This window comes from Lissotriton helveticus, chromosome 1_1 (assembly GCF_964261635.1).
Source record: "Lissotriton helveticus chromosome 1_1, aLisHel1.1, whole genome shotgun sequence".
In the NCBI taxonomy this organism is placed as follows: Eukaryota; Metazoa; Chordata; class Amphibia; order Caudata; family Salamandridae; genus Lissotriton; species Lissotriton helveticus.
In genome coordinates, this window is record NC_136057.1 from 1830945230 (window position 1) to 1831521945 (window position 576716).

The following is a 576716-nucleotide window of genomic DNA, read 5'->3' on the forward strand; positions in this document are numbered from 1 at the left end:
AGGCGCAAATTTGACCCAAAATTTCTGGGCTCTTTACACATCCATTTTGCGCGGGCACACGAGATTACGTGGTTTGCCGAGAGTCGAAGTATGTTGAGCCAGCACCGAGACTCGAACCGGGTTCCCCTCACTAGCTAATTTCATGAAATAATTAAATGTTTACGGCGACTTCGGCACTGAAGCGATTGTAGAACAGGGAGTGAGCCTGACTCAAAGTCTGCATCACCGGCACCGCCCAAGGAATTATTTACCTGTAGAGCTTCCGGTTGGCGCCTGGGCCGTCGGTCCGCGGTTGCCGTTGTGCCAAATCCCCCAGTTTGCTCAGGTCGCCCGGCTGAGGCGGAATGAAATTACCGTAGGCCCCCATGGGGCAGCTCAGCGAGGCGTGAACAGCTCCATGGATAGAGCAGTTGGTACAGTACTCCACTCCATTGGTAAAGAGCAGCGTAGGCGATTTGTTCCATGGTAAAATAAGTTTATGGGGAGCTGTTCTGCGGGTGATGTTGTGGGTCGCACAGGGCAGGGGGCGAGGTCTGGTTATGTAGGACAAAATCTTGCCGAGGATGAAACAAAGATATGGAGCTTGCTCCAACCGACGGAACACCAGCGGAGAGGCGGAGACCCGAGATGCCCCTCCCTAGGAGGAAATTCCAGCCCTGCCCAGGAATCACAGCAACTTCTCCAAAGTGCACTAAAGCAGCAGCTGCGAGAGCAGAAACGGTCACATCCCCCGACACAGTCTTACAACCTTAACTGCGCTCAATGGAAGGCTTCAAACAGCTGCTGAGACTCTGCGTCCTGTTACTCCTTCAGCCCTTTGGGGGGCAAGCAGGTAAACGGCGTGGCTGTATAGAGCGAGGGGCTACAGTTTGTGCAGGGCGTGGGAGTCAGGTTGCTTTCTGGGGTTGCTTTCTTTCTCAGAGAAACCTGCTTTCATGAAGTGTTGGCATTGGGAAATAGACTTTGATAATCAATAATGGGAGTCAAGGTTTGGCAGAGGACAGGGGGTGGCGTCAGTGGGTGCGGAGTCTGGCAGTTAAATTATACATTTTTATGTTTTTTAGAACTGGAAAATTATGGTGCAAAGAATTTGGCTACAAGGACAAATGTGACAGTAAATCTGTTCTGCTTAATTGTTTGCAGAAGAGGCTGCATGTTAGAATATCTACTGGGTTAAGACATTTGCTGCATAGATCTTTGTGTGCCTAGCGAATTTCAGGGGAGAATAATAATGGTAAGATTACATTGTTGGCAATTAATTGCAGCGGCTGGAGGGATCTGTGTTTTTTCTAGTCTCCTTTTTGACTCGTACAGTAGCATATAGGGTTAATGTTGCTTCTGCAAAGCACACTGTGTAACCTGCAGATCACAGATTTGTATTTTATGAAGATAGGTAAATGGATTACTGCTTGAGCAGTTTGTGCATATTATGGGTTACAGATGTGAAGGGCCCTGAGCTAGGCTACTACCCACTATATCAGTAGCCAAATAAACAGATATGTTGTAAGGAAACATAAATACACATCAGTGCAGAGTCATGATCAACTAGCTACATATTAATTAATTCATTCACCTTCACTCATTTCGCTTTTTCTTTTATTGAAAAAATGTTTCTTTTATAATCCTCTTTCAAAAAACCCTTTTTTACAAATTATAGCAGTACTTTCATCTACAATTTCTTTACAATGATAACTTTTTAATCACATTTTAAAAAGTATACGTTTCATTAATAGTTCTTGATACTCTGATACATATAGTCACAGCCAACACATCTTTTGCGGCTCACCAACCTCTTCTTTAGGACTGGCTTATATGGGAAGATATATCAACCGGTCTTGAAATTTCAGGAGCTGTTGTCACAATCCCTGGGTATGGTAAAACTATTCTATTTGGGACAGCTAGGTCCAATACAGACAAGTTGTTCTGGCACTGTTTAGAGATGGCAAGACAGTATTTGAAATATGTCTTGAAGGCCATAATGGATAGAAAGTGCTCCTTCTTTAGCTTTGGCCCGGTTAGCTGGAGGCGGTCAGTGGTTTATCAGGGAGTGGGTTCTCCAACTGGGCCGCTGCCACTCTCAACCTGACTTTTTGTTTTTCTCCTGCATTTGCTGTTTCTAAAGACATGTTGCTCCGGAATCCTTTTTGAATAAAAATATCCTGTATGGTCTTCAAGATTCTGACTGTATCCTGCTGATATGTGTGTGTGTGTGTATATGTGTTTTCTTGCGCCATATATTTGTTTATTGGGTTACTGCTTGACACAGACACTGCTTTGTTACTTTCAGTTCATAAGTTGCAGTCCTTCTAATATCATACAGTGTTATTGGTTTTTTTTTTTCTCAATCTGTTATTATTTCCAGTTTGCAAAGAAAAGTCCTTTCGGGTAGTAAAACGTTTTGCTGGTACAGATAACCCTTACCCCAACCACTGTATTACGATTTAAATCCTGATTTAGTATTTCTCCCGACTATGCATTCAACATATGTCTACAAGTATAGACGATATGTGACTGCCAAACCATATAGCTCTTATTGTCTTACATAACATTTATTATACAATGATTTACCCACTTGTATGATTTATTGTCTCTCTCTCTCTCTCTCTCTGACACTCTACACTGGAATAAGTAGCACTATAAAATAAATACATTAGTAAATGCTATTTAAAATAATTATTTTTGTAATTACTCTTAGAGTCAGAATCAACTGGCATTCTTGCAGTAGAAGCACATCTCTTACATGGGGGGGGGGGGGGGGGGGGTGAGTTCAACAAAGTTATAAACCTGCCTCCAAACAGTTGCATCTCTTAAGTACCTGTAAATTGATCTATTGCACAAATGCAGAGGCACATCCAAAATTAGTCCAAATCTGTGTAACAGGCATTTACCACCATAGTAGGAAAGAGGAAGTCCATAAGTTGGTCTTAATTTTCTTCTGTGTCCTTTCTACCATTTCAAAAATTCCAATACATAAGAAACAGGCAGCCGACACGTGTTTCTTCCGAAAGGACTTACTCAAGGCTGCAAACAATTATAGTATATATTAAAACAATTTGTGATATACAATTCCAATTACAAAAGTTAAAACTATCACAAACATAATAGCCCAGATATTGGACTTATGTTCATTCATTACCAAAAAACAACCCAACTATAGCGCCATGATGAAAAGAGGCTACTGGATAATATATTGTAACCACTGGTCAACAAGATATTGTTGCATATATACTACAATGTAGATTTTCCTAAGAAGTTATGACGGAAAGTCTTAATTTTATTAGAGACATGGAGGCGAGTATTATGCCTTTCTTATCTTGCTTTATTTTCCATAGCAGCCAAGATAAGTAAACACTACAGTTCCCGGAGGGCCCAGAGAAACTAACTGGCCAATGGGAACATAAACAGAAAGACACATCACACCCAATCATAGAGCATCAGTCAGGATAACGTCACCATTTGACTGCGAACATTCCTCTTTTCACTGGCGAGCTGCTCAGATATAGTCAATAAACAGAGGAGCAATCGAAAACACAATAGCAAGGGCTAAAATCCAGGTGCAAAATTCTTGACCAACACCCAACCAGGGTCGACGAAGTGTGGGAAGCTCAGCAGAAGGCTTGAAACCAGAAGGAGAGGCGTCCAGGCGAAGCTGAAGGGGTTCTTGTAAAGGATCCGTTCCATCATGAGGATGCAGGAGGCAATGCTGGAGCCGCTAAAGGGAGGGAGAAACACAGGTTAAGAGTGTTGCAGCGGGATAATAATCGCCGCCGTGTCTTTAATAAAATTAAGACTTTCCGTCATAACTTCGTAGGAAAATCTACATTTTATGACAAGACCGGAGGTTCCTATTATGCTTGTTTAAAGCATATCAATTACTAAAGAAGCAGCATAACAACAGGTTTGCAGTAAAACATACAAAAAAATTGTCATTAGACCAATCTGCTGACCTCAGAATGTCCTCCAGGCGAGAACCCGCCCAAAAAGCTTTGGAAGCCATGGCTCCCCTGGCGGAATCAGAAAACGGAGACGTCAATGCCTGCAAGGGACATAACCCAGCGGGCTAGAGTAGCAGAGGAAACGGGGCGATGGGGTTTACGAAAGGAAATGAGCAGTCGGGAGTGCAAGGACATTCTGAGTTCAGAAGTTCTTTGTTCGTACACCTTGAGGCATTGACCAACACGTTTTTTTTTAGTAGAAAGCTTTATTCGATTTTAAGACAAGATAAAATCATAAAAGCAACAGTCATAATATACAATTTCATGTACAGTCATAAAAATAGAATAAAATAGTATTAAACATTATATGTACATTGACATAATAAAGTCATTCATAACTACAGTTGTTTAGATAAAAAGTTTGGACTCCGCCTGCTAGTTGTGTAATATCAAACATGGTTGCCATGGGTGGTTCAATTTTCAGTCACTATAATTAATCATGTGTGGACCGGATTTTCAAGCAGTTTTTAAGAAACATAGCTATACATTTGGCATTTGATACTGTATCTAAATGTTGTAATGCCATAAGGGCAGGGCGGTATCTTCTCAGTCCTTGGGATAACAACATTGGAATAATCCAGCGTTTGCATGGTAGTTCGCAGAATTTACAGAACAGAAATACGTGAATATTAGACTGTTCTGAAATACCATCACAAGGACACCGGATAATAGAAGTTGACCAATCTTGTCTCCTTGGGAATGTAACCAGACGGAAAAACATATTGAGCCTAAACCGTGTCAACAAATATTTTTCATAGCTGGTCAGACAAAAGGTGAGATACGGCTGGATGCCCTGAGTACATTGAATAGTTAAACTATGACGATTGGAAACTTTATTAATTTCTTGAGCTATACGTAGTTCCCTTAAATGTGATAGACATAGCAATCTCAAGGCCTTTCTTGTAATGGTGGTTAAAATTGCAGGTTCTTTAAAATATATTGAAAGACCCAAATCCTTGAGAAAGTTGTGTACAAAAGACAGCCACGGAATATCTGACCAATTGTCTAGACCCAAGCAATCTGAAATTAAGGCACGAGTTAAGCTACACTGCTCCGTTGACCAGATGCGGTGCCACAGTAATATTGGCTGGATTTTTATATAATCAGCAATGTAATCCATGCCCAATTCGATATGACAAGCAAACGTTGGAGAACACTGTGGAACGGCCAAGAGATAACGAATAAAATTGTTCTCTACCCTCTGCAAGATGACCACAGGTACGTAGCCCCACACCCCAGCACCATAAACAGCTACGCTATGACACTTAGCATAGTATATTTGCATAAATTCTTTTGGGGGAGGCTTCCCTATTTTACGGGCAAAGGCAATTCGGGCAGAAGTAGCTCTTAGAAATAGAAGATGTCTACTAACAATGGCCGATTTCCAAGAAGAGGTATTATCAAATAAAATACCTAAGTAAGGATATGTCTTGGTGCAGTCCAACTTAGCTTCTTCAATAAGTATCGATTTTTTTCTTGGATGTCTTTTTACCAACATGCATAACAAGGGTTTTTTTAATGTTCACCATTAAATCCAGTGAAGCCATGAATTTACAGTAGGAGTTTAACTGGATCTGAAGTTGTACTGGGGTTCGTGCCATGATCACCGCGTCGTCCGCATGAAGTAACGCAGGAATAGGGCGACGGGCGATTGCTGGCAAGTCCTGACTCCCCTCTAACATGGCCTTCTCGAGACCATTTGTATAAAGGTTAAATAAGAAGGGAGCCAGAACACACCCCTGTCTGACTTCCTTTGTGACTGCGAAGGGGGGAGTAAGCACCCCGTTGACCCCAAATCGCACCCTGGCCGATGCTCCCGAGTACAGCTCGCATAGGAAGGATATTATTGGAGGGTCTACTCCCAGTTCTGTTAGGATTGACCACAGCCTTGAATGTGAAACACAGTCAAAGGCTGCGGTCAGATCCACATAGACCAAGTGGAGATTGCCTTTCTTGGCCTGGGCATACTTCCCAATTAGAAGGGAGAGATTCAGAGCCTGCTCCACAGTGCCCAGTCCCTCCCGGAAGCCGTATTGCAGGTCTGTCATGATGTTGTTATCCTCAGACCAGACCCGCAATCTCTCCAGGATCAAGCGACCTGCAACTTTACCAAGAGAGTCCAGGAGTGAAATGGGCCTGTAGCATGCTGGATTATTACGGTCGTCCTTCTTAAAAATGGGGAGCAGAATAGAAGTTGACCAGGATTTTACAAGACCTCCTTTTAATGCTGCTTCAATTACTCTGGTCAGTACTGGGGACCAGAGCTCCTGGGTGTGCGTATAGATATCCAACGGTACGCCGTCCAGCCCGGGAGCTTTGCCAGGCTTTGAGGAAGACAAAGCATTCATTACTTCCTCATGACTAAAAGATAGTTCAAGAGGATAGGGGGATATGTATATGCTTTCATTACAGTTAACAACTTCAGCTAGAAATATTCTTGAAAAGTGGGAAACCCAACCCTCTGCAGTGATTGCTACCTCAACACTAGGACCAGTGTTCACATCATTCAAGAAGGGTGAGTTGACCACTTTCCAAAACATTAAACTATCCTTTCTGTTACAACTCTCGTGGAGCTTCTCCCACAGATCTTTTTTCCTTTCTTTCTTACATTCCTTTTTTCGCCTTATTATAGAGCTTTCTCAGCTTCCTAATTTCAAGCTGATCCCTCTCGGGTTTATATAAGGCTATTTTTAGAGTTGAAAGGGCTCTGCGACATTCAGAATTAAACCACCCTTTTTTTCCTGTGAGCCATTCTGCTTTTGTTTACGAAGCAGCTCCTTGCTAATCACTTTAGTAATGTTAATAAAGCTAGTCCGAATTTCGTCTGCAGTGGAGAGCAAATTTAGGCATGTTTCTAACATAGGGGATGCTCTGGTGATGACATTATATGTAATAACATACGGGTCAACTTTGGCCCATTTGACCGAGTAGCCGTTAGTTTTATCTAAGCTCAGGGCTCTTTGGTTCAGCAGCCCAGGATTACCAGTTAGGTAACGTCCAGACGGCACTGAGATAGTGACACTGTTAGGGAAATGATCACTACTAACGTCGTCTCCAGTACAAAATGTAAGCATCTCATCCTTCATGTGATTAGAGATCAAAATAAAATCAATTAAAGTGTTACATCCCCTGCCGTGAAAGGTAGGGAAGAAGTCAATTGGGGGTTCAACTAACTCATTCGCGAACCCCAGTCCTAGAGAAAAAACTTTTCATTTAAAATATTCCCGGCACTTGAGTGTGCGAAATGGGTTAGGGGTCTCCCACCCTCGTCCACAATACCACAATTTGAATTAGTATATTCATTACATAAAGAAATGTTGTAATCGCCGCCCCAAATTAATTTAAAAGGGAGGGAGGGACAGCAATTCCGATACTCATATAGAACAGAGGTTATCTTATTAACAACTTTCACAAAGTCCAGTGGTAACAGATTGTTATAAAAATTTACCAGAAAATATGTATGCCCTTGATTCACAGAGAGTTTAATTATTTGATAATTCTCTTCAGTTGATATTTCTACAATGTTCTTAAATGAAAGGGTATTAGATACATATACTGATAATCCTCCCTTAGGTCTACCAAAAAGAGAGGGACGTGCACTTGAATGATACAATCTATACCCCCGGAGGTGGATAGCAGTTACCGACCATGTTTCCTGGCAACATACTATATTGTGATTTCTAATTATTTCTAGCCAATTAGGTTGCTCAACTTTTGACCGCAAACCTGCAATGTTCCAAAATAGGATAGAAAGGATCAAACTACTGGATAGTGGTGCCTTGGGGGGAAAATGCGGTTGTTTGGATTGAGTTTGAGTTTCCGCGGTTTGCCCCTGTGACAGCAAAGAAGGATCTTGTAATAGGTTACAGGGCCCTTCAGTCAGAGCACAATTGTCCAGAGCCTTATTTGAAAGGTCTGTAATAAGAGAAATGCTGCCACAATGATCTTCAGATAGAGAGTCCTTTTCCACAGTTTGCACCTGGGACGGCAAAGAAAGATCCTGTAATTGATTACAGGGCCCTTCAGTCAGAACACAATTGTCCAGAGCCTTATTTGGAAGGTCGGTAGTGAGAGAAAAGCTGCCACAATGATCCTCAACTAGAGAGACCTTTTGGGGTATAGACGACCTGTCTGGGGGGCACAAGTTAAAATTATCCAGAGGGGTTGGAGTAGTTATTAGTCATTTAATATCATCTAAACCTGACAGAATGTTAAAGCGATTCTGTGTGGGAATCTGAAATGGTCTTGTTGTCGGTGGGTGATTAAAGCTGCCTTCCCAAGTAAAAAAATCGTTCCATGGTGAGGAATAATAATTACCTGGAGCCTTAGCATAATCATTCTGATATTGAGAAGTAGGTCTAAGGTGATCAACCTGGTGTAAATGTAGGGACCTAGAGAAGGCGCCCTGATGTTGAGATAAGGGTCTAAGGTGATCACCTCGTTGCTCAAGTTGTGGCCCGGCGCAAATGACCTCACGATAGAGTAGGGGTCTAATGTCATCAACCTGATAATGGGCCAGCGGCCTGGAATTGATGGGATTTATCATGTTTATAGGGTAAAAATAGGTCAAATCACGAGCTGTAATTTCATTGCTGCCATTAGGAGGAAACCAATCTAAAATATAACTAACTGCCCTAGTATCTCTAAAATTTATTATAATAATGTCCCCCGTAATATCCTTTGTGCTAGGACCTAGCCAAGGAAGGCGCCTCACATGTAGAATTTCGCCATTCACATTTGGAGGGAGTGGTCGATTTTTCCTAAGCCAAAATATGACTTTGTTCTTCAGCTGATTTTGATTTTCATTTTTGCTGTCTTTACCGCCAACACTAGCGGTACTGCTTCCGGAGGCAGTTCCACGTTGAGCCTCTTAGGAGCAGATGGCCTCACTAAAACCTCATGACCGGTAATTTTATTAAGATTTCCCGGAGGATTAGGCTTTCCATTCTCCTGGGCCACTTTAACACTACTTTTCTCCTTTAGCCATGATGTTTTGGGGGGCATTGATTTTGGGGTTTCCGGATTAGTTTGATTTGTGGATTTAGTCACTGTTAAATCAATAGCATTAGGGGGCGACACAATAGTTGTAGTCACCAATGAGGGCACTGCGAAACCCCTCATTCCCTCTTTGATTTCATTGATTGCCTGTTCTAAATTCCCTAGTTGTTGGCCTATTTTTTGTAGTCTCTCTACCAAAGGCAATGTGAGAGACCTAACTAATTTTTTAATGCTTCCCATTAAGTTAACGCCAAGTGGATCTAATAATGGGAAGGGTGATTCAATAGGTGGTGCAAGTAGTGTAGGTGCGTGTGATGTGGAGCTCCTATGTTTGGCACGATCAGTGTGACTGGTTTTGTTTGTTTGTGATCTACTATCCCCCTTTTTCCTTCTTTTCAGAGGAGGTCCTTGCGGTCGTGGGTTTTTGGAAGATTTTTTCCAATTATTAGCAGGGTCGACCACAGGTGAAGGTGAATCTACCAAAACTCCTGCCTCTTGCGTCATATTTCCTGAAGAGACAGAGAGATTTATAAGCAGGTCATTATTTATGTCTGGAGGAGGGGTGATGTCTTGGAGGAGTAGTGGGATACTATCGCTGAGTAAAGCTTTAATCCCCTCGCTTTCGCATTGAATACTAGGGAGTGGGGACAGCGCTAGCTGTAGCGGGCCCAGAGAAGAACGTTTATTGTTAATTAGCTGAACAGAGCGACGTCTCTCGGCCCGTCGTTCAGCAAGTGTGATGTCTCTCTCTATTCCTGTGAGAGCCCTGATAAAATAATTATCTAGTGTCCCTTGTTTTTCTCTTCCACCCACCAAAGATGTTACTGTGGGGGCAGGTGAAGTCATTGTAGCCGCTTAATGCAATGGATACCTAGACAAGTACACGTTTATAAACGTATATTCGCAGACCTAGCTGTGGACGCACAATCAACAGTGCCCAAATGACTGACAATAACGTATAAAAGTATAGGTAAGTCCAGCTACTGGGAAACGGGTACACGCTTTAAAAGTCAATCATACCTCACCGAGAAAATCACATCTAAGGGGAGGGGGCCCAGTCCGGGCTCTTCCGGCCTCTTCCGGCCTAAGAGGGCCCGGTCTTAGCCCCGGGCTACGGCCCGCGTGCGTCCCGCGAGCGCGGGCCCCAGTTCTCTTAAGTAGGAGGAGTAGGTGGGGGCGGGAAGAGGACCAGCTGTGGCAGGTTAAGCTCCGCACTGCCCGCTGGTCCTCGCAGTCCCGCTGGGGTCCGAAAACAGTCTATTCACACGCCTCACAGCAGAGTCTCTTCACACGAGAGGCTCCCGCGAAGCGGGGGCCGCGAGAAGTGGGCTTGGGGTCCACGGGGCAATGAAACACGCAGAGTAGTCCAGAGAATCGGCTCTCTCGACACAACACAGCACAGGAATCCGACGAGATGTTAGCAACTCGGTCCTTTAATCAATCCGGGAGGTGGGGGCGGGAAGAGTACCAGCTGTAGCAGGTTAAGCTCCGCACTGCCCGCTGGTCCTCGCAGTCCCGCTGGGGTCCGAAAACAGTCTATTCACACCCCTCACAGAAGAGTCTCTTCACACGAGCGGCTCCCGGGAAGCGGGGGCCGGGAGAAGTGGGCTTGGCTTGGCGTCCACGGGGCAATGAAACACGCAGAGTAGTCCAGAGAATCGGCTCCCTCGACACAACACAGCACAGGAATTGACCAACACATAGCTCTGGGTGGTAAGAAGTAGGGATAAAAAACAGAATTCAGATTTGTCTTTGTTCTCCTATTAATGTGGAACATAACACCTGTAGGGGAGAACTGTCTGGAAGAGATGTCCAGGGCTTTAACGTCTGAAACACGTTTTATGGAGACAAGGCAAAGTAACATTGTAAGTTTAGCTGATAACATTTTGAGAGATAGAGCAGAGTTATCTGGCCAATCAGAAAGCAACTTAAGAACAACATTAACGTCCCATAAATTAGAATACTTAGCCAACGGAGGCTTGGAAAACCGAACTCCTCTCATTAGACGGCAGATCAACAGATGAACGCCCACGGGTTTGCCGCCGATTGGGGAATGGTTGAGGGAAATGGCAGATCTGTACAAATTGACTGTCCTGTAAGACTTACCTGCACTGGTTTCAGAGGCCAAAAAGTTTACCACAAAATTCAAAGGGGCTGAAAAGGGATCGATATGTTTCTCCATACACCAGCTTGCCCATAAAGACCAAGCGGATCTGTAGGCTTTGGAGGTCCCGGGGGCCCAGGCTTTGCTGATAGAGAGAGAGAAGCCTCTTGTGAAAGGAGGATGTCAGGAGGGACAGGCTGGAAATCTTCCAAGCCGACAGGACTTGAGAATTGTCCAGACTGAGACTGTGAGGAAGACCTAGAGGGTTCAGCAGTAAATCCTCGTGGGATGGAAGGAGAACCGAAAAATCCGTCGCCATCTCCAGGAGTGACGGGAACCAAATCTGAGATTCCCAGAAGGGAACCACAATGACCAAGGATGTCGATTGGCGACGTACCTGGGAAAGAACCCTTATGATCATGAGGAAAGGAGGGAATGCATAGTTGAGGTGAAGGGACCAATCCTGCAGGAAAGTATCCGTAGCCAGGGCTGAAGGGTCCGGTCGCCAACTGAAGAAACAAGGTAATTGAGTGTTGAGGCGAGAAGCAAAGAGATCTATAGAAAAGGGACCCCATTTTTGAAATAGGGATTGGAAGACGGATGCCAGAAGCTTCCAGTCACTGGAGTCTCGCAGAAAGCGAGAATGCCAATCTGCCACCGAATTGAGATCTCCTGGGAGATATTCCGCTGTCAGGGATAGTTTGTTCGACAGACAATACTCCCACTGGCTCTTTGCCAATTCTGCAAGCGGTTTGGATTTTGTGCCATCGAGATGGCCCCAACAACGCTAGGATGCCTGGCTTCACCTTGGGGGTGCCCAGGAGTGGGCACTTCACATGGAAAAGCCAGGAAGGGTTCCACAGCGGTATGCGTACAAGCGCCTGAGATACCTCTTCGGGGGTCGATTCGGGCGCTATACAAGTACTACTGCATTTACATTTACATGTATCTGACCACAGAAACATTGTCCATCAGAAGAAGAATAGAACATCGAACCCTGTTTTTGGAGAGGCTTTGAATTGCAACGGAGCCTGCCAGCATCTCTAAACAATTGATGTGCAATTTTGACTCCTCACAAGACCATTTACCGCCAGTCGATTTTGTACCACAGCGGGCGCCCCAACCTGACAGGCTGGCATCTGATTCTAACACAAGATCTGGGGCCGAAGCGAATATAGTGCGCCCGTTCCAAGCATCTAAATGGGAGATCCACCACTGAAGCTCGTCGCGAGACTCCTGATCCAGTGCGATAAGGTCGCTGTAGGCCAAGGCTTGACGCAGATGTCTGATTTTTAAACATTACAGAGCCCGATAGTGGAGAGGGCCGGGAAAGATGGCTTGCATAGAAGCGGAAAGAAGACCGACAATCCGTGCAAGAGATCTGAGGGAAAATTGGGAGGTCTGAAGCACATGAGAAATATCTGATTTGATGGTCGAGACCTTTGACTGAGAGAGTAAGAGGGAAGCCGAGGGGGAAACCACTAGGAAACCCAAGAGCTCAATTTGCTGGGTACGCAGAAGAACTGACTTCTCGTGATTGAGAAGAAAACCCAGATCCAGAAGCAGGGACTGAGTGGTTTCCAGATCGGACAGAAGGAGCTGTTTGTCCGAGTTCATGACCAAGATGTCGTCCAAGTATATGATGAGTCTGATCCCGAGGGAACGAAGGAAAGCCACCACAGGTCTCATGATTTTTTAAAAGCACCAAGGTGCTGAAGAGAGACCAAAAGGAAGAGAGGTGAACGATAGGTCACGCCCAGCTAGTGGAACTGCAGAAACTTGGTATGAGCCGGGTGAATAGGGACGGTAAGATATGCATCCTGCAAGTCCAGTCGTATCATCCAATCGTGGGGACGAAGGGTATCTCTCAGATGCAGGATAAGTCTCCATTTTGAAGTGACGATAGACCACAAACTGGTTGAACTGATAGAGCGCGCGAGGTCACCCAGCCAATGATTCCGCCGTTTCCGGCTTCAGGGCCCATATACTTTCAATTCACACTATTCATTGACCAGGCGACTTCACGGGCTGCTATCAATTGTGTGTGTTCCCTACTTGTTATGGCTCAGTGTACCCGACTTACCATCCACCAACACGGGTACCTATGACATCAATGAATCAGGGGCCTAGCTGTAAAAGGAAAGGCAGCAAAATGCAATTTCAAATGACATTCAATATTGTTTAAATGACCACGGACAACTGGAAGTTTTACAATGTTTATCTAAAGATCGTTATCATCAAGCATTAGATACACAAGTATGAAGCAATCAATAACCAAGATAATGTAAATGATATAGCTATAGAGACATAACGACAGGGTAACCATTCAAATGTAATATGGAATGCAAATGGGAAAAATACTAAAATCTCAGAAATGTTTAAGCCTGGACAGACTATGCATGGGTTACTATAGGAGGGCCTATAAAGAGTAACACGCTAAACTTAAAGTAAAGTGACCTTTAAACAGTCTAGGTAAGGAGGTTCTAGACCATATCAGAAAATGACAAACAGCAATGCAAAATATAATCTCTAAAAGATTGAAAGACATGGGAACATATTAAAAAATATGCAAACGACTTTACATTTCAATAGTTTGCGTTAAAGCATGGAAAAATCAACATGTGCAAAGGTGTCACTTTATTGTAGCAAAAGGTAGAAATATAGAAAGGTGCAAGTTTTAAAGAACTTAGAGCAGTATTTACCTAGACTGGTGTGGAAACCAAACCCTGGCCACGGGTCAGTTAAGGACAGGAAACCCTCAAGGAAGGATACCCCTCAAAGGACAGCAGGTGCAGAATGGTCACCCCGGACAGGACAGGATACCCTCAGATTAGGAATCAGGACAGGACCCTCAGGACAGGACAGCAAACCCTCAGGACAGGACCGCTCAGGACAGGACCGCACCCGCAGTTTGGAAGCAACGCCTGCGCTCCACCCTCTCTGCAGTTATCGATCAAGACCCCGATTGGGTCAACGAACTCCCAGCAAAGTGCTTCGCCAGCACTTTAAGGTTCAGTAGAACCTTAGTCTATGGTCAATTTAGGACAGAGTGCTCCGCAGCTCTCTGTATCTTCAGTCACCTATTGAGTACGATGGGTCAGTGACAGGTCAGCTAAACCAGACAAGTCGGACAATTCCCTAGGTAAACCCAGGGTAGATATACTCTTTTGGGACGGTGTACCACCCCCCAATGTTGCAAAGTGTCAGAATCCCTCAATTTGGATTGGTCCTAAAGTAGGATTTGGGTAACACACCAATCAGAACACGCTAATTCGAGCCTATATTAGCATACTTGGGTACCGCCTAGAGAGATTGGGGTTCTCATGAGAAATTGTGCAGAAATACGAGTGACAATTAACATTGTAACACATGAGGAGCAACATTCTCCGTTCTCGTAGCGCAGAGGTGGCTTTCCCAGGCGCATCTTGACTGTGGCTGCCAGCTGGCTGAGTTCCACTGTCCAAAGTTGCCACCTTTCAGTATTCTCTGGTCATGCGCAGAAGAGACCGTCAATATGGCTCCCAATCAGTTTGGACCCCCATTCCCCGCGGTACATGAAAAGTAAGCGAGAACAAATTAATACACAGAAATAACGTTATGAAATCACATTCACAGGGTTGTACTTTCAACTTATCATTATAACATATACTTCTGCAGTCTAAATGTTAGCTACATGGAAACAGGCACAAGAGCAGTGGCACGAGCAGTACCACATGATGGGCACAGCTATGTATTACGCATGCGCATAATTTTCCCTCCAACTCTACAGACGCGTCAGGACACGTGAGTGTGGCTGACGCATGCGCAGTAACTAAATTACAAGCGGCGGCCATATTTTAAGTACACGGATTAAATGCATTAGAAATACACATAAGCAAGCTTCATAAACTTTTACTCAAACTTAATATAAATGTTAGTAAGACGTACATTTATTACCTTGTTACACATAAACGAGGTTCTTGAATACAGCAAGGTCGCGAATATGCGAAGCTTTGCTTCATCAATCCCCTCTTTGATGATATTTACTATCATCACAAATAAATGGAACCAGATGCCAACTTTCTTTCACACTTTATACAATTCTATCTCTTCCAGCAATCGTTCCAATTTCTCTCTTTCAGTTTTGGTAGGGTGAGAAGTCTTCACCTTTTTGTATATTTGATCATTCACTTCTTCCAATTCAATCTCATCCACACTTCGTTTCACCCCTCTAGCATTCACTTCATGCTTTCCGGTGCGCTTGCGGCATTTGCAGCAAACAAATATGAAAAATAGGATGAGACCTATAATCCCAATTGGCATCAGTACTTTGAGCAATAAGCCTTTACCTATACTAGCGAACCAATGACCTACATTTGAGAGACCATCTACCAGTCTCTTCCAGGCACTATCAACCTCGAGTGGTCTGAGTTCCTTTGCCAAATTAGTAATATTTTTCACATATCTTTTGATCTGTACACTTTTATCCGGAATATAAGTGCAACAATGTTGCTCCTTCAACATCCGTCAGACTCCGCCCTCTTTTGCTAATAAGGTGTCAAGAGCAAGTCGATTCTGCAAAACCATTGATCTGATCGCAACCATTTCGGTATTGACCAGCAGAAATCCATGAGCTGTCTCAGTAGACAATACATCCACTATAGTAGACAATTTGCAAATTCTGTGAGTGTTCAGAACCACTCCCACTCCAGGTATCAGTGCACTGAAAATACTACCCATAATTTCACCTATACTTTCTCTTTTACTACGCACTAAGCCATTAGTATTTTCACTGCTTCCAGCGCCTCCATTCACATGGTATATTTTCGGGAAGACAATGCCAAAATAGCAACTTCCATACCAGTGATCCGGCAATTTGAAATAAGCCTTGTCCCCACAAATATAATAAATTCCAGGAAACACAGGCTCTGACCCATTTTTGAAACCCCAACCTCCAATTACCTTGTAATTATGTTCGCATTCACTGGAACCAATGAAAATGTTATTATAATAGCTAGTCTTCTCACGGTGAAGACATAGCTTGCCTTTCTTTTCAAAATCCAGCAACAGAGCAGGACCCGCCCCACCAGTTGAGGTGCCTTCCATGTTCTCTGCCCACTTTGGCTTTTTCTGACTTTCGTCATTAGCCTTCTTTTGTTTTTTAATTCTCCTTTTCTCTGCCATGTTTAGGAACATCTTTTCCTGCTCATGCAAAGAACAAGTCAAGTTATCTCTGTGTGCATCCGCTATGTCAATGTTACCTATAGTCAGGAAATAATCTCCCATGTATCGTATTGCGTCACTTTTGGTATGTACAGGATTCAAGTTCCCACGTATAGGAAGTTCAGAAAAGATCACGTCATTGTTAGAGTAATAGTACTGTAACGGTCCTCTTTTGTAAAATAAGCTAGCTAAAATGCTACAGGAAATTCCGTATGTCAGTGGCAAGTGATGGTATGTCACGCCTTCAGCCACAGAAGTAGGTAGCTTCATGCAGACATAGCAATCTTCAATTTCCATAGTCTCTACATAGTGTATTAACAAGTTTGCGAAAACATTTAAGCGTGTCCTGTTTTTGATTCTATGATAATGTAGTTCCTCATCTGATGCTTCTAAGTCTCGTTTTGTTTGTCTCAGTGCTCTTTCATGTCTAGCTACACTCTGTGTTGTCAGCTCTTCACTGTCAGTATTTACAATTTCAGTAGGGACAATGTTAGTATCTTTACTCGCAGCAAAGGGTATAAAAATTGTTAGTCCTATCCAAAGTAATATCAGGACAACTACACTACAGACACATACCTTGCAGCAAGTTTTGCAACAGCTGCGACTAGGTCTACCACTCACGGCTGAATCAGACATTATGGCTCAGAAATAGTTTCTTGACCCCTCTTTGTGACCTTACACGAGTATCTTACTTTGTGTAAATTCACGGTGGCTCTTCTTCCTCTTCGTCAGAGTACTCAGGGACGGGCTCTCCGTCGCTTACGTCAGTGATATCGAGATCTTCAAGTTCTTCTAACACAAGGGTCCATTCAGGTGACTTGTACTTTTTGTTTTGTCTCTTTATCCGATCACTCCTTCTTTTGGAAGAGTCTTCTGGTTGTTCTGCTATACGAGCACTTCTCCTTTCTTCTGCACGTTTTTCTTCTACTGTTTTTATTCTCAATCTTAATTTCTTTATGTATTTAGGCTCAAGATGCTTTCTTTTCTTAAGTCTTTTGGTTGGTACTTGGACTTCGTTTCCTTCTCTTGCCCTTTTATTCTCATTAGCTTGTGGCAATTCTGCTTCAGTTTCTTCTTCTTCTATCTGACTAATTCCAGGGCTAGTATCTGTTTCTTCTGCCTGGGTACTAATCTGGCCTTGTTCAGGTATACTGTGTGTTTGCTCTTCAAGTGTCTCTGATTCTATTTCCTGAACACTTTCTCCTAATCCTATCTGATCCTGTTCAAGCTCTTCGATCTCTTGATTTTCTTCTGCTCGAATTATTACACTATGTCTAGTCTGTCCCTTCCCGATATCAGGTGTCAGTGGAGGAGTATCAATCACTTGTTCTGTATTCCTCTCTTGTTCAAGATCCTTCACTTGTTCAGTATCGGGCACTTGTTCAGTCTTATTCACTTGTTCTGTATCAATCACGTGCTCTGTCCCTGTCTGACCTTCTCCTTCCTCAGTTTTGATGTGAATCTCAAGATTCTGAGGCTCTTCGCCTATGCCTTGCTTTTCCTGACTAGTCCACTCTCTACCTTCCCAAAGTCTTTCATTTGTTCGAATAGGGTCTTCAGTGAGGTCAATCAATGGAATCCACTCTTCTGGCCATATGCTTGGCAGCTCGTCTTCAGCTACTTCTGGCTCAGCTCCTTGGACTCCTTCAGCAGGCTGGGCTCCTGGTAGTTCGTTGTCAACTATTCTTGGGCCAACGTCTGCTGATTCTGCAGCTTGACTGGTACTGGGCTGTACGCAGTCAGCTACTTCTGGTCTGGCTCCTGCAGAGTCCTCTGCTGGACGTCCTTCTGCTTCAGGCACTTCGTCTGGTGGTACCTTCTGGGTGTGGCTGGCGTGTATCCAACGCGGAACCCCGGCACACTTGACTGCTGTGGTAGTAACCAGAATCACCTGACGTTTTTCTCCCCACCTTGGCTCCAGGCAGGTCTTCCGAGTGTGCTTCTTTATCTTCACCCAGTCCCCCGGGACCAGTTTGTGGAGAGGAGTCGTTGGATTGAGGATGGCGTCTTCTCCGATCTGGCGAGAGATAGAACGCACTTGGTCACCCAATCTCTTGCAGTATTCAAGTACCAAATCATCAGTAATACTCAACAGTTTGCTTCCTGGTACCCATGCTTGTCTCATTATTCTTCCCATAATTATTTCATGGGGACTTAGGCCTGTTTTGCGATCAGGAATACTTCTGAGTCCCATTAGGACCAAGGGCAGGGCCTTCACCCAGTTCAATTTAGTTGCATCACACAGTTTTGCTAGTCTGTTTTTGATAGTTCCATTTATTTGTTCCACCACTCCAGAAGCCTCTGGACGGTAGGCACAGTGTAGCTTTTGTGCAATTCCAAAGGCCTTACAGAGTTCATCGATGACGTCATTATGAAAATGTGAGCCTTGATCTGATTCAATAGTGACTGGCACCCCGAATCTAGGTATCAGTTCTTTTAATAAACACTTAGCTACCGTTTTTGCGTCATATTTGGGAGTGGGGAAAGCTTCCACCCATTTTGAAAATAAACAGACCATGACAAGGACATATCGTTTCCCTTCACAATGGGGCATGGTGATGAAATCAACCTGTATCCTTACAAAGGGACCCCCGGACCTCCCAATTTTTCCCAGTTCCACTACAGTCTTCTTCCCTGGGTTCATCTTTTGACATGACAGGCACCTCTGGCAGAGGGACTCTGCTACTTTCCTGAACTTCTTACTGTACCAAGTCTGTTGGAACACTAGAATCATGGCGTCCCTACCAATGTGTGATCCTTCATGTATCAACCTCGCCATTGCGCTAAGTAGGTGTCTAGGTAACACAGGCATACCAGTTGGACCTATAATGACACCATCCACACGTCTTGGTCTACATCCATCTTCCTTCCACTTCTCTCTTTCTTGCCAAGGTGCCGCCTGCTGCCACTCTTTCACTTCATCCCATGTAGGCACTTCCTCAAACACCTGAAGTTGGCAGCTGGTTCCTGGCCCCCCTCGTTTTGGATTCACGATATACCGATCTCTTGCGCACCATTGGGCCACTCGATCAGCATAATCATTCCCTAGTGATACCTTGTCCATGCTCTTCTTATGAGCAGCACATTTTACCACTGCCAGTTCCTTTGGTAACTGGATTGCCTCTAAAAGGTCTTGAATAACTTTTCCATTTCGAATAGGAGTACCCGATGAAGTCAGGAACTCCCTCTGCAGCCACAACTGGCCAAAGTCATGCACAACCCCATAACAGTACTGACTGTCAGTAAACACTGTTATGCGTATGTTCTTCCCAATTTGGCAAGCTTTTATCATAGCAATCAATTCGGCTACTTGTGCAGACTTGATGTGATATAGATAACCTGCTTCCTCAATTTTCTCGAAGGACACTACTGCATAGGCAGCACTCAGACCTCCTTGTTCATGCCTTAGACATGAACCATCTACAAATAATTCTTTGTCATGCTCAGGCAAGGGCGTTTCTTTTATGTCTGGGCGTGGCTTGGTGTTGAATTCAGTTAAGTCTATGCAATCGTGTTCATCATCCACCCCCCCTTCCATATCCTTTGGGTCGGGGAATAAAGTGGCTGGGTTCAGAATACTGCACCTAACAATGTTTACATTTGCAGCACCCACAAGAATCCTCTCATATTTAGTCAGCCGACTAGGGGTGAGATACTGTGTTTTTGTTCTGGTCAACAAAATTACCACTCCATGCGGAACATACACAGTTACCGGATGTCCCATGACAATTGACTCACTCTGTTCTAAACTGGCACAGGTAGCAGCTACTGCTTTCAGACAACCTGGTAATCCAGCAGCCACTGGATCTAAGGTGGCAGATAAATATGCCACAGGCCTTTTCGTTGTGCCATGTTCTTGAGTTAGGACTGACAATGCGCAATTATCGCGAGTGTCACAGAATAGGGCAAACTCCTTGGAATAGTCTGGCATTCCCAGTGCAGGAGCAGTACACAGACAATCTCGTAGTTTAGTGAAGGCTGTTAAGCTTTCATCATCCCATTCTACAATCTCCGGTGTTCCTCTCTTAGTCATTTTTATCAAGGGCCTGGCTAGGACTGCAAATCCCAGAATCCACTGCCTGCAGTATCCTATCACACCCAGGAACATTCTTATTTCTTTCTGAGTACGGGGCAACTGCATCTTTTGAATTATTCTCACTCTTTCCGATGTCACTTTTCTGACACCTTTTTCTATCTGGTGCCCCAGATATTTCACCGATTTTGCACAAAACTGTAACTTGTCAGGGGACACTTTATGTCCCTTTTCACACAGGTGATTCAGTAGGGCAATGGTGTCAATCACACAATCCTTATGACTTTTAGACGCCACCAAGAGGTCGTCTATATATTGCACTAAGACAGAGTTCCCAGGTAGGACTAAAGTTTCCAAACATTTTTTCAAGATCTGATTAAAGATAGAGGGGCTCTCTGTATACCCTTGAGGGACCCGGTTCCAGCAATACACGTGACCTTCGAAGGCAAATGAGAAAAGAAATTTGCTATCTGGATGCAAAGGAATGGAAAAGAATGCATGACACAAGTCTATCACTGTGAACCACTCTGCATCCCAGGGAATCTGATACAGAATCACTGCCGGGTTCGGGACAATAGGGCAACAGGGAACTACTATTTTGTTAACTTTTCGCAAATCCTGCACTACTCTGTACTTGCCACTAGGTTTCTTAATGCCCATAATCGGAGAGTTACATGGGCTACTCATCACCTCCTGTATGATGTTTCCTTCTAACAATTTCTTGATTTCCACAGCAACACCAGCTTTCACTTCTGCATTCATCCTGTAGGGTTTAGTATTGGGGTATACCGCATTGTCCTTTATTGCTATCTGTATGGGGTCCACATTTTTCATCAACCCTACATCTTTCCCAGTAAAGTCCCACACCTCCGGCTTCACTGCTTCCTGGAGTTCTTTGGGTAAATCCTGCATGGTCATTCGTTTAATTTCCGAGTCAGGGCGGACTAACATTAATTTATAAATGCCGTCTTCATCTGGGGTCTGAATTTCAACACCCTTTGGTGTGCAAAAGATGGTACAGTTCATTTTGCACAGCAAATCACGTCCCAGTAAGTTTACTGGACTGGTGTCGCAAACTACAAATCTATGCATTTCCTTAAAGTTTCCGATTGAGATCTCCATGGGCTTGGTAACAGGAGTACTAATCAATTGATTAGATACACCCACTACTTGGATGGCTTCTCCCGAGAGGGGTAGGTTTGGAACGTCCACTGTTCTCACAGTAGAACGGGTAGCGCCAGTGTCCAACAGAAAGGTGACATCGTTTCCGTCAACCTTTCCTTCAATGTATGGTCCGGACTGGTCTACCGGCAAGGAGGCGCCAAGTACGCACTCCTCGTCCTCCCCTCTCAGGCCCCGTCAGTCCTTTCCATCACAAAGGAAGGTATCATTTAGAAGATACTGCGAAGTTGCTGCATTTCTGTTCTCATTGCTTTCCCAGACTTCTATCTCATCTCCCTCTGCCTGTTTTCCCCTTTATACTTGCTTTGGTGCTCGGGGCACCTGAACTGTTTTTACCTGTGGTTGAGTCTTTCTCGGTCTCTCTTTCTGCGTCTGTGGAGTTAAATCAGGAGTTTTGGAGTTATCTTCGGGCAAGTAAGGACACTCGTTACGCCAATGTCCAATTTCGCCGCACTGATGGCAGGGAAATTTCTTCATAGCCTCCTCCCTGCTCATTTTGGGCCGGGGCTTGCCTCCTCCCCCTCCCCCAGGGCCTTCATTCTTAGCATTTTTGACCATGTTACTCAACTGCTTTTCCTGCTGCTCTGCGAGCTTCACCTGAGCCCACATCACTTTTTCCTTTAGAGCCTTTTTCTTTTCTGCCATCTCGTCCTCGCAGTACCGCAGGACCTCATCTACCTTCTTGGAGTGCCAACAGATTTTGTTATCTTTTATCCACTGACAAATCTCAGGTCTTAAACCATTTACAAACCTGTAAATGAAGTGCGTCATGTCCTTCATCTCGATGTTATCTATACCACTGTATGTTTTGAACACCTGTAACAGCCTTTCATAATAGGAGTGCACTGTCTCTTCTCTTTCCTGCGTTGTTCTATCTATCCTGGTCCAATCAGTTTCCTTTGCTGGGACCTTTAGTTTCAGATGCTGAATTACTTGCTCATATTTTCTCATCACTTCTTTCGATGGTTCCCCGGTTTTTTCATCTCTCGGGTATTCCTCACTAGGCCAGGCTATGGCTATTTTACACTCGGTCCATAGATCGACCGGGACCACAATGTCGAAAAACCCATCCAGGTCTTTCCACAGGCATTTCTGTACCTTTACAAACCTTTCCACTTGCCGGTACCATTCAACTGGCTTCTCCCGCAATTTTGGGAAATCGTTAGTAAAGGACACAATATCCTGTCTGGACCACGGAACGTGCACATACCTCCCACCGGGTACTTCGCGCATGGGGCATAAAGTTTCAGGCTTGTCTACTTCTCTCAGAGGGAACTCAGGGGTAGCTTGTCTGGAGCGGGCCTCCTCTTTCTTATGTGCCCACCTCGTTTTCTATTTTTCCACGTCTCCCCATTTTTGCAAAACTGCAAGCAATTCTTTAATCTGCAATTTTCTTCCTGACACATTCAAACTTTCTAAATCTTTGTCGGAAAACTCAGCTCGGTATGGTTTCTGCAAGGGCTTCGATCTTGATATATCTATCCCCATACTAGCTGCAGTGTCGGTCAGTTTTTCATGGAGCACCCTAGTACTCCGGGTAAGACTTTTACACATAAACAGCAACTCTTCTTCAGAATAGGTATTCAATCTGTCTAACCCCACATTTCCTGCCATTAATTCCTCTATTTCTACTCTCAGTTTGTAGAGGTCTAAAGATTTCGTTTGCGGAGCCTGTTTTTCTAATTCACGACTCCAATTTTCAATTTCTTCCGGCGTTACCAAAGAGACACTCCTAGTCCCTGTTGCTGTTTCTAATTTAATTTCTTTCGCATCAAAAGGATTATGCCTCTTCTGCACTCCCTTTCCGGTCTGTTTGTTTGGCAGATCCAAGAACACAACATCAGACTCACACTCACTGGACTGATCGTCTATTAGTAAGGGCTCTTGCCTCGGCGGGGCCATTATCGGGTTCATAACTGGAGGGTTCAGACCTCCTTGATTATTCCCGTACAACGGAACCACTGGTCCGATTGTTAGGAATAGTCAAAGCTTCAGGACTGGTATTTAACTGGGAAATTTTCTGAATTATTTCTGACCTCTGTTTAGCTATGGCCTCTTGCTCCCTTTCATCTAACACTCTTCCTAATGTTCGGTCAGGTATCATCTGTGGGGTCAGTTGAGGCGTAAAACTCGGGGCAGTAGGATGCGTCTCACTTGGTCCCCCACCATAATTTGGTTTCCGGAACAAAGTTCCCGTGCCAAATGACCTACGCTCTTCCCCATATGGAGGCTGCAAAAAGGGTACTCCTGAACCTACTGGCTTTTCTTCGTTCTCATAAAGGGGTCTGGGGTAAAATGTTCTTTCACGGGAATATTTTTCCTCTGAGCTTTCGGGCATTCTAGGATATATATTGCGTACCTCCGGGGGCTCGGGCTTCTCAAAATAGGGCAATACCTGGCCCCCTCCCCCCCTACATAGGGATCTGTCCTCCTCCTTAATAGATGGACGTTGGACAATTTCTCCTGTACTGGAAGGTCGGGCTCCCTCATTATAAGGGGGCGGACTTCTCGTAAAGATGTCATCTAACAATTCATCGTCTGACTCTCCAAGAGCTCCCCAATGCTTACACTTTTCTGTCCTTTTTTCTCCCCCCGACGGGGTACATGCTGGTATCATAGGAAACAGACCCTCAACAATCATGCTCTGCCTCCACTGTTTCATCCTCTTATCCCTGGTCTCTTGTTTCAGCCTGGGGTACCATTTGGTCAGACCTTTGTCCATTCGGGGTTTCTCTCTTTCAAAAGCCTCAATTTCCCATTCCTCTAATGCCTCATACTGCGTTAGTCTCGGTCTGGGATGTAATTCATTCATGCGGGTTCTCAAATTGAATAAAATTCTACCATTAAAAGTACCGTCTAACGGAAAAGCCAATACTCCGTCATCTTTTGTGTACTTCACCCAATTCTCCAACCACACACAGGTGTTGTACCCTCGGTCAAACATCATGAATGAGGCAGGAGTATTCGGTGGCGGGACAACAACGCCTTCCCTAGATTTAATCGGTTTGTCCGTTTTGAAATAATTCTTTACCCTACTTACAAGGGACATCTTTCTCTTTCCTCCGTACATAATATCGTATCTATTGGCTTTCCACTGATCCCTTTCGAACCCTTGGTTTCTCGGATCGGGTCTAGTCTCTGGACAATACGAGTGCCACATACGATTTCTACGCTTAACTTTGTTTACAAAGCTACCTCCAATCAGAACGCGCCTTGCAATTCTGTGCAACCAATGAGGTGCAAGCGTTAAAATAATTTCGACCAATGGGTGCGCGGCCCCTTCGTGAGACAGTTCTCACTCCCCGGCGCTTCACCCCTCCTTTACAATTCCAGCCCCGCTACCCGCCCGCTGTTTCTACCAATCCCAGCGCAGCACGGAGTGACGTCAGAGACGCTTCGCGACTGACTCCCTCCCTTCACAAGGTAACGGAAACTTTCTTTCCTTTAAAGTGCTCAGTGCTTGGTTATTTTACAACAAATACACATTCGCCACAGTGCTCAAGTGTCTAGACAGTATAGCTTTGTTTCGCTGCAAGTAAACTACTTCCATTTACTTTTCACGCGCTGCAGGCAGATCTCTTCCGCCTACCCTTCACTCTAGCATCAGTGAACCTGTTATTCCCCTAAACTCATCCACTTCTTTCCGGGATATGTTCCGAGTCTAAGGTTTCTCAGCGGACCCCTTTGCTTTCACCCAAGCTTCGAGGAACCTGCTACTTTTCCGATGTGACCCTTACTAGGTTACGCCACTATGGGAATTTTGCCAATGAACCTCGTTACTGACATTTATTCACACATGTATTCAGAAAAACCCTAGTTAGTGCTTCCCGGTTATCCTAACCTGCACCTAACTTTCCTTTAAGCCTGTGACCTCAGGACAATGGATTCTATTCACCACTTGCCCTTTCAATTCCCCGGGGAGTTTGGACAACAAGAAACTAAACGGTTGACAAACGCATGGATTAATACATATAACAATATAAGAACAAGAATAATAACAATACAGCAATTCATGAATTGTGTTTACAAGATATTATTCGTGCGTATTCACAAGAGATTGATCAGGTCTCTTTAGAACAGCCGCTCTTTTAGCAGCATCAATATACTAGCAGCTTCCGACTTAACTAGTCTAACTAATCCTACCTAACCTTTAGCTAGTCCCTAACCATACCTCTGCTTACCAGAAAACTGATAGAGCGCGCGAGGTCACCCAGCCAATGATTCCGCCGTTTCCGGCTTCAGGGCCCATATACTTTCAATTCACACTATTCATTGACCAGGCGACTTCACGGGCTGCTATCAATTGTGTGTGTTCCCTACTTGTTATGACTCAGTGTACCCGACTTACCATCCACCAACACGGGTACCTATGACATCAATGAATCAGGGGCCTAGCTGTAAAAGGAAAGGCAGCAAAATGCAATTTCAAATGACATTCAATATTGTGTAAATGACCACGGACAACTGGAAGTTTTACAATGTTTATCTAAAGATCGTTATCATCAAGCATTAGATACACAAGTATGAAGCAATCAATAACCAAGATAATGTAAATGATATAGCTATAGAGACATAACGACAGGGTAACCATTCAAATGTAATATGGAATGCAAATGGGAAAAATACTAAAATCTCAGAAATGTTTAAGCCTGGACAGACTATGCATGGGTTACTATAGGAGGGCCTATAAAGAGTAACACGCTAAACTTAAAGTAAAGGGACCTTTAAACAGTCTAGGTAAGGAGGTTCTAGACCATATCAGAAAATGACAAACAGCAATGCAAAATATAATCTCTAAAAGATTGAAAGACATGGGAACATATTAAAAAATATGCAAACGACTTTACATTTCAATAGTTTGCGTTAAAGCATGGAAAAATCAACATGTGCAAAGGTGTCACTTTATTGTAGCAAAAGGTAGAAATATAGAAAGGTGCAAGTTTTAAAGAACTTAGAGCAGTATTTACCTAGACTGGTGTGGAAACCAAACCCTGGCCACGGGTCAGTTAAGGACAGGAAACCCTCAAGGAAGGATACCCCTCAAAGGACAGCAGGTGCAGAATGGTCACCCCGGACAGGACAGGATACCCTCAGATTAGGAATCAGGACAGGACCCTCAGGACAGGACAGCAAACCCTCAGAACAGGACCGCTCAGGACAGGACCGCACCCGCAGTTTAGAAGCAACGCCTGCGCTCCACCCTCTCTGCAGTTATCGATCAAGACCCCGATTGGGTCAACGAACTCCCAGAAAAGTGCTTCGCCAGCACTTTAAGGTTCAGTAGAACCTTAGTCTATGGTCAATTTAGGACAGAGTGCTCCGCAGCTCTCTGTATCTTCAGTCACCTATTGAGTACGATGGGTCAGTGACAGGTCAGCTAAACCAGACAAGTCGGACAATTCCCTAGGTAAACCCAGGGTAGATATACTCTTTTGGGACGGTGTACCACCCCCCAATGTTGCAAAGTGTCAGAATCCCTCAATTTGGATTGGTCCTAAAGTAGGATTTGGGTAACACACCAATCAGAACACGCTAATTCGAGCCTATATTAGCATACTTGGGTACCGCCTAGAGAGATTGGGGTTCTCATGAGAAATTGTGCAGAAATACGAGTGACAATTAACATTGTAACACATGAGGAGCAACATTCTCCGTTCTCGTAGCGCAGAGGTGGCTTTCCCAGGCGCATCGTGACTGTGGCTGCCAGCTGGCTGAGTTCCACTGTCCAAAGTTGCCACCTTTCAGTATTCTCTGGTCATGCGCAGAAGAGACCGTCAATATGGCTCCCAATCAGTTTGGACCCCCATTCCCCGCGGTACATGAAAAGTAAGCGAGAACAAATTAATACACAGAAATAACGTTATGAAATCACATTCACAGGGTTGTACTTTCAACTTATCATTATAACATATACTTCTGCAGTCTAAATGTTAGCTACATGGAAACAGGCACAAGAGCAGTGGCACGAGCAGTACCACATGATGGGCACAGCTATGTATTACGCATGCGCATAATTTTCCCTCCAACTCTGCAGACGCGTCAGGACACGTGAGTGTGGCTGACGCATGCGCAGTAACTAAATTACAAGCGGCGGCCATATTTTAAGTACACGGATTAAATGCATTAGAAATACACATAAGCAAGCTTCATAAACTTTTACTCAAACTTAATATAAATGTTAGTAAGACGTACATTTATTACCTTGTTACACATAAACAAGGTTCTTGAATACAGCAAGGTCGCGAATATGCGAAGCTTTGCTTCATCAGAACCACTTCAGATTTATCACAGGCCGCATCTTTTTGTTCTTTTTCTGAACCAGGAAAATAGAACTGAGGAACCCTGTCGGATCGAAAGGAGCTACCTGTATGGCCTGCATTTGAAGAAGACATTGCACTTCTAGAGAAATGAGGTGAGACATTTCGGTCGAGAAGACCAGAGGAGGAGGGAACACAGTTTGGGAAGGCAGCACATAAAGCTCTATAAGATAACCTTGAACTGTATTTAGTACCCAAGGATCGGCGCTGATAGTTCGCCATTTTGGAAGAAGCAGTTTTAAACGTCCTCCTACTGGGGGAGGAGGTGAAAGACGTACCTTGTTGGTTGTTGTTGTTGCAGAAGTTTTTCTGACCTTGACCCCTGTAACCACGTCCTCTTTGTGGGTAGAACTGAGGCTTGTAGTCCTGGGAACCGGAATTGTAGGATCCTCTGGAGCCTTGATTGTGGTAGGGGCGGCCGGAAGAGCGACTCCTGCCTCTGCCAGCCCTTCCAAAACCAGAGGGAGAAAACTTTCTTGATAGATTGCTGAGCCTTGTCCAAGGAGGCGAAGATAGACACAAACCTGCTGAGGTCTTTGACAAGCGAATCCCAAAAAGAAGGCCATTGGCTTTTATTCTGGGGTCTTGAGGGGCCAAATTAGCCAATTTGGGATCGAGTTTAATAGGAAGGCCCTTGCAGCATTCGTGTGTGATAGCGGCATTGGCGTTTCCGAGCAGACAGAAGGCTCGCTGGACCCAGATAGAAATGTCATCCGCCGACAACTCCGCACCTTCCAGGCGGGCAGTTTCTGCCAAATCAAAAATGCGCGCCTACCGACCCACCACATCGAGTTACTTGTCCTGACAGGTGGACCAAGCCTTGTCCACCCCCCTGCGTGGGTCCTTGCCGAACTTTGAGAAAAAAGTGAGCAAGGGCTGATCAATGGAAGGAACCATGGTAACCTTCTCTGCCAAAGAGGGTTTAGGGCTTTCAGACTTTAACCTCCACCTAACTGCAGAGTCCAAAGGCAGACAAAGTCTGGCAGAAATATATTAGCCAACATGAGGTGCAGGAAACCATTTGGTGGAATTAGGGTGGCGAATGGTGGAAGGATCAAACATAGGCACACCTTCAGAATCCATAACGGGTTCAAAAGAAAAGGAGTCTGACCTGGATTTCTTACAAGGAGGGGAAGGAGGGTCAGAGACATCAAACAGGTCAAAAAGGTAATCAGCGTCACCCATGTCGTCGTCTGTGTCCAAAATGGTGGAAATAACCAATTTCTTGGGAACCTCTGTATGCTTCATTTTAATTTTGCGTTTGCCCTCTGAACCTGTCAACCCCTCCTTAACAGGAGGCCTGGGAGGCACATAGTCCTCAATCAAGGGCAAGGAAACCTCGCCATCCAAGTGTGACGCCTTATTGGAAGAATGTAAAGAAGCGGAGGAAACCACCTTTCTTCTTCTGCTATCCCCCGCAGACTGGGCCAGTGCTTTGAACAGTAGACTTAACATGGAGTTCTCCATGCCTTTAGACAGGCGCTTCATAGAAGTCTCAACCGCAGTTTCTACTGAATTAGTAATGAATTTATTTAAATCATGTCTGAAGGTTTTGCCTTCCTCATTCTGTTGGTCTGAGGCGGGAGAAATATCAATTTCCATTGTAGAGAGAAAACCTTAAGAAAACTAGGTAGGAAAGGTTCACTCCCAGGCAGGAGGGAGGTAAACCTCTAGAACACTCCCCTCAGGAGGCGTGTGTAAAGCGCTAATCCCATGAGCTCCAGATGGAGACCGAGCCAGGGACTACGCACACTGAGGGGAAACGGAGAAGCCTGGAAACGCTCCCTGCCGAGCGAGCGGAAAGCAAAACGATGCGGGGAACCAGAGCTGATGCGCGCTGATAAGGAGACAAAGAAAAGAGAAGTGCGCAACGGTAGATACCACCCGCACCCAGCGCCTCGGGGGTAGGGAGTTGACGCGGCACACACAGCAGCGGTGACAAGTGCTGAAAAGGCAAGCGCTAAGCATGCAAAAGCAATAGCGGCATATGTAAACACAATATTAAGCCTAATCAAAGTATATAAGGCATATAACAGAAATGTCAGCAGAGCAACGAGGATCAGGCACTTATCTGACTGTGAGCAGCAAGAAAAGAGGAATGTTCACAGTCCTATGGTGACGTTATCCTGACTGATTCTCTATGATTGGGTGTGATGTGTCTTTCTGTTTATGTTCCCATTGGCCAGTTTGTTTCTCTGGGCCCTCTGGGAACTGTGGTTTTTACTTATCTTGGATGCTATGGAATATAAAGCAAGATAAGAAAAGCATAATAGGAGCCTTCGGTCTCGTCATAAAATTGTATTATCCAGATAAAGGAAATGCAACAGTCCCAGTGTTAGAGATTCTATACTAGAGATTTTGAAAATAGAAAATGAGGAGGTCCTTCATACAGCATTATCTATAGCACGGGTACTCATAATACTGCCCGCGGGCCGCCAGCGGCCCAGCAAGCCTTCCGTGGTGGCCCGCGGACCTTGAGACATCGTACCCGTGTTTTAAAAAAACATTTTTAAAGAGTGTCTGCAAACACTGCCGGTTGCAGCAGAGACACTCTGAGAGACTCTGCTGCTCTGTGGGGGCCGGGCGATTTATTCCAGCGATAGTTAGAGCGGAGCTGCAGGGGCACTAAGAGGAGGTGAAATACAGCAAAGTCCCATTAACATGCAAATGTTCTATTAAAGACCTGTGAAGTGCTCGGGTGCAGCTGTGTGCGCGCCTGGGATGCTGTCTCAACCCGGGATGACACACAGGCAGGGTGAGATGACAGAGGGTGACAGGGGGAGGGAGACGGAGGGAGGGAAAGGGAGGGAGACAGGGAGAGGAAGGGAGGGAGGAAAAGGGAGGGAGATAGAGGGAGGGAAAGGGAGACAGAGAAATGGAGACAAAGAAAGGGAGACAGAGGGAGGGAGACAGGCAGAGGGAGGAGGGCGACAGAGGGAGGAGGGCGACAGAGGGAGGAGGGCGACAGAGTGAGGGAGTCGGAGTGAGGGAGTCGGAGTGAAGGAGTCGGAGTGAAGGAGTCGGAGTGAAGGAGTCGGAGTGAGGGAGTCGGAGGGAGTCGGAGTGAGGGAAGGGGAGTGAGGGAAGGAGAATGGAAGGAGTGAGGGGGAGGGAGTGAGGGAAGGGGAGGGATGGAGTGAGGGAGTGCGGGAAGGGATGGGGCGTGAGGGAAGGGAAGGGGAGTGAGGGAAGGGGAATGAGGGAAGGGGCGTGAGGGAAGGGGCGTGAGGGAAGGGGCGTGAGGGAAGGGGAGTGAGGGATGGGAGTGAGGGAAGGGGAGTGAGGGAGGGAAGGGAAGGGAGGGGAGGGAGGGAGGGAGAGGGGGAGGGAGGGAGAGGGAGAGGGGGAAGGGGAGGGAGGGAGAGGGGGAAGGGGAGGGAGGGAGAGGGAGAGGGGGAAGGGGAGGGAGGGAGAGGGGGAAGGGGAGTGAGGGTGAGTGAAGGGTAATGAGGGTGAGGGAGGGAAGGAGAGGGAGGGTGTGGGAAGGATTAGAGGGAGAGGTAAGGGGGAGGTAGAGGGAAGGAGAGAGGGAGTGAGACAGAGGGAGGGAGAGGGAGTGAGTCAGTCAAAGTGAGGGAGAGAGAGGGAGAGGGAGGGAGTGAGACAGTCAGAGTGAGACAGAGGGAGACAGGGAGAGAGTGGGAGAGAGAGGGATGGAGGGAGGGAGGCAGATAGAGCGAAATAGGAGGGAGACAGAGAGAGGGGGTGAAGGGAGTGAGACACAGAGAGAGAGAGAGAGAGAGAGAGAGAGAGAGAGATAGAGAGAGAGATGTGTGTATGCCGGGTCTGGTAGCTCAGTGGACGAAGGCGTCTGCTGCAGGGACCTGTGTTCAACCTCATGGTCAAAGTTTTTTTTTGTTGCTCTAGCCCCGCCCCCTCCCCCACTGACCCCGCCCTCACTGGTGCGGCCCTCGTACATAAACAACACTGTAAATTTGGCCCCAGAGAGAAAGTTTGTGAGTACCCATGATCTATAGTTTCACCATTGTAGTGTGACATGGTAATGACACATCTGTGACACCGAAAAGTCCAAAATCCGCCACCAAGATTGTGAACAACGGAAAGGTTCAAAGAGGATTATCTCCATTATCTACATAACATGCTATACTGGCAAAGTGTAGAATAACCACATCTTACCTAGAAACACTAGTAGAGCACGTCATAATTTCAGAGACAGTATACTCGAAAACTATCTCAATCTCTTTGGCAATTATCACCTAGTGTGTATTTAGATATATAGGTCCAAATGAATGTACCATATATGCTGTGATAAAAAGAGAATGGTACCTTACAATCGCAATCCGAACATTCCAAAGTACATCTACAAAGTAACACATTAGTCCAGAACACCTATCATGACCACTCACTCCAATATCAATTTGCATGGCGAGCATATACAGTCACATTTTTAACCCAATATTAAATTAAGACTTTGAATAGTCACTAATTAAATGGAGTATCCAAATATGGAATGATACATGTAATCACACCCCGGGGACCGCAGTCAGCTGAAAAGCAGCTGGGAACTGAAAAAACAACTATTGTAGAACTTCCACAGCACGTAATGTAATTATGATGTACTCAGTGCGCATACTCCACTATGCTATCTAAGGATGCCAACCATCCTGCGTAATAATCATGCCGTAAGAAACTAATTACCAAACAGCATGATCAGAATAACTGAAATATAACAAGAACCAAATCGGATATTGTAATTTATGAGGAGGGATCTACACGTGTTCTAAGAGGACATGCAATAATAAGTCTATGCATAAACAAGTAAGCACAAAGACCAAAAGCCATATAATAGGTCTATAAATAAGAGTGAAAGCCACCACTCAATGATAAACAACAAGTAATTACCTGTAGTGCTGGGAACCGGCATATATCCGCTCCCGCTACCTCAGTTCCGCTTAAGCAAGCCTTGATAAGCCTACGATCCAAAAGCAGACACACATGGCAAAAGTTGTAAAATAAACATAGAGAACTTTGCGATGACATTCCAAGCAATGACAAGCTACGTCTATCAATATAGCTGTAACGTGACAGCTCAGAACGCGCTCTCCTCCGATGCACTGAGATACCGCCACCCGACCCGCGTTTTGAAACTGAGACGTATGGTCATGGACATAGAAAGAGGCGGTAGCGACTCGTGTCCTTCGACATGGCCGCCATCTTTGAGTGGCGAAAAATAGTCCGATATTAAAGTGGATGCTGGTTAACCCATTAAGTAATGGAATGAACGGAATGAACGGCAAACCTATCGGACTATCCCATGTACACACAATCACATATTTGAATGAAATAGCACCACATACTTCTTAAAAGCAAATAAAGCATATCTAATACAAGTTCTCCCTAAATTGATAATAAGCTGTGCGCCTTTGTTTCCTTCCATTGCATTAGCATCTAGAGGTTAGGATCCTGATGACTCGCCAAAAGGAGGTGTCATGACATTTTTTGACCCAGCTGGAATGCGGCTGGATCCCCTCTCATTTCCTGCAGTGCATGTTACCATACATGCTGGAGTTTTAAGGGGCACTCTGAAACAAGTAATCTCTTCTTGTATTTCCTCTTTTGAGTTTTTCTTTTAGTGTATAAAAAAGTACCAGATTTTGTCAGAGCTCTAGATGCCTTTCTCTTGCATGGAAATGTGTCTATTTTCCAGTCAAAGAAAGGTGCTAACTTCGATCGATATATATTATATTAATATAGATATGTTTCTAAGTTAATTTTACATTCATTTCTACCGAGTTTCTGTTGCTGCACAGCAGCAGTGGGCTTTGGGGGCGATGCATGAGCCTACATTAACAATATAATGCATCAATTTATAATCAATCATTCCTGTCGGACTCAGTAAAGTCCTTAGGCATCACCCTGGAGAAGAACTTGTCAATGAAGAATCACATCAAAAACTCTGCCAAAGGAGCGCCTTACTCACTAAAATACCTCAAGAAAATTAAACCTTTCATTCCCCGTGATGATTTCAAGACAATAGTACAATCCCCAGTCCTCTCTAAACTGGACTATGAAAAAACCATCTTTGCTGGGATGCCGAAAACTCACCAAGCGCCCCCTTCCAGTCCTAAACATGACAGCCCGGTTCATTACAGATGTTAAATGCTTTGAACACATCACACCAGCCCTTAAATCTATCAACTGGCTTCACATTGAAGGTAGATGTATTTACAAGTCTGCCTGCATCACACACAAAGCCCTTCACACACATTCCCCCAACTACCTAAACAGCAAATTTTTGAAAGCCGGAAGATTCAGAACTCCGAAAAGCTCCAACTCACTTCTTATTCCTCCGAAATTGAAAAGGAAAACCACCCATTCTTGATCTTTTTCTGGAAATGTACCTAGGATGTGGAACACATTCCCTAGAGACATCAGAGGCAACCCCTCTTTCTGCTTTAAAAGAGACCTTAATCTCCTTCTCCTCAACAAATACTTTACTGAACTAGGCTTCAATAGCCCAATCTCCTCATAACTAGACCATCAATGGAAGGTGGTTATTTGATTGTTTCAACTATCCAACATATCATTCACCTCTTTAATTTATGCTGCCTTAAAATGTTATGCTTATCATTTTATGCATCCTTTGTCATGCTACACTAAGCTATTTATCTTTCTTGTATGTAAAGCGCTCTGATACCCACAGGTCTAGCTTGCGCTATATAAAACTTATAAATAAGTTATTAAAAAAAAAAATACCAGCAATATAATGAAATGGTTACTGAGGAATGCAGGGAATGTACTGCCAAATTATGCTCTTTTAAACTACCATTCTTTTTATTCAGATATAATCAAAGGAATACAACGGATGATTTATTCTGTCAAATGATTGTATTTATGATACATTAATGGATGCACACCACGAGGCTTGAGTGCAGCTTTCTATTCTGGGATCTCAGAATTTTTTTGATCATGTTCTATTTTTATTAGTACTGTGAAGCAGCCTCTTGATTGTGTGATTGCTATAAACAAGCAACATATTCGATAATAAAACAAAGGAGTGCAAAAAGGGTGTTTACATATTGAAACATCATATTTATCTACGCACACATGAACAGACAGGCTAGCTTTTAAGTGACACAACATGCCACGTTTTTAAAACAAATGGGTGAGAAGTGTGAGAAGTTGGCCTGGTATATGATGCTCACTAGTTCTAGTGATCACCTTGTACCATGCCAAGCAACCCTTATGGTGCAGGTTGTAAAGTCAACCTTATAGACAAGCTATCCTAGGGGTAGCATGGACTAAGTAGTCTTAGGCTAAACTCTGTAAAGGCATGTGAAGCAAGCTGTTTTACCATACACAATCCCTTGAATACCAAATGAAAGGACACCACACAGATATATATTGAAAATATATATGGATTTATTACTACAAATATCCCTGATACTCTTTATGAGCACAGAAGCAAATGCGTTAAAACAAAACACAGTTAAAATACACAAAAGTTGCACAATATGGATGAGCCCTAGGGGCCACCTAAACCATATACTAAGAAAGTGGTATAAGAGATGCCACTTGGACAGGAAATAGGCCTAGGGCCTGGGGAATCGCTGGAGCTGTTCGGGACTAACAGTGAAGAAGTCGGGAAAGGCCCGCGGGACTCGGGTGCAGTGTTTATAAAGTGCACGCACTCACCAATGCAAAGTCTATGGTGCGTAAAAAGTACAAAGTTAGTTAGAAAGGAACCTTCCGAGTGACCTAGAAGGATGACACTTCAGACACAGACACTAGAGGTGTGTACCAGTGTGGGAACACCGGCGGAGCTGAGTTACCTCACCCACAGGAAGCGGGTGCATAGGGTCGAAGGAGTGTCGGGTTTCGTCACGCAGGTCGATGGTGCTTGGAGCTGAAGATGCTGCAGGCGGCTCGATGTGAAGAGTTCCGGTGGATCCAAGGGTGGATCTGAAGAGGTGAAGACCTGAAAGCAGAGGGGACAATGTTCAAAGTCACTAGCCAGTGACTACCGTGGAACCAGAGTGGAACCAGGCGATGTCGGGTGCAAACAGGCGTCGAGGTGTAGCTTCTCTCTGCAGCCACGTGGACACGAGGGGTCGAAGACGTCCAGGAGTCGGTCACGAGCTGTCCCACGCAGGCTTCTTGCTGTTGGCAGTGTCGGCAACTTGATTGAAGCAAACAGGCCTTGGCTAATGCAAGCCACGCAGGAATCGAAAAAGGCTTGTTACTCAGACCAGCAAGGTCAGAGCAGGGGCTCCTTTTTACAGGAGCAAGGGCAAGTCTGGAGCAACCAGACCCGCAGTGAAAGTCGTAGGTTTCGTCGCCAAGATGGCCACTAGCCGCGTGGCAAGTGGACGGTTAGGCGCGTCGAGTGGCACGATGCAAAAGGGCCCCACGCAGATCGTGGAGATGCTGGGGGGCTGATCTTCGGTGCAAGGGCTGCTCGAGTTTGGGGCTTCTCAAACCCCAAAGCACAGCGTCGAGGGTGCCTCTGATGCTGCGCAGTCAGCGTTTCGGGGGTCTTTCAAGAGGTCCGGTCCCACGTCTCTCGGTGCCTCCACGGGTCCCTTCTTTGCAGGGACTGTGGATCGGGCTGTGAGAAGTCTGGGAGTCTGGGTCTTGTCAGGCTCTGGGCTCGGGCTCCGGCGGGATGCGGCGGCAAAGCAGACGTCGAGTTGCTGGTTGGTGCCTGTGTTCACAGGGTGGTCACTCCTTGGCCACAAGGGAGATTCTCTTCCGTCTTCTGTGCAGCAGAATGTCGAAGTCCAGTCTTCTTCTGTATTTCAAGTTGATTCAGGATGATCTGAAGTCTCAGGACACAGCTCCCACTCTTATTCGAATCTGGGGGGCCGGATCACCTACTAGGTCCCTCCTCTGGGTGGAACCAGGAAGGGGGGGTGGTTACACCCCCTTTCCTTTGTCCAGTTTCGCGCCAGGACTGGGGCTGGAAAGCCCCAGCACCGGTTTGAACTGGCCTATGCACAGGGACACCTTGTGTGCCCCAGGCATGTCTGATTCTATTCAGCCCTGTCCTACCCAATACACAAAATCCTGTCTGGATTGGTGCTAGCACCTCCCCAGGCAGGAAACCCTTTGTCCAAGCTGCCCTCGCTGGAAGGACTCCCAGCAGCAGGAGGTCAGACTTGTGTCTGTGGTGGCAGCATCCATTTTGAGATGCTAAGGCTCTGTTAAACTTTAACCGGGGTTCAGGTTAGGTACATGTCGTGTCCCTCTAGAAGGGTGGAATGCTACCTCCGTCGCCAGAACTGGCGAGGGGGTAGTATTCCAATTCGTATGACACCTTACTCGACATGTTTTGATAAAGCCAAACCTAAGATAGCATTTAACCGCGAGGTTCATAATGCACTTAAGAGTATATGGTATGGCAATATCATGAAACAGCTAAAGGACATGGTTCCGAAAGCTGCAGACAGGCTCAGCTCATGCCAGAGCACCATCTCACATATTTCCAAGCACTCTGCCTCCAGGATTGATGAGGCCTTCCATAGGAGTGACTGATAGGAACATATGTGTCCATTTTAGGTTAGGTATAGGCATACTACACCTAAGTAAGGGGTGGTTACACCGACTTACCCCAGCTGAGTGATCAGCCAGTTGTGTCAAATATGGAGGCCAGGCCAGGGGTGGCACAATACATGCTGCAGCCCCTGGTAGCCCTTGGAAGCACCTATGCCCTGGGTACCTGGGTACACTGTTACAGGGGCCAATAAGGTGAACCAGTTCTAATTTCGTTATGCACCTAAAGTACATGGGTTACAATTTAGAGAGAGAACAGCAGGCTGTGGGTCTGATTAGCAGGCCCACAGCCACATTAAGTCATAAACCAGTGAAGCAAAAAGCAAAAATTTGGGGTGACCATAGGATAGCAGACCCTATTCTCCTACACAACCCCCCCAAACGCAGGGACATTAGACTAACCTTGACCAGTTGTGTCTTCATGTTCTAAGTGGAAGTACCTGGAGAGACCATCTGCATTACCATGGTCAGTCCCTGGGCGGTGCTCCACTGTAAAGTCCATCCCCTGTAGGGAAATGGACCACCTGAGTAGTTTGGGGTTTTCACCCTTCATCTGATTAAGCCATAAGAGGGGCTTATGGTCGGTCTGAATCTTGAAGTGAGTGCCAAACAAGTATGGTCTCAACTTCTTCAGGGCCCACACCACAGCAAAGGCCTCCCTCTCAATGGCTGACCCAACGTTTCTCTCTGGGGGTCAGCCTTCTGCTAATGAAAGCAATGGGCTGGTCTTGACCATCTACATTAAGTTGTGAAAGCACAGCTCCCACTCCCAACTCAGAAGCATCTGTTTGGACAATAAACTCTCTGGAGTAGTCAGGACTCTTCAGGATAGGTGCAGAGCACATGGCCTTCTTCAGGTCATCAAATGCCTTTTGACAGTATTCTGTCCACTGAACCTTTTTGGGCATCTTCTTGGATGTCAGATCATTAAGAGGAGTCACAATGGACCCATAGTTCTTAACAAACTTCCTGTAGTACCCAGTCAGGCCCAAGAAAGCTCTGACCTGAGTCTGGGTAGTTGGAGGAGTCCAGTCCTTTATGGTCTGAATCTTACTCTCCAGTGGTTGAACTTGGCCTCCACCCACAAGGTGGCCCAAGTACACAACCTTACTCTGCCCTATCTGGCACTTGGTTGCCTTGATAGTGAGGCCTGCCTTTTGCAGAGCCTCTAGCACTTCCTTCAGGTGGACCAGGTGATCCTCCCAGGTGGAGCTAAAGACAGCAATATCATCCAGATATGCTGCACAAAAGTCATCCAACCCAGTAAGGACTTGATTCACCAACCTTTGGAAGGTGGCAGGTGCATTTTTCAAACCAAAGGGCATCACCACAAACTGGTAATGCCCACTGGGGGTAGAAAATGCTGTCTTGGCTTTAGACTCCTCAGCTAACCTGCTTTGCCAGTAGCCAGCTGTCAAGTCAAATGTGCTCAAAAACTTGGCAGAAGCCAATTTGTCTATGAGCTCATCTGCCCTTGGAATTGGGTGTGCATCTGTCCTGGTGACAGCATTGAGTCCTCTGTAGTCCACACAGAACCTCATCTCTCTCTTTCCATCTTTGGTGTGAGGTTTGGGGACCAGAACCACTGGGCTAGCCCAGGGGCTCTCTGAAGGCTCAATGACACCTAACTCCAGCCTCTTTTGCACCTCAGCCTTGATACAGTCTCTGACATGGTCAGGCTGCCTGTAAATTTTGTTCTTTACAGGAAGACTATCACCAGTGCCCACCACATGGGTACACCAGTTAGTCTGACTGGGTGTCAGGGAGAACATATGTCGATATGACTGCAAAACCTGTCTACAGTCATGTTGTTGATGTTCAGTGAGGCTGCCATCTAAGGCCACACCATCAACTGAGCCATCTTCAGGGTTCTGAGTCAGCAGGTCTGGGAGAGGGTCACTCTCCTCCTCCTGCCCCTCATCTGTAGCCATGGGCAAGCCCATGTCTGCCCTGTCAACATATGCTTTCAGCCTGTTAACATGGAGCACCCTGTGGGGGCTCCTGGGAGTTCCAAGGTCCACCAAGTAGGTAACCTCTCCCTTTTTCTCAATGATTGCATGGGGTCCACACCATCTCTCTTGGAGTGCTGCTGGGGCCACTGGCTCCAACACCCATACCTTCTGTCCAGGCTGGTACTCAGTCAGGACAGCCTTTTGGTCATGCCAGGCTTTCTGTAAGGCCTGGCTAGCCTCAAGGTTTTTGGATGCCTTCTCCATATACTCAACCATCCTGGAGCGGAGACCAAGTACATAGTCCACTATGTCTTGCTTGGGCTTTTTGAGAGGTAACTCCCATCCTTCCCTCACCAGACATAGGGGTCCTCTTACAGGATGCCCAAACAACAATTCAAAGGGGCTGAAGCCAACTCCTTTTTGTGGGACCTCTCTGTAAGCAAACAGAAGGCAGGGCAGAAGGATTTCCCATCTTCGCCTGAGCTTCTCAGGTAATCCTTTGATCATGCCCTTTAGGGTCTTGTTGAATCTCTCAACAAGCCCATTGCATTGTGGATGATAGGGAGTGGTGAACTTATAGTTAACACCACATTCCTTCCACATAGCTGTCAAGTATCCTGACATGAAGTTGGCACCTCTATCGGATACTACCTCCTTAGGAAACCCCACTCTGGAGAAAACTCCAAGTAAGGCCCTGGCCACAACAGGAGCTGTTGTGGTCCTAAGTGGAATTGCCTCTGGATACCTGGTGGCATGGTCCACCACCACCAGTATGAATCTGTGCCCAGATCCTGTAGGGGGATCCATTGGTCCAACAATGTCAATCCCCACTCTTTCAAAGGGCACCCCCACCACAGGTAATGGTATAAGGGGGGCCTTTGTGGAACCACCTGCTTTGCCACTTGCTTGGCAGGTTACACAGGAGCGACAAAACTCCTTTGTATCTTCTGACATGTGAGGCCAGTGAAAGTGACAGACAAGTCTGTCCCATGTTTTGTTCTGGCCTAGGTGTCCTGCTAAGGGAATATCGTGTGCCAAGGTAAGAAGGAAGCCCCTAAATTGCAGAGGTATGACCAACCTCCTGGTTGTACCAGGCTTGGGGTCTCTACCCTCTGAATAAAGGAGCCCATCATCCCAATAAACCTTATGGGTACCTTGAGCATTCCCAGCAGCCTCAGCAGCAGCCTGTTGTCTGAGGGGTTCAAGAGAGGGACAGGATAACTGAGCCTGCCCCAAGTCTGCCCTAGAAGGTCCCCCTGTCCCCAGAAACTCAACCTGATCAGGTTCAAGCTCTATAGGGACAGTTCCTTCAGGGGTCTCAGAATCATCTTCCTGTGAAGGCTGATCCTCACTTGTAGGCATTTGGGAAGGCACAGCCTTTGCCCTCCTGTTCCTTGTCTTGGGAGGTACTTGGTCCATTGTTCCAGGATCCAAGACCTGAGGTTCAGAGAGGCACTTTTTGGCCTGTGACCTGGTCACAGCAAGGACATGTGATGATATCCCTAACATCTCTGCATGAGTCCTGTACTTAACTTCTGACCATAGAGAGCTCTCCAGGTCATTGCCCAACAAACATTCTACTGGGAGATCAGCACTAACCACAACTCTTTTTAGGCCAGTTACCCCTCCCCAGGAAAAGTTAACAATTGCCACACTATGTGTAGTAGCGACATTGCTGGCATTGGTCACCAGGTAATTATCACCTGGTATGTATTGTCCAGGGTCCACAAAGCTAGGCGTCACCATAGTGACACTGGCACATGTGTCCCTGTATGCTTGAGCCACTTTCTCATTAATTAAAGGTGTCTGTCTGTACTTGCCCACATTATTGAGACTGACAGTAGGGGAGAAATCAATCTCCCCATCACAGATCAGAACAGCCTGTGTGGGGACTCTGACTAGGTCAGAATCTCCATCAGTTCCCAAGGTGATACCCACTACCCCCTTAGTCTGTGGTCCAACACTGCCAGCTGTACTAGTGGGTGCAGGTGCCTTAGGGGCTGCAGTGTTGGTGGCTCCACCCTTTTTACAATCACTTGTCCAGTGAGTGGTGTTTTTGCAAAAGCTACACCAGGGTTTTCTTTGACCTTCTTTCTTCTTCTTCTTGGAAGTTTGGGACCCACCCTCAGTATTAGTTTGAGGCCCTGTTGAAGACTTCTGGTCTTTAGCTTTCTGCTCCCCACCCTTCTGGTCTGTTTTCTTTTGGTCACCACCCTGGTTCTGGTTCTGGTTCTTTTGCTTAACTCTGGTTCTAACCCATTTGTCTGCCCTCTTTCCCAATTCTTGGGGAGAGGTTAGATCTGAGTCAACCAAATGTTGATGCAACTGCTGGTTCTGACAGTTATTTAAAATCTGTTCTCTCATAAGCAAATTGTACAATCCTTCATAGTCTGTAACCTTACTTCCCAGCAACCAGCCCTCCAGAGCCTTAGTGGCACATTCAACAAATTCAGACCAGTCCTGAGTCTGTGTCTTCTGGGTGTCTCTGAACATTAACCTGTACTGTTCAGTGGTTAAGCCTAACCCATCAATCAGAGCACTCTTCAGGACCAGGTAGTTTCTAGAATCCCCATCACTAACTGTGAGGAGTCTGTCTCGGCCTCTACCTTCAAAGGAGAGCCACAAGATTGCTGCCCACTGCTCCTGAGGGACCTGCTGTACTTTGCAAGCTCTCTCAAGTGCAGTCATCCACTTTTGGATATCATCCCCAACTTTGTAGGGGGGCACAATCTTACTCAGGTTTCTATTATCATAGGACCTGTCTTTATCCTTATAGTGCTGCCACCAGTGGAATCTGATCCACTCTCTCTAGGCTGCCTTGCTCTAGCAAGTTTCTCTTTGGCCAGGGCAACTTCTAATTCTTGTCTCTGGATCCTAAGTTCAGCCTCTCTCATTTTGGCCTCATGTTCCCTTCTCTGAGGGCTAGTCAACTCCCTTCTGGAGTTGCCATGAGAACCTTTAGAAACATGGGAAGTATTGGACTCACCTGAGTGATTCCTCCTCCTCCTATGCTCCTGGTTAAGTCCATTTGGGGGTCTGAATGGGTTGGACCCACCTTCAGTCCCAAATAAGCTTAGGTTAGCCTGGTTAAGCCTGCTGACTAACACCTGGCTATCTCTATCATCATCAGACTCACTTTCTTCAACCTTCTCCCCCTCTTCTTCTTCCTCAGGCTGAGTATTCCCAGTGGTCTGGTTTTCCTCATCTATCTGGACGACAGGGGCAGGGGTATCAGGGTTATCATCTTCAGTGGGAGATCCTCCATCTCCAGTCCCTGAGGGGCCTGGTTTGGAGTTCCTTAGAGCTTCAGACTGGTCTAACAGCTCTCTGAGGTGTCCTGCTGTAGGAGAAGGACCTGTTTTGATTCCTCTCATGGAACACAGTTGCCTCAGTTCCTTAAATGGAAAGGTAGCAAATTTGGATGGTGCCCTTGGAGGGTCACTCTCAACAGAGATGGGTCCAGTGGATCCCTCTGCTCCAAACATTGCTCTAGTGTGGTGGATGTGTTGCAATCTACCTACACTGGTGTTTTCCTACAAAACCTATCTAGTAGTTGTAGTCAGGGTGTGCTACTCCCTATCCTCTACAACAACTAAGTTCAGTAGAACTTAAGTATATCTAGTCTTGTTTTAGTGTACCTATCAGGTACCTGTATGATCTTTCAAATGATATTTTCAAAGATTGTAATGGTAAAACAACAGCAAGCTCAAATCCCAATCCGCTGCTCACCAATGTGAGAAGTTGGCCTGGTATATGATGCTCACTAGTTCTAGTGATCACCTTGTACCATGCCAAGCAACCCTTATGGTGCAGGTTGTAAAGTCAACCTTATAGACAAGCTATCCTAGGGGTAGCATGGACTAAGCAGTCTTAGGCTAAACTCTGTAAAGGCATGTGAAGCAAGCTGTTTTACCATACACAATCCCTTGAATACCAAATGACAGGACACCACACAGATATATATTGAAAATATATATGGATTTATTACTACAAATATCCCTGATACTCTTTATGAGCACAGAAGCAAATGCGTTAAAACAAAACACAGTTAAAATACACAAAAGTTGCACAATATGGATGAGCCCTAGGGGCCACCTAAACCATATACTAAGAAAGTGGTATAAGAGATGCCACTTGGACAGGAAATAGGCCTAGGGCCTGGGGAATCGCTGGAGCTGTTCGGGACTAACAGTGAAGAAGTCGGGATAGGCCCGCGGGACTCGGGTGCAGTGTTTAAAGTGCACGCACTCACCAATGCAAAGTCTATGGTGCGTAAAAAGTACAAAGTTAGTTAGAAAGGAACCTTCCGAGTGACCTAGAAGGATGAAACTTCAGACACAGACACTAGAGGTGTGTACCAGTGTGGGAACACCGGCGGAGCTGAGTTACCTCACCCACAGGAAGCGGGTGCATAGGGTCGAAGGAGTGTCGGGTTTCGTCACGCAGGTCGATGGTGCTTGGAGCTGAAGATGCTGCAGGCGGCTCGAGGTGAAGAGTTCCGGTGGATCCAAGGGTGGATCTGAAGAGGTGAAGACCTGAAAGCAGAGGGGACAATGTTCAAAGTCACTAGTCAGTGACTACCGTGGAACCAGAGTGGAACCAGGCGATGTCGGGTGCAAACAGGCGTCGAGGTGTAGCTTCTCTCTGCAGCCACGTGGACACGAGGGGTCGAAGACGTCCAGGAGTCGGTCACGAGCTGTCCCACGCAGGCTTCTCGCTGTTGGCGGTGTCGGCAACTTGATTGAAGCAAACAGGCCTTGGCTAATGCAAGCCACGCAGGAATCGAAAAAGGCTTGTTACTCAGACCAGCAAGGTCAGAGCAGGGGCTCCTTTTTACAGGAGCAAGGGCAAGTCTGGAGCAACCAGACCCGCAGTGAAAGTCGTAGGTTTCGTCGCCAAGATGGCCACTAGCCGCGTGGCAAGTGGACGGTTAGGCGCGTCGAGTGGCACGATGCAAAAGGGCCCCACGCAGATCGTGGAGATGCTGGGGGGCTGATCTTCGGTGCAAGGGCTGCTCGAGGTTGGGGCTTCTCAAACCCCAAAGCACAGCGTCGAGGGTGCCCCTGATGCTGCGCAGTCAGCGTTTCGGGGGTCTTCCAAGAGGTCCGGTCCCACGTCTCTCGGTGCCTCCACGGTTCCCTTCTTTGCAGGGACTGTGGATCGGGCTGTGAGAAGTCTGGGAGTCTGGGTCTTGTCAGGCTCTGGGCTCGGGCTCCGGCGGGAGGCGGCGGCAAAGCAGACGTCGAGTTGCTGGTTGGTGCCTGTGTTCACAGGGTGGTCACTCCTTGGCCACAAGGGAGATTCTCTTCCGTCTTCTGTGCAGCAGAATGTCGAAGTCCAATCTTCTTCTGTATTTCAAGTTGATTCAGGATGATCTGAAGTCTCAGGACACAGCTCCCACTCTTATTCGAATCTGGGGGGCCGGATCACCTACTAGGTCCCTCCTCTGGGTGGAACCAGGAAGGGGGGTGGTTACACCCCCTTTCCTTTGTCCAGTTTCGCGCCAGGACTGGGGCTGGAAAGCCCCAGCACCGGTTTGAACTGGCCTATGCACAGGGACACCTTGTGTGCCCCAGGCATGTCTGATTCTATTCAGCCCTGTCCTACCCAATACACAAAATCCTGTCTGGAGTGGTGCTAGCACCTCCCCAGGCAGGAAACCCTTTGTCCAAGCTGCCCTCTCTGGAAGGACTCCCAGCAGCAGGAGGTCAGACTTGTGTCTGTGGTGGCAGCATCCATTTTGAGATGCTAAGGCTCTGTTTAACTTTAACCGGGGTTCAGGTTAGGTACATGTCGTGTCCCTCTAGAAGGGTGGAATGCTACCCCCGTCGCCAGAACTGGCGAGGGGGTAGTATTCCAATTCGTATGACACCTTACTCGACATGTTTTGATAAAGCCAAACCTAAGATAGCATTTAACCGCGAGGTTCATAATGCACTTAAGAGTATATGGTATGGCAATATCATGAAACCGCTAAAGGACATGGTTCCGAAAGCTGCAGACAGGCTCAGCTCATGCCAGAGCACCATCTCACATATTTCCAAGCACTCTGCCTCCAGGATTGATGAGGCCTTCCATAGGAGTGACTGATAGGAACATATGTGTCCATTTTAGGTTGGGTATAGGCATACTACACCTAAGTAAGGGGTGGTTACACCGACTTACCCCAGCTGAGTGATCAGCCAGTTGTGTCAAATATGGAGGCCAGGCCAGGGGTGGCACAATACATGCTGCAGCCCCTGGTAGGCCTTGGAAGCACCTATGCCCTGGGTACCTGGGTACACTGTTACAGGGGGCAATAAGGTGAACCAGTTCCAATTTCGTTATGCACCTAAAGTACATGGGTTACAATTTAGAGAGAGAACAGCAGGCTGTGGGTCTGATTAGCAGGCCCACAGCCACATTAAGTCATAAACCAGTGAAGCAAAAAGCAAAAATTTGCGGTGACCATAGGATAGCAGACCCTACTCTCCTACAAGAAGTGCTTAGTTGATACATTCAAAAGGGGGAGTTTACCATGCTCAAAACAAAGATTTTGAGCGGTTTGTTTAAAGTGCTCATGCTGACACTATAATACCTGTTGTGCTGCCTTTCTATTTATGGTATATATGCACGTCCTCTATTACTCATTAATGTGTTAATCTGCACAACATCTTTCCAAATTCTGTTAGAAAGTAGGCTATACCCAGTGCTTAATTTGCAATGAAAAAAAATAGTTCCCTGGCTGTAAGGAGGTCATGGCAGCTTGCACCATACACTGCCCCTGCCATGCTGCCAATAATAGTAACAACACAACTGCTAACTATCACACTCCTACAAGTGTGACAATTCAGACTATTCCAGGCCCCCAAAGCAATAGGAATGGCTTGTGTGGCAGGTAATCGTCATTTTTATTGTATAATAGATTCATAATTAACTGTTGTGTGGTCATCTCTAAGTTAGTCAGACAGTGCCCCTCTATGTCAGTCTATCAAAGGTGCTAGTGTTGACAATTACGTGCCAGTGCTGAGCACCGGAAACCACTGGTTCGAATTAAGCACTGGCTATACGTGGCAATTGGTAACCAACGCCAGAAGGTTAAAGGGTTTTACTTTCTTTCAGAGGTGTCCATGGCCTTCTCCCTCAGCCTTTGGCATATCAGGCAATATTTATCAAGCCATATTCATATACTCTTGGTGGAACTCAGGCTGCATGTCCTCCGCCCAGAACCTGGTACCTATTATGTGGGGTTGGTATGTCTATAAAGTACTTTAAGTGAGGATAAAGTAGAAGAGGTGTTAAAGGTGAATAAGGGTTTTGGTTGGTGGGAAAATAGTGGGAAACGGATATAGATTGGGAGTACATGGGTGGTGGCGAAAAGTAAATGAAGTCATGAAGATAGTCATTAAGACCTGTTTAGTGATGGATGGCCTATGCATTATATTTTACAAACTCTTACCCCCAAGAAATTGAGAAGCATTGAAAAAAGTAATAGTAACTGTTAGACCTGGCTTTTTTAGTGGGTTTATCCCCACACTTTTTGCTTTCTGGCCTCCTGTTTTTGTTGGTTATATGACTCTGGGCACTTTACCACTGCTGATCAATGCTAAAGTGCATATGCTCTTCCTGTAAACTGTGTTTATGGATTGGCTTGTTTGATTTACTACTAGGTCCCTAGTACAGTGCACAGTGTGTGCTCAGGGCCTGTAAATCAAATGCTCCTACTGAGCCTGCAGCACTGATTGTGCCAACCACACAAGCAGCCTTTCAAAGGGGTCTCAGACCTGCAACTGCAGTGTCTGCGCACAGTCTCTACTGCCATGTCAACCTAGCAAGTGCATCCACTTGCCAGACCCTAGCCTTCCCTTTTATTACCTGTGAATAACCCCTAAGATAGGCCCAAGGCACCCCTGTGGGGGGGGGGGGGTGCAGTGCATGTGAAAGGTAGGACATGTAATTGTGTGTGTGACATGTCCTGATATTGAAATACAGTGTATTTCGTTTTTCACTATGGAAAGGCTATCTGTCCCATAGGATAGAATGGGAGTTTATTTATAACATCTTATAAGTTTAACTTCTCATTGGGATAAGATAGAAAGTTGGAGTTTAGTATGCCTGAACTCCGACTTTAACCTCATCGCTGCTAGAGAGTTTCCCCTGCTGTGCTGGACAGCAATAAAAACGGATGTGGTCATGACGAGCTCAGCTCGTCATAAGCATACGAGCACTGTGCTGCATGACGAGCTGAGCTCGTCATGAGCATGGAAGGGGATAAAGATGCATCTTTTAGTAAAGACGATTTTTATAATGTGTGTTTGAAAATACCACTTTTTTTTTTTCAAAACCAGATTTTATTGACATTTTCAAATATGGACTGCGAAAACATTCACAGCGCTCCAGACACTGGAGAGGCCGTAAGCACAGAACCAAGAATCACAATGGCAGCAATCTGCAGTTAACCTACATAGGATGAATGGCTTTTAACCGAAAATACCACTTTTAAAAAGTAGGTACTTTCTTGCTTCGCCATCCTGTGTGTCTCTGCTGGTTTGTGGATTGACTGTCTGGCTTTGGAGTGACAGGGGCTGGGGATGTGCATTCACTGTCGACAGCCACTGGGGGGGGGTTGAGATGTGTCCCGCCTTTCCTGGATGAGTCAGGGCTGATCTAAATAGACCTAGGCTGCATTTAGAGTAGTGGGAAGAGATTTCCTTGCACATGACTGGGCCTGGTCTGACTTAAACAATGCTGTCTCCACTTCCTGCCGGGAAGCTGGACCAGGGAGGACAGGACTGATTTTGACTGAGCGTCTCTGCCACAAGAGAACAAAGAGAAATTGAGTTTAAATATTGGGGTCCGGACCCCAGAACTTTAGAATACTTCTGGAGCGAAGAGGAACCTCTGCCAATTAGAAGAGCTGTGAAAGCTGAAGGACAAGTACTTCCCCTTTGCTGTGTGTTGTCTAAGGTTGGCCTGCAGTGGCTGTTTCTGCCAAGGAGAGGACTAAGACTTTGCGGTGTGCTGTGAATCCTGCTTGAAGAAGCGCTCAAAGTGCTTGAAGTAGAGCTTGTCTCCTGTTCTGAAGTTTCAGGGACACAAAGACTTCACCATCAGCTCGCCTGCACTTCTTTCCTGGGAGTTCTGACCTGCCAAGAGGTGCCTGTTCCTGTGTTGTGCCTTTGGAGGTTGTTCCTGCTGCTGGGAGCTGAAAAAAGAGAAATTACTAAAGAAGTGTGACGTATCCATACCCATTTCCGACGCAACACCGCCTTGTGGGAAGAATTCCCACACATTGCCATTGTGCCGCTAAAGAAACCGATGTAGTGTGTGCCCGCGGCTGGAAATATCGCTGCACGCAGAGTCTCGTACACCGAAGTCCGAGATCACAGCACCAACCCTGACGCAGGACCTGCTGTGCGACTGCAAGAACCGACACATAGTGGGACCGCGGCTGAAGAGATCAGCACAGCGCCAGGGCCTCCGTAACAAACCCACGCATCACCTCCACTCACAGTACGGAACTGACGCATCACCTTCCCTGGAGTAAGGAACCAACGCATCACCTTCCATGTACGTAAGAAATCGACTCATAACCTTCCCTGCGGCTGTTTTTGCTTATGATTTTGACGCATCCATGATACTTTGTTTAAAATGTCGCTTCTATAATTTGCTATGAACAGAACTGTTTTTACCTTTTAAAAGTCATATCCTGATAACTGTATGTTGGATTTCTGTCATTTTGGTCTTTGGTTTAGCTATAGATTACTTATTTTTCTAATCTGGTGTGGTGTCCATTTGTTATGTTTTCACTGTATTACTGTTTGTTTGCACAAATGCTTTACACACTACCTCCGAGATAAGCCTGGTGAGCAGGAGTTGTCTAAGGGTGTAGCTCCCTTATCCTGACTAGAAGCCAGGTTCCCTACTTGGACAAAGGTGCAAACTATTGCCAACTAGAAACCCCCATTTCTAACAGTAATGCTATTATTTTCTACCTAATTTGACGCAAATGTACTGCATTTAAGATAGCTCAGAGAATTATGGCACATGCTGCAGACATCTATGTTACACAGTATGCTGCTGGAACATAACTTGGGTGGTTAAGACACTTGCTGATGTGTTTTAGTAGATAAGCTTTGTTCATAGATATGAATAATTAAATCTCTCAGAAGATTGATGTCAATTGCTGACAATTGCATGTAGGCAGACAGTGCCACTTTATGGCAGACTATCACAGGTGTGCCAGTGGTGACAATTAAGGACTGGTGCTGAGCACCTGAAACCACAGGTTCAAATTAAGCACTGGTTATACCTGGCAATTGGTAACCAGAGCCCAAAGGTAAAAAGGTTTTACTTTAGTCTTTCAGAAGTGTCCATGGCCTTCCCCCTCAGCCTTTGACAGGGCAGGCAATATTTACCAAGTCCCATTCATATACTGTTGGTGGGACCCAAGCTGCATGTCCTCCGCCCATAACTTGGTGCCTATTATGTGGGGTTGGTATGTCTATAAAGCACTTTAGTAGAGGTGTTGGAGGTGAGTAGGGGTTTTAGTTGGGGGTAAAATAGTGGGGGATGTATATAGATTGGGAGTACATGAGTGGTGGCGTAAAGCAGATGGAGTCATGAGGATAGTCATTAAGAGCTGTTTAGTGACAGATGGCTTAGGCATTATATAAACTCAGTGGATAAGCTCACACATTTCTGTTTAAGTATAAAAGCTCAATAGCTTTAACTTTCACTGCAGATAACCTTATTTAATACGCAGATTCCAAGTTACAATAAGTTAAAACAGCTTACTTAATTAAGCACTCATGCAAACATCTGCATTCATTTACAAGGCATAATTTTGATTCCTATCATCTTTAAGTCAGTCTATCATTATTTAAAGTTTATCATGTTTGGTTTAGCTGGATAGTAATTAATACTTATTGTTAAGTATTGAACACATTCACTTTGTATTGTGTGCTATATAAGTGGTTATTTAATTGTGTACGCGCACACACACCTAACATACCATTCCATGACATTACATTTTCATAGGCAATAAGTCTTAGACGTGTCTGAGATGATGGCTACGTTTTTTATCCATGTCTATTGCAGCTTCTTATTTGAGGTCCACAGGTAGCTTCCTATTCTTCAGCTCTGCAGCTGTAAACTGTAAATAATTAATTTCTAATGTTCAGTTTTATGCTCCAACTGAATCTTTGTCAGTGTTACCCCAACAGTATTCTGGCAATGAGGTAGTCCTTGCTCGGCTTGTCATTGGTAGCTTCTCATCATATGTCCCAGTGCCAACTTATTATGCCTGGTGGTTGTTTGTAATGTTGTGATTTTCGGATGAGGGGGCTGTCTGGTTTGGCGTTAAGGAGGTAAGTGCCATCGTGGGTAAACTGCCTTGAAGCCTATGGTGAGAGACATTGCTGTTTCTCCAGCCTCTGTGAACACAATGATGTTCGGTATACCACCACCCTATGGGGTAGGGGGGTCCTCTAGCCTCACCATACGATAGGCAAAATGGATCAAGCGCTTTGACATCTGCATTACCATCATGGGAATCACAAAGGATGTGCGCAAGATAGGCGTGACTATGGAAGGCGTATTCTTCTTTCTGGAACATACTTAGACGGGCAATGCATGGAAGACTATCCTGACTATAGTGTGTTTGGACTCGAAAGTGACTTATATTTTTTGAGTTGTATGGGGAAGTGACAACACATGCAAGGGCACGACGTGACCTACTTCCTCGCGATTTTGGTATTGTTGGAAGAATGTGGAGTCAATACCTGTAGTATTCATGAATTAATTAATTACGTTCTGACTACACACCGAAGAGAAACTTTGCCCTTCCAAAGTGTTTGATACTTTATGCCCTGATGAAGCTTTTTTCAAGGTGAAACGCGTTGGCTGCGTTATTGTGAGAAAAAATGAATACAATATAGAGGAGAAGCTAACTCGCCAACCAGGACTTGCGACTGTCTACTTACTTATTTCTTAAATTTACGATATTCACTAATTGATTGTTGTTGCCTCCCTTTCTGTATATATTTTAGGCTTATGTCTACACCGAGTCCATGTTGAGAAGATGTTTTTGACCAGATGTGGACAAGAGAAATTCCCAAAATAATGAGCATGTAAAAGTGGAGGTACAAACAATACAATTGTGCTTTACCCTTAATATACGTCCAGAGGCAATTGGAACATCTTAAGCAGAGAGAATTTCCTGAAGCTTTGTGCCAACCTTCCTGGACTGGAATTGATCAACTCAAGGGACATTGCCTCTGTAGCCTTCTTACCTCGGCAAATGCGGAGGTAAACAAAAGCACCGACCTTACCTTCACCAGCCAGGCCTTGGTCAAGTCCTTCAGGAAGAATAAGTCCCTTAGACAATGGGGAATAAAAATTACATGCTCATCTGTGACCATATACCTAGTGATGCCTTGCCCAAAGCACAAAATACAGTTGACTAGGCCTATGAAGAACAAACTAGTTAAAAGCACTTGCAGAACTCAGTACTAACGGGATCTAAAAACGCAACCAGAACTCCAAAAACCTCAAAAGGTGAGCTATTAATAATCACAAGGTGCATAGGGGAAGGACGATCCTGCATCGCACAGCAAACATAACTCACGTACTGGGCATGGTTACCAAGAGCACTGAGCACCCGCCCCTAGCATATGGAAACGCATCATGCCGAACAACTTGAGAATCAGCTCATCGAACGAAAGAGGTCCAACAGATTCAGAAGCAATGAAAAAGGCAATAGTGCAACTGATGGATGCAAACATTGCTTCACTGCAAAAAACATGGGCCTTTCACTCACCCCAGGAATGATTGACAGTATATGAAGCCATGGCTATCGAATCCCAGGCTGGGGCACATGCCTCAGGGGGAGTTTCAATTAATGTAAACAATAAACTGGTGGTAACCACAACAGTACTCAGTAAGGCGAAGGGAGACTTTATGATTCTTTTGGTAACCTGAGTCAACAAAGCCAACCTGAATATGACACCATCACTCGTAATAGGGAGTGTCAACCCCCGTTTGCTCATGGCTGGGTGGAGGTAAACACTGGCGCATTGAGGGCTAAACCGATCCTATCCAGAAGCAATGTGGGTAATTATGGTATGGTAGATTTTAACGCCAACTTAATGTGCACAGGGTTAAGTATCACACAACTGAAGCTTGAAGATGAAATCTGGGCAATACGACTGTAGTGAATTGGGTTCTGGCACAATTTGGAACTCATACTACTCACTAAGCAATACAATATCATGTCCCAAACCACTACTTACCACAGCCCTCCTCAGGACTCATAAAAACACCACACATAGACCTATAAAATACCAACCTAAGAAAGGAATAATACAAATAACCACACACATACAACTAAAAGTACTGAAAATCCAGAGCCATAGTCTTGGGAGATATATGCAACAAGCGAGCAAATCAACACCTTCCGGTGACACAACGCGCACTCAGCACGAAAACAACGCAATCCTGCCTGCAAATCAACCTTGTCGGGCATTGTCTCTCTCTCTCTAGACATCTTCCCCACACCCTGGTGTGGGGTCAACCTTGTCGGGTGAGAATCTCTCCTTGGGATTCCCTACTGCACCCTGGTGCAGTTATTCAACCTTGTCGGGCGATATCTCTCTGTAGATATCTTCCTGTGCCCTGGCACAGGATCAACCTTGTCGGGCGATGTCTCTCTATAGACATCTTCCCCACACCCTGGTGTGGGGTCAACCTTGTCGAGCGAGAATCTCTCCGTGGGATTCCCTACTGCACCCTGGTGCAGTTCTTCAACCTTGTCAGGCGATATCTCTCTATAGATATCTTCCTGTACCCTGGTACAGGATCAATGCTCACCTTCGCAACTAGGCTGGGGTACAAGAATCAGAATGTTTCTCCCTGCTGGGAGCTGGTTTCCCTCCCGCATCAACAACTACCCGGTAGAGGGGAATCGCCCATCCCTCCACGGACACTGGATAAAAAGGGGCCGACCTTCTCCCACAAGGAATATAGCCAATTAGGATTAAATGTTATATTTCCCGGCCTGGTGATGTTACAACCTCCCACTTCAACAATTACCTGCAAGAAGGGCAACTTACCATCCTTCTATGCGACAGCACTTGGTACAAGAAAGATTCTAACCTCCCATTCCACAGAATATAGACAAATTATGATCCGGGGTCTTTTATTTACACAGTGATAGAATGACAAGGAAAGAAATAACTAAACATTATCACAATCACCAAAACATTCACACACATAAAAGCTGAAAAATAAAGATGGTTAGACATAAAAAATTTATAATAAAAACATTCTTGGAACACCTCACCATGTCTCCATATATCTGGCTTACAAGGGGGCCCATCTCTCTGGTTCGATCAGGATTCTCCGTTATCACCAGACCACCATCACCAACAGATCAGCATCTCTAGCATCTGATGTTACCCATGGCCTTTCCACCTGAACAAACTAGCTTCCAACTGGCTCTTCCATCTGCTTCCAACTTGCAACTGGTTGAATGGCTCCTGGCAAATGGCTCCTCCAACAACTGGCCTCTCCAACTTGTAACCGGCAACTGGCCTCTCCAACTTGTAACCAGCAACTGGCCTCTCCAACTTGTAACCGGCAACTGGCATCCTGCCCTCTAACTCTCTTGCTAATATAGAATGCAGGTTTTCCAGAGAAGCTTCTAGTAAGCGTCCAGCCTCCCACCAGATTCCTGCACCAGCCCCTGTGCTAAAGACGCACCCCCAGCCGGCCGAACTGTTGTTGCGTCTCCAGCACAAGAAAAGTACATTCCTCCGATAAGAAACCAGTCCTCTCTGGTTCATAGCTAGCAAACAACACATTAAAACCAAAACACAGCCCTTCACCTACAAGCTGCCCAGAGAGATCATGTCAGAAAAGAACATGGCATTTCTCAAGCATAGGCCTCTAGGCCCGAAAAAGAGCAAAGACCATAGAAAGAAGGCATAAAATCATGCCAAAGCCAATAGGCAAACCCTGCAACTAAGAACTTAAGGCCTACACATCCCTATATTATGTGATGATGTGAATTGCAAAGCATGTCAAAGGCAATAGTCAGTGCTGTCTAAGTGTCTACAATATGCTGAGAAGGTGGTGGGCAATGGTCATAATCAGACCCAATCATTACAAATACCTCTGTCACTACAACGACCCATTCAGAAACCATTCCAAAAGCCTGATCAGCAGGATAAGGCACTAGGTGACACATCCGATGTACTATTTTGATCCTTGCCTGCACACATATTTCACTGTGGATGTCAGTCTCTTTGATCTTGGCAGCATTCTGGCTCAGTGTGAAGGGTACTCTGAAGAACTTGCTAATGTTATAGTTAAAGTTAGAGATAGGTATACCACCCTGAGAAGGTATATCCCCAGGTTGGAGATGATTGTCTAGAAATGCTATGGGCCTGTGAGCACTTTCATTTGTTTCTGCAGGACACATCCTTCAAGGTATTCACTGATCATCAGGCGCATAGTTAGTATATTTAAGAAACGCAGTTGAAAATGCCGCCAAGGATTAAGAGAGGGGACTTTTATCCCTAAGACCACTGTTTCAGAGTTGTTCGTAAACTAGACAAGGAACATAATCAGACTGACTGTCTTTGGTTGAGGCATCTACAAACTGGGTACTAGACTGATTATACTCAAATCTGTGAGAAGACAAGTTGTTTATTTTTCACACAAAGGGCACAGAGGCATTGTTGCCCAAAAAAAGCTCAAGCATGACCAAATCTGTTTGCCATTTCTTGATCAGCTTGTGGAGGATGTACTTAATGCCGTATGTCACAGCATTGGTTAACAGAATGTCTTGGACCACTTCAGATGTCTTCCCGACTGAACAACTATTGTGTTTTTAGCCACATACCCACTGAGAGTATTTGCTGGTCGCCATGAACGTATATTCCCAGCTTCTGTAGACTGTATCAGTGTCCAACCCTACTACTCATGTTGTAATACACTCATTGGACTAGATATTTGCAACGTATTTCAGTTATCCACAATCGTGATGTCCGACAATGAGCACCATTTAATGGAAACAAATGTATGACTTTGCAGAGAACAGGGATTTATGACCGCACATGATCAGTCCACTTTGGCCCCAGGTAAATGGAACATAGTGATTCATGGCCAACCTAAGGAAGACTGTGAAAGTAGTCAAGTTTACCAGCAGCTCCTGCCCTGTGTCATAACCTGAGGTGTTGTCGAGATACTCTCCACAACATGACTATAAAGTCGCCCGCTGATTTAATATTTAGGAAAAAAAATATATATTCGCCTAATGTATTCAGCCTCTCTTGTCATCCTGTGATCATGAAGAAATAATGCAGACGGATGCCCAGAGAAGAAGTTGAGACAAGGGCGTTGCTGACAGACCATCCTGCTTTGGCCCTATCCGTGTGGTGCTGGTGCATTTCAAAGCCTCCCATTTAAGCAACCCTCTTTTCGACCATAATCCCTGTTTGATTACAAAGGTCAAAGGACGAATGCCTACAGTATCTTTGGAGCTTGGCCAAGGCTGATTTGTATATGTATTTTTTTTACATGTCTTTTTATTTCAATAAAAACATGTCCGGGCCAAAACTGTGCACTGTTAATGTTCCGAAAGCTTGATCATTGCAGCATTAAACAGATTCGCCCCTCCCTCTCTCTAATACAGCTAACCATAATGCTCAACTTGACTGTAGTAGATGGCAGTTCCTCACAATCGAACAGCTGCAGGGCCATCACAGATGTTGTGCCTATAGCTGTTTCAATGTCTCCATATTTTCTCCCACTTTTGGCGTCATCCCCAGCTTTCATATACAACTAGCTCAGCCAGCATGCACCAGACCATATCACGTCTCCATTTAACCTGCCGCGGCGCCTGTTCCGCACCTCACGATCTTACAAAATTATGTTTAGCTACAGTTAACTTCAGGGTTATCCATGTACGCTCCATATGGAGCAAATCTGTTTTGTCCCTGATGTTCATGAGACACCACTTTGCCATTGCAGTTAAGGATTCCTCACACACTTCACCCATGCATGCAGCCACTGCCACCTAGAAACGCTGCAGCACCAGGCAGTCCCAAACCACATGATAAAAGGTGTCCACAACTTCTCAGGCACCTCTCATTCGTCGCCCTACCCATCTTAACCAGCATGGTCTGAGCTTACCAGGAGTAGGGAAGAATCTTTAAGTGAACTAGCCAGAAGCCCACCTATATGGCCTCATCTCTGGGGACGCCAAGGCTTCAGCCCCCTCATCATCCTCTAGGCCAGTGGTTCCCAAACCTTTGACTCCTGAGGACCCCCAATAAGTCACTACTGAAAGCCGGGGACCCCCAAGCAATTTGTACTACTTAAATTTCAAACATTTAAACAGAAGTCTGGTATACAAATACACTAATAGCTAAAGATTTGATTACTTTAGAATTGAAAAAATGTGCAAAAATCTAAAGATTTTAATGGGAAGTGTGGTGCTTCACCTCGGCGACTAACTTTTTTCAATGTTTGCTCTTATTTTGCGGTATGCCGCTCCTGCTTCTGCCAGGGCCCTACTGATAACCCAAGGCAGCCCTGGCAAATGTTGTCAGAACAGTCCCTCCACTATGCACGCCAAGTGTAGCGAGTGAGCCAGACCACTACAAATGGAGCTTTGGGGGGCTGTCCCACCCAATAAAATTTGGAAAAAATGGTGCATTTCACATACATTTGTCATTTTATATTGAATTGTATTAGCATTTAAAGCATAGTAAATGATGACCTTACTGTGTAGCAGGATACACCTATCTTTTGTTGGGGCTTCTCAATGATTCCCTCACTATCACCCTCCAACAGTGCTTCTTATCTCTCCATAGCTCCTCTGTCACAGGTATTATATTTATTTCATAGCATCTCTCATACCAGTGTAGGGCAGAGACAATGAATCATACATGTGCAAATCAGTGTATAGAAATTGTTACATAAGGCAAAGGTGACTTCACGGTGTGGGATTTATGCCATCTATCCTGTAAGCAATTTTTTTTAATTTCAAGAGTTTTTTTATTGGTTTTTTTCAGAAAAAGCAAAACACATAATAAAGCACATACAATAATGACATAAGCATATTGCCAATATGAAACCAATAAAATACATAATACATTTATGTTTGAGTTTAAGGTGGTAACATGACATTTTAGGCATTGTATTCCTAGCTTCATGGCAGCCCTGTAAGCATTTTTTTTAATAGTGTTTGTTCTGGAGAAGCACAAACTCAGGATTCAGAACTAACAGTGGTTAGCACTGACGTTAATAATAAGAATTTATTTCTACCCAAATAAACCTTTATTAGCAGCATCAGGATAGTGAAAGACTGAGAGAAAACATAACGTACTACCTTGTACCATGCAGTTTTAATGCAGCTCTTTTATGGCAGTTCATAGCTCACTGTGCTAGTTTACGATTGTAACTTATGAACTGCACAGTAACAGAAGCTCTGTGACAAAAGCTGTAACCAACTGAGCTATGCACATAAAATATTGTTGTTTTAAATGCATGGTACATGTTCTTTGCAGCAGGCATATTAAACCTCTGCGCTTCCTTAGAGGAGTCAACGCTGCCAATAGACAAAACTCCCATCTCTCGGCCCAGCAGGTACATGAATCACTGGAGTCATCTTGACGCTTTTATTGTTACTTTGAAAACTACTGATTATACAAGGAACTTTTTAGAGTGCTTTTAAAACAGGGAAATCAGTTTGGGTATCACTGCTCTAGGAACTCCAAGTCATGTACCCACCGTTCTATCAGTTGTGGTAGGGTCTCAGGTGCATTATTGAGCATATTGAGCGTTTTTTTGTATGTAAGGGGTGTGGCTTTATATGGCATAAACTCATCCAGTAGTTTGTCCTCCAGGGATGAAGACTCTGCAAAGTCTGCTCCTTTCAGCAGTGCCATCCTTAGAGGGTGGCGTACTTGACGGTTGCAATAAGTCTCGGTGGGCACCAGTTGATAGTCCCGCTGCAAATCTGCCAATGGGATATCGTCTCCCTGGGTCCATTGGTCGCTCACCCGAGAGAGACTAAGAAAGTGCTACAATAAGGCATAAAGCCCGACTGGTCTGGATGGACTAACGCCTTGATTACCTCGGTCAGTCGGGAGGCCATCACTTTAGCCTAGATCTTAACCTCAACACTGAGGCGTGATATAGGCCTGTAAGAGGTGCTATCATCAGACTGTTTCCCCTCTTTAGGTATGACCATAATCTTGGCAAGTCCCTGGTCCCTAGGTAACGAACCTCGCTGCAGACTCTCTTTAAACATTTGCAGCATATGAGGAGCCAGTTTCAAGGCCATCCGTTTGATCAGTTTGTTGAGTTCAATCAGTAGCCTGTTTGGGCTAACATCCTTGGACCGAGGTCAGATCGATTATCGCCCATATTATTTAGTTTTCCGCTGCATCCTCGTTAAGGAGTGCATGGTCTAAATCAGAGAGACTCAGTAGGCGGATTTCGGATAGGAACTCCTGGGACTCCTCTGCTGTGCTAATACATCCGGAGAGTATAACTGTGTATAGTAAGAGGCAAATGCATTTGCCATGCTTTTTCTGTCCCTCACTAGGATTCCATCCCTTGCCTTCACCTCTAGAACCGGACGACTAGCCTGTTCCCTCCTGTCTAACCAGGCTAACTGCTTACCTGTCTTATTACTGACGTCGTACAAGCAGTGTTGTGTGGCCCTATGGGACTGTTTAGGGGCATCTGTTTCCACTTTCCTGTATTCTTTCTCCTTAAGTAGGAGAGCATTCTTGGCTTCAGCACTTTCTCGAGTGATGAGTTCCCGCTCCTGAGCCTGAATCTCTTGTTCAAGCATTTGAAGCCTGGCCTTTTGTTCTTCTTGCGTCCTGCGATTAATGAGAGTGCCTGATTTTTAAGTTCCTGCATATATACATAGGCTCTGAAAGGAGTCAACTGAGGTTTCATTCTCAGCAAAGTAATGCTCCATGGCTATTAATCCCTACCTAATATGGGGCAATTTTAGGTACCAGGGGTTTAGCGATACGGCACAAGCTCTGGCGTCCCATTAAGGCCAAATAACGCCCATGTAGGAGAGTGATCTGTGATGCCTCTAGCTAGGTAGCAGACATCTGAGAAGTGGTCAAGCTAGTATGTGAGAGTGAGCAGATAGTTAATGCGGAAAACACTGCCATGCGCCCCAAATGGAATGAGTACTACTTTGGGATTGTGGGCTTTCCATATTTCATGCTACCCAAGGGCTGTGAGGGAATTGGACAACGGATGTCGGGAAGAACTTGCCTGTTTGGAGAGCGGCCAATCCCATTCCTCGCAGAGTGCCAGATTAAAGTCTCCCCATGAGTAACTTTCCATCCTGTAGTCAGAGGAGCATGGTGCTCAAAGCAGGGAAGGGAGCGTGATGTTGTGAAGGCATGGTGGGATATAGATCGAGCATATGTTAAAAGTCGCTCCATCCCAGCTCCTGGAGAGGACCACATATCTCCCATGGGTATCCGTCCAGATTTGCTGAATGGTAAGTGGGAGCGATTTCCTAATTAAAATTCCAACCCCTCTGGAACCTGTTGTGTAAGCCCCGTGGGCCACTAGCTTGTAACCCCATTTATCGAGTGCTTCGTATGTGTTACCCTTCAGGTGGGTCTCTGTAGAAGGATCACATATGGTGCCTGTTGTTTGATGTATTACAATATGACTTCTCTTTACGTTCCAGTATAACAGCTTCGTAGCCGGCATGTCGGCGCTTTCATTGATGTGGTCGGACAAGAGGCACCCACAGTCTAGCAAGCTCACCAGTCTACCCAGGGAACGGAGCGGGGGCACAGAATGTGATCATATCAAATTGCAGTTTCTTTGCATTTGAAAATAACCTTGCCCCCCTCAAACAAACAGTAATAACGAGCATAACCCCTGAGCTCACTCCCTTGCCCCCCTGCCTCCCGGCATGGTGGAGTTAGAAGGGCCCATGCCCCCCGCCCCCAGCGTTGTTGAGTGCCTGTTTTCCATAACAAATACTCAATCAGAAGGTGACAGTGGTGACTACCAAAAATGACCACACCTGCCCCCTCCCACACCCAATGATTACATGTTACCAATAGTTATTTGTCTATGCAGTTGGACACAACTCAGTCAATGGCAACCTGCACACTGAATTATTGTCCCACAAAAACTGTTTGTGACACTGGTACACCAGGACTGAGATTAATCCTGTTGCTGACAGCCTGCGCTAAAGCCATAGAACCAATCTTTCTGCGGCTCCTGGTGTGCTTCCCCCCTCAGAGGCCTGGCATTGTGGCGGGTGTTAATCACAGCTCACCTCGTCATTGTCCCTTCTGTAGTCTGAGTGATCACGTTGCTTTCACTGGATTGGTTCCTTGGTCATGCCCCCTATGCCTGTCTCAATCCATCAAGCCAATCCTGCTGCCTCCGGTGTCGCAAAATGTCAAGACTTCCCATCTGCCACCACTCTGAGCTGTGCCAGAAACCTCATGGAATACTTCAGGTCTCTTTCCTGCGAGTCCCGTTTCACCTCGGCAAAGTTACGGTGTAGCCATTGGACACAATGTGTGAAATCCAGGAAAAAAATAACTGCAAAGTCAAATTTGACCAGCAGACTGCCTGAAGAATAACATCACGGTCTCTGAAGTTGAATATGCAAGCTATTATCTCACGAGGAGGCGCTCCCAGTATAGGTGGGGGGTACCTGGTATCCTGTGGGCCCGCTCAATAGAAAAGTAGTTTGACCTGCCTCTGGCTGTAGCACCTTAAGAATTATGGCCCCAACAAAGAGATCCGCTGCTGGTCCTTCTACTTTACCAGTGACCCAGATGGAGGGAATGTTATTACGTCTTGAGTGTCCAGCTGTGCCCCTATGAGATCAGCGGTAGTGCCTAGGTTTTTTACCTGTTTCTTCAGCGCTGCAGTCTCGGCCTTGAGGGTAGTAATCGAATCCTCTGCTTCTTCACCCTCGGTCTTGTAATGGGTAGGTCTGCTCTAACTAACGTGACCTCTGTTGAGACTGTAACAATATTTGTCTCCATGGATCCCTGGCCCCCTTGGATTGGTGCCATAGTGTCTTTGAGTGTCTCTCCATCCTGTGGGGGTTGTTCCACCATACTGCGCATCTGCTCCATCCCCGGTTTACCTGTTCTGTCATGGGGAAGAGCAAATTTGTCCAGTTTCATCTGGTGTGCCGCTCAAGCTCCTCTGTCCCGGGCGCTTTTAGTCAATCGTTTATCTCGTTGACTATGGGGCTGCAGTGGTAATCGCTGCCACCAGCCAGGGGTAGCTCCCAGACGAGGACCCCCGTTGCGGCCTTTTGTCTTTCCACCGTCTGTCCCCTGCAATTTCGGATATCCGCTAAGGCCAGTCACTGCTCCGCTGTGGCCCCAGCTCCAACACCAAGTGTCTATGGGCAAAAAGAGTTCACTTTGTAGGGGTTGCACGCCACTCTCGTCACTCCATGTTAGGGTGATTTGTATATGGTAGATCTCGGTCTGAAGTGGCATATTGTTAGAAAAAAGATTAACTAGTATGCCGTTGCAGGCATTGCGAGTGACCTTGAGCTTGCTAGTAAGCCACCCATCACCTTTGTTTTTGACACTCGCAAGTGGAACAGGAAAAGCAAAGGCGTAGGTCTAGCATTCACTGTAACTCAGAACGTAAGCTACAATACCTAATTAGGATGAAACCATTCTACAACTGCTTGTATGCCTGCTGAGATGGAACATGACATGTCAGTTTGGATTGGAGTGTTCCTATTGGAGCAGGAGGAAAACCAATTTGCTTTTTGCTGGTCTCTGTCTGAAGTGCCACAGTGGGTGAAAAATGATGGACTGATATGTGGCCCTAGCAGTTGAAAAAGGCTGAGATTTTTACAAATATTACGTCCCTCATTTTTATGCTTGCTGCATTTTTATATGTTACCATGTTTTCTTCGTTTAGTGAGGCCAGGCAAGCATCAACCTTTTTCACTCTGTTTCACTGTTTTCCTGGCTGGCCCGGCAGATTTGCATGGCACAGCTTTAAGTTACATGGTGTGCTGCATAAATACTGATAAATAAGATCAAACTGTGACCTTTTACAATGTAATTTGTTATTTGATTGAAGTGAAACACAAAGTTCCATACATGACAACATTTGGGAACACCTAACGGAGATTTAGGGGAAAAATTGGGGGAAAATAATGTTTCCATTTACTTGCTTTGGAGTGAAAGAAGGAAGGCGGGGAAGATAAAATTAAATCATTTTAGTTCAATAAATTGTGAGTCTCACATTTGAACCTGTTATAATGAAAGAGTTTGGTGACCGCTATACACTGTTTGTCCAGGTGGCTTTCAAAATAAGCATGCTTTTCCTGCTTTGCAATTACATTGTTCACACTGCACAAAGCGTCTTAGAACAGAGTTCAGGGTGTCACAATGCTAGTTAGTCTTAGTCTGACGCAAGTAAATGATTCACCTCCTAAGGTAGTGAATCAATTTTTCAAACAGTGACTTCTCAACAATCATTCTGAATCCTCCCCCAGACCACAGTGTCTTCGCCAAATTATCATCAAAAGAGAGTAAGAGGGGTAGTTACAGTCAATGCAGCTGAACTAACCTACTCTTACTTACTGTTGCAAGGTGGAATATTATGTAGTATGGCTGAGACCTTACCACAAAATAATCTCACAATTTACAGAGGATGATCCTTGGATTCAACAAAAATAATCCATAGCTCAATTTAGGTAGTATGACAAAGAACAGTCGGGCATTACTGGAGAAACATGTGTTAAGCATTTTACAGTACCATAATGGTTCATAAGTAATTGAGGCGACTCTAAAGAAATCCAACACCAATTTATAAAAATAGTGTTTTGTTATATAAATATAGACACCAAAACAAACTTTGTATCATACATGCAACCATATTTGTGGATTTTTAAAGTGTTCAAAATAAATGCAGTAAATCTGTCAATCTAGTCCCATTGAAATGAATGGGGGAAAACATAGGTGACACTGTCACTTGCAGTGTGGGTTCAAATGAATCCTCTTGTGGATAAGGTCATGCGGATCCATAGACCAAGTTCCAACAGTTGTTACTTTGTTGCCTTGCCCAGGGAGTCCGGGTGGAGAGGTGATTAGGCTGTCCTTGGTACTGAATGGGATCTGCAGGAGCTGTCAAACGTGCAGCACTTGACAAAACCACACTTGGAGATGAAATTCAACTCTACCCACGGAGAGTAGAGGTCTTTGGGGTCCTAGGACCCAGGTTCAACAGCTGGATTTCTTCTACCTTGCTCGGCGACTCCGGGTGCAATGGTAGCTGGCAGGTGTCATTCGCCATGGCAGGTTGCTCCAAGGATGCTTTACCAAACACTCTACGACTAACCCTTCAGGATGCAGGGACACCGGAATGTGGTCAATGTGGACATTAGTCACTGTGAGATGCTCTCGGGCTGGAGCTGTTGTTCAGGGGGCCGATCACCTGACTGGCTGCGCAAATGTACTCCATGGTTACTGTGGAGGCTGGAGTTTGAAAGGAGCGAGGTAGCGGCTTGAAACTCAGTGAAAGCTTAGTTACCACTCCAGGCTTGCAGGACACCACTTCTCTTTGGGCTCACTCTCGACAGGCCCAGCAGGTCGCAATTCTTGTCATGCAGCAAGTCAATTTTTCTGCAGCTTGCAGTGGACTGGTCCCACCAATCTAAGGGAGTCTGGTTCGGTTTCTGGCATCTACTGGAGTCCCTCTTGCTGGGAGCAATGAGATTTTGCCACTGACATACGTAGAACACTTGGTTACAGTATATGGTCTCTTCAGGGCACTTAAGCGTCCTATCTTCACACTTCGGTAGAGTCCAAAGTCCTGTTGTTGGTGACAGCATCTTCCTTGTGCCTCTTCCAGGATTCAGAGTCAGAACTGAAGTTCTGGTGCCAGGGGATCCCCTTAAATCTTAGTTTAGGGTTGTTAGGGCATGAGGAACAAAGGGCTACTGGTTCCTGTGGCTACCCGCCCCTGTAGTGACAACATTCTGTGGATGTATGTAACTGTGCTATTCAGGATACTCTATTTTAGGGTCTTCCAACATGGCAGAAGCCTTCCTTGGCTGTACAGACCTCCTAGCCCACCCTAAAGGTGTGGCTAGACTTTTGAAGGTGCAATTCTCCTGAACAACAAATTTTCCTGCCAGTCAGGTTGTACAGAGTAAGAAGGGCTTTGTCCTCGAGTGGAGGACAAATACACATTCACATCCAAGACGGTAAAGCCATTGAAGCTCACTGCCTTGTTTTCTGTAAACACTAGCCATCTTGGGAGAGAGAAGGTGTGACCTGCAGCCTCTGCGTTGCAAGATGACCTCAAACTCTTTAGAGAACTCCCAGCACTTAAGGGGCCCTTACTGAGCCTAACACCAATGAATATCTATGTGATATGGTAGACTCAGGGGCCCCTCATCACCTTCTGCAGGGGCCCCTTCATTTTGCGTTACCTCACTAGTAGTAAGATGAACCATTATCCGTTTGAAGAGAATATGTATAAACCTATATTTCCAGCTACTGTTTTGGATTACACGATCCTTGGGGAAAGGATTGGTGCTGACTCTAAAGTTTCGAAATCACAAGTGAGCTCGCAAGTTCATCCCCTTTGAACAAAAAGAGGTCACTGGTTTGTGAGCTTGGGTTCCGTGCGTCTGAAGCCGGAACTAGTGATTATGAACACTGCCATAAAGAAACATTGTCAATAGATTAGTGTTAACTATTATATCATTTGGTGCTTGGGAGTTAAAATGATGTTTAGAGTGATCTCTGGCTAGGGGAAGCTAGAGAGTTCTCAAATTCTTGGAGTATCATCGTCTTATGTATAGTATATTTTTAATAATAAAGTACATTTCTTTTAACACCCCTATCACACTAGGACCAGGTTGAGCAGTACCAATAGGTCTCCAGTTTCAGGCAACTTCTTGCAGGCAGAATACCTCATGTGAGCACTTTAAGTACCTGGGTGTTTAGTCATGAGCTGAATAAGAAAGGCATATCAGGCAGTCTATCTCCTTCTTCAAGTCTCTGCAGCAACAGAGCTTTCCCTCAGTTCTGAGGTATGTTACCTACTTGTTCATGTGAGGTGGGCATACATCCTGACTCTGGTCCAGTTCTTTTGTCTGTGTTGGTCCAAAGAGTTCCTTGAAGTTAAAAGATAAACTTGATATCTGGCTCCTTGAGCTAAAAATATACAGAAACAATGGTAGTGGGTGTCAGACTAACAAGCTGCGTGTGGAATCAAATTAATTATGGGTGCATATTCCTTTAGGTATAGTTCAGATCCATGGGGCCAATCATGTGATCATATGCACAGTCATGTTGGTTTTATGGTGACTAAGTTTATGTCTTACCCAGACACTTCTTTGTCCTTTTTGTGACTTTTTCTGAGTTCAGCATTTCATGGCAAAGCTAGACACAGATTATGTCGGATTGGCAGGCAGCCTATCTCCTTTGTTTAGGTGTTTCGTGTTTACCACTAACCGGGCATAATAATTCTTTTGTGTTCCTTCTTTAAGGCCACAAGCTGACTTTCTTGCACTGGCACAATCCAGGAAGGTGAAAAAAGTTCTCTTACTCCTTTGGGGTGACTTTGAATTCAGTACCAAACACAAATTGTCTTACAATGGTTTGATGCTGGTGGTTAGGGTGAGAGAGGAGACAACAGTGCAGTGAAACACTTAGGAAATTGGAGACTTCGTACTTTCTTTGGTACCATTGTTATTTATACAGCACCTAACCTACAAAGGGCTACACAAATACACGTTTCCTCTATCCTGAAGTATCCCCATGCACCAAGACCAACTGACCACATCACTGAGCCAGAACCCACCTGCCGACACCCCGACACCAACGACGCAGCGCACAACCTCGCATGGTGGATCACCAACTGCGCCGACAACCTCGCCCCTCTGAAGAAACCCCCAGGCAAGACTAGCAACAGAAAACCCGCATGGTTCACAGACGCCCTCAAAATTGCAAAGAAATCTTGCTGAACCCTCGAGAAAGCCTGGCGCTACAAGCGGACACAAGAAAACATGACTACTTTCAAGAACTCCACCCGCGAATACCATCCGCACCACCAAAAGGACATCGTTCAAAGAGCGGCTGGACAACAACGCCCACAACAGCAAGGAACTCTTCAGCATCGTCCAAGAGCTCTCAAATCCCAGCGCCGGCAACAACGACATCTCACCGTCACAAGACCTCTGCAACTCCCTCGCCACTTTCTTCCACCGCAAGATCAGACATACACAACAGCTTCGGACCCCAGACCCCGCCTCCTACCACCATACCAACGACCCCCACCTCCTGCCTCAACGCATGGACCCCCATCAGCACCGAAGACACCACCCGCGTCATGAACAGCATCCACTCCGGCTCCCCCTCCGACCCTTGCCCTCATCATATCTTCAACAAAGCCGACGCCATCATCGCACCCCACCTCCGGAACATCATTAACAACTCCTTCACGTCAGCCACATTCCCGGAAAGCTGGAAACACGTAGAAATCAACGCCCTACTGAAGAAACCAACAGCAGACCCCAAAGACCTCAAGAACTTCCGCCCCATCTCTCTCCTCACCTTCCCGGCTAAAGTCATCGAGAAGACTGTCAACAAACAGCTGACTGTATTCCTCGAAGAAAACAACTCGCTCGACCCATCCCAGTCCGGATTCCGAGCCAACCACAGCACCGAGACCGCCCTCATCGCAGCCACCGTTGACATCAGGACCCTGATGGACAACGGAGAGCCAGCCGCCCTCATCCTCCTTGACCTCTCGGCCGCCTTTGACACCGTCTGCCACTGCACCCTAATAACCCGACTCTACAACACTGGGATCCAAGGAAAGGCCCTGTACTGGATCACATCGTTCCTCTCCGACAGAACCCAGAGAGTCCGCCTCCCACCCTTGCGCTCCGAGGCCACCAAGATCATCTGCGGCGTACCCCAGGGCTCCTCACTCAGCCCTACCCTCTTCAACTCTAAATGAGCCCCCTCGCCGCCATCGCACGCAAGCACAACATCAACATCATCTCTTACGCCGACGACACCCAACTGATACTCTCCCTCACCAAAGACCCCCTCACTGCCAAAGCCAACTTCCAGGACGGAATGAAAGATGTCGCAGATTGGATGAAGCTCAGCGGTCTGAAGCTCAAATCAGACAAAACGGAGGTCCTCATCCTCGGACAATCCCCTTCCGCCTGGGACGACTCTTGGTGGCCCACGACGCTGGGCACCGCACCGATACCCACAGACCACGCACGCAACCTGGGATTCATCCTAGACTCCTCCCTCACGATTACCAAGCAAGTCAACGCAGTCTCGTCCTCATGCTTCAACACCCTGCGCATGCTCCAAAAGATCTTCCGGTGGATCCCCACCGAAACCAGGAAGACAGTCACCCAGGCCCTCGTCACCAGCCGACTGGACTACGGAAACGCCCTGTACGCAGGAACCACAGCCAAACTCCAGAAACGACTGCAACGCATACAGAACGCCTCCGCTAGACTCATCCTCAACATCCCTCGCCACAGCCACATATCTACCCACCTGAGAAACCTGCACTGGCTCCCCGTCAGCAAGAGGATCACGTTCAGGCTGCTCACCCACGCACACAAAGCGCTCCACAACACAGGCCCCGAATACCTCAACAACCGCCTCTCGTTCTACAATCCCACCCGCCAGCTCCGCTCCACCAGCCTCGCCCTCGCCACCGTCCCTCGGATTCGCAGAACCACCACCGGAGGAAGATCGTTCTCCTACCTGGCGGCCAAGACATGGAACTCCCTCCCCGCACACCTTCGACTGACCCAGGACCATCTCACCTTCAGGAAACATCTCAAGACCTGGCTGTTCGAGCAGTAGCGGCACCCCCCACCTCCCCCCCCCTTCAGCGCCTTGAGATCCTTACGGGTGAGTAGCGCGCTTTACAAATTGATTGATTGATTGATTGATGCACACACACACACACATGCTATACACACACACAGACTCATGTCCACAAAAACACGCTATAGATTAAGATATACATAACTTTGGCGCCGTTTGATTATCTCAAATTTCAAAACTGACTCTCACTTCAGCTGTTGTCTTGGAAGCTTCGGGGTGATCCAGCAAGCGGGGCTGAGAGCCGGGGTGTGGAGGTGTGGGGGTGGGGTCTTAACAGTGTATATTTCCATGTTAATTCCCATAGGATCTTTAGACACAGCTACAGACCGAACTGCTGAATGGAATTACACCACGTTTGGAAGGTAGGTAGATGTCGGTACAAGGAAGTGCCTTTTTGCGATTTGGTGTAACTCCGTTCAGTAGTTGTGGAGAAATGTAAAATTCCAGGTGTGTGTATATATAGAGACCCTGTGGATCCACGACCCCTTGGGATCTCGCGCTGAGATCTGATTGAATGGCAACACTTCAAACCAGGAAGTGTGGGCAGCCATCTTGTGACTCAGAAGAAATATTAAAGGGGGCAGGGTAGAAACACCCTGACCCCCTAGGCCACTGGGACCGCCCAGGGCCAAAATAGCTTACATTTTCAGCGAGCGCCACACTGGGAAAAAAAAACATTGGTCTCCCACAGTTTGTTAGGGATTAGCCCCTGGATGTGTCAGGACCCTGGGACAGTTTACAGTAATAGGAGGGGTGGGGTGCCTGGCCTTTCAGACCCTACCCCAGCCCCTGGGACTGCCACCTCCTCGGGGCTTTTCTTAATCGAATGCAGGGCCACGCAGACCCCCCTTCCACGCTGCCCAGGAGCTGCCACATCCTTGGGGCTTTAATTTTCGAAAAAAGAGGGGGCAGGGCATGTGCCCCCCCCCCCCGATCCCGGGGACCACCACCTCCCCCGGCTACATACAGAATAACTAAGGGGGTCTGTTGCGCCCCCCCCCGAGCACGAGGACCACCACCTCCCCGGGGCTAAATACTTGAACGACCCTCCTCGTGGAGCCGTTGATGGCCCTGGGGACCGCCCCCCACCCATGACAAGCTCTAGCAATGTCCGTGGTGCCCACCCCTGTGACATTGCAGCTTGCTATGGCCTGGCGGGAGCACCGCTCCTGCCAAGCCATAGCAAACACTGCTCCACTTCCAGCAGGCAAGAGCATTAAAAATGCTCTTGCTTGCTGAAAGTGGAACAGAATTGCTGTTGGACAGAGGGAGCTGCATGTTAGCATCTCCCTCTGCCCAAAAGCAATGCTGGCTCCCGCATGGGAGCCAGCATTGCTTTTGGGCCAGCCGTGGTCAATGGCTTTCCATGTTTATCGATGCCTGTGTGTATATTTCGACTGCACATGTGTCGAATGTACACATATGCATGATACATGTGTAATAATACCACCTACCCATTGCTGGAGTCTGGCCCATATGTGGCCAGTCCAGTCAATGTGTAAATGGTACAAAACTGACTTGCCTGTATTTTGCCGCAAGCAGGATCGTTTTCTTTGGAGTGAAGATGCTGCTGTGAAGGGGGACCTGGAGAAATTGATCCATGTCGAACTGTAATGAGAGGGGTGAGTATGCACCCCAAATCCTTTGATTCTCCCGCCACGGTGGGCTTATCGGACAGCCAACTCGTAATACGGACGGCAGTGAATTTTTTAAAACCGTCCTATGGCAGCTGCCGACTGGAGGTGTCGGGGGTACACTGGCAGTCTATCCAACCTCAATCCGGCCACCTCGTAATACGGCGGTTGAACTGCCGAGGTCAAACCGCCACAGCTTGTATGGCAGTCTTGGGACTGGCAAACTCTTAATCGGGCCCTTAGTGTTTATTTATAAGCCTCCTCCGCGATATAGCAGAGAAGATGTGGTCTACTGGCCTGCTGACTTTGGAACATGGTAACCTTAGTCTTAATTTATTCTTTGGTTTTTGGCCCATCATTGCTGGTGTGAACACAGTTTCCCCAAAATGCCAATGGGATTTATGTCATTTTAAACTAAGCAAATAACTGTTTCTCATGTAGACCAGCCCCAGCAGACATAATCCATCAGTTCCATTTCTCTCCAAGCTTGACTGCGCTAATGTCATATTGGTAGGACAGCCTGCTGAAGGGATTTAGATCAATAGAACACCCGCTCCTTCCTACTCTCAAAGCCCCTCAGCGAGCCCAGGTCGTTTTCATTCCTGAGCAACAGACTGCGATGAATGGTCCTGTGGCATTCAACACTGCTCATTGTAAAACATGTCATCTATCTACCAGTACATACTTCCTTCCTACCTACCAGAGAAGACTTTTTTTTTTTTTTTATAAAAGCACTTTCACTTTTTAGTTCTTCACATATCAAGTGTGTCCCAGTACTTCAGTTAAGCAGCAGTTGAATTTTGCAGCAGTTTTTCGTGTGAGGCAGTTTATCTCTTGAATTTCATGGCCGTCCAACCACAATCTACTACATATTTACTTTCAATATGTAAATCATTGAACACCTAGGTTTTACTCCAGTACGTTTCTACACTTCAACCTACCTGGCATCCCAGGCTAATGCATGGATGCCCATAAAAAGTAGGCATTGATATTTAGGGTCCTTTCTCTGCTTTTAGTCATAAGTTTACATTTGCTGTTGTGCTAATGGACTGTAGAAATATTTGTGTGGCATCCTGAAACTACGAGTAGGATGAATTATTCATTTAAAGTTTCCATGACAGAATTTCTTTTTGGTTCTAGCATCTGACAGTGAAGTGCATTTTCTATCACCCACAAGATATTGGGTTGGTGGAGAGAGCCAGCAGGTTAATGTGTGTTCATTGGTCAATATCTAGAGGATTGTCTGTTTTTATATGTTTTCAAGATGATTCTTTGGGTACAACATAATTCTGTACTATTCCATTCTACCACAGGAAGTCATTTTTTAATTGTCTGTCAGGTAGAGGAGTAATTACTCCACTGTGTCTAGGGTGGTTTAGCCATGAGAGTGTGAAGAGTTATGATTTAGAGGCAAGATATTCAGACATCAGAATAAGAGTAAGAGTAAAGAGAAAAAACAGTTTCTTCTAATGTGGTAAGGTCAGCGATGCAAAGTGTTGGTTGTTTTGTCTGGACGAAGTTGACAGGTTAAGTTAAGAAGGGTTTCTTGAAGTTTGGTACGATGTCCCTGGTACAGATGTCCGTGAAGTACTTTAGGTTGGTGATTACTAAAGTTGGAATGTCGAAAGAGTGGCCAATTTCCCAGAAGTAAATGAATGTATTGCTCTAACAGTAGTGAAGTTTCACTCTTAAGTGACACATTAAAGTACTTTTGTACCTCGTAGACTGGTTTAGCACAGAATGTATGTGCTCTGGGTTTTACCAGAGAGAGGGAGAGAAACGTTGAATGGACTTATCACAAAGTCAAGAAGTCAGATACTTGGCTCAAACCTTAAACGGCTAATAAGAAAGTCACCTCAAATGGAGCTGGCTGAATCGCACAATTGCTTTCTAAATCTACCTGATTGTTTAAACCTTCAGTTCCTTTGTTAGTAAGTTAGATAATCTTGAATGTGCTTCAGACCTTTTTTTAAAAAAAAAATTTTTTTTAACTTTTATTGGTGACTGTACAGTAGAATATACATACATCTCAAATCATTGTCATATCACAGTCAGTTTTCTACTTTTTTCTACACATATCTTTACACTCTTCTGGAATATCCCACGTGCCTCAGCTTCGTCATCCAGCTATGATTTCAAGTTCATGGAAATCCAAGAAATTTCCACTATTCTTTCACTGATAATCATTCTCTCAGGTATCACATGTGTGAGGCATTACAGACCAAACTATAGGCACTAATAAAATACAAAACTTTACTTCTAACAGTCCCCCCTCTCTTAACCCACCCTCTCCTGGTCGCTTCTGGCTGAAACTGACAGTACACTTAAAACATATCTCCAGTAGGCAATAACCTGCTACTATAGAACATCATTATGGGGGGGCAGTCCCTTGACCAGCGTCTACTATTCTAAGCAGATTATTGAGAATCATCCACTCGAGGGGCAATAAAATCTATTCCCCCCAGCTGCAATTCCATCCCATTCCTCTCAAGCGCTATGGGTTGTTTCCTATGTCCTCTCTCTTCCTCTCTCCGTAAAGCTGCTCCCTCCGCCTTACTCCACTGCACTAGGTCCGATTGCCATGCAGAACTCCTGGGGGGTCTGGGGGATTTCCACCTCATTGTAATACATCTAATCGCCAAAACCAAGGCAAGGTCCAAGAATTTCAGTTTGACCTTGAATGCCTCAGATCTCCTACGCAATCCCACTAGACAGTACAGGGCGTCCGTCGGAATAGTCATTTGAGTGATCGTGTGTAGCGTCTGACATATCTCTACCCAATAACCTGACAATCGAGGACAGGACCACAGCATGTGAAGAAAGTCGGCTTCATCACCGTGACAACGTGGGCAGCAGTGTGGGGAATCAGGGAACATACGATGTAGTTGTGTGGGCGTTAGATACGCTCTGTGGAGCACCATCGTCTGGATAAACCTGAATTTGGCGTTACGAGAGACACTTCTTGGGTGCTCTAATAACAACTGCCAAGTCTTATCAGACAGATCTGAGCCATGATCCTGTGTCCAGGTCGCCCTAAGGGCCATAAGTGGTAGTGCAGCATGTTCCCTGATTCCGGTGTAAAGCCAATGTACCAAATGACCCCCTTCACCCATATAGTACAAGTGAACTAATTCGTGTTGCGTGGGTTTTGTTCTTTGAGGTGCCCATGTGTTTTTAATATAATGTGAAACCGCGGCAAACAGTAAATACAATCTTGGTAGGGCTCCTGTGATCTGTAGGAAGGTGTTATGATCCAATAGTGTGTCATCTCCAAAAAAGGCCCCTATATCCTCTACCCGGTTGTCCGCCCAAGTCTGCAGTGCGTTGCGTGTGAGTCTACCCTGCGGCGTCGGGATTCCTAACAATGGAATGTTCGCCGAGTAAGGGGGCGTCGTGGACGTATAGGCTAGTGCTTTCTTCCAACATTTTAAAGCCGTGTGTAAAAGGGGAGAACAATGCGGGGGATCAGAGTTTTCGGCAGCAACAAAGAGTGGAGGTGTCCCCGGTCTAGACGTTCCTTCGTAAAGGCAATCTCGTTCAGGTTCTTACTCGCTGTCCAATACGATAGCCATTGCAGTTGACTAGCGTAATAGCCTCTGAAATCCGGCACTCCTGGCCCACCCATCGAGGTACCCAGTGAAAGTTTCCGCAGAACGATACGTCGTCGCCCAGTGCCCCATATCAGGGTAATCAGGAGAGTGTTGATGGAGTTAAAAACGTGTTGAGGGAGAATCACAGGTATGTTCACAAAATAATATAATAGGCGGAGGAGCATAATCATTTTTGAAAGGGCGATTCTTGCCATTACAGATAGTGGCAGCGAAGTCCAGAATCCTACGCTACCACGGAGATGCGCAATCGCCCTCTTGATGTTCCCATCAATTTGATTATCAGTCTTTCTATATTTTTGTATACCCAAATATTTAAATGACACAGGGTCCACCGGAATCAAATATGTTCCAAAAGGGCTATGTAAGGGGCGCAATCCTTCCTGAAAAAAGAATCCTACAGATTTGTCAGGATTAATCGCCAGACCCGATAATGTCTCAAATTGCTGGAAGACCTGGCATACTGCCGCGTGGTCCGCTCCTAAGTCACTGAAATACAATAATATGTCGGCAGCATAGATGGATATCAGATGGTATACCCCTCCCACCAGAATACCGGACCGTTCGAAGTCACCTCTGAGCGCCAGTGCCAGAGGTTCTAGTGCTAAAACAAATAAAATCGGGGATATGGGGCACCTCTGTCGAGTGACTCTATGCACTGTATAGCGGTCAGAAACATACCTGCCTGTGTGCGCCCGAGCCGTAGGGTTGGTATACAGTAAACATATCCAACGCATAAGGGCGTCTGAAAAGCCGAAGCGTTGCAGCGATGCAAACATGAAGGACCAGGACAAAGAGTCGAATGCTTGTTTCAAGTCAAGCGCTATACAGCCGGCCCTTGGAAGGTCAGGAGGCGACTCCGCAATAAGGGCATGTAATCTACGCGTATTAAATGAGGTACTACGCCCAGGAAGAAAACCACACTGATCTGGATGAATCAGTGTATGAAGATGGGGTTGAACACTCAAGGCTTAGGCTTTACTGAGGATCTTGTACTCCGTCGAAAGTAAAGAGAGAGGTCTGTAATTGGCCATGTCTAGAGTACCTCTATCCGGTTTAGGTATAGAGGTGACCAGCACTTGCATGGTAGAATCGGGTAGCTGCCCTTCCTCAAACGCTATTTTATATACCTTCTCAAGGACAGGTACCAGGATATCTGCATAGGTTGAATAAAATTCCACAGGTAACCCGTCTAAGCCGGGTGTTTTATTATGATTGAGGCTCTTTATTGCCAGCTGTATCTCATGCTGCGTAATCTGGCCCTCCAGTGACTCTTGTGTGCCTTCCGACAGTACTGGGAATATGAGATCATTCAGAAAATCAGTTATTTGCACAGGGTCTTCAAGGCCCATGGATGCATAGAGGCTACGTAGGTGGGCACAAAAGGCATGATTTACTTCCCTTTGTGTGCGAACCAAGGCACCCGCCGGGTCACGTATTTGAGTAATAGTTGGTGGATCTGGCTGATCCCGCACCAATCTGGCCAAAAGCGCACCAGACTTGTCCGCTTCCGTGTGCTGACGACGTAAATATTCCCTATAACCTATCGTCCGCAATGTTTCCAGAACCTCTGCATGGTTAATGTATCCTAATTGTAGGTCTCTCTTCCTGTCCGGATCCACGCCTGCTTGCTCCAGGGATTTTAAACGAGCCTCCACATCGCATAACTTCTTGTGAATCTCCCGTCTGGCTCCCACCACCTCTCCTATGGGTACACCTCTGATCACAACTTTCATAGCATCCCAGGCCACCCGATTGGAGGAGGCAGAATCCCAATTTAACCGCAAATAGTCAACAAGGGCATCAGGCAAAGTTCCACGAAATGGGGGATCTTCTAAGAGGGAGGGATTGAGTGTCCAGGTGGGAGCCGGGGTTGGTACTCTACCCCAGTGAAGCACAAGGGACAAGGGCCTGTGGTCGGAAAACGTCTTTGCTAAATATTCTGACCTCTCCACCTTAGCGGTCAGCGATCTGGAACATAGGAACCGGTCGATTCTAGTGTGCAGGTTATGTAGTGGTGAATAGAAAGAGTATTCCCTATGTATGGGATAGAGCTCCCACCATGTATCGGACAACCTCCAACCTCCAACCACCAACCCAGGAAGCAAAGAAATCAGTCAATCTAGCAACTCCAGCAGCCTAGATGGGGGGATGTGACCTGTCCATGTCTAAATTCAAGACCGCATTCAAATCCCCTCCCAGCACCCAAGGTATCTCCGTCCAGTCCAATAACGCCAAGCCCAGCTTATGCAAAAACTTGTCCTGATCAAAATTGGGCGCATACACACTACCCAACACTATCAAGCTCCCGTACAGTGTTCCTTTAACTAAGATGTACCTGCCTTGGTCATCCATCCTCCTTTCCTCCTCTATGAACGGTACCCCATGTCGGACCCATATAGTCGCACCCCGGGAAAATGCAGAGTAGGATGTGGAGTAGATCGACCCCCTCCATTTCTTCCTCCGTTTCTGTGATTCTGCATTAGTGAGATGAGATTCTTGTATAAAGGCGATCTGTGTGTGATTGCGAAGGAGGAATGAGTAGATTCGATGACGTTTATGTACAGCCCCGAGACCTCGCACATTCCAGTTGAGTAATTGGTACTTCCCCTTAATCTCAGCCATGTGCATCTTCTATCTCATTTAAGAGCAACCATTGCCCTATGCTGGCATCTATTTCCATTGGTGACCAGGAATCCCTATTCCCCAGAACTAACTCTAACTCCCAACAAAACTCGGCACAGCCGCTGAACAGCGCTGGGCCCAACAATAAAGCAATCAACATTTCAAACCAGTACATGGTGCATGCACCATTGGGGGGCGGCTATCCTGTAGCACCAGTGATGTAATAGTCCAATCTAGCTCCACCTGCTCGACAGCAGGTCTGCCCGGGGTACAAAGATGTAGAATGTCCGACAGCGAGGGAACGGGGGAGGGATCCTAGAGTATTTAAGCGACCCTAAAGAAAACCAAAATGTATCTGTACAGGGTAGCTTTGCTCAACATCACTTAAGAAAGCAGGTCAAGGTGTACAATTCCCCGCCACCCGCCCATAAACAATTAACTTACAGTGCATCATACCAATATCACATTAAAGAACGTAAATCCTGTTGATTAACAACAAAGAAAGGATACCACTGCTGTCGTCTTCTCGTGTCCAATTCAAGCTGAGTCTTCAATGTTCCTAATTATCTATAAGGTCATCAGCCGCTCTAGGTGTAACAGTGGGGAACAGCACAAAACTGTGGTCTGAATCAGAATGTACCGTGCTGTCCTCTGAGTCCATGGCAATCTTGTCTGTGTCCTCTCGGAAGGCTCCCACCGCCGCCAACGCCCCCAGTTGGTATTTCTTCTGTTGTTGTCGTGATGGGCCAGGTCATCCGCCCCTTACTCCAGAGCCAAGGGATCCTCTCGCAGTCTGGCTCACGTCATCCTCCGGCATCCGATCTGATTGTTCATGAGTAGAATCCAGGACTTCCTCCAGATCCATCACATCAAGCCATTCCTCAACATCTGAAGGGCTTTCAAAAAAGTGTGTCTTATGAGCGTGGATCACCTTCAAGCGTGCTGGGAATAAAAGAGCGTACTTCAGGCCAGCCTTCTGTAGTCTTCTCTTCATCAGTTGAAATGACGAGCGTTGCTTTTGGACCAGAGCAGTATAATCCGGATACAGGGATATCTTGTGGTTTTCGAATTGAATGGTCGACTTCTCACGAGCTTTTTGTAATAGGAAATCCCTATCCCTGTAATTCAGAATACGTACTATCAGCGGTCGGGGTGGCCATCCAGGCCGAGGTCGTCCGGACGGAATCCACAGAAGTACGGAGAGAGACCCTCAGTAGCCACATTGTCTCGGAACAAGCTCTTTATGAAATCCGCCGGCACGATTCCCCTCGCATCGTTCCGGAAGGCCTATGACATGTATGTTGTTGCGTCGGTTTTTTCCTTCTGCATCCTCCACTCAGTCTATCAGCGAAGTCACTTGCACCTGAAGCTGTTGAATGAAAGAAGAGTGGTTCGTCACTGTCGGTTTTAGCTCCGCAAGGACAAGCCCTTGGTCCTTAACCTTGTCCGCAAGCTTCCCATGGTCGGCCTTCAGGAGGGACAAATTGGTAGTCAAGGCCCCTAGCTGCTGTTCATCGCTGTTCTGGAGTCCCTTATTTCCTTTAAGATGAGGTCCAACTTGTCTGTTGATGATTCGCTCCCGTCGTCCATGGTCCCTGGTCATCCCTTTCCAGCCCCCGCTCCAGTCTGCGTCGTCTCCGGGCCATCAGGAGGTTCTAGACCCTTGGCCCCTTTCCGGACCATACTGGAATCCCTCACTAGCTCGTGGTAGTGCTCACCCTGCAACCAGCCTCAAGAATGTACCCTTAAGAAAGCGGAGGTGTCCCGGCAATAGACACTGTATTCCAGGCAAATAAGGATAGTCTCGTAATGCCAGGGTCCCGCAGGCACGGAAGCGTAAGAATATAAGTACGCGGGGGAACGATCAGAGAAACCCCGCTCTGGAATCAACCAGGCTCAAGAATGCTGCGCCAATTGATCTCCCTTGAACTCTGTGTCTGACAAAGGGGTATTCTCCGTGGCACCACTCCTCTGTGCATCGACGCAAAGGGCAAACACTTCAACCCCTCTTTGATCCTCAAAAGGCAACTGTCGCCTCTACCCTCGGGGGGGCCTTTATCTCCTCATCGGGGTCAAATATCCGTATGCCACGTCTTATTGCTACAGTGGTGTTCCTCAAAGGGTCCAATCGTGGCTCCTCGCTGGGTCGCTGACCCCCCTCACCGCTCTGCCGCCCCAGGACCATCCACGTGCACCAGGTGCGCTCTTGCCAGCCCCCGGGATCTAGTTCCACAAATCGGGGCCTTTCCTCGCACAAGGAACAGCCGGACAGCAGCACCGGGCTAGTCCCTCTCACCCAAAGGAGGGGGCGAGGGGGAGGTGGGGTGGGGGGTTCTTAAACGAAGGAACAGCAATCCGCATCGCCCCTTTAGATCTCACCGCCACTTCCTGCGTCGCCAGCCCGGCGTCCCAGACGCTGTCCACTCTCGGGCAAACACAGTCGTCCTCAAGGGTAATGCTGGGCTCTGGAGCAGGCGCCGCAGTCCGCTCCGGGCCGCACGGCCCGCCAGCCGATCCGATGCTGTGCCACCGCAGGGGGGGATGGCCGTCTCGGGATCCCACCTCAGCAATGGGTTCCACTCTGGCAACGTTCCCGGGCACTTCCGGTCGGGCAGGCCGGGCCGTCGCTCGTTTCCTTGTACACTCGAGCGCTCGGCTGATGACCGTGGAAGGCCGCGGCAGGCCACACTCGGCAGACACCGTCGTGTGAAGCACAGTAAAAACTCCTGGGTCTCCAGTCCGGTTCAGGAGACGCTCTCCTCACTCCGCCTCACTTTTGTACAGAACCGGACTCCCATCGGAGTCCAGCAGCAGGATTCAGACCCCGGGCACCTCCAGAGCACTATCAGGAGCCGACCGCCATCGTGGCAGGTTAGCCACGCCCCCCGAATGTGCTTCAGACCTTGACTGAGAGCCAGTGTAGGCTTCTGAAGTATGTCTCTCTGCAGCATTATGAACCATCTGAAGCCTTCTAATGTGGTATGATTTTAAATCGAAGTACAGGGAGGCATTGGGTATTGCAGTAGTCAAGCGCTCATTTGACCAAACCTCAACAATGAGGTGGTCTTGTTGGGGATAAAAGGTATATCTTTCTGGCTGAATGAGATTTTAATTGCAGCTCCCAGTTAAGAATTCATGCGGAGATCAGCATGGTATATAATTTCAAGCTTGCACACTTTAGAGAAATAGAGATATGATTTCTATAGCATCCGGCCCATGGCCAAAGAAAATCAATGTTTTTGAGGTGGTGTGCTGTGCCTAGCACTGGAATTTCAGTTTTAGATACATTCAATTTTAAGCAGTTGTTTTAAATTCATACTGTACCACCAATGAGGCATTTGCACATTAATCCCACTTATGAGAGATGCCAGTTTTGAAATAAATCTCCATGTTGGCTGCCTAGACATGGAAAATAGTTGGATTGCTCACACAGCCCTGTCTAATCCCAGGTACTTCTCTCAAGGCATAACGTCTGTTATTACCAGCTGCCGCGTAGCAGATGACCTTTTCAACTCTTGGTCTGATCCAAAGTATGATTTACTCTTTGAAAGCAACAGTCACATACTATGGCATGCTCGATGACCATGTACCTTCAGGTTAAATTATCATTCATAGGAACAGAGAATTAAAGCATGGGTAGAGAAGCACTTGTTCATCATGCCCATTTATCCTGCGCAGAGACTCATGATATCCTCTGTACATTTTTTAAATGCCTAATAGCATCTTCATTGTTGCAGTAGCATCCACCCACCCACATCTTTCTAGCTTCCACGCGCATTACACAGATTTTAACTGCACCTAGATTGTTTATTTTAAAACTGCGCCGCTGTAATTGCGCTGCTGTTTCTGCTGTATTTTTTGCTGGGCGCTTACTAGTGCTGTCACCTGGGGCATAGTCAGGCTTACCTGCAGTTAAATTGTGCCTTCACCCGCTTTTTGCGGGACTTAGGTAGTAGGGTTCCCGGTCCTGATGATCCGTCCGCCATCTTGATTAGGTAGTGACGCTTGGGATTCTCTCAGGCGCCATATTGGTTGGGGTCAGAGGCTCTAGCAGCCGGAAGTCCGCGTATTGGAGAGCTTATTAAAGCAGCTCCCGGACAACGTTCTTCAGATCTTTCTAGCTTCCACGCGCATTACACAGATTTTAACTGCACCTAGATTGTTTATTTTAAAACTGCGCCGCTGTAATTGCGCTGCTGTTTCTGCTGTATTTTTTGCTGGGCGCTTACTAGTGCTGTCACCTGGGGCATAGTCAGGCTTACCTGCAGTTAAATTGTGCCTTGACCCGCTTTTTGCGGGACTTAGGTAGTAGGGTTCCCGGTCCTGGTGATCCGTCCGCCATCTTGATTAGGTAGTGACGCTTGGGATTCTCTCAGGCGCCATATTGGTTGGGGTCAGAGGCTCTAGCAGCCGGAAGTCCGCGTATTGGAGAGCTTATTAAAGCAGCTCCCGGACAACGTTCTTCAGATCTTTCTAGCTTCCAAGCGCATTACACAGATTTTAACTGCACCTAGATTGTTTATTTTAAAACTGCGCCGCTGTAATTGCGCTGCTGTTTCTGCTGTATTTTTTGCTGGGCGCTTACTAGTGCTGTCACCTGGGGCATAGTCAGGCTTACCTGCAGTTAAATTGTGCCTTCACCCGCTTTTTGCGGGACTTAGGTAGTAGGGTTCCCGGTCCTGGTGATCCGTCCGCCATCTTGATTAGGTAGTGACGCTTGGGATTCTCTCAGGCGCCATATTGGTTGGGGTCAGAGGCTCTAGCAGCCGGAAGTCCGCGTATTGGAGAGCTTATTAAAGCAGCTCCCGGACAACGTTCTTCAGATCTTTCTAGCTTCCACGCGCATTACACAGATTTTAACTGCACCTAGATTGTTTATTTTAAAACTGCGCCGCTGTAATTGCGCTGCTGTTTCTGCTGTATTTTTTGCTGGGCGCTTACTAGTGCTGTCACCTGGGGCATAGTCAGGCTTACCTGCAGTTAAATTGTGCCTTCACCCGCTTTTTGCGGGACTTAGGTAGTAGGGTTCCCGGTCCTGGTGATCCGTCCGCCATCTTGATTAGGTAGTGACGCTTGGGATTCTCTCAGGCGCCATATTGGTTGGGGTCAGAGGCTCTAGCAGCCGGAAGTCCGCGTATTGGAGAGCTTATTAAAGCAGCTCCCGGACAACGTTCTTCAGATCTTTCTAGCTTCCACGCGCATTACACAGATTTTAACTGCACCTAGATTGTTTATTTTAAAACTGCGCCGCTGTAATTGCGCTGCTGTTTCTGCTGTATTTTTTGCTGGGCGCTTACTAGTGCTGTCACCTGGGGCATAGTCAGGCTTACCTGCAGTTAAATTGTGCCTTCACCCGCTTTTTGCGGGACTTAGGTAGTAGGGTTCCCGGTCCTGGTGATCCGTCCGCCATCTTGATGAGGTAGTGACGCTTGGGATTCTCTCAGGCGCCATATTGGTTGGGGTCAGAGGCTCTAGCAGCCAGAAGTCCGCGTGGCGTAATAGGATAAATTGACATGTGCAGGCAGACGCGCAGCGGGTACGCGCAGCGGACGCGCCGTAGACGCGCCGGAGGTGTGCCAGAGGTAAGCCCGTTTGCGTCCCGGGCGCCTCTGGTGCCCTTGCCTCTTACCATCTGGCTGACCCGTGTCCCGCTGCCTCTGAGTCCTTGGAGCCTACTATGGGCGGTGAGAAACGCTCGGTCATTTCTTCTTCGCATATGACTTTGTCCTGCGGCCTGCTGAATGTCCGCTCCCTTGTTAAGCATCATGCTGAGATCGCCCTGTTGATAGAAGCATCTCGGCTGGATATACTATTTCTCACCGAAACCTGGGCCACGATGGACTGTAGCGTGGAACTGGGTTGGGCTTGCCCGCCTGGCTACCTTATAAAGCACACTCCCCGATCCTCTGGTAGAGGTGGTGGGATAGGATACATCTTTCGAGATTCGATCTCCCTGTCCGAGCTGGCGGTCAAAAAGGTATCAGGATTTGAGCTAATGGGCTTTTCTATCGCGGCCCAAGGAGGTATTTTGGCAACAGGCCTTCTATGCAACAGGCCACCTTCGCTTTCCTCAGTGGCCCATCAAGCTCTGGTCGATTTGATCTACGACCTCTCCAACTCTCATACTAATTTTCTGGTGCTGGGTGATTTCAATTTGTGGCCTTCTGGCCCACATGACTTGGCTTTTCGAGAACTCTGCCAAGCTTGTAGCAATATTCAGCTTGCTCAATTGGTTTTGGTACCCACCCATGCTAAGGGGCATATACTAGATTTGGTATTTGCGGAGGAGAAGTTGGTGGTGGTGGAAAAGGTTGTAGACCAGGTTTGGACGTATCATTCATTAATTGTTATGTCTCTCATCTTGCCTGTCCCGCTGATACCCAGTAGACAGGGCGGTATGAAGCTGAATCGACAATGGAATCGTCTCCTTAGGGAATCGAGCCGACCCGCCCTACTACCGGGAATGTTTACAGTGGAGGAGAATGTGGACAAGAGTTATACATCTCTCTGTCGTTACATCACATCTTCTCTTGATGCACTGACCCCTTTATGTAAGGTGAGAGACAGGCCCCGAGGCTTAAATGCTTGGTTCAGTGAAGACCTAGGGCAGCATAAACTTCGCTGCAAACAAGCAGAGCGGACATGGAGGAGGGGGTACGGGGAACAGGACAAGGCGGCATATAAAGTGGCCTTGCATGAATACAAGGCCCAGTTAAGAAGTGCAAAGGCCAAGTTCCTAGAAGACACTCTGGCGAAGGCCTCTAATAAATCACAGACCCTGTTCAGGCTTGTTAAGAGTCTGTCTGATCCATCTTGTACAGCGCCTACAATACCGGCCTCGCAGGAACTGTGCGATTCCTTGGCCCTTGCATTCGAGGAGAAAATTAGGAATATCTTGACTGGACTCACTAGATCTGAACAGTCGCTGTCGCCTACATTCCCCTCTTCGGAACCTCCTGATAATTTGGGATCCGAGGGGGCAAATGTTGGAAATGATTTGCCTCAGCTGTCCTGTTTTCCAGTTCCCTCGCTGGAGGAATTTCGTACTCTGGCCAACGGCCTATCCTCGGGGTCGCCGCTTGATCCAATGCCTCATAAAATCTGGAAGGCTTTTCAAGACGAGCTATTTCCCCCATTGCATTCCATCTGTTGCCAATCACTGACAACTGCAACAGTTCCGGACAGTTGGAAGATGGCAATTGTAACACCTTTGTTGAAAAAGGCTTCTCTGGACCCTCTCTGCTCGGCCAATTATAGGCCGATTTCGCTATTACCATTTGCGATAAAAATTCTTGAGAGATGGGTGACAAGGGCCTTATCCAACTTCCTGGAAACTAAACTCTGCCTGGATGCTGTTCAATTTGGCTTCAGACCGGCTCACGGCACCATGACTGCCTTGGTCACCGTGTTGGATGAGCTACGAACGCGGGTCGACAGAGGCAAGTCTGCATTTTTAGTGCTACTTGACATGTCGGCCGCGTTCGACACGGTGAACCATAAAGTACTACTAGGCCGTCTTCGGAGTGCGGGAGTGAGTGGTCTGGCTTTGGATTGGCTAACTTCCTATTTGGATAATAGGCAACAAGCTGTGGCATTACCACCTTTTCGATCAGCCACTCGGCAGGTGAATCAAGGAGTCCCTCAAGGATCGGCGATTAGCCCAATCCGTCCCTTGGTAGCACTGATAGTCATTCGGCATATCAGTCATAAATTATGCCGATGACACTCAGTTGCTTTTTTACTTTGAGGGATCGGAGACAATCTCAAGGGACTCTTTTCACCGCTGCATGCTGGCAACAGCAGTATGGCTGCGAGCTAACTCATTGCAGTTCAATGGGTCGAAAACGGAGGTACTCTACTGCTCCTCGGACCGAATTCCCCGCACACTACCGGTTGATTTTTGGCCATCTTTTATCCCGGGTTCGGTGGAGGCGGCAGAATCGGCCCGAAATTTGGGAGTTCTGTTTGAACCAAACTTGCAGCTGGATGCTTCCGTAAATAGGACGGTAGCGACATGCATGGGCCTGCTTCGTGCACTTCGGAAAATCTTGCCACTTCTTCCCCGGGACTCCAGAGCAGAGGTAGTGCGTAGTTCCATCCTCAGTAGGTTAGACTACTGTAACGCACTACTTCTGGGAGCTCCGAAGATCCTGGTCCTTAAACTCCAAAGGATTCAGAATATGGCCGCTAAATTAGCCTTGTCTCGCCCGAGTTCCTCTTCTTCATCGGCAGCTCTGGCCGATCTTCACTGGCTTCCGGTCCAGCAGAGAATTGCATTCAAGGCTTTGTGCCTTGTCTTCAGGGCCCTGCATGGACTGGGACCACTACCCCTTCAGAGTCTCTTTTCTTGGTATCGGGCAACTAGACCTCTGAGATCCTCCTCGGCGTTCCTGGTTAGTGTCCCCAGGATACATAGAGTGAGGATGGGCGGACGTGCCTTTAGTTTCACGGCCGCCAAGTTGTGGAATACTCTTCCTCTGACATTGAGGAGTAGCCTTGATTTGCCCACTTTTAAAAGGGACTTAAAGACCCATTTGTTTCCAAGGGTAGTGTAGTTCATTAATGGATGGTTCTGGATCGGTCTCAGCGCCAGGATGCCCTTTGGGTGACAGTTGCGCTTAATAAGCAATAAAATACATACATACAAATACATCCTGTGCTTCAATACGTCATTCCTAATGACTATTTAGCAAAAAACACAGTTGATGGACAGAATGTAGAACAATGTCATACATTCACCCCAGTACAAGGATCTGGGCCTAAATCCATCGGTTTTTTTGCACTCCACACCACCCTGGGTTAGACACTGGCTATATGCAAATCGGCTCTGACCCTGTGCCTCATGGGAACAGTCCAGTCCGAACTACCAAGCCATGTCTTTCCCAGACCGGAATCAAGCATCCAAGGACCGGTTTCTGGCTATCAGCCTTCATCAGCCTGGATAGCTTGACTCCAGTGGTGTGGAGAGCCTGGGACTCACGTCTGAGCATACCCAGCCCACTCGGGGTGAAAATTGCAAAAAACACAGTTGATGGACAGAATGTAGAACAATGTCATACATTCACCCCAGTACAAGGATCTGGGCCTAAATCCATCGTTTGTTTGCACTCCACACCACCCTGGGTTAGACACTGGCTATATGCAAATCAGCTCTGTCCCTGTGCCTCATTAGAACAGTCTAGTCCGAACTACCAAGCCATGTCTTTCTCAGACCGGAATCAAGCATCCAAGGACCGGTTTCTGGCTATCAGCCTTCATCAGCCTGGATAGCTTGACTCCAGTGGTGTGGAGAGCCTAAGCCTCACGTCTGGGCATACACAGCCCACTCGGGGTGAAAATTGCAAAAAACACAGTTGATGGACAGAATGTAAAACAATGTCATACATTCACCCCAGTACAAGGATCTGGGCCTAAATCCATAGTTTGTTTGCACTCCACACCACCCTGGGTTAGACACTGGCTATATGCAAATCAGCTCTGACCCTGTCCCTCATGGGAACAGTCCAGTCCGAACTACCAAGCCATGTCTTTCCCAGACCGAAATCAAGCATCCAAGGACCGGTTTCTGGCTATCAGCCTTCATCAGCCTGGATAGCTTGACTCCAGTGGTGTGGAGAGCCTGGGACTCACGTCTGAGCATACCCAACCCACTCGGGGTGAAAATTGCAAAAAACGCAGTTGATGGACAGAATGTAGAACAATGTCATACGTTCACCCCAGTACAAGGATCTGGGCCTAAATCCATCGGTTTTTTTGCACTCCACACCACCCTGGGTTAGACACTTGCTATATGTAAATCAGCTCTGACCCTGTGCCTCATGTGAACAGTCCATTCCGAACTACCAATCCATGTCTTTCCCAGACCGGAATCAAGCATCCACGGACCGGTTTCTGGCTATCAGCCTTCATCAGCCTGGATAGCTTGACTCCAGTGGTGTGGAGAGCCTGGGACTCACGTCTGAGCATACCCAGCCCACCCGGGGTGAAAATTGCAAAAAACACAGTTGATGTTGTATTTTTAAAGTGCATGGTCACCCAGTGGCGCATCTTGGACCAGAATAACAGATATTTGTTACCCAATTCAGTGGTACTCAATTTATCTGCCCAAGGAGGATGAAGAGGGATTCAAACCTGTAACCATGAGGTCAAACACCGACTTCTGCAGTGTATGCTTTGTTCACTGACCCTCCAAACCCTTCAACTACACCCTTTACCCATGAACGCCATTTCAGCAAAATGCCCAGGGTAGCGGAAGTGACATCACACACCTTTGACCTTCAATTTCACTCACACACACATGCTTACACATCCACACACTCTTTCTCACGTAAACACACACTGATCTGCAAGCACTCACACAACATACATTTAAAAGCATTTTTCTTTTACTTACCTGAGCTGCCACAGAAGGTCAAATTGCCACTAATTGTACTCCATTTTTTATTGCACTAATGGTGAATGGTGAAGCATTATTCACTATTAACTTAGTAAAAAAATTGAGAGGGTTGAGCCACACCTGAGGTCCATAAGGACTAGTTGCAACTATGTTCCTGGCTCTGATTGTTCCACCTCTTAGGCCAGGGGTCGCAAAGGCAGGTCCAGGGGTGGCAAGGGGCAAGCCAGGGGTCACAACTGCGACCCATGGCAACCCCTAAATGACGTCCATGCCTTCACCCTAGAACATCTTGATCTGGGTTGAATTCAACCTATTGTTCGAGGAGCCCGTGTCAAAACAAGAATGAGATCTCACTGACAAAATACAGGCTGTAGGTTTCAATCAGGAAGTGTTTGATCAAGCGTAGATAGTGGGACCAAGGTTAGATATAGAGTTCACTCACAGTATAAAAATACTTAAACATATCTGTTAAACTGCTACACACCTGTTTGGTCTGAGCTTCCTTGTATTTTTCGCTACTGCTCAAATCTGGTGTGAAACTTTATCCCACGTTGAAGCTACAATCCTTCATGCTTCAGACTGATATTACGAAATCACCAGTGCAAAACATTTCAAGCAGCCCAATCAAAGAAGAAGCTACTGCTGTGTCTGATTAAGAAACCGTCCTAGAAAGTCTGCACCACTCATGAGTTCTGCTTCGAAATGCCCAGAGGGGGATTGGTTTGAGAGAGCCAGAGCCTAGGAAGCCCTGGTTGATGCTTTGATGCTTTGAAGGACCCCGAGCCTGACACAGGAAAATCTGCCCACTAGAGAGATCCCCCGACCCCCCGCCCCGAGATTCCATTACTCTCCGACCCGGGGGATAGAGTTTCAGGAGGTCCTCCAGATGAGACTGAAGGTAACCACTAGATTGATTGAGGACGATAGAGGGGACAAAGATATGCAGGATGCCCAAAACTAATGGGGTTGTATCCTAATTTACATCTCTAAGCCACGGCAGTGATTTGCAGACAGGGTTGGGTGGGGGAGTTAATAAAAGGGGAGTTCTGAGCAGATGCTGTTGATGCATGTTGCTGTCTGTGTTCTATATTGCTATTGGAGATCAACTCCTGTCAAGGAGACCAATGATTTATGTATACATTGCGTGACTATCTTATGCAATAAAATGTGTTAAAAAAACCATAAACCTGCATCACTCATTCTTTAACTCCTACTAAAAGTCCAAAAACAAAAACAGAAAGACTGCAAACACATGCTATGTTATAGATCTGGCGAGTTGAAATGAATCCGTGACAGCTGATTTAAAAACAAAACATAGAAAAAGCTATAAAATATCAGGAAAAGTTCTACATCTCCAACACCACCATGTTAATGAAGCCTCAATCCACGCAAGAGAGATTTTCAAACTCTAACAAGAGATAGCTAATCTGATCAATTTGTAAATCACCGCAAATGCAATCCATCAACAGGGTGAAAACCTCATGCAGTTTTCAAGTCAACTACCAAAATCTGGGATCATATCTCCAGCAAATCGGAGCCACTTCCTTTTCCTTCCATTGATGCTTCTCAGCTTCAATTACTCACTGCTTTTTTCCCGATGACAAGGAAGAGCTGTCAAGTGTGGCCCGGAAACCAAAAGCTTCTGGACCACTAGTGCAGGGATGTGTGAAGATGGCAGATTGATAGGACAGGTTTCCCTGTCCTTCCGTGACCACCACTGGCAGGGCCTGGTCATTTACCTACCAACTGACACACAAGAGCCTCCCAGTTTGCCCATCACCCCTTGGCACTGGGGAAACTAAACAATAGCGGCAGGGCTCGACTCTGGAGCCGAGACTATGAAGTGCTGGGAATGCACAGCAAATACCAGAATGGCAGCACAGCGGGTCGGTGAGCAGTGAGCTCGCCGCTGCCCACCTGCAAGGCACAGCGCACAGTCTCCCGGCCAAGCAGTGTAGCCACGAGTCCTGACTGCGGTGGGTTGTGCGAAATAGGGCCTGAGCGGTAGGACTGGGGCAAAGAGGAAGGGAAGGGCCCTGAGGACCAGCAGCCACATCACTGGTGAGAACTTTAGCACCGGAAGTCCCCGAAGATAGCTCCCCAAGGGAGTGTGACATGCAGAGGGGCCCTGGGCTGTAGGCACTGCATAGAGACTTACACTATTACCCATGCAGTACTCTGCTGCGAGTAGAGAGGAGACTGTGACTCTGAGACCTCTCCTCCATGACACGTGTTGGGTTTCTGAGGGGGTCCTTACACCACAGGACAGATTTAGGTGGTGTCTCGGAGACCACTTAGTACAACCAGAGCGGACAGGTGTGAAATCAATAGCAGGGATGCTCGGGGACCCCCGTAAGCCAGATCAGGCAGCCGGGTTGATCCTTGTCCTACTGAACATACCACCTGTGTATTTGAAGCTCCATAACGTTCCCCATAATAATCCGCCAGGTGCACCAAGCTAACATGGCAGCGGCATGAGAGAAAAAGGGCCGCTCTCTTAAAGACATGCTGACCAAACCCGATGGGACCCAACTGAGAGCTCAACCACAGGTCCAAACCTCGGAATTGATGCACGATGCAGAGGATGCTTAGGCACCTGAGGCATGCTTCTTTCTGGAGGCCCTGTTTGCCTCCCTCAGAGACAACCTCCAGACGGTCAAACAGGAACTATCTCATGAATTTAAATCGGTTCAACAGGACCTGGTGGAGGTGGAGGATCAGGTCTTTACCCTTGAAGATCATAAAACCAGCCGGGATGAGCAGGTAGAACAGTTGCAGCAAGAAATCATCTGGCTTGGGGACTAACACATAGATCTACAGGCACACGCTGAAGACCTGGAGAACCAGTCAAGGTGCAACAACATCTGCATCAGAGGGGCCCTGACCAAATGCAGATGGAAAGGTTGTAGGAGAGTATGTTAAGGACCTTTTCCTCCATATCCTGGGATCCTCTCCGGAGGGAGGGATACAGCTTGATAGGGCATATAAGGTGGGACTCAGAGGAATGGAGTAGGCCTGTCCAGCGGATATACTGGTCTGTGTTCATGATTTCCAAATTAAAGAAAGCATTCTGCCCAAGGCCATGGACCAGCACCCCCTACAATTCAAAGGACACGTGCTGATGCTCTATCAAGACTTGTTCGCCATTACACTGCTAAAGAGATGAGTTTTGCACCCAGTCACCACCTACCTTCGGAGCAAGGCGTTTCGTACTCCTGGGGCCACCCATTTCCCATCTTCTGGTGGGAGAATAAACTCCACCAGCTCTTGTCCCTGTCAAAAGGCTGTAGAGTGCTAAACTTTGAGGAGCCCGAGGAGGGAGGCTAGCAAACCAGCCCCAGTGTGGGGGGGGGGGGCGGGCATGTCTTGCAATGCAGACTGACCAGAGGCAGCATGAGCATCAGAAATAATCCGGTTTGCAGTTAGTGGTGTGGGTGGGGGAGACAGGCCGGGAACGGAGGGGATGAGGTAGTCTGGTGAGCTACTTGGACCACAGTGCAGGCCCGTTAGGCCAATTTCCCAGTGGGACATTTCTGGCTTGCGCCAGACCTCAGATTGCAGTCATAATGTTTTGGTTTATGTTTCTTGTATTACTGTTCAGAGAGGGTACTCACGACATGAAGGTACACATTATGCTCTAGACTCCAGCATGCAGGGGGCTTGCCCAAGAGATTGGGTCAGACTGAGGGAGTCACAATCGTCTTGAGGTCACCACTCAGCGCTTTTCTCGCCTATATCTCCACATGATCGATTAAAGATTGTTATCCTTGGAGTGATAGAGCTTAATAATCGGACCAAGAGGCGGGCTATCCTGTCATACATGGAGATTGGAGCATCCCTATGTCTCCTACAGAACACACACTTGGTCTCAGGCGATTGGCACAGGATGCAATCATGTGCTTTTCCTTACTAGTTCTCCTCTGCAGGAGTTTTGGAGTGAGGTAACCCACAAGCTAATGAAGATTAGGCGAAGCCTGCTGGTCTATTCCGTAACTGTGGGAGACAACATTTTTGCACTGACCTCGTATGCCCCCAACGAGGGTCAGGAGCATTTCCTGAAGCGAGTCCGGCAGAGGTGAAATCCAAACAGGATAGAATGGTGCTTATGGGGACTGGCTTGAACTTGTTTGACAATAACCTAGACCATTCCACACACCGATTCGGGTATACAGGAATCCTATCTGGGTGAAGGGGCCCAATGGTTGCAGGAGATGAGGTGGAGGGACCTATGGCAGGCACAACACCCCCAGACTCGGGACTGTACATTTTACTCACATGCCCACAAAACATACGCACAGCTAGACCACTTCTTGGGGACAAGGGAGCTCCAACTCTTAGTCGCAGATATAGAGATAAACCCCCAATCATTATCAGATCATGCAGCGATATCCCTCACTGTAGCTCTCCCGCCCGGGTGCCGTCTCTCTCGGTCATGACGAATGCGAGAGACACTATTTCATAGACCAGATGTGATGAAGATGACCTAAGCGATAGTAGACTACTTTGCCAATAATTACACAGCAGGCACTTTGGTCACCACCCTTTAGGAGGGCCTAAAGGCTGTCATTTGTGAGGAGCTGATCACCGTATCAGTGGCAGATAATGAATTGACAATAGAAAACGAGTAATCCATCTCATTGACAATCCAAATGCTCTGGCAGGGAAATCATGTCTCCTGGCCATAGATGCTGAGAAAGCGTATGATTGTATGCATTGGTCCTACTTGGAGGCAATGTTAGCCCACTTTGACTTTGGCAAATGCCTTACTACATGGATCCCTAGCAATTACGGGCAACCACAAGTGATTGAGTGAATGGGCTGTCTTCAGATCCCTTTTTCATTTACAGAGGCCCGCGGCAAAGGTTCCCGCTCTCGCCCCTGCTATTAGCCCTTAGCCCAGCGTATACAGAACAATCCCAATATCACAGGGGTCACCTTTGGTGAGGAGGAGCACATCATTAACCACCATGCGGATGACATGATTGTGACCTTGGATAATCCTGTCACGGCTCTCCCAGCCTTTATAACTGAGGTTGAGGGTTTTAGCACAGCAGCAGTGTAGTAGGCTGGCTTAGTATATGGTTGTGGGAGGGACGGGCGGAAAAAGAATTGCAAGGCTTAATGTGCTTGTCAATTTTGCTGTATTTTTATTTTAAGGGGTTTTGTAGATAATTATAGGAATGATAAAAGTCTTTATTATTCTTTCTTCCTTCAATGAACACTCCTCTACTTTTTTTTCATAGGGTTCTCTTCTTCCAAGAGGATGTCCCCAGGAATCTCAGAAAAAGACGAAGTTGGAGGTAAGTATACTGTTTTTATGCAATGGGGTTTGAGGATAGAGTCCTTCACCACACCAGGAGTGATGGGAAATATAAGAGCCTCCGCTTTAGACATGATGATTTCTATCTGTGATTTCCCACATTGATCCCCAGTGCTCAATCACATTCAGGTGCTCTCCCCCTTTTCTCTGACTTTCATGCAAGCAGTATAATAAAGAGAAAAAACTATAAGAACAGGATGAAGGATTCTTTGAAAGTAATATGGAAGTTTCCTTTCTTACTCCCTCTTTTCTGTTTTACAAGGGGATCGCTATATCCCTGTCATTTTGTTTCCTAAATCTGGATTAGCTGCGCCTCATTAAAGGAATTCATGCCCAATTGGAGAAAGAAGGAACGTAAATAAACAAAAATCATTATCCCCTCTCTCCTGAGGAGATTGCACACTGCTGGAAGTACCAAATTGGCTAATTTCATATCCTTTTGTGTCCCCACTCCCACTTCCCTTTACTCTCTGAGCCATCCCCTAGGCTCCATCCCCTGTCCGAGGTACATACCACGAGTGCCACCACTCTCCTCAGTTCGGGGGCGTGTAGGCATTCCCCGGGGGCGTCCACCAATCTTCTCTCCAGTCCTCTGGAGTTTCGTCTTCTACCCCACACTCTTCTTTCGGTTCGACGTTTCCCGCTGGCACCTTTTTGTTGCTTCCTCGATTTTTCTCCTGTCCGCGGTCATTGGCGTCTTCCGGGGTCTCACTGACTCCACCCTCTGGCCTCTCACACCTCACCTGGGATGATGATGATGCCCATTTCTCCTTAGTTCCGTTCTCCTGATTGATTCCTAAGCAGGGTGGGCCCGCCTCCTTCCTGCGTGTAAGAGTTTGATTTAGTTTTAGCCCCTTTCATTCTGTTCTTGCAGGGATGGGGTTGTTGGCGTTCTAGAATGTCTCAGCAGCACGGGTGAGTTCGGTGAATTATGCAATATGGTGGCCTCTCCCTTCTCACAATGGTGCTCACTTATGTAAGTGTAGCACCCTGCACTAACCCAGACCACCCATATGATGATTTTTGTGGTCTTAGACAATCTTAGAAAGCGTTCTAAGTGCTAGCTGTGGAGAGCAGCCTTCAGGCTTTGTCCAGAAGGAGCGTAAAGCAGCTTATTTTACCAGTACCTAATATTATGGTATAGGTTAAGCGACAAAGAACCACACCGTATAGTCCTAAAAATATATATTTATTATACATACTCACAGACAAATTGCAATATCTCCTGCCTGGAGATATAAACACAATGCCTTCTCTGCGCATTTTTGCCATCAATCTTGCCTACCTGCACACTCTGTGGAGGACTGCTACCCCCAGAGTACATCACTCTCCACACAGCTGCCCTGTGTGCCGCGAGTGAGGGGGAGGCGGGGTCATTGCGCTTATAGCGCTGCCTCTCACCCCGCGGTGCGGGACCAAGCCCGGACCAAGGGCGGGCCAGTCAGAGGCTGGGCTGGGCCACGGTATTGACATTTGCATGGTAACATCTAGCCGTACCACTGTTGATCTCCGTATACATTGTGATTTTACACTTAGTTGACTGTTGTTAGACTGTATATTTGTAAGCAGCTCCCCCACAGGAACTTGGTTATATCTGAGAATATACCAACTTGCCTCAGAGTCAAAACATAGAAAGTGATTGAGGATGAGCAAGCAAAAACCCCTTACGGGACAGGGGGTAGTTGGGACCCTCAATGCCTTTTTGCAAAGGGCTGAGTCGGTCCTAAGGCATGAAATCATCCTAACGAAGCGTAGGCTATTACTCGAGCCACAAGTTGGTCCCCTGAGCCCATTAATTCACCACTCAGAAGTATTAGCTCCTCTGCCAAAGGGACGCCCTAAAGCCTGACCCACCTAAACAGGCCTCATTGCTGACACCGCCCCAGGGGGAGGATACTATGCCGACACCATCAGCCCCACCTGTGACTGCCTGGGAAGCACCTAACTAAGCTATAATAAATAATCCCAATGTTCAAACGAGAGGCCAAAGAATGAAGATCAGCCAGGGCAAAGAATTAGTGCCCCCATCAAAAAAAAAGACGTGGGCAGGGACTTAACACCCATAAAAATACGCATTACAGGCAAAATAATATAGGGACAGAGCCAGAAAACCCAAGAGAGCATAGGGGCCACCCTTGTAATGGGGGAAACACCCGACACGATCCAGCCAGTCATCTGGGAAAAACTGGAGGGTATCTTTTCAACCCTAATTAGACCAGTGTTAACTAAGTTAGCTGCTATAGAAGAAAGGCTACAGAGCCTGGAAGGGGCCGTCAAACGCTCATTGGAGTACCCACATCCATCTGTACAGATATCCCGCGAGTCTGAGTTCACTCTCAATAACCCTCTGTGTTTCCATGGCCCGAGCATCCAGCATAACACACATGTAGTTAATACCGCCCCGGCACGAGGCCTATAGTTACTTCTGAACGCGAAGTAGTTTGAATGGCTCCCAGCATGCAATCCACCCAACTGACCCACCAACCTCCCACAGAGATTGGTGGAGTGAGCCGCAGGTGAATCAGGTAAATTCTATCAGGCCACAGACCAAGGAGCAAACTAGGGGGCTCAATGGGAGTCAGAAAGACAACTATCTATCAGAGCCGGCTTTTTTACATCTCCCACCAGAGGGTACACCTCATACTGTTGTTCTAACTAACATACCCCCTCTACAACAGGGAGCTTTTGAGCATTGGTCCTCCCTGAAAAACAAGGCACTACACGCACTCGCTATCAAAACGGGCCATACTAATGCTCTATTCTCAGAGTTTAAGATGGCTCGCCGAATTCCCTGGGTAGGCAATGCATCCAAATCATAGCAGGGCATTGTGTTGTGATTACCTTTAGATCCCCGCAACTGGTCAGAGGTATTCTTGAATTGTCCAGGCACCATATGGCTAGAACAGGGGGGATGGGTGTGGTTCCTCTAGGCATTTTTTACCAACCTTCTTTATGGTCTGAGCAGGCCCCTGTATCTGATACCAACAGTAGTATCCCATATTACAGATACGGCATCCCAACTTTTAATTCCTTTGACCCCCTCTATAATTTGGATGGGTTAGATTGACTGGTGTCACCTTCAGGTAGCATCTGGCATGAGGGAGCTACAATATAGTAGTTCCATGGAGATTACTCAACATATGGGCTCCCCATGGAATGGCTTAACTTCTTTACCAGCTTCAGCCCTCTCTCCTTCTACATCCTCCTCAGATCTGTAATGCTGAGACTCTCAATACTGCTCAAATCCACGTCCATTTTTCAGAAATCACAGGTTCAAAGTTGGAGGGTAGCAATGAAACTTTTGAAAACTCAAAAAAGGATCAATTCAAAATTATAAGTCAATTTAAAAATAAAAAAAATAATTTTGATGTTCAATTACAAAAGAGACTTTTTATTTTATCCTAAATCACTGAGTGGTACTGAAAAACCCAAGTCCTGGAACCCACCGCTGAACCCCAATATAGGAAATTGGATTGTTCTCCAGTATTGGATTGTTCATAGATTCACATGCTTGAATCATTCTTTGTCGTCAAAGTGGGAGTCCCATGGTAGCATAATAAACAAGTATGTATCACTATCATAGGCTATACTATCCATGAACAATCCCTTTAATAGCCTATCTATGTCCTTTTTAAAGGACCAAACTTCAAACTTTAACCAATCCGGCAATAGCACCATGTAGCACACTCCTAAGAGAGGCTGAGTCCCTCAGTTTTTTTTACTGCTGGTTGTGTGAAGGGAGCCTCCCTGAGCGATGCTCAGTTTTGGAAATTATTAATACTACTGCTACAATGTCTGAAATATCGAAATAAAACTGCCTTTTCAGGCCCTGCAAAACATGTGGAAAGAAAAGGCTACATGTGGATGACCCACATAAGGACTGTCTCTACTGCCTCTATCCCCAGCACAAGGTAAAAGAGTGTAAAATGTCCCATTGCGAAACCCTATTTGGAAAGCATATAGATGATGCTCTGGTGGCCATCAAGACAGACAAAGTCACGGCCAGATACCTTGCCACTCTTTTTTTTTTTTTTTTTTAAATAATCTTTTATTTTTTTAAGTCACAGGTATAGCATAAACAAAAAAGCATATGTAGCACAGAAAACGATAGGAGCGACAAAAACAACCCAAATTATCGAGTATTAGAACATCGACATGAGTCATATCAGACAGTCAAATAAATAATAATAATCTTGGTCCAGGCCAGGTGAAATGGAAATAAAAATGCATAAAAAAATAGATGAAACCACAATATAGTAGGACAAACCTAAATAATACTGGAGACTTTGGGCATACAACAGCAATTAATCCCATTGCGACCTTGACCACACCCTCCCAAATTTCAACCTTGACTGTAGACCCGAGCTTTTGCTAGCACCAATTCCATTTCAAAACCCCCCATTAGTACCAACCAAAAGTCAGTAATCTTGGGACTAGCTACCTCAATCCAGGCCCTGGCAATGCAGAGCCGTGCAGAAATAATAATGATTGAAGCTAGAGGTTTAGATAAACAGCCTGAATTGATGACCGACCCCAAAACTATTCCTTTCTCCGTTAAGTGAATCAGTGTACCTGATAACCCACTCAGCACCAAAGCAACCTCAAACCAGAATGCAGTTAGGCGGGGACACACAACAGACATATGTCTAAGATCAGCAGCATACATGTTGCACTTAGGGCAATATGACTTCGAGGAAACCTGGGAGGTTGCCCATTTTGAGATTATCTGCGGGGTGTAATATAGCATGAACATAATATGATGTTGATGCAGCTTTAAATTAATCGAAGAAACAGCAGAATTGATTGTAGCCAAGGAATCAGAAAACTCTTCCATACTAATTCCAATTGCGAACATATGATTAATTTTGGCTACCATCGCCAAACCGTCATCCACCGTTACACGCATAAAGCTCCGATAAGCTTTCCCAATCTGACCTTGAGCAGAGGTATTGAAGATAGGCCGCAGTGCATCAGAAGTATGAGGGAGGGCAAACAGTCCCTTCCCTTGTAAGACATAATTCCTAACTTGCAGGTACTTGAAAAATGAGTTCTGGGGTATCCCAAACTCGTCTTTTAAGGCGGAGAATGACCTAAAACCACCTTCATCATACATCTGCCCTAGCCGTATTATTTCACCCTGTTGTCCCATTGCAAAACCCTAGTTGGAAAGCACATAGATGATGCTCTGGTGGCCATCAAGACAGACACAGTCACGGCCAGATCCCTTGGCACTCTTCAATTCAGAAAGATGCCATTTCAAGGGGCAAGTGGAAGAGGTTTTATGACCTACAGAGGAGAATACCAGTGCTCCCAACAGTATCAGCCCTTCCACTCACAGTAGAGAGCTGCTTACCAACAACAACCCTACCATCAACTGCCCACGCTGCCATACACAAAGAAAGGCCATCTGCGGAAGCAACTCACGCAGAGTCGAGACACTGGTCATAAACAGTCAGCTCAATCAGGTGCCAGCTACCTCCACTTCTTCACCATTTAGTGTGTGCGAACATTACCAACTACCTCAATAAATGGCAACAAAATAACTTCAGTCAGATGGGTATTGGATCTTGTCACCTACGGCCATACCCTTGAGTTTTTTGAGAGACTTCCAAACAATCCACCAAGGGGAGCACACACCCTCGTCTTCACTTACACTCAAAATAAGCCCTTATCATGCTTGCCAAGGCAGCAATCGAAAAAGTTAAGTTTTCCCAGAGAGGCATGGGTTTTTACTCCTGTTTGTTTTCTTATCAAAAAGAAAACAGGGGAATGGAGACTCATCCTAGACCTGCCAAATCCTAATGACTGCCAAAATTGCACAATTAAGCAGTGCGATTGGTTTGGGGCTCGAAGCCGCCCCTCCCTATGCAGTTGTTTTTGCCTCAGTAGAAGCCACTCTCAGAAAGTAAGGTCATCAGCTTTTCCTCTACCTGAACGACTAGCTCCTAAAACCCCCACCACCATTGCAAGCGTCCAACGCTGGAAAAGGTTGCCTCACATTGTTCTCAAACTAGGTATCACTGTGAATCATCAGAAGTCATCAACTATTCCAAAGCAGAATATAATGTTTCTAGGTTTCAACCTGGATACAATTCAAAACAAAGCCATTCTCTCACAGGATAGACAACAAATGCTAACAAATCTGGCCATCAAACTCTCCAGAAAATTTTCAGTGTGTCTATACATGTCTCTGCTTGGCATGAGACCATTAAAACAGGAGATACCAAGACAGTGGATTCAGACAGAAGTGTCGTCCGAGGACCTGATAAGCATCACCCCCAAGGAGGGTGGAAATATTAGCGTGGTCATCTCCTTCCACTTGTACCCCGATGATACCCAGATTTACATCAAAATCTCTTCTCTAGGGGAGATTACCTATCTGAATGACGCCCTGAAACTGACTGTTCAATGGCTCGCCAACAACCAGCTCAAACTGAAAGCCCAAAAAACGGAGTTCCTTCTCATCTCCCCCCCCCTAAAAACTCCAATGACCTCCTGGAATGGAGTAACTCAATCACAGCACTCAACTGCACACCAACCATAGTGGATTCTGCCAAATCTCTCGGTATAACCTTGGACAGCAACCTGAAAATGCGTGAACACATCAACTCGATGGCCAAAACTGCCAGGTTCCACCTGAGCTACTTGAGAAAACTAAAACCCTTCCTTGAATCCGCTGACCTAAAAACCGCAGTTCAGGCGTTGGTTATCTCCAGAACTGAATACGGCTGCTCTACCCTAGCTGGCCTACCAAAGAATTCCACGGCCCCTCTAAAAGCTTGCCTCAACGCAGCAGCTAAACTCTTATCTGGCTCTAAAAAGTTTGACCACATCTGAAGGCCTTGAACGGGCTTCCTTTTGAAGCCAAAATACAGCTCAAGCTGGCCTGTATCACATGCAAGGCCTTGTACATGAACTCCCCGGCATATATCGCCCAGAAAATCATGGTATCTGGGAGATTCAGGAACTCCTGGTCCGCCACAGACCGTGTGCTTCAGCCACAGAGCGTTCGCTGGGGCTGCACCAAGAATCTGGAACTCGCTACCATCCTCCAGCAGAAGAATACCTTCTCTGTCAATCTCAAAAAAGGAAGGTAAAACCTTCCTAATGAGCAAGTTCCTCCAATAACTGTGTCACGCATACCACCTTTTGTCATGGCTTTTGTTTCTGTGCATAATCTCCAGTACTGCTTGTCCTTTTTCTGTGTACCAATTGTCACTCCTTCAAATGTTCTGCTGGTTCTCTCTGTCTTTTGCTATCATATCTCCCCTCTTATACAATTGCTGTTTTTCTCATTTTATCGCTGACATGTCACTCTGCTGATTATGGTACTGCACTGATTATTGTATATAACTCTGGCTTTTGTCCTAAGTCAATTCCCTGTAGTCCCTGTAGTCAATTCCCTAATACCCATATTTGTGTTTTGCCTGTGCCTAACCTGTACGTAATGTGTACTCCCTGTAAAGCGCTCCGATACCCTAACGGGGCTCTGATACCCTAACGGGCCACGTTTGCGCTCTATAAAACCTCAAGTATATAAATAAATAAATAAAATAGTGACTCATAGAGCATAGAGTATCAGGCAGAGGACAAGCAGAAGAGACCAGTGTATGTCCAGTTGTCACTGGTCAACTGAGCAGCTGCAGGAAAAAGCCTCTTGTAACTTGTTGTGCCCTTTAGCGTTAACAGGAGGTCAGCCATATGACACTTGGAATCCTCTTCTTTTCTTGGTATCAAGAGAGAGCGCAGGTCCAGTCTTCTAGGCTCTTCTCAGGTCTAAGACAGCAGGTTCAGTGCTCTTCTGGTATTCCACAAGTCCAGGAGTCTTTTGAAGTGCCTGGCGATGCAACATTTATACACAATACCAGATGCTTTGCTTCAAACTGCGCACTCACTCACCCTCTTTTTACTCAACATACACCCAATCGCCCTCACTCTATCTTACCTTTGCCTCAAATTGTAAAGCGCTCTGATATCCTCCGGGATCAAGTTCGCGCTATATAAAACTTTATAAATAAATAAATAAACATAAACCCCTAAATATCTAGAGGGATGCACAAACCACCTTCTTCAGGACAACAATAATTTTTATCTCTCTAGAAAGGTATGTAATATTCACCAGCTTTTTCTTATCGTTGTTTGAGTGAGTTACACTATTGACAATCAAACAGCCAGGTCATTGTGAACGTGAAACTCCTTTTGTATTTTATTTTGGTGAACACATGGTTGCTTGAGGCCTGACCTTCTAATGCCAGTTAGGATCATACTTGATCGTTTCAAGGATATTTCATAGATATGTTTTCCTTCCACAAGGAACACGTAGGACGCAGAGACAAGTGTTACGAGAATACACCACAACAGAGGAAAATGAAATTGGTGTGGTGATTAAAATCCGGTGACATTTGGAGGGATGGTCAGTCCCCAGCAACACAGCCTGGGATCAGAATTTTAAACATAGGATTCTCTAAATGCTTCTCGGCCATCAAATTGGTAGAATACCGATAGACCTACCGGAACAATGCTTTAGAGGAGTGTAGGCCGTGGTGTCTATGAAATATCTTTGTAACAATCATGTATGATCCTAACTGGCGTTAGGAGGTCAGGCCTCAAACATCCATGTGAGCACCAAAATAAAATATGAAAGAGTTTCACGTTCACAATGACCTGGCTGTTTGATGGTGTATCTCATTCAAACAATAAAAAGCTGGTGAATATTACATGCCTGACTAGAGAGATACAATTATTGTTGTTCTAAAGTAGCTGGTTCCCTGTTGTTGTTACATTTGAGGAACAACAAACTATTTTTAAAAAAGTGTTTTAAATAGTTGAGTCCTTCAAATTACCTAGCGTTTTGAATGACAAATATGTATATCTTGTTTTTGATGTCTCTCTCTATATAAGATTTTAATAATATCTGTGGAATGTATCCTTTTAAATATTTGTATTAAGATGATATTTACAATTGTATAATTTGTTTTATGATATGTTCTATCAAAACGATTTTGTATAATTGCCTCTTGGGTCCTTTTAAGACTGACAGTGAAAAGTATTTGGTTGTGAAGACAGTGGAGTGTGACTTGTCCGATTGTTAATTTCTCTAAGAGATCCCCTTTTGTTGACACAGTGCAGTAAAAGGAACCCTGTTTCTTGGAGTAGTGGGGCTGCTCTCCTGTGTCTGGGAGAGAGTCAACAAGCCTTGGCAATGGCAAGTCGACACAATGCACAGGGGTAATGCTCCACGAACAAAAACAACAGTTGATGGACAGAATGCAGAACAATGTCATGCATTCACCCCAGTACAGAGATCTGGACCTAAATCCATCGTTTTTTTTGCACTCCACACCACCCCAGTTCAGACATGGCCATATGCAAATCAGCCTTGACCTTGTGCCTCATGGGAACAGTCCAGCCCGAACTGCCAAGCCATGTCTTTCCTGGACCGGAATCAAGCATCCTAGGACCTGTTTCTGGCTATCAGCCGTCTTCAGCCAGGATAGCTTGACTCCAGTAATGCTCCAAGGATACTTGCTTCAAACTTGCTGTGAAGACAGTGCAGACCTCAAGGGAGTTGCAGAACCACCACCTGTGTTGCTGAACCTTTCGGAGTCCGTAGGAGCTCAGGAACAGCAGACCGGTCAGCTTTGTTGCAGTGCCTGCAGATGCAGGGGAGTGACTCCTTCGCTCCAAGGGAGATTCCTTCATGTGTCTTGGATGTCCACAGGCCTTGGGAAGACCCTGTATGGAGCACAGCACACAGACTTTACAGAAGATGGCAGGTCGACGAGCCCAGGAGCAACAGGAGTCTTCCCAGTTGCAGCTTCAGGTCCCAAAGTGAAGTCCAGTGAAGTCTTGAGAGCCCAGATGGTTGAAGTTGAAGTGGTTTTGGATTAAGTGGTTTAAATAGTAAGACCACTAGGTGTCCTTTTCACTTGTTTTTAATGGTAATAGCAGACCATTTAATAAAATTGTTTAGGGTAGTGCTGTTACTTTTTAGATTCACTGTCACCACACTTGAGCACTTTCTCTTTGTTCCAAAAAACCAGCTCCGCTGTAAATCAGGCGTTGTAGCACACTGGGGTGACATTCGGTCTCCCCAGTGGGGATCCTATGATGAAGCATGTCACCACTAGGTGGTGAGTGAGGGTTCTTCTTCAAAAGAAAGTTTTTTTTCCTTGTGTTGTCTCTCACTTGTGTTTTCCCACTGGGAATATCCTTCGCTCTAAGTGGCTTTATGATAAAATCATTGTATCACTTGGGTCACTCTTTTGATGTTGTTATATATATTTATTGGGGGTATAGGAGTGACTTACGTACCCTTACTCTCCTGTTGTTGTGATATATGTCAATTGTTGTTCACCTGATGCTAAACTTTCTTAGGTTTTTGTTTAATAAAAAGAATATTAAAAAAAAGTTTCCCCTCAAATCTCGCACGGGGCGATATATCGAGCTTACGCTGGAAGCAGCCCTTTGGAACCTCTCGCCACACTGGGGTGCTAATAAAATCCCAACATATTTGGGTTGGATCCACCATGTCCGGTATATACTGGTTATTGAGAGGATCATCCTTCCGCTCATCGTCAGGGGCTACTTGTACAGGGAGCTATGACACCGCTTCATTGCCCTTTTATCTTTAGACTTTAGAGAGTTAACATGCTCTAGATTCCTACGCTTACTGAGTTAAACTGAGGTGAGGGACACTCCACAGGCTGGCACTACCTGGCATTACATTGCTTTTGATGCAATGTAATGCCTTACAGGATAAAGACCTTCAAAGTGAGTACCCCGCGAGGGAGGGAGTGGGTGGCGGGGAGGAACACAGTGGTTGACACAGGAAGAATGTAGAATATTGAAGCAGAGCCTCGTGCTCCCTGTATATAAATGTAATAAAAAAGTTTTGAACCATACACAGTTAGTGCAAGCCTGCAATGCTGCAGGTGTGAATCAGTGCATCTCATTACTTGAGACAGACTTCATGACTAATTTGTTGTTTTTACAGAGTACCACAGAGTTCCCACCTTGACTGTTGAACTTGAATGCATGTATGCACCTGCTTACAACGTTCACAAAGCAGTATCAGGTTAACTTTCAAACATATGTTCAGAGTTTATTTAAGTTTGCTAGGCCAACAAACTAGACTAATATCACCACTTGCATGGAGCATGTTTTCACGTGTTTTTATGTGTAAAATAACGATCTTGGACCCAGGTGGAATAGAATCGAATTTGCCACCTTACTATTGCCCCCCCCCCCCCCCGGCAGTATGGGCACACCACCATGCTGGAAGCTCCGTTCATGGGAGTTATATTTAATTAAGAAATGCCCTTCACCTCCATGATCAATGTGGTGGCAAAAGCATCAATTTCCAGCTCTCCCTCTGAGGAATCTGCCCATTCCTCCATACTGACCATCTGTACGATCTATTATTGTATACATAGTTCTCCCGAATAAACTCATGGATAGGCGACAAAGACTTCCAAACCAGGTGGCCTGAGAGCACATGAAGTGGTGCAGGTCAGGATATTGTTGTCTAAGGGCCAGATTTATCTCAGCGGACGTGTTAGTCCCTCACAGCGTTGACGGGTATCCCATCTGCCAAAATATAAATCCTGTTATATACTATCTAAATGTCGTCTAACAAAAATATAATGGTATAAATATTGTGTATAATAATATTGCTCAGTTGGGTGTAGATTATCCATTATTAACACCAATGAGGCACTATTTTTGAAAAACAATAGAAATCTTCTCACAAATAAGTTTTGGAATACTTGAAAACTTAATTCCATAGTACTTTTTTATGTACTCTTGTATACCTTTTTAGGTCTCGCGCCTAGTGTTGCTCGTGCAGCGCGAGACCTCTTGCAAGGGGGTTCTGAAAGCTGCACACACGCTTGTGCGTGAGCAGGCTTTCGCCGCCTGCCATTGGTTTAGCATGTTTTTCTTTTTTAAACAGCACGGGATTGGGCAAGGGCGGGCGCATGTCCCGCCGTTGCAACGCCCATTCCCAGCCTTGTCCAGCACGCACATCAGCGTGCGTTCGCCGCGCTGCCGCGCTCCCTCGCCCCCGCTCCTCTGTGGTGCGCGCGCTGCCATAATCTTATCAGGGCCCGGCTCTACTTTCCCACAGAACCCTCTAGGGGAAGCGAGCACAGACCTTGCCTAACTTTAACGAAGGAGCTACAGTTGCCCCAGACCGGACTCATATTCTACTCTTTCTAAAAATGCACACTTGCCTAAATGCAAGACGAAACACCAGAACGCAAGAAAACCTGAACACAAGCAGTATTTGGCATAAAATGGTGGCTTGAAATCTTCGCTCTCCATGCTATCAGCAGCTTCCTATACACCGACCTCCACTATCTAAAGCCAACCATACACATCCTTTCACAATCAATACCCCAAAACATAAAACAACCCACATCGTTCCAAAGTGCTACCCACTTCTCTGCACCTTAACAGGACAAATTCAGTGCCACTCCTATTCTATCTTCCCTATTTCAATTGCAACCATCACATATCCAAGTTGCACCCTGATCCCTTTTCTACTTTGATCATCAAATCAGTACCATTTGTGATCCTCGCTAACTCAGCCTCCACCCACAAAGCTTTCCTCGTTGATTTTGAACCCAACGTGCATTACCCCAACGTGCCCAGACTTCACAAGAAACTGCAAGTCCAACAATCACCTCTTATTTACAGAGCACCAAAGAACGGCCTAGACATATGGGGGGCGCAGGCCCAGGGCTCTCTCATGCCTAAGAGTTCACAATTCATTGTCTGCTGCATAGTACCAGCTTGCACCCATCAGGAAATATATCCCCCCCTCATTCAAGAAACACACAAGGGTAATGGAAGACCCACTCGCCCTTCCCACCATAGATATGGACGTAACTCCAGCCAGGTAGATCGGGGCGGCACTCAGCAGCGGGGGTGGTGGTGGTGGTCTTAAAACACATACCCCAACTGCCGCCTTCTTCCGTAAAGCCGCCATGTTGGCCCCTCGGACACTCTCGGTTGGTCAACACACCAGCAAGGACCTCTTGGCAGAATCCACACTGACTGCAGGGGGTGCGCGCGTTCACTCAAGCTCTACTAGGGGGGGGGGGAGCATTTCTGGCCTACACTTGTTTTCCACACACTTCATCAAGATTTCAAAACAATTAAATACCACAAAACATGGAAATGCCAATTTCTTCCTCCCTTAATGAGCTAATTCCACAGAACATCCTTCACTTCACACTAGCCATTAAAAGAGCCACTAAACTAAGATAACAGTGGGTGTTTTATTTCAACTGTATCTTGCCAAACATTAAAAAGCATTTGCAATGCAATTGGTCTCGCATTATAAAAGTTTGAGCTGTTGGCATTGCTAATAATAATGCAACACTACAAGCTCAAAGATTCAGTAATGTGAGACCTATTGCATTGCAATAGTTTTTTTTTTATATAGCACGAACTTGAGTGAAAGCAACTAAATCAAACATCAAAAGAGCCATAGGGCAGAGATTAGATTCTGATGTGTAGTTCATAAGACATATATATATATATATATATATATATATATATATATATATATATATATATCAAAGGTGATCAAAAACAAGAAGACTACATCAAGGGTCAATTTGAACACTTTAAAAATGACTGATGTTTATTGATCCATTTGTATTTATTAATTGTCCGTTTAAATGCAAAATGTGCATTGCCTACATTTAAAACAACGTAATCACGCATGTCATTTGTTTTTCCGTCTCTCAATGCCCGGACTGTATCATTTAATAAAATGTCTTCTTTTTCTCAAGTTTCAAGTTCCAATTGTGTTATGAGCCGTTCCTATTTCTACACTCTCATAATCCTTGGGGGGGAGCTCCGTCCTTGTCCTTGTCCACGTTGGTGCCAGTGTTCCTAACAATCCCAGCTTCTAGAGCAGGAAGCTCTGTAAAAAGGCATTTGGTTACGGTGTGCTCACGTCAGTCACATCCTGCTCAGATCACTAAAGCATGGAAATGCTTTGAATGCAAAACAGAATTCCTTAGCAAATATATTTGGCCCCACACACAGTCTCTTTTATCCCACTTAGAAACAAGCATTTGCAATGCAATAGGTCTCGCATTATTCAAGTTTGAGCTTTTTGGTGTTGCATTATTTAGCAATGCCAATAGCTGAAACTTTAATAATGCGAGACCTATTGCATTGCAAATGCTTGTTAGAATTGGCCCCAAAACATCTGAAATGGGAATAAAACGAGAAGGTTGAGGGAATATTCATGAAAGGTTAGTACAAATAGAAAGGATTGTGATCTCTTTACACCTTTGCTAATAGAGAGACGCTTCAGGGACAAATCACAAACTCATTTAAGATTATGCAAAAGAATACTGGACACTTTTTTACACACTCCAAAATGCTTTTATGAAAAGGACCCAAAATATTTGTGAGATGATATTAAGGCAATGACATACTAGTACCACACCCATGAAAACCACGTTTGGAACCCCTGCAATGGCTCACAGTGGATGTAGAAAGGGATGTTGTTCAAAGTCCTCTTCACTGTCCACAATGCCTAATTTTTATTTGAAAAAACTAGCCCCGTACTATCTTCCAGGCCCTATTTTCAGCAACGTCACACTTCATCTATTGAACCTTCAGACAACTGAAGCACAGAGGAATGTTCTTTGGAATCCGCGGCCTGAGGTTGTGCATTGCACTGAACCCTGCGCGGTTTAGGATCATCTACATTCGGGGCCACTGGAATTATGCGGCTGGGGAGGGACAAATTATGTGCCGGGGTTGAGTAAATTATGCGGCAAGAAAAGACTAATTATGGGACATTATGCTGCAAATTTTGTGATTGTATCACTTCATTATTTTGTCATTTTTACACTTGTTAACACTGGGGAAAAGTTGCACATTATTAGTACTGGTTTAACACCCACATAAAGCAACAAGCTACAAAAAGGTGACCAGTCAACCTTTGCAAAGGACCTTCCACTGCACAGCAACAAGTGTCGCTGTTTTTCCTAACTTTCGAACCGTTTGAACTAGAAACACTTTTTTTTGTTAACATCTGCAGATTATACGGCAGATGATGGCAAATCTACAATTATGAGAAAATCACTGTGGCAGCACAATTGCATAATTCCAGTGGCCCTGCCTACAGTCATGAATGTGGGAGAGGTGATCAAAGCGTATCGGACAGGAGCTATCCGTTCTCTGACTGAACTTCAACTTCCCGATCAGCTCTACTTCCAGACGTTTAGCTCGTGTTCATCACTTTGAAGGGTCCATTATTAGTACTATGTACAGCCCTGTAACACATTAGCATAATTAATATCTACATAAACTGAACAATATTGTAAAAAACGACTTGTACATGCAACGTATGTCACGTGGGTCTTTGATCTTATGGTCAATTGTACAACATTAGGGTTGTTTGTATGGTTTTCAAATCTTATTGCGTGTCTGTCTTTATCCATTCATTCCTCAGAACCAGTTTCAGAATCTCTCCTAACTGGTAGATATTTAAGGAAGGGCTTACATTCTAATTTTTCATAATTCAATATTACAATCCGTGCTTTTAGAATTTCTCGATCCCACCCTTACTGTTTGTTATTAAACTGGCTATACCTTTGCATCCTGGTGGTAACATTAGGGCTTTTTTCCAACTTTTTTTATTGTATGCTTTTATTTTTATTAGCGGTAAAAGTGCAAGCTATATATGTTTTGGTAACCTGCTTAAAAAGTGTTTATTGAAAAAAATCTGGTATATCATTGTTACACAGTGGATTGGAAGTACTTTTCTTTTCATAATGTGTTTGGGTGTTTATTTGGTTTTTAAGATCTGTTGCATTAATGTGAGAATATTACTCCTCTCAAAGCCTGTTATAACTGTTCCAGCAGATACTTTTACTCCCTTGCTGGAGCATAATTCCCCCAGAGTTTCTCCTATTTTGGACATTGATTCTACCAAATATTGTTACTGGCCCTGGTGTAATACATTTTCCTTCTTGGAAGTTTGCTGCTATTGAGAGGAATCTAGACAATTCACATTGTTTTTTTTGTTGTTTGTTTTGTAAGACTTTATTGACATTCGTGCATTTTACACAGAATTCACATTGTTTTGACACTATACTCAATTGTGACATGTTATGCGGAAGGGCTGTGGAATTCCTATAGCCCTACGCCCAGGACATATTATTTGGGGTCAAGGGCAACAAGTTTTCACGTGTAATTTGTCCTTGAGACAAGTAGGTCCAACCCTCTGCTGCACAAACTCTTTGGCCAGTAGTTTGCAGTACCACGTTATGGGTCACGGAAGGGCACTGTCTGCAGTTAAGATAATATTTTTGTCCATATGTTAATGCTGTTCAAACTTGTATTTATGGTCCATTGATTGAAAGCCTTTATTATTAGGGTGAGCGCTCTAAGTAAATGTAAGCTCTGACTACTACTGAAATTGATTCCAGTATAAAAATGTGTACACACGTTATCAAAGTCTAGCAATGCGGGGCTATGTATAATGCTCCCAGAACACACTCTGATTTGATGCATATATTTTCAGAATCTTGAAAGCAAGATTGATGATTCTTTGCTTTTAAAAAAAAATGTTCATAAAAAAATGAAGTGGTTGAATACAAAGTGGTTCTGTCGGGTAGCGAGAAATTGCTTTAAAGAATGGTTAATTCAGTTTAATCTATCAGTAAAGTAAAGTAAACCCTCTCGGAACAGTCCAATCAAAAAATATATAAGCTTTATATTAACAAGTATGCACGATACACAGGAATTACTTCATTCTGTGATAACACAAGTTTCAATAAATGGTAAAATCATTACAAAAAACATGTGGTGCACGTGACTGTCAGTGAACAAAGTGATCAGTGCATTCAATCCAGTGACACATATGTACAATATATACAGTGACATTGGGGGGGGGGGGGGGAAAGGCCAGTATGTTCAATTCGTCCTCCAAGGAGACAGGGGATAAAAAAATGAAAGCACGGAAAAAAAAGATTTAGCTAAACTACTGTAAAATTTCTGGTACCATCTCTTTGCAGCATAATTTAGTAACATGTGTTGATGCATGGTAGTATTTCCCAAAAATATTGATAATGGAAAATCAGTGTAACCATTTTCAATAAGATTATGGGAAACACAAATAAGCACTGACAAAGCCAGTAAGTCCGAAATCTGTGGTCAGCTTTTTAGTTTTGTGAATGTGTAACTTGTTTTTGCATGGTTTTTTAAAAATCTTGTTGGTGTGGGAGCTGTCGAGCCCTTACCATTATAACAAACATTGGCAAAAGCAAAAATAGTTTTTGGTTTAACAGTTACTGGCACTGAACAAAACTACTTTGTGTGCCGATACACTCCTTATGAAAGAGCAGAATGCTGTCACTCACAGGGAAGCCAGCTGATACAGAGAGAGAGACACAGAATTTTAATAAACGCAAAAGGTCATGGCCAACGCCAGACCAAATAAGGGGCCAGATTATTACAGAAAGTATCAAAAGTGCTCCCATGGGTTATGTCCTTGCATTAAGTGCAGCTATACGGCTTTCATGTATTTCCAAAAATTTACAGAAATAGGACAAGAAATAGTACTCCTAGAAAAAATAAATGTGAACTGCATTTTAGCATGAGCAAATATGCATGTGTAGATTTACTGATGCGAAAATCTTGAGTGTTTGCAAGTTCACTTTCCTTCCTACCTTTTACATCTGCCATTGTCAGTAGTAAATTTCCAACATTTCTCAGTATGTGAAAAGATTAGAGAAGAGTTGTTGAAAACCCTTAAAACAGTAGGTTTGCACTGACTCAAAAGGGCATTCTAACCGTGAAACTATTGCTTACCACTATCTTCAGCCCAAGTATGTAGATCTGCAGAAAGTGGCAACATAAGGGGATTACAAGTATTAAAACACTGCTATGGTATGAGCCCTGGTATAATCAGAGAGGCTATAGGATAGTTCTTCTATGAGATTGCTGCCTTAATTTGTCTCCGCACTACATGGCACCAAAGGGACAAGTGGATTTTGTTACAACATTAGAAGATTTATCAAGCTACCTGACCCATGACAAGTAGATATTTTATTAAATTCCAGACCCCTGAATGCGGTCAAGAGACTTGGACGAGTAATACCTTTCATGTAAATGGCTATCAATCTTATTGTGTTCCCCCTTTACCCTCCCTGGCTTGCCGTTCCAAAGGGGGGGATTGGGGTGCTTATCTCTTTGCAGGCTAAGTACCTTAAAATCACAGTATTACAATCAACTCCCTTGTATCAAATCTTATTTACCTTACCAGATGGTTTAATATTCCTCCTGATAAATTATTATTTTACCTTTTTCTCTAATTTTCCTATGGACCTGATTTTGAATCGGGAGAGTTTCATATCCACATTTTTTTAGATAACAGCTCTGCCAGTGTAATTATTGTATGGCTGGGTAATTTTAATATAACTAAATGCCCTTTTTCTGGAGACACTGTATGTGGCATTACGGGTTGGCATGATGAAGATCTTTCCCATTTTATGCACAATCCCTCTGGAGATGTTTTAAATCACAGCATTGTTAACTATAATTTATTTAATTTGGATTTTGTTAAAGATCGGGCAGTCCAACCACTAACTTAAGTGGAGGGCTGACAGGTCGTTGATTGAGTTCATTCTTTTTTCTTTCCATCTAGCGCATTTATTGTTGAGTCATTTATCCTGCCTTCCATTAGCGGGCATAATCCTGTTATTATCTGCATATTGTGTCCAGAGTGCTATGATAATTTACCCCTTTCTATCCCTCCCACCTGCTTTTCCCGATACCCTACTGTATGGTTGCAACAAAGGGGCTACGGCTGAAGTTGAGAAATATAAACTTGGACAAATTCTTTGCAGATATGTTCAACTCTGATAGAGAGTGTGTGATGTGCTTTCTCTGAGGTATCAGACCCACACTCCATATTGGAAAGTTTTAACAATCTCTGCGTCTCACTATATAGCCTGATGTCTGTAGAAAGTAATACCATGGAAGTTCCCCTCCACATAGATGGTTCAACTGAGACTGTTCTGTTGCCTTAAAGGGATTGAAGCAAGTCCTTCAGGTTGTCCCTAGAACCTTAGGAAACATTATGTATGCAAGGTGGGTTTACAGGTTTACAGGCTGACCCTCGAGGCAAGAAGAAAGTAAATCAGAGAGATGGCATGGGAAGATCTGCAGCTTGCTGCTAAATCTAGAAACTTGAAGGCATTTTGGGATGTCATTGGCAGTGGTTGCTCCACCTCTTTACAATTTTCAGCTCTGCTGATTCTAGCTTTCCAAGTAATCCTCCTTGCAAGGCAAATTATGCCGCCTACCTTGGAACAGTTGGTGCTTTTACCATGACACAACTTGATGTGTCTGAGGTAACTATTGCTATTTTAAATAGCAGCCCAGTGCCCAGAGGTGGCAATTGATGTTTTCAAATGTAGCGTACCATTCTAGGCCCCCATATTGACAAATCTGTTTTGGGCCATTCCCTTTGCGAGATTACCTAACTCTTGGAGGTGTTCCACCATTGTCCCTGCAGGGTACCGCTCGATCTCACTTCGGAATACCTCTGTTAAGATCTTGGGTAGGGTGATTCTCCAGAAGTTAGAGGAGTCGGCAGAAGACAAAGGGTTCTTGTCAGAGGTACAATATGTTTTTCGCCAAGGTGTGGGCACAATCAACAGTCCCGCAACCTGCTCTTGATCACTGGGAAGTATGTAAGGGCCAGGGGTGGTGTCCTGCACCTGGCCTTTATGAACTTATCTAGTGCTTTTGACCTTGTGGACAGGGGTAGGTTGTGGGCTTCGATGACCGATGCCAGGGTTGACAAAGGCATAATCAAACTTGTAAAACGCCTGCATTGGGACAGTTCAGCACAGTTTTCAAATAGCCTCTCTGGGGACTGTACTTCTAATTTTAAGGTTACCAAGGGGGTGAGAAAGGGATGCATTTGGGCCCCTTTTCTATTTCTTTTTTACATTAAATCTCTGGAGGTTTTTTTTACAATCAAATGTTAAAGATTTGCCTAACGTAGGAGATAGGTTTGTGCCAGTGTTTAATAAACGCTGATGATGCAGTGCTGTTGTCTCGTCCTGCTAATAGGTTGCAACTTTTATTGAATGCTTTTATGACCAATTTAGGCTTAAAGGTCAATCATGCCAAATCTTTTACTACGACTTGTGGCCCCAGGAACACCCGTTCACGCAGATTTGTAATGGATGAGACACCTATTGTGAAAGTTTTCAATTGTAATTACTTGGGGATCCTAATATAAGTCAGTCAGTCAGTCAAATACACTTTATTCGATTTGTTAAAATCATTAAAGGCATAAAAATTTACAAACATCCAAAAAATACAATAATTCATATATTTACAAAGTCAGTGAAAAAACTCATTTGGGACAAATACACTGCTAAAAATCGGAAATGTTAAAAGTAATTAATAAAAACAATCAGGATAAGACATTTAATGGCGTTTTTTTCAATTTGATTCTCCTTGCTGCCACTAGGAAACTAGCCACATGAAAACTAATACGGGTGCTAGACAACATCTGGAGGTAAGCGAGAGCCGGTCTGACTTGAATAAAGCCAGCCTCCTTCAAGATTGGAAACAGATATTTTTTCCTTACCCCTTTATAGAACCCGCAAAACATAATAAAGTGCATGGTATCTTGTTGCGAAAAGTTATCAGCATTTGCAGGGCGGACCCTCTTCTGGTTTACACCACGATTGAAAACAGCCCAAGGAATAATGTATCAGATTAAATCTGAATTTAGTCAGTAGAACTCTGTGGACAGGTCTATATACAATCTTAAGGTATGGCTCAATAGCGGGAGAGATTCAAAGGATATAGTGCCGTCTAACTGAAGATTTCTGGAATTCCTGCTCCTCGCGAGCCAATCTAAGCCTATCCATAAAGTGTGACTTGGTCCAATTAACATCCTCCCTTCTAATGCATGCGGGCGTTTAAAAGAGCTCTGGACGTCCTAGATGGCCAAATGAAAGTCTTAGGTATTCAAGCCAGGGTATGTTTTTTGCATAGTCCAGTGTCATAACATTTAGCAGGATAGCGTGGTTTAATGTAATTTCAGGATTAAGCCATGTTTTTAACCAAAAAATTAAAGGGGCTAATTTTAGCTTATCCGAGACATGATCCAAGCCAACCTCGGAATGTACTGAAAAGGTGGAGGTGGACTGAGGGACAGACAAGAGATATCTTAGAAACCTGTTCTCAACTCTTTGGATCTTATTGAGTGGAACATAACCCCAGATGGAGGCGCCATATGTTGCGATGGACAAGCATTTAGAGGTGTAAACTTTTAGAAGAGCCTCCATCTGCCTCGCCCCCAACCTTTTTGAAAACCCTATTAGGGCTGACGTGGATGTTGCCACGGACAAGCTTTTAGCCTTAACCTGGGGGGCCCATGTCCCCCTCTCATCGAAGAGGACCCCTAAGTACGAGAAAGTTGCCACCCTAGAGACCGCCTCGCCCTCACAGGTAAATGTTTTAAGTTTGCCCTTTTGTCTATGATGACCAACCACCATTGAGTGTGATTTTTTCGCATTTATCTTTAGGTCCAAACGGTCCATAAAGATCCCAAATCGGTCCAGCAATCTTTGGAGTCCCACCCCAGTGCGGGCTACTAAGACTGCATCGTCCGCGTATAGGAGAGCCGATATAGCTGCATCTCCTATACGCGGGACGTCCACCCCTGGAGCATCTAAGAAGTTGCCTAGCTCGTTATTATAGATGGTAAAAAGAAGGGGGGCTAGAATGCAGCCCTGACGCACCCCCCGCTCAGATTTGAAGCGGCTCGTGCACCTGCCCTCCTTTGTAACCCTGACTTTTGCAAATAGCTCCTGGTGCAGGGACGCCATAAAGTTGACAAGGGGGGATCAATCCCTATCTCCAGGAGAATTGGCCACAACTTGTCTCTATTCACCATGTCGAAGGCCGAGGAGAGGTCCATAAAAGCTAGATATAACGACCCCTCCTTAGCTACTGTGTATTTGGAAATCAAAAGGTGCAGGTTTGAACACTGATCCAGCGTACCTCTTTTTTCTCTAAACCCGTATTGTAAATTAGACAGAACCCCACTGCTCTCAATGTTATCCCTTAGTTTGTACAATAAGACTCTGCCTAGAATCTTAATCGCAGAGTCTAACAGGGAAATGGGTCTGTAACATGCAGGGTCATCACGCTGCCCTTTTTTGAAAATCGGCACAATGATTGAAGTGGCCCATGTGGCAGGAAAAATATTACCATTTGCCGCGTAAAATACATTTGTGAGCGTCTTGGCCCACAATTTGGGTGAATGTCTGTATAGGTTTGAGGGAACACCATCCGGCCCAGGGGCTTTGTTTTTTGAGGTCTCAGAAATTGCTCTCTCTACTTCCTCACAGTTAAATTGTAAGGGGGCTGACTTGGAAACCAGCGGCACACTTCTTGGGGCGCCCGGTTCAGATACTCCATAAACTTCTCTAAAATGACAAAGCCATTTCTCATCAGGGATCACACAGTCCATGGCTGTGTTATCTGCGTCTGAGAAAAAGGTCTGGTTTATTGTCGCCCAGAACTGATTACTGTCACGCAAAACATCAATTGACATCAATTTGTCCCATTCGTCCTTTTTTATGGCACTTTTCCTACTATTAATCATTTGTTTATACATCTTCCTCCTCTCTGCGATAACAACCTTTTCTCTGGGAATAGTAAGTCCACATGAGGTCGCACACTGTTTGTCCCATCAGCGTGTGACCCCGGAGCATGATGGTCGATGTAGTCAGGTATCAGCGGGTGCGCTTTTACCAGGGTCTTGAGTCTTTAAGGTATTCACTTGGTGTGCTTGCCATCCCTGGACACGTGTTTCGCGTTCATTAACGCTCATCAGCAGGGATTAGGCGTGTGCACGGGGTTGCTGCATGGGCTGCCGAAAGTGTTCATAGGTCCAGATACCTTTTAAGGCGCGCAGATGCGTTATCTCGAGGTCGTCACCTCACACCGGCTCAAGGGAGCCTGTATAAATAGTAAGTCCACATGAGGTCGCACACTGCTCGTCCCATCAGCGTGTGACCCCGGAGCATGATGGTCGATGTAGTCCGGTATCAGCGGGTGTGCTTTTACCAGGGTCTTGAGTCTTCAAGGTATTCACTTGGTGTGCTTGCCATCCCTGGACACGTGTTTTGCGTTCATTAACGCTCATCAGCAGGGATTAGGCGTGTACATTTACCATGATGCTCTTGGGGTATACCCGCTGGAATGGTGGAGTAGCGTACGACCTATGGATCTTTTATCTCTGGGAATAGTTTTCAGAGCTTGTAATAAAGCCCTATGGGCTTTTGAGCAATCGGAGTCAAACCATTTATGTGGATAGTTATCTCCATTGCGGGGTTTAGTCGTCAAATCATGCGAAATATGTGCGCATATTGACTCAAAAGCACCCAAGATTACTTCCCTAGGGGTATTGCGGTCCTGACAAAGTGCCATATTACCTTCAATTTTCGGGAGTAATTTCACCAGAAAATTATCCGGTACGACCTTTGCCCACTTGAGCCTTCTCCCTTGGTCCTTTGGGATGATGACGAACTCATTTTGGGGAGGACTAGTCCTGATCCCTATGGGGTCACGCCACCGCAGCGCAAGTAGGACCGGGTTATGGTCACTGAAAATTGACATGATTACTTTGTAGGTCACCACTCTTCTTAAGATGCCGGGAGTCACGAAGATGTAATCTAGCACCGATCCTGGGTCAGTGCCCTTAAAAGTAAATGCCCTGACCTCGCCCTCAGTGCAGCTATATTCAAAAAGGTTAGAGTTAGCCAGCAGTTCCTCGAGGGCCTCTCCTTGTCTGGAATGCTCGAAGTGAGAAATCCCTGAGCCTTCTGGGGCCTCTTGGCTCCCGGTATGACATACTCCATTGCAAGGCTGAATATTAAAATCGCCCATTAAGATGAGCTCAAAGTTAGTGTAATGATTTTGACTGAGATTAATTAAAAAAATTTCAAGCAATGCAATGTGTTTAGTGTTGTCATCCCTGTCCCAAGAATTATAAAAATGTATAAGGATTGATTTACAGCTAGACGAAACAACCCATTCAACTATTAATAGGTTAGGGGACCCAGTTTCCACCAGTTTTTGTTTTCCCTTGAGTTTTAAGGAAAAGAGCATGATAAGACCACCTTTAGCTCTACCTGCAGTACTTGGGGTGGCCGGCACCACAAAGCTGGAGAAGCCATCCAACCAAAAGCTAGGGGAAGGATCCCATGTTTCCTGCAAGGAGATTATGTCAAAACTAGAGACAAAATCAAGCCAAGCAGAATCTCCCCTTTTAGTTCTAATGCCGGCAAAATTCCAGCTGATGATATTACACTCCGCTGACCCATCTGAGTTCGACATATCAAGGGTACTCGGTGGAGTCAATGCTGGCAGTCAATCTATCTGTTCAATAGCAGAGAGAGGGGCAAATCGGTTACTCAGGACTGGACCACTGGGCTCTACAGGTGTACAGCTTGGCTGAGGGCGGAGAACCGCAAAGGGGCCCAACTCCCCATCTGGGGCATGCAGGCATCTCCCCTGAGTCCCTGTACGTCCCAGATCAGTTCCCTGTGCACTCCTTTCCATCCCTGGGCGCCACAACCCGTAGTGAGTGACCGGGGGTGGATAGAAAAAACCCAAAGGGACGGGTCTCATTTTACCAGAATATGTGACCTCCGAGCCATCCCAGACAGCCTATCTGCCAGGTCCACAGCGTTGAAATGAACTATGACGCAGTCCCCATCTGTTTTCTTTTGGCATTTCCCAATCCAGCCCACCCTTCTTGCCATGATGATCCTGTTAGAGATGTTCAACCCCCCGCTACAGAATTCGTTACACCAAGCTCTGGCCTTTTGCATCGGGTCTGGGACTGATTCACCCTCACCCTCACCCTCTTGTAAAGGGGGAACACCAATAAATGTGGCCACTAACGGAGCGGCCTCCGGGGGCAGGTCCAACTTAGTTTTACAACCTCTCGGTGAGGTACCAGAGCCTGGGATGGAAATCGGTATGCTACTTGTCAAGGGGCTTGGCCTTACAGGAATTGGTGAGACGCTACTTGGTCGTTTGTAGATCTCCCTGCTCCTACCAATAACAGAGACCCCCCTTCATTAGTCGGCAAGGGCCCAGGTGGTCTAGGGGCCTCCCTGGGGTTTTTACATGAGGGGACAATTGCAGGCTGAAGTACATCCTGACTCCGGGTACAATTTTTAACATCAGTATCTAATAATGCACATTTCTTGAGAAGACCAGCTACACACGTATTCAGAGTGTCCACAATGTCTTTTGCTATGCCCATAAGTAATGGCTCTATCCGTGTTACAAACATGGACTCTAGCTGGGCTCCAAGATTGTCATTAGTTATGGTCACACTGTTTGTTGAGGCATCTAATTTTTTCCTTTGTTTAGAGTTCCTCTTAGGCTCATTACCAGTGGCCGGAATACATCGTTCTAGTAAAGGGGATCGGGGATTGCCGATGGAAGGACAAACAGTAGGAACCGCAATGTTCGTGGGTTGAATCAGAACCACCTCAGGCTCTAATGGAATATGTGGAGCTTTTCCGCTGTCGGTGACCTGTGTGAGATTTACGGGGTGCGATGGGGTGATGCCGAGTTCTTGCTCAGCGTTCGCAATTTCCTTCGTAAGAACCCCCACAGCGGATGAAAGATAGGATATGATCGACTCGGAATGTCTAGGCACCTTAGCTTTCTTCCCCCCCTCCTCAGCACTTGTGCCTTTCTTGCGCTTACCCATCTGGAGATGTCAGGGGGCTAGCCCGGCCCGGCCTCTTCTGGCACCTGACGGCCACAGACGGCCCGCCCTTTGCCCAGGCTTCGCCCGGCGCCGTCCGTGCGCGTCCCACGGGCCGGAACCAGGTGCTGGTAATATCAGGGGCGTGGCTGGGTAGCGCTGGTGCCTCTCGCGCTCACCCCGGTGTGTCCTCCCTGCTTCCTGCTGCTTGGCGCTGCATCTCCCGCGGAGTGGGAGACGCGAGGTAGATTTAAAGGGCCCGGCTTGACAGGGGCGTGGCCGGGTAGTGCTGGTGCCTCTCGTGCTCACCCCGGTGTGTCCTTCCTGCTGCTTGGCGCTGCGTCCATTTTAACCTGGGACATGTTATTGACTCAAAGGGCGCTCAAAATTGGTAATGTGATTGATGCAACTTTCTTGTTAGCCAGAAAACTCAAACGCAAACCAATAAGGGACTTTACTTCTTTATATAAAACCAAGTGTCAATCTTTTGGCACCTATTGGGCAGGTGTGTGGGGGTATATAAATTCTATCCGTTTACAAACTGTAGAAATACATTTCTTTTCATATTATTGCAGCTCCTATGTGTACTTCTAAATAAATCTGCCATACTTTGACGACACAGTCAAATTAGCCCCCTTTCAACTTTGGGTTAAACTCAGCAATTCACCTCACACTAATTTTTCCCGTCTTGTCTTAGGTTATGGACAAAATATCCCCTGGCTGGCCTATGTTAAAACATCTCTTATAGATTTGGGTGTGGCACAACTTTTTTTTATTGGCCTAATGAAATTGACAGTAACTCAAAAGGCTTGGTTCAAACCTTTTTTTTTTTTTTTTTTGGCAACAGTAATATAAATTGCTCAAACAAAATTCTCAGATATAGCACGGAGGGTTACCACATGGAGATCGCCTTTCCAGTTCAATCTGGATCTTTTCTGGAATGGGTACCTAACCCGGAGAACCGTTTTTCTTTTACACATTTTAAGTTAAATCCTGTCCATTTTGGATAGCTCATCCTTTATAGGGAAGATGGTTTCCATACCTATTGTGCTGTACTTGTAACAATACTAGTCAGCAATTGTGTTTACATTTTATGTTTTTGTATAGTTTTTATTCCGTCTCCGGGAAAATACTGTATGCCCCATTTTACGTTTGGTTGGTGGTCGTTCCGCTAAACAGTCTCAGTCATTTATTTATTTATTTATTTTATTTATTTAATGCGATTTTATATAGCGCAAACTTTACCCGAAGGTGTCGGAGCGCTTAACATAAGAACCAGTTGCAGAACATAAGGACTAAGGATTACATGCGTTACATAAAAGATACAAACAGAAAACAATTGCAAATGTACAAGATGTAAAGTCACACAAGGAAGAGATACAAACAGAAAGAAAAATTGCAAATGTACAAATTGTAAAGTCACTGAAAGAAGAGATTCGAGTGGATATACGCAAGAGTCACATAGAAAAGGTAGAGAGTACAAAGGTCTACTGCATATACTAGTGATTAGAGTTATCTCTATATACATAGGGAAGGGATACGGATGGATATACTCTAAGAGTAACATAGGAATGGTAGAGAATACAAAGGTCTACTGCATATACTAGTGATTAGAATGTTTATCCTCTGAATTTCTTTGCCATACCTTAATCAGTTAAATGTGTGCGTCTATTAAGATCAGGAAAGATGTGCCAATGAGTTGTGCTCGACCGGAGTCCTTTAAAAGTTTGTGCTGTACATTTGAATTAACAGGTTGTGTATGTATTTTGCGCTGTGCATCTTTTATGGCCTCGCAGATGAATAAAGTTTTACCTGACTGAGATTGACCTGAGTCTGACCTGAGTGAGAATGTATTTGTTATTTACGGGTGGAGTTATATTTTAATGATAATGTCATGGTAGTCTGTTTAAAATAACAATCGACACTGCTGCAAAATACTCACCCAATCGCATTATTACTACTTCTACTTGTAAATTTGTAATTCAAAATTCCAGCCAACTAAGATGCTGTCCCTTGTTGCAGGACTTCGCTGTGCCACAGTGTACTGGATGAGAGACACTCAAACAGCACTAGTGAAAGATGTGCTAGACAGAAACGGAGATGCCTATGGTTTCTACAACGACACCATTCAGTCCACAGGGTGGGGAGTTCTGGAGATACGTGCTGGTTATGGGTCCGAAGACAGAAGCAATGAAGAGATCATGTTTGCAGCTGGATATCTGGAAGGTTACCTCACCTCAATGTGCGTACCACCCAGATTCAGTATTTCTTGGTATTCTGTTTTGCAATGTCAGTGGTTGGTTTGGTGGGCTAAGACTGCTTATAATAGTAGTTTATGTTCCCATTGTGTTCTGTCAGAGGTGCCTACATTTCAGCTCTACTGGATTTGGGCCTCCTATCATGGGAAACCTGGAAAAGCATTCTGATATTACCACTGACATTCTGGTATTCTCTTCATAGCAGTAAAAGACAGGTCATAAGTTCAGTTTATATAAAACCTTCCAATAGTTTTATTGATCTTCACAGAATATTTCCCACCATAGTCAAGCCTGAATATGTCATGAGTACAGATGTTAACTTAGACAAAACGTGATTCACTCCTTGGCTGTTGGCCGGTGAGCGGTCTTAAGAGGTTTCTTGTATATATGAGAGGTTTGTAGGGCAGTAATGCAGTTGTTTCTTTAGGTCTTTGGCGTTTTGTCATTTTCGAGTCTTGAAGGCTATTTCAGGAATAGCTAGGCTGGGAGAAAAACATGTTACCTAAATGAATACCTGTTCTCATGTCATACTAGACTGCTTATGAAAACCTTCTGTGAAGTTCATTTGTAGGTAAGGTAGGGAGCCTTAAATAAAAAGCACCATAGCAGCTCTCTTGCGCTCTGTTTTTCCCTAAGCGGCACTTAAAAATTCTTATCAATATTTATAAATTCTCCCTGTGGCCAAAGTGGGGCAACATAGTGGGAAGAAGTAATGTAAAATTCCTCTTTTGAAGAATACCATCAGGTTTTCGATAATGACGACAAACCCAATAACAAACCTTCAGTCCTGTGAGTATGTCATCTCCAATGTCTGTCTCCTGAACGGTCCCTCCGTTCATGTGGTTAATTTTAACCCTTCTACAGACACTGCTAATAAGTCCGCACATCGAGTTAGCCTGCTTCTCCTGTACTCCAGAGCCATACATACCCTTCCTTACCTAGCCAATCAGCTGTGTACTTCTTTCTTAAGAAACATATCTTTTCCGTGTTATCTCCTGTGTGCACCAATATAGTGTGCAACATGTTCACAGCTACGTCTCCAAGGTTTTTGACTGTCTCCGCAACATATCCATAGCTTTTCCTCTTCATTTGGGCTCTCTTTAATGTTGATTAAATCTCTAGACCTATTAGTCTTATTAAGGACCACAGGATAAGAATAGGGCCCAAAGATAGAGCAACAGCACCCTTCGACCCTGGACATCCTCTCTTTTTGGGCACAGGGATAAAGGCTGGCTTGGTTGGGCATGTCTTAAGAGTATGCATGCTATCTCCTACTCCAGGATAATAGCTATCTTTAAACAATGTAATTGCTGTCAGCTAGAAAATTATTCAGTCAGTCATATTAGCTTTATTCGACAATTTAGTCATCAAAGCAAAGATACAAAAAATAAAATCATGACCCATCATTAACAAAGGATTTAAAAGGAACCTTCCGTTAAAACTGTAAAATCCATAAAAGTCAGTTAGAAAGCATCAGACTTTAAAATACCTATACATACAAAATACATTTAAGATTCCTCGTGGAACTTACTACGCTTTTCCAGACTAGTTCATTAACTTCATGTCAGTCCCTTACCATGCAATCTCTTAGCGTTAATAAATGGAAAGTGGGTCTGAAGTTCATGTGAAAGACTAAAAAGCTTGAAGCAATTACAGATCTCTACCCTACAGAAACTGCTCGAGAACTAATGGGCCATGCCCATCCCAAGAATTTTGCCAGGGCAATGACAAATAGATTACTGCGCTCGGAAATAATGGCACCTGAGAGCAACATCATTCCTTCTAGTTCCCAGAGATCTGCAAATTGGGGACAGCCACATACGAAGTGGGGCAATGTAAGCTGGACAGACAAATAACAGGTGGGCCATGGACTCCGATTGTGCATGGCAAATGGGACAAGAGGTGTCGCCTAGTAAATCCCATCTTGCTGTAAACAACCTTACGGGTAGTGAGCCAACTCTTAGTTGAAAATGTAGCTTTCTATCATGTGGCTTGGTTATGATGTCCCAGTATGGTTCCAGTTTTGGAGAAGTGCCCTGTAAGTGATGAAGAATCACTACTCCTGCAGATGTTATCAGTCACCCAACCCCAATACCTTTCTTTCAACAGCGCTTTGGGAGGAAACGTAGTACTTGTTGGATTCTCCCATAGTATTGCCATGCCAATACTTGTTAAGATAAGCTAATTCTAACTTCCTGCAGCCATTTGATTTTTTTATGGCAGTCTGCTCTAATTAAATCCTTAAGGCCCGCAGAATAAGGTGTCAATTCCGGTGTTGTCCAGATTCTCTGCCAATATAACAAGGGGCTCAATTTGGCTATATCGGCCAGAGACGTGCTTCCTAGGTCATAGCAATGGACGTACTGGGGAACTTTGCAGGTTAGTAATTTTATGTAGGAACCTATTTGCTGCTGTTGTTAGTTTAGAGAGGTTCTCAAACCCCCAGAGCTCCGCCCCATATAAAGCGGAACTGACAACCTTTGTATCATATATTTGCAATACCGGGCTAACTGGTTTAGTTAGAGATGCATTAAACTCAGTTTGTAGGGTTCCAGCCAGTTGTCGATGCTTCAATGTGGCCATGCCAAGTTGCCAGTTCCACCTCATGTCTTTCTGCAAAATGACCCCTAGATATGTGAAGTCATTTACTTGTTCTAAGGGCTGCTTATTCAGCAGTATACATCCTCTGATGATCTATGGGGGTTAAAAGTCATAAATGTTGTTTTTGATATGTTGATTTCCAAGCCCAGTAGATGGCAAAACTCTTCAAAGAGTAACAGGGCTCATTGTAGACCGCTCAGTGTTTTAGCGATAATCAACGCATCATCCACGAACATTAGGATGAGGATTCTCACACCGGCCAAGACGGGGTCATCAGTGCGGGTAGCTTCAGAAATTTTGCAATCCCATTGATGAACAAAGAGACAAGTGTTGGTGCCATTGTGCAGCCTTGCCACACCCATTTTTCTACAGGAAAGGGATTTGTAGTCTGTCCCTGTAAGCCCCACCTGATTTTTGCGTAATTACCCTCATGGAGTCTTGCAATGAAGGATAATAATTCGGGGGGCATCCCCAAATATTGCAGTACTACCCATAGTTTGCTAGGACAAGGTCGAAGGCTGACTTAAGGTCCACAAAGGCAGCATGTGTAAGCTGCCCTTGTCCAAGACCATCGTCTTCCAGTATAGCAAAATGTAGCGAAATATCTGATCAATAGTACTGGTACAGGCCCGAAAACCTGCCCGGAGTGGAGATAGTATATCAACCCAATCCTGAACCTTGTTTAATACAAGCCGTCCCATGATCTTTTAGAGGGAATCAATTAGGCTAATTGGCCTATAGTTTCCAGGCTGAGATTAAGACCAGGGGTTCTCAGCTTGACAGAGCCATTTTACAGTATCTCAGGAGGGTCTATAAGACTTTACTTTGTGGATCTCATATGCTGAATGAACTCCCAGGGAACGATTGCACTCAACTTTAGCTGCTGATGTCTTATCATTTTCATTTCCGCATGGTTTTGTGGCTCAGGGCCTTTTGGCCATAGGTCCCAGGTAATTCTTAACCCTGTCTGATCATTACACTGTCTTTATCTCTACTATGCATTCCTCCATGCTGCCAGCAGGGACCAACCTGTCAAGCAAATGGCCAGGCCTGGACACCATGATTCTGCTCTCTTTTGGAAGAAACATTTGTAGTGCCCTCTGCTTATACTTTCCATGTCAGAATAGTAGGTTGGTCCAGGTCTCTACATGCCTGGAAGCGTCTTAAAGGCCCATTGACGTTTTAATCAGTAAGAATGCCACAGAAATACTTCCTCTATCAAACGTTGTTTGTTAAATGACCTGTCCAACTTTTTAAACATATTTTGGTTTCAGCTTCACATAATTCTGATTCTCTCACTTCTGCTCAATAAGTAGCCTTCAGCAGAATCACACTTTATTAATCTCACATTGGTTTTAAGTACTTTAGAATATTTATAATCCACCCACCTTCTCTAATCATGCAGTATTAATTTCATGTCCTTCCTCTCTACCACTTTGCCCTTTATGTCTGCAGATGACTTTGTCAATCCTGTTCTATTTCTTTTTCATTTTTGTCCATCCTGTCCATTTAAAATTTGACTTAATGCTGCCCTTGTTTCCCTTCTTGTAGGCCTTATCTTTCACATATCTGTGTGTCTGGCTTAATATTATGAGATCTCATAAACATTCCAGGAATGTAACCTTATATTTAAAAATATTATGTCAAGTAGCATTTCATCCATATTACTGCCATATGTTCTGTGAGCAGATGGGCACTACCGACCTGCGGCTCCCCTACTTGGAAATGCCCTCTGCTGAATGTTGAGACATTGCAGGTTTGAACCTTAGACAGTTTGAACTTTTAAGTAATCGATCATCTTTACAGCAAAATCAAATCATTTGATAGAATTCCCATTCCATATATTGGAGCTTCAAAGTGGACACTATCGTCTGCCTGGAGAATGGCGCTTGATGTTCCTTTTAAGATACAAACTAGAGTGATGGTCTTCCAAGAATTTATATTACCTCTTTCAAAGTCTTACACATGGATGCCACAAAATGGCACTATTGACCCACATTCTTTGACCAAAAGTATTTGAAGGAACTAGAATTAGATTAAGTCCTGGATGACATTCCTCTCATGGGTGTCAGTAAAGTTGAGAAGAGACTAATAAACTACATTTTATTGTCGGCAAAGACAATCCTAGTGACCTACTGGAAATTATGCTTGTACATGACTCTCATAAATGGAAAATGTTACACTCGCAGCTATCTCCCAATGAAAGGATGGGATCACTATAAAGTTCTAACAAACTGTGGGAGTAGTATGACAGCTTTTAGTGACCAGTGTCTGGGTATTCCTCTCTAACTGGAGGGGTGGGGGGCAGTGTGCCTGAGTACCATGTAAAGTTTTGGGATTGTGGTTCTTGCAAGTTCATTGGCGATTCATTCCTGTTAAAACTATTCTCAAATGTGAATGATAAATTAAGGTATAGTTTTTATTGACATTTCCAAATGTACATCAACATTCAATTGTGAATGTTGCTATTGTTGGGAATGTGGTTTGAGATTTGGCTCTGAGTTGGGGGGCATTCTTTGGTGGGAGGAAGTGGGGATATCATAAGCTATTTATCCGTTTTTGGAGTATAGGGTGCATTACATTAAATATGATTGTCGGTATGTACGTGGATCAGGGTATACATTGTTCCATATAAAGGGTATGAACTGTTCGTTTGGGGGCATGCACTCTTAAAATAATTCCCTTTGAATCTTGTATGTGCTTCTAATACTCTTTATTCCGACCTGGCGGTAACCAATGCCTTTTAATTTTAAACATATAAAATAATTACTTATAGTGGCTCTGAGCAAGCTGTCTTTATCCAGTGTTCTGTTATATCACTCACATTGATGCTTCCACTTACTATACCATACAGCATAGGGTAATGGCCACCACTCCCCTACAGTTGGCAACATTCACTGTGAGTGATGGTGCTCTGCTCTTTCACAAGAAGCACATTCTAACACAGTGTTGTTCCCTTCAGTGCCATGGGCTACCGTGGCAAATTGTTCATTTTGAAACCAATAAGTATTTTTGCTTTTAGCCATTTAAAAAAAAAAAAAACTAGCATGACCTACCTCCTAGTCACAAGTTAAGTTAGTATGATGTACCATAAAGGATCACACATGTTTCCTCAGTTTTACATGTTTGCCACCATAGTAGTTTACAGAAACAATTTGTTGAGTCTTAACTTTTAAATTGTCCTTTATCACAACCTTGATAAATTAAACGTAGCCCTCGTATGCTTTTTTCTGTTCAAATACATTTTCTTTTTATCATTTTGTACTAAATAACCATGGCCATCATTGTTGAGTGAAACACTTTGGATAAGTAAAAAATACATAAGGAATTACACAGAGACCTTCCTTGGTCTGGAAAAGGTCTTCTCAAATGAGAAAACCACGTCTCCATGATCCCAATTGTTTTGAATTCTCTTCTTTCTGCAGGGACATGCAAAGCCACTTTAACAACCTGTTTCCCCAACTGATAAAGAACGCCACTGTGCTAGAAGCTGTGAAGAATTTCCTCTGGTGAGTGTTTGAGCAAATTCTAATTTAAAAAAAAATCACTGAACTGGAATTAGTGATCTGATCCAAGAAAAAGCAATCATTTTCTAGAAAATTCATAAAGTAAATGGACATAAATGCGAAGGAACTGACAAAGCTAAAAATGGAAATATTGCACCTTTAAGCTATGTTGCAGCTTCCCAGTTCACAATGCACTACCTGGCAGTTAGAATGTCCTATTTATGGCTTTGCAGAATTCTGATTTAACTTAAATCTATGTACGATTGATATGGCTGGGAAGGAGAGTGGGCTGTCTGACAATCAATATTATGGTAGCACCGCCTTTGAAATATTCTCGGTTGTTATGGTCTCTGGATTTGTGGGCTTCCAGATGGATAGAGCGTTTGCCTCAGAGGCCTCTCGGACAGTGAGCAGTTGCGAAGATAGGACGGAATGTTGTGATCGTCATCTTTTTAGTTAAAATATCAAAGTTTGAAATGTATCCTGGAACTGAGAATAAAAATAAGTACTCTTTCCTTCTCTATTATGGCATCTTTATTGATTGTCACAAACACTGAATAGAACTGCAAGTTTGTACCCATAATAAGAGGTAGTTGAAAATGGGCTGACCATTGGACGTGTGATCAGAGCATTGTAGCAAAATCTGTTGTGCTTTAGTCACTTGGGCATCAGTGTTAAAGTCTGAATATAGAAAGTAGTGTCTAAATTAGTGTACACCTCCTGGTGGCACGCATTGAATATTTTGTAAAGTGAATTTTGTTTTTGTGAAGCAGCAACAGCTGCGTTTCTCTAATGGAATGACTCCCGTGCTTCACTCCATACATAGCTATAGTCATGAAATAATGTAATTGGAAAACCCATCAAATTCGAAGTGAACATTTATTTTAAATGATAGAAAAGAGCAAGCTATCTTAAGCAATGCAGATATAACACCCTAAACCACAATTAGTTGTTTGCCTCACACCACCATTCACAACATCCTTGACAAAAGTGAGTGGGAACAATGTTTATTTATGGGCACTAGTGTTATGATACTGGTGCAGGTCCATCATTTGTGTTGAAAAAAGCACTATGTTCAGACAAATGGCTCACCTCAGCACTTCCATCTTTTTATCCTTGAGCATTATCAACGAGATCCTCTCTGTTTAGTATCTCCTTAAGGAATAGTGCCATTTCTCTCCTCATCGCTACAGTGTGGAACAGTCTAACCATGAATCTGTAGAATGAAAATCCATGGAGAAATATAATATAAAGTAAACAGCCTTCCTAGTCTGAGTTAGCCGTGCCTCCTGTTTCTATTCTTGCGTCCTAGTGGTTCTTTGGTTTGGATACCTCCTGACATTAGTCCCTGTATGGATGTAGTTATCATTAGTACTAGTATAACTGCATTTCATCATCATTAAAATGTAGCAGTGTTCTGTAACTGTGCAATATGTTTTGCAAGCCCCTCAATGTAGGGTTATAGGATTGAAAGCCGCTGTCTCAGTGTTAACAAACATCTTGTTTTAATGTTCTATCAGACCTGGTATGTTTTCTGGCACAGAAGATCCATGTCATGTGTCTCTGAACTTGGATTCAACCCAATTCTTGAACTGAACGGAGTGCTAGACTCTGTTGGGGGTCACCCAAAGTGATACTCTGCTTAGCTTGGTTGACTACCATCCTATGAGACTTCTAACGGTTGATGGCCACAAATTATGGTATTGGAGTACACGTCTTTTTACCAATACTCTGGTATTGGAGACCATTATTTCCCTAAAAAGGTAATCTATGCATGTGAGTGTTTGCACATATGCGAGGTAGAGTTCCCAGGTTTCGGTTCACTCTGTATGATGTTGCCCGAGACTGCTATTCTTTCCTGCAGAAGAACTGGCTCACTTCACTAGGAAATGGAAACTGTTTGCTGCTCATGAATCAGTGAAGGTAATGCTGCAGCACAGAGTTCCACCTTGTTTTTGGTTAATTTCCAGCTTTGCTTTGAGCTGCAAATCAGAGGATAACTTGATGTTCGTCATCAAGTGCTTACTCAGCAAATCTGAGATCCAGGAACAATATGTGTCGGAGCCTGCAATATCTACGTGAGAAGTATAGAATTGTGTTCACTCTAACACTATGTTGTGCAGTCTGACGAATCTTCTGGGTGAAATCGGATGGAAAGGAAGGGGTGAGGAAAAACTAAGGAAAGGGAGAAAAACTTAATGTCTTTGCTTTCTGAAAGTTTGGTCACCTGCAATGAAACCACTCAATTACAACTTCACACCATACCTGATTTTGTATAACTAAAATTGGCATTTGGTAGTATGCTCTGTCGAAATTACAGTGTGTGGCTTAGCATCAACTGGTTCACTCTGAAGACTGACACACTCTTGAAAATACAGACTTGCTCTGTTGGAAACGAGGTCACTTCTCTGGCCTGACACCCAGGGAGCTTTAAACAATTAGCACACTCTTGCTTCCTAGGATCTGAAGAAAATCAATCTGGCACTACTGGGGACTTCTGGATGAAATTCACAGGCTGGCTCCTTTGGTGACTGCTGTATTTACCTGTCTCAGAATGCAAAGAGTTGGAGCTTGCGCACAACCATAGTTTGTATTAACCTGTCTCAGAATGCAAAGAGTTGGAGCTTGCGCACAACCATAGTTTATATTACAGTGAAGTGTTCAAAATTTATTTTCCTTGTTGAGTGCACCTTGGGGTGCCGTTTCCGTCCTGGAACGTCTAGAAACTAAATATACTTTTGTGCTCCCATAAATCCTGGTGCAAAAACAATTATTGATGGACAGAATGCAGAGCAATGTCATACATTCACCCCAGTACAGAGATCTGGGCCTAAATCCATCGTTTTTGTGCACTCCACACCACCCCAGGTCTGACATGGCCATATGCAAATCAGCCTTGACCCTGTGCCTCATGGGAACAGTCCAGCCCGAACTGCCAAGCCATGTCTTTCCTGGACCGGAATCAAGCATCCAAGGACCGGTTTCTGGCTATCAGCCTTCATCAGCCTGGATAGCTTGACTCCAGTGGTGTGGAGAGCATGGGACTCACGTTTGAGCATACCCATCCCACTCGGGGTGACAAATGCAAAAACAACAATTGATGGACAGAATGCAGAGCAATGTCATACATTCACCCCAGTACAGAGATCTGGGCCTAAATCCATCGTTTTTTTGCACTCCACACCACCCCAGGTCAGACATGGTGTGGAGTGCAAAAAAATGATGGATTTAGGCCTAGATCCTTGTACTGGGGTGAATGTATGACATTGTTCTACATTCTGTCCATCAACTGTGTTTTTTGCAATTTCCATAAATCCTGGTGCATCCCCCTTAGGGCACTCTCTTAGTAAACAATTGTTTAGTCGATTATTTCATGAATTTATTCATTCATTCCAATGTTAGTTATCTCTTTGAATTTTAATCATGTATTTATTCATGAAGCGCATGTATAATCATCTCCCATTTGTAATTATCTCCAATGCATTTCGAGCATAACATGCTCTTCATCAGGGAGTATTTTCTGTAAGCCAAAATATAACGCTTATTGATACAAGACAATGTTTATGCAAACTTCTATGGTGTATCTATAGTGTTCTAAGTGTGATGTTGCCTATAAACAGAAAAAAATTGCCAAGACATCGATCAAGTCATGTAAAGTGCAAAAGTGAGGTAAAGCTATTATAGTGAATAAGTGAGGTGCTCTTGGTATGTGCATAAAAACGTGATCATGCAGATGATACTCACAACTTCTCCTTTTGGAGTATTTTTCAAGATAGTTTCTGAAAAAATAGCAACATAACGTTAGATGGGCGTCCTGTATTGGGCGCAATAGGCTGTGCTCATAGGTCTCCACAGTCGCTTATACGATGTTTTTAAAAAAGGTTGGTAGTAACATCACGGTATTGAAAGATTGAAATGCTTCGCTGGTATAAACAGACAACTACTCAGCCTCGCGCTCTTATACGCGCTTCAAAAAATTCAAACTTTACAAATCCCCACGTACTTTCTGACCGGTATTAGATGTTCGAGCGGCAGATGTTCGTGGCGAACGATATGAAGAGTGTGTATTTACTCTCCCAAAATTGTCCGCCGTATTCACAAGTTAGCTTTGTCCACCCCTCGCTGTTCATTCCCCTATACTACGTCATCACGCTACACGGACAATAGAGAATTGAAAAGAGTATGGACAATATGTCTTACTGTGGCACACTAGTGACTGTAAAGCATATGTTTATGTTCTATATTGTATCTTTATCAAAAGAGAGAGAGAGGACTAGAAAGCTAGTCCGTACCCCTGGGTTTATATCAATAGAATCAATAGGGACTAGCCTATTTGTGAATTAACTCAAAAGCTGTATGACAGAACGCAAATCGTTATGTTTGTTCATGAAGCCCTCACCCACCAACCTGGTTGGTGGCATGCTTCATCATCGGGCCCACCCAGTGACACCGAGTGTATCCCGGGTGTGCTTCGACGCCTGGATACAGCGGAGCAGGTATGTTACTGAGAGTGCTATGGGGTCAAGTGAAGGTGAAAGTTTAAAAGCTATACAGGGATCCCAGTACCCTGAGGGTAAAATTATACTTTAATAACTGGGACACTGTTAGCATTAAAAGAAGGCTGCTGGATGTATTAGAAGTATATATTAGGTTCTCCTGCATCCAAGTGTGGTCTACATGTTTCAGCCAGGCCTTGTGATTAAAACTGGCTTTCCTCAGGACCAAAATAGTGGTGGTGCAATTATCTTAATTCAAGTGAGTGTGTGATTGGTCAATGTGAAGCACTCGCTAAGGTGCTCTATGTGTGCGAGGGGGATTCCCTCTTAAAGCATCACTGGACATACAACATGTATGACAATACAAACATACACAAAAGAGTCTTAGTATGGTATTACATATTCACTAAACAGACTCATTGCCGATTTCTAATGTGCAGTGTAGACAATAAAAAAGCGGCAAAAAGGTGTAGCCATATTGGTGGTATGGCTAGGGTGGAAGTTAACGCAAGAATATTAACGTTTTAGTGGTGGGCTAGGCATCGTTCGCATTGATTCTACATATGTTCTATATTGACCTGAACAGAGACTACATGTGCATGCCAAGAGACTCAGAGCTCTTTTGATCTCCAAATATTGTTAAGTTTACGGTCAATGTTTGAATTCAGCAAATCATCTTTGCCTTTTGGAATTAGCTCGAACAAAGTGAACTAGTCTTAAAAGTAATTTTTCTGCACTTATTAGAGTTTGTATTATGTTTTCTTTTTTAGTACTGGGTGCTTTCTATTTTTGAATTGTTACTTTCACAGTTTTCTAATTTGTGGCACATTTTTATTTTCTATACTCTTGTATGGATTTAAAAGATTTAACTAGGAAAGCTATTTTGGGTTGTTTGCTCTACACCTAGAATGTTGCTATAAAATTTATCAGCTTTGTGTTACTGGAATTGTGGGTGTTACCTGTATTTACATATTCTTTAAATATTCCGATCATTCGGTGCCTGTGCAGCCTGGCCTTTCACCCTTCTCAATTAATTGAACATACAGACATGTCTTGTATACACTGTACACTAGATGTAAACTACAGCTAAGGTCTACGTATAGAATATATAGGCAAAGTACACATTTGCATCTATATGCAGCTCCTATATACACTGATAGTCATACCTTGTGTGCAGTAAAGATGGGTACCACTATGCACGCTTGTAAAGCATGTATATGGTTATGAACTGACCCACTAGGATTATGTACTAGTACATATTAATACTTCTTGCAGAGCATGGCTAACTGTTGTTTTAATATAAAAGATCATAACATAGAAGTTAAGAAAGCAAGTAGTGGTTGAAGGAAGTGTCTAATTGGCTGTGGTGTGCATTTTCTATCTCTGCAGGGAACAAGATCAATGGATGAGGAAACAAATTGAATCCCAAAAGCAGAATTCACTCTGGAGACATGCAGGTTACATCGCTGCCCAACTGAATGGACTTTATGCAGGAGCTGCAGAGCAGGCTAGGCGAGAAGGGAAGGAGGTAAAACCTACTCTAATCTCCAGGGTTCAGGGCCACCAGCACAGGCTGGGTCTGAATTGGAAGCGTGGAGAGCCCTCCTCTTCATGGTTAGAAACACCAGGATTGGTAGTTGCTCAACTTCATGTATCTGATTGCTCCAAAAAGTGCAGGCTAAATAAGGCGGCAATGCTTTAAAAAAGGCAGTGGAGAAAATAAATGATCTATTTAGGTGCAAGGTGAGAGTAGTTGGTTGTGGCAATAATAGTGTGCTTGTCGGGTACATACCAGCAGACATTTACCATTGTTCTCTTTTTCATTCTATTAGAAGTGTCTCTCTTAATGCTTTATTCGAAGCTGTGTGTTCGAGGCATATGAGCTGTAGGTCATATGCTTTAGCATAGATCGCCATCTGGTGTTGGGTCTGGATGCTTGCACTTTGTTTTTGTTCGACGAAGTCTTGTAGTCACGAGGTAGGTGACTCCTCCTTTTGGTATTAGTGCAAATGGGCATCAACTCCATCCTTAGATTGTTTTTTTCCACCATCAGGTTCAGATGTGTATTGCTGCACTCCAGTTTGGTACAGTTTTCGGACCCCTTCGATGCGCAATCTACTACCATCAACGGTATTGTTATCAATCGTCGACCCCACAAGATGCAACATCAGAGCGACTCTGTTCCGTACATCTTCGGAGAAGATTCCACCACCCAACACCCAGCTCATAGGCCAGAGGAAGAAGAGCAGATCTCCGTGTCCGAGGCCGACTCTTACATGGAAGAAGACATCACTGCGGGTCAGTGTACCGTAAGTACAGATTCTCCTGTGCCCATTCAACATGAGACAAAGGCTCCGGTCCCTCCTTCGCCCTCGGGTTCAGGTTGGCACTGACAAAAAGTTTCTGATGCCCCGCCCTCCAGCCCAGCTCCGAAACAAAAATGGAAACCTTCTGGATCAGGCTCGAGCCAGCCCCACTCTGATGTCGAACCGACACCTTCGGCACCAAGACATAAGACCAAGCATCTATTGGTCAACATACCTTTGGGACTGAAGATTCCACCTTTGACACCGAAAGACTCTGAGCCGAAACCCTCCAAGGCCAAAGACACTGAGCCGAAACCCTCCAGGGCGAAAGACTTGGAGCCAAAACCCTCCAAGGCAAAACACTCGGAGCCCCAACCTTCGACGCCCAAAGGCTTGGAGCCGAAACCTTCGGCGCCGGAATCACCAAGTAAAGAGAAAGCGACTCTCCCCAAAAAGCCTCCGTCCAATGAGCCACCTTTGGACTTGAAACAAAAAAAGCTAACGATAAACCCTAAAACAGGACATATTCAGGTAACCCATCCAAAAAAATGGAAAATTGACCTACCAGAGGACTAGCAAATCCCTCTTAAGAAGAAGAATGTGGGTACTAACCCTCCTCCTAATCCTAACTTGTTTATTACACCATTCAATTCACCACCAACACCAATTACACCTGACCCACAGGATGAAGGGGATGGGGATGAGGATCAGGATCCACCACAAGACACTTACCCTTGGGAGGATTACCACACAGATCCAAATACAGATGCCCCTGATTTGTATCCCTCCAGACCCTCCCCACCGGATGTCAACCTTCTTAACAGGGTTGCTCATTATCATGTACTAGAGCTTCATAAAGAGCCTTTAGAAGAGGATTTTCTCTTTTCGACACTTACTTCCTCACAAGGAACTACTCTTACCTTGCCAGTGCTAAAAGGTGTGTTAAAACACACAGACAAGGTATTTAAAGATCCTGTAAGGGCAAGAATAATCCCACCTAGAGTGGATAAAAAATACAAATCAGCTCCTACCAATCCTATTAAAGGTCAGCTGCCCTTAGACTCTTGTAGTCTATAACACACGAAACAGGGCTAACTCACAGGCCACTGGAGAGACCCCTCCTTCTGACAAGGAGTCCCAGCTTATTGATGCCTCAGACAAGAGTGGCTTCACAGGCGGCAAACAACTAGCACATTGCCAAAGCCCAGGCGCTGCTAGCTCGTTATGACAGGGCTCATTACGATGAGCTAGAAAAACTCATGCAATATTTGCCTGATGAATATAAATCTAAGGCTAATTACCTTATTCAGGAAGGTGAACTCATTACCAATACTTCCATTAGATGTGCACTAGACGCAGCAGACACAGCAGCTCATGAAATTAACAGCAGTGTACTATTACGCAGACACGCTTGTCTCAGAATTTCTGGATTTAAGCCGGAGGTGCAACCCTCCATACTTAACCAACCCTCTGACAAAGAACATCTTTTTGGCCCAGCTATTGATACCTTGCTGGAAAAGATGAAAAAAGACACTGAGGTCGCAAAGTCCATAGGGGCTTTGCAGTTACCTGCCAGTAGGGTTTCTTTTCACCGCTCCTTTTACAGGGGTGGTTAAAAACAGTGTCCACTGAGAATACTTACTCCTCTTACAAGGGCAACAACCAATCCCCCTCATCCAGAGGTTATTCTAGAAGAGGTTTTAGAGGAAACAATGGTAGGGGAAGAGGAAGAGGTAATTCCACACGCACTTTACCGCAAACACAGTGATTTCCTTCCGCTACCCCCTGATCACTCCACTACTGTCGGGGGACGTCCCTCCCAATTCTTACCTGTCTGGAGTTCAATCACCTCAGACAAGTGGGTGCTACAAATGATCCAAAATGGCTACTGCCTGGACCTTTACCAGCACTCCCCCAAATATTCTCCAAGAGCACATGCAATGTCACTGAAACATCTCACCCTTTTAAAGCAAGAGGTTCTATCTCTCTTAGAAAAACATGCTATAGAGCCAGTCCCATTAATATATCAAGGGACCGGGGTATACTCCCTGCATTTCTTAGTTCCCAAAAAGGACGGCTCTCTCAGGCCTATATTAGACCTCAGGCAGCTGAATCTGTACATACAGTTGGACCACTTTCACATGGTCACACTTCAACAGGTGCTCCCACTACTTCAGCAAGGCGACTTTCTGTCCACTCTATACTTAAAGGACGCCTATTTCCATATTCCCATTCCCTCTGCTCACAGAAAATATCTCAGGTTTGTGGTAGACTTACAACATTCTCAGTTCAAAGTTCTCCCATTCTGAGTAACTACAGCACCCAGGGTCTTCACCAAGTGCCTGATAGTAGTCACAGCTCATCTAAGAAGACAGCACATTCATGTCTTCCCTTACCTAGGCTACTGGCTGATAAAAGCTAAATCACAACAAAGCTGCCTACACCACACACAAAAGACAGTCCAACTGCTTAACGACTTTGGGTTCACTGTAAACCTCACCAAGGCTCACCTCTAACCATGCAACACACAAGTGTATCTAGGAGCCACAATAGACACTTGCAAAGCTTTAGCGTACCCCAATCCATTCAGGATTCGCAACAATGTCAATGTTGTCAATGCGCCAGGACGCTCCTTAGCTGGAGTAGCTGTGCGCATAATAAAAACCTATAACATAACATAACATGCAAGCTCTAATATCAGTTTCAGCCTCAACACTCATTACCAGCCCGAGTGTTCATGCAATTGATCGGAATGATGGCTTCTTGCATTTTAATTGTTCCTATGCAAGACTTCAAATGCGTCCTCTACAGCAATGCTTAGCACGTCAGTGGAAACAGGCTCAAGGTCAGTTATCAGATCTGGTGTTGATAGATGGCCGTACTCCTCGCTCTCTGCAGTGATGGAACATACAAAACCTTTCCAAGGGTCGGCCATTTCTCGATCCAGATCCACAGATAGTGTGAACAGCAGACTCATCCCTTCAATGGTTGGGGAGCTTACCTGGAAAAACATACCATTCAGGGCATGCGGACTCTGCTACAACAACTCCACATAAACCATCTAGAACTGCTAGCAATTTTTCTAGCCTTGAAAGCCTTTCAACTTCATCTAGTAGGCAACGCTGTCCTGGTCCGCACAGACAACATGACAGTGATGTACTAAATACAAAAGGTAGGGGGGGCGCACTGTCTCCAGCTCTCACAGAGCATCTGGAGATAGGCCATACCTCAAAAGCTACATTTCCTTGCAGAACATCTTCCAGAAGTAAACGACCAAATTGCAGATCTGCTCAGTCGTCAGCGGCAGCAGATCCACGAGTGGGAACTCCACCCTCAAGTTCTCCTCCCATTTTTCCAAATGTGGGGCTTCCCAGGGATAGATGTGTTCACCACCCACCTAAAAGCAAAATGCCCAAACTTCGCGTCCAGGTATCCACACCCATTGTCCAAAGGCAATGCACTATGGATGAATTAGTCAGGGATATTTGCTTACGCTTTTCCACCTCTCCGACTCATTCAGTTAGCGGTTCGGAAACTCAAACCGCACTCCATGACTCTTCGCTTAATATCTCCTAAATGGGCCCGACAACCCTGGTTCACAATTTTGTTGGATCGATCAGTAGTTCGCCACCGAAAACTACTCCTTTCCCCGAAGTTTCTTACTCCGAACCATGGAGAGATAAGACATCCAGATCCCAGTCAGCTTAACCTTGCGACCTGGCACCTGCAATCCTACAGTTTGGCTACCTTATTCTTCCGCCACCCTGTATGAATGGTATCAAAGAGGCTAGACGCCCTGCCACAGGAGCATGCTTCAAAGCACAGTGGAAGAGGTTGTCGTTTACTGTAACAACAATCAGATCGAACAACTAGGTGCTTCAATATTAAACATCATTTTTTATCTATTACACCTACGACGCTCTAATTTATCATACACATCCATACACTTACATCTCGCTGCAATAGCTGCATATCTGCAAAATAGACAGCAGTTGTCTCTTTTTCAAGTGCCCGCTATTAAAGCTTTTATGGAAGGACTTAAAAGACTCATTCCCCCCAGACTTCCACCTTCTCCAGTGTGGAATCTCAACATAGTCCTTACAAGACTCATGGGTCCACCCTTTGAGCCATTGCACAAATGTGAAATACAATTTCTCACCTGGAAGGTAGCCTTCCTTATGGCCATCACTTTTCTAAGAAGAGTTGGTGAGCTTCAGGCAATAACCATAGACGAACCATTTTTGGAAATACAGCAAAATAAAGTGGTTCTTAGGACTAACCCCAAATTATTTGCTAAAGTAACCTCTGCCTTTCATATCAACCAATCTGTTGAGTTGACTGTGTTCTTCCCTCAACCAGATTCAGTGGCAGAACGTGCTCTTCACACATTAGATGTTAAGAGAGCATTACTGTACTACATAGAAAGAACAAAACCGTTTAGGAAAACCAAACAACTTTTTGTTGCTTTTGCTCCAGCACATAAAGGCAATCCCATATCATAATCAGGCATTGCAAGGTGGGTAGTTAAGTGCATTCAAATACGCTACATTAAAGCTAAACGCACATTAACAGTTCCCCCTAGAGCGCACTCTAAATGCAAACTAGGGGTTTCAATGGCATTTTTAGGAAACATATACATAGATGACATCTGCAAAGCTGCAACATGGTCTACACCACACACATTCACAAAACATTATTGTGTGGATGTGTTAACGAAACAACAAGCTAGTGTTGGCCAGGCAGTTTTACAAACGCTATTTCAAACCACTGCAACAGCTACAGGTTATCCACCGCTTCAGAAATAACTTCTCTATAGTCTATGCTAAAGCATATGATCTACAGCTCAAATGCCTCAAACCGAAAATGCTACTTTCCCAGTATGCATCTGTTCTTGGCATATAGAGCTGTAGAATCATATGAGCTCACCCACCTCCCAGGGTACCTTTACCTGTTGCAGTGATATCTTACTTGGATACAATTTACATGGACATCTATCTTTACTACTTTACTAACTTCATCATCACCCTTTATGGCAAAACAATCTAAGGATGGAGTCGATACCCATGCCCACTATCACCGAAAGGAGGAGTCACCTACCTCGTGACTACAAACAAACAAAAACAAAGTGCTAACATCCGGACCCAACGTCAGATGGTGATCTCTGCTAAAGCATATGACTCTACAGCTCTGTGTTCCTAGAACATATGCATACTTGGGTAAGTAGCATTTTTCTTTCCTTTCCCTGAAAATCTGTTTTGAAGATCATAATTTATTTTCAGCCTCTATTTTATACATTCATTCATTCATTAAATCTTTATTTTGTTTGAACATCCATAAAAGAATAGAATAATCATACAGATATCAATAAAAACTGCCATAAAAGAATACAGTAGTAATACAGACATCAATAAAAACATTCAATGTCTCAACTACAGCATCCAAAATAAGCATTTACAATGCAACGGTCTCGGCATTGCAAAAGTTAGAGCTATTAGCATTGTAAATGAATGCGAGTTTAAGGTCTTGACATTGTAAATGACAAGGTCTTTTATTTAGGTTTTAAAAACCAAAACATAAATAAAAGTCATTGTCATTTACAATGCCAATAGCTCAAAGTCGCGTAATGTGTATGCCAAACTACATTAGCCTCCTGACGAGTGCCCTTTCACTTAATTTTTTACAAATTAAAGCCCTGGCATTTTTTTTTAACAAATTAAGCACGGGTGGTGTCCGTGTGTGCATGGCAGTGGTGGTGTCCGTGTGTGCATGGCAGTGGTGGTGTCCGTGTGTGTATGGCAGTGCTGGTGTCCGTGTGTGCATGGCAGTGGTGGTGTACGTGTGTGCATTGCAGTGGTGGTGTGCGTGTCTGCACGGCAGTGGTGGTGTGCGTGTGTGCACGGCAGTGGTGGTGTCCGTGTGTGCACGGCAGTGGTGGTATCCGTGTGTGTATGGCAGTGGTGGTGTCCGTGTGTGCATGGTAGTGGTGGTGTCAGTGTGTGTATGGCAGTGGTGGTGTCCGTGTGTGCATGGCAGTGGTGGTGTGCGTGACTGCATGGCAGTGGTAGTGTGCGTGTCTGCACGGCAGTGGTGGTGTGCGTGTGTGCACGGCAGTGGTGGTGTGCGTGTGTGCACGGCAGTGGTGGTGTCTGTGTGTGTATGCCAGTGGTGGTGTCCGTGTGTGCATGGCAGTGGTGGTGTCCGTGTGTGCATGGCAGTGGTGGTGTCGGTGTGTGCATGGCAGTGGTGGTGTCGGTGTGTGCATGGCAGTGGTGGTGTCGGTGTGTGCATGGCAGTGGTGGTGTCCGTGTGTGCATGGGAGTGGTGGTGTCCGTGTGTGTATGGCAGTGGTGTTGTCTGTGTGTGCATGGCAGTGGTACATGCATCATCAAAATTATTAATTCATATAAATAAGGTCACCAAAAATTACACATTTAAAAAGCTTTGACCGTAGCTCACAGAACAAGGTGAATTCTCACATGGAGTATGGGAGTGTAGCGCAATTCCTAGCTTTTGTGGCAAGTAGGTCAAGGATCTGATGTTGTGGAAGGCAGTTCACCCTGACCCAAAGAACTGCATTATTAGGCCTCCTGGAAAAAAGTTTTACGCATTTGGGGCTGTTTATTGCTAAGAGGTGCACTGCGCTGAACAGGTGTATAAAGGACGCTCCTGAGGTAGCGCTTAGACCCATATGCAGCAAGAGAGGTATATTATTTTGCAAACTTCATTTTGTCAGGCCGTTGCTTGCTTAAATAAGAAATGTGTGTGGCTTGTGGATGTCTAACATTATCATGCATGAGCGACTTCTATGCTTAGTTTTACCTGCTTTCATTCATGTGGTCATCCATGGTAAACCCAAGTTATACTATTATGTACCCACCACTCTGCATCGTTTTGGCATTGTGATGGTGCACGTGCTATTTCTTCATGTTGAACATCTAGTTTTGGAAATGCCAATAAAGCTGTTTATTAAAAAAAATAATAAATGAACAGTGCCCCTGTTAGGGCAAGGTAATGGAGCCAGTAAGCAGCGGCCATCTCATCCCCCAGATGCCCGGCATGTTGTGGCAGTCACTGTCACGTACATCACACATGTATATGCGCTGACAGTTGTGATTCTTAAAGGTCCCATTTTACGGTTCCAAACAAGAGCTGAATCTCAGAGATGACCTCACTCAACGAGCTACATTCTTTACGAGTTAGCGTTCACATCAATAAGACTAGGTGTAAGGAACACTGAACACACAACGCCAAAATCAAAATGTAAGGCAGGCCATTAATTCAGTCTTAGGCTTCGAATGGGACCTAGCAATGTTCTTGACTGGCAGGACTCTTGCGCCACTTTGTCTCCTCTTGCAGGACCACGTTAACACCTCATCCACGAACACAGATTGACAAGAAATGCACATTAAAGCAGGAGTGATGCAATTGCCTGGGAACTGAGAATGGCATAATGTTTTGATTCCAGATGACGCGAGGGAGAATAAAAGGCAGAATCAGACTCCTGTCGCCGTTCAAACGTGGAACCAGCTGTTGACTGTGGCACAAAATGTGATTATATTCCAATTCATGAATGTATGCTTTGCGAGGTCGTGCCTCGAGTGAGTAGCAGTGATTAAAAATCAAATTTAGCAATGTGGAAACAGCGTACTGAATGTTTTTGGTACGTGGGGCAACCTAGAACAGCACATACTTGACACAAGACAACGAATTATCTAACTGCAAAGTCAACCGATCGGCGGCGGATGAAGAAAAGAAGCCTGCTTGAAGGGGCAGCCATGTGTGTGTTATCAGCGCCGCGCGCTGGTATGCAGACTCCCCTTGCATACCAGCAGGCGCGCGTCGCGATCCGGGCTGCATTCGCATGCTCTGGATACAAGACCTGGCCGCGCGCACAACGTTATCCTATGGGGAAACGCTGCGCGCGGCCAGGTCTTGTCTCACTTCGGCGTCTCAGACTGCTGAGATGCCGACAATAGTTCTCTGGCGAGAACGCGCTTTCAGCGCGTTATAGCCGAGCCCTGAAAAGGGTGTACAGTAATAATACATGCATCATTAAAAAACATTCATTGGGTCAATTACAACAGCATCGACTGGCATCATACAATAACTGGGCACACACTTAAAAGTGTCACAAAAGAGAACTACTGACCATATCGCTTCCTAATGTAAAGTGCTTCTCAAATACAATTTATAGCAGCTAGGCAAACGTCTGGCGTTTCTAAGCTGGTTGCAAATCTATAGCCTTCAAGATAGGAGTTAAAAGAGGAAATGCACCAAACTCGGACTAAAAACTTTCTTTTCAAAGATTTGTTAAGTGCACAAAAAGTAGACCGTGCAAAGTGCTTTGACTCAAGGTACCATCACACGGACGTGGTGAAAGTTTATCCAGCCACCCGCCTTGAACTGGAAATGCCCCAAAGAAGTGGACAGTACCCAAACGTATCCTTGTCAAATAAAATCTGTATTGAGTATTTTCTAAAAAGCTAAGATGAAATTTCACCTCTCAGTTAAGAACCACATGTTCCAAATTTGCAGAAAGTTTGCGTACTCGCTTGTCCTGCGCTTGTTCATATTAGGCAGTCTTCACTAAGGCTTTCGTTGCTCATGGTATTTGAGTTGGCCCTTTAAAAAGCCCACTGAGCCCCAGCCCCCTAAAATTGCAGCTTATATATGTAAGTCAGGGAATCCTATCCGCGAAATCCTGGGCCAAGCAATCCTGAAGGATGAGCCTAGAGAATCCTAATTCTGCTGTTTTCCAAACCTTTACCCATAGAAGTAACAGAGCCAAACCCACACAGTCTTCTAGAAATGGTAAACCCACCTCCGAATACCAAACAATGGTCGAAGCTACCTGTGGTACCATCAATAGTCTCTGAAGAAAGCCATTTCTAAAAATGTGAGGTCTGGTGCAGTCAAAATACCCCCACACCACCGCCCAATATGAAGCTATGAAAATACATTTGGCATTAAAAAGAGCTATCATTTCTTCTACAGGTCTATGACCCAATTTTACTGCAAACCGGAAGATTGATTCTGTAGTTCTATTGGTTTGTGAGCCTTTAAGATTAGCTGTGGGTCCCAACTTAGCTGTGAGTTAAAAAGAAGTCCCAAATAACAGAAGTTAGACACCTTAACTGCTAGTTGCCTGCGCATCCAGAGGGCGGGGCACAGAACACCACTGCTCAGAGCCCCGGACAACGGACACGGGTTGGGGCCTGGCAGCAGGGCCCGCAATTGTGAACCCTTGGGAGAGAAGGCTGCCTGGGCCATTTCCAACTCCCTCTGTAACTCCCCAGGGAGGTGTACTAATGGCAGCGGTACTGGTGGCAGTGGTGTGGAAAAGTCAGCCCATAACGCACCTGATGCCCAGGCTGCTGGCGCAGGACGCCTCTTAGTTCCCATCTTGAACAATTACCAAATAAAGAGACGGGCGCTGGAAGCAGGGAAACAAGAACAGAGTTTATTTCTCATGAGGAGAGCCTGTCATTTCGGACACTCGCATAGTGTCTTCAGGAGGTGCTCTAACAAGTTTCTCTGAGGCTTCGTCTTTTATACACATGTTTATGATGCACAAAACATTCCTTATTACAATAAAGACGCTTTGAAGTAGGAAGAAGCATGCTTGGAATCCCAGCTTCAGGCCTATTCCCATACCAGTCGCTCAGATGTCATTCTCCCCTCCTGAATGTAACAAGAGATTGTGATCTCTCAGCCGGACATTCCTACAGGACACGAGGGCAGGAGGGGATGATCAAATCAAAGGTTGCGCAGGCGATAAGATCGGGCACGTTGGTTGGTGTATCACGGTTTTGTTATGCTGGGCAGGAAAAAGGGGGGGGGGTGTACATTCACGAGGCTTGGTCTCAGGACTTGGGACCGGGTCGAGAGGCCAAGTGCAGCCGGGGGGGGGTTGTCAGCTGAGGGGAAGGGTGTTCTTGGGAGGAAATGGGGGGGGGGGTGTGGGTCAAGCAGGAGTGCTACTTCTAGAGTAGGGTCACGCAGAGGGAGAGGGTCTTGTGGCCGATGCATGAGCAGTGCGCGCGGGGAGGGGTGCCGGGAACAGATGGGCAGAGAGGCCATGGTGTCTAAAATGGCTGTCGTGTACGTGTGTGCATGGGTCTATGCTGGCGGGATAACACAGTCAGTGTTTAGTGATATCCATTCTGCTTACAACGAGGGGTACAGTGAACACAAATGAACGCCGCTTATGTACATATACATTGCCATTTTCAACAGCGGGAAGAAGAGAGTGAAAGAAACAATCAGTTGGGGAAAAGTAAGTCTCTCTTGCTCGCTTGTCGTTTCTGTGCCCACCAATCAGCCACTAGCCACCATCTGGCTGTATACTATCCCCAATTTAGACAGCCTAGCCCCGATTTTATACAAAGAAGAATTTTTCACCTTTTACCTTGTATCAAGTTGCTGAACACGCTCAGTAGCCCAGGCCACCACTGTTTCAGTTTCTTTATACATCTCCATGTTTGAAAAATTGATATTCATGGGCCAGTTCACAAAACATTTTTTAGTTCTATATATTTTCTATGTTAGGTCATAGATGGAGCAGAGTGCTGTATCATGACATTAGTTTATTGGGCTCTGGTGCATTACAGGAGTCCCCCTGCACTGCAACATTTAGTCTTTTGTATTCTCCAAGAGTATCATTTCATTGCTTAATCCAACACAGTTTACTGCTTGCAATCACAAAGAGCGTAGAGGGGCAGATTTACAGACGGTTGGGATGGAGGATACTATAAAAAAAATGGATACAGAAAATGGACATGTATTGCACTTCAGATGTCACTATTAGCTTGGCTTTAATTTCTGCTTTAAATTTCACTTTTATCCATCATGTAAGATGTTGGTGTAAGTGATTGTAATTGCTGTATAAATGTAATCAGTCGTAGGTGCCTGCGAAGATCACTGGGGGGCAGGAGGAAAGCAATATGAAGCTCATGGTGGAGGGGCAGAGGAAAGTGAAGGCGGAAGCAGCACACTGGAGAAAGAGCAAGACATTTCATGCAATCCTGTGGAGTGCTTAAAGTAAAAGAAAAAAGTAGTTCCTGGAATGCAAGCACTGGATGCAGTGAAAGAATATAATTCAATCAGTCAGAACACTGTGATTGAAAAGCACCCCAGTGGGACATACACACGAATTGGGAAGAACACTATCAAATTAGGAGGAGGAAGCTGAGTTGGACAACAGAGCCCTCCAAACACAAGCAAGGAGAAGGTCAAAAAGCTCTGTGTGTGTATTGGAAACAATAGTTCAAGCTAACAGATAGCTAAAGCAATCTGCAGTCGATACCTAAATAGGAGCAGGGAGGAATCATCCCTCAAAATTCTTTGAACTTTTTGGAAAGCAAAACTACCAGTTCTAGCTACAAATGCATATCTGAAAGATGGCAAAATGCTTTTCTAACAGACTTAATTAAATGCTGTTGTCTTCAGTGAAATGCCTCAGAAGGCAATACGCAGATCTATAGCTGGCATCAGCCATTTGCCACTTCCAAAGATGAAAAATACAATGCCGAAGCTCTACTACTTTAAATAACACACTGAAATAGTCAGTGTGATACATTACTCAGATTGTGCCTCAAAAGATCACTCACTTCACATGCTTTCTGTATGTAATCCTAGATGTTCTTCTTTAATCATCTACTTTAACTTCTGCCTTACACATGCAGCTGAACTCTGGATGCAGTCTCACCTTTTTTTTACCAAAGCAAAGCGTTTTCTTTCTTATTGTATTGCTATTCCTTCTTTACATCATTAATACACCTCCAGACTGTCATATCTTTCATTCCTAGATAATACACATTGTGGACACCCCGGCAGTATTTTCTGTCTGTTACTCCCTTTTGTCCTGCCAATTTCCACCGCTCAGACTTTTCATTCTTGACCCCTTCACATCGAGAAAGTGATCCCATTGCTAACATTTACATTTACTAAAATGTTGATCCCAAAAAAAGCCTCCAATAAATATAGTGCTGTTCTTCTGTCAGTTTTCCTCTTTTTCCTTTTCATTTTTTTTTTCTAATTGTTTGAAATGCTTCTGTTTTTTTCCCTGAACATCTCTGGTCCCTTTCAAACTACTTGCTTCCTCTGAGGCTCCTATACAAACTTATCAAAAGGCATGCAGAATAGATGGAAGTACTTAATACACCTGATAAATACTTTTACCGGAACGTTGGGTATCGAAATGATTGCAGTTAACAACTTTTTTCCCAAATAGAGTAAGAATATAGAAAAATGAGAAAAGAGGAAAGCAAAGATATAGGGTTTAAGTGATATGGGAAACTGGAAGAAATTCAGGGATCACGGAGAAAGGAACCCATACCTGCTGGAAGATTTCCTCTTGATCTTGTAATTTATAAATAATACGTTCATGGGAAGCCACTTGAATCATTGCTACCATCAATTCTTCCTGTGAGGGAGGCCTAGACGATTTCCAATGCCTTAAAAGGCCGATTTTAGCTGTGGAAAGTGCAGAGTGTAAAAGACGACGTTGCAAACGTGTAATGGTAGGAAGACTTCTAAAATCATGAAATAAAAAGATGGAAGGAGTGAGAGGAGTGCGAAGGAAACAGATTAAACCCTGCAGAGTGTCTCTTACATATGTCCAAAAACTCTACATGGAGGGACATTCATAAAGTATATGTGAAGGTCACAATTGACTCCAGGACATCTCCAACATTTAGAGTGTGGTAGTAGACCTGTTCTTTGCAGTTTTAGAGGTGTCCAGTGCCAATCGAGCAAAGTTTTGAAAAGACAGAATTTCAAACGAGCCTCTCGGTACCTTTGTCAAGGGCTTCTAACAGTCATCTTCTTCAATCGTGATGTGCAAACGCTCTTGCCATTTCTCTTGGAGGGCTTAAAGAAGTGTTTGTGAATATAGGTGATGAATTAGAACACTATATAGTCATCATAACACCCCTTTATGGCGACCCCAAGTAAGAAGATAATCTAAAATTGATGAAGAATTCAAAGTCCAAGGTGGAGAACCAAGACATCTTTTTAGACAGAGCTGCAACTGCGAATGACACATGACCTGGTGTGGTGGAAGACCAAACTCTTCACTAAGTGAGTCAATGGATTTTAGCTCTCCGTTTAGTATAATTTGATTAAGTGTATGGATGCCTCTTGATTTCCAACTAGAACATTGGAGCGTTTGACCATTTATTCGGATACTCTCATTGCCCCAAAGTGGAGCTTTAAAGTGCAAATAGTGGGCGACTCGGAGAAGACAATGTACTTTTGCCACGTTTGGTAAGTAGCTTGCATCACTGGATGCGGGGGAGAGGAACGAGGAATTCGAGGTCCCTAAAGGAAATCAAGGCCATCGCTTCGGTTGTGTAAGGAATGTTCCGTAGTGACCCACTGTGGAGGATTAGATATACCGGGAAGTAAATAAACTAATTGCGAGAGGTGTAAAGCTAAAGAATAGTGTTCTGGGATGGTAGTCCCAGGCCACCATAAGAGCGACAAGCCAATAATTTAGAAGCAGCTAGACGAGGGCGTGTGGATTCCCAGTTGAAAGATCGAATTCAGGCATCTATTCTACAAAGTGTAGATAAATGAACAAGAATTGGGAGCATGCCAAGTGTATAACTAAAGTGAGGTAAGGTATTTATCTTAACGGCTTGCACTCTTCCCCACATGGCAAAGCCCAGGAGAGATAATATTGCTAAATCAGTTTCCATTTGCGTTATAAGGGGTGAGATATTGTCTGAGATCATATTTGTCGAACCCCTATTAACCAGAACTCCCAAATATTTTGATTTCCAACAAGAGGGATATCCATCAATTGACGCTTTTGTGGTACTAGAAGAAATCGTAAGAGCCTCACTTTTATCCCAGTTCACTTTGTAACCAGAGTGGGTTGAAAAACCATCAATGATCTTAAGTAAAGCTGGTAAAGAGTGAGGAAGATCTTTTAACTTGAGGAGAATATTATCGGCATACAAGTATAGTTTAGAAGTACCACCTGCTATAGGTATACTTTGAATATTTGGTGAATGCCGAATGAGTGAGGCAAGAGTCTCTATCGCTAGTAAAAATAAAAGGGGTGAAAGATGACAACCCTGTCGGGTACCTCGTTGGATTGGGAAAGGATCAGAAAGAAACCCACCCAATTGACTTGGGCTGTTGGAGTGTCATATAAGAGACAAACTTTAGAGATAAATTGATCACCTAGGCAAAGCGTTTCATTGCTGCAAAAAGGTATTTCCAGTCAATAAGGTTGAATGCTTTTTCTGCATCCAGTGAGAGGGCTACAGCATCTTCCATCATTTTATTTGCAGACCATAAAGTATGAGCTAGAATTCCTGGAGGAAAGACCTGGGACGAAACCAACCTGCGAGCGGTGTATGAGAGGGAATATCTTTACGTAGATGTGTCGCTAAGATACTTCCAAAAATGTTGACGTCACTATTTAACAGTAAGATGGGCTGATAACTACTACAAGCAAGCGGGTCTTTACCGGGTTTGGAGATAACCCCAATCAACGCTTTGTTAGAGATAGGGCCAAGTGAATGTGTTTGAACCGCCTCATGGAAGGCAGAAAATAAATTATCAACCGTTTTAGTGTCTGTCCATCTGTAAAACTCCACAGGGAAGCAGCCTTCACCCGGAAATTTGTGATAAGGCAGTTTAGTGATGGCTGCAGCAATTTCTTCCTTGCTAATATCACCACCAAGCAGGGATCTACCTTCATCCGTGAGGCAAGGGAGGTGGATATCAGCCAAATATGAGACTATTTGATCCTCAGTTATCCAAGTTTCAGGGGTATTGAGTTTTTATAAAAGGATGCAAAAGTGTCTACAATATCCTGTGGTCTTGTAAGGATCTCACCTTTTTCTGTACGTAATGCAGGAATGGCCATAGCTGCCTCAGGTTGTTTCAACTGTGCTGCTAGAAGACGACCTCCTTTTTCTCCTTGTTCATAATGTCTGCCCTTTAGGCCTTGAAGAGCGTATTCAGCCTTGGAAGTTTATAAGTTACTAGCAGCCCGCCCCGGCGTTGCCCGGGGGCAGAAGGGGGCTGGGGGCTGCATTTTGAGCATTTGTTTGGTCCCCCCCCCGACCGACCCGACCCGACATTGCCCGCCCGCCTGCCTCCTGCCTGCCTCCCGCCCGCCTCCTGCCTCCCACCTCCTGCCTCTGCCTTACCTCAGCCGCGTTCTACCTCAGCCGCGCTCGGACTTAGCCCCCACTCCCGGGCCCCCGCCCGCCCCGACATTGCCCAGACTGCCTCCCGCCTCCCCTTACCTGAGCCGCCGCGCCACTCCTCGCCGCACGTCACTCCTCGCAGTACGTCGCCGCTCGTGACCGCTCCTCCCCGCCTGTCGTCATCACGCAGGTGTAGGTCGCGGTCAGCGCTACGTCGCGGCCGGCGCTTGTTTTAGGGGACTACTTTGTTTTTAAACTTTAATTTTTTAATTTACGTTTATTTTTTATTTTATGCAGCCTATGTCCATCTACACACCCTGTGTATTACATCAATGTATTGGGTGTGTGGATTGGCGCTGTGGTTCCCGAGTTTACCTTGCCAAAAGGTGCAAGTTCTCGCTTTATAATAGTAGTATAGATATAGATTAAGTGCTAATTTAGCAAGTTCTAGTTTTCGACGGTTAGGTATTGTGGGATGAGATGTGTATAAATGTGTGAGAGAAGTAATTTGAGTCTCCAATTCAGTACAACGAAGGGACACAGACTTATTGGCCTCAGCAGCGTCTCTCATCACTTGATCATGAATAGCTGCTTTGGCAGCTAGCCAGACAATTCTACAGGAAGTAATCGATTTGCTAAATCAGAAATATGGGAACGGAGTAAAATGTTACCTTTGGGAGGGCGGTACCGCTGTATGTTCATACGCCATGGTTTACGGCCTGGGGAAGTTACACCTATTTCTAAAGTAATAAGGATAGGGGGATGGTCTGATATTGCAGCTTCTAAGACCTGGGATTCGGTGGTAACTGCAACTACTGAATTTGAAATTAGAAAATAGTCTATCCTGGATTTTGTACCATGGGTAGAGGAGAGAGAGGTTTACTCCTGATCAGAAGGGTGACAAAGACGCCAATGGTCCACTAGCCTGTGATCTAATATCTGAAAGAAACATGTTAGTGATAGATTTCTTACCTTAGAATTACCCCCAGGTGTCAGACTGGATCCGGAAAGTTTTTCATCTGCAGTACCCCTGCGCCTAGGTAGGCGTCGACGTGCGGCTCTGCGTGCCTCATTTGCGCCGGGATGAAGTTGCTGGAGCTACTGAGATGCGCCCACATGCGCTGACAACAGTTCTTTCTTTTTCCGCGCCAGCAAGCGCAGATCCAGAGAGAACGGTACCCCCAGTCAATTTTTAGAGGACTTTTGTCTCCAATTTGTTTTGGGGTGTCTTTGGCTCCTGGTGTGTAGGGATGCCCGGTTTTAAATCTTGCGCGGCTTGTCCCCGCATGATGTTGTTGACGGACCCGCATCAGGAGTGTCTCTTATGCCTTGGGTACGACCACGACTCTGAGTCGTGCCCCGAATGCCAGGGCCTGGCTCCGAAAACTTTGCCCGAGCGGTCCCGGAAGTTGCGGGAGGCCCAGGAGTCGGCTCCTCGGCGTTCAAGGTCCTGGTCCCGTGGGATGGTCGACGGACCGGTCACGGAGCCGCCATCACCATTTTTGGACGAAGTATCCGCACTCAGAGTCAGGTAAGGCAAAGCACAAAAAGTCAAAGAAGTGCCGTCGCTCTTCGCCTTCCCCTAGCCTGTCGAGCGACACGGCTGAGGGTGCGGGTGACACCGCCCCCGTGGCTCCTGCGGAGCCTACTCAGTTGCCGATGGCCTACCCGCCCTTTCTGGGTCCATCGGTGACTCCGGCCCAGCTGCCGGAGTTCCTGTCAGCCATGGCCTGCGTCTTTGGCCAATTCGGCCCGTCATCATGCCTTCTGGCCCGCAGGCCCGACTAGGGGTCCTCGCTCTTCTACGTCGTCTTCTCCAGCCCTGACGTCGTCGACTACTTTGGTCTCAATGCCGAGAGACCCCCATGGATCCTTGCATGGATTCCAGCCGATGTCGGTTGGCCTAGTATGACCTCCACCGACATAGACGGCGCAGCTGCCGCCGTCGGGCGACTCCCCGACCAACTCTGCCCCCGGCTTCCACCCTGACGTGGGGATGGTGCCGGACCGGTGTCGATCAATGCAGATTCCGACGCCGATGGGGAATTTCTATCTCTTTCTCCATCCACCTCCTTCTTTTCTGCCTGCCCGGCAGGTTGTGGTGGACAAGGAAGGACTGGGGAGGGTCTAAGGACCCGCTCGCAGCCCAGTGCGAGTTAGACCCGGACTGGGAGGAGGATTTGGAGGATGCCGGTGACCTGGATTTTACTCCAGAACCTGGCCCACTGACTCCTCCTACCATTGCTACGGAGGAGGGTGGTACATATTCTGTGGTGTTGCGTAGGGGGGCCGAGGCTCTCCACCTCGAGCTCCCTACTGTGGCCGTCAGAACTAACCTCCTGACAGAAGTGCTTCGGCCGGCATCTTCCTCTACGGAGCCGCTGCTGCCCTTTAATGACGCACTTTCGGACGTTCTTTTGGGCACCTGGTCCAGGCCCAACACAGGGGCTCCTGTGGATAAGAAGGTGGCCTGACGCCATCGGCAGGCCCCGGTTGACGCCATTTTTCTCTCCCAACAGCCTACCCCTGAGAGCTTGGTTGTCCAAGCCTCTGCGTCCCCAAGCTCATTCCCTTCTGCACCTCCGGACAGGAAATCCAAGAAACTGGAACAATATGGGAAGAACATTTTTACTTCCGCCAGTTCAGGTCTGCAGTCTGTGAACAACGCCTGCCTCTTGGGCTGTTATTCCCACTCTGTGTGGGACACGGTTGCGCAGGTGCTGCCTCAGTGTCCGGAGGAGGTCCCGGACGGTGCTCTCCCAAGCTATTGCTGAGGGGAGAGGCGCAGCCAAGTTCATGATTCGTTGTGGCCTTGACACCGCCAACTCACTGGGCATGGTGATTTCCACGACAGTGGTGCTACGCCGCCACGCCTGGCTGAGGACGACTGGCTTTTCCGGGGATGTCCAGAACACTCTGATGGACATGCCCTTTGATGGCACTCACCTTTTTGGTGACAAGGCAGACAGTGCGTTGGAGCGTTTTAGGGACTTGCGGGCTACGGCCAACTCCTTAGGCCTTTCGGCCACAAGCACTTCTTCCGCTTCTGTTTTCTGCTCCTTTTGTGGCCAAGGAAGGGGTGCCCAAACACATTCGTTTCAGAGCCTCAGGCCTGCCCAGCAACAGTCTCAGTGCAGCCGCGGACGTGGGACCCGTAGAGGTGGGTCACAAGGCCACCGGGTGGGTCAGTCCACCACCTCCCCTGCCGCAACTGCCTCCAAACCTTCCCACTCCGGTGTTTCAGGCCCACCAAATGCCAGTGGGTGGCAGGATTCACCATCACTTTCCCCACTGGCACACCATCACTTCGGACAGGTGGGTTCTACAGATAGCCCAACGGGGCTACTCCCTCCCCTTCAAGACTACTCCTCCAGCCATGCCACCTCAGTCCCACCACATGTAGGGGGAACACTTGGCACTTCTCCAGCAGGAATTTACGGCCCTCTTGGCCAAGTGGGCCATCGAATGCATTCTGACGCCAGAAGTAGGTCGTGGTTGTTACTCCCACTACTTCCTGGTTCCAAAGAAGCACAAGGGCCTGTGTCCTATCTTAGACCTTCGGAACGTCAGTCGCTTCCTCCGGAAGGAGAAGTTCAAGATGCTCACACTTGCTCAGGTCTTGTCTGCCCTAGACCCGCAAGACTGGTTGGTAGCGTTGGACTTGCAGAACGCTTATTTTCGTATCCCCGTCCTGCCGGCCCACCGGCGTTACCTACGGTTCATCATAGGCCACGAGCACTTTCAGTTCACTATGCTCCCTTTTGGCCTTACCAGCGCCCCTTGGGTGTTCACGAAAGTGATGGGGGTGGTGGCAGCTCATCTGCGCAGATCAGGGGTTTCAGTCTTCCCCCTACCTCGACGACTGGTTGTTGAAGGCGGGCTTGTCCCAGGCAGTCGTCTCCCACCTCCAGACTACGGCAAACCTTCTGCATTTGCTGGGGTTCCCCATCAGCGTGCCGAAGTCGCACCAGATTTCCTCTCAGAAGCTCCTCTTCATCGGAGCGGTTCTGGACACGGCACAGTTTCAGGTTTATCCTCCCGAACAGCGAGTCTGGGACATTCGGGCTATGATTTCGATCTGTTGGCGCTTGACCTGGGTTTCGGTCAGGATGACCTTGAGACTGCTGGGCCTCATGGCCTCCTGCTGACCAATCATGCCAGATGGCATATGCAGGCTCTGCAGTGGAACTTGAAGTTCCAGTAGGTGCAGCATCAAGGGGACCTGTCCAAGTCCGTCCAGATCTCGGAGGGCACTGCACAACAGTTGCAGTGGTGGCTCACGAACCAGCGTTGGGTCAGCAGCAGATCCCTCTCCCTTTCCCAACCGGAGCACACATTGGTGACGGATGCGTTACTCCTGGGATGGGGTGGCCACATGGGAGAGGCAGAGATCAGAGGCCTCTGGTCTCCGGCGTAGTCCAGGATCCATATCCGCCTTCTGGAGCTCTGGGTTATCCTACTTGCACTGAAAGCATTCCTTCCCTCTGTCAAAGGGAGAGTAGTGCAGGTGTTCACAGACAACACCACAGCCATGTGTTATTGCAACAAAAAAGGCGGGGTGGGGTCATGGACCCTATGTCAGGAGTCTCTGCGTCTCTGGACATGGCTGGAACGTCAAGGCATTTCATTGACTGTTCAACACTTGGCAGGTTCTTTGAACGCCAGGGCAGACTAACTCAGCAGCAGGTGCATGATGGATCACGAATGGCGTCTTCACTCGGAGGTGGTGCAAGGTCTCTTTCAACAGTGGGGAGAGCCTTGATTAGATCTATTTGCCACCGAAGAGAACGTGCAATGTCATCACTTCTGCGTGTTGGAATTTCCAAGGCGGAACTCGCTCGGTGACGCTTTTCGTCAAAAGTGGAGCTGCGGTCTATTGTACGCCTCTCTGCCTATACCACTTCTACCCAGAGTGCTGAAGAAGATCAGGCGCGACCGGGCTCAAGTCATTCTTGTGGCTCCAGACTGGGCTCAAAGAGTTTGGTATCCCGATCTACTCAGTATGAGCATGGATCCCCTGATCCGGCTGCCTCTTCGGGAGGATCTTCTGTCACAGCAGCAGGGGACGGTTCTCCACCCGAACCTGTCCAGCCTCCTCCTACATGTGTGGAGATTGAGCGGCGACAGTTGATACCTTTTGACTTGCCTCCTGAAGTCTGTGAAATCATTTTGGCAGCCAGGTGTCACTCCACTAAATCGGTGTACGCCTGCAGGTGGAACAAATTTGTGGCATGGTGCACAGCAAAGGCTGCGGATCCCCTTTCTGCCACTCTTTCAGAGGTTCTACTGTTCCTTCTTTCTCTGGGCTCTGCTCTGGGCACTATTAAGGGCTATCTTTCTGCAATTTCGGCCTTTCTCAGGCTCCCTGGTCAGCCCTCACTTTTCAAGTCCCCTGTTGTAAATAGATTTCTCAGAGGCATTACTCACCTTTTCCCTCCTATTCCGTTTGTGATGCCAGAGTGGAACTTGAATCTGGTTCTATTTGATGTGCACTCCCTTTGAGCTGTTTCACAACTGTCCTCTTCGTTTATTAACTTGGAGACAACTTTCCTGGTTGCCATCACCTTCGCTAGGCCCGTGAGTGAGCTCCTGGCTCTTTCTTGTAAGCCTCCTTTTCTGTCGGTCCATCTGTACAAGGTTGTGCTTCACACTCGTCCTTCCTTCTTGCCAAAGGTTGTCACTGCCTTCCACATTAGGCACACGATCACCTTGCCCACTTTCTTTCCGCCTCCGCACCCTTCCAGAGAGGAAGAGTGGCTCCTCCGTCTGGACCCAAAACGTGCGCTCTCATTTTACCTGAATCGCACACAACAGTTCCGGGTGGATGACCAACTTTTTGTTGGCTACGAAGGCGCCAAGAAAGGCCGGGCTGTACACAAGAGGACTATCTCCCGCTGGGTCGTCTTGTGTATCAAGGGCTGTTATTCTTTGGCTAAAAAGGAACCTCAGACGGCGTTGCGCGCCCATTCTACCAGGGCGACAGCAGCTACTACTGCATTGGGACGTTGTTTCCCTCTGCAAGACATCTGTCAGGCTGCCACGTGGGCCTCGCTGCACACTTTTACTAAGCATTATTGCCTTGACAGTCAAGTCCCGGGAAACACCTTCTTTGGCCGTTCTGTTCTCCGTGACTTTCTGGTGTGATCCTTGTTCGCAGACCCACCACCGGGGTTAGTATTGCTGGGGTATCTATTCTAAGGTAAGGAATCTATCACTAACGTGTTCTTTCAGATGAACAAGTTACTTACCTTTGGTAACAATATATCTGTAAGAAACATTAGTTAGTGATGGATTCCTTACCGCCCCACCCATCCTCCCCGTTCTGCGGACTGATTTCTAGGGTTAAGGTCATCGCTTTCAGGGCCCTAGTTTCAGTGCACCAGTGGTCAGTATCTTGCATGGCTCTGCGTTCCTGGCACGGAAATTTGTGTACAGAACTGACGTCAGCGCGCGTGGGTGCATCTAAGTAGCTCCAGCGACGTCATCCTGGTGCCAACAACGCAGGCGGAGCCGCACGACGATGCCTACAGACGCGCAGGGGTACTGCTGACGAAAAACTTTACATATCCAGTCTGACGCCTGGGGGTAATTCTAAGGCGCAAGGAATCTTTCACTAACTAATGTTTCTTACCGATATATCATTACCGAAGGTAAGTAACTTGTTTGTTATGTCGCCCAACAAAGCTGTCTCCCTCATGACACCTATCCCGGGCACCCGTTCTGTCAATTATAGCATCCTGGGCAAGGTTCCAATCCACGTCAATGACATAACTGGATGCACCAATTTCTACCAGCAAACCGTTCAGACTGAGAAAGAAAGTGCGTTTGGCTCCTGTAGGAGCATAAACTGAGCCCACACAGAGGACCTCATCTCATATTTTGAGCTTTGCAAAAATATATCTACCATCTGGATCAGTCACAGATTTGTGAATTAGAATAGCTACACCACACTTCCGTGGATGGTTCTCATTAGGAGGGATTTGTGTTGCCAGCCCACAGTGAATTACTTTTCCCACCCATAACAAGTGAGTTTCTTGCAGAAGAACAATATCAGTTTTTTTCGCTTGTAGATAGGAGAGTACTTTCTTGCGTTTAATAAAGTACGTAAGACCCTGAACATTCCAATAAATAATGCATAGTGGATGAGAAGCCGAGGAAATGTTCACATCCATGTGTATGTTATCAGAGAAGAAGTTAAAGTAGGTGTATAGGCGTTAAGACAAGAATCAGTGTTGGGGATAATAAGGGGTCAAAGGAGTAAAGAAAAGGGTTCCGGGCGAGAAAGGTGTAAGAGTCCCTTTTTAATGTACAGGAGAATAAACAAAGAAACAAAAATAGAAGAAATTAAATAATAAAAGGACTAGGAATAAAGAAAAGAAAGAAAAAGAGGAATAAGGGTAGATATACTGCACAGGAAAAAGTACAATATAAGGGGAACAGAACTGTTCTCTGCAGGTTCTAGCATTCGGGTCATGTGCGCCGGGGGAGCCCCACACAACGCGAAGCATGGAAAGTGTCATAGGTATGGCTAATTATAAACCGTATTAAATTAACTTGATATTTATGAAAATTAGTAAATATGCAGATATTATGATATAACATATAGAGGAGAAAGGGAGTAATGAAGGAGATGGATATTGAATACAACCATTAAAAAACTTAATAACAATTAAATAGCATAATAATTAAATATTAACACATGTAAATCTTATCGGAATAATTGAATTAATCTGAATACAGTGTACCAAAGTAATCCATTAGACAATCAATTTTGACCAATTTTACTTAAATAGAAATCGAAAAAAGGAAAGAATGAAGAGGGTAGAAGGAATAGCAAAAGAAAAGAACAACGTATTTAAGCTTCAAACTGTTATGCTCTGAAAGAATCTGAAGAAGGAAAGAAGTAAATCTGAAGTATTTAGATATAAAGGACAGTTCGACTGCACATAAATAACAACAATAATTCAAACATCAATTTAGGTGAATAGCATAATATCTAAATAATATAATAAGAAAACATTATAATAAGGAGATAATATTAGTAATACTTATTGGAAAGATGGATAAAAAAGAAAGTATAAAAGAAAAGTAAAAGGAAGTAGTATAAAGAATACAATACATAACCTTAAGACAGTAATTTATATGTATATTCCAATTTTTTTAATTCGTAGTATTTCAAAGAATCGAAGCAATATTAGTAATAATGGGGTGAACAGAGAAGATAGTAGAGGAAATAGATATTAAATACAACTGTTGTGATACCTAAATACAATATGCCAAAATAATCTATTACGTAAACAATTTAAAGTAAGTTTCCGTAAATAGAAATAGAGAGGAGGAAAAGAGAAGATGGAAAGGATATAAAGAATGATGAAAGAAAAGAAGGATAATACTCATCAACTTCAAACCTTGTGCTCTAGAGGGGTTTGGAAAAGTAAAGAAGGAAACCTAGAGATTCAGATCATTTGAAATTAGAGATATAACCTATGTAAAAGACAACTAAACAGTACCTAGATAACATTAACAGTAATATAAACATTGGTCTAACTAAATAGTATAATATCTATAATATCTAAATTACAAAAAAATAAGTAAATATTATAATAAGGAAGTAATATAAGAAATACTTATTATCAATAATTATTAAAAAGAGGGGGAAGGTGGGCTATCGTTGAGATTTTAATAGAGGGAGTATGGACAACACTAGTCACGGTTTATGGCTCAACCCAGGATGATCCGGAAATATTAAAGCTATTAGATTCAGAGCTGGCAGCTAGGCCTCCTCAGATCAAAATAGGAGGTGATTTGAATATTAACGGGGCAGAGGGCCTGGGAGTAGGTACGATAAGAAAGTATAACGGCAGGAAGAAAAGAGTACATAAGGCCCTTATCGATCTTCTAGGGAATAACACCTTACGAGATGTCTGGGGCACAATAAGAACAGAGCAGACAGGCTACACATATTATTCTGCACCACATCATATTTGTGTTAGACTAGATTATTTTTTAATATCCAATGATTTAATGACTAGAGCAAAAATTGACAGACTTCCTCGAATTCTTAGCGATCATAACCCCTTGATTTTAACGATAAAGCAAGGAGGGGGAATAAAGCTAAAAAGGGTATGGACATTTGAAAGAGGTCTTCTCTTAGATAATGAGTATATAACACATATGTCTAAATGGATTAGTGAGTTTTTTTAACACAATAGAGGGAGCGCTTCGGTGGGAGTAATATGGGATGCTTTCAAGGCAGGAGCTCGTGGAGAGACATGCAGTTACAGTGCCTACAAACGGAAATCAGAACGGTTACGATATAGCGATATAGAGAAAGCTGTACTAGTAGCAGAGGAACAGCTAAATAACTGCGTAATAAGGGGTGAACCAACTGAACAGTCTATTATAGATTTAATGAAAGTGAAAAGCGAAGCAGAAGAGTAATTTGCAAATAGAGCAGCAAAACAATACACAACTAGGAGGGAGAGATGCTATGAGTTTAGCGAAAAAGTTGGACGTGTCCTTGCTATGCGTACCAGGCAGATAGCGGCGGAAGGGACGGTTAAGGAGATTAGGGACGAAAAGGGAATATTACATTCAGACCCAGAGGAAATTAGGGAAGTGTTCAGGAAATTTTATCAGTCATTGTATGACGACCTAAATCCCAGCAGTAGCGAAGAGATAAATGAATACCTACAGAATATCCCAGTTAAGACTATTTCTTTCGAAGAGGCAGACGAGTTAGAGGTTATGTTGGACAATATCGAGATCAAAGAGGCTATGTCTAATCTCCCCTCAGGAAAGGCTGCTGGTCCAGATCAGTTACCTTTAGAGTTTTATAAAACTTTCTGGGGATGTCTAGGGCAAGACTTGACCAAAACGATCCAAGCTGCCCAGACGGGGGAGTCTGTCCCAAAATCCTGGGGGGGCGCAGACATAGTGTTAATCCTAAAGAAAGGGAAACCACCGACTGAGCCAGGGTCTTATCGACCGATTACGTTGATGAATAACGACACTAAAATATACTCAAAAGCCCTGGCCACAAGATTCGCTAGCATAATAAGTGCCCTAGTCAGTAGTAACCAACATGGTTTTATTCCTGGAAGAGGGACGACTCACCATATTAGGAAAGTCATTACTCTGTTCGATGCTGTCGAGGTAACAGGAGACACGATGGCAGTAATGTTGTTGGATGCTGAAAAAGCATTCGATCGGGTCTCCTGGGACTATCTGTGGCATACTCTAGTTAGAGCCGGGATCAAGGGTGGGTATGTGAAAGCTCTTCAGACTCTGTTCAAGGAACCAGTCGCAGCCTTAAGAATAAATGGGGGCACTACAGGACAATTTACGATTAAGAGAGGTACACGGCAGGGGTGTCCATGCTCTCCGCTGCTATTCGCCATGTACATGGATCCACTAATATGTAAGATAGAATCATCTCCAGAAATTACCCCATTATATACAGCTTTGGGACCATGTAAGATACTCGCCTACGCTGATGATGTGGCGGTGATAACACCATGCCCCACGGAAGCGATCGAGCTGGTAGAGGCGGAGGCTCAAAGATTTGGGCAAGTCTCGGGTTACTCCCTGAATGTTTCAAAAACCCAAATTATTTAAAACTTAATGACTCCTTGTGATGATAACCGAGTGGTACCAGCAGGGAGGTATTTAGGAATCAATATCTCAGCAGATTTAAACAACCAGGTGGAAAAAAATATTGCTCCGGTAGTTGATAAAGCGAAGAAAGACTTGGATCGATACGAGAACCTACATCTGTCGTTAGTAGGACGAGTTAATATTATTAAAATGTTGATTTTGCCAACATTTTTATATCTTTTCAGGGCAATACCACTCTTAGTCGATAACAAATGGTTTAAAATTTGTGAACAGATGATTAACCGTTTTATTTGGGCTAAAGGTAAGACACGTCGGGCATTGAGGTATATGTCACTTCCACGGGAGAGAGGGGGGTGGTCATTACCGGATTTAAAATTATACTATTGGGCTGCAGCACTGCAAGGTATGGTGGGTTTGATTGGAGGGGCAGAGATGGATGGTTGGGACAAGATGGGCTCGCTCGCTATTTACGGTTTGGTTTTGGGCACAAATGCTGAAAATATATTTTTGAGATTTACGGAGGAAAGCTATTTTAAAAGAACACGATTCAAGACAGTAATGGCTGCTTATAATATATGGAAAGGATTTTCCAAAAAGATTGGAATAGGGAAATACAATGCATACACCAGATTCAAAAATAACCCTTCCTTACCCAGCGTAGTTTTCTCAGGAGTTGTATATCAAGATTGGGAGAGGCGGGGGATAGGCAAGATTGGAGATATGTTGGGCGGCCAAGGTATTTTGCAATTCACTGAACTGCAAAATAAGTATACTTTGAATACAAAACACTTCTTTAAATATCTACAAATTCGAAGTTGTATAATGAATAAAAAAGGGGGATCATTGGGCTTCGGAAAAACTATAATGATGGATCTTATAGAAAATGGCTCTGACTGTACTATAAAGAGATTTTATTTAGAGATGACAAAATTAAAGAAAGATGACCTGGAGAAATGGATAGGTAAATGGTCACTAGATCTAGATATAGATAGGGATATCTTTATTGAATCACTAGAAATGGGAAGTAAAATGTTGTGTTCATCGTCTCTCCAGGCCCAACACTATAAGACTTTGTACCATTTATATTATACGCCGAAGAAAATTGCTCAATGGGGGGGTATATCTGGAATTAGCTGTTTTAGGTGTGGCAGCATGGAGGCGAATTTGATACATATCTTCTCGGTCTGTCCGCACCTAGATAAGTTGAAACAGGACATTGGAAACTTTTTCCAGAATGCTTTAGCAACAACAATAGAGCTAACCCCATCTGTTATGCTATTGGGGGTAAACCCCAATGGGCAATCAAACTGTAAATACTTCGTGTTTGTAGCAATGGCGATTTTTAGACTGTTAGTGGCCTTAGCTTGGCTCGACCCAAATCCTCCTACTTACCATCAATGGCTAGGCAAAGTATTATCAGCACAAAAATTAGAAACCGCTATCTATGCCAGGAAGGGTAAAAAGGGTAAAAAACTGGGTATGCAAATTTGGGGCCCCCTCATTCAGTGGAAGTTAGGAACTGAGTGATGAAATATGAAGAATTTGTATTTTGAATACCGGAATTTATGAATATGCATGTATCCCTAAGTTTTATTGTCTTGTATTAAGTATGTTGGAACCTGTGTTCTATGATTTTGTATCTTAATGTGCCCTGCTCATGTCACCAAGGGGGGGGGGAAGGGGGGAAAAACCTTTTCAATAAAAATATTTACAAAAAAAAAAAGAGGGGGACGAGAGAAGATCTAAGAGGAAGGTGCAAGAAAATAGTACGAAAAATATTATGCATAACTGTAATATGTGTGAATACTAAAAGAGAAAAGTTAAAGAAAGGTCAAGAATGAATTCACATTTTAAGAGTATAGTACAAGCATTATACAGCGAGTAATGCAGCATTGAGTACATAAATATGTAGATACTTATCAGATCATGACTTCAATAAGTAGTAGAATATAACTCTCCTATCCGTTCTTCAAATTTTTAATAATAAAGTAGTAAATTAAGTTCAAGGAACATGGTCGTCAATTGATGGTTGAGGCTTGAGTGGAGAGTGTGATTTGTCTCTATCTCTTTCCTGCATTAGAGCAGCCACTTCCTGTACAACTTGTATTCTATCACCAATAGAGCATATGTGCCTGTCTGGATCTCCTCCCCTATTTTGGGAACTACCTAGGTTACGCTGGATGTCGGGAATCTTTTTGGAGGTTGGTGAGGAAAATGAAGATTGGGTCTCTGGTAGGGAGTCAGTATACTCCATATGTTGAGGGCAGATGTTGTCCTGAAAGCGTTGAAGGTCATCCAGATTAAAAAGTCTTTGGATACTGCATCCTTAGTAATTTGCAGTCGTGCTGGTTCAAAAAGACCATATTTGATGTCTAATTGACGTAAGTGAGGTCGGAAAGCAAGAAAAGCTTTACGACTGTCATTTGTTTCTCTTGAAAAGTCTGCAGACATTCGAATTTCATGACTCTCAAATAAATATGGACCATGTGTACGCGCTGCTACGATTAGCTGTCAAGCTTGTTCGTGACGCAGGAAGCAAACAATAAGTGTACGTGGCTTTGTATTCGTTCCTTCTTTAGGAGAACCAATACAGTGTGCTCTCTGCCTTCCGGAAATCCAAAGAAGCGCACATTGTTCCGACTATTTCTATCTTCCAAATATGTCACTTTGCTTCTTAAGAAGAGAAGTTCTTGGTCTCGGTCTGGTATATTATGGAGACAATGCTCAACTTTAGTTACACAGTCATTGAGAACATCAAGTCTATTCTGGAATCCTGCAATGTCAGCACGTATGGATTTAATCTCCGTCGCAAGAGCAGATATAGATGTCTCCATGCCTTCCATGCATCGTCCAACAGCAGTAATCTTGTGTAGTATTCGTTCCATAGTATGGTATGGTGCAGACACCATTATAGGATTAGATGACTTTTGAGCTGTGGAAGTAGCTTTGCTGGTTTCTGAGTTAGAGCAGCTCTGGCTTAATATTTCATAGTAGGTGGGTTGTTTTGAAGATTTACTGGACGCTTTTCCAGAAGGCATTCTAGATTGTCGTCGTGTAAAAGTCTTTGACGAATAAGTAGATTCTTTACCGCTGTATGAGTTTCTTGGGTAGGGCTTTTGGTACTAGAGTAAGGATATCACAGCTGTGTCTATTATTTTATACTGACACGCATAAAACACGTCAGAGCAGCATCAGTGGTAAACACCGGTGCATATGATAAAGTTTTATTAGCATTATTCAGCTGCACTCTAACAGCAAAATGATAAAGTATCAAACTGGCATATTCACTTCAATAGTTAAATTATAGTGTTTTGTTACCTCCTCAAATTGATATCATGCAGTTAAAGTAAGTTCAGGCTCATAAAGCTCCACATAATATGCTGCAAATTAGTGAATCAGCCCACTCTCGTTACTTGACACAAAAGAAGAGCGCACTAAAATAAGGAGTGTTATTGGGCATAGTCTGTTTTAGTGACAGGATTTCAGAAGGATTTGAAAAAGTGTCCCACTAGAACAGTTTAAACTTTCATATAGACAGTTGTAGACGATGTATAAATACCACAAATATTCCTTTTAAGCTGGTGAAAGTGCACAATATGAATGACTGAAGTAGAATGAAGCATGTAACTTTTCTTTATAATGTTGCTGGCACAAATTACTGAAAGGCTAATGCTGTAGAACAGGAAGTCAAAATGTATAAGTAGCTCACATAAATTGCCTCATCAGCATAGCTTCCGTGATTTGTGAGGTGTTATTCGTTCAATATATGAGTCAATTTATTTCCAATCCAATCCAAAAATTCTTTATTTCGGCCATATAGACCATAAAAGATACATTACACGTTATAAAATACATAATAATAAAAAAAAATACAATACAGTATAAATAGGAATTCCCTACTTGTCCTTCGAGGAGAATAAAAAGTATCATGACAATGTCCACAGTTTAACAGGCTTTTCTTTTCCTGATTAGCCATACTGCCATTAGAAATTTGGATATAGCGAACACAATGTGGCCCAGAGTATTGGTTTTCATTACTCGATATGCTTGTGAGTAATTTCTGAACCCCAAGTTCCTGCAGAGCGGGGCTATCCAGTATTTTCTAGGTCTGTAATAGGCAGGGCACACAAACATAATATGGAGGTCACCTTCCTCATGGATGTTACAACATGGGCACATTTTATCACCCCCCTTTGTCCATCTGTGGGTAAATTTTTTAGTGGGGAGTGTGCCTAACCTCCATTGTACAAACAATTTCCTCGCAAGAATGGGGAAAATAAAATCCATAAAAGGTTCAAATACATAAGAATTCTTGGATTCCAAAAATCGCACAGTAAGGGTACCGCTATTTTGAGCATTCATCAAGAATGAGAGACTCTTGTCTTTGTAAATTTGGATCAGGCCTTTACGTGATACCCTTTGGCAGCCCAACGCGGGATCCTCCCATAGCTCAGATAAATTCATCTCAAACAGTTCACTTTTTACGAAAGCGAGCCATGGGATTTTGCTACTCCGATTCATGCTCATGACATGAATAAGATCCTCCCTATAATGGTGTAATTCATTTGTGGACCAGAGCCTGTGCCAATACTTCACTGGCTTTGATGCAAGCTCCTCAGCACTAGAAGGGAGACCCATATCTAATCTCAGCGGCAGGAGTGGTGTGCCTCGTGGAAGAGCCAATAGACATCTGAGGAAATTATTTTCCACTCTCGCCAAATCTTGGCCCACCTTGAACCCCCATAGCTCACTCCCGTACATGGCCGCTGCCTTGGCTTGAGTCCGATAGGTTTCGAGCGCCGGGCTTATAGGCTTGAAAGTGGAGGTGTTAGCCACCTTCAAGATTGCGCCCGACAACTGGGATAATTTAAGCCTTGATCTTACTATCTGTCAGTCCCATGAGAGATTTTCCTGTAGTGTTACCCCCAAATATGTAAAGGTAGTAACCCTCTCAAGGCTGGCAGTGCCCAGGGTGGGATTGGGCCTGGCTTTATTTGGAGGGTTAAATATCATGAACTTGGTCTTCTCCGCATTCACCTCCAACCTATGTTGACTACAGAAAAGACCAAATCCATCCAGAATCCTCTGGATCCCCATGGGGGATTTGGAAAGCAGGAGGGTATCATCGGCAAACATAATTGCCGGAACCCTCCTGCCTGCCAAATGTGGGGCATCATTGCCCTTGACGTTTTCTAGATGGAATATAACGCTATTAATAAAGAGACAGAACAGGGTAGGGGCCAAAACACAGCCCTGTCTCACCCCTCTACGGACCGGGAACCTGGACGAGAGTTTGCCATCCCTGCCACACCTAACCTGCGCATAGTTGTTCTCATGCAGCCTGATTATGATACTAAGTATCTGGGGGGGTACTCCTAACTTTTCCAGGACCTCCCAGAGTTTCTTGCGCGGGACTAGATCAAAGGCTGACCTCAGATCCACGAAGACCATGTACAGCCTTCCCCCCTCCAGGGTCACCGGCTTCCAGTAAAGGAGGACGAGGCGGAAAATCTGGTCCATGGTCGACGTGTTCTTTCTGAAGCCAGCCTGTAGGGGGCTCAAGATGTCATTGGCCTCCATCCAGTCTAACAGATGGTTCAGGATGAGGCGCGCGAAGAGCTTTTGGGAGACATCTATAAGGCTAATCGGCCTATAATTGGCCGGGAGCAGAGGAGACCCCTTCTTGTATATCGGCACAATCTCTGCCCCCAGCCAAGAACAGGGGACCTCCATACCTCCTAAGATGGCATTGAAAAGAATAAGAAGGTACGGGCCCCAGATTTCGGGGTGATGTCTAAAAAGGTCCCCTGGTAACTTATCCAACCCTGGAGCCTTTCCCAGCGCTAAGCGCTCCAATGCAATCACCACCTCACCTAGAGAAAATTCCAGGCCCACTTCCGGGGAGACGGGGGGCTCAGCCGCCACTCCATTGGCTAGTAGAATAGTATCTTGGTAGAGCGTCCCAAAATGGGTCTCCCAAACAGAGGAGGCGATGTTAGGCTCCACTGCGGATTTGAGTTCCCCCGTCCCAGTATTTACCAGGGCCCAAAATTTCCTAGAATCTTTAGCATTTAAAGCTTCAGACAGCTCATGCGAATGATTCCAGTCCCAGTCCGCCCTTGCGTTAACCATTGCTGCCTTATACTCCCTCCTAAGATCTGCAACTTTGGCCTTGTTAGAGCCCTCTTTGATGGTAGCAATTAGCTCGGACTTGAGTTTCCTGCAGGAGGAATTATACCAGGTCGAGGTACGAGTCTTTTTCCTTCGTGACGGTATCACCGGGTAAAAAACCTCAGCAAGGCCCCTCACTAGCTGATCGTGAATGTTAGCTAGTCTCTCATTGTAATCAATGGGTCTAGGTTGGTTTATGAGATCATCCACTTCCTTAAACCTGGGGAGTGCTAAGTCATATAACTTATTTATAGCATCTTCTGTGTTAAGGAACTTTCCCCATTTAACGCGGTGCCTGTTTAAGGAGAGAAGCAAGTCCCCCTGGTCGTCGCTGCAGGGAATAGTGGGCAACCCTTCTAGAAGTACAGGATGCTGAATCTCCAGTTGAAGGGCATTGTGGTCACTATCTGTCCTTAGTAGCACCCTGAAATCGTAAACTTTAGGCCACATGGTAATATCTAATAATATATAATCCAGCCTGGACTCATGGTCCTTTCTATTGAAAGTACACAATGAGGGGGTATCGGACGGAGTACGCCCATTACAAGCCCTCACTGCGAAGTTCAAGGTAAGGGACATAAGCTGTACTGCCAGTGGGGACCAAGCTTTAGGGTGGGGTGAAGACGAGGGTGGGACTCCCCAGTAGTCATCCTCTTCGGTGAGAGCACCCTCCTTTAGTCCTTCTAGGGGTTCGAAATGACAGTTGAAGTCCCCTCCCATCACTATCTTGTGGTCACCTGGCAGTTGACCTAGAAAGGATGACAATTCATTCAATGTGGGGGATTCATTGGGCGGAGCGACTGGGCGCGAGTAAACGTTGATAATGGCCCACGGTGGACTGCCGGGCCATCTAAGCAACACACACTGGATATCCTGCGAAAGTGTGTCCATCTTTTCCGCCTGGCACCCAATGTGACTCGCTACCCAAATCGCCAAGCCACCCGAGGGCCTCCCCCTCCCGTTCCACTTTGCAGGTATCTCAAAAATCTCGAACCCCCTTTTGCTCTGGGGTTCCCTCGCCCACGTCTCCTGGAAAAGGAAGATTTCGCTACCATTTAACAGGAGATCCCAATCTTGTGTATCTACCTTATTCACGATCCCCGCCACATTCCAGGAGAGAATTCTCAACCCTGGAGCTTGTGGGGGTGGACCTGCCCCGCTAGATGAAATTAAAGCGGTAGCTAGGGGAAGATTAGGATCTCCCGGGACAATTGTGTTGGTCAGAGTAGGAGGAGGTACAGCCACTTCTACTGGAGATGAACCTATGCCAATCGGGGTATTAAGTGGTAACTCTGCTCGGCCCCTGATGCATCTAGGCGGAGCCCTTCCCTCTTTAGCAAGAACCTGCACCTTGTTGTCAGTCACCTGAGCTTCTCTCACTTCCCCCCTGCCTACCACCCCAATAACAGATCTTTCTAGGGATTGCTGAGTTTCACCCTTTTGTGGTCAATCCACCTGATCAAGGCAGGAAAATCTGTTCGGGTGGATAAAATTACCATGAGTGGGGAATACGCTGTACTTGGGCCTATATCGTGAGCCATCCACTGCAAAGCCCACTTTAGTCCAGCCCTGTCCCCTCCCTGCAACAGGGTTACAAGCATTTGGATAAAAATGTGAAAGGGACACTAATTCAATAGAGGTTTTGTCAGCCCCAAGCCAGTTACAGATATATGGGGCGACATGTGGGCTTTTGAAACTAACAATTATACAGTCCCCCACTCTATTCTTAGGAGTAGATCCAATCCAAGGAACCCTTCTGACCATCAAAACATCCCCTTTTAGATTAGGTGGAAGGGGCCTGTTGATATTGAGCCAACTAATTACCTTATTACGTAGCGAGTCCTGCGGCTCCCTTACATCCCCGGTGAGCTCAGGCACTCCTACCATAATCGCAGTGTATACCACTGCCTCCGGGGGCAGATTGACCATCCTGCGCCTAGCATTGGGGCTGTTGGAGCGGCCAGTATGGCAGTTAACTGAACTCTCCTCTCTCGTTAGCTGGGGAGGTACGAGTTGCTTAGACCTTCTAGGAGCAGGGACAGGGGGCCTCGTCATTTGGGATGTCGATGTAAGTGATTGGGGGGCCGAAACAGTATTATTGCTAGTGGAATACCCTGGCTGGATTGATGCCAATTTTGAAGCCTGGGTAGTCGTTACAGAGGTCGGACAGCTGTTCCCAGCAATCTCCCTGGGGGCCCTCTGTACGTTAGAACTCACCCCCGTGCCAAGACCATTTTTTTTGTGAATATTTTCTATAGCCACCAGTCTAGCCTCTATAGAGTCCAATTTTTCAGACAGGGGATTCAGTAAATTTCTAAAAATGTCCGTGAGAGAGCTGATGAGCAAGTCTGTGGAGGTAGGAGGGGTCCCACCAAATATGAATGGCCCTGAACACACTGGTAGAGATTTGGCTGGTGGGGGGCTAGAGTGTTCCGACCTGTTTCCCGGGGAGATAACCCCAGGTGAGACTAAAACGCCTGAATTAACATCCAGGTTTTGCATAGTTGAATCCACTCTAGACCTCTTTGCAACCATTAGCTTCCTTGGCCTCTTCCTTTTAAGTGGTTGATCCTCTCTACTACATGCGGGTTCTGGTGGCACTACAACCTGACCCACCTCCTGCAACTCGGTGTCCGTACAGTCCATATTAGGGGTGGGGCCTACAACCCCCGAGAGGCGTAGTGACTCCCTATCCCTCTGGAGAGTTGACGGAGTCCTCAATTGTAGTAAGACTGACTCGATAGTCTGATCAATGCTATCCAAGAGCGACAGGTGGGTGGCATCCAGAAGTAATGGTGTGCTGGCATCAAATGAAGAATCCGGGCAGGCCAATGACAGATTGCCTATATCCTCCTCAGGGTGATTTTCTAGCACAGTACGTCCTTTGTTGGCCACAGCACTGGCCTTAGGGAAGAATTTTTCCAAAGTGCCTGTGCACTGTTGAGCAGCCTTGCTCCTGGATATCCTGGAGGCCATATTATGTTAAGATAACAAGGGTCGCAACCAGGGGAGATGGTAGTGCTTGAACGGAGTAGGCGTTAGAGGGATGGCCCGGTCCGATCTCTGCCGGCCTAGAACGGCCCGCCCTTTGCCCGGGCTTAGCCCGGCGACCGCCCGCGCGCGTCCCGCGATGTGCGTCTGCGGTACTGAAGTTGTAGGTGGTTAGAGCTAGGAGGCGTGGCCAGCCGGGAAGAGTCCCAGGTGCGGCGTGTCAGCAGCCGCTGAGGAGCCTGGGACTCGCAGTCCCACTGCGCCGGTGATGGAATCTCTGCCCTCCGCGTTTGCACTGGTCAGCCCCACTGCAGCCTCCTTGGGACGAAAGTTCCTCCTCTGATTAGAGCCTCGAACTGTAGACTTCCACCATTATTTACTTTGAAAGTCTCCACTGTTAGCCAACCACAGCACCGACACCGCCCTGATCGCAGCCACCGATGACATCAGATCCCTGCTCGACAACGGGGAAACAGCAGCCCTCATCCTCCTGGACCTCTCCGCAGCGTTCGATACTGTCTGCCACTGCACCCTAGTACAGCGCCCCAGCAACATCGGAATCCAAGAGAAGGCACTGGAGTGGATCATCTCGTTCCTCGCCGGAGGAACCCAGAGAGTCCGCCTCCCCCCGTTCAGATCCAAGGCCACTGAAGTCATCCGCGGCGTACCACAAGGATCATCACTCAGCCCAACCCTCTTCAACGTCTACATGAGCCCTCTCGCAGCCATCGCATGCCAACACAACCTCAACATAATCTCCTACGCCGACGACACGCAGCTGATCCTCTCCCTCACCAACGACCCCGCCACCGCCAGAACCAGCCTACACGAAGGGATGAAAGACGTCGCCGAATGGATGAAGAACCGCTGCCTGAAACTGAACTCCGGCAATACGGAAGTCCTCATCCTGGGAGCCTCGCCCTCCGCGTGGACTCCTCCCTCTCGATGACCAGACAAGTCAACGCCGTCTCCTCGTCGTGCTTCAGCACCCTGCGCATGCTCCGTAAGATCTTCCGCTGGATCCCCACCGAGACCAGGAAGACGGCCACCCAGGCACTCGTCACCAGCCGACTGGACTACGGGAACACCCTCTATGCCGGAACCACAGCCAAACTACAGAAAAGACTCCAACGCATCCAGAACGCCTCCGCACGACTCATCCTGGACATCCCCCGACACAGCCACTTCTCCAGCCACCTGAGAGACCTGCACTGGCTCCCTGTCAGCAAGAGGATCACGTTCAGACTCTCACCCACACAAGGCTCTCCACGACCTGGGCCCCAAGAACCTCAACGACCGCCTGACCTTCTACACGCCCACCCGCCAGCTACGATCGACCAGCCTCGCCCTCGCCGCCGTACCACGCATCCGCAGAGCCACCGCCGGAGGAAGATCCTTCTCCTACCTGGCAGCCAAGACCTGGAACTCCCTCCCCATCCACCTTCGACTGACCCAGGACCATCTTTTCTTCATGAAGCAACTCAAGACCTGGCTGTTCGTGCAGTAACGTTTCCCCCCCCCCCCCCCCCCCCCCCAATAAGCGCCTTGAGACCCTTCCGGGTGAGTAGCACGCTATACAAATGTCATGATTGATTGATTGATTAATAAATTATGGTAAAAGCTGCCAGAGAGCTCCTCCCTTCATACAAGGCTCCTCATTGCACCAAGGGTCAAATGCAAGTCTCTCACATACAATTTTGCAATTTATACAGAAGCTTTCCAGATTTTCCCCAGAGCTGAGGTGAACACTTAAGCTGTGTAAATCACGTCATTGGCGCAGTTTCCGTGCTTCACGAGGCAGCCCCACAAACAGTGTGTCAAGTATAGAATCTTTAACTATAGTTGAGCTGAAACTGCACCTGAGGAAAGAAAAGCCGCTGCCTCACCTTCCAGTCTTTCCGCTTGTTAGCCGCTCCACATTCCGTGAGGTAATATTTCTGTCAGCATGGGAGCAAATCTTAACAAGGGCTGTGACGCGCAGCAGGAGCCCTCATTCGAGACAGGATTAACACTGTCTCATCCTTGCTCTCTCCGCTGTCGGAGAAGCAGCCTGTAAACCACTTCTGTCTCACCGAAGAGCGGGCGCTGCTGCTCGGGGCTCCCCACAGCGCTGAGCTCCAGCTCTAAGCGGCCATCTTCTTGCGTGGCAAGACCCCCCCCCCCCCCCCCTTCTGATTATTGATCACGGCTTCCCAATTGCTAAAAGTACCATAACCTTTTCCAATACTGCACAACCCTTGAAAGATATTTTTCCTTCCAATTGAGTGAAATACATAATCTAAATAGAACTACAACAATATATCCAAATGTCCTAAATTTCCCTGATATAGTACCATCCGTCCCCTGCATAACTCACTGACCTGCCAATTGCATAATGCCTGCTAAGACTATCGAAATTAGTTTTTCAATTTCACAGCAATAATTCCACTGCTTCGGGCAGCTCATTAACCTATTTATATCATTGACTAATTTGCTGTCACAACGTGGGCATGTGGAATGTTCATGCATTTTCACCTCATAGAGCGTTTTGGGTGTATAGGAGAGCCTATTAATCACTTAAGATTATTGAAGCTGCAAATATGAGCACCAAATGAGTCAATTTTTATAGCTGTTTTAGTGTCGCTCAAATTCACACCATGTCCTAGTTTATTGTTCCATTTTTCTTTGTGTTTATTATTATTATTATTATTATTATTCAGCATTTATAAAGTGCACAGCTACCCAAGGGCATCCCAGCGCTAGTGGCTGAACAGAATAGTGGGGTATGGGGCTGATTGTTGAAATAACCAGGTTTTAAGAAGTTTGCGAAACGGAAAAGGGTGGCGTTTGACGCAAAGGTGTGCGGGTAGTGTGTACCAGAGTTTTGCCACATTATAGGAAAAGGATCTTCCTCTGCTTCTTACCCTCCTGATTTTGGGAACGACATCAAGATTGAGATTAGCCGATCGCAGGCCTTTCTTGGGGCGATAGGGGGTGATGAGGGAGCTGCTGATGGCAGGGCCAGTTCCCTACATGGTCTTATGGGCCATGCAGAGAGCCTTGAATTTTACTCTTTTGGGGATTGACAGCCAGTGTAGGGTCTTTAGGGCTGGCATGGCTGACTGAGTTTTTGGAATCCCGAGCAGCATCATGGCGGCACAATTCTGTGCGACTTGGAGCTTCCTTAATGTTGCTTTGAGAGCTCCTATGTAGAGAGAGTTGCTGTAGTCCAGTCTCGATAGGACCAAGGCCTGAATCCGGATTCTTTTTACAGCCATTGAAATGAGAGGTTGGACCTTCCAAAGTAGTCTGAGTGTACCAAAGCAGGCCCCTGTCACCCTCACTGCTTGGTGGTCAAACTTGAGAGAATTTTACAATACAACACAATGGTCCAGCACTCTCCACAAAGAACAGTAGTAAAAACAAATGATTTGTTTTTTTTTAAATCTGTTCAGTAGGGCTTTAAAAGTTCTTTATTCTTTTTCTTCATACAAAACGTAGCCAATGCGTTTAGTCCAAAAGGACTTCTTCAGGGCAACAAGTGGTGAGTCTGACTATGCTGATTATTCTTTCAATCTCCACTTCTGACAGTAAAAAGTTCAATGATGGCAGCACCTTTAAGTTTCCATTTAGATTTTCTCCTATGAAGATAGTTAGTTTATACACGATGATTATTTGATTCTTGGAATATGTTATCCAATGATCCAGTTGGTACCCAGTAGCCACCTCACTATTATTTATTGATTATCCTCCATATATTTGCTTCATGTATTGACAAGGAAAAACGTTTTCGAAATAAATGTGAATTTCACGTCCAGTCTCTGTGGCATATGGGATCCCCTTCGATAATGCGCCGTCACCTCGCACCGCGTCGCCGTTTTCAAAAAAACGTGTATAAATGAAAAATTGATCCATGCTGGAGTTGTTACCTAGGAGCATAAGTTCTGTTTTCCCTCTGTTAAGTTTCAGACAGGAGTGCTCCATCCAAGAGGCCACTTTTCCAGACATGTTTCAAAGTCAGAGGGGAAGTTACGGGGACCATTAAGAGTGATGACCAGCTGCGTGTCATCTGCGTAGATGACAATTTTTATCCCATGAGGCAAGATGATATTAGTGAGTGGACGCATATACACGTTAAATAGTGTAGAGCTCAACGAGGATCCCTGCAGGATACTCATTTTCAAAAGACACAGAAAAAAATTGTCATATCCTACATATATTCAACGTCCCTTTTCGCCCCAAAACATGTCTCTAAGCGGTGTTGAACTAATGGTGTAATTTGTTATCCCAAATTTATTCAAGAAATCTCTGATTTGCATATACTTGAAGAAATTGTGCTTCAGAATAAAAAACACATTTTCTATCTCCAGAAAAGAGTTTAAAACTCCATCTTTTATTATCTGTCCTAGACGTTTTACTCCATTTCTTACACATAACTTATAATATGAATTATGGAAATTCTCAGTAAATGCCAATGAGCTAGGTATAAGCGTTCATATCGGAGACTGTATCTGATTGGCCTCCATATTAAATAGGCCATCTTTGCATCCATCAATCTGACACTTTTAAAACATCCTGGATCAAAATGTCAAAGCAGTGCACCGTTATCAGTTATACCAAAACACATCTGATACTTCATTTGGCATCTCCCTGTGTCATGCTCTGATATTAAACAGTGCATTTTTTTTAAGCATAGCTGCCCTATAACAGTATTTACAATCCCGTAGCGCCCATCCTCCTCTTTCAAATGGTAATTTCAAAAACCTTATTACTTTACCAGGTTTATAATTCTTCTGTATGAATTGTCCAATCAAGGAATCCATTTATTTTAAGAAAAGAATTTGAAACAGAAATAGGATTGGACTGAAATAAGTATAAGAACTTGAGAAATTTAGTCATTGTTATAATGTTACATTGTCCCACCAATGTTAGCGGTAATTTCATTCAAGTGTGAGACTTGCACATACACTCCTGCAGTAAACCCTTATTATATCCTTTCCCACAGAGCATAATTTAACACCTAGATAGGTAGTAATGCTGTGGTGTTTCCTATGTACTCTATAATTTATAATCATTTGTATTTTCTATATATGTAATGTCTAGCCTGAAATATTACAGACATATTCTGCTATACTCTAAATTATTTCCATAGTCTGAAAAACTTGGAGAGTATATTGCCACTTCGTCGGCATTTGTGGATATTTTTTAACTGCACCTCATTCAGTCATGGGTTGAACTGATGGTTATTGATTATCCAACTGATCTAAGGTAAATGTCACAAAAATGTGGTGACCTAGGGCATCCCTATCCAGTTCCTCCAATAATTATCAGTTGTGAGGCCATACCCATAGTTGTTACCTTAGCCATAGGATACAAATAGCGAGCCTTTGTCTTTGTGGAGATTTACATTTGTCTAAGCACCGTCCATAGGAATCTCCAGCAGACCACTTTTTTATTATTTCTAAATGTTGTGATTTACTTTCCACAAGAAACCTTTTTTCTGTTTTTCTCGTAGGCGCTGTCCTTTTTTGCTGTTCAGTTTCTGAATGCAGTGGGTGATCTGCTTGACCTTATCTCTATGATGTTCCCGGCTTTCAATGTAGACTGGCACTCACTTAGTAAGGAGGAGGCAAGGAAATACCGATGGGAAATGGGCCACTGTTCTGCACTCATTAAGGTGAGCTAGGGAGCATGGATAACATTAACTGGGCTGAGATTATAAGATGACTCTGTGTCACCAAAACACTTTTACAATCCTGACCTTTGCTTGTACAAATCATTGCTTTCAGGTGCAACAATAGTAAAACTCTCACAATGCATTGATTTTGTAAAATGAAAAGCAACCTGTCCCTTTGACATGTTATCTGATAACTCTAACCTTTCCATCCTGAATTGCCTACAATTTGCACAGCTTACTCGTTTTTCACTATGAACTGTAGGCACTGGTAAGGAGCTCAGGGCATTCCCATTCCATGTGCCTGCAACCCCCAGTACCGGCACTGCTTAAGATCCAGTTGTGAGTTCCATCAAGATGGGTACTCAACATAGGGCTTGGGCACTGTCATTTGTGATGCCATCTATGGAGTCGTGTAGTATCTTATGAGCTCTGTATTGGGGGAGTCACAGTTGTATAAAACAATTCTAACTTGAAAAATTAAGTGAGCATTACATTTTGAATCCTGACCATTTGAGGTCTTTAGGGAATTATTTTGTTTTTTATGTTTGTTCCTTGGGTTTTGATATGATATACTTCCACATGTACCTCTGTGTTGCCTATATCCATGACATCAGTGCTTGAGGAACACAGGCTTTGGCCAAGCCCTGTAAGCACTGGGTGTTCAATGTGGCCTATGGACATATGCCATATGGGCCATATGTGGTGGTGCCTGGTTGTCCCCCCCCCCCACTAGATTCTGGAGGGCTAGGCTTCCTGGCTGTACTCAACAGACAACAGAAGTAGAGTGTGGCCTTTGGTCCCAACCTTCTCCCAACTCTACTTCCTATATTGTCTGTTAGGCATGGGAATCCACCCACCAGTAGGCTGAGGCAATCAGCTACATCTTTGGCCTGGCCTCTGCCTGCACAACCTACCTCGAAAGCTTGTTAGGATTTGTCTTCAGCCACCTCTAGGTGGCTGTAAGCTTTGGAACACTTCCTTTGCCCTGTTCCATTACGTTCAGTATGCTCAAAGCTTAAAAAATGTATTTACATTGTCAGTAAAGGTCTGTAGAACAGAGCAATCTTTTGAGACTTCAGCAATGTTTGTGATCGAATTGGTCTGTTTTTTTATATTGTGTTTTGTGAACATATCTCTAACAGACATAAGCTTTTTATACTTGATCGTTTTATAGCAAAAATAAAGATTTATGACTTTCTTAGATTACGTTCTGAGTTTCTAATTGGTGTTGGCTAAGTGGATGTTGATTGGAGGCAGTATGCGAGTGGTGTGCATATAATAAACAGAGCCCAAAGGGATCATTGTTTATACTGTTTTTGTGGGCTACAGAAATGTAACTCTCCTTCATTAAATCCCAAAACAAGGCTTAGGAACTCACCCATGGTGTCTCTGATGAGATTACACCACTGATGACATCACCTGCCATGTCGGCATTGACAGGACAGAGTTCTTTCTCTAGGTTTGGTTTGGGGGTATCTTTATATTGAAAGGGCTGCTGCTTTCTTCTTTTTACAATTATTACATTTCTATAGTGCCTCATATCCCCGATGGGGTTTCAAAGTATTCTCATGGGCATCAAGTTACTGGGAGCTGTTTCAGAGGGTGTAGTTTGAAATGGAATTGTTATAGAAAGGACTTTGTGATATGTTGGCTGAACAGTGTGACATTTGAAGATGTGCTCTAAACATGGTGCAGAGGTGGCACTGCACATAAACTTGGACGTTGAAGAATAACGTGAAAGTGTCCCAGTAGTGTAGGTGAATACCTACCCACCCAGTTATTTAGGATTTGACTGCAACATAGTCCTTCTTGGGTAGAACAACATTTTTAATGCTTTCAGAATTCGAGATGGTTGTGAAATAATTATTTGGATTCGAGCAGGGATCAATTGCCTCATCTTAGCCATGTGAACCGGGCAGAAGTCTTAACCAGTTTGAACTTTTTTGAAGGACCGGTTGTTCAAGATCAGCCCTAACCTAGATCCAAGAGCCCTATCTTAGTGGTATATAGTTCTTGTTGATGGGAGAAGAGGGGTGTAGGGCCGTGAATGGCAACATAAGTTCTGTACTGTACTCAGAAAGTGAAATGTGTGGGCACAGCAAGCCAACCTTACGACTGAAGGATAGTTTAAATATGAATATCATTGTTTGAATTAAGGACTCACAGGTGTAGTCTGCATACCCTGTAGCTCATGAATCATATGAACAGAGGCACCACGATACTCACGTTGGCATAGTCTAGATGCGGGAGCAGAGTGTTGATGGTGGCTGTACACTTTGAGGAAAATGTTGTTATCTGGGAAGATATATGATAGGCATCTCATTGTGTAGAGCCGTAAGTGGAAGAGTAAAGCTACCATCTTCCCCTAGATTACTTAATTACTGTGAAGAGTTCCTTTGGCCATCTGAAACCAGGTTGCAGGAAATCTATTTAGCACAGGCTCAAATCTCACACTATTGACACGTACATTAGCTGAGAAGCATTGCCCAATGAGACAGGAATCCGTCAAATTGGTTTTCAGTTTTAATATAATTTACGTATCACCTGCCAGAATATAGCATTTTGAATTGAGGAAAGCCATGAAGTCCAGTAGAGTGGTAATGTAGATAGTAAAAAGAAGGGATGAGATGCCAGACACTTGTTTGAATACCGGCCGTCTAAGGAAAGGTACAGACCTTAAAGAGGAAGTGATAGTATGAGAGATCTGTTAGAGAGGAAGGAAGCAATCCAGCAAAAGAGGGTGTTCAGTACTCCGTACATTACAGCGTTGTGAAAGAAAGAGGAAGGAGATGCAAATAGATGGTGTTTGAAGAGGAATACGAGTTTGTGGAAGCAAGAGTTGAAGGGTGAGAGATTGCAGGAGCAAGGAGAGGCGAAGAGAAGGGCTGTAGAAGGTAAATGGAGGTTGAGATCGAGGTGGGAGTGAAATATATTTGTGAAAAGCAGAGGTGCATGTGTGTTTATAGTGATAGTGGAGGAGGAAGTGGGAAATAGAGGGATACGAGTATGATTTACGACTAAGAATAGAGTGAATGCCAGAGAAATAGGAGGTGGAGCAAGGAGGTTTTAATTAATGGGAGAGGGATGTGAGGTGGTTGAAGGTGAAAATGGACAGAAGGAATATATGTGAAAGCAAAGAGTTGTCCGTAGTAAAGTCAACGGTTATAGAAGGCGAGAGAGGGTGGTGAGTATGGAGAGTAAGGGAAGATGAAAGGGAGCAAGAGGAAAGAGAGAGTTGAAAGATAGGTAGTGTGAATAGGCATGAAGAAGAAAAGATAGTGTTTGGTGGAGCAGGATGGAAAGCGGGAATAGGAGGTGCATGTAGGGAAGCAGCCATGAAGTAGGTTTGCTGTGCATAGTAAGCATTATTTGTGTCTTGCTGATGACACCATAAGACATAGACCCTGAAGCAAGCAATGGCTCACGTAAACCAACCAACAATACTGGTGGTTATAGAAACATCCAGATGCTTTCTATTGAATCTTAAATGTACAGAATTTGACCCTGGGCGTGTGGAACCAGATTGTGGAATTACAGATATAGTTCGTATTAAGTGTGACGAGGATGATTCCCCAACTCTGAAGCACTTCCGTTCCTTGTCATGTGGCTTAGGTAAACTTTATTAAAATTTTGAGATTTGTATTGTAGTACCAGAAGCTTCAGCTACTAGAGGTACGTGAATACTTAACTAGGCAGAAGTCCATTGTAAAATCCAGGTCTTGAAATATGATGATTGCATCTGAGTCAGTGAAAGTTCAGCTCCCAAGTAATTTGGGTCTTAGCTAGGTTGTGGTCCATTTTAGGTCCCGGGAATTGAGATGTGGTGATTAGATGTGGAAGCACAACTACCAGGACAAGTTGTTTATTTGATTGGTGGAAGAACAGTTGAGGATTCAGTTTGAGCGGGTACAGAAAGGATTCATTATAGTGTGTCTGCAGTGGCAGGATCGTTCTTTGATCAGGTGCACTCAGTTCCTTGGTATACAATGGGTCTAAATGTTTGAATTTGGAGTGTGGTACTTAAATGTGTGACAGCAGAATCTGAGCCACCATGCCTGTTTGGATTTTTTGTTAGGTAGAAGTCTGGAGGTTCCAGTTTTTAAATTGGGAGTAATGAACTAGAATTGAATAAGCAGATGCTCAGGTACCAAACAATCGTGTGATTATTAGGTCAAGGACCGATCATTTTAATTGAAAGAGATATTGATTGGAGTCTGGAGCAGGAGGTGCACAGCTTCAAGGGATAGTTGTTGCTGACAGTGCGCATTTATGGTGGAGCTTCTGGTTATACAGTTTGGTAGAATGAAAAACAGGGTAAACACCACTGTTGTCCAATATCTTACTCTATAAGCTATGAAGCCAGAACCCAGGAGTATTAAGCGGACAGAGTGCTGACCGTTATGGGCTGGTGAGCAGCCGATAGAGGGCAAACTGTTTTCACTACCTTTTAAGTGCGGAGCTAGCCAAAACTGCACTTTGAGCATGTGTAAGAAGTCCTCTTTTTCCTGCGAAATCGGCACCTTCAAGTAATTTTTCATTGAACATTGACAGAGGCTCTAACAAAAATGATCTTTTATTGGAGGAGTTCAAAACTAAATGCAGAAACCTACTTTCTTACCTTCACAATGAGGCGCTCTCTCCCTTCTGCACAATACAGTGCAGTAAGTTCCCTGGCTGCACCACATTGCCTGAACCAATAGTAAATGTGCCCCTCTGTGTGTAATACACATCAGTTTGAAGCAGATTCGTCTCTTCACCGGAAAATATTGGATAAGGACCTATGACAAGCTGAAGGCAGCCTATATTGTGAGTTTTCTGCAAACCGGCAACTATATATTGAGGGTGGTACAGATATATCATATTCAGATATTTCAGCCTTGCATATAAAAAGGGGCTGAACACAACCATACCCTGCAGGAAAGCCAGCTACTACAAGACTTTTCTCATAATCTCTCATAAATGAAAACTGTTCACAATCTGCCCGATTTGTGCCGATATTATTTTATTTATTTATGTTTTTATTGTTGCATCATGGCCTTTTCTGCCTGTTTAAGATGCCATGTTGTACAATAGCTGCATGTAAATTGGTAGCTGGGCAGTAAGTGTGAATTTTAGCGTGGTGATATTGATTATTTGGGTGTCTTGATCGCTCTGCCCTATTTCAAATATAATTGTTCTGCCATTGACAACCCGTGTCATTGGTTCTGGTTGATATGCCTCAGATTCAGTGTAGGTGGAAAGATGGTAAGATAGACCACAGCTTATGTCCTTCTATACAATTCACAATAATTTTCACTCTTAAGATTTTCTTAACAGTTCAGTTTTCACTAGTGTTTTGAAGCGGTAGTCTAGGTTACACACAGTCTTTTGTTGCAAGGGACATGGCTCTAATGTGTGGAGCTAGAATAAGGATGACCAGTTTTTCACCATCTGATTCAAAATTAAAATCTTGGCTTTAAAAGGATTGAGCTTTAGCATGTTTTGACTCACTGAATATTAAGCTTGATTATACATACATGCCTGAAACCTCCCATCTAAGTCACTCTCCATATGCCAGAGTCTGACTGAAATTACGACATGTATATGAATCCTATCTTTTCAAAGAGATGTACCATGGGCAGCATATGTTACAAAAAACACAGGGGGCAGTGCTCATAAAAAACACAGTGGGCAGTGCTTACCCATGGATAATGGACATTTCTAGAGAAAGGCCCCCCTGTCTGAACCAGTCCTCTTGCCCTTAAAGCAAGGCAAGACTTAGAAGCAAACCCTTCTGTGGAATGCCCCGTTGGAGGTTATCGTCTGACATCCACCATCCCAGGAAGTAGTTCCTCGGCAGAGATTCTAGTGATTAGGACTATTTAAGAAATGGTACAGATCAACTCAGAACATTTGCTGGCTATAAAATAGATGTTGATCTCAGCGCGGAGCACTGCATCACACTTCCTATGTTTCTCCATAGTGGAAAACATATGCTCGCAAAAGCAGATTGTATTAGCTATTGGCCTTTTTCATGAGTAACTAGAATTAATAGAAGCACACCCTTTGTATGAACGCTGAAACTGAACTCGTTATGTAGTTTCACCTCCTTTTTGCCTATCTGCATTTCAAAAGGCTTTAGACTGCATTACATTTGCTTTTCAGCCTTTCTGATTTCGAGTAATATATAGTTAATGTGACTCTTTTTAAGTGAATTTAATTTGTAGGGCCTGTATCTCTGGATATTTCCAGGGTTGTGAATTTCATAAAGATGAAGCAATGGAGCAACCAGGGAAAGACTGCAGGAAACTTTGAAACTAATTTGCATGGAGATATCGGAGGGACACTTAGTGATAGCCACAGCACACAACCATTTGTCCAAGCTTCCAGGAGAAGGATACGTATAAGACGGATAATGAATCCGGCAAACCTTCTGTGGGACACAGTTCTTATGAATGGCTTAACAGGTTCCTGTCAGGATTCCTGTCAATTCCTGTCTAGGTTGTAGATGTGAGGTAGTTCCTTAGTAGAAAATGTCGCCACAAAAACTGAATAGAAGCCACTACACAGACTGTTTTCATATGCCACAAATATGGCTTGTTGGTATAAACCAGGTGTAAAAGTGATGTCAGTTTTGAAAAGCCAAATCTACAGGACTTCAAAGTCCTTTGTGCAAAAATGCACTTTAAGAAGTACCAAATCGTTAGTAACAATGATGTCCAAATTATCCACATTCAGGAGGACACAGTTTGTGTGCTGGCAGTCTCATGCATTATAGGTGTACAATGCAGATTGAAACGATGAAGAAACAAGAATCATATTAAGGAATTGGGGCAGTGTAGGGCGAGACACAATGGTGGCAACAGGGGAGATGCAGTGTGGCAAAGTATTGTATAAGCTTTATTTCGACAACTCTTGTCATAAAAGCTATAAAAAACGCCAGTTATAATAAAAGAAGTATAGAAATAGACAGTTCATAAGGCAGCATATTACAATTAAATACAAACAAGTAATTCATCTGTATGCACGGCTGCAGCTAAAGAGCAGTATAAAATTCAGCGGATCAATGATAAAAAAAATTAGTACATTACAACAGTAAAATATCCTTTAAAACAGTATGCAAGGGGGAGCATCACAGTGTTTTCACATTCAGGACCCCTTCAGTTGGACCTAGTTCACAGTACCCAGCAGGCATTTTTATTGCTTTTCCAGCCTCTTCAGGACAACATTGTAAAGTAGATATAAACACTAAAGTGCACGTGCATAGCATATAATTGAGACATAGATTATCATCCTGTAAACCCTTGGGCAACTGTGTGTAATTCTCGTCCTGCTGGGTGCGGTGGTGTTCCTATCAGAGCCTTTCTTATATGGCATGCATGGCTTAAAAACGTGGCCACTCCGCAAGGAAATAGCGTCCTTGAATCTGATATTAAAATGTGCCAGGCATCCCATTGGTTCTGTGTGCCTAGTTGCCGGTAGATCGGTTTTAGCCATTTCGTTCTCTATTTGGCATAGGCCTGACAAGCAAACATAACATGGCCAACACTTTCCACTGGGTCCTTGCAGCATAGGCAGTCTTTTGGTGTTGGGTTACCTGGGTGCCAGTTAGTAGTTGCCTCACAGACAGGAAGTGTAGGTCGAGACAGAATGGTGGCAACATGGGGGCAGCAGTGTAGCAAAGTCTTAAATAGGTTAGAGAGCAGTGAGCTGCAGTCTTGTGCCCAGTGGAGCAACATTAGGTTATTATACATATGGAAATATGGGTTACTGACCCGAGAGCAGTCTCTGCAGGGGCTCATATGATGGTCAGATTTATGAAACTGTCAAAAAAGAGTTGTTACAGGTGCTATTTTTTTAAAACCTTTATTTTTCCATTTTAATACTCAATACAAAAGACCGGACAGCAGTCAGTGTGAATGTAATGCACATAAATAAAAACATGTACAGTTTTACGCATAGCATCATTATTATGAGCACCAGGAACAGGAGGCTCCACAGTAGACATCGGGTTTCACCATCAGCACATCCAGTCATAGACCCCCACCCAGACATTTCCCCCCACTATCATCAGACTCATCACACTGTTACAGGTGTTATTAGCGAGGAAAGTGAATATCCCCATCAACTCTTATTGGTTGTCCCTTTCAAAAGAGGACCTGTGTAAGTGCATTTGTCCAGATTACAGTAACGTCTAAACCTTTTTGAGACCGTTTAAGAGTTTTCACTGAAATCGTCCATTATAAGCTACACTTCATTACTGCCCATCAATCACCAACTGCCAATGACATAATACTATACTATACTTGACACTGGCACACATTTGATTCCTGTGCCATCACAGGAAATTGCATCGTGCCACATTAGACCCCAGTGGAATTACAGGAGTAACATAATGAAAATAGATAAAGCAAGTTGCTTAAGGACTATAAAATGAACATAATACTTAAATCCATCCAATGAAGCAGATATGCCGCCAAATGAGTATTGGTGTTAAACCTGAAATGGGTAGTACATGAAGTGCATACCATGGCAAATAGTGTTCTACCTCTGTAAAGATGCTGACCATGTTATGTTACACGTCCCATATAACAAGTTTGTTTTTACTTTTTAAATATGAAGGCACAATTCTAAGACAACATAGTGTCCTTACATTCTCAAGGACAATTAAATACCTGAAAGGCTCCTGTCCGCATCCTCCTTTTATATACCAACTGGTGTTACAGTGCTTACTCCAAAATCCCAAATCAAAACATGGGCATCCAACTACTGGATATAGCCCCTAGGATATCTATTGAAAACCCCCACTTGACTTGCCAAAACCAGCAAAATATGAGTCATTGCCAAGTCTAGACGTGTGCCACCTCCGTTCCTGACGTATATATATCAAACTGCATTCATGATATCCACAACATCCACACCTGTGTGTCCTATCAAACGTACACTTTGAAAATGAGGGTCCCTACCTTTTCATCACATCAGATCCCCAACTGCCCCATAAAACAGCTCCCAATCAAGGAGACCTTCCAACCTCTCTGTCTTTCTATGTGATACTCCGCCTAGCTGGCTACAGTAATTTGCTTTTCCTTAATGTGGATCCTGCTCTGCTTGTAGCTGGGATCTTTTTTTTTCTACGTGCTGTAATTACTTGAAATTGGTTAGCAAGCAGCAAATAGGTCCTGCGTTTGATGCCAGCCCTTTGACTTTGTCAGTGCTCGTTTTGTTGTGCCGCGGTGTTTGTAATATATTGTAGGGTGAGCTGCCAAACCCTTGTTAATAAAAAAAAAGAAAAGACTAAAAACAAAAATATTGTTGTAGTCTCAAAAAGGACACATTGCCATTGTAGTACCTGTCATTGAAAGGAACTACTTTGTGAGTGGATGTGCTCCCTGTGACCAAGAATTGTTCCATCACTTACATTAAAATTAGTCAATAGCTGAAGTGGGCTGACTCACTGTCTCATACTGTGTAATGTATTGTATTAGGTGGAAAAAAAATGTGAACAACACAACTAGAGACCAGTGGATGAAGAGGGCTGTTGAAACCGCAGATGATTATATATATATATATATATATATATATATATATATATATATATATATATATATATATATATATATATATATATATGCTCCAAGCTTGGTGTCGTCGTGCGAGATGCACTCAAGCAGAGATGAAGAGCTCCAAGCATCAGCTCCACTTAAAAGGTAAAATGGCTCCAGCCGGCTGTCCCCTTCACAGTCCTGCTGCCATCTTAGCTTTACGCGTTTCGAATACTTTCTTCATCAGAGGCTGATGGTGAAGGAAAGCAACGTGCATTGTCCAACCACAGTTACCTTTATTGCCAAATAGCGTGCCCTCTGATGGGCTGCTCTTGATGAGACTGCGCAATGTCTTGTGGGAATGATAGTCAGGACAAAATATTTGCATCCTTCTTGCTTCTTTATACACTGTTGGTACATTCAAGCTCATGGATTGAGCCCCAGTCAGCATGTGCCTTCTAAATCCAGCATCTGTGCTCCATATCAAAGGCTCGTGGAATACTCGCCCCTGTGGCCCCCCTGCTTCATAGGGTGGTGCATCTCGGCGCACGACTGCCACCTCAATATTAATGCTCCAAGCTTGGTGTCGTCGTGTGAGATGCACTCAAGCAGAGAGGAAGAGCTCCAAGACTCAGATCCACTTAAAAGGTAAAAAGGCACGTTGCTTTCCTTCACCATCAGCCTCTGATGAAGAAAGTATTCGAAACGCGTAAGGCTTGGAGCTCTTCATCTCTGCTTGAGTGCATCACTCACGACAACACCAAGCTTGGAGCATTATATATATATATATATATATATATATATATATATATATATATATATATATATATATATATATATATATATATATATATATATATACTGCTCCTCGCCCTCCTGCCCTTTCAAGAAGACACAGCACTCACGGGGGGGAAGTCAATAGATTTAATTTAGACTTCCAAACGCAAACGCACCAGACGCGTTTCGGCTATCGCCTTCCTCTGTGGTACAGGGGTATTGCGGCCATTACAGTTTTTTATACACATGTGCTCATTCATAAATAATAAACATAAACAGAGGACAAAACATTTATCTTGCACATATTGTGCCAGCGCCATCTTATAGTGGTGTGAATTCATATGCACCACACCATAGCCTTTTTCGCTGTTGTTTACTCTCATAGTCTAGCCCTATATGGGCTTAAGCCTATTCTCAATCTTGCCCTGAATGGGCATTTTGTTGCATGAGTCCTCCGTTACTACAACAACTAAACGTGCTCCCCAAAATAATAAATTCAAAAACTCCAATTTTACAATTTTACACACATTATCCTTTCATAAAAAATTACATTGTATTTATCTTACGCAGCAAACTATGATCTTAGCAATTATACATCTTGGACTACACCCAACTATTTACATTTGAAGCAAAATGTTAATCCTAGGTAAAGATTGAGAATAGGCTTAAGCCCATATAGGGCTAGACTATGAGAGTAAACAACAGCGAAAAAGGCTATGGTGTGGTGCATATGAATTCACACCACTATAAGATGGCGCTGGCACAATATGTGCAAGATAAATGTTTTGTCCTCTGTTTATGTTTATTATTTATGAATGAGCACATGTGTATTAAAAACTGTAATGGCCGCAATACCCCTGTACCACAGAGGAAGGCGATAGCCGAAACGCGTCTGGTGCGTTTGCGTTTGGAAGTCTAAATTAAATCTATTGACTTCCCCCCCGTGAGTGCTGTGTCTTCTTAAAAGGGCAGGAGGGCGAGGAGCAGTATATTTTGCGGCGACACTTTCCGCATTAACAGCACCCGTGTAGGAAAGAGTGCGTGGAGTAAGTGTAATAGGAGCAAATATATATATATATATATATATATATATATATATATATATATATATATTAAACACCACAGTTTCCTGCTATGATGGGGCCACAATCAGGTACTTTTACATCGCCTGCTTTAATGAAGGAGAACCATTTTCAGATACAGCAGAAAACACCTCGTGGAAAAGTCTTGCTACTGCCCGACGCGTTTCATGCTCATTAGCATTTCTTCAGGGGCTGCCGGTAGCTTCGTGAAAGCAAAGAACAACAGTTTTCAGGCATCATTTGTACAGGAGTACACGCTCTCCGCTCTCCTGGGCGTGGCCACTTCGCATGGCTTGATGGTTACTGTAGTGCCTGGTTATTTCTCAAGTGAGTCGTTGTGCTCAGCTTCGCTGTCTAGTATGTTCAAATCCCAAGTGGGTTGCGAGTTCAGTTCTGCCGTCTGTCATGCCTGTGAATCCTCCATTGGCATACCTGTTCCCAAAGTCCGTGAGAAAACCGGCAGCACTACGTTGACCAGCAGGCCACTTGTATGGCCACGCCCACCTGGGTGGAGACAATTTTGTTATAAGAGTGCTGGAGAACGGCCGTTTATATGTACTGAAATCCTGCAGCCCATGATGAAGTGCTCACGCACGAAACGCGTCGGGCAGAACTGGAATGAAGGCAAAGCACCTTGGCAGTCTGTATGCGGTTTGTCCATTAATAAAGCTGGCTTATGAACATACCTTTGTGGGCCCCTCACTGCAGGCAACTTTTTCGTGTTGGATATATATATATATATATATATATTACCTACTGGCGGTCGCCAGTAGGTATATATAGTTAGGATTTTTTCTCTATGGGATTTTTGAAAATTCTATGTCTAATAACTTTGGCGTTTGTGGACGGAATTGGCTGAAATTTTCAGGAAAATGGAACATTTTGTTTCTGAGCAGCCCCTGGAAATTTGGGGGGGGTTCGTCAAGGGGGGGCCGAGAAAAAGGGGGGGGGCCCAAAACGTGTTTTTAACATTGAGTTTTCCATAGGGCGGTTGGCCTCACTTTTAGCCCGAACGGCTGAATGGATTTCCACGAAACCTGGCAAAATTGTAGGGACTGGTAGCCCGATGTGCCTTTGCTAGGTCTCAATATATGTGCTTCAGTGGATTTTGAGAAATTAACGTTTAAAAAAGATATATATCTGTAAGCGCGCTCTGGGCAGCGCTCCGGTTCGCGGACTTTACGCGTAACGGAACTTCGCGAAGCGAAGCTGATTGGCTCTCCGGTGTCTGTCAACATTCTAAACAGTCCGGAGCGGCCGCCATCTTGTCTCTCGGTAGGATCGAGAGACAAGAGGAGGCCAAAACAAAGGGGGAAATGACCATAAGGGGGCATAGTAGATCCTCCCTGACCCCCTAGGTTTAATGTGGAGGCTTTAAAAGGGCCCCGCGGGGCAAAAAAAAATAAAAAAAATTTTTTTGTTTTTTTTGCGTGGGTAGCGCCCGGTTCGCGAACCGGGAAGCGTTCTGGGCAGCGTACTATAAGGAAAAAAGAATGATAGACTTTTCAAATACTGTATGTTAATTGATTGTTGGTTTTGTTGATTATTTTTTAATTTTTTTTATTTTTTAAGCAATTATTTATTATTGTGATTGTGTTTGAAAATTTAATAACATTTCTAACATTTAACTAGTTTATGAATTACATATAAAAATGATTAAAGACTCAAACAATTTTTTAATATTGCATACAATTTTATTTTTCGGATTGTTTTTCAAAATTTAATAGAACGTCTAGCATTTGACTGTCCGATATGTCCTCTTGTTGAGTGAACATAAGTTCCCACATTTGACCGTCATCATAATGAAGTAAATGATCCACAGATTCTACACATTGAACTAATTCATGGTCCCGTGATTCATCCATGAAATCTGAGTCATCATTGTCCTCTATCTTTTTCTGTGTTGTTCTCCAGAACAATTTCGAAGGAAACATTCTGCTCACCTTCCATTTTATTGCTGTAATTTGCATAAAAAATAAATATATCAGTAGAGATAGGTCACTGTTGGGTTTAAGTTCAGACAGGTACTTGTGAGTTTATAACAGAGAAGTAATCTATGGGCACTGTATGGTTTCAGGCGTGAAGTAGTACTATTAAAAAGTGCCTGTGAAGAAGCCTAAGTAAATTCATAATTATACCACAGAAACCTAAATCAATCCATAATTATAATAAAGAAGCCTTTCTCAATGTCTAACTCTTACAGAGGGATAGTATATAACTATCTGAAAATGTTTTCAAATTTATAAAATAATATCTCACCTTCTAAAAAGAAGTTTAAGTTGTGAGTGAAAATGATCTTGCAATGTAGTTCAGGAAGTAGTAGTCAAAATGGCTGTGTTTCTCTCTCTTCCTTTATATATATTCAGGTACATAGCCAATCAAATGTCAGGTAAAAAAAGTAGAAAATGAAAGTAACATTTTAATTGGTTGTCAATTCCAACACTTCAGATGTGTTTTGTGAAGTAATTTACCTCAGGGTATTTAGAGAGGTCTACAGGCTAAATGGTTAAATGGAATTTCAATCAAATTTGTGAAAATGGTAGGCATTGGTATGTAGTATGAGCTAATCTATATTTGGTGAAATTGTCTCCAGTCGCTTTTCTGTAAATTACTTTCCCACCTTTTTTGATGGTGCGCTTCCCAGGGAGCGACCCGGTACGCGAACTGGTGAGCGCCCCGGTTCGCGAACCTTAAGCGTTACGGGAGTCCACCATTTTGTGTTTCGGTCGAATTAAGATACAAGATGGAGGGCAAATATTGTTCAGAATGGGTAGAAGGGGGCACGGTAGACTTATCTTGACCCCCTAGGTTTTCTGAGGGTGGCTGAGGAGGCCCATATGTGCGAAAAAAAAACCATTTTTTTAAAAATTTAGCGAGGTTAGCTCCCGGTTCGCGTACCGGGTAGCGCCCCAGGGAGCGTACTTTGTTGAAAATTAGTGAAAAATGTTAGAGTAAAATAATAATTGTGAGTGATCAGATGTAGGGTAGCTCTGAGAAGAGCTTTTGGGTTTATGGTACATTTAGGTACTTATAAGTAGGTACCAATGCACAGTCTTAAATTCAGAATGAAAATTCTGTTGCCCTCATCTGAGAAGTGAACTCCATCTCCTCTGTAGATATCTTGCATGTAGTAACGCAAGTTATTGTTGTACAGGGAGCCCATTCCATGGTCTCTCATGTAAGCTGAAACAGATTTGTTTACATGCTTCCTCGACTTCTCAATTTGTGGACAAAATTGGTTTGACCACCTCCATTTCTGTCTTTGGCATATATTTGAATATACCAAGGCAGTCTGAGGAAAAAGTGCCATCAATTGCTCAAAGGTGTCCTTTAAAAGCATTTCCAGACCTACCCCAGTCAAAGTGCCCAAATCATTACCTCCACAGTGCACAATTAACAGGTCAGGTTTTGGCAAATGCATAAAGGTTTTCACCAATGGTATCAATTGGTGACATTTTAGTCCTCTGTGGCCAAACCACTTAATTTCCACATCTTGTAGATTGAGGTTAGGTAAATTCCTGTTCTCAGCATACCTCTGAGCCCAATAGATGTAACTATGTCCAACAATCCAGACAGAAAACATGGTGAGAGAAGCTTCTCCTGCAGTCAGATGAAGTGTGGCAATGAAATGGCAGTTGAAAAAATAAGAGTTTAAAATGAAAAAAACTGTGGAGTTTCTGTGTTAATGAAGCAGTAACAGTGATTGGTGGATTTTGATTGCTGAAAACAGAAAGTTAGGGTGCATGGATGAGTTGTTTGAAAGATGTATTTTGAGTAGTCAAGAAAAAATCATTAAATGAAAGAATGCACTGGATATGAGGTGCACTGAGAGTTCAGAGTTCAATTGCAACATTGTTGTGTGAACTTGCAAACACCAGAGGTTTTCCAAGAGGTGGTTGCCATGCAGAAAAGGCATGAAATGGCAGAGGGGGGAAGAGTTTTGATTTGAAAAAAGTGAGGGAAGAGTTTTGATTGGGTGACATGAGAGATATGTGTGAAGAATTACAGCATTTCTGTGCTTTTGATAGCTGCATACTCTAGAGTGCATACCTTTTGCTCTGCTGAAGACAAATTGGTGTGTTTCTGAGACTGTTTTGAAACTCAAAGTATTTGCTAAGGTGAGAAAAGATTTCTTTAATTTAGATAGAGAATAGTGTGCTTTAAGGAGAAAATTATGAAGAAAGTTGTGTTCTTCAAATGTTGCTTTGTCTCAAATGTTTTACAAATAGATTTTGTTTCTTTGAGAAAATGTAATTGGAGAAAATGTGAAGTATTAGTACTGACAGGGTGTTATTGTGCATAGGAGCTGTGGAGTCTTTTCAAATTATGATTTGAAAATCGTTTTTGAGGAAAATGAATGGTTATAATATTTATGACAAGGACATAATGGTGTATGCTTCATTATAAGGCAATTGAGTGTCTCTGATGTTATTTTTCCCATTTTAATGTAAGACCTTTCCCCGTGGGGCACATTCCTCGTAAATATGCTCCCACCTGTGCATGGCAAATTTAGATTTTGAATGTTTGTGTTACATAGTTATGTTCAAAGTGACCCAACCATGCTGGAAAGGCAATCAAAAAACGCTTTCATGTGTCTTAAGGACATTTTAAGTCATTTCCCTATGTGCAGTGTTTTCAAATTATGATTTGAAAATCGTTTTTGGGGAAAAGGAATGGTTTGTAAATTTATGACAAGGATATAATGGTGTATGCTTCTTTATAAGGCATTTCAGTGTCTCTGATGTCATTTTTCCCATATTACATTAAAAGACTTTTCCCCGTGGGGCACATTCCTTGTAAATATGGTCCCACCTGTGCATGGTAAATTTAGATTTTGACTGTTTGAGTTACATAGCCATGTTAAAAGTGACCCAAAAACTTGCAAAGGCTTTAAAAAAACACTTTCATGTGTCTTAAGGACATTTTAAGTCATTTCCCCCCGGGTGCAGTGTTTTCAAATTATGACTTGAAAATCGTTTTTGACGTAAAGGAATGTTGTTAAAATTTATGTGCGCCATATGCCCCCAAATTTCTTTTTCAGGGGTGCAGCAGGGTGTTCTTGAGACACCCCTGCACCTTTGGAAAAATTCCTAATTTGCGATGAGCTAATTGCTAATCGCAAATTGCACCTTCATTCCTATGGGCCTCCTGGCCCATGGAAATGAATGGGTAATTTGCAATTAGCAATTTTCTCATTGCAAATTAGGAATGGTAAAGAATCGCTATTTATTCCTTAAAATTCGCTATTTTGGAAATGCAAAATAGTTTGATGATACATATGGCGGTTCATCTCTAACAAGATAAGAAGCTTAGGGATACATTTATGATGACTGGCGCAATGAAGTGGACATCACTTACTTCATTGGTAGAGCTTTACATGTATTATCTCCTCTGTATTCTTCGTCAAGCGTAACTTTCATCTGCAATCCTGAGTAGGCCTCACCTTAAACAAACCTCTGGATAGGGCACACCTTATCGTCATCCTGAATTAATCATTTAAAATGCTAGGGACAGATTTATGATAGGTGTATGCCTCTTTTGCGCCACTGTGCGTCACTTTTGTGATGCAGCGGCGGTGCAAAAGATTTGCTATGAGGCGACAAAATTACAAATTGATGCATTTAGGCAGATGTGTCATGGTGTAAAAAACACCGTGCCACATGAAACTGATGCAGCAGTGATGCAAAAGATGCACCATGTTGCAAGACAGGCCTCACTTGGGGCCATATGTATGAAGCTAATTAGCATTTGCAAAGGTCGAAGTTCTGTGAATTTTGGCCTTTGCGAATGCTAATTAGACAAATGGTATGTATCAAACAAGTTTGATGCAAAATAAGGAATAGCAAAATTTGCTATTCTTTATTTTGCGATTGCACTGAAGGATTTGCAAATTTTGTGATTTCTTAAATGCAATGTATCAAACAAAAAATATGAAAAAAATGCCATTAAGGATTTGCAAATTACCACCAACTTCTAGTTGGTGGTATTTTGCGAATTCTTTTCAAAAAGTTTTTTTTCCAAAAAACAAAAGGTGCCATATGACGCCCATACATGCCCTTAGGGCATGTATGTGCGCCATATGCCCCCAAATTTCTTTTTCAGGGGGTGCAGCAGGGTGTTCTTGAGACACCCATGCACCCTTGGAAAAATTCCTAATTTGCGATGAGCGAATTGCTAATCGCAAATTGCACCTTCATTCCTATGGGCCTCCTGGCCCATGGAAATGAATGGGTAATTTGCAATTAGCAATTTGCTCATTGCAAATTAGGAATGGTAAAGAATCGCTATTTATTCCTTAAAATTCGCTATTTAGGAAATGCAAAATAGTTTGATGATACATATGGCGGTTCATCTGTAACAAGATAAGAAGCTTAGGGATACATTTATGATGACTGGCGCAATGAAGTGGACATTACTTACTTCATTGGTAGGCCTTTACATGTATTATCTCCTCTGTATTCTTCATCAAGCGTAACTTTAATCTGCAATCCTGAGTAGGCCTCACCTTAAACAAACCTCTGGATAGGCCACACCTTATCGTCATCCTGAATTAATCATTTAAAATGCTAGGGACAGATTTATGATAGGTGTATGCCTCTTTTGCGCCACTGTGCGTCACTTTTGTGATGCAGCGGTGGTGCAAAAGATTTGCTATGAGGCGACAAAATTACAAATTGATGCATTTAGGCAGATGTGTCATGGTGTAAAAAAAACGTGCCACATGAAACCGATGCAGCAGTGATGCAAAAGATGCACCATGTTGCAAGACAGGCCTCACTTGGGGCCATATGTATCAAGCTAATTACCATTCGGAAAGGTCAAAATTCTGCGAATTTCGGCCTTTGCGAATGCTAATTAGACAAATGGTATGTATCAAACAAGTTTGATGCAAAATAAGGAATAGCAAAATTTGCTATTACTTATTTTGCGAATGCACTGAAGGATTTGCAAATTTTGCGATTCCTTAAATGCAATGTATCAAACAAAAAATATGCAAAAAATGCCATTAAGGATTTGCAAACTACCACCAACTTCTAGTTGGTGGTAATTTGCGAATTCTTTTCAAAAAGCTTTTTTTCCAAAAAACAAAAGGTGCCATATGACGCCCATACATGCCCTTAGGGCATGTATGTGCGCCATATGCCCCCAAATTTCTTTTTCAGGGGTGCAGCAGGGTGTTCTTGAGACACCCCTGCACCTTTGGAAAAATTCCTAATTTGTGATGAGCTAATTGCTAATCGCAAATTGCACCTTCATTCCTATGGGCCTCCTGGCCCATGGAAATGAATGGGTAATTTGCAATTAGCAATTTGCTCATCGCAAATTAGGAATGGTAAAGAATCGCTATTTATCCCTTAAAATTCGCTATTTAGGAAATGCAAAATAGTTTGATGATACATATGGCGGTTCATCTGTAACAAGATAAGAAGCTTAGGGATAGATTTATGATGACTGGCGCATCACCAGGGATGTGCCAGTCATCCTGCGCCACTGTTCCGCCACCCATGGTGTGCTGCATTTACAATGCGGCGCAGCATGGGGCAAAAATGGCACAGATGCGTGACGCATCTGTGCCGTAAAGGTGGCGCATTGCTGGAGTTGTATCGCAAGTGCGATGCAGCTCCAGCAAGGCTCAGGGGTGCCCCATCTCCACAATGTTGTGTCAAGACCTATGCCTGCTTAAAGCAGGCGCAGGGTTTTGACGCAGCTTTTTCCTATCTGATTGTAAATGCGGCACACCATGGGTGGCAGAGCAGTGGTGCACGTTAACTGGTGCATGCCTGGGGATGTGCCATTTAACATAAATCTGCCCCTTTACATTTAAGTATGTGCAGGGGACACAGAGTCGGTGAGGCTTATCCAAGGTTAAGAAGAGATGAGTCCTGTTCACTGAAAAATTAGACATAGGCTTCACCTGCTCAGCATCGCTGGACATGGCTAAATAATAGCTGCAAAATGTTACTCTTGTTAAACAATTTTACTATTATAATCTCTGAGATTTGTCTCTTACTCTGCAACATCTCATTGTTGTTATCTTTCTTTAAAGATAAAGACATCAACATGAGCGACAATCAGCAATCAGTTGATTTCGATCTCATCATTGAACTCGTAATTGAAACATCAGTGGATGTTGATCCCTTGGATGATTTAAATCCTGAGGATGAAGAAGAACGTGATGAGGATGCAGATTTGTCCGAATTATATGACATAGGGTGGGAAGCTGACCTGCTTGAGCCTATGGAACTATAAACATTTATTTTTAAAATTTACAATAAATGAAAAGTAAAAATGTAAACTGTTTAATTTTAAATTAAACACACCTTCAAAAACAGGTTATGTGTAGTGTCTTCAATAAAATATTAAAATATGCTCATAAAATTAGATCAGATTCACATATAAAACAGGACAGGTAAATGAAGAAGAATCCCATTTCTTTTCTGCTATTTCTGTATTCTAAATTTGCCAAAGCACTAAAAAATATTATATGTAAAAATGTTAAGTAGTGTGTTAAGTTTTTGTTGACTGTTATTGATTTACTGTTTGGTAATAGTGGTTAATAACATTTTTTATTATATTTTACCACAGATTCAACTGCAGATAATTTCAAATTTTGAGAATGCCAACTAAGGAGAGAATGAGAAAGGCTACAAAACGTCAGACAGCAGGTCCATCATTTACAGCAGCAGTCCTCTACAAAAAAAAATCGTCAAGTCACCAAGAAAGCACCGGGTAAGAGTACAAAAACATTCATAAGAAATATTTGTAGTAAAAAAAATATTACTACAGAAAATGTTTCAGTCCAGAAAAAGAGAAGCAATTCAAACGGAAAGGAAAGGCCAATCAAAAATGTTACTGCTAGAGCAAGAGATAACTCTGTGCATGATAGTAGAAGGAAACAACAGTTTAGGGACATTCGTAAACGATAATTGGCAATTTGTTAAAAAATATTAAGAAAGGTCAACAGAAAGTGCTTTTTTATAAGAGAAAAAAAAAAGTTGAGAAAGTTATTGATCAGGCATTTGAAATTAAACGTAAGTTAATTATTTTGATAATCAATAGAATTAGGAAGCTAAACAAGGCAATTTATGATTTCAAAAGAAATAGTAGATGGAAGAGAATAGTTAATCGTAGTAATTTTTGTGAAGTTTTTTCTGGAGAATGGATGCATAGTTCAAGCTGTGAGGCATTTTTTAATGAGGAGAGTTATTTCCAGGATAATGATTTGGTGCATGCAGTGGACACCAGTGGTCGTGCTTATGAAGTGAAAGATGGTTGTCCAGTTGAAAAAGAAAAACTTGTGACAACAGAGGCAGAAGAGGTGTTGGGTAATGAGGTTTTAGGAAGACGTGCTAAGGGTCCTGTGTACACCTGGAAGTGTAGTAGTATTTGCAGTGTGCGACAGGATTCCATCAATTTGCTTTGTGATTTTGTACGGTCATTTAATAAGAAAAGTTTGAAGCAGAAAATGAGGTTGTTGCAAGAATTAGATCCTTGCAGAGTGAGAGAAGTGACAGGTTTGCATGGTCATTCACTGGCTTGTCTTTCCAGGAGAGTATGCCAGAGTGTTTTTCATCATTTCAGGATGCTAGCAGTGCATCATAATAAAGTGAGGAAATTAGTTAGAATGTTGTATTATGCTAAGAGTCCAGCAATTATGCTTAAACAATTATGCGCTGCTCTTTTGCATGGTTCTGAAATAGATGTGAAGAATATATGTGAAGAAATTGAGTTTTGTTACTTTGGAAGTAAAGAGGAGAATGTTGAAATTGACCAAGAAGAAGCGGGTAATGTGGAAGATAGTGTACAGGTTTCCAGTACAGATAATTTCCAGAGGGAAATTGCGACGTTTCAGGTCAAATCAAGTGAGAGGCCAAATTTCACTTGTGTGTGTTGTCGACGCACTTATTATAAGAATCAGACTAAGTTAGTGGATTTATATGCAAAAAGTGAAAGGGAAAATAATAGTGAATGGAAGGATTTCACAACATACTTGATGGTAGAAAATTGTTTTGATTTGGGATTGGATCAACGTGTGTGTACTTATTGTTGTTGCAAATTAAATCAAAACCAGATGCCTGCTAGAGCAGTTCATAATAATCTGGAATTGGTTGAGATTCCTTCTGAATTGAAGGATTTAAATACTTATGAATCTATTTTGATTCAAAGTATCCATCCCTTTCAGGCTATTGTAAGAATGGAGCCAAAGACAGGGAAATTGCCTCCATCAGATTTACAGAGAGGATTAAAGGGAAGAGTTGTTTATTTGCCTCTAGATTTGAAGAAAAACATTAACACAATTGGAGTAGAAAAAGTGGAAGAGGAACCTCTGGTTATCTTAGTTAATGGGGTTCCGACAAAGAATAAGAAAATATGGCAAGATTTAGTGGATGTTAGGAAAGTTAAAAAGGCAACATTGTATTTGAAAAAAAATAATAAATACTATAAGAATGTATATGTTGCAGAAGAGGAAGTAAGTGAGGAAGAGGATAGCGATTTGTGTGCTGGTCAAATTGAGAACGTAGAACCCTCTACTAGTGAAGAAATATATGAACATTATAGTGTTCATCCTTTGCATTCCAAGGAAGTCATGGGGAATGCTATTGAGTTGTTTCAAATGAAACAAGCCAAAGGGAGTCCCATTAGTGTTTGGGAGGAAAGTTTGGAAGCTCGGTGTTTCCTACAGCTTTTTCCAACAGGTCAGGGAGGAAGATATGATGAGCGACCTCATCAAATTCCTGCTTCTGAATACCGGACTTTGCGATTGTATGCAGGAGATGCTAGGTTTCGACAATGCATTCCCTATTTGTTTCATCTCCTGTTTGAAAGCGATCTGTCTGGACTGTCATATGCAGTGAACCACATCTTGAAAAGTGGTATACACATGCAAAACATCTCGGCAAGTGACTTTATGGATAAAGTCAATGTCCAAGACAGTATTTTGGATTCTCACCTGATTAATCTCATGGCGTGTCAGCGTGGTACTAATGAGTACTGGTACCGTCGTCATGGTGATTTAAAATGTATGCTGAGGAACTTAGGAACTCCCACATGGTTCCTCACTCTGAGCTGTGCCGAGTATGGCTGGGAAGACTTACTTGAATTTCTACGAGAGGCAAATGCTAACGTAGAAAACATCGAATTCAAGACACCCGGAGAACTGTGCTCTTTGGATCCAGTCAATGTATGTAGGTACTTCAATCATAGATTTGAAGCTATGATGTCTTTCATCATGAATAAGAAGAATCCACCTCTTGGAGAGGTGTTGGATTTCTTCTGGAGAAAGGAGTACCAAGCAAGAGGTGCTCCTCATATACATATGTTGCTGTGGATCAAGGATGCACCTAAATTTGGAACGGATCCAGAAGACTCAGTGATGAGTTTTATACAAGAGTATTCTACGTGTGCTGTTCCAAACGCAAAGGAGAAGAAAAGCCTAAGAGAAAAAGTTCTGCGTTTCCAAAGCCATCGATGTGGAAAGTACTGTCGTCGTAAATTCCGAAACAAGGACAAGTTCTACACCAAATGTCGTTTCGGCTTTCCACGACCGGTGATTTCTAAAGGAAGAGTAAACAGTTTGATGTCTTCGCTGCGACATAATGTGATGAAGAAATCACCTAAAAACACATACAATTTGAAGAGGAACGAAGAGTCCAAGTACATCAACGACTACAACCCGGTGATTTTGTCCATGTGGAATGCTAACATGGATATACAGTTTGTGGCTGATAACTGTATGGCTGTGGCTCGGTATGTGACGTCTTACATCACCAAAAAAGAGAAGACAGAATTGAAGGATATGTGGGAGGACATTTCCCATGAAAAGAGCCTCAGCAAGAAGTTGTACAGTTTCAGTCTGAAGATGTTGTCGCATCGAGAAATTGGAGCGTACGAATGTTCTGACCGGTTGTCTTCAGCAAGTCTCTATGCCAAGTCCAGGAGTATCATTTGGGCGAGTCTTGGTCTTGCTGCAACGCGTAATCGAGTTCTCAAACCTGTGCAGGAAATTGAGTATTTGGCGGAAAAGGAGCCAAACAGTACCGACATTTTGAAGACCAACATGTTGGATACATATTATCCAAATCGAAGCATTCACCTCGAGAATGTTTGTTTATATGAGGTTCTTCAAAATTACATATTCAAGAGGAACATCAAAGAAGATACTGAGAAAGGAGTGTATGCTGTAATAGGAAGTGAGGGATGTCTGGTCAAGCAAAGAAAATGCCACTTGGTAAACCATCGAAAATTGAGTGGCGAATCTCCTGAAAAAAAGGAGTTTTTCTATTTAGCACTTTTGCAACTTTTCAAGCCTTGGCGTGCAGAAGAGGAACTGCTTGGAGATTTTCTCTGTTACGAAGACTCTTTCAATGCCGCCAAGGAGACCATAGAATGTCCTGCTTTTCCCAAATATGTAGAAATGTTGAATGCGGAAATTGAGCAGGAAGCAATGATTGCAGCCGAGATTGCCAGAGACAGTTCTCAGGACAGTCAGAGTTCTGCTTCATTGAGTCAGGATCCACTAGGAGGACCTGTTATCGAAAATGAAGCTGCCACTGCTATGAATGAAGTGGAAAGAGCCATGGCACATGCTCAGGAGGATGCGGTTAACTTAGAAGAGTTGGAAAGACAACTCAACGTTGAGCAGAGGAAAATATATGACGAAGTTACCATGCAAATTGATCATGGATTAAGTCATGACAAGAAAGAGTGCTCATGTACGTCGTTGAAGCCTGTCCGACTGTACGTGAGTGGAGAAGCGGGAACTGGAAAAAGTTTCCTTATTAAAGTAATTTCATGTTATTTGCAGGAAAGGACAGAGTCATCGCTGTCTTGTGTTGTCACCGCTCCAACTGGACTGGCAGCACATAACATTAAAGGGATTACTTTACATCGTTTACTGATGCTGCCAGTGGAGCATGACAACAAATTACAATATCACAAGCTATCTGGAGATGCTTGTTTTGAAGTTTCAAGAATCTTGAGGAAAATGAAACTTCTTATCATTGACGAAGTAAGCATGGTTTCCAATGTCATGCTTGCCTTTGTGCATTTGAGAATGCAAGAAGTTCTCAAAACAGAGTATGATGTGTTATTTGGTGGCAAACACATCATTGTTTTCGGAGATCTTCTGCAGCTGACACCAGTGAAAGGGCAACCTGTGTTCAAAATGCTCACGCATGAAGATACCAGGAAGTGCCTAGGCAGCATTGGCAACGTCAATATATGGTTAAACTTCAATTATGCTGAACTGCATGAAAATATGCGTCAGGCGAAGGATGAAGTTTACAAGACTATTCTACAAGATGTTAGAATTGGAAAAGTGACCGAGCATGGGAAAGAAGCTTTACATGCACGATTACTGTCAAATTTATATCCAGAACAAGATGTTGTGCCTGAGAATATTTTTCAGAAAATTACTGAGAAGAAATCTGGAATATGTTTGATGCCAACTCTTGCAGAATGTGCCAAATTCAACAACAAAATGTTGCATTTAGAAAAGCAAGAGATTGTGAAACTGGAAGCTATTGACAGAGTAGAGCATATGGGATCAACAATTATTTTGTCTGAGAATCTGGAAACAAAATTGGATTCATTAGAGAAGAGTATATCTAAAACTGCAGGTTTTGAAAAGACTCTGAATGTGTGCTTGAACTGCCGTATAATTTTAAGAAGGAATTTACATGTTGAAAGAGGTCTGGTAAATGGATCAATGGGTAATGTTGTTGATTTTGTGAAATACAGAAATAGAGATGGAATTGAATTTTTAAAAATTAAATTTGATGGCATTGAGGAAGTACAGCTAATTGGTCGTTGTTCTGCTAGATTTTTGCTTGTAAAAGACTTATATGTTCGCCGTAAGCAGTTTCCTGTTTGCTTGGCATATGCGGTGACAATCCATAAATCGCAAGGTTTAAGTGTAGACAGTGCATTGGTGAATATTGGCAGTTCTGTGTTCAAGGAGGGTATGGCATATGTGGCATTGTCACGAGTTAGAACTTTATCGGGATTGTACTTGATTGAGTGTGATGTCACAAACATTTGTGCGGATCTAGATTGTGTTAAGGAATACAATAGGTTAAGAAGAGAGTATGCGCCACATTTGCCTCAATATCCTTTGTTTGAGAAACGTGTGGTAGGCCGGAAACGAAGAAATGTGACCAATACTAGGGAGGTTGTAGCAAAAAGACGAAAAGTCGATGAACCTGAAATTATAAGCAGAAACAAAAAGGATTCTGTTGAAGATGTTGTTGGTTTTCAATTTGAAAACAGTTCTGGTGTCAACTGCTATGCTAATGTAGTGGTTAATGTTTTGTTTTCTCTAGAAAATGTAAAAGAAGAGATTGTGGTCAATTCTGATCAAAGATTTTGCAGTTTGTTAAATTCTGTCTTAGAAAAATGTAGCACTGATAGAACAAACATAGAAAGTGTGTCTGAAATTCGAAATCTGTTAGACAGATGTTCAGGCCAAACACAATTCTCTCAAAATAAGATTGTCAGGAGTTTTTAATGTATATGCTTGATGTATTGCATGCTGAAGGTGTAGATGTAGATCAGCTGTTTGGGCTTTCTTATCAATGGCAGCATGACTGCGAGAACTGTATGGTATCAAGTACTACTAGTGTAGACTCAGAAAGATTTATATATTTAACTTTGCCAGACAGTAAATCAGTCTCCTTTAATAAGCTAGTAAAAGCAGCTGATCACAACATGGAGTGTAGCCAATGTAAATCTGAAATGATGTCCACATTATTTATACAAACATATGGCCAGTATGTCATTTTAATGTTCCAACGATGTAGGCCTGATGGAACAAAATTGATAACTTTAATTAAACATTTTGTGGCTTCGCAGTTGTCAATATCAGGAAGGACTTTTGTAACTGCAGCAATTATATATCATGACGGTCCTTCAATAACATCAGGACATTACACAGCTTATTTAAAGTCTAGAAATGGCTGGTCATTCTGCAATGATTCTGTTTTAATTTTCAAAAAAAAATTGCCGTATGACCTTAAAAACTCTTACCTGGTGTTTTTAAAACCAAAATTTTAGGGAAAGAATCTCGGGATGTGCTCTGAGGAATTTCAAGAAGTTCTAATGGCTCCTACACGATTTGGCCTTGAGGATAAGTGTAGTTCAGAGACATAACTTCTAACCATAAGACTGGACGTCATGGAGAAATAAGTGCACTTTGAATGAGTTCAGAAAAACTATTTCTTTTTATAAGCTAATTGAAGCAGCCAATCAAAACATAGAGTAGAGGGAATGTAAGTCTGCAATGCTGTCTACTGTTTTACATTGCTTTGTGATTAAAAGTGATGTAGAGAATTAAATAATTGTAGTAGTCATAGAGGTAGTGTAAGTCTGCTTCATAGTAAGCAGTATCAGTGTCATAGGAAATGTAGAACATGACTGAGGAAGAAGGGGAAGATATTACTAGTCCAGGATTGTGAAAATGATCTTCAACATTTTAATTCTGAAAGTTGCGGAAATGCCAAATGACGGGATTGGCTTACAAGAAATCCAAGAGTTATAAATGGCTCTGACAAGATTTGGCCTTGTGGAAACTTGTGGTAGAGAGCAAGAAGTCATTTATTGTATGTAACATGTTTTTCAAAACGATGGAGGTTTTCTTTCAGAAAGTGGCGGGCTGAAAGTAATAACAGCACAACAGAGTGTAAGCTGTTCATAGGACATCCTTTGACGTCATGGAAAGTAAGTTAACTTTAAGGAGTTCTGAATTCTGATTTGTTATGTTGTATGGGTTTTTTAAACACAATCATTTTGATTGTGTTTTTTTCCCCCGCTGTTATATGATGAATACCTTCAAGTCACTGTTTTTAGTGAAATTTAATACATTCTGAGAACAGCAAAAATAAACCATTTAACATGTATAATTAATTCTGTACTGTTTCCATTTATGATGTACATTTAGAACTGTGTAGGAGGGATGGAGGAGAGGCTTCTGTAAGTGTCAAAGTTCTTGCATACAGTGCTCATATTCTACGTAGTCTTTCATATGATAGACTACATTTCCACAATGAGATACCTAAGCAAAGGAAACACAGGTCATATGATTGTGGAATGAGCAAAAAAATATTTCCATGTTTTTCAATTATATTACCTGTGTTTCCTAACATTACACACCACATTGTGTAGATGAGGTTTAGGCCTGTTCCTGGAGACAGAGGAGGTCTGACATTTGTTCAAGAGTGCAGTGGACATTAATCACTTCGTTGGTAGGCCTCCACATGTATTATGTCCTCTGTTCTCTTCAAACAACTCGAAATTTCATTTGGAACCCTGAGTAGGTCTCACCTCAAACAAACCTCTGGATAGGACACATCTTATTGGCATCCTGAAGCAATCATTTAAAATGTTAGTGTCTTGCGACACTTTTCTGAGACAACAGCAGTGCAAAAGATGCACCATGTTTTAAGATAGGCCTCACTTCATCTGCATCAAGATACTGTTAGTTTAAAATGTATATATTTAGGACTGTGTAGGGGGCCTGGAGAAGCAGAAGCTTCTGTCAGTGTCAAAGTTGTTGAAAAACTGTTTGTCCTTCAATCTTTCCCCTTGTCTTTTGTAATTTTTAAATACATGTTTTAATATTTTTCAAATGTCTGTTCTCTCTTTCACAGATTGAAAGTATAAAAACAAAAAGTGAGTAATTTAACGACAATTATAAGGTAAATGTTTTGTATTCTTTTCGTTACATTTCTATCACATTCACCTACTATTAGTTCCACAGCTTTATTTCTTTAACCCTCAGTTTCCTGCCTTTGCCACTTTCCTCATTCCTTTCTCTTTTACCTACTTACTCAACTCCTTCCACTCCTTTTCTCAGTCCCTCTCTTCTCATAGTTCCTCACTCTTGTTCACTCACTCCGTCTCTATTACTCTTAGTGTCTTTGACTGATCACTTTTTCACTACTTGTTCATAATGCTTTCTCTGTGTAGTTGAAGCACACTAAGGGGCATATTATGAACACAGCCAATAAAATTATTGCTGTTTTTATTGGCAGAAAACTGGTGCAAAAGTGGTTTTAGCGGCAGTTTTCTGCCGCAAAAGCGGCTTTGGTGACATATTTCTGCCGATAAAAGCTGCAAAACTTTTATTGCCTATGTTGATGATATGGCTCTGTTATTTACATTTCTTTGCTGTTTCAATTAATCTTTTTCTGTTATTTTTTGTTTTCTGTTTTCTATTTTTTCTCTCTGTTATTCCCCATGTTTTAATCTTATTTTGAACATTCACTCACATTCTCCAAGAAACTCTTCTTTGTTATTGTTCTACTCTCTTTTTTTTCTTTCACTTCCTTATCTATTTTGTTTTCCACAATTATACCCTCTTCTGTCTTTTCTTCGATAAATATATCTATTAAACAGTATCTCTGGTTTACTCCCTATAGCTGTCTTTCTTTTAACATCACTCTCTGTTTACTTTCCTTATACTTACTCTTCTTTTTTTTAATTTTTTTATTTTTTTGGTTCGCTCCCGGTTCGCGAACCGGGAAGCGAACTGGGAGCGAACTAAAAGAAATAGAGCTTGCTAGAGTGCTAAACATTCTAGCAATTTTTTTTGAAAGGGGAGGTAGTTCTGAAAAGAACTTTTTTTTAATGTTTTTGTTGTTTTATATATTTTTTTTTTTTTGAACATTTTTTGTTTTTTTTGTATTTTTTGAACAATTTTATATTTTTTTTGGTTTTTTTTGGGGGGGGAAACAACAAAAAACAGGCATTGAAAAGGGCTCAACAGGAGCAAAAAAAAAATTACTGTGTGGGGCGGTTAGGGCAATTATGATTGTTGTAAGCTAGGTTTATTGAATTGATACTCATGTTGCCACATGATATCAATGCACCGCAGTGCAGACAAGTAAACTTCATATGCCCAAAATTATCCTGGATGTTTGGCACGGTTTCCCGTGCCTCTGCTGCTGTCAAAGAAATCAACGAAGTTGACCTGGCCACAGGAGTTGCTGTTGGGTTCTGTTCCATGTCTCGTATTTCCGCCCGGCTGTAATTGAGTGGATGCCACCTGCTCATGTGCCTATGCATAGTATAGTTCCCATAACTATACTTTTTATCAGTCCCTCTTGATAATTTTTCTTTGCAAATGAGGCAGGTGACATACCTCGCATTCACTTTCTTCTGGCCTGGAGGCATTGAAAAAAACTGCCAAATGAAACTGGCTTTCCTATGGGAAACCCGGGGCACCTCTTCCAAGAACTGTGGTCCTTCTCTCTCCTCTTCCTCTATTTCTTCCTCTTCCTCCTCTGTGTTGGTGATGACCTGGGGAGGTGGTCCTCTCTTCCCATGAGGAGGTGGTGGTGGTGGTGGTGGGGGTCCACCAGCTGAAGCTACCATTGAAGCCATTGCTCTAGTATGAAATAAGGTCTTCCTCTCACAAAGATGAAAGTCAGAGTGAGGAAAGAAGGAGGGGTTTTCATCATTTGGGGAAAAACAATAGTTCTAAACCAATGAAAAGTGTTATTTTTAGGTCACCTGACCTAGCCTTACATGATTATGAAACCAAAAGTTAAATGAACCAATGAAAAGTTTTATTAACAAGTCACATGACCTCTCACGCTTATGTTACGCGCTGCGGAACGCGCCCCGGATCGCTTCCGGGTCGCTGCGCTTCGCGCCTCGGTTCGCGTACCGGAGCACTTCCGGGTGCGCTAACGCAGCGCGTCATAAGACGCATTACGCGACAACGTGATACGTCGCGCTTCCGCGACGCGTCACAATGTTGATTTCTAACGCGGCAGTTGCGCTAACGGAACGTTTACCGGTTCGCGGACTGGGTCGCGGCATCAAGATGAGCTAACGGGAAGCTTCCCGGTTCGCGAACCGGGAGCGAAACAAAAAAATATTTAAAAAAAATTATTAATAAACATATAAAATATATTTTTGGATTTAAAGAAGAATACATTTTACAGCTATAGATATTACCTTTTAAAAAACCAATGAAATTCACTGAAAAAACCATAGGTTATAGACCATATATAGTTAGGAATTAGCATTTACAAAACCTTGAAAATTCACTGAAAAAACCATAGGTTATAGACCATATATAGTTAGGAATTAGCATTTACAAAACCTTGAAAATTCACTGAAAAAACCATAGGTTATAGACCATATATAGTTAGGAATTAGCATTTAAAAAACCTTATTTTACTCACACAAAACCATTGAAATTCCATATATAGTTAGTTGTACTAACTATATATCGCGCACCCGCAATCCACTGCTGATCATGTCACATATTACATCATTCATGACATGGTCAGTGACATCACTGATGACATCACTGATGACATCTCAAATGACATCACTGATGACATCACTGATGACAACATCCAGTGACTGTATTTTTCTGTAAAGTTAAAATATGTCTTGAGTGGATGTATAAGTGTCTGGATGAAGGATTTAGTAGGGGCATGACTGACTGTATGAGTGACTGATTAAATGTGTCTCACTGAGTGCATGGGTTAGTGACTAAACTGTCTTAATTTGTGCATCATTATGTCTGTTGTTCTGTAAACTGCTGCATGTGTTGATCAGTAGCTATATGATTAACTATATGGGTTATTGATTGGTTGCCCAAGCATTTGTATGGGAGACTGAGTGTGTGTGTGGGTGGCTGGGAGGTGTATGACTCTCTGCATAGATGTGTGAGCAGTTGATTGACTAGATATGGGTTCAAAAGTGCATGTGGAAACAGCTGTATGGGCAGTTGACTGTGTGCATGAGTGTATTGGTGAGTGAATGGATATCTCAGTGCTACATGTTAAAGTAAGTACATATGTAAAATACAGTACATGTGAGAGTTGACATATATAAATAACTGTGCATAAGAGCCAGTGAATGTGTGAGTGGCTGTATGGATCATTGTGAACTTGTATCCAGGATTGTATAAGTGAGTAAATATGTTTTAGTATATGTTTGAATAAGTAAGGTGTGTATAACTGTATAGTTGAGGAAATGGAGGTGTGATTGATTCTTTGTATGACTGACTAAGTGTCTGAGTAACTCCATGGATGAGTGACAGTCTATGAGTGTCTGTTTACACTGATTGTATCTAAGGTTATATTAGAGTCTGAAGAGGTTCATCGTATTATCACATGAATGATGTCATCAGTGATGTGATCAGTAATGTCATTTGAGATGTCATCAGTGATGTCATCAGTGATGTCATCAGTGATGTCATTTGAGATGTCATCAGTGATGTCATCAGTGATGTCATTTGAGATGTCATCAGTGATGTCATCAGTGATGTCACTGACCATGTCATGAATGATGTAATATGTGACATGATTAGCAGTGGATTGCGGGTGCGCGATATATAGTTAGTACAACTAACTATATATGGAATTTCAATGGTTTTGTGTGAGTAAAATAAGGTTTTTTAAATGCTAATTCCTAACTATATATGGTCTATAACCTATGGTTTTTTCAGTGAATTTTCAAGGTTTTGTAAATGCTAATTCCTAACTATATATGGTCTATAACCTATGGTTTTTTCAGTGAAATATATATATATATATATATATATATATATATATATATATATATATATATATATATATATATATATATATATATATATATACATATCCGTGCTCCCTCCTTTCTCCTTCTAGATATAAGGAAAGCACTCCACAAGAACTTTGTTTGCCGTCAATTACTTTAATTCATAATCCGCAGGGACAAGCAAAACATGACGCGTTTCGGCGATGCCTTAGTCGTATGTTTACATAATCCGCGTCGGATGGCAGCCATTTTAAAACCAGGGTGGTCAAAACATTTCATCACAATCGAAAAAGGACCAGTTAGTGGCGATTTTAGGCGCCATCTTTAAACGTCTCAATATAGCTTTATCGAGTACACTCGTGATTTCATACACATTGTAACATACTTCAACATATATTGCTTCCTCAATTTCTTAATGAAAAAAATCACAAACTAACAATGTAAATTGGACACTGTACATTGTTTTAACCTTTCATCAAAAAATCACATATTTGCATCAATTTCATAACGCCCTAGATAGGCTAAGAGACAAATCTATAATTTGCCATAAAATCACGCTTTCCTTATATCTAGAAGGAGAAAGGAGTGAGGGCTGATATTTACGCAAAGGCACCATGCCTTTCAAAGCACCGGTCTGTGAGTGTGCTACTTCGTGGTGCAAACGGAGCTTATATATATATATATATATATATATATATATATATATATATATATATATATATATATATATATATATATTCCACATTCCACGAGTTGCTCTGTGGGTTGCTGGAGGCCCCTGGGGAGGTGGCGTGTACTCCGGTCGAGCACGCCGGAAATCCAATGCAGGTCAGTGGTACACGTAACACACGCTCTCAGCGGCAGCCAAAAATACGCGAAACGAGATCGGTCCAAGGGTGTTTAATCACCTGCTACATGTTTCGGCTTCTCACAAGCCTTGATCACGCACATGACAGAATGTGCACAAAGTTTAAATAAGACAAATCACAGTGATAGAAATGGGACTGCTGAATGCATTAAGGGCAGACATCTTGTGTGGACCTGACACTGCAAATCATAACAGTGACCTGGGAATATCTTAATAAAGTAAAATGCTTTGCTTGAAGCAGCGATTCTCAGAAATGATATTGAGTCATATCACAACACAGAATATAAAACTGATCTCAATCAAGTCAGTGCAACCAACGGCGTCAAATGTCATAAATGAAAATCACATTACGTTCCTCAATGTTGTACAAATTGTGACAGTTTCAACATATAAATGCATACATCTGCATGGCCTGGGGCAAAAAAGTGTTGTGGGACCGATAATCAGTCCAGTCTGAATGACTCGCGGTCCTCCGGACGGGAAGGAAAGGTTGCTTGTGCTGTCTCTGTCAGTTAAAGAGACAGCACCGGGTAACGGTAGCTCCAAGAAAATGCCTTGTGCAATCGAAGGACATGGCGTGTGCATGCAGGTAATAAGACAAGTGCCTTAGAATGGACAAAGTCAAGGTAGACGCAGGCCGAGTCAAGGGCCCAGTCCTGGGAGCAAAATGTCAAGAAAATACTTGCGGGGCCGTGCTGCAATCCCAGGTGATCGAGTTAGTGGAGAACAGGTCTGCACGTCATGCCCAGTGCTCGTGTAGCAGTCCATGATGTGTTCAGTGGTGCCCAAGTGGGCGTGCTATTTAAAGTGTGGGCAGGAAAAAGAAGTGACTAGCAAGCCCTGTGCAAAGTGCTGTGGGGGGCTAGATTCCAGAAGTGCTCTGTAAAAAAGAGAACCATGTTAAAATCATACATGACAACATCATGTACACATGTTCATAAACAAGTTCAAACAACATGGAGAAATGTAGTTACAGTACACACGAATGTACAAAGAAGGGCTGCAGGTCTATGAGTAATCATCTTTGAGATGAACAGCAAGTTCCTCATCGTAGTTGAGCCCTCCCGGGGCCTTGGTGTGAAAGGAAATGATGTATTTAGATTCCATCTGCCTCAATTTGAGTAATCTGTTGCCACCCCTGGGATTCCTGATAACCTGCTCTAAGATGAAAAATTTCATCAGCGAGGGATTGGAAAAATGCTGTTCACTGAAATGTCTAGCCACTGGGTATTTGATGTCTTTGTGTATGATGGAGCGATAATGTTCAAGAATGCGTTTTTTGGCATGTGCGATGGTACTGCCAATATACCATAGTCCGCAGGGACATACAATGACGTAGACTACGAACATGGTATTACATGTGAGGAATTGATTGATTTCTTTGCAGACCCCGTTGTATGTGGCCTTCTTGATCGAGGTGCTGTATCTGCAAGCCTTGCAGTGGCCACAAGGAAAGAACCCTTTGAGACCAAGATCTTGGCTGTTGGGGTAAGCCGTGATGTCACTGTGGACACAAGTCCCTGATGTTCCTACCTTTCCTGTAAGTGATGCTAGGCCTGTCTGCAATGAGATGGCCAATGGTGGTATCACTTTTCAGGATATTCCAATTTTTGGCTACAATTTTGTGTATTGTTTTCTATTTTTTTCGACTCTCTGTTATAGGTAAGAATGAGTCGTGTGTTTTCTTCACACCAAGTCTCTTCTGAGGGTCCATTGCGCAAGGTGTCAATGCGTGAAACGGAGTCGGCCCTTGTTTTCGCTTTCTTGAGAACCCAGGCGGGATACTTCCTGAGTTTAAAGCGTTCCATCATTTCGGAAGCCGCTTGTTGGTAGCTGCTTTCCGTGTTACAGTTTCTTTTTGCCCTCAACAGTTCACCGTATGGAATGCTCCATTTGAGAGGTTCTGGGTGACTGCTGAGGGCATGAAGAATACTGTTGCCAGCAGTGGCTTTCCTAAAGAGAGAGGTGTTGATGGCGAGTGAGTGTGGATGTGGATGCGACGTAGAGCGCTGAAGGCGTTGTTCTTAACTTTTTAACTTTGTAATTGTTTTAAAACTTTGTGACTTGCTTAGTGAAATTGCGACTTTGCACAGCACTTGAGGCACTTTACTTATTGCCAAAACGCTTACTTCAGTAGTGTCCTGAGGCGGAAAGCCGGGACCTGCCCTTAACGATAGGAACAAAAAGCCATACCTATTTCACGGTCCCAAGCTATTTAGCTCCCTGTCACTCACCTCGAGTGTAGTCGAGGTAGGACTACGAGGGGCGGCCATCTTGGGTGAGGAGAAAGCTGGTGGGCTAGGAAGCGAGTGCTTAGCCACTCCCGCCCTCGAGTGCATAAAAGAACTGAGTACCCATCTGCTCCCACTGATTGCGAGTGAGTGTGGATGTGGATGCGACGCAGAGCGCTGAAGGCGTTGTTCTTTACTTTTTAACTTTGTAATTGTTTTAAAACTTTGTTACTTGCTTAGTGAAATTGCGACTTTGCACAGCACTTGAGGCACTTTACTTATTGCCAAAACGCTTACTTCAGTAGTGTCCTGAGGCGGAAAGCGGGGACCGGCCCTTAACGATAGGAACAAAAAGCCATACCTATTTCACGGTCCCAAGCTATTTAGCTCCCTGTCACTCACCTCGAGTGTAGTCGAGGTAGGACTACGAGGGGCGGCCATCTTGGGTGAGGAGAAGGCTGGTGGGCTAGGAAGCGAGTGCTTAGCCACGCCCGCCCTCCCGCCCTCGAGTGCATAAAAGAACTGAGTACCCATCTGCTCCCACTGATTGCGAGTGAGTGTGGATGTGGATGCGACGCAGAGCGCTGAAGGCGTTGTTCTTAACTTTTTAACTTTGTAATTGTTTTAAAACTTTGTGACTTGCTTAGTGAAATTGCGACTTTGCACAGCACTTGAGGCACTTTACTTATTGCCAAAACGCTTACTTCAGTAGTGTCCTGAGGCGGAAAGCCGGGACCTGCCCTTAACGATAGGAACAAAAAGCCATACCTATTTCACGGTCCCAAGCTATTTAGCTCCCTGTCACTCACCTCGAGTGTAGTCGAGGTAGGACTACGAGGGGCGGCCATCTTGGGTGAGGAGAAGGCTGGTGGGCTAGGAAGCGAGTGCTTAGCCACGCCCGCCCTCCCGCCCTCGAGTGCATAAAAGAACTGAGTACCCATCTGCTCCCACTGATTGCGAGTGAGTGTGGATGTGGATGCGACGCAGAGCGCTGAAGGCGTTGTTCTTAACTTTTTAACTTTGTAATTGTTTTAAAACTTTGTGACTTGCTTAGTGAAATTGCGACTTTGCACAGCACTTGAGGCACTTTACTTATTGCCAAAACGCTTACTTCAGTAGTGTCCTGAGGCGGAAAGCCGGGACCGGCCCTTAACGATAGGAACAAAAAGCCATACCTATTTCACGGTCCCAAGCTATTTAGCTCCCTGTCACTCACCTCGAGTGTAGTCGAGGTAGGACTACGAGGGGCGGCCATCTTGGGTGAGGAGAAGGCTGGTGGGCTAGGAAGCGAGTGCTTAGCCACTCCCGCCCTCGAGTGCATAAAAGAACTGAGTACCCATCTGCTCCCACTGATTGCGAGTGAGTGTGGATGTGGATGCGACGCAGAGCGCTGAAGGCGTTGTTCTTAACTTTTTAACTTTGTAATTGTTTTAAAACTTTGTGACTTGCTTAGTGAAATTGCGACTTTGCACAGCACTTGAGGCACTTTACTTATTGCCAAAACGCTTACTTCAGTAGTGTCCTGAGGCGGAAAGCCGGGACCTTCCCTTAACGATAGGAACAAAAAGCCATACCTATTTCACGGTCCCAAGCTATTTAGCTCCCTGTCACTCACCTCGAGTGTAGTCGAGGTAGGACTACGAGGGTCGGCCATCTTGGGTGAGGAGAAGGCTGGTGGGCTAGGAAGCGAGTGCTTAGCCACGCCCGCCCTCCCGCCCTCGAGTGCATAAAAGAACTGAGTACCCATCTGCTCCCACTGATAGTGAGTGTGGATGTGGATGCGACGCAGAGCGCTGAAGGCGTTGTTCTTAACTTTTTAACTTTGTAATTGTTTTAAAACTTTGTGACTTGCTTAGTGAAATTGCGACTTTGCACAGCACTTGAGGCACTTTACTTATTGCCAAAACGCTTACTTCAGTAGTGTCCTGAGGCGGAAAGCCGGGACCGGCCCTTAACGATAGGAACAAAAAGCCATACCTATTTCACGGTCCCAAGCTATTTAGCTCTCTGTCACTCACCTCGAGTGTAGTCGAGGTAGGACTACGAGGGGCGGCCATCTTGGGTGAGGAGAAGGCTGGTGGGCTAGGAAGCGAGTGCTTAGCCACGCCCGCCATCCCGCCCTCGAGTGCATAAAATGGCACTTGCATGCAGGCAGCGCAGCGGACGGGCGCAGCGAGGGCGCCAAAGGCAAGCCCGTCTGCGCCCGTCCGCGACCGGCCGGGACCAGGGGCCGCGACCCCTGGTTCAGCACCGCGGTACTCCAGGGAAGTCCTGCTTGCGCTAAGTAATAACATCTGCCCTATTAGCCAAAACACACTGGAGGCATTGAGGCGAGAGGAACTGCTGAAACCTACAGCAGAATCATCTCTTATGAAAACAAACTGTAGGAGGGAAAGAGTAAAGGTAACTTCACTGAGCGTTGGTCTACTTAACACACGCTCTCTCCATAAACATAATTTGGAGGTGTTCTCCCTGCTCCATGAAGGTAACATAGATATACTAGGAGTCACTGAGACGTGGTTAGATGATTCGTCCACGCCCGACCTAGTGGCTGCACTCCCACCCAATTTCAGCGCTATCTCCCATAATAGGAAAGATGGTAGGAAAGGGGGGAGTTGCTCTGGTTTATAAAAACTCCTTTAAAACAGAAACCATCTGTGCAGAAAGCATAGAGGGTGCGGACATCCTAGGGGTGAAGCTCTGCTCTGCCACCAACTGCCTGGCGATACTTATAGTCTATCGCCCTCCTAGAACTCCCCCAACCTTTCTCAAACCTTTTTTTGGGATTGGCCCACGACCTCCGCACAAGATATGAGGGTCTTGCGGTGATGGGAGATTTTAATCTCCACTGGGAGGAGCCTACTAGAGATGCAATGTCCAAACATCTTGAAGAAGCGATGACTGTACTAGAACTAACCCAGATAGTGACAGGCCCAACACACAAGAAGGGTCACACTTTGGACCTGATATGGACCTCAGTACCTGTACTGTGCCCGATCACTATCTCGCCTCGCATTTGGTCGGATCACCACCTACTGCAGGGTAGCCTAGTTTTCCTGGGGCAAGAAGGAATCCCCACCGCCGCATGGCGGGTAGTGAGAAGGTGGAATTCTATTAATCCTGATACTCTGTTATCTATTTTAGAGCAACCCTCCCACCTAAACAGACTACCAGAAGATGACTTGGAGAGGGCCAGTCAAAAAATATCACAAAAACTGGAATATGCTATTGAGGCAGTGGCACCAGCACGAAAAGTAAAAATCAGGGATAAAGGAAAAGGGGCCCCCTGGTTTAATGACGATCTGAGACTTTTGAAACGCGCCCTGCGCCAGTGCGAGAGAGCCTGGCGAAAGGGGTATGATCCTAAGTCCCAAATCTTATATACGAAAAAACGTTCCACTTATAAACAAGCCATTAGGACTAGGAAAAGTGAGTTCTATGAAAGTAGAATTGCTACAGCACCCAACCCCCAGAAGGAAATTTTCAAAGTCCTTACAGAACTGAGAAAAAAGAAGGAACAACCACCCTCCTTCACGCAAGAAGACTGCCATAAATTCCAGTCATTCTTTACCACCAAGATATCGGCCCTCCTGACAGAAATCGAGAGCACTCCTAGACTGGACTGTCCTGTAATCACTCAAACTCCCTCCCCCACAGTCATCCAGCCCTTAACCTCACTACCCTTATTTACTAAGGAAACCCTGGGAAGAGTGATGAATCAAGTTAAATCTGGCTCTCCGGCGGACCCATGCCCTCCGCGGGTTTTTAAACAAGCATGGCCAGGACTGGAGGACGACATATTATCGCTCCTAAATAGTTCCCTCACCTCTGGACAAGTTCCTTCTAACCTCAAGGAAGCGCGATTAATTCCTCTCTTAAAAAAGGCCGGGGCTGACACAAAGATCCCGAAGAATTACAGGCCCATTTCTCAACTCCCGTTTTTGGCAACAATACTGGAACAGCAGGTGTTGTCCAGCCTCTCTCACCACCTTGAGAGCAACTCCTTGCTGGAACCCAACCAGGCCGGTTTCAGGGCCCACAATAGCACGGAATTAGTCATGCTTTCCGTGCTTGACGATCTGCGACTTAAAGCAGATAAAAAAGAACCTTGTGCCCTGGTGCTACTCGACCTCTCCGCGGCATTTGATACGGTCAATCATGACCTTCTTCTGTCGCGGTTGGGGGAGTTTGGTATCCAGGGCACGGGCCATGCCTGGCTGACCTCGTTCCTTGGTGAACGGGTCCAGAGAGTACAACTGGATGCCCTGGTATCAGAGGCAGCAAGGATTACATGCGGAGTCCCACAGGGCTCAGCCCTGTCTCCCTTGATGTTCAATGCTTATCTGCAGCCCCTCATTTCATCTTTGAATCAGATGGACTGCAGTATTTACAACTACGCTGATGACACTCAGATCATCATTCAAATAGGTAACTCCCCAATTATAGATCAAAAATTGAAAAATATCTTAAAATTTACCGTCAACTGGATGACGGCAAACTTTCTAAAGATTAACCCTGACAAGACGGAGGTGCTTGCAATCACAACATCATCTAGCCCTTGGAGTGACCTCTTATGGCCCACGGAATTAGGAAACCCCCCAGTACCGGCAGTAACAGTGAAAAGCCTTGGCATAGTTATCGACACCAACCTCACTGTCAGCCCAGGTTTCAGCGGTGGTGGGCACTTGTGTAGGCCTGTTGAGACAACTACGCAAACTGTCTCCCATCCTGAAGGCGGACACTCTCAGGAGAGCAGTGTCAGCATTAATCCTGGCACAGCTGGACTACGGCAACGTCATGTATTTCGGCATCACGAAAAAATGAATGAACAGACTTCAGATCGTCATGAATGACGCGGCCAGACTCATCTTTAATAAACCAAGAAGGACCCCTGCTACCCCCCTCCTTCGTGAACTTCACTGGTTGCCAGTGAATCAACGGGCCAAGTTCAAAGGCTTATGCATCAAGCAGAAAGCCTTATATGGGCAAGCCCCTAAATATATTAAAAAACGCCTTGTCCCATATGCCCCTAGCAGGAACTTACGTTCAGCAGAGGCTGCACTATTGATCTGCCCAAGGTTTAAACTGTCCTCCCTCGGAGGACGTACGTTCTCCCACACAATTCCAAAAGCATGGAATCAACTGCCTGAGAACCTACGCAAAGAAACAAAGCTCCTGCCTTTCAGGAAAAAGTTAAAAACCGTGCTCTTCCAAGAGGCATGGGGTACCAGCTAGCCTGTCTTCCCTCTACAACTTGGTGTCCACTCGCCGCTAAGCGCTTAGAGACCCCTGGGTGATAAGGCGCTCTACAAATCAAAAATACAAATACAAAATACAAATACAAATGGTATTATCCTTGATGTCAATTCTTGGGGCTACCGTTACCCGGTGCTGTCTCTTTAACTGACAGAGACAGCACAAGCAACCTTTCCTTCCCGTCCGGAGGACCGCGAGTCATTCAGACTTGACTGATTATCGGTCCCACGACACTTTTTGCCCCAGGCCATGCACATGTATGCATTTATATGTTGAAACTGTCACAATTTGTACAACATTGAGGAACGTAATTGATTTTCATTTATGAAATTTGACGCCGTTGGTTGCACTGACTTGATTGAGATCAGTTTTATATTCTGTGTTGTGATATGAGTCAATATCATTTCTGAGAATCGCTGCTTCAAGCAAAGCATTTTACTTTATTAAGATATTCCCAGGTCACTGTTATGATTTGCAGTGTCAGGTCCACACAAGATGTCTGCCCTTAATGCATTCAGCAGTCCCATTTCGATCACTGTGATTTGTCTTATTTAAACTTTGTGCACATTCTGTCATTTGCGTGATCAAGGCTTGTGAGAAGCCGAAACATGTAGCAGGTGATTAAACACCCTTGGACCGATCTTGTTTCGCGTATTTTTGGCTGCCGCTGAGAGCGTGTGTTACGTGTACCACCGACCTGCACATATATATATATATATATATTACCTACTGGCGGTCGCCAGTAGGTATATATAGTTAGAATTTTCAAAAATCCCATAGAGAAAAAATCCTATGTCTAATAACTTTGGCGTTTGTGGACGGAATTGGCTGAAATTTTCAGGAAAATGGAACATTTTGTTTCTGAGTAGCCCCTGGAAATTTGGGGGGGGGTTCGTCAAGGGGGGCCGAGAAAAAAGGGGGGTCCCAAAACGTGTTTTTAACATTGAGTTTCCCATAGGGCGGTTGGCCTCACTTTTAGCCCGAACGGCTGAATGGATTTGCACGAAACTTGGCAAAATATTAGGGACTGGTAGCCCGATGTGCCTTTGCTAGGTCTCAATATATGTGCTCCAGTGGATTTTGAGAAATTAACGTTCAAAAAAAGATATATATCTGTAACAGCGCTCCGCTTCGCGTACTTTTCGCGTTACGGAGCTTTGCGAAGCTGATTGGTTCTCCGGCGTCTGTAAACATTCCAAACAGTCCGTAGCGGCCGCCATCTTGTCTCTCGGTAGGATCGAGAGACAAGAGGAGGCCAAAGCGAAGGGGCAAATGACCATAAGGGGGCATAGTAGATCCTTCCTGACCTCTTAGGTTTGATGTACCATTTTGCCAAGTTTGGTGTAATTCCGTTCAGCCATTCAGGCTGTAGACGTATGTAAATGTCCTATGGAAAATTGCATGGGGAAAACACATTTGAAAGTGTTGAAATTTAGAACCAATTAAAATGTTACTTTGGTTTTGTATTTGTGTGTGATGAAAGTTAATTGGTTATGTATATATCTCAAATGAGAGGAAACCACAGCCATTTTGTGATACTACTGTCTGAGGTACATTTGTGAGGAATTTTTGGTGGTGAATTTCTGGTGTTTGATTTACACAGTACTAACACTTCTCCTACTTTTAAAAAGGTGAGTTGTTAATTTGTAAGGGGAACTATGTTGTCCACTTGAAGATAATTTGAAAAAAATTTTTCTGTTATTTATTTGCAGTCCTTCTGTTATACTAAATTCTTGATAAAGTTAGTTTTATATTATGTATTACTAAAAACGATAAATGAAAGTGATTATTTTTTTCTGCAATTTACAGCAAGCAATTTCAAAATAAAATGGCTCACAATGAAGAGACCGTGGTAATTTCTTTTGAATTGTCCACTACATTGATTGAAATTGACAGCACCAATAATGAAATATTGTCACAAGGAGGAGATGACTTGAATGATTCCACTACATTGATTGAAATTGACAGCACCAATAATGAAATATTGTCACAAGGAGGAGATGACTTGAATGATTTTTTGGATCAATCTGTTGATGGCGAATTTATTGAATGTTTGGAGACCATAGAGTTACAAGAATCATCATTGCAGACTTAATGAGGAGATTCCAGATGAGATGATTGAAGAGGAAATTACTGATGAGGACATGTTACTAGTTCTTTCAAATTTAGAAAATTCAGAAGAATAAATTTATATTTATAAATCAAAAATTGTTTGAGACATTATTCATTTTTATTTTTAATTTATGAGGTTGTAGCGAAGTGATTGTAGTATAAAATGAGACTTATAGTATAGAGTGCAACATTTTTATGTTACATGGTAAGTTTACTCATATTTACTTCCCTTCTCCCACTATATTATCTCCAATGTGTATTTGACATCTCTTCTTCATCTCCGGCCTCCTTTCTCTCACTGTGTGTCTCTGATGCATCTTATCGCTGCTATTTTGTGTAATTACAGAAGAGAGTAAAATAAAATAGTTCGGAACGTGAAAAGGGGGCAAAGTAGAGTACCCCTCACCCCCTAGGCCTTCTCAGGCGGTCCCAAAAGGATCAGTTTCTGCTTTCCTGAGAGATTATGGTATGAGTTCCATATACCACAATAATTTGCATTACAACATGCAAGATATATATCTCCTATTACCAACTTTTGGGGATATTCGCGCTAAGCGCGAATATCTCCAAAAACTAACACCTGCCCTGAGCAGTTCTTAGCCATGTTATCCAATGGGAGGTGGATAACATGGCTAAGAGCATTAGCTCGGTAATGCATGAATATCGCTGAGTTTTCAGCGATATTAATGCATTGCGGTCGTTTTTTATCGCATTTGCGATAAACCTTGATAATAGCAAGGTTTATCTTCGATAATTTCTGACGATGCTTAGCGGTAAAAAATTCGTTGGTAAGCATCGTTAGCGATAAATATCGCTTAACTTTGGTAATATGCACCAACGTCTGTTAACGTTCGATTCGAAGGAAATGAGGAAGTGTTGAAAAACATTGTTTGCGCCATCTTGCCTTTTTTGAAATGCCACACTTTTGTCGTGCACGGCAGCCATTTTAGATGCCTTGACCAGACCCACTCTCTGCACGCTGTCGATTCGTAGCATGGCTCCCCACCCTCGCAAGCATCTTCCCCAGGCACTGGTCACCCCCGCTCTCTGTGTTATGCATGGGCAATAAACCTCTCCCCATCTGCGCTGCTCTTCCCTGAGAATCACACTCTGTGCCCGCCCGACACCTCCCTTTCGCCCTATTCACTACCGCACCCTCTGACACTCCTCTTCCTCTATGTCCGATTGTCCAGGCTATCAGCTAGCCCTGCAGATGTAGTTTATGGCCCCAGCTGTAAAGAATCACCCCTCTTCAAAGGAGTTATAGTAGATCAAGGCCCACACCCGATGAGATCCGTCACACCACACGTGTTCCTACTATCTGAAAACCATCCTGTATTGTGATTGGGGAGGGGACCGAGCCTGAAGCGGAAGATTCCAGGGATGACTCTTTGTACATCAAAGTTTTTACATTTATGTGTCACATTAAAAATATATAGCACTCCAACAAAGTAGTAGGATTATAAAACTTTAATAACTTATAAATATATACAAAAAAACAAAAACAGTAAAAACATTTAAACAACGAAGAGACCGTGGCAATTTCTTTTGAATTATCCAATACATTTATTGAAATTGACAGCACCAATAATGAAATTTTATCACAAGGAGGAGATGACTTGAATGATTTTTTTGATCAATCTCTTGATGGCGAATTTATCGAATGTTTGGAGACCATAGAGTTACAAGAATCATCATTGCAGACTTTTCATGAGGAAATTCCTGATGAGGACATGTTACTAGTTCTTTCAAATTATGAAAATTCAGAAGATGTTGCCTGGGGGTGGGTCGTCAGTAGCAGTCTGTTGTGCGAATAGTTCCAAGGCAGCAGAACGCGCTGAAATCTAGATGGCACAAAGGTGATGTCTAGTAAGTTGCCGCCCAGCAAATAACGGCGTGGGGCGCCGCGGGGGTGAGTGAGTCCAGTAGGCACCACAGGTATTCTTACCGGCATTGCAGAATTACTGCTGGGGACAATGCCTGTGCTGTAGCAGGGTCACAGCAGAAACAAAAAGGATTCTGTTGAAGATGTTGTTGGTTTTCAATTTGAAAACAGTTCTGGTGTCAACTGCTATGCTAATGTAGTGGTTAATGTTTTGTTTTCTCTAGAAAATGTAAAAGAGGGGGAGGCAGTCCAAAGTTGTGGTAAAAGGGCAAAGGAAAGGATCGATGGTTTGAACTATCAGTCAAAAAGGGGAGGGGGTGCAACAATTTTTCCTACCGGGTCACAGTGTGCTTTCACCGGAACTGAGGTTTGCAGGATTCTAGTAATTCAAAGTGAGGCTGGCGCCAGCATGGGAGCGCCGACGTCCCGCGGATACAGTTTCGTCACTCCACGGGCGATCATGGCAGTCATTCCCCATCGGGGGTGTCTGCGGGGGTCGGAGACTCCCGCGGCTCCTCTAGAATCTTCAAGGTCGTGGAGGACTACTGTGGTGGAGTCAACCAGTGACCGGGCCATTTCTTTATGCTGGGCCCGCTCTTGCCACGTCGATCGCCATTTTGAGAGTTCGGTAGCTACTGGCGATCGCGGGGTCAAATGAGCGGACGGGCTCCACCCTGCCGGGCGAGACATTGCAGCATCGCCACAGTGGAAGAACCCTTTTCCGGGCGCCTGGAGCGCTGAGGGTGCAGGTGGGAAGCCTCCACTGGGGAGGCGGGAGAGGCCTGTTCGCACCGTCTCTCCCTCCCAGTGCACCCCACGGCGTCTCGCTTGAGATTTGTTATGGCCGGACCAGGCGATGAGGACAAGGGGGGGGGGGGGGGTCGGAGGCATGTGCAAGACATCCCCCCCAGTGTTGTCAAAGCCATTATTCAAGAAAGAAGAAGTGTCCCGTCCGTCTTCGGGCCGGGCTTCCGGTGGATGTCGGCCGGACGCCCCTTGCTCTGGCCCCATGAATGGGTTCCTTGGTTTATCGGCTGCAGCCGGATCCCATCGGCCCCGGCCGTTGGTGGCCGGACTGGTAGAGAATGTGGCGGGACTACCTGAAACTGTCAAGGGCCACCGCGGCCGGACTGGGAGAGAGAGGGGAGGGTCGAGGACACGGACATTCCCCCCCCCTGCAACTCTCCAGCGTTGTCAATCCCCCTGGCCGGGTCCCGCTGGCCTCGGTCTCTCCTCCGGCTACACCCTACGTGATGATCTCCGAGGCGTGGCAGCAGGACCCGCCTTATATGTGTTGCTTCCGGCTGGGCGTAGCCGAAAACCTGTTTCCTTTGGAAGTTTCTAGAATGGGGCGGATGTCTGCTGACTTCTATCTTTCCCAGTTTGCCGTTATTTGGCCGTGGCAGGCGGTGGGACAGACACGTTTTGGGGCAGTGAGGGGCGATGTTTTCAGGTTTCTTATTACGGGCTTACTTCTAACGTTTCTTGTTTCTAGGACAATAATAGGTTTTATCATTACGTATTGTTATCGTTTCTTTGTTTGTTATTTAATAAAAAGTTCATCAGTGGCCTACTGATTTTCGTTTTCCTATTCTTTTCTTTCCAGGTTGTTTCATGCTAAAGTTTCTGTTAACAGGATACAGTGATCACTTCGTTATTATTGCATATGTCCTTTTCACTAGGGGTGCTCTCTTGTTGGGCCAGATATCTCTAGTAAATGGTCCGGGTGAAACAGGTGCATCAATCAGTGGGGAGTAGATAGGCATGACAGATTACAACGGGGGAGAAAGGTCCGCATTACCTACCCTTTCACTACTTGAAAAAAAAATTCCTACGTTTATTTGCAAACAGGGAATACCTCCAAAAAGAACTAATTCCCAAACAGTCAATGTTCGGACAATCAATCAATCAATGAGGAATGAAATAGGTACGACGTGTTAAAGGCTTGCGTTACCTACCCTTCACTATCTGCAAAGGGAGAGAGAATATTCCTATTCTTCCTTGTTTGCAGGCAGAGAAGATCCTTAAGAGAACCAACTTCGAACAATTCAATGCTCGATTCAAACAATCAACAAGGGGTACTGTGAACACAAATGAACGCCGCTTATGTACATACACATTGCTATTTTCAACAGGTTGTTCCTAATGTTTCTATTTTAGCGAGGTCAAAAAGAGATCCCATTAGTGGCCTACTGATTTTGCTCGATTCCTTTTGTTTTTTTACACGATTTTTCGCTATCTGCAAAGACTAAACAGAGTATTGCGACTCTGTGCTTGTTTGTAAATAGAGAATGAACCAAAGAGAACAATCAATCAAATGGAGAGAGAAGCAGGCACGACGGATTACAACGGGGGCAAAGGCCTGCGTTAACTACCCTTCACTATCTGCAAAGAGAGAGTACTCCTAATAGAAATGAGGGGTGGGGGGCAGCATTCAAAGCAGATCAGTGTGCATAAACACGAAAATGTTTTTACTTACCACGTACTTGACATTCGACAGCTTATGATATTTGCTATTAAAAAACCATTGAAATTCACTGAAAAAACCATAGGTTATAGACCATATATAGTTAGGAATTAGCATTTACAAAACCTTGAAAATTCACTGAAAAAACCATAGGTTATAGACCATATATAGTTAGGAATTAGCATTTACAAAACCTTGAAAATTCACTGAAAAAACCATAGGTTAGAGACCATATATAGTTAGCTGGACATTTTATTGACATAAAACCAATGAAATTCCATATATAGTTAGTTGCACTAACTATATATCGCGCACCCGCAATCCACTGCTGATGATGTCACATATTACATCATTCATGACATGGTCAGTGACATCACTGATGACATCACTGATGACATCTCAAATGACATCACTGATGACATCTCATTTGACATCAATGACCACATCACTGATGATATCATTCATGTGACAATACAATGCATCTCCTCACATTTTAATATAACCTCTGTTTCACCCAGTGTTAAATACAGAGTATAATTTTTGAAACCATTGACACACCAATACTAGTTACTACGTACGCACTCACTGATTGCTACGTCTACACACACCTTCACTCATTCACCCATACAATCATTCATACATACAATCACTCATCTTTACAACACTATCATATGCACTCATACACCTATACAGACACTCACAGTCTGCCACTCATCCATGGAGTTACTCACACACCTAGTCAGTCCTGTAAAGAATCAATGACACTTCCATTTTCTTGTCTATACAGTTAAACATAGAGCACCTTACATTTTCAAACATATACTAACACATACTTACCTTCTTATACAATCATTGATACAAGTACACATTGATCTGCACAGAGTCACACACCTCCCAGCTAGCCACACACACACACTCAGTCTCCCATACAAATACTTGGGCAATCAATCAATAACCCATATAGTTACTCATATAGCTACTGATCAACACATGCAGCAGTTTACAGAACAACAGACATAATGATGCACAAATTAGGACAGTTTAGTCACTAACCCATGCACTCAGTGAGACACATTTAATCACTCACTCATACAGTCAGTCATGCACCTACTAAATCCTTCGTCCAGACACTTACACATCCACTCATTCTTCAATATGTAAGACATATTTAAACTTTACAGAAACAAAAAATCACTGGATGTTGTTATCAGTGATGTCATCAGTGATGTCATTTGAGATGTCATCAGTGATGTCATCAGTGATGTCACTGACCATGTCATGAATGATGTAATATGTGACATCATCAGCAGTGGATTGCGGGTGCGCGATATATAGTTAGTGCAACTAACTATATATGGAATTTCATTGGTTTTATGTCAATAAAATGTCCAGCTAACTATATATGGTCTCTAACCTATGGTTTTTTCAGTGAATTTTCAAGGTTTTGTAAATGCTAATTCCTAACTATATATGGTCTATAACCTATGGTTTTTTCAGTGAATTTTCAAGGTTTTGTAAATGCTAATTCCTAACTATATATGGTCTATAACCTATGGTTTTTTCAGTGAATGAATATATATATATATATATATATATACGTAGAACTCAATCCGAATCGCCGAGCCCCCTGTCCCAGAGGCATCACGAGGACCAGAAATGAGGAGATGACCACAGTATGCAGGTGAGCAGTAATGTCTTTATTTAAAAAGAGCGCCCTGCCAGCATGACGTTTCGGCCTACCCAGAGGCCTTGATCACATGACGCCACGTAGGGAGCAATCTGCTTTTAAAGTGCAAGTGCAATTAAGTAAAATGCATATATATTTGGCTAAGATGTCACTGGGTGTGATCGACAACGAAAAAAGACTATACAAGGGGGATAGTGTTTGTGATTTAAAAGCTGTCCGAGTCATACGCGGTAGTAAATCTAATTCAACAATTTAAGATCCGCTGAGTATGCAAAACAAACCCCTGAATTGCATGATTAAATTCATTGTAACAGCAAAAAACCTGTGCAATATTAATGAACAATAAGAATTATTAAAATTACTATGCCCAAACGCACGGTCAATGCCCGACAGGGTGTTAACTTTCCCCTCATAAACGGAGATGTGAATAGATGTAAAATACATTTTTTTCAGATATGCATACTCTAATTCCAACATAACACATGTTGCTTTGTATATCACCGGACACCTTGTTGCTCAAATGGTTATCCACCAATCGATGAATACAATATTATTGCTGACACACCCCACATGTTGCCCAAGTGGGCCGATAAAAACAGAGACCAGTTGTATATGATCCATTGTGTCATATTGCCTATATGCAAATTACTGCAGCTAGTGAATATCTGTGAATAGTGATGTAAAAAAACACTTAGTGGTTAAAATATGTACATGTGGTCTAAACAGTGAAACCAGAGCGATGGTATATGGCTTTCTAAGCAATTTGAAGTACATTTCATGTATATGGTACTGGGACGACTGGCTCCATAACCCTCAAACCAAAACGGGAGTATAGGATAATGGCCAAGCTGAAAGTAAACGTGAAAATTGATGGAAATAACTGTGCATGCTAATAAATTTACAGGCAGGTATGGAAATTCTCCGTTGCATTGAGGCCAGCAGGGGTCTTGCTATCTAATTCCAAGATATACCTGGTTTCTAAGGCTTGTAGGGTCACCTCCCTATTACCACATTTTCTTTGGGGACTAACTGCATCTATCACGAAATATCGTAGTGACTCGCTTTTATTATCGTGATGTTCCCTAAAATGCCGTGCGACCGGGTACGCGGCATCATTGGTGTTGATGGCTCTTATGTGCTGGAGTATCCGCTTGTGGACCTGCAATTTGGTACTCCCAACATATTGCAGGCCACATGGACACTCCAGCACATACACCGCGTACTCGGTCTTGCAGGTAAGTTGTTTTGAGATGGTGCGAGGCACATCAGAAAAAGGTGTAGTAAAACTGATCTTGTTGACCCCGTGCTTGCAAGCTTTGCAGCTAGCGCACTTCCCAAAGCCTTTGCTGCCCTGAAGCCAGTTTTTGACAGTTGCAACCTCCGGACTAGATTTTACCAAAGCATCGCTCATGGAGCGTGCTTTCCTGAAGGTTATTGCTGGCTTAGGTGTTAAAAACTCACCAATTACTGGATCGTTCCTCACGAGGCTCCAATGTTTGTTTACTATCTTACGAAGTGCCCCGTGCTGCTTGTTATACGTCCAGATTATTCTGGTGGGCTGTCTGGAGTCTGCTACACCAACCCTTTGACATTTTTTATGTACAAGGGCCTCCTGCCTAGAAAACGCGTTCGCTTTTCTGATGGCACTGGCTATGTCGGACTCCCTGTACCCCCTAGCCAAAAACCTCACTTTGCTGGCCTCCTGTGCCTGATGACATAGGGCATCAGTGCTGCAAATACGTCTGATACGCAGCATCTCCCTGATGTTCAACAGTGATTTCCTCGAGGCTGCACACGTTACCCCCGTCTTGTCCTCGAAACGCGTCGGGCATGGTTTTGCTTAAAAGACGAAGGTAAGGTGTGCAGCCTCGAGGAAATCACTGTTGAACATCGCCGAGTGCAAGCCTGAGCGGAAGGGCGTTTTGGTGGAAGAATATATATATATATATATATATATATATATATATATATATATATATATATATATATATATATATATATATATATATATATATATATATATATATATATATATATATATATATATATATATAATATATATATATATATACACACACACACAAACTCGTAGGCAGAGGGAAATGCAATCTCGGGATGAAATGCCGGTTGAAGTTTAATAAAATGGTTTGGAAAATCTTCTGCCTCGGAGTGCGTTCTTGAACTGCGGGGCACTTTTGGAAATATATATCTATATATAAATCTATATATATCCTACTGGCGGTCGCCAGTAGGTATAGTTAGGACCTAGTTTCCATAGGAAAATGTTAACATTAGATTCTCAATAACTTTGGTGCCGGTTGACGTATCTTTGCGAAAGTTTCAAAACGGATGGCCCGGTCCGGTCCGCTCCTATCTTGAACGTTTCGGGGTGATTCGGCAAGTGGAGGCCGAGAAAAAAGGGGGTCCCAAAACGTGTTTTCTCCATGTTAATTTCCATAGGAAATTTTAGACACGGCTACAGCCAAAACTGCTGAACAGAATTACACCAAATTTGGCAAAAAGATAGCCCTTGGTTCAGAAAGAACTCCTTTTGTTAAATGGTGTAAATCCGTTCAGTAATTGCTGAAAAAATCAAAATTAAAAAAATATTGATACGTAGAGGAGCGGAGGATCCGCGAACCCTGCCGATCACGGGCTGCATGCTAATTGGCTGTCAACACTTCAAACCAGGAAGTGTTGGCAGCCATCTTGTGCCTTGGTGGCACAGTAAAAGAGAAAAAGAAAGGCGCAAAACAAGAAAAGGGGGCAGGGTAGAAACACCCTGACCCCCTAGGCCTGATCAGGGGTTCCCACAGAACCACCAGGGCCAAAAAAAGCATTTTTGTTTTTTCAAAAATCGCGAGATGCGCGCTGGATCCGCAGATCTGGTCGCAAAAATGTTAAAAAATGAAGCGCGGGCTCCTGCGCTTCATTTAATTTAAGCCCCCGTGTGGGCCAGATCCCGGGGCTGTTAAAAAAATGTTTGGGGGAGGGCCCAATATCCCCCACACTGCCCTGGGGACCGCCACCCCCGGGGCTTTTCTAAAATATTTGCGGTGGGCACACAGTCCCCAACCAGCCCCGGGCCCTCCCCCCCCCCCCCTGGGCTTCTTTTTTAATCTGGGAGGCCTCTAAGGCCCCCCAAGCCTCGGGGACCGCCACCCCCGGGGCTTTTAAAAGGAAAATACTCCTGTGGGGGGGCTTGAGACCCCCACACGCCCCGGGGATCGCCACCTCCCCGGGGCACTAATATTCTAATTTGGGGGTCCGTTACGGAGCGCCGGGGACCACCACCCCCGGGGCTGTGTATTGGTTGTGAGGGGGCCCCGGGACACTGCTGTTTGCAATGACAGGGCGGGAGCCGCGTCATTGCTTCACCTGCTTTCGCTTCAATGAAGCAAAGCAGATTGCTTTTCCACATGGGGAGCTGCATGTTAGCAGAGGCCCTGCCCCCTTCCTACACCACTGTGCAAACGCGCCCCCTGGCGAGTTGTAAGTTGGGGAATTAATTCCCCTTCAATACTGAGGGTCCCTGGGGGCCAACTAGCCCACCAGGTGCCTCCAGTATGCGCCATGGAGCTACGTTGCAGAGAGGTGTTCAGGGGCCACGCCCCTTTTTACACCTCTCTGCAACGTAGCCCTGTGGCGCTTACTGGAGGTACCTAGTGGGCTAGTTGGACCCTCAGGATTCAAGGGGACTTTATCTCCCAACTTAAAACAGTCACAGGGCGTGTTTACACAGTGGTGAAGGGAGGGGACGGGGCCTGAGGTGACGTGTGCAAACATGCCCTGTGGCGCATTTTAAGTTGGGGAAATAATTCCCCTTCAATCCTGAAGGCCCCTGGCGGCCAACTAGCCCACCAGGTGCTTCCAGTAAGCGCCACTGTACTGCGTTGCAGAGAGGTGGTCCAGGCCGTGCCCCTTTCTACACCTTTCTGCAACGTAGCTCTGTGGCGCTTACTGGAGGTACCTAGTGGGCTAGTTGGACCATAGGGACCCTCAGGATTCAAGGGAACTTTATCCCACAAATTAAAACAGCCACAGGGCGTGTTTGCACACGTCACCTCAGGGCCCCCCTCCCTTCACCAGTGTGCAAACGCGCCCTGTGGCACGTTTTGAGAGGTAGTTTTAATCCCCCTGCCCTATTATGTACTAGGGTCCTACAGAGGAGGTCATGGTAATCACAGGGGTACCCCAATGCATAGTGTTCTCTAGTGTATGCAGGGGTTTTCACTGTATTCGAAGTGTCTTTTAGCATAGCATTGGCTCTAGCTCTGGTTAGTCAGATTCAGTTCCCACCAGTACCCGTATGAAAAGGTTGTGGGCACAGGAGGACTTTCTGCTCCTCTGTTGGTTCTTTCTGTACATCTCTTCTTCTTCCTGCACTTTTCTCCGACTTTGTGAACATCTGTTGCTTCTTTCTGCATTCCTTTTTTTTCTTTCTGTGCGTTTTCTTCTTTCATCACATGTCCTTCCTCTGTAGGCATAGTTAGAAACTAGCATTTAAAAAACCTTTTGAAATTCACTGAAAAAACCATAGGTTTCAGGCACGTTATAGTTAGAAATTAGCATTTAAAAAACCTTAGAAATTCACTGAAAAAACCATAGGTTTCAGGGGCGTTCTAGTAAGTTGGACATTTCACTCGTACAAAACCATAGAAATTCCCCTGTTATAGTTAGTTCAGCTAACTACAACTCGCCCGCCCGCAATGCACTGCTGATGACGTCACATATTGCATCACTCATGACATGGTCAGTGACATCACTCATGACACATCTCAAATGACATCACTGATGACATCACTGATGACATCATCCTTGTGATAGAGTGAGAGACCACATCTCACCCTAATATAACCTTTGATACACACACTCAAAAATAGAAATTAACAATTTCAAAGCAATGGACATACCAATACTAGTTACAACAACCTATTCAGTAACTCCAAGATCTACACACACATCCATTCATTCACCAACAGTCCTATACAGTCACTCATAGATGTACTCACTCATCATATGTACTCATACACCTATACAACCTGTTCCACACTAACACTCATCCATAGAGATACTCACCACATAGTCACACATACAAAGTATCAAACATCCATTTACTTGCATATACAATTATACACACACCACCACACTTTCTTCTACAGAACCTTACACATACTTACTCTATTAAACAATCACTTATAGATACACATACTTATTTATACAGGAACTCTTCCAATCTCATTCTCACATACACCAATACTCACATATACTAGTTTATCAAATATGTAGTTACTCATAAAGACACTATTGAGACAGTCATTCACTCACCAACACACCCATACACACACTCATCCACCCATACAGTCCCGCATACATGCTGTCTTCAACACATACAAACAGTGAGTCACTCATTCATGCATCTATGCACTAAGTAATACCCCCCACCGAACCACACAGACACAAAAAACAACTAAAAACCCATATAGACACTCACCAACCCATGCAGCCACTTATACACAAAGTGAGAGACTGATACAGATATTTATATATTTAAACATTACTCACTAACCCATGTATTCACTTAGGGGCACATGCATCAATAATGCTTTTTGCGATTCCTTAATTGCGAAAAATAAGGAATCGCAATTCAGGAATTGCAAACTGCGTTGCATCAAGAAATCACTAAAAAAATAACGATTTCTTAAAATTCCTTAATTGCGATTCTCTAATTGAGAATCGCAATTAAGGAATACCTCCCCATTCATTCCTATGGGCCTAGAGGCCCATAGGAATGAATGGGAAGACATTCTCAATTTGCGATTCTCCATTGGAGAATCGCAAATTGAGAATGCAATTTCAAGGCTGCAGGGGTGTCCAAAGGACACCCTGTTGCACCCCTGAAATCTGCCTATAAGTACATCTTGCACACACACATGCCCCAAGGGCATGTGTGTGTGTAAAATGGAACTTTGAAAATTGCACTTAAGTGCATTTTTCAAAGTTTTCCAAAATGACCATGAAGGTCAACTTCATGGTAATTTGCTCCCCTTATTAGCGAAATCGCTAATTTTTTAAGTTTGATGCATTGCATTTAAGGAATCTCAATTTGAGATTCCTTAAATGCATTTGCAATTTAAGAAATCGCAATTTTACGATTTCTTAAATTGCGAAAAGTACAAAAATGATGATGCATCCCAAAAGTTGAAATTGCATTCGCAAACCGCCGAATTTTGCGATTCGCACCATTTGCGAATGCAATTTACAATGATGCATGTCCCCCTTAGATACACTTAATCAGTCAGTTATGCAATCAATTTTACAAAAATCATCCATTTAGACACTTATATACCCATTTATTCTTCCATCGACCTTGAGATGTACATATATATAACATTTAATTTTCATAAAAACACTGGATGATGTCATCAGTGATGTCATGAGTGATGTCACTGACCATGTCATGAGTGACGTAATATGTGACGTCATCAGAAGTGCATTGCGGGCGGTCGAGGTATAGTTAGCTGAACTAACTATAATGGGGGAATTTCTATGGTTTGTACAAGTGAAATCTCCAGCTAACTATAACCCCCCTGAAACCTATGTTTTTTTCAGTGAAAAAAAAGAAATATATATGTGTGTGGTTGCGCAGAAAAAATTTCAGTCTAGGTTTCAAAATGTTTTTATTTAGCAAATACAAATGAACTTACTTCGGAAACTGATGCTGTATATATCAAAGGGGTGACAACCAAAAATGGAATTTCATAAAATATCAGTTAAGCGTGGCCACACCCTCCTTTTTTCTGCTATAGTTTGTAAAAGCGTTGCCCCATATTCTTGGTAATATAAGAGGGCATCAGTTACTTTTAGATAAAGAAGAAAAGAAGTGCTACAACAAACACTCCTGCACTACATCATCTGCGGTCAGAAGAACAAGTAAAAAACAGTTAATCACAAATGACTTCATATTAGATACAAATGTATGCATTATCATTTTTCAAATTTGTATTCTGTAGAAATCGGGATTGTTCTGTCGTAGTGCTTAGAGGTCTCAAACTGTTCCGCTAACAAATCATGTACTCATTTAAGAATTTATAGGATAGTACTATTATAATATATGGTACTGGTCCTATATATTCTATAGGGAGAAGGTGAATACGAACCGCAACTGAGAAAAATAGAAATTAGAAAATAACATTCAGAAATGTAGGGTTTATCAAATATTTAAAGTAACAAAGTATGTATGAAAGCTATATTTTTTTAGGCTGCAATTTCGTAAAATATGCTCACTGAAAAAATATTTGATCCAGTAAGATATAAAGGTTAGTAAGATGTATTTCAGATGGCACTGACAAATCTCCAATTCCTCTTCTGTAACACTAGGGCAGTCTATTACAATATAACGAATGACACCATTGTTACAGTAAAAAGAAAACGATAATAAAGTTATGAATAGAACAGAAGATCAATAACAAAATACTTTCGAGGGGTGATTATTTTCAGAGCTTCTTTTCTCCTGGACGTCGAAAAGTTTGATCTTTGTGGCAACAGGTCATAAGCTCCTTTAAGATCATTATGACTGTGGAAATTATAATATACATATTAACAGTATATGATCAAAAGGGGGGAACAGACTGAAAACCAGAAGCTGGTGATGTTGCTTATATATCTTTACTCTTTGTGCCGACGAGTCATGAACTCCCCTGAGATCAACATGAATGTTCATATTATAATATACATATTGAAAGTGTATGATCCCCAGGGGAAAACAGACTAACAACTGGAAGGTGGTGATGTTAATTCTAAATCTTTAGGGTTTGCGCCGACGGGTCACCTACACCTCTGAGGTAAAGTACAGTGTCAATATTATAATATACAAGTCACAGTATATGAGCTCAAAGGAGCCAGAAAATGAGCAATGTTTGCTGTAATCTGTCTGTTTCTGAAAACAAGCTGCTGACGTTACAGAAAAAAAGGCAAAAACATGCAGTAACACTTTTTTCTATATATAAATGTTTAAATATTGACAAATAGCTACGTATTATAAATATCTACTATGCCATAATGAAACAACTTACAACTCCGGAATATGTTTTGTTGCTGCAAAACAAGAATCCAAAGTTAGAAAAGGGAATCTGCATCAAATAATGGACACGGATAAATAACTCACGAAAACGAAACTAATCGAACAACGGGTGTGGTTTATATACTTTTTTGCTATTGAGTAGTCTATGGAAGGAATATGCGGCTCCGCCAATTTAGATTTCACGTTTTACAGTTTACACGTGCTCACGTTTTAACTGTTTAACTTGTGCACGTGTTGGGAAAAGTTAGAAACTGTGAAGCTGTAAAGGTTTCGATTTCCATCGTAACATGTATAAGGTCTTTAATATGTACATACGTTGGAGAGTTTAAAAAGTGTTACCCGGCAAACTGTGTCATTTGCATTCTCATGATTAAAAAGATCTAAATAGAAGACATTAAAAAAAATATTGTTCAGAATAGAAGAAAAAAAATACGTGCTAATATTTGTCATCACTATCCTGTTAAAAAAAAGAAAAATGCCAGCATTTGTAAAGTGTAGAGCTACCCCTGGAAAGGTGTGCCCGGAGCTCGGGCATTGGGAAGATTAAGCAAGGTGTTACCCACAGTGAAATAGTGGTGGGCTAACATGCTGCTGGAGCGGGAATCGAGCTGTGAACGCCGTTGTTCGAAGTCACGTATTATAGGTGCTGCGTCACACTTTTATGTTAATTGCTGCTAATTGTTGTAAACATTGTTAAATTATAAGTAGGGCTCCTTGTTTTCCGTTTTTAGTGATTTTTACAGATAAATACAGACAGAAAAGTATTTATTTTCCTCTATTTTGTTTTAAAATGTGGATAAAAACGGAAAATGGGTTATTTTTTGAGCGATTCTAAATGCTGTCAATCATGACTACCAGGCCAATAGGTCTGTCGTTCTAAAAGTAAAAGGGTTAAAACAATAAAAGAATTTTAGTAAAGAGCAATATATATGCTCGTATAAGAAAACATGCACATTTTAATATCAAGGTTGTGCATATTTTATCATCTGAGAGTGTTTATATGACTGAAAACGGTCAGCTCTTCAGGCATGAGTGCATATTTATCAGACAAATAAATGTGGAAATATACTCATTTCAGATTAATTTTTTCACAAAACCCAAAATATATATGGGTAAATACAGGTACAATTATTAAAAAAAATATGGAAAAATACAGACGGAAATGCCCAAAAAATAAATACCATAAAACCGGGAGCCATAATTATAAGTTATAAATAGGGCTCCCGGTTTTATGGTATTTACTTTTTTAACATTTCCGTCTGTATTTATCCATATTTATTTTTGGGGCATTTTATCTGTATTTATCCATATTTATTTTGTGTTTTGCGTATGAATGTAGTTGAAAAACGGTACATTTCCATATTTATTTAATGATAGACCCGCAGTCATACTTTGATGTCTGTTGTGTTTTAGCTATTTGAGTTGCCAAATATTACATAAAAGTACACCCACTGGCAAATATTAGCATTATACCACAAATGTATTGTGACAAATGCAGTTATTTGAAGATATGTCATCCAGCTATTTAATTTTCCATGCTGTCATCTGCTCAGCTGTTGGGCTGAATTCATGAACGATAGCACGAAAAGTGCGCCTGAAAAGAAGCACATTTTCTGTATTTATCCATGTTTAAAAATAAATGCAGACAGAAAACACTTTGTTTTCTGTCTGTATTTATCTGTAAAAATCCATAAAAACGGAGATCAGTGATCCTTAGTTATGAAAGACTACTGTTAAGTTAGTTTTCACTATAAAAAGTATACACGTCTTTTTAAAATGTACTTAAAAAACATTATAGGTTATAGGGACATTGTAGTTAGAAATTAGCATTTAAAAACCTTTGGAATTCACTAAAAAAAATAGGTTTTACAGAAGTTATAGTTAGAAATTTACATTTAAAAAACCTTAGAAATTCATTGAAAAAACCATAGGTTTCAGGAGCGTTATAGTTAGCTGGACATTTCACTCGTGCAAAACCATAGAAATTCCACTGTTATAGTTAGCTCAGCTAACTATAACTCGCGCCCCCACAATGCACTGCTCATGACGTCACATATTACATAATTCATGGTATGGTCAGTGACATCACTGATGACATCATCCATGTGATAATCTGATGCACCTCCTCACACCATAATATAACCTTTGATACACCCATTCTAAAATACAGAGTACCATTTTTGAAACCATAGAGACACCAATAACAGTTACTACATACCCACTCACTGATTTTTAGATCTACACACACATGCACTCCTTCACCCATACAATCACTTATATATGCAGTCACTCCTCTATACAACACTATCATATGCAGTCATACACCTATTAAGACAGTCACATACCGCCACTCATCCATGGAGTTACTCACAGACCTAGATAGTCATGTAAAGAATCAATCACACTCCCATTTACTCACCTATAGTGTTATACACCCACCACCTCACTAATTCATACAGATAGTAGTGCATACTTACTCTCTTAAATAATCAGTGATACAAGTACACAGTCATCCATACAGCCACTCTTGTGATCACTCACTGTCACATATAGTTATTTATATACACCATAACACACATAAACTGCCTTTTACATATGTAGCTACTTACATGTACCACTGAGATCTCCATTCACTCACGAACACATCCATACACATACTCACCCAGTCATAGAGCTGTTTCAACATGCACTGTTGAAGCCATACAGCCAGTGAATCAACTAGTCACACATCTATGCGCAGAGTCACACACCTCCAACCCACCCACCCACACAGGCACCGCTACAAATACTCAGGCAAACAATCAGTTACCCATATAAACTGTCATGTAGCTACTGACTAACCCATGTACTAGCTTACACAACAACAGACACACTGATACAGACATCCACACAGTTTAGTCACTAATGCATGCATTCAGTAAGACACGTTTAATCAGTGACTTATACAATCAGTCACACACCTCATAAATCCTTCATCCAGACACGTATACACCCACTGATTCTTCAATTCACCTTGGCATATTTATAAAACCTATTTAAACTTTACAAAAACACACCGTCCCTGGATGATGTCATCAGTGATGTCATTTCAGATGTCATCAGTGATGTCACTGACTATGCAATGAATGATGTAATATGTGAAATCATGAGCAGTGCATTGCGGGGGTGCGAGTTATAGTTAGCTGAACTAACTATAACAGTGGAATTTCTATGGTTTTGTATGAGTGAAATGTCCAGCTAACTAGAACGCCCCTGAAACCTATGGTTTTTTCAGTGAAAAAAAATATATATATATATCATATATCATAGCTAAAGGCATTTATGTTAATTGGCTTCATGTTCCCAGAGTTAGTTAGGTTTGTGACTGAATACTAAAGGCGGAACATTGGAGCACTGCCTGTATCTTAATATTGACTTTCATAGTCATTAACTGTGTTTACACAGTTGTTTCAGACACTTGTTTAACTGTTGAACATTGTCTCTATGCCTTTATGCTTAACGCCCTTTGGGAACTAAGAAACTCAATTGTGAATACTAATTTTGAATATGCACTGTACCGTTGTGTGTGTGTCATCATTCACAATACCCAACTTTGTAGTAGTTACTGTTTTCCAAATACTCAATTGTATAGAGAACCCTATTTTGTGTGATCGAGCGCCTCACTTTCTTGTTGGCTGTTTCTATATTAAATGCCGGTGCCTTCAGCTTTTCTTCTTCTTCTTTTTGAAATCATAGTTTTACTGTCTGACAAGAATGGTTTTCACGTTAATTTTTCAGTTTTCCTTTCCATCTCAGTATTCGCATTAACAATTATGGTCACAGCTTCTAAAATAATTCCTGGTACATACTGTTGTACAACTGCAAGTTCAAATAAGCATATATTGTTCATGTAGATCCATTTTAAAATAAAACCTGATCATTATTGTAAAAATTATAAATAAGTTAGTTATGTTGCTTTGAGTGACTCAAAACATTAGGAAACATGCATTGTAAAAATCAATAAGTCTAGCCAGGGCAAGTGTGCCATTTGTTTACGTTTATTATTTAAGACTAATGTAAATAACTGTCTCAAAATATAAAAAATAAAGGAGCAGCTATGCAGACTATGCGCACCCGCCCTTGCCCAAAATTACACTTGGTTTCTAGTAACTGTGCACAAGTGATTTGGCAAAATACCGCCAGTCACAGTACAAGAGAGCCAATGGATGAAGTGGGCTGGCCCTTGTTGCAATATGTGCTTTGTCGAAGCAAAATATCAATGACAGTTAAACAGGCCAATTGATGTAAAGGACTGACTGAAAGTATCTACTGCACAGGAGGCAAAAGAGTCTGTGTAATAATGGTTACGTCAGTTTCCATTGGCAAACCAGCACAAACCTTTCTGGGGAAAAAAGTACATCCACACTGGGTTACTTGTATTTTTTTAATTTATGAAGGTTTATAAAGCTCAAACAAGACCAATATGTTGGTGTCAGAGAACTGTACAACCTAACAAATAGCATCTAATGTACAAGGAGTAAAATATATAATATAAATTATGAAAAGATATACAAAAAGACATGGTGAAAACACTAGCAATGAAGTCAAAATGGCATGGATAGTCGCCTACTTTGTTTTTTAAACGAGCGAATGAAGGGATGGTCCTGATTTCTGGGGGAAGAGAGTTCCACATTTTTGGGGCACTTCCAGAGAAAGTTCTCTTATAGGTTATTTTTGTGTGAAATTGTTGGGTTTTCAGCAGTAGGGAGCATGTACTAGGAGAAGCTCTAGTCCTTCTGGATAGAACCAGTTTCTGAGCCAGGTAGCGAGGAGTGTTGTGTTGGATGGGTTTGTACGTCATGCATGCTATTTTTAGTTGGATCTTAGATTCATAGGGTAGCCAGTTCAGAGAGTGGGGGGCCGGGGTGATGTGAACTTTTTTCTTAATGCCTGTGATGAGCCGTGCAGTCTCATTGGGGGTAAACCTCAGCGGTGCTAGTTTTATTTTCGGTAGGCCAACACGCGTAGCATTCCCATAGTCAAGTTTGGAGATCACAAGAGCCTGAACCATTATCTTGATATCTGTAGTAGGCAGAAAAAGCTTTAGTTTTCTTATGACGAGGAGATGGAAATTGGCCCTTCTGGTTGTGAAGCTGATGTGATTCAGCATGGAGAGGTTGTTGTCTAGTCTTATTCCTATGTATTTTGCTGAATCAACAATATGTGGGGTACAGTTCAAGGCGGTGAGTAGTGGGAGTCAGTCTTTGATGTTAGAGGTGGGGTTGGGAGGCGAGATCAATAGGAATTCGGCTTTGAGGGCGTTAAGTTTGAGGTGGTAAAGAGTTAACCAGTGTTGAGTTTTCGTTCAAGATGTTATTGAGAGTGCTGATGTCGTTAGGGGAGGTAATGTTCATTTACAATTGTGTATCATCAGCATCCATGGGGTAGGAGATGTTAGAGTGTTTGAGGATTTCAGTCAGGGGCTCCATGTGAAGATCAAACAGGTTCGGGGAAAGTTAACCCCTTCGCTGCTAGGCCTTTTCCCCTCCTGTGCTAAGCCTTTTTTGGCGATTTGGGGTACTGCGCGCTTAGGCCCCTGTAACTTTTTGACCACATAAGGTATCCACGCCAAATTTTCGTCCTTTTCTTCCAACATCATGTGGATTCCAAAGGCGCCCAGGGTTTGTGGATTCCATTGGAGGGGTCCCAGAAATAACCAAAATATAGTGAAATTTTTGTTTTTTTCAGAAAAATGGGAAAAACGGGCTGCAAATGAAAGCCTCTGGGTTTTTCCCTGAAAATGTTATCAAAAAAGGGTTTGTGGGGCTGAAATCTCCATTTTCTCTGCTTTTAGGGAATGACAGTCTTTTGTCAGAGAACCGACATTTTTCACACAGTTTTGGCATTTTTCTGGGACATAGCAAAATTCTAAATTCAGAAAGGGGTCATTTGTCTAAATCCATGAAGGTTTCGTTATAGAAACTAACAGTTAAATATTGGAATAATTGAACATTTGTTGAAAAAAACTGCCTTTTGTCTCAACGTTTTCACCTATAACTTTTTCTAATCTTGACAGCTCTTGGAAAGCAATATACCGTTACATCCGTTAGACCTTCCTGGTTGTGGGGATATATAGGACTTGTATTTTCACCAAGAACCCGACGAACCCAGATCCAAAAACTGAGCAGCAACTTGCAATGGTATTTTTTCATTTACTGGGTATAGAGCACTTTGTCTTGGAAAATGTACACATGGAAAAATCTGTATGAAAGACACCTATGTATTTCTGAATTGGGTACAAAATATAGAGTTCAGAAACAGTATATAATTGCACATTTTCAAAATTGGGAATACTCATACTAGCATGAGAATTATTGGTCATTTTTCAAAAACATTTTTTTTTTACACAATGTCTTTCATTGAAAGGGAGAAATGCATGAAAGCTCAATTGGTAATAACAGTTGATTTACAAATCTGAATTACCCGAAGTCTCCCGATAAAAACGGTACCTCACTTGTGTGGGTCGGCCTTGTGCCTGCGACAGGAAACGGCGCAAAATGCAACGTGGTCACACCTCAATTTTGCAGTTACAAATTGACCCTTTTATGGCAAAGTGCCTACCTGTAGTTTTTGCACCCTAGCTCTGCCGGCACCTAGGGAAACCTAGCAAACCTATACATTTTTGAAAAGTAGACACCCAGGGGAATTCAGGATGTGGTGACTCGACTACCTACCGCCAGGTTTTGTTACCCAGAATCCCTTGCAAAGCTAAGAATTTGACAAAAAAAAACATTTTCCTCATATTTCTGTGGTGGAAAGTTCTGGAATCTGCGTGGATCAACAAATTTCCACGCACCCAGCGTTCCCCCAGGTCTCCCCAAAAAAATGGTACCTCACTTGCGTGGGTAGGCATAGTGGCTGCGACACGAAACAGCACAAAACGCAACGTGGTCGCACCTCAATTTCCCAGTGAAATCTTATGCTTTTTGGACAAAGAGACTACCTTTTGTTTTTGAGTCCTAGCTCTGCCAGCACCTAGGGAAACCTAGCAAACCTATGCATTTATGAAAAGTAGACGCCCAGGGGAATTCAGGATGGGGTGACTCGACTGCCTACCACCAGGTTTTGTTACCCAGAATCCCTTGCAAAGCTAAGAATTTGACAAAAAAAACACATTTTCCTCACATTTCTGTGGTGGAAAGTTCTGGAATCAGCGTGGATCAACAAATTTCCACCCACCCAGCGTTCCCCCAGGTCTCCCGAAAAAAATGGTACCTCACTTGCGTGGGTGGGCATAGTGGCTGCGACATGAAACAGCGCAAAACGCAACGTGGTCGCACCTCAATTTCCCTGTGAAATCTTGCGCTTTTTGGACAAAGAGACTACCTTTTGTTTTTGAGCCCTAGCTCTGCCAGCACCTAGGGAAACCTAGCAAACCTATACATTTTTGAAAACTAGACACCAAGGGGAATTCAGGATGGGGTGACTCGTCTGCCTACCCCCAGGTTTTGTTAACCAGAATCCCTTGCAAACCTAAAAATTTGACAAAAAAAACACATTTTCCTCACATTTCTGTGGTGGAAAGTTCTGGAATCTGCGTGGATCAACAAATTTCCACCCACCCAGCGTTCCCCCAGGTCTCCCGAAAAAAATGGTACCTCTCTTGCGTGGGTAGGCATAGTGGCTGCAACAGGAAACGGTTCAAATCGTACGGTGGTGAATTTACAATACCCTATTGCAAAACTACCTTGATTTTTGGGGGGGGGGGCACCTGAGTTTTTGGCCCGGGGCTCAGTGGCCAAACAGTTCTGATGGTGACAATGTCAAGTCCACCAGCTTTTGCAAGAGGGGTTACCTGGGTTTTTGGCCCGTGCTAGACGGCCATCTAGGGAAACCTACCAAACCCACACATTTCTGAAAAGTAGACACCCGGGGGCTTCCAAGGAGGTATGGCTTGCGTGGATCCTCCAACGTTCCTTTACCCAGAACCCCTTGCAAATCTCGATTATAGCTAAAAAAAATCAGATTTTTCACACATTTTTGTGTGGGAAAGCGTGGCATTACTGGGCTCACACAAATTTCCTCCCACCCAGCGTTCCCCAAGGTCTCCCGATAAAAATGGTACCTCACTTGCGTGGGTAGGCATAGTGGCTGCAACAGGAAAAGGTCCAAATCGTACGGTGGTGAATTTAAAATACCCTATAGCCACATAACCTTGATTTGAGGGGGGGGCCTGAGTTTTTGGCCCGGGGCTTGGTGGCCATCTTTGGAAACTACCAAACCCGAACAGTTCTGAAAACTAGACACCCGGGGGAGTCCAGGGAGGTATTGCATGGGTGGGTCCCCAATGTTTTCCTACCCAGAATTCCTTGCAAACCTTAAAATTAGGTAAAAATATCACTTTTCCAAACTTTTTTGCGTGGGATCTCCGTGCCGGCAAAAATGTCCTACCACCCAGCGTTCCCCTTGTTCTCCCGAGTAAAAGGATACCTCACTTGTGTGGGTGCCCCAAAGCAGAACAGGCTAAAAATGAATTTTTTAAAAAGTCCTATTTAAGTTTGACAAATTAAGCCCCCCTACCTTAGCCACAGGCCTTTGGCCCACCCACACAAGTGAGGTATCATTTTACTCGGGAGAACAAGGGGAACGCTGGGTGGTAGGACATTTGTGCCGGCAGGGAGATCCCACCCAAAAATGTATGGAAAAGTGGGTTTTTTAACCTAAATTTAAGGTTTGCTGGGGTTTCTGGGTAGGAAAACATTGCGGGAGCCACGCATGCCATACCTCCCTGGACTCCCTTGGGTGTCTAGTTTTCAGAACTGTTTGGGTTTGGTAGTTTCCAAAGATGCCCGCCAAGCCCCGGGCCAAAAACTCATGGGAACCCCCTTGCAAAACCAAATTGTTTTGAATGAATTAAGTTTTCAGTTGGAGAACGTGCGATTCAGGGGACAATATCGCATGAAAATTGTGACAGACAATTTCAAGTTTGCAAGAGATTGTGGACAAAAAACAACAATAGAATTCCCCAGAAAGACATGACCATATACTACCATGAATTTACAATAATATCTAAATTTAGAAAGTTATTTATAGCTATAACATACACTATAACTGAGTTACTCAAAAGACAAAGAATCAGGCACGGCTATCTATTCCTCAAAGACACACACATACAGGTTGGATTTGGCACGAGGGCGAGTGATGGTTCAGTACATAAAATTTTATTAACATGATATTTAAAAAAAATGAAATGCTCTGTTAATAAGTAAATGCATAAAAACCGAACCAGTGACTCGCAACTCGTGAGCTGTAAAGCCACGACAAGGCACCAACCGTTTTACAGGCCATTCACGCACCTTTCATACCTGATACAAACCAGACCACTGACACCATCTGGAAGGAAAAGCAACACATTACAACAATCACAATAAGGGACAAGGTACACCCTACTGCAGAAAGAGAAAAAAAACAAATTTTACTGCACAGCCATCTAATCCGCAAGCACACACACATACTGGTTGGATTTGGCACGAGGGTGAGTGATGATTCAGTACATACAATTGTATTCGCAAGTAATTTCACATAAAATGAAATACACTGCGTATAATTAAAAGTATGATTAACTGAACCACTGACTCACAGCTCGTGAGCTAAATGATGGACTGCGTGGAGTGTCACTCAACTAGCAGTGTGTGTAGTGACCAACAGAAAGTAACTACTCACACACCGCCAGCCGAGCGCCAGTCCACCCACACCACCATCCAAGCACCAGACCATGCACACCGCCAGCCAAACACCACTCAGCGCACACCGACAGCCAAGCACAACTCCGTGCACAGACAGCCAAGTACCACTCCACACACACCACCAGCCAAGCACAACTCCGTGCACAGACAGCCAAGTACCACTTCACACACACCACCAGCCAAGCGCCACTCCACACACACCGCCAGCCAAGCACCACTCCGTGCACAGACAGCCAAGCACCGCTCCACGCACACCATCCAGCCAAGTACCACTCCACACACACCGCCAGCCAAGCACCAGCCGGCACACAGCACAAACACATTTAGAATTCTTTTTTTCAAAATAACACTAAACAAATGGAAATACCTACAAATCAGCTAACACAAATTCTTAAACTAAACACTTTGCACTAATGCCAATCCTTGAAACAAACAAAATATTTTTACAGAATGCAGACCAGGCAATTCACTTTACAGCTCATTAAAACTCCCAAAACTTCTTTTGCGTGTGGTACGATTTAAAACAAGCTGACAGACACAATCCAGGCTTAGAAGGACAGTCAGGACAGTATATACGAGACTCCTTCCGCACGCCTCTTCGCCAACAGACTCTGCATCTTCTAGTCGGAAAGTCTCTTGCGGTAGTGGAAGGAATAGATTCAGGAAAGTGGCGATCTTTCAATCTAGCCACTTCTTCCACCACTCCAAATCTAGGAACACTTGCCTGCTCCACAAGTACAAGGCTGCCTATTATAGACTCCTGAAACTTAACAAAAGGCATCTTCGTCTCGGGACAAGACTTCTGGTACACAACAAAAGCATTAAAGGATGCCAAGTGGAACAGATGGATAGCCAACTTCTTGTACCAAACGTAAGCCTTTCGAAGAGCAGCATCAGGTTCCAACCTCTGATCTACTCTGTCAACACCACCCATGAACTTATTGTAAGCTAAAATGCACACAGGTTTGCGCACTTCAGCACCCTGACCCCAAACAGGCACAGGTTCTGTACTTTCATCGTGGATAGTAGTCAGCATGTACACATCTCTTGTCTGAAAACTTCACAGCTAGAAGCTCCCCACATCGCAATGCACTAGACTGTCCCCGCACAAGCCTTTTGCAAACAAGTTCCTTTGGGAAACCTTTACGGTTACTGTGCATTGTGCCACAAGCAACAGTGCCCACTTTGGCCAACTCCTTGAACAACCGCACACCAGTGTAGAAGTTATCTACATATAAATGATGACCTTTGTTAAATAATCCTCTACCTAGTTCCCGCACAATTTTCTCAGTCACTCCAAAAGTAGAAGGACAACCAGGAGGGTTAATGCTGGACTCCTTACCAGTGTACACCCTGAAATTGTAGACATATCCAGTCTCACTGTCACACAGTTTGATTCCATAGCGTGCCCTCTTACTAGGAATGTATTGCCTAAAAACCAAGCGGCCCTTGAACAACAGCAAAGACTCATCCACTGCAATTTCTTTACCAGGGGCAAAGATCTCAGAAAAACGATCTACAAAGTGATCAAGGACAGGCCAAATTTTAAACAAACGGTCACAATCAGGGTGATCGCGTGACAACGCTAAACCATTATCGACAAAATGCATCATCCGAAGAAGAAGCATATACCGATCACGACTTATGACTGCTGGAAATATAGCTGTTGCCATCAAGGGACTAGTGGACCAATATGAAGACATTGATGGCTTCCTTAGCAAGCCCATCAAAAAAGTTAATCCCAAAAACTTCTTCATCTCTTCAACATTTGTGGGAGTCCACCGGATTGCTCTAGCATAGGGCTTAAGGCGGGCACTGTTGGCAATCAAAAATTGTTCTGCATACAAATTACTTTGATCAACAATCTCTTGCAAAAACACATCGTCAAAAAACAACTGAAAAAAAATTATTTGCAGAAAATTCTCAGTATTCACTCTACACCCAGGAACACCAGTGAACTCTGGCGATGCCGGCTGCACCATGCCAGGGGGAACCCAGAGGCCATCCCTATCAACGGGGGGAGCAGCCACCCCAGCCTGCAGCCCAGAAGCCTCTTGCTGCTGTTCACCAACGGGAAGCCTAACAGCCACAGATACTTCTGGCTGCACAACACCAACAGAAGACATAGCATCCCCAGAGGGCTCTTCCTGCACTACACCAACGGGAAGCCCAGCAGCCTGAGCTGCTTCTTGCTGCACTACACCACCGGGAAAACAAGCAGGCCCAGATGCCTCTTGCCGCTCTACACCAATAGGAAGGCTAACAGCCCCAGATGCCTCTTGCTGCACTACACCAGCAGGAAGACGAAAAGCACCAGATGCCTCTTTGCGCACCACAGCAATGTGAAGCCTTTTGGGCGCAGGCTCCAGCCCACATGCCTCTTGCCGACGTAAAAAGAAAGGAAACCTTGCGGCCCTAGACAGCAGCACAGATGCCTCTTGGCCCACTACTGGCACATCAATGTCCTCGTCTACCATAGGCCCTTCATCAGCGCTAGAAGAAGATTCATCATCTGATGATGATGATTCCATGCGAAGAGAAAACTCACTGCCTGAATCTTCTGCCCCTACCTCTGAGTCCGAATCGGACTCGGTCTCTGAACCATGGTCAGAGGAAGACTCAAAAAGCAAACCAAGAACCTGCTGAGCAGTAATCCTGGGACTAGCCATTATCCTTACAAAGCAAGAAGACTGCACACACAAGTGAACAACAACCTACACTGTGCAAAGTAAGAAGTAAACAAGGCAAGGCTTTCACAAAAAGATAAATACAATCCAAAACAATTTCACTCTTACCAAATATAGCTACACTCACCAGCACCTACTCTGCTGAGACACAGCAAAAAGAAATGATATCCCACTAGAAAGAAAAACAGAAATGACAGATTAGAAAACAAAGTGCACATCAAACACTAATGCTGAAAAAAAAAAAAAACACAGAGCCACACAAACTGCTATAAGTACAACCTTTTTCAAAAAGACAAACATCAAGGGAAAGTAGTACAAAATACATTCACTTACCAAGCACAAGCAACTACACAAGCTGCAAACAGACCCGCAACCTACAACAATCCAAACAGCAAAAGCCTGGAACAAGACAAAAATAGAGAAGAAAAAAAAATGACTACCACATTTCACAAACAATATAACAATTAAAACAACAACACACAAATTTGCCCCCCAAATTTAAATTTGGCCAGATGGGCCATCAAATAGGGCTTAGACCAATTGGGATTAGATGAGGTTTAACATCAAGACACTGGTTCATTTTTTGAATTTTTTTTACTGCCTGACCCCTTTGGTGCCTGTCAGTCTTTTGCTCCTACCAGTACCCCCATCACACAGGGGCAGTAAGGACATTCATACACCTTTTGTAAGTGTGACACATACAAAACATTCACGCCGCCAGCGCCATTCAAGGGCCCATCACTTTCACACGCCCACATATCTGACACAGCAACTACAGAAAATGATGGACTGCGTAGAGTGTCACTCAACTAGCAGTGTGTGTAGTGACCAACAGAAAGTAACTACTCACACACCGCCAGCCGAGCACCAGTCCACCCACACCACCATCCAAGCACCAGACCATGCACACCGCCAGCCAAACACCATTTAGCGCACACCGACAGCCAAGTACCACTCCACGCACACCATCCAGCCAAGCGCCACTCCACACACACCGCCAGCCAAGCACCACTCCGTGCACAGACAGCCAAGTACCACTCCACGCACACCACCAGCCAAGCGCCACTCCACGCTCACCGCCAGCCAAGCACCACTCCGTGCACAGACAGCAAAGTACCACTCCACGCACACCACCAGCCAAGCGCCACTCCACACACACACCGCCAGCCAAGCAGCACTCCGTGCACAGACAGCAAAGTACCACTCCACGCACACCACCAGCAAAGCGCCACTCCACACTCACCGCCAACCAAGCACCACTCCGTGCACAGACAGCAAAGTAGCACTCCACGCACACCACCAGCCAAGCGCCACTCCACAAACACCACCAGCCAAGCACCACTCCGTGCACAGGAAGCCAAGTACCACTCCACACACACCACCAGCCAAGCGCCACTCCACACACACCGCCAGCCAAGCACCACTCCGTGCATAGATAGACAAGTACCCCTCCACGCACATCGCCAGCCAAACACCACTCAGCGCACACCGACAGCCAAGTACCACTCCACACACACCACCAGCCAAGCACCACTCCACGCACACCGCAAGCCAAGCGCCACTCACCGCCAGCCAAGCACCGCTCCACGCACACCATCCAGCCAAGTACCACTCCACACACACCGCCAGCCAAACACCACTCCACACACACCACCAGCCAAACACCACTCCGTGCACAGACAACCAAGTACCACTCCACGCACGCCACCAGCCAAGCGCCACTCCACACACACCGCCAGCCAAGCAGCACTCCGTGCACAGACAGCAAAGTACCACTCCACGCACACCACCAGCCAAGTGCCACTCCACACACACCGCCAGCCAAGCACCACTCCGTGCACAGATAGCAAAGTAGCACTCCACGCACACCACCAGCCAAGCGCCACTCCACAAACACCACCAGCCAAGCACCACTCCGTGCACAGACAGCCAAGTACCACTCCACACACACCACCAGCCAAGCGCCACTCCACACACACCGCCAGCCAAGCACCACTCCGTGCATAGATAGCCAATTACCCCTCCACGCACACCGCCAGCCAAACGCCACTCAGCGCACACCGACAGCCAAGCACCACTCCACACACACCGCCAGCCAAGCACCACTCCACGCACACCACAAGCCAAGCGCCACTCACCGCCAGCCAAGCACCGCTCCACGCACACCATCCAGCCAAGTACCACTCCACACACACCGCCAGCCAAACACCACTCCACACACACCATCAGCCAAGCACCACTCCGTGCACAGACAACCAAGTACCACTCCACGCACACCATCCAGCCAAGCACCACTCCACACACAACGCCAGCAAAGCAGCACTCCATGCACAGACAGCCAAGTACCACTGCACGCACACCATCCAGCCAAGCACCACTCCACACACACCGCCAGCCAAGCACCACTTCACACACACCGCCAGCCAAGGCAGTAAGGACAAAAAAAGACCAACCGGCACCAAGGGAGGCGGACAGTAAAAAACAACCAAAATTAAAACCAACATTGGAACAAAACTCAAATCCTAGGGCCTAGTGGGCCAAAAAACAGGAGGCAAAACGTCAAAAAAACCGGGCCGATTTGCCCCAAGGGCGGGCAGAAATTCAAAAACATTATTACTTGCCACCAGGAAGCGACCCTTGCCCAAGGGGTCGCTTCCTAAAAACTACATTTAAATTCCCTGGTGCTAGTGGGCATTTTCTGCCCCCCCTGCGGGCAAAACGGCAAAAAAAAGGGCCGATTTGCCACCAGGGTGGACAGAAAAACAAAAACACAATCATGGCCACCTGGAAGCGACCCTTACCCAAGGGGTCGTTTCCCAAAACAAACACATTGCCCCAACAAAAATCCCTGGTGCTAGTGGAAAATTTCTGCCCTCCCTGGGGGCAAAACGGCTGAAAAACGGGCCGATTTGCCCCGGGGGGGGGGGGGGCAGAAAAACAAAAAGTTAATTGTGACGCCACCTGGAAGCGAGCCTTGCCCAAGGGGTCGCTTCCTAAAAGCTAAAATCAAAATCCCTGGTGCTAGTGGGCATTTTCTGCCCCCCCTGGGGGCAAAACGGCAAAAAAACCGGGCCGATTTGCCCCCGGGGGGGCAGAAAAACGTAACCAATAAAGATGGCCGCCATATTGCCTTACAAAAAAATCCCTGGTGCTAGTGGGGAATTTCTGCCCCCCCTGGGGGCAAAACGGCTGAAAAAACGGGCCGATTTGCCCCCAGGGGGGGCAGAAAAACGTAAAGATAATTACACCCCGCCTGGAAGCGACCCTTGCCCAAGGGGTCGCTTCCTATAAACTAAATTTAAATCCCTGGTGCTAGTGGGGGCATTTCCGCCGCACGATCGCGACGCTGTGTGCGATCGTGAGGCAGAAATGACCTGCAAAGAGACATCAGGGGAGAGGAAAATCTCTTTCCTCTCCCCTGATGCCTCTTTGCGGCCCCAAACCCCCACCAGCCACGAGAAACTCCCCTTCTTCGCTGGCGCTCAGGAAGCAAATGGCTTCCCAAGCACTGGGAATCCCTGATAATGTCAGCGCGCGCTGTGCGCGCTGACGTCATCAGGGATTCCCATGGGGGTGGGGGGCGGGGGCAGCAGCGGAAACTCTTCCGCTGCCAACCCCAGCAAAACGAGCAAGATCGGAGACCCTCGGGGGGGAGCGCCAGCGCTTCCCCCGAGGGTGGGGCTGATGACGAGCTGGCCTTGTCATCAGCGCACGACCGGTGTGCGCCATGACGAGCCCAGCTCGTCATCAGCCCCGAAGGGGTTAAGAACCTTGGGGAACGCTGGTAGTGACCGGCATCTGATTAGATAAGTCATGGTTGAATTGGACTTGTTGAGATCTGTTTTGTATGAATGAGCAGAACCATTTTAAGACTGTACCAGAGAGACCCATCCTAAGTTCTAAGAGGTTCAGGAGAGTTTCATTTTTAACTGTGTCAAACGCTTCTGATAGGTCAGGAAGGATTCAAAGACAGGATTCATTATGATCGACAAAGCGTAAAGCATCCTCAACAATTTGGACCATGGTGGTTTCCTTACTGTGACCTGGTCTGAAACCAGATTGGCAGTGGTCAATGAGTTGGTGTTGGTCAATGTGATTGCAGAGTTGTTGATGAACACATTTTTCTAGGAGCTCGGATAAGGTTGGGATGCTTGAAATGGGGATAAAATTATTGGTATATGAGAGATCCGTGTCTGGCTTTTTTAGGATAGGTGTTACTTGTCTACTTTTTAGACAGTCCTGCACGGTGCATAGTGAGGCGTTGATAATTCTGGTCCTTAGGGGTATCAGGAGGTGTGGAGTTTCCTCAAGCAATTTGGAGGGGAGAGGGTAAAAGAAGTGGTTGGAAAGTTTAGCGAAAGACAGTAGTTTTGAGATGTCAGGACCACAAGGCATTGTTTTTATGTTTAAAGAGAAGGTTGATAGGACAAATTTCCTGCGAGGTGGAGGTGCATTGTGGCGGGGTTTCAGGTGGTAAGCAATCTCACATGTGTGTCGAGCTCATTGTCAATTGACTTAGTTTTCTGAAAAACTGAGAAAATGTGTGACAATTACGTTTCGTTGTAGTGTCAGATGTGGAGGATTTATGTTTCCCATTAGTTTGTTGTTTCATCAGTACAAAGAGTTTTTGGGACTGTTGAAGGCTGTGTCCAGTTCCTGATGGAAAAAATCATGATTTGACACTTCTGATGCATCTTCATTTTTTTACGTAACAGTTTATGGTTTGAAAGAGATTGGGTCGGTCTCCACACTCTTTCTGCAAGTCTAAGGGTGCAGTGTTCCCGTAAAGGCTACAGTTGAACCAGATATTGGTTCTTCTTATCAGGATACTCTTTATTCGTTTGGGGGCAACGGAGTCCATGATGTTAGGCATAGAGCTTATGTAGTGTTTAGTGAGGTCTTGAGCATCAATCATATTGGTGGGTGGATAAGAGGTTAAGGCTGGTGGTGGATATCATGTCTGTATTGAGATTAAGGGTGTTTCTGATCCAATGTTTAGTTTTCACCGGCTGGCCATTGCAGATGGTTGCCTTTTCAACAATGGAGAATGTGATGCAGTGATAATCAGTCCTATCGCAGGGTGAAATAGAATCCGATAGTATGGTATTTTCCTTGGCTATGATTTAGTATACTATGTCCCCTTTTATATGAGTAGGGCGTTTACACACTTGGGTCAGGTTGAGGTTGTGAAGGAAAGTCTTAAAACAATTCACTAGTGGATCCTTAGTGTCGTTCCAATGAATGTTGAAATCACCTAGGAAAATCTGGTTGTTGTATGGGGCAAGGTTGGTGGGGATGATCTCCATGATTTGTTCGATGAATGTAAGATTATCACTTGGGGATGGTAGAACGTGTGCAGAGTGCAGATGGCGTGGTCTTTGGTAGGGATACTGATCATTATATATTCACAGCCAGATGTTGGAGCGGAAAGTGATTGTTTGACAGAGAGGTTAGATCAATAAATGTAAATAATACCACTCCCAAGAAGGATAGCGTGATCTTGACGGATGATAGAGTAGCTCGGTGGAACCAGGATGTCTAGTATAGTAGAAGAGGAATCATTTAGCCAGGCTCATTGAGAATTAGGCGATCCAAGTCAAAGTTGAGTAATAAGTCCTGTATGTCAGCAGCGTGTTTCACTGCTGATCTGCAGTTGAGTAATGAGCCTTTTAGGTTGGTTTTGGTAACAGTAGTGGAAGAGTGTGAGATGGGGACAAGTTTGAGGTTAGATGTATTAATGAATCTGGGTTTGGCACGTGGTATCCTTGGTGGTTGGGTAATAATGGTTTGAACCCTGACTGGAAGTGAGACGTAGTGGGCGGGATCATAAAGAGAGACGGGAGAGGATATCTTTGGTCAAAAGGTATTTGACAAGCCTATTGGGTCAGGTGGAATGGTATAGATTAGGTTTGCGTCGCCATCTAGGTCGAGATTTGGATTATGCATAACTAACTGCGGGACGGCGAGAGGGAAGATTACAGTGCTGGTGGTAGATCGAAAGGTTCAATATGAGCTCCAGATTAGAGGTGATGCATAGAAGACTAAGGAAGTTAGCCCGCACCAACTGTATATCCGATTGTATAGTATCCAGTGTAGAATAGAGTATGGGGGTATTAGCGTGAGAGGTGTTACAGCAGAGAAGTGACAAGGAGGGGAGTTATCGAAAATGTTGTTTGTGAAGGAGGGGTTCTTTAGTTTGGAGCAATAGTTAGTAGTTTTAGGAGTATCCCGATATAAGGAGATGGGTTTATAGTCAAACACCCTAATGTGATGAGGAGTGGGTGGAAGCGAAGAAGAGAGTTCAGAGACAAGAGGTGGAGAGAATGTTGAAAGGCTGCTGTGCTGAGGTATTGATGTCAAAGAAGGAGCATGTGAAGGCTGAGGAAGTGGGAGAGATGGTTTGTGAGAGCCCCTGCATCTGTAGTGATAGTGGTTCGCCGATGGGGTGGTAATGTCAATCCCAAGCTGACCGGGAGAAGTGTTGTGAATTATTTTGTTATTAGGTTGGATAGGAGGGTTGACTAAGTGAGGGTTGGAGGAATGGTCGGAGCTAATAAGAGTCGGGGTACTGTTCTGAGATAACAAGACATCAGGTGCGGTAGTGTGGGCAACAGTCCGGGGAGAATAGTGGGAGTACGGGTGGATAGGAATGGATGGGCAGTGTATGTTATTGGGAGGGGGACCCGTAGGTAGTAAGGATAGGTGGAGTGAGGTGAGGTAAAGTCAGTGTTGAGTTAGTCCTTTAGGAAATAGAAGACATTGCAAAGAGCTCCAGGTTGCGGTTAGAGGACTAAATGAGTACTATGCCAGTATTGTAGATGGAGATAGTCGCTTCTGCCCTATAAAAAGGGGAGGATGAAATGGTTAGTTTGCGACCTTGAGGTTTTTTCATAGTGGTGGTAGGTTAGAGAACTTAGGATAGGGCATTTGTCCACTGAGCATGACAAAAGGTGAAGAAGATAAGGTCACTAATTAATGTAGAGGCATGGATTCAATGGACATTAGGACCAGAGAACAGGAGTGAGGAACACATGTTGGGAGTACGACATGCCGTCTAGTGGTACAAGATTGTATCTATGAGGAATTATGGAACAAAAACGGGACCCAACACCGGGTGAAATACAACACAGCGATATTGATCGACCCTGATGAAGTCCCAAAGGGACGAAACGCGTTGGCTGAGCTGAATTGACTGCTTCTGTCAAGTTTGCATTTGTTGAATATAAGTGGATTCAAAGAAACTCAACATTCCTGAATAACTACTACACACTGCATCATGACTTTTTGTTTTATTACTGGAGAAAAGTATAATCATCTGTGAATTTTGGAACCGATATTCTTGAATAGAATTTAACACTCCTTTTCATTTGGTGTGTTGACCTTGTGTTGAGGTAGTTCTTGGCAGTGGGGCCACAAAAGTAGAGCATTGGAGAAAATGGAATTTAAATTAATCACACACCAGTGCACCTTTTTGAGCCCACATTGCCAGTGTGCGGTTGTCTAGTCATTATTAATGTACCCTTGATAATGCAAAAATAATAATCGAGAAAGAGTGTTTCAGGATGAGATTTGAGAGCTTTGTTCTTAAAAGTTTTTGTCGCGTTTTTGGAAAGATTGGGGGGAAAGTCAAAATTAATCGAATTGCTACCAGCGAAGGATAGTGAAGGGTTCTGTTTATCCATTTGTTGAGGTTCCATGATGCCGGGCAAAAAGAGGAGGAGCAAGGGATAGAAGAGTGACTATGGGAATAATAGTCAGGTACCACACAGGGAAAGAATGGGCGAGTATGGGAGCAACAGACTAGAACCACACAGCTGGCTGCCGAGAAGCAAGCGGCAGTGTGAAAACAATATCAAATGGTCCTATTTCAATGATTAACAAAATGTGTGGTTCTTAAAGCCTAAATGGTCTACTCCACCTTTCATAGAGAATACTATTTTGCTATCATCAAAATAGGTAGCCAAGGGGTTAGATGGACGTTTGGGAGTCCATAACTGGTGGTATTCCATCCAGGGAAAGCAATAGATTAGATTATCATTTAGAGGGAACTCCCACTATAAGTTTTGATGATAATAGAGAAAAGTGATGGATAAACCAGCAGGTCGACTGAAATTTCTTCTCATTGGTGTGTGTGTCCTTTTAGAGAAACATGATGGATTAAACCTTCATGTAAACTACACACCTCTATTGGTAATAAGATTCTTTTGAGGGAATAGATGTTGCTAAAGCAAACTTGCAGACTGAACACCTACTGTTATTACGAATCTTTCAAGAGAAAAGATTATAATTAAGTCATTATGAAGCCCGAATTCCCCTTACTCTTGATTATTGATGGTAGTAGAGAAAAGTGAGGATTAAACCATCATGTAAACTGATCTCACTTCTGCTTCCCAACGGACTACCTTCCAGAGGATACTCCATGATTGATTGTGCTTGTTTTTTTGTTGTTTTTTTTATATTTTATTTTAAATTTTTGGATACAAGTTACAACCTGTATAGCAGAACTTCAAATCCCCCCCTCCCACCTCCCCCCTACGGGCCAGAAGTACAGCACAATATAGAACACTTTTCCACAGTTTTCGCATGTAGTTACACAGCCATTTAGCCAACAACCCTGTGATTAGGGCAGGCGGCGTCTCAAGGGCACTGCAGTGTTGATGAACCCAAAGCCTAGAACACAGGGCGACCGCTGCTGGGTTTCCCACCTCCCAGACTCCGGAAGCCGACATATGATTCGGTTATCGCTGCACTATTTGCACTACACCGTCTCCCCTTGGGATTCCTGTGTCCCCTCCTCCAGGTCCGAGTCTGCGCAGACTGTTATATACGTTTGGTATAGAGCCCAGAAATTCTTTGGCCTGCTCGTGGGGGGCAGCAACTCGCTATATATCTCAGATTGCGTACAGGAATAAAGCATATCATGTGTCCACCGTTTAATAGTCAGCTTCGGGCCCCTCATCCAGCAGCATGCGACAACCCTGCGCGCAAGTAGGATCCCCATGTCCGCCAATCTGCGAATTGCTTTTGGCAGGCTCTTGGTGTACCCTATCAAGGCCATCGCAGGGTACGGGGGACAGCCACCTTTGTGATGTTGCTAAGTTCTGCAAAGATTTTGTGCCAAAAATCATTAACACTCGGGCAGCCCCACGCTAAGTGAAGAAAGTCGGCGTCTGGGAAGCGGCACCTGTCACATTCCGCAGTGGGTCTGAGACCATACCTGTGGAGCCTGGACGGGGTGTAGTAAATTCTGTTAAGAAATTTGAAGTGGACAAGCCTGTGCCGTCCGTTCAGAGATATGCTCCTTGTGTTGGTGCAACAGTATTTCCAAATGTCATCGCCCAGCGTCCGTCGTAAGTCCACCTGCCAGGCCAATCTCGCTTTAGTGTACACATTTTCCCTGTGTGATATTGCCAAGGAGTAAAGGTGAGTAAGTCATTTTTGGGGGGTTGCGACCTTAGTGATGTACGTGAGTTCCTTCATTTCCGGCGGCTCTGCCATGTCTCCCCCCAGGAGTTCTAAGCATGCATGCCTCACTCTAAAGAAGTGGAATCTCGTCAGCAGGGACGGGTCCTCCTGGTCCATCCGTGCCAGTTCCCAAGTTTTCACCACCCCATCACTAAATAAGTCTCCTGCAGTCTCAATTCCTAGCTTCCGCATAGCGTCTAGCACCCCCTTTTCGCGCAGTGGGGACAGCCAGCGTGCCCAATCGATAGGCATGCTGGGGGTGTATAGTAGCGCACCGTTCTGCCTCTGCAGGAGGTTATTCCATGCATGTGTCGTAGCCGCTATTGAATCAAGGATTCCCGTGCGGCGATCGGCAGGTTCGAATATCATGTGTGGGAGGGATAGCGGGAGAGCAAAGAGGGTCTCCATCTTCAAGTGGGGAATGTCTTTATGTCCGTGTACCCAAGTGTGAAGGTGCGCCGCCTGTGCCACTCTGTAGTACAATTCTAGGTCTGGAGCTCCCAGTCCCCCCATGCTGTATGGCAATGTAAGGATCGACCACTTCGCCCACGGTTGTCTGCCCACCCAAGCAAGCCTAGTTAGCTCCTGCTGTAGTCTTTGAAAGAATGTTTTGGGGAGCACCATCGGGATGACTGCGAATAAGAAGAGGAATCTGGGGAGCACTACCATCTTCATGATAGCTATTCGCCCGATAAGGGAGAGTGGAAGCTTACACCATGCTGTTACGTCATCCTCCAGTTTACTAAAGGCCGTGCCGTATTTCGCTCTAAAGAGGATCTCGGGATCCGTATGGAGGTGAATCCCGAGGTATCTGATCGCGTCAGTGGTCCAGTTGAACGGGTACTCCATTGTCGTGGGTCGTGTCGCTGGGGTCAGGGGGAAGGCTAACGACTTCGACCAATTCACTTGGAGGCCTGACAGCGCGCCGAAACGAACCACCTCCCTCAGCACAGATGTCAAATTGTTTTCTGGGTCTCTGACGTAGAGCAGGGTGTCGTCTGCATACATTGAGACCACTATCTTGTAGTTAGGGAAGCAGATACCTTCATTGCCGTGATATTCCCGGAGGGCACAAGCTAATGGCTCTGCTACTAATGCGTATAGCAGGGGAGAGAGTGGGCACCCGTGTCGAGTGCCTCTGGTGATAGGGAATGGGTCTGTCACTAGGTCGTTAATCCGTAGTCTGGCGCGCGGTCCGTAGTACAATGCCCCTATCATTTGTAAAAATGGTTGACCAAGTCCGGGCGTTGCAGCACCTGTCTCATGAAAGGCCATTCCACTGAGTCAAAGGCCTTCTCCATGTCGAGGAATACTGCCAGCGCAGATCTGTCCTGTCGTGTGTGTTGAATAGTGCCTAATACAGTGCGGATATTGCATGTTAGGTTTCTGCTCAGGATGAAGCCTGCTTGCTCCGGGGCCACCAGCTGGGGGGCCAACAAGGCTAATCTAGTCGCCAGGACCTGAGCGTAGAGTTTGGCGTCCACATTGAGGAGGGACAGGGGACGATACGAGCTACATACATCACTCGGTTTCCCAGGTTTCAGGATAGTAACTAGCAGTGCCTCTCTCATCGAGTCTGGCATCTTGCCCTCTGTACACATTTCGTCAAACAGAGAGGACAGGTGTGGGATCAATTGCTCTGCAAAAGCTTTGTAAAAGCCTGCCCTGAGACCATCAGAGCCAGGCGCACTGCCAGACCTCATGCTCATTAGGGCTTCGGTGATTTCGTCCTTTTCTATCAGTTGCATTAGGAATTCCCTATCGGAGTCAGTCAGACAAGGGAGATCTATATGCCCTAGATAATCTTCGATGTCCTCGTCCATATCCCCTCCCTGAGCTGTGTAAAGAGCAGTATAATAGGCTTTAAATGCTTGAGCTATATCTACTGGATCAGTCAGGGAGTCCCCTATAGGTGATTGAACCTCAGTTATTATCTGGCGCTTCCTCCCTCCTCCAATGATCCTGGCTAAGAGTGTGCCGGGCCTGTCTCGCTCACCGTACATTCTAGCCGTAGCGTACTTCCCCATGTGTTTGACTTCCCTGTCTGCTTCGTCATGATACTCTTCGAGCAAGAGTTTAATTTCGTCGCTCAAGTCGCAGTCTGCACTGTCTCTCTGCCTTTTCTCCAGGGCACCCAGTTGTTTCTCAAGGGCCTCTAGTCGTGCACGGATCGCCTTCAGAACTCCCGAGTGTTTGGAGATCGTAACCCCCCGGATGTAAACTTTAAATGCCTCCCAAACAGTCTGGAAGCTGTCAACTGATCCTATATTGGTCTCAAAGAACAGATCAATGGCTGCGGCCAGCTCTCCCCTGAATATCGGGTCAAGTAATGAGTATGGTGGGAACCTCCACGTGAAAGGTGGGATACTGGAGAATGATCTGAAAGGGTTCTGGGAAGGACCTCACAACTCGTAATGATTGTGCTTGGTTATTGGACCCTCCACTTACATTTGAGAAGATTTCTTCAAGAAAATGTTATCCTTTTTTAAGCTCAACCTCTTTACATTCATGCAACAGTTGCTTGAGTGATACATGGTAGGCTGCGTTTTCATTCCTTGTGTACATGGCATTCACAAATCATTCATTACGTTAAGACCCTAATTACAAGTTGTAAGGTACTCAGGTGAATTTATCGTACAAAAAAAATGCACATAGGGCCCATTTTTCTAGGTATAAAACCACAGGGAATCCCATATACATGCGGTTTTATCACATAAAATTACCACCTGCTCTGGGCAGGAGGTAATGTGTATAGGGGTCAGTGCTTGGTGAAGTGTGGGGTGGAGAGTGGTAGAGTAAAGGGAAGGGATTTTTTTGTTTGTTTTGTTTTTTCGCAGGGGGAAGCATCACCCAGTCAGGGTAAAAAGTGGCACAAGACTTGGCTGTTGGTGCAACCAAAGTCTCATGAGATTCTTCTGACTGTGTTTTTCGGGTCATGTTCTTTCACAACTGGTAAATCCAATAATCGGGTAGAGTGATAATAACGAATGCAAGCATGTATGAATTTCATTCTGTTTGACTTGTAGTCCGGCCCAAAGACCTCTAAAAACATACATTTAATGCAATTGTATTTTATTCACTCATTGGCAACCGCAATTTGATTTCTTTTTCCTTAAGGTTCTTCCTGGGTATGAGAACATCTTGTTTGCTCACTCCAGCTGGTTCACCTATGCATCAACCCTCCGGGTGTACAAACACTGGGACTTCAAAATTACTGATCCCGAAACCAGCAGTGCAAAGATGTCATTTAGCAGCTACCCAGGTACACAGCCTGCCCAGACTCCTGCCATAAATGTTACTTCTACAGAACTGTTTCTCTTCTTCCACTGTTCTGTTTTGTGTGCAGTGATGAGCAAACATTTGAGATTACTAAAAATTCTACATAGGTCTCCATGTTATAATTCTAGTATGTCCTGCCTCCGGTGTGAGGTTTGATGGGATGCAAGGGTTTGCATTCAATGTTTGTTAGATGTAAGTCATCGGTTTTGCAGAGCACCTTTATGCCTGACAAGCTTATTGATGCTGTGAATTATGGGTGATGGGGACCAGGAAGAGCCGGCGAAAAACACTATAGTAAAGTGAAAAAAACCATACAAAATACAATCACAATTAGTCAAAGCAGGAGAATTAAACACTTATCTGAGGCTGCTGGAACAGCAAAGAAAGAGACGGACAGAGCTTCGACTGGGACTATTAAAGGACAGCCGCCGCTCTGATTGGAGGATCTGTTTGTTTTGTTTTTCCAAGGACTGATGGGAAATGTAGTTTACTGACATAAAGCAATGAAAAAAATGCCTAATCCTCGCATCCGGACCTGACAGAATTGGCAAATGGGGGTTAAATCCAATGATGCTGACAACTGGTGGTGTATAACAATGCAGTGTGCCAAAATGACGAGGCCTTGGTAAGCTGACGGTTGGTGCTCATGCAAGTGAGAATCTGTAAATAGGTGGCGTCAGGAGTGATGTAGAGTATCAGACAAGGCATGAATAGTCAGTTCCAGGGATGGCAGGTCCTGTTTGTAAGGAATGAGGGCTCTACTAAACGAGATCACAACTTCTACTAAGGAGTACCTCAGCTCTTTTGGAAGTTCTGACTGCGTACCTGCTGTCTGTCAGTGGTGCAAGGACAAGGGAGGAAATGAGGCATCCCACCAGTTTAACCTGAAGCGGCACTCCATGTGCAGGACAGTGTTTGCGCAAAGAAGAATGCCGAGGTGGGTGGTTTAGGGATGAGGGTTGTAGAATAATCCGGTTAGGTGTTGCAGGCATTGTGTACACCAGAGAAGGCAGATGCTCTCTAAGGTATTATGGCCTCACCACTTGATATCACTTTTGTACTATGTCGCGACAGTCAATGTGGTATCCTGACGACTACTAGCAAAAAATGTGACACAAGTGGTCAAGTACCATGTGGCTAAGACAGGAACAGAACAAGTGGCACAGGCTGTGTCTGATATACGTGTCACCGCAGTGTACAGAAAACCCATCAGCCCACCCAATGGCGGAGCATCATCATCTGGGATTTTTAAGAAAGAAAAACTGGTATCTCAACCAGGAGTCCCACTAGGTGTTATCGTGAGACATCCAAGGAAGGATCCGCCAGTGATGTGAAACAACCAAGAAATGAGATGCGGTGGTGCTGAAAAATTCTTAGTGAATTGCAGTGTTAGGAGTGATGTGAGAATACCGTGAAAACTAAAATTGACTATTAATGATGCCAAAATAGAACAAATTTATTAGAGGGTCATCATGATGTCAAGATTAAAAATAGTGTTGGGATAGTCTAAATAGATGGTAACTATCCAGTGATGTTTAGCTCGGTCGACATGTTTCAGCCAATCAAGGGCGGTAGTTAGCCCACTGGCTTTCTTCAGGACCAATAAAGAAACACTACTGCAATTGGGCAAAGAAAAATAAGTGAGTAAATAATCAGAGAAATCCTACCATTTTGTGGGATTCCAGTATCTGGAAGCTGAGTCTCTGGAATTAATTTGTTTCCTGCAAAAAAGATGTATATACATACAGACACATAAACACAAACACAGACACTTAGCCACTTGACATAACATATACAGAATCACATAGATCAATGCTGTAGCTATTGTGTACCATCAGCATGAATAATTGATATCCATATGGTATGCCAATTATAACTCGCCCAGATAAATCTTGGGACCGACCTCGCCTCTCCTGGCGCTCGCTCAGGCAATGAGGCCCGCTCTATTGATGTACAGAAAAAAAAGATAGCAAGAAAAAGAATATTATCCTGCCATTATGTTTTTGAAAACCATCATAAAACCTTGGTGACTACTTAAGACACTGATGGACAGTCTCTAAGAGACCTATTGATGTTGAGATTATACTGAATATTACCATTCCGCTCAATGGCCTAGATCATGTTGACTTGTGGAAAACTAATGTCATCACATGACCCAGTTGTTTAGAAAAACGCACTAATCTTATCCAGAGCAGTGATATCCTTTATGTATTTAACCTGCTGTTGCCAGCGAGGTCTCAAGGTAGGGGATACCAGTCTTGCCCGGGAGAAAGGGAGGTCCCGAGGAGCGCAGCATGCCCTAACCGAGATGCCGCTGTATCCTGATCTCTTCGCTCGGCAAGGGCAGCTTGCTGGAAAAGCGCTATCAGAACGAGATTTTCCTGTGCCACTTGTTCTGTTTCTGTCTTAGCCACATGGTACTTGACCACTTGTGTCCCATTTTTGCTAGTATATTAAGATTGGGGGACAGGACACTAGCAGGTCGGTAATCTCATACCCCTTGGGCCCTCTATTAAAATTTGTTGTTTATTATATTATCCTGACGACTACGCCAGGGTGGCAATTCAAGTCATCCCCTTGCCACAAGTAGTTGAAGTACAAAGTGACAACAGGCAGTTGTAGATTGAAGATACTTTAATCACAGAAGATCCCAGCCATCTATCAGCAGGGCTCCTTCCAACTGCAGGTACATTCAAGTAATCACATTCTGACACCAGAGAAACCCACAGCATGTGACATCATAGTGACCCCCCCCCCCTGCCCCAGCTGTGCCTGCTCAGGACACAGCTGTGATTACCAGAGAATCATACTTATGAGGAATACCACAAAAGTCTTGTTGAGCCCTGCAGCCTGGTAGACTTACACCAGCGATCTGAGGTGCCACTGGTGTGAGGCAGGAAGACAATCAGGCCAACCACATAGGAATGGTCCTGGAGTGGCACTTCATGCATCAATTGTAGTGGTCTAGTTCTAGAAGTACAGCTCAAATAGCACTTGGTGCCAGAGTGTACCTGAGATGCCCTGAGCACCATACATGCTGCTGGCACTCCATGTCCTGTGCTGAGACCTTGCTGCTCTTTTCAGCCTCACCACAGTGCTGCACACACCATCGCATAACTCCTTCCTCAGGATCTAGTGCTGTGATTGGGGGTGGTCTTCTTGCCAATGTGGAGTTAGCAAATAACATGCAAAATCATCATTAACAGTGTTTATACCACAAACACTGAATGGTTGTCCAGGGGTTGATGTAGAAATGACAGACACTGGCTACAAGGCCAATGGGTATTAAAATATTTAAAGTGTGTTGTACTGTGCTGTGATTGACACCCTAGCAAAAAAGTCATGTTACCTGATCCATGACATGCTATAAAAGGTGCAGCATCTCCCCTCAGATTGCTTCTAGAGGCCCCTCTCGAAAGGTTCACCTAACCTGTCTCATACCATAGTTTTGCTTTGCCTCAATATCTATTGTCTTTGTCAAGTGACGTGGGTATTTTCTGATGACAATGGCTATGTTCTTTGGTGCATTTAGGCCTGTTCTCTGGAATACATATATTCTGGAGCACATAGATGGGCATATTCTTCAGGACTTTTCTATGCTGTCATAGAGAAATGGATTATGCTTGGGCGCTAGGAAGGCACTGTGCCTTCACCAGTGAAGGCAAGACGTCCTATTCTTTCCTTCTGAAGAGAACTTTATACAAAAGTAAACTTCGGAAATATTGTCCCAGGTAGTGAGTGCTTGAAGAAACCATGCAGCAGAAGAAAAGGAGAAAAATAACATAAGTGAATTACAAAAGGATAGGGGGCACACACATAGTGATGCAGAGAAAATTGGAAATATTGTTGATGTGCAGTAAATGGTTAAAAATGGGCAGATACGTTTGAGTGACTGTCCTTGATTTGCCGTAGCTCTGCTGGCTTCATGGTGATATGCTGGCATCCAAATAAATTAGAAGGTATGTTCCACTCATGACTAGATAGTCCTGCCTGTGGACGTTCCCTTGTCAATTTGTTTTCAACTCTTCGGAGCTGATATTTCAAGCTAAATTCTTTTCACAGCTAAATAGAAAATTAAGGATGAATCCTTGTATCGTTTCTGGTGTTTATAATCCACTGTATCATTGATTAGACAACAAAAATAGACCTAGAAATGACCCTAAAAGTTTCCTTTCAACAATTTAGTACATTAATTAATTAAAGGTTCTTTGTGTGTGGAATTCTTTGAATGTCATTTCGTTCTAGTGTGGAAGCAATCTCCCTAAAAAGGTTATCCAGTATTGGATCTTTCATAGATTCACATGCTTGAGTCATTCCCCGTTGTCAAAGTGGGAGTCTCACCGTACCATAGTAAAGCAGTATGTATAACTATAATAGGCAATAATGGCACTAGGCCATCTGTTTTTATAGCCTACCTATGTCCTTTTTTTTAAAAAAAAGGACCGTATCTGAACTATGACCAATTGGGTGCGAGCACCCTCTAGAACTATCCCAAGAGAGGCTGAGTCCCTCAGATTTTCACTCCACGTCCCATGTTAAGGGAGTCTTCCGGAGCTCTTCTCAGTTTTCTTCAAGAAAGATATTGAAAGCTTTTTCTACTACTACAATGCCTGACAGAAAAGGCCTTTTTTGTCCCTGCAAGACCTAATGGAAGAGGAAAAGGGTACATGTGGATGACGCACATAAAGACCGCCTTTCTTGCTTCTCCCCTCAGCACAAGGTAAAAGAGTATGAGATTTGTCGCACTTTCCCCCTCAAAAACATTGAAGGACAGGGAGGGGAGGCTGCTCTTGTGGCTTCCAAAGCCAAAACTCCGAGAACATCTTCTGAAGAAGACAGTGATACCATTTCTAGGTCTCACACAAGATCTAGGTCCCATTAAGGGACTTCTGAGGAGAACAGAAAATCCATTAAGACTTCCCATCAGGCAAAGGAGAAGAACAATCAATTCTCCTCGGACAGCCTTATCTGCGCCTTCTAACAGGGATAGAGATCCCTCTCATGCCTCCTCCTCAGACCTGATGACGAGTAAATCCTCTGTCAAGGCCCCATCGACAGCAACATCGTTGATGGTGACTGTTAACAACTGTCTCATAGTCACATTTACGGCTAAAATGATAACAGCCTCCATAGACACACCGATCTCGTCGCCGAAAATTGCAGCATCATTAAGGGGTTAACGGTGACCCTGTTCACACTACCACCGTCGACAATGGCACGGTCATGATGACTCCGTCGACAACATTCCCATTGCCTACGATTCCGTTTACAAGGGGCGCAACATCAGCAAAGATATCAAGACAGGTTCCTTACATTGCTCTGACGATGACACCATCGTTGAGGTTCAAGATTACAAAGTTAACCTCATTACGTCCTAAGGTTACTTCGCCCAGCAAAGTGTCACCTCTGCCTCCAAGCCATTTACCGGACTAGAAGAGCCCACCTATGACGGCCCTTTCGGATCAGCTCACAACCCTTCAGAGCAGGATGACATACAAGTGCCTAGATCCTAGGTTCAGGATCCTCAGGATATTCTCACTGACTACGGGAAGCCTTTTACACAACCTCCTGAGGAGCAACCAGTGGCACCACCACAACCTGTATCTCCTATTATTCCAGCACCTATCTCTCCGCCCGCTACTCCAGTAAGACGCCTGCTTCCCATATAGTAGCACCCCCAGGGGCTGATCCATCGCCATCTGATGACAACCGAGAGGAAGGAGAGACCTGGGCCTCAGCCCCCACTAGATGACTGGCTTGGCTACGTTATATTCACACCGTCCCCATCTCCTCAACAGCCTGTCGATTTACCTCCAGAGGAGAGCAGATGATTTCATAACCTTATGAAAAGAGTGGCAACCAGGTTTACCTTGCTATATCAGTTAAGCAGTCCGACTGTTTCCTTTATGATTTCAAGGAACAAACAAGAAAGTCAGCCTGGGCTATACCCATCACAGGCTCCATCTGTCAAGAGGGTGTCAAGATAACGAAGAAGCCTGCCACAGTGGCAGCTGTCCTGCCTTGTATTGACGAGAAGTACAGGAGCCCAGAGGATTTGCATGCCTGTCAGGACACAACCAAACCCAATTCTGTAATTTCTCAAGTGGCACAGCGTAGATCCAAAAACCTGTCCTCTCCTATATCTGCGCCGTCCGTCAAAGAAGAACGTATTTTAGACAACATAGACAAGTGGTTTTCCACCATGTCTGCCATCACAATTTGTGTGGCCAGCTCCCTGGCTATTCTGGGCAGCTATGACTGGCAGATATGGTCAGATGTCAGTTCCCTCATTGTCCTCATCTCAGAAGACAAAAGATCTGAAGCCAAAAGGATCTTGCAGGAGGCCAAGTGCACCTCCTCTGAGATTATAGATTGCGCCATGGACATCGCCTCCACAGGCTTCTATTAACTGACAGGCACAGCTGTTTTAAGGTGCCAGGGAGGGCTTAAAGCGACTTCTTATAGGCCCGAATTCCAATCTAAGATACTTAACATTAAATATGATGGGGAAACACTGTTTGACAAGCACATTCATGACGCTCTTCTTGCCATTAAGACAGATACTGACACCGCAAAATCCCTTGACATCCTCCACTACAGGAAGTTGCCCTTCCTGGGGGTGCGTGGACGAGGTTTCTCAACCTACAGAGGTGGCTACCATTGCTCCCAGCAATACCAGTTCTACCAGCCCCAATACATGTCTGTGTACCAACAGCAAAGATACTGGCAACCATCCACAGCAGGTTTCTCCAAGCAAGGCCCCCGCAGAAAGCTGTGTAACCACAACATAGAAGAGTGACTGTGTACTCGGATTGTTGTAAACAAAAAGAAAGCCACCAACTTTGAGCCGGGCACAGGTCGCAAACAGTGACCTCATCCATGTACAAGCTACACCTCCTTCTCAACTTGTAGGTGCGAATATCTCCATCATTGGAAAAACATCACCTGAGACTTATGTTGGGCCTATTCACCTATGGCCATACCCTGGAGTTTACAGAAAGACCGCCAAAAACTCCTCAAAGGTGAGCACCCCTTCATCTTCACCTGTTAAGAAAGGAGGCACTCATAATGCTTCCGGTTGCTCAAAAGGGAAGAGGATTCTACTCCTGTTTTGTTTCATACGCAAATGATCTGGGGAATGGAGACCCATCCTAGATCTCAGGGAGCTAGAAAATTTCCTTTGCAAGCAATCTTTTTGGTTGATTGCTTTCTCCGTCTTCCTTCACCTCCTGAACAGTTGATACTTTGACATCTCTAGACCTAGAAGGACTATACTTCCTTTTTTTTGTTTAAGAAATTTTTATTCAGTTTTTAAAAGTACAGAAAACAATGCCATACAGTAATAATAATACATGAAATAAGGTAAACCAAGAGGCATATGAGAATAAAAAAACAGAATAACCTAGAGGATGACGAGAGAGGGAAAGAAGCAAAAGAAATAGAAAAGAGAAAGAGAAGAAAGGAGAAAAGGGATGGGGAGGAAGAGGACGAGAAAGGAGGAGAGAGGGAGAATCCAAAAGAGGGAGGAATATATGCTGAAAAATAGAAAGAAATTACGAAAGTAAAGGGGAAGGTGAAGAAGAAAGGAAGTTAACAAAGGGGAGCCATAGGAGATCAGACTTAATTTTTAACAATACAGAGGAAGAAGATGCAACAGCAATCCTATGCTCATCACAGATGAAATTCCACCAAGTAGTAACAGAGAGTTTGGAATTATCTTTCCAACAGGACAGAATCACTTTGAAAGCGATAGCAAGAAAAAGATCAAATAGTTTAGCATTAGAAGAGGGAACAGCAATCTCGTCTGATCAAGAACCTAAAAATACATTCACTAAAGATATTGTTGCAGAGCAGTGAAACATTTGCATGCATATATTCCAAATAGATTTCCAAAAGGATAAAACTGAGGTGCACTCATACAATTGATGCTTAAGAGTACCTGTTGCGGAAGAACAAGACCAGCATGAGGAGGATGAGGAGGGCGAAAACTTGGAAATACTTACAGGCGTAAGGACAGCCCTATGATAAATGAAAAAAAGGGATTGCGTAGTACGAGCAGCAAGAGAAACCTTAAACAATTTGGACCATAAACGATCCCAAACATCAACTGGTAACACAACATTTAAATCAATTTCCCAAGCATCTTCAATAGCTTTTTTGGGACGATCAATACCATTTGCCATTAATATTTTATAAACAAAGGCAGCTTTGGGTATATGTAGCGAAAATAAAGAGTAAAGAGGAGATAAGGAGATAAGGAAGAAAAAGAAGGCAGAGCATTAGGTGGTAGAAGAGATGACAAATGAGATTGTAGGGCATGAGTTATGTTCATATACTCTTGTAGGCAGGAGGCTGGCAATTGGTAAACATTTTGTAAGTCATGCAAAGGGATAATAGAATCATTTGCAAAGAATTGATACACAAACGAAATCCCCTTCTCCTTCCAGTATTTGTAATAAAAAGACTTGCCATTGTATTTTAGAAACTTATTATACCACACAATTGATGCGAAAAAACATTGTAGGGGAGATAAACCTTTGGAGAATGTGTCATGTAATAACGATTGGGAGTATTTAATAACCGGGTGTTTGGACAAAAATGTACGGTATACAACCGTTACCATGCATCTTTTACCACGAAGTACTGTTACAACGAAACCATTACAACGCATTACACTACAACGCAGCAACTATTACAACGCATACCATTACAACGTAAGTATAGGTAAGTTTTTCTTTTTTTTAAAACATTTATTAGGGGTATTGGGTTTGGTTTTTGGGGTACAGGGGTATTTTTAGGTTTCAGGGTTGGGTTTGGGTTTTGGGGTACAGGGGTATTTTTAGGTTTCAGGGTTGGGTTTGGGTTTTGGGGTATAGGGGTATTTTTAGGTTTCAGGGCTGGGTTTGGGTTTTGGGGTACACGGGTATTTTTAGGTTTCAGGGTTGGGTTTGTGTTTTGGGATACAGGGGTATTTTTAGGTTTAAGGGTTGGGTTTGGGTTTTGGGCAACAGGGGTATTTTTAGGTTTCAGGTTTGGGTTTTGGGATACAGTGGTATTTTTACGTTTCAGGGCTGGGTTTGGGTTTTGGGGTACAGAGGTATTTTTAGGTTTCAGGGTTGGGTTTGGATTTTGGGGTACAGGCGTATTTTTAGGTTTCAGGGTTGGGTTTGGGTTTTGGGGTACAGGGGTATTTTTAGGTTTCAGGGTTGGTTTGGGGTTTTGGGGTACAGGGGTATTTTTAGGTTTCAGGGCTGGGTTTGTGTTTTGGGATACAGGGGTATTTTTAGGTTTCAAGGCTGGGTTAGAGTTTTGGGGTACAGGGGTATTTTTAGGTTTCAGGGTTGAGTTTGGGTTTGGGGTACAGGGGTATTTTTAGGTTTCAGGGATGGGTTTGGGTTTTGGGATACAGGGGTATTTTTAGGTTTCAGGGCTGGATTTGGGTTTTGGGGTACAGGGGTATTTTTAGGTTTTAGGGATGGGTTTGGGTTTTGGGGTACAGGGGTATTTTTAACATATATATTTACAAATTAATAAATAAAAATTAATATAATTATTTAAAATATTTAATATTAAAATAATAACTTATTAATTCAAAAAAAATATTACTAATAATTATATTATTTTAACATATTATTTACTTACCTATACTTACGTTGTAATGGTATGCGTTGTAATAGTACCTGCGTTGTAGTGTATTGCGTTGTAAAGGTATTCGTGGTAAAGGGTCATGCGTTGTAAAAATTGCGTGGTAATGGTCTGCGTGCTAAAAGTATGCGTGCTAACATCATATATCCAACATGTACAGTTAGACATATAGACAATATGTGGAAAGGAAAAATCTTGTAACAATGAGCGTTCCAAGACAACCCATCTAGGAGTTGGGAGGACTGAAAAATCATAAGCTAAAGAAAAGGATTGTTTAATCACAAAAGCAGAGTGGTACAACTTAAAATTAGGAAAACGGACCCCCCCTTCATTCTTGGGGCAGATGAGTTTCGCCAATGCAATGCGAGGGTGTTTGTCGTTCCACAAAAATTTAGAGCACAGGGAGTTTAAGCGAGCAAAATAATAGTTAGGTATTTTTATAGGAAGCATAGAGACAGTGTATAGAACGTGGGGCGTAATCATCATTTTAATAGTATCTAGTCTCCCCCACCATGACAGGAATAATGGGGACCATAGTTGAAGAAGGGAGTGGAGTTTCTTGAGAAGTGAGTCAAACGTAAACTTAAGTGTATCAACTAGGGAGGAGGAGAACTAGATACCGAGGTATTTTATTTTGGAAGGACACCAGGTAAAATCTGTTGAGTCAAACATGTATTGGTAACAAACAGCATTTAAAGGCAAGACTTCAGTTTTAGATAAATTAAGTTTATAACCTGAAATTGAGGAATATAAACTAACTTCATCCATGAAATGTGGGAGGGAAGTAACCGGGTTAGCCATATAGACAAGTATGTCATCTGCATACGCAGAGATTTTTGTTTCAATAGATGCCAGTGTAAAACCATTAATATTGGAGTTGTGACGGATGCGTTCTAAAAAAGGCTCAAGACCATAAAATTAATAACAAAGGAGAAAGAGGACAACCTTGTCTTGTACCCCTGGAAAGGGGAAAAAAGCTAGAAAAGTGGTTATTGACAAAAATAGTGGCACGGGGAGAGGAATACAGGAGTTTGACCAAGGAAATGAAAGAGGGGCCAAAACCAAACCATTGCAAAGTACGGAACATAAATTGCCAATTGATGCAATTGAATGCTTTCTCAGCATCTAGTGACAGGGCAGCTAGGGGAAATTTAAAGGCTTTACTGTGAGAAATTATGTTGGAAAACACACGAGCATTGTCAGAGGCTAACCTACCTTTGACAAAGCCAACCTGATCAGTTTTAATCAGGAGTGGGATGAGGGAGTCTAGACGGGAAGCGAGAATTTTGGAAAAATTTTTACAATCCTAATTAATCAGGGAAATCGGGCGAAAGTTCTTACAAAGGGAATGGTCCTTATCTGGTTTGGGAATGATAATTATGAGGGCATCTAGAAAGGATCCCGAAGCTCTGGCAGAGGAAATAATGGAGTTAAAAAGTTGTAGCAATTGAGGTACAAATATGGCATGAAACGTAGAATAAAACTCAATAGGTAAACCATCAGGTCCCGGTGCCTTAGATTTTTTGAGTGAATTGATGGCCTGGAGAATTTCCTGGAGGGAGATATCAGTCTCTAACTGAGCAAATTCTACTGGAAGTGAGGGTGGGGAAGGGAGACCATCAAAGAAAGTCGTTAAATTAGGGTCAGACAGGTGGGTGTCATCAGTGTAGAGAGAACAATAATAATCATGAAAAATTTCCGCAATATCCTTGTCAGAGGAAACTAATTTGTTTGTACGTTCATTAAGAATTGGACCAATTGTTTTGCGTTCAGATTTGATTTTAAGATAATTAGCTAGCATTTTGCCCGCTTTGTTCTGGCCTCCATGGTATTTAGATTTGATTTTTAGGAGGGTGTTACAGGCTTCCACTGTAACAATTTTGTTTAAGTCAGATTTTGCCTTAATTAAATTGTGAAGGGCATCATTAGATTTAGAAGAAAAATAAGAGTGTTCAAGTACTTTAATACTTTTAAGTTGGCCCTCATATTTACTTCTATTAGCTTTCTTCTTCTTGGCTATATACGAGATTGTGAAAGCTCGAAAGGCAGCTTTGAAGGCATCCCAATTATTAGGAACAGAAGTATCAGAAGGGACATCAAGGGTAAAGAATTCATTAGTGAACGCCGTAGCTTCTTTAACAAAAGAAGTATCAGACAACAGGTATGTATTAAATTTCCAACGACTAAAACTGGAGGACGCTAGGGTAAGGTCAAGGGCTGCATAAAATAAAAATAGAACCTATATCTGACTTTTGAAGGGAGGGAAGGAGGGCCTTACTAACCAAAATGTAGTCTATACGTGAGCGAGTATGATGAACATTGGAAAAAAAGGTATATTCCAGAGAATCAGGGTTACAAGTCTTCCATACATCATAGAGAGGGCGTGAGGCAATGGCAGATTGGAAACATTTATGAGACTTAGCCGGTTGAAATTTATGTGAGGAAAGTCTGTCAGAAAATGGGTCTAACCACTGATTAAGATCACCAGGTAGGACAATATTCGGGCAATCAATATTCGAGATAAGAATTTTAATGTCATTCCAAAATTTAGGATCTGATCGAACCGGCCCATATATATTTAAAAAGACCAAAGTCTGATTTTGGATCACAACCTTTGCCATTACCCATCGCCCCTCATCATCATTCTGAGACGATAGAATTTGGACCGATAGACCTCTGTGAAACAAAATCGCAACACCCCCTTTTTTGTTGACAGCAGGAGAGAATAGCACTTGACCCACCCAATGCCTTTTCAATTTAGAGGATTCAATATCAGAACAATGAGTCTCTTGTAAAAAAACAACTTGAGAATTAAGTTTGGATAAATGTGATAATACCTTTTGACGCTTGACAGGGTGACCAAGACCACGAACATTCCACCTCACAAAATTACACGTCGGGAGGTGAGGATGGGAGAAGCAGCTAGGGAAAGACACATGGCTGGAGATTCTCTAAATAAAATGAGACAATGACAAAAAAGGAAATAAATGAAACATTGGAACAAAACAATCAGTACACATAGGAAAGGAAGGAGAAAAACACCCGAAATAACACTATATAAGAATAAGGACCAGAAAAATCGACAAAGAGGAAGGAAGTATTGACCTAGAAGAAAGAAAGATAAGAGTGCACAAGTCAATAAGGGAAAAGTAAGAAGGAGGGAAGAAGTAAAAAAAAGAAGAAAAAGGGGGGAAACAACAGGAGAGAAAGAAGAACACAGATCAAGGCAAAGAAGCCAGGTCTGCAAGGAGAGAGAAAACCACAACAGCATCGGGGGTGGGAAACACCGATGAGGACGAGGACTCCAACGAGCCATGGAAGAGCAAGAACGGGCAAAGATAAGGAGAAATCAAGAGACCTCAAAAGAGGGGGACAAAACAGAAAAAGAAACATGACAAATCTAGAGCAATGAGCAAAAACAGAGCAATGGCACGCAAGTATACAGCAAATCAGCCATTGGTGTCCATATCAGGAGTAGAAGCAGACTGAAGATATGCATGGAGCTTCTGGGGGTCGTCGAAGGATCGAGTTTGACCATTGTGTGTGATCTTGCACAAACACGGATGAAGGATACCATATTTAATATTGAGCAGTCTCATTTGTGGGCGTAGATTCAAAAATTCCTTTCGTCGAGCATTAGTCACGTTGGAAAGATCCTGTGAAATAAAAATAGGATGGCCTGACCATAAGAGACGACGTTTGAGTCTGGCAGATTTAAGGACAGCCATTAGTTCAGTGAATTCCAGGAATAAAATAATAATGCCACGAGGTTTAGTTGAATTGGAGTTAAGACGGCCCAAACGGTGAGCACGCTGGATATTTAGAGGATTAGACGCAGGTTGGAGGTCCAACAGTTCATACAGAAATTTACGAACAAATGACACTACATCTGACCCCTCAATATTCTCCGGAACTCAATATAAGCGTAGGTTATTACGTCTGTTACGATTTTCAAGGTCCTCAGTATGGAGTTTGAGCAATTGAATCTCCTTTTCCAGTTGGGGTATTTTTGTCGAGATATCCTGAATATCACTGACGCGTTGTTCCAGGTTCAGAACTTTACCCTCCATAGTGACCCACCTCTCCTCAATTTGCTTAAGCTTCTCATTAGTGGTAGACATGAATGGTTGTAAACCACGAACCTCTTCTAGTATGGAGTCCAGAACAGGATTTGGAGAGGTATGAATCGGGGAGGGTGGGTCGTTTTTGAGTCTTTTAGGCTTGGTACCTGTGAGGGATGACTTCGTGGAATTGGCGTCGTGTGACATAGTGATACGCAAAGAGGTCATCCAAGGCAAGGAGAAAAATGACCACTAAGAGGAGCAACGTGACTAAGTCAAACAGTGTAGAGAGAAAAACGTAGGAGTGGATAATAAGAGGGTACAACAGGAAAAAAGCGCACGGCAACGTAATACCAGCAGCTCACACCCTGCTAAAAGACCAAACTGTGAGGTAAAAAATGGTCACAGACGACTCCCACGTGGCAAAATACTCAATGGCAGTAGAAATGTCATGTAAATAAGATCAAGTAAGGCCAAAACTGCAGGGCAGGAATATCCAGGTGGAGAAATGCAGTCATGAACGCATGTGGCACAGAAAAAAATACACGGATAAACCAGAGTCTTAAAATGGCCGCCGTAGATTCAAAAATAATGAAACTGAGGGAACATGTCGGGAAACAGCAAGCGGAACTTCATGCAGGTGCCACATTATAAAAATGAAGAAATATTGAGAAGCTGTACATTACAGGAGTGCTGGATGGTACTCGCGCCGGCAGCTGCAGAGGACTGGAGAGCTGGTGTGGAGACGCAGGTACGGCAGCTCAAAATGGCGCCCGTTCGCGACGATGCTGAAGGAGCAGCGCCGACAGCTGTAACTTCTAAGAACCGGCACCAAAGTCATGCAGAGAGTAAACAGTGGACGGAGCCCATGTTCCGCCACTGATATCCCGATGTTCCGACATAAATTAGGGCATTTGAGGCATTTAAAGCGGGAACGCTGCCTGTAGCTCTGCGGAGCTCACGGAGGATCCGTCCCGTCCCGTCGGCGCGTAAGCCACGCCCCCGACTATACTTCCTTATCGCCATTCATTCCAAACACTGCACATTTCTCTGCTCCACTGTAGCGGGTACCCATTACCAATTCGGAGTCCTCCCATTTAGCCTCATGTCAGCCCCTCGCATATTCACCAAGTATTTGGCCCCGGTAGCAGCTGCTCTCAGGAAACAAGGTAATCCGGTATTCTCCTACCTAGACAACGGGCTGCTAAATGCTTCAAGGCAAACTGTCAGAGCTACGTAAGCATGCCTGTCACTGTTTCTAAAGCTTGGTCTCACTATAAATCAATGAAAATCCTCAACTACTCCCAGTCAGACAATGGAGTTTCTTGGAGCTGACCTGAATGCAACTCAGAATATAGCCTTCCTCTCCAAGGAAACTACCAGACTTGGCTCACACAATCTCAAGAGAAAAGTATGTTTCAGTGAGGCTGTTCAACTAGCTCCTGGGCATGAATTCTTCCGCAATCACCTAATTCCGCTGGCACGCGTCAAGATGAGACCATTGCAGAAATAACTTTGCTCTAGTGGATTCAATCAGAAGGATCCATTGAGGATTTGATCATCATAACACCTAAGATTATAGACCCGCTAGCGTGGTGGTCTCACAGATCTCCAGAGGACACAAGGTCTCACATTTCTGCAATTGGTACCAGATTTTGTAGCCAACACAAATGCTTTTCACTAGAAGTTTGGGGAGGCCACTTGAAGGACCTACAGATTCAAGGAAAGAAGTTGAAAATGTGTGCACATCAACAGCCTGGCGGCTTTTCTTCCAAGGATAGCAGGATCCTCAGTGCTGGTCCGTACAGACAATATGACCAGCATGTATTATTTCAACTAGCAAGGGGGTACCAAATCTCTCGACTGTCTTACGAAGTCCAAGAGCTTTGGAGTTTGCTCACGGCCCACAAGATATCCCTGTAGTCCGAACACGGGTCCGGAGTACACAACACCCTAGCGGACACTCGCAGCATTACTCAATATCTTCTTGCTGTGGAGGAAACCAGCACTGGATCTGTTTGCGACAAACCACAACACCAAATGCCAATTTTGCACCAGTTGATATTCCCCTCCCATAGTCATGGGGGAATGGGCTTACGATGGTCCTGAATTTATGCATATGCTTCCCCCCCTTCCCACTAATTCCCAAGGTTCTCAACAAAATGAAAGCAGAACACTGTTGCCTCATTTTGATCTCTCTCAAGTGGCCCAGGCAGCACAGGTTTATGGAGCTCATCCTCCCTCCTGTCAGAGACCTGTCCAGTACGCCTTCCAACAACATTAACGCTCCTGACTGTGAACCTAGGCCAGATATTACATTCAGAGCTAGCCTCTCTGCACTTGCACCCGTGGCTCCTGAGTTCTGTGAGTTCAGAGACTTAAAGATCACTCAAGAATGCAGAGACATCATATTCAAAGCAAGAGCTGAAGGTACAAATACATTTTCTCATGTGGAAAGTAGCTCTGTTACTCGCTATGAGAAGGGTTAGCGAGATACAGGCCTTCACGACACAAGAACCTTTTCTATGTTGAACAGAAGAGTTCGTACTTCTCAGAATAAACCCAAAATTAATTACAAAGGTTCTGTCTCAATTTCATCTCAATGAGCCTATCATACTTCAAACTTTTCTCCCCCAGTCCAGATACACCGGCTGAAAGGGCTCTCCACACATTGGACATTAAACGGTGTCTCAGGTTTTACCTCAACCGAACTAAGCATGTTCGCAAAACGTATCAGCTGCTAGTCTCTTATGTATAAGCCCATCAAGTAACTGCAGTAAGGAAAGCTACACTAGCATGATGGATTTCGGCAACAATTCAGTTTAGTCACTTAAAAGTGGGCAAATTCCTAACGACGAAAGCTAAAGCGCATTCTGCAAGAGCAATGTCCGCTTCAGCTGCTCTGTTTGCAGGCATTCCGCTGGAGAAGGTACGCTGTGCTGCAACTTGGAAGAGCACCCCTATGTTTACGCAGCACTACTGACTAGAATCGACATAGTGTGTTTGTTATGATCAAGGGAACCCGCAAGGTAGGAAAGACCCTGGGTATCACCTAGTTATAACAAACTATAGGTCCGTCAAACAATTATAAGTCAAAGAGCAATGAATATAGACCAGTACTGTATTGAGTTAAGATGTCCAGCCTCCTCAATTTGAATTGGCAAAAAGCTCTTTTGTTTTGCCTGACAAAATGTGTGTTTATTTGTGATTGTCATTATGTCTTGTTCTTGAAGGATACAGGACTGTGTCCCACTCAATTAAGTTCTGATTTATCGCAAACAATCGCTTTTGAAATTATTAAATCCAAATGTCCGGCTGGACATCTTAACTCAATATAGTACTGATTTTGGTCTATATTCATTGCTCTTTGACTTATAATTGTTTGACGGACCTATTGTTTTTCATAACTAGAATCGACACAGCTGTAGGCCAGGCCATGTTATGCCATCTATTCCAATAAAGTGATCCTCTTTAAATAGAGGTCTTTATGCATATTAAATTCAAATGCTTTTCAGATTGATATATATAAATTTGCTACTTGACTGTTCTATTAACATTTATCTTGCTAAATATTATAGATCTGCTTCCAATCTCAATATAGGTCTATGGTATATATTATTGCTTTGTAACCCACCATCCTCTAAGGGTACTTAAACTACCTAAAATACTGTGCTATTCTGATTCAGGCATGCGAATCAATAAAAGATACAATACTGGATAAGAAAATAAGTTACTTACCTGTAACTGCATTTATACAGTATTGGTATGTTTCATAGATTCACATGTGACCCACCCTCCTCCCAGGAGGCTCCCTTTAGGACTAGGGATGTTATTCTCACTTGTGCTTGAAAATTTGAGGGACTCTGCCTCTCTTGGGAGAGTTTTTAGAGGGTTCTAGCACCTGATTGGTCATAGTTCAAGTTTGGTCCTTATTTGAAAAGGACATAGATAGACTATTAAACTGATGGCTTGAGGCCATTATAGCCAATGATAGTTATATATACTGCTTTACTATGGTACACTAGGATTCCCACTTCAACAATGGGGAATGATTCAAGCATGTGAATCTATGAAAGATACCAATACTGAAAACCTGCAGTTAGAGGTAAGTAACTTATTTTCTTTTTGGCCTAGCTGAATGATGGCTACTGAAGTTATATGTTTTTTTTGTTTTTGTTTTTAAATAAAGAAGTTTAATCTGATGAGAGGCTGCACTTGCATCTGGATTTATTTGCAAAATTGTGCTCAGCCTCTCTAAAATCAACTTCAATCATGCACATTCATGAAGCACTAAACATAAAAATCCAAGTAAATTCCCATCTGACAATAGTTTCCATACCTTCCCTCGTTTTCTGTATAGGCTTCCTGGAGTCTTTAGATGATTTCTACATTCTGGGAAGTGGCCTTGTGATGTTGCAGACCACAAATACCGTCTTCAACAAGACTCTCTTCAAGGAGGTGGTTCCCCAAGCACTCTTCAGCTGGCAGAGAGTCCGTATTGCCAATATGATGGCCAAGACTGGTAAAGCTTGGGCGAAGATCTTCTCAATGTACAACTCTGGTAAGTGGCATGCGAACTGCAGGGACTTGGAACCGTTTTTTTTACTATTGGTGACACCGGGAATCCAAAAGTATTGTGCTCCATCTGGATAACCAAGTAGTATTTCTTTTAAAAGGAATATGTTTTTCTGGACAGAAGGACAGAAAATAGAGTAGGACAGATTCAATTAAGAACATTGATATCTCAACAAAATAACAATCCACTAACACGGTCAAAATCTAGCTAGCCCTATAATCGCCCGTTGATTGTATCTTTGCCCCTAATCATGTTCAGCACTCCACTACTATTTCTTTTATTATTCACCAAACAATTATACGAATTTCTAAAAAAAATCCAGTCACATTAAGCTAAAACCAGGTCTGTTGTTCTGATAACCCGTACACTATCTGTTTCATTTTGAATAAAAACAATGAAATATGGTTGGTACAGGACTCTATTTTCAATGTGTACAGTTTCAGTGCTTGTTAAATCCCAGTTTACCAAAAAGGGGTTTAATCTGAGTGACAAGCAATTTTTCTACCTAAGAACTTGAACACAGAAGCATCAGTGGAAACTGTATTTTTCAAATGTGGCCGGCTGCTACAAGGTGATTAATACTCACTATTTCCAAACACTGCTATGTACACTCTGTTGCCAAAACTGAGTCTCAGGTGGGCCTGGCTGCGCGCAAGGATAGGATTTGTGTTTTAGGGTTTTTTTTGCAACCGTTTCTATCCTTTCTCTTCTTTTATTCGGGGGGAGGGGGAACTACTATTTAGGCTTAAACACAATGAAGATCTCAGGATGAAGAATAACAAAATGTTTCATACATTTAATTGTAATTTTTCATTATGATTGTATTCTTTAGTGATAACCAAGTCCCAAACTTCCTGACAGATCGGTGGTGTTTCAGGGAGCGTCCAGCAGGTAAAAGGGCTAGGTCAGTTTTTGGTGCCCTGCATTGTACAGGGCTTGAGGCCGTTGTGGGAAGCAACAAAATCATTCCATAGTCTGTGATTGAATTCTTTCATTGAACATTTTTAAAGTCATCATACCTGTAAATATTTTTGTTAAACATGTTTCAGAATCTCGCTTCATCCATGTATAATGTTTTACCTTCCATCTAATTACGTACGAGGGGTCATAGAGGTCAGTGCTCCACACAGGTTTAGATGAAGTACTACTGGCCACAGAAGGGATGATGCCTTGGCAAGTAATGTGTAAAAGGTTGTTAGAAGGTGCTAGAAGAACAGTGTTGTAAGCTGGAAAATGTGTGAAAGAGATTGTATTTGTATTTTGTATCGTTTTAATACCTTTCACAATTTATAATAATTTTGACTTATTAAATTAATCAAAAAGTGTGTAATTCTGATTTAATAAAAGCACCCCACACATCTATGACAAAATAGGTTCAGATTAAAGGAATTTGAAAACATTGTTGAGTAAAACCAATTACCATCAACGGAAAGAACAGGGATGAGATTCTTCAGCCAATACCTATTCTGGTTCCATTATTCTTTTTTAAATTTATAAGAAAATTTCCACTTCATTGCGGACAGATGTTAGTTCCCTAGATAATAACAATAAAAAAGCTGCTTCTGGATCCATTACAAAGTGGCAAACAATTTTCACAGAGGAGGAGGAAAGGCAGAAATGAACAGGTTTCCGAGGCTTACCCTCTCTCATAAAAAGCCTGCCTATGAAAGTCCCAGATACAGATCCCACACAGTGGTCTTTATTAAGATCCCAATCATAGTCTGTGCATAGGGTTGAAAGTCCCTTGACTTGTAGCCATGTGCCCTTATGGTCCACTTTCATGTAGCTCGTCAACAAGCTGTATTGTTTCTATGTAGAAAATGAATGTCACAGGTCCCTCGACAGGTGTTCTGTGTTGTTTTTGGAGGTTTTTATTTTTTTCTCGCATTTTTTTATAGCACAAACTCGAGCCAAAGGTACTGGATCGCTTTACATGATAACTAGTTAGATTACACCATGTCACACTCATTTATTGAGTGTTGGATCTTTCATAGATTCACTTGATTAAATCATTCCCTGTCATCAAAGTGGGAGTCCCCCAGTACCATAGTCAGGCAGTATGTATAACTATCATAGGCCATACGTTTAATAGCCTATCTATGTCCTTTTAAAAAAAATTTAAAACTTGAACTATGGGCAATCTGGTGCTAGCACCCTATAGAACACTCCCAAGAGAGGCTGAGTCCCTCAGATTTTCCCTGCACGTCGTGTGTGAAGGGAGTCTCCCGGAGCTCTGCTCAATTTTAGTTATTTTAAAGCAAGCTATTGAAAGCTTTTTCTATTACAACAGTGTCTGACAGAAAATGCCTTTTCTGACTTGCAAGACCTGCGGGAAGAAAAGGGTACATGTGGATGACCCACATAAGGATTACATTTACTAACTATACCCCTAGCAGAAGGTAAAAGAGTGCAAGATTTGTCGCACTTTCTATTTAAAAACATTGAAGGACAGGAAGGGGAGGATTCAAAAAGCCGAAACTCAAAGAACATCTTCTGAGGAAGACAGTAATACATCTTCTAGGTCTCACACGAGAGCTAAGTTCCATAAAGGGACTTCTGTGGACAGCAGAAAATCCCTGAAGACGTCTCATCAGGCTAAGGACTCTAAGAAAAAGGAGAAGCAAAAACAATTCTCCTCAGAGACTGCCTTGATATGATATGATATGATAAAATGTATTTATAGAGCGCACATACACCAACGGTTTCTTGGCGCTTGGGAGAAGAGGCTGAGAACAGATGCAGAGTGCAGGCTAGTTGTAAGCTTGGGAAAAGAGACCGGTTTTAAGAGACTTCCTGAATTGGGGATAGGAGGATATTTGACGGAGTTCTAGAGGGAGCGAATTCCAGGAGAGCGATGCCTGGGTGGAGAATCTCAGCCCTCCATGTTTCTTACGTTTGAAGGTACAGGGAGACGGGAGGTTAAGACAGGAGGAGCGAAGGTCGCGGGAGGGAACGTAGCGATGGACAAGGGAGGCTACGAAGGAGGGTCCATGGGAAGAGAGGGCTCTATGTGTCAGGCAGCCTATTTTGAAGAGTCTGCGCTGGGTCACAGGGAGCCAGTGGAGGCTCCAAAGAAGGGGCTTGGTGTGGGTGTATTTTGGCTGGCCATGAATCAGCCTGGCTGCTTGGTTCTGAACTAGTTGAAGTCGGTGGGATTGACATGCAGGGATTCCGGCGTACAAAGAATTGGAGTAGTCGATGCGGGACATAACGAGTGCAAGGGTGACTTGAGGGCTTCTTGGGAGAGGAATCTGCTGATTTTTCTGATTCTGCGGAGATGGAAGAAGCAGACTGACACTACTGAGTTGATATGGGCCCTCATGGAGAGGTCACTGGTGATGGTGACGCCTAGGCTCTTAACCGAGGTGACTGGGGATGGTGGACAGCCCAGGGAGGGGGGCCAGAAGTTGGAGTTCCAGGGGTTGCCTGGGGGCCCCGTGAGAACCACCTCTGTCTTGTCGGTATTGAGCTTTATCTGATTAGCGTTCATCCAGCTGCTGATGAAGGTCATGGTGGATTGAACGTTCTCTACAGAGGAAGGGGAGGGATCGATGCTGAAGATGAGCTTGAGGTCGTCGGCGTAATTGAAGATACCTACTGCTCTTTTCTGGAGTTCAGAGAACAGGGGGAGATAGTATAGGTTGAACAGGAGGGGAGAAAGAGAGGAGCCCTGGGGGACTCCACAGGTGAGTTTTTTTCCTCTGAGGAGAAGCTGGAAAGGCGGACCGCTTGGCGGCGGTCAGTAAGGAACGAGGTAAGCCATTCCAGTGGGGGGCCCCGGATGCCGGCGCTCTCGACCCGATCGAGTAGTAGGGCGTGGTCGACGGTGTCGAACGCCGCCGACAGATCCAGGAGCACCAGTGCCTGTGAGGTGTTCTGATCGGCCCCCTTTCTGAGTTCGTCATGGACAGCGAGTGCAATAGACTTGGTGGAATGTTGGGGCCTAAAGCCAGCTTGATGGGGGTCTAAAAAAAGGGAGTCTTCCACAAAAGTGCTGAGGCAGTTCGCTACGAAGGCCTCCAAAATTTTTCCCAAGTAGGGAAGTAGCGAGATAAGGGGGAAATTGCTTAGCACCTCAGGGTCGGCCCCTGCCTTCTTAAGTATGGGTGAGACTACCGCAGACTTAAAGGAGTAAGGAACCACACCAGAGGAGAGGGAGTTATTGAGGAGAGAGAGCGGGAGGTCGGGTATGTTAAGAAAGATCTCCCGGGCGATGTGAGGGAGACAGCTGTCCCGCGGGGAGCCAGATCGAACTTTCTTGAGAAGGTAAAAGAAAACCTCTTCAGTGATCAGAGAAAAGTGGGAAAAGAGAGAGAGGTTGCGAGGAGCTTCCCTGCACCATCTACTCCTAACAGGTTTAGAGGTCACTCTCATGCCTACTCCTCAGACCCGTCCATGACCAGAAGTAAATCCTCTATCAGGGCCCGTCGACGGCACCATCACCGTTGACAGCAAAATCGTCGACTCCACTACAATAGTCCTGTCATCAGACCGTTGATGGCTAAAACGACGACAGCCTGTATATACGCTTCCATCTCGTGGATGAAAATTGCGTCATGAACTAAGATCCTGTCGATAATTTTCACGCTACTCATTACCAATACAGAGTTCTCCCTTCATCCTCAAGTCAGCCCATTAAATATCCACCAAGTATTTGGCCCCGGTAGCAACTGCTCTCAGGAAACAAGGCTATCTGGTAATCCACTACCTAGACGACGAGCTGCTAAAAGCTTCAAATTGAAGTCAAACCTTCCAGAGCCTGCCTGCCACTGTTTCTCAAGCTGAGCCTCACTGTAAATCAAAAGAAATGCTCTACTACTGTCAGTCAAACCATGCAGTTTCCAGAAGCCAGCCTGTATACAACTCAGAACAAAGCCTTCCTCTCCTTGGAAAGACACAGGAGACTAGTAGACTTGGCTCACAAAATCTCAAGAAAAAGAATGTTTCAGTGAGGGTCGCTACTGGGAATGATTTCTAACGCAATCAACCTAGTTCCGCTGGTCGCTTCAGGATGAGACCATTGCAGGAAGAACTGCAGCTCCAAAGGATTTAATGAGAAGGGTTCTTCGAGGTCTTAACACCTTGGGTGCTCATGACGAGCTCAGCTTATCATGAGGCACAGTGGTGCTGTGCTCATGACGAGCTGAAGAACGCAGCGGAACGCCCAGGCGGGGATAATTCCCCTGCTGTGCTGAGCGTTCCATGGAAACGGGCGTGGTCATGACGAGCTGAGCTCGTCATGAGCACAGCGCCATCGTGCAGCGTGACGAGCCGAGCTCGTCACAAGCACCGCGGCGCCGCGCACAGCCCCCCTCCCCCTAGCACCGCAGGGTAATTAGCCCCGCAGCGAAGGGGTTAATAACCATAACCCCATGGATGAAGAACACACTATCATGGTGGTCTCACAGATCTCTTCTATCCCAGACTTTTCTGTCATTGGTATCCGATTTTGTCATCACTACGAATGCTTCACTAGAGAGCTGGGGAGGCAATTTGCAGGACCTACAGATGAAGGAAAGTGGTTGACTCATCAAAAGGCACTGTACATCAACAGTCTAGAACTGAAAGCCATTTTACTCATCCTGCAGGCTTTTCTTTCAGGGATAGCAGGATCCTCGGTGCTGGTCCGTACGGAGAATATGAAAAGCATATATTATATCAACAAGCAAGGGTTTACCAAATCTGTCACACTGTCTCACAAAGCCCAAGATCTTGGGAATTGGCTCACCACCCATAAGATATCCCTTTCGGCCATGCACATGTGCGTAGTGCACAACACCCTTGTGGACACTCAGCAGAGCCAAATCCATTTGCTATAAGTGGGAACTAGACCAACTACAGCTGGACAAGATCTTCTAACTGTGGGCGGGAACCAGCACTGGATCTCTTTGCAACAAACAGCAGCATCAAATGGCAGTTCTATGCCAGTCAATATCCCCTCCCATAGACGTGGGGGAATGTCTTTTCGATGAGGTGATCTGGAATTTATGCATAGGCTTTTCTCCCTTCCCACTAATTCCCAAGGTTCTCAACAAGATGAAAGCGGAACACTGTTGCCTCATTTTGATCGCTCCCAAGTGGCCCAGGCAGCAGTGGTTTACAAAGCTCATCCTCCTGCCAGATACCAGTCCCATACAGCTTCCAACAACGCGAACGTTCCGGACTAGGGACCAGGGATGGATATTCTGTCTGGGTCCAGCCTGTCTCCACTTGCATGTTTGGCTCCTGGGTTCTAGTAGTTTAGAGACTTAAAAGATCACTCAAGAATGCAGAGACATCATATCCAAAGCAAGAGTGGAAGGCACAAATAAAACGTACCGGTTAAAAAGGAAAAGATTCTGTTCATGGTGTCAGCTCAATGACTAACACCAGTTTGAAGCCTCTACTGAACAGATTCTGTCTCTCTTCAACATGAGTCCTAAAGCACAAGGCTGACCTAAATTTTCTTACGTGGAAAGTTGCTCTATAACATGCTCTCACATACACGAGAAGGGTTAGCAAGATACAGGCCTTCACAACACAAGAGCCTTTTCTACATTTCACAGAAGAGTTCATACTTCTCAGCACAAACCCAAAATTCATCTGATAGGAATCTCCATGTATTGAACATTAAACGGTGTCTCAAGTTTTACACGCACCGAGCTAAGCATGTTCGCAAAATGGATCAGCTACTAGTCTCTTATGGACAAGGTATTTAAGGGACTGCAGTAATGAAAGCAACTATAGCACAATGGATTTCGTCAACAATTACTTTTCGCACCTCCAAAGCGGGCAAGCCTCTAACAATGAAAGCTAAAGCGCATTCTATAAGAGCTGGGTCCACTTCGGCTACTCTGTTTGCAGGCATTATGCTGTGCTGCAGACTGCTATATATATTGCTACTTTATTGATTAGCGTTTATTTAGCTAAAATGTATAGATCCGAATGCTTTCAAACTCAATAAAGGTCTATATATGTAACCTACTGGCAGTCAGCAGTAGCGAGTTTAGGTAGGACCATTTTTCCATAGAAATAGCGTTTTATGACTTGCCTATATCTTTGGCGCCGGTTGACGAATCTGCACAAACCTTTCCAAAGCAAGTGTCATAGTAAGTCTTGCTGTGCATGGAAAGTATTGGGGTGTTCAGTCAAGTGGGGGCTGGGAAAAAATGGGTTAAAGAAGGTGAGTTTCCCATGTTAATTCCCATAGGAGGCGTAGTCGAACCTACAGCGTGAACCGCTGGGCGGAATGCACCAAATATGGCAAAAATGTAGATTTTGTTACGTAGATTGTACTTTTAGTTATTTGTTGCACATCTGTTCAGTAGTTCTTGAGAAATTTAAGAAAAAAAAGTTAATGATATCTGTGGTCAAGGATATTTCTCTGTGACATTGTGATTAATCGCTTCAACCAGGAATCTTGGGACTCTGCTTCACTGAGTCCCAAAACAAAAGAGTGAAAATAAAGAAAAGGGGGCAGGGCAAGAATACCCTGACCCCCAAGCCGTGGCCTTGTAGTCCCTCTGAGACCCCACCATGCAAAATTTACAGCGAGGTAGCGACGAATCCACAGAAAACCTTTTTAAAAAGCTCCCAGTTGGGCAAAGACCTGGTGGCTAATATAATAGTAAGCGGGGGGCGCGTAGATCCCCTGCAGCCCCGGGAGCCTCCACCTCCCCAGGGCAATGATCTTATAGAAATGCAGGGGGCCCACATGCCCCCGCAGTCCCAGGGACCCGCCACCTCCTCAGGGCAATGATCCTATAGAAATGCAGTGGGCCCGCGCAGTCCCCTCAGCCTCAGGGACCACAACTTCTCCGGGGAAATCAATCATTGAAATGCAGGGGGGTGCTGTTAGGATCCCCAGGAGGTTTCTTCCTCGTAACTCAACAACTGCCAGCATTCCTATTTACAAACACCCCAAGAGAGGTGTTAAAGTCTTAAAAAGGAACACCTGGAGTACGAGTTGGCAGCGCAGGAATTCAAAGATGTCTGCCAACTCGCCTTTCTTAGCAGTGGTCAAGTGGTTGAATTCCAATCACGATTGGAATGTGAACCTTGCGCTAACCTTTTAACGCGCACTTCACCTGAGAAGATTCATGAAGAGGAAGCTTAGGACCAGCTCTCCGCTGCGGAAGTTAGAGAAGGGTGGAGGCGGCGGGCGGTGTGTTAGCTCTGCCGATATTTCTTTGAAGAATTATTGTCAGTGATGAGGTCAGTCAATTCTGCGCATGTCTAGGCGTTTTTTCAGTGCTTTTGAGTTAACGTGCGCATGCTTGGTCTGTCGAGAGAAGCGTCTCGCTCTCCGAGCAGGTCCAGTACCTAGGTGAAGTAAAAGACACTGACGTCACGTAATTAGACTCCGCATCTTTAAAATTCAATATCTCAGCTGACTCGCGTACACGAGGTCAGCCTAAATTCTAGTGAGGGTATTATTAAAGGAAAAAATGATGAATAAATGGAAAGTGGTCACTTCAGCCTCAACAGTTAAAAAAAAAAACTGAGACAGAGAGCAGCATTCAAGAAACCTAAACATTATAGTAAGACCATCCGAAAGTAAGTGGCTAAGTGAGCGACTAGAGAGTTTTAAGAAAAGCAGTCTTCTTTACAGTATCACAAGGAAACCTGCAAGAGAAAAAACAATGTGATGTTATTAATGCATGATAAAAGTATGAAAGAGTGTAATAAGTAAAAGATTGTTATTATGTTTTCAGCTTAAAAAACAAAGAAAGATTGAACAAGACATAAGAAGATTACACAAGATAGAATAAAGAACAGCAAGCAGAGTTCCACCGATTGGCTCCCTTGTCTTATCCCCATCCCCTTTCCCCCCTTGGCGCATAACTGTGTAGGAGACTTGACTACCTAACAGGGGTGTTCCGGGAGGGGCATTGGGAAATAGGCATTGCTCTGCTCCTGTGCAAGTTGCCTAACCATCTAGAGGTTACCCGTTCCTGACAAGTGTGCAACCCGGGGACTGCTACCTCAACGGACAATTAACTTACAGAAATGCAGGGGGTGCCCAAGTGAACCCCCCTCAAACGCCCACTATGCCGGTGCACTTGTGAGGGTTATTGGGGGCCAGGAACCCCTTCTGTTACCTCTAGTGATTCCCAGACAGCAGGATTGCTGAGAGGTCTTTGGAGGCCGCAGGGGAGAAAGGGGTTTCTCCACCACTCTGCAAAGGCACCTCCTGGCGCACTGCTGGTTAGGGAATTAAGCCCACTTTACTTCTAAGGATCCTTGGGGAAGGGGGGGGCAACTACTCCTCCTGTTAACTCCGGTAGGCCACACACCGTGGGATTGCTAAAAGGTTGTCTGTGGCCACCCCCCCTTTCTCCACCACTCTGCAAATTCGCCTCCAGGCACACTACTCTTTGGGGGATTAAGTCATCTTAGATGCTAAGAGCCCTTGGGGGGGCCAAGAAGCCCTCCTGGTACCACCAGTAAGTCCTACACAGCGGGATTCCTGAGAGCTGGTAAGAGGCCCCACTCCCTTCCTCCACCACTCTGCGAACTACTTAAAGAGTCATAGAAATTCTCTGGAAAAACAAAGGTTACAGGGACATTATAGTGAGGAAATGGAATTTATAAAAACCTTAGAAATTCACTGAAAAAAAATAATTGAAAGGGACGTTATAGCTAGGATCTGATTTCACTCGTACAAAACCAGTGAAATTCAGCATTTCCAGGTAACTGAGCGAACTAGAACTCGTGCCCCGCAATGCACTGCTTATGACTTCACATATTGGATACCTCTTGACATGGTCGGTGCCATCACTGATGACATCATCCTCAGAATTGCTGACTCATCCTCTCATATCCATTAGAACCTTTCAAACACCCACTCAACCATTCACAAACCCATTCACAAACCCATACCAGTTCTTACACACCCACTCACTGATTGATAGATCTAAACACACATCCACTCACTCACCCATACAGCCACTCATACACCCACCCACTCATTCACGCATACAGCCAATGACATATCAACTCATACAGCCACTCACACACTGAGTCAGTCACCCATGGAGCTACTCACACACCAACTCACTCACCATACAATCACTCAGCCAATTACCCATACAGATACACACACCCACTCACTAACACATACTCACTCACCTATAAAGTCACTGACATAAGCACACACTCACCGATCAGCAAATCATATACCCCATCACTCACCTATTCCATCTTTCACACACCCAGTTACTCATTATTATACATTTGACACATCCACTCTCACACACAGGCATACACACACTCACTCACCCATACAGCTCCTCACACACACACACTCATTAACCCATATAGCCACTGACTCACTCGCTCACTCATCGATACAGGCAGCCACACACACCCTGACCTACCCACACAGACGCTCAGACACCTGTTCAGGTACTCAGACAACCAATCACTCACCCATACATCTACTCACATACCTACTTACACACCCACACAGCCACTTAAGCACCAACTGAGAGACTAATACAGACATTCACACAACCAGTCACTCACCCGTACATTCACTGAGATACCTAATCACTTATTCAGTCGGTCATGCACTCACTGAATCATCCATACAGGCACTCATACACCCACTAATTCACCAATTCACCTTGTAATATATATTTAACACTCATAAACATTTTAAAAACTCTCAGCCACTGGCTGATGTCATCAGTGATGTGTTTTGAGATGTCATCAGTGGTATCATTAGTGATGTAATATGTGAGGTCATAAGCAGTGCATTGCGGGCCGTTAGCTATAGTTAGCTCAGGTTATTATAACTGCTGAATTTCACTGTTTTTTTATGAATGAAGCCTGAGCCTAACTATAACGTCCCTCTAACCTTTGGTTTTTACAGTGAACAGCATATATATTTTATTTATATATGGATTACTATAAAGTCGTATTGCTTGGTCACCCACCATACTCTAAGGGTACATAAATTACCTACAATACTGCTTGCTATTCTGATTCAAGCATGTGAATCTATGAAAGATCCAATCGTGGAATAGAAAATAATTTACTTACCTGTAACTGCAATTATCCAGTATTGGTATCTTTCATAGATTCACATGCGACCCATCCTCCCCTTGGAGGCTCCCCTTATGACTGGGGATGATATTCCCACTTGTGCTTGAAAATCTGAAGGACTCAGCCTCTCATGTGAATCTTCTAGCGGATGCCAACACCTGATTGGTCATAGTTCAAGTTTGGTCCTTTTTTTTAAAAGAAAGTACATAGATAGGATATTTAACTGATGGTCTTGTGCCATTATAGCCTATAATAGTTATTCATACTGCTTTACTATGGTACTGTGGGACTCGCACTTCAACAGGGAATGATTCAGGCATGTGAGTCTATGAAAGATACCAATACTCGATAACTGCAGTTACAAGTAAGTAACATTTTCTTATTTTTCAGGCATGGGAAGATTAAATGATTTGCCCAGATTCACCGAAACACAAACCTGTTCCCCAGATCTAAAGTCTGCAGCTCTGGCCGTAAAGCCACAACTTATTATGTTGCATCTTAGCTCGGTGATAAGGATCTACCTAAAGTGCATTATTATCGAATTATTAGTGTTACTGGAGACATCTGTCTAAAAGACCAGGATGTGGCACAATTACCAGTAAGTGCCACAGTCCTCTTTACCTGCAGCCACTACCATCCAACCTTCCCTGCCTCTTGGAGGTGGATGTAAGAAGTGCATGGATACATACAAGATTGGGGTTCCCTAGTTTGTGTTTCACTGAATGTTTATAGACCAGGTTTGTAGGGTGCTTTAAGAGAGATGGTGATAGCTAGAAAGTATGTGGTCTCCCATTTCTTTCATGCATGTTCCACTCTGCTGCACTAGCCTTTGTAAGCCAAGTGTTCTGTGATTGGTTTAGATCACATTCCTTTCAATGGAGCACAATTTGTTCTTTATGCTTACATTCCCTTGAAAGGAAGCATCTTCTGCAGTTCAACCAGTGATCTGAGAGATGTGAGTAATGAATAAGAGACGGTGGCTATGGGCACGAGCATTGCAGTGCAGCTTCAAAAACAAGATATGCTGCCTGCCTCTCCTCACATCCTCTGTGTATCTCTGCCAAAGAGAATTAAGCCCAGCAACTGCTCCTAGTTGGAGACTAAACCTGATATTCGTATGCACTGTACATTATGGGATGCCTGCCACTCCTAAGGAAACCAGAATGACTGTGTGCCATTTGGTAAGCCGCTTTCCGTAGAACTGTGCAACACGCTCAAGTGAGATGTATTGATGCTGATTGGAAACAGCACTCACCACCCCCTATAGCCGATCTACCCTCCAGCAGTTTGAGTGAGCATTTTAATTTGAATGATCTGTTGGTTTTGGTCCAGCTACTACGGTTTGTGATATCTAAACTAGCAAAATGAACTGGGTTTTCAAGATCGCTTTTCTATTTCAAGGTTCTCTGTACACTGGTACAGAGCAAAGGATTGATCAGGGTCCGGATGTTTCGGTGTCCTGTCCTAAAGGAGTTGAGATCATTATCAGAAATTGAGGAAATAAAGTCTGCTTGTGCAGACACCTGAGGAAAATTAGGAAAATGTCTTGTGAGCTGAGAACATGCTTGCACTCTCTGAAAGAACGATCTGCCTTATGAAAACTGCTGCCTTCCGTGAGAGAAACAACCAAGCAACCTGAGACTGCTTTTGGTGCAGTCAAGCCACATTACTGAGGTATATGTGTCACAGTGAGCCCGGGACCCCATCTGGACAAAACTGTTGCACCCAGGGTGTCCATTTCAACAAACAAGAAGGTAATGAAATTGATGCTTGAATACTTCTCAGCTACAGGCAGTAGCTCAGGCCGTTTTGAAGTTTTGCCCACTGTGCCACTCTGGACAGAAATCAGCCATATGTAAATCATTCTTGGTCTTGCTTGGAACCGCTCCTGTGCACGCAATGCTATAGGATTCAAGCTGAAAACTACTGATGAAACCGAAATAGGCAACTACTGGTCTGAATTTGCCTGTGTTCTGATTCAGAGGGAACCTGATGTGCCACTTTGGGCTGGATTGTCCCTATTGAACCAGGACAACAGGTGATTTTCATATGGCTGGTTTCTATCCTAGGTCGTGTAGTGGCCTGGACTACAGCCTAGAGTAATTACAATTGGCTGAGATTACTTCAAGCAATCCGCCTTTCACTTTGTTTCCTTAGCGCAACACCCTAAATGTGACAAGTGTGTCCGTATCTGGGTCCAAGCACAGGACTCAAGCTACATCCTGCTGATGAGGCCCATCTAGGTTAAAACTGGCCGGGGTTGCTTGTGTTCCTGTTCAGAGAGGAGCTGGCCTGCAGTTCAGGCTGGACTATTCCTGTTGGCCAGAACCAAGACTGATTGGCATATGGCTTATTACTGTCTAAGCAGGCAGAGTGGGCAAAAAAAGTAGGAACTGGATTGTGGAACTGACTAATTGCTCTGTGGCTTAGATTAATTCAAGCAATGCACCAATCCCTTTTTTTCCTCAGACGAGACATGCAGCATTTAGGCTACCCCATGACCGCAATGTGAAGTGATTTCCTGCCCTTTCCTCATCTACTAATAAAAAGGAGGTACTTGGCGATTCAGTGAGCTGTCAGTTGTGTCTGGTTCCTGTCGGTCCAATGAGGCAGGCAGTATTCAGAGAGGTCCCCATTTTCCTCCAACTCCCATGGGCTTCAGAAAACTGTTCTGATAGATGTTAAAGCAGATAAAACTATCATAATGGGGTGTGGCCTAGGAGGGAATGGAGTAGGACATGCTTCGGCTGCTCTCTGACTCCCCGAGGCCCAGTAAAGCGCCATTGACTGCACCAGGGCATTGAGTGTATATCTTGCGGCCACTGGACGCCTGCCGCTCCCCCTCCCCCTTTTACTGTGGGGCAGTTCACTCGCTCTCCTGTCTGGGCCTGGGCAAATTACGGAAGAGGCCTGCTTCGGCGGTGACCCGACCTTCTTCCTGGCCCGGGGCCTGCCCAAACTGCAACTGGAGAAGGGATCGAGAACCTACTGATTCCCCGGGCGTCCCAGGTTCCGCAACCGCGGAGGGGGAGGGGTATCCTGCGCTGCGGCTGCACGCGGGGTGTCCCTGAGAGACGCCAGCTTCTCTGGTGCGCCTCCGGCCTTTAGTCTGCGGCCCGCATCCTAGAGCTCTACTCTTTTGCGTGTTTGGCTTTGCACTGGCATAGGCCCGGAGAGAAGACGCTGGCTGTAGCGAGCTGAGCAGTGGCCACACTGATCTCTGCGAGGGCCCGCGGCTAACGCCGCACCTCACACACTGGGCACAAACGATGGAGGCATTTTTCTGAGTGGGCCAGGCCTCGAGGGGACCCAGCTGATTCTACCCATGGACACAGCTTATGCAAAGCCTGAACATTACATGTGACTCTTGTTACACCGTGTAGGGTGTAAGATTTCCGGACTCCACGTTTGTGGCTACAGTGGGGGCCTCTTTGAAAGCCAGAGTGACGTCTTGTGCTGGAGCAGACCAGGGCCCTTGGAGGACTCAGCTGGCCTCACCTGCAGGACTCGCGCGGGTGAGGCCTGCGCATATCGCCGGAGTCTGCATCATGTGGGATGGGGCTCTTTTGCTCTTAACTCAATGGCTCGGTGACTGTTGAGACTACTTTGGGGGCAGATAGTGGTCTGGTCCTCATCTCTGTCTGCAGAACCACACGCATTGCCCAGCAGCTCCCATCTCAGGGACGCTTACTGTTCCAGACTTAGGATCATTTATTTGTTCATTGGTGGAGGGATGATGGGGCGCAGGGTTCTGTGGGCTTCTGGCGGTGCAGGGGATTCGGAGAAGGTCCCCCTCGCGTTCTACACGCTAAGGATTCTTCGCCCCTGATGCCCAGTTGTGGCTCTGTGCACACATGTGCTTCACCTCCCTTCAGAGCCCCTACCAGCCTGCTGTGGTGAATACAGTTCAAACAGCCACAGTCTGAAGTGGAGCAATGTGAGCTTCATAGCCCCACTTGCCTCATACTGGACCCGACGCTCTGCACCATTATGCCATGATCTAAAATTGCAAAGGACAATCCAGTGGTCTCACCGGAGTAAGGCATCATTGGCGTACTCTGAAGTGCACCCCCCACCCCCCTTGCTGACCCCAGCGGCGGAAGCTACATCCTCAGCCCCCATTACTTAGGGCTATATGGACCGCTTCTGACATCCGTAGAGAAATCGGTGAGCGAGTTGATGATTTTGAGTGGACAGTTGGTGCTGAGGATCAGGAGGTGCTGTGGAGGCAAGTAACCGCCCTGGAGGAGCAAAACATCGACTTACAAACCAAACAGGAATATTTCTCAAATAGAAGCTGCCCCAACAATATTCGTTATCAGTGGGTCCTTAGGGGTGTGAAGGGCAGTGATCTCATGGCCTTCACAGCGGAACATCTGCAGGCGAACCTTTGAGACGACGACTCTTCCCTGCCTGCTCTTGATAGGGCCCACCGGTTGACGGTCACCAATGGATCCACAGATGTAATCCCTGACATCCTGACTAGAGTACATTTCTTCACAGATAAAGAAGCGATATTATGAGCATCTAGGGACAAAACTGAATTTACGTTTTGAGGACATGTTGTACAACATTACCAGGATCTCTCCCCCATAACATTGAGAAAGCGGAATGATTTCAAGCCTGTCTTGGACAAGTAACGTGCCGTGGGGATACGCTATTAATGGGGCCACCCCTTAGCTCTTCTGTTCACATGGGAAGGTAAACCTCGCTCACTAAGGTCCCTAACAGTGGCAAAGCATTTTTTGGGCCTCACAGAAGACTCTCAGAAGGATGATGACCCCCCCCCCATCCCAAGAGGGATCTCAAGCCCAAATGGACCACAGTGAGACCGGCCTAACAAACGACAAGCAGAGGCGTCCTCACTAGAGGCTAAGCATGATCTTATCCATCATCTCTGCAGTATTGGCGGGGGTGTCTCCCCTGCTCACGCGACCACAGACTCCCTTTGAGAGAGATATTAGCCAGATTCTCCACTTTACAGTATATTTCTTTACAGAGTGTTATGAACTCAAGCAATCACTCATCAGAAAATCTCATTGTTGAGAGGCAAGTACATCCCAGCTTCAGGACATAAAATGTGTATATCTTTTGGATTTGTTGACCTTTCTTTAGAAGGCTTGACCAAGCCTGTGTGCTCAGCAACATAAAGGCAGCCAAGAGATCTATAAGATCACCCTTCAAATGTAATGTATGCCACAATTGTCATAGAGGGATTATATCAAGGTATTGGGTAGATGCCCAAAACAAGCATACATTGAACCTTTTCTTCCATTGATCTATTTGCTCACTATACAAGCCAATATAAATACCTAGTCTGCACATATGCAGGCTTTTGGCCCATTCCATTAAGTAGATCAAGATAAAATTTGGAAACAATTTGTTTTAAAATTAGTAGGTACATTTATCTGTGGGGCCTGATTTACAGCCATTCTTGGAAATTACAACTCTACTGCTTCTCCCATTGTCTCAATCCTGTCCTTGTTTCTCTTATTTATTAAATGCAGGACCAAGTACAGTACTCCACATCATGTTTTATTACTTGATTAGTAATAACATAAGAATATGTATGTCACAAGTTTATTTCTAAAACTTTTTTCTATTTCAGTAGAAAATCCTGTACTTGCATAGGTTAAGAGAGATTTCTCATGGGTCAGAGCAATAACTGGGAACATATTCTAGTTATTTCTCTGAGGATACAGCGAATCCTTGCGCAAGTTACCAAAATACCCAGAAGTCTCGATCGCAATTGTTCAAAGCATATGATTCCGTTAGTGAGCTGTAATTACTTATTTACATAAAGATTACGCAACCAACATTAAATCTTAAGGTTGCAAATATGAATACTTATTGCATATTCCCCTCTTTATCTTTCATCCTTCTTAGTTACCCTTACTTTGCCACCAGGAAATCCAAGTAAAATGGGCCATTTCCGTGCACCCTAGCTCCTCTCAGTGGTAGAGGTGTGGCGCAGCAGCCAAAGCAGCTGAATTTGGAGCGCGAGCTCACAGTTCGATCCCCAGCGGCAGCTCAGCTCAGCATCATGTCACTCTGGGCAGTAGCTCCCTTAATCTCCCCAACAGCCCCTAGCGCTTGGATACCCTTTAGGTTTATAAATTTGCGCTTTACAAATCTGGAAATATTAATTCTCAGTGGTTCCAAATTTGTCCACTACATTTGTCATTCATTAGTCATTGTAATTTAAACAGTACTTTCAAATAACTCACTCCTTCCCTAGGATGAATGTGTCATACATATCATATTTTATACTCAGACCTTCGTCTGCAACATGATTTTTTTTGTCTTTCAATTTTAGTTTTTATATTCTTTTGCTATGTATTAAGGAAAATCAAAGGACATCTTCATGAGAAAAGGGATTTCTTTCTCTCCGCTCGATGATTGTGAACTAAAGTATTGTGAAAATTGAAGGTTTAAAAATAAAGAATCAATAACTGTGTAACACAATCTGGAAGCAAATTGCATCTGGACTGAACCCAATGGCTGTTATCAACCATTCATTTTTACACCATATTTGTAGGCTAAATGTGCTGACTATTTGTAGCCAACTGTATAATTTCCCCTAGGTAGAAAATTAACAATGTGAAAACCGTCCATTTTTACTCAGCTCTTTGAAACTTAAAGACAGTTTTACATTTATAGTAATTTTACCATTATAGTAATTTTACCATTAAAGACCCCTGGTCAAAAACCAGTGCTATTGGGTGTGGCTCGTTCATCAGATTGAACATAACTGTATGCTATGCTACTCTTTTGAGTTCTTGTAGCATGGTAAATTGACAATAACCGTCAGTCAAAATATGTTTTACTTTTACTCACAAGTTCCGTTCATTGTATCTCCTGGGATGTAATACTAGCACCTATACTCATGAAAACTCAGGAGTCATGGTCCGGTTTGTTTCTTTGAAATCCTACTATGTAACATGGTTAGGTTAGGATTAGATCCCATTGTTCCTGATCTTCAGGGGTCCATTAGCACCTTATAAATGTACTCTCCTTCAATCCCAAGAGAGTTCTAGATGCACTACAATGTTCGGGAGATAAGCCTAACCCTTGTGCTCCATGGCCAGTACTAACTGAGCTTGCATGTAGGCTCCTGCTTGTTCAGTTTTACTTCTAACTGCAATGTCAGGAAGTACTTTTTTGAGTGACTTGTCAAATGTAGGTCGAAAAATGCACGCTGCTTGGTTTAGAAATATACTATTTTTCCTGAAACTTCAAAATCCCATTAGATCTGTTTATGCAATACTTTAGCACATATTTTCTACTTGTAAAGAACTTTGTGTTACAGCCTCCCATCTTGTTCCTTCTTTCTTAGCACCACAAGCATCTAGAGGTTGGTATTCAAAGTGAACACCCACCAGTTGTCAATGTTCTTTGTATTTGTTGGCAAGGTGATAGTCCTTTGCCATCTAAATCAGTCGCATTCTCTTAGATTCCCAGTCACCCAGGCCTGAAGCAGGATCAATATAACCCAAATATCAATGTTAGTTAATGTGGCAGTACCTCTCCAAACCAAAAAGATAAACAGCATGAAAATAACAAAAAAGGACAAAATACACCAAAAATCACCAATCGACCACAGCCATTCCAGGCAGGAGGAAACTGGAGGTCTCCTATCGACAAATCAAATTAACCTCTTGAGCAAAGGCCTCAATTTTTGTCCTCCCTAATTTTGCCAACATAATAACAGGTTAAAAAAACCTCTGTGAGAAGATGCAGACTTGCAGAATACTTTCACAATGATTCTGATGTTGATCAGCAAAGCTACGTACAAGATTCATTTAAAAGGGTCTGTCTATATAAATTACACATTCCCCATGTGGTAGAAATCTCCTTGAAAAATACATTTTGCCCATCAACTAATCCATTGAGATATCAAGAACCAAGGCAGTTATGAGAACAATATCAAACACAAAAAAACAGTGTACCATCTTCAGCAGGTAATGGATGTAATTATAAAACCAGGACGCAAAAGTCAAAAATGGTACTGTGGGATCCACAAAAGTAATGAATGTAATGAAAAGTAATGAGTCAACTAACGTGTATCAATACTTATAAACATATAAAAATACATCCCTGAGGAGACTTATAGTGGGACATTAACATGGATATAAAGTACAGAAGCTTATGACACATTGATCAAACAGCAGATAAGCTTGTTCATCAGAGACCCAAACACAGGAGGGTATATATGCTAACTAACTTATTAAAATGAACAACCCTGTGTGACCCATCATTTCTGGCAATAATTGAGGACCTGACCAGATATCTTTATTTTTTTGACCTGCTCCCTCTTTCCATTATTTAGGAACTTCCATCTTTTCGTAAGGATACCTGTCACTTCTGTAGTAGGGGATCTCTGTGTATAGTCATAATCTAGTGAATAGTCCCGCCCATGTGCGTGGACCCCGGAGCAATCAAAAATAATCTCTTAAAGTGTCAAAAAATGCAGAAGTGCACAGACACTTAAGAGAGAATTAAAGACCGATAATGCAGCCTATATCCACAGGCTACACTGTCCAGTACTTTAACTAGAAATTCCACCAAAAATCCACAAACAGCAAAGCCTGTCCAGATTTCCCTTGCTTTAACAGCAAAACCCCTCTGGAATGATAGAGAGGAAGACATGGACAGACAAGTCCCATAGGCTGCCATTATGTGGCTCAAAACAGGATACTGTGCCTTTAAGAGAACTTTCCAGAACTTCACAGTATCCCAGAATGCACTGCAGGTCCCTTTAACTTTCAGTTCTTTTTTCCGGCTCCTGCAAGCAGGACCCTGGAGCATTGAGCTCTCCCTTTTCAAGGGTTTATCGGTGATTTTTTCACTTTTTCAAAGTTATTTGAGTGCTTCTCTGAAGTACGTTGGTGGTTTTTCTTCCTGTTTGTCTTTTGGTGCACTCTTTGATGGTCAACATGCCTGCATTATTCGACAAATGCCCTGAGTGCTCCAGGAAGAAGGCCAAGTCGGACCCACACGAGGTGTGTATCATCTGCCTTCCTTCATCTCATGTCCCAGAGGAGTGTGACATCTGCCAGGGTTTCTCTAGCAGCACCCTGAGGGATAGGATGAAGATCAGGCTTCAGGGCCTGGAGGCCAGAAGACTGAAGACGCAAGGTGGGTCTGGAGGGGCTTCCTCCGCCAATGCTGAGGCCTCTGGAGGGCTCCCCAGGGGCAGGAAGACCAGCAAACGTCCCCATTCTCCGTCTGCGTCGATTGCACCGACCACGACGTCGAGAGGGATGACTGCAGTCTGTTCCCCGTCTCCCCAGGGCTCTGGGTCGAAGCGACGTCGACGCTCGGCGTCGAGGCAACTGAACAGACCGCCGTCGAAGTCTCCGGTGACGATTTCGTCTTCGTCGTTGGCGAATACTCGACGTCGAGAGGCCCAGCGTCGGCGCTCGCCGTCGAGGCGACACCGCCGTTCGCCGTCGGCAAAGAGGAGAAGGTCGTCGTCGAGGGGATCCTTGACGTCAAAGAGAAGATCGCCGTCGAGGCGTAGAAGGTCGCCGTCGAGCGGTAGGAGGTCGCCGTTGAGGCGAAGAAGGTTGCCGTCGAGGCGAAGGCATTCGCCGTTGAGGGATAGGCGCTCGCCGTCGAGGAGATGAAGCTCGGTGTCGAGGGGCCGACGCTCGCCGTCCGGTTGACGCCGAGAAGTCGTAGAATGAGTTCTGGCGCCAGGATTAAATCTGACAGGCGTCAAGTGCCTTTGGGAGGCTCTCCAAAGTCCCTGTCTAGTAAGGAGGGCGGGTCACGGGGCTCGGTGTACTCTGTTGTGTATACCCCTGCTAGGCCGAAGACAGTGACGCCTCCTCCTCCTCCGTTACCGAGAGGACTTCCTCCGTGGGCTCCCACCCCGCCTCCGCTTCCGCCACTTCCGCCTCCTCCTCAACCTCAACCTCAGTTGCCGGCTGACAAGCCTCCTCCGATTCCTCCGAGGACAGGTTCGTTGCCACGATTTCCAACTCCTCCTAAGGGGACCCCTCGGCCGAGGGCCCCATCCAAGCCAAGGTCACCCGTCCCGGTGGAACCGGCAGGGTGACCGAAGCCCAGGAGGTCGCGATCCCGCTCCGGACGGAGGGGGAGGTCGCGCAGTCGTCACAGATCCTCTACGAGGTCAAGACGGCGCCACAGGAGGCGCGGATCACGGTCCCGCACGGACTCTTCCAGAACCAGGTCCTACTCCCCGACGTTGTCAGACTCCCCGGGGACGAGAGTGTCTCCCGTGGATGACATCAGCACGTTCCAGGATGTTCTTCCTGAGGGGTGCAGCAAAATTGGGAATCACGATGATGGCTCCGACACCTACGACGTCCGTGATTTTTGAGACACTTCACAAGAAGCACTTGTCTCGCCCTCTACTACCGCTCGTGCCAGGATTGGTAGAGCCAGCGGAAGAGCTGTTCCTCACGCCTGCAGTGACGAAAGCCGCTCCATCCCGTCTTCTTCAGAAGTACAGGGCCCTGGATTCCGACCCGGCATTTCTGAGGATTGACCCTGTTCCGGACTCCGTTATAGTGCGGCAGCCAGAAAACAACACTACCTCTCCGTCGTCTACAGTGCCTCCGGATAAGGAGAGCCGATGGATCGACTCAGCTGGCAGGAAGGCTTGTGGGACGGCATCTACGGCCATGAAGGCCTCTAGCGATGCGGCTTTGCTGGGGCGGTATGATCGTGCCCTGTGGGAATCCCTCCAGCAGTTCACGGAACTCCTGCCAAGAGATAAGAGGGAGGATTTCCTGGAGATCCAGAAGGAAGGGATGCTGGTTTCGAACCAGGTCATCAGCGCGGCCGCTGATGTCTCTCTTTTGGCGGCCCACGGGTACTGTCATGGGATCAACCAGCGACGCCATGCTTGGCTCAGGCTCACATCACTCAAGCCGGAGGCCCAGCAGCGAGTGGCCAATCTGCCCTTCTCGGGGGAAACCCTGTTCGGCAAGCATGCGGACGATGAGATGGCACGCATGAAAGCGGAGGCAGAGACTCTGGCGGCTGTGGGCTTGGAGAAGCCCAAAGAAAAGAAAGCCTACCGCCCGTTCCAGAGACGGTTCGGGGCACAGGGCAGAGGGCGAGGAGAGGCTTCGGGACAGCAGCAGCAACAACAGCAGCAGTTCCGGAGGCCTTTCCAGAAGCGCCAGAAGGGTAGAGGAGGTCAGCAGCCCTCTACAGCGAACAAGGGGCGCAGCCGGGTCTCGACCCTGAGCAGTTACTTCCCCTACATCCGTTACCCGCTCCGGTGGGAGGAAGCGTTCAATTTTTTCTGGCAGAGTGGAGAAAAATTACTCAGGACAAGTGGGTGCTGAATATTGTTTGCAATGGATACAGTCTTCGGTTCACCAGCCCGCCTCCATCGATTCCACCGGTCAGCTCGCAGTTTCAACTGCGCGAGCTCCAGGCGGAGGCAGATATCCTATTAAGGAAAAGGGCGATAGAAGATGTACCTCTGTCTCAAAGAGAAAGAGGTCTGTACTCCCGGTTCTTCCTGGTTCGCAAGAAGGATAAGAACGAGTTCATGCCCATTCGGGATTTGCGACAAGCAAACAAGTGGATTCGCAGAGAGAAGTTTTGCATGCTGTTGTTGCATCAGATTTATCCTCCGCTGCAACAGGGAGACTGGCTGTGTGCTATAGACCTACAGGATGCGTACTTCCATGTGCCCATTGCACACAAACACAGGAAGTTCCTGCGATTCCAAGTCAGCGCCAATCATTATCAGTACACAGTACTGCCATTCGGGGTGAAGTCAGCACCCAGAACATTCTCGAAGTGCATGGCAGTGGTAGCTGCACACCTAAGGAAGAACAAGGTGTTTGTCTACCCGTACCTGGACGATTGATTGATCAAGGCCTCCTCCTTCTCGGAAGCTCAAGCGCACTTCCGGAAGACGTGCGTTCTCTTGAACAAGCTGGGGTTGCACATCAACATGTCCAAGTCTGTCCCGACTCCGGTCCAGTGCATACAGTACTTGGGAGCCTCCATCAATACGCTGTCGGCAAGCGTGTCTCCTTCGGAGGAGAGACGATTATCACTCCTTTGGAAGGCTCAGGCTCTTATGACTGCTCCATCTACAACAGCGAGGACTGTGTCTTCTCTACTGGGGTCGATGGCCTCTTGTATCTTCCTCACGCCACACGCATGGCTGCACATGAGACCATTGCAGGAGTGCTTGGAGGATCAGTGGGATCAGAGGAAAGGATCTTGGGACGACAAGATACGACTATCTCTGCATGCTCTTCAGTCTCTGAAGTGGTGGTGTTCAGCGGAGAATCTCCTCAGAGGGGTTCCCTTCCACAAGGACATTCCCACGCAGACTTTCGTGACTGATGCGTCGCTCCTCGGCTGGGGGGCGCACTCCGGAGACTTACAGATTCAAGGGACGTGGTCCCCGACAGAGTCCACGTACCACATCAATTTCCTGGAACTCAGAGCTGTTCACTTGGCACTGAAGGCCTTTCATCCGTCCTTCCGGACCAACTCTTTGCTTGTTCAGACGGACAATACGACCACGATGTATTACCTCAACAAGCAGGGGGGGGGGGGAGATCGCGCACTCTGTCGCAGGAGGCGCAGGTGATCTGGCACTGGCTTCTGGCCAGAGGACTGACGATAACGGCCACCCATCTACCAGGTGGTCAGAATGTTCAGGCAGACGCACCGAGCAGACTGATTCGGGAAAACCACGAATGGGTCATAAACGACGTGGTACTAGGAGAAGTCTTCGCAAGGTGGGGGACTCCGGACGTAGATCTGTTCACCACCGCCGAAAACAGCAAATATCGAGACTTCGCCTCCAGGTACTACCAGCCGGGGACGCTGGGGAATGCGTTATGGATCAACTGGTCGAACAGCTTTCTGTATGCTTTTCCACCCATTCCCCTGATTCCGGCGGTGCTCATCAATCTGTCCCAGTCCAGGGCGCGAATGATCCTGATGGCCCAGACTGTGGTGGTTCACGGACCTGCTTCACCGGTGTCTCCTTCCTCACATGCGGTTGCCGTGCAGGCCGGACCTTCTCACGAAGTTCGGGGGGCAGATGCTGCACCCCAACCTCTCGTCTTTGAGTTTGGCGGCATGGCTCCTGAGATAGTGCAATATGGCCATCTGAATCTACCTGAAGATTGAATGGACATACTGAAGGAGGCTAAGCGACCTTCCACTAGGACTTCTTATGCTTACAAGTGGAAGAGGTTTTGCATCTGGTGCAAGTCCAAGAACTATGACCCGAAGACATGTAAGAAAGATGTCATCCTTCCATATCTTCTACATCTGGCGCAGTCTGGCCTTAATGTCCATTCCATTAAGGTTCATCTGGCTGCATTGACTGCCTACAGGAAATGCTCTTCACAGACTTCCTTCTTTCAGATCCCTGTGATCAAAGATATTTTGGAAGGCTTGAAGAAAGTGTTCCCTCCTGTCCGGCTTCCTTCGCCTTCATGGGAATTGAATGTGGTGCTGTCCAGATTGATGAAGGAGCCTTTTGAACCTATTCATAATGCTTCGTTGCAGCACCTGTCCTGGAAGGCGGCGTTCCTTGTGGCCATTACATCGGCCCGCAGGGTGAGTGAAATTCAGGCGTTGTGTTGCCAAGAACCTTATACTGTATTTCATGCTGCTAAGGTTGTTATGCGTACTCACCCTAAATTTCTTCCTAAAGTTATATCTGACTTTCATGTTAACCAGACCATAACTTTGTCTACGGTTTTTCAGATTCCTTCCTCTCCAGCGGAAAGGTCCCTGCATTCCCTGGATGTCAGGAGGGTGTTGAAATTTTATCTGGATAAAACCAAGGATATTCGTAGGTCAGACCAATTGTTTATCAATTATGGATCAGTCAGGACGGGTCTTGCTACCTCTAAACAATCCATCTCGAGGTGGATTGTGTCCTGTATACAATTGTGTTACCAAAAAGCTAATAAGACCTTAGGGGGTAAGCCTACGGCTCATTCCACCAGGGGCAAAGCTGCCACGACTGCTTTGCTCCGTAATGTTCCAATTGCAGAAATCTGCAAGGCGGCCACTTGGAAGTCAGTTCATACCTTTGCTAAGCATTACTGCCTGGACACTGATGCCAGGGCAGACGCTCAGGTTGGGCAGGCTTCGCTGTGAAATCTGTTCGCACAATAGTGGTATTATTTCTCTGTTCTCCTCCGCCGCTTTGTTGTGGGGATGGGCTTGCCATTCTATTCACTAGATTAGGACTATACACAGGGATCCCCTACTACAGAAGGAGTAGTTTCTGTCCTGTAACTCCAGTTCTGTAGTAGGGGTATCTCTGTTATAGTCATAAGCAGCCCGCCCTCCTGCCCGGTGGAGAGAGATATTCATGTAAGGAATGCTACAGGTCTGGCGTGTTACGCCTTCAAAAAGAACTGAAAGTAAAAGGGACCTGCAGTGCATTCTGGGATACTGTGAAGTTCTGGAAAGTTCTCTTAAAGGCACAGTATCCTGTTTTGAGCCACATAATGGCAGCCTATGGGGCTTGTCTGTCCATGTCTTCCTCTCTATCATTCCAGAGAGGTTTTGCTGTTAAAGCAAGGGAAATCTGGACAGGCTTTGCTGTTTGTGGATTTTTGGTGGTATTTCTAGTTGAAGTACTGGACAGTGTAGCCTGTGGATATAGGCTGCATTATCTGTCTTTAATTCTCTCTTAAGTGTCTGTGCACTTCTGCATTTTTCGACACCTTAAGAGATTATTTTTGATTGCTCCGGGGTCCACGCACATGAGTGGGACTATTCACTAGATTATGACTATAACAGAGATAACCCTACTACAGAACTGGAGTTACATGACAGAAACTACTCCTTCCTTTGTATTATTAAAAAATGAAAGCAAACTTACACATTTGATGACGACCCTTTTCCTAGCTACATCTGATGTTACATTTCTTACATCACTTTCAGGTGGTCTTATGGCAATTTAACTAGGTAAACACAATAATCAAGAGTGCTTATCAACTAAGCAAGACTTATCCTTAAATCCAGCAACTTTGTGTTGAAAACTATTTACGGATACATGACAATTCTTTGGAGTGTTCATTAGCAAACTAAAACCTCTTATACTTCCTAGTTTTAGTATCAAACCAGGGCGGTTAAGATACATTACGGCATATTTCTAATCTGGAATGCTGGAAGAATTTACTACTCACATGAACTGTATCCATCCTACCATCAACTTCACTAGTAGCATTATTAAGCACAAGCCACATCTCCCTTTTCTGGGTGCACTACTCACCATTGGCAGACATAAAACCTACAGCAACCTAACAGATGCTCATATTTAGTTAAACTAGGCTGCATGTCATCCACACCACTTTAAACTCCACATTATCTACATACAAGTGTTAGAATAGGACGTATCTGCAGCCGCGAGGATCCTTGTAATCCACAACTACAGAAACTTGTTACTGTTGACAATACATGACTAACCTTTGCATATAATACAGCAACAAATGTGCAAATATTTGTAATCACCCAGGGTTAGTGCTCATTTGGAACATCAACAGCAAAAGCAGAATTCAAGGAATGTAATTTGTGGTAGACTATCATAGATCAGCTCCCACCTTCAAAATAATTATGCAAAGTATAATATGGAACATTAATAGTACAATCATTTTTTGGAGAGCTGAAATCAAAGAATCTGTAACAAATGCAAGGTTTGATAGCTGTGATTTTAAACCGTGCATCCCATGTGAACATCTTTTGCAAACCTTGTCATTTACAAGTTATGTTATAGTACGAATCTATGACATAAAGCATCTTACAGGACGATCCACATGTCATTTGTGTGATCTACTGTCTGGGACAAGCCTGTAAAAAAATATGAAAAAAAGTAAATTACATGTGTATACGCTTTAGAAATCAGAAAGCTGGCAAACTTAGGGGTTTATTAGGATGGCGGACAGACCTGCGTCCGTCCGCCACCCCAGAGGAGGTGGGACCGTCCGCAGGGGCAGCGGCTGTCCCTCCGTACCAATTAGGATGTGACCGCCACCCTGGCGGTCACATCCTGTATTCTTAACAATGCGGCGGGTGCTGCTTGAAGCAGCACCCGCCGCAATGTTAAAAAAATGCATGTTTACCTTTGCAGGCACGAAGCTGCAGGCACCGCGTGGTGCCTGCTGCTTCCTGCATGCAAAGGTTGGGGGGTACCATAGGTACCCCCCATGTGCACCCTCCACCCCCCCTTCTCCCCTGGGGGCCCGCAACAGGCCCCCGAAGACAACACCGTATGCCTTTCCACGGCGGAAATGCCGCCGTGGAAAGGCATATGACCGCAGCTTTCCTAATATGCCTGGCGGTGTCTGATAGACACCGCCAGCCATGTTAGTGCTTTTCCGCCGCGGTCGGAAGGCGACCGCGGCGGAAAAGCGGCGGACGGAAAATAGATCCCCCAGCCATCCTAATCTGGTGGGGGGTCTTTTTCCAGTCCGCAGCGGATAATCCGCATCCTCCGGGCCGGCGGTGGATTCAGCCGGCCCAGGATGCGGATTATCCGCAATCATAATCGGCCCCTTAATTAGAAACTTGACCAACCTATTGACAGTCATTTTAACTTTGCACACCATTTGGTCTCAAACGTGAGGACTTCCCTTGCAAAACATGTATTCAAGACAGAACTAGGGGACTCCTGACAATTGTCTTGATGTAACATGTTGCAAGGTGAAAGTATTATATGGTATGGCAGGGCCGCGTTACCGTTTAATACTAGCACAATACACAAAGATGGACCCCAGGTACTCTTTCAGTTCACCTTCTCTCAGTCCCGGTAGAGTGGCATAGAGCATACAGGCTACTTGGAGAAACTTGTTAAGCATTTCACATCACCATCATGGACGATAACTAATTGACACTACTTAAGAGAATTACGGCACCAATTTATAAACATTTCTCAGATTTTTATATATTTTAAGACCCCAAAACGAAATCAATACATACTGTATAACCGGAGTAATCAATTTTAATCCATTAAATAAATCAATACTTTGCAATGTGAAAACCTTAACGTTGCGGTCAATGGGAAAAACAAATACATGCAGTTGGTGACTTAGAGAACGACTTCAATCGAACCTACTTGGAGTTAAGGTCTTATGAGTCCCTAGAGCAGTTCATGACAGCTAGCACAATTTTACTTGGCTCAGGTGAGCGAGGTGCAGAGGTGCACTTTAGCTGAAAAATTGAGCTGTCAATCAGGTTTGCGGTGTTGAATTGGTTACCTTAGCAAAATGGTACATGCGGGGCGAGTTGAGCAAACCCCTTTGGAATTTAAGCAAGCAGCTGCCCCATGACAAGAAGTCTCCAGGCAGATCCAATCTACCTGGCTTGGGGGACTCCGGTGCAGAGGTGCCCTTGGCTATCAGTGGTGCTGAACCGGGTCCATGGCCAGAGTAGCTGGCAGGCATGGCAAGAGAGGGTGAAAACAAATGCCAGATCTTTTTGATGGGGTCCACAGGGGTGGCCAGTCGTTCACGTAGGTGAATCTCTTCCCTTAAAGCATTGAGTAAAACCGGTTATAGTTGGACTGACCAAGCACTTTAGTTGAGGAAATCTTTATCCAGAGGACCAAGGGAACAGTGTTGAAAGCTGAGCCTCGCAGAAGGCCAGGAGTACAGTTCCCAGAAGTCACCTGTCCACTGACTTTGAGCGGCCTTGCCGAATGACTTGGGGAACAGGACTTCAAGGTTGTGGGCTTAGCGGCTTGTGCTTGTCGATGGCAGGGGACTAGTGTATCTAGTCCTAGGGAGTTCATGTGAAGTGTTTATGTTGCAGAGAGGTTCACCTTCCCTCTGGGACTGGTCTCTGGTCCTCGGCAGGTCATAGTCCAGCAGGTGTAGTGTGGCTGTCACAGGTGAAGTACTTCATGCCTTTCCTTTTGTGCTGTCCTGCTCTTGTCTGGACAAGCGTTTCTTCTTGTTTCACGTCAAATCTATGCTTCTAGTCTAGTGTCTGGGATGTCCCTTAAATCTTGGATTTAGGGGGTGTTAGTGGGTGTGAGGACTAGTAGCCGATGGGCATCTACTCCTGAGGCTAGTCTGCTCCAGTAGTGACGTCATCCTATGGGTGTATGTCACTAAAACTAGTCAGAGCCTGATTTATAGCTTAAAGTTAAGATGGCCAAAGCCATCCTCGACTGTATACCTCTGCTGCAACACCATAGAGGTGTGGTCAGTCTTATGGAGGTGGACACGTCCTGCATAGCTAATTTCCCATCTGCTCGCGAAAAACAGTGCATGGGGCAGCGGGAGGCTTTGTCCCTGAGTGGGAGACAAGTTCCTTTGTCCAGTGGCGCCAGTAAAGCCTTTGAGGCTCACTGCTGCACCTGTCTTAATCACTAGCCATCCTGCGTGGGCGCAGGTGTCATCTCCTGCTCACTCAGGTCTTTGTCTCTGGCCTCTGGGAGCAGCACACACTCCCCAGCATGAGGTCAGACTTCTATCTTGGCAGCTAACCTTTGAAAATGCCCACCACGGCACGAAAACACTGGGTTAACTTGATGGAATCTGTCTAAAGTGCCACCTGGGTGCATGCTGTTTAAACCTCAACACCACCATTGTGTCGGGGGTTCAAAAGCACGATATTTGACACCGGGCCATCATGAAGCTGGACATATAGGTAATGCTCATATATGCCAGCCCATGTTATCCGATGGACCGCTAGTCACTTGCAGTAGAATTAAGTTTAGAATGCTATCACCGGGCTATATATGTTTGCACATATACTTCCCCACATGCAATATAATACACCCTGCCTCCTGGGCTATAGGAGACCTACCTTAAGGATGACTGACTTATATTAAAATGCAGTGAGGTGACCCTGTCTCACATGGTATGTGCAGCGTTGAATTCTAGCTGGCAAGCTGCTCATGCAGGGCTGACATGGCAGACCTGCAAACTTCGATTTTACTCGGATTACTCAGGGTGGCATAATAAGTACTGCAGCCCTGGTACCCTTTTTACATCCCTGTCCTGGGTAACTCTGGTACCATATTCAAGGGCCTTACAGGGGTGTAAAAGTACTTGCCAATTCGGTGTACCAGTTCCCATTTACAGTTTAAGGGAAATAGCACTGGTGCTGGGCTGGTTAGCAGGCCCCAGCACACTTCCAGATCAATTTCCACAGGATCTAGCAGCTAAAATTGGGTCAAAAGGTGGGGGGCCACCTGCAAGCAGCACAGTTTACTACATAACACTTGAAATCCTTTCATCCAGATGGACTAACCGTCAGTGACAATGGTACTTGATTATTGCATATGTCGATGTACTTCACAACTGAATTGATTCTACATTACAAACGAAATCTTTATTCATGCTTTTTTATATATTTCAGCAATATCAGCAGAGCAGTCACTGAGCAAGCTCTTTTGTACTTCTTAAGCAAGGCAAAGCTGAAGCATTGTTATTTATTTGCAGCATAACATAGGTGTAATTCACACGTTTTACACACTGCTGCCTTCTAGTGTTACGCATGGATATCTCAAGTTGTTTATCTTTGATGTAAAAGGTTTCTGTTTCGAGGTCACTGATAACCCACAATGCATTATGTCAATGACTCCACTTTAAACAGCTTTTTTTCGGAAATTTAGTTTGGCCCTGCCTTATGCGTTTCAGGACCATCGAGCTGCAGAATAGCATTAATCCAACGTCAGACATCAGTGTCTCCCCACTGAGTTAAGAAGACACCAAAAACAACCGTTTGGATGCAGTCCAGAATGGTGGGTTTTTCAAAGCCAAGTCATCTGAAAATGACTTGTGGGGGGTGGATTAAGGTGAACAAACCCTTCCAGATTTGCCTTGAGAGCAACAGCAAGTTCCTGTAGTCAGACTACCTTAAATTCGGTAATCTCTACCTATTCTGAGACAATGAGGAATCTAATGGATCGGCTTGTCAGCTCGTCAAAGACAGAAAGACCATCCATTAGTCTAGGACTCACTCAAATGCAGTGCCAAAGATCTCCTACGCCATCGACCGAGACCAGCAAAGTGGGCCCATACTCTTAACTGAGAGGGAGGTGCCAATCTACAGTCCTCCGTGAAATCCACTGCCAAAACATATATTCAACCTCTACAGTTGTCTTGAATCCAGGGCAAGTATCCACCACAAGCGAGGTGGCTTCAAGCCCTGAGACTGCACCGAACAGGCCTCAACAGTCTCACCAAAGAAACCAGGCCACCAGTCTACTCCGCCTCTTGACTGAGATACTCCTTGGCTCTGAGGTCCTGAAACCCCTGTCTCAGAACCAGGGTCAATGCCAAAATCAGCTTTGAAACCATTCTCAGCACCAGATTTGGTGCCCAGCGCACCTATACCATCACAGGAACAGCCAGATATTAAATGCAAACGATCTATATCAACCCTTTATCAGGCCACATGCTTCCCGCCCCCCGACCCACACAGAATAAGCCCACTGGCTAGGTACATCCAAAGATAAAAGCTTAGTTTTAAAGCGGTCGTTTCAGAGGAGTTTAACGGATACTGAACATGTCACGGGCACCCCTTACATCTATGAATACCCCAGCCCTCAGACACTGGAGATGACCCATTGCATAATTACAGCATGGACCCCCAGGAGGACCCAATTTTGGAGACCTATCCAGTGAACCCATCCCCATCAATTGGCGAATTCAACCTCTATTTAAGATTTCGGTTGTTAAGACATTCGTGGAAGGTTTAATAATAGCTATCCCATCAAGAACACACCCAGTACCTTTGCGCGTGGCTAATGTTGTTTTATGCAGCTCAATTGGCCCACATTTGAACTGTTACTTTCCTGTCAACTGCAATTCTGTTAATGGAAAGCAGCCTTCCTTGTTGCAATTACATCCATGTTGCATTTACTTCCTTGTGTATTTAGTGAATTGGAAGACCTAATGGTGAAGGCAACTTTCATTCAGGTAACAACACACAAAGGATGCTAAGGGTCTATGTACAGGCTAGAAAATGCTAAACACTCAAAAGTAGTGTGAAGGGGTAGCCGCTATGAGAGGAGAACAAGAATAGTAATGTGGAGGATGACATATAGAGTAAGAAGGTAGTAGAAAGATACCCATCAGCCCACCCATTGGCGGAATCTCATCATCTGGGTTGTAGTTGAAAACTGGTATCTACTAGATGCCTCTCATGAATGTCGTAGAGGGATACTTGCATAAGATCCACCAGTGAGAGAGACAGCCAGTAGGAAGTATTGGTAGGCTGAGGAGAAAGAGGTTGCAGTGCTCATGAAAGTGTGTGGTAGTGAAAGAAGTGTGTAATATTAAAATTGCCTGTTTTGATGCCAAGGTGCAACTTTATTAGGAACGGTCAACCAAGCGGCAATATTAAAAGCAGAGTGATGATAGTATGTTAAACAAATACTACTATCAGTTGTGAATGACCACTTATCATTCACATCTGATAGTAGTATTTGTTTAACATACTATCATCACTCTGCTTTTAATCTTGGCTGTTTCTCTCACTGGTGGATCTTATGCTCAATGGGTGGGCTGATGGGTATCTTTCTACTACCTTCTTACTCTATATGTCATCCTCCACATTACTATTCTTGTTCTCCTCTCATAGCGGCTACCCCTTCACACTACTTTTGAGTGTTTAGCAGTTTCTAGCCTGTACATAGACCCTTAGCATCCTTTGTGTGTTGTTACTTGTTAGTTTGGGGGACAGGTTGCAAGCTGGTCTTTAAAAATTCTTTCCCCTTAGACCCTTCCTCACAGTTTTGTTTTTTGTATAACTTTCATTCAGGCCAAAAAGATTGGGTGGTTATAAGAAAAAACCCTATTTTTTGTCCCAAGGTTGTCTCCCCGTCCCATGTTTATGAAACTATTGACTTACTAATCTTTTTTCCACATCTCAGTCTGTTGGGATAGCAGCATACACATTGCCATCATATGTCAAAAGAGCCCTTATTTATTACATTGACTGTACAAAATTAATTTAAACAACAAAGCAACTCTCTGTAGCTTTTGTAGAGCCCTACTTGGCAAATCCTACTTCCAAGTCAGGTCTTGAACGATGGCTAGTTAACTGTATTCAATTGTGTTATGCGAAACTTAAGCTTACATTTCATATTGTACCTAAGTTTTCATTCTGCGACCAAAAAAGGGCTCACCATGGCCTTTTTTAGAAATATATTGCTTGCAGAAATCTATACAGCTGATAGTTGGTCTGTTCTGCACACCTTATCAAAGTATTATTGTGTAGACCTATATGCTTGACAAGAAGCACACGTCGGCCAACCATTATTTATACATTATTCCAAACAGCTTCATGTGCTCTCTAACCCATTACTTAAGAGGGAGAGTACTGATTTTGAACCTATGAAAATCATGTGATCTACAGCTTTACGTGCTGCAAATTTAAAATGTTACTTATTGGTAACTATTGGTTTGCAGCTTGTAGTGCCGTAGATTCACTTGTGCCCTCCCATTTTCCCAGATGTGAATTTATTATTCAGATGTCCATCACATATTAAACACACATTACTATTATTTCACCAATGCACCAGTACACATACGCTTTCCTGCCTCCCTTCCTTCCTCAATACCTTTTCACCCTTTGAACGATCTAGAGTGGTCTTTGTTCTAGTGCATTGTGCGTTTCTGGGAGTGATTACGAGTCCCCTTGAGCTCAAAACCTTTTGCTTTGAAGAAGGTGATTATACCTACTTGGTGTTCACTGTTTTGTAATACTATTTAGGCAAATGTTTTGCTTCATGGATCCGCCGGTAGTCAAGGTGAGCTTATTGTCACTTACATCAAAGCATCCCTTTGGCCATTCAACTAAAACACAGATATGCACCGGGTTCTGGATATTCAAATATGTTTCATGCAGAGTATTTGAGTGAGATTAGCACTAACAGCACTGCAGGAGTAGTATCAAGGAGGTAGATCCTTGGTCCGGATAAAAAGCCATGGGGATGGCTTGAAGCATGTCGACCCTTGAGAAGGCAGGTACATAGTTATCCACCCTTCCCTCTCCCCTTTTTAATCATACTGACTAGAGCAGCTGTGGCCCGTACAGGTAAGGTGGGGGGTGGGGGGTGAGGTGGGGGTTCAACAGACGACCACAAGGGAAAATTTAATAAATAATTATTTCCCCCCCCCCCCGTCGCCTGTCGAAATCCCCCCCACCCGGCCCCACCTCTCTTACCTGCACGGGCCACAGCTGGACTAGAGGCCAGAATAGATAAGTTTACCTACTAGCCAGGTATCTTTAAGCTTTTCTTTCCACATAAACCCCCCACACTCCTATTATCATAATTCTATACAATAGTAATAAATCTATGAGCGCTCTCACGTAATTCATAGCATGCCTCGTCCCTCAGCAGAACGGGATGGACCCAATGGTGAAGCATGCCACCAAGGGGCAACCCTGGTGGGTGAGGGTTATATAAGAAAACAAGTGTGTTTTCTTCACCTTGTGGAGGGTTATTTCGCTGTAAACTGAGTGGCTCTCTATATTTTGGTTACTTATCAGTAGGAGGACAAACTCCTCTCTGTCCCTCTATCGCTCTCTCATTTTTGATAGCAGTATAATTCTCTGTTAAACATACGGTGCTTATTAGATAAGAAACAATTGTACAGATTGACTGACAACAGTATTCTTTGTGTGAGGCTTGCCACATTGTACATTTACATGCAATGCATGGAAATGGTAATCCTTTACACAGTTGGTGCCTGGACCAATACAGGCAGTTTAAGAAACGTTTCACTCCTTCATGTACGAGTTGTTGAAGTAATGCTGGGAATGTCCATAATTTAAGAAAATCATGCTTTCAGAAAGCCAATAGGTCCAGCGATTTGATTTGTGAAAGTGATTCTTGAGTTTGGGAATTTGTGTGTGTGGCATGGATGGATGCATGGGTGATTGTAATAATGAGTCTACTCTTGGATTAAGGGTTGAGTACATGGATGGATGAATGAGTAGGTACATGGTGAGCAAGTTCATAGATGGTCGAACAAGTGAGTACGCTGATATATAGCAGGATGAATTGCTGAGTGGATTTGTGGATTAATGATTTGATTACTGATGGATGCAGACCGGTTACAGCAATCATACAGACTGAGGTCTCATACATCAGTAGAAATAGTGTTATGAAAATATCACAAAGTGTATCAGACCAGATTTGCAAAATTACATTGGAGACTTGGCGGTGGGCGCTCAATTGCACCTTCGCTTACTAATACTTGCATATGTTCAGATTTGCAATCATATCGACAAAAATATTGTATTTATTAATAATAATGCATGCACTATTTTCAGTGTAATTGCCAATGTTCATGTTGATGACTCTACCCCTTCTGATCCATCCTCTGCAGTGATTTCACTAGCTGTTATTTCTTTGTTTTGCTGCCATCTGCACAGTAGTGCACTACCACTGCCTATTCCTAGATATCCCTCTGAAGTCAGTATATTGGGGGCAGTACCTTAAGCCTTTCTTTACAAGTGGTCCCTCTGATGTCCATAGAAAGGGTGCAGTACCTCAGGACTTTACTAGTGGTCCCTTTGAAGGCCGAAGAAAGGGTGCAGTACCTCAGGACTTTACTAGTGGTCCACAGAAAGGGTGGAGTGCCTTAAGCTTTACTAGAGGTCCCTTTGAATTCCACAGAAAGTGTACAGTACCATAGGGCTGTACTAGATGTCCCTCTGAGGTCAGCAGAAAGGGTGCACTACCTCAGAACTTTACTAGAAATCCTTCTGAAGTCTGCAGAAATTACGTAGTTCCTCAGGACTTTACTAGTAGTTCCTCTGAAAGCCGCACAAATGGTACAGTACCTTAGAGTTTTACCAGAAGTCCCTCTGAAGCCTGCAGAGAGGGTGCAATACCTCAGGTCTTTACTAGAGGTGCCTCTGAAGTCTACAGAAAGGGTGCAGTACTTTGTCTTTACTAGTGGTCTCTCTGACGCCTGCAGAAAAGGATGTAGGGCCGCGGATATTACTGGAGGTGACCTTGAACTCCGCAAGCTGTAATGTTGCAGTACTAATGGTCTGCTGGTACTAAAGGTCCCTCTAAAGTCAACAGAAAGGGTGCATTATTGCAAGACATTGCCAGTGGACTCTCCAAAGTAAGCTGAAAGGATGCTGTGCTTGGGGTCTTTTCTAGAGGGCTCCCCAATGTCAGCAGAAGGGTGTAGTACCATAATGCTCTGTTCACTCAGAAGCCTCTCCATACCACCCATCGGGAAAAATAGCAATGTGTAGTCCAATCCCCCTCACCCCCAAATTGTCAAATTTAATGGCATCCTGCACTAAGAAAATGATCTGCGTTCAATAATTTGCACCTATTACCATTCTAATAATAACAATAAATAGAATATAAGACAGTGATCCTATGGGACGGAATTGGCTGTGGAACTAGCATGGCCCGGAGTGGCTGGTGGAAGAAGCATCAAGGAGCTCATGGGGCAGGTAAGTCCCAGTGGCCCCATAGATGCTGCATTCAGGTCCTTGATTGTGCTTCATGTAATTTGCATAAGCGTGAACTCTTGAGTTCTATAAAGCATGAACATGTGTATGAAAACTTGTATACATGCGCACAGATGCACAACAAGAACCTGCGTCTACACTCCACAAGAACACCCGCCCCTATATTAATAATACTTTCTTAATTATCACATTTTGAAATAAATAAAGTATGGGGATCCCAGGTGAAAAATGAAAGAGGTTTACATTTGTTTCTGAATGAATTCTCAATGCAGTAAAGCCTATATTATGATGTGACTGTGTACCAGCGTATAGGGTATGATCTGACCCTTTAAACCTCCCTTGTAACTTCTGCCAGGAACGTACAACAACCAGTACATGATATTGGACCTGAAGAGGATAACGCTGAAGCAGAGCATCGCAGATCAGGCTCTTTACATCGTCGAGCAAATCCCCACAAGAGTGGAATATTCAGACCAAACCGAAATCCTCAGGAAAGGTGAGGCTCTATAGGTTTCATTGATAAATTATATTTGGCAAAAGGTTTCTGCTGTTAATTTTCTCCTTAATTTTGATAGGCTAATGAACATATGTTTGTGGCCTAAAAGAAAAGAAAATGTATGTGCACAGTTATCACATGTCCATCTTTTTCACAGTGAATGGCTGGCACAATAAATTTGTGATAAATCCACATTTTTACTAGGTGGATTTTTCAGATGGGCATTTGCACAAATACAGAATTAGTGGGGGACATAAAATGACATTATTTATTTAAGTGGAATTTTGTTTGTATGTCACTACATGGAGTGCCGCTTTATTGTGGGGCTCCACAATGTTACGACTGCTTCATGAAACATTACATTTGCTGGGGAGGGAGCAAGTTAAATCCATACCCCTCCCTGTAGTTTTTAAGTCACTCTTACATATTTCTTAATTTATTAACCTATATTTAATTAGGCAAGTGAGATGGCAACAAGTTGGAAAATTTGTCTTAAAATGGGTGGGTTTTGACAGAGGAAACTTTGAAGTAGGATTGTGTGACCGTGATTTGAGTCCTTGATCGTATGTTTCTTGGTGGCGCATAACTGGAAGTGGTGGACTTTTAAATGTATTTAAACATGTTGCCAAGTTCATGTACTTACATCTGGGATTTCAACCATTAGCACTGGTTTATCGATAGCATTAAGACATTCTGATGTGCATGATAGACTGCCATTTTTCGCTGCTTCCGAAGACCATGCTTGTTTTCACATTTCGTAGGGTCTGAAGCTCCCTCTGTATGAAAATATAGGTCAAAAAGTGCATAGCAGTAGAATTTATTTGCATAAATATTTTAACAACAAGGCTTGTGTCTTTTTTGGCGTAATAATTCTGCATGTGTGTATTTCTCAGTTCATCCCCCGCTACTGCTTTCATGGCATCCCACACAATGGCAGGTGAAGCCGATCCTTTATTTACAACAAAAAAGTTGTCCAGAGTGGCGTACATGAATGCATAATAAAGTATGCCTAATAAAAGAGAGTGGTCAAAAGTCCATCTACCTGGATGGTCTGATTTACTTACATCTTCTTTAGAGATGATTTTGACCAATGGGTTGTGATCTGATAGTGTACATGGAAATAGCTTAGTTGAGATATGGAGAGTCTGGGCTTGTGAAATAAATATCTTGTCTAGTGTAGAATGCTGTTTGTGGGGGGGCAGAGTAAAACGTAAAACCGGAAATGCTAGATCCTGTAAAGCACCAATTACCGTTCAACCCATATGACTGTATCAAATGTAGCAGTGCAACCCAGGGTTTTTTTTTTTACGATGACCACTACTAGTATTAGTTGACTCAACATCAGTGCCATTAAAGTCTTTGCATAGGATCAGTGGATTGCCCCAGGATGCGAACTCAATAGGAAGCTGTTGAAATGGAGCGGGGTAATCATTATTGGCTCAGTACACTGTGCATAATGTGAAGGAAATGCATCTACCCATTAGGTCAGCTATTGTCCATCTTCCAGTCCTATCCCTTTTAAATTTTAAGTCCAGATGTTACCATGTATTCGAATGACCACTACTCTACTTGGTTTATCATCTCCAGAAACACATATCCTAGGGTGTGCAATTTTTTTTGTTTCAACTTTGGTCAGATGAATCTTGTGAATGCAGATTATATCAGGTTGCATGTATAATAAGAATTTTCAAAAGAGGCTGTAACCCATTGACATTCCACCATAATATGCTCAGCCCTTGTGTGTGCTATTTGCTATCGACATAACTAATTGATATGAGATTAAATGAAAATTCCTTACCTTTCTGTACCATCCAAATGCTTTAACTGTTTTCACTGTGATACCTCCCCTCCAGCGCTTCCACTCCATTCTGACCCACCACCCCATCTTTCCTCCCACACACACAAGTCCCCCCAAACCATCCTCCCCACCTGTACACCAACCTGTTGGGCCTGATGAGGCAGTCCGCCCCCACAAAACATCTCTTCAACTTCCCTTTCCTACCATGTCCTTACTTTAACCACCAAAGTGTAAATAGCTATGGTGAGTGTTGTGAAGACACAGGTCCAGACTCACCTAGCAAATTTTAAATATTATCGGATCTAAAGTGTGATGCTAAGAGTTCTATGTCCTTATGTTCTACCCACTAACCCCATCTTACCTGTTTTAAAGAAGAGAGGAGGGTAGAAATAGAAAAAGAAAGGGAAAAAATAAAAACAAGAACTGCAGAGATGGCTACGGTCCTATGTCACAACCATTATCAGTCTGAGAGTTGTGATACCATTGTGCTAAAAGGAAGGTTTTTAGTGTTGGTCTCTGTTGCACAAAAGTCAGTGTGACCTTTAAAATGATTTTTCATTTGGTGGGCTCTTGCAGGAAAGCTGGGCCTCTACATCCTGGAATGAGGTTATCAGGCAGCAAGGTTGCCATCACCAAGTTACTGCTGCCGGACATAATCCGATTTCACAAAAAATAATTATGTTACCCACTTTGCCTGGATTGTTGTGTGGGGTCTGATATAAGAGTTAGTTAAACATTAAGGGCCAGATGTAGGTAAATCCATTTTACCGATTTTTAAATACCGAATTTTACCGATTTTTACAGATTCGGTATTTAAAAATCGGAAAATGATATGTAGGTAAAAAATCGGAAAAATATACCGAATCGGTAAAAATCGGTAACGGGTGATCTGTATTTACCGATCGGTATTACCGATCGGTATTTGCCGATCGGTATTACAGATCGGTATTTCCAATGCATTCCTATGGGCCAAAAGTCCCATAGGAATGCATTGGAAATACCGATCTGTAATACCGATCGGCAAATACCGATCGGTAATACCGATCGGTAAATACCGATCGGTATTACAAACAAACGTGCAGCAAACAAAAGTGAAACTGAACACAACAGCCAATCAGGTGCAACCACCCTCCCCCTTCCTCCCAGGAAGTGCCTGCCCAGCCAGGTGCAACTCATTAGAAAGTTCTGGAGACAGGCAGAGCAGAGCACACAGAGAGAGGAGCAGGGAGAGAGTTGTTTGTGTTGAAAACCCAGGAATAATGTCAAGCAGCAGTGAGAGAAAGAGAAAAATTAAGTTCAGCAACACTGAGCTTGAACTCCTAGTCGAGGAGGTGGTCAAGGTGCACACCCAACTATTTGGGAAGCTCTCCCTCACCATGGCTGAGTCAGCTAAGCGAAAGCTGTGGCTGCACATAGTGGAAAGGGTAAATGCAGTGGGAGTCACCAGCAGGAGCATGGAGGATTTAAAGAAAAGATTCTATGACCTCAGGAGCCAAACCAAGAGGAAGCTTGCAGAGCTGCATAAACAGGCTGGTGTCACTGGAGGAGGCAGGAATCCAGCACCCCCCCTGACTGAGCTGGAGGAGTTGGTGGCGTCTACCATCGAGCCAGACAGTGTGGTGGGACTGGGAGCAGTGGACAGCTCAGCCCGAGCCAAATCAAAAGGTAAGATGCATGCGCAGCACAACACCCCATACCAAGCAGCATCCCTTAAACCTCTGAGCACAGGCCAAGCCCAGTCCAGTACTGCTAGCACTATACAGGAGCAATGCATAATGGGAAATGTAGTCTGCTAATATTAGACCATGTATAACTGAACAGACATCAGCAAGGCAGTGAAAGTATTGCAGAATCATGAAAGTTAAATGTGTAAAGATTTATTTATAGTCACTGTGACACAGTAACAATCAATGTACATACGCTTATTTACACCTAGGGGCACCATCAGCCAAGCAAGGCACATCGACACCAGGGACTGCAGCAGCGAGGGAGGAGAGTGAGGAGGCAGGGCCAAGCCATGAGCAACCATCGCAAGATGAGGAGGACACAAGTGGCATTGCACAGGAGGAGGAGACAGGCCTCACCCCCGACCTTCCACACTCCCCACACCTGTCACAATCACCTGCATTGGTATTCTCACCGGAGACTTCCCCAGTAATGCAACAGGCTGCACCTGCAACACCACCAGCCAGGAGGCGACTCGTGGCCACACTGCCCTTGATGGAGGCAGCATTAGATCAGGCTGAGCAAACTCCACCTATGCCTCATGCTGCACTGCAGGCAAACACTGATGAAGACACCATGCCAAGACGTCGCCGCATGCACAGCACTGCAGGAGGCACTGGAGAAGGCACTGTCTTCCGGGGGCTGGAGGGAAGCATGGTGCGCATCCAGCGCATGCAGGGCAGATCCATCCAGGCCTGCCACCGGCAATTCCGTGCTCTCAATCAAACTGTAGGAGAGATGGGGAAGGGCATTACTGATATAGCCAATTGCAGCAGGGACATGGTAAAATCAAATGACAACCTAGTTGCTGGTATTACGTCTGCTATCACGCAGCTGTGCGATAAGATGGACCACATAGAGAATACAAGGCGCAGGGACACCCGCGCTACCAACAGGGCGCTGAATCGCCTTGCCACTGCCACTGCACAGCTATGCAGGAGAGGAAACAATATGCAGGAAAGCCTAACACAAAATACAGCAGAGGTCACAAGGGGCATAGCCAAAATAACCAGTGCCCTAGAGGCAATGATGATCAGTAATGCTGCTCACAATCCTGCCCTGGATGTGGCTGAAGGGGAGGACAGTAGTAGCCGCAGCAGCTTGGGTAGTGCTGTGGTGCCTGCTCGTAGGGGCCGGAGGCGCACAGCTGAGCCTTCAAGCCTGGAGGAAGGCAGTGGGGATACTCCCAGTGTGTCTGGGAAGCGGCAGAGAAAGTGACTTTAAAAGTTTGGGTGAAGTAACCCTGGACATGTTGTCCCCACCTTTGTACATGTTAATTTGTTGCACCTAAGTGCTGTAAGTTCGTGGCAACAGATAAATACTTTACTTCCATTCACAACCTGTCTGTGTGTCATTACTTACTCAGAAATAGTTGGCTGTTATTTCCTCACGCCTGTATCTCCCATCACTTGGTGTTGTGACTCCAGCAGGTTGTATGTCAGGCACGGCATTGTCGTCATCATGGTCCTCGTACTCCTCCAACTCCACCTCTGTACCCTTTTTGACAGCCAAGTTGTGCAACATGGCACAGGCAGCTATGATTTTGCAGCATGTTATGGGGGTATACTGCCTTGCGCCTCCACTCTTGTGAAGGCATCTAAATCGGCTCTTCCAGATGCCAAATGTCCGTTCAACCACATTCCTTGTACTTTTATGTGCCCGGTTATACCTCCTTTGGCTGGGTGTGGAGGGGTTGAGGTAGGGAGTGAGAATAAAAGAACGTAGGGCATATGCACTGTCTCCTAAAAGGGAAATGGGAGTACATTAGTCACATGTATACTTGTAAGTCTCACTGCAATATGTGTGAATGCTGTCGCAGACTCTGTCTTACCTAGGAGGTATCCTTCGCCAAATTCCCCTGCTGACAGCCGTTCATAGATGCCGCTGTTCTGAAATATATAGGAGTCATGTGTACTTCCAGGGAATTTAGCTACAAGGTCTGTGATAACGTACTTTGCATTGCAAATCACCTGGACGTTGATGGTGTGGCTTGACTTCCTATTGCGGTAAATGTATTCGGTGGCAGCAGGGGGACAAATGGGGATGTGTGTCCCATCAATGCATCCGATGATATGGGGAAATCTTGCCATCTGGTAAAAGTCTGATTTTGTTTGTACCAGTTCAGCATGGGTGGATGGAAATGAAATATAATGCTCCATCCTGTGCAACATGGCGTCAAGGAATCTGTGGAAGAACCTTGAGAGGCTGCTCTGGGTCACCCCTCCCGCCACAGCAACCACGCTCTGGTAGCTCCCTGACGCCAGCAGGTGGAGGCTGCACAGCACCTGCACATGTGCTGGTATTGCATGTGCCCTTGGGGTGGGGTGCTCCAACAGTGGTTTAAGGTCCCTGATGAGCTCCATGATGGTTACTGGAGCCAACCTGTACCTTTGTACTATCTCCTCCTCTGTCAGCATCAACAGGGTGACCCTCTGCCTGTAGACCTGCTCCTGTCTCAGCCATTCCCTCTCTCCTTCCTCCCGTAGCCGTAGACGTCTTGCTATTACATAGAATGCCGCCATTGTGCAAACTGAATTGCATTTTGGGTCCTTTTTTATAGGCTGCACCTGGTTACCACCTGATTTGAATCCATGGTAAATTCCGACTCTCAAATACCGATTTTGAGGCAAAATCGGTATTTCTGGGCCTCCCTACATCTCGATTTTCAATTTTACCTACTTTTATTTACCGATCTGTAACATTTCCGATCGGTAACAATACCGATCTGTGACATTACCGATCGGTAACATTTCCGATCGGTAACTTTACCGATCGGTGACATTACCGATAGGTAAAATTACCGATAGGTAACATTACCGATCGGTGACATTACCGATAGGTAACATTACCGATAGGTAACATTACCGATAGGTAACATTACCGATAGGTAACATTACCGATAGGTAACATTCAATTATCGGTATTTTACTGCTCGGTAATCATACCGATCGGTATAATTACCGAATCAGCCTATTTTTGGTCACCTACATATCGAACGCTCACTACCGATCGGAAACGGACGGAAATCGGTATTTTCGGCCGATTCCGATCGGTAATAGCCTACCTACATCTGGCCCTAAATGAGCAACATACATTTTAATAGCTCTAGGTCAGGAGTCACCTTTGCCACTTTTAGATCAGACACGTGAATTGGTGGCTCTCTGTATTTGATAGTCAACATCTTATTCACCGAGACTGAGAAATGGTTTCTATATCAAGTGTACTAGGAACACTCGTGAGTCATCCCCCTCACTGCCTTCTGGAATACCAAGGATTCAGAAGTTTTGCTGCATCCACATTTTTAGATCTTCCATTTTCAAAGAGAGATGCTTGGTAGCCACTTCGTATTCACAGGTTTGATGGTCTATAACCTGTGTTTTAGTCCTCAAGACAAGATATCCTTTGTTGAACTCAGTCATTCTCCTGCCCATTGAAGTTCGCTGTTTTGATATTCTACTAACTGCTATTTTTGTTTTCAAATGCAGGATTTTGAGTGTGGCAGAATATTTTTTGTACTAGTCTCGGTGCAGGTAGAGAAGCTTGTAGATTAAAGATAGAGTTGGAAGATCTTGTTGCTTTTGCTACTGCTGCTGAGTCTCCATTACCTCTCTACTAACTGGTGCCTGCTGTCCCTTAAGTACCTGGTGGTGCTGCATCAAGGTTGATTCAGCAAGATCATTTGTGAAAAGTCCCATTGTAACTTAGATCCTTTATCTTCATTCCCTCTCTTGCTTCCATCTTTTAGACATTTTTAATTCCAACCTCTTGTAGGTTTTATCTATTCTATCCATTACTTTTCCCAGCTTTCTTCGGTTACAGAGTCTATAATGTCTAAATCGGGTGAATTGTCACCTGAGGGCTCAGAAAGAGAAAAGAAAACTCTGTAATTTCATTAGATACTGTGTTCTGTGATGCAACTAGTGTCCTGCCCAAGCTCGAACAGATCCCATCACCCATCCTAAAACCAGAAGAAGTTACACTTGCCATTACAACACAAGTACCCAACCTGTCCTTGCTGCTTCTACATGCTCCAGATGTTGCATCAGTATCACTCCGAGTTCCATGGACCATTGTAGGCTGTGCAATTCCGTTATTATTAAGAATGTCCCGGGTAGCCAGGGGTTGTCTATTTCAAGCTGAGGTCAGGGCGGAGTTTGTATTGGTCATATCCAGGTTATTGGATGAAGAAGGCTCCCTTGTGGACACCAGTGATGCTGTAGATATAGTGTGAGCACCCTCAGTAATAGAGCTTGTCTCTGTTTAGACTTAACCCCTTTGTACCCCCGACCCTTGGGAAGCAGAAAGGGAAAAGCCATCTATAGTTGTGCCAGTTTCTCCAGCTACAAACATTTTTGCTGTGTTGTGGAGCCTCTGTTCATTTATGTCCTGTGCATTCATTTTTACCTGGTTAGTAGTTCTATTTTCAGTTGTAAAAGCGTTCTGTGTGCTTTCAATTGTACTCGCGTTCATGCTTGCTTTAGTGCAAACTAGAATTTTCACCCCAACCATGCCTGAATCTCGTTCACCAGCAGGGGCCTCTGATCGCACTCTGTTAACCTTCAAAGATCCTGTTTCTGTAAAGCCACATGAGGAAGCAGTGGGGGTGGAGGCCAAAACTGGTCCTTGTCAGCCTCGGCTTTGACCCAGCTACTGCCCCGCGAGTGTTGAAGAGGTCAGAGCTTCTTATTCCAACTCAGCCTCTGGCGGGCTGAACCCACGTGCCCCGTAGCCCATTGCTTCTTGAAACCGTGGAAATGTTAGCAATGTGCCCATAGCCTTTAGACACCATTGACTGGAAGAAACTGGGTGCAGGAGAGCAGTGACAAAGGAGAAGCTGTTTAACGCAGGGATGATGAGGGAATATATTCACAGGAAAGCTAAAGACTGCTCTATAAACGGATCAGCTTTTTTGTTCCATACATAGCTTAGTGAGGCCTTTGTAACATTGCTTGGGCATCTGGGATTAATGTCAAAGCCCATTGGCAGTGCCAGTTTATGGTCTGGTTCTGCTGGTAGCTCCCAAGAGCAGTGTGGCACGCCTCTCAGCCAGAAGTTATCTTGGTGACCCTGAGCAGATCAACTTATTAGGCCAAAAAGCTAGAAGCTTAGATCTCTCTATAACAAAATGTTGATCCAATTAAAAGTAAACTCCAACAATCTGTTTGGGATAATGTCATTCAGTTGTCTCATAATATTAAATTAAAGTTCTCTGAGAATAGTGAAGACATGGCTCACCTTTTGTCCTCACATTAAAGAATCAGCTAATAAAAATGCTATTAAATCCATTAAGGATTCTAACATTAAATTACAGATTGGATCGGAAAAGATCCTGCAGGTCTTTAAAGAATACTATGGGATGGATGAGGTGGTTGGTGAGCGGGGGGGGCTGATGATGACCTTGCACAGAGGGAGAAGGTCTCCTTATACATAGATGACTTCCAGCTTTACATGGCTGTGGCTTCTCAGACCAGGATCACACACGCTACTTGGAGGGCAGTCAGATGTTATGGGCCTATCGTAGACCCCCCCTCACCCCCACTCACTGCTGGCACATATGGCCAGAAGAGGAGAAAGCAGTGTCACTTGCAATGCACTTACAAACTCTCATCAGTCTTGTAACTTGGTGTAACAGACTTCCTCATTAGTTTGTTCCGGGATATGTCTCATTCCTGGTGTTACATTCATGGCTATATTTTGGTTGTATGGGCTCCTGTGTCTGCCATAAAACTTCAACTTTTTTAATGGTACTATGCATATATATTTAGGAGCGAATGTCTTTATTCCACAACACAGTCTAACTGTTGGATACCTTCTACGTAGGTCTTGAGAAAGTCAAGTGTGAACGAAACACGTGTTGGCTATATGGACAATTAGCTTTTTTCTTGTGGTTTTTTGCACCCAATAGAGATCAACTTTGGACTTTGTTGGAACACAATGTGAATTGGGTGCTCTGTTGCCATTTCCGTTTATCATGTGTTTAGCAGGGGCCATTGAGGCTTTCGACTTGGATGACATTCTTAGGTATCAATGGGTCTTTTCAGGCCTTGCCCATACTGTGACCATTGGATCTGCAGAAGTCCATTCCACAGCTACCATTTTGTATTGTCCTTCTTTACTTTACTGACCCCAGAACGACTCTGATGCCCCTCTTGGAGATGTTCGAGAAATTAGGATACTACTTGAATTTTGGGTGAATTGGGGCAAGTCAGTGTTCTTTAAAATTGGAGAGTGGGAACAAGAGTTAGACACCCCTGCCCCTCTGAAAGTGATAATGGATGGTTTTAAATACCCAGGTATCTATGTTATGCCAAGCATGGAACAATTCTGAGTTTAAAATCTAGAGACCCAGCTAGTGAATTGCAAAGTGACGTTGCCAGATAGCTTAAGACCCTGCTGATGCTCCTCGGAAGAACGACCATTTTCCAAAACGATCTGCCTCCCGAAACTCCGTTGCGTAATGCAAAACATGCCATTTCTGATCCCTGAATCCTGCTCTAATGGATTTGAGAAAGTGATGCAAATGTTATGGGACGGGGCAGGCCCACTGATAGCTCTAAGAACCCGTTTAAGATCGGTGTACAATGGTGGGCTCACCATCTGACACTTCAGGGTAAACTACTGACCCTTCCGCCCTCAGACGATAAAAGTTTGGATTTATGCCCCGGGAGATGACCCAGAGTTTTGGCTGGGTAGATGCTTTATGGTCAAGTTCACCTTGAAGCACTATATACATGATGGAAAGACTAGATTGAATCTCTTGGCACCGGCACAGGTGGTTCTTACTGCTTGGGATATAACAAGAGCCCTTGTGGAATTGAACGGCAGGGTCACAATGGACACTCCACTGTGGGAAGGTGCTGTGTTAAAGGAGGTCTGCAAACTACATGGTTTCACCTTCTGGGACTCTCTTGAGAGTTATCTACTGGGAGGCCTGTTGGGGAGGGGGTGTAGTCGCCTCCATATACAAAGTTATAATAAATGATATCTCCGATCTCTTGGGAACCTTCAACAGTAATGGGAATGAGATGTGAGGGATCTGGAGGACATGGATTGGGAGGCGTCCCTGACGCACCCCCTAGATTTCGCCATTAGGGCAAGATTCAGTTTGATTCAACTTAAAGTCCTGTACAGGGTCTATACTAATAGGCCTAAACTCTACAATATGGGGAAAGCTCTCACACCTGATTGTCAGAAATGCCGAGGTGCAATGGAATACTTTTACACACTGTGTGAGTGCCTGGAGATCCGGGGATATTGGGAGATGATGCTAAAAGAACTGGGGGGCATACTAGGGGAGGACAGCCCGCGTAATCCCCAGTTTGTTTTACTAGGAGTCCCTGGACATATTGATTTGCCTTCGGGAAAGTTATTGTTCTGCTCACTGAGTCTGGCAGTAGCTAAAAGAGATGTAGCCCAGATGTGGGAATCGCCAGCTTTACCAACCAAGATCAAATGGATTGCTGGAATGTATGCATGCATGGGGCAGAAAAGAGCTAAAGGGTTTCCCAGGAAGTTTAAGAAGGTGTGAGGTCTCTGAAGGGAATTGTATGACCTGTGAACTGATAGCTCACAGTACCCTCTGCTGTGAGAAGTGCACACTGAATTAACTAGAGAGATATGATCCACCACAAGGCTGGGGTTACGATTGATCTGTTGATCAGAGACATGCTGTGGTGGGGTTACTTGGACCTAGAGGGGGCGACCTCTGGATTGTTTATCCATTAGCCTTTTGAATCGGCTAAGCCCTGTTCAGCAGGATTTAATTTGTCTATTTGTGACTGTGATGTTGTATGCTCATATTATATGTGTGTACAAAATGCTAGTAAAAAACAGTTGGTTAAAAAAAGACTATTATGGAAATTTAGATGACACAGAGACAACAGCCCCTTTAGATGAGCCTAATCAATATACAACCTCAGTGATCCCAAAATTAAATACTGTGACTGAACGCAGTGTGCTTGAGTCCCCATTCTGGACTAAGGAAATCATTAAAGCTATTCAGACACTGCCTGCGAATACGGCAGCTGTGTCAGATGGTGCTCGTCTGAATTCTATAATGTTTTAGCAATTATTGCCTCTAATCACTTCTAGACATTACTTAAGCATATAGAAGAAGGTGGAGAGATACCTCTTTCCTGGTGTGAAACCTTTATTACTGTGTTTCCCAAAAATGGAAAAGACCCTCAGTTCTGCTCTTTCCATTGACCCACATCTTTAATCCACTGCAATGAGAAAAGGTATTCCAAACTTTTAGTGAATTGTATTGCAGCAAGAACAGCAGGCTGGGTTGATAGTATGCAGCATGTGTTTGTCCCTCAGTGTGATACAAATGTGCATACTCATTTGGCTATCTTCATGCTTGATGTAGGAGGCACTCTGTGTCTCAGCAGGGATGATTACTGTGGCTGCAGACACTGCCTTTGGCAGTGTTTCCTTTCCCTTTTAACAGGAGACCTTGTCAGTCATGCATTTTAGTATAAAAACGCTGTCTACGATACTTTACAATAATAAAATCTCTGCCATTATAATTAGTATGAGAGCGATCTCCGATAAGGTATTGATAAAGAGAGTGGCCTGCCAAGGATGTCCTCTCTCCCAGGTATCATTTGCACTCTACCTTGAACTCTATCTGTGACATCTGAAGATCTCAAGCCACAGCTGCTTAAAATTAATTCAGCTGCTTTTAACCTGGCTACTTCAGTATCAGTATCAATTCAGCGTTATTCGATTTCCTTTAAAAACCATAAAAGCACAATTTACAGTAACGTTTTCTAACTTATCAGAGAATTTCCTGAGACGTTTAAATTATTAGCATGAGTTGATATTTCCATTTCATCTCCATTATACAGTATAAATGAAATAAAACATTTTTTAACAGTAATCACATAATTTATAAAACTATAAATAGTTAAAAAAGGGACAAAAGCCAAGCAGCAAATTTCAGTATCAGACATTCCTCAAAGATGCTTTCTACGTCTAATGATACTTAAAAAAAATTGTGCAATATATCTCGTAAAACAGTCCGTAGCTAACACTTGCAATGCGAGGTAAGCTAGACGACATTGTCTTAATCCCCTTATTTTGAGTATTGGTTTTATCCACTTTTTCCTTTGTTCCTCAAAATATTTACGAAACAAAATTGTATGCATAGATGTTTAGGGTGAGACCGTATCGCAAGGGCAGTTTGGCAGGATTTTTGCCCAGTTATTCGTTGTCTGAAAGCTTACCAAGCGGTGAAATATATATCAAGTCTATAAAGTGTTAAAACGAATCTATCAAGCCTGCTTGAAGTGAATATTAGATAGGGTTGGGTGCCTATTGTAGTCTGAATCATTTGGTTATTTTGTAACGTAAGTTTATTAGCTTCGGAGGCAAATCTATTCTCCTCCATATGGGTCATACACTTCTTTTAAAAGGTTTTTCTAGGGATAGAGCCTATCAATGTGTTTTTTTTAATAATAATCCGATAAACCCAGATCAGTCAAAAAATCTTTTATGTACTTAAGCCATCCAATTTTTAAGGCTTTTTCCAAACCAAGGCTATCCTTCAAGACTTTTTGAATTAATGTTGTTCTTGGGGACGTCCAAATCCGGTATCATAATAATACCGGTTGGGCTTTTATTATGTCTGTGATATAGGGTATCCCCAACTCTGTGTGACAAACATGTGTTGAAGTAGGTTGTGGGACCGCCAATAGGTAGCTTAAAAAGGCGTTCTCCACTTTCTGAATGTCATTTACAGTACAGTATCCCCAGACGCCAGCCCCATAGATCGCTGTGCTAACACACTTGGCTTTGTAGATTTGGAGCATCTCAGATGGAGGCCTCTTTCCTAACTTGTGTCAGAAATTCACTAGGGCCATCGTTGCTCTCATAAAAAGTAATTTCCTTGCTATTATTGCTTGGCGCCATGAACCTTTATAATCAATTCAAATACCTAGGTAGGGGTATGTTACAGTAGACTCTACTTTGTTCTGGTCTATATATATATATAGCCTTCTGCTTCCTTCCACTTGTTCCACAGCTCATAATAAAAGTTTTTGCGATATTTATTCTTAAATCAAGGTTTTTCATGTACTCATTACAACTGTTGAGAGCACGTTGCAACCCTATTGGTGTGCGAGCCATGATAACCACATCGTCCGCGTAGTGTAGGGCGGGTATGGGGCGTTTCTGTATCTGTGGTGAGTCCCGGCACCCTTTCAGCATGGCTTGCTCCAGGCCATTAGTGTATAATGGAAATAGAAAGGGTGCCAGAACGCAGCCCTGTCTAAACCCTCTTTCCACTTGGAACGACTCTGTGCACTCTCCGTTAACACCATAATGTACCCGCGCTTTTGCTTTACCATAGAGTTCTCTTAAAAAATAATTATAGTGTTCTCCACTCCCATTTTCTCTAATATGTGCCATAGTGTTTCGTGACATACGCAGTCGAAAGCGGCTGTCAGGTCGACGTAGGCCAGGTACAATTTTCCCCTCCTTGCCTTCACATATTTGCCCATTAATAGGGTCAAATTAAGGCCCTGTTCAATTGTGCCTAGCCTCTCCCTGAATCCGAATTGAAGGTCTGATAGCACGTTGTTATCCTCTGCCCACTGTTGGAGACGGTTGAGAACTATACGGCCTGCCACTTTGCCCACCGAGTCCAACAGTGAGATAGGACGGTAACAGGCCGGGTTCTGTCGGTCTCCCTTCTTGAATATCGGTACCATTATGGAATCTGACAAAGATTCAATGAGACCGACTGTACAACAGGCTTCCAGCACTCTCGTAGGGGAATCCATAGTTCCATATTGCACTTGAAAATATCAACCGGCACACCGTCTGGGCACGGCGCTTTTCCCCCTTTACTTGCCTTTACTGCACTCTCTACCAGGGTGATACCCAGGGGCCGGCTAGCGTCTATAGGACATGAACTAGACATGGCACTTTCAGAATTTACATTGTTCTCCTAACCAACCTGGCCAAAAATCTTTGAAAAATGTTCTACCCAGCATTTTTCGTCAATAGCTATTTCTATGCTTGGGTGTCTTCCTTTGCCAAGAGTTGTGATTTTACCACTCGCCAAAAGGCTGTGGTATCCTTGTCAATACTTGCCTTGTGCAAGTCGGCCCAGATTTCTTTTAATATTTCTTTTTTCCGTGATTTCACAACCTGGTTATAGGCCCTTCTAAGCTGAATTATCTCCTGCCTATCTCTTTCTTTTTTATGTAATGCGGCTTTTAACTCTGTATAGGCTTTTGTGCAAGATTTATTAAACCACCCCTTATTCTTCCTATTTCTCTGTTTTGCTGGAACTTTCAGCTATTCCCTAATTGTTTCTGTTATTTCTGCATAAGCCTTTAAAACATCCTCATGTGGTGTAGAAAGATCTAAACATTTCATAATGGAATCAAGGGATTTCTTTACCACAATTTCAGTAATCTCCTGCGGTTCAATTTAGCCCATTTCAGGGAATAACCATTTATTTTGTCAATTACCAAATTTTGTGCTCCTTATATTCTCTTAATTTTACCTCTACGAGTTTTTAAAGGTAGAGATAAGACCACACTCAGAGGGAAATGATCACCGATAGAATTATTATGTGTATCAAACCACTTCACAAGGGAGGCACTTAAACTGATGATATAGTTCCTATCTGATAGAGAGATCTAGCCGCAGATTCCTTACCTTTGAACTTTCAGGCATCAGACTGGATCCGGAAAATTTTTCTTAGCAGTATCCCTGCGTGCCGGTAGGTGGCGTCGGTTGACTCCAATGCGATGTGGTCGGCGTCGTGTTCATCATCGTTGTGACGTCCGCATTGTCAATATAACCAACCCTCCGGCACACTGACGTCAGTTCTTTTCTTTCCACGCCAGCAGCGCCGATTCGTTGAAGAGAGCTACCCCTGTTATTTTTGACAGTATTTTTCGAGTTTTTGTCAACTTCCTTGGTGTGTTAGGAGTCATGTCGAGCAAGAAGACTTTGGGGTTCAAGCCATGCGGCGCCTGTCACTGCGCCAAGTCGGGGACGGACCCCCATTTTGTCTGTCTTTGGTGCCTGGAGTGTGACCACGACTCCAAGTTGTGCCCAGACTCTTGGGCCATGGCACTGAAGGCTTTTTGGGAGCAGTTCCTAAAGCTTCTTGTGGCACGGCGAGCAGCACCGTGGAGGTCACCTCGTCGGTCTCGACCCCGGTCCAGTTCTCGGTCGAGAGGAAGATCCAAGCACCGCTCCGGTGATTCAAAGTCGTCGAAGTCAGTTAAGAGGCACCACAAGAAACTTCGCCCTGCCCGTCTCACGACCCACTGGAGGAACTTTGGCATTCAAGGTCCTGCTCCGCGGAGCGGATGCCTGGGTCGGCTCTGTGTTTCACTCTCTTTTCGGGGCCCGGAGCAACTCCCGCCCAGCTGAAGGAATTTTATGACGCCATGTGTGCCATATTTAAGCAGCCTGGCCCTGCTGCTTGCCTTCAGGTCCCGCAGGCTCAGATGACGGAGGGGCCCATGCTGGCAGATCCAGCCCCAACGCCATGGCATCCAAGTAGACCCGTTCCCGGGTCCGGACCAATGCCGGTGGCATCTCCACAGTGACCTTACCGGGAGCCGCGTCCGGCGCCTCCCTGATCCTCATTCTTGATGACCTGGAGCTGGTTGGGCGTCCTCCGATGCCGAGATCGGCATGGACGGAACCGCACTGCTATATGCCATTTACTCTGCCCTATTCTGATGGGTTAGGGATGGAAGAAGAAGATTGGGAAGGGGAGCAGGATCCCTTAGAAATACCGCACCAACAAGATGTGAACTGGTACGAGGAACCGGATGATACCAGTGGTTTGGCCACCTCCCCAGACTCTGGCTTGCTTTCCCCTCCTACTCTGGCTACAGAGTAGGGAGCATTTTTTGCCGTGGTGATGCATAGCGCTGCGAAAGTCCTCAACCTACAGCTTCCTACCATGGTGGTCAAGACTAATGTCTTGCCTGAGGTCCGGCAGCCTGCAGTGTCTAACTCGGAACCCCTAATACCTTTCAACGAGGCCTTAACAGAAGTCCTTCTGGTAACCTGGTCCCAACTCAGCACAGGGGCTCCTGTAAATAGGACGATTACCCGCCGCCTTCGCCCTGCACCGGGCGACCCACTTTTCCTCACCACATACTCCACCCCCCAAAGCTTGGTTGTCAGGCTTCCACTTCTCATGGCGCATTCCCTTACGCTCCCCTGGATAGGGAACCTAAAGGACTGGAGAACTTCGGAAAGAAAATATGTTCTTCCGCCAGTCTGGCATTGTAGTCGGTGAGAACACTGCATGCCTTTTGGGCCGTTACTCCCATTCCATATGGGATACGGTAGGGTAAGTGCTGCCCAGAGTCTCGGCGGAGTACTGGCCTCTGCTTTCCCCAGCTAACTCAGACGGGAGAGATGTAGCTAAGTTTGCCATCAGATGTGGTTTGGACACAACAGACTTGCTAGGTAGAGCGATTTCCACAACAGTGGTTGTTCGTTGCCACTTCTGGTTGAGAACATCTGTTTTATTGGGGGATGTCCAGGCTAACCTCATGGACATGCCCTTTGATGGCTCTCGTCGCTTCGGAGACAAGGCAGATGCTGCCCTTGAGTGCTTCAATGACTCGTGGGCTATATGGCCCAGTCTTTGGGCCTCACCACCACCCCCAGGGCTTCATCCGCTTTTTGCCTCTTTCGTGGCTATGGAAGGGGCTATCAGCCGCACCAATCCTATTCCAGCCAGTGGGCCCGCAAGTTTAGCAACCTCTGTAGGACCGTGGACACAGTTCACCCCAGCCCTGTGGGTAGGGAAACTAGAAGTCGAGCCAACAAACAGGGTGGAGTGGGGTTGTGGACTCAGTGTCAAGAGGCTCTGCGTCTCTGGACTTGGCTGGAACAACAGGGCATTTCACTGGTGGTTCAAAACCTGGCTGGTTCTCCTAACGCCAGGGCGGAAGAGCTTGGCCAAAGGTGCGTTGCGGATCAAGGCCTCTTCCAGCGGTGGGGAGAGCCTTAGTTAGTTCTGTTCACCTCCAAAAAGAACGCACAATGTCAGCAGTTTTGCGTATTGGAGTTTCCAAGGTGGCTTTCACTCGGTGATGCTTTTTGCCGCAAGTGGAGCACAGGCCTCCTATACGCCTTTCCGCCCATACCACTCCTGCCCAGAGTGCTCAAGAAGATCAGGAGCGACCAGGCACAAGTTATTCTTGTAGCTCCAGACTGGGTTCGGAGAGTTTAATATTCCGAGCTTCTAGACATGCGCATCGATCCTCCAGTCAGGCTGCCCCTTCGGGAGGATTTTCTGTTGCAGCGGTAGGGGAGGATTCTTCACCCGAACCTGTCCACTCTCCACCTTGTTGCATGGAGATTGAGCGGCAACAGTTGACAGCTTTTGACCTCCTTCCCGAAGTCTGTGAGGTTGTCTTGGCAGCCAGGCCTCCCTCCACGAAATCAGTATACGCCTGCCGATGGGACAAACTTTGTAAATATTGTACAGACCCGTCTACTGACCCATTATCTGCTCCCTTATCTGAAGTCCTTCTGTTTATACTTTCTTTGGCCCAGCAAGGCTCTGCTCTGGGCACATTGAAGGGTTACCTTTCGGCCCTTTCTTCTTTTTTTCAGCCCTCTTTTCAGATCTCCTCTGGTGCAGGGAATCTTAAAGGGGTTAACCCACTTGTTTCCCCCTTCACCTTTTATTATGCCATAGTGGGACCTTAATTTGGTTCTCACCTTTCTGATGTTTGCACCGTTTAATCCGCTGCATAACTGCCCTCTGCGGTTGCCCACCATCAAGACAGCTTTTTTGGTGGCAATAACCTCTGCCCGGAGGGAAAGTGAACTGCAGGCGTGGTCTTCACATCCTCCTGACCTGACTGTCTTTCCGGACAAAGTGCTACTCCAGATTTGGGCATCTTTTCTGGCTAAGGTAGGAACACCCTTCCATCTGGGACAGTTTGTTACCCTGCCCACCTTCTATGCACCCCCACACCCTTCCAAGGAAGAGAAGGATTTCCATTGTCTGGAACCAAAAAGAACGTTATCATTTTACTTCGATCGAACCAGAGAGTTCTGGTTGGATGATCAACACTTTATAGGATACTTGGGTGCAAAAATAGGTGATGCTGTCCAGAAGAGGACTATATCCAGATGGGTTATCCTCTGTATAAAAATCATTTATGCCTTAGAGAAGAAGGATTCTCCTGAAGGGCTTAGGGCCCATTCCGCCAGGGGAAAAGCGGCCACCTTCAGCATGGTGTTCCCTTTTCCGATATCTGCCAAGCTGCCATGTGGGCATCTCTGCACACATTCGCCAGATACTCGGTTTTGCAGGATTTTTTGGTCTAAGCCGTTCCGCAGTCCATCCAGGGATGATATTGCTTGGGTATCTGTTCAAAGGTAAGGAATCTGTGGCTCGATATCTCTATCAAATGGAAAGTTACTTACCTTCGGCAACTTTGGAGCAGTAACCGTTATAAGCTCAATCCCTCTAAGACCCAAATTCTCTATAATCAACCTAGACCACATACAGGTAATGGTTAGGGTGATTCGGGCACCTATTTCGGTGTCCAGGTATCCCGTTCTATCCTAGATCTAAAACCACTGAACTATGACCAATCAATTTCCATATCGAAATAAATGTTTGTGCAATGGAACAGACTACCCTTTGGTTTTATTGGTAGATGTAATTTAATAAGGATGGTGATTCTTCCGAAATTCTTGTATTTGTTCAGAACAATACCATTGTATCTATCAGCTATCTTCTTTCAAAACGTTGACAGCTCTTGGAGCTAGTCTAGCTGACAATACAAATGCCCTAGACATTCACTTCATTTACTCCAACTTCTGACTGACCGGAATGGCTGGTGTCCTCAAAATCTTACAATATACTTTAGGGCTATCTTTGCAGACCGACTGTTTAATGTCAATATTTATCATGAAACATGGTATCTACAACCTCTCTTCCTAGTTGGGCTTTAGAATAGTTCAAACTGATCCCGGTTATTTCGCGGGCACCTGTTTTAAGACCCTGGCTGTATTTGTTTCCATTTGAAACATATAAAGGACAAAATGCCCATACCTCATATCACAGTATATACACAACCCTTTGGGATGATCCAGACCTCCCCTCCTTTTCACTTGCCTTTTTTTTTTGTCACCATGGAGTGGGCAAAATCAAGCCTTCAAAATTTAGTACAGTTATTTGAGGGTCAGCAATTTCATCCTTTCGGTCACTTAAAATCCCAACACACTATCCCTGACACAGATATACAAATGAACCTTTCTTTAACAAAATTATAGTGAACCAGTCACTGACCAAAATACCATGCATCAAACTAATGTACAATAATCAATAGAAGGAAAAGATTGGCAAATATGCGTAGACTGTTTACCCTTGGTCATGTAGACACTTGATCACATTAGCAGCAAATTGGTCCTGTAAAATATCCATGCAGGTTGAAATGTCTCATATTACAGAATCTTAGACTCCATAATCGCTGTTAATGTCTTCCTACTAAAATGACTCCATTATAAGGTCATACAGGATATCTATTACACCCCCAACAGATTATCCATATAGGATTGTTGCCATAACTCAAACGCTTCTGCTGGGGGGAGTCCGTGGCTTACACAATCAATCAATCAATCAATCAATCAATCACTGCATTTCTAGAGCGCGCTACATACCCGTGAGGGTCTCAAGGCGCTGGGGGGGGGGGGGGGGGGGGCGCTACTGATCGAAGAGCCAGGTCTTGAGAAGTCTTCTGAAGGCCAGCAGGTCCTGAGTCTGTCATAGGCTAGTAGGGAGAGTGTTCCAGGTCTTGGCGGCGAGGTAGGAGAAGGATCTTCCGCCGGCGGTAGCTTTCCGGATACGAGGAACTGTGGCGAGGGCGAGGTTGGCTGAGCAGAGGCTTCGGGTGGGGGTGTGGAAGCGGAGTCGGTTGTTGAGGTATGTAGGTCCGGTGTTGTGTAGTGCTTTGTGTGCGTGTATGAGGAGTTTGAAGGTGATCCTCTTGTTGACAAGGAGCCAGTGCAGGCCGCGCAGATGGGGTGTGATGTGGCTGCGTTGGGGGATGTCGAGGATCAGTTGTGCCGAGGCGTTCTGGATTCGTTGTAATCGTCTCAGGAGCTTGGTTGTTGTTCCTGAGTAGAGGGTGTTCCCGTAGTCGAGTCTGCTCGTGATGAGGGCCTGGGTGAAGGTTTTTCTCGTGTCGGGGGGATCCATTTGAAGATCCTGCGGAGCATTCGGAGGGTGTTGAAGCAGGACGAGTAGATGGCGTTGACTTGTCTGGTCGTGGAGAGGGTTGAGTCGAGGATGACCCCCAGGTTGCGTGCGTGGTCTGTGGGTTCCGGGGCTGTGCCTAGCGATGTGGGCCACCAAAAGTCATCCCAGGCTGATGGGGTGGGTCCGAGAATGAGGACCTCCGTCTTGTCTGAATTCAGCTTTAGTCTGCTGTCCTTCATCCATTCGGCTACGGCCTTCATTCCTCTGTGGAGGTTGGCTTTGGCGGTGTGGGGGTCTTCAGTGAGGGATATGATCAGCTGGGTAAAAGGAAGAACTTTGCCTCCTTTTAGCACCATTTGAAGTTTTGTGGGACACGTATTTACAAATTTTGCGTTTTTGCAAGCATACACTGGGTGCTTTGCTTAGGGGCAGAGTTAAGACAAGGCAGAGATAAACAACACAGCAAGCTTAGAGATCAGACTGGAACGCTGACGCAATGCTTTGCGTCCTAGATATCTGTGTTGTTCTGCAAGGGAACTACAAAGGGCTGCCAGGCCACTGCCTTGGGGAAATGAGACTGAAGCAGCTGCAAACAACTGGCGTGTGATTAGTGAATTAAGATTTTAAAGGAATGTCCATAAAGCCACATGATGGTACGCACATGTGACACGCAATGACACAGCGTGGAAGGGTATACTCAGATGTGAGTCCCTTGCTCATTGCACCATCAGGATTCAAGCAAGCCGGGCCGACGACGCCTGAAATGGCAGAAACCGGTCCCCGGAAGCTTGTTTCCTTCCCAGTATAAGAATTGGCTTGGTAGTTTGGTTTGCCCTGTTCCCATCATGCACTGGGACAGGAACAGACTAATTTGCATATAGCCAAGTTCTGAGCTGGGATGGTGCAGTGAGCTAAAAAACGGTGATGGATCAAGCCCTGATCTTTGGACTGGGTAAGAGTGGTCTGCTTAATTCAGGCACTCTGTTCATCACCACCCCCTTTTCTGAATCATTTTGTCCACCATAAGCGTGGAAGGGTATACTCAGATGTGAGTCCCTTGCTCATTGCACCATCAGGATTCAAGCAAGCCGGGCCGACGACGCCTGAAATGGCAGAAACCGGTCCCCGGAAGCTTGTTTCCTTCCCAGTATAAGAATTGGCTTGGTAGTTTGGTTTGCCCTGTTCCCATCATGCACTGGGACAGGAACAGACTAATTTGCATATAGCCAAGTTCTGAGCTGGGATGGTGCAGTGAGCTAAAAAACGGTGATGGATCAAGCCCTGATCTTTGGACTGGGTAAGAGTGGTCTGCTTAATTCAGGCACTCTGTTCATCACCACCCCCTTTTCTGAATCACGCAATGACACAGCACCACCTTCATCAAAATTGATATGCATGGCACATAGAATATACAATGTGACATGGCTTCATCGATGTATGCAAATGCATGGCACACATTACAACGGCGTGGAACACGTGATATAAAATGGCATGGCACATCCTTCACGATGGCATATCACATATAGTGTAAATGACTTGGTGTATGTGACATAACATTTTATGGAAGAACCTTCAATCAGGATAAGGAGAAGCATGATAAATATTGACGTGGAAAGGCCCCGGGTGGCGTGAAACTGCATGGCACAACCTTCAGCTACATAAAGAAATTAATGACAGACATGATAAACAATGACGTGACTCAGGTGATATAACAGCGTTCATACTTTCGGCAAGAGATATATATATATACGTATATCGTACACAATAAACAGTGACGTGACAGGCGTGCTCAGCCTTAGTCAAAGTATTTAATACATATCACAGACTATAACAGTGACGTGGCACAGCATGCACAACCTTCGTCAAGTTACATACACGCACATCATGCTGGATAAACAGTGACGTGGCACGGGTCCTGTAAAATGGCGTGGAACAACCTTCTCTAAGGCATGGAACAGCATGGCTCAGTTCCACTCACTGCTGTTGCCTCCAAGCCACGGGAGGCCTCGCCCGGGTAGTGCCAAAGCGTAGCCACAGTGACTTAGAACCTCAACTTCTGATAGATACATCTGCCAGTGGATTCCTCACCTTGTGAATATCCCCCTGCGTCAGCAACATTCAGAAATTCTTTTTGTAGCTTCGCGCCGACGTGGACAACGTCACAGAGGCACGGCATTGCGCGCGACTCCGCTGACGTCACCGACACCATAATAGGCCCACGCCGGCGTGATGACATCAGTTCCCTTTTTTCCGCGTCGTCGACGCTAACTGTTTTCTAGGGATCGACAGTAGCTTTGTAGTAACTTTGTTACTTTGTAGTTATTTTCTCTGTTTCATTGTCTTCTGTCGAGATGTCTTCAAAGAAGACTGGATTTAAAGCTTGCGGGGAATGTGGCAAGACGATGTCCATCACAGACCCGCATGAGTGCCGCATCTGGTGTCTGAGCTCCGACCATGACGTCGAGGATTGCCCATCTTGAAAGAAGATGACCCCCGAAGGCCCTTCGAGAGAGGGAGAAGAAGCTCCTCGTTGCAAAACAAAAAAGTAAGAAAGATAAGAAGACTTCGAAGTCACGATCTCGGCGTTCGAGGTCGAGGTCTCGTTCGAGGTCGCGCTCGGAGTCGTCTTATGCTTCGAAGTCCTCGAGGAAGAAGCACAAGAAGAGGAGCCATGAGTCACGTCATCACTCAGGGAAGGACTCGAGTTCGAGGCCGAAGTCGCAAATGACGCTACTTCGTAAAGAAGCGGAGGCTTCGGCATCGGAAGCCCAGGACTCTGAGGGTGAGGCTTCGCGTGCGAATTCGCCCGAGTCACCGAAGCAGCTAGTGAACCCTTCTCCGGATCCGTCCAATCCTTCTGGTCAGGAGGATGAAGGTGAGGTGGAGGAGGTTGGTGAAGGCGAGGTTCCGGTGCCTGCGGGTTCGTCGACCCCGGTGCCCCAGCCTGAGGAGGAGATCGACGACGAGACGACTCCGCTCCCTCGAGAGCAGCCTGGGGGCCCTTATCCAGCCTTTCCGGCTCCAGGTCAGGATCCATCCCAGTTCCTGAATGCTATGTTTGAGGTTTACCCCAGGGCAATGTACCCCTCTGGTGCACCTGTTGGACCCACGGGTCCTTTGGTGTATAACTTGGGTGTTCCCCAGGCTTATGCTCCTGCGCCCTTTATGCCTTTCATACTGGCTCTAGCACCGCAGTGGCATTTTCCGGCGCCGCCGAGGCCTTCGACGCCGAAGCCTTTGACGCCAAATCCATCGACGCCGGTGCCCACGACTCCGATGCAGGATCCCGTTCGACCTCGGGTAAAACTACCTCGCCCGACTTCGGGTTCGACGCCGGCTCCGACCCCGGCGGAGTCGGTTCTGGATCTGTCGACTTCGTTCATGAAGGAGAGGTCGAGGCGTGAAGCCCAGAGACTTCTGGAGGAAGAAAGGTATTGGTATGCTGACGTGGAGGAAGGAGAGTTACAGGATTCTGAGGATCCTTTTGATGACCTGAGAGAGGCCAGTGGACTTGAACTGTCTCCGGAGTGGGATTTGGCCTCTGTGTCAGATGTGCCTTCCAAGGATGTGACGCCTTATCACGTTGTAATTAAGAAGGCTCTGGGCTTGTTGAATATTACTCTGCCCACCGCTGAGTACAAGTCAAATATTCTTACTGAGGTCCTTCACTCGCCTTCCTCCGTTATTGAACCAATGCTTCCATTTAATGATGCTTTGGCTGAACCCATTTATGAAGTCTGGAAGAAACCTCTGACAGCTCCTGCTGTTTCAAGGGCTGTGGCGAGGAGGTATAGGGTGGCACCTGATGACCCGGACTGTTTGTCTACACACCCCCTGCCTGAGAGTTTGGTTGTGCAGGCTGCCTGCTAAAAGAAGTCAGCGGGTGCTTTTCCGCAGGTTCCTGGCGAAAAAGAGTCGAGAAAGCAAGATCAGGCGGCCAAGAAGGTCTTCTCCTCAGCTAGTATGGCGTTAAAATCTACTAATGCAACTTGCCTGATGGGACGATACATCCATGCCTTGATGGATTCCGTGAAGCAGTTAGTGCCAAAAATTCCTGAGGGGGATAGAAAGGACTTTCAGGAAGTAATTTCGGACACTCAGGCTGCTGCGAGACAAGTAATTCAGAGTGGGCTGGACACGGCTGATTCGGTGGCGAGAGTCATGGGCTCTTCGGTGGCCACTAGGAGAGCTGCATGGTTAAAGTAATCGGAATTCTCTGCAGATGTTCAGTCTGCTTTGATGGATTTGCCCTTTGATGGGTCAGGATTGTTTGGCAAGAAGGCTGACGCTGCTTTAGAACGTTTCAAAGACATCAGGCCACAGCAAAATCTTTAGGTCTTCAGACTAGGGGTACTCCTGGTAGACGTTTCAGAGGATTTGGCAGGTCTTTCTTTCGTTCCTACAAAACATCTCAGCAGCAGCCACAACAACAGCAAAATACACTGTACAAGTCGTACAGAGGCAGACAGCGAGCTCGTCCTAGAGGTCGTCAAGCCTCCTCCTCCTCTTCCCCTTCCCAGCCCCCTACCACCGCAGCAAAGCAGCCCTAGATCCGCCATTCCGGATCATGTGGGCCCAGTGGGGGGCCGGCTTACCCATTTTCTACAAGATTGGGAATTGATTACATCAGATCTTTGGGTTCTCAATCTCGTGGAGAATGGGTATGCTCTTCCCTTTCAGGAGTTTCCCCCAAATTACCTTCCTTGCCAGGGTTATTGTTTGGAGGACCATCTGCTGCTCCTGCAGGAGGAGGTCCTGGCTCTGTTCAGAAAGGGTGTAATAGAGGTGGTTCCAGAGCAGGAGAGGGGTCAGGGATGCTACTCCCGGTATTTTCTGATCCCCAAGAAGGATTGCAGGCTCCGTCCGATCCTGGATCTCAGGATCTTGAACCTTTACCTGAAGCAGGAGAAGTTCAAGATGCTCACCCTTGCGCAGGTTCTTCAAGCGCTGCTGGAAGAAGGCTGGATGGTGTCGATCGACTTGCAGGATGCGTATTTTCGTATCCCAATCCTGAAGTCGCACAGAAAGTATCTCCGTTTCACGGTTGGATCGCAACACTACCAGTTTGCGGTCCTTCCGTTTGGTCTTACTACCGCACCTCGAGTCTTCACGAAGGTGATGGCTGTGGTGGCTGCACATCTCAGAAGATCGGGGATACCGGTATTCCCGTATCTGGACGATTGGCTGATCAAAGCAGAATCTCCAGAGATAGTGCTCCCTCATTTGCAAGAGACAACTCAGTTGTTGCACAGGTTGGGTTTTTCGATAAATGTAACCAAATCTCACCTGGTGCCCTCCCAGCGCAACCTGTTCATAGGTGCGGTACTGGACACTACTGTGTGTCGTGCATTCCCTCCTCCTCAAAGGATTCGCGGCATACAGGAAATGATTCCTTTATTTTTCAATGGAGCGGTCGATCCAGTCCTGAAGGTCCTTCGCCTACTCGGTCTGATGGCTTCTTGCATTCTGTTGGTCAACCATGCACGCTGGCACATGAGGGCACTCCAGTGGTGCCTCCGCAGGCAGTGGTATCAGCACGGCGGAGATCTCAGGGAGTCAGTGAGGATCTCGAGAGAAACTGCAGCGGATCTGTCTTGGTGGAGCGTGGAAGGCAATCTGTCACAAGGAAAGCCTTTTCAACTTCCTCCATCGGTGGCCACAGTGATAACTGATGCATCCACTCTAGGGTGGGGTGCTCATCTGGGGGATCTGGAGATCAAGGGTCTTTGGTCTCCAGAGGAAAGGTTACTTCACATCAACCTTCTGGAATTGCGGGCGATACGTCTGGCAATCAAGGCCTTCCTCCCTTCCCTTCGCGGTCACTCAGTTCAGGTCCTGACGGACAACACGACCGCGATGTGGTATGTCAACAAGCAGGGAGGAGTGGGGTCGCAGTGTCTATGCAGAGAGGCTCTGAGCCTCTGGTCCTGGGTTCAGGACCATCAGATTTGTCTGATAGCAAATCATCTGGCCGGAGTTCTGAACGTTCATGCAGACAGTCTCAGTCGACAGTTCTCTGCCGACCACGAGTGGAGGCTTCATCCAGAGGTAGTTCGTCACGTCTTTCAGACGTGGGGGACTCCTCAGGTGGACCTGTTCGCCACTCGCGAGAATGCTCACTGCCCGTCATTCTGCAGCCTCCAGTTTCCGATGCAGGGAGCCTTGGGGGACACGTTTCAGATGAGTTGGGACTCGCAACTCCTTTACGCGTTTCCTCCCATACCTTTGATTCCTCGGGTTCTGAGGAAGATACGCCAAGACCGGGCCCAAGTCATATTGATCGCCCCGGATTGGCCAAGAAGGGTATGGTATACAGATCTTCTCCACCTCTCCTGGTGCCCGCCGCTCCGTCTCCCTCACAGGGCAGATCTCCTCTCCCAGATGGAGGGGCAGGTTCTATACCCCCACCTCCAGACCTTACACCTTCATGCCTGGAGATTGAGCGGGGCAACCTGATTTCCTTTTCTCTCCCGCACGATGTGGTGGATGTCATCTTATCGGCCAGGCGTGACTCCACCGAGTCCATTTATTCTTATAGATGGTCTAAATTTGTTGCTTGGTGCGGGGAGAAGTCTGTTGACCCTTTAAGGGCTCGTTTGTCCAATATACTTCAATTTGCACTTTCCTTGGCCCAGCAGGATTTTGCGGTGGCAACTATCAAAGGTTATTTGTCGGCCTTATCGGCTTTCCTTTGTTTGCCAGACCAGCCCTCTTTGTTTAAATCTCCAATTGCATTACGATTCATTAAGGGCCTTACCAATAAATTTCCTCCTACACCTTTTATTGTACCTCAATGGGACTTGAACCTTGTTCTTACGTTCTTGATGGGTTCTCCTTTTGAACCTTTACACACATGTCCTTTAAGACTTTTGTCTTTTAAGACTATTTTTCTGGTGGCAATTACCTCGGAAAGGAGGGTAAGTGAGCTTCAAGCTCTTAGTTTGAAGCCCCCATTTTTATCCATTCATGCTGAAAGAATGGTTCTCAGGGCCAGGGCTGCTTTTCTGCCTAAAGTGGTAACTCCTTTCCATCTGGGGCAGTCCGTTACCCTCCCTACCTTTTATCCTCCCCCTCACCCTTTCAAGGAGGAGGAGAGACTACACCGCTTGGACCCGAAGAGGGCGGTGAGATTTTACCTGGACAGGACACGAGAGTTCAGGTTGGATGACCAGCTGTTTGTTGGTTTTGCTGGCTGCAAGAAGGGGAAGGCGGTGTACCATTGCACGCTCTCGAGATGGATTATCCTCTGCATTAAGATCTGCTACGCCCTGGCGGGTAAGGAACCTCCAGAAGATATAAGGGCTCACTCTACTAGAGCAAAGTCATCAACATCTGCTTTGTCTAGGGGTGTACCTGTTGAGGACATTTGTAGAGCGGCGACTTGGGCCTCCCTCCACACTTTCACGAAGCATTACTGCTTGGATACCGAAGTGAGGAGGGAGGGCCACTTTGCGTGCGCTGTCCTCCAGGATTTTATGGTATAGGAGAGTGGACACCCTCCTCCGGGAGTGGGGACTGCTTTGGGACTCTATTCACAAGGTGAGGAATCCACTGGCAGATGTATCTATCAGAAGAACAAGTTACTTACCTTCGGTAACGCTTTTTCTGGTAGATACAAGATCTGCCTGTGGATTCCTCACTGACCCACCCGCCTCCCCGTTGTCCACTCTTCTATACTTGAGTTGTTGTATTGTATATATTTTTATTGTCAAAGGAAATGTTTATTACGTTTTTAATTTCCTGCATTGGTTTCACACTGTGTGTGTTATCTTGACATTTGTATACTGTGTATATTTCTGCTGTCATCGGTCAATCCGTGTGCCTCGAAGGCACGGAAAAAAGGGCGGAACTGATGTCATCACGCCGGCGTGGGCCTCTGTGACGCCGTCCACGTCGGCGCGAAGCTACAAAAAGAATTTCTGAATGTTGCTGATGCAGGGGGATATTCACAAGGTGAGGAACCCACAGGCAGATATTGTATCTACCAGAAAAAGCGTTACCGAAGGTAAGTAACTTGTTCTTCTTAACCAGAATGCAGCACTTTTAAAAGAATATACTGGTACTTCTCAGATGCAGCAAGTACTCTGAGACAGTGAAAACCAGCACTTTGATATGTTCAGTTTCCGCACTGGGTGAAAATCTGCCCCATTCCTAGAGCTCTAAAATTACGACAACAGCTTCACACAGAGTAATGCAGAGGTAGCAGCTATTTTACGGCTGCACAGCGACACCTAGTGACGTGTGTGCCGCGTGCAACCATTAAGAAGCCTTGATTATTTCCTTTTTTGAGGGAGACCCTTTTTAGCGGCCAAATCAGCAAATATCGCGGCCATCGCGCTAATCTGCAGATTTCGTGATTTTTTCGTGAATCACGAAATGCTGGAGGGTCTGCCTGTGGGACGCCGCAGATGATCTCGTGGTTTTTGAGCGGAAGGGTGGGAGGCGGACGCTCTGGGTTCTGCCGGAGAGGAAGGAATTGGTCCAGGCCAGGACCTTCTCTTGAATTCCGGCGTCATGGAGGCGTGCTGATAGGGTTCGGTGGCAGACTGTGTCAAAGGCTGCTGATAGGTCCAGGAGGCTGCTTCTCCTTTGTCCATCAGGATCCAGATGTCGTCAGTGGCGGCGATGAGGGCGGTCTCGGTGCTGTGGTTGCTGCGAAAACCGGATTGGGAAGGGTCCAGGATGTTGTTGTCTTCGAGGTAGCGGGTTAGCTGTTTGTTGACAATCTTCTCTGTCACTTTTGCCGGGAACAGGAGCAGGGAGATAGGCCGGAAATCCTTGAGGTCTTTGGGGTCCGCCTTGGGCTTCTTCAGAAGGGCGTTGATCTCGGCGTGCTTCCAGCTTTCCGGTAAGGTTGCTGTCTCGAAGGAGCTGTTGATTGTTTTCCGGAGGTGGGGCGCGATGGTTGTGCTGGCTTTGTTGAAGACGTGGTGAGGGCAGGGGTCGGATGGGGATCCGGAGTGGATGGAGTTCATGGTTTTGATGGTGTCTTCGTCGCTGACTAGGGACCAGCCGGTCAGGCGGCTGGTGCGGGTGGTGGTCGCAGGGGTGGTGGACTCGGTGGTTGGTGCGGGGGTGTCGGAGTTGAAGCTGTCGTGGATGTCGGCGATCTTGTGGTGAAAGAAGGTGGCCAGGGAGTTGCACAGGTTTTGTGATGGTGGGATGTCGTTGGTGTTGGAGAGTACTTTCACGATGCTGAAGAGCTCTTTGGTGTTGTGTGTGTTGTTGTCTAAGCGGTCCTTAAAGGCGGTCCTCTTGGCTTTCCTGATGAGTTGGTGGTGTCTGCGTGTGGCGTTCTTGTGGGCTGTGTGGCTGTCTGGTGTTCGGTTGTGGAGCCATTTCTTCTCCTGCTTCCGACAGGTGCGCTTGGAGATCCGGAGGTCTTCGGTAAACCAGGCGACTTTCTTGTTGGTGTGGTTGGTTGTGAAGGTCTTGAGAGGGGCGAGGGTGTTGGCGCAGTCGTTGATCCACTGTTTGAGGTTGGTAGCAGCGGTGTCTGGGTCGGTGGGGTCGGCGGGTGGTCTCAGGGCGAGGGTTGTAGTCAGCTGGTCCTTGGTGACCTTGCCCCAGCAGCGGCGTGGTAGCTGTTGGGTGCGGTGGTGTGTGGTGGGTTTCCTGAAGGTGAAGTGGACGCATCTGTGGTCGGTCCAGTGGGGTTCGGTGGTGTGGTTGAAGGAGACGTGGGGGCTTGTGGAGAAGATGGGGTTCGGCGTGGATGTGTGTCGTCACAAGCTTTTTGAGTCCGAGGTTGTCGATCAGGGCGGTGAAGTTGGCGTCGTTGTTGTTCTCGAGGTGGAAGTTCAGGTCCCCGAGGAGGATGTAGTCCGTGGAGGCGAGGGCGTGGGTGCTGACTAGGTCGGCAATGGTGTCGCTGAACTGAGGTCGGGGTCCGGGTGGTCTGTAGACGAGTGTTCCTCTGAGGGTCGTGTTGGGGTCGGTGTGGATCTGGAAGTGCATGTGCTCGGCGGTGATGAGGGTGTCGTCGGTGTTGGTAGAGACTCTGAGGGTGTCCTTGTGGATAATGGCGGTTCCCCCTCCTACTCCGTTGGTGCGATCTCTGCGGGAGATCTTGTAGCCCTGTGGGATGGCTAAGGCAATGTCGGGTGCTGAGGTGGCGTTCTGCCAGGTCTCCGTCAGGAAGGCGACGTCGGGGCGGTGGAGTCTAGGAGGTCCCAGAGTTCGATGGCGTGCTTGGGAGCGGACCGGGTGTTGAAGAGGATGTAGCGGAGGTGGTTGGGTTCTCTGGCTGGTGGTTTGGTGGGCTGGATGCTGGTGAATCTGCAGTTCCGGCAGGCGAAGGGTCCTAGGGTGTGCTTCGGGGTGGCCCGGTAGCAGGGGTGGCCTTGTCTGGTGTTGAGTGTGTGGAGGGTGCTGGAGTCGTAGTGCAGTCTGGTGTTGCAGGGGCCGCGGGATCCTGGCGCTGGGCGCGGTCCAGGCGCGGACGGGCGCAGACGGGCTAGCCAGCGGCGCGTCCGCTGGGCTTCCGCGCGGTGACCTCCATAAGAGGCGAAGTGGGAGGGAGGGGCAGCTGGGAGGCGGGAGCGGGGCAGCCAATGGGCGAGGGACACAAAGGCAAAAGGGGGCGGAGCCGCAGGGGAGCAGCGGCGGGAAGCGGGGGGGGCACAGAGGGCAGTGGCGCGAAAAAGGAGCGCCTAGGAACAGACAGAAGGAAATAAGTAAAAATGACAAAACGCAAAATGACAAGCTGGGAAAAAACAATTTGAGGCACAGTGAGAGTAATAGTAACAGTTACCAGGGGCGGCGAACCCTTTGCAGCGGCGGCAGCATAGTAGTATATCTCAATACTGGGAACGGGTGAACCTGAGCTATACAGATGCTCATATGTCCAACTCCTCATCTAATAATACTCTATTCTTCTGGAATGGTCCCTCCCAAATTTGCAGGAATTGTATTTTTTAGGATAAACTCTGAACAACTATGCATAGTTCATCTCTGGCTGGACTCTAATCTGCCTTCGGTTGGTCCTTGATGGAATCAATTTTCCAATGTAAGTGGGTGGGAGTCAGCAGCGGATCCTCTGTTAGGGTGGAGGAGCTTCACCCCACTGCTAAAAAAGGTTGCAAAGTTGAACAATAAAATGGCAATAAAATTAATTTATTTCCATTTTATTTTTCACTGCTCCCGAGCCGAAGGTGGGGCCATTCCTGCAGATTTGGCAGCAGGGGAGGAGAAGTACATGCTTCCGTTTAAAGTGCGCATGTCAATTAGGTCGGCTGTCTTGAGACGGGCAGCATGACATGCACACTTTAAACTTCTCCAACTCATGCTGTCTTAGACAGCTGGGTGGAGAGCAGGCACAGGCCCCCAGTGCCTGAGGGAGCGTCTTGTCAGTTAGTTCCAACCAATCCTGGCACTTCTTTCATGCTGCTTAACATTATCAGCAGCAAGAGAGAAACATCTGGAGTGGTTAAGGGTGTTGGCTCTGAAACCACATGCTCCCCGACTTAAGAACACTGGGAAGAACCATATGAGGTGAGACAGTGGACAAGACTTTTATCTTTAATTATATAACCCACTGACAGACCTGTGAGAAACTCTCACTGTATTCAGCCTTAACCCCAGATCTCTCAGTCATGGTCCGTTATAAACACTGTTTATAACGAGCCATGATTGACAGCTTGGGCATTGACCCTAAAGGCATTCTCACTGTCTCAAAGTGCCTGACTGTGAATCAAAACGATTTATTGTTTGTCTCACCAACTATGCATGTCACCAGCCGCCACTGGTTGGAGCCATCTGTCATCCATGGCTACCTGGAATGGGAGCGCCTGAATGGAATCTTATAACTACTAGTTTATGGGAGAACCAGGAATTGTGCTAGGTACTGCAGCTTCAAGTGGTTTCTCTCGCTCGTAGCTTATTCTTTATTTCTCCCTGGTTTACTTTTCGTATTTATTGACTGTTTCATTGTAATATTGTTGAAGTGGTGTGTGTATCACTGGTGCATCATCCATGTATTCTTTTTTCCTTTCAAACAACAAATAAAAAGAAGAAAAATGCGTAGGTCTTTTTACAACATCAATAATTATATTCTCCTTGTAACCTGAGCATTTGTAAAGCCACACATTAGAATGAGTTATTTGAGGAGGGACAGTGGGATTCCTGTTTGATTACTACAGTCTAGCCTGTTTTGGAAAATAGCCTTGTTTCCCAGTCTCAGAAGAACGTCTTCAAGCTCTAGTTAAAGAAACACTAAAACCAAATAGTGAGAATCTTGCAAATACACTAGCTTGCTCTCACTCTGTGGCCCGTCTGCCCCTGGCTACCGATTCCTTATGCTACAGTGTGCTGCCCAGTAAAGAAAAGCAGACAACAGACCTTATAGCTACTGCAAGATACTTTAGAGGTTCTGTTGTCTGCCTTGCAGGTCCAGAGAGATATGCCTCCATTATCATATTAAAATAAGATCATAGAGTGTATTTGGAGCGTTTTGCAAGCAAGATGCAATTCCCCCTGAATTGAAACATTTCTGATCTGTACATGTGACCTTGCAACATCTGTTCATCTTCTTTTACTCCTAGGCTACTGGCCTTCGTACAACATCCCATTTCATGAAGTTATCTATGAGATGAGTGGCTACCCAGATATGGTTCAGAGATATGGTGTTGATCTGTCCTATGACCTGGCCCCTCGCGCCAAGATCTTCCGCCGTGATCAGGGATTGGTGACTGACATTGAGTCCCTAAAGCGCATCATGAGATACAACAGTATGTGAAATGTTTCATAGTCGCATGTGGGTCTCTTACGTTTTAAGTTATTTTCCCCTTCTCTTCCTTTATAAATATGTTGTCTGTCACAGAGGCTTCATCCTTATGCTTCTGAATATTTATGCTTCTGAATAAATCTCTCTAATCCTACTGTTTCCCTACAAGGCATTTCTCTGTAATACTGTATTGCTTCGCACTCCCATATAATAGAGAATACCACCCTCCCACACGGAAACACAACAAAGCAATAAAAACAACACAACACCACCTGGAAAGGGATTTCACTTTATAAAATGAAACCAATCAAAGACCGTATTCAGAATAAGGCTTGGGGTTTTATTTATGCAATGCTCTTAACAGAAAGGCTTTCCTAGATGCAGATGTCAAATGAACAACATTCAAATGTGTGTGTGTGTGTACATATATATATATATATATATATATATATATATATATATATATATATATATATATATATATATATATGTGTGTGTGTATAAGCAATAATAACACACTCATAAGTTTAAATGCATAGAATAAAACACATGAAATGCAAGCAGATAAAAAATATAATATACAACTCAAGCAGATAATACTGGACATCATGCAAGAAATCAGAAAGATATATACACTAAATACATCAGATGATTAACTTGGATGTGCACATAGACACTCACACATCACAAAGTCAATACTAAAAAAAAACACCTCAGGTGATTATAGCCACTGGAAACTTGAATGTGCACACAGTCACACATCACAATAGCTGTTATAGCCATTGGAAATTTGAATGTGCACACAGATAGTCACACCTCACACTGGTAATAATAAAAAATAAAACACATCACAGGTGCAAACTTCATCTTGGCCCACTCCAGACTGGGGGATACACAGCCGGGGTCAAGAGACTCAGCAACCAGATTGGTGCACTGAAGACGCGTCCGCCGTTCAGGCTCAGATCCCAGTTTCTAAGTCAACAAACTCCAGCTTCAGTCTCAAAACACACTAGAAGGTTCTGAGAGGCTTTCCTCTGCGCCAAGGAAACTTACTGGAATTGGCCACTTTCCATGCAAGCATTCCAAAGGCAAAGGAGTTCTCACATCCCTTCTCTATTCTCTCATGTTCCAGCCTTTATCTTAATGAAGCTTACGCAAGTCTCTGGCAGTACAGTCAAAAAAACAACCTTGAACGTGAATAACCTAAACAACTTGAGCAATCTGGGTGCCTGCCTGTGCGCATAAAAAGTGCAAGCTATACAGTGTCAGATCTCAAGATGGCATGAGGGCTTGTCAAAGCCAATAGTAAGAACTTCATAATACTTCCCAGTGTACAACACAATGCACATTTGTGCACCACTGCCTATAGCATTACACACTTCATTTCCCAGTTTACAACACAATGCACATTTGAGCACCACTACTTATAACACTGCACTTCGCGACCAAGAAGTACATTCTACATCTCTCTCTCTCTCTCTCTCTCTCTCTCTCTCTCTCTCTGGTTTTCTAATGCACATCCCCACGTTCTGTTCTTGGCAAGGCTGTTCTACTCTGTGAAAGTGCCCACTCTAAAACTACAAGATTACACAAAAGACATCTTGAAGGATAAAAAGCACATGCAGGGGAAAAATGATGTCGTACAGTCAGGCTAGGGTAAAATAAAACCGCAAAAGTCAATTAAAAATTTTTTATTCAAAGGTTATCTAGAGGTTCAAAACATAGGTGAGCCTCTAGCACTACAAATTTACCCTACATGTAACGATGGCTATACAGACAGTTGGAAACAAACAGAGAGAGGAGATTGAAAGGAGGAAAAGGGAATGTCTTTTGGGAAGAAATAGGAGGTATGGCCTCACAGTGGGAGATTTTAGAGAGCATGCATAGGATCCAAGGTGGAATATCTGGGTGTTTGAAAAGCAGGGGGAGGATAACAACTGGAGAAGAAGTACAAGGCAGAGCTTCTCAAAGGAGGGAGGGCTGGAGTAATAGAGCAATACGTGACTAAAAGGTTTGAGATTTGAATGTAAAGTACAGATGGTGAACTGGGAATTTCTCAGAAAGAGCCCCCTAATACGAAACTTAGCACCTGTAATATCATTATAACTAATTAAATTACTTTTAAGTATATTTCTCAGTGAAAAATATTCTACTTACTAAACCTCATTACCCCATAATCAGGCTCAGGGACGGACTCGCCATATCGGGCACTGTGCGTTTCCTCGGTGGGCCGCTAGGGTGGGGGCTGGTTTTGAGCTCCTAGTGGGCCGTTTTTGTTACCGGGGTCGGCAATATCAGCCCCCTGTAACAAAATCGGACAAAACCGGCCCTCGCAAACTGTTCGGCTGCACTCCCCCTCACCCCGGGGGGTGGCTGAGCAGGGTGCCAGGGCCGGTTTCAGTTTCCAGTCCGGACCTGGTCATTCTTCTCACCATACCAAGCACAGCCAGGATTATGCCAGTAGAAGGTGGTATGTTGTTGTGGATTTTGTCACTGTGCTGAGAAAGGCAAGCATTAGGCTAGTCTTGAGTATCCATCATGTCAGAGAAGCTAGTGGGCACCGAATGTTATTGGTGCGTGCAGGTGGCAGCGGTTAGGTGATTAATGTATAGGGACACTGTCATTCCAGAATTAAATGACCAGGCACACACAAACTCAGTCTTTTACTAAACACGCGTACACACCACACTCTTCCAACCCAAACCCACCAGAATCTCTGGTCCAGTCAGCAGCTGCTCTATCTTGCGCCTTATGCACCTTGCTCCCGGCAGCAGTGTGGGCATGTATTTCAATGGCAGTGTGTAGGGTGTGCAACGCATCCATTCGCCGTGCCTCTGGTCCATGTTGCATCATGTGGGTAGAGCCATGTGGGAGAAGCAAAACATGTGATGGAGAGAAGGGCATATGTGATAGTCTCGGCAATCTACTACAAGCATTAACGCTCCCAAAACGCAGACACTTGATGGCCCTTTCAGTCTGTCACACTTTCATAATGTGAACTTATCATTTGCTGCCATTGTCAAGGTCGGGGGTTGTGCAGTGCTGCTTCCTATTGTGTGCAGGTGAAGGTCCCACATGCTCTCATGCTGAGTGACAGCAGGCATTTCTTGTGGGGTTCTTCCCCATTAACCTTAAGTGCAGAATAACACCCTCCCAATGTGAGCCACTCTTTGCTCTAGCCCACCCTCTCCTTGTGAGCCTTTTTGCTGAAGCTCCACCTCCCCATGTTAGACTTTTTACTCGCACTTACCCTTTTCGTGTGAAACTCCCAGTATTGCTGCTCCCACGCTCTATTTGTTGGAGCTCATACCCTCCATGTGAGTCTATTTTCCCTTTTTTACTATATCCATGTGATACTTTTTCTTCTCTTCAGCTCAACTTCCTTAAGGTTGCCCCTTTACTCGTGTCTTTACTCGCAGTCTTAGTTTGACCTGTATATGATTAGCACTACTTTTTCTTTGGAAATTACTGGACAGTCTTTCATTTAGTCCCTCAGAGCTGTTTTCCTATTTCTTACAGACTACAGGAAGGACCCTTACACAGAATTTGATCCCTGCAACACCATCTGCTGCCGTGAAGACCTAAACCCCTCGCTGCCAATCCCTGGAGGATGCTATGATACAAAGGTTGAAAATGTGGTGCTAAGGTCTTGCACAGCTGACAACTGGATAATCTATGAACCTTTTACTGTATCTCAGTTATAAGGTTAGGTTTCTAATTGCAGTGCACATTGACAGTTGAACAGGAATTGCCACTCAGTTCTTCCAGACCTTAAAGCGCACCAACTGTTATAAGGATTGGTTAATGGTGGATGGAGAACAGAGCATTCTAGTTACATGGGTCCATGAATGAATATCTCACCCATTCAGATTTGGTCTTTTGTTCTGTTATATGGTGTACCACAAATGTTAAAATGCACAAAACCTCTGGTTTGAATAAGCTACTAATGCAAGGTCCTGAGAAGCTCGAGAGCTTTGGAAGGGCGCTTAAGCTGCAGAAGAAATAGGATTTTTTTATTTTTTTTTATAGTCTGAATGGGGTTCAAGGACTTGTAGCACTTTAAAAGTGAAGAGCACATTTGCATACTAAAAAGCTGTGGGAGTATAATGTCGAAAAGACATTGTACTTGTGAGAGAAGTTTGCAGATACAGGAATCCTATGAAATCTTAATGAGAAAATGTGCATATAAGTTGGGAAGAAAAATAAAAGTAAGTAAAACATGTTGAGGGAGACAACCAACCAATGAGAAAGATCAGGGCTATTGTAGAGAGCTAGCAGTGGTCATAATAGAGACTGTTTATATTAAAATAGAATAGTAAGTAAGACAAAGAGGAAGAGGATGGGGTATGAGAGAAGCAAGAAAGTTGCATACAAATGAAAAAGTTACGATTGTGATATCTTTGAAGTGGTGCCAACCTATGTAACAAGGCAAATAATGAGATTTGTGCACAGCAACTTGTAAACTTTACAGTTGGTATAGTAATGTGTACTAATGTGTGGGTAATACAGGGACAGGTTTATGCAGCAGGGTTTTCTGCTTTCTATATAGGGGTGTTGATTCTAGTCAGGCCGGGGATCCCCATAGAAGTCAGAAAGACACATATCTATACTTCTATAATAAAGGAAGAACTTTCAGCCTTTGAGGTGGGTAATCTCGGGAACCACAGCGCCAATCCACACACCCGATACACCGTTGGAATCATCAGGGTGTGTAGATGGTTATATAAATAAAAAAAAAACCTTATTTAAAAAAATTACAGTAAAAAAAAAAAGTAGTCCCTCCGAAGTAGCGCCGGCCGCGACGTGCGTGCTCACGTCAGGAGCGCGACGAGGAGCGGCGTCCAGGAGCGCGACGAGGAGCGGCGGACATGGCGCGGGGGAGGAGCGGTGACGTGAGGAGCAGCGGACAGGCCAGCGGCGGGGCGAGCAGCGGACACAGCGGACAGGCCAGCGGCGGTGCGAGCAGCGGACAGGCGGGAGGAGCGGCGGCTCAGGTAAGGGGACCCATGTCGGGGCAGGCGGGGGTCGGGGCAGGCGGGGAACGGGCCGGGCGGGGGCCCGGGCTGCTGCACAATGTCGGGGCGGGCGGGGAAGCCTGTTGCACCCGGACAAGGTCGGGATGGGCTGCTAGTTGATGATAAAGGCCGCTATGTCATCTAATCAGGGAGACTCAGTGGGCTCTGAATACTGATTGGTAGCATTTACACCCCGAATGTGCAACAGGCACAGTTTTTTGCTCCCCTCACCCAAGTCCTCTCGCATGAGATACCAATACAGCAGGGGTAACGATAACTGTTATGCAGATGTTGCTCTTGATAGATCCACCGGTCCTCTGGTGGATTCACCCATGGTGTGACCAGTGCAAAGTTTCTGAGACTGGCTGGGACACTGGGACCTCATGAATCTGTGGATAGAGCAGAACCAACCCAAAACCCAAGACAAAGGTAGTACTCCTTCTACTTCCCGTTGCAAGACTTATATGTTCTCTTAAACCAGATAGTGGTCTCCGTGGAACTTGCAGGTCAGGTCACACGCACTAAATACCTGGGCTGCATGCTCTCTGACCAGAACCCATTACTGATGGAGGACCTTTGGGGAGGGTGTACGATGTCTATCCCTACCTCGACACTGTCATCCAATTATCTACACAAACCCACCTTTAGGGACCCCCGGAACGGACTGATTGCAGACGGTTACCACTAATAAGCACACTGCTTCCCATACAGACAACAAATGGGACACCTTTAAAGTGTAATTGGGGGCATTGCTTCAGTCAATCAGAGGGCATGGAGCGCTCACTCCAGTCTGAATTATCCACCCTGGGAGATATTATTCGATGCTTAGAAACCAAGGCTCATGACTGCTCTGAGATCATATCGTCCCTGAGGGGGGAATGGAAGAAGCACCCTTCATGCTAGAAAAGCTTCGATCCTTGATTAGGTGTGACTACCTAACCACCACTCATACGGAAGGTGGGTGAATGGGTAAGCTGCTGGCATGACTGATTCGTCAAGTGGCACCCTATTACACAAATCGCCAGGCTAGCAGGAGAGATGGTCTTGTCTCAAAAAGACATTAATGATGTGTTCATGGATCATTATAGGGACCTGTATGAGGATAGGGACCCCCACACTGTAGGAGACTCTGAACTTCTTGCTGAACAGGATGGCCTTGCCACAGCAGCCTGCAGAGGACAGGGAAGTACTTCGTGCCCCCATCTCAGAGCCTGAAATTAGAGAAGCCAGTAAGGGCCTCACCTAGGGCTGATGGCCTCACTGACAAATTCTATGAGATCTTTACCACCTATCTAGTTACAAGACGAGCTGAAATGTACACTAATGCCTTAGACTGTGGGTACTTACCAGAAAAGAACAGAGAGGCTCTCATAGTGATGCTACGGATGCAGCAGCTAACCGCCCCTGTCTATGTTAAGCCTAGGCTATAAGATCCTTAGCAAGATCTAGACGATTCGGCTCCAGCCCTATCTTTCCACCCTTGTGAACAAGAACCAAAATAGCTTCATTCTCGAACGTAACACTTCTCATAACATCTGGTACTTCTACTGCATCTTTGATGAAACTGTTAGGGCCTGGTTCACCGAGGCACTTTTCTTCTGTATTGATATGCGAAAGGTCTTTGATTCCCTGCTGTGATATTATCTACAGGTGGTTATGACTCGTATGTACCTTGGTGAGAGCTAGAACAAATGGGCCACACTGCTGTACTAAACGTGCGGGCACGGATACTCACTGGCCGGTGCATCTCTGCCCCCTTCTGGATCTACTGAGGCACACAACAGGTTGCCCTCTCTCACACATGCTATTTGCAGTGAGATTCAAGCAATTTGCCTCTCTGTTATGTCTGAAGGGTTGGGACAGAGGAATTCCTTTACATGACAGAAAGCATGTGATCTCGCTATATGCTGATGACTTGCCTGTCTTCCTGAGAGAGGCCCGAACAGGTGTGCCATGGAGTGTTGGGGTGCTGGATGATATCTGGCTAGTCTCTAGCCTCTGTACAAACTGGAAGAAATCCTTTTCTTTCCCAGTATCTGCGGACTCTCAAAACCCCTGAGTCAGTGTGCGCCTTGAGATCCAGTGGGAGCCCAGCGTCCTTAAATATTTGGGGGTCAAGGTATAGCATGCTGAAGCAGATATTATAGAGGGTAACCTTGGAGGCATAATGCGAAGGCACATAGCATGTTCCTGGACACTACAAATTCTCATCATGGCTTCAACATCGCTGACAAAATTGGCAATATTGTCCAGAATACTCTACTACTTTGTGAACATACTATACTAGATACAGAAAGCATGAGTTAGATCACTCAAGGTTTTGCCTCAGGAAATCATTATGGATGGGCAGCGGACCCGAGTGCCGCTGTGCATGCTCCAGAGGCCCTTGACCAGGGGATGTCTAGGTGTCCCAGACTACGAGCTATACTATTTCACCGCAGAACTGCAGTGGATCGCCCTCTGGCTGGCAGGACTAAGTCTGGCTGAATTAGGAGACTTCCAGGACCCAATGTGATACCATAATGCTCCGGTTCAAGCTTTCGCTGGTCCACATGTTGAACCTTCCACATTGCTCTCCGGTGCTGGAGGCTTGCCGTCGTGTGGCGTTCACCCTGCTCTATGCACCACAACACCATTGGTGGGGTTACCAACCACCAGAGGAGGTTACTTTACCACCCGACAAATAATATTTTGATCGAAGGTGGGCTTGAAGACACTTGGGGACTGCTATTCCGAGGGCTCTTTCCGAACACTGGAGGAGTTGACTGCTGAAAATAATGTAGTAGGCAACCAATTGTGAACCTACGGGGCACTGGCCTTCACAATACTACACGTCCTTGGTGCTCAGGAACCCCAGAGCCCCTGTCCACAACCTTTTTCAGACTCTACTGACGTTTGGCTAGGGCAGTCACCTGGTCTCCTGGCTAAATTATAGAACCATGCTGGCCATGATTTATTTACTTACAGTTTTTGTAGAGTGTCTCAATCATCTCTAAGGGGATATCACTTCGCTAGCATAGCTTCCTGTCTTTTGTAGAAGCATTAGATAGCAAAGAAACCTGCGTCTTTGTCTTAAACAACCACCTTTTTTTATTTCTTTCTTAACCCCAAAAGGCCTTCAGTGAGACGCAGATCTAATGGTTGCTTGTTCCACTGTACAGCCACCAGATGCAAAAATGAACAGCCACCTGCTGTGACTTTTTTTTTAATTTGCCTTGGTTTTGCTAATGCAAGATTGTGGGATTTCAGATCACGTGTGGGTGTGTAAAATTCTACTGTAGCCTGCAGAATTATTGAACTCATTTTATACAGTGCTTTGTGCGCATGACAGAGTAGTTTAACCTTCGCTCTTTGGCGCATGGGCAACGAATATAGAGTTGCTAAACCTGCAGATGCAGAGCTATATCTGTCTTTATTGCAAATCAATCTGGCCTCTGTGTTTTGTGTTCCTTGAAGTCGTGAAAACAGATCGGCCATGCCTACTTATAGAGCATTCCCATAGTCCAGTCTACTTGTTTTCAGAGCCTGAACTCAGGTTTTTCTCCAATTAGTTGGGATCCAGTTGAAGAGTCTCCTTAGTAATTTTAAAGTGGTGAAACATTTGCCACAGGTGGCCTTCACTTGTTCTTGCATGGATAAAAAATTATCTACAGGAACTCCCAGATTTTTCGCTACCTTCTCGGGCTCTGGCGCAGCTCCCAATAGGGTTGGCCATCATGAGGAGATTTACCCAACCCACCTTTCCCCCGCCCCCGAAAAGTAGGATCCTCTACTCCACAGCGTTCCGTTTGAGGCAGTGGTCTGTCATACAGTTTGCAATCTCTGATTGGCAGTTTCACATTTTGTCTCTGGTGTCATCATAATTTTCATCCTGTACATATCATCACCTGTGTATCCTCTGCATAAGAACAGATGTTGAATCCCCACTTCTTTACAATCTTTGCTGGGGGAATGTACACATTAAAAGCGATGAACCATGTGGGGCTGCACATTTGGCTCTCTTCGGGGCATGATTTAAAAGAGCCAAGCTGTACTGTGAGTTCTGTTTGATGGGGAAATACTGGCACCCTCCCAGGAGCATATGAATGAAACTCACCAGACATAGCAGGTTTGCTCAGAAACAGAGTGAAATGTATTTATTGGTACCAAAAGCATGCATCATTGCTAATTAGCAAGAAAGAAGTCAGATCTGCCACCTTAGGGGCTCTCAGACCGCTTCTTCCCAGAGCGACAAGTTTCTAGGTGACACTGACACTTTATGTTGGGCCCTCATGGATCGTAAAAATGGTCTGGTCTGTCCTCTTCTTGACTGCTGTGCTGCTCAAGTCCTCTGGTGACAGATGGTCATCACTTTCTGGTACCGTCCTCTCAGTTATTGGGGTGCTGCCTTGCATCTTCTACCCTCAATCCATTCATGGCTTTGGTTCACCGTCTGTGGTCCAGTCCACCTAGAACTAAAAGAAACAGCTTTTATTTTTCTTGCAATGACCATGTATCCATAATCACTTTAGAAGTCTTGGCCATATTGCAGGCAGTACTAAAGTCCGAGCATTAGGCCATTTCAGGCCTGTTTCATCAGTTGTTTTTACTAATAATCTATGTTTAATTTTTTTTATTATTTATTTTGGAGTTCATTTACTCCTCCTGGCCTCAAGTTGGAGGGTGGTATGGGGTATGCATGTTGTACTTTATTCCCAAAAACAACCTCTTTAGCATAAATGTAGTCACTAAGGGATCTCCTTTTATCGCTATTTATGCCCTGGTGGGTCCCTAGACTCAGGGAGATGGCTTTACTGAAGTACTGTGCCTCAGTTGCTGCACCGTTCTTCCCTGTTGGATACACCTCCATTCATTTTGAAAACATATCCACCCACACCAGCAAATATTTAAATCCATTCACTGGGAAGCAACATGCATCTACACATTCATCCTTCCTTGTACAATATCAGAGGGTCCCTGCTCCAGTCTTGTAAGGGAAAGGAACATACTGCGTGGGGACACAGGCATCTCATCCTGGTAGGCTCATACTCTCTTCATTATTCGGCTTACATCCGTCATCAATCCTCCCTCTATGTTCCTCAGGTGTTGCAGACCATTGTGCTTCCTTTACATTAGCTTGCAACAATTGTCTCTGAATGAGCTGTATTTTTGGAATGCTTTATTCATTAGTCCCATCTGCACTGGCTGTAACATGCTTTCATTGAATGTTGTGTCAGCAATGGCATCACCTTTGGCTAACTTAGTATTAGCTCCTGTGTAGGCTTCACATTTTATTACAGCTATTGTGGTGTTATAATTGTATTGCTGTAAATAAGATCCTTACTAAAGGACCATTTTTAATAAGGTGCCCTGCTTCTGTTATGAATCTGTGATACTTCCACAGCTGGCCACAAATAAGCACTTCAAAGCATAATGTGAGTCAGTTTAAATGTTAACAGTTTTACCCTTGACTGGCATTCATGCTTTGTTACAGCATACAGCTCATCTTATTGGGTAGATGTTCCAAGTGGCAAAGCTGCACTTCAGCTATTGCTATAGCATACCCTGCTTTGTTAACAGTGTCTATCAGTCTGCTGGAGGAACCCTCAGTGTACCACTTCTATAGTCAGCCTTTTTTAATGGTGTCTAATCTTGGTGTGGTGTCGTTTTCTTCAATCTCAACACCAACTTACTTAGGGGTCATATCTTTTTCTAAGAGAATGGATCTCTTCAAAATAACCTATTGCAGGTAATAATTTTGCCAAATTAACAGGTGGGCATCTTACATGTAAAAATCTAAATGTTTCCAAGTTCACTTTTACTCCAACCTTTTTTTTTTTCTAACCCTGGAAAAAGTTTTAAGTCTGCCACTGTCGAGAGTAAATTTTCAACCTTTCTCATTATGGGAATATTTGAGAAGAATTGGTGAAAACCCTTAAACATGCAAGTCAGTAGGTTTGCACAGACTCAAAAGAGCATTCCAACCCTGGAACTATTGCTTATCACTAACTTCAGGCCCAGTATGTAGACCTGCAGAAACGTGGCAACATAAGGGAATTGCTAGTATTCAAACCCTACTATGGTATGAGCCCTGGCATAATCAGAGATGCTTATAACAAAACTTTTGTATAATGAGATTATAGCCATAATTTGCTGCAGCATTGCATGGCACAAAAGGGACAAGTGGAATAAAGTCTCCTGCAAGGGAAAAGTTGTTAGGCCAATTTCCTTCTCTCATGCACTAATGCGCTTCATTTTTTATATAAATTAAGGAAACATAGAGGTTCAGTACTGAAGATCAATAACCTATTCAAATGCAGCCATTCATATATGACATAACTACGCATATTTCAAAATGATTCCCTGTGTTCCAGTGCAACCAGCAAATCAGAAGCTCCACTATATTCTGGGAGGGTTTCTTTTTGTGGGTATAATCAATACCCCCTACTAGCATAGTGTCTCCTGAAAATGGATTTTATAAAACCCCCAAAGGGTCTAGCCATTTGTCAATATTTATTGACATAAAGTAACTTAGTTACTTATCAGTCACCTGCTTCACTACTTCTTATATGTGTAGGTACACATAAATTATTCTCTAACCCAGGCTCTCCTGCAGTGTACGCCACATATCAATTAGTGTATTGATACAGAGAATATTTTTAAAAACATTCTCTACAGTCCCCTGTCTATTTTAAATGCCAGTCAATGCCCCTTTTATTAATACTATGTGTTAAATACATTCTTGAAAGACTGAAAGGTCACTTGCAGCAAGGCAAGTTCGTTTTGTAGCTTACATCTCACTTACCAACTCATGACATCACAGTCCTCCAATATATCCCACTTCTGACACCATTCTGATGGGGAAATACTGGCATCCTCCCAGGAGCATATGAATGAAACTCACCAGACATAGCAGGTTTGCTCAGAAGTAGAGTGAAATTTATGTTCGAGGCATGTGGGCTGCTGAATTCATATCTGTGCATAGATCGCCGCCTAGTGTTGGGTACGGATGATTGCACTTTGTTGTCCTGGAAGAGTCTTCGAAGTATCACGAGATAGGTGACTCCTCCCCTGGACTACAGTGCGCATGGGCATCTTCTCCATCCTCAAATTGTTTTTTTCCGCCATTGGGTTCGGATGTTATTCCTCTACTCCAACTTCGGAATCAAAACTAACCTACTTTCTAAGGCCAAAAGGCATTCTAACTCGACGGTATTGTTCTCGTTCGGTACTTCTTGACTCGACCAAACTTTCCATCTCGAGCCGATCGTCGACGCGGGCCGTTGGGCCTTTTCGACACCACGTGGGATTGTTGTCGATGGAAAGGAGTGGAAACGCCCAGCGATGGTTCTCTGACCAACTTAAAGCGGATAAACTTGCTCTCCGCCAAGCTGAGCGTCGCTGGAGACGCAATTACGACCCCCAGCTTAGAATCATTTTCGAAGATTCTCTTAACCTTTTCGGTGCGACCGCGTTTCCCCCTCCGGTGCTGGGCGGTAATAGAAACGGGCGTGGTCATGACGGAACGGTTCCGTCATGAGCACAGCTCAACCGTAGCTCATGACGGAACCGTTCCGTCATGAGCATGGAAGGGGTTAATTCTTACAAAAATTCGATTCTGGCAGCCAAAACTGCCTATTTTTCTCATAAATTAATGGCTTCTAAGAATAAAACTAAAGACATCTTTGCCATTGTCAATGAGCTCTCCCTCCCTGACAGGGTCACACCCCAACCCCAACCAACCCAACTTTTATGTGACTCCCTCAACGTTTACTTTTCTGAAAAAAATTGCTATTATCAAAAAGAATATTCCTCCTCCTTCATCTCCTTTACCCCTTCCTCTTCCCCCTATGAACACCAGCAAGCTGACAGAGTTTCTGCCGATCACATTACAAGAATTCTCCTCCTTGCTCCAGAAAGTCAGTTCAGGCTCTCCCAATGACGTATGTCCACCTCAGATTCTGAGAGAGGCCTTTTTGGCCTGCCCAGGCCCCCCATTAGCCCTGCTCAATAATTCCTTAGCCATCGGAGTAGTACCCCGCTCCTTCAAACAGGCAGCGGTTCTGCCTATCTTGAAAAAGACTAATGCAGATCCTTCTATTTTAAGCAATTACAGACCCATTTCCCTTCTTCCCTATCTAGGAAAGATCTTGGAGACGTATGTCACCCGTTGCCTTAGTACATTCATCGAGAGCTCTTCCTTCCTGGATGCCCAACAAGCGGGTTTTAGACCCCTCCACTCCACCGAGGCGGTCATAGTGGCCGTCATGGATTCCCTCAGGAAGGGTGCAGACAAAAACATCTCTCAGGCCCTTGTCCTGTTGGACCTGTCGGCTGCTTTTGACACGGTCGATCATGCGATTCTGATCGACCGTGTCAATAACGCTGGCATCCAGGGGGTAGCCCTCGATTGGCTCAGATCTTTCCTAGACAACCGCTCTCAGGCAGTTCATCTATCCACCTTTGCTGCACCTCTTCTATCATTAACCTGCGGGGTCCCTCAGGGCTCTGCGCTGTCACCGTTATTATTTAATTAATATCTGCAACCCCTATTAGGCTCACTTCGAAATACCCCGGTCACTATTTTTAATTATGCAGATGATCTTCAGTTAATTTTCCCCATCGACTCCCTTCCCTCCTGTCTTAATTTTCAGTCTACCATGTTGGCCATTGCGGAATGGATGTACCATAGTCAATTGAAATTGAACCCTGCAAAAACAGAGCTAGTACTGGTGGGTGGCTCCGCCAATCTGTGGAATCCTTCCTATTGGCCTCCATCTCTAGGGACAGCACCCACTCCTGTGAGCACAGTGAGGAGTCTGGGGGTGATCATCTCTGAAGATCTGTCAATGAGACCACAAATTAACTGTCACCTCATCCTGTTTTTTTCACCTTAGGCGGATCCGCAAGATCAGTAGGTTTCTCTCCAGAGAGGCCCTGATCCTTGTTATCATTGCTCTCATCACCTCCAGACTCGACTATGCTAACATCTTGTACGCGGGGATTCCGGCCTACCACCTCCACCGGTTACTATTGGTGCAGAATCAGGCCGCTCGCCTGATTTTTCGTCAGCCCAAATACCAGCACATTACTCCCCTTCTCCGCAATCTTCACTGGCTCCCTGTCTCTAAACGTTGCATTTTTAAACTTGGATGCACCGTCTTCAAGGCCCTCACCGACTCAGCCCCGGCCTTCATCTTATCTTGCTTGTCACGATACATCCCCCACAGAGCTCTCCGTTCTACCTCTCTCAATTACCTTGAGGTTCCTAAATACAGAAGGAAAAAGCATGGAGGACTGAGCTTCTCTTACTTGGCCTCCTCTACTTGGAATACTCTCCCATTGACTCTTCGTCTCTGCCCCAGCTATGCTTGTTTCCGTACATTACTAAAAACTCACCTATTCCAGTCAGCATCTGAGTAACCCTTCCTCCCTGGTAACCGTTTTTTTGTCAAAGAGCGCCATGAAACCGTTGGTGAACGTGCGCGGTATAAATATTTTTAACGTAACGTTCAAAAGGTGCCCACAATGCTACGCCAAATTCCCGCAACAGGTGTTTATCACCAGACCATAACGAACAAACTTGCTCAGCGTGTGCCCAATTCCGTTAGAAGAAAAACATCCGGAATTGACGGGCCGCTAGGCAAGAGATGCAGCGGCAAGCACCGGAACTGGAGAACATCTTCGATGATGAACAAGACCTCCCGGAAGCGGTAGACTCGGATCTAGAAATCGTCACTGTTGAGGACCAGTCGGACTCTGATGACCAGATCACGCCGGGGCAAAAAGTGAATACTCAGCCCTCAACCCCGCTCATTCCAAAAGAAAAGGCTCCGGTCGACGCATCGCCTAAAGGCCTTAGCAGAGATCGACAAGTTACTCTGCTCCGAAGCCCAAGACTAAGCCTTTCGATACACCCAGCCCGAGTAACACTCTCCCCAAAAAGGTTGCCGACCTGAAAAAGGTTGTCGAACCGAAGAAGGGTGTCGATCCAAAAATTGTCGAACCGAAGAAGGTTCTCGAACAAAAGAAGGTCGGCCAACCCCAAAAAACTATCGAACCGAAAGCTCTGGAACCGAAGAGGAGTTCTAAGCCACAGAAAGTCGTTGATCCAAAGAAGATACTCGACCCGAAGAAAACGCCCGTCGACACGGGAAAAGCCGCCGACTCGAACAAAAACATCGTGTCGAAAAAGGTCGTCGAGCACAAAAAAACAAGACAAACGTATCGAACCAAAGACTCCGGCCGATCCGAAACAGTTTGTCGATCCAAAAAAGGTCGCCGAACCAAAAAAGACTGTTAAGAACGTCGACAAAATCAGTTGTCGAACCGAAAAAGGCCTACGACCCTAAGGCAACAGTCGAACCAAACACAGCTCCTCGACCTAAGGCTCTCGAGCCAAAAAGTCACAGACTAGTTACCAAGCCAAAAACATTGGCGCCAAGGACAGTTGAGGAAGAACTCTTCCATCCTGATCCAGTGAGTGAGGAACAATCTAAACTGTACATAGACCCTGAAACAGGAAAGGTTACAGTTTATCATCGGAAAAAGAGACCATTGGACACGGACACTCCTTCCCCTGTTCCTCCAAAGAAAAAAGACTTCGGGACATCTCCCTCTAGACAATTCACTCCTCTTCCTCTCTATCCTAATATGCCTTTTGTGCCTTACTCACCAACACATTCACAGTATGATGAGGAAGAGAACATGGGGGTAGAGCCTCATAACGATTTTGATGAGCCACAGGATCCAGATGCACAAGATCCTGATACACAAAATAACCCATGGGATGACCAAAACGATCCATATGATCCACAGCCCATCCCAGACACCTCCACATACCCTACAAAACCGTCGCTAACTGACGACACCATTCTTTTCAATCAATTGTTGGATAGGGCAGGAAAATATCACAAGGTAGACATGCACACTGACCCCATAGAAGAGGACTTTTTATTTGACACCTTTCCTATGTCTGAGAAAAATGTCAGGACACTACCTATGTTAAAAGGGATACTCAAACATGCGCCAGACATATTCAAAGATCCAGCCAGAGCGCGGGTACTCAATTCTAGAATAGAGAAGAAATATAAGGCGGCTCCATCCGACCCCGCATATATCAAATCCCAATTGCCTTTAGACTCACTAATAGTGGCAAACACCTGAAAGAGAGCCAACTCACAAACAACAGGAGATGCTCCCCCTCCTGACAAGGAGTCTAAGATCCTAGAAGCTTCAGGCAAAAGGGTGGTCTCACAAGCTGCAAATTCATGGAGGATTGCAAACACACAGGCTTTATTAGCACGCTATGATAGAGCGCACTACGATGAACTTGAAGGTCTGCTGCAACACTTACCAGAGCCTTTCAAAGCCAAAGCTAACAACCTCATTCAGGAAGGCAAATTTATAACTAAAGCTTCCGGTAAATGTGCGCTTGACGCAGCTGATACAGCAGCAAGATCTATTAATACTAGTGTATTACTACGCAGGCATGCATGGTTACGCATCTCTGGTTTTAAGAACGAGGTGCAATACACAATCCTCAACCAACCAGTTAACCCAGATTTCCTGTGTGGTCCAGCAGTAGACTCGATCTTAGACAAAATGAAAAAAGATACTAAAACTGCTAAGTCTATGGGCGCACTTCAGTTTCAACAACACAGAGGTTCCTTTTGTCGCTCCTCCTACAGAGGCTCCGCAAGAGGCAACACATCACAGGCTTCCTCTTCATTCAAAGTAACACCCAGAGTACCTTTAATAAAGGCTCCAACAGAGAGGGTTATAGGGGAACAATAACAAGGGCAGGGGACGTGGAGGCAATAACACCAGATCCACCACTGCCACCAAACAGTGACTTTATCACACTTCCTCCAGACCACCCAACACCGGTCGGAGGCAGAATAAAACAATTCCTACCAGTCTGGAATGCCATTACCACAGACCGGTGGGTGAGACAAATTATCCAGTATGGTTACTGCCTGGAACTCACTTCTACTCCACCCAACATACCACCCAAACATCGTCCTATGTCCAAAGAACACATCACACTGTTACAACAAGAGGTCGCGTCCATGCTAGAAAAGGGAGCCATAGAGCCAGTCCCTTTTCAACATCAAGGGACAGGAGTATACTCTCTGTACTTCATAATTCCCAAAAAGGATGGGTCCCTCAGACCCATTCTAGACCTCAGACCGCTAAATCAATACATACTCTCAGAGCATTTCCATATGATCACTCTACAGCAAGTACTCCCGTTACTCCAGCAAAACGACTTCCTTGCTACGTTAGACCTCAAAGACGCATACTTTCACATACCTATACATCCAGCTCTCAGAAAATACCTCCGGTTTTCAATAGAAGGGCAACATTATCAATTCAAAGTTCTCCCCTTCGGGGTAACTACGGCCCCAAGAGTTTTCACAAAATGCCTAGCAGTTGTAGCAGCACACCTCAGAAGGCAACACATCCACGTGTTCCCATACGTTATGTTATGTTATGTTATGTTATGTTATGTTACGTGGATTTGTACTGCGCACAGCTGCCCCAGCTAAGGGGCGTCCCGGCGCACGGCAAGGTACCACACAACAACCACTGGAAACACAACCGCTAAGAAAGAGCCAAGTTAAAATAGAAAGGTTTTAATAGCCCTGCGAAAGGACAGGAGGTCTTCCAACAACCGAATCCCCACCGGAAGGGAGTTCCACAATTCGGCTGCTTTGACCCGAAAAGACCGGCCACCAACACGGCACAGCTTGTATCTGGGAGTAATAGTACGAGCTTGGCCCAGAGATCTCAAATGCCGAGTGGGGACGTACCAGGTCAAGAGGTCCATAAGAATTTGAGGAGCCGTACCATTTAAAATCTTGAAGGCTAGACACAGTACCTTGAATTGAATTCTAGCCCTCACTGGCAACCAGTGCAGAGCTTTCAAAGTACTGGAAACAGGGCAGAATCGAGGGAGACCAACAATTGCCCTAGCAGCGGCATTCTGCACCCGCTGAAGGCGGGTGATTTCAGCCTGGTTAGCGCCCACCAGAAGGGAGCTGGCATAGTCCAGGCGTGATATAACAGTCGCCCGTATAACCAGCTGCCGGGTGCGGGGATCAAAAAACTTCAAGATTGGACGCAAGGTCCGGAGAATTCCGAAGCAGCAGGCCGCCGTTTTTTTTGTATGCCCCTCAAAGCTGAGAGTAGGATCCATCCACACTCCCAGGTTTTTCAGTTCCGTCACCGGAAGAGGGGCCGGCCCAAGCTCCGGAGGCCACCACCTATCCCCCCAGAGATCCGCCCGTCTGCCGACGATCATGACCTCGGTTTTCTTCGCGTTGAGCTGGAGACAGTTGGTCTTCATCCAGCTTGCCACCGCCCTGAGTCCACTCTGAAACCTGGGAGCGTCCTGTTCTACATCCCCGCTGATCGTAACCGCTAGCTGGGTGTCATCGGCATATGACACCATGGTCATACCCCATTGCCTGACAACCTCAGCCAGCGGTCTCACGTATAGATTGAACAACGTGGGACTCAGCGAGGATCCCTGCGGCACTCCCTGTTTCAGAGGATGGAACTTGGACTGGAACGGTGGCACCGCAACGCTGAAGAAACGATCATCGAGGAAAGACCGAAACCACTGGAGGGCAGACCCCCTCACTCCTATCTCCTCCAGGCGATGCAACAGGATTGGATGAGAGACAGTATCAAAGGCGGCGCTTAGATCTAATAATACCAGCGCCGCCGTCTGTCCTACATCCATCACTGTGCGAAGGTGTTCAGCCATGGTGAGAAGGGCGGTCTCCGTGCTGTGTCCAGCACGGAACCCGTTCTGGGTGGGATCTAGGATGTTGAGTCGAGAGAGGTGGTCCGAGAGAGTCTTGTTCACGTGGGCCTCCACAACTTTGGTCGGCCAGGGGAGCAGGGAAATAGGCCGATAGCTTTCCGGCTTTTCCGGGTCCAGGGAGGGTTTCTTTAAAATAGGAGAAACCACAGCCCGCTTCCAGCTTGCTGGAACCATGCCCGAGGCTAACGAGATGTTCATCAGGGAGAGTACCGAAGTGCGACCCCTGAACAACTGGTCTCTAAAGAGGGCTGGCTTAAGCGGATCGGCGTGCGACCCGGATTTCACCTGCTGAGCCAAGATGTCAAAACCCTTAGTTGTCAACGGGGGCAGCACATACAGCAGGGAATCACCAGCGATGTTACATGGGGTGCCTGCCGGTGGCCTAGTATCAGGGAATGTTAAGTAGATGTTCTGAACTTTTTCTAGGAAGAACAGGGCAAGGGCCTCACAGTGTGCCGTGGAACTCGTAGTAATTGCTGAGGCCCGCTTTACTACCAGGTCCTTTACCACTTTAAAAATGATTTTAGATGGATTACCTCGACGACTGGCTAATAAAGGCCAAGTCGTACGCGCAGTGTGCAAGCCATACGTCTCAAACACTCCAGCTGCTGCACAGTCTGGGATTTTCCATAAATTACCCAAAATCACATCTACAGCCCTCCCACATACAGCAATATCTGGGAGCCACAATAGATACCTCAGTAGCAAAAGCATATCCAAATCCAGCCAGGATAGCCAATATGCAGACTCTCATTCAAAAGTTTCAGCCACAACACTCCTTACCAGCTCGAGTGTTCATGCAGCTCCTAGGCATGATGGCCTCCTGTATATTCATTGCCCCTCATACCCGACTTCAAATGCGTCCACTGTAAGAATGCCTAGCAAGGCAGTGGAACCAAGCTCAAGGACAATTAAAAGACCTAATGTTGGTGGACAGTCGCGCTTACAACTCTCTGCAGTGGTGGAACCCACAAAACCTTTCCAAGGGGCGACTGTTCCAAGAGCCGGTTCCACAAGTAGTACTAACAGCGGACGCATCACTGATGGGTTGGGGAGCCCACCTACTTCAATTCACAGTTCAAGGGCTCTGGACAATCAAACAAAAAACACTGCACATCAACCACTTAGAGTTGCTCGCAGTATTTCTAGCACTGAAAGCTTTTCAAAAGTACTTGTACAACAAGACTGTGTTGATCCGGACGGACAACATGACTGCCATGTATTACATACAGAAGCAGGGAGGGACACACTCTCCACAGTTATCTCACTTAGAACAGAGCATATGGAGGTGGGCAATTCCAAAGAACATCTTTCTCCTAGCAGAACACCTGCCGGGTAAACACAATCAAGTAGCAGATTGTTAAGCAGGCACAGCCAACAGCTACACGAATGGGAGATTCACCCTCAGGTTCTCAAATCATTCTTTCAGCAATGGGGGCATCCAGAGATAGACCTGTTTGCCACAAACGAAAACTCAAAATGCCAGTACTTTGCTGCCAGTTTCCCCCATCAGTTGTCATAGGGCAATGCGATATGGATGAACTGGTCAGGCAAATTTGCGTACGCTTTTCCACCAGCCCCACTGATTCCGCTGGTGGCATGCAAACTACGCCAGAAGTCACTCACAATGATCCTGGTTGCTCCCACATGGGCAAGACAACCATGGTACACAACGTTTCTAGAACTTTCAGTAGTTCCCCACCAAAGACTGCGCCTCTCGCCACATCTTTTAACTCAGAACCATGGAGAAATAAGGCACCCAGATCCCAATCAGATGAACCTAGCGATCTGGCTCCTGAAGTCTTAGAGTTTGGGCACCTTAATTTACCTCCTGATTGCATGAACATTATCAAGGAGGCAAGACGTCCAACTACTAGAGCATGCTATGCAGCTAAATGGAAGAGATTTGTAATGTATTGCAAAAATAACCAAATTAACCCATTAGATGCTTCCATCCAGAACATTATCTGTTACCTATTGCATCTTCAAAGATGCAATTTGGCATACTCTTCCATAAGACTACATCTTGCTGCTATTGCAGCTTACCTCCAAAATAGACAACACATGTCTTTGTTTAGGGTACCCCCAATCAAAGCTTTTATGGAAGGACGTAAAAGGATAATCCCTCCAAATCACCCACCTTCACCAGTCTGGAACTTAAATATAGTACTTACCAGACTCATGGGACCTCCGTTTGAACCACTACATTCGTGTGAATTACAATTTCAAACTGGAAGGTGGCATTTTTGATTGCCATTACCTCCCTCAGGAGAGTGAGTGAGCTACAGGCATTAACCATTCAAGAACCTTTCATGCAAATACATAACAATAAGGTAGTGCTTCGTACTAACCCTAAGTTTATGCCAAAAGTTATATCCACTTTCCATATCAATCAGTCCATAGAATTGCCAGTTTTCTTCCAAAACCCGCAGTCAGTGGCTGAGAGAGCCCTACACACACTAGATGTAAAAAGGGCTCTGCTATATTACGTTGACAGAACCAAATCATTCAGGAAAACAAAGCAATTATTCGTTGTTTTTGCACCACAACATAAAGGGAATCCCATCTCAAAATCAGGAATAGCCAGATGGATAGTTAAATGCATTCAGATATGCTCCCAAAAAGCTAAACGCTCTCTAACACTTCCCCCAAAAGCACATTCAACGCGCAAAATGGGGGCATCAATGGCATTCCTGGGAAACATTCCCCTAGAAGAGATATGTAAAGCAGCTACATGGTCTACCATACACACGTTCACTAAACACTACTGTGTAGATGTGCAATTAAAGCAGCAAGCTGCTGTAGGCCAGGCTGTCCTTAAAACTCTTTTCCAAACTGCTGCAGCTGGTACAGGTGACCACCGCTAGAGGAGATACTGCTGTACAGTCTATGCACAAATATGAATTCAGCAGCCCACATGCCTCGAACGGAATATGCTACTTACCAGTATGCATCTGTTCTTGGCATGTAGGGCTGCTAACATTCATATCACCCACCCTCCTCCCCGGTGCCTGTCACAGCTGCAGTACCTTTCTACATACATTTACATGGACATCTCTTACTTTTCTATACTCCATCTTTGCCACAATGCCGAAAAACAATCTGAGGATGGAGAAGATGCCCATGCGCACTGTAGTCCAGGGGAGGAGTCACCTATCTCGTGATACTTCGAAGACTCTTCCAGGAAACAAAGTGCAATCATCCGGACCCAACACTAGGCGGCGATCTATGCACAAATATGAATGTCAGCAGCTCTACATGCCAAGAACAGATGCATACTGGTAAGTAGCATATTGCTTATTGGTACCAAAAGCATGCATCATTGCTAATTAGCAAGGAAGAAGTCAGATCTGCCACCTTAGGGGCTCTCAGACCGCTTCTTCCCAGCGTGACAAGTTTCTAGGTGTTATATACTCTATGAAATGCCATGTCAGCGGAACTAGAATAAGGCACCAAGCCCAATATGGCTGACATGGATGTGCAATGTCTGCACCATGCAAAACAGCCAGATATGGGCAGACCAGAAAGGCAGGCTCGTCAGTCAAGACCAGTACGGTGACCTGTAAGGGAGTACAGAATAGCTTGTTGAAGCTTGTCCAGTCAAGGTCAAATAGGAAGCCCTTTTTAGCTCCAGGCCTCATGTTAATGTCATGATATCTTTTGAAGTGCATACACTTGAATTTATATGGATATTCATATATATTTTACAACACTTTCTGAGAAAAAACCCTAAACTATTGCAGAGTTTTAGAGTGGAGTCCACTTTTGTGTATTTTTTTCATCAGTAAGCTGTGTGACATAGTATCAAAAGCTGCTGAAAGATCTAGTAGTAACAGGGGACGGCTTTGTCCCGTCTACTAGTAGTCTGATGTTGTCAAACACTGCTAGAAGGGTAGACTCTGTACTATTCTTAGCTCTGAAACCTGTTTGATAAGAGTCTAAAAGATAATTGTTGTTCAGATAGGTAGTCAACTGGCCATTGACCAATTTTTCCAACATTTTGGACATATAAGAAAGCTGAGAAATTGGCTGATAATTAAAGAGAATAAAAAATCCATGCCAGATTTCTTTTACCAGTGGGCATTACCAATGCTTGTTTCCAAGACTCTGGATACACTGACTCGGCTAATGAACGGTTGAATATCTGTGTTAAGCAAGGGCTCAGTGTGCTTGCTAATCAAGAGTAATTAAAGTGAGGGACACAAGTCTAAAGGGGATCTCGATTTTACCTCATCAGTTTCTCCATCTGTTCTTCCGAGATAGATTTAAATGTTTCTAGATGAGAAGATGCATCGGGATGGAGCCCTAAAAGGTCCCAATTGGTCTCATCTAACGCTGGTTAAGTTTTAATTGTGGAATAGATTTTGGAAATGTTGTCGTTTAAGAAGTTGCTAACTTCATCACAGTGTGCTGAAGAGGGGGTGAATGCTTGAGAAAGCCAGGTAGGATTAGTAAGTTCTTTCACTATTCTGAAAAGTTCCTTAGATAAACCATTGTTTTCCTTGATTCTTTTCACAAAATATTCTTTCTTCATTTGTTTAACACTTCTTTGTATGTTTTCCTATCTAGTGTATTTTTAGATTGTATCCACCTGTGTTCCAAAGATTTACCCTTCCTCTTCATAATTCTAAGTTCAAGCGAGTGCCATTTTTCTGAGGGAAGTCCTCTGGTTGACTTAATGGTTTTCCGAGAATCACAATGATCTACGGAGTGTGTAATAGCTGCATTTAAATGTTCTACTTGCTTGGCTAATGACCTCTTGAGTGTAGATTAGTTGGTGGCAAACACCGATTTGCAAATGAGTCTGGATTTATAAGGCTCTAGGGTCTTTTCATGATCATTGAGGATTTGGTAAAACGTTTTCTCTACTGGGTGATTGAAAGAGAACAAGCTCATGGAATGATCAGCCCATGTTAATGGGTAAATTCCTGAGATTTTAATGGATTCAATATTAGAAAAAAGAAGATCCAGTCTATGCCCCGCTATATGGGTGGGTTCACCGACTCACTATTGGAGCTGCAAAATCTGCATATCATTCTCTAATTGTTTAGAGAGAGGACCAGCTATATTTACGAAATGTAAATTAAAATCACCAATAACTAGATAATGATCATGTTTCACACTCAGGAGAAAGAGTTGTGAGAGTAGATTGGGGCTGAACTGGGGATGATACCCTGGAGCGTTTGTAAATAACACCCCACCCCCAAAACATTCTCCGCTCTTTGATAGAGACCTGAAAAATTAGTATCTCGTATTCATCTAGAGGAGCAGCATATTCTATAGAGCATGTATAAGAATCATTAAGGAAATGCCCCATTTCCAGTTTGCGCAAGAGAATGGTCCTTCAGTCCTACCCGGTAAGCTCTTACTGCACGAAGCCTGATTGTTAGTCGAGATCTTTTCCATGTCCAGCAATACTTCCTTTGTATAAGACATTCCTACCTTGTTTTCTGTACTGACACCGATAGGGGTCCTGCCCCTGGTTCCGTTTGGACGCAGACGGGCGCAGTGCCCTCCTTTTTAAGCCCACCTCTTATTACTGTCTAGACCACTGACCTTTAACAAGCGATCCAGACGGTACTTACGGTTTTCATGTTTCCTTCTCCCCTCCTGACAGATAATTTGCAGCCTGCCCCCATGCTTCAGAGATTTCAAAAGTGCTAAAAAGCTTTTTAAAAAATGTAAGAATGGCAATAAAATAACGATGTGCACCTCAGATCTCCGGTGCAGAAGAAAATAGCAGATAAGTTTAAATCCAGTCAAAGTGCATTATTCACAACTAAATTTTTTAAAATCTCATCATTCCCAATAAGTTTTAAAGTGCTTCGTGCCTCTCATGCCCCCAAAACGAGTGACAGCAATCACCATGATGGTGGATGACTTACCAGCTCTGCTGGACAAATGAGAGACTATCATTGGTGGAACTTTTGCCAGGAAGAAATGGGACCAGACTTTTGAGCACTCCTACACTTTCACTTGTACCACATGATTTAAGTTTACACAATTCAATTACTTGCACCGTGCAACTCTCACGCCACATAGACCGAACATCTCGTTACATACCACTGACCTGAGTTGCCCCAAAGGCACCCTGACTGATGCCGATTTTTGCACATGGTGTGGAGCTGCCCGATCATAGGGTGTTTCTAGTTGCAGGTCACAACAGATATGGTGCACTCGCTGGGTCGCTGCCACCTACTCGCGGTGGAGATTTTTCTGCTTGGACTGTATAACAGACGACCCAAGAGAAAAACTGGCAATAGATTCATGGACTTTGACCCTGGGGTTATCCCACAGAAGTATTGCACGCCACTGGAAGCCCCCGCATGGCCCCTCCATAGTAGATGGGGAGCAGAGGTGGAGAACTGGGCTATGGCTGAGGGTGCAGCCCTGTGGGTTGAAGAATACAGAGGACTATGTAAACAGCCTCTAGCTGATCTATGGATGGAGGTGGTCATTAGCTTCTTGTGGAATTACCCCCAAGGTCTGAACTGCTCCTTTTGGGGTGGTCCCTGGTCCCTTGGGCGGTGGGACTTGCAACCCAGATCCAGAGACTGCCTGGGCGACATGCAGGGGGGCACTGGAAATTTGTGCTTCACACATGGGGAACCCCTCCCTCCCCCCAGTTTCCCCTCCCCCTCGCCACTTGAAGGAGCCACGTCAGCAAAACCATTATTTGGCTTATTGATTGATTAGAGTAGCAATCAACTCTGCGTAGTTCTTGTGTTACATGTTATGCTGTTCAAAGGTTATTCTTTATATGATAGGGATAGGAGCTGATCTGTGCCCATGGATATTATGAGATATGTCGATAACTTATTAAAGACTGCATTCCGATGCAGATATTACACAGTGTAACTGGAGGTACATACTACTCATGTTGTATTAACAAGTTGACATGCTTTGAGAATTGTGAAGTACACTTTAATGTGACTGTAGTTCTTTTTTTTTTTTAAATATTTTTATTGGGATTTTCAGGTGCATTAAAAAAGACATAACAGATAATATAGCATGAACATAAAGTAGACACAGGTTGAGGCTGTACATAAATTGGCAATGAATTATCACTTTCAGTCCAGGAATAAATACACAATTAATGATAAAAGGTATTAATGTTAAAATCCATTTAACAAAGACAAGCCCGGGTAAACATACAGAAGTAGAAATAGCAAGCTGTATCCTTCACGATATCACCTCCCTCCACTTTGTAATAGGTGCCCATAATCGTCTTCCCATCTCCCGTTTTTTTGCACCCTTTAATTCATATAAGCTCGACTCTATATTATGTACACCCAATAATCTAGAGAGCCACATCTGGAAGGAGGGGAGAGAGGGATCTTTCCAACCTGCCGATAGTAAGATCCGGAGCACCGCAACTGACATAAAGACCAGTGCTTCCTCATCTTTTCCCAAATTAAGCTTAGAATCAGTACCTAATAGCATCAGGGTAGGGGATAGATCGATCTTATGACCTAGCAGCCCCTCCCAAAATGTCTCTATCTCATCCCTAATCGGGCTTAGCAGGCTACAATGAAAAAACATATGCAGTAGATCTGCTTGACCGGCATTACATCTGGGACACTTATCATCTTCCCTGATCCCCAAGCAAATAATTTTGCCGGTGTATGGTACAAATTAAACACCGTTTTATAGTGCTGGGCTCGCAGGTTCGAAGCCCGGAATAACTTTTTGTTTTCTAGATCGACATCGGGGTTACCCAATTGTGTAGCCCAAATGCGTTCAGTCTTCTCAATATCATCTTGGATCCTCATGACAAGTAAGTTATACAATACTTTTATCTTCTTACATCCTTTATCTAGTATCTCAACTATCGGGAGATCTACCGAAGGCAGCAGCTTAGGTCTTAGCGCCTTCAGGGTTCGGGCAATTTGGCCATAGAGCAGCCAATGGTTAGGTGGAATACCAAACCTGCGTTGCAGGACATCAAACCCCGCAATCCTATCACCCTTCATGACATCCCCTAGAGTCTTAACTCCCAATCCCTTCCAGACCTGAAGATTCCTGTCTGCTCTCAGATGGGATAGAAGACTAGAATTACACAGATGTAAGTATGAATTTATCTTTGGAGCGTTAAAAATCTTCTGGATATTTTTCCAAACCAACCAGGCCCCGTTGAGAGTCTTGAGTCGAGCCTTCTTATAGAATCTCCGATCAACTTCACACAACAGTAGGCTGATGGCCTTTTTCCCCAGCAGCAGCTCAAACATAGAGGGTGGCCTCTGAAAATCAATATTTTCTGCCTCCGAGTCTTCCTCCAAATGAAAAAGGACAGACATTTGCATCAACAGGCAGGCCCAGTGATAAAGTCTTACATTTGGCCGTGCTAACCCACCCCTTTCCCTGGGAAGTGACATAAGGCTGGTGGAACGCCTGACTTTACCAAACTGCCATATGAATCTTATAAAAACGGATTCCAGGTTTTTCATTATCTTTTCGTCAATACATAGTGGTATGGCCCGGAACAAGTACAACAATTTGGGACACATTGACATTTTTAATACGTTTACCCGCCCTATCAATGAAAGATGCAGCATATCTATTCTTTTTAGCTCAGCTTCTATACCCTTAATGAGAGGGAGATAATTTTCCTCTACAATCCTATCAGCTGATGCATTGATTTTCACACCTAAATAGGTAGCAGAATCCACAAACCTTGGGTCAGATTTAACTATATTTTTAGAACAAAATATTTGTGTTTTTGATTCATTTAATAGGTATCCTGAGCGGCGACCAAAGACCTTTGCCATCTGGACCAGCGTTTGCAGCGCCTGCTGGGGATTGGTAGTGATAACCGCAAGGTCATCTGCATAAGCCAACATTTTATTTACGTGGCCATTATAAACAACAGGACTTATCCTAGAGCACCCTAATATTTCCTGAATAAGGGGATTGATATAAAGAGAAAAGAGGATAGGGGAGTAGGGGCACCCTTGACGCGTCCCTCTCTTGATGTCTATTTTATCCGACCTCTCACCCATGACCACTACTCGCGCTACCGGGTCCAAGTACATAGCTTTAAGGGCTCTAATAATTTTTTCACCAAAACCTCGCCCTGCCAGAATACCCCAAAGAAAGCTCCAAACAACACGATCAAAAGCTTTCTCTGCGTCGAGCAGGATCATGGCCACTACCCCCCCCCCCCCGCACGTGGCAGCAAGGGCGTCGAACAAGGCTATTGCCCTGCATGTGTGATCCGTCGTACGACGACCCGGGACAAACCCATGCTGTCACGGGGAGATGAGACCGCCAATGATGCTGCCCAACCTCTTAGCCCATATTTTAGAATACAACTTGGTATCCGCGTTAATCAACGAGATCGGGCGATAGGACCCTGGTTTCTTGCTCGGTTTCCCCTTCTTATGAAAGATTATTATATTAGTTTCCCTCCATGAGTCCGGGACCACCCCCGAACACAGAACCCCATTAAATAGATCCACGAGCAGCGGGGTGATCTCAGATTCAATCGACTTATATACCTCCAGGGGGATCCCGTCTGGGCCTGATGCCTTTCCCCTTGCTAATTCCCGCAATGCAGCTATGACCTCTCTCTCAGTAATTTCTCTATCCAGCTCTTCTCTTGCTGCGTCATCCAAACGAGGACCCTTATCCAAACACTCCTCCCCCTGATTTCTATCACAATCTTCCTCATCATAAAGCCTCTGATAAAATTCTCGAAAACCTTTCAAATATCCTTGGCCTCCGTATATTCTTTCCCCTCCTCTTCAATACAGGAAATTACATTCTTGGCTTTTTCCTGCCTTAGTCGTAGGGCTAGGGCTCTTCCTGCTTGCTCCCCTGTTTCATAGCATTTGGCCCTTGAGGTTTGATATTCACCGATCGCCTTCTGGGTCACCTCCTTCTGTAGCGCAGCCTTGACCGTCATTAATATACTTAGGCTTTCGCTACTATCCCCCCCTGAGGCAATGTCCTTGACGTGTTCTTCTGCAATAGCTAATTTCCCCATTAATCTCTCCATCTCAGCCCTGTCCTCTCTCCTCAGCCTAGCGGAACAGCTTATTGATTCCCCCCTTAAAGCTGCTTTAAATGCCTCCCAAACCCCATTACTGGAGGAGCTGTATCTATTAGATGCAAAAAAATTCACCCGACCATTTATTAAGGTGTTCTACAAACCTATTGTCCGCTAATAATCTCCTTTCAAAGGTTCAGCTTGTCCTTTTCCTTTCCACCTTACTCTGCTCATACGATAATATCAAGGGGTTATGGTCAGAGATTAATCTCGGGAGTTTTATAACACCAACCCTATTTATTTTGGAGGAAGAGGTAAAAAAGTAATCTAGCTTAGTAAACTTCTGATAGGGGTTTGAGAAGTAGGTAAAACCAGGATTTTGGGGTTCTTTAATGCCCCACACATCCTTCAACCCATGTGAGCTGATAAGAGCCTGTATGGCCGTATAGACTCTGGGCTTCCTCCCTACATACTGCGCCCCGTTCAGCCAATCCACTGAGATATTAAGATCTCCACATAATACTATAGGGGTTAGCCAGCTAGCTAATTCTACTTCTAAAAGATCGAAAATCTCAGGGTCATCCTTATTAGACCCATAAACTACAGATAATGTAAAACCCATTTCCATCTCGGCTATTACCCATCTTCCGTAGCTATCCACTTTAACACGTCTAGCCCCACCCAAGGATGTTCTTGCCAAAATAGCCACCCCGCTAATTGTTGAAGATTGCGTCAAGCAAGCCACTAACTCAAAGCCATTAAGGAGCAGCAATTTCCTCTTGGCCCACGGGAGATGAGTCTCTTGAAGGCAGAGAACGTCTATTCGGTTGTATTTCTCAAAAAATGCCAACCTTTGCCGCTTCCTCCAATCATTCATACCTCCCACATTAATTGTACAAATTCTAATGTTCGCCATCCTGAACAACTGAACAACCTACTATAAAAACCTGAGCCTTAATCAGCCTCTTCTTTGCTAGACTTATGTCTTGACTACTAATGCACCATTTTTCCCATTTTTTAAGTTTTCCCCCAGACCCACCCTCACCCCCCTCTCCCACCCTTCTGAACCCTCTGACCCCCTCCCACTCTCCCCCCCCACCCTACTCTGTGAAGCGCTCAAACCTTGTCTGAGCATGTGATGGTGACACGGTGATAGCAGTGAGGACTTAAAAAAAAAATTTACCCCAGAAACCCTTGCAGCCTTGCCCATGGTCCCAAAGTCCCAGAAATCCACAACCTGGCAGATTAGCCCAACCCAAACAATCCTTAAGCAGCCACTGAAGCCTTAAATCTTACAGATCTTACAGATCAATCATCCCTATCGCTTACACATTCCGCCCTATTTGCCTAGAGAGTCAAGGTACTCCTTAGCCTTGATTTCTGAAGAGAAATACAATGTCCTCCCTTCGTTAATAATTTTCAGCTGCGCCGGGTTTATCAGGAAGGCTTGTATCTTTTTGTCCTGAAACTGCTTAATCATTCCTCTCAGTCGCCAGCGTCTCTCTACGGTCGTGTGACAAAAGTCCGGCCGGACGAAGAATGAAACCCCCTCACTGCTTCTTCTAGCATCCGGTCTAGCAAGCTCCGAGATGGCCTGCCTCAGGAATAAATTGCAGAGGAAAATTAAAACTGCCCTGGGTTTATCACCTTCCTTGGCATTCCTTCTAATTTTAAAGGGGGTACGATGTACCTTCTGTAGCTCGGTAGACCAATTCCAGCTATCCAGTTCAGGAAATGCCTGTTTGAAGAGCTTGATAATATATGCCCTAATATCTGTCCCCTCGACCCCCTCCGGGATTCCCAGGACCCTCAGGTTGTTCCGGCGGAGCCTGTTCTCCATTTCCTCAAGCTTCCATTGTATATCCACAACCTGGGAGCAGTGTGAGTTGACCTTAGTGACAGCCTCGGTAACCTCTGCCTCCGTTGATACCACCCTATCTTCCAGATTTGAGACTCTGTCCCCAGTGTTGGCACAAGCCTTAGATAGCTTCCTGACCACGCCCTGCATCTTTATCATTGCAGCCTGGGATTTGCAGTTATCTTGACGTGTTTCTTCCCTGTGCGCAATTATTTCTTGATGGATTGTTTCCAAGATCCTTGTAGCAAACAAGGGTCCCCTGTAGTGAGGATAGTAGTAACCCCTAGGTCAGGGAAAAAGCACTGTGAAGGTATCAACCCAGGCGGTAATGAACAGGACTTGCCCACGTGATAGTGATAGGACACAACAACCCACTTCCGTAGCAAAGACAGTTTTTTTATTAATCAAAATTCATAAAAAACCACAATAGCAATCATTTTTTTTTTTTTTAAAACATGTAAAAACGTGCGATACAATTGAACAGTTAAATGAAATACAATGAAAAATAATACACAACAATTACAATTTCATAAAAACATAATATTAATTCCTGAGTCAAGCATAAATAAATATGTTGTCGATGCGCGTTTCGGCGACCAGCGTCTTCTTCAAGACAAACAAACTCTCAGGTTCCTAAATATAAAAACATAATTACTAATCCAGAAATACATTCATTTATCTCATTAAAAAGGACAACAACTCATATTGTCAGTCAATACAATGATCAAAAAAGCACCATAATGTAACATCTTATATTAACTGTCAAAATGACACTAACGGAAGTGGGTGAAAAGTTTGTACGGCCCTGAGTAGTAGGCAAGTGGCACCCAAGATGGGAGAAGAATAATAAGTACAGACTTCGGTGCTCATTTGAAGGATAAATCATAAAGTATAAATGCCATAATAAGACATTACTACTAGGCTGAAAGCGAGCATTTGATAGTGATCAGGTCAGAAAGGATGCAAGTAAGTTGTTAAAGGTAAGGAGAGTACAGGGAGAGTGCAACAGTCACTATTCACTTGTCTCTTAATGTATTCTAGCTAATCATTTTCAATCGATTTTTTGTGCTGATATAAATCTGGCATAAATTCATGTTCATAATCATGGTTGCTTGTTGAAGGACTGTACTGACTGCTACATACAGTATATCGATCTAATAACCTACCTATAAATTCAAATGATAACAGGCAAGTACAGATATACTTACTTGCAAACTGGTACATGCACACAATATGTATTGTTGGCACGACTTCTCACACTAGGGGAAAGGCTCTAAAAAATGAAAAAACGCTATTAGGTTTAAGTAACATAAGGTGTTAACGCAGAGGACGGCAATTTATTCACTGCGGCAGTGGGGGAGAAAGCAATGTCTCCTTGTTTCTCAGGCTAAATTATTCGACAGATTTATCTAATAAAACTTGCAATGCCTCGCATTTCTTGCAGTTAAATGAACGAGCACATTGCTACTCAAAGGCATGCCTGAACGAACAAGAATGGCGGACTTACACGGCGTTTTCAATTGATGCATGTTAATAATTCAGCATCAGTGGTTCATAAATGCGAACAAGGTGTTCTTTATGGATTATAAAGATCTCTAAGGGACAAAAGTAAACAATGACAGAGTTAAGTTTAACAACTTCGGTTGTGATTTCGATTCTAATAGGCAATACTGCTAGAGAGGGGTTCATTACCTTAGAAGAAAATTCTCACTTGCAAAGCTTTGCTGGCGAAGGATGTAGGGTAAATGAAAACACGCTCTCCTGATTTACTTTTTTGAAAGAAGAATTGCTGTGGATATAGGACAAAGGCCCATATCAGATGAGTCTTATACCAATACGGCTTATAAAATAAGTAATAAGCTGTTAACTAGACCAAAGGACATACCGTAATTATAAGACAAATATGCTTCGCCTCCACTGTTACGAACCGGCATAATTAATAAGCTAGCTCTGTTTCACGTTGTCCGTTACTATGAGGTAAAGGGCAAACAAAATTGTATAAACAATCCTGATAATAAGGCTACAATGGGCCAACAATGCTGTACATATAGGCCGAGACGGTGCTGCTTAATTGGTTGCAACATACCTCCAGGCATATTAATTTCTTTTGGGAGATATTTTTCTGCCGATTCATACGTTGATGGCTAGCGAGGATAAACGCGCCAGAACTGGAACGATATGAAAGGATTGTATAAACAATACAGTTCACTAAATATGGGGCACATAACAAATGGCGCGAGGAGGCAAATGCACATACCTGCTAATAAAAAACGGATCAGCGTGTGGAGGCTTGCTAGTTCGATAATCGTATCCGGGTCTCGGGCGATAACGGAGTATACAGTAAGCACCAGCGTGAGCATGGGCCCGCCTTTAAATAGGTGTATCCTAGTAAATCAATGTCGCATGTTTCCGGTTAAAGAATCGTGGAGCTAAAAGTAGGACTCCCTTTCGCAGCTAATGAGCGCTGGTTTTCGCTGTATGGTACCCAAGTGAAATAAATATAGGAACTATACCTGGATGACAAGGCAATCTATTTAATCCAGTGGTCCAAAAATATTCCAAAAATTAAAGCGGAAGATATTTATTGAAATTCTTACTCGAGCAGGTCGCTAAATAAGGTGTTTTATAACTATAACACAAAATGATAAACATTCGCAATAAGGGAGTGTGTGCATGTGACACACATTTAGCCTAAAACAATTGTGCCCTAGTATGTCACGATGTTATAATAGGGGCAGACTATCTTGTGATGTACATCTATGATGTGGCATAGTATTTAGCTGCAGTATAAAATTCAAAAGACAGTACCAATTAGGTACAAAGTCACAGATGGGTCCTCAAGGTCGTGTAACGAATAAAAATTAAACTCCTACCAAGGCCTAAGGTACAGGGGGGACCGTATAGATATAATAAGGCAGGTATCCCATGGTGACTCCATTTAAGTAATGGATTTTTCCCATGGGATTTCACTGTTCAGGCCTGAGCGGAAGGTGGCCAACGAAAATATCCAAAACACCTCCCGTTTTTTGCGGATCCTTTCTCCACCTTTGTTATCTGGTACATTGACCTTTTCTAGAATGCGCCACTTAAAGTCATCAGGGCCGTGTCCGAGTTCCATAAAATTTTTCACCATTGGTGCTGAAACTTTGCCAGTTCTAATTGCAGAGCGGTGCTCGGTTAGACGTACCTGAATGGGTCGTGCAGTCTCTCCCACATAGCCCAGGGAACAAGGGCATAAGAGGAAGTATACTACATTGGCAGTTTTACAGTTCCACATGTTTTTAGCCATGTAGCCATTATGAGTGAATGATTCTTCTTCTATAATGTGGGAACATTATTTACAGTTGGAGCACTTAAATGTGCCCTTCAAGACCTGATTTATGTGTATCGATCTCTGGACTAAACAGTCAGGGTTGGACTGGCCCTGAAATCTGGAACGTACTATGTGGTCTTTTATATTCTTGTTTCGCTTATGAGCGAACAAGGGCTTCTCCAGTTTGAGATTTCCAATACTATTACTGTTCAGGATGTGCCACGAAGAATTAATCACTTGTTTGACTTTAGCATCCAAGGTTGAATGCCTTGTTATACAGACTAGTTATTTCAGATCTTTCTCAGGCTTGGATCTTAGCAAGTGGTCTCTGTCATAATAGCAGGCCCTTTTATAGGATTCCCTGACAAGCCTGTGAGGGTAACCCCTTTCAAGGAATTCCGTTTCATTTCTATTGCTTGTCTATCGAAATTTAAGATTGGTGCAATTTCTTCTTACCCGTAAGAACTGGGAAAAGGGGATACTCTGTCTTTGGCTGCGGGGGTGGAAGCTTTGGAAGTGTAATAAGGTGTTCCTAGCTGTAGGCTTGACGTATAGGTCCACCTTCAACTTGCCATCATCAGCGAATATCCTGATATCCAAAAATTCGATCTTGCTGGCACTGATGTGAGAGGTGAACTTAAGGTTCAGATCACCAGCATTCAACCAGGCCAAAAACTCCGTTAAAGTCTCCCTCCCATCGGTCCAGATGAAGAAAATATCGTCGATGTATCTGGACCAATGGGAGCAATGTCGTTATAGATAAACTTGGCTTCAAATGCGGCCATATAAATATTCGCGACCGAGGGAGCCACAGAGGCTCCCATGCTTACCCCCTTAATCTGGCGATAAAGGCGTGGACCGAACTCAAAGATGTTCTCCGTCAGGACAATTTTTAAACAGACAACAAAAAAGTCTTAGGGCACAATATCCTGTATAGATCAATGAACCAGTCTACAGTTTGCATAGCTTCTATCAGGGGGATATTACTGTACAGGGATTCAACATCGAGAGTCACAAGGATATCTCGTGCTGGATTAAATAAAATATTTTCAACCTTCCCAATCATCGCTCCCGTATCTTTTACGTATGAAGGTATGTTGGGAATATGCGGGCATAAATGAGTCGACAAATTTGGATAGAGGTTCAGTCGGTGTGCCTATGGTTGAAACAATCGGCCTGTACGGAGGATGCATTTTCGGGAGGCAGTATATGCATGCAGTTTTCCCTGCGTGGAAGTTCAAATAGTCAAACTCCTTTCTGGAGATGAACCCCTGGTTTAATGCTTGAGTGGTCAGATTATTAATTTCCTTATTTATTCTATGTATAGGGTTGGAAGTGATGCCAACATAGAACTTAGGATCGTCCAGCATTCTCAACATGTTCCGTTCGTAGGCATCAGAATCAATGATAACAATTCCGCCCCCATTGTCACTGCTCTTGACCGTTATAGATTTGTTGGATGCTAAAGATTTCAAGGCATCATGTTCATGTTTATTGATGTTATATAAAGGCTTGGGGATGAACTGAATAGACTGTTCTAATTTCTTCAAAACCACCAACTCGAACGTTGCCTCTTCAGGGCCGACTTGATCAAGAGTGGGGCTGAATGTTGAAGGTAGGCGCAGACAATTGGGTTCATGAACTGTACTATCCGAGCCCTCTGTTTGAAAATACTTTTTAAGACGGATCTTGCGAAAGAAAGAGATTAAATCTCTATGTAGTTCAAAAATATTGGCACCGCAATGAGGGGCGAAGGACAGACCTTTTGAAAGGAGACTAATACTGGGTTCATTTAATTCGGATTTCGATAAGTTAAAAATGGGAATCACATTCCCGCCTTCCAATACTGACGATTCCTGGTTTCCCTGACAAATTGAGGCTCTTCCTGCTGATAGTGATGTTGAGGCTCCTGTTGATAATGATGTTGGGGCTTGTAGCCTCCTCTGTTCTGTGGCTGGAATCTTACTCTGGGGCGACCGCGATTCGCCCCGCGGTTGCCTAAAAAGGCTGGGGTTGGTTTCGCTTCGTTTGAGCTGAATTATAATTGCCTTCAAGTTCATAGAAGGCATCATCACTCTCTCCTCCTGATTCTGAGGTCTCGGAAAAGGTATTTACTCTATGTTGTTGTTTTTTATTTGTATCTGTATAGTGGTTCTGCTTATAGAAATCTGCTCTAAGATAAGGATAATGATTAATTTGCATATAGCCAGGTTCTGAGCTGGGATGGGGCAGTGAGCTAAATAACGGTGATGGATCAAGCCCTGATCTTTGGACTGGGTAAGAGTGGTCTGCTTAATTCAGACACTCTGTTCATCACCACCCCCTTTTCTGAATCGCTAAGATAAGGATAGGCAGCCTGTATAGAGTAGAACCGCTTGTCCTTATTAAGCTTATCATTTTTACGTGTCTCTAAATAGTTGGCAAATGACTCTAGTTCTTTATTGGCCTCTTCTAATTTTTTCATAGCCTCATCTATACTGCCTGCTTTTTAATTAGTTCTTCTAAAGCCTCAATCTCAGTTTTAATATCAACTGCCAATTCTTTGGCAGTTTCAACTATCAAGATCATAAGATCTCGCGAGCACATGCTCGCAATCATGCTCCACTTCTCTAAAAAAGCATGATGATGGACGAAGAGGCCTGGGATATTACGAACGCGGAGTCCCATGGGGATAATACCTGATCTAAGATAGGCCAACATAAACTCCCCATGAGCTTCCATTCTCCGTAATTTCTTCTTAAGTTCAATTAGTTTTTTAAGGTCATTTTGCCCTCTTGTGATGTCATTGGAGGCATTACCAAATGAACTAGAGGTACCTACCAATAAGGCGAACTCTTCGTCTGTGAAGCCAAAGGTTTTGAGTTGGGCCATATTCAGCTAGGCTAGAGAATAAAACGAGCAATAGATACACAAGGAGAGAAGGCTAAGAGAAAGAAACCAGAGATTAGTAACTCGCAGATGGTAACAATTCAATGAGCACAGAAATCACCTTTTTTTAAAAAAAACCATATGATATGGAGGAGAAAAACCCTGCACAGACAAGCTGTGGGTAAAATACTTGTATCAAGTAAGGGTCCCCTGTAGTGAGGATAGTAGTAACCCCTAGGTCAGGGAAAAAGCACTGTGAAGGTATCAACCCAGGCGGTAATGAACAGGACTTGCCCACGTAATAGTGATAGGACACAACAACCCACTTCCGTAGCAAAGACAGTTTTTTTATTAATCAAAATTCATAAAAAACCACAATAGCAATAATTTTTTTTTTTTAAAACATGTAAAAACGTGCGATACAATTGAACAGTTAAATGAAATACAATGAAAAATAATACACAACAATTACAATTTCATAAAAACATAATATTAATTCCTGAGTCAAACAAATAAATATGTTGTCGACGCGCGTTTCGGCGACCAGCGCCTTCTTCAAGACAAACAAACTCTCAGGTTCCTAAATATAAAAACATAATTACTAATCCAGAAATACATTCATTTATCTCATTAAAAAGGACAACAACTTATATTGTCAGTCAATACAATGATCAAAAAAGCACCATAATGTAACATCTTATAGTAACTGTCAAAACGACACTAACGGAAGTGGGTGAAAAGATTCCAAGATCGACATATGGGTAGATTCCACACAGGGACTTCCCTGCAAGGGCATAGAAGATGAATGATCCCATCTCAGTTCGCATTGGGGGCGGGTCTGACCCTTTGCGGCTGCAGCGGGCCTTAATGCGGTTGCGGGTAGATCGATCTCGGGGTCACTCTCAGAGCCCAGATAGGAACTGCCTTCATCATCCTCCTCAGGCCACCCGACCCCATCCGAGGCTGAAAAAAAGGCTTCACTTGGAGCGTTCTCTTTTCCATTCCCGATTCCACCAACCGCCAGACCTGTCTCAGTGCAGTGGATATCCGTCTCCACAGAGGCTCCCAGTTCTAATGGCTCCCCCGTGATGGTATCGATGGCAACAGTAGCGTCTTGTGCCAACAATTGGGGGCCGGCCATTTTTGGACCCTTATCAAGAGGCACTAGTGACTCACTATTTTCCTCCAATAATGCGGCAACATCTCCGGGGGCCGCTACCTCTGGGGAACCCTCCACTGCGCCTTCAGAATCCTCTCCCAACCTTGTGATCTCGTGTCTTACAGGAAGGGTTGAAGTGGAGGGAGGGGGGGGGGGCCCCACTAACATCAGTTACTGTCTCATGAAGAACCTCCAACTCAATGGGTATACCACCCCCGGCTCCTTTGTATGCTCCTTAGTTTCCTTCTCCTTACCCGCCTTAGGGAACAGATCCGCGATTGATGCTGTAGCCAAACGCGTCCGCGCTGCAATCTGCTGCCGCTTCTTCTGTTGTTCCACCGGAGGCGTTTGGGCTTTCCGGATATCTTCGGCCGCTTCAACTTCTGCACCTTCACGCGGAGTTTTCTTCTTCCCCAGAGCCACTTTTGGCCCCAGGTTTATTTTTGGAGCTATTGCTTCCCTCCTCGAACTGCCCCACAGGCTAAACACGCCCGGGTCTTTCCAGCAGGTAATCCCGCTAGTGAGCTCCGCTCTGAGCTCCGCTCCGCTGCCGCCTACGAGCCTGACTGCGCCCTCCTGAGCACCTGTGGCTCCCGCGGTCCGGGAAGAGAGCTGCCACAGCAATCACCAGTGCCCGCAGCAATTGTTTTGCGGACCCGCGGCAAGAAAGCGCTGTCAGCATGCCGTTCGGGTTTTCCTTGGGTAACGGGTTTTCTCCTGAAACGGGGTCGGGTAGCTCCTGGCTATGTCTCCATTCCGCACCTTCAGCTGCACGTCCTCACCGCTCAACCGCTACGGCCACAACTACGCGACCGCCATCTTGCTTCCCCAAAAACAATGTGACTGAAGTTCATACGCCCTGTAATTCTTGTTTTGTGCAGTTGAATATATCACCTGAAACTTGAAAATCGATAAAGAGAGTTTGGCTATTACACTGTCATATGACAGCATATTCCCTACCGTTTTTTTCCACTGTATTGTCGTCTATACCAGAAAACTGTTTTTGGATAATGATGAGAATGTTTTAGTTTTACCTCAGTTATTGGTGTCTGTTTTAATATCAGTATGTTCAGAAGGCAATGGACAGAGCTATGTCATAAGTATTCCTCCCCCCCTAAAACCGCCGTGCCTTCCATGCACCCACTCGCCCTTGCAAACGTCCTAGACACCTCAATCCACCCCCATAAGATCGCCGAGCCTCCGAAGCACCCACTTCCACTACCTCTGAGACATTTTCGCCGGCGCAAGCGACCCTGCCCCCTTTCAGAGGTGGAATCCCAAACTCTTGTATTCACAATTCCACAACTACCCCACCCCCCCACTCCATTGGACCTCACGTGAGACAAAATCCTAGCTATCCTCCAAGACCACAACGCTGTCCAAGACACCCCTCGCCCTCTAGTCCTCAGTCAAACTTGTCTCCATAGACCCATGTGACTGGTCCAACCCCCACATCATCTCCTTCGTTTTACCTTGGCCCTCAAGACAAAGACACCACAATTGGTGATTCCCAAACGCTGGATCAGAGACACTAAAAACCTTGACCTTATCAAACTGGAAGCATGCTGCAAATCTGATCTCCCCTTCTCGCATATACCCACGGTCAGTGCCCTCAATGAACATTACTCAGCGTCCATATCGAACATTCTGGACGATCTGGCCCCTCTAAAACTAAAAAGGTCACAAATCAAAGACAGAAACCCCTGGTTCTCTGACTCCCTCAACTCGGAGAGGAGATCCCTACGACAATCTGAAAGAATCTGGAGACAGCACACCTCTGCTGCGCATCTTAAACTTCTCCTTCAGGCAAGAAACTCCTACAACAAGCACAACCTCAATTAAAAAAAAAGAATACTTCAGATCGGAATTGGGGAATGCCAAGAACAGACCCCGCAAGCTCTTTGAACTGGTCAAACACCAATCTAATAAACTGGCTAAAACTCAGAAAGAATCCCAAAAATCTCTAATATCTTCTGAGGAATTCTCCTCTTTCTTCACTGATAAAATCACGGCACTAGGAATCGAACTCAACACCGCCGTTCACTTTCAACCCCTTTCTGACGTCCCCCCCCCCCCTCTTTCCGCACTACCCTCACTGGCCCCAACTAAAAAACAAGCTCGCTGGACCAACTTCAAATACTATGACGAAGACTCCATCTCTAAATCCTCTCTACCTTAAACCCAAATAACCACTTCAATTACCTATTACCATCCAACTGCCTCGCCGCTGCCTCCCAAGCCATTGTTCCTTGCTGGACTGCAATAATCAACGCCTCTCTTCAGCAGGGTTCGATCCCGGACCCCCTGAAAGCCGGCCAAGTCCTCCCTATTTTAAAAAAGCCATCACTGGACCCTGCCTCCCCTGACAATTACAGACCTATCTCCAATATCCCTCTGTTAGCCAAAGTGTTAGAGAAGTGTGTCCAATAGCAACTAAGTCAGCACATCAACAACTTCTACCTACTTGATGACTTTAAATCTGGATTCAGACCGGGGCACAGCACGGAAACTACTATGCTCCACATCGTGGATGACTCCCTCCAAGCCCTTGACCAAGGCAAAACCTGCCTTCTAAACCTCCTATATCTATCCTCCGCCTTCGATACGGTCAACCATGAAAAACTACTCAAACGCCTCAAATTCAGGATGGGGCTAGATGGCGTTGTCCTAGAATGGTTTAGGGGCTTCCTCCATAACCGATCTCAGAGATTCCTCATTAACGGCAACTTATCAGCTCCCACCCCGGTCTCAGTTGGAGTCCCCCAAGGTTCAACCCTGTCACCCACCCTCTTTAATCTTTACTTAGAGCCACTCACTGAAGTTCTTCGTACCGCCAAATCTCCTACCACATGCACGCGGACGACACCCAAATATACATCAATATTGCGTCACTCGAGGAGATCCTTGCCCTGAACGAGACCCTGAAACTAACTGTCCAATGGCTAGCCGCTAACCAACTGAAACTCAATGCAAAGAAAACTGAACTTCTCCTGATCTCCCCTTCAAAAGCCAACCCGGAGATTCAGTTGTGGATCAAAGCCATCACAGCCTTAAACTGCCCGCCGACCATTGTAGACTCTGCCAAATCTTTGGGCATACTCCTCGACTGTAACTTGAACATGCAAGACCACATTAACTCAATGGCTAAATTGGCCAGATTTCACCTGAGCTCCCTGTGGAAGTTGAAACCCTTCATCGATGCTCCTGACTTAAAACTGGCAGTCCAAGTACTAGTCATCTCAAGACTGGATCTCCTTGGCACCTCTAAAAGCCTGCCTCAACGCGGCCGCGAGACTGCTCACAGGCACTAGGAAATTTGATCACATCTCTCCACACATGAAAACACTAAACTGGCTCCCTATGAGGCCAGAATACAGCTAAAACTGGCATGCATCACACACAAGGCCTTATACACAAACTCCCCAGCCTATCTGGCACAGAAACATGTGATATCTGGAGGAAGCAGAAACTCCCGGTCCGCTAGAAACCTCCTGCTCCAACCTGCCCGCTTTAAAAAAAAAAAAAAAGAACCTACAATAGGGTGTTCTCCAGAGCAGCACCAAGAATTTGGAACTCATTCCCACCTGACATCAGAAAAATCCCTTCTCTACCATGTTTCAAGAAGGAGGCCAAAACTTTCCTCATGGGTAAATTCCTGGGCTAATGGCCTGCTCGCATCCACCGCAATGGGCCTGACGAATCCAAATCTATAGCTTCTTCCTCAGATCACAAACTCGCCCAGACAAGAAAGTGTAGGGCTGCTGTTTTGACTGATCCTAATTATTACCTTAACTATGCATTTGCGTCCCCTTTACCTTTATGCTCCTCAGCAACCCTACCCCGCGCTAAAATTTGTATATTTCTGTACTTGACTGTTTTGTTTTGCTCACTGTGTAACTGTGTAAAGCGCTCTGAAACCCTCACGGGTCAAGTTCGCGCTCTATAAAACATTAAAATAAATAATAAGTAGCAGGAGTGCCACAGTGAGTATAGTGGTTGCCCTGGATGTGTGGTTCATTCCTCACATTTATTGCATTTTCTGATCAGAAATCTTTTAGGCGGTCAGGTCCCTAATTAGCCTTATTACAGTCTGTGTATTTTAATGCCATCTAGGTCAGTGTATTTTTACCTCATATGCCTTGTGTTCATGTTGGGCAGAGACGAGGTAGAAAGCTGTCTTTAGGATTCTATAGTTTCAACCGACTGCCATATTGTAGTGGTGCTTTGAAGTAAATGTCTTTGTTCGAGCTTAGCATGTGAACAAATCTATCAGATGACTTTGTATGGATTGGTCATGGGGAACAGGTGCCTAAAAAGAGGTTATGCACTGCCTTGCTTGGTTATCTCCTGCAAGGAAAAAAAGTGATGTTGGCCTACCTTAAATTAAATCTCTTCGACCTGACGGCCCTGTAGCAGATGCATCATCAGGTCAAAGGTTTACATTGGTGGAGTCCGCTCTTGCTCCACTGATCTAAAGACCACACTTTCCCGGAACTCTAAATCAAGTGGTGGAGAACCCCAACTTTGTTGGTGCATGAGCACCATTGTTATACGCTGGGGCTCTTGCTCTGCTAGACTCAACGCAAGGGTGCTAAAGGGCAAAGAGTTCAAAGAATCTGGACTGTCTTCCCAACAAACTGCCCATCCCTTGTTACAAGAGGGCAGAGAGCTGCCCCTGAATTCTCAAGAGAAAGATCCTGAATGCAGCCAACTCTGTTTAGGTAACCCAAGCTTTGCAATACACTGCATCTAAGAATCTGACCGTTTCCAATAGATTACATTGATTCTATATACCATACCATTTTAACTGCACATTTTTAACAGGGTTAGATTCATGCAATAAAGATGCAGTACTTAAAGTAACGTTTTAGAACCCGGTCTTTTCACCAAAAGTTTCTAATATTTTTGTTTCCTTGCTTGCAGGTTGCTGATTTTAATATGGCTGCCGCCTTTACGTCTTATGCCATCAATGGGCCCACCGTGTCAGATGAACTCCCACCCTTCAGCTGGAGTCTTTTCAACCAGACAGTCCACGAGGGCTTGCCAGAAACTTACAACTTCAGCTTTGAGTTCATGCAACCCATCCTGTGATAACGGTGTATGACTAAATATAGTGTAAAGAGAGAACATATACACTGTTTATTTATATTTACAAAAATATATCATTATATTTCAGAACTTTTGTTCTTGGACTTTACATTTCCCCCTTTCGAAGACAGTTTTTTTGTGTTTTGGATAGATAATTTGATGTGTTGTAGTGAGCAATATCATATGTTATCATTTTCATCTAAAACCAAGGAGTTGAAAAAAGAGCACTTCCCTTGGCATATTTGCCACTGATAAAAGATTTGTTGAAATGGCCTCGATTTAATTTTTGTCCACGTCACAGCAACACCTGCACATCAATGTGCTTTGGATGCTGGCATTTTGCCTCCTTTTTAAGGCATTTCTTTCTTTGGCTCAGGGATCACCATTCAAGTCCTGTATGACAACCCAACTAACGTCCATTACATCAGTAGACCGGGCGGTCTGGACCTTGTGTTGGAAGGCCTTCCACCTGTGGTTGATTGCTTTAGTGTGTATGTTCATAGTGGCAGCACACCTTGCGGACACACACTGAGGTCTTTTTCACTAAAGGACCACTGTTGAGAGCTTTATCCTGAAGTAACGGACATAATCTTCTCCACACTTGGGTGTCCATATGGGGAGTACTTCCAGGTGGTCTGAACAAGAAGTGACATTGTGTGTTTTTACCACGCATTTCCACCAAATTGTTTTTTTTTTGGGAAGGGAGACGGAATTCCTTAAGGTTCATCTCATCACTGGACCAGATCTACACATGTCAGTTGCTCAGTGCAGGAGGATCAAGTTTAAGTAATCCCAATTGCCCAAGACAGGGCAATTTGGATTTGCCAGTCTGTTGGAACCCACTTCCTATCCCTCACAGGGTAGACTTGCCTTTGCAGCAGAATATTCGAGTCACCACTGATGCCCTATCAACACGTGCAGGGATTGAGAAGTGTCAACCAGGGGCCTTCTTTTTACCACCAGAAGTGACAAACATGATATTGGCTGCCCAGAAACTGGCTACAAAAGCTACAGTGGTCAAGATGTGTTTACTAATACGAGTCTCTGGTTCAAACCTGTTCCATTTTTATCCCTGGCATTCTGTGCTTCATGCTTTCCTTTGCCCAGCAGGGTGTCTGCCTGCCTTGTCTGCCTGATCAACTCTCTTTGATTAGATAATCTCAGTGTATTGTTTTCTAAAAGGTCTGCTCTATTTGATTGCTCCCAAACCTTTTTTTGTTCCACAATGGGATTTTAATTTGGTGTTAACCTGCCTTACGGCTTCACCATTCAAACAAGTACACATTTAATCAGTTAGATTACTAACTTTGAATTCTGTATTCTCAGTGGCAATAACTTGGACTCCTGTGTTTGGCAAATTAGAGGCCCTTTGAGATCTCTCACTATTCATTGGTTTCTCTTACTCAGACAAGCTGTTTTTCGCACCTGCCTTTCTTTCTTACTGAAAGTTGAGTCTGCCTTCCACATGGGCCAGTCCATCATGCTTCCATCGTTCTTTCCTCCTCCTCATTTCACTAACAAAGAGGAGAGGTGGCATAGACAGGAACTCAGGTGTGCAGTATTGTACCTGATAGATAGCTTTATAGAGTCAGCGATCAGATCTTTTTGGGCTTTGCCCGATGCAAGGCATTCACTAAACATACAATTTTATGTTAGCTCACCTTGTGTATAAATAATCTGCTACACCTTTGCTAAAAAAAGAGCCTCCACCTTGTATTTATGCCCACTTCACAAGGGCCATTGCAGCTTCTACTGCTTGCATGAGGGGCCTTCCAGTGGCTATTTCCTGGGCAACCATTGCATACCCTTGCTAATAAGTGTCTCATTGCCCAGGCACACAGCGATATATATTTTTCAAGGGCCTTTTGACTTGTTGGTTAACTGATTCTCCTCAGTTCTTCCTCCCAGATGGTATTTCACAGTGCCTCATCTCTAAAGTGATGAATCTGTGGGAGGAAGTATCCATTTGAAGAAAAAGTTACTTATCAATGGTGTCAATATTTCAGATAGATTCCTCATTTCCCTCCCTTCTTCCCCTTGAATTAGTGGCAGGGATTTCTGAAATCAAGTCTTCGTTTGTATGCAGATATAAGTTGTTTTTTTTCCACTGTCTTAAAAGCCCTTTAATAGCCCTTTAATAGCCTCTTTGCATGCCTCAGTGGGGTGTGGAAAACAGAAAAGGAACTGACACCAGCAAACCAGCCAGTGCAATATGTCAGATGTCACATCCCACCAGTCCACGTGGCCTGGCAGTTTGGGCTGCACTGTTCCTATTGGCACAGGGTCCAGACTGATTTACATATGGCTGGGTTCAAACTGGAATGGCATGGTGAACAAAAAACGATAGATGTAGGCCCAGATCTCTGCACTGGGGTGAATGTATGGTAATTTTCTGCATTCTGTCCATCAATTGTTGTTTTTGCCTTTGTCACCCTGAGTGGGACGGGTATGCCCAAACTTAGGGCCCGTGCTCTCCATGCTACTGGAGTCAAGCTATCCTGGCTGATGAGGGGTGACACCCAGAAACCAGTCCTAGGATGCTTGTTTCCAGTCCAGGGAGGACCTGGCCTGGCAATTCGGAATGGACTGTTACCATTGGGCACAGGGTCAAGACTGATTTGCATATGCTGGGTTCAAACTGAAATGGCTTGGTGAGCAAAAAAACGATGGATGTAGGCCCAGATCTCTGTACTGGGTGAATGTATGACAATGTTCTGCATTCTGTCCATCAATTGTTGTTTTTGCATTTGTCACCCCGAGTGGAACGGGTATGCCACAAAGGTTCCTTTGATATCCTCTGTACTGCTGCTAAAATCAATGACAAAGCCTGCGGAGGAGCCCGCTCTTAACAGTGGACGGCTACAACAAAACACCATTAAGAACCCCTGCCTGGCTCTTTGAACCTTATCTGTATCTTGTCCACCATATCTTCTGGAGGAAAGCTAGCCTGCGACTTCCCACAAGCAAATTCACCTGTCAAAAACTAAAGCTGTAAAATTAGATGTAATTCCCAAGCAACCACTCCCTATCCTGAGCACTACTTGTGAATGGGGGGTCTAAGTAGTGGTTGTATGTTTACCTGGGCAAGGGGTGATGCAAAGCCTGGTCCACCTCTTCAACTGTCCTAGGCATTCCAGGCCTAGCCTCTCGATGGCCACCCCAACTAGCACATCATCTGCAAGGATGTTCTCGACACTAGAGGTGACCTGAGAGGTGAAAGAACCAACGAAGGTAGTCTGTTCCACCACTGATCCAACAAGGAACAAAAGAGAACATCTATGCCTTCTGTTTAGGGATCTTGGCTAACAGTTGAGGAAATTAAGAGAACAGTTGGAACATGTTTATGCAGGGGTACCCAAACTAGGTGCAGAAGGGCAAGATCATTCCAAAGTTTTAGGTAAATCAAGACTATGTTCTAGATAGAAATGCCCTGAACTGAAAATAGGTCAACAAAAAATAAAGCTGTGAACACTGTTCATAAGCTGATGAAACATAAGAGTGTTAATACAAATCCCCTGGTTCCAGTGCTTAAACTAAGCAGGTGGGTCCCATCAGCACTCTTTTTGGAGGTACCAGCACTTATTTCTCCTCATCAGACTTTGACCCTGAACAAGACCCATAAAAGGGAGAAAGAAGGAGGATTAGTAGGACAGAAAGACTATGACAAAAGGAGCAAACAGGGATGAAAGAGAACCTGCAAGAATGGCATAAAAATGCTTCATGTGGCTGGTGGTAGTTTAAAGAGGCATGAGGAGGATTCAAGACTATGCAGCCTTGGTATTTTGCACTCTGACCTTTAGTAGCTCCGGACACTGACTTTTTTAGCAAACCTTCGGGTCCACCACTTATTCTTTTACAAATTAAACACGGTCTGCTTCCGATGATGACAGAACATGTAGCACTAGCCTGTTGGTCAACAGACTCTGTACTCCCTTCCAGATGCTTCTTTTAAGTCATAGCTTTGAGGTCATAGAGTTACCAGAAAACATGAACTGTGGGATGAGACAGTGCTTAATTTGAGCCGGTGGGGGACACCGGCACTCGTTTTTGGGGACCAGCACTTATTTTTCATCATCAGACTTTTCCCGAGAGTAAGAGAGGGCAAATGCACAAACTGGGAAAAATGAGGAAGATAAAGACAGAAAACCAATTACCAACGTGGAAAGCGGAAACTTGTAAGAGCGACATAACGGGGCAGGGAGAGTCTAGGAGCGAATAGAAGAGGTTCTGAGGCGGATTCAGGACTACACATCCTTGGTATTTGCCAAGCTGACATCTTATAGTGCCAGCCGCCTGTGTCTTAGCATCGCTTTGGCCACCAGCACTTATTATTTTACAAATAAAACACAGGGCTGAGAGGAAAACCTGATATTGTCCCTTTCCTGAACAATTGCCAACAACCCTATTTCTGAAATCAAGTTTTTCCATTAATTTAGAAAGGGAAGAATCCATCCTCCCACCGGCTTCGTAGCGCCCTCACCAGCAGGTACTCCAGAGTGCTGATTGGGCATTCCTTCAGGGGGCTGTGAAGAAAACTCGGGTCCCTGATGCCAAGGTTTTCCTCTATAACAGCCAGCACATCTCTAGACTGGAAGCAGGACAAGGGTTGATAAAACATCCTGTATAGGCTTCTCCAGGATAAACATGTTGATGTCGAGTCATGACCCTTCGATCTTTCAGTGAACAAAGAATGTGTTTTATATTTTTGAAGTATTTTATAATGACAATGCTCCAACTGAAATACAATTTCTTCCAGAAAGACATCCTAAAAGTGGCATTCATCTTTAGACCTCAACATTCAATTCCTTTACCATGTGTGACTTCTCCAGGCTTCGAGGCATCTGAAGAAAGAGCTGTGGCCATCATCTGGTAACTGGCTAACAGCTCAGCGCAGACCCTTTTTGCCACCAAAGTCATAGAGTCTGGAAATCATTAACCAGATATTGGAAGGTCTAACTGGAATACATAAAGGCGGTCATAGCCATCTTAAGAGCCTTGCACCTTCCTATCAACCGAGTCCCTTGAATGTACAATTTTCCAACGTGAGCATCAACTGACCAGCCAGAGTAGATAGAATGAATTCAACCATCAATGATACCAGAAAATCTTGATTCGTCACTGGACATATCTTAAAAACAATATTGTTTTTGTACATAATATATAACATTCATGTTTTTTCATAAAAAATAAGCATAACAAAACAGAACAGCGTTTTCTCCTTTTTATTTTTGCAAATAAACATGACACTGTGTTCCACTGGTCCCTCTTGCATGCTCCATGATTTTCAAGACCAGCTATATCTACAAAGCTGCTATGACTTGCACCCATGCCCATCTGTCCAACAAACAAACCATGTCGGTGGATACCAACATACATGCAGCCAGGACACCATCAGACTGGAAACAAAGAGATGTAAGAAAGAAACAAAATGCAAACAGGCCTTTTTCATGTACAGATCTTGGTCTGGAACAACTTCTCCTGTGTTTAACTTGGGTCAGTAGGTGCTTGTGGGCCCCACCAGTATGTATTTTATAGCAGGACTCCCAGACCCAGTCGGTATCCTTATTCAATTTGTTTTCCTGGACTGTGGAAGACTATTTGTCACTCGCACTATTCCGAGTCCAGACATTTCATTCCGTGTGTCCCGCCTGTCGCTCACCTCTGACTTTTTTACATTGTTAGGTTGGTTCAACTGTGGCAGTGATGGCATGCTGCGCAGGCCATGTACAGTACACTCCTTTGGCAGAGCTGCACGTGTGATTAGGTGGTGGTAGCAGGTGGTATAATGCGATGCTCTTCTCCATGCCTGATCCAGCAGGAACCCATCTCCCCAGAATTTCTTGCTGCCTCCTGGTACCAGTCGTGTCTGCCTTCCTCACCAGGTCACACAAGCTGAGAGCCAGGCACTGGCAACCCGAGGCCAGACCAGGCAAATGCTAGTAGGCCACATACTTTCTCCAGTGAGGTGGTCATTCCCCACGAATTCTCTGGGCAGCATTACACGGGGCACAGGCCCCCGGACCTGAGCAAATCATAACTGAGCATTAATCAGTGCTGCTGCAGGAGCAATTAGCAGGTAAGTGAAACACTGAATCCTGTGGGTTCAATTACCCCACCTATAGATACAGAACGCTAAGGGTCCCAAGACAGTTGAGGCAGCTAGACGCATATGGGGGGATTTACAAACATGCACCGATCTTTAAAGGTGTTGCATGGTATTCCTGAGTTCCCAGACTGTATCCATGCTCCACTCTGTTATCCCAGCCTGTCTACTCTACCTCATCTTGTAGAATTCAAAATGTAAAGTGCCACACTCCTGGCATGGCGTCCCAGATAACAATGAAACTGCCTCATTCTACAAAAAACGACCTCAATGACCCCAGGTTTAAACCACCTCCAGGATCTCAGACTGTGCTCTCGTTCCCTTTGGTAATAGTTTAGTAACAGGCTTCTGTTTTAATTTATTCATCTCCTAACTTTACTAATGCTGTCATCGTTTTTTTATTTTTTTTAAACTAATATTACCTGGTACACTGTTTCTCGGGCAAGGACTGTTGCCTTGAGTATGATTGTAACCAACTCTGTGTTCTACCATGAAACTTGATAGTACTGAAATTGAACCATAAATTGAGATGAGTATTTTTCTATATGTTCATCATTTCTTTTTCCAGGTTGCTCCAGCTTCACAACCATGCACTTCCTAGCGAGAATAAGCTAACTTCCTACTAAACACTTTGCCACTCGGAAAAAAAAAACCTGCCATTAATATTCTTTGATTCCTTTGGTTAGCAATGCAGGTATTACTTGGTAAGAATTCTCAGTACCTTTTGCATAATCATGCATACATATAATGTGTACCATTATCTTGACATGAGAAGTGTTCCTGTCAGTCACCGAACTAAATACTGAATTTAGGTACAATGATTTCTACATTCTTTAGCAACGCTCAAAGTCAAATGTTCAAAGTAGTGTAAAGTTTGTTTCTTAACGCAACTCGATTCCCATAATACTTCTTTGTACTCATTTCTTCATTACAAAATTAAATTCTGAATCCTAGTAGCAAGGTCCTGGCTGCAGCAACATTGTAGTATGATTGCCTAGCAGGGGTCTCTAAAGGCTGTGAATATAAGTTGTGAAGGGATGTGAGGGGTCAGCATTTGTTTCCAAGTTGACTTGAGAGCGAATTGTTGCAGTAATAAAGTTAAAGCAGCTTTAGGCATGACATTTTTTCTTGAAACATGCTATTAAGGATTAATTTGAAAATGTTTTTACGGGTGCTTGGAATGTACCAGGAGACGTCTGGCTTTCAGGCACTGGATTCATCATGTTTTGCACTTTTAAAAAAAAGGCTCTTCACCTTGAGGTCTATGACCCGGCATGGCTGCATCTTTCAATGTATGAAATTCATAAAGGTATTCCAGTGAAATGCATACAAATTGTGTTTGATTTTACCAGCGTGTGGCGCTATTTCACGAAGCGTGTGTGTGGTGGCAGCTCCTCTGTTTTAATCCTCCCGTTTTGTATTTACTTTAATTTTGTTTAGGGCATTTATCCCTCGTTTTTAACTGTCTGGCCCGCATACCCCCACCTCTGCCATCCTAACTTGCACTCTAATTGGTGAAACTCACCGCGCTTTGCGGGTCCTTCGCCCGGTCTCGAGGCGGCCATCTTTGGTGAGTGGGATCAGCGTGCAAGAAGTCCTTTCTCTACCTTGCTTGCTCTGTATTTAGGCAGGTATGCTGTCACGCAGCGGTCACGCGCAGCGGGGACGCCGAACTGACGCCGGAGTTACGCCAGAGTTCAGCCCGTCTGTGCCCGTCCGGGCCCAGACGGTCCTAGGGCCTGTCGTTATACCCGTCCCTTCGGCGCCACATACTACCGGGTTCCGGTATGGGAGGGAGGCTTTAATTTCTTGTCGCCCGCCCCATCCTACCATATGCAGTTTTGCACAGGAGGGCACTATTCCGTTTTTACCGTGCAGAGCCTGTATTACCGGCCATAACTCTGCTTCTGTTAAATCTGCTCTTTCCATTGCGTTACTGAACTGACGGTCACTGCCGAGTCATGCTATTGAAATCAACTCACTCATTTTGGACCACGAGCTGGATGTGTTATTTCTTACTGAGACCTGGCTCTCCCCCAGCTCAGGCCCTGATATGGTCAGAGCACTCCCTCCAGGATTTCTTATATCCCATCTTGATAGACTGGTGGGGAGGGGAGGAGGAATTGCTATCCTTTACAGAGATACGCTTGCTTGCAAGGTTCAGAACGGAGGGGTGAGTGACTGTGAGAGCTGTCAGTTCTCCCTTCGTTTGACATCTACTGTGTCTCTGGCAGGCCTGCTGATCTATCGTCCTCCTGGATCCCTGGGAAATTTCCCCAACTCTTTCTTAGAAACAACCGCACTTCTGGCCTCCTCAACTGCCAACTTTGTTGCCCTTGGGGACTTCAACATCCATCTTGATGACCCCTCTAATCCCCCGGGAGTAGATCTGCTAGATGATCTCAAAGCCTTTGGGATCCATCTGGCCAACTCGGGTGCGACTCATGAGAAGGGCCACTTGCTTGACCCCATACTTTCAAATCTGGACCACCTTAATTCATCTCCTGCGCTGGCCCTGCCCTGGACAGACCACTTTTTGGTGTCCGTACTGTGGCAGTACGACAGCACAGCTGCGTTGGTCCCTAGGGTTCACACCATGGAAAGAGCTTGGTCGAGGCTCCCAGTTGACACCTGGGCGGTACATCTGGAGGCAACGCGGCCTCCCCCTGGATCTGACCCGTTAGTCGCCGATGCGAATCTACACATCTGGCTTACGGACTCGTTGGATACCCTCCTACCCAAAAAGAAACAACTCTCGAGGGGGAAGAGAGTGGGCTCGGCGCCTTGGTATACATCTGAGCTAAGAACTCTGAGGAAGGGATGCAAGAGGCTAGAGCGGTCCTGGAGGAAAGATTGGAGCGAAACGAGCCGGAAAGAATATCGGGCGGCTCTGAGTAGCTACAAATCTGCTATTCGGGTGGCAAAATCCGGATTCTTCGAAGAGAGAATAGGCTCTGCGGACAACTCTTCGAAAGATTCATTCAGGGTCATTAAGGAACTACTGAAAACCCCTGAACCTCAGGTTATTTATGAGGACCCACGCAAAAAATGCACAGATTTGGCTTTCTTTTTTAAAACAAAAATCGATAAAATTTGGGCATCCCTTCACCGGCTAGGTGAGGAAGCCTCCTTTGGTAGCAACTCCAGCTCTCAGCCGGGGATGCGATCAGTGGAGCTGGTCTCTCTTGGTCCTGTTACTGTGGAGGAAGTTCTCTCGGTGTTGAGGACCATGAAGAGTGGCTCCCCGAAAGACCCGGCACCTATCAAATATCTAAAGCAGGTGGCATCAACCATCGGCGGCCCAGTGACGGACCTAATTAATCTGTCCCTCACTCAAGGTGTAGTGCCCCCGAGTTGGAAAGGTGCGGTTGTTAAGGCCCTCTTGAAGAAGCCTAACCTGGACCCTGCCGACCTTGCCAACTTCAGGCCTATCTCCCTGCTGCCGGGTCTCAGCAAGGTGGCTGAGAAGCTGGTGAATAGCCGCCTGTCGGACTTCTTGGAGGCTAACTCCCTCCTGGGCGATTCCCAGACGGGTTTTCGTCCTGGTCAGGGGACTGACACCGCCCTGCTGGCGGTCGTGGAGAATGCTAGGAGCATTCTGGATTCGGGGGGATCAGTGGCAGTGATCCTCCTGGACCTTAGTGCTGCTTTTGACACCGTGGACCATCAGGTGCTTCTCCAACGGCTGTCGGGGGTAGGGGTCACCGGTTTGGCCCTCAAGTGGTTCGCTTCCTTCTTGGAAGGCCGCACATTTGAGGTGTGGGAAGGCCATGAAAAATCATCTTCAGTCCCTCTCCAGTGTGGTGTGCCACAGGGCTCTTCGTTGAGCCCCACTTTATTTAACGTTTATATGGCCCCCCTGGAGAGTGTGGTACTGCCGCTGGGTATTAAGATCATCAGCTATGCTGATGATACTCAGCTGGTGGTAGGCCTTTCCCAGTCGGCTCACCAACCCGACCGGCTGCACTTGTGTCTGGATAAGATCTACACGTGGATGTGCAGCTCAGCACTAAAGCTTAACGGCTCCAAGACGGAACTGATGCTGCTGGGGAACTCTTCTCCATCTTTATCCCCCAGCAGCTGGCCTGATTGCCTGGGACCAGTTCCCACCCCCAAGCAGGAGGTCAAGAGCCTGGGGGTGTGGCTCGAGCAGGACCTTTCATTTAAAACTCATGCTAAAAAGACAGCTGGCGTGTGTTTTGGCCTGCTTCGATCAGCGCGGAAGATTCTACCGCTGCTCCCAGCGGCTACTAGGAGGCTTCTCGTCCAGGGGCTTATCATCTCGCGGCTGGACTTCAGCAACGCGTTGTTCCTGGGCGCACCAGAATCTACCCTGAACAAATTGCAGCAAGTGCAGAACGCGGCCGCCAGGCTCCTGACGGGTCTTCCCAGGCGTCAGTCGGCTCGCCCTGCATTGAAGGCGCTGCATTGGCTCCCTGTCAGGGACAGGGTGAAATTCATGTCACTCTGTATCGCCCATAAAGTCCTGCAGGGGGCAGGTCCACCCATTCTGGGGGATATGGTTCAACCCTATAAGGCCCCCCGTTCTCTCCGTTCCGATCATCAACATTTGTTGCAGGTCGGGAGGGTGCGGAAGGCAAGAACTGGTGGCAGAAGGTTTTCGATAAATGTGGCCACCTTGTGGAATTCTCTTCCTCTGCACTTACGCTCGGAAGCCAGCCTCTTTCGGTTCCGCAAACTTTTAAAAACTTTTTTGTTCTCTGCTTAACGCCTGCTTCAGTGTGGTAGTGTTTTTTCTCTGGTGAGCGCTGGGATGCCTACTGGTAACCAGGCGCTATATAAAACTCACAATAATAATAATAATTCAGGTACTAGGCTCACTTATGGCATATATCTGTAAATTCTCAAATATGGCCATACAAACACGATAACTTTTTGTGAATTCTAATACTGGTTTTGTATTTGCAAACAGGCCACTAGTGCAGATAAGCAAAATGTAACTACATACATAGCCTTGCGAACGGTGCCCTGCGAAGGCATCATACTCCTTTGAGTATGAAAACAAGCAGTGAGTGCCTGATTTACTCCTCTTGGATTGGTATCTTAACAGAAAGAGTTCGTTAGCTGCCGTTCCCATACTTTAAAAGTGAAACACTTTTAAGAGCAAAGTGTCTCTTAGTGTAGGATTCTTATCATTCATATAAATGTTAGAAATTATATTCCACTACTAATATTGTTTACCATAAAAGGGTATTGTCTTAGCATTCTCATAGAAAATTAGATTAGAATACCAAAGCAGTAATCACAGCGAGCAGGGGTCAGATCCAATAAGATACTCTCTTTTGTAGGTGAGGGAACACTTAGCACACTTTTACTGGCTAGTAAAAATGTGTGGACTGAGAGAGCAGTAGCATGCGCATTTCAAAATGGCGGGCGCAACTTGAGATCTATTTTAACTTGCCTAGATGTTCGTTCTTTTTTTTTTTTTTTTAGAACAAATGTAGCTTATTTCCACAATTTGAAGGTGGGGACGTAGACCTGAAGGTCTGCTGACGCCGGTGTTTGGACTTTTCCTGGCTATTTTTCTTTCCTGGTGCTGAATTCAACTGACTGCTCCTTCTGTCAGGCGACTTTCTTTCCTAGTCCTATGTGATGGCTGTTAATCACAGAAGAAGGTTGCGTTGGATATTTGTCCTTCTTCTTAAAGGTGCTTGCAACCTCTTCATTAAAGGCATACTCGTATTGGATGGCTCTGTTAAAGTAAAAACAGGAGTAAACTGTTCCCTCGGCTGCTGGTTCTCAAGAGCTCATATATATTATTTTACCAATATAAATAAATCCTCGGATTTGTAGAGCGCAGCTAAACACCCATGAAGATATCCAGGCTCTGTCCGTAGGCATGGGGAGATTACATGATTTGCCCCGAGTTCCAGAATGTTGAGCCAATGCCAAGACTCGAACCTGGATCCCTAGCTCCAAAAGCGTTAGCTTTGGCCGTTACTCCACTTCGTTTCCCTTCTGCAACTCCATTACTGAAATCTATTTTCATGTCATCTCGTGCTTTCTTCCAGGAGTTAATGGTGAATTATTTGACCATATATATCACTACTATTTTAAAATATCGGGTACCGATTGTGATGTGAAGTCTTCACAGCAATCTTCTATTACAAGGAAACAAGCGGTGTCCCTTCCTATCGAGTCCAAAACTATTGAGTCACAAAATCTGTCAGTGGCTAATTTACTTGAAGAAATTGCAATAACACGGACACAATATGTTCCGATATTAAACATGTCTATAGAAATTTTACACATATGGAGAAAACTGTAATGGATTTGAAAAATAGAAGTGACCAGTACAATTTGTGTCTTTTCAAATTTCCAGAAAAAAATTGAAGGTTAAACTGTACCTTTCCTGGAAAACGTATTGCTTCCACTACTAAAAATAGAATTCTCGGAAAAGTTGAAATCAATAAATCTCATTGTGTGCCCTCTCAAGTCAAATTCAGCTTTAATTAGTTAAAATATTACAACCATGAAAACATCCTAAAAAATAGTAACAAACATTTTCACAATTCATTCTCGTCGGCCCGTTAATACTTGTGAAAAAGTTTAAAAATATTCAACACAATAAATATAATACAATTAAAAAATTTGGACACAGAATAATTTATACATAAAGTGCCAAGTGCAGAAATATGTATCACACAGTATCCCTAAACCTCACTAATAAGTATATGTCCTGTCGTCTTCATAAAGTAAGGACTTTAGATGTGAATTATACTTATTTTAATTTCTATTTGCATATAGACCACCACAGCGTTGCAAACTTTCGTTCTCTAAATTACAGATAAAATCGAAGGGAATTTTATAAGTGAACAATTTTACCTTTAAAAATAATGGACGTAAAGTGTTCTTCCTAATATCTCTATGAAAATCGCAGAATAAAATAAAGTGTAGGGTTGTCTGGTCCGATTTTGCATCACAGGGGCACTTTGGAAGATTTTGTTTCCACTTGCCCATGATTGGGAAAGCTATTAGATAGTGGATAGTCCCCATTCTTAACCTTCTAAGATAAAATCAGTTTTTTATGTTCGTAACCTGAAGTAGATAGCGCTGTGTCCCCAGTCCAATGGGCCTATCACAGACTGCCCTTACCAACTGCTTCAAGTTTGCCTCAGCTTCCCGTAAACATTTCCTTGAGTCTTTAACCCCTGCTTTTACTTCCTTTTCACTATAATTAATTATGTGTAAAGTGTTATTAAAATCAATGTTCACAGCACATTATTTTAAAAGATTACTAATATACATCAGACAGGGGATTTTTTTACCATGCTCAATGGTGAAGCAGTCTTTGATGATTTCATGCATAAATTTGGTTCCCTCCTTGCTCCATATCCCATGCCAGACAGTAAGGCGTGCTGCACTAATAAAATCATTCATATAAAGGGCAGCAAGCTATTTATGCACAGTAAATATAGAGGTAGAATTTGGAACGGCTAGCAGTCTTCTTAAAAAGATATTTTCTTGAGTCTGGACTATATCATGGTTAGCCATTCCCCAAAGTGCAGCGCCATAACCAGTTTCAGTAAGGCACTTGCTCTTGTAAAGGGTTAACATTTCTCTAATTGGTTTGTTCCCCAATTTATTCGAGAATCAAAAAATTGCCTCTATAGTCCGTATAAACTTTGATTTACAATAATCAATATGAGATCGCCAATGGCTTTTTGATGTAAATAACACTCCTTAATATAAGAATAAATGTGTTTCTGCAATAGGGACCCTATTTACATGATGTGTCCTAGTTTTTATCTTACCTTTTCCGCAGACCATTGTGAATGTTTTTTTCAAATTGAGTACTAGATCCTTTTCCTGCATATATTCTGCAAACTTCTCAATTAGGCATTGAAGCCCGTTAGCGGTTCTGGACAAAAGAACCGCGTCGTCCGTAAAAAGTAAAGTGGGGACGGCATGGTTGCCAACTCCTGGGGCATCGGCCTTTAACCTTTGCAAACATTCATCTTCTCTGTTTATATATAAAGATAACAGGAGTGGTGCAAGAAGACATCCCTGCCTAATTGCCAGGGTTAGTCTAAAACGGGTAGTACGCTCTCCTCCAGTCCGATATCGGACTCTTGTATCTAGTCGTTTAAATATTTGTGACAGATAATGTCGCTTGGGGCACCCATAATGACCAAAGTTTGCCATAATTTCACATGGTTCACTAAATCAAAAGCACTTGCAAGGCCAACAAAACACAGGTGTAAATAACCCTTCTTTGCAACTGTATATTTACTAACTATTAAATGAAGATTGATGCACTGCTCAATGGTCCCTATTTCCCTTCGTAATCCATACTGTGTATCTGTAAGGATTGCATTATCAGTTGCCCAGATTTCCAATCTCTCCAGAAGGAATCTGCCCATCAGTTTTGATGTAGTATCGAGAAGGGAAATCGGGCGATAGCATTTAGCATCACCTCTATCGCCCTGCTTGAAGATCCGTATTATAATGCTTTCTGTCCATGTTCTGAGCACCAGACTGCCCACTGCAGCATTACACACTCTTTGTAAAATTGGGGCCCAAAAACCTGAATCAGCCTTAAAAAGGCTAAGGGGACCCCATTGGGTCCAGGTGCCTTACCATTTACACATCTATCTAGGGCCACTGTAACCTCCTCTAGAGTAATAGGGGCCATGTTTGGAGGGCCTGTAGTTTTAAAATCATTATTGCCAGATAATACAAAAGTTTCATTGTCTGGATTGAAAACCTGTCCAAAGTACTTTATCCAGTCCAAGGGCTGAACCAGGCACTCAATTTTTACTGCAGAATAATCTTTAAAGTAGGGATGATTCATTGTTTTCCAGAATAAGGGGGCATCTCGTGTATTAGCCGCCTGGACACATTTTTCACATGCCTGATCTTGTATCTCCCTTTTCCTTCTATTGAGCGTTTGTTCATATAGCATTCTTTGTGTTTTTATTAACTCGCTGTCTCTTGGTCTAACCTTTGGGCGTTTTTTAAAGTTTGATTGGCTTTGGTACATTGATGTTCGAACCACCTAAAGTTTTTAAAAACTATCTTTTTATACTTAATTTGTAGACCTCCATAAATTGCAAAAGTACCGAAGGCCCTCATGATGTGCCAGTCAGAAGAGTCCCCAGTTTTACAGATCTCAATATCATATTGACATTCATGCACTATTTTGTCTAAAAATTCGATTGGATTTACCCCCGACCATTTTATGCTGTTGCCAGTCTCTCCTTGAGTTGTTATATTAGGGGCTAAACAAGGCCCCTCCTGGGGTGTCGCATTAAGTCTGCGTGGTCCATTTGGTTAGAGGGCGGATCGCCACCGCCCGTATGACGGTGGCGATCCGCCCGCTAAAAACCACCGCCCGCTCTGCATTTTCCCCCTGCCACATTACCATGGCGGGGGGGACCCCGGCGGACGGAAAGACCGTCGACCGGGCGGAAAAGCAGCTAACATGGAGGCGGTGACTCGGAGACCCCGCCATCGATATTAGCATTAGTGCAGGGTTGTGCCTTTCCGTGGCGGCAACGCCGCCACAGAAAGGCATGCGGTGTTTGCCATTGGGGGCCCTTACCGCCCCCCCAGGGATTGGTGAGGGTGGGGGGGTGAGGTGTGCACAAGTTCCATGTACAACATGGCAGGCACCACGCGGTGCCTGCCACGTTGTGCATGAAAGTGCACGACATGCCTTCCTGGCATTGCGACGGGCGGTGCTGAGAGCTTCGCCCGCCGCAATGTCAGAAATGCATGATCGCTAAAAGGGCTTTCTATCACCTTCATTTTCACTACCTGTCCTTTTCCCGGTTCTGATATCAATATACGGTCAATAATTAAGGGCTGTTGATGGCCTTCATAAGTTGGTAACTGGGTTATTCCTTCTACTATGGACTGCTTCAATAGTTCTAGATTATATTTATGCATTGCACCATTAATAGCATCTTCATATAAATTGTGTGGGAAATGGAAAGAATTTTCGCCATGCTCACTCCTGTACCCACAGTGTTAACCTTCCACAATATCACATTTTTTACTGATAAAATCCCCAGCCCAGATAAAAAACAATCACTTCTGATATATTTTATACATAAATCTAACTTCTTCTCAAGTGCCATTATAATCTGATATTATCGAAAATGTTGTTATAAAAATTAATTATTAGAAAACACTGATTATCAGGAGTTAAAAACCACAAGAATTGGAGGAATTGTGAGTCAGTAAAAACTTTCTTTAAATATAGCGGATGTTTAACAGAAACCAAAACAACAAGTCCTCCTTTAGCCCTTCCATTCTGGGAAGGAGTCGCTATGGTAGCAACCGTGGTAAATCCATCGATATAAAAAGATTCTGTATGCCAAGGTTCTTGAAAACAAATAATATTACAATTTCTGATTGATTCAAGCCAGGCTTCATCATTCAGATGATTTATTATGCCTACAACGTTCCAGGTTCCTAACATTAGGTTTTTATGAGGTGATACTTTAATGAAGTCTAATACTTGATTAGTTAAATCATTAGTATGTGTTGCAATATAGTTGTAGCAGGGATTATATTCTATGACCTGATGTAGTCAATCAGGATCACTGCATCTTCTAAGAGGTGAAAATCTGTTGGTGAATGTAAAGGGTATGTGCTAGTCCGCTGAGGGTGGTCCATTTACTAGATGGATAGGTTGCTCCACACCAGGTTTATAAAAAAACAGGGGTACTGCAGTAATAACATCATCTTGCGGTCTTGTTGGTGTTGCCCCTCTATTATAAAGGTCATTAATCAGTGCTCTTACCATTTCTGGGAGACAGAAAGTTACGGCAATGCAGTCCCCTTAACAAAGTTTTGGATATTTCCCCACCCAGTTTACTCTTCTTACCATAATGATATTTTGGGAGATGTGGTTCGAGTTGTAATAACAGTGTTTAGTGAACCAATGTACAACCTTATTCTTCAAATCCCCCAGTCCTCTTTAGTCCCACCTGCTAACTCTGGCACAGTTTTCAGAATAATTGTATAAGGTGTTGCCTCCGGTGGTAAATGAGGGGTCTTTGATAGCTTCTTAAAGGTTGGTGAGTAGAAGAAAATATATCCATATGTGCATTTTTTGTTGTCTTAACACTTGCCCTGTTGGGATTTGGCAACACGGATGACCTTTTCACACTCGTCCACAGAATTTTTTGCTCGACAAAGTACTGCTGAATCAGATGAAGTAACATTGGTAGTACCAGTTCACTGTGTTCCACAACTATACTATCAGTCCTGGCTGTTTGAAGATTTTCGCCAGAGGTTTTCTCGGGTAAAAATGCCCTTTAATCAAATTTGCAATCAGGGCTACGTCCCTTTTTAATCTTTGTGATTTCAGACATTAATTTCCTTTCAAATATATCGATTTTCTTGTGTAATTTCTTGAATAAGGTTTCCAGATTTTGGGAGTAGTCAGGATTCGCTATACACTTACTCGGTTTCTTGGGGTGCGGTTGTTTAAGAAACTTGTTTTTGTTTATTATAGGTTTTGATGGCGGTTTACTTTTTTTAGCTGGAGGAAATATCAAACCTGTACTGTCTGTTAAGACTGATATCTCTAATGGTGTAGTCAGTAGTCAATACAGATGGGGCTTTTTGTCTTGGCAATGTTGTACCCTTTAGCGAAGTGTTTGTGTTTGTTTCCGACTCCAAAACAGCTATATCCATTCTAGTTTCTTCTGTAGCTGCGTTTAAGGCTGTTTTTGTGGCTGCAAGGCGCTCCTCTACATTCACAATTTTGTTGTTAATCAATCCCATTGCAGTATTTAAGTAGTTGGTCATTGGAGCACCTAACTTTGTATTTTTGTTTCTACTGCCTGGTGGAGCGGGTGCGAGTTTACGTTTTCCCATGATTGAGCGAAAAGCAAACCACTTAAAACCAGTTCAAAAAAGGTTTTACTTGCATATAATAAGTATAGTCTCTCTTACTCTGGCTCAGCAGTTCAGAGTAAGAAGCCAAGAAGGGTGGCCCAGCCCATCCTTGGCCTGCTATGGACAGGCACAGACGGGCCTGCCCTTGGCCTGGGCTTTGTGCTGCAGGGGCCCCGAGCTCCTTAAAGCGCCTCCTGGCACGATGGTGGCGCGACTCCGCAAAGCAAGCTGGGAGGTTGAATCCTGCCCCGGTATGTCCCCGGTATGTTGTGGTGGTGATGACGGGCTTCCACGCTGCGGGAGCACCGAGCTCTTTAAAGCGCCTCCTGGTGCAATGACAATGGTGGCGTGATGCCGCAAAGCAAGCTGGGGGCTTGAGTCCTGCCTGTTATGTTGCCGGTATGTTGTGGTGGTGATGAAGGGCTAAACGATACAAACTTTAGGTAGGAGGCTGTATTATGTGAAAACTCCTGCTTTCCGTTTAAGAGAAATATATAGAGCACTTTTGCATGGTAGTGTGGCAGATGTAGAAAAGGTTTGTGGTTATGTGCAGTTTTGTTCCTTTGGTCCTGAGCAGGATTCTGACATTTGTCAGAGAACCTGCCCGTGAATTGTTTGTGGCATTCATACTTTATCATATTCTGCATTCTATATTTGGCAGGTAGCTGCTAAAAATAGTTATCAACAAACTTTCATCTGTAGTCTTTTCACTTTTCTGCATGACTTTCAGATTCTTGTCGGTCGCGCTCACAATTTCCTCTCGTCGCAAACATAACCAGCCAAAACCTGGGCAAATAATCTTCAAGGTACTTCTCTGTCATCAACTCATATTTAACTTATATGTAAAGCAGTCTGATTTAACTTCTAGGTAAAGCAGTCAGGGCAGTGCCAGCTTTGATGGTTGAAGGCCATACAATATTTATACATTAAGATTTTTCCAGGGAAGCTATAAGCTTAGATAAACAGTTTTGATCCATTGGTGATGAGGATATGGGAAAATTACTTCTTCTCGTCATTCACTTCACCTGCAGATTGGGTTGCTTACTTAGACTAGCATGATCCTATTGAGATGGATTCAAAGTACACTACAAGTACAGGATGAACATTCTCTTTTCTGTATATTTATCTAAGATTTATTTTTTCTGAGCAGGCTATCATATCATGATATAAACAAATTATTGTTCCCGAGCACGGGAACAATAATATGTTTATAGCTTATTCACTGTGTTTTACACAGAGGATTATTTGGAACGTGGGTGGCCGTTGCTTTTTGTTTCTGAAGGAGTTGTTTGCCGGGGGTCACTGTGCTCCTCAAAACCTATTTTCTTGTTGGTTCTGTGCCCCAGGATCTCCCGCTGCATACCTGCATCTCCCGTGCAGACTCCTAGCGCTTTGCCACACTCGCGCTCTCCCTGGTGGGACTCCATGTCCCAGGGAGCCCCGCGCTGATTGATATCGACCTCAGCTGCAGGGGGAGGAGTCACTACCTGCCTAAAAGCGGAGCAGCCTTCCCGCGGCGCGGGTCCTAAAGGAGTTGTTTGCCGGGGGTCACTGTGCTCCTCAAAACCATTTTCTTGTTGGTTCTGTGCCCCAGGATCTCCTGCTGCATACCTGCATCTCCCGTGCAGACTCCTAGCGCTTTGCCACACTCGCGCTCGCCTTGGTTGAACTCCATGTCCTAGGGAGCCCCGCGCTGATTGATATCGACCTCAGCTGCAGGGGGAGGAGTCACTACCTGCCTAAAAGCGGAGCAGCCTTCTCGCGGCACGGGACGCGCGTGGGCAAAGCCCGGGCCAAGGGCGGGCCCGTCCTTGCCCGGAAGAGGCTGGGCTGGGCCACCTCCCTGTCGTTTGCACCACAAAAATCGGATTCTGTCAACTTACGGTGCGGCAAAGGTACTTTTATCCGATATAACAGAAGCCATTGTAATTGATCGTGTTATTGGAACTCTCCCATTGACTTTGCTTTAAATAGAACATAGTAGTACTTGCTAAGGGGAGGGCGTTTGCTTCAAGGGGATTTGTTCCATCTACCAGTGTACATGGGGGGGGGGGGGGGGGCGGTTAAAAGGAAAAAGGCCAGGAAAGCTTCTAAAAATCCTTGCACCTCCCAGACCCTCGATAGAATTGAGATCTTAGTCAACGAATGCGAGGGTATTCTGTCACAAGACCCTACACTGCCCCCAACCCCCACGAGCAACCTTACTACATGCTGCCCCCAAATTACAAGTCCTATCCGACCATTGATTTTACCGTTGATGGTTCAAAAACCTCCAGTTAAACACACTGAAAGTAGGCCCGAGCCTACTTGTCCTATAACCATCCCATATCATATACCACTGGAGCCTATAGTAATCTCTTGTACCAATCGCTATTCCGTATTAGCTGATGCCATAGATATACTTGAAGAAACAGGGACGGAAGCAGATGTTAGAACTACTATGTCGGAAGGGATCCTGGGGGAATCCACTAACGTGGGGAATCTACATGATGTTGTCCAGTCTATTGCCTCCCTTAGATCGGAACTAGGCGAGATAAGTTTGCTAATGCGAGAACTACTAAGAGTTGTTAATAACCCACCCAGTAATCCCCCACTTATGGGTGTTGGTAATAAAGTTCATAGAGAAGTCCCGCGGGATCAAAATCTACTAATCTCTAATACCAAAAACGCCGAGCTGTCTAGTCTAACATCTTCATCTAATTTAGATAGTAATCACAGACAGTTAAGTAGACAAGTGGTCCGCAATACAAACAAACCAACACAACAGCTTTTAGCTGAGAATCCCCACCACCTTTTCTAGCTACAGCCATGTCCCTCATCGAGCACATACTAAACCTGGCCTTGATCAACCATCTTCATTACCATATAATGCTCAAATTTGGCCTAAGAACAGCCAACCTCGAGTTTATATGGTTAATGTTCCTAAATCTTGCTCACAAGAAGAAGAGGGCTCTTTGATTAACAAGGCAACACACTCGATCCGCCACATAAGGGGGTGCCGGTCTTTGATAAGGGAGAAACTGTCGATCCCTTCCTCGGCACAGCACACAAATATTTCTATTACTAGAAAAATACAACCCAGACGCTATCTTTCTGACCGAGACATGGCTCATGTCTCATTCAGAGCCAGACATAGTCTCAGCCCTACCCCCCGGGTTTCAAATCCACAGACTAGACCGGACTAAGGGGAGAGGTGGAGGCCTGGCTATCATTCTAAAAGATAAGTACTGCTGCCGTACTACTACCGAAGCCATTCCCGAGTGCGAGAACCTAGCATTCAGCATAGACTTCACCGCGAACAGCTCCTTCTCTGGTACTCTGATATATCGCCCCCCAGACCCAGGAAAGCTGTTCCACAGATCTCTCCCAGACATCATTGCTAATCGACTTTTAACCTCTGCCAACTATACGGTTCTAGGAGATTTCAACTTACATTTTAACTCCCCTACAGACCTTGCCGCCAGGGAACTAACAGAGGACCTAGCAGCCTTACAGCTGATCCAGTTGGTTAGATCCCCCACCCATGAAAAGGGGAACTTACTTGACCCAATCTTTAGCAACTGCACCAAGGTAATGGTTGGGCAACCCACTCGCCTCCCATGGTCAGACCACTTTCTAGTCCCACTCACTTGGTCTACCACCAAGCCTCCCTCACTTCCTCCCCACCCCATAACCAAGAGAAACTGGAAAAAACTTCCCATTGAGCCATGGACAACTAACTTAGAATGCTCTCGCCCACCTCCCTGCACAAACCCCAACCAAGCAAATAGCAACTATGAGGGTTGGATCAGGGAGTCACTGGACACGATCCTCCCTCTACGGAAATCCATCCCTAAGAGGTCGCACAAATCTGCCCCATGGTTTTCAGATTCCCTGAGAGACCTAAAACGCCTTTGCAGGAAAAAAGAAAGAGCCTGGCGACTAGATTTTCTCCCGGAGAAAAAATCCCAATATAAAGAGGCTATTAAGGCCTACAGGAATGGGGTTAGGGCGGCCCAGGCCTCCTACTTCGCGGACCAAATATTGGCAGCAAAATCAAAACCTAAGGAAATTTTCCACCTGGTCAAAAAATGCATCACCGTCAATATTGCCCCCCCTGTCCCGAAAACGCCAGAACAATGCAATGAACTCGCAGACTTCTTCCACAATAAAGTCACTCGGATCTATTCCTCCTTCCCGGCAGCAGCCAACAACTCAGTAACACCCAATCAGACTTCTCCAAGTAACTCCCCCTCCCCAGGACAGCCAATTCTGGATCACTTCCCCCCACTAAACCTGGAGACACTGCAACAACTGGCACGCCAAGTTAAATCTGGCTCCCCCCTTGACCCCGCCCCACCAGAAATACTGCTCTAGGCAAGCCAAGCCATTTTTCCCGTGGTGCTGGAGCTCCTCAATTCATCCATATCCTCCTGCACAGTACCCACTGGATGGAAGAGAGCTATGGTACGGGCTTTGCTGAAAAAACCCACTCTCAACCCAGAAGATCACTCCAGTTACCGCCCAATCTCACTACTTCCCTGGGTAAGTAAGGTGCTGGAGAAGTACATAAATACTCAGCTGACACAATTTCTGGAAAGCCATGCACTCCTCGACCCATCCCAGACAGGATTCAGGCCCAAACATGGTACTGAAACCGCCTTGCTGGCAGTCACCGAAGAGGCCCGTAGGATACTAGACCAGGGAGGATCAGTGGCAGTGATCCTCCTTGATCTAAGTGCGGCCTTCGACACGGTCAGCCATGCCACCTTGCTGAACCGTCTGCGCAACATCGGTGTCGGAGGCGATGCTCTAAGATGGCTTGATTCATTCTTGCACAATAGATCCTTCCAGATCTTTGACGGGGACACAATATCAGCCAGAAAACCCCTGAACTGTGGGGTACCGCAGGGCTCTTCATTGAGCCCTGCGCTCTTCAATGTCTATATGAAACCATTGGCTGGGCTCGTCGAACCTTCGGGTATAAAAATTGTTTCATATGCTGACGATACCCAGCTAGTGGTTTCATTGACTCAAGAAGGCGCCGGTCATACCTCAGGAAGTCTGATGAACTGCCTAGAGGACATTAAAAAGTGGATGACATGCTCCTCCTTGAAACTTAATGGAGATAAAACCGAGCTCATGCTCTTAGGCCCCGCATTACCCACTTCACTTCCCTCCTTGTGGCCGGGGTGCCTGGGCTCCCCTCCCACCCCCAAAGAAAGCGTAAAGAGCCTAGGAGTATGGCTGGATAAAAACCTCTCCTTCTCCACCCAGGCTACTAAACTATCCGCCATCAGTTTTGGCTTACTTAGAACATTAAGGAAAGTCCTCCCCCTCCTCCCAATGGAAGCCAAACAAGTGGCAGTTCAGGGCCTGATTCAGTCCCGGCTGGACTCAAACAACGCCCTGTATGTAGCGGCCCCTGAGACGACCCTGCGAAAACTACAGGTGGTACAGAACTGCGCAGCCCGCGCCCTGCTACAGATTCCAAGGACGCAGTCTGCTAAACCCGCACTGAGCTGTCTACACTGGCTCCCAGTGAGACAGAGAGTGGCATTCAAGGCACTATGTATTGCCCACCGGGCTTTCTGGAAGTCAGGCCCAGCGATCATCAACAAACTGGTCACCCAATACCATCCTAATAGAAACCTTCGGTCCACGGAGGCCTTCCTGGCCGTAGTCCCAAGAGTAAGGAGAGCCAGGACCGGAGGAAGGATGTTCTCCTTAAACACCTCCAAGATGTGGAACTCACTCCCTCTACAAATCCGGTCCAATCCTAACTTACTCTCATTCCGCAAACAACTGAAAACCTATCTGTTTGCCAGGCCCACTTAAAGCTCAGTCTCCGCTACCCCCCAGCTCTGTCTTCATGCTTCAGCGCTTGGACGCCCACTGGGCAGCAATCGCGCTATACAAATCACAATACAATACATAACAAGGGCTCAAAGAAGAAGCTCAGGGGACAATTGCACAGATATTATCGATTATAACCCTTACTAACCATGTGCTTGCTGAGGGCCTATTGGCACTTGATTTTAGAACTTTTCCCCCAGGACGATCTGCTATACAGTTTAGGCGGTTTCCCACTGTGCCATTTATTAAGAGATCTGATCCTGTTCATGCTCCATCCACGATGGGTTATTCTGCACTTGATTTAAATGATTGACTACCTATCAGCTTTAATTCTGCTAGCATGCCTGGTGAAGCCCCTAACGCAAATATAACATCTTCTCATCTCACTGACCAACTAAAAGATGAAGCCATGCCACTTAATAACATTGACATAGGCGATTCTGTTAGAGCTGGGGTTTTCTCCCCTCCTGTTGTTTTGGCTCCTGACAGTAGTCTAATTCCTCAAAGGGCCACTCCTGCAAACCTTAAAATAATCTCATGGAACATAGCTGGTCTTCGAAACAAATTATCACTACCAGACTGGAATAGCTTTATAGATGGCTATGACCTATGTATTTTCCAGGAGACATGGAGCTTAGTGCCATTACACAAATCTGGCTACTCGTGTTTCTTTATACCTGCAATTACTGTAGGGCGTGGTCGTCCGTCTGGGGGGCTTATGGTCTGGGTTAACATTGCTCTCAACTGCAGGGTTACCCATCACCTTTGTCCCATTCCAGATCTGAGGAGATTAACTCTGAGGGGGCCTATTGGAGGTATCACTATTGAATTATTTAATGTTTATGCTAGAGGCACAAGAGGAGGAGGCAAATCCTCAATCATTTGCACACTATCTAACAAACTCCTCTCTTGTCCCATCAGTGCCCACGTCATGGTGGCCGGCGACTTGAACTGTACATTCGAACCGCTGGCCTCTGACGATCTTATTGGAATGGAAAATGAGGACGCTAGATGGGGCATACCATCACTGTCACTACCACCTGTTAAGAAATGGTCACCGTTGGCTATTCAATTAAATGCCTTAGCATTACAATTTGGATTGAGGGCTGTCAATGGGTGCACTGTTTCGGATGCCATAGGAGCGAATACATTCAACAGGGTCTCATGCCCCACTAGAATCAACTATATATTGGTCGACAAGAGACTCTGGAGGCAGGTGGTTGATATGATTATCGTGCCGTCAACTGATAGTGACCATAATCCACTATCCCTCTCTATGATAGATGTATGGCCCAGTGAGGTACGCTGTTCCAACACTAGCCCCATGATGACAACTAAAGAGGTCTTATCATCAAATTGTAAGCGGTTTCTCAAATGGCCAAAAGTTGCTATTAATGAACGGAAAATGTTGGCCCTCAGGGAAATCTTGAGCGTTCAGACCCCTAAATTGCTTAAAGTATGTACGGAAAAGGATGGGGCCTTAACTGTTGGGGATGTTTATGCTGATACTATTGACCAGATAGGTTCCCTCTTTCTGGAATCTTTCCCCTCCAATAAGAAATCCAAGGCTCGTAAATCATCAGAAACATGGTTCAATAGGGAGTGCAGACGGAAAAAGACCTCTCTGATATCCGCAATCAAGAACCATAATATTAGTGAGGTCCAACAGACCAGAAAGGATTACAGAAGAGCTATGGTTGAGGCTAAGAGGGCCTGGGAGGAATCCCATTGGATAGTCTTGAAGGCAGCTAGTCTGTCTAAAAATGGTGACTTGTTTTGGAGCTTGGTTAGGAGATCTAACGGTCGGGACCCTGACCTGATCCCGAACCAAATCACCAATCATGAGTGGCATGATCACTTTAAAAAACTATATGAAGGAGTCACTGACCTGGGGTATCGAGAGCCCTTCTGTTGCCCCCTGTCTCTTGCCCCCCTCGAACCATTTCAAGCAATAGTGGCGAGGGAGGTTGGGTTAGCTATAGATAAGATCATTCCGGCGAAGGCCCTGGGCCAAGATGGCCTACCAGGCGACCTATATCGCGCGAATCCTAAAGAATGGGCCACATATTTTGCCCTCTGGACTAATGCCCTCTTGGAAGGGGCCCCCGTCTCCGCCTAGGGGCCCCCGTCTCCGCCTCTTGGAAGGGGGCGGAGGTAATTCCCATTTACAAGAAGGGCCCCAGGGGGGGCCCTGCCAACTATCGTCCCATCAGCCTTATAGATGCTGGCCAGAAGGTGGTTGGCAGGGTCCTACTGGAGAGGATTCTCTCCTGGGCCGAGGAGAATAATATCCTGTCGGATTACCAGGCAGGGTTTAGGGCATGCACAAGCACGATCGATCAGGCCTTTAGGCTGGCCCTCCTGTACTGGGAGGTGGTGACCATCGGCAAAGGCAGTCTTTACCTCGCTTTTATCGATCTAAAGACTGCCTTTGACCTGGTCCCCCGAGACCGCCTTTGGCTGGTCTTACAGGAGATGGAGATTCCTTCGCCCATCCTGAATCTTCTGGTTCGTATGCATGAGGACAACTATGCCCGAGTCAGGTGGGATACACAGGAACAAAAAACTGAGAAAATTCCTGTTGAGAGAGGTGTCCGCCAGGGCTGTGTTATGGCCCCAACCCTCTTTTCCCTTTTTGTGAATGGGGTGGTCTCTTATCTACTAGAGATAAATGCAGATGTTCCAGTCCTGGCGGGCGATAAGGTGCCCGCTTTACTTTTTGCGGACGACACCCTATTAATTTCTAAAACCACTGCCGGACTTCAAAAACTGTTAAATAGGTTTTATTTTTTATGCAATTTGAGGGGCCTGGCAATTAACACTTCAAAGACCGAGCTCCTCTTTTTTAATCCTAGTAGGCAGGCAAAGACCACCCTCACACTCGACGGGGTGCCCTTAGAGTGTGTTAAAACATTCGAATATTTGGGTATTAGAATCTCAGATAAATTGACCTGGAAACCACATATTGATAAAATAGCCTTGAACCATAAGCGCGTTGTGGGTGTTATAGGTAGAGAGCATCGCTCTTCAAGATCTAGGCCAATTGCTCCTGCCCTTGTGATTTATGCTGCCAAGGCCATAGGCTCGGCACTATATGGTGCTGAGCTCTGGGGCTTTGAGAAAATCGACGATATGGTCTCACTCCCGCAGGGAACTCCAACAAAGCCATTATTGAGCGACTTGGGACGCTGCTCATTGAAAGATCTCGCCACTCTACGTCCTCTTCTCTATTGGGCTCGCCTGTGGCGTACACCCGAGTTATCTAAATACGCCGACGGCCTAAGAGAAGTGATGCGTCTTGAGGGATCTTGCAAGATCCGTTGGCTTTCAAATATAAAAAAGTTCCTTATAGTATTGGGATTCAGAGAAGCCTGGGACTCAGGGACCCCGTTGAACAAGACAGTCATCAAAAGTGCCTACTGGCTTGGGTTGACAGTCAGGAGACTAGAAACCACAGCCTAGGTAGGCTGACTGATGATTTTCGCTTGCATAAACAGGTTCCAAGCCTAGAACCCTATTTAGATTTTATTCAGAAATCCAGAGACAGGGCTCTTTATATCCAGTTTAGACTGGGCACACTACCTGTCCGTGAATATACTAGCAGTTGGAAGCCTCCCTATCAGACGCATTTATTTTGCCCACACTGCGATGGAGTGGTTAAAAGCATTCCGCACCTTCTGTTCGCATGCATTGCTTATTCTAATCCAATGAGAAAATGGTTGAATCCTATTTGTCGTCAATTAGGAACCAGGAATCACCATGAAGCTCTGAGAATATTACGAACAGACATTAATACCACTCTGGCCTGCGGTGTGGCCAAATTTCTCAGTTGGGCATGGGTGATCATATCGAAAAAGGTATGCTCCGGATGATGACACTTTTTAAATCTTGTTTTTATCTTGTTTCAAAGCTGAGATAGTTTAATTTATTTTTATGTTGTGTGTTCTGGTTTTGATGAATGGTTATTTATTGATTGCACAATTATGTATGGGAGGTATGAAGAAAGGAAAAAGGGAATGTCGTATCACCTTGTTGTGTTTTTAACTTTTTGCTACTGTGGTATCCCTGTCCAATTTTTTTAAAATATTTTGTACCCTCTATACATAATTTGTAAAATGCTTTTATGATATATTTATATCGAAATAAAGCTTTGATGATGATGAATTTGTTATGGGACTTGGTACTAATGAATTGGCATTGCGCAAGGTATATCCTAGCCACGCTTCGCAGTTCATTATCATATCATGATACTTCATTAATTGTATTCTGCCTCCATTATCTCAAGGTTTTACTTAATGTACTTAACAATTAGGGTTGTTTATGTCTTCTTTCTGTTTTGTCTTGTTTGTTCATTTCTTTGGGCTACTTGTTTATCTTTTTATTTACAAAGTCTAGGTTATGGCTAACCAATACTCTTTAAACTGTGCTTTTTTAAATGTTAACGGTTTATGCTATCCAATAAAACTATGTAAAATTTAGAATTATTTACATAATAGTTAGGTGGATATCGGTTTTATTCAAGAAACACATATTGCTGATGCTATTTTAACATATATGACGAAATCCTGGATTGGTACAATAGTTTCATCTCAGCATCTCAAGCTATAGGACAAAAAATGGTGTTGCTATATTTTTTGTCATAAATTACATATTACAATTTTGTCTCATAATAATGACTCTGAAGGTCCCTTCTTACATGTTCAAATTGATAATTGCATCCTTCATCTGATTAATATTTATGCTCTCATCAAGGATAATCTAATATTTATCAGACAATGTTATCAGAAGTCCTAAATATTGGTAATATTCTTTTGAATATTTTTGGAACTGTTATTATGATCTTAGATATCTTCCTAGATTGAATTCCTGAAGTTAAATTTCATCCTTCAAAATCCTAATCTACTTAAAATGATTGATAACTGAAGACTTGCACACACACTTGCACATCTCACCGCTAAAGACTTTACCTTCTTTTCCAATACTTATCACACATATTCTCACATTGAGAATGTACTATCCTCTAGGAATTTGTGTTATTTGATTTCTCTGCGTACTTCAGAACCTATTGCTATATCAGACCTGCACTCATTTTATCCTATTTTACATTAGCTGATATTCCAAAATGAACTCCTTGATAGAGAATGAACTCTGATGCTGTATAGTCATTTGATAATTAAAATAAAATATTAGCTGCCATGGCTGATTATTTTAATATCAATTCCCCAGAAGAAAGGTCTAAAATAATGCATTCGTATGCTTTTAAAGCATTTATTAGGTGTCACTATCTCCATTATAGTTCACAAAAATAAATTATTCTATTCTAAATTAAGTTCTCTCGAGAAACAAATTGCCAAAATGGCAAAAAGGTTTATTTTCTCGTCAAATAGTCATTTAAAGATGTAACTACAAAACTTTTGTTAAGGATACAATACCCTTCTTAGTAAAAGAGCTGCTCTTTTCATTAAATAAAATAAACTTTCAAATTAATGCCAATAAATCTGGTCTACCCTTTGCAAATTATATCTGCATTAAAAGTGACGAAAGCCACATAAAATCTTTAAGGCGTTCTGATTATCAATTGATTCTTTCTAATTCTGAAATATCTAAGGAATTCAGGACTTTCCCCTCTAACCTGAATATGCATCAGATCTATCATGCAGTTATGACAGCTAATGATTTGAGCTCTATTTGATACTATGAATGTACCTTACAGATGTTTTGATGCACATGGACAATATAAAACAAAATGAAATGTAATACATTGTAGTGCAAAGGGTCTTCTCTCCAAACTTTTGTTTGGATAAGAGATGTTTGAGATAAGTCTGTAGTTTGCAAACACTCAGGGGCCTTCTGTGGGTTTCTTCAGAATGGGGCGATGTGTGTAGAAGTTCCAGTGAGTCAGAAACAGAGTCACGTATACGGTAGACATTAATTATATTTGTAATCCCAGTTGTGAGGGTTGGGCCACATTTCTTCATGAAGCTGCTGAACATGGCTCCACTGGAAGGCCAAAGGCCCTTGTTTTAAAGGTGGTTTTGTCACTTTCTCATCTGTGATGTATAAGAAGACACAGAGTGGCTATTGGAGAGGTGTTAAGATAATAAATTGATACGGTGCATATGCACTGTTATTGGAATAGTAAATATGAGATTTTGGTCTTGAACTCCAGCAAGTCTTTAGTTGGACATTTCCTGGTAAATGTTGAAGATGTATTTTGAAAAGTCTGGGGTCTTGTTGCTTATTTTAGCCAACTGAACATGTTTTGTTTGCTTTACTGCCTTGATGTGTCCCTTCCTCTGAATCCTGCAAATGGTCTGGTCTGTTTCTGAAAGGTGATACATTTACATTCAATGCTTTCATTATAGCTATCTCACTGTTATACTACTTGTTGAGTGATATAATCTTTAGGTTTTGTACCCTAAGCCATTACAGTGGCAACCTATCTAGGGTGATAGATGTTTTTTGTGGACTGTATTCTGCAGGGTATCCTGGTGAAGCAGGCTGGCGACTTCAGGACAGCTGCTTTGTGGAGATCATGAAGTTATTTTCCTAACTGTAGTTTGTAGTAGTAAAATCAGCAACTTGATGTAATTCTCCCCCACCAAGATTCTTATATGGTTTAGCCTAGACCAATCTGCTCTTTGACATCAGCTCTATAGTCACCTCTGTAAGTCTTTCCTCTTCCCACATAGGTGTGCAAGCTGTTGGTTAAGGTCAGAGCAGTACAAGTTAATTACTCCAACTGACAGTATCTAGAGTGCACATTGAGATTCTTATCAACGTACTGTTATACACATCAAGTATAATCTTTTATTTACTCAGTCCTACCCTTTCAACTCATTTGATAACACTACCCTGATTCACTCTTTCATGGGAGGCAGGGTTACCGTCAGTTTAACAAACTTAAAGAATGTGCTGTTGCGAGGACCGATAATCTGCCTATCAGTGAGCTAATACAGCTCTTTTCTCAAAAGTGGAGACGCCAAATGGACAACCTATTTGGTCTGTCTTTGGTGTTAGTAACACAAATTGAATAGTTTTTTCATAACATGCATCTAATAGTATATTTTTGTTTATCTTTGTTAATTGTGGACTTCAAGTAAGCATTGAAGAACTATATGGTCTCCAACACTAAGAATCTGTGCTTGTACACCTTTATGAACAGCATCAACTAGATATGAGGATACACAATGCTGCTCTGGCAGCAAAGTTTGGTGGTAACACAACATGCATAATGGATCACACATCTGCTTTTGAGATGATCTGTAGGTCCAGAAATCTGCCATATGCTCAATCATCCTTGCTAACTCGTTTATCCGACGGTCGTTGTGGGCTACCCCTAAGGGTGGCATCATTATGCCGAATACTGGTATCATGTAATTAACCCATTTAGCTAATCAATCATCCTTGCTAACTCGTTTATCCGACGGTCGTTGTGGGCTACCCCTAAGGGTGGCATCATTATGCCGAATACTGGTATCATGTAATTAACCCATTTAGCTAATCGCCTCCTCCGTGTATTTCCTTGGCCCGATCTGGTCATATGTGACAGCTGTGTGACATGAGTCATGCATGGTAGTACAAAAGAGAGATAGCAACTCTTGTACCATCCCAGGGGCAAGTAAAAATAGGCTGACCTGTCGCACCCAAAGAACAGGCCCTTGTTTCTCACCAATTCTGGGCATAGATGCATGATCCACCCGTGACCCTCAACAGGTTGATGTAATGTGTGCAGTTGCTGTTGCTTATGTAAATGTTTGGCCTTTTTTTCAGGGGAGGTATTTCTAGTTTTATGCAGGTTTGGGAGCACTGCCTTCCTGTTCCTCTGCTTGTTAGTTCTTGTAAGATACACATAGCCAATGTATCATCACAGGGATTTCTGATCCAAAAAGGGTCCACTACCTGCTGTGTTACCCTTAATCTTGCTATTCCTATGTCATCTGCACTCTTGTCCCCCAGATAGGGCCATGCTTCTGGATCATGGTGCCCCCCCCCCCATTCGCGGTCTCAAATATTTGTCGAAATGTGTTAGCAATGATAATTTTCTCGTAGTGGGTTGCATAGCCAAACATGCTGTTATGTTGCGAACATCATTGGTGGGCCTACTGAAAGAGGTGTGTTTGCCTACGGCTGGTCATACTATTCTAACAGATTTTTTATGTTGGCTCGGAAGCATATCTCTTCCCACAGCTCAACCTACATATTTCAGTACCGGCACTACATTGTAAGTTATTTTGTCCTCCGCATCAGCTGGCAGGTGTGTGCAGAAATAATATTGTGATACTGTTTCATTATTGTCACATACATTTTCAACATTTCTGTTCCCCTCATAGTCTTGTGATTAATCAAAGAGGACTAGCTTAAGTTGACCAAAGTGTTGCAGTACTCTAATTAGTTCTGTCACAGGCACCTTGTTGGTGTATTCATGAAGCCCTCACACACCAACCTAGTTGGTGGCATGCTTCATCATCGGGCCCACCCAGTGACACCTAGTATGTCCCGGGTGTGCTACGACGCCTGATTACAGCGGAGCTGGTATATTGCTGAGAGTGCAGTGAGTGAGGTTGAGTGAGTTGTGATTTAAAACGGCTTGGTGGTGGTCCCAGTACCCGAGGGTAAATTAAATTTTAGTAACTGGGCCGTCACCAGCGGTTAAAAGTAAGGCTACAGGACGCGTAATGGTGGCGAGTTACTGCCCCCTGCGTCCTTCAGATGGTCGACATGTTTCAGCCAGTGCCTTAGAGTATTCTGGCTTTCCTCAAGACCGTTTTTTAAAAGGTGTGGTGAAATAAAACAGACTTAGTGTTGTGGTACAGACTATGTGATACACTCACTAAGGCGTTTTTCTATATGTGAGAGGGGGATTCCCTTCTCATGCATACGCTTTGGGTTATTAGCCAAGGCTTCCTGGAGGGAAGCGGTAAGGGGATGACCAGTCTTTCTGGTCAGTGCCTGCCTTGTATCTGTTGTCCCGCCGTCGTCCTCCATTTCTGTTCCCCTCATAGTCTTCCCATACCACTTTCTCCTCTTCCCTTCCATGTTCAACCTCTGTCACATTTGTCAAGTCACAAGATTCTTTATTGCGGCCTGATAAGGCCATAAAAGCACAAATAAAGCATTTAAAAATACAGTACAATCAGTACAGCTTTTCCAACATTAAAAATGAGCATACACATTAAAATATGTGATCAATACAAAAGTTGTAAGGTATAATAAATATCCTAAAAAAAATGCAAGCATCTCAGCCATGATATACAAAGTCCTATATTAAAAAGGCAGAACCGCGGGTCATAATGAGGAAGTAAGATGAGTTGATTGAGCTTGCTCTTTCTTTAAAACTGCTCGGCGTACACAACACATTGAAAACAGATAGTGAGACACTGAATATGCAATAGGCATACTACTATCATATTTTAGGATCCTAAAAGCCTGTGAACAGTGGGAATTCCAAGATTCCTACACAGCTGTCATAACCAGCGATGTCTTACTTCCTTATATGCTGGGCAAAAAAAACAGTACATGTAGGTCAGTCTCCGTACAGTTATTACAAGTCGGACAATCGTTTGGGGAACTGCCCCCCCACTTATAAGTGACAGCACGTAGGGGAAGTATACCATGCCTAAACTGCAAAGATAGTTTTTGGCAAGGGACGGCTGCATATCGTCTATAATAAGTTCTAAGCTTTATTGCAGTTTAACTTCTACAAAAGATGCTATAAGTGTACCTATCCTGGGACCCCTCAGTAGTAGGTTGAGATTATAATCCTTGAAATTCTTTATCAAAACCTTCCTAGGAGTTAACGGACATGTTGCTTCAGCACTTTCCGTTAGGTCTCCCTTTCCAGTGGATATTCGAGAGTTCTTAATGTGAGTGAGCCAAGATATTTTGCTTGCTCCGTTAAGGTTTGCCTTGTCCCTCAGTTCCTCTCTATACTTAGATAGCTCTGGGGTGCTCCATTGGCGGTGCCAGTATAGCAATGGTCTGAGGGCGACCTCCAGTGCAATTGGGGTAACTCCAAGATCCATTCGGAGTGGTGTGAGTGGTGTGCTTTTGGAAAGTCCCAACAGTTGTCTAAGAAATGAGTTCTCGATTTTAGCAAGTTTTTCAGGTTGCCGGTTACCCCAAATTTCCGCCTCATATAAGGCAGCTCCTCTGGCTTGTGCCTTATATATTTCCAGCACAGGCCCCAGCATCTTATGTACACAATTCCTTTGCTGTTTTGCTCGCCCCCTGATGTTTGAGCCAGTTTAAAACAAACCTTCTTAATTTGAGCGTTCCACTCCATTTTACCATTTAGTGACAATCTCAAAAATTCGCATACAGGGACTTTCTCTAAGAATTCCCCATCTAACTGGGGATTAGGTTGTTTTGAGTGTCCTACATTGAAAACCATATATTTGGTTTTCTTGGTGTTGATTTCCAGGCCACTATTCTTGTAAAATAGGTGGAAGATGTCCAAAACCCTTTGTATGCCCATCGGGGACCTCGACAACGGGAGGGTATCATCTGTGAACATCAAGTCAGGTACCTTGCGGCCCGCTAACTTGGGAGCATCTATGTCCCTTCCCGCTGTCAGGGCCCCCACTGGGCGTTGATAAAAATACAAAAAAAGGGTTGTCTTTGTTGCATTATCTTTCTGGTGCAAAGGGTACACATTCTCAGTGGTATTCATAGTTGTTACTGGTCTTTCAATAAATGGTATTGTAATGTATTCTGTAAATACTGTTACTAGTGTAGTTATTATCATCGCTGAGACAGGAGTAAAGATGGCACCAAGCACCCATAGCCATTTCTGCACATGTGCCGAAGAGGAGTTGGACACTGTTACCTGTATGATTTTCAAAGGAAGCTTTTAAAAAGAAATGCTGAGTTTTCTGTACGTCAGTGTGCAGCACATGATGCAATAGGTACTTCAGTGTGGACGTTGTAGAAGTGTTTTTCAGACGCTACCCCTAGTGATGAAGTTGCCCAGGGTCCTTGTTGTTGTTCATGTGGTGGGGCGCTTTCTTGGTGTGCGAGCTGTGCATCAAGGAGGTCAGTTCCTCAAACTTCACAGCTGTTGCAATTGTCAGGAGGACCTGAAATGGTCCTTTCCACCTCAGCTGGACACCGTAACGTCTGGTGTGAACCTTGACCCAGACTCAGTCTCCTGACTTGGGGATTGTGTCCCACTGGTGTTGTTGAATCAGGAAGGGCCTTTAGCACCTGACGATGAAGACAACGAAGTGTGTCTGTCCGTCTCTTGCAATACTGTAAGAGCAAGTCATCAGATACTGACAGTGGATATGTGGTCTGGGATATGCATTGGCTTGCCAAATAGTATTTAATAAGTTACTGTGTCAGGGGATGCATCTCATGGCTATCAAAGCAAGTGGCAGTGTGTCAATCCAGAAGAGGTGAGTGGAAGCACAAATCTTTCTAATTCTAATTTTTTAGCACACTATTCCTGATTTCTACTACCCCCGCTGATGAAGGATGATAGGCACAGTGCAGTTTTTGTGTGACCCCAAGGCCTTTGCAAAGCTCTTTGATCATTTGGGAGATGAATGCTGGTCCAATGTCAGAGCTCAGGATGGATGGTATCCCGAAACGTGGGATCAGATTTTTTATGAGGCATTCGGAAACAGGACCATGTGGAGAGAGAAAATGGGCAGGTGCAGTGGGTGTACCTTTTCAATGTTATATTATACACTTATGTTGCATTGTCTGCATAAGCATTCTGCTGTGTGGCGACATTTGGTATTGTACCAGCTTTGGGAAAACGGTCTAATCATGCCGACTCGGCCAACATGGGAAGGACCATGAAATAAGCGAGCCATGGATGGAAGTATAGACATAAGCAAACATATTTTTCCATTTGGTACCATCCATAATCCCTCCTCTGTCCGCATACACCCACTTTCCTGCTACACTTTTGGATTTCTGTTTCATTTACTTTTCCCTGAATGAACTTCAGATCGAAATACATTTCATCGTCATTGCTCTGTGACCTGTGGTGTTGACTACATTTGAACCATAGCCAATTAGCAACCAGTAAAAGCTATTCTCTTTACTTCTCCATTAAAAAGTGAATTTCCCCTTGAAACATCAACTTTGGAAGATGTGCAAGCTTTGCATTTTATTATTGCTACTTTAGCTGGCATAGGGCCTGCAAATGTTGGCCTATCAGGTGCTGAATATGCTGACACGCTGACGTGAAGAACCCCCGCATTGCCCAGAGCTGGCCCAAATCAGTATATTTGTTTACTTTTTTTGTTTCAACCAAGCAGCAAACCCTGGTCAGTGCTATTAGTTCAGCTGGCTGGGCACATTTTACTGTGGGCAACAGAGCTCCCTCCTTCAAGTTACGAGCAGTGGCAATAGCGTAGGAGGCATGCAGGGACCCTGTGCCATCCATTAGACATGACCCATCCACAAAGAGATCACCATCGGCATCAGGTAGGGCAGTGTCTCATAAATCAGGGAACACCTTGGTGTGCCTATCAATAGCAAGCACACAATCTTGAAAAGCATCATCAGCAGGCAATTATTCGTCATCAGTGGGCAAAATACATGCAGTGTCAAAGACTTGGGCACTGGTTCAGGAGAGCAACTCAACTCTGTGTCCTGAAAGCTGAATTTAGACAGGTTCCATTCCATACTGTGGGGAAGGTATTGGGAAATGGCAGGGACCCAGGTCCACATGTGTTCACATGTATTGTGTATAAATGGAATTAATTTGGGGGTAGTTATCAAGCAGGCTAACCTTATCCAGTCCCAGCACTGCCTTCAGATATGCCTTGTCCTAATATGTTGCTAAATTGGAGTCCTGCAGTCGACCCTCTAGGAGATCCATCAGTAGTGCAGTGCACCTTGCTTTGTCTGATTTCAAGAAGAACGTCTTTTGCTGAGTGACCTGAAATGGTGATGAGGGTGTGTAAATGAAGAGAAATGCAAGATTTTAATTGCCGCCAAGATCTCCCCCTGGTAAGTTCCTCATTTTGAAGGTGGCACAGCTGTGCGCGTCTCCTGGCAGTCTCAGCTGGAGACAACTGAGGTTGTTTGTTGCCTGTAGTGGACTTTTGCTCTGCTGCAGTGTTATGGTTTGGGCATTGAAAGGGGGACTTCTGACATGTCCCATAATTATGTCCTCTAACAGAGAATCTGTGTCATCTCCTTCTTCTTCTGGTGGTGCACACACCACAGGAAGACGGGGATACACCCCATTAATATCCAGCTGAAATGCACACCAATTCTCATTCTTTTACTGATCTCTACTCTGTGCTGCTGGGCGCTTACGCAATGCCAACAGTTCCTTATGAACCTTTGCCTTTACAGCAGTAGTGGCCCTTAAATCATGCAGGCCCAAATCCCACCTCCAAAAGGAAACCCACTCGGTCAGGCACATTTTATTTCCCTTCAACAATATCATCTGCCTCAAATACCCTATCTTCATCATGTCCAATGTGCCATGCAAAGGGAACTGCAAATCCATGTTCCTAGCTGTCAATCTGTGCCATTTTTCCAAACATAAACATGCACTAAGACCATTAAATATGGCCATCTGATAAGCAGGACAGGTTTTGGGTGGGACAAGCTTACTGCTGATGGGGACAACCACAAACATTCTCGCTCTTTCGCATGGGGACAACCACAAACATTCTCGCTCTTTCACTTTTAATAGATGCTACAAAAACAATCAATAAGCCATTATTTGTCTGCTTTATTGACTACAAAGCTGCCTTTGATAGCATTGATAAAGGGAAACTGTGGGCAAAACTAGCCGGGTGGAAAATACCCCTATACCTTCTGAATCAGCTAATCTTACTCCACTCTAAGACATGGGTCCAAATCAAGTTGGGGGGGCGGCGATAGTCTGTCAAGGAAAATATCGACCACCAAAGTTCTAAAACAGGGCTGTGTCCTTGCCCCGACCCTGTTTAACCTCTTCGCCTCAGAGCTAGACAACTGCCATCACCACTCTCCGAACTTGGGCGGTTTAACACTTTCAAACTTATTGTACGCCGACGATCTGATATTGATCAGTCGAACTCCAGTCGGCCTGCATTTGATAACCTCCACAAGCAATTTTGCAGACAAGAACGGGCCAAGTATAAATCTTGAGAAATCTAAAGTTATGGTATTCAACCAGCGGCGCCCCAAAACCCAACCAAGATGGCTGCTGTGTGGCAGGCAGCTGGAGATGGTCGTGGAATACAAGTACTTAGGAATAATCTTTGACAGGAAGGGTACGTTTGACAAACAAAAAGCGACTAGCAAAGGCAGAGGACCCAATTGGCTGTTACGCAAAAAACATCAAGCACAAAATAGCAGGCCCCAACATAGTCTCTCTATTGGAAGTGTTTCGAGCAAAGCTTTAACCTTCAATTATGTACTGAAGCAAACCATTAAGAGGGGCAGACGAGCCAATTTTGGATAAGGTGGTCTTGAAAGCCATGAAAATAATATTTAATCTCCCGCCATACACCTCTCCAGCAAAATCAAGGCTAGAGTTTGGCCTTCAAAAACAGCAAATAACACGGAAGGGTGTCTATGCCAAGTGTTGGTACAAAATAAAGAGAGCTTAACCCGGCTCATTAAACTCATACCTATGGAAGGAGACGCTAAGGAAAAACGACGGTCCTGCCATGGCTACCTCCAGTTAGTAATAAGGCTGCTCACTCTACAGGAACTGTGGGTATCCGGTCTTCCCTATAACAGCTTCAAGGTCTTGGTAAATAAATCTGTAAAGATTGTTTCTCTTGAAAAAGACAAAACAGACCTAAGTAGAAGGGCTCACAGCTGGTTTGTAATCCAGAGTTACTCGAGGTGTACGCCACAACCATTCCTAGAAACAAGCTTCTCGAGAATCATGAAGGAAAGCTTCTTGGTTCTGAGTCTGGGAATCTTCCCCCAAAGCTGCATTTACCACCATGGAAACGCAGACATCCAACAAACCATTGCAGACTGTGTGGTGAGATCAAAGAGGATGTTTACACTTACTGTGCTTCTGCAAGAGTTTAGATTTGGAACTAAGACAGTTTTTAAAGCCGCGCCTGAATGAAAACCAGATACGAACATGTTGACAGGCGGGGACGGCTTGCTTTGAGGGTAAAGATGTCCGGTTGGCTTGCAGCTTTGTTCATTTCATGAACACAGTAAAAACAAAACTAATTACGGCAGCACCCTAATAAATTTGTCACCAATTCAGTCTCATTGACTGTTAGCTATTTACAGGGCTCTGGTCGTAATCGATTCATATCCGCTTGGATGACCAATTTTAATTCTTATGCTAGCTTGGCCAAGATTTTACAAACAATTTACAGGGACCTGCACTGGCCCAGGACTTTTTAGGAGGTCAGTTTTCAAAGATGACATTTTCTGTCTTTTAAGATATATAGATAATTTTTATCACCAGTAATACATGTTAATTTTACATACTCTTTATAGTATAGGAAATCACTGTAATTTTATAGAAAAGTGTTGTTTTACTCATTTTTATATATGTGTTTTACCATGGTATTGATTGCAAAGGTTTTTATTAATCACGCAATAAAGTTAACATTACACTGCTGATCTCCTTTACTCATGGGTTGACCCATTGTATATGATAACTGTACCTACCCCTGACAGAAGTTTCACTCACACTAGACAAGGGATACAAATCAATCAATCAATCAATCATGATATTTGTATAGCGCGCTACTCACCCGGAAGGGTCTCAAGGCGCTGGGGGAGGGGGGGGGGGAAATGTTACTGCGCGAACAACCAGGTCTTGAGTTGCTTCCTGAAGGAAAGGTGGTCCTGGGTCAGACGAAGGTGGATGGGGAGGGAGTTCCAGGTCTTGGCTGCCAGGTAGGAGAAGGATCTTTCTCCGGCGGTGGCTCTGCGGATGCGTGGTACGAGGGCGAGGCTGGTTGATTGTAGCTGGCGGGTGGGCGTGTAGAAGTTCAGGCGGTCGTTGAGGTACTTGGGGCCCAGGTCGTGGAGAGCCTTGTGTGCGTGGGTGAGGAGCCTGAATGTGATCCTCTTGGTAACGGGGAGCCAGTGCAGGTCTCTCAGGTGGCCGGAGATGTGGCTGTGTCGGGGGATGTCCAGGATGAGTCGTGCGGAGGCGTTCTGGATGCGCTGGAGTCTTTTCTGTAGTTTGGCTGTGGTTCCGGCGTAGAGGGTGTTCCCGTAGTCCTGTCGGCTGGTGACAAGTGCCTGGGTGACAGTCTTCCTGGTCTCGGTGGGGATCCAGCGGAAGATCTCGCCGAGCATGTGCAGGGTACTGAAGCACGATGAGGAGACGGCGTTGACTTGTCTGGTCATCGAGAGGGAGGAGTCCAGGATGAAGCCCAGGTTGCGTGCGTGGTCCGTTGGCTTGGGAGTGGAGCCCAGGGCAGGGGGCCACCAGGAATCGTCCCAGGCGGAGGGCGATGATCCCAGGATGAGGACTTCCGTCTTGTCTGAGTTCAGTTTCAGGCGGCTGTTCTTCATCCATTCGGCGACGTCTTTCATCCCTTCGTGTAGGCTGGTTCTGGCGGTGGCGGGGTCGTTGGTGAGGGAGAGGATCAGCTGCGTGTCGTCGGCGTAGGAGATGATGTTGTGTTGGCGTGCGATGGTTGCGAGAGGGCTCATGTAGACGTTGAAGAGGGTTGGGCTGAGTGATGATCCTTGTGGTACGCCGCAGATGACTTCGGTGGCCTCGGATCTGAACGGGGGGAGGCGGACTCTCTGAGTTCTTCCGGCGAGGAACGAGATGATCCACTCCAGTGCCTTCTCTTGGATTCCGATGTTGCTGAGGCGCTATACTAGGGTGCGGTGGCAGACGGTATCGAACGCTGCGGAGAGGTCCAGGAGGATGAGGGCTGCTGTTTCCCCATTGTCGCAAAAAACACAGTTGATGGACAGAATGTAGAACAATGTCATACATTCACCCCAGTACAAGGATCTGGGCCTAAATCCGTCGTTTTTTTGCACTCCACACCACCCTGGGTTAGACACTGGCTATATGCAAATCAGCTCTGACCCTGTGCCTCATGGGAACAGTCCAGTCCGAACTACCAAGCCATGTCTTTCCCAGACCGGAATCAAGCATCCAAGGACCGGTTTCTGGCTATCAGCCTTCATCAGCCTGGATAGCTTGACTCCAGTGGTGTGGAGAGCCTGGGACTCACGTCTGAGCATACCCAGCCCACTCGGGGTGAAAATTGCAAAAAACACAGTTGATGGACAGAATATAGAACAATGTCATACATTCACCCCAGTACAAGGATCTGGGCCTAAATCCATCGTTTTTTTGCACTCCACACCACCCTGGGTTAGACACTGGCTATATGCAAATCAGCTCTGACCCTGTGCCTCATGGGAACAGTCCAGTCCGAACTACCAAGCCATGTCTTTCCCAGACCGGAATCAAGCATCCAAGGACCGGTTTCTGGCTATCAGCCTTCATCAGCCTGGATAGCTTGACTCCAGTGGTGTGGAGAGCCTGGGACTCACGTCTGAGCATACCCAGCCCACTCGGGGTGGAAATTGCAAAAAACACAGTTGATGGACAGAATGTAGAACAATGTCATACATTCACCCCAGTACAAGGATCTGGGCCTAAATCCATCGTTTTTTTGCACTCCACACCACCCTGGGTTAGACACTGGCTATATGCAAATCAGCTCTGACCCTGTGCCTCATGGGAACAGTCCAGTCCGAACTACCAAGCCATGTCTTTCCCAGACCGGAATCAAGCATCCAAGGACCGGTTTCTGGCTATCAGCCTTCATCAGCCTGGATAGCTTGACTCCAGTGGTGTGGAGAGCCTGGGACTCACGTCTGAGCATACCCAGCCCACTCGGGGTGAAAATTGCAAAAAACACAGTTGATGGACAGAATGTAGAACAATGTCATACATTCATCCCAGTACAAGGATCTGGGCCTAAATCCATCGTTTGTTTGCGCTCCACACCACCCTGGGTTAGACACTGGCTATATGCAAATCAGCTCTGACCCTGTGCCTCATGGGAACAGTCCAGTCCGAACTACCAAGCCATGTCTTTCCCAGACCGGAATCAAGCATCCAAGGACCGGTTTCTGGCTATCAGCCTTCATCAGCCTGGATAGCTTGACTCCAGTGGTGTGGAGAGCCTGGGACTCACGTCTGAGCATACACAGCCCACTCAGGGTGAAAATTGCAAAAAACACAGTTGATGGACAGAATGTAGAACAATGTCATACATTCACCCCAGTACAAGGATCTGGGCCTAAATCCATCGTTTTTTTGCACTCCACACCACCCTGGGTTAGACACAGGCTATATGCAAATCAGCTCTGACCCTGTGCCTCATGGGAACAGTCCAGTCCGAACTACCAAGCCATGTCTTTCCCAGACCGGAATCAAGCATCCAAGGACCGGTTTCTGGCTATCAGCCTTCATCAGCCTGGATAGCTTGACTCCAGTGGTGTGGAGAGCCTGGGACTCACGTCTGAGCATACCCAGCCCACTCGGGGTGAAAATTGCAAAAAACGCAGTTGATGGACAGAATGTAGAACAATGTCATACATTCACCCCAGTACAAGGATCTGGGCCTAAATCCATCGTTTTTTTGCACTCCACACCACTCTGGGTTAGACACTGGCTATATGCAAATCAGCTCTGACCCTGTGCCTCATGGGAACAGTCCAGTCCGAACTACCAAGCCATGTCTTTCCCAGACCGGAATCAAGCATCCAAGGACCGGTTTCTGGCTATCAGCCTTCATCAGCCTGGATAGCTTGACTCCAGTGGTGTGGAGAGCCTGGGACTCACGTCTGAGCATACCCAGCCCACTCGGGGTGAAAATTGCAAAAAACACAGTTGATGGACAGAATGTAGAACAATGTCATACATTCACCCCAATACAAGGATCTGGGCCGAAATTCATCGATTTTTTTTGCACTCCACACCACCTTGGGTTAGACACTGGCTATATGCAAATCAGCTCTGACCCTGTGCCTCATGGGAACAGTCCAGTCCGAACTACCAAGCCATGTCTTTCCCAGACCGGAATCAAGCATCCAAGGACCGGTTTCTGGCTATCAGCCTTCATCAGCCTGGATAGCTTGACTCCAGTGGTGTGGAGAGCCTGGGACTCACGTCTGAGCATACCCAGCCCACTCGGGGTGAAAATTGCAAAAATCACAGTTGATGGACAGAATGTAGAACAATGTCATACATTCACCCCAGTACAAGGATCTGGGCCTAAATCCATCGTTTTTTTGCACTCCACACCACCCTGGGTTAGATACTGGCTATATGCAAATCAGCTCTGACCCTGTGCCTCATGGGACCAGTCCAGTCCGAACTACCAAGCCATGTCTTTCCCAGACCGGAATCAAGCATCCAAGGACCGGTTTCTGGCTATCAGCCTTCATCAGCCTGGATAGCTTGACTCCAGTGGTGTGGAGAGCCTGGGACTCACGTCTGAGCATACCCAGCCCACTCGGGTGAAAATTGCAAAAAACACAGTTGATGGACAGAATGTAGAACAATATCATACATTCACCCAGTACAAGGATCTGGGCCTAAATCCATCGTTTTTTTGCACTCCACACCACCCTGGGTTAGACACTGGCTATATGCAAATCAGCTCTCACCCTGTGCCTCATGGGAACAGTCCAGTCCGAACTACCAAGCCATGTCTTTCCCAGACCGGAATCAAGCATCCAAGGACCGGTTTCTGGCTATCAGCCTGGATAGCTTGACTCCAGTGGTGTGGAGAGCCTGGGACTCACGTCTGAGCATACCCAGCCCACTCGGGGTGAAACTTGCAAAAAACACAGTTGATGGACAGAATGTAGAACAATGTCATACATTCACCCCAGTACAAGGATCTGGGCCTAAATCCATCGTTTTTTTGCACTCCACACCACCCTGGGTTAGACACTGGCTATATGCAAATCAGCTCTGACCCTGTGCCTCATGGGAACAGTCCAGTCCGAACTACCAAGCCATGTCTTTCCCAGACCGGAATCAAGCATCCAAGGACCGGTTTCTGGCTATCAGCCTTCATCAGCCTGGATAGCTTGACTCCAGTGGTGTGGAGAGCCTGGGACTCACGTCTGAGCATACCCAGCCCACTCAGGGTGAAAATTGAAAAAAACACAGTTGATGGACAGAATGTAGAACAATGTCATACATTCACCCCAGTACAAGGATCTGGGCCTAAATCCATCGTTTTTTTGCACTCCACACCACCCTGGGTTAGACACTGGCTATATGCAAATCAGCTCTGACCCTGTGCCTCATGGGAACAGTCCAGTCCGAACTACCAAGCCATGTCTTTCCCAGACCGGAATCAAGCATCCAAGGACCGGTTTCTGGCTATCAGCCTTCATCAGCCTGGATAGCTTGACTCCAGTGGTGTGGAGAGCCTGGGACTCACAGCATACCCAGCCCACTCGGGGTGAAAATTGCAAAAAACACAGTTGATGGACAGAATGTAGAACAATGTCATACATTCACCCCAGTACAAGGATCTGGGCCTAAATCCATCGTTTTTTTGCACTCCACACCACCCTGGGTTAGACACTGGCTATATGCAAATCAGCTCTGACCCTGTGCCTCATGGGAACAGTCCAGTCCGAACTACCAAGCCATGTCTTTCCCAGACCGGAATCAAGCATCCAAGGACCGGTTTCTGGCTATCAGCCTGGATAGCTTGACTCCAGTGGTGTGGAGAGCCTGGGACTCACGTCTGAGCATACCCAGCCCACTCGGGGTGAAAATTGCAAAAAACACAATTGATGGACAGAATGTAGAACAATGTCATACATTCACCCCAGTACAAGGATCTGGGCCTAAATCCATCGTTTTTTTGCACTCCACACCACCCTGGGTTAGACACTGGCTATATGCAAATCAGCTCTGACCCTGTGCCTCATGGGAACAGTCCAGTCCGAACTACCAAGCCATGTCTTTCCCAGACCGGAATCAAGCATCCAAGGACCGGTTTCTGGCTATCAGCCTTCATCAGCCTGGATAGCTTGACTCCAGTGGTGTGGAGAGCCTGGGACTCACGTCTGAGCATACCCAGCCCACTCGGGGTGAAAATTGCAAAAAACACAGTTGATGGACTGGACTGTTCCCATGAGGCACAGGGTCAGAGCTGATTTGCATATAGCCAGTGTATAACCCAGGGTGGTGTGGAGTGCAAAAAAACGATGGATTTAGGCCCAGATCCTTGTACTGGGGTGAATGTATGACATTGTTCTACATTCTGTCCATCAACTGTGTTTTTTGCAATTTTCACCCCGAGTGGGCTGGGGATGCTCAGACGTGAGTCCCAGGCTCTCCACACCACTGGAGTCAAGCTATCCAGGCTGATGAAGGCTGATAGGCAGAAACCGGTCCTTGGATGCTAGATTCCGGTCTGGGAAAGACATGGCTTGGTAGTTCGGACTGAACTGTTCCCATGAGGCACAGGGTCAGAGCTGATTTGCATATAGCCAGTGTCTAACCCAGGGTGGTGTGGAGTGCAAAAAAACGATGGATTTAGGCCCAGATCCTTGTACTGGGGTGAATGTATGACATTGTTCTACATTCTGTCCATCAACTGTGTTTTTTGCAGTTTCCCCATTGTCGAGCAGGGATCTGATGTCATCGGTGGCTGCGATCAGGGCGGTCTCGGTGCTGTGGTTGGCTCGGAAGCCGGACTGCGAGGGGTCGAGTGGTCCATTCGTCTCGAGGAAGGCGGCGAGCTGTCTGTCTTCTCGATGACTTTGGCAGGAAAAGGGAGGAGCGAGATGGGGGCGGAAGTTCTTGAGGTCGGTGGGGTCCGCTGTTGGTTTCTTCAGGAGGGCGCTGAGCTCGGCGTGCTTCCAGCTCTCCGGGAAGGTGGCGGTGTGAAAGGAGGTGTTGATGATGTCCCGTAGATGGGGTGCGATGATGGAGTCGGCTTTGTTGAAGACGTGGTGGGGGCAAGGGTCGGTAGGTGATCCGGAGTGGATGGTGTTCATCGTGCGGGTGGTGTCTTCGGTGCTAACCGGGGTCCAGTTGCAGAGGGTGGTGGTGGGGGGCATTGGTTCGATGGTTGGTTGCGTGGTTGGTGCGCCGAAGCTGTTGTGTATGTCGGCGATCTTGCGATGGAAGAACGAGGCGAGTGAGTCGCAGAGGTCTTGCGAAGGAGTGATGTTGTTGTTTCCGGCGCTGGGGTTGGAGAGCTCTTTGACGATGCTGAAGAGTTCCTTGCTGTCGTGGGCGTTGTTGTCCAGTCGTTTTTTGAATGCTGTCTTCTTGGTGGTGCGGATCAGCTGGTGGTGCCTGCGGGTGGCGTGCTTGTGGGCGGTCATGTTGTCTGTGGTCTGGGCGTGGTGCCAGGCTTTCTCGAGGGTGCAGCAAATCTTTTTGGAGTCCTTGAGTTTGTCGGTGAACCAGGGTGTTTTCTTGCTGCCGGGTCTGTTCGGAGGGTTCTTTAGTGGTGCGAGGTCGTCGGCGCAGGCGGTCAGCCATTGTGTGAGGTTGCTGGCTGCTTCGTCGGGGTCCGTTGTGCTGGAGGGCGGGTTCTGGCTTAGGGAGGTGGTGAGCTGCTCGGCGGTGATCTTGCTCCAGCTTCGGCGAGGCGCCTGTTGTGGGTGGTGGAGGGTCGTGTTTCTCCTGAAGCTGAAGTGGACGCAGTTGTGATCGGTCCAGTGAAGTCCGGTGGAGTGGCTGAAGGAGATGTGCTTGCTGGCGGAGAGGACGGGGTCAAGCATGTGGCCGGCATAGTGGGTGGGGGTGTTCACCAGGTGCTGGAGTCCGAGGTTGGCGAGGTTGTCCAGCAGGGCAGCGGTGTTCCTGTCGTTGTTGTTCTCCAGGTGGAAGTTGAGGTCCCCTAGGAGGATGTAGTCCGTGGAGGAGAGGGCGTGCAGGCTGATGAAGTCTGCGATGTCTTCGCTGAATTGTGTGCGTGGTCCAGGGGGTCTGTAGATGAGGGTGCCTCAAAAGGATGTCTATAGGACTAGTTTCCTGAGCTCATATCCCGGGAGGATGAGAGAAAACCACATTAACATACATATCAGTTGTGTTCAGCCCTGCGCAATATTATTAGTGGAAAGCAAGGTGAGTGCTCAATCAAACCAACATTTTGTGGACCAAGTCGCATGATAACAGTTCACCATGAAGCGTGCTTACTTGACATAAGTAGGAAGGTGTCTTTAGAGGCAAAAGGGTGCTGTAGGTGCTGGTCTCGCTGCATCCTTGCCACCAAAATAAAGGAGACTGAAAACAAAATGTCTTCAACCTTATGTACAAATACATGGTAGGTTGCTGATCAGAAGATGCAAGAATTACACTAGCATTAAGCATACAACCAATCAAAGTACAATAACATCTTGTTGTACAAGTGTAATACAAGGTGGCAGTGGGCGTGATATCTGCATGCCAACTTCCAGTGCGTCAGCAGACAGTATTTTCACAATAATTGTACTATCGATATATGTGGGTGTGCTGGGCAAGTGAGTAAACATGTGTCACATTAGATGTCCTTCAGCAAGTCTTGCATTACAAGCTTTTTAGCAGGGTACATTGGTTTATCCAAGGTCATCAGACCTCTGTGCATATCGCACAGGCTCTCTCATCATTGAGTATCACCGGAATGACAAAATCCAAAATGGATTCCACAATAGACTTCCAGCTGTGCATAGCCTTCAGGCATGGGCATCCGAAGACCAGATACCTTTTCCCGATAGCCTCCTCTGTCACTTGATGTGCACATTTACAAGAAAGGGGTTAGCCTTGCTCCAGATTAATAGGGATAGGATCCCCTTGTTATCCTCACTCTGGTGCTGCCAGAGCCTGGGCAGGGTGCCTAGGGGCTTGAGTCTACAGCTGCCTTCCAGCCCTGCCCAATGGGCCTTTCCTCCAAGCCGTGCTTCCTGGAGAGCAGGCAGGGATGCAAATCAGACATTTCACACAGGGGGGGCCTGCTTGTGGGCTTTTTTGCCAGCACTCTACTGTTATTGTGATGTCTGGGCTGGGCTGAGCTAAAAGTCCAAATGATGGCTCATTTGCCTCCAAGCTGAATCAGGGCTCCAGGATGTCAGATGTGTTTGTTCCCTCTGATGGCTCCTTTTCACTCTGAGTGCACGGGTTACATGAAAGCCAGGTAAGCTTCCTCTAGTTTATTAGGGACAAGGTATGAGGGACCCCATTGTCCTCTGGTCCTCAGGTGCTGCGAGTGCCTGGGCTGGCCCGACCTGGGGACACAGTGGCCTGAGTCTGTGGCTGTCTTCCAGCCTTTCCTCCAAGCCCTGCTTCCTGGAGGGCTGGCAAGGTTGCAAAGCTGATATACCCATGCAGGGCTGCCTTTTTGGTGGTTGGTTTAGCTAGCACTGTACTATGAATAATTGGGTTCAGAAGTTCTGACTGAGCCCTGGATCAGAGGTCCAGCTGGTCCAAGGGTGGAAGCCCCTGTGCCTGGGCTCCCTTCTTTGGGTTGTTGTGTCCAAAGTGTCCAGGACCTGGTCCTGAAAGCCCGGAAAGCTCTCTTGCTTGTCTGGGTTTAGAAAGTCTGATTGGCCCTGAGCCAGACCCCATGAGGCCCCACATGCCACTCCTTTATTTATTTATTTATTTATTTATTTATTTATTTATTTAAAATAAGACACAACACGACCAGGGGGCCATTCTTTATTTCCTGGCATTTGGTTGTACACCATGCATTCTGATAGCGCTCCCAGATGGCCAGGCTGCCCTGGAAGTTCCAATGAGGGCACATTTGACTCTTCGATCTTGGCCAAGGCTCCATGAGTACTGGGGCATTTTCTCCGACAGCCCTCTCTGTCACTTGGTGTGCACAGATTACAAGAAAGAGGGGGAGCCTTACTCTAGATTTGTAGCGGCAGGGTACTTGGGACATCTGTCGACCAGCGGTGCTTACCTGGGTGCTGTCTGGGTCTACACCTGCCTTACAACCCTGTCATATGGGTCTTTCCTCAAAGTCTTGCTTCTCAGAGGACAGACAGAGATGTGAAGCTGACATCCCCATGCAGGACAGCCTGCTCAGGGATGGTTTAGCCAGCACCTGTATTGTGATGGCCGGACTGATTTTGCTGTCCTGATGAAGGATCATTTGACTCTCCAAAACCAGCCAGGTCTCCAGAAGGCTGGATGTGTTTTCTCTGATCGGCCTCTTTCAATTTGAGTGCATGGATTACGAGTGGTATCCTTCCTGGATTATTGGCGACAAGATATGAGGGACATCCCTTGTCTTCTGGTCTTTCTAGCCATATGCTGAAGGGGCCTGAGTCTGTGGCTATCTTCTAGCCCTGTCCGATGGCTCTTTGCTTCGAGTCTTGCTTCCCCGAGAGCAGACTGGGAGGCAATTCATACATCCCCATGCAGGGCGGCCTGCCTGGGGCTGCTTTAGCCAGCGCTATACTCTGAGCGATTGGGCACACCTACTCCACTGAAGAATGGACTGCTGGGGCAGCCTCAGCTGTTGTTTGAAGCAAAGAGCTTCCATCCTTCCTGGACTATTCAACTGGAGGGTCTGCGTGTTGTGGTGTTCATTCAGCTGAGTGAGGGCCAAGCAGCCGGACTTGTAAAGTGATATGACCAGAGTAGATGCCTGTGTGGGGGTGCTAGTCCCAAATGCTGCCTGGTGGTCCGGGCCCCATGCACCTGTTTATTGTCCTTTTCCCCCCAATGCATTTCCACAGCAGCTTGGATTGACTGTTCCGTGGAGTGGCCTTGGCTGCCTTGTGTCTTGCTCAGGCTATACCTGTCACAATTCTCTCCCATGGCTCGCACCCCGACCCCCGCCTCACCCAAGCTCTTCCTCTGAGCCCAGCTGAGTGCATATTTGGAGAGGAAAGGGAAAGACCAGAGGGCCGCAACAGCCTCAACTTCCCAATGGTCTCTGGCTCATCAGTGTGGCTTCTGGGGATATCGCTCCTCACGGTGGGGGAGGAAGGGACGGCAGGGACACTCATAGCATCTCAATTTTGGTCTTCTTTCCTTTCCTGTCCCAAAGCATCCTGGACCTTATGCATACCCCTTTCAAGAAGGCTGCTATATAATACTCCCCTATGGGTTTTTACAATCAAAGATGGTGATATCTATTCCACGTGTATCTTCCTGACATTTGTCTATAAAGGAAGGAATCCAGCTGCTCATTGCTTGTTAATGCTTCATTTAGAGGATTCGTAGTGCTCCTCACTCCTTTTCCAGGTATACGTTCTTCCTGTTTATTGCCAGTTTTCCTTTCTCCTAGTTAAGCTTAGTGCCTTTTTCGTGCCTCCTCTTCTCCTTCGGCAGCCCCAAGTCCTAAGATGGCGACTGCACCTTTTCGTTCAGGTTGCAGCCAGCCAGCCAGTCGTAATGGATGCTTGAGCTTATGGATCTTTAGATCCACCATGGTGTAAAATACACATACATATTTTTAATTCCTCACAAAATACTGAACGTATTTACACCAAATCACAATAGGCACACTTTCTGAATCGGTCTACCTCTCTACCAAATTTGGTGTCATTCTGTTCTGCCGTTTTTGTGGTATCACTGTTCAATTGTCGGCGTCTATCTCCTTCGCTTCAACAGGAGTGAATGCGGGGGCAGGGCATTCACTCGTGTTGAAGCAAAGGAGATAGACGCCGTCAACCTGTTTCTAAATCGAGGAAACAACGCCTTACTCATTCTACCGAGCTGTATAATTAACTATTACAGAGATCTAAGGACTATCTTGATATTGACTGAGTCGGCTGACCAGCAATACCACTCTTACAGGACCAGGTATCCAAGAGGAGCCGAGGTTCGTTAAAGGCTGTACCACAACTGCACAGTCCTGATGAAGACCCGCCTCTGAGGCGCACAACCAGCGCATCGTCCCCAGGGTCGAAACGTCGACGCATTTCTCTCTTTCATGAATCAACTTTACAAAATCTACTAGGACCCAAGAATTAATTGACTTTGCTAACAACTCTGTGAATTGACATTTATGTATCTTGTTTTTAATGTATATCAGTCCTGCACAAAATGTATGTGGTCTGCATGTTTTATGTTTGGACAGCAAAACTATGGTTTTAATACAATTCAGAGAAGATGAAAGTATATGACTAAAACTTTACTTTTCATTGTGGTCAGTGTGCTTTGTCTATATTGGTATAGGTACCACTATCTTTGTACCCTTACAGGGACGGATGTCTTAAGCAACACATAGGAAATACTATAACATTGTGTATTTTGGTCTGATAGAACCATTATTATTTGTTCTATTACCCGCCCAGGTTTGAAGGTTACAGGGTCACCCGATTACATGTAATGGGACATAAATTATGCAAACAAGAAGCAGAGAACTCAGAGTAGTTCTCCAGTTCAGTTGGAAAGCAGCTCCTGTATAGAGCACTCTCAACACCAGCGAGACTCTAAAGATGTTGTGAGGCATGGTTAAAGTGGGCAGTTGCCCTGGACCCGCACCTTCCAATGGGCCTCTATGAAAGTGAAATTTATCTCTAAATGAGCTCTGTCTATTGTCTCTCTCTCTATCGCTAAACCTCAATTCCACTGCTAACATTTTAAGATACATGCCAACACTTGTTTTCCCCACTGACGTACATTAAAGCAAAGGCTATTTCAGGCAGGAGAGAGCTAAAAGTAAGCCATTTTGGCTTTAAACAATTGTGAATCTCCCACCTAGATAAGGTCTGTTGGCATGTATGCTCTAATCCTGACTCTGTATCTCTACCCAGTGTCATTTTAAGGATTGTAGGGTCCTGGACAAGACATATTTCAACTGTTATCTGACCCCTTTAAAGTGTAATACATATTTTAATATTGTTTAACATCATGGAAGGTATGGATCTCAAGAAATAGGAAATAAAATTCAATTTTTTTTATATACAGGGGCTCCCAAAATATGTCTTGTCTGGGACCACCAAAGACCTTAACATGACACTGTATAAAGCATCCATGTTACAAAACGAAATGACTAGATACAAACTGCATCAAAATTAGAATTAAACTGAATTTCTTGTAATCACCTCTGACACTTGAAAACAGTTTAGCAACAAGCATTGGCAAAGCCAACAGGCCTGGTTTTGGCCACAGAGCTATTGGTTTTACCAATACTTGTTCCCTTTGCTATGGTTTAACATTAGTTTAACATTCCACAAACGTTAAGTCTTAGCTATCTTAGAATGGTACATTAATGATATAATTAAAAAAGCATTTCAAGATGGCTTCCATGGCAAGCAGATGCAGCCAAATGCATTCGGACATATGGGCAGTCATCTTATAATTTTCTTTGTTAGGCTTCATGGCAAAGGAAAATAAATAGGCATTGGCAAAAACCAAAAGCCTGGTGATCAAGGATAGGCATGTTGTCATTGCCAGTGCTTGTTTAACTCCGGTGTGATCTGCAGATCTCGAGTTATAGCTCATTAAGCCTACCTCATGCTTTATTACTTTGATGTTGATAGATTGACAGTTAAGCTGACTAATGGAATAACATCTTATTAACAGCACCTTCCATCACCAGCACCTTGTTCTTGCGAACATTAGAATGCCTGCCTTAGTATCTTGAGATTGCGAACAATAAACAGTACAAGAAAAAGAATGGTGCTGGCATATCCAAGGTACACACTCGTTTTTGGCCACCGGCACTATGGTATATGCCCTCCTAAAGCTGCTGCAACTTAATATGTATGCTGGGTGAGAATGTCATGGCTTGAAACTAAATATAGGAATCAGCCACAGCTAAACACGGAACACCATTTCATAAAACAAACAAGCACTGGTAAACGCCTTTGATTTGGATTTAATTTGCTAACACTGGCATGCCCAATGTTGTTTGCATGTGTTAGACTATTTTATGTTTGGTTTTTATCCCAGTGGTACATTCACTAGCATTCTCTTTTTGTTTTTACACAAGCAATGTCTGGACTAGTGGGAAACATACTAGAAGATGCAATCTTAATTAAAATAAAGGTAGGGTGCTGCATAGCTTAGCTTTGACAGCACTGCTGAGAAATATCTTTAGCACTGAAAACACAAATGACACGCATTGAAATACTAGTTACTGGTACAAGTATTTTGAATATCAGATGTAGATACATTTGTAATCTGAACTAGTACAAAGCACAGATTTATGAAGTGAAAGTGGCATGCAGTCACTCCCATAGCAAGAGTGTCCTGTCCACAAATAGTTTCCTGGACCTCACCTTACTACATCCAAATGCCTTTAATTAAAGTATTCCTGCATGGTGAGAGATAAATGCAAGTCAAGATGTGCACACCAAACTGCTATGCCTATAATATGTTTATTTCTCCTCGTTTTTAGGATTCGCCTGGGGCATGGAGCTTTAGCTCCGCGCCCAGGAGAAATCTTTAGTTTTCAGTATGGGGGACTTGAATCCGCCCTCTGTTCCATTGGCTAGCTCCATAAATGGAGGCTAGCCATTGGAACAGAGATCTGTCTGTCATGGCCGGACCAGATTCGTGGGCGTTCCCGAGATTTTTTCTCTCTCCACCCACTTCTGATCGTCATCGCCGCGGTGGGTGTGTGTTATATTTTTTTTTTCGAGTCGGCCTGTTTTCGTCTTTTTCCAAGTGTTTGTTGTTGGAGTTGGCTGCAAGATTTGAGTTCCCACGAAGCGATCAGGTAAGGAAGGTTTGCCCGGCCTATTTGCAGGTAAGCGGCATTGTTAAATATTTGTTTTTATCCAGTTTTCGCCCCTCCCTCTGTCCGTTCCCGCCCCCCGCCCCCCTCCCGTTGTCTTTGTGCCCATTCCCGCACCCCCCTCCCACTGTCCGTGCCTTTCCCGCCCCCCTCCACCTGGCTGCTTTCAATGCCACGCCACTTGTAAATAAACTGAACGTTTCACTATCAAAGCCGAGCTAAGATTCACAGGCTTTGATCTGTGTTGCTTCCCCCAATCCCCCGTCTCTCTCTGCTTTTCTTCATTCTCCGTGTTGCTTCTCCTGCCCCTACTCCAGCTCGTCCTTTGCTTCCTATGTCACATCCCTCTTTTTTTAAACATATCCAGCCCTCACCCGGCTCTTTCCTTGTTCCTATTATTTTATTTTAAAACACCCCCCTCGGCCCCCACCCCTGCGCGATTCCAGGGGTCGAACTAATCTGACTGGGCAGAGACTGGTGCAACTTCGTGATGGCGGAGGGCAGGGGATAGCAGTCTCACTCTCGACGTTTCACAGCATCCTGTGAATCTGCGCAAATCACTTCATGCTGGAGCCTAGCGATCAGGTAAGGTTTCCTCATAATAAGAATGTGTTTTTACCTACTTGTGCATTTTTTATGTAGCGGGAACTCCACTAGAAGGCATCGGAGCGCTTTTCACGAGCACCGGTTACATTTCGGAAGTGTTATTGTTCACAAGCACGGGGAGATTGAGTGATCTGCCCAAGATCACAGGTGTAGAGCGGACGCCGGGACTTGAAATTACGCAGTCGGCAGTTCTGACGTAACAGAAGCCACATGAAAGCTCGGCTCCTGGTGGGTTCCAACAGCACCTCGAGCCGAGCCAGAGCCAGGCTTCGGGCTGCCCCAGCGCTCACAGGCAGCGCCTAGATTCCCGCCTCTGGGGCAGTGGTTCTGTGCCAGTCCCTGGTCTGTGCTCTCTGCCCCTGTGGTGAGCACACACCCTCTCCCTGGGGTCTATGGTTCGACCAGGGTCTGTCAGCGGTCTGTCGGTCCGTCCGTGGGCGCTTTGAGGTTTTAACCACAGTGGGAATATTTTACAAGTTGGCGGAAGCGATGTCCTTGGATGTTAAATTGCCCTGGAGTTGTGCCTAGGACCATCATCCTGGGTGAATGTAAAACCCCTCCGTGGTCGTTGCCGTCCCCCCACCCCCTTTCTTCCTGTGTTGGTGGATTCCTGGGTGTGGGTGGGGTCCTGTGGTCCTGGGATCTTAAGACATGGCTGCAGCACTTCTTTCATGATTTCGGTATTTCATCTTTCAACGCCCCTGTGTCTTGTCGAACCCAGGGGGTCCCCCCCCCCCTATGCTGCCCCCTCGGTGGTGGCGGCTGCTCTCCCATTTACACTGAATTTGTCTCTACAGGGGGGGCGTTTTCTGCTCCCCATTGACCTCTTGGAAGGCCAGCACGATAGCTCAGTGAGCTAAGCTCCGCCGGCATCAATCTGTGCCTAGCGCCGTGAAGCCCCCATACTGATGGCAGTCTGGGTGCTGGGCAGTGGGGTAGTGAAACTTGAATCCCCCCTCGCACCCCTGCAAAGTACATGGAGCCCTCCCCCCACCTTCCGGCCCACCTCCTACCAGTAGTGCTGAGGGACCCCCCGCTGGGGGGTGGGGCGCGTTGTTACACCTCTGGTGCTCAGATGTTGATAAAATGGGGTGTTTTCAAGCGACCCCCCCCTCCTCCAGATTAGACCCCGCGAAAATTCAGTTCCCTCCCTGCTGAAAGAGGTACAAATCGTTTATTTTACCAGAAGAACCTTACACCTCCTCCCTGGCTGTCCCTTCTTTGTCTTCCTTCCCGGCTGTCCCTTCTTTGTCTTCCTACCCGGCTGTCCGAGTATATATGCAACCATTATAAGTGCACAGAAAGTGCCTGCTGCTTTTCAGGCTGGGGTCGCATCACGCTTCAACAAGGAACTTATCCGCATGCAGTGCCTACTGCCTTCCGTGTTCTGGGTGGAAACACTGTCTCTCATTCACATCTAAAGCCTGCACCTTATGCTTACATTCAGAATCTTTTCCTTTCCGTAGTTATCCCCCCTCCCCCTCCCAGGGCCTGGCTGCCTTGTCGGATGCCATGTGCCATCCTCGGGGATTCTTTTTTCTTTCCTTCATTTGATTACATTTTTATTACATGCTTTCCGGCTTGTATTGTACGTGTATTAATTATAGTTTCACTAATAATTTTAATCAAGTTGTTAATTGGAGAACACGCGATAGCCTTGATGTGTCGACGGGTAATTATTCGAAGGGGGAGGCTATTAATTAAGAGGTGGGCTCCATTTTGCAAACTAATACAGCATTTGCAGAGTTGAGGGTTCACCTGACTTCTCAGGGTCACACAGCAGAAGCGGGTTCTTTCTGGCAAGGTTAGGTTCGGTGTACGTGAATGACCGAGGCTAAGTCAACCTTCCTCGTTACTTTGTTAAATATTTCGACTACTTTTGTACATTCTCCGGCGCACAAAACATGAGTTATAGTCGCAGTTCCAGGCTGGCTCAAAGTGTCCCTTTTGCACTGTATTCTAAATACCTGCACGACCCCCTCAATATGCAAGTAGTAACGTTTATTGAGACCCCCCTCTCCCTGTACTTGGCACAGGCCTGCCTGTTTTTATGCGTTATCTTCTTTTTTTTTTTTTCTCAAGCTGTTGTATCTTTTATTTTCCAAAACACTCCTACTCTAGGTTACAACCCGCTGCTCCCTCTGTCCCATGTCCCTGTGTTTCTATGCCCCTTGTTTTCCTGCCCAACCGGTGTTATTCTCTCTAAGGTTACCTTTCCTCAAGGCTACTTGCCCCCTGGGTCTAGGTGCCTGGAGATCCTCTTTTCTCCATCCTGTCCTTCCCAGGCTCCGCGGATAGATATTGATAAATGTGTAGACAGGTCGCTGGATCAGAGGCATAGGTAGGTAGATGGACAGACAGGTATGTCAGTAATGAAGGATAAACCATAGGATAAAGGCAAAGCTCGACTATCTGTGACCAGTGGAAGAGGACAGTGAAAGAACAAACATCTACAGAGGATAAGATACTCTGATGGGCCAGACATGTGTATATATATATATATATATATATATATGGCATTGGAAGGCCTGGGCCAAGAGCCGTAATCTGTCTGAGTTTTTCTCAATTTTGGTCTCAATGTAACATTGTGTGGGATATTGGTCATAGGACAAAAAGTGCATGCGATATCTTTCCCTAATGAAAATATATAGAGTAAGACTTTTTGTTACGAGGGACAAATAAGTAAAATAATATTGTTGTATTTTATTACAAAATGACTACTTGTTGGCCGCGCTATTATAAAACATTCCCCAAGCGGGGCCAATCCGAGCCGCAACGTAGGACCGAATGCCATGGGCTGAGGTGCAAGTAACGAAAATGCAAGAGGCTCACACACAACCACACACACAACCACACACACAATCACACACACACAACCACACAAACACAATCACACACACACAAACAAACAATTCCAATCCAACCCACATAATTCCACTACACACCACATGCATACACTCCAAAACACATGGCTAAAAGACATTGCCATTTACAATGCCATTAGCTCTAACTCAAATAAATCCGAGACCTATTGCATTTCCAATGCTTGTTTCTCTCTGTCTCTCGATAAACCTGTTTGCCAGGGTCCTCACCTGGGCATCGCACTCAGGGCGTATGAGGCTTCCTTACTATGTTAAGTTTCATTTCCGGTTGCACTGCACAACGCTTTGTTGCCCATGTGATTAAGTTGGCAAAGAAGTTGCTCAACTCTTGCAAGCTTTTTACAAGCCTTGGGGTGCTTTCTTTTATCAAATCCTCGTCTCGGGACGATGTTTACAAAGCTGAAGGCCATCCATCTCTACAAAGAAAGTGATAATCTGTCTGGGGAGTCGGTTTCTAAGCACTAGAATGCCAGAGTGTGTAGGCATACACTTCCAAGAAGGGGCCTTGGGTTATGAAATAAAATAGTAGTGGAGAAAATATTGAGAGGAAGAATGGATAAAGATCTGTTATCAGATAGTGCTCACTCTCTATTATAAGTAGGTGTTACTGCCTGCTTCTTAGGGCATTAACAGCTGTTAAAATCCTCTGAGGAATAGTTTAATTAACTGTTGGTAACACCTTGCCACCATTTGGTAATAAGGCTATTACAACTCATGCCCCTATTCACACCTGCCTAACGCAGCCAGAAAAAACATACCTACCCCCGCTGTCTACCTATTGTTTCTGAAACTATAAGATGCTAGGAAACAACAGTGATAGTGCATTAAGCGTTCTGATTGGCTGACCCAATCTCAGTATCCAATACTCTTTCATCTGTCGAATATCTTCACTCAGTAGTTTGCACCTCTGGTTTTTAGATGGATGTCACAGGAGTAATACAATTCACAAGGCTTGTCACGATAAGATTCTGGTCAAACATGTTATAATTGTGTATATAACTGTATGCAACTGTTAATTTGAGCTTGCCTCCACCGCACGATTATACCACCCCCACTGCTCCCGTCCCTCCCCAAAACTCTGGCGACCAAGAGGGTCATGCACGTCTGCGCTGGATTCAGCAAATAAAACTAAATAACTCTTTAAACGTGAAAAAATGCTTATTTTTGACGTTCATCTTTGCGGACTGGTGAGGTGGAATGTGTCTGTATTCAGTCAGCAGGGAGAGCACACCGTTGCATATGGGGTGGCTGGTTTTGTGTGTGGGTGCAAATGCAATAGGTGTCGCATTTGCGAGAGATTAGGCTATTGGCTTTGTAAATGACAATGCCATTTATTTATGTTGTCAAAGCCAACACATAAATAAAACTGTTGTCATTTACAATGCCAATAGCTCTAACTTTTCCAAAGGCGAAACCGTTGCATTGTAAATGCTTGTTTCCTCTTTCTATGTATGCTGCGCTGTGCAGCACGCAAAGAGGAAATTGCTACAGGGGATTGTTTTTGTGATGGAAGGCGCCCTTTCCTGCACAAAAACAATCCTGCTAATAATACGAGAGTGCCTGCATTGTGCGCCAGCACTGGGGAATGGCAGGAACGTGCTGTACAGTGTTAAGTATGGCGCATTCGTGCCCTTTCCCTATCACGCAGCGCAGCAAGGTGACTTGCTGCGTTGGTTGATAAAATGATCTGTCTAGCAAGCTGCAGGGCTGCTGATAGATGCATTATTTACTCTGGGTGTCAAGAAAACTTGCACTGCTTCAAACTGTCTTCTTGTGTTCTCTGTGTGAGTAAGGTGTGCGTTGTTGCTGCCTGTAACTACCTAATAAAATGCTTGAGATTAAGCTTCATCTTCTGTGCATGAGGAAATTCTGCACGACTAATGCATGGATGTGCCGAACGTGTGTGTAACAGATGCTTGTAACAGAAGTGCAAGCAGTAAAAGAACAATTCACTAAAGGAGTCAGCAGAGAAAAGATGCTTCAGTGCCTGAGCTGCACACATCATTGGCTGGGAGAGTCTCCAGAGGATGGTTTGTCCAGGTAAATGTTGTTAAACACAGATAATAATGGGACAGACTCTATTCCTTCTCATACCCACGTATGAGGACTTGCACTGAAATGTGGACAGCAAAGTGCCATAATTCAAAATGCTATACAGGCAGTGGCTGAGGTGGTTTAATAAACTGGTCCATGAGGTATACTCCGGTCAACAGAAGCAAAACGTGAATGACTTTATTACAGACCAATTCAATTAATGAAGAGAGCTGACTTAAAGCTGCTCGATTTATGTGTATATCTATGGGGTTTTTTAGGAAATTTTTTATTACAAATGGCTAGTGAGACAGCTACTCTCTTTAAGGCAGACTGAAAAATTACTGCACCGTAGAGCTTGGACGTGCACATGCCACAAGTGCTGCAAAAATGTAATCATGATAATGTTGGTATGCAAAACAAAAATTATTAGTAAAGGACATCAGCACATAGTTGAAGATAACATAACATAACAAAACATTTGTAAAGCGTGCTACATACCCGTAAGGGTCTCAAGGTGCTGGGGGGGGCTGCTACTGATCGAAGAGCCAGGTCTTGAGAAGTCTTCTAAAGGTCGGCAGGTCCTGGGTCTGTTGTAGGTTGGTGGGGAGAGTGTTCCAGGTCATGGCGGCGAGGTGGGAGAAGGATCGGCCACCGGCGGTGTTTTTCTAGATGCGAGGAACTGTGGCGAGGGCGAGTTTGGCGGAGCGGAGGCTGCGGGTGGGGGTGTAGAAGCTGAGTCGGTCGTTGAGGTGTACCGGTTCAGTGTTGTGGAGGTACTTGTGTGTGTGGATGAGGAGCTTGAAGGTGATCCTCTTGTCGATGGGGAGCCAGTGCAGGTCTCTCAGGAGGGGTGTGATGTGGCTGTGTCGTGGGACGTCGAGGATCAGTCGTGCTGCGGCGTTCTGGATGCGTTGTAGCCGTCTCCGGAGCTTGGTTGTTGTTCCTGCGTAGAGGGCGTTCCCGTAGTCCAGTCTGCTGGTGACGAGTGCATGGGTGACGGTCTTTCTCGTGTCGGGGGGATCAATTTGAAGATTCTGAGGAGCATTCGGAGGGAGTTGAAGCAGGACGCCGTGACGGCGTTGACTTGCTTGGTCATGGAGAGGGCGGAGTCGAGGATGAGCCCCAGGTTGCGTGCGTGTTCAATAGGTTCTGGGGGGGGTTCCTAGCGAAATCGGCCACCAAGAGTCGTCCCAGGCTGAGGGGGTGGAGCCGAGGATAAGAACCTCCGTCTTGTCTGAGTTCAGCTTCAGTTTGCTCTCCTTCATCCATTCGGCGACGGCCTTTATTCCTCTGTGGAGATTGTCTTTGGCGGTGTGGGGGTCTTCGGGGAGGGATATGATCAGCTGGGTGTCTTCGGCATAAGAGATGATGTTGAGGTTATGTCGTCGTGAGACGTGGGCGAGCGGTGCCATGTAGATTTTGAACAGCGTCGGGTTGAGGGAGGATCCCTGTGGGACGCCGCATATGATATCGGTGGTCTTGGAGCGGAAGGGTGGGAGGCAGACGCTCTGGGTTCTGCCGGGGAGGAAGGATGTGGTCCATGCCAGGGCCTTCTCTTGGATTCCGGCGTTGTGGAGGCGTGATGTTAGGATGCGGTGGCAGACCGTGTCGAAGGCTGCTGATAGGTCCAGAAGGATGAGGGTGGCTGTTTCTCCTTTGTCCATCAAGATCCGGATGTTATCGGTGGCGGCGATGAGGGCGTTCTCGGTGCTGTGGTTGCTGCAGAAGCCGGACTGGGATGGGTCCAGGATGCTATTGTCTTCGAGGTAGCGGGTCAGCTGAGTGTTGACAATCTTCTCTGTGACTTTCGCCGGGAAGGGGAGCAGGGAGATAGGCCGGAAGTTCTTGGGGTCTGCCTTGGGTTTCTTCAGTAGGGCGTTGATCTCGGCGTGTTTCCAGCTGTCCGGGAAGGTAGCTGTCTCGAAGGAGGTGTTGATGGTTTCCGGAGATGGGGTGCAATGACTGGAGTTGATGGAGTTCATGGTCTTGATGGTGCCTTCATCGCTGACGTTGGACCAGGCGGTCAGGCAACTGGTGTGGGTGGAGGTCGCGGGGGTGGTGTCGGCGATGGATGTGGGGGTGTCAGAGTTGAAGCTGTCGTGGATGTCGGTGATCTTGCTGTGAAATAAGGTGGCCAGTGAATCACACAGGTCTTGCGAAGGTGGGATGTCGTTTGTGTTGGAGCTGACGTTGGAGAGTTCTTTCACGATGCTGAAGAGCTCTTTTGAGTTGTGTGCGTTGTTGTCTAGGCTGTTCTTGAAGGCGCTCCTCTTGGCAGTCCTGATGAGTTTGTGGTGTCTTCGGGTGGTGTTTTTGTGGGCTGTGTGGCGATCGGGCGCCAAGCCATCTCTTCTCCAGCTTCCGAAAGGTGTGTTTGAAGGCCCGGAGGTAATCGGTGAACCAAGCGGCTTTCTTGTTGGTGTAATTGGTTGTGGAGGTCTTGAGTGGGGCGAGGGTGTTGGCGCAGTCCTTGATCCACTTGTTGAGGTTGATGGCGTCGGGGTCGGTGGGGTCATCGGGTGGAATAAGGGCGAGGGTGGTGGTCAGCTGGTCCTTGGTGACCTTTCCCCAGTGGTGGCGTGGCAACTGTTGGGTGCGGTGGTGGGTTTCCTGAAGGTGAAGTGGACGCATCTGTGGTCTGTCCAGTGGGGTTCGGTGGTGTGCATGTAGGAGATAAACTGTCTGATTCAATCTCACACTTTCTGGTCATCTTCATTTTTACGGAAATTAAAACAGCATTCATAATCACCCAAAGTTAGTATCATGAACGTTTTAATAAAATGATATGCAATTTACCCATTTGTCATTAACTTGTCTATATAGATAGATATTCAATGAAAAATACAAAAATTGAGGATAAGTTATAGTTAGGAAAACTTTATTAATTATTTCTATACAAAACCAACTTAAATTACACAAACATTAGAAACTCTGAAGTTATAGTTATAACTTAGTCATAATTTGCGCCTCACCTTAACTTTACTGACTCTTGAACCTGTGTAACCAGTGTTGTGAACTCGCTAGCCAGACTACATTAACTATAACTTGCCCCTTCCTCATGCATATCTAATGGATCCCTGTTAAAATATCGATCATAAAAACACCGACCAACAAAAACATCAAAATATTGTATACAAAAATATCATCATCCTATACATAAACAAGATTTTACACAAATATCGAAATTTAATTATCGCCTTAATATATATTAACAATTATATCGATTACAAACATATCGACCACAAAAATATATAAAAAACTAAATTAAAATGAAACTTTACAAAAATATCGATAACACTATTATCGACTTACAAATAGCCTTATAACTTATACCAAAAATATCCACAATACTATTCAACATTAAATAAACACTCCTTTTAACTATCTAACAATTTAATGTATTACATTTTATTTTTTAATTATACAAACATATCTAAATATAGAATATACTTAAAATAAATCTAAATCAATTAATAAAAAGCAAATAAATATAAAAATACTTAATAATTTAAATATACTCACTAACACATATTTATTAACATACATTTCATATACAAACATCTTTTAAATTATGAAACAAAATTATAAACTTTATTTTTAAAACATCTACAACACAAAATTAATTATAAACCACTCACAAACAACAAATTGAATGACCTAATTAAAAAGTAGCTGCTACCAAATTCAAAATAAGTTTCTCAACCAATACATTTAAAGTACAAAACCACAAACCAATTATTAAAATATAGAACTAATTAACTAACCACTATAAAAACAATTACCTAACTTACTAAAGAGAAAGAAAATCTACAATAACTACTATAACAGATTACACAACAACACAAGTAAGAAAAAAGCTTTTTTAATAAATATAAAATACTCAACATCCTTAGTTTAACTCCCTAAAGCAGCGTTTCCCAAACTGTGGTCCGCGGACCCCCAGGGGTCCGTGAGACATTCCCAGGGGGTCCGCAGAACTCGAGTTCCTGTCGTCGTAGTGAAAAACTAAACGCCCATGCGTCCTCACAGCACACAAGAGCTGTGAATGTTGGCGCAGGGGCGGCGAGACCACAACACTACAATCTGCTTTAGGAGCAAGCTGAAGGAATATTGGCCTTGACCTGTTACATAAAGCCCCTTGATAATCCTACATCCGTTCAGAAACGAAGATTCGAACCTCTGACCTCCGGATTGCCTGGAATGCATTAGTCTGCAAGCCATCAGACCTGGCTCAGTCGACTAATCATCTTTAAACAGATATAAAATGGCAGGGAACCATTTAAAAAAGATTGAGGCGCCTGTTCTCTGATTTTGCGCTATAGAAATAGCGCATACATCACCTCCAAGAGGCTAACATTTGGGCCAGAACCCTCCGAAACATTGCTAGACAGCTAGAGTGACAGGAACAATTAAACTTCCTACAATGCAAGAGTTTTATACACCACAAAAATCCGAATCACTACTAGGCCTGCTAATATCTCTAGAGTTGGTGTCATTTGGAAATTGCATCGTTTGGTACAATGCAATAACATGGAATGCTGCGTGAGGCGGAGACCTGTAATTATGCACTGTGCATAACAATCCCAGTATTAAACTCCACAATGGCACCCAAGTTCCCCGCCTTAGTAATGCATGCCAGGGGTTCTTGAAAGGGGCGGGGCAAAGGCATTAGGAGGGGCACGGTAAAGGCAAATGATTTCAGCGGCAATGCATGGAAAGTAAATCACTCCCACAACGGATATTTTGCATCGTAAAGCAGAAAAAAAACAGCTTCTGCATTTCAACATGTCTCTAGGAAAAACTAGGCAGCGCCCATGTGCCCCCAGGATCATACCAACATTGGCCGTCACAGTGCTGAAGTCAGCTGTGGATCTCCCGGGCTCCAGGATAATCGTACACAGTGTGCTGCTACATACAATAGACCCGAATCAGACGGGAGACTCCCGATTTTCGAAGCCAAAAATGGCTTTCTTTTGAATGTCACCCGAAATTGCCTCTGCTTGAATAGAAGTCAACAATGGTAATACACTGTCCCGAATATTTCTGTGATATCTTCCATTTTCTTCTCCTAAAAATGTTGGCATGTATGCTTCTATTCTAAATCTATCCTGTCTGGCAGCATATATACATTTACACATTACCAATAATAGGGCAGAAAAAGCCAGCTTTATATGAATTGTTCAGATCACACACCAAGTACGTTTAGTGAGTAAATTGAAATACATATTTGGTGCGCATTAGCAGCATATGTCTATAGACAATCGTTAAAAAATAAATGTTATTCCTGTGGATCCCAGTGAAAGGTTTTGCAGAGATTTACAAACGCCAACCTCATGCGAGGAAGCTCTGCCTTTTCCCTCATTTATGTCATGTTTGAGAAGCACTGACAAAGCAAACAGCAGCTAGGATTTTGGGCACCAAGAGCTCCCCAAACACTACTTTCACTCACACACAGAACAGATAATAATTCATATAGATTTAGGCCCAGATCTCTGTACTGGGATGAACGTATGACATTGTTCTACATTCTGTCCATCAATTGTTCTTTTTAGATAATAAATCACAGACAGCAGTAGAGCAAGCTTCCTCCGCGTGCTCATACATGCAGTGCAATCTTCTGCCAACAGAAGTAAATCAGTTGAAAGGCACATGTGTATAGGTTACCGTTACTTGGCAGGCGGGTAAAAATAGATGCAGCCAGGATCAGCAGTAGGATTTTCGCGCTGCTGTCTGATAGCTCACTTTCCACAAGCCCTTTGGTGAATTATGTGTGCTGTGAAACTTTAAAATTCAGACCTAAAATGTTGTTTTGCTGTCTGTGACTAAAGTTTATGTTTAACAGGGGTTTATGGTAATTGGCATAGCATTGTTATATGATCTCGCAATAATTCACAATCATTCAACCTGTTTCTGTAAGGAAGGGTCACCACTCCGAGTCTCTGGAATGAGAATGTAGAGGTGCTGCTATGGCTGAGAGCAGGAGCCTTGTACCACTAAATAATACACTGCTGTATGCATACATGTCCATGCCAATAGACCCAATTCAGGCTGTCTCCCTCCTGAAATTGCCTCTGCTTCAAAAGGCGTTTTTTAAAAAGAAATTTAAATTGTACAAATTGCTTGGGGGTCCCCGGCTTCCAGTAGTGATTCAGCGGGGGTCCTCAGGAGTCAAAGGTTTGGGAACCACTGCCCTAAAGTATATAAATGTTCTCTTTTTTTTTAAATTAAATCCAAACTTCCTATCAGCAACAGCAAAAAGTATACAATACAAACATGATATACTATCTTATCTATTCCTACATTGAAAAAAAAACAAGAACTTGGGGGAGAGTGTGACAGGCATCAGCCATCGGGTCTGTTCACTGATGCCGAATAGACATTGTGACACTGCGATGTCGATATGAGAAGCTGGACTATATTATGCGCACATATTACATATGCTGCAGTGCTAATTGCTGTTCTTCTGATGGTTTTATTTGTAACGTTCTAATATGCGGGTCAACTGACATATGTATGCCCTGTGGATTGTGAACTGTGTACGATTCGATGCCTTCTCTCACGATGTAATGTACCTGAAAAATATCCAAAATAAAGGTTTAAAAAAAACAAGAACTTATAAAATACCAAACTATGGGGTCGATTATGGTGGCAGTGAATCCGCATCCTCCGGGCCGGTGGAAGCCACCGCTGGCCCGGAGGATGCGGATTCACCGCCTTGGTTTGTGAAAACACCACCCGCCACATTACGATGGCGGTGGGATCAGCGGTGGATGGCAAGTCCGTCCACCGCTGATCCGCAGTGGTTGTACCCAGATATGGTGGCGGTGTCTGCAAGACACCGCCAGCCATATCACGATGCAGACGGAAACATGTTTTTCCACGGCGGCTTTTCCGCTGTGGAAAAGCATGTGGTCTTTTGGTTTTGGGGGCCCGTTGCAAGCCCCCAGTGTGGTGGGGGGTGCATGGTACCTCCATGCATGTGCATGCACAAAGCGGCAGGCACCGCGCGGTGCCTGCCGCTTTGTGCATGCACATGCAAAGCATGCATTTTTTACTTTGCGGCGGGTGTTGCTTTAAGCAGCAACCGCCGCAATGTTAAATATACAGGATGTGACCGCCAGGGTGGCGGTCACGTCCTAATTCCTATGGAGGGAACGCCACTGCCCCTGCGGATGGTCCCTCCACCTCGGGGTTGGCGGACGGACGCAGGTCCGTCCGCCATCCTAATCGACACCATTATGTAGATATAAAGTAATATTGTCTAATATTTTTACAAATATAAAAATATAACAGAGAAACTAATATAAAGATTTTTCATTTCAGCTTCAAAAACTGCATCTACCAAAGAACATCCACCAAATTAAGTTCATCTACTAGAAAAAGTAAGTATACTGTCACTTTTAATAAATTATTAAAACAAAGAAAAGTAAAAAATAATATAACAAAAACTATTTTCTACCCCATCTACAGAAATTACAACAGTGAAACTTCAATAAAAAGAAATAAAGCCATCAACAAAACAGAAAGAACAATATTGTAAGTATTTTTTAATTAATAACTAAGCAAAGAAAGTGTTATATAACAATAGCATATGTTTTATAACACACGTAACAGGACAATTGCCCTCCATCCCCAACCTGGAACGATTAATAGCTAAAACTAAAAGAGTGTCCGATCCATCTCCACCCCCACCCCAAACCTTTCAAGAAATTGAAATACTACCAGAATATACTATTACCCATAAAGAAGACAAATTCTTGATGTATGACAACCAAAGCAATGATAAAAGAATTCTTATTTTTGCAACTAATAACTTGCAAAAATTAAAAAATTGTGAGACATGGATGATGGACGGAACATTTAAAGTGAGTCCAAAACCATTTTAACAGCTTTACACCATTCATGGTGAATATCAAGAAACCAATACCTCCTTCATGTATGCATTGCTGCCAAATAAAAATAATCCCACCTACATAGAACTATTAACACCAATAAAAGATTTAACAGATTATTACTATCCCCAAAGAATAATAATTTATTTTGAAATAGCTATGATACAAGCTATTCTAAAAATATACCCACATACAGCCATACAAGGGTGTTACTACCACTTTAATCAAAGTATGTGGAGACACCTCCAAAAATCTACCTTAAGTATTGACTACTCTACCAACAGCAACTTTGCATACCAAATTAGAAAATTCATTACACTAGCATACGTACCAACAACAGAAGTGGCAAATTACTATAATATATTAATTGACAGTCCTTTCTACCGCACTAATGAAAAAAAATTAACTCCCTTGTAGGATTATTTTGAGGACACCTAGGTAGGAAGATTGCACCGTGCAGGTCACCGTAGACAACCAAAATTCCAAATTCCCTGGTGGAATGTCTACGCTAGCACTATTGCACAAAAAGCCAAAACCAATAACACAGTAGAAGAATGGCATAATGCCTTCCAGGCCACAATAGGGAGAGGACAACCAACACTACACAAACTTATCCAATCAATAAAAAAAGAACAAAGTTACCAAGAACTAAGAATTGAACAATCTTTATCAAAAATAGGACCCAAACTGAGTAAACAAACAATAAATATGTACGAATACCTCCAACAAAAAACAAGAATGTATCCAAGTAGCCAAGGTCTAGGAAACATAGACCTAATAGCAAAATCAATTCTTTAATTAAATACAAATATCAAACAGTAAAAACATATGAAACACACAAGAAAAAGATTTTATTTTTTATATTAGTTAAATTATGTCATGAAATGTCAGATATAAATATATATCATATGACATAATATAATTAACAAAAAATGTAAAATCACAAATAAACATTGCCCACCCAAAAAACGGAAATGTATAACAACTTGTTTTAAAACAAGTAACAACAATTTTCTTTATTTAAAAAAAAAAACAAAAAAACGCTTGGACAATTCCATCCGTTCACCAAATCTGGCACCTGTAAATAAAATTCAAACAACACCCACCCATAACAAACCCACAAATAGAAATAACAACATGTAATAATTATAAACACACATAGTAAAATAGTAAAAGCAAAACATTTACATTACATTACATTAGAGAGTAAAGAAACAACGCAATCACTAACCTACGTAAATAACAAGTACATTTCATAAAAACAGTTAAATAGCACTCTTACTAACGCATGAACACTACCACTAACTAAGCACTACCTTAAAACTAACTTTAAAGTAATTAAAATCAAACTTACAGTAACGTAGACGAAGCAGCTCCCAACAGCGAGGTTTCGTCTTCACAAAAGACCCAAACAACGAAGTAGATAGTCTAAAAAGTGAACCAAGGAAAACAAAATGGTGGCAAAATTATTATTATTTTTTTTTTTTTTTGGGATTATAAACTTTTATTATAATTTGTGCTTTCATACACAGCAGTGTGCCTACAACCACATGAGGCCGGCAGCGATACACATACATTTCTGTAACGGTAAAGAGGACAGTAATACCACAGGGCAAATATTCGGGCAAAGCCAACTTCAAGTCATGAAATCAGGAGCTACATCATACCAGGGCAATCCGTCATTGGACAGGCATTTAGGTGGTAGGAAATGGCGACACAATACGTGAATCAATGGAAGTGTCAACAGAGCAATACAACAGTAGGGAGTGTGGTATGACAATAATCAGACACAAGACGTATTCGCACCCCCCAAAAAAAAAAAAAAAAAAAAAACAGCGGCATGACATTCCTAATACATAGTGGTGTGGGTGAGAAGCAGAGTAAACCAGCATTATAGTCTATAGCAGCAATCAGTCACGGTCTCACAGTTCAGCCAGCCTCGCAGAGTCGCGCAGCCTCACAGAGATGCCAGTCTGGTGGTAACCTATACCTCCAATAAGTTAACAGCAGTATGGCCTTCAGACTCCTCACTCCTATCGCCCTGATCCTATGTATTGCACATGTATCTATTACAATTCCTCTGCTGGGGTCACATTAAGAACGTCAGTTCCCTCCGCCCCTTGTGGTGCATGTAAAAGTAGGTATGTCTGCAGTCTACCCCAGATGTCAGCCGGCCTAGATGTCAAAGGCAGTAGCTCCGAGAAAATTCCATACTGCTCCTGACAATATAACATATCTTGTAACCAGTCTTTGAATTTAGGGGCACGACCCCGCCCCCCCCTGCATGCCAGATGTCTCCTTGCCAATAACAATGCAACATTAGTGTATTTCCTAACATTCCTCTGTATGCGTGCAGTATAACCCAGCAGGAAAAGTAGCGGATCTAATTCCAATGTAATCCCTATCATAAGGGAGATGCCCTCACTAATTTGCGACCAATACTCCTGTACCTGCAGGCAATTCCACGCTAAATGAAGGAAATCCGCCCCCTCCTGTCCGCATCTCTCGCATCTATCTGAGTCGGCTAATCCGAACCTGACCTTTCTGACCGGAGTGTAATATAGCCTATGGAGGAACTTGTAATGGATAATTTTAAAGCGACAGCTAGACATCACCTCACCCGATAGGGCACAACAATATTCCCACTGGTCATCTGTGATTTCCCTGCCAAGGTCATGTGACCAGTGCGACCTAGCCGCGCTCTCCACAGCCGGGAATTCCTTCCGGAGGCTCTTATATATGGTTGACACTAGATGCGCACCATCCGTGCTACTGAGCACAATAGTGAGTGGGGCAACACTGGGGGGTTCGCGAGGGAAGTCGGGTAGTAAGGTTCTCAGGCCCTCTCGCAACCGTAAAAAATAGAATATCTCTAAGGGGGTAGGCGTACTATTCCCAAAAAAATTGTCTCGAGTACGAAATATCCCGTCGTGAAACAGATCGCCCCATGTCCGAATCCCTAAACGGCGACACATGTTCCGGAAGCCCAATTCTTGGAGGAGCGCCATCTGCGGGTGATAAGTCAGTGGTAGTCGAGCCGTGTAAAGTAACGAGGTCTGCAATCGTCTCCCTATTCTATGCCATGCATCCATTGTACAAGTTACCGTATTTGTCTGCATTTCCAACACCGATATGGGTGCATGAACCACTCCGTCCAATGGCAGTGGGTGGGCTATCCAGTCTTCCGCTGCAACCTGCGGCATGAAGGCAGCAGGTTTCAGCCAGTAATATAGGTAGTGTGCCTGTGCGCTCAAATAATAAACTTCAAAATCAGGGATGTCGAAACCTCCCACATTATAAGGCTGTGTCATGACTGCCCATCGAAGACGCGCATGTTTGCCCCCCCATACCAGACGTATAAGTTCGGAACGTAGGGTTTTGAAAAAAAAAGCACCCGGGTGATAAGGTATATTGAGGAACAGATATAGAAAACGCGGCAAAACCACCATTTTTATGAGGGAGACTCTAGCCGCCAAGGACAGTGGGAGTTTGATCCAACGGGTCACCGAGTCCGCCAGTTTAGTTATAGCCACCCCATAGTTCAGTCGCAATGTGTCTCCCTTGTCTCTCGAGAGTTGTATCCCCAAGTATCGCAACTCCGAAGAGCACCATTCCAGAGGATAATCGAGCTGGAATTCCGACACAGCAGGTGTTAGGGGGAAAAATTGGGACTTACTCCAGTTGATGGAGATGCCGGAAAGGGCACCGAAGGCGACAAACTCTCGCAATAATGCGTTCAAGGTAGTCTGGGGCTCCTTGACGTACAGCGTGACATCGTCAGCGTATAGCGAAATAGAGAGCTGCCGTTGAAAGCAGTTAAATGCGCTGGGTTTGTGTAACTGTCAGATGCGCCAGGCCAGCGGCTCTATCACTATGGCAAAGAGTAAAGGGGAGAGGGGGCACCCCTGTCGAGTACCCCTCGTTATTGCAAAAGTATCAGTCAGGAGGCCGTTCGCAAGCACTCGCGCCTTCGGAGCCGTGTATAGTAAACGCACCCAAGCAATAAATATCGGGGGGAAGCCCATCCTCTGCAATACCGTAAATAAAAACCCCCATTCCACGGAATAGAAGGCTTTTGATGCGTCCAGAAAGACAGCAGCGAGCGGTATCTCAGGTGTGGTATATAAATAAATAATACCGGATCTAGGTTTTACTGGACATAGCAATAACAGATAGCTCAATAAATAAGAGTCAAGATTCGAGGTAGTAGGAGTTTGCAGGTTTAATACAGCATAAAGGACAGGAACAGGACAACCTGCACGGGAACAGGATGGCAGCGCTGCCGGGGCCAGGATCAGAATCGGCGTAACATTTAATAACAGTGCACAAATATATATACTAAAACAGTTACATTACAATGAATTACAGTAGGCGGAGCAGTGGGTGTGGTCAATAGCAGTCGCGAAAGATAAGGGTGAAAATGGGTGTAACAGGGGCGTATACATAGACATGTGATGCAAACGTAACAGAATATGTCATAAATGGGGCGGAAACATGGAGGGGGCTACCTAAGGAGCCGGGACCTCTAACCTAATGGTGCGCGTAAACTGACAATGACGTGTTACTAGGAGAAGCTGGGGGCTATGAACTCTGTGCTAGGAGTAGAGACTGAAGTCTGGAGAGTCAGGGCGACATGTACCTAAACAGTATCTAGTATCTGATGTTTAGAGAACATGTTGATAGAATCCAAAAGTTATCGGGGTAAAGGCTAACAGACTCTAAGACTGGAGCATGCATTATTCTACATGTAGTGCGTGATGAAGAATATTAAATGACCATTAAATGCAGTATTTCTCTTACATGGAGACGTAAAGGCTAGACAATGACGGAAACTATTGATGCGATTCAGTAGCTTAGGAATGCAGAGAAGGAGGGCTGGACTGATAACTAGAATCATAACATACTCTTGGCAGACTCAGAGGCAGAGCCAGGCTGAGCCGGGCACTGTGAGGCAGGAAGTAAGTGAAGGGTCGAGGATACAGGTGGGGGCTGTATCACTCCTCAGCGAGGACTCAGAAGACAGGAGCTGAATCTGGTGTCCGGGCCCTTTTGAGGCCTAGAAACGGGGACTTTACAATGAAATAACGTGCACACTGAGAAACGTGGCAACGCAACTTTACATAGGCCTAATATTCGTAGTATTCACGAGAACTGGAAACTGGCATACTAATGATGGACACAACTGTAATTGCGTCTTTAATCAAACATGGGGGATACATATGCATATTTAATCATGCACACATAACATAAGATGGAGGACACGTAGGGACACAGAACATGGCAAAATTTACTTTTCCACATTCCCTCCTTGTCACTACGTTTCCATCAGGAAACATCAATACTCATGATACCATCTATCATTTCATACAGTATCATTTGCTCGTCTCGAATTTTCTTGGAACGGGATTTAGGACGGGACTTGGGACTAGGAACACATGATGTAGCACAAATGCCGCAAATCGCAGGGCCACATTGTAAACAGAGGCAGCAACTGAATATGATCGCTACTGCAATACCCAGAAATGACAATACTTTCCATCCCCAGGCGGAAATTGTATTCCAGAACCAACCGGACCATGTCCAGGTGCCTGGATCTTGGTGTAACATATGGGCAATTTTATGGAGTCTGGTAATAGCTGAATAAACAGACGGCGCGTTATTAGGAATGAAAATGCAGCAACTAGATCCGATGACTCTACAAGCCCCGCCCTATCGGCCAGTATGACGTCAAGGACGAGACGATTCTGGAGCACGACAATTCTCATAAAGGATTGTTCTTCGGTTAAGTTACCTAGAGCAGAAGTAGTCTCAATCACTACTGCTTCAAGTGTTCTGGTTAATCTACGTATCAGTTTACTATTCACAACAGTACCTAAGTAGGGGAAGACACCTTTATTGATATCTATGTATTGTTCTAGAGCAGTTTCAGTATAATCGACAATCGGGAAATTTCTCTTGTGTCTAGTATGTACTAGGTGGGAATTCCTATGATAGTCAGGTGGGGCTAGGAAAACTGGTGGCAGTAGGAAGGCAATGTAACATGTACCATCCCAATCAAGGGGCAGACGAACATATGCGGTCTGACCACAAACAAAATAAGAATGACGTGAAGCTTTGAAAATAGATTTCCCACTGTCACTATACTTGACAATAGTAGTACAATCACTATGACCTACATGTACGGAACCATTATTTCGGACACATAATTCACCTTTGACTGGTAGTACTGAAATAGCAGGTAAGTCTGGAGTAGAATCAGACTGAACATTCAGGACCATGAAATTCGAAGAATAATTACCCAAATTATAAACTTCATTCTCTAGATCTAACCCTGTTCTGTGGGGAAGACCTTGCTTGTCTGGGAAACATGTGCTGTTCAGAAAGGACATATCTGTTGAGGATGACGTTAACGTGGACCATGCTCCACACGAACCATTATGTGAAAATGGATAAGGAAAGAGTGGCAGAACTCCCTTCGGTGTCTGGAAAGGGGGGAGTCGACCACACACCCAACAATTTGTGGCATTGCTGGTCTGGTGTGAATAATGTAACATGCGGATAAAGGAGTTATTACGCATAGCAAGACGATATGAGAGTTCATGGGGAGGCAGATCACTAAACGTGTGCTCTACTGTAACATTAGCAGACTTATTTACATGGGAAACTGAAAAACACAAATAAAATGCATAACTGGTGCAGGAAATCATAATGCTAAAATATAGCAGAAAACATAAAATAATAGTGCAACTTCTAGAGTTCTCACTAACTCTCTCTCTGTGGGGGTCTATTATATACATGTCAGAAACCGGTCTAACCGTTTCACCTAGGGGAGGACTTAGACAATCAAACTGGCTGACTTATTTTACTAGACCTTAGTTTAAGCTTATACTCCTGTTGCGGAGTTTTCTCTAACAGGGAGGGGTTCGTAGCAATGTCTTTTGCGGGACAGTCCTTAAGAATAGTACTTTGGCAGTCTTTAAGATCCTCGGAAATGTTCTTTGAAACAGGTTTCAATCCAAAAAATCTTTTCACATGTGACAAATGGACCCAGCCCTTCCTGCCTTCCAGCTTGACGGCAGTACGGGTGGCCAGGAGGACCTGTCGGGGTTCCTTCCAGCGAGGCTCCAGCGGACTTGAACGATCAAAATTCCGGACAAGAACCATGGATCCGGGAACGATTTCATGCGGTGCCACCTCGGTATTGTCTGGAAATGCGGCAGCAACCTGTGAACGACAAGAGTTGAGGGCAGACATCAAGGAAGCTAGGTAATCTGTCAGCATATTACTTGAAACATCGGTAATACTTCGAGGTCTAGGTGTACCCCACATGTTAGGGGGGCGGCCGAATACGACCTCATAAGGGGACAGACCTGATCTGGAATGTGCGACCATGCGCATATAAAACAAGGCAACTGGCAGAGCTACTAGCCAGTCCACACCCTTCTCTTTACATACTTTTGCAATTCGGATTTTCAGGGTCTGATTATGTCTCTCTACGAGACCGGCTGCTTCTGGATGGCGTACACAATGGAACTTCCACTGGTACCCTAACAAAAGGGAAATATGTTTCATGAGCTCAGATGAGAATGGCTGGCCGTTATCAGAATATACGACTCTAGGGAGTCCATAACGGGGGAAGAATTCACGAACCAACTGCTTGGCAGTGGTCGCGGCTGTGTAATCTGGGACTGGATATGCTTCTGTCCACCTGGACAAAGCGCATACAACTACAAGGACATACTTGAAACCTCGACATCGCTCCATCTGAATATAATCCATCTGGAGGACTTCAAAAGGGTGGTCAGGGGGCTGGAATCCACCTTGTTCCACCGGAACACTTTTACCTGGATTAAACTGGCAACATATCATACAAGTACGGACTTTCTGCTTGGCTGCAGCTCGTAAATGCTTGTTGAACCAAATGTTCTGGATACTATCTAACATAGCTTTTTCTCCTAAATGTGCTGGACTATGTGCGGTATTGATAATGACTTGAACCATAGAATCGGGGAGAAACCATGTGGCTTTACCCTTCGTCACCCATCCCTGATCTGTCTGGACCCCTCCTTGTTCGGACCATTTCTTGATTTCCTCGGGAGTAGCATGTAACTGGATATCTATGACATCTTGAGTAGGGTCCTTAACTGTCATACAGGTAGTCAGATCTGGAGTATGTGTCTGTGTCGGGTTAACTGAAATGTCTGGTGTCTGTGCTGTAAGCTTGGCTGTGCGATCTGCTAGATCATTACCTTGAGAAATAATGTTAGTAACTTTCGTATGTGCTTTGCATTTCATGATAGCAATGGATGTCGGTAAGTGTATGGCATCTAACAGAGCTTGAATAAGGAGACCATGCTGAATCTTGGTTCCATGAGAAGTCATGAAACCTCTCTCCTGCCAGAGCACTCCAAAGTCGTGTACGACTCCAAATGCGTAACGTGAATCTGTGTAAACATTAACTTTCAGGTTCTTGGCGTGTATGCAGGCTTGTGTCAGAGCAACTAGCTCTGCTGCTTGAGCAGACAGGGTGTCAATACGGTGTGTTTCAATAACTTCAGTGTCAGTAGTCACTGCATACGCGGCTACTAGTTCTCCTGTACTTGTTCTCATACATGAACCATCCACATAAAGTGTCAGGTCGGGATCTGGTAATGGAATATCTGTCAGATCTTGTCTTGGCTTAGTCATAATGTTAACTACTTCCACACAGTCATGTGTGGCAGGATTTGAAGTAACTGACGGTAACAGTGTTGCAGGATTTAGAACGTTGCAGCGTCTGATTTCTATGTGTGGCTGGAACAGTGTCAATTCATAACCTGTTAAACGTGCAATTGTCAAGTGCTGAGTCTGTGTTCGGTTTAAAAGAACTTCCACGGAGTGTGGAACTTGTACTGTCAAGGAATGTCCTAATACTATGGAATCACTTTGTCTGATAGCTAGTGCTGTGGCTGCAACTGACTTGAGGCACGCAGGCAGAGCCTGGGCTACAGGATCTAGTGTGCTCGAAAAATAAGCACAGGGCTTGTATTGACCTGCTTGATCTTGTGTGAGAACAGATAATGCTGTACCATCACGTTCTGTGACAAAAAGTGTAAAAGGCTTACTGTAGTTCGGTGTTGCTAGAACTGGAGCTTGGCATAGAGCTTTCTTTAACTCATTAAAACTAAGTGTATGTTCAGATGTCCAAGGGAGGACAGTCGATACGGCTGCCTCCTGTGTCGTTACCTGTATCAGTGGCTTAGCTAGAAATGCATACTGAGGAATCCATTGTCTGCAGTAAGAAGTGAGGCCAATAAAAGCACGTACCTCCTTCTGGGTCTTGGGCTGAGGAAGACTCGCTATTAACTGGATGCGGTCTGGTGTCAACTGCCTACCCCTCTTGGACAGTAAGTGGCCTAGGTAGATCACTTGCTGGACACAGAATTGAAGCTTCGAAGGGGACACCTTGTGCCCCATCTCGGCAAGGAAATACAAGACTGTAAGGGATGCTCGCTCGCAAGCACGTTCAGAACGGGCTGTGATCAGTAGGTCATCGACATACTGGAGCAGGGCAGTGTCAGTTGGCATGTGAATATTGTCTAGTTGTCTTTTGAGTGCTTGACTGTAAATACTAGGACTTTCTGTGAAACCTTGAGGAGCTCGTGTGAACATATAGCTCCTTCCATTTAAACAAAATCCGAAAAGAAACTGGCTGTCTGGATGAATGGGGACACTAAAAAACGCGTTCTTGAGGTCTATGACTGAAAAAAATGAGGCTTCGGAATCAATGGCTGTCAATAGGGATGAGATATCTGGGACAACTGGGTACTGGGGAATAATACATTTGTTGAGTTCTCGAAGGTCAATCACTAATCGATATACTGGGGGTGCATTTGGATCAGTACGTTTCATGACTGGAATGATCGGAGAATTACATACATTGGAGTTAGTTTCTACAACTACTCCTTGAGCGATGAGCTCGTCAATAATTTTGGATAAGGCTGCTACAGCCTCAGGTGGCAATCTGTACTGTCTGATTCGTGGTAACACTACACCTGGCTTGAGAGTCACACGATGGGGTGTGATTTGCATATAGCCAACATCAGTTGGACCTTGCGCCCATAGATGCTGCGGAACATTGGACAATCTCGGATCAAAATCTCGTAATACATAGTGACCCTTGAAGTCACGTAGGAACAAGCGTATTCCCTCTGGGGAACAGCAAATAACTGCACCTAATTCTTTCAGTGTCTTAATGCCTAACAGATTTTCTGGACATGACTTCGTAAGTAACAGATCAGTAGTGCGGGACAATGGACCTACTTCTAGAGTAACTGGCTTAGATATCTCGTTTACAATAGGCTTTCCTGAAAATCCAAGGGAAACATTTCTTGAGCCTGAGAGCGGAGCCCCTGGAACTTCGGCGTGACTGATGGTGGTCCTACTTGCCCCTGTATCAATCAAAAACTTTCTGTCTTTCCCTAATACTTGACTATGAACATAGGGACCCTCTTGATCTACAGGTATCTCGATGAGAGGCAAGCCTACCTCCCTCTCTAGGCTGTTTCATGAATATGGCTGATACTCTGGATACTCAGACTGCGCATACTGGTACATCTGCTGTGTAACATGCTGTGTCGCAGCAATAGGCTGCGGTGCTGTAGCTGTCTGTTGTGCATTCTGTGGCTGAGAAGTCTGTGCAACTTGTTCTTGTCTAGGCGGACGTGGTCTTTCTTTAGTCTTACCAGTAGCTATGTTGTGTTTCAGAACTGCACACTCGTTTATAAAATGACCTGGCTGTTTACAATAATTGCAGGTCCCTTTAACGGGAACTGCAGGATGACTGGCTTGATTCGTACCCCTCTTCTGACTGTCTTGTGGAACAGATTGTGCAACTAGCACTTTCATTTTCGTGTCTTTCAAACGTTTTCTTTCATGATCTTGCTCTTCTCTGATTCTATTCTGGTGGTATTGGAGCATCTGTAACATCTGGGACGGGGTATTAGCTTGCCAGGTACTTTCGACTTTCAAAACTCGATTCTTAACTTGTGGACTTGAATTCTCGACTAGTTTAGTAACAAAAAGATGAGGGTATGACTCGCTACTCGTCTTGAGGCCACTGTTTATACTAAAACATTTTTCAAATCTAGAATAAAAATCACTAGTGTCTTCGTCTTGTTTCTGTTTACAGGCTGAGATTGCATCCCAGTCTTCCTTTTTAGTGGCTAATAATCTTGGCAAAACTTGTATTAACAGTTCTGGTAATTCTTTACATTTGTCTCCAAGACCGGTACCTGGTACTCGTGCCTTATCTTCAGCTTCTAGAACTGCCCAATCGATCTTTTTCTCTCCCACCTCCCAATCTTTTTCCTTGAGTTTTTCATATACCCCTGCGGGCAACAGGACTTTTAACATTTTAATAATATCTGGATACGTGTATTCTCCCATACGGAGCATGTCTTTTAATTCTCGGTGGAACCCTGCTGGATCTTTGTCATGACAGGGAATTAATTTCTTCATCTCTAAGAGTTCCATCTTTGTAATCGGAGTGTAAACAAACACTCGTTGCATTTCACCATCTGTTGTCCTGACTGGGTGTACTTCTCGTAACGGATTCTGTCTGTCTATGTAAAACGGTTTACTTTCTGGAGGTGAGACATGAACAAAATGCGGGTTCAAAAACGTTCTATATTTGTGGCGCTGTTCTAGGATGACACTAATTAAATCGGTACCTAGACCTTTCCATCTATATTGGAGTAACTCGTTCAGGACATCGTGTAACGGACCTGGATCAGAATGTTGACCCTCATACAAAGTAATGAGGTGCTGGATCATATACATACCCACCAGTCGTTGCTCGGCTGGGGGCAATTTCAGAAACATTTGTGCCACTATTTCGTCTGGAAAAGTGGTAGAATCAGTAATCCTTCGGACTGCTGATCGGACTAGTTCTTGTTCATGCATAGTACTTAACTCACTATAACCGATTCGTGATTTCAGAATGTGATCGGTAGCTTGAAATACCTGTTCCAGAGAACCTTGTTCTGGTGCTGGATGATGTAAAACTGACTTGTGTTCTAGGCGCAAATGGCGATCTGGAAATCTAGATTTTCCTACATACGCTATTCTAGTGGGATTCTCGTCCTCTACCTCTTCAGTAGAGTCATTTTCTTTCTCGCTTACTTGTGCTGCTTTACGTTGTTCGTGTAACTTTAGTATTTCCTTACGAATTTTCGTGTACATACTCTCTATACTACTGATAGTCTTGTGTTTACCCTCGGCTATATTATCACTCCACCTTGTCAGGATTTTCATTTCGGCCGGATCTTTAGTCGGGGAATCTTGTTCTCTTATTAGACAATTAATCAGAAACTTTAATAACATGAGCTGGATCTCAGCTTTCCTTTGAGGCATGGCTTCGCCAATACTTTCTGGATCATCCCCTGTACGGATGAAACGATATATTCTGTCTAGATCTCCTTTCATATCTGGTAGGGTGTCCAAATACCCGGTCACCCGTCTTACACGGATGGAATATATTACTGTACTATCATCACCTGCAACTGGATCATAGCGGCATTCAGTGAGAGCTCGTCGGATTTCTGCAACGGACTTAAATTTGGGCGTACGCTGTAACGCACATTCATGTAACTCGGCCAACGTTCTACGTTGGTGTGGCGGCGGGGTACCAGGAGGACCTCCTCCTGCGGCCCCTAAACTGGAATCGCCGACTGATACTCTTCGTACTGGCGCGGCGGGAAATTGAAACGTAGGCTGGACCGGGGGTACCGTAACAGGTACTCCGGTGTCTGGAGGAGCAGGAATTGCCTGATTCACAGGGACTGGCGGAACAGGATTTGCATATTCTGGGACTGTGTCGTCCAAATAGGATGAGATGAAAATATCAGCTGCGGTCGGTTTGTGACGTAGCTTAGTCGGAACTAGTGGTGGCGGAAAATTACTGGATGCCTCCGGGGTCGCTTTTGGCAAGCCCTCGGCAAGAAGAGGGTACATACCCTTAATAAGGGCATGCCTCTGTCTGTCTGATTGTTCGGTTTTGACTCGTTCACCTATCTCGATTAATTCCCTTTCTTGTGCTCGTTCTAAGGATTCTCTACTTAGTTCTGACTTTCTGATTTCTTTTTCGGTTCTTTTATGGGATTCTTTGCGCCATAACTCGATGGCATCTTTCTGTGACTGTCTGGCTTTCTTTTTCCATAATGCTTCTTCTACTCTCATGATGCACTCGGCATCCCACGTACCTGATACGGGCCATCTATACTTTTCCTCTAACTCTCTGGTATACTCTACCCATAAATCTAGATATAATATGGCACTTATGCCATGCTTCTGATACATAAAATGACCTGGACTGTCCCTAGGCGGGACAGGAACTGCTGCTTCTAGCAGACCTTTTCTGGTTTTTAACTGACGTAATTTCGAGAATAAAGGCATGACTGAACTGTAATCTAGACACAATACAATACACAACGAACACGATAACTACACCACTTTCGTACCACGACATTAAAAATACATGAAGAACATTTGAAATAACTGTTCGAACAGAATACTACCTGGAATACTGAAAACAGAATACATGAATTTTCTCGAGAACAGAACTGACTAGAACAGAAACTAGATGCACTGCTGAAACAGTACGAAACTTACCGGTCTCATAAAGAGACACGTCAGGACCCGCATCCACCGAAGTGGACACTTCGTTTTGGGTCTGTGTACCACCAACCCACGGACCAGAGTCAATTAGATTGACCCTGTCTAGATACTACCCCAGCAATGGTACTCACCGGGCAGCAAAAACGGAAGGCCTCGGACTGGACTGGACTGCTTCGACGCCGGACGGACGAACTTCGGACTTCTGTTACGGGTGGGCCTCCGGATACCTCGGACCTTGGACTCTCGGCTTGGGCTCTGGTCGGGACTCGCCGCGTTCCTCCACCGCCTCGTCTGGATGCTGGACCGCCACCTCCGTCTCCTCCGTGGGCCTGAGGGATACTTGAAGCAGAAATATCTGCACGTGCACGGTATGGTTCCGTCACGGCTGCAGAGGGTCAGGGGGCCGGCGTGGCTTCACCGGCGCGTGGGGAAAGGGCAAGTCCCTATTCGGGCGCCATTATGTGGTATATAAATAAATAATACCGGATCTAGGTTTTACTGGACATAGCAATAACAGATAGCTCAATAAATAAGAGTCAAGATTCGAGGTAGTAGGAGTTTGCAGGTTTAATACAGCATAAAGGACAGGAACAGGACAACCTGCACGGGAACAGGATGGCAGCGCTGCCGGGGCCAGGATCAGAATCGGCGTAACATTTAATAACAGTGCACAAATATATATACTAAAACAGTTACATTACAATGAATTACAGTAGGCGGAGCAGTGGGTGTGGTCAATAGCAGTCGTGAAAGATAAGGGTGAAAATGGGTGTAACAGGGGCGTATACATAGACATGTGATGCAAACGTAACAGAATATGTCATAAATGGGGCGTAAACATGGAGGGGGCTACCTAAGGAGCCGGGACCTCTAACCTAATGGTGCGCGTAAACTGACAATGACGTGTTACTAGGAGAAGCTGGGGGCTATGAACTCTGTGCTAGGAGTAGAGACTGAAGTCTGGAGAGTCAGGGCGACATGTACCTAAACAGTATCTAGTATCTGATGTTTAGAGAACATGTTGATAGAATCCAAAAGTTATCGGGGTAAAGGCTAACAGACTCTAAGACTGGAGCATGCATTATTCTACATGTAGTGCGTGATGAAGAATATTAAATGACCATTAAATGCAGTATTTCTCTTACATGGAGACGTAAAGGCTAGACAATGACGGAAACTATTGATGCGATTCAGTAGCTTAGGAATGCAGAGAAGGAGGGCTGGACTGATAACTAGAATCATAACATACTCTTGGCAGACTCAGAGGCAGAGCCAGGCTGAGCCGGGCACTGTGAGGCAGGAAGTAAGTGAAGGGTCGAGGATACAGGTGGGGGCTGTATCACTCCTCAGCGAGGACTCAGAAGACAGGAGCTGAATCTGGTGTCCGGGCCCTTTTGAGGCCTAGAAACGGGGACTTTACAATGAAATAACGTGCACACTGAGAAACGTGGCAACGCAACTTTACATAGGCCTAATATTCGTAGTATTCACGAGAACTGGAAACTGGCATACTAATGATGGACACAACTGTAATTGCGTCTTTAATCAAACATGGGGGATACATATGCATATTTAATCATGCACACATAACATAAGATGGAGGACACGTAGGGACACAGAACATGGCAAAATTTACTTTTCCACACAGGGCTCACCGTTTGGATTAGGGAGAAAACAGTACGGAGATTGTGCGATGTAGATCTCGTGGGGACAAATCCCGACTGATCAGGCAATATGAGCGTGGTCATGAGCAGAGAGAGTCTCGTGGCGAGCACTTTGGCAAGGATTTTGGCATCACAGTTCAATAACGATAATGGACGGTACGAGTCACATTGTGTGGCATCTTTACCCGGCTTAAGCAGAGACGTAATTACAACCTCTCTCTTCGGAATTCGGCAACACACCTACTTCCAAGGCATCCTCAAACACCTCTCGCAAGACAGGAGCCATGACATCTATATAACATTTATAAAACTCTGCGGGAAGCCCATCGTGACCAGGTGCCTTCCCATTGCTCAAGGACATTATGGCATCCCGCACTTCCTCGAGTTCGAGCGGGGCTCCTAGAAACTGTCTATGGGCATCGCTTATCCAGCAGAGTGCGATATCCCCCAGGAAGCTGCCCAGTTCAAAGTCCCCAGTCGCTCGCGATGTATACAGTTGCTCATAGTGTGTTTGGAGTGTGGTCAGTATACCAGCTGAGTCTTTGCATGTCTTCCCAGCCGCCAACTGTAACTCAAGGATAGTGTTAGAACCTCGTGCTATTCTAACTGCCATAGACAGGGCCCTACCCGGTCTCCCTCCCTCAATGTACGCGCGAGCTTTCCAGTGCTTACCCTTAAACTGTGCCTCTCTATGCGCCTCTGCTTCGTATTCTGACAATTTGGCCCTGAATTCCTGCTGCTTAGACCCTGTGTCTCCCCGTACCATGTCTCTCTCCAGAGCCCGCAGGTCTTCTTCCATCCTATGGAGCGTGCGCTGTATGGTTTTCAGTACCCCAGAGCTTTTAGCAATGCACCACCCCCTCACTGTAACTTTGAAGGCCTCCCAGACCGTTTCCACACTATCCACAGTATCCTTGTTACGAGGAAAAAATTCTGCGATATCATCTCTAAGTTCCTCCCGGAAAACCGTGTCTAGTAGAATGTTAGGGTGCAATCGCCAAGGTGGCCGTGGTTTACTAAACCCTGGCATGTCTATAGTTAATAGAACCGGGCAGTGATCCGATTGTGTCCTGGGTAGGTGTTGCGCAGTCAGGATATGGGGTGCTAGATTTCTCGATACAAAAATATAGTCAATTCTAGCCCATGTTCCCGTATATGAAGTGAAGTGTGTGCCATCCAGCAGGTCAGGGTGAAGGTGTCTCCATCCATCAACTAATCCCTCATCATCCACTATCCCCCTAAGGACATCTCTCGCTCCAGGATGGTAGGTCGAACAACCATCCGCTCTATCCAGCCCTGGGCGTAACGCAACATTGAAGTCTCCACCCCAAATCAGATGAGCAGACCCCACATCCACCACCATACCCCAGAGCGCAGTAAAAAAATGGGGGTCATCGATATTAGGAGCATAACAATTGGCAATGGTGAGTGTCTCCCCACCCAACCTCCCCCATAACACTACATATCTCCCCTCCTTGTCTATACAGTGACCCTGCAGCTCAAATGGGAGGGCGCGATGTATAAGGATGGCAGCACCCCTGGCGTACGAAGAGTAGTTGGAGAAAATCCGCACACCCGCCCATCTGGTACCGAAATTGGATGTGGCTGATGGGGGGTTGTGAGTTTCTTGTAGCATAACCACCTGCACGTTATGCCTATCCCAGTATGCCACCAACTGTCTGCATTTACGCGTGTCCTTAAGCCCCCGCACATTCCATGATAAAAAGGTACATTTGTTAACTCCCTCCATTCCCATTAATGTCAGTAGTGTCCATCCTTTGAAAGGTACCCTGTGTCAGCCAAATCAACAGTATGGTGCAATCTCTCTTGCCCATACCAATAAACCAGTACAACATTTTATCCGTTTGCTTGTGTAGATCGCACTCATTCAACTCACACAACCCCCAGGCATTCCCCCATTCCCTCCCCGCCACCCACTGAAGCAACCCCAACTTGCCAGGTTCGTCATCCCCCCCTACCCACCCCAACGTCCCAAACAGCCAAGGGTGAGAACATACCCTATACCAACAGTAACTGTATGGGTAATACCCGCTAGGTAGCATTCCAGGTGGCACACATTTCCCCCTCCGCTCCACCAGCTCCCTCAGGCGGGGCCTATCCAGCCAGTGGGAGAGGGGGGGGGGGCACCCAGCGAACAGAATCGAACTCAGCTTCCTCCGGGCCAATCCCCAGATTCATCTTAACGGGAGGAGTAGATCCCACCAACAAACATAAGCACAGCCAAGGAGTGACCTATGAAGCAGTACTCACGCACATGGATCAAATCGAAACAACAAAGTCTCCAAAGCTGCAAGATCATTGTTCATTATCCTCCATATGTTCGTGTCTCCGGTCCGGCTCATCCTCTCCATCCCCATTTCGATGCGCCGTACGTTTGTAGTGTTTGATGAAGTCTTCTACTTGTTGCGGTTTCGTGAAAAACCTCTGACGCCCCTGACAAGTGACCCGCAGGCGAGCCGGATAGAGCAGGGCATAATCCACCTGGAGATTGCGAAGTTTCGCTTTGACATCGAGGAACTTGCGACGTTCCTCCTGCACCATGGGCGTGAAATCTGGATAGATCGTAAAATTGTTGCCATCAAAGGAGAGCGTATTAGAGGTTCGAGCCGCACGCAAGGCAGTATCCCTATCTCTATAGTTCAGCAAGCGGGCAATAATAGGTCTCGGCTTCATGCCCGGTTTGGGCACAGGGCCCAGGGATCTATGCGCCCTCTCCACTATAAACTGGGGTGAGAATGCTTCCTGGCCCACTGCTGCTAGCAAGAGTTTTTCAACATATTCCTCCATTTTCCCCACATTGGTGGATTCCGGAATACCCACTAGGCGTATATTATTGCGCCGGCTTCTCGCCTCCAAATCCTCATTCTTGGCAGCTATAGTGCGCAGTAGGTCATCCATCCGAGTAAGCCGCGTCGTGTGCTGCGTCGATGTATCCTCGATATCCGAAACTCGCTGCTCCGCTTCCTTAAGTCTCCCCTCATGCACATCCAGTTTGTGGACAACAGCATCCATCCGGGACAACATCCTGTCTACCTTATCCGCTATGGTCGCAAATCCTTGCCGCATCTCACGGAGGAGTTCTTGGACATCCATGGATGTGGTTGGCTGGCCATCACCAGAATTACCGGCCTCAGTTTGTTTCTGTTGTTCCGGGCTGGTGCGAGTCCCCTTTTTGGTAGCGTCAAAAGTGAGTTTTGGCTGTCGCGCATCTGGCCTGCCCATTTTCGCCACCGGTCAGGGCGACGCACACGGTATGCAAGGAACAGCGCCACCAGTAGCAATCCGTAATGGCAAGTGTGTGGACCAAACCAGCCGGCGTATCTCGCTGAACTTCCAGGCACCCCCTGGAATCAGGAAACACGTAGGATGCGAATGTGAGGCCAGGACAGGGCTCTGCCGATTCTTCCTAGCCGCAGGTAGCGCAGCAGACCCAGAACCGACAATACCTCGGCCGTCTACAGCAAACCGGGCACCTCGTGCACCAGCAGATGTTCTGCACTCTGAGGTCGCAGGGTCCCCAAGTCTCAAGCAGGGTGGTCGGGAGCCCGCTCCAGGTAGAAAACACAATTGCCACACCAACGCCGGCTGAGCAGGAGTAGGTGCATGTACTCTAGTTGCTGAGTTGTATACAGTCTTCGTTATGGCACCCTAATCTGGAAGAGCGCAGCCAATTGTCTGTCCCTACGCTGATGTGCACTCAAAGGGTAGTACCACACTGCCTCCTCAAGGAGTGTACGATTCAGAAAAGGGGGTGGTGATGAACAGAGTGTCTGAATTAAGCAGACCACTCTTACCCAGTCCAAAGATCAGGGCTTGATCCATCACCGTTATTTATCTCACTGCCCCATCCCAGCTCAGAACCTGGCTATATGCAAATTAGTCTGTCCCTGGCCCAGTGCATCATGGGAACAGGGCAGACCAAACTACCAAGCCAATTCTTCACCAGAAAGGAGACAAGCTACCGGGGACCGGTTTCTGGCATTTCAGCCTCTTCGGCCCGGCTTGCTTGAATCCTGATGGAGCAGTGAGAAAGGGACTCATGTCTGAGTATACCCTGCCACACCTATAGTGGCCAAAAACGATTCAGAAAAGGGGGTGGTGATGAACAGAGTGTCTGAATTAAGCAGACCACTCTTACCCAGTCCAAAGATCAGGGCTTGATCCATCACCGTTATTTATCTCACTGCCCCATCCCAGCTCAGAACCTGGCTATATGCAAATTAGTCTGTCCCTGGCCCAGTGCATCATGGGAACAGGGCAGACCAAACTACCAAGCCAATTCTTCACCAGAAAGGAGACAAGCTACCGGGGACCGGTTTCTGGCATTTCAGCCTCTTCGGCCCGGCTTGCTTGAATCCTGATGGAGCAGTGAGAAAGGGACTCATGTCTGAGTATACCCTGCCACACCTATAGTGGCCAAAAACGATTCAGAAAAGGGGGTGGTGATGAACAGAGTGTCTGAATTAAGCAGACCACTCTTACCCAGTCCAAAGATCAGGGCTTGATCCATCACCGTTATTTATCTCACTGCCCCATCCCAGCTCAGAACCTGGCTATATGCAAATTAGTCTGTCCCTGGCCCAGTGCATCATGGGAACAGGGCAGACCAAACTACCAAGCCAATTCTTCACCAGAAAGGAGACAAGCTACCGGGGACCGGTTTCTGGCATTTCAGCCTCTTCGGCCCGGCTTGCTTGAATCCTGATGGAGCAGTGAGAAAGGGACTCATGTCTGAGTATACCCTGCCACACCTATAGTGGCCAAAAACGATTCAGAAAAGGGGGTGGTGATGAACAGAGTGTCTGAATTAAGCAGACCACTCTTACCCAGTCCAAAGATCAGGGCTTGATCCATCACCGTTATTTATCTCACTGCCCCATCCCAGCTCAGAACCTGGCTATATGCAAATTAGTCTGTCCCTGGCCCAGTGCATCATGGGAACAGGGCAGACCAAACTACCAAGCCAATTCTTCACCAGAAAGGAGACAAGCTACCGGGGACCGGTTTCTGGCATTTCAGCCTCTTCGGCCCGGCTTGCTTGAATCCTGATGGAGCAGTGAGAAAGGGACTCATGTCTGAGTATACCCTGCCACACCTATAGTGGCCAAAAACGATTCAGAAAAGGGGGTGGTGATGAACAGAGTGTCTGAATTAAGCAGACCACTCTTACCCAGTCCAAAGATCAGGGCTTGATCCATCACCGTTATTTATCTCACTGCCCCATCCCAGCTCAGAACCTGGCTATATGCAAATTAGTCTGTCCCTGGCCCAGTGCATCATGGGAACAGGGCAGACCAAACTACCAAGCCAATTCTTCACCAGAAAGGAGACAAGCTACCGGGGACCGGTTTCTGGCATTTCAGCCTCTTCGGCCCGGCTTGCTTGAATCCTGATGGAGCAGTGAGAAAGGGACTCATGTCTGAGTATACCCTGCCACACCTATAGTGGCCAAAAACGATTCAGAAAAGGGGGTGGTGATGAACAGAGTGTCTGAATTAAGCAGACCACTCTTACCCAGTCCAAAGATCAGGGCTTGATCCATCACCGTTATTTATCTCACTGCCCCATCCCAGCTCAGAACCTGGCTATATGCAAATTAGTCTGTCCCTGGCCCAGTGCATCATGGGAACAGGGCAGACCAAACTACCAAGCCAATTCTTCACCAGAAAGGAGACAAGCTACCGGGGACCAGTTTCTGGCATTTCAGCCTCTTCGGCCCGGCTTGCTTGAATCCTGATGGAGCAGTGAGAAAGGGACTCATGTCTGAGTATACCCTGCCACACCTATAGTGGCCAAAAACGATTCAGAAAAGGGGGTGGTGATGAACAGAGTGTCTGAATTAAGCAGACCACTCTTACCCAGTCCAAAGATCAGGGCTTGATCCATCACCGTTATTTATCTCACTGCCCCATCCCAGCTCAGAACCTGGCTATATGCAAATTAGTCTGTCCCTGGCCCAGTGCATCATGGGAACAGGGCAGACCAAACTACCAAGCCAATTCTTCACCAGAAAGGAGACAAGCTACCGGGGACCGGTTTCTGGCATTTCAGCCTCTTCGGCCCGGCTTGCTTGAATCCTGATGGAGCAGTGAGAAAGGGACTCATGTCTGAGTATACCCTGCCACACCTATAGTGGCCAAAAACGATTCAGAAAAGGGGGTGGTGATGAACAGAGTGTCTGAATTAAGCAGACCACTCTTACCCAGTCCAAAGATCAGGGCTTGATCCATCACCGTTATTTATCTCACTGCCCCATCCCAGCTCAGAACCTGGCTATATGCAAATTAGTCTGTCCCTGGCCCAGTGCATCATGGGACTGTGTCGTCCAAATAGGATGAGATGAAAATATCAGCTGCGGTCGGTTTGTGACGTAGCTTAGTCGGAACTAGTGGTGGCGGAAAATTACTGGATGCCTCCGGGGTCGCTTTTGGCAAGCCCTCGGCAAGAAGAGGGTACATACCCTTAATAAGGGCATGCCTCTGTCTGTCTGATTGTTCGGTTTTGACTCGTTCACCTATCTCGATTAATTCCCTTTCTTGTGCTCGTTCTAAGGATTCTCTACTTAGTTCTGACTTTCTGATTTCTTTTTCGGTTCTTTTATGGGATTCTTTGCGCCATAACTCGATGGCATCTTTCTGTGACTGTCTGGCTTTCTTTTTCCATAATGCTTCTTCTACTCTCATGATGCACTCGGCATCCCACGTACCTGATACGGGCCATCTATACTTTTCCTCTAACTCTCTGGTATACTCTACCCATAAATCTAGATATAATATGGCACTTATGCCATGCTTCTGATACATAAAATGACCTGGACTGTCCCTAGGCGGGACAGGAACTGCTGCTTCTAGCAGACCTTTTCTGGTTTTTAACTGACGTAATTTCGAGAATAAAGGCATGACTGAACTGTAATCTAGACACAATACAATACACAACGAACACGATAACTACACCACTTTCGTACCACGACATTAAAAATACATGAAGAACATTTGAAATAACTGTTCGAACAGAATACTACCTGGAATACTGAAAACAGAATACATGAATTTTCTCGAGAACAGAACTGACTAGAACAGAAACTAGATGCACTGCTGAAACAGTACGAAACTTACCGGTCTCATAAAGAGACACGTCAGGACCCGCATCCACCGAAGTGGACACTTCGTTTTGGGTCTGTGTACCACCAACCCACGGACCAGAGTCAATTAGATTGACCCTGTCTAGATACTACCCCAGCAATGGTACTCACCGGGCAGCAAAAACGGAAGGCCTCGGACTGGACTGGACTGCTTCGACGCCGGACGGACGAACTTCGGACTTCTGTTACGGGTGGGCCTCCGGATACCTCGGACCTTGGACTCTCGGCTTGGGCTCTGGTCGGGACTCGCCGCGTTCCTCCACCGCCTCGTCTGGATGCTGGACCGCCACCTCCGTCTCCTCCGTGGGCCTGAGGGATACTTGAAGCAGAAATATCTGCACGTGCACGGTATGGTTCCGTCACGGCTGCAGAGGGTCAGGGGGCCGGCGTGGCTTCACCGGCGCGTGGGGAAAGGGCAAGTCCCTATTCGGGCGCCATTATGTGGTATATAAATAAATAATACCGGATCTAGGTTTTACTGGACATAGCAATAACAGATAGCTCAATAAATAAGAGTCAAGATTCGAGGTAGTAGGAGTTTGCAGGTTTAATACAGCATAAAGGACAGGAACAGGACAACCTGCACGGGAACAGGATGGCAGCGCTGCCGGGGCCAGGATCAGAATCGGCGTAACATTTAATAACAGTGCACAAATATATATACTAAAACAGTTACATTACAATGAATTACAGTAGGCGGAGCAGTGGGTGTGGTCAATAGCAGTCGTGAAAGATAAGGGTGAAAATGGGTGTAACAGGGGCGTATACATAGACATGTGATGCAAACGTAACAGAATATGTCATAAATGGGGCGGAAACATGGAGGGGGCTACCTAAGGAGCCGGGACCTCTAACCTAATGGTGCGCGTAAACTGACAATGACGTGTTACTAGGAGAAGCTGGGGGCTATGAACTCTGTGCTAGGAGTAGAGACTGAAGTCTGGAGAGTCAGGGCGACATGTACCTAAACAGTATCTAGTATCTGATGTTTAGAGAACATGTTGATAGAATCCAAAAGTTATCGGGGTAAAGGCTAACAGACTCTAAGACTGGAGCATGCATTATTCTACATGTAGTGCGTGATGAAGAATATTAAATGACCATTAAATGCAGTATTTCTCTTACATGGAGACGTAAAGGCTAGACAATGACGGAAACTATTGATGCGATTCAGTAGCTTAGGAATGCAGAGAAGGAGGGCTGGACTGATAACTAGAATCATAACATACTCTTGGCAGACTCAGAGGCAGAGCCAGGCTGAGCCGGGCACTGTGAGGCAGGAAGTAAGTGAAGGGTCGAGGATACAGGTGGGGGCTGTATCACTCCTCAGCGAGGACTCAGAAGACAGGAGCTGAATCTGGTGTCCGGGCCCTTTTGAGGCCTAGAAACGGGGACTTTACAATGAAATAACGTGCACACTGAGAAACGTGGCAACGCAACTTTACATAGGCCTAATATTCGTAGTATTCACGAGAACTGGAAACTGGCATACTAATGATGGACACAACTGTAATTGCGTCTTTAATCAAACATGGGGGATACATATGCATATTTAATCATGCACACATAACATAAGATGGAGGACACGTAGGGACACAGAACATGGCAAAATTTACTTTTCCACACAGGGCTCACCGTTTGGATTAGGGAGAAAACAGTACGGAGATTGTGCGATGTAGATCTCGTGGGGACAAATCCCGACTGATCAGGCAATATGAGCGTGGTCATGAGCAGAGAGAGTCTCGTGGCGAGCACTTTGGCAAGGATTTTGGCATCACAGTTCAATAACGATAATGGACGGTACGAGTCACATTGTGTGGCATCTTTACCCGGCTTAAGCAGGGACGTAATTACAACCTCTCTCTTCGGAATTCGGCAACACACCTACTTCCAAGGCATCCTCAAACACCTCTCGCAAGACAGGAGCCATGACATCTATATAACATTTATAAAACTCTGCGGGAAGCCCATCGTGACCAGGTGCCTTCCCATTGCTCAAGGACATTATGGCATCCCGCACTTCCTCGAGTTCGAGCGGGGCTCCTAGAAACTGTCTATGGGCATCGCTTATCCAGCAGAGTGCGATATCCCCCAGGAAGCTGCCCAGTTCAAAGTCCCCAGTCGCTCGCGATGTATACAGTTGCTCATAGTGTGTTTGGAGTGTGGTCAGTATACCAGCTGAGTCTTTGCATGTCTTCCCAGCCGCCAACTGTAACTCAAGGATAGTGTTAGAACCTCGTGCTATTCTAACTGCCATAGACAGGGCCCTACCCGGTCTCCCTCCCTCAATGTACGCGCGAGCTTTCCAGTGCTTACCCTTAAACTGTGCCTCTCTATGCGCCTCTGCTTCGTATTCTGACAATTTGGCCCTGAATTCCTGCTGCTTAGACCCTGTGTCTCCCCGTACCATGTCTCTCTCCAGAGCCCGCAGGTCTTCTTCCATCCTATGGAGCGTGCGCTGTATGGTTTTCAGTACCCCAGAGCTTTTAGCAATGCACCACCCCCTCACTGTAACTTTGAAGGCCTCCCAGACCGTTTCCACACTATCCACAGTATCCTTGTTACGAGGAAAAAATTCTGCGATATCATCTCTAAGTTCCTCCCGGAAAACCGTGTCTAGTAGAATGTTAGGGTGCAATCGCCAAGGTGGCCGTGGTTTACTAAACCCTGGCATGTCTATAGTTAATAGAACCGGGCAGTGATCCGATTGTGTCCTGGGTAGGTGTTGCGCAGTCAGGATATGGGGTGCTAGATTTCTCGATACAAAAATATAGTCAATTCTAGCCCATGTTCCCGTATATGAAGTGAAGTGTGTGCCATCCAGCAGGTCAGGGTGAAGGTGTCTCCATCCATCAACTAATCCCTCATCATCCACTATCCCCCTAAGGACATCTCTCGCTCCAGGATGGTAGGTCGAACAACCATCCGCTCTATCCAGCCCTGGGCGTAACGCAACATTGAAGTCTCCACCCCAAATCAGATGAGCAGACCCCACATCCACCACCATACCCCAGAGCGCAGTAAAAAAATGGGGGTCATCGATATTAGGAGCATAACAATTGGCAATGGTGAGTGTCTCCCCACCCAACCTCCCCCATAACACTACATATCTCCCCTCCTTGTCTATACAGTGACCCTGCAGCTCAAATGGGAGGGCGCGATGTATAAGGATGGCAGCACCCCTGGCGTACGAAGAGTAGTTGGAGAAAATCCGCACACCCGCCCATCTGGTACCGAAATTGGATGTGGCTGATGGGGGGTTGTGAGTTTCTTGTAGCATAACCACCTGCACGTTATGCCTATCCCAGTATGCCACCAACTGTCTGCATTTACGCGTGTCCTTAAGCCCCCGCACATTCCATGATAAAAAGGTACATTTGTTAACTCCCTCCATTCCCATTAATGTCAGTAGTGTCCATCCTTTGAAAGGTACCCTGTGTCAGCCAAATCAACAGTATGGTGCAATCTCTCTTGCCCATACCAATAAACCAGTACAACATTTTATCCGTTTGCTTGTGTAGATCGCACTCATTCAACTCACACAACCCCCAGGCATTCCCCCATTCCCTCCCCGCCACCCACTGAAGCAACCCCAACTTGCCAGGTTCGTCATCCCCCCCTACCCACCCCAACGTCCCAAACAGCCAAGGGTGAGAACATACCCTATACCAACAGTAACTGTATGGGTAATACCCGCTAGGTAGCATTCCAGGTGGCACACATTTCCCCCTCCGCTCCACCAGCTCCCTCAGGCGGGGCCTATCCAGCCAGTGGGAGAGGGGGGGGGGGCACCCAGCGAACAGAATCGAACTCAGCTTCCTCCGGGCCAATCCCCAGATTCATCTTAACGGGAGGAGTAGATCCCACCAACAAACATAAGCACAGCCAAGGAGTGACCTATGAAGCAGTACTCACGCACATGGATCAAATCGAAACAACAAAGTCTCCAAAGCTGCAAGATCATTGTTCATTATCCTCCATATGTTCGTGTCTCCGGTCCGGCTCATCCTCTCCATCCCCATTTCGATGCGCCGTACGTTTGTAGTGTTTGATGAAGTCTTCTACTTGTTGCGGTTTCGTGAAAAACCTCTGACGCCCCTGACAAGTGACCCGCAGGCGAGCCGGATAGAGCAGGGCATAATCCACCTGGAGATTGCGAAGTTTCGCTTTGACATCGAGGAACTTGCGACGTTCCTCCTGCACCATGGGCGTGAAATCTGGATAGATCGTAAAATTGTTGCCATCAAAGGAGAGCGTATTAGAGGTTCGAGCCGCACGCAAGGCAGTATCCCTATCTCTATAGTTCAGCAAGCGGGCAATAATAGGTCTCGGCTTCATGCCCGGTTTGGGCACAGGGCCCAGGGATCTATGCGCCCTCTCCACTATAAACTGGGGTGAGAATGCTTCCTGGCCCACTGCTGCTAGCAAGAGTTTTTCAACATATTCCTCCATTTTCCCCACATTGGTGGATTCCGGAATACCCACTAGGCGTATATTATTGCGCCGGCTTCTCGCCTCCAAATCCTCATTCTTGGCAGCTATAGTGCGCAGTAGGTCATCCATCCGAGTAAGCCGCGTCGTGTGCTGCGTCGATGTATCCTCGATATCCGAAACTCGCTGCTCCGCTTCCTTAAGTCTCCCCTCATGCACATCCAGTTTGTGGACAACAGCATCCATCCGGGACAACATCCTGTCTACCTTATCCGCTATGGTCGCAAATCCTTGCCGCATCTCACGGAGGAGTTCTTGGACATCCATGGATGTGGTTGGCTGGCCATCACCAGAATTACCGGCCTCAGTTTGTTTCTGTTGTTCCGGGCTGGTGCGAGTCCCCTTTTTGGTAGCGTCAAAAGTGAGTTTTGGCTGTCGCGCATCTGGCCTGCCCATTTTCGCCACCGGTCAGGGCGACGCACACGGTATGCAAGGAACAGCGCCACCAGTAGCAATCCGTAATGGCAAGTGTGTGGACCAAACCAGCCGGCGTATCTCGCTGAACTTCCAGGCACCCCCTGGAATCAGGAAACACGTAGGATGCGAATGTGAGGCCAGGACAGGGCTCTGCCGATTCTTCCTAGCCGCAGGTAGCGCAGCAGACCCAGAACCGACAATACCTCGGCCGTCTACAGCAAACCGGGCACCTCGTGCACCAGCAGATGTTCTGCACTCTGAGGTCGCAGGGTCCCCAAGTCTCAAGCAGGGTGGTCGGGAGCCCGCTCCAGGTAGAAAACACAATTGCCACACCAACGCCGGCTGAGCAGGAGTAGGTGCATGTACTCTAGTTGCTGAGTTGTATACAGTCTTCGTTATGGCACCCTAATCTGGAAGAGCGCAGCCAATTGTCTGTCCCTACGCTGATGTGCACTCAAAGGGTAGTACCACACTGCCTCCTCAAGGAGTGTACGATTCAGAAAAGGGGGTGGTGATGAACAGAGTGTCTGAATTAAGCAGACCACTCTTACCCAGTCCAAAGATCAGGGCTTGATCCATCACCGTTATTTATCTCACTGCCCCATCCCAGCTCAGAACCTGGCTATATGCAAATTAGTCTGTCCCTGGCCCAGTGCATCATGGGAACAGGGCAGACCAAACTACCAAGCCAATTCTTCACCAGAAAGGAGACAAGCTACCGGGGACCGGTTTCTGGCATTTCAGCCTCTTCGGCCCGGCTTGCTTGAATCCTGATGGAGCAGTGAGAAAGGGACTCATGTCTGAGTATACCCTGCCACACCTATAGTGGCCAAAAACGATTCAGAAAAGGGGGTGGTGATGAACAGAGTGTCTGAATTAAGCAGACCACTCTTACCCAGTCCAAAGATCAGGGCTTGATCCATCACCGTTATTTATCTCACTGCCCCATCCCAGCTCAGAACCTGGCTATATGCAAATTAGTCTGTCCCTGGCCCAGTGCATCATGGGAACAGGGCAGACCAAACTACCAAGCCAATTCTTCACCAGAAAGGAGACAAGCTACCGGGGACCGGTTTCTGGCATTTCAGCCTCTTCGGCCCGGCTTGCTTGAATCCTGATGGAGCAGTGAGAAAGGGACTCATGTCTGAGTATACCCTGCCACACCTATAGTGGCCAAAAACGATTCAGAAAAGGGGGTGGTGATGAACAGAGTGTCTGAATTAAGCAGACCACTCTTACCCAGTCCAAAGATCAGGGCTTGATCCATCACCGTTATTTATCTCACTGCCCCATCCCAGCTCAGAACCTGGCTATATGCAAATTAGTCTGTCCCTGGCCCAGTGCATCATGGGAACAGGGCAGACCAAACTACCAAGCCAATTCTTCACCAGAAAGGAGACAAGCTACCGGGGACCGGTTTCTGGCATTTCAGCCTCTTCGGCCCGGCTTGCTTGAATCCTGATGGAGCAGTGAGAAAGGGACTCATGTCTGAGTATACCCTGCCACACCTATAGTGGCCAAAAACGATTCAGAAAAGGGGGTGGTGATGAACAGAGTGTCTGAATTAAGCAGACCACTCTTACCCAGTCCAAAGATCAGGGCTTGATCCATCACCGTTATTTATCTCACTGCCCCATCCCAGCTCAGAACCTGGCTATATGCAAATTAGTCTGTCCCTGGCCCAGTGCATCATGGGAACAGGGCAGACCAAACTACCAAGCCAATTCTTCACCAGAAAGGAGACAAGCTACCGGGGACCGGTTTCTGGCATTTCAGCCTCTTCGGCCCGGCTTGCTTGAATCCTGATGGAGCAGTGAGAAAGGGACTCATGTCTGAGTATACCCTGCCACACCTATAGTGGCCAAAAACGATTCAGAAAAGGGGGTGGTGATGAACAGAGTGTCTGAATTAAGCAGACCACTCTTACCCAGTCCAAAGATCAGGGCTTGATCCATCACCGTTATTTATCTCACTGCCCCATCCCAGCTCAGAACCTGGCTATATGCAAATTAGTCTGTCCCTGGCCCAGTGCATCATGGGAACAGGGCAGACCAAACTACCAAGCCAATTCTTCACCAGAAAGGAGACAAGCTACCGGGGACCGGTTTCTGGCATTTCAGCCTCTTCGGCCCGGCTTGCTTGAATCCTGATGGAGCAGTGAGAAAGGGACTCATGTCTGAGTATACCCTGCCACACCTATAGTGGCCAAAAACGATTCAGAAAAGGGGGTGGTGATGAACAGAGTGTCTGAATTAAGCAGACCACTCTTACCCAGTCCAAAGATCAGGGCTTGATCCATCACCGTTATTTATCTCACTGCCCCATCCCAGCTCAGAACCTGGCTATATGCAAATTAGTCTGTCCCTGGCCCAGTGCATCATGGGAACAGGGCAGACCAAACTACCAAGCCAATTCTTCACCAGAAAGGAGACAAGCTACCGGGGACCAGTTTCTGGCATTTCAGCCTCTTCGGCCCGGCTTGCTTGAATCCTGATGGAGCAGTGAGAAAGGGACTCATGTCTGAGTATACCCTGCCACACCTATAGTGGCCAAAAACGATTCAGAAAAGGGGGTGGTGATGAACAGAGTGTCTGAATTAAGCAGACCACTCTTACCCAGTCCAAAGATCAGGGCTTGATCCATCACCGTTATTTATCTCACTGCCCCATCCCAGCTCAGAACCTGGCTATATGCAAATTAGTCTGTCCCTGGCCCAGTGCATCATGGGAACAGGGCAGACCAAACTACCAAGCCAATTCTTCACCAGAAAGGAGACAAGCTACCGGGGACCGGTTTCTGGCATTTCAGCCTCTTCGGCCCGGCTTGCTTGAATCCTGATGGAGCAGTGAGAAAGGGACTCATGTCTGAGTATACCCTGCCACACCTATAGTGGCCAAAAACGATTCAGAAAAGGGGGTGGTGATGAACAGAGTGTCTGAATTAAGCAGACCACTCTTACCCAGTCCAAAGATCAGGGCTTGATCCATCACCGTTATTTATCTCACTGCCCCATCCCAGCTCAGAACCTGGCTATATGCAAATTAGTCTGTCCCTGGCCCAGTGCATCATGGGAACAGGGCAGACCAAACTACCAGTATAAGAATTGGCTTGGTAGTTTGGTTTGCCCTGTTCCCATCATGCACTGGGACAGGAACAGACTAATTTGCATATAGCCAAGTTCTGAGCTGGGATGGTGCAGTGAGCTAAAAAACGGTGATGGATCAAGCCCTGATCTTTGGACTGGGTAAGAGTGTTCTGCTTAATTCAGGCACTCTGTTCATCACCACCCCCTTTTGTGAATCATTTTGTCCACCATAAGCGTGGAAGGGTATACTCAGATGTGAGTCCCTTGCTCATTGCACCATCAGGATTCAAGCAAGCCGGGCCGACGAGGCTGAAATGCCAGAAACCGGTCCCCGGTAGCTTGTTTCCTTCCCAGTATAAGAATTGGCTTGGTAGTTTGGTTTGCCCTGTTCCCATCATGCACTGGGACAGGAACAGACTAATTTGCATATAGCCAAGTTCTGAGCTGGGATGGTGCAGTGAGCTAAAAAACGGTGATGGATCAAGCCCTGATCTTTGGACTGGGTAAGAGTGTTCTGCTTAATTCAGGCACTCTGTTCATCACCACCCCCTTTTGTGAATCATTTTGTCCACCATAAGCGTGGAAGGGTATACTCAGATGTGAGTCCCTTGCTCATTGCACCATCAGGATTCAAGCAAGCCGGGCCGACGAGGCTGAAATGCCAGAAACCGGTCCCCGGTAGCTTGTTTCCTTCCCAGTATAAGAATTGGCTTGGTAGTTTGGTTTGCGCTGTTCCCATCATGCACTGGGACAGGAACAGACTAATTTGCATATAGCCAAGTTCTGAGCTGGGATGGTGCAGTGAGCTAAAAAACGGTGATGGATCAAGCCCTGATCTTTGGACTGGGTAAGAGTGTTCTGCTTAATTCAGGCACTCTGTTCATCACCACCCCCTTTTGTGAATCATTTTGTCCACCATAAGCGTGGAAGGGTATACTCAGATGTGAGTCCCTTGCTCATTGCACCATCAGGATTCAAGCAAGCCGGGCCGACGAGGCTGAAATGCCAGAAACCGGTCCCCGGTAGCTTGTTTCCTTCCCAGTATAAGAATTGGCTTGGTAGTTTGGTTTGCCCTGTTCCCATCATGCACTGGGACAGGAACAGACTAATTTGCATATAGCCAAGTTCTGAGCTGGGATGGTGCAGTGAGCTAAAAAACGGTGATGGATCAAGCCCTGATCTTTGGACTGGGTAAGAGTGTTCTGCTTAATTCAGGCACTCTGTTCATCACCACCACCCCCTTTTGTGAATCCTCAAGGAGTGTAGGCACCAATCCCAGGCTAGCGTATTTCCCGCTATTATCAAGGCCAGAGGTAGAAGATGGGGGGGTGCCCTACGCAGTAGCAATTTGTCAGTTCCTCCTTACCGCGTTGCCGATAGCGCCGGTCACCCTCTGACGGACCCAGCTCCTCGTATCTCGTAGGTGGTAGGACGACCTACTCAGCCAGCAATCGGGGGCAGTGGAATCCCCACTAGCACACAGTGGCAGCACACAGTCAAGCGTATCCCCTCTCCTCCTCAGCACAATGTGGGCGAGCCACGTAATTCGTCCCTAGGACGCGCCGTTCACAGCGCAGTGTTTTTTTCACCGGTGCCAGCTGCCATGTTTTCGAGTCCCTGCAGGGCCCTGGTAGCGCTCACTAGTAACCACAATGAAGCGAGAGTTGCAGGGGTTGCAGGCGTTCAGTGCGCAGGCAGGACAAATCTTGTCAGGGCCAGCCATACAGTCACTCACATTGCCGGTAACCGCTTCACGCAGGGCTCACAGCAGTCATCCCTCGCTTCCGCCGCCTCGCTGTCTGCAAGTGATTTTCGCGCCAATTGGGGCCTGCCCTTCTCCTCGGAATCCCCAGCCTAGCGTCGCCAGGCAGGCCGCCCAGCCGCGTAGCCTCCTCCACCGGTCAAGACCGCTGGCGACGGAAGAGCCGCTCCCGTCCAAAGTCCGCCAGCTATCGGCTCCAAAATTGTACCGGAGCTTCAGAGGATCCCCCTTTACAGATGGGAGAAGTTACAGCCCGGTGGAGCGCCGAGAACAGGATAATTGCAGGATCAATGTCGCCGGGATGTGGGAGCCTCACGGAAAGGCGTCCCATTCACAAGTGCGCCACCTAGCGCCCCCCCAAATGGTGGCAAAATTAAAACAAAAATAGGACTAAATCCCCATAGGAATGAATGGGAACAAATAAAAAAATAGCTTAAAAATGTATTAAAAAAATGATCATTTTTTAATGTTTAAAATAAACATATTAATATTGTAAAATATACATTAATTATAATATGTTAAAAAATGTATAATATGAAAATGTATATTAAAAAATATGTTTATAACATTAACTCTTTATTTGCTAATAATATACAAATGTTAAAGTAGTTATGTACTTTCCAAATATGAAAAAATTGTAAATTATTTAACATACTAAATGTTATTGAAATTAAATACAATTTAATATGCTATTTAATAAAACATCATATTTTAAAAAGTACAATCTATATATATATATTACAACTACTGCAAATGTATACATCATTAAATACAAACGTAATAAAATTTCATGAAAAATGTAGACATGTTTTCATTTATAAATATTAAACAACACAATAAATACTGTATATTTATGACAACATTATACTATGTTACTTTACAATGATACATGTATTACAAATAAATGGTGAAATGTTAAACAAATTGTGAAATGCATTTGCACATCAATGTTATAAAATATAATGTGTTAAACTTTTCTAAATATATTTTACAATATTCTAATAAAATATGTAAAACAATAACCAGGTGTATTTATTTGCAATATTGTAATAAACAAAAATAATTCAAATATTATAATTCACTATTATAACTCCGAATACAACTAATGTGAAAGAAAACACTGCATAGTAAACCACATCAAATTACTATTCTAACTCCAAGTCCAATATAACTCAGGGAAAGTGCTGGACAGTATACCATAATATTTTACTATTCTAACTACAAGTCCAGTATAACTCAGGGAAAGTGTTGGACAGTAAACCATAATAAAATACTATTCTAACTCCAAATCTAATATAAATCAGGGAAAGTGCTGGACAGTAAACCACAATAAAATACTATTCTAACTCCAAATCTAATATAACTCAGGGAAAGTGCTGGACAGGAAACCATAATCATTTACTATTCTAACTCCAAGTCCAATATAATACAGGGAAAATGCTGGACATTAAACCATAATAAAATACTATTCTAACTCCAAATATAATATAACTCAGGGAAAGTGCTGGACAGTAAACCATAATAATTTACTATTGTAACTCAAAATCTATTATAACTCAGGGAAAGTGCTGGACAGTAAACCATAATAATTTACTATTCTAAATCCTAAAATCTAATACACACTATTTCATCCATACTCTTAACAAATATATCTCTTTCTAAAAATATATATTAAATAAAAAATTGTTTTTACACAGTAACACTACACAAATTAAATAAAGATTCAAAAATATTAACTATCGATATTTTTTGTAATAACATTTTACAAATATTAGAATTTGTAACAAATACCTTTCTTATTATTCATAAAAAAATAAGAATATAAATATATACAAACATAAGATATATAATTTAAAAATAAAATATTAAAATACATTTACACATACTTTTTATTATAAATATTTATCAACGTTTGATTATTATAATTTCTTTTAATATGAAATTTAATTTATATATATATATATATATATATATATATATATATATATATATCAAAACTGGTACAATTCAAATAATTTAGTAATTAAGATTTATATTTAATATTTACATTTAAAATCTTAAAAATAAATACATTTTAAATTATTACATGTTTTACCATTTTTTATTTTATTTCAAAATATATTTTACATGTAAAAAAACATATTTTCAGCAAATTTGAAATTTTTAGTTTGAAACTTTGAATTTCTACATTTAAATAGTTTTTAACTTCTAATTTTAAATATTTCAGAAACTTTTCACACCACATTTTTAAATAACTACCCACCTTTATCCCCTATAAACGCAACATCCTCCCCTAAATAATATACACATTTTAACAATATATAACATACATTTGTAAAATTGGAAATTTCCAATTTTAAATTTCGACATTTCATATTTTTTTACTTCTAATTTTAACAATTTCTTAAATTTTAAACAACATTTTTAAATAACTACCCACCCTTATCCCCTATAAACCCAACAACCCACTCCTAAAATAATAACTAATATTCAAATTTAACATAAAAGTGTATTTAACATTTTTAAATTAATACCCACCCTTATCCCCTATAAAATAAACCTCCCGCTCCTAAAAATTAATCTAAAATTAAAAAATAATTAGAAAATTACACATTCTTTCCATTAAAACATTAAAAATGTAAAAAACATAACTTAAAATAACTATTAAACAAATAAAAAAACTCCCTTATAAAAATGTTGATATAATTTACATCGATATTTATTTAAACTATATTTATTGCATTGATATTTCACAATGTCTATATCTCTGCACAACTAAAAAATTGATATTTCCAACATCGATATTTATAACATCAATATTTAACACAGACAACATTATTACTTCGATATTTCTGTTTCTCAACATTTCCCCATCAATATTCTTGATCTACACAATAGCTAATGCCCTTTCATATTACATCATTTATACCACATTAAAACCTAGCATTCATAGCAACACCCTTAACATCTCAAATTACATCACTTATGAGAACACTGTGCATGTTAGCAGGGCAAGTTATAGTTCACATAGCCTGGCTAGCGGGTGTGGTAGAGTACAGTGGAGGAGAGTGGAATGGCAGAGAGTGGATTGACGTGTCATAGAGTGGAGTGGCATGTCTTAGTGTGGAGTGGCGTGTCATGGAGTTTGTTAGAGTTGAGCTGCATAGAGTGGTGAAGAGTGGAGTGGGATAGAGTAGAGTGGCATGTCATGGAGTAGATTGTCAGTGAGGGAGTGCCGTTGAGTGACAGAGTGCAAAAGAGTGTTGTGGAGTGTCGTAGGGTCAAGTTGAGTGTGACAGAGTGGAGCAGCATAGAGTGTCGTAGAGCTGAGTCGCATAGAGTGGCGCTAAGTGCACTGTTGTAGCATGGAGTACTGGAGCAGTGTGTCATAGAGTAGACGAGTAAAGTGGCATTAAGTATAGTATAGATTGGCTTGGAGTACAGTGGAGAGACGTAAAGTGGAGTAGAGTGTCAGACAGGAGTAGAGTGGCATACAGTGGAATGGCATCGTGTTGCAGAGTGTCATGGCATAGAGTTGAGTGGTATGTCATAGAGTGACATGTTGTACAGTGTCTTAGAGTGGAGTAGTGTATAGTGGTGTGTCGTAGATTGGTGTAGAATGGAGGGGCATTGAGTGGAGTAGAGTGTTCTACAGTGGCATGGAGTGGAGTGGCGTGGAGTGGCATTTCACGGAGTGTCTTTTGTCATATATATTTTTTTATTTCAGTAGGTACTGCAGTACTTTCTAGGGAATTTCGCAAAAGTACAATACATGGAAAACTTTAAAAAATATATATCAATCAATAGAAATAGTTTGTCGTAGCTTTAAAGTATTTCCTACACTTACTCCTGTGTTCCTATACATTACAAAAAAAAGTAATACGCTATATTTCACATAAAAACACAGAACTAAGGCAAAGTGTGGTCTAAACAATAAGGCTGCCTTTTCATTTTGTAAGGGCTTTCATTAACCAATCCTATTGCGTTTCGTTATCACCAGGTACCGCGGTATACCATGGTCCAATATTTCACCAAGTTTTTTTTCCTTATTACTTAAAAACAATTAAACCAATTTAAATCAAATAATAAAAAGGACCCTTTCCGCACCTTAATCAATATTCCTGCCAAATTTCATGAGTTCTGCCATTTTGCCTCTACATCTGTTTATAAAAAACAGGTAAAATGCATGATGGAACATTTATTGGGGTGCCCCCCCCTTTTTAGGTTTCGCTGAGCGAACGCGCATGAGTTGTCAGCAAGACTTAAGTAAGGACTCTCAAAAATGCACCCAAAGGTGGATTGCCTACAGTGCATGTGTGCGAGCTCGTGCACATCGCACACTATTTGCCTCTCTCCTCACTCATTCTGGTTTGCTTGCAGCCGGCATCAGACTTCAAAGGAATCCGCTCCCCCGCCCCCGACGCCGTTTCTGGCTTTGCTCGCTGAAGGCCCAAGATCACACCCAATTAAACAGCCGAGGTAATGTGCCTATAAATTATATTGTTGCTTCCTGCTACTTTGTTGTCACCTCCTCTTTCATCATTGGATCCCAGTCTTTTGCTATCTAGATGTTCTAAAATAGACATGAAAGGTTTAGTTATGTCCTGATTAGGGTCACTTTTGGAAAGTCTTACAGAAACTACACTGTACGCATTCCTACCCGTTCTGGTCTTGTTTCTTAGAGGTTTATGGTGCTGTTCATTCACACTTGCCAGAGATGCCGAAAGAGCTCTTTTGAGCTTCTCATTTAATTATGTGCTAAGAAATGTTTTATTGTATACTATACTGTGACACCACCCACCACCACCATGTCCACTACCACCACGTCCACAATCACCACCACCGCATCCACATCTACTACATCCACCACATCCACCACCACCACTTCCATCACCACCAATACCACCACCACATCCACCACCACGTCCACCACCACCACGTCCACAATCACTACCTCCACCAATACATCCACTACCACCACGTCCACCATCACCACCTTCACCACCACCAATACATCCACCACCACTACGTCCACCACCACCATGTCCACCACCACATCCACCACCACCCACCTCCACCAACACATCCACGTCCACCACCACCACCACGTCCACCACCACTACATCCACCACCATGTCCCCCACATCCACCCCCACCACATCCACCACCATATTCACCACATCCACCACCACTACCACCACGTCCACCACCACATCATCCACCACCACAACGTCATACTTCACAAAGAAAAAAGGGTTTTGTTCACAGGGAATACTTGCGCTCCGCTAAGTTTTTGACTACCTGTATGGTTGAGAATTTAAGTTGGTGGTGCCACAAGAAAAAGGGGAAACCCTCCGAACCCTTCAACAGGTATTGTAACACAACACCTGATAATTGCAGAAACCGAATTCCTTATGCACACACAATAGTAATTCAAATACAAAGTATTATAAACATTAGTCAATTCAATATGATCATAGAATTAATTTCCACTTCTTCTTGTATGAGCAATTTTTCTTTTATTGCTCAAGCAAATTCACACCAGCCGACACGTGTTTCGTCAGAGTTCAGATTGCTCTGACTCTTCAGGGCTGGAAGTAAAACAAACGAAATATCCATAGTACTGATAATTCTGTTGAACAGCTTAGTATACTAAATGATTTTACATGTGAGTGGCAACACTTAAAAGAAAAATCTTGAAGCTGCGATGCAACATTATCTACGACACATTCACGGTCGATTAAAACACGAGGGGTTTTGAGAAAAGTAGTTCAATCAATGTACAAAAACAGAACACAAAATTATGGTCCGAAATATTTTAAAGAAAATTACCATATTCGTACATTGCACTCGTGTAAGCAACGTGCACATGCATAAAGAAAGGTGAAAAGAAGTGGCCAAAAACACGACGCGTCATTACACATAATGCGTAGTAAATTATCACTGTTTGATCTTATACATCGGTATAACGTAGAGCAACCCCAATTGAAATTGCCTAACACAATGCATGTCCAACATACTGTTGTAATGCAACATTGTCTGCAACACATTCGTGGTCGATTAAAACACGGGGGGTTTTGAGAAAACTAGTTTCAAACAATGTACAAAAACAGAACGCAAAATTATGGTCCGAAATATGTTAAAGAAAAAAATATATCATACTGGTACAGTGCACTCGTGTAAGTGGCGTGCACATGCATGGAGAAAGGTGAAAAGAAGTGGTCAACACCACGACGCGTCATTGCACATAATGCTTAAGAATTATAGCTGTATAAGGAGGAACAACCACATTTGAAATTGCCTAGGACAATGCCTGTAAATCGTAAGGTTATGCATCAATATTTTGCTCATAATAGTGAAACTACAAAGAAAAGCTGAGAAAATCTTTTCTGAAGGTCAAATCACCCGAAGAGAGAGAAGAAGACCCTCCACCTGGAAACTAATAAGCCATAATGAAGGTGTCTAGTAATAACGAGGGCCAAAACCCTACCTTTCTTGTAATAATGGCGTGTGTTGTAATTCCTATAAGGAATGATAAATCCAGGTAAAAATCTCAATGTGACTGGTGTTGGAGATAAAAATGTCAAAAAGCCGAACCAATTCGTTTGAAAAAAAACAACGAAACTTACCGCTTAACCAGTGATAATTCCAACCCGGTAAGGGTGTCTTGTGTGGTCACTTGTGCCTAGTTCTTCACTCGCTTCATCCTATATGGTTGAAGGTAACCCGCAGTGGTATGTACAAAAAATGGAAATAAAAAGACCTATGATCAATCTGATCTTACTGTTAAATCATATCCTAGTTTGCTTTGTAGTTTAGAAACTAATAGTCGACAAAACCCCAACTTGAGCAATGTTATACTAAGATAGAATTTCCTGGCAGGTCTTCGGTCACCAATTATCCCTATCTGGTTGCTCGAAACTAATGTTTGTACAATTTTGTATCCTTTCTGTTTACGCGAATCAATCAAATTCACCTCAAAAAACTTTCAAACCCTTAATAGTTGCAAAAGGCAAATTATTCTCAACATACACTATCCGATACGGTTAACATACGGGGTACACCCAATGAGACCCCTGAGTTTGGTTGAAAAAACTACGCCATGCTCACCTCAGTTAAGATGAGTAACAAATTCAAATTGCCGTATTAAATTGCACGGGCGGAACAGGATCGGTCTTTGTAATCCAAACGTCAATTTCTAGAGAAATCATGTAAAAAATATTCATGTCCCAGTAAGTGTTGCTAGCTTACATTAGTGTAAAGTGAAAAAACCACTGTAAGAAACCGTATGCTTACTTAATAGCTAGATTCCTGTCTCAGCGCTATAAATCTCGTATCAATAAGGTTCGTAACAATGACAACCCGTAAAGTCCGAATGTCCCTGGATCTGAAAATATTAAAAACAATGATTCAACCCCTAGCTACTCTCTACGTTCACAGAATTACATAATGTCTCAGCGCACTAGTTACTACGATACCTCCTCTTCTGTCCGGCCGCGGATCCGGCATCTCACAAACAATGATGTAGGTAGAATGCGGAAGAGACAGTTGTACCGCGTGAAATTTAAAGGCAAACTCCTCCCCAGTCGGCGAAGGCTAGACCGTAAACGCTAGCTTCCGGTTCAACGAAAATTCAGCAGACCGGAAGAGAATAAAATACGTAGTTGTTCCGACTCCACTTGCGTTTCGTTAAACGCGTGTTTTTGGAAAAAAGGAAAAAATCAACGATATGTTAAAATAGATGAAAGGCATGAGCCGACCTCCGTTTCTATAATTATGCGGAGTGTGGAAAACGAAAAGACGTCTCCATTATAAATCAAAAAGAAAGGGGGGTGTAATTCACGATTCATATACTTGTAAATAAAACAATTAAGTAGTGGGAGATGGGGGGCGTGGCTAGCGGCCGATGCAGGCAGCAGCAGCTTAGCGAGGCTCCCGGCCCTTGCCCCGATTATCCGCAATTTATCCGGCATTTCACGCGGAATCCCCGTGAAAATCGGGTCGATTCCGCATCTATAGTCGGTGCCTGCCCAGGGTGCGAGACGGGCGCGCAGACCGACCACAACGGGTGCTGCGAGCTTTATGGAGCCTGAGAGGGCGATGGACAAGATGGCGGCGTGACGGCTCCGAGGACGCCGGACAGTCGCCGGAGGGGACCCGGGGCGCTGCTGACCGTGATCGACAGCCTTGAGAGGCGAGGGGCTACCCCGAGAAGCGACCTGGCGGCGGCGGACTGAGTGAGGGCGAGTGCGGCGCTGCGGTGCCCAGTGGTGGCTGGGATCCGGGGGTGCCCGAAACTCGAGGCCCCGGCTTCTGGGCCCACGCCCCCTCCGACATTGGCGCCTCGGCGCTCACAAGCGAACAACGTGCGGGACCCCCCGGGGGGGCAGTGGAGGTGCAGCCGAGCCTAGGACATAGGCGGGTCATCGCCACAGACCAGCAGGGGCACGGGAGCGGCAGCGACAGCGGACGGCTGGGGGCCCTGAAGGGATGTGACCAACTGGGTAGTGCGGTGCACGAGACCTGCCCGGAGACCCAGCCGCATCACCTCGTGGTACCTGGGGGGGTGCCCAGTTGGCTCCATTCAGGCACTACTGGACTGGGTGACGCGCCCCTGAGCCTGTGTTTGGACCCACCCGCTCTACCAACCCACCCCGTTGCGCGGCTTCCGGGGGCGCCTACAGTGGACATTGGCGCCCCACGCCCACCTGGAAAGACACCCAGCGCTGCATTGCTTGTCGGAACAATACTCCTGCAGTGAAGTGTATTAGTGGTTGTGCACTTCGTCGCCTCGGCGGCTCTGTGCCCGGCGAGGGGCTGCGAGGCCTCCGCATAGCAGGGACGTGGCGACTGGCTGACGGCCTTGGGTCGTTCTGGTGCGCGGCCTAGTTGGTGAATGGCAGCGGGGACTGACTACTCCACTTCCTAGACGACGACCCGCTCCCCCACGGGGGGATCCACTCCCACAGGCGCACGAGAGTGCACGCACGGAAACCCGGTACGCTGACTACTGGCAAGGCGGCCCACGGTGTGAGGGGGACCACGGGAGAACAATATCTGGGTGCGGAGTGGGACCCGGGCCTGACCGGCAGCGGCGACCAGGACAAAACAGAGCCGCATCGAGGTGAAGGACACCCACAGGCACCCTCCCCCGCGTCCTGGAGGGGGACGTGCGCAAGTGCAGCGGCGGGATCCCTGAAGCAAAGCTGCCACTGACGGCGAGTGATTCTCGTCCACGCAGGTCGCAGGCCGCAACTGCCTAGCAGGAGTCGTCTTTCACTGGAAGTAGAAACCTGACATCCAGCAGAGTGGACTGTATATCGCGACCAGCTCACGTTAGCCTGGAGGTTCATCCGGAAGACACATGGGGAAACCGAGAGGTCCGAAGGGTGAGGGGGGACCGGCCACTGAGGCCCCAGACACCATGCAACAACCCCAGTCAGAGCTGATAGCGATGCAAGACAAAATCCTAGAAGCTATAGCAGCCACAAGGAACGCTCTGCAACAAGACATTGCACAAGTATCAACGGGCCTGGGGCTCCTGAGGGCGGACCATGGGAAGCTGGCCGACAGGGTCAAAGACGCGGAAAAACCCTGAAAGACATAGTGCCGGAACAAAAAGCTTTGGAAGGGAAACTTACAGACGCCCTGGACCGCATCCAAACACTGGAAAGGAGAGCGGAAGATGCAGAAAATCGAAGCCGGCGCAACAATGTACGCCTCGTGGGCCTTCCGGAGAAAAAGGAGGGGACGGACATGCTGAGTTACGTGGACAATTGGCTACGGACAGTGGTGGCACCGGAGGGTCTGTCCCCATTCTTCACTTTGGAGCGAGCACATCGTGTACCTGCGCGCCCCCCGAAACCGGGGCTCCCCCCACGACCGGTGGTAATTAAAGTGCTCCACTACAGGGACAGAGACTGGCTTCTGCAACGAGCGAGGGACACAGGACCATTCCAAGTTGATAAGAGCAAAGTCACGTTGTTCCCGGACTACACCTTCGAAACTCAAAAACAACGAGCTTCGTTCCTGTCCATTAAAAAAGAACTACGAGCGGAGGGACTGCAATATTCGCTGCTGTTCCCGGCAAGGCTCCGAATCTCATTGGATGGGAAGGCACTGTTCTTTACGTCTTCGGCAGATGCTTGGGCCTGGTGGGACTCCTACAAGGCCGGAACGGATGGGGCCCGCTACAGGGCTGAGGAGGAGTTCCAACAGGGCTCGGTACGAAGATCCAAGAGGCTTCGGAAACGTGGCCAACACCGGAAAAAGCCGACGGAATCCCAGACGGAAGTGGAGCGGAAAGCAGCACTGCAAGCGGTGAAGGAGGTCTCGGGCATGGAATCACCACGGCGGGGAGGGGAATCGAACTCGGAGGACAAAAGAACGGGGTCGGAAACTGAGCTGTCGGAGGTGGACAGCACGAGGGGCCCGACAGTAACGCCACAAACAGCAGAGGAAGTCTTCGGCAGCTAAATCTTGTACCAGGGGAGGGCTGGCGGCAACAAGCAGGCTGAAATGGCGTGCCCAACCACTGGAGCAGGCGGACGTAAGACTGGCCAATCGTGAGTTTGGATGCATATTGAGGGGCGGGGGGGAATGGGGGGCCACTTTCATCGAAGGAGCTAGTTCACGCGCCCAGAGGCCCTTAAGGCCACCGCAGTACAGACTGTGGAGTAGACAGTTCTGAGAGCACTTTGCTCAATTGTTTGGACGGGGGTAACTCTTTGTAGTTAGGTCCTGTTCTAGGGGGGGAGGATGTCTGGAGAAGTTGGGGTAACTCAGGACAGGGGTGGGGGAAGGGGGAGAGGGGCGGCGCAGGGAAGGGTCAGGAGGCGAAGGGGGGGTGGCGGAATTGTTGGGGATGGGGGACGAAGGGGCCATTACTGGTGTCTGGCCGCAAGTGGACAGGGCTCTCAGCCGACAATGCCGAGATAATGGATAGTGTGGGATCATTAAAATGTGTGTCCTGGAACGTGCGGGGTCTGAACTCAATGACTAAAAGGCACAAAGTTCATTCCTACTTGGTCCGCAGGGGGGTTCATATTGCCTTCCTGCAGGAGACTCATCTAACTAAAAAGGAAGGGGCCGCACTACAAAGGAGGTGGAGGGGTCACCTATTCTACACCACATATTCAGCGTTTGCCAGGGGGGTGCTGGTCTGGATTAGGGCCGGGGTCCCCTTCCAAATCACTAAGCACACTGTAGACCCGGAGGGGAGATTTGTCGCTGTTGAGGGATTACTCAGGGGCCGGGACATAGCACTATGCAGCGTTTATGCACCGAACACCGAGCAGGCAGCTTACTTCACCAAACTCTCCAAGCACTTAGCTACCTACTTCGCCGGCCCTATATTGATGGGGGGAGACCTCAACTCTATTGAGGACACCACTTTAGATAGATCGCACCCACCACTACACGCTTCCCCAGTGCATAGATTGGCGAAACATAGACTGAAGTGGCAGGAGCAGTGGGACTTAACTGATGTGTGGCGCATGCAACACCCTGCTGAGAGGGACTATTCTTTTTACTCCGGCATGCACGACCTCCACGTCCGCATAGACGCATTCCTATGCTCCCAACAAGTGCTACCGATGGTTGCCCGTACGGAATACTTAACACGCACGATATCAGATCATAACCCCCTACTACTTACACTAGCCTGGATGAATGTGATAGCACCGATCCCGACATGGCGGCTCCGACCGGACACGTTGGATGACCCGCCGTTCAGTGCGGACTTAGAGCTCAGAATCACCCAGTACTTTACGGAGAACGAGGGGACTACCTCCTCACGAGCCGCCGAATGGAACGCATTCAAGGTGGTGGTGAGGGGTCATTGTATAGGGAAATTTGCGGGTGCACGACGAATGTTGGTAGAGGACTTGGACAAGGCTGAACGGACATTACGGGACGCTGAGAAATCGCGACCCGGCCACCCCGAATTGCAGGGTAGGGTTTGTGCAGCGAGAGAGGCGGTGGCTATTGAAGTGGAACGCCTACGCAGCTTTGATTACAAATCTTATTTAACCAAAGCTCTCACTGAAGGGGACAAGACGGGGACACTCCTAGCCTGGCTGGCCAACCCCACTAGGGGTTCTACCCCGATACTGTCCCTAACAGGAATGGGCGGGGAAGTATATAGCACCCAATCGGATATAGTGAAGTGCTTCAAGGACTATTACGGCAACTTATACAGGAGGGGCTTAGCGGCCAGACCAGAGGCGACAGAAGCCCTGTTAGCGGAGATCCAGCTACCACGACTAGACCCGGAACACGCTAAAACAATTGGAGGTCCGGTTGACCTCGCGGAAATTAGGGGTGCCATAAAGAAGATGGCGCGTAACAAAACGCCGGGGATGGATGGACTGCCCATTGAGTTCTACGCGAAGTATGTGGATTTATTAGCCCCGAGACTTAGGACGGTGTATAATGAGGCCAAAAGGAAGGGCGAATTGCCCCAATCGATGCGCGAGGCGATCATGATCCCGCTGCTAAAACCGCGCAGGGATTTGTTTTCGTTTTTTCTTGTTATGACTCTGGGTTGGGTCTTGCCTGCTGGCCCATGGATGGGTATTGACACCGTCCTACACTCAGCCAGAGAAGTGCCGACACGAACCCTGTTAGGAGTGCACGATGATACTGTCTAGCTTCTTCCAGATTTGTGTTGCTCTATCCTCTCATTGTACGCCGCCGAGCCTCCGGGATGTCGGCCCTCAGGCTGTGTCACATTAATTCTGTGTACGGGATATGTTTTACTTGCATTGGCTGCAGGCGACTAACTCTGTATTCGAATTTTGACTGTGAATAAAGGTTAAAATAAAAAAATAAAAAATAAAAAACGCGCAGGGATAGCGCGGACCCAGCCTCATACCGGCCGTTGTCAATGCTGACGACGGATTACAAAATCTTAAGCACGATCCTAGCTGAGAGACTGATAGCCCATATGAAGGATCTGATTCACGGGGACCAATCGGGCTTCATCCCAACTAGAAACACATCCCACAACATTCGGCGATTGCTCAGACTGATTGCGGACCCACCACAGACCGCAAGAGCCCCTATGGTGTTGTCAGTCGACATTGAAAAGGCATTCGATAGCCTGGATTGGGCCTATCTCTATGCGGTGATGCGGGGTTTCGGTCTAGGGGACGATTATGTAAAGTGGACCGCAGTGCTTTATGCACTGGCAGGAGCGAGGGTGAGAGTGGGGGCTCTAATATCGGATCGCTACGAGGTGAACAGGGGAACAAAACAGGGATGTGCGCTTTCTCCTCTATTATTTGCTCTGGCCATGGAGCCATTTGCAATGCTGGCTAGGAGAGGCGAGGCGTACCAGGGACTTGAAGCGAGAGGAACCTACCACTACATTTCGCTGTACGCAGACGATCTCCTACTATTCTTAGACAATGCCGAAGAAGCGGTTCGGGGTGCGGAGGATCTACTGATGAGATTCGGGGCACTCTCAGGCCTGAAGGTGAATTGGGCGAAAACCTGCCTCTTTCCGCTACGGAAGGCGGAGAAGCGTCCGACGGCCAGCATTGACATGCGCTGGGAACCAGATTGTCTGCATTATCTTGGGGTCTACATCTACCACGATCCCACCAACTTGTTGGACGGGAACGTCGGTCGATGTATCCGGGCGTTGAAGGGCAGTATGTCCTTCTGGGCTACCCTCCCCCTCTCCATGACGGGACGAGTGTCCCTCCTTAAAATGATCGCCCTGCCGCGATTGTTGTACTTTTTCAGGACCCTCCCTGTATGGATACCGGGAGAAGTGTTCAAGCGCCTGAAATCTAGCATAATATCCTTCCTATGGGGAGAAGGCAGGCGGCGAATTGCATTGACGACTCTCATGCGCCCGAAGGATCAGGGCGGGTTGGCGGTCCCTGACTTCGAGCTCTATTACCTAGCTGCGCAACTGCAATTCTTCACGCAGGAGGTGGCAAGAGTATACCGGGGGCCTGACCAAGAACGAGACGCGGGCACCCCCGCCATGTGCTAGCGTATGTAGCCCTACAACAGAAGTTAACACTCGGTGGATTGACCCTAGAAGAAAGGACGCTACGGCTATGTTGGAATCGCATGCAAAAGCGTGCTGGTCCTAGCCACCCGTATGCGCCAGAGATACCGTTAGGGATGCTGACGGCGCTTCCGCACGGAGGGGATTGGTCGAACCTCCAAATATGGGAGGAGGCGGGACTTCAGATGGTGGGCGACCTATATACCGACGGGGTGCTGACAGCGTTCCAGACTCTGCAGGACCAATACGATCTCCCTCGGGGAGACTATTTACTGCATGCGGCAGTAGTGAGGGCTATTGAGGCGCATTGGGGGGAGGGACTGGTCGAACCTAAAACGTCACTGGCGTGCCAATACACGATGATGACAGCGGGAACGGTCAAGGCAGTTACATGCCTCTACTCCAGGATGAGCACGGAAAACATACCTCCACTGACACGCCTTAAAACACAATGGGAGACTGATCTGCAGAAAGAAATCCCCGACACGACATGGTCCCAACTACTTCAGCGAGCTAGGAAAAGCACCAGAAACACCCGTTTCCAATTGATACATCTTTATATCCTTCATAGAGCCTATCTCACTCCGAATAAAATAGCACGATACTTTGGCGCAGCAGATGCAGCATGCCCCAGATGCACGCTAGTAGGCGCGGACTTGTTACATATGTTCAGGGACTGTCCTCAATTACATGAGTACTGGATAGGGATCGGGGATACCCTGAATGAGGTCACAGATAGAGCCCTGCATTATGACAGCGCGGTCGTCCTTCTACATTGGTTCCCACACACACGCAAGACTAAACTGTTGAGTAAATTTATAGACATGGGCCTCCTTATTGCTAAGAGGGAGCTTACCAGGGGTTGGAAATCTAAGACAGCACCGACGCATCAAAAATGGTTGAACGAATTCCTGAAATGGGCGGCGGCGGAGAGCACACTTAGGTACCAGCTGGCCAGGCGTAAGGCAGATGAGAAGGCTCAGGAAGCGGCGCTAGCATGGGAAACCCTAGTCCAGGCACTTAGGGACAGCGTAGGAACGAGGGACGAAGAGGAGGAAATAATGACCATGGAGGCCCCGAGGGAGGAGGTGTTGGACCCCGCACTATTACCGGACGCACACACCTAAACACCTAATCACTGTTTTCGTACTCCTCACACCACCAACTCATTCAAAGTTTATAATCCTAACACCTAGGCTCAGACACCAGGGGGACGGGGAGAGGGGGGGGGAGAAAAAACTAAACTACTTCAGATATCGAAGAGGGTTCATACACCACTATTGAACGAGGGGGAACAGAAGGCACAGAACAGTTAAAAGCGGAGAGTGTTGCATCAATGAGAATAAATGTCAATAAAGACTGTGGCAGCAAGATAAGTGACTATACGCCACCAAGCCTCCGGGATGTGGGTTATAAGGCTGTGTACACACTGACTGGATACACAGTAATTACTAATGCTACTGAGCACACACTGGCATGTATGTTGTATAACTCGCATTACCTCTGCAATAAAAATTGTTTAACAAAAAAAAAAAAGTAGTGGGAGATAAAGGAAAACATTCGCTTTAAGGTTTCCCAAGATAATTTGTATCAAGCTCGCGAGCGTAATGGTCACCTTTTAGCTCGGCTCCCGCAGCCCTCCGGCCTGATCATGTATCCTGTATAATATCCTGTCTGGAGACGACACATTATCGGAGAATCGGAACTGGAACACCTCGCTTGTACTCACCATTTGGCCCGGAGGTTTTGACGTGCAGCGGCTCCGAAGTTGTGCCCTCCGCAAGACCGGGGCCTCCGTGGAACCTAGACCGGGACCGAGCCTGTGGGGTCCGACGACTGTCGGCCCTGGTCGAGAGAGTGAACCAATGATGAGAGCCGTTGTGTGAGAATCCCGGCGATCCTGATCCGGGCCTGCCCTGGTGACCGCGCGGCCGATGTGGGTGAGATGCACCGGGGACTGATTCTGTGAAGGGGTCCTCCCCCCGCCGCTGCTCTGACCGGCGGCCCTGGACCTCTGCGCCCGGACTCTGCTTGTTGGGGGCGCCGGTGCTGGTGTAGGCGGAGACCCGCATTGGGCGGACATCCTTTCGGCACCAAGGCTGCCATTGCTGGGAACCCCCCGGAGCTCTGTGAAGTCCTACATTTTTGAACTGTTTTTGGGGGTCGCGGAGGGCGGCGACGGGGCTGACTTCGCGAAATGGCGGCCGACCCTCTGAAACATGAATCGCCTTGTGGCGGCGGGCTTGGGTTGCCTAATTGCGCGGGGGTCCGGTCTGGTGAGCGTGAGCTTACGGTTAGAGATATCCTGGAAGCTCTGAGATACCTGCGCGCATCCCTGGCCCCCGATGTCCCTGTGAGTCCGCCACGATCTGCCGCCATTTTGGGCGGCCGTTTCTTCTTGCCGCCCTCTTGTTTCAGTGACTCCATTGCCTCGCCCCCCTCGATTGCTGCAAGTGTTGCTGCCGCTGATCGAAGATCATTTTGTGTGCCGGTGACTTTGGAGCTCCCTGTTTTTCGAGGTTCTGACCCCGGGGACTTGGACATTGTGCCGCGGCCCTGTTCGGCTCGGATGCCTGGAAATATTGGTGGACTGCCGCCTGCACCTGCTCCGATGGCTTCGCCTTTGTCTACTACAGAGACCCCCTCGCCTTCCCAAGCGGCGAAACTGACCTCCTGTTCTTCATCACCCGTGCTGCGATTGCTGATGCATTTAAACTCTCTGCTCGGACTTTTGCTCACTTGCGGACCGATTTACCCCCCATGTCTACGTGGTAGTCAACATTTTTTTCGACTGTGTGCTGGTCTTGTATTGAGTATTTCATTTTACACTGTCATGTGGTGGGTGGAATTTGTGGTTCGGAAGGGATGGGGGTGATATACACGACTCCTGGTTGATTATGGGTATACGACTTAGTGGCGCAGTTGTTAGTACCCATAGAGCGGTGGGTGGTCCCTTCCTCTGTAAGTCTTATGGCGCTTGATGGGGTGTCGTCCTGGTCTGTTTTTGTTGCGATTGTCTGGGTGGGCGGAGGGCGGCGGCCTACCATATTGATTTCTGTTCTTATGCTCCTCCCTCCTGTTTTCTTTATTTCTGTTTTTTGTTTCTTTTTGTCTCGTTCTTCTCTCTTTCCTTCTTGCTATATTTCGGGTTCTGGTTTAGGGCGACAGGCACGCTGTCTGAAGGGTAGGCCATAGCCTTCTACAGGGGTGCAGGGTGGGATGGGTGGGTTGGGTTCTATTTGTTGTTTGTTTTATGGTTCTATGGCCCTTTTGTATCTCTTTATAGTAATGCCGCGTCTGTCCCCGCCTCCCGTGGTGTGTTCGGGGTGGGGTGTGTGGCGTCGTTAACCCTCCTTTTATGGTTCGGTTGCTTTTCTTCTCGATTGCTGTACCCTCACTGGTGCTGATACTCCTGTTTTCTCCTGTACTCCCGCCACGGGACGCCTGTGTCGGCGTGTCTTCTTTCTTTCGTTTTTGTATTTCATTTCTTTTTCTTATTGTTCCGTCTTGTCCTCCTCCCCTCCCCCTCTTTCCCCCCTCTTCCCCCTCTTTTCCTCGCCCCCCTCCCCCTCCCTCCTTTTTTCTGGAGGTCACTATGACGGGTTAGTTTTGATGTAAGGTTTCTCCGATCCCTCTGTTCTGGCTTAGCTGTGGTTTGGGTGGTGGGCATTTAACGATGATAATGTTCAAGTGTCGATTATGTCTAAATTATCCCGATCTTCCTGTGTGAATTGTGTTGCCTCTCCTGTATTGCGGCCCCATACCCCCTTATTGTCGCTGAGGCTGGTTCTGGGACTTCGGACATCTCTATATTGAAAGTGAGCCTGTCGTACACCTTATCCCCATATTATAAAATTAACCTTTTTTGCTCCTGTGTCTTGGCCCTCTGGTTCCTAGGTATATTCCCCCTTTTTGCGATTGTATTGCCTCTGCTTCTTGCTGATTGATTCTGTAATGTTTGCCTTGGAACTTCTGATTTCTTTACGTATTGCGGCCGGCCGATTTGGTTGTAGGCCTAGACCTGTATATCCTTTTGACGCTAATAAAGGTTTTAAAAAAAAAAAAAAAAGATCATTTGTATCATTACTATCGTCGAAGTAGAAATAATCGAACGAAAATGATAAGGACATTCTTATTTACGAACAAAATCTGTCTCCTATAGGTTTATTTCCACAATGTGATATGTTATAAAATCTTGAACGTGATAAGCCAGATACAGAAATCCTCTCAATTTTTGTGTCTGTGTGACGTGTATTGTGTCTTAGGTTCATGTCACCCCATTGTGCATCTTAGTGACATACATAAGGGACCATTAATGCATGCTCATACAGCTTTATATCTGTGGACCCTTATATCCTTACAAAGTACTCATACAGTGCCAATATAGGAAGTTATGGTTGGTTACATACATTGTGATGCCATAGTGTCCGCCATTTATTTCCCATAGTACACTTTTACCCCAAGAAAAATTGCATTTCTGAATCACAATTAAGACCCCGTTTTACTGATTCCAAACGCATTATCCAAAGTGCCTCAGCTCTGCGGAGTCTAAGTTCCCTGTTACCTCCTCTAGGGTTCTGCTCTATCACCTCTATACCAAAGAACGAAATCTCTTTGTGAGTGTTTTGGGCTGGGCAAAGCGAAGCATGGATCGCTGCCGGATATCTTGGGTCCCCATTCTTTAGAGCTCTTATGTGTTCTGTAATACGCTCTTTCAGGGGTCTGATGGTGCTCCCCACGTACTGTTTGCTACATTTGCACACCAGTAAATAGACCACATACCTCGTGGTGCAATTAATGTTTTGTCTGATTTCGTAACATTGGTTATTTGGTCCTTTGAACACTTTAGTTTTATGTTGGGCCCATTTACACATATTGCACAACCCACATTTATAAAAACCTTTGGTGTGTGGTGTGAACCATTTGTTGGACTGTAATGTTTGTGGCAAAGACGGACTGAGCCTGTTGTGTAGAGTTCTCCCTTTTCTGAATGTAACCAACGGTCGGGCTGGTATTTCTTGTGACAAAATATTGTCTCGTTTAAGTATACCCCAATGTTTGTTGAGAGTTTTCCTCAATAGCTGGTTCATTCCATTGTATTCTGTAACTATGCGTACTAAAGTGTTGTCTGATTGCTTTGTTGTGCTACCTCTGAGTGTTTCTGTTCCTGTAACATTTTGTATTCTCTTTGCTGCTTTTGACAATGTGGTGTTATCATACCCTCGATTTTTAAATCTTTGTTCCATGTCTTTCACGCAAATTTCAAAATCTTGGTCATTACTACAAGTGCGTCTGGCTCGTAGGAATTCCCCGTACGGTATTGATCTGATTTGATGTCTGGGATGGCTACTGGATGCGTGCAGTATAGAATTGCATGAGGTTTCTTTTCTAAAGAGTTTACTGTTCAGTTTATTGTTCTCCACATATAATTCTATGTCTAGAAAATGTATCCTCTCAGCACTTTGTTCCATGGTAAACTGCATGCCATATTTCTTCTTATTCAGATACTCACTAAACTCATTCAATTCATTGGTCGAGCCCGACCAGATGAGTAAGCAGTCGTCAATGTACCGACCCCAGTAAACAATCCGATCAATCCAGACAGACCCCTCAATACCCCATATGTATTCGGTTTCGAGGCAGCCCATATAAAGGTTGGTAAAAGAGGGAGAGAATGTAGACCCCATAGCCACCCCTTTGTTTTGTTTGTACCACTTACTGTCAAACATAAAGAAGTTGTTTTTAAGGATTAGTTCCATCATTTCAATAAGCATTTCATTGTGCAACCACTGTGTAGCCGGTCGATTACTGAGTAAGCGAGTGATTGCTGTTAAACCCTTGTCTATATCTATATTAGTGTAAAGAGACACTACACCACCACAACGTCCACCACCACTACTTCCACCACCAGTACGTCCACCACCACCAGGTCCACCACCACTGCCAGCACCACATCCACTACCACCACATCCACCCCCACCACATCCACCACCACCATGTCCACCACATCCACGTCCACCACCACATGCAGCACCACCACCACCACGTCCACCACCACTACCACCACCACCACATCATCCACCACCACCATGTCCACCACAACCACCATGTCCACCACGTCCATCACCACCACATCCATCACCACCATGTCCACAACCACCACGTCCATCACCACCATGTCCACAACCACCACGTCCACGACCACCATGTCCACCACCACCACACCCACCACCATGTCCACCACCATATTCCACCACCACCACATCCACCACTACGTCACCCACCACCATGTCAACCACCACCACAACACCCACCACCACATCCACCACCACCACGTCCACCATCACCACATCCACCACCACCGCATCCTCCACCACTGCATCCACCATTACCACCATGTCCACCATCACAGCCACCTCCACCCCCACCATGTCCACCACCACCACATCCACTACCACCATGTCCACCACCACTATGTCCACCACATCCACCACCAACCACATCCACCACCATGTCCACCACATCCACAACCACCACACCCACCACCACCATGTCCACCACAACCACCATGTCCACCACCACCACGTCCATCACCACCATATCCATCACCACCATGTCCGCCACCACCATGTCCACCACATCCACCACCACTTCCACCACCCCCACACAGAGCACCCCCACCACATCCACCACCACATCCACTACCACCACGTCCATCACCCCTACGTCCATCACCCCTACGTCCATCACCACCACATCCATCACCACCATGTCCACAACCACCACGTCCACCACCACCATGTCCACCACCACCACATCCATCACCACCACATCCATCACCACCATGTCCATCACCACCATGTCCGCAACCACCACATCCACCACCACGTCCACCACCGCCACACCCACCACCATGTCCACCACCACATCCACCACCACCACATCTACCACCATTATGTCCACCACCACCACTACATCCACCACCACATCCACCCCCACCACATCCACCACTATATTCATCACATCCACCACCACCACATCCACCACCACTACCACCACGTCCACCACCACATCATCCACCACCACAACGTCCACCATCACTACTTCCACCACCAGTATGTCCACCACCACCAGGTCCACCACCACTGCCAGCACCACATCCACCCCCACCACATCCACCCCCACCACATCCACCACCACCACCATGTCCACCACATCCACGTCCACCACCACATGCAGCACCACCACGTCCACCACTACTACCACCACCACCACATCATCCACCACCACCATGTCCACCACAACCACCATGTCCACCACCACCACGTCCATCACCACCATATCCATCACCACCATGTCCACAACCACCATGTCCATCACCATGTCCACAACCACCACGTCCACCACCACCATGTCCACCACACCCACCACCACGTCCACCACCATATTCCACCACCACCACATCCACCACCACTACTTCACCCACCACCATGTCCACCACCACCACAACATCCACCACCACATCCACCCCCACCACGTCCACCATTACCACATCCACCACCACCGCATCCTCCACCACTGCATCCACCACCATGTCCACCATCACAGCCACCTCCACCCCCACCATGTCCACCACCACCACATCACCCACCACCACATCCACCACCACCATGTCCACCACCACCATGTCCACCACATCCACCACCAACCACATCCACCACCATGTCCACCATGTCCACCACGTCCACAACCACCACACCCACCACCACATCCACCACGTCCGCCACCACCATGTCCACCACATCCACCACCACTTCCATCACCCCCACACCCAGCACCCCCACCACATCCACCACCACATCCACCACCACATCCATCACCCCTACGTCCATCACCACCATGTCCACAACTACCACGTCCACCACCACCATGTCCACCACCACCACATCCATCACCACCTTGTCCATCACCACCATGTCTGCAACCACCACATCCACCACCACGTCCACACCCACCACCACGTCCACCACCACATCCACCACCACCACATCTACCACCACTATGTCCACCACCACCACAACATCCACCACGTCCACCACCACCACACCCAGCACCACCACCACTACCACATCCACCACCATGTCCACCACCACCATGTTCACCACATCCACCACCATGTCCACCACCAACACGTCAGCCACCACATCCATCACCACTACATCCATCACTACCATGTCCACAACCACCATGTCCACCACCACCACGTCCACTACCACCACAACCACCACCACCACATCCACCACCACGTCCACCACCACATCCACCACCAGTACGTCCACCACCACTATGTCCACCACCACCACCACGTCCACCACCATGTCCACCACCACCACACCCACCACCACAACATCCACCACCACGTCCACCACTACTACATCCACCACCATGTACACAATCACCACCACCACATCCACCATCACCACATCCACCACAACTATGTCCACCACCACTACATCCACCACCACCACGTCCACCCCTACCATGTCCACCACATCCACATCCACCACCACATGCAGCACCACCACCATGTCCACCACCACTACCACCACATCATCCACCACCACCATGTCCACCACAACCACCATGTCCACCACCACCACGTCCATCACCACCACATCCATCACCACCATGTCCACAACCACCACGTCCATCACCATGTCCACAACCACCACGTCCACCACCACCATGTCCACCACCACCACGTCCACCACCATATTCCACCACCACCACATCCACCACCATATTCCACCACCACCACATCCACCACCACTACTTCACCCACCACCATGTCCACCACCACAACATCCACCACCACATCCACCCCCACCACGTCCACCATTACCACATCCACCACCACCGCATCCTCCACCACTGCATCCACCACCATGTCCACCATCACAGCCACCTCCACCCCCACCATGTCCACCACCACCATGTCCACCACATCCACCACCAACCACATCCACCACCATGTCCACCATGTCCACCACGTCCACAACCACCACACCCACCACCACATCCACCACGTCCGCCACCACCATGTCCACCACATCCACCACCACTTCCACCCCCCCACACCCAGCACCCCCACCGCATCCACCACCACATCCACCACCACCACTTCCATCACCCCTACGTCCATCACCACCATGTCCACAACCACCACGTCCACCACCACCATGTCCACCACCACCACATCCATCACCACCATGTCCATCACCACCATGTCTGCAACCACCACATCCACCACCACGTCCACACCCACCACCACGTCCACCACCACATCCACCACCACCACATCTATCACCACTATGTCCACCACCACCATGTCCACCACCACCACAACATCCACCACGACCACATCCAGCACCACCACTACCATCACTACCACATCCACCACCATGTCCACCACCACCATGTTCACCACATCCACCACCACGTCCACCACCATGTCCACCACCAACACGTCCACCACCACCACATCCATCACCACTACATCCATCACTACCATGTCCACAACCACCATGTCCACCACCACCACGTCCACTACCACCACACCCACCACCACCACATCCACCACCACGTCCACCACCACATCCACCACCAGTACGTCCACCACCACTATGTCCACCACCAACACGTCCACCACCATGTCCACCACCACCACACCCACCACCACAACATCCACCACCACGTCCACCACTACTACATCCACCACCATGTACACAATCACCACCACCACCACATCCACCATCACCACATCCACCACAACTATGTCCACCACCACTACATCCACCACCACCACGTCCACCCCTACCATGTCCACCACATCCACGTCCACCACCACATGCAGCACCACCACCATGTCCACCACCACTACTACCACCACCACATCATCCACCACCACCATGTCCACCACAACCACCATGTCCACCACCACCACGTCCATCACCACCACGTCCATCACCACCACATCCACAACCACCACGTCCATCACCACCATGTCCACAACCTCCACCACCACCACATCCACTACCACCACACCCACCACCACCACATCCACCACATCCACCACCACCACATCCACCACCACCACGTCCACCACCACCACGTCCACCACCACCACGTCCACCACCACCACATCCACCACCACCACATCCACCACCATGTCCACCACCACCACACCCACCACCACAACGTCCACCACCACATCCACAATCACCACATCCACCACAACTATGTCCACCACCACTACATCCACCACCACCACGTCCACCCCCATGTCCACCACATCCACGTCCACCACCACATGCAGCCCCACCACCACATCCACCACCACTACCACCACATCATCCACCACCACCATGTCCACCACAACCACCACGTCCATCACCACCACGTCCATCACCACCACATCCATCACCACCACATCCATCACCACCATGTCCACAACCACCACGTCCATCACCACCATGTCCACAACCACCACGTCCACCACCACCACGTCCACCACCACCACACCTACCACCACGTCCACCACCATATTCCACCACCACCACATCCACCACCACTAAGTCACCCACCACCATGTCCACCACCACCACAACATCCACCACCACATCCACCACCACCATGTCCACCACCACCACATCCACCACCAACCACATCCACCACCATGTCCACCATGTCCACCACCACAACGTCCACAACCACCACACCCACCACCACCACGTCCACCACCACGTCCGCCACCACCATGTCCACCACATCCACCACCACTTCCAGCACCCCCACCACATCCACCACCACATCCACCACAACCACGTCCATCACCCCTACGTCCATCACCACCATGTCCACAACCACCACGTCCACCACCACCACGTCCACCACCACCACATCCATCACCACCATGTCCATCACCACCATGTCCGCAACCACCACATCCACCACCATGTCCACACCCACCACACCCACCACCACCACATCCACCACCACCACATCCACCACCAGTACGTCCACCACCACCACGTCCACCACCACCACGTCCACCACCACCACATCCACCACCACCACATCCACCACCATGTCCACCACCACCACACCCACCACCACAACGTCCACCACCACATCCACAATCACCACATCCACCACAACTATGTCCACCACCACTACATCCACCACCACCACGTCCACCCCCATGTCCACCACATCCACGTCCACCACCACATGCAGCCCCACCACCACGTCCACCACCACTACCACCACATCATCCACCACCACCATGTCCACCACAACCACCACGTCCATCACCACCACGTCCATCACCACCACATCCATCACCACCATGTCCACAACCACCACGTCCATCACCACCATGTCCACAACCACCACGTCCACCACCACCACGTCCACCACCACCACACCTACCACCACGTCCACCACCATATTCCACCACCACCACATCCACCACCACTAAGTCACCCACCACCATGTCCACCACCACCACAACATCCACCACCACATCCACCACCACCATGTCCACCACCACCACATCCACCACCAACCACATCCACCACCATGTCCACCATGTCCACCACCACAACGTCCACAACCACCACACCCACCACCACCACGTCCACCACCACGTCCGCCACCACCATGTCCACCACATCCACCACCACTTCCAGCACCCCCACCACATCCACCACCACATCCACCACAACCACGTCCATCACCCCTACGTCCATCACCACCATGTCCACAACCACCACGTCCACCACCATGTCCACCACCACCACATCCATCACCACCATGTCCATCACCACCATGTCCGCAACCACCACATCCACCACCATGTCCACACCCACCACCACGTCCACCACCACATCCACCACCACCACATCTACCAAAACTATGTCCACCACCACCATGTCCACCACACCCAGCACCACCACTGCCACCACTACCATGTCCACCACCACCATGTTCACCACATCCACCACCACGTCCACCACCATGTCCACCACCAACACATCCACCACGTCCATCACCACTACATCCATCACTACCATGTCCACAACCACCATGTACACCACCACCACGTCCACTACCACCACACCCACCACCACCACATCCACCACCAGTACGTCCACCACCACCATGTCCACCACCACCACATCCAGCACCATGTCCACCACCACCACAACATCCACCACCACGTCCACCACTACCACATACACCACCACCACGTCCACAATCATCACCTCCACCACATCCACCATCACCACATCCACCACAACTATGTCCACCACCACTACATCCACCACCACCATGTCCACCACATCCACGTCCACCACCACATGCAGCACCACTACCACCACCACCACATCATCCACCACCACCATGTCCACCACAACCACCATGTCCACCACCACCATGTCCAACACCACCACATCCATCACTACCATGTCCACAACCACCACGTCCACAACCACCATGTCCACAGCCACCATGTCCACAGCCACCATGTCCACCACCACCACATCTAATACCACCACATCCACCACCACCACATCCACCACCAGTAGGTCAACCACCACCACGTCCACCACCACCATGTCCACCACCATGTCCACCACCACCACACCCACCACCACAACATCCACCACCACGTCCACCACCACCACCACGTCCACAATCGCCACCTCCACATCCACCACCACTACATCCACCGTCCACCACCACTACATCCACCACTACCACATCCATATCCTCCACCACCACATCCACAACCACTACGTCCACCACCACCATGACCACCACATCCACCACCACCACACCTACCACCACCACAACATCCACCATAAAGTCCTCCACCACATCTACCATCACCACATCCACCACATCCACAATCTCCACCACGACCACATCCACAATCACCACATCCACAATCACCACCTCCACATCCACCACCACTACATCCACCACCACTACATCCACCACCACTACGTCCACCACCACTACATCCATCACCACCATGTCCACAACCACCACGTTCACTACCACCACCACATCCACCACCACCATGTCCACCACCACCATGTTCACCACATCCACCACCACGTCCACCACCATGTCTACCACCAACACGTCCACCCCCACCACCACGTCCATCACCACTACATCCATCACCACCATGTCCACGTCCACCACCACCACGTCCACCACCACCACACCCACCACCACAACGTCCACCACCACATCCACCACCACCACATCCACCACCAGTACGTCTACCACCACCGTGTCCACCACCACCACGTCCACCACCACCACAACATCCACCACCACGTCCACATCCACCACCACCACGTCCACAATCACAACCTCCACAATCACCACCTCCACAATCACCACCTCCACCATCACCACATCCACAATCACCACCTTCACATCCACCACCACCACATCCACCACCACCATGTCCACCACCACCATGTTCACCACATCCACCACCACGTCCACCACCATGTCTACCACCAACACGTCCACCCCCACCACCACGTCCATCACCACTACATCCATCACCACCATGTCCACGTCCACCACCACCACGTCCACCACCACCACACCCACCACCACAACGTCCACCACCACATCCACCACCAGTACGTCTACCACCACCGTGTCCACCACCACCACGTCCACCACCACCACAACATCCACCACCACGTCCACATCCACCACCACCACGTCCACAATCACAACCTCCACCACCACCTCCACAATCACCACCTCCACCATCACCACATCCACAATCACCACCTTCACATCCACCACCACTACATCCACCACCACCATGTCCATATCCAACACCACCACATCCACCACCACCACATCCACCACCACCATGTCCACCACGTCCACCACCACAACATCCACCACAACATCCACCATAACGTCCACCACCACATCTACCATCCCCACATCCACCACATCCACAATCACCACCACCACCTCCACCACCACATCCACCATCACCACATCCACAATCACCACCTCCACATCCACCACCACTACATCCACCACCACTACACCCACCACCACTACATCCATCACCACCATGTCCACAACCACCATGTCCACCACCACCACGTCCACCACCACCACACCCACCACACCCACCACCACCACGTCCACCACCACATCCACCACCACATCCACCACCAGTACACTCACCACCACCATGTCCACCACCACCACGTCCACCACCAACACTCCCACCACCACAACATTCACCACCACATCCACCACCACCATGTCCACAATCACCACCTCCACCACGACCTCAACCACCACCACATCCACCATCACCACATCCACAATCACCACCTTCACATCCACCACCACCACACCCACCACCACCACTACATCCACCATAACGTCCACCACCACCACATCCACCACATCCACAATCACCACCACATCCATCATCACCACATCCACAAACACCACCTCCACATTCACCACATCCACCACCACTACATGCACCACCACTACGTCTACCACCACTACATCCACCACCACCACATCCACCACTACCATGTCCACCACCACTATGTCCACCACGTCCACCACCACACCCACCTTCACCACCACATCCACCACATCCACCATCACCACGTCCACCTCCACCATGTCCACCACCACTACGTCCACCATCACTACGTCCACTACCACCATGTCCAGCACCACCACGTCCACCACCTCCACCACCACCATGTCCACCACCACTACATCCACCACCACTACGTCCACTACCACCATGTCCAGCACCACCATGTCCACCACCACACCCACCTCCACCACCACCATGTCCACCACTACATTCACCACCACATTCATCACCACCTCATCCATCACCAACACATCCACCACCACCACGTCCATCACCACCATGTCCACAACCACCACCACACACACCACCACCACGTCCACCACCACATCCACCACCACCACGCCCACCACCACCACATCCACCACATGCACCACATCCACCACCACAACATCCACCACCACCACGTCCACAATCACCACCTCAACTATGTACCATCACCACATCCACCACATCCACAATCACCACCACCACCTCCACCACCACCACATCCACCATCACCACAACCACAATCACCACCTCCACATCCACCACATCCACCACCACTACGTCCACCACCACTACATCCATCACCACCATGTCCACAACCACCATGTCCACCACGTCCACCACCACCACACCCACCACCACCACGTCCACCACCACATCCTCCACCAGTACGTCTACCCCCACCACCATCTCCACCACCACCACATCCACCACCAACACACCCACCACAACATCCACCACCACGTCCACCACGTCCACCACCACCACGTCCATAATCACCACCTCCACCACCACCTCAACCACCACCACATCCACCATCACAACATCCACAATCACCACCTCCACATCCACACCCACCACCACATCCACAATCACCACCACCACATCCATCACCACCTCCACATCCACCACCTCCACATCCACCACCACTACATCCACCACCACTACGTCCACCACCACTACATCCACCACATCCACCACTACCACGTCCACCACCACTATGTCCACCACGTCCACGACCACACCCACCTCCACCACCACATCCACCACCACTACATCCACCTCCACCATGTCTACCACCACTACATCCACTACCACTACATCCACCACCACCATGTCCATATCCACCACCACCACATCCACCACCACCATGTCCACCATGTCCACCACCACCACGTCCACCACCAACACACCCACCACCACAACATTCACCACCACATCCACCACCACCACATCCACCACCACGTGCACAATCACCACCTCCACCACCACATCCACCATCACCACATCCACAACCACCACCTTCACATCCACCACCACCACACCCACCACCACCACAACATCCACCATAACGTCCACCACATCCACCACATCCACAATCACCACCACATCCACCATCACCACATCCACAAACACCACCTCCACATTCACCACATCCACCACCACTACATGCACCACCACTACGTCTACCACCACTACATCCACCACCACCACATCCACCACTACCATGTCCACCACCACTATGTCCACCATGTCCACCACCACACCCACCTTCACCACCACATCCACCATCACCACATCCACCTCCACCATGTCCACCACCACTACGTCCACCATCACTACGTCCACTACCACCATGTCCAGCACCACCACGTCCACCACCACACCCACCTCCACCACCACCATGTCCACCACCACTACATCCACCACCACTACGTCCACTACCACCATGTCCAGCACCACCACGTCCACCACCACACCCACCTCCACCACCACCATGTCCACCACTACATTCACCACCACATCCATCACCACCTCATCCATCACCAACACATCCACCACATCCACCACCACCACGTCCATCACCACCATGTCCACGACCACCACCACACACACCACCACCACGTCCACCACCACATCCACCACCACCACGCCCACCACCACCACATCCACCACATGCACCACATCCACCACCACAACATCCACCACCACCATATCCACAATCACCACCTCAACTATGTACCATCACCACATCCACCACATCCACAATCACCACCACCACCTCCACCACATCCACCATCACCACAACCACCACCTCCACATCCACCACATCCACCACCACTACGTCCACCACCACTACATCCATCACCACCATGTCCACAACCACCATGTCCACCACGTCCACCACCACCACACCCACCACCACGTCCACCACCACATCCTCCACCAGTACGTCTACCCCCACCACCATCTCTACCACCACCACATCCACCACCAACACACCCACCACAACATCCACCACCACGTCCACCACGTCTACCACCACCACATCCATAATCACCACCTCCACCACCACCTCAACCACCACCACATCCACCATCACAACATCCACAATCACCACCTCCACATCCACCACCACCACACCCACCGCCACATCCACAATCACCACCACCACATCCACCACCTCCACATCCACCACCTCCACATCCACCACATCCACCACCACTATATCCACCACCACTACGTCCACCACCACTACATCCACCACCACCACATCCACCACTACCACGTCCACCACCACTATGTCCACCATGTCCACCACCACACCCACCTCCACCACCACATCCACCACCACTACATCCACCTCCACCATGTCTACCACCACTACATCCACCACCACTACATCCACCACCACTACATCCACCACATCCACCACTACCATGTCCACCACCACCTTGTCCACCACGTCCACCAATACACCCACCACCACATCCACCACCACCACGTCCACCTCCACCACATCCACCTCCACCACGTCCACCTCCACCACGTCCACCTCCACCATGTCCACCACCAGTACGTCCACCACCACTACATCCACCAACACTATGTCCACTACCACCATGTCCACTACCACCATGTCCAGCACCACCACGTCCACCACCGCACCCACCTCCTCCACCGCCACCATGTCCACCACTACGTTCACCACCACATCCATCACCACCTCATCCATCACCACCACATCCACCACCACCACCTCGTCCATCACCATGTCCACAACCACCACCACACACACCACCACCAAGTCCACCACCACATCCACCATCACCACCATGTCCACCACCACCATGTCCACCACCACCATGTCCACCACCACCACGTCCACCACCACCACATCCACCACCACCACATCCACCACCACAACATCCACCACCACGTCCACAATCACCACCACAACTATGTACACCACCACCACATCCACCACACCCACCACCACCACAACCCACCACCACATCCACCACCATGTCCACCACTACGTTCACCACCACATCCATCACCACCACATCCATCACCACCACATCCATCACCACCTCATCCATCACCACCTCATCCATCACCACCACATCCACCACCACCACATCCACCACGTCCACCACCACCACGTCAACTACCACCGCGACCACGTCCACCACCACATCCACCACCACCACGTCCACCACCACGATGTCCACCACTACTATGTCCACTACCACCATGTCCAGCACCACCACGTCCACCACGACCACAAGCTACTCCACCACCACACCCACCACCACAACCTTCACCACCACATCCACCAATACCACATCTACCATGTCCACCACTACCACATCCACCACCATGTCCACCACCATGTCCACCACCACCATATCCACCACCACCATGTCCACCACCAACAATGTCCACCACCAACAATGGCCATCACCAACAATGGCCATCACCACCATGTCCACAACTACCATGTCCACCACGTCCACCACCACATCGTCCACCACCACCACATCCACCACCATGTCCACCACTACCATGTCCACCACCACCACGTCCACCACCACCACGTCCACCACCACCACGTCCACCACCACCACGTCCACCACCACCATGTCCACCACCACCACGTCCACCACATCCACCACCACTACCACCACGTCCACCACCACCATGTCTACCACCAACACCACCACATCCACCACCACCACATCCACCACCACCACATCCACCACCACCACATCCACCACCTCCACATCCACCACCTCCACATCCACCACCACTATGTCCACCACCACTACGTCCACCACCACTACATCCACCACTACCACGTCCACCACCACTATGTCCACCACCACACCCACCTCCACCACCACATCCACCACCACTACATCCACCTCCACCATGTCTACCACCACTACATCCACCACCACTACATCCACCACCACTACATCCACCACTACCACGTCCACCACCACCACGTCCACCTCCACCACGTCCACCACCACTACGTCCACCACCACTACATCCACCAACACTATGTCCACTACCACCATGTCCACTACCACCATGTCCAGCACCACCACGTCCGATTTTGGAAAAGGGGGGTGGTGATGGACAGAGTTTCTGAATGATGCAGAATACTCTTACCAAGTCAAGAGATCATGGTTTTAATCCATCACCGTTTTTTAGCTCACTGCACCATCCCAGCTCAGAACCTGGCTATATGCAAATTAGTCTGTTCCTGTCCCAGTGCATGATGGGAACAGGGCAAACCAAACTACCAAGCCAATTCTTATACTGGGAAGGAAACTAGCTCCCGGGGACCGGTTTCTGGCATCACAGCCTTCTTCGGCCCGGTTTGCTTGAATCCTGATGGTGCAATGAGCAAGGGACTCACGTCTGAGTATACCCTCCCACACATAGTGTGGATAAAACCGATTTTGGAAAAGGGGGGTGGTGATGGACAGAGTTTCTGAATGATGCAGAATACTCTTACCAAGTCAAGAGATCATGGTTTTAATCCATCACCGTTTTTTAGCTCACTGCACCATCCCAGCTCAGAACCTGGCTATATGCAAATTAGTCTGTTCCTGTCCCAGTGCATGATGGGAACAGGGCAAACCAAACTACCAAGCCAATTCTTATACTGGGAAGGAAACAAGCTCCCGGGGACCGGTTTCTGGCATCACAGCCTTCTTCGGCCCGGTTTGCTTGAATCCTGATGGTGCAATGAGCAAGGGACTCACGTCTGAGTATACCCTCCCACACATAGTGTGGATAAAACCGATTTTGGAAAAGGGGGGTGGTGATGGACAGAGTTTCTGAATGATGCAGAATACTCTTACCAAGTCAAGAGATCATGGTTTTAATCCATCACCGTTTTTTAGCTCACTGCACCATCCCAGCTCAGAACCTGGCTATATGCAAATTAGTCTGTTCCTGTCCCAGTGCATGATGGGAACAGGGCAAACCAAACTACCAAGCCAATTCTTATACTGGGAAGGAAACAAGCTCCCGGGGACCGGTTTCTGGCATCACAGCCTTCTTCGGCCTGGTTTGCTTGAATCCTGATGGTGCAATGAGCAAGGGACTCACGTCTGAGTATACCCTCCCACACATAGTGTGGATAAAACCGATTTTGGAAAAGGGGGGTGGTGATGGACAGAGTTTCTGAATGATGCAGAATACTCTTACCAAGTCAAGAGATCATGGTTTTAATCCATCACCGTTTTTTAGCTCACTGCACCATCCCAGCTCAGAACCTGGCTATATGCAAATTAGTCTGTTCCTGTCCCAGTGCATGATGGGAACAGGGCAAACCAAACTACCAAGCCAATTCTTATACTGGGAAGGAAACAAGCTCCCGGGGACCGGTTTCTGGCATCACAGCCTTCTTCGGCCCGGTTTGCTTGAATCCTGATGGTGCAATGAGCAAGGGACTCACGTCTGAGTATACCCTCCCACACATAGTGTGGATAAAACCGATTTTGGAAAAGGGGGGTGGTGATGGACAGAGTTTCTGAATGATGCAGAATACTCTTACCAAGTCAAGAGATCATGGTTTTAATCCATCACCGTTTTTTAGCTCACTGCACCATCCCAGCTCAGAACCTGGCTATATGCAAATTAGTCTGTTCCTGTCCCAGTGCATGATGGGAACAGGGCAAACCAAACTACCAAGCCAGTTCTTATACTGGGAAGGAAACAAGCTCCCGGGGACCGGTTTCTGGCATCACAGCCTTCTTCGGCCCGGTTTGCTTGAATCCTGATGGTGCAATGAGCAAGGGACTCACGTCTGAGTATACCCTCCCACACATAGTGTGGATAAAACCGATTTTAGAAAAGGGGGGTGGTGATGGACAGAGTTTCTGAATGATGCAGAATACTCTTACCAAGTCAAGAGATCATGGTTTTAATCCATCACCGTTTTTTAGCTCAGTGCACCATCCCAGCTCAGAACCTGGCTATATGCAAATTAGTCTGTTCCTGTCCCAGTGCATGATGGGAACAGGGCAAACCAAACTACCAAGCCAATTCTTATACTGGGAAGGAAACAAGCTCCCGGGGACCGGTTTCTGGCATCACAGCCTTCTTCGGCCCGGTTTGCTTGAATCCTGATGGTGCAATGAGCAAGGGACTCACGTCTGAGTATACCCTCCCACACATAGCACCACCACGTCCACCACCACACCCACCTCCTCCACCACCACCATGTCCACCACTACGTTCACCACCACATCCATCACCACCTCATCCATCACCACCACATCCATCACCACCACATCCATCACCACCACGTCCATCACCATGTCCACAACCACCACCACACACACCACCACCACGTCCACCACCACATCCACCACCACCACCATGTCCACCACCACCACGCCCACCACCACCACGTCCACCACCACCACGTCCACCACCACCACGTCCACCGCCACCACATCCACCACCACCACATCCACCACCACAACATCCACCACCACGTCCACAATCACCACCTCCACCACAACTATGTACACCACCACCATGTCCACCACCACCACATCCACCACCACCACACCCACCACCACCACAACCCACCACCACATCCACCACCATGTCCACCACTACGTTCACCACCACATCCATCACCACCACATCCATCACCACCACATCCATCACCACCACATCCATCACCACCTCATCCATCACCACCTCATCCATCACCACCACATCCACCACCACCACGTCCACCACCACCACGTCAACAACCACCACCACCACGTCCACCACCACATCCACCACCACCACGTCCACCACCACGATGTCCACCACTACTACGTCCACTACCACCATGTCCAGCACCACCACGTCCACCACGACCACAAGCGACTCCACCACCACCTTGTCCACCACATCCACCAATACACCCACCTCCACCACCACATCCACCACCACCACGTCCACCTCCACCACGTCCACCTCCACCACGTCCACCTCCACCACGTCCACCTCCACCACGTCCACCACCACTACGTCCACCACCACTACATCCACCAAAACTATGTCCACTACCACCATGTCCACTACCACCATGTCCAGCACCACCACGTCCACCACCACACCCACCTCCTCCACCACCACCATGTCCACCACTACGTTCACCACCACATCCATCACCACCTCATCCATCACCACCACATCCATCACCACCACATCCATCACCACCACATCCACCACCACCACGTCCATCACCATGTCCACAACCACCACCACACACACCACCACCACGTCCACCACCACATCCACCACCACCATGTCCACCACCACCATGTCCACCACCACCACGTCCACCACCACCACGTCCACCACCACCACATCCACCACCACCACATCCACCACCACGTCCACAATCACCACCTCCACCACAACTATGTACACCACCACCATGTCCACCACCACCATGTCCACCACCACCACATCCACCACCACCACACCCACCACCACCACAACCCACCACCACATCCACCACCATGTCCACCACTACGTTCACCACCACATCCATCACCACCACATCCATCACCACCACATCCATCACCACCTCATCCATCACCAACACATCCATCACCACCTCATCCATCACCACCTCATCCATCACCACCACATCCACCACCACCACATCCACCACCACCACGTCCACCACCACCACGTCAACAACCACCACCACCACCACGTCCACCACCACATCCACCACCACCACGTCCACCACCACGATGTCCACCACTACTACGTCCACTACCACCATGTCCAGCACCACCACGTCCACCACGACCACAAGCTACTCCACCACCACACCCACCACCACAACCTTCACCACCACATCCACCAATACCACATCTACCACATCCACCACCATGTCCACCACCATGTCCACCACCACCATGTCCACCACCACCATATCCACCACCACCATGTCCACCACCAACAATGTCCACCACCAACAATGTCCACCACCAACAATGGCCATCACCAACAATGGCCATCACCACCATGTCCACAACTACCATGTCCACCACGTCCACCACCACATCGTCCACCACCACCACATCCACCACCATGTCCACCACTACCATGTCCACCACTACCACGTCCACCACCACCACGTCCACCACCACCACGTCCACCACCACCACATCCACCACCACTACCACCACGTCCACCACCAACATGTCTACCACCAACACCACCACATCCACCACCACCACAACATCTACCATAACGTCCACCACCACGTCTACCATCACCACATCCAAAATCACCACCACCACATCCACCATCACCACATCCACAATCACCACCTCCACTTTCACCACATCCACCACCACTACATCCACCACCACTACGTCCATCACCACCATATCCACAACCACCACGTCCACCACCACCACGTCCACCACCACCACACCCACCACCACCACACCCACCACCACCACGTCCACCACCACATCCACCACTACATCCACCACCACTACATCCACCACCAGTACGTCCACCACCACCATGTCCACCACCACCACGTCCACCACCACAACATCCATCACCACAACATCCACCACCACATCCACCACCACCACGTCCACCACCACCACCACATCCACAATCACCACCTCCACCACCACCACCTCAACCACCACCACCACATCCACCATCACCACATCCACAATCACCACCTCCACATCCACCACCACCACCACACCCACCACCACCACAACATCCACCACGTCCACCGCCACCACATCCACCACAATCACCACCACCACCTCAACCACCACCACAACATCCACAATCACCACCTCCACATCCACCACATCTACCACCACTACATCCACCACCACTACGTCCACCACCACTACATCCACCACCACCACATCCACCACTACCATGTCCACCACCACCACGTCCACAACCACTGCCAGCACCACCACCACATCCACTACCACCACATCCACCTCCTCCACGTCCACCACCACTACGTCCACCACCACTACGTCCACCACTACTACGTCTACTACCATGTCCAGCATCACCATGTCCACCACCACACCCACACCCACCTCCACCACCACCATGTCCACCACTACGTTCACCACCACATCCATCACCACCTCATCCATCACCACCACATCAATCACCATGTGGCGCCCCGGGGTCGCCCGGTTGGTCTGGAATAGGTGCAAGTGAGGGGGGTGTATATTCCAATAGACTTACTGACACCGGTATTCGGGGTAGAGCAGGTTTTATTGACTTAAGAGTTCTCTTTCGATGTATGGTCTTCCTGTAATACGGAAGGGGGGTCTCCGTATCCTCCGTCAGTCTTTGTTGGCGCTTCTCATTCGCTTTCCGTCTCCCGTCCCGTTGCCTTCTGGGACTGGAAGTCCGGCCGTCCTTCTCCACGGTATCGCGGCGTCTCGTCCGTGCAGGGAGGAAAGAGAAGGTAGTTGTAAAAACTGTTCTGCCCAACAGCACAGGGTAGGGAGTGAGGGTACACACGTGTACAAGTACTCGTCTAGGGTCCAAAGTGCAAGGGTAGTGAGGGATGGGTAGTGCACTGGATGGTAGTCAGGAGTACTTTAGGGGGTTTTCTGCCACTTAAAACCCGCCCAGCCCGAAAGCCGTGACCGTACCTCTGGTAGCCACACTTCCCTCGATGAAGTGTGGCTGGGCGAAGCGCCTTCCTGTTGGCCTCCTGGCTTGTTGATGTCTCCTCCTGTCGACCCGCTTCTGCTCCTCTCTCCTTCCTCGTCGGTGACGGTCGCCTTGGTTTCCCTCCGATGGTATCTCTCCTCCGGTTCCGTCCCCGCCTCCGTCCTCCGATGTTCTGTCTCCGCCATCTCCTGCTTCAGTTCCGTTCTGCCTTCGTCGCCTCTCAGCTCCCGCCTCTCCTCCGTCTCAGCTCTCCAACTCTGCTCCCTCACAAATTCGTCCTCCTCTTCTCCTCGTCTCCCGTCTCTCTCACCTCCGCATCCTCCGAGTGCATAACACACCTGTGAGGAGTCCTGGGCGGCCTTTACCTGGTACGAGGGGGTGTGTCCTGTGACGTCATCAGGTTCCAGCTCTGCCCAATTAAAGTAACAGGACTCGCCTCGGTCTTCCGTGTCCGGGTCGTCCTGGATGTCGGTGTCTCTCCAGTCCCCTGTATGCTGGTCAAAGAGAGGCGAGACAGGTAAGCCTGGTGGTCCCCCGTCCTCCCCGTTACACCCCTCCCCCCTAGGATTCTCCCGATCGGGGAGAGGATATCGGGACAGGTAGTCCGCGCTAGCATTGTCCCTTCCTTTCCGGTGATGCACTCGGAAGGAAAACGGCTGTAAGGATAGGAACCACCTCATGACTCTTGGGTTGTTGGAAGCATTGCGGCTCATCCATTGGAGCGGGGCGTGATCGGTGTACAGTTGGAAGGTGCGTCCCTCCAAGTAGTACCGCAGCTTGTCTATCGCCCACTTGATAGCCAGGCACTCTTTTTCAATTGTGGGGTACCTCACCTCTCTAGGGAATAGTTTACGACTTATAAACAAAATGGGGTGCTCAGTTCCCTCCACCGATACCTGTGATAACACTGCCCCTATCCCGAAATCTGAGGCGTCAGTGTGTAAAATGAAGGGTTTCGTGAAATCGGGGGAGGTGAGCACCGGGCGAGTGGTGATTATTTCTTTTAGGGACATGAAGGCTTTTCTCATTTCTGGTGTTGGTGTCTGGAACCCGGATTTTGGGGTCTGTTTCTTCAGGATGTCGGTGAGCGGGGCGGCTATGTCGGAAAAGGAGGGTATAAATCTCCAGTAATACCCGACTAACCCTAAGAAGGCCTGCATGTCCCTGAGGTTGGTGGGAAAAGGGGTGTCTGCGATGGCACGGACTTTTTCTTCTTGGGGTTCGATGACTCCATGCCCCAGTACATACCCCAGGTACTTCACCTTTTGGTAGCCGATCCTCGATTTCTTGGCATTGACGTGGAGTCCTGCTTCGGTCAATAGGGTCAGGATGGTTTCCAAGTGTTTGAGGTGTGTCTCCCAGTCAGGGCTGAAGATTATTATATCATCAAGGTAGGCCGAGCTATACTTCTGGTGTCCCCGGAGTACCTCGTTCATCAACCGTTGGAATGTCGCGGGTGCTCCGTGTAACCCGAACGGGAGCACGGTGAATTCGTACAGCCCGTCAGGGGTGGAAAAAGCGGTTTTCTTGCGATCTTCTTCTCTCAGGGGCACCTGCCAATACCCCTTAGTGAGGTCGAGGGTGCTGATGTATCTGGCCTCGCCTAGCTTCTCGATCAACTCATCGATTCTCGGGATGGGATATGCATCGAACGTTGAGACTGCATTTAGGGCCCTGAAGTCCATACAGAACCTACTGCTTCCGTCCGGCTTCGGCACCATCACTATAGGCGATGACCATTCACTTCTGGACGGGCGTATAACACCAAGGTTGAGCATTTCTTTCACCTCTCGACTTATGGCTTCTCCTTTTGCGGCGGGTATCCTATAGGGACGTTGTTTCACGATGGTACCATTTGGTGTATCGATCCGATGTTCGGCCAGATTAGTGGACCCAGGGAGGTCGGATAAGATAGACGCACACCTACTTAGGACGTTCTGTAGCCCTTCTTGTTGTCCCTGGTACAGGTCTTCGTTAATGACGAGTTGGCTCACCGTAGACGCCTTTTTCTCTGTCTTGGCTGGGGTGGTATAGGCAGAAAGGGGAGGAGCCCCCAACCACTTCTTCAGGATGTTAATATGGAAGATCTGGGTTTTTCTGCCGGTTGTTTTCAGTCGGTATGTCGTTTTACCGATTGTTTCGATGACCTGGTAAGGGCCTTGCCATTCTGTCTGGAATCGTTTAGTGGTTGATGGAAGCAATACCAAGGCCCAATCGTTTACCTCCAGTTTTCTCCATTTCTTTCCCTTGTCGTACTGTATTCTTTGTTTCGTTTGACTTTTCTCCAGTTGGGAGTATGCCAATTCCCTTATTTTCCCCAACTGGTTTTTGAGGTTCTGGCTATACTCAAGTAGGGTTCTTGTGTCTCTGGTAGGTTCGGCCTCCCAATACTCTTTTGTCATTTCTAGGAGGCTTCTGGGCTGTCTCCCATACAACATTTCAAACGAGGAGCATCCAAGACTGCTTTGGGTCTGGCCTCTAATGACATAGAGGGCAAGAGGTAGCAACATGTCCCAGTCCGTTCTGTTGGCGGTGAGCATTTTCTTTAAGATGCTCTTCAATGTCCCGTTATATCGTTCCACGAGGCCATCGGTCTTGGGGTGATATACAGACGTTTTGATTTGGTGGAGGTCCAAGAGCAAACACACCTCTTTCATCACTTTCGACACGAAGGGAGTGCCTTGGTCCGTGAGTATTTCCTTCGGAAACCCCACGCGAGAGAAGAGTTCCAGGAACTTCGCGGCGATGTTCTTCGATGTGGGAGACTTCAGTGGAAAGGCTTCGGGGAATCTGGTGGCATAATCCACGATGACTAAGGCGTACTGGTTCCCCCTCTTGGTCTTCGGGAGTGGGCCTATGAGGTCCATCGCTACCCTCTCGAACGGGGTCCCGATGATGGGCAGAGGCTGCAAAGGCACAGCCGGGGGTCTGTGGGTGTTTTTGCGTTGACATATATCACAGGACTGACAATGTTTTTTTTATGTCCTGGTAGACTCCCGGCCAGTAGAAGTTCCTCAGGAGGTTCTGGGTGGTTTTTTCGCTGCCCGTGTGTCCTGCGAGAAGGTGAGTGTGGGCATAGAACATCACTTGGTCCCGGAAGCACACCGGTACAAGAAGCTGTTTGGGGTCGTCTTGTTTCCCCTGTCGGTAGAGGAGGTCGTCTTGAATCAGAAACCGTGGGTACCTGGGGCTTGTGTTATCTTGATCTGCATGGGCCTGTTCCCAGGCATTAAACAGCGTAGAGTCATTGGCTTGGGCGAACTGAAAACTACGGTCGCCCTCCCAGGGTTCAGGGGAGGTGAGCACTTTCTTGGCATCGGCCGTCCCCTTTCTAAGCGATTCAGAAAAAAGATCCAGGAAGTGGGGGTTGTCTGTCCCTATAATGAGTTCTTCGGGGAGGCTATCCATAACCCCAACCTTTACCACCACATCTCTCCCCCCTTCTAGCTCCAAGGGGACGTAAGCGACCGGGTAACTTTTTATATCTCCATGCACACACTTGATATGGACAAGCATCTCTGGCACTACTTGGGGAACACACACAAACCGACCCTGCATCACCGATTGTTTGCACCCTGAGTCCAGCAGCGCTTTTACCATTCGTCCGTTAACCAGAACACTCACGTGAAAGGCCCCTCCCAGCTCGGCTGTGTACATGACTGCACGGGGCAGGTATCCCACCTCCATGGGCTCTTCCTGATTCCTCTTCCGTGGGCAAAACCTAGCAATGTGGCCCCAGGAGCCGCAGTCAAAGCATTGAGGGCCCCTAAAAGGGGTTACCTCGGTGTTCGTTGGTCTGGGTCCCGGAAGACCTGGTGGCGGACGCGGTTTGCGTTCCAACCGAACCGGGGCTTTGATGTTTCTTTCAGGCTCCATAGGGTGGAGTCTTTGTTGGCGCTTCTCACTCGCTTTCCGTCTCCCGTCCCGTTGCCTTCTGGGACTGGAAGTCCGGCCGTCCTCCTCCACGGTGTCGCGGCGTCTCGTCCGTGCAGGGAGGAAAGAGAAGGTAGTTGTAAAAACTGTTATGGCCAATAGCACAGGGTAGGGAGTGAGGGTACACACGTGTACAAGTACTCGTCTAGGGTCCAAAGTGCAAGGGCAGTGAGGGATGGGTAGTGCACTGGATGGGAGTCAGGAGTACTTTAGGGGGTTTTCCGCCACTTAAAACCCGCCCAGCCCGAAAGCCGTGACCGTACCTCTGGTAGCCACACTTCCCTCGATGAAGTGTGGCTGGGCGAAGCGCCTTCCTGTTGGCTTCCTGGCTTGTTGATGTCTCCTCCTGTCAACCCGCTTCTGCTCCTCTCTCCTTCCTCGTCGGTGACGGTCGCCTTGGTTCCCCTCCGATGGTATCTCTCCTCCGGTTCCGTCCCCGCCTACGTCCTCCGATGTTCTGTCTCCGCCGTCTCCTGCTTCAGTTCCGTTCTGCCTTCGTCGCCTCTCAGCTCCCGCCTCTCCTCCGTCTCAGCTCTCCAACTCTGCTCCCTCACGAATTCGTCCTCCTCTTCTCCTCGTCTCCAGTCTCTCTCACCTCCGCGTCCTCCGAGTGCATAAAACACCTGTGAGGAGTCCTGGGCGGCCTTTACCTGGTACGAGGGGGTGTGTCCTGTGACGTCATCAGGTTCCAGCTCCGCCCAATTAAAGTAACAGGACTCGCCTCGGTCTTCCGTGTCCGGGTCGTCCTGGATGTCGGTGTCTCTCCAGTCCGCTGTATGCTGGTCAAAGAGAGGCGAGACAGGTAAGCCTGGTGGTCCCCCGTCCTCCCTGTTACACACCACCACATCCACCACCACCACGTCCATCACCATGTCCACAACCACCACCACACACTCCACCACCACCACGTCCACCACCACCACGTCTACCACCACCACCACGTCTACCACCACCACGTCCACCACCACCACATCCACCACCACCACATCCACCACCACCTCCACAATCACCACCTTGTTGGACTTGGGCCTTGTGGCAGGTTCACCCCTGAACTTTTTGCCTTAAAGTATAGTGATTTCTGGTCTTTGCGCACTTTGACACTGTGGCGCAGTGTAAAGTGCGTGCGCTCCCTGAGTGCGTGTGTGAGATAGGCCTGCCCTCCCATAGGAATGCATGGGGAATGTCTGTGTCCCTGGTAGTTCCTGATGCGTGGGGAGTGCGGGCTCGAGTTTGGAATGTGTGAACTTGTGGGAGTGAATGCTGCGCAACGGTATGTGCAGCTTGTATGTGTCTAGTGGGGAAGTGCCATTCCTAGACATGGCTGTACGTGTGCTGTGAGGGTGCTGGAGCGTGATTGGCTGGAGCTGGCTGGCATGCCAGGCTCCAGGAAGTCTGGATGGGTCTGCCCGGTGGTGAGTGGGAGATTAGCATGCTGATGGCTGGGGAGGAGTGTACCTGTGTCCTGAATGAGGCTGGGTTTTCCCCCTGACAATGCTGGCTCCGCCCCCCTGTGGTGCGTCTAATGACTCTAGCCCTGACAGTGAATAGAGTGTGCTGATGAGCACATCAAGGGTGCTCACAAACCAGCTGCGACTGGTTCTGCCCCCACCCTGCACCCTGAGACAAAGGATTTACCTGTATAAGAAGGGGCTGTGTCCCCTTACAAACTGTTCTCTTCCAGGATCCTGATAGGAGGGGGCTGCTGCTGGTAGGGCCCTGGAGGGACCGCCATGGGGGCTGTCTCCTGCCCTGTGCGCTGGCCCCTGGGCTCTGCATGCCCCTCCTGATGCCCAGGACCTTCTGCTGAGCCTTGTCCTGTGTGCCCTGTAGTGCTGGGGAGCGCTTTATTGACTGCTAGCGCTCAGAGCGCTCTGTTTTCCACTAAGCGCTTGGGAGCGCTTCCTTTCTGCCTGCAGCGCTGAGAGCGCTTTTACTTGTCAAACCGGCGCCCACCCGGCATTTGCGGAGTTCTGCTGTGCTCGGTATTTATTTACGAGAGCCCACCTCGCATTATAATTTTAAGAGCCGGTGCCCACCCGGCATGGCCCCGTGATCACCGCCGCGGCCCCAGACCCGGAGAAAGATAGCCGCCGGCATCCCCACCCAGCCGCGCGTGATTGGCTGCCGGCCCGGGATTCCCTAGTGACGCTGTCCCCGGGCCGCACCGTGATTGGCTGCCAGCCCGAGGACTCTGAAGTCTGGCCCCCCGAAGGTACGAAGAAGCAGGTAGCGGCGAGAGCCTACTCCGCGCTCCTGCGTTGCCCCGAGATGCCGCCGACCCCCCCCCCCCGGGGCTCCCTAGAGTGAGGGAGAGCCTCGGAGAGCGAAATGAGGCCGGCGGAGAAGGAGAGACCGGCGCACCAGCACCGATGAGTGCTGCAGCGCGAGAGGGAGAGGAGGGACGTCGGGGCACATTGCCGGTGCCCGCCCCTCCCCTCCAGGGAATCCTTTGTTGTGCTGCAGAGGCCCGTGGGGCCCCCTGTGATATCGAGTCCCCCGAGAGGGACTCCGCCTACCTTTGCCCCGATGAGCCTGCGAGGTTCGGTCCCCGCATTCTTTGATAGAGCCCAGAGAGGCTCGGGGGCCATGGTTGCATTAGAGCCCAGAGAGGCTCCAGCGACGACCGCATTTTTGTTAGGAAGCCCTAAGAGGGCTCCAGGGGCATTTGTTCATTCTGAGTCCCCGGAGGGGGGACTCCAACGTTTTGGGCGCAGTGTACCTGAGGGGCTAGATAGAGCCCCTGGCGATATTTGTTTCCAGCTGCCCAGCAATTAGTGGGCAGCTGCACCGTTTAGGTCTTTCTCTTTTAGGGACATGTACTCTGGACTTTAGGAGTGAGGCGCACTCCTTCTTCATCCCTGGCCTTTCCCCAGCTGCGCAGCACTTAGTGCCAGCTGCAGCGTTTAGGCCCCCTGTTCTGTCCCTCAGCTGCCCAGCAAGTAGTGGGCAGCTACTACGTTTAGGTGTTGGCGCAGTGGTGCAACCTGGACCCTGGACTTTGATGTAAGTTCATGTTAATGTGATTTCTGCAAAGTGCTCTTTGCTGCACCTCTGAATGTGTTGTTGATGCATTATGTGCCTTGTTCCTTACACCTCTGAATGTGTAGTTTATACATCATGTGTTCTCTTTGCTGCACCTCTGAATGTGTTGTTGATGCATCATGTTCCTTGTTCCTTACACCGCTGAACGTGTGTTAATGCGTCATGTGTTTCTTACACCGCTCAATGTAGGTTCTGCATCATGTGTTTTGCCCCCAGGTCTATGCCCCTACTTGTATTGTGATACTGAGGTGGTTGTTCTTGCTAGTACAGGTGGTGCTAGTGAGGTCCTGGTTCCCTGCGTGACCTGTTCCTAAGGTGGTTAGGATTGCGTAGGTGGTACTTACCGGTTACCAGTGGGTACTGGTTGTGTCGTTTATGTCCTATTTTGTGTTACAGTGATTTTCTGTTATGTTCTAAGTGATATTCCAAGGGCTTGATACTGAGCTCGCCCCCTGACCAGAGTCCCAGGACTAGTGGACTCTATTGTGCCTTCCCTGACAAATTGCTGGGACTTGTCTGATCTCCCTGGGCCACTGGGGCCTCGCTGAAGTGTGCCTCGCTCACTCCCCTTGGCAGCTCGTGCCCGGCCGCCCGTCCAAGCCTCGAGCTGCGCCGCTCTCCCCTGAGCAGCGCCGCTTCGCTGGGCCGCCCGCATCCTGCCTCCCCCTCCTCTTCTGAGCAGCACACATTGGTCGCCCCAGAGAAACGCTTGTAGCTAGCCGGTCGCCCGCTAAAGCCTACTAAGGAGGTCACTCGCATTATCCTGCGCAACCAGGACGGAAGGTACTGTCCGATAGGCTCTATGTTCTAAAGTTCTAGGCCTACAAGTATTGTATTGCTACTTCTAAAAAGTGCTGATTCCTGACAGTGGTCCAGGTGGCCCTGTCTTGTACATATCCCCTGTAAATTCTGCCCGTGCCTCTGGCACATTGTAAAGTGTGTGTTTTATCTAATGTGTTTTGGTGTAATACAAAGGCTATTTTTATAATGCCTTGTGTGGAGTTTCCTTTGTGGTGGGCCTTTGGGTGTTGTTGCTGGGGAGCGTGCGCAAATACTTAACTCACATCGCCTCCAAGTTTAGCCTTGCTGCTCGCGCCACGTTACCTAGAGGGTGAGCAGGGGTTCTCTTGGCGTGTAACTCCCTTGCCCTGACTTGGGAGTGGTGGTCTCTGACTGACTTTGGCGAAAGCCCTTGCCAGCCAGGGATCCCATTTCCAACACACCTCCACCACAACTATGTACACCACCACCACGTCCACCACCACCACACCCACCACCACCACACCCACCACCACCACGTCCACAACCCACCACCACGCCAACCACCAAATCCACCACCACCACGTCCACCACCACCATGTCCACCACCACCACGTCCACCACCACCTACACAATCACCACCTCCACCACAACTATGTACACCACCACCACGTCCACCACCACCACATCCACCACCACCACACCCACCACCACCACGTCCACAACCCACCACCACGCCAACCACCAAATCCAGCACCACCACGTCCACCACATCCACTATGTCCACCACCACCATGTCCACCACCACTACATCCATCACCACCATGTCCACAACCACCATGTCCACAACCACCATGTCCACAACCACCATGTCCACCACCACCACGTCCACCACCACCACACCCACCACCACCACGTCCACCACCACATCCTCCACCAGTACGTCCACCCCACCACCATCTCCACCACCACCACATCCACCACCAACACACCCACCACAACATCCACCACCACGTCCACCACCACCACATCCACCACCACCACGTCCACAATCACCACCTCCGCCACCACCTCAACCACCACCACATCCACCATCACCACATCCACAATCACCACCTCCACATTCACCACCACCACACCCACCACCACATCCACAATCACCACCACCACATCCACCATCACCACATCCACAATCACCACCTCCACATCCACCACATCCACCACCACTACATCCACCACCACTACGTCCACCACCACTGCATCCACCACCACCACATCCACCACTACCACATCCACCACTACCACGTCCACCACCGTTATGTCCACCACGTCCACCACCACACCCACTTCCACCACCACCACGTCCACCTCCACCATGTCCACCACCACTACATCCACCAAGACTATGTCCACCACCACTACATCCACCACATCCACCACTACCACGTCCACCACCACTATGTCCACCACGTCCACCAATACACCCACCACCACATCCACCACCACCACCACGTCCACCTCCACCACATCCACCTCCACCACCAATACGTCCACCACCACTATGTCCACCAACACTATGTCCACTACCACCATGTCCAGCACCACCACGTCCACCACCACACCCACCTCCACCACCACCATGTACACCACTACGTTCACCACCACATCCATCACCACCACATCCATCACCACCACATCCATCACCACCACATCCATCACCACCACACACACCACCACCACATCCACCACCACCACGTCCACCACCACCACGTCCACCACCACCACGTCCACCACCACCATGTCCACCACCACCACGTCCACCACCACCACGTCCACCACCACCACGTCCACCACCACCACGTCCACCACCACCACGTCCACCACCACCACGTCCACCACCACCACATCCACCACCACAACATCCACCACCACCACGTCCACAATCACCACCTCCACCACAACTATGTACACCACCACCATGTACACCACCACCATGTCCACCACCACCACATCCACACCCACCACCACCACGTCCACAACCCACCACCACATCCACCGCCATGTCCACCACTACATTCACCACCACATCCATCACCACCACATCCATCACCACCACATCCATCACCACCTCATCCATCACCACCACGTCCATCACCACCACGTCCACCACCACCACGTCCATCACCATGTCCACCACCACCACCACCACCACGTTCACTACCACCATGTCCAGCACCACCACGACCATAAGCTACTCCACCACCACACCCACCACCACAACCTTCACCACCACCACATCCACCACCACCACACCCACCACCACGTCATCCACCACCACTACATCCACCATCACTACGTCCACCACCACTACATCCACCACATCCACAATCACCACCACCACCACCTCAACCACCATCACCACATCCACAATCACCACCTCCACATCCACCACATCCACCACCACTACATCCACCACCACTACGTCCACCACCACTACATCCACCACCACCACATCCACCACTACCATGTCCACACCACTATGTCCACCACGCCCACATCCACCACCACATCCACCTCCACCATGTCTACCTCCACCATGTCCACCTCCACCATGTCCACCACCACTACGTCCACCACCACTACGTCCACCATCACTATGTCCACTACCATGTCCAGCATCACCATGTCCACCACCACACCCACCTCCACCACCACCATGTCTACCACTACGTTCACCACCACATCCATCACCACCACATCAATCACCACCACATCCACCACCACCATGTCCACCACCACCATGTCCATCACCACCATGTCCACAACCACCACCACACACACCACCACATCCACCACCACCACCATGTCCACCACCACCATGTCCACCACCACCATGTCCACCACCACCACGTCCACCACCACCACGTCCACCACCACCACGTCCACCACCACCACATCCACCACCACCTCCACAACCACCACCTCCACCACAACTATGTACACCACCACCACGTCCACCACCACCACATCCACCACCACCACACCCACCACCACCACACCCACCACCACCACGTCCACAACCCACCACCATGCCAACCACCAAATCCACCACCACGTCCACCACATCCACCACCACTATGTCCACCACCACCATGTCCACCACCACTACATCCACTACCACCATGTCCAGCACCACCACGTCCACCACGGCCACAAGCTACTTCACCACCACATCCACCAATACCACATCCACCATGTCCACCACTACCACATCCACCATGTCCACCACCATGTCCACCACCACCATGTCCACCACCACCAACAATGTCCACCACCAACAATGTCCACCACCAACAATGTCCATCACCACCATGTCCACAACTACCATGTCCACCACATCCACCTCCACATCATCCACCACCACGTCCACCACCACCACGTCCACCACCATGTCCACCACTACCATGTCCACCACCACCACATCCAGCACCAGCACCACCTCCACCACAACCATGTCTACCACCACCACCACATCCACCACCACGTCCACCCCCACCATGTCCACAACTACTACCACCACATCCACCACCACCATGTCCACAACTACTACCACCACATCGACCACCACTACGTCCACCACCACCATGTCCACCACATCCACCACTACCACGTCCACCACATCCACTACCATGTCCACAACCACCACGTCCACAACCACCACCTCCACCACCACATCCACCACCACTACATCTACCACCACTACGTCCACCACCACTACGTCCACCACCACCATGTCCACCACCACCACGTCCACCACCACACCCACCTCCACCACCACCACGTTCACCACCACCATGTACACCACCACCACCATGTACACCACCACCATGTCCACCACCACCATGTCCACCACCACCATGTCCACCACCATGTCCACCACCACGTCCACCACCACGTCCAAAACCACCATGTCCACAACCACATCCACCACCACTACGTCCACCAACACCATGTCCACCACTACCATGTCCACCTCCACCAGGTCCACCACCACCACATCCACCACCACGTCCACCACCACCATGTCCACGGCCACCACCATGAGGCCACTTCCACGTCCACCACCACCACGTCTACCTCCACCACCACCACTTCCACTACCACCACCAGGTCCATCACCACATTCACCACCAAGTCCACCACCAAGTCCACCACCATGTCCACCACCACCATGTCCACCACCACTACATCCAACACATCCACCACGTCCACAACCACCACGTCCACCTTCACGTCCAGCACCATTACGGCCACCACCACCAGGTCCACCACCACCACATTTATCACCACCACCACGTCCACCACCACATCCACCACCACCACGTCCACCACATCCACTACATCCACCACCACCACCATGTCCACCACCCGCACCACCACACCCACCACCACCACGTCCACAACCCACCACCACATCCACCACCATGTCCACCACTACGTTCACCACCACATCCATCACCACCACATCCATCACCACCACATCCATCACCACCACGTCCATCACCACCACGTCCACCACCACCACGTCCATCACCACCATGTCCACCACCACCACCACGTCCACCACTACTACGTTCACTACCACCATGTCCAGCACCACCACGACCATAAGCTACTCCACCACCACACCCACCACCACAACCTTCACCACCACCACATCCACCAATACCACATCTACCATGTCCACCACTACCACATCCACCACCATGTCCACCACCATGTCCACCACCACCATATGCACCACCACCATGTCCACCACCAACAAATGTCCACCACCAACAATGGCCATCACCACCATGTCCACAACTACCATGTCCACCACATCCACCACCACATTGTCCACCACCACCACATCCACCACCATGTCCACCACTACCATGTCCACCACCACCACGTCCACCACCACCACATCCACCACCACTACCACCACGTCCACCACCACCATGTCTACCACCAACACCACCACATCCACCACAACATCCACCATAACGTCCACCACCACGTCTACCATCACCACATCCACCACATCCACAATCTCCACCACCACATCCACCATCACCACATCCACAATCACCACCTCCACATCCACCACATCCACCACCACTACGTCCATCACCACCATGTCCACAACCACCACATCCACCACGTCCACCACCACCACACCCACCACCACCATGTCCACCACCACATCAACCACCACATCCACCACCAGTACGTCCACCACCACCATGTCCACCACCATCACATCCACCACCACAACATCCACCACCACAACATCCACCACCACGTCCACCACCACCACATCCACCACCACCACGTCCACAATCACCACCTCCACCACCACCTCAACCACCACCACATCCACCATCACCACATCCACAATCACCACCTTCACATCCACCACCACCACACCCACCACCACGACATCCACCACCACTACATCCACCATTACTATGTCCACCACCACTACATCCACCACATCCACAATCACCACCACCACCACCTCAACCACCACCACATCCACCATCACCACATCCACAATCACCACCTCAACATCCACCACATCCACCACCACTACATCCACCACCACTACGTCCACCACCACTACATCCACCACCACCACATCCACCACTACCATGTCCACACCACTATGTCCACCACGCCCACCTCCAGCACCACATCCACCTCCACCATGTCTACCTCCACCATGTCCACCTCCGCTACGTCCACCACCACTACGTCCACCACCACTACGTCCACCACCACTACGTCCACCACCACTATGTCCACTACCATGTCCAGCATCACCATGTCCACCACCACACCCACCTCCACCACCACCATGTCTACCACTACGTTCACCACCACATCCATCACCACCACATCAATCACCACCACATCCACCACCACCACGTCCATCACCACCATGTCCACAACCACCACCACCACACACACCACCACCACATCCAACACCACCATGTCCACCACCACCATGTCCACCACCACCATGTCCACCACGTCCACCACCACCACGTCCACCACCACCACGTCTACCACCACCACGTCCACCACCACCACATCCACCACCACCTCCACAATCACCACCTCCACCACAACTATGTACACCACCACCACGTCCACCACCACCACATCTACCACCACCACACCCACCACCACCACGTCCACAACCCACCACCACGCCAACCACCAAATCCACCACCACGTCCACCACATCCACCACCACTATGTCCACCACCACCATGTCCACCACCACTACATCCACTACCACCATGTCCAGCACCACCACGTTCACCATGACCACAAGCTACTTCACCACCACATCCACCAATACCACATCCACCATGTCCACCACTACCACATCCACCACCATGTCCACCACCACCATGTCCACCACCACCAACAATGTCCACCACCAACAATGTCCACCACCAACAATGTCCATCACCACCATGTCCACAACTACCATGTCCACCACATCCACCTCCACATCATCCACCACCACGTCCACCACCACCACGTCCACCACCATGTCCACCACTACCATGTCCACCACTACCATGTCCACCACCACCACATCCACCACCAGCACCACCTCCACCACAACCATGTCTACCACCAACACCACCACATCCACCACCACGTCCACCCCCACCATGTCCACAACTACTACCACCACATCCACCACCACGTCCACCACCACCATGTCCACAACTACTACCACCACATCGACCACCACTTCGTCCACCACCACCATGTCCACCACATCCACCACTACCACGTCCAGCACATCCACTACCATGTCCACAACCACCACGTCCACAACCACCACCACCACCACATCCACCACCACTACGTCTACCACCACTACGTCCACCACCACTACATCCACCACCACCATGTCCACCACCACCACGTCCACCACCACACCCACCTCCACCACCACCACGTTCACCACCACCATGTACACCACCACCACCATGTACACCACCACCATGTCCACCACCACCATGTCCACCACCACCACCATGTCCACCACCACCATGTCCACCACCATGTCCACCACCACGTCCAGCACCACCATGTCCACCACCACGTCCACAACCACCATGTCCACAACCACATCCACCACCACTACGTCCACCAACACCATGTCCACCACTACCATGTCCACCACCACCTCCACCTCCACCATGTCCACCACCACCACATCCACCACCACGTCCACCACCACCATGTCCACGGCCACCACCATGAGGCCACTTCCACGTCCACCACCACCACGTCTACCTCCACCACCACCACTTCCGCTACCACCACCAGGTCCACCACCACATTCACCACCAAGTCCACCACCACATCCACCTCCACCATGTCCACCACCACCATGTCCACCACCACTACATCCAACACATCCACCACGTCCACAACCACCATGTCCACCTTCACGTCCAGCACCATTACGGCCACCACCACCAGGTCCACCACCACCACATTCACCACCACCACCACCACGTCCACCACCACATCCACCACCACCACCACGTCCACCACATCCACTACATCCACCACCACCATGTCCAGCACCACCACGTTCACCACGACCACAAGCTACTTCACCACCACATCCACCAATACCACATCCACCATGTCCACCACTACCACATCCACCACCATGTCCACCACCATGTCCACCACCACCATGTCCACCACCACCAACAATGTCCACCACCAACAATGTCCACCACCAACAATGTCCATCACCACCATGTCCACAACTACCATGTCCACCACATCCACCTCCACATCATCCACCACCACGTCCACCACCATGTCCACCACTACCATGTCCACCACTACCATGTCCACCACCACCACATCCACCACCAGCACCACCTCCACCACAACCATGTCTACCACCAACACCACCACATCCACCACCACGTCCACCCCCACCATGTCCACAACTACTACCACCACATCCACCACCACATCCACCACCACCATGTCCACAACTACTACCACCACATCGACCACCACTACGTCCACCACCACCATGTCCACCACATCCACCACTACCACGTCCACCACATCCACTACCATGTCCACAACCACCACGTCCACAACCACCACCTCCACCACCACATCCACCACCACATCCACCACCACTACATCTACCACCACTACGTCCACCACCACTACGTCCACCACCACCATGTCCACCACCACCACGTCCACCACCACACCCACCTCCACCACCACCACGTTCACCACCACCATGTACACCACCACCACCATGTACACCACCACCATGTCCACCACCACCATGTCCACCACCACCATGTCCACCACCATGTCCACCACCACGTCCACCACCACGTCCAAAACCACCATGTCCACAACCACATCCACCACCACTACGTCCACCAACACCATGTCCACCACTACCATGTCCACCTCCACCAGGTCCACCACCACCACATCCACCACCACGTCCACCACCACCATGTCCACGGCCACCACCATGAGGCCACTTCCACGTCCACCACCACCACGTCTACCTCCACCACCACCACTTCCACTACCACCACCAGGTCCATCACCACATTCACCACCAAGTCCACCACCAAGTCCACCACCATGTCCACCACCACCATGTCCACCACCACTACATCCAACACATCCACCACATCCACAACCACCACGTCCACCTTCACGTCCAGCACCATTACGGCCACCACCACCAGGTCCACCACCACCACATTTATCACCACCACCACGTCCACCACCACATCCACCACCACCACGTCCACCACATCCACTACATCCACCACCACCACCATGTCCACCACCCGCACCACCACACCCACCACCACCACGTCCACAACCCACCACCACATCCACCACCATGTCCACCACTACGTTCACCACCACATCCATCACCACCACATCCATCACCACCACATCCATCACCACCACGTCCATCACCACCATGTCCACCACCACCACCACGTCCACCACTACTACGTTCACTACCACCATGTCCAGCACCACCACGACCATAAGCTACTCCACCACCACACCCACCACCACAACCTTCACCACCACCACATCCACCAATACCACATCTACCATGTCCACCACTACCACATCCACCACCATGTCCACCACCATGTCCACCACCACCATATGCACCACCACCATGTCCACCACCAACAAATGTCCACCACCAACAATGGCCATCACCACCATGTCCACAACTACCATGTCCACCACATCCACCACCACATTGTCCACCACCACCACATCCACCACCATGTCCACCACTACCATGTCCACCACCACCACGTCCACCACCACCACATCCACCACCACTACCACCACGTCCACCACCACCATGTCTACCACCAACACCACCACATCCACCACAACATCCACCATAACGTCCACCACGTCTACCATCACCACATCCACCACATCCACAATCTCCACCACCACATCCACCATCACCACATCCACAATCACCACCTCCACATCCACCACCACTACGTCCATCACCACCATGTCCACAACCACCACATCCACCACGTCCACCACCACCACACCCACCACCACCATGTCCACCACCACATCAACCACCACATCCACCACCAGTACGTCCACCACCACCATGTCCACCACCATCACATCCACCACCACAACATCCACCACCACAACATCCACCACCACGTCCACCACCACCACGTCCACCACCACCACATCCACCACCACCACGTCCACAATCACCACCTCCACCACCACCTCAACCACCACCACATCCACCATCACCACATCCACAATCACCACCTTCACATCCACCACCACCACACCCACCACCACGACATCCACCACCACTACATCCACCATTACTATGTCCACCACCACTACATCCACCACATCCACAATCACCACCACCACCACCTCAACCACCACCACATCCACCATCACCACATCCACAATCACCACCTCAACATCCACCACATCCACCACCACTACATCCACCACCACTACGTCCACCACCACTACATCCACCACCACCACATCCACCACTACCATGTCCACACCACTATGTCCACCACGCCCACCTCCAGCACCACATCCACCTCCACCATGTCTACCTCCACCATGTCCACCTCCGCTACGTCCACCACCACTACGTCCACCACCACTACGTCCACCACCACTATGTCCACTACCATGTCCAGCATCACCATGTCCACCACCACACCCACCTCCACCACCACCATGTCTACCACTACGTTCACCACCACATCCATCACCACCACATCAATCACCACCACATCCACCACGTCCATCACCACCATGTCCACAACCACCACCACCACACACACCACCACCACATCCAACACCACCATGTCCACCACCACCATGTCCACCACCACCATGTCCACCACGTCCACCACCACCACGTCCACCACCACCACGTCCACCACCACCACGTCTACCACCACCACGTCCACCACCACCACATCCACCACCACCTCCACAATCACCACCTCCACCACAACTATGTACACCACCACCACGTCCACCACCACCACATCTACCACCACCACACCCACCACCACCACGTCCACAACCCACCACCACGCCAACCACCAAATCCACCACCACGTCCACCACATCCACCACCACTATGTCCACCACCACCATGTCCACCACCACTACATCCACTACCACCATGTCCAGCACCACCACGTTCACCACGACCACAAGCTACTTCACCACCACATCCACCAATACCACATCCACCATGTCCACCACTACCACATCCACCACCATGTCCACCACCACCATGTCCACCACCACCAACAATGTCCACCACCAACAATGTCCACCACCAACAATGTCCTTCACCACCATGTCCACAACTACCATGTCCACCACATCCACCTCCACATCATCCACCACCACGTCCACCACCACCACGTCCACCACCATGTCCACCACTACCATGTCCACCACTACCATGTCCACCACCACCATATCCACCACCAGCACCACCTCCACCACAACCATGTCTACCACCAACACCACCACATCCACCACCACGTCCACCCCCACCATGTCCACAACTACTACCACCACATCCACCACCACGTCCACCACCACCATGTCCACAACTACTACCACCACATCGACCACCACTTCGTCCACCACCACCATGTCCACCACATCCACCACTACCACGTCCAGCACATCCACTACCATGTCCACAACCACCACGTCCACAACCACCACCACCACCACATCCACCACCACTACGTCTACCACCACTACGTCCACCACCACTACATCCACCACCACCATGTCCACCACCACCACGTCCACCACCACACCCACCTCCACCACCACCACGTTCACCACCACCATGTACACCACCACCATGTCCACCACCACCATGTCCACCACCACCACCATGTCCACCACCACCATGTCCACCACCATGTCCACCACCACGTCCAGCACCACCATGTCCACCACCACGTCCACAACCACCATGTCCACAACCACATCCACCACCACTACGTCCATCAACACCATGTCTACCACTACCATGTCCACCACCACCTCCACCTCCACCATGTCCACCACCACCATGTCCACCACCATGTCCACAACCACCATGTCCACAACCACATCCACCACCACTACGTCCACCAACACCATGTCTACCACTACCATGTCCACCACCACCTCCACCTCCACCATGTCCACCACCACCACATCCACCACCACGTCCACCACCACCATGTCCACGGCCACCACCATGAGGCCACTTCCACGTCCACCACCACCACGTCTACCTCCACCACCACCACTTCCGCTACCACCACCAGGTCCACCACCACATTCACCACCAAGTCCACCACCACATCCACCTCCACCATGTCCACCACCACCATGTCCACCACCACTACATCCAACACATCCACCACGTCCACAACCACCATGTCCACCTTCACGTCCAGCACCATTACGGCCACCACCACCAGGTCCACCACCACCACATTCACCACCACCACCACCACGTCCACCACCACATCCACCACCACCACCACGTCCACCACATCCACTACATCCACCACCACCATGTCCAGCACCACCACGTTCACCACGACCACAAGCTACTTCACCACCACATCCACCAATACCACATCCACCATGTCCACCACTACCACATCCACCACCATGTCCACCACCACCATGTCCACCACCACCAACAATGTCCACCACCAACAATGTCCACCACCAACAATGTCCATCACCACCATGTCCACAACTACCATGTCCACCACATCCACCTCCACATCATCCACCACCACGTCCACCACCACCACCACGTCCACCACCATGTCCACCACTACCATGTCCACCACTACCATGTCCACCACCACCACATCCACCACCAGCACCACCTCCACCACAACCATGTCTACCACCAACACCACCACATCCACCACCACGTCCACCCCCACCATGTCCACAACTACTACCACCACATCCACCACCACATCCACCACCACCATGTCCACAACTACTACCACCACATCGACCACCACTACGTCCACCACCACCATGTCCACCACATCCACCACTACCACGTCCACCACATCCACTACCATGTCCACAACCACCACGTCCACAACCACCACCTCCACCACCACATCCACCACCACATCCACCACCACTACATCTACCACCACTACGTCCACCACCACTACATCCACCACCACCATGTCCACCACCACCACGTCCACCACCACACCCACCTCCACCACCACCACGTTCACCACCACCATGTACACCACCACCACCATGTACACCACCACCATGTCCACCACCACCATGTCCACCACCACCATGTCCACCACCATGTCCACCACCACGTCCACCACCACGTCCAAAACCACCATGTCCACAACCACATCCACCACCACTACGTCCACCAACACCATGTCCACCACTACCATGTCCACCTCCACCAGGTCCACCACCACCACATCCACCACCACGTCCACCACCACCATGTCCACGGCCACCACCATGAGGCCACTTCCACGTCCACCACCACCACGTCTACCTCCACCACCACCACTTCCACTACCACCACCAGGTCCATCACCACATTCACCACCAAGTCCACCACCAAGTCCACCACCATGTCCACCACCACCATGTCCACCACCACTACATCCAACACATCCACCACATCCACAACCACCACGTCCACCTTCACGTCCAGCACCATTACGGCCACCACCACCAGGTCCACCACCACCACATTTATCACCACCACCACGTCCACCACCACATCCACCACCACCACGTCCACCACATCCACTACATCCACCACCACCACCATGTCCACCACCCGCACCACCACACCCACCACCACCACGTCCACAACCCACCACCACATCCACCACCATGTCCACCACTACGTTCACCACCACATCCATCACCACCACATCCATCACCACCTCATCCATCACCACCACGTCCATCACCACCACGTCCACCACCACCACGTCCATCACCACCATGTCCACCACCACCACCACGTCCACCACTACTACGTTCACTACCACCATGTCCAGCACCACCACGACCATAAGCTACTCCACCACCACACCCACCACCACAACCTTCACCACCACCACATCCACCAATACCACATCTACCATGTCCACCACTACCACATCCACCACCATGTCCACCACCATGTCCACCACCACCATATGCACCACCACCATGTCCACCACCAACAAATGTCCACCACCAACAATGGCCATCACCACCATGTCCACAACTACCATGTCCACCACATCCACCACCACAATGTCCACAACTACCATGTCCACCACATCCACCACCACATTGTCCACCACCACCACATCCACCACCATGTCCACCACTACCATGTCCACCACCACCACGTCCACCACCACCACATCCACCACCACTACCACCACGTCCACCACCACCATGTCTACCACCAACACCACCACATCCACCACAACATCCACCATAACGTCCACCACCACGTCTACCATCACCACATCCACCACATCCACAATCTCCACCACCACATCCACCATCACCACATCCACAATCACCACCTCCACATCCACCACATCCACCACCACTACGTCCATCACCACCATGTCCACAACCACCACATCCACCACGTCCACCACCACCACACCCACCACCACCATGTCCACCACCACATCAACCACCACATCCACCACCAGTATGTCCACCACCACCATGTCCACCACCATCACATCCACCACCACAACATCCACCACCACAACATCCACCACCACGTCCACCACCACCACATCCACCACCACCACGTCCACAATCACCACCTCCACCACCACCTCAACCACCACCACATCCACCATCACCACATCCACAATCACCACCTTCACATCCACCACCACCACACCCACCACCACGACATCCACCACCACTACATCCACCATTACTATGTCCACCACCACTACATCCACCACATCCACAATCACCACCACCACCACCTCAACCACCACCACATCCACCATCACCACATCCACAATCACCACCTCAACATCCACCACATCCACCACCACTACATCCACCACCACTACGTCCACCACCACTACATCCACCACCACCACATCCACCACTACCATGTCCACACCACTATGTCCACCACGCCCACCTCCAGCACCACATCCACCTCCACCATGTCTACCTCCACCATGTCCACCTCCGCTACGTCCACCACCACTACGTCCACCACCACTACGTCCACCACCACTATGTCCACTACCATGTCCAGCATCACCATGTCCACCACCACACCCACCTCCACCACCACCATGTCTACCACTACGTTCACCACCACATCCATCACCACCACATCAATCACCACCACATCCACCACCACCACGTCCATCACCACCATGTCCACAACCACCACCACCACACACACCACCACCACATCCACCACCACCATGTCCACCACCACCATGTCCACCACCACCATGTCCACCACGTCCACCACGTCCACCACCACCACGTCCACCACCACCACGTCTACCACCACCACGTCCACCACCACCACATCCACCACCACCTCCACAATCACCACCTCCACCACAACTATGTACACCACCACCACGTCCACCACCACCACATCTACCACCACCACACCCACCACCACCACGTCCACAACCCACCACCACGCCAACCACCAAATCCACCACCACGTCCACCACATCCACCACCACTATGTCCACCACCACCATGTCCACCACCACTACATCCACTACCACCATGTCCAGCACCACCACGTTCACCACGACCACAAGCTACTTCACCACCACATCCACCAATACCACATCCACCATGTCCACCACTACCACATCCACCACCATGTCCACCACCATGTCCACCACCACCATGTCCACCACCACCACCATGTCCACCACCACCAACAATGTCCACCACCAACAATGTCCACCACCAACAATGTCCATCACCACCATGTCCACAACTACCATGTCCACCACATCCACCTCCACATCATCCACCACCACGTCCACCACCACCACGTCCACCACCATGTCCACCACTACCATGTCCACCACTACCATGTCCACCACCACCACATCCACCACCAGCACCACCTCCACCACAACCATGTCTACCACCAACACCACCACATCCACCACCACGTCCACCCCCACCATGTCCACAACTACTACCACCACATCCACCACCACATCCACCACCACCATGTCCACAACTACTACCACCACATCGACCACCACTACGTCCACCACCACCATGTCCACCACATCCACCACTACCACGTCCACCACATCCACTACCATGTCCACAACCACCACGTCCACAACCACCACCTCCACCACCACATCCACCACCACATCCACCACCACTACATCTACCACCACTACGTCCACCACCACTACATCCACCACCACCATGTCCACCACCACCACGTCCACCACCACACCCACCTCCACCACCACCACGTTCACCACCACCATGTACACCACCACCACCATGTACACCACCACCATGTCCACCACCACCATGTCCACCACCACCATGTCCACCACCATGTCCACCACCACGTCCACCACCACGTCCACCACCACGTCCAAAACCACCATGTCCACAACCACATCCACCACCACTACGTCCACCAACACCATGTCCACCACTACCATGTCCACCTCCACCAGGTCCACCACCACCACATCCACCACCACGTCCACCACCACCATGTCCACGGCCACCACCATGAGGCCACTTCCACGTCCACCACCACCACGTCTACCTCCACCACCACCACTTCCACTACCACCACCAGGTCCATCACCACATTCACCACCAAGTCCACCACCAAGTCCACCACCATGTCCACCACCACCATGTCCACCACCACTACATCCAACACATCCACCACATCCACAACCACCACGTCCACCTTCACGTCCAGCACCATTACGGCCACCACCACCAGGTCCACCACCACCACATTTATCACCACCACCACGTCCACCACCACATCCACCACCACCACGTCCACCACATCCACTACATCCACCACCACCACCATGTCCACCACCCGCACCACCACACCCACCACCACCACGTCCACAACCCACCACCACATCCACCACCATGTCCACCACTACGTTCACCACCACATCCATCACCACCACATCCATCACCACCTCATCCATCACCACCACGTCCATCACCACCACGTCCACCACCACCACGTCCATCACCACCATGTCCACCACCACCACCACGTCCACCACTACTACGTTCACTACCACCATGTCCAGCACCACCACGACCATAAGCTACTCCACCACCACACCCACCACCACAACCTTCACCACCACCACATCCACCAATACCACATCTACCATGTCCACCACTACCACATCCACCACCATGTCCACCACCATGTCCACCACCACCATATGCACCACCACCATGTCCACCACCAACAAATGTCCACCACCAACAATGGCCATCACCACCATGTCCACAACTACCATGTCCACCACATCCACCACCACATTGTCCACCACCACCACATCCACCACCATGTCCACCACTACCATGTCCACCACCACCACGTCCACCACCACCACATCCACCACCACTACCACCACGTCCACCACCACCATGTCTACCACCAACACCACCACATCCACCACAACATCCACCATAACGTCCACCACCACGTCTACCATCACCACATCCACCACATCCACAATCTCCACCACCACATCCACCATCACCACATCCACAATCACCACCTCCACATCCACCACATCCACCACCACTACGTCCATCACCACCATGTCCACAACCACCACATCCACCACGTCCACCACCACCACACCCACCACCACCATGTCCACCACCACATCAACCACCACATCCACCACCAGTATGTCCACCACCACCATGTCCACCACCATCACATCCACCACCACAACATCCACCACCACAACATCCACCACCACGTCCACCACCACCACATCCACCACCACCACGTCCACAATCACCACCTCCACCACCACCTCAACCACCACCACATCCACCATCACCACATCCACAATCACCACCTTCACATCCACCACCACCACACCCACCACCACGACATCCACCACCACTACATCCACCATTACTATGTCCACCACCACTACATCCACCACATCCACAATCACCACCACCACCACCTCAACCACCACCACATCCACCATCACCACATCCACAATCACCACCTCAACATCCACCACATCCACCACCACTACATCCACCACCACTACGTCCACCACCACTACATCCACCACCACCACATCCACCACTACCATGTCCACACCACTATGTCCACCACGCCCACCTCCAGCACCACATCCACCTCCACCATGTCTACCTCCACCATGTCCACCTCCGCTACGTCCACCACCACTACGTCCACCACCACTACGTCCACCACCACTATGTCCACTACCATGTCCAGCATCACCATGTCCACCACCACACCCACCTCCACCACCACCATGTCTACCACTACGTTCACCACCACATCCATCACCACCACATCAATCACCACCACATCCACCACCACCACGTCCATCACCACCATGTCCACAACCACCACCACCACACACACCACCACCACATCCACCACCACCATGTCCACCACCACCATGTCCACCACGTCCACCACCACCACGTCCACCACCACCACATCTACCACCACCACGTCCACCACCACCACATCCACCACCACCTCCACAATCACCACCTCCACCACAACTATGTACACCACCACCACGTCCACCACCACCACATCTACCACCACCACACCCACCACCACCACGTCCACAACCCACCACCACGCCAACCACCAAATCCACCACCACGTCCACCACATCCACCACCACTATGTCCACCACCACCATGTCCACCACCACTACATCCACTACCACCATGTCCAGCACCACCACGTTCACCACGACCACAAGCTACTTCACCACCACATCCACCAATACCACATCCACCATGTCCACCACTACCACATCCACCACCATGTCCACCACCATGTCCACCACCACCATGTCCACCACCACCACCATGTCCACCACCACCAACAATGTCCACCACCAACAATGTCCACCACCAACAATGTCCATCACCACCATGTCCACAACTACCATGTCCACCACATCCACCTCCACATCATCCACCACCACGTCCACCACCACCACGTCCACCACCATGTCCACCACTACCATGTCCACCACTACCATGTCCACCACCACCACATCCACCACCAGCACCACCTCCACCACAACCATGTCTACCACCAACACCACCACATCCACCACCACGTCCACCCCCACCATGTCCACAACTACTACCACCACATCCACCACCACGTCCACCACCACCATGTCCACAACTACTACCACCACATCGACCACCACTTCGTCCACCACCACCATGTCCACCACATCCACCACTACCACGTCCAGCACATCCACTACCATGTCCACAACCACCACGTCCACAACCACCACCACCACCACATCCACCACCACTACGTCTACCACCACTACGTCCACCACCACTACATCCACCACCACCATGTCCACCACCACCACGTCCACCACCACACCCACCTCCACCACCACCACGTTCACCACCACCATGTACACCACCACCACCATGTACACCACCACCATGTCCACCACCACCATGTCCACCACCACCACCATGTCCACCACCACCATGTCCACCACCACGTCCAGCACCACCATGTCCACCACCACATCCACAACCACCATGTCCACATCCACCACCACTACGTCCACCAACACCATGTCCACCACTACCATGTCCACCACCACCTCCACCTCCACCATGTCCACCACCACCACATCCACCACCACGTCCACCACCACCATGTCCACGGCCACCACCATGAGGCCACTTCCACGTCCACCACCACCACGTCTACCTCCACCACCACCACTTCCGCTACCACCACCAGGTCCACCACCACATTCACCACCAAGTCCACCACCACATCCACCTCCACCATGTCCACCACCACCATGTCCACCACCACTACATCCAACACATCCACCACGTCCACAACCACCATGTCCACCTTCACGTCCAGCACCATTACGGCCACCACCACCAGGTCCACCACCACCACATTCACCACCACCACCACCACGTCCACCACCACATCCACCACCACCACCACGTCCACCACATCCACTACATCCACCACCACCACCATGTCCACCACCCGCACCACCACCTCCACCACCACCTCCACCACCACCTCAACCACCACCACATCCACCATCACCACATCCACAATCACCACCTCCACATCCACCACAACCACATCCACAATCACCACCACCACATCCACCATCACCACATCCACAATCACCACCTCCACATCCACCACATCCACCACCACTACATCCACCACCACTACGTCCACCACCACTACATCCACCACCACCACATCCACCCCTACCACGTCCACCACCACTATGTCCACCACATCCACCACCACACCCACCTCCACCACCACATCCACCACTACTACATCCACCACCACTACGTCCACCACCACCACGTCCACCTCCACCATGTCCACCACCACTACATCCACCACCACTATGTCCACCACCACCACATCCACCACTACCACGTCCACGACCACTATGTCCACCACGTCCACCAATACACCCACCTCCACCACCACATCCACCACCACCACGTCCATCTCCACCACGTCCACCACCACCACGTCCACCTCCACCACCACTACGTCCACCACCACTACGTCCACCAAGACTATGTCCACTACCACCATGTCTAGCACCACCACGTCCACCACCACACCCACCTCCACCACCACCATGTCCACCACTACGTTCACCACCACATCCATCACCACCTCATCCATCACCACCACATCCATCACCACCACATCCACCACCACCACATCCATCACCATGTCCACAACCACCACCACCACACACACCACCACCACGTCCACCACCATCACGTCCACCACCATCACGTCCACCACCACCACCACATCCACCACCACCACCACATCCACCACCACCACCACATCCACCACCACCACCACCACATCCACCACCACATCCACATCCACCACCACATCCACCACCACAACATCCACCACCACAACATCAAGCAGGGACCCTCTCAGGGACCCTCTCCTCTAAGTCAGGGCGAAGGATGACCCCTTAGAATTACCCTTGCTCACCCTCTAGGTGCGTGGCGTGAGCAGCCAAGGCTTTTCTTCAGGCGTTATTCAGTTAAGCATTTGTAATCACACACACAGTAAAATGCACCAATCCCCCCACAAATGGACACCGGGCTGTGGATATAGAAAAATACGCTCTTTTATGTAAAAATATATATATAGCAGTTCAGACTTATCACAAGACCAAATATAACGTTGTTTTCAGATTAGGCCACAGATTGTAAATAGGCAAAGCTTTTTCTTCTTGGTTCTAGTTCACAAAAGGTTCCTTGTCAATTTACTTCCAAAAGGGTTCGGTCAGTTCCAGTTACTTTTAAAAAGAAAGGATAATGCCCCATTTCTTTGTTGGCAAGGTTGGCAGTCCGTTAAAAATACTTCTTGGGCAGTTTCTAGGACTTCAGGACAGTCTTAGGCCTTCTGGGTGCTTCGTAGCGCTTCTGTGCGCTCTGAACGGGAGAAATCGTGGCACCCTACCAAATCTCACTCATCTCACGTGAGTCGCGTACCTACGGCCCCACCAACTCTCACGCATCTCGCGTGAGACGGGGTACGCGACGTACAGCACTGCTTCAAGCCACTGTAAAACAATGGTACGAGCCGTACCCAGCTTGTGCGGCTCGTACGGCGGGGGGATTTCAGCGTACTAGGAACCAGCAGAGTACCGTGGGAGCGCACCGCTCTTTCTAATGGCAGACCAGCTTAACAGAATGGTGCGCACAGGTTACGGGTGAGCTGCCAGGCATACAGCTAGCTTCCCTGAGGCGCACAGTCTTTTCAATGCGCACCGTACCGGCAAGATGCCACACACAGTACGGGGCGCCTGGATCTTTAGGGAGTGCACACAGTTAATACGGGGAAAGAAAACGTTGCGGGCCCCGAGCCCGGTGTGCACAATAGATGTATCCTTGAAAACGTGGGTCAAGGATTCAGTCGTCCCTCGAGGCAGGGGGACGAAACAGGCTCTTGGTGCGCTTCTTAGCGCAGACGTACTTCTGGCGTTAGTCGTCCCTCGGGCAGAGGGACGGCTCGTAGGGGTCTGGCACGCTTGGGGGCACCAGTGTGACTTCGGACCTTGCAGGCAGCGGGTGTGTACGCACAGGCAGGCGCGGCCCACGACCTCAGTACCGACTGTACTCTGGGTCTCCCAAAGGGGGCGGCGCGGCCTGTAAAGACTCAAAGGGGGGTGAAGCTGGGCAGCAGGGCACGTTCCTACGTGCGGGCGGCTGTTCCAGCGGCGATCACCGGCCGAAGAGGAATTCCGGCGGGAGGGGCGAGAGGGCGCTTCAGCGCGCTCCTAATGGCAGGCAGGGGCAGAGGAGCAGGCAGCCTGACCCGGGGGCAGAGAGCGACTCCAAGAGAGCGAGGCTCTCACGGGTAAAGGGCAGGCAAGCTCCCGAGTGCCACAGCCCTAGGAGGGGGCGATGGGGGCGCAGTCTCAGCTCCAGCAAGAGGCACACACGGCTCGCAGTACAAGGCGAGCGAAGGCACAAGGAACCCACTGGTCCTGGGGTTCCGTTCAGGGGGCAAGCTCAATCAAGCCCTTGGAGAAAAGTTTCAAGCACAAGTCAGCAAAGTCTTTTAGCAAAGTCTTCTCCTCTCCTTCCTCAGCAAGGCAAGCAGCAGACCAGTCCTTCCAGCGTCTTCTTCTCCTTCTATTCGGGCAGAGGTTCTTTGTGGGAAACAGGATTCTAATTTACAAGGAGCAGGGCTCCTTCTTTTATACAGAGTTTCTTTTGTTCTTACAGGCCAGGGGGGCCTTTGCATAACTGCTCTCAGCCTCTGAGCACTTGTTGGGGGGTACTTCTGGCTTCTGCTTTCAGTGTGTGGGCAGGCACATCAGACGCTCCCCAGGGGGGCGGAGCCAGCATTGTGGGGACAGGGGCAGCCAGGAGTACCTTGTTGACAGTGCTTCGCCCTTCCTGGGCCAGGTGCAGGCTGAGTCATCAGTCGCTCCCCAGGGGGGCGGAGCCAGCATTGTGGTGGCAGAGCACAGCCTGATGAAGAGTCCAGGGAAACTCCTACCTCCCACTAAGATGTAATCCTTCCATTCACCACCTGTCATCCCCCAGCCCTGTCACTCACACAACCCAGACAGTCAGATACACATCCAAGCAGAGGCGGGTTGAAATGGTTAGGCAGGCAAATGCTAACCTTCTAAAAGTAGCATTTGCCAACACAGGATATTAAAATAAACTTTACTAAAAGAAGTATTTTATTATTCTGAGTTCAGGCATACTAAACATGATAATCTACCATGTTCCCTGAGCCTGCTGGGATTATAGAGTGTAATAATTCCAGCAGCCCATCTGGCCTAAAGGGAACAGGTAGCCTTACAATAGTGAAAAACGAATTTGGCAGTAATTCACTATTAGGTCATGCCACTCATCAGAGCATGTCCTACCTTACACTTTCAATGCACCCTGCCCTTGGGCCTACCATAGGGGTGGCTAATATGAAGTTAAGGGAAGGTTTAGGGGCTGGCAAGTGTGTGCACTTGCCCAGCCAGCATGACAGTACCAGACTGCACGCAGGTTCTGCAATGGCAGACCCTAGACACATTTTAAGGCTGCTTCTGTGGGTGGCGCAACCAGCGCTGCAGGCCCACTAGCAGTATTGGCATTTACAAGCCCTGGCACTCCTGGTGCACTTTACTGGGGACTGACAGTAAATCCAATGAACCAATCATGGACATCAATCACAGTTACACTTTATACAGGGAGAGCATATGCACTTTAGCACTAGTCAGCAGTGGTAAAGTGCCCATAGTCATTAAACCAACACAAACTGGTCAGAGAGAGTATTGGAGGAAGGCAAAAAGTTTAGGGATGACCCTGCCAAGGGGGCCAGGTCCAACAACCACCACATCCACCACCACCACACCCACCGCCACGTCCACAATCCACCACCACATCCACCACCATGTCCACCACTACGTTCACCACCACATCCATCACCACCACATCCATCACCACCACATCCATCACCACCTCATCCATCACCACCTCATCCATCACCACCACATCCATCACCACATCCATTACCACCACATCCACCACCACCACATCCACCACGTCCATCACCACCATGTCCACAACCACCACCACCACGTCCACCACCACATCCACCACCACGATGTCCACCACTACTACGTCCACTACCACCATGTCCAGCACCACCACGACCACAAGCTACTCCACCACCACACCCACCACCACAACCTTCACCACCACCACATCCACCAATACCACATCTACCATGTCCACCACTACCACATCCACCACCATGTCCACCACCATATCCACCACCACGTCCACCACCACATCGTCCACCACCACCACATCCACCACCATGTCCACCACTACCATGTCCACCACCACCATGTCCACCACATCCACCACCACTACCACCACGTCCACCACCACCATGTCTACCACCAACACCACCACATCCATCACCACCACAACATCCACCATAACGTCCACCACCATGTCTACCATCACCACATCCACCACATCCACAATCACCACCACCACCACATCCACCATCACCACATCCACCACCACTACGTCCATCACCACCATGTCCACAACCACCTCGTCCACCACCACCTCGTCCACCACCACCACGTCTACCACCACCACATCCACCACCACCACACCCACCACCACCACACCCACCACCACCATGTCCACCACCACATCCACCACCATATCCACCACCAGTACGTCCACCACCACCACGTCCACCACCACCACGTCCACCACCACAACATCCACCACCACATCCACCACCACCAGGTCCACCACCACCACCACGTCCACAATCACCACCTCCACCACCACCTCAACCACCACCACATCCACCATCACCATATCCACAATCACCACCTCCACATCCACCACCACCACAACATCCACCATAACATTCACCACCACCACGTCCACCACCACCACATCCACCACATCCACAATCACCACCACCTCAACCACCACCACATCCACCATCACCACATCCACAATCACCACCTCCACCTCCACCACATCCACCTCCACCACATCCACCACCACTACGTCCACCACCACTACGTCCACCACCACTACATCCACCACCACCACATCCACCACCACCACATCCACCACTACCATGTCCACCACCACTATGTCCACCACGCCCACCTCCACCACCACATCCACCACCACCACGTCCACCTCCACTACGTCCACCACCACTACGTCCACCACCACTACATCCACCACCACTACGTCCACCACCACTACGTCCACTACCATGTCCAGCATCACCATGTCCACCACCACACCCACCTCCACCACCACCATGTCCACCACTACGTTCACCACCACATCCATCACCACCTCAACCATCACCACCACATCAATCACCACCATGTCCACCACCACCACCACGTCCACCACCACCCCGTCCACCACCACCACATCCAACACCACCACATCCACCACCACCACCTCCACAATCACCACCTCCACCACAACTATGTACACCACCACCATGTCCACCACATCCACCACCACCACATCCACCACCACCACACCCACCACCACCACTCACAACCCACCACGCCAACCACAAAATCCACCACCACCACGTCCACCACCACCACGTCCACCACATCCACCACCACCATGTCTACCACCACCATGTCCACCACCACTACGTCCACCACCACCATGTCCACCACCACCTCCACAATCACCACCTCCACCACAACTATGTACACATCCACCACCACCACACCCACCACCACCACGTCTACAACCCACAACCACGCCAACCACCAAATCCACCACCACCACGTCCACCACCACTATGTCCACCACCACCATGTCCACCACAACTACATCCATCACCACCATGTCCACCACCACCACGTCCAACACCACCACACCCACCACCATGTCCACCACCACATCCTCCACCAGTACGTCCACCCCACCACCATCTCCACCACCACCACATCCACCACCAACACACCCACCACAACATCCACCACCACGTCCACAATCACCACCTCCACCACCACCTCAACCACCACCACATCCACCATCACAACATCCCCAATCACCACCTCCACATCCACCACCACCACACCCACCACCACATCCACAATCACCACCACCACATCCACCATCACCACCTCCACAATCACCACCTCCACATCCACCACATCCACCACCACTACATCCACCACCACTACGTCCACCACCACTACATCCACCACCACCACATCCACCACTACCACATCCACCACCACTATGTCCACCACGTCCACCACCACACCCACTTCCACCACCACATCCACCACCACCACGTCCACCTCCACCATGTCCACCACCACTACATCCACCAAGACTATGTCCACCACCACTACATCCACCACCACTATGTCCACCACATCCACCAATACACCCACCACCACGTCCACCTCCACCACCACCACGTCCACCTCTACCACGTCCACCACCACTACGTCCACCACCACCACGTCCACCAACACTATGTCCACTACCACCATGTCCAGCACCACCACGTCCACCACCACACCCACCTCCACCACCACACACACCTCCACCACCACCATGTTCCCCACTGCGTTCACCACCACATCCATCACCACCACATCCATCACCACCTCATCCATCACCACCACATCCACCACGTCCACCACCACCACAACCACGTCCACCACCACCATGTCCACCACCACCATGTCCACCACCACCACATCCACCACCACCACATCCACCACCACAACATCCACCACCACCACGTCCACAATCACCACCTCCACCACAACTATGTACACCACCACCATGTCCACCACCACCACATCCACCACCACCACACCCACCACCACCACGTCCACAACCCACCACCACATCCACCACCATGTCCACCACTACGTTCACCACCACATCCATCACCACCACATCCATCACCACCACATCCATCACCACCACATCCATCACCACCACATCCATCACCACCACATCCATCACCACCACGTCCACCACCGCCACATCCATCACCACGTCCATCACCACCATGTCCACAACCACCACCACCACCACGTCCACCACCACGATGTCCACCACTACTACGTCCACTACCACCATGTCCAGCACCACCACGACCGTAAGCTACTCCACCACCACACCCACCACCACAACCTTCACCACCACCACATCCACCAATACCACATCTACCATGTCCACCACTACCACATCCACCACCATGTCCACCACCATGTCCACCACCACCATATCCACCACCACCATGTCCACCACCAACAATGTCCCCCACCAACAATGGCCATCACCACCATGTCCACAACTACCATGTCCACCACGTCCACCACCACATCATCCACCACCACATCCACCACCATGTTCACCACTACCATGTCCACCACCACCACGTCCACCACCACCACATCCACCACCACTACCACCACGTCCACCACCATGTCTACCACCAACACCACCACATCCACCACCACCACAACATCCACCATAACATCCACCACCATGTCTACCATCACCACATCCACCACATCCACAATCACCACCACCACCACCACATCCACCATCACCACATCCACAATCACCACCTCCACATCCACCACCACTACATCCATCACCACCATGTCCACAACCACCACATCCACCACGTCCACCACCACCACACCCACCACCACCACACCCACCACCACCATGTCCACCACCACATCAACCACCACATCCACCACCAGTACGTCCATCACCACCATGTCCACCACAACCACATCCACCACCACAACATCCAACACCACAACATCTACCACCACGTCCACCACCACCACGTCCACCACCACCACATCCACCACCACCACGTCCACAATCACCACCTCCACCACCACCTCAACCACCACCACATCCACCATCACCACATCCACAATCACCACCTCCACATCCACCACCACCACAACATCCACCATAACATCCACCACCACCACGCCCACCACCACCACAATCACCACCACCTCAACCACCACTACCTCAACCACCACCACATCCACCATCACCACATCCACCATCACCACATCCACCATCACCACCTCCACATTGACCACATCCACCATCACTACATCCACCACCACTATGTCCACCACCACTACATCCACCACCACCACATCCACCACCACCACATCCACCACTACCATGTCCACCACCACTATGTCCACCACGCCCACCTCCACCACCACATCCACCACCACCACATCCACCATGTCCACCTCCACCATGTCCACCACCACTACGTCCACCACCACTATGTCCACCACCACTATGTCCACTACCATGTCCAGCATCACCATGTGCACCACCACACCCACCTCCACCACCACCATGTCCACCACTACGTTCACCACCACATCCATCATCACCTCATCCATCACCACCACATCAATCACCACCACATCCACCACCACCACGTCCACCACCACCACGTCCACCACCATGTCCACCACTACCATGTCCACCACCACCACATCCACCACCACCTCCACCACCACCATGTCTACCACCACAACCATGTCTACCACCAACACCACCACATCCACCACCACGTCCACCCCCACCATGTCCACAACTACTACCACCACATCCACCACCATGTCCACCACCACCATGTCCACAACTACTACCACCACATTGACCACCAACACCATGTCCACCACCTCCACCACCACATCCACCACTACCACGTCGACCACATCCACCACCACATCCACAACCACCACCACATCCACCACCACTATGTCCACCACCACTACGTCCACCACCACCATGTCCACCACCACCACGTCCACCACCACACCCACCTCCACCACCGCCACATCCACCACCACCATGTACACCCCCACCACCATGTACACCCCCACCACCATGTACACCACCACCACGTCCACCACCACCATGTCCACCACCACGTCCACCACCACCATGTCCACCACCATGTCCACAACCACCATGTCCACAACCACATCCACCACTAGTACGTCCACCACCACTACCTCCACCAACACCATGTCCACCACTACCATGTCCACCACCACCTCCACCATGTCCACCACCACCACCACCATGTTCACAACAACCATGTCCACCACTAACAATGTCCACCACCAACAATGTCCACCACCAACAATGTCCATCACCACCATGTCCACAACTACCATGTCCACCACGTCCACCACCACGTCCACCACCACCACATCCACCACCATGTCCACCACTACCATGTCCACCACCACCACGTTCACCACCACCACATCCACCACCACTACACCACGTCCACCACCACCATGTCTACCACCACCACCATGTCTACCACCAACACCACATCCACCACCACCATGTCCACAACTACTACCACCACATACACCACCCCTACCTCCACCACCACCATGTCCACCACCACATCCACCACCACGTCCACCACGTCCACCACCACGTCCACCACCACCACCATGTCCACAATCACTATATCCACAACCACCACCTCCACCACCACTACATCCACCACCACCATGTCCACCACCACTACGTCCACCACCACCATGTCCACCACCACCACATCCACCACCTCCACAATCACCACCTTCACCACAACTATGTACACCACCACCACGTCCACCACCACCACGTCCACCACCACCACATCCACCACCACCACATCCACCACCACCACACCCACCACCACCACGTCCACAACCCACCAACACATCCACCACCAAATCCACCACCACTATGTCCACCACATCCACCACCACTATGTCCACCACCACCACCACCACTATGTCCACCACCACCAAGTCCACCACTACTACATCCACTACCATGTCCAGCACCACCATGACCACAATCTACTTCACCATCACATCCACCACTACCACATCCACCACTACCACATCCACCATGTCCACCACCACCATGTCCACCACCACCATGTCCACCACCACCAACAATGTCCACCACCAACAATGTCCATCACCACCATGTCCACAACTACCATGTCCACCACATCCACCTCCACATCATCCACCACCACGTCCACCACCATGTCCACCACTACCATGTCCAACACATCCGCCACCACCTCCACGACCACCATGTCTACCACCAACACCACCACATCCACCACCACGTCCACCACCACCATGTCCACAACTACTACCACCACATCCACCACCACCATGTCCACAACTACTACTACCACATCCACCACCACTACGTCCACCACCACTACGTCCACCACCACTACGTCCACCACCACTACATCCACTACCATGTCCAGCATCACCATGTCCACCACCACACCCACCTCCACCACCACCATGTCCACCACTACGTTCACCACCACATCCATCACCACCTCAACCATCACCACCACATCAATCACCACCACATCCACCACCACCACGTCCATCACCACCATGTCCACCACCACCACCACATCCACCACCACCCCGTCCACCACCACCCCGTCCACCACCAGCACATCCACCACCACCACATCCACCACCACCTCCACAATCACCACCTCCACCACAACTGTGTCCACCACCACCATGTCCACCACATCCACCACCACCACACCCACCACGTCCACAACCCACCACCACGCCAACCACCAAATCCACCACCACCACGTCCACCACATCCACCACCATGTCCACCACCACCATGTCCACCACCACCACGTCCACCACCACCATGTCCAACACCACCTCCACAATCACCACCTCCACCACAACTATGTACACCACCACCACGTCCACCACCACCACATTCACCACCTCCACACCCACCACCACCACGTCCACAACCCATCACCACGCCAACCACCAAATCCACCACCACCACATCCACCACCACCACGTCCAACACCACCACACCCACCACCACCACGTCCACCACCACATCCTCCACCAGTACGTCCACCCCACCACCATCTCCACCACCACCACATCCACCACCAACACACCCTCCACAACATCCACCACCACGTCCACCACCACCACATCCACCACCACCACGTCCACAATCACCACCTCCACCACCACCTCAACCACCACCACATCCACCATCACAACATCCCCAATCACCACCTCCACATCCACCACCACCACACACACCACCACATCCACAATCACCACCACCACATCCACCATCACCACCTCCACAATCACCACCTCCACATCCACCACATCCACCACCACTACATCCACCACCACTACGTCCACCACCACTACATCCACCACCACCACATCCACCACTACCACGTCCACCACCACTATGTCCACCACCACACCCACTTCCACCACCACATCCACCACCACCACGTCCACCTCCACCATGTCCACCACCACTACATCCACCAAGACTATGTCCACCACCACTACATCCACCACCACCACATCCACCACTACCACTTCCACCACCACTATGTCCACCACATCCACCAATACACCCACCACCACATCCACCACCACCACGTCCACCTCCACCACCACCACGTCCACCTCTACCACGTCCACCACCACTACGTCCACCACCACTACGTCTACCAACACTATGTCCACTACCACCATGTCCAGCACCGCCACGTCCCCCACCACACCCACCTCCACCACCACCATGTCCACCACTACGTTCACCACCACATCCATCACCACCACATCCATCACCACCTCATCCATCACCACCACATCCATCACCACCACACACACCACCCCCACGTCCACCACCACATCCACCACGTCCACCACCACCACGTCCCCCACCACCATGTCTACCACCACCATGTCCACCACCACCACGTCCACCACCACCACATCCACCACCACCACATCCACCACCACCACGTCCACAATCACCACCTCCACCACAACTATGTACACCACCACCATGCCCACCACCACCACATCCACCACCACCACACCCACCACCACCACGTCCACAACCCACCACCACATCCACCACCATGTCCACCACTACGTTCACCACCACATCCATCACCACCACATCCATCACCACCACATCCATCACCACCTCATCCATCACCACCACATCCATCACCACCACGTCCACCACCGCCACGTCCATCACCACCACGTCCATCACCACCATGTCCACAACCACCACCACCACGTCCACCACCACGATGTCCACCACTACTACGTCCACTACCACCATGTCCAGCACCACCATGACCGTAAGCTACTCCACCACCACACCCACCACCACAACCTTCACCACCACCACATCCACCAATACCACATCTACCATGTCCACCACTACCACGTCCACCACCATGTCCACCACCACCATATCCACCACCACCATGTCCACCACCAACAATGTCCACCACCAACAATGTCCACCACCAACAATGGCCATCACCACCATGTCCACAACTACCATGTCCACCACGTCCACCACCACATCATCCACCACCACCACCACATCCACCACCATGTTCACCACTACCATGTCCACCACCACCACGTCCACCACCACCACATCCACCACGCCCACCACCATGTCTACCACCAACACCACCACATCCACCACCACCAAAACATCCACCATAACATCCACCACCATGTCTACCATCACCACATCCACCACATCCACAATCACCACCACCACCACCACATCCACCATCACCACATCCACAATCACCACCTCCACATCCACCACATCCACCACCACTACATCCACCACCACTACGTCCATCACCACCATGTCCACAACCACCACATCCACCACGTCCACCACCACCACACCCACCACCACCACACCCACCATCACCACATCCACCATCACCACATCCATAATCACCACCTCCACATCCACCACATCCACCACCACTACATCCACCACCACTACGTCCATCACCACCATGTCCACAACCACCACATCCACCATGTCCACCACCACATCAACCACCACATCCACCACCAGTACGTCCACCACCACCACGTCCACCACCACCACATCCACCACCACAACATCCACCACCACAACATCCACCACCACAACATCCACCACCACGTCCACCACCACCACATCCACCACGTCCACAATCACCACCTCCACAATCACCACCTCCACCAACACCTCAACCACCACCACATCCACCATCACCACATCCACAATCACCACCTCCACATCCACCACCACCACAACATCCACCATAACATCCACCACCACCACGCCCACCACCACCACATCCACCACATCCACAATCACCTCAACCACCACCACATCCACCATCACCACATCCACAATCACCACCTCCACATCGACCACATCCACCACCACTACATCCACCACCACTATGTCCACCACCACTATGTCCACCACCACTACCTCCACCACCACCACATCCACCACTACCATGTCCACCACCACTATGTCCACCACGCCCACCTCCACCACCACATCCACCACCACCACGTCCACCACCACTACGTCCACCACCACTATGTCCACCACCACTATGTCCACTACCATGTCCAGCATCACCATGTGCACCACCACACCCACCTCCACCACCACCATGTCCACCACTACGTTCACCACCACATCCATCATCACCTCATCCATCACCACCACATCAATCACCACCACATCCACCACGTCCACCACCACCACGTCCACCACCACCACGTCCACCACCATGTCCACCACTACCATGTCCACCACCACCACATCCACCACCACCACCACCTCCACCACCACCATGTCTACCACCACAACCATGTCTACCACCAACACCACCACATCCACCACCACGTCTACCCCACCATGTCCACAACTACTACCACCACATCCACCACCATGTCCACCACCACCATGTCCACAACTACTACCACCACATCGACCACCACTACGTCCACCACCACCATGTCCACCACCTCCACCACCACATCCACCACTACCACATCGACCACATCCACCACCACGTCCACAACCACCACCACATCCACCACCACTACGTCCACCACCACCATTTCCACCACCACCATGTCCACCACCACCATGTCCACCACCACACCCACCTCCACGTCCACCACCACCATGTACACCCCCACCACCATGTACACCCCCACCATGTCCACCACCACCATGTCCACCACCATGTCCACCACCATGTCCACCACCACCATGTCCACCACCACCATGTCCACAACCACCATGTCCACAACCACCATGTCCACAACCACATCCACCACTAGTACGTCCACCACCACTACGTCCACCAACACCATGTCCACCACTACCATGTCCACCACCACCTCCACCTCCACCATGTCCACCACCACCACATCCACCACCACGTCCACCACCACCATGTCCACGGCCACCACCATGAGGCCACTTCCACATCATCCAACACATACACCACATCCACTACCACCACGTCCACAACCACCATGTCCACCTTCACGTCCAGCACCATCACGGCCACCACCACCAGGTCCACCACCACCACATTCACCACCACCACCACGTCCACCACCACATCCACCACCACCATGTCCACCACATCCACTACATCCACCACCACCACCATGTCCACCACCCGCACCACCACATCCACCACCACCACGTCCACCACCACCACATCCACCACATCCACAATCACAACCACCACATCCACCATCACCACATCCACAATCACCACCTCCACAGCCACCACCACTACATCTACCACCACTAAGTCCACCACCACTACATCCACCACTACCATGTCCACCACCACTATGTCCACCACGTCCACCACCACACCCACCTCCACATCCACCTCCACCACATCCACCTCCACCACATCCACCACCACCATGTCCACCTCCACCATGTCCACCACCACTATGTCCACCACTACGTCCACTACCACCATGTCCAGCACCACCACGTCCACACCACACCCACCTCCACCACCACCATGTCCACCACTACATTCACCACCTCATCCATCACCACCTCATCCATCACCACAACATCCACCACCACCACGTCCACAATCACCACCTCCACAACAACTATGTATACCACCACCACGTCCACCATCACCACATCCACCACCACCATACCCACCACCACCACGTCCACAACCCACCACCACATCCACCATAAAATCCACCACCACGTCCACCACATCCACCACCACTATGTCCACCACTACCATGTCCACCACCACTACGTCCACTACCACCATGTCCAGCACCACCACGTCCACCACGACCACAAGCTACTCCACCACCACACCCACCCCCACAACCTTCACCACATCCACCAATACCACATCCACCATGTCCACCACATCCACCACCATGTCCACAAACACCATGTCCACCACCAACAATGTCCACCACCAACAATGTCCACCACCAACAATGTCCACCACCAACAATGTCCATCACCACCATGTCCACAACTACCATGTCCACCACGTCCACCACCACATCGTCCACCACCATGTCCACCACCACCACATCCACCACCATGTCCACCACTACTATGTCCACCACCACCACGTCCACCACCACCACATCCACCACCACTACCACCACGTCCACCACCACCATGTCTACCACCACCACCACATCCACCACCACCATGTCCACAACTACTACCACCACATCCACCACCACCATGTCCACCACCTCCACCACCACCTCCACCACCACATCCACCACCACGTCCACCACCACCACGTCCACCACCACCATGTCCACAACCACTACATCCACAACCACCACCTCCACCTCCACATCCACCACCACTACGTCCACCACCTCTACGTCCACCACCACCATGTCCACCACCACCACATCCACCACCACCTCCACAATCACCACCTCCACCACAACTATGTACACCACCACCACGTCCACCACCACCACATCCACCACCACCACATCCACCACCACCACACCCACCACCACGTCCACAACCCACCAACACATCCACCACCAAATCCACCACCACCACGTCCACCACATCCACCACCACTATGTCCACCACCACCATGTCCACCACTACTACATCCACTACCACCATGTCCAGCACCACCATGACCACAAGCTACTTCACCATCACATCCACCAATACCACATCCACCATGTCCACCACTACCACATCCACCATGTCCACCACCACCATGTCCACCACCACCAACAATGTCCACCACCAACAATGTCCACCACCAACAATGTCCATCACCACCATGTCCACAACTACCATGTCCACCACATCCACCTCCACATCATCCACCACCACGTCCACCACCACCACGTCCACCACCATGTCCACCACTACCATGTCCACCACATCCACCACCACCTCCACCACCACCATGTCTACCACCAACACCACCACATCCACCACCACGTCCACCACCACCATGTCCACAACTACTACCACCACATCCACCACCACCATGTCCACAACTACTACCACCACATCCACCACCACTACGTCCACCACCACCATGTCCACCACCTCCGCCACCACATCCACCACGTCCACCACATCCACCACCATGTCTACAACCACCACGTCCACAACCACCACCTCCACCACCACATCCACCACCACTACATCCACCACCACCATGTCCACCACCACCACGTCCACCACCACACCCACCACCACCACCATGTCCACCACCATGTCCACCACCACCACCATGTCCACCACCACCACGTCCACCACCACCACGTCCACTACCACCACGTCCACCACCACCATGTCCACCACCACATCCACAACCACCATGTCCACAACCACATCCACCACTAGTACGTCCACCACCACTACGTCCACCAACACCATGTCCACCACTACCGTGTCCACCACCACCTCCACCATGTCCACCACCACCACATCCACCATCACGTCCACCACTACCATGTCCACGGCCACCACCATGAGGCCACTTCCATGTCCACCACCACCACGTCTACCTCCACCACCACCACTTCCACTACCACCACCAGGTCCACCACCACATTCACCACCAAGTCCACCACCAAGTCCACCACCACATCCACCACCACCATGTCCACCACCACCACTACATCCAACACATCCACCACGTCCACTACCACCACGTCCACAACCACCATGTCCACCTTCACGTCCACCACCATCACGGCCACCACCACCAGGTCCACCACCTCCACCACCACCACCACATTCACCACCACCACCACGTCCACCACCACATCCACCACATCCACTACATCCAGCACCACCACCATGTCCACCACCCGCACCACCACATCCACCACCACCACGTCCACCACCACCACATCCACAATCACCACCACCACCTCCACCACCACCACATCCACCACCACTACATCCACCACCACCACATCCACCACTACTATGTCCACCACCACTATGTCCACCACGTCCACCACCACACCCACCTCCACATCCACCTCCACATCCACCTCCACCACATCCACCACCACCACGTCCACCTCCACCATGTCCACCACCACTACGTCCACCACCACTACGTCCACTACCACCATGTCCAGCACCACCACGTCCACCACCACACCCACCTCCACCACCACCATGTCCACCACTACATTCACCACCACATCCATCACCACCTCATCCATCACCACCACATCCATTACCACCACATCCACCACCACAACATCCACCACCGCCACGTCCACAATCCCCACCTCCACCACAACTATGTACACCACCACATCCACCACCACCACATCCACCACCCCCACACCCACCACCACCATGTCCACAACCCACCACCACATCCACCACCAAATTCACCACCACCACGTCCACCACATCCACCACCACTATGTCCACCACTACCATGTCCACCACCACTACGTCCACTACCACCATGTCCAGCACCACCACGTCCACCAAGACCACAAGCTACTCCACCACCACACCCACCACCACAACCTTCACCACATCCACCAATACCACATCCACCATGTCCACCACTCCCACATCCACCACCATGTCCACCACCACCATGTCCACCACCAACAATGTCCACCACCAACAATGTCCACCACCAACAATGTCCACCACCAACAATGTCCACCACCAACAATGTCCACCACCAACAATGTCCATCACCACCATGTCCACAACTACCATGTCCACCATGTCCACCACCACATCATCCACCACCATGTCCACCACCACCACATCCACCACCATGTCCACCACTACCATGTCCACCACCACCACGTCCACCACCACCACATCCACCACCACTACCACCACGTCCATCACCACCATGTCTACCACCACCACCATGTCTACCACCAACACCACCACATCCACCACCACCATGTCCACAACTACTACTACCACATCCACCACCACTACCTCCACCACCACCATGTCCACCACATCCACCACCACGTCCACCACCACCATGTCCACAACCACCACCACCACATCCACCACCACTACATCCACCACCACTACATCCACCACCACTACGTCCACCACCACCATGTCCACCAACACCACATCCACCACTACACCCACCTCCACCACCACCATATCCACCATCACATCCACACCCACCATGTCCACCCCCACGTCCACAACCACCATGTCCACAACCACCACCACCACCACATCCACCACTAGTATGTCCACCACCACTATGTCCACCACCACTATGTCCACCACCACTATGTCCACCAACACCATGTCCACCACCACCGTGTCCACCACCGTGTCCACCACCACACCCACCTCCACCACCACACCCACCTCCACCACATCCACCACCACCACATCCACCACCACGTCCACCACCATGTCCACGGCCACCACCATGAGGCCACTTCCACGTCCACCACCACCACGTCTACGTCCACCATCACCACATCCACTACCACCACCAGGTCCACCACCACATTCACCACCAAGCCCACCACCAAGTCCACCATCACATCCACCACCACCATGTCCACCACCACCATGTCCACCACCACCACCACATTTACCAGCACCACCACGTCCACCACCACATCCACCACTACCCCATCCACCACATCCACTATATCCACCATGTCCACCACCCGCACCACCACATCCACCACCACCACGTCCACCACATCCACCACCACCGCATCCAAAACCACCGCGTCCACCACCGCCATGTCCACCACCAACATGTCCACCTCCACCACCACTCAGTGCCACATAATTACACGCCACACAATTACACTCTACTAAATACAACATACACTCCTCATAATACCACTCAGTGCCACATAATTATATGCTACATAATTACACTGCGCACAACACAACATACACTCCAAATACCACTCAGTGCTACAGAATTACATGCCACATAATTACACTGCACTCCAAATACCACTCAGTGCCACATAATTATATGCTACATCTTTACACTGCGCTCAACGCAACATACACTCCAAATACCACTCAGTGCCACATAATTACATGCCACATAATTACACTATCTATCTATCTATATCCATCTATCTATCTATATCTATCTATCTATCGCCCTCACTCAACCTATCTATCGCCCTCACTCTATCACCCTCACTCTATCTATCACCCTCACTCTATCAATCTATCTATCTATCAACCTCACTCTATCTATTGCCCTCACTCTATCTATCGCCCTCACTCTATCTATCTATCGCCCTCAATCTATCGCCCTCACTCTATCTATCTATCTATCTAACCATTGCCCTCACTCTATCCATTGCCCTCACTCTATCTTTTGCCCTCACTCTATCTATTGCCCTCTATCTATCTATCGCCCTCTATCTATCTATTTAACTATCACCCTCACTCTATCTATCACCCTCACTCTATCTATCTATCACCCTCCCTCTATATATCTATCGCACTCAGTCTATCTATCTATCGCATCACAACAGCATCACTCAACACCACCACAGCATCACTCAGGGGCACCACAACATCACTATGCGCTACCACTGCATCACTGAACGCCACAGCATCACTCGTCGACACCACAACATCACTCAGCGCCACCACAGCATCAATCTGTGCAACCATTCAACAACAACTGGTTCACATATGTTCTCTCAATGCTTCAAGCTTTATTATAAATGTCATAAAAAGATGTTAATATTTCACTTCTGTTCTTGGATTTTTGTCACAATAAAATACACTGAACATAATCTTCACAAAAGTTATTTACAAAAGTTTAAGCTATTGCCATTATAAATTACAATAACTTTTATTTAAGTATTAATTTTTTTTTTAAAAAGCCATTGTTATTTGTAATATCAATACATCTAAGTCACGTAAATACAACACATATTGCATTACAAATGCTATAGGTGTCACATTTGCGAAAGTTATAACTATTGGCATTGTAAATGACAAAGCTATTAATTTCGCTATTTTCAAAACCAACACATAAATAAAAAAAATGTCATTTACAATACCAATAGCTCAAACTTTCCTAATGCGAGACCTATTGCATTGCAAATGCTTGTTTTCTTTGCACCCAACCTAAGCTGATCACCATGAAACTTTGCATCATCAACCAATGTAGAAAAAGTAATGTCTGCAGTGTTTTGTGGAGATTTGTCAAACTGTGGCAAAGTTATTACCAATGAAAATATAAAGGAACCCTAACTATAACTACAGAGTGTGTGTGTGTGTGTGTATATATATATATATGTATGTATATATATATTCACTGAAAAAACCATAGGTTATAGACCATATATAGTTAGGAATTAGCATTTACAAAACCTTGAAAATTCACTGAAAAAACCATAGGTTATAGACCATATATAGTTAGGAATTAGCATTTACAAAACCTTATTTTACTCACACAAAACCATTGAAATTCCATATATAGTTAGTTGCACTAACTATATATCGCGCATCCGCAATCCACTGCTGATGATGTCACATATTACATCGTTCATGACATGGTCAGTGACATCACTGATGACATCACTGATGACATCTCAAATGACATCACTGATGACAACATCCAGTGACTGTATGTTTCTGTAAAGTTAAAATATGTTTTACATATTGAAGAATGAGTAGATGTATAAGTGTCTGAATGAAGGTTTTAGTAGGTGCGTGGTTGACTGTATGAGTGAGTGATTAAATGCGTCCTACTGAATGCATAGGTTAGTGACTAAACTGTGTGAAACTTTGCATCAGTATGTCTGTTGTTGTGCAAGCTGCTGCATGTGTTGATCAGTAGCTATATGAGTGGCTATATGGGTTATTGATTGGTTGGCCAAGTATTTGTATGGGAGACTGAGTGTGTGTGTGGCTGGTTGGGAGGTCTGTGACTCTGTGCAGATCAATGTGTACTTGTATCAGTGATTGTATAAGAGAGTAAGTATGTGTTAGTATATGTTTGAAAATGTAAGGTGCTCTATGTTTAACTGTATAGATTAGAAAATGGAGGTGTGATTGATTCTTTGCATGACTGACTAGGTGTGTGAGTAACTCCATGGATGAGCAACAGAGTGTAAATGTCTGTATAGGTGTATGAGTGCATATGATAGTGTTGTAAAGATGAGTGATTGTATGTATGAATGATTGTATGGATGAATGAGTGAATGTGTGTGTAGACGTAGGAATCAGTGAGTGCGTATGTAGTAACTAGTATTGGTGTGTCAATGGTTTCAAAAATTATACTCTGTATTTAACACTGGTTGTAACAGAGGTTATATTAAAATGTGAGGAGATGCATTGTATTGTCACATGAATTATATCATCAGTGATGTGGTCATTGATGTCAAATGAGATGTCATCAGTGATGTCATTTGAGATGTCATCAGTGATGTCATCAGTGATGTCACTGACCATGTCATGAATGATGTAATATGTGACATCATCAGCAGTGGATTGCGGATGCGCGATATATAGTTAGTGCAACTAACTATATATGGAATTTCAATGGTTTTGTGTGAGTAAAATAAGGTTTTGTAAATGCTAATTCCTAACTATATATGGTCTATAACCTATGGTTTTTTCAGTGAATTTTCAAGGTTTTGTAAATGCTAATTCCTAACTATATATGGTCTATAACCTATGGTTTTTTCAGTGAATTTCATTGGTTTAACAGCTAATATCTGTAGCTGTAAAATGTATTCTTCTTTAAATCAAAAAATATATTTTATATGTTTATGAATAATTTTTTTTTAAAATATTTTTTTTTCTTCGTTCCCACTTCGCGAATCGGGAAGCTTCCCGTTAGCTGACCTTGATGCCGCGAAATAGACCGCGAGCCGGTAAACGTTTCTTTACCGCAAGTGCCGCGTTAGAAAACAACATTGTGACGCCTTCCGTCCGCATGACGTTTCACGTTGTCGTGTGATACGTCATATGACGTGCTACGTTAGCGAACTGGTACGCGAAGCGAGTCGCAAAGCGCAGGTTTCTGGAAGCAAACCGGGAGGCCCTGCAAAGCGCTTAACGTAAACACAGCAGGTCATGTGACTTGGTAATAACACTTTTCATTGGTTCATTTCACTTTTGGTTTCCTAATGATGTAAGACTAGGTCATATAATCTAAAATGAACACTTTTCATTGGTTGAGAACTCTTGTTTTTCCCAAATGATGAAAATCCCTCCTTCTTTCCTCACTCTGACTTTCATCATTGTGAGAGAAAGACCCTTTGTGATCACTGAGCAATGGCTTCTTTAGTAGCTTCAGCTGGTGCTTCCCCACCACCTCCACCACATCCAAGGAAGAGTGGACCACCTGCTCAAGTTATAATTCAACAAGAAGAGGAAGAAGAGGAACAGAACGACGAGCACGAAGAGAGGCAGTTTTTGCCTGAGGAGCCCAGGACGTCTCACCGGAAAGAAAACTTCATTTGGCAATTTTTTTAAATTCCCAAAGGTCAGAAAAAAGTAAATGCAAGATACGTAACTTGCCTTATATGTCAAGATAGACTGTCCAGAGGAACCGAGAAAAAATACAGTTTCGGAAACTACACAATGCATCGCCATATGACTAGGTGGCATCCTAACAACTACAGTGCTGCACAGTTTCGGAACGACCTAGATAATCTCCCTATTATGGCCAGAAGATCTGTTGTACCGGAAGTAACGGGACCAGAGGGCAGGGAGATGGTGCCAAATATACAAATGAGATTTGGTGAAGTAAAACACATCTGCGTATTTTGCGATGGATTCATTTGCTACGGAGAAAGAAGCATCACTCTGATCAACAGAGCTATTGACTATCATATGCAAGTTTGTACGAAACGCCCAAAATAATAAATACTTTTTTTTTGTTTTGTTGCTCCTGTTGAGCCCTTTACAATGAATCGTTTTCATTGCCCCCTCCAAGAAAAACCCAAAAAAATATAAAACTGTTCAGAAAAATTCAAAAAAAGTAAAAAAATGTTCCGAAAAATAATAAAAAAAATATAAAACAACAAAAACAATAAAAAAAAAGTTCTTTTCAGAACTACCTCCCCGTTATTAAAAAATTGGTACAATATTTGGAACTGTGCCAACCTCTATTTCTCTTAGTTCGCTTCCCAGTTCGCTCGCCGGTACGCGAACTGGAAGCGAACCAAAAACAGTAAGTATAAGGGAAGGAAACAGACACTTATGTTAAAAGAAAGACAGCTATAGGGGAGTAAACTAGAGATACTATTACCCGTAATCCACTGCTGATGATGTCACATATTACATCATTCATGACATGCTCAGTGACATCATCAGCAGAGGATTGCGGGTTTTTTGGCAACGTGCCTTATCCACGGTTTAATAACGCTGCCTTTTGCTTTATATAAGTTTTCAAATTGTATGAAATATATACCAATAGGTCGTTATGAACCTTTAGGTAGTGCTTTTCTTCATGAGGTCTGGTCGCTTCCATACACATACAGATGTTTCAAAGATGATCAAGAAGTTTATCTGAATGGAGAGGAATGCACTGAGACGCCAGATCATTCACTAATGTGTAGGCACATACAGTTACACGGTTCATGCAACAAACACCGACCAAATATGGCTTGCGTGTTGCAAGGCACGCCAGTTCCTGCTATCATCCCCACGTTCAAATTGTTGGAAAATGGTAGTTATTTGATGCTCAATAATGAAGATTGTTCTGGGTTAATTAAAAGTATTCCTTTTATCGTAACAGTAAGTGAACGGGTTATTTGCTGCAGAAATGTTCTATTTCCTCCCACACATGAACATAGGGAGTTTTCAATC

At 46.3% G+C, this 576716-nt stretch overlaps 2 protein-coding genes and 1 long non-coding RNA gene across 4 annotated transcripts; all 3 read left to right on the forward strand.

Moving 5' to 3' along the window:
- The first annotated feature begins 249 nt into the window (after positions 1-249).
- PLBD1 (phospholipase B domain containing 1) lies at positions 250-387105 on the forward strand. Of its 2 annotated transcripts, none has more exons than XM_078641128.1 (12): positions 250-832; positions 91719-91775; positions 119619-119838; positions 125881-125964; positions 131847-131985; positions 173204-173365; positions 254867-255011; positions 273095-273295; positions 310131-310271; positions 343549-343734; positions 347250-347356; positions 386668-387105. In XM_078641128.1, the coding sequence occupies exons 1-12, from the start codon at positions 763-765 to the stop codon at positions 386833-386835; spliced, it is 1680 nt and encodes a 559-aa protein (XP_078497254.1). In that variant the 5' UTR covers positions 250-762; the 3' UTR covers positions 386836-387105. The 2 variants fall into 2 exon arrangements, with proteins under 2 accessions (XP_078497254.1, XP_078497259.1); XM_078641133.1 differs by having other exon boundaries at positions 276-832; positions 347250-347435; positions 386668-386791.
- Positions 313161-317345, forward strand: LOC144816109 (uncharacterized). The gene is made up of 3 exons (XM_078674234.1): positions 313161-313734; positions 314006-314349; positions 317280-317345. Exons 1-3 carry the CDS (start codon positions 313329-313331, stop codon positions 317343-317345), a joined length of 816 nt encoding a protein of 271 aa, XP_078530360.1. The 5' UTR covers positions 313161-313328.
- Positions 387106-453006: 65901 nt separating the features above from the next.
- On the forward strand, positions 453007-490365 carry LOC144774972 (uncharacterized). Its single transcript, XR_013600542.1, has 3 exons — positions 453007-453139; positions 453228-453293; positions 490267-490365. It is a non-coding gene; the product is annotated as an uncharacterized LOC144774972 (long non-coding RNA).
- The last annotated feature ends 86351 nt before the right edge of the window (positions 490366-576716 follow it).

Coding starts and splice junctions, on each gene's coding strand:
- PLBD1 (XM_078641128.1), top strand. CDS start 763: ATGGAAGGCTTCAAACAGCTGCTGAGACTCTGCGTCCTGTTACTCCTT. Junction 91,776..119,618: donor AGAAAAAGACGAAGTTGGAG/GTAAGTATACTG, acceptor CCCTTGTTGCAG/GACTTCGCTGTGCCACAGTG. Junction 125,965..131,846: donor GCTGTGAAGAATTTCCTCTG/GTGAGTGTTTGA, acceptor CTATCTCTGCAG/GGAACAAGATCAATGGATGA.
- LOC144816109 (XM_078674234.1), top strand. CDS start 313,329: ATGTCAAGCAGCAGTGAGAGAAAGAGAAAAATTAAGTTCAGCAACACT. Junction 313,735..314,005: donor AGCCCGAGCCAAATCAAAAG/GTAAGATGCATG, acceptor ATTTACACCTAG/GGGCACCATCAGCCAAGCAA. Junction 314,350..317,279: donor TGCCTCATGCTGCACTGCAG/GCAAACACTGAT, acceptor TTTCAAATGCAG/GATTTTGAGTGTGGCAGAAT.